Source organism: Rissa tridactyla, chromosome 10, assembly GCF_028500815.1.
Source record: "Rissa tridactyla isolate bRisTri1 chromosome 10, bRisTri1.patW.cur.20221130, whole genome shotgun sequence".
Taxonomy (NCBI): Eukaryota; Metazoa; Chordata; class Aves; order Charadriiformes; family Laridae; genus Rissa; species Rissa tridactyla.
Window position 1 is genome coordinate 7,807,325 of NC_071475.1, and position 531,067 is coordinate 8,338,391.

Sequence of the window (531,067 nt, forward strand, 5' to 3'; positions counted from 1 at the left end):
TCACTGCACGCTTCCCGTGCCAAAAAACGTAATGCTGTTCCTTGTGTGGGAAAGCAACAATTGCCTTCAAACGCAGGTGTACCCCACTAGGCAACGTGATGACCAAGCTGCGAAAGGCGCAAGAGCAGGCAATGCCAACCCTCAGCGTCACTCGGAGCAGGTTCGCTCTTCCTGGGCGTGTTTGGGCCGCAAAGCCCAAAAAGTCTGCCCAAACTATAGCCGTATCTGGCGTGCGTGTGCGCAGGGAACCGCGCCGGTTCCACACTGGAGTTTCACAGCGGCCGCTGCCTGAGGCGCCGCCAACCTCCAGCCGCCCGCGCGCGCCGCCTGAGCGCTAACGGTCACGGCACGAGACCGCCCGCCGGCAACAATTGGGCTCTGCCCCCTCTCGCTCCTCCAATCCCAGGGGCGAAGGCGGATCCCGACGTCGCCTGATCTCGCCTACCGGGGCGCCACGAGGCCAATCAGCGCCTACGGCAAAGGCTCCACCTTTCCGGCCGTCTCCATGACAGCGGGGGAGGTGGGGACGGTTAAGGCGTCGTGGAGACCATGGTGGGCAGTTGCCTTCCCTTTCGAAGGCGGCGAGGCTGAAGGTAAACTACGTCTGTGTATTTATTCATTTTTCTTTCTTGTATTCTCCCCTCTCGGTCCAACAGGATGGTACATTCCGAGGAGCTAGTAGATCTCCCCCTCCCCCCCCCCCCGCTTCCCAATGGTAGGGGCTAAGGGCGGCTCCTGGCTGCCCTTGGCCCGCGCTGCCTGTGGCGGCTCCTTTGCTGTTTTCTCGGGGGCCGCTGACCTGAGGGGAAGGGTCCGGCCCCGCCGACCCCAGACGACACAGGGTTCCCCGCAGGGCTCTCGACCAGGCGGGGTCTGAGCCTGGGGCTGCCGGCGGGGCCTGGCCCGCAGCGGTCCGGCCCGGGTTGCCTCACGCCTGTGAAGTGGTCGTCCCACGGTGCTGCGGGCGGGGGGCGCCCGCACCGGCTGCTTGTTTATTTATATTGTTCGTAAGCTAGGCTCCCCTGAAGAAAAGAGGTGCGTGCGATTGCACTCCCCCTGCCTTAGGTTCTCCCGTTGCCAGTAAAGGCCTCGCCTGATGAGTGGGGATCCAGCCTGGTCTCGCAAATGGCACGAGGGAAAGAGCACACAGGGAGTGTGCACGTTATTAAATGAAGGGGAAGCTTTTAGCACTATGCCAGTTGCATAGAAATATTTTTCAGGGTGTGGTGAAACGTGTATCTGCAGCACATGGGCTCTCCCGAAGTTAGGGTACACATGTAAACAACTTGATGTGGATCTCTTGACAGAGAGGAGGCCTTTCCTAATTTTCTTGTATCTTGATGAGATCTTTTAGTTCTCCCACCTTTCAACATTGTGAACATACAATAGGGTCTTTTATTTTCTTTAATTTTACTTGATGCGACAACAATGCAGTCACCTCTGAGGTGAATAAATAGTAGACTGTAAAACACTTTCAGCCCTATGAAAAGTGCTGTAGGAGCTTGGTTTGCGTGCAGTGGGCAGTTGATTTCCTTCGTATCTCAAAAAAATCAGTAAGGTGTAAACAATTTAAACTGAGTCCTGTCATGTACTGTGTTACACTGCTGAAGAGCTGAGCTCAGGAAGTTTTCACTTAATTTTTCAAGCACTCAAAAATTAAACTGATTTAGTAGCTTAAGTTATTTAGTTTAATCTGTCTGTACTTAAACATAGATTCCTATGAACAGGGCACTGTGTCTGTAAGAGGTAGTTATAAATGATACTTGCACGTATAACTTTGTGTTCAGGGTAACATGACAAAAGCCAGAAATCACTAATGTAAACAGGAATACACAAATTATGCAAGCACAGTTTCCGTGGGGGATTGTAAACATCTGAAACCTGAGAAAACTTAATGCGAAATCTGGAATGTGAAAGTCAAATTTAGTTCTCTATTAATTATTAGAATACAGTAAGATTTTCCTAAAACATGTGAACATTAGTAGCGTGCATGTATTCAAAGCAGAATGTACCAATATCTTGTAGTGAATATTAAAATTTATAAGTTGTGTGTAGATAGCTGATACATAAATATAATGCGTGCAGATTTTTAACACGGAATTATTTAATACTGGAAAGTGTATGTTCATGTATGTCTTTCACAGATGTTAATTTCACTTGGTTTTCCTTTAATACAGTGATAAAACTGGGGCAAGCAACTGGAAATGTCATCCTATTTGGCTCAGGAGGTTCACCTTGCTAGAAGACACGAAGAGATGTAAGTAATTGTTTCAGAGCTGCGGCCTGCCTTGCACCATTTTGCGTTGTGGTCCTGACAGACCTCCCTCACTGCACAGAACCATCCTGTGAACGGTGAATCCGAGCTCCGTACAGAGCATGGTGGTATTTCAACAAGGGGTTGGTGTTCCAGGAGGTGGCACTCTTTCTTCATGAACTATTGGAATTAGCATCCTTGATTGGTGTTAAGGGTATTTAGGTTGATGAGAGTTTTGACTTCCAATGGTGGTACTGGTTTAAGTTCTCCATCGTTAACCTCCTTTCACCATGAAATTCCTATTTGAGGAAGGTAATTGGATTCTCTCACTCTGTGCCTCAATTATAGAATTGCTTCTTTGTTGCCCTGTAAACTCAGATTGTAAAGCAAATACAGTAATGATTCAGAAAGATCTGCTTTTCTTGTAACAACTAGTACTTGCCAACGAGCAAGAGTAGTACTGATCGAGTCACCCCAACGCACCCTGCTTTTCCTGTTCTGGGAGAGTCAGTGCTTCTAAGCACCTTAGCATATGAGGATTGCTGGTTGCAACATTATAGCTTCATGCAAGCACAGCAGGTGGTGGCTGCCTGTACCTTTTCCCTCCCCCAGCACACCCACCCTACAGCCGGCTTAATTAGCCCCATAGTTTTGAGAAAACTGGGTAAGGTAAAAAGGTTATTTTCTAGCTCCTGAGCAAAATGTTCTACCCACTTAGCAAAATGTTTTCCTTTGTAGACTGTCTCAGAGATCAGAGCTGCTACAGCAGATGGAGACTTATCTAGGAGACAAAAAGACTAAAAAGACATGGCAAACTCAAGCAGCTGATGCAGCTCGTAAAAGGAATGCAGCACTTTTAAATGTAAGTTTCTGCAACTACCAGGAACCGCATTGAAATGTCATGGTTATGTAGCTTAAAAGGTTTTTTTAAAAAGCGTTTGCTCTATAGTTATCATTTGAATTTTCCTATATACAGTTCCCTCTTCTGGAACTTGACCAAAGCATTAAATGACAAGTCTTTATTATCTGGTGGCATCACTACCTATTTCCCATGCCCTTCTTGTATGAGCCTCGTGGTGGCAGCTGTTACTATCTTTTTTCTTTTTTTTTTTTTTTTTAAAGTACATGTAGAGATGCAACACATGCTATTCCATGTCTGCCTAAGAGAACTTAGTCTGACAAGACTTACCGCACCTTTACAGTTTGATTCGAGATATAGGGGTATGTTTGGAAATAGGGGCTGACCAGCCTGTGATGCTTTTAGTCCAGGGTAAGAACTATTCTCCCACTGTGGTTGTGGGAAGCTGTGGAAGAAGTTCTCAGTTTAATGTTTTTCTTTAAAGAGGTGTAGAATCTGACTTGCGAGCTTGTTAAAGGAGTGTTTGGTGTTTCTGGCTCTTCCTAGTGATGATGCTGTTAATCACGTTAATAGCTGTTCTACATACGTGTTGTCGTATTTAGGTAAGATTTACGTTTCCTAAGGTAAATTCAGCAGATGTTTGAGAACGGGCAATTAAAAAGATCTAGGTTTGGTGGCGGGGACTAGAATGCCTCTTCTGGAACCTCTAACTTAGACAAGAGTTTGAAGAGATTGCACTTCTCCGCTGACATGAGCACACATTTGAAAAATGTTTGTCGGTTTTTCAGGAAACAGCAGAAACCCATACCTGTCATGCATTTTCTTTAAACTCTTGCTTATTAAGGGTCCACACTGCATGTATTGTGTTTACTGAAACAGTAGGTTTTACTTTAGAAAATTACGTGATTAATTTGTGTTACTGAAAATTTTTTCTTTCTTCATGGAGAGCCTGGTTAAGATTTAAAATGTTCGCATTTCGGATGGGTATAATTCTATTGCAGGCCCTCTTTGTATTTAAATGGAAGCTATATTTAGGGAGTGGGAGACAAGGCAGAACAGTTAATCAGGGATGCCTTCTTAACTGTTCTGTGACAAGGAAGATTTTTCAACTTGGACTCCGGTAAACTGATGCATTGTGGGCTGGGGCGATCAAAGTACTCTGTAGTGGATATAGACCAGTATAGGTGCTTCAGAGGAAGGCTGGGGAGAGGTGGATGGTTTCTTTATTTTTTCCGTACTTCATGCTCCATCGATTTAGTAATTTCAGCCATTATGACTCCCATTTTCCATATCCATTTTATAACAGATTTTTATTTCATAAATGTAGTTTTTTATAAAGTATTTGTATTTTATAAATGCATTCTCAGTTAACATATACAGGCAAACATAATAAATGCAAGGTATATTTCTGCATGCTGAAATCTTGTTGTGTTGGGATTGTTAACAATAGCTCAGACATATACAGAGTGTAAATATTTTTGCAGTTAAACAGATATTTGCCATCTTCTGTCACATCCTCAAAATTGTTCCTTTCAAGTGTCAAAAATGTTGGTGTTTGTACGGAAAAAAAGCAAAAACATATGTATCAAAACAAATTCTGTTGCAGGATAAAGTAGCATAAATCAGTTTAAATCTATTAATTTTATACTAGTTTTAACAGGCATGCACTCCTGCAGATGCTTTCTGATAACAGAAGAAAACAGGAAAAAAAAAAAATCTATGCAGAATAATATATGAGAAGCTTGAAAACAAGACTGATTAATGTGCCAGCTTCAGAATATTGTTCCTGATACCAGGCACTGTACATTTCACAGTTACCATGTGGAGAGTTGTTGATTTGGCCTACTCAAAAATACATGGACATGATGAAGTGTTATTTTTTTATTTGCATTTCTGTTTTTCCGCATGTAAGCAAAATCAGTTGTTTTCAGTATGCGATCATAGCAAAAGACATTTTTCTTTCTCTGTGCTAGTTGATATTTATGCACAGGAAAGCATTTCAAAATGAATTTATTTACTAATCAGTAGGAAGCAAGGAACTAAACATATTTTTTTTTAAATAGAAATTTTGATATTATAAGCACTTGTTCAGCATTTTAACATAATCACTGTAGTATTTTCCTTGATGTGTTTAGAGGGAGACTGCAGATTAGGGAAATCCGTATCATTTGGTACTTATATAATGTTGTTATAATAAAAGCAGAAATTAGACTAGTATTTATAGTCTAATTTATGACATTTGTTTGTCGGTAATATTTCTTGTGTTTAGAAATATGTATTACTGTGCAACAGCTTATAACATGAAATAGAAAAGAAAGAATATACTATATAGTTGTTAGTATTGGGAAGGTAATTTAGACCAAATTTGCTTTCTTTCACAGGCCTGTAATTCTAGAATTATTTAAGTGTGATTCTGCCAGACTGAAGTCAATATAAGTGACAGCTGAATTTGGTCCCCTAAAAGTGATGCATGTGTCATCCATTCAATTTTACCTCTGGGGAAGGGTCTTGAATTGTTTTCATTCCAGTCCTTGTGGTTTTAGGGGAAGCGTTGTAAGATGCTCTCTTTTTTCAGTATTGTGACATACTAGATTTGCTGGTTTTTACGAAGAAGTTTATGCTGCTGATGTATTTATTTTTATGTTGATGACAGGGATTTCTTTTTCCTACAAGCTCACCAGTTGTATAGACACACAAGAAGTGCCATCTAATCTTTCAGTAGTTCCAGTTATTTTCTAAAGCATGCTACACCTTCCAGCAAAAATTTCTTTCACTGTCTGTCATTAAATCAGTATTCTGAATGACAATAGACTGCACAACATACAAACTAGAGTGAGCAACGAAAAGACACATCCAATATCTAGGCTATGCCAAAGTGACCTTCTCTACTAAACATATATGCACAACTGCTGTCTCCTTTCTTGCCTGAAAGACACTCATTTCCTATCACCGTAAATATTCCAATGACTTTGCTGAGTATATAAAAAAATAGTGAACTTGATTGGTGTTCTTCCTTCCTGTGAAAATTTCTACAGGAATTAGGAAGAAGGAATCAGAAAGGAGGAAAATCCTTTGAAGGAATCTGAAGTGAACATTACTGATTGGTCCTTCTTTTCAGTATGGTGATAACTTCTGCAGACTTGGTCTGAGCCATACTGATATGAGCTTCGTTTGGTGCTATTTGTGGTATATCTGTTCTAAGTACGTGCAACAGTGAAATTCGTTGCTTAGGTTAGTTAAGTCTGTATTGTCCTCTGTTATTTTGACATTGTGACTTCAAATGGCTTTCATCTTTGCCCATATTCCCCCCTTTACGTTTACTGCCTGTTTGTCTTTTCTCACCTGAAAAGCAGCAGCCACTTGCTACTTCCAAGGGTTTGGATAAATCTGAGACTTAGTTTGCTCTTTCTCAGACATCCTTTAACTTCCTACAAGGGTTTGCACTTTCCTGTAGAAAAGGGAGAACAGTTTTGCTTAGATTTGATTTGTACTTATGTACAAGAGCACACAATCATGCCGTACAAGGAATTAATGAAATAGAATAAGATGAACACTGTAAACTGAATGAACTGAGTGTGTCTGTATCACTAAGTTGAACTTCAGCTAACAGTAAGGCTGATTTTTCCTTTTATTAATCATACTCTAGTGAATTTGAGTCATATTTTTTGAACTAAACTTGAGTCGAGCACTGTTTACTTATTGATGTATTCAGATTGGCTAATATTCAATACCAGTAATCATGTCTGGTCTCTCTTATGCTCCTCCAGAATCTCACTCTTCTTTTCAGCGGCAGTGGTGGTGAATATTTGGGAAGTCCCTTTGGGGAATTTCCTCTCTCATTTAGTTTTTCTGTTGTACTCTTCACACCCGCTCTCTGCTCCCAACTCTGCCATCTGCTATACTTTCTTTCCCCCTCCACTCTGTTCAGCTTTGGCTTCTTCACACCCCACTCCCACGTCCCTTTCTGTCTCTCTTCATCTGCCCACCACTCAATCTCTTCAATGTTTGGGTATGGAACTAAGCCCACAGGAACGGGTCAGAACTTTAAAGGGGGAAGGCGGTTAGTTTGGGGGGATGTTTTGATCTGTTTGTTGATGTTGTTTTTTGGTTGTTTCTTTTTTTTAAAATGTATTTAGGCTTTTGTGAATCCAGCACACATCCACTGGACAAGCTGAAACCCAAATACTGATTTTTTTGTAAAAAAGCTATGTGAGGTGCATTGTCATCCAAGTTTGTCTGGTGAACAGCTTGCTGCAGCTCTACATTTTTGTGCACATGTTATGCATGCATATTAGCAAGTCATCTTTGTCTTGAGGAGTAAAGATCTTGCACATAATTTGCCTAGTTACTTTACAGTTACAGTAGCTAGAACACATACTTCAGTCTTCATGCAGCACAGAGAAAACCATTCTGTTCCCCCGCCATTTTTTTGAGTTTTAGAGAACAGAGTTTAACTGTAATATATCCTAGTGTCCAGAAAAAATAATGGTGTTTTGCAGCAACAAATGTGCAGCAACTTACGTGGTTGTGAAATTTATTCTTGTATCAAAAAGGTACAGCAAACATATTTAGAAACTGTAAGATGTTAGTCTTACTAGTACAAGTTGGATTTCAGACTGACTAAACAGAAAGATGTGAACTTCAGTGTTACTTGAATGCTGTTTAGCTGTAATGAGTTCATTTAATGAAATGTCTTCATGTGAGTGTGCATTTTCCCTTTAATATTCCCAGTGTTTGTTTGTTTTTAAAATGTGCTTTGCCTGTGTTTTAGGATATAGAAGCAGCAGAAAAAAAGCTGCAAGAAAGAGTGTATTTACTTCCACATCCCGATACTGTTAAGTTAGAAGTAAGTCCTAGAATTCTGTCTTTTCATTTGCTGTTTACCAAATATTTTGCTTTTTTTCCCCCTGAAGCATGTTCTTAAAGTGAAAATAATTGATTTTAAAATCCAGTGACTGGTATAGCCAAAGGCCTGTGTACTGTGTAGCAAGCTGAACCTAAATTCTGGGGCAAGGTCCCTAGATTCTGGAGCATTCTGGTGGAAATATTTAGCATCTTTCAGACCTATACAAACTTCTGTTTAAAAATGAAGTCAAATATAAAAATGAATATTGTGAATATCAGAAGATTACTGTATTTATGTCAGATCTAGTTAATTTGTTTTATATGGTCATCCCGTTTTCAGTTTGCCACAGACTGTCATTTTTACATTTCAGGGTCAACAGTCTATCAGCATGAACAGAGAAATTTTTACTTCTCAGGGTTATTTTATGGTTGTCTGGGAACTTACGAAAAGTACTACTACAGTAGGAACACTTGATTTTTGCTGAAGTGATGAATGAATGATGAGGACAGAAACAGTCCTGGGAGCAGGAATTGGAGCACAGCTCTTCCTGCTGCAAACTAAACAACCACAGGGCCACTACGTCAGATTCCCACTTGTGTTTCTTGCACCAGTGGTTTGTGTGTTCTTCGTTGTATGGTGGCTTAGTTTCCGCAGGCATAGTAACACGGAGTGTCCCACACTAGTTTGTGTGCTAGGACACTGTCAAAGGAGGGGAAAGGTATAGATTTTAGTGCTGTCAGCTTGTGAAGAGAGGTGTATTTTACATGAGTTTCACACCTGCTGGGCAAGTGTTGTAATGCTTAGGCTATTACTTAAATGAGAGGCATCACTTCTTGTTCTGGTTACTGTTTAAAGTTTTTGTCTGTCCTTGCATTTTTTAAATAGCCTACTCCTATCACTGTGACAGGATGCACGCTGAGTATGCCCATTCAATGATTTTTTTAAAAATATTTTTTTTAGAGATTTTTAGGCAAAAGTCTGCATTTTTTCCTAGATACTTATACATCTTGAATGATGCTAAGAAAGATGCCAAGCTACTAATATTGAACCTATTCTGACTGTATTCAGAAGTAGTTTTAGGCTCCTCGAGGATTTTCAAGGCACCTCTAGAGCTGTTTGGGTCAGTTTTGGACTGCTTCTCCCTCTGTCCTATGTTAGGTGTTCGGCCATTTGTGGCATGCAGACCAAACTCCACACAAATTGGAGAATGCAGAGCAATTGCTTATGGCTGCAGAGATGTCTACACTCTGCAGCAGCGGTTGAATTTTAGAGAGAACAGAGATACTATTTGAAGGAGAAGATCCTATTTCAGCCTTTTTTATACTTCTAGAGAAGAGTACTATAAATAGTGGAAAAAGAAAACTTTCTTTCGTGGTACAAAATTCTTGTACGTGCTTTGTTCCAAAACACTTCTGAGCATATTTCGCTCAGCCATATATGTGTCTGTATTAATATACTTTGAAAGTTATGGCTATAATGGATCCCCAGCTTGCTAAGTCGAGTAGTTTTGTGTGACAGCACATATGCTTGTCAGAAAAGATTCTTTGAGTAAATCTGTTGAAGAAAATATTTTTGTAAATCTGCAAGAGCCATAGTTATATCTGAGTTATATGTAAAGATCAAAATGATTAGCCAGGAATCTAATACTCTGCAGGGAGATGTTCAGTTTTGTGGTACACTGCTTCTACATTATATACTTAAACAAGTAAAGAAAAAAAGGCTCAATACATATGTACCATAAATGTTTTCTATAAAATCACTTTTTTCTGAATGGATGTCAATGTCTAAAAATACTTACATTGGTAGATGGATTAAAGTGTTTGCTTTAATACAGCTCTTTGATCACCTTATTTTCTGGAAAAAGATGATACATGGCACTTAAAATTTTCTTCAAAATCCTACAAACAACAAAGTTGTCCTTAGGACACCAACACAAAAATGATGAACGGTATGTCTTTTCCACAGATAAAAACATTAAATTTATTACTCAGAGACACAGGGTAACGCAGAGAAGGGATTAGATAATCCACAGTCGTTTTCCTAGACCACAGGATAATTATACAGATTTTCTTTTTTTTTTTTTTTTTTACAATTTGTGATCCAAATACCAGAACAGATTACTTCATCAGTGAGTTATCACGTCTAAAATTTTACTCAAATATTTTGAACTACTTTACTGCAAACTTTCATAGGACAACCAATTTGCATAACACTTTTCATTTATAACATTAAACAGTTTTTTCCACTTCAAAATTAAATTCCAGTAACATATGTAGTTAAAAATAAAAGCTGCTTTTGGAAAAGTTTATTATCATGGAAAATATTTTATTAAAACTGCTGTGAGCGTCTAAACTAATCTATTGCTTACCACAAGAGGGCACATTCAGTCACTTCACAGTTCATGCTGCAGAATGAAATCTTTCCAAGCTGGTATTTTGTATCATACAAGAGATTTGAAATTTCATGCTTCACTCGTAAGGCGAGATTTAATAATGCATTGTATATCTATATTGTTTTTAAACAGGCTGATACAGATTTTGAAATTAAGTTTATTTTTTCTTATATCTTTCTCAGACTCTCTATTGGGCATCAATAAAAGAATCTCTTCCCAAGTGGGAACAGTTTCTTTTAGGAAGAGCAGAAGTTCCTATTGGTTTTACGAAAATGAAAACTACAAAACTGAACATAAGCTACCCTGAAGAAGATTCACAAAAATAAACATTCTAGTTTCATTTTGTTTTGTAATTTGTAGTTTAAGCAGACGAGATCATCCAGATCAGGCAACGGAATACCATGCCATTAAATTGTAATGTAAATCATTTAAATGAAAATGAACTATATTGGATAATTTGTTTCCATTGTCGCATTGTGTACAATTCTTTATTCTGTATTAGAGAAGCAACGCTCAAAGGGGCTTTTAGGATCAAAAGTGAGAAACACTGGTGTATAGAAACCCACCAAGGCAATTGCATTTTCAGTATGAGAAGAGTTTTAGGTTATTTTTAATCCTCCGCTTCTACATATAAGCACGATAAGTAAAGACAGATTCATGCATTATCTTTCTTCACCGCCGTCATCTGTGCTATATGTCTCTGTGGATGAGGGAAAAAGGAAGAATTTACTGGAAAGGCAGGTTGTTCACATCAGAGTAGTCTTGGCTTAGCAACAGGAACCTGTGTAAAAACCTTCATGAGAGCAGTTGTAGAAGGAACACTTTGAGTTTCTGCATCATTTTCCCTGACTTTTGTCATTGCCACTTTCATTGCTTCTACACCTCACCCCAGTAACCACTGCTGCTTTTCCCAGCCTCCTGCTGCCTACTTTGTATTTCCTGTCTAATGGGTGGATAAAGACAAGAAAAACTAAACAAATCTCTAGGGTTTTTTACTACTTCTAGTCTGCTCTTAGTGCTATTTTCTTTACATAGACATAATCTAAAAGTGAGAACTTTTGCTTAGGCACAAAAAGTTTGAAAGAAGCAAACTGAAAGGTAGCTGGCAGCGGCTGTCCAAGAACCAAGCCTATATAGAAGTTGAGGAGATAGTATTTTCATTTTCAGCCATTGAACAGCTCTTCTGCTTCTTCCTACAGAGGTGCAGTATCAGTGAGTTTTGACTGTACAGTGGGCTAACTCCGTATGAAAATTTCATTGCTCTGGTGCAGTGCTTTTTAAAGTATCAGTTTAGTGGAAGATCATTCCAGGTGTGTGACTTGGCCTGCAGAAATTTAATCCTTCCTAAGCAAAGGAAACCTCGGGGAAAAAAAAAAAAACTTTTTTTTTTTTTTTTTTTTTTTAGAGTAAGAACATGGACTTCAGTCAATATATTGTTAAAATTTGATCTCATATACAACAACAAACTTCCACCTCCAGCCTGGAAGTAAGAGGAAAAAAAATTACCTCTGTCAGTGTTTGAGGATATGAAATGTAATTATTACAAATTTTTCTAGTGAACTGGTCTATGCGTCTCCGTGCTACATAGAGATATAATTTTTTTTGTAGAGAGATATAATGTTTTAATGACTTTTATTGAAACTGAGGTACTTTTTAGCAATATTTCTCATAAGCGTCCTGACTGCTTTGGATCAGTGCACTAAAAGCTTGAGTTCATTAAGTTAATTAGACAGAGTTAAGTTATTCACTGATTAGCTGTTCATGGGGAGTTTATGGTCCAGTCAGACCTAGAGAACTAAGTTCTACCTGAAAACTATAGGAAGTTTGGGTAGTCTTTAAGTACCAAAATCTGCAGACCCTGTTCTCCCTGAAATTAGGCACTCAGTTTTGCCTGAATTTAAATTAGCTGAAGAATCGCTGATGCAATAAAATCAAAACTTCAGCTGTGATATAAAATTGTTGTATGTTTTCAACGGGAATACTAAGAGTTCATTTAAAACTTTTTCTATTGAAGTGTCCATTAAACTGATAAGTTTTTACAGAAACTACCATCTTAGAAATATCCTGTTGAGTGGGTGTTGGTGTTTGTAACAATAACGTTGTTTTCATAATATGTGATGGCAGATTAGCACGCTTCTCTGCAGTGTTGTTAACAGTTGTAATTAAGGAATAAACAGTAAAGGGTGTCAGTCCGATGACAATTTCATCTATAGTGTCACAATACAAAATGTCACAAAATATTAGAACTGTTATATAACTACAAAAATATCAAATTAGGCTTTCATCTTACAAGCAGAGAGTTTAAAAAAAAAAACCTGGCATAGAGACCATTGCAATTTTATACCTACTCAGTGTTCTGTCACAAAGACAACTTGGTAATATTTTCTTCTGTAAAATCACAATGTGGTTCTCAATCTGATTTAGCGGGAATGTGTATGGATCTTAGAATTGTAGAGCTCACATTTAAAAAGCAAATAATTGGACCCAGTTGAGCAGACAAGAAGGAAAAAGCTATTACGCACCATACCAAAAATGAAGGGATGGGTGAGCAGTTAGTTGCTAACAAAGACTAGGATTCATCCTGGTGTTTGCATCCAAAGTGAAATCACTTAAACTGAAATCTGGGCCCCTAAGTACTTTATACGTGTGCATAATCTGGGTCTTTATCTCTTTGGACTCCGCCTAAACACTGGGACACAATGCAGATGCTCACTATCTCCTTGCCCCCTTTGATTTCCCATGGAACGAAAGCTGAGCGTGTGGACTATGAGGGCATGGTAGCTGGACGAGTGGGGATTTGGGAGCGTGCTGTGAAAGGCACCTGCAAGCAGTGTTAGTGTCATTTCTGTGCTACCGTTAACTGCTCGGATACTGTGTTTCTGATTATTTTGCTAGTATAGTTGTGCAAAGAAATTAAGATTGAAATTAAATTATCTTCTTTTCGAAGAAGGAATTTTTTTTTTTCTTCCTGCAGCGTAGCTTTAGGAGCAATAGGGTAGCTAATGCATGGAAAATTATATAGGAATATATCCAGAAAAGGAAAAAATGAAGAGAAACATTTAAAGCAGGAATGTGTATAGGTGAGTGCTCTCAGAGACAAGAGCCGTCTTGTTAGCCTGTGGTCTGATATAAATAAATGCAATTACATACGACTGTGAAACAGCACAGCAGTAGGGGCAGGGAAGCACACAGCAGGGCTATTAAGGTACAGGAGCAAGTGTTTCCTTGTTTGGCACAGACCTCGGGACGAGCAGTGGCAGGGAACATGATTATATGGTATCTCTTGTTAGATTTGTTGAGTGCACAGTTTCTACTATGGCTGAGCTAGTTTGCCACTTGCATTTCTATGGCTACAAATTTGAGAAAGCAAATGTTAGTTAAGCTTAAGTGTTTAAAAACCAAAGGGTTTTTTGTTTTTTTTTTTAATCCCAAAACCTGATTGATACCAATAGGGTTTAATGTCGGCTTTAAATGAGATCTTGAATGGATATTCTTTAAGTCAAGGCTATTACTTCAAACATATTGATTCTATGTAGTTATCCCCCATCTCATCCCAAGCTTTTCTATGTGTATAATATATATATCATGTATATATATATCTATCTTATGTTATTTCCTTCCCATCTTGGGTAAATGTTTTGTTTCTCCTCAGAACATAATCTGCTACTCTGCATTCTTGACTTGCTGCTCTCCCTTTTGTGCTAAAATACCTGTATGTGTAAACTGCAGTGGTCCTAAGAGCCTGTTGCTGCTTCTGCTTTTCCGGTGGGTAGGGGAAAGCAATTAAGAGGAGCAGTAAGGAAAACCAAAGGTTTTGCCTCATTGTAAATTAATCTTTGAGTGTCTTACACGAAGAAATAATTAATCATCCTTTTTTAGGTTTATGCACAGATGAGTAACCACAGTACTAACCCAGGAGCACAGCCTGTTCACCCATCTTGTCACCTCTACCATCACATTCCTGAGCTTTTTACTTTCTCAGTTATTCTGGCTGTGGGGGCAGTAGCAGAAGGCATGTTAGTTTTCCCTAGGATAAGAAATTTCTTACTCTGCAGAATCTTTCTCAAGCCTATTAATTTCATTTGAGAGTACATATGAAATAATAAGAGGGTTTAGATGTGTGATATTTGACACTTGCTATGGTATCCTCTTGATTGTATTTATTCAGGGTCATGTTTTCATAGAAGTTGGGAGCTATATTTTAGGCTGAGCGCATAGTTCTTCATTCCTGTCTTTTTCATTTACATAGAGCAGGTCATGGATGTAGATGCTCAGCTGGAGCTTGTTGGTACTGAAAAATAGGAAAACCAAATTTGAAATGGAATGTACTTTTAGAGGTTACATTTGAAAGAAAACATTATTTACTCCATAATGGTAATTTTCATAATATTTTAATAGTTGTGTTCAGATACAACTTGACCTTAAATATCACCCCAAATGCAAGCTGTTTTAACATATTTGTAATGCTAAGGTCTTCATTACTGTAATATTCTGTTTGCTCAAGGATTGTAATCCATGGATATACTGTGTTACAGTTGAATAAAGCTTTGATCCTTTAGCCACTGCCTCTTGAATTTTAGTGTTTTGCACATACGAGTTGGATGTAAATTGGTGCCTGCCATAGCCAAGTGTGTGGACAATGATTATGCTAGTGATAAATACTTTTCTTAGATATGGTGTTTATTTTCCTCAGTTTTCCTCTGACACTGATCTGAAATACTAACCTGCTGCGTGAAGATTAGAATCTCAGAAGTTTACTGCTGAAAATTCCAAATGTAATGAATCCCAGATCGATTATTTGCACTCTTCCTATTGTTTCACAATAGCTGTGTGCTAAATTACTTCAGCTATGTGATTACTAGCAAGATATGGATAGAGATACTTAAACCTTTGCGAAGGAAACAGGTGGAAAAAAAGAACGGTTCTTTAGTGCATCCTCCTGCTGTGTGAAGCTCTTTGTCTTTGCCGTAAATAGAGTGATTTAATTTGGGAATTTGCTGCTCCTTTTAAACACAGCTGAAACAGCTCTTGAAAATGCCCTAAATTGTACCCGCTGTGTGTGTAGTCTTCCAGTTGTATCTTTTTCATTTGAGTTACTTTGCATACGTTTTTAAGGCATACAGATAGGAAGTCTGCTCGCTTCTTCTCTTAAGTTTTATCGCTAGTGATGATGATCTTAAAAATAAATGTGTGGTGTTCTTTCTCCCTACTCTCAGTCGTATCACCTACCAGAAAGCCCTAATAGGCAACAAAATAGTGTGAGACGGTATTTACATCACACTTTTGAAACAGATTCAAGCAGAGCCAGCTGCCGTAAGATTATTTTACAAATATATCGCAAATTAATAAAAGGAAAATTTTGCCGTCCTCTAAGTAAATTACAGTCTCGTTGACTAATTACATAGCTTGAAGCCGCAGCAAATTAGTACCTGCCTCACAGCGGTGTTGGGGAAACGTAATTTTGCTTTCCAGACTTGCATTTCTTTACCCATTTAGTTTGTATGTGTTCCCAGTAGCTCCATTCACGGTGCTCTAACTGTTGCTCAATAAAAGCTTCCGGAGGATAATTTGCTTAAGCGCCCCACACGCCTGCAGCTTTGTTAAGCGCGATCGTACCTGTGCTTCCCCGGCAGCGCCGGGGCTCTGCCCGAGGGGTAGGGCTGCTCCAGGCTGGGGGAAGCCTCAGCCGAGCGGCTGTGTGGAAGGGAGAAAGGATGGGGGAAGAAAAAAAAAACAGCATTTCTCTGTCGCTTCCCAGTGTGAAACGAGATCGCTCCGGCCGCGGGGAAGGGCTGGGTGGGAGGACAGGCGGGCGGCCGTTTCGGGGGCGGTGGGGCTGCTGAGAAAGTGAACGAGAAGTACCTTGCGTGTGTCCGCCGAGGTTCCCAGGGAAGCTCTGGGCAGCGGGTTTGATTCCTTGGAAATGTTCGTAATAATAACCGTAACGGTGGAAAACATGTCCGTAAATGCATAGGGGAAAGGTTAGTATATGTGAACGAAACTGCCGCATTCCCCCGTCATCTGTGAACGGTGTTTAGAGTGAGCTTAAACAAATGCAGACGCTTTTACACTATTTCTCGGACGTTTCTTTTTATTAAGTTTCCGGGTATACTTGGCTTTTTCCTCTATAATCAGCTTTCTTTTGCTGGATTCATTCAATGATGCGATAATCCAATGTTGGTAATATCTCAATTCATTAACATAATGAATCAGAAGGAAGAGGCTGATTATAAATCAGAAAGCTTCTATTTATGTGAAATATCTTGGCAACTGGCAGCAGGGAGGAAGACAGTAGAAGGAGTATCAGACAGTTAGCGGGACTTCGGGAACGCGATTGCGGGCGGTCTCAGGTGCTCTCTGTGCTTTTGAAACGCCTGCGCCCTTCAAAGGACAATCGCGCCCATTGCAGCGGCGGTGATTTGGGGAAATATTTGGCTCCCGGTGGCCTCGGTCTTCCAAGTGTTTCAAAGCGCCCATCCCCGTTGGATTTAGGGGAGGGTTTTGGTCCCGGCCGGGGCTGCCAGGGCAGACCCCGCTTACCACCGCTGGGGCCTGGTTTGTTTGTACCGCCCGCGGGCTGGGGCGGCCCGGAGGGGGCCAGGGGTGCTCCGAGAGGCTCGGCGAGGAGCCGGGAGAGGCGAAGCCGCGGTGCTGCCCTACACCGCGGCGCTGCGGGTCCGGCGAGGTGCCCGGTCCCTGTCCCGTCGGCTGGAAGTATTTCTGCCCCCGGACCAGATCGCTTTTAAAGTTACTCATCAGCCTGCGTCTTCTGTAAAGGCAGCAGACGGCAAAGATGAAAATACTTGTAGAAAAAGTCAAGTTTTGCGTTGTTTCGGGTTTATAAACTCTGAGACAACGCCTTTTTTCTGCGCTCCGTGTTTGACAGCGTTTTGTCCCCATCCCCGCTGGGGACAACAAGGCTTTTCCATGACAAAACACGCTCTTACCGGAATCACTTTAAAGCAGATTTTAACGGATTTTAAGAGAACCAGTGACTTTCGGCAGCCACGCTGAAAACTCTCAGCCGAGGGACAGGAGGGAGCAAAGGGAAGCCGCGGATCTCGGTGCTACGGGGGCTCCCTGCAATCTACCTGACAAGTAAAAGTCACCTGCTCCAAAACAGAGAGCAGGGAAGTCCAAATACCTCCCCTGCCTTTTTTTTTTTTTTTTTTTTAAATTGAGGACACGTGTTGGGCTCACCTTTCCGTGATTCAATCAATAAAGCCATTGCAAGAGATAAATGTGATAAATACGAATTACGTGAGCCTGCAGCTTTGGCTGAGTTAGTGGTGAGAGTGGGCCAGGAGTGGGATTAAGAAGGTGGGGAAGGGTCACCTGGAGAGTCAGGGAGAATGGTAGAGGTGAGCTGATAAGAGCTTTTTCTTCTCTTTTTGTGTCTTTATGAAAGACCCTGTGGCTGTGTCAGGTGCTGGTCAGCGGGAGGGCAGGACCTGCAGCACTGGGGCTGCCCTGGAGCGTGGCAGGACTGGTGGCTCAGGAGAAAGTGGGGAGGGCGGCAGCAAGAGGAAGGGTAGGAAGACAAATGGTGTGGGGTGAAGCCTCCTATGGCGTGAGATCTGCCTGCAGGAGCCCTCAGGAGAGGAAGGACATGGGGTGACTGCATCCCAGCCTGGGGCTGGGTGCCCATCCCTGCTGCTGTGGCATGCCGCTCACCCCCTCTGCTTGCCCAGCCTCAGGCCTACCTGCCCCCTTGCTGTCCTGCCTGCACGTGGCTGCTCCTGGGGTCAAACCCGGACGGTAGTCCTCACCGAGGCCGCTGTCAGTGCTGGCTGAAGGGCGATGCCTGTGTTGGGGCCTGCAGTGCTGCCTTCCCCTCCGGTTCCTTTCTCTCTCTGTGGAGCTCGGGCATGGGTGGCAGTGCAGCCCCTGGCTCTCTGAGGGTGTCCGGGGTCCAAATCTGAAAGGGTAGAGCAGGCCTGCAGAGAGAGGCGTTAGGGAGGGGATACAGACCATGCCGTCGAGGGCTGGGCGAAAGCCCGAAGGATAGCAATGCCCCGACCCTGGGAGGCTCCATGGGGGGGACCCTCATGTATGACACACGGCAGCATGTTGGCACGCTCGAGGCCTGGTGGGATCGCTTTGAAATAATGCAAATAGTCTTGTAAAATGGCTTAAAGCAGGAGAAGGACAAGTCCTTGTGGGCATCTGGGCATCCGCGGGGACCCGGCTGGTTGGGAAAGGCATGTGTCAATTTAGCCGTAGTGTTGACTTAAGCGAAAGTGCTAAGCCATTCCTAAACCTAAGTCAATACAGACTTAAGCCAAAATTGTTATTAACGAGCTCTAATCTGATTTAAGAGCCTCCGAGCGACCCATGTCTACACGAGGGGAGAGGAGGCGCGTTGCCTTGCCTTGCGCTGTGCTGCGCAGTGTCTGGTCTCTGGGGGGGATCGTAGCCCTGAGCAGCGGGAGGGGGTCGGCGCAGGTGGGCGAGGACAACCCCGGGGAGGGTGAAAGCGTGTTTTGAAGTGGCGTTGCCTCCTGGTCCCCAGGAGGCATGTGATTTGGGATGGCCCGTAACCTCGCTCTGCGGGATGTAACCTCTTAAAACTGTACCCTGCTCGGCTGGCCAGGGGTCCCCTTTCTCGGGGGGCGGTGTGGGGCGAGGTCAGGCTGTGCAAACGCCTCCGGGCCGGGGGTGGCTGCAGCGGGGCTGCCGTGCCCCCTCGGCCGGGCCTGGCCCGGGGCTGGTGCCGAGGTCCGGCAGCTCCGCTCGCTCGGGAGAGGGACATGCCAGTGCATTTTTTTTTTTTCACCGTCCCAATGGGGCAGTTGAGCCCTCCACTCCACCCCCCAGTGGGGGCCTTTCTTTTCTTCCCCACCAGCTTTGAGCAGCCCTGTTTCAGATTGGCCTTTTTATGTTTGATATAAAGAATAGTTGTTGGCCAATTCCATCTTTTCATCGCTGCTCTCCAGGCCCGGGTCCAAGCGGCTTGTCAGATGCTCATTAACTCCCCCTTTGGCTCTTTCCAGTGTGTCTCCTAAGCTCATTGTGCCAAGAACTAGCGCTTCTTTCTCTTTACACGGCTCCCTTTCTCTGCTCCATCAGGGAGACAAATTACTTTCCAAAAGGGATCGCCAGGGATGGTTTAATGAGAATTTCTCTAGGGCTGGCCGTGGAAATCAATGTAGTTAACATTCGGTGCACTTAATTGGACTTTTCTCTTCTGCCTCCTTCAAAAAAACTCTGAAGCTATCCTGTTAATCTCTCATTTGTAATCAATTGTGTTGACTAAACAAAAGTCTAGGTCGTCCTTTCTTCCTGTCCCAGACAATCCTTTGTTGCCTCTAAATGCCTCATTCTTGAGTGCTCCTGGTCGTGTAGATGGGTCCGATTGTTGACAGTTCATTATTGCGCTTTTGTCCATTTAATCTCCCTCGCTGTGTTTTGCATGTGCATGCCTTAATGAGCTCCGTTGGCAATTAACATGTTTCTAGCAGCAAACTGGTTGCTCAGACGTTTGGAGAGCGGAGTGCAGGGAAAAGGGCAACGCAGCTGCCTTTGGGTTGTTCGCTTCCCGGTGCCCGGCGGGACGCACCTGGGTGCCGCCCGGTCCCAGGGAGGCGCCGGGCCGGGCGGGCCGAGGGGGGAAGCCCGGCGGCGCTGGCACGTCGCTCTCTGCTCGGAGGCACCTCTAACCCTCCCCCCGAGGCACCGGCACCGCTCAATCTGTTGTGTGCGCGGCTGCGGCGCCGGGAGAGGGTTGGTGGTTGGTGTTTTTTTCTTTCTTTTTTTTTTTTTTTTTTTTTTTGTGCGGGTTTTGTGTTATTATTGAGGCTTGCTGGCAAGAGTGCCGAAGTGTGAGCAGTCGTGGACAGCAGAAACATCTTGTGAGGGAGAAGATAATTGGAGTCTCTGGCGTGTGTGTGTCTGACAGAGCCGCCCCTCCCCCGCGATCTGCGGCTTGTGTGTGCCGGGATCCGGGTGAGATCCCGGGCGGGGGTAGGGGGGGCCGGGGCCTGCCGGTGGCCAGCGCGCTGCGGTGGCCCCTTCCCAGTGCGTCCGAGGTCGGGGGGAAGCCGGAGCGACACCCGGCGCGGGAAGGGCTGCCCACCGCTCCCCAGGACGGGCGAGGCCACCAAACCCGGGCAGCGTGGCGCTTCGGGGTGCCCCGAGGATGCCGCTCCCCCTCTCACAGACGGCTCTGTAAACAACGTTGCTTTTTATAAAAAATGCGAAAATAACGCGCTTCCTTAATCCCTTTCCCGGGAGCAGGTTTTGCACTGCTTTCGCCCATCAGGAGGGCTGGGGATGCTGCCGCCTGTGGGGCCCGCAGCCGCGCCGGGCTCCCGCTTTCGGCCCTCGGCTGGCAACCGCCACCTCTTCCCAGCCCCCGAGGTGCGGGGGAAGCGCCGCTTCCCCCGAACCTGGCAGCGGGACCGACTCCGCACGCCCCGCCGGACACGCCGCTCGCCTCCGCGCCCCGCTCCCTTCCTCCGGCACCTCGTCCTCCGTGGCCTCCCCCCAACAGTGTCCTCACGGAGATGGGGGTCCCTTCCCGCGGCCCCCGGCCCGTGGGCTGTCCCGTCCCGTCTGTCGCGGCGGCGGGAGAGCCGGGCTCAGCTGGCGCTTCGCAGCCGCGACCCGCCTGCAAGGGGTTGAGCTACAGCCCCTTCGCTTTGAGGGGACAGTCCCCAACCCCCCGCCAACATTCCCAGAGCGGTGACTTACGGCGACGGGGGTTGCATTATTTTTTTTTTTATTTACTTTTAACCCGAAACTCTCCCAAAATTTTTTTAACAAATTCCGGCACGATCTTCCCCCGCTGCCAGGATCACTGGGCATCCTTTCCCGCTCCTCACCCGGCCCAGACCATCAAAACGCTACTTCTGGCGCTTAAAAATGCAAACCCCGAGAAACTCTGAAATCGCCCCCGTCCCTCCAGCGGGAACACTGGGCCCGGCAGCCCCCCGGCCCCGGCCCGCTCCTCGGGGAGCGCGGGGCATCGCAGCCGAATAATTAATCCAGAAAGCCGGAGCGAGGGGTCGCCTCCCGTTCCTGCGCTCGGCGGCGAGCTGTGCTCGTCCTCGCCTCCCACCATTTAACCACTCAATTAAGCGGGGAAAGGTGAACTCCCCATTACGCCGTCCCCAGGCATTTTGGTGCCTCGCTCGTTCCCCTCTTCATTGGCAAGCCCGGCCCGAGCAGCACGCACACGCACGGCCGGCTCAATCTCCTTTCTCCGCTAGAATAATATTGTTCCTAACGACGTGGCCGGAATAGACACTTGCATATTAAAAGTGAGGGGGGGGGAGATGAGAAGGGAATATTTAGTGTAATCCAAGTGCTTGATTATCCATATTCTGATCAAAAAGAGTTTCTGAGGCCTGCTGGGAGTGATTAGATTAATGTAATGCGGTTTGAAGGGTCTGTGTTTTCTCTCTTAATTTGGGTCATTACTCGGAAAGCAAGCGTGAGATCATTTCATCTGCATGCAGGGAAAGATAGTCATTCAGGAGCGGCTTAAACACGCCGTAATGAACCGACCCCGGAGAGCGGCGCTGGGAAACTCCGAGCCGCCCTTCACGCTGCCGGCCGGGGGTCCCGCACCGGCGCTGCCCCTTTCCGGTGGCGCGGGGCGGGGGGGGCAGCAGCCCTCTGAAGCCGCCCGGTCCCCTCCCGCCCTCGTTTTGTTTCCTCGGGGCGCTCGGCGGGCCCCGGAGCGACAGGCTCCCGCCGGCCCGGCTGCCGGAGCTCCCGCAAGCCGTCTTTACACGGGGGAAGAGACATGTATCGCCGTTCAGCCCGGTCCTCGCTCGGACCGGGGCCGAGGTGGGAAATGAGACACCTGCGAAGGGCCGGTTTATTGTCCCATGATAGATAGATATAGATATATATATATTCCTCACTTATTCGAGCGTACATTTAAAATGGAGATTTACAGACACGTATAAAGAGCGCTGTCCTGGCGCCGGGCGGGGGGCGGCCAGCCCGGCCCCTCCTGGCCCGCTCCGGCGGCGCAACGCGCCGTTAAATAAGATTCCTCTTATATACAAATGCGGCTCGGGATCGCTTGCTACCGGCGGCTGAGCTCGCTGGGGAAAAGACAGAGAAGCAAAGGCTGGTTTGGATAAATAGTGCTGGCCCGGTGGAGCAGGTCCGAGTTGGGCGGGGAGGGCTGCGCCGGGCCCTTAGCTCTGCCCGCTGCGCCCAGGGTCCCGCGGCGGCGGCGGCGGAGCGCTGGAGACGCTGTCGTGCAACTTTCGGACGTGCTTCTTTAAATCAAAGTTTCTGCAAAATCCTTTCCCGCAAGTGACGCACGTAAAGGGCTTCTTATCGTTGTGGGTGTGCATGTGGAAAGTCAAGTTATAGATCTGGTGAAAGGCTTTGTTGCAAATGGTGCACTTGTATTGCTTCTCTCCGCTGTGGGTCAGCTTGTGGTTCTTGTAGTTGCCTGCGAGAGAGGAAAAGGGTGGAAAAGGGGGTTACCCGAGGGCATAGAGCAGACAGGTAAGGCAGGGCAGGACGGGGGGCGACTGTTAGGAAGTGTCTCCCCCCCGCACCCTCGTCCGACTTGTCAAACTCGGTCCGTGTCAGCGCGGAGCAGCGTGCAACTGGCACGGCACAAATGAGAGGCAGGGTCAGCCCGCTGACCCGCGGCAAATGGAGGGCTCTGGATTAGGACCAAGGCCCGGTACCTCTCATTTAAAAAGCATTTAGGGAGAACCGTCAGCAGTCCCCGGCGATGCGGCCCGGCTTAGAGGGAAAGTAATTGGGAGCGGCAGCGGCGGCTCTGCCCGCGCCCCTCTCGTCCCCCAGCCGGGCAGGGCTTGCCGCGTTTAATCCCCGCTAATGATGGGCGAAGGCCCCGGGGGGGCCCTCGGCCCGGCCCGGCTCACCTTTCTGGTGGAAGCCCTTGCCGCAGAACTCGCAGACGAAGGGCTTGTAGCCGGCGTGGATGCGGATGTGGGTGTTGAGCGTGGAGCTCCTGTTGAACGCCTTCCCGCACTGGTTGCACTTGTGGGGTTTCTCCTGCACCGGGGGACGAGAGGCCGGTCAGGGGGGACTCCGCGGAGAGCGAAGGGGGGGGGGGGGGGCGCCGCCTCCCGCACCCCGGCTGACCCCCACCTACCTGGGTGTGGATGATTTTGTGCCGGCACAAGGTGCTGGCCTGGCGGAAGCCCTTCCCGCAGACCTTGCACACGAACGGCCTGGCCCCCGTGTGCACCGGCATGTGGCGGGTGAGGTTGTAGTGCGCGTTGAACACCTGCGGGGAAGCGCCGGGAAGGCGAGGTCAGGCGCGGCACGGCCCCCCGTGTCCCGTCCCGTCCCCCCCCCCCCCGCCCTTTACCAGCGCCCCCCTTACCTTGCCGCAGACCTCGCAGGTGAAATTTTTGGGTTTGCCCTCCGCCGCCCCGCCGCCGCCGCCCCCCAACTTGGCGTGGCCCTTGGGGGGGCCGCCGCGCTCCGCCGCCGCCGCCTCCTTCATCACCTGGTCCAGGTGTCCCGGCAGCCGCTCCTTGTGGGCGAAGGGCGGCGGCGGCGGCAGCTTCTCGGCTGCCAGCCCCGCCAGCTTGGCGTTCTCCAGCAGGAAAAGCTTCTGGTGGGCCGAGAGCCCCCCCGGCGGCGGGGCGCCCAGCAGGCCGGCGGGGAAGAGCTGTCCGTGCAGGATGTCGGCCGGGTGGTACGCGGCGTCCAGGTAGTTGAAGTAGTAGAGGGAGCGGGGGGCTGCCGGCACGGTCCCCGCTTGATGGATGACCTGCGGCTTGATGAGCCGGCCGCTGGGCTGGCCCAGGGCGAGCTCTGCCTTGCAGCAGACGCCGCAGTTGGCTTTGCAGAGCCCCGCGCCGCCCCGCAGGCTGCTCTTCCACAGCTCCGAGTAGTTGAGGAGAGTCTTGGAGGGCACCTCGTAGCCCAGCGGCGGGATGGGAATCACGCAGGGCAGGGGCGAGCACAGGCTCAGCGGCTTCTTGCCCGGCTCCGGCTCTGGCCCCGGCCCGCCGTGCCTCTGCTCGAAGGCTGGCTTGGGCTCCGACGTCTTGGCCATGATCCGCTCGATGGAGAAGGCCAGGGTCTTGGAGGGGTTAGCGGCGGCGGCCCTGCCGTCGTGCCGGGGGCAGGAAGAAGGCATGACCGTCTCCAGCGACCCCGAGCTCGCCATGTCGCTCCGCCGTGCGGGAACTTGGTATGAGCAGCGAGTCGCTCCCGCTCTCGGCTCTGCATTCCAGAAAAGCCAGGAGACAAATCAATTTAATAAGCACCTTGTTCTCCCCCCCATCACCACCCCCCCCACCGGCACCCCCTCCCTATTTACATTCAAATGAACATATCCAAGAACAATGGCACGTAGGGTACCAGATTACTGCTCATTAAGCGGAACACGCTTAAGTAACATGCAAGCTAGACCTTGTTAGTATTTAAAAAAGAAAAAGAAAGAAAAAGAAAGAAAAAGAAAAACCTCCCCTAGACCGATGCCACCCAGCCCAGCCCCACCGATGGCCGCGGTCCGGGAAATGCGGGGGCAGGGGCGGGGTGCACGGCGAGGGGCGGCGGGGCTCCCCTTGGGACCACTTACCTTTGCCCAGCGCCGGCGAGACGCATCCAAGCAGCTCAGTGTGGCCACAGTCAGATTTTGATAGCAAACATCTTCCTGAGCGTCAGATCACGGTCTCGTACATTTAAAGCTGACATCACATGAAGTCACTTCGAGCAGAATGACATGGGGATGCCACCATGGATCTTCCCCGAGCCGAGGCGCCGGGCTGGAGCGCGGTGGGTTGGGGCAGAGAGAGGAAGAGGAGCCCCCCCCTCTCCACGCACAATTTCCTTCCAGTTTAAGACGCACAAATCGCTCGTGTGCGAGCTGGGTTTTTTCCTCTCTCTCTCCCTTCTTAAAAAGCAACTTGCAAAGCAGAGGAATCGTTTTGCATGTGGCAAATTAGAAGGCAAGTGCGATTCACAAGTTGGGTGGAAAAGAGTGCTCCAGTTCTTGCTGGGGTTAGAAGAGCCACTCCGAGTGAGCGTGAGGATTTTTTTTTCTTCTTCCTTTTTTTTTTCCTTTTTTTTTTAAGAAGGGGGAGAATGATTTTTTTTTTCCCGAAAGCAACTACCACGCAACCATGCTCGAGTTATTTTGGCAACCCATCTGCAATCAGCTCCGTTGCAACCGAGCTAGAAGATAATTAATAAATTGTCACTTATCTGCGAGCCTCCCCAGCATGTATAAATTAATAGCCAACCCATTAATTAGGACAGTGTATTAATGTTAATTAAACTAAGTTTAATTCCACCCCCCTCCCCTCTCAGGGTAGCTGGTGATTAGCCTTAAATAAACGCGGAGGGAGTCGAGTCCAGGGCTGGGTTTTCGCTGTTTAAAGGCAAAAAAAAAGCAATCGTGCGCTGCGAACGGGAGTTTTGCAAATTGTCACCCCCGAAAGGTAACCGCTTCCCGGGGTGGGGAGCAGCGGGGCGGCTCTCCCGTTCCCTTCTAGCCCTGGTGGTGCCCCCCCCACGCTCGTCTTCCTCCCCCCCTCAAAAAAATAAGCGACGCTACATTATAGCGCCTGGACGCCAGGGTTTCTTCGCTTCCTCTCTCTAATTAAAACGACTTGATGCGTGAGGGGAGGATTTGCAGAAACCTCAGATGCGAGGACGCGGTAATTGAGAGAGTCCCGTGCCCACCTGTTTTGGGGGGGCCCGACTGCAGCGGCAGCACCTCCCCTGGCCCTGATTAGCCGCCCCGTCCCTCGCCGGGGCTATTCAGCCGAACCAATTTTCCCCCAGCGATTCAGGGCGCTCAATTCTCTTTCACTTGTAGCCACTATAGCGCTGCGTGGAACCTGGTTTTGTGTGTTTCTAAAATAAAGGGGAGGATTATCCGGCGGAGGGAGGGGGGGAGCGAAGGGTTTAGATTGAGCCTGACCAGAGGTAAAGCAAGCAATGAAAAGGCCCCTATATATATTTTTTTTTTCCGCCTCCCTAGCACGCCTAAGAAAGTTTGGAGGAATTCGGGGGTTTTGTGCGGCGCTGACAAAGACGCGCCTCCTCTCCCCGCCGGGGCAGCTCGCTGGCGGCTGTTTGCAGACAGGCTTTTTCACCTGCGAACCACAACACGCTTCAGAAACAAACTCTGAAAGCGGCGACCGCCCCGGGGGCTGCCGGCGGGCGGAGGGGAGCGCCCTGCCTCCGGGGGACACCTCTCCTCGGGGGGCAGGGGCGGGGTGTCTCTCCGCCTAGAGCATCAGGTGTTGGCGTCCCCCCAGCCCTGCCCGCTCCATCCTCCCCGCCTGGGTCTGATGGGTCAGCGTGCAAGGGAGGGGGGAAACGGTCCCGGTTTTGGGAGGAGAGGGTGGGACAGGACCGCGGAGAGCCACGTGCACCGGCACAAGCCGCCTGCGGTGACTGGTCTGCAGGAGAGCCTGGCGGAGCCCCAGGGAGCCGCGCCGAGCCGCACTGCCCGCGCCTCCGCCGTGCAGCGGGCAGGCGGCGGCTGGGCTCCGCTCGCTCCCGGGGCTCGCCGGCTTTAGCAAAGTATTTAATTAGCCTCCACAAACTTCTTTTCCTCGCCTGCAGATTATACTGAGTGGAGGGTTGGGAACTATTTTACACCTTGCCACTCACATGTTAATTAATCTCTATCTAACCCTAATTGCAGTTTATTCAAGCACCGCTCAACAGCTCACCCACACAATAAACACTGGGGCTGCTTTTATCCATATTACTCCCCGCTCACACGTTGAGTAATTAACTCCAGTACCAACTAATAGTGCAAACAAATATTTTCTGTAAACGAGATGATTTCGGGCAGGATAAAAGAGGGCTGCGGAGCCGGGGCCGGGAGCTCGCTGCCAGCTTCCCCGCGCCGCCCTCGTCCTTGCCGGGGTGTTTTCTGGGCCGGCTCTCTCCCTCCTTCCCGCCCTGGCCGAGGGGACGGCTGCCGGCTCGCCGCTCCGCACCCACCGCCCGGCTCGGGTCTCGCAGGCCTCGGGGCTGCCGGGGGCGAGGAGCGGCGGCGGGCACCCCGTGCAGCAGCCCCGGGGCCGCCTCCTTCCTCGCGGTCTGGGGAAGCCCCCGCGGAGCCCGAGGCCGGGTACCGGCTCCCGGCCTTGGCCGTGCCGCTACCTCCTGGCCGGCGAGGAACCGCGCTACCGCACGCCTTGTGTATCGGTGCTTTGGGATCCCAGCTAAGACCCGGGCATCGGAGCTCAGGATTTTAATTGAAATCGCAGGTTTAGGCACAGCTGGAGGCTGTCTCTATCGATTCGACTTCTGCAGTTCCGGCAAGCATATTACAAATGACTGACTTTGAGACAGCTGCCCCCGCCACGCCGCCCTGCCCACCGCCGTGCCTTCGCCCCCTCTCTGCGCCGGGAGCCCTCAACGGGGCTGGCGGGTTTTGGGGGCGTCGAGATGGCCCAGAACGGCTTTGGAGGGGGAAGCAGGAGCGGTTGCACGTCGGGCGGGCTGCGGGGGTCCCGGCTCGGCGCCGCTTTCTGCCTTTCCCGTGGAGGCTGTTGTCCCGTGGGGTTTTAAGCCTTCACCCCTCCCGCTCCCCCATCCCACCCCCCCCATCCCACTCCTGGCGTTCGGAGGGGAGAAATGGTTTGCGGATTTTTCCCTGGAAGGCGCACGCCGCAAAGCCGCTCGCAACGCGGACGCCATCGCTCTTATGGGTATTTTTGCGCAGCTGCCCCCCCCGAGAAAAACGACTGCGGTCCCGGGACAGCCGTGACGGCCCGGCCACCCCTCGCGAACACGCCGGGCTCGCCACGGGGCTCATCTGACGCCTCTTTTCATCAGTTGGTCCCATAAGCGCCCGGCAGCCCCGGCCCCAAACGCTCCCCGGCCGCTGACATCGAAAACGGACGGGGGGTTCTCTTTCGCCTCCCGACAACCGGACCCGCTCGGCGAGGGGTTCCCGGGGGTACGTCCCGGGTGGGCCCCGGCCGGGCGGGGGGCGCAGGGCCCCGCAGGCCTGGCCCCCCGCGCCCCCCGGGCCGCCCGCGCCGAGGTAGTCGGCGCTGAGCATTTATGGTCCACTGGGAGATAACTTAGGATCCTCCTAGTTATTTAACTTGGCAGCTGCTTAAACTCCACAGTGGAAGCTGCCGAAAGTTATTAGCATTATGCTTCGATCTCTCTGAAATGGTGGCTTTGATTTCTATGCTGCTTTGCTTTTTTATATGTATTTTTTTCAACACTTTTTCTTTTTTTTTTTTTTTTTTTTTGAATAGCACGAGGTGATGGACGACTGGGCAAGCCACTAGCGCAGGCAATTAGGATGGAGCTGCCTTTTGTGAGCCGGGGGGGCAGCTTCTGATGTGGCTTTGTAGCTTTGTGGCTGGTGCAAGGTGCAGCGAAGGGGCCCAGGGTCAGGCTAGGAGGAGAGCTGGGCTGCAGTGCTGCCCAGGCCTTCGCCCCACCGGGCTGGATTTGGGTCTGGCTTGGCGAAAGGCAGCAATTACACCCTCAGAGTGCTGCCTGGGGATCGCCCCAAGGTGTTTGGCCGTAGTTTGGTTTGCAGTGGTCAGGGAAATTCCTTTTTGGGCAAATTCCTTTTTGGGCAAATTAGGAAGCAATGAATGGGGAAATCAGGATAGTAAAGTTTGGGGCTGGGGTGAAGAGGGGGTTGTTACCCATTTGACTGCTTCCTGTTACCCCTTTGAAACTATGGTGCCTTGTGTAACAGGAGCAGTACCAATGTCTCAGCCCCCACAGGCAGTCCCTGTCATCCTGTAGGACCCTTACGGTCAGTGGGGTGACCCCACTGACATGTCACCCAATGGAGACTGCCACGATTATCCATGGGGCAGGGGCAGTGCATGGCGAAGCCACCTTGGCTGCAGCTGAGGTGTTGAGTCCCTTCACACTATTTTTTCAGCCTGTTCACTGGGTTATGCACACATTGCTGCATATATGTAAGCAGATAATTTTAGTTTATTTTATTTAGGGTTGGGTTTTTTTTTGGCATAATGAAACACTACTGAGGAGCTGGGTTTTGGAGCACTGCGTTGGTCCCAAAGCAAACGTGGTTAGTGGAATTTTGGAAGTGAACTGGCCCAGAGTCCTTGTATGGCTGTGCTGGTCGAATTTGTCAGTGATGGCAGGTAACATGAACATTTTTAACCTGAGTCTAATTTTAAGAGCTGGTATCTGACATGCTCCTAAAGCTGTTTGAAATCTAGCCCCACTGCAGAGCAACCAGCAGGGCACTGTGGCAGGAGCTGCACAGAGTGCCTCGATGGCAATCAAACTGGCTTATGTAATTCTAAAAATGGCAACTCCTCACTTGCCACATCTTTCTGTCTATGCGGAGAGTCCTGCAGAGCTGCCAAACAGAAGCAATTGAATGAACTCTTTTCTCGGCTCATTCCTCCTTCCGCAGCTCGGAGAAAGTGAGCCAGAGCCTATTCTAGTTTGCCTGTCAACAGGAATGGTAACTAACGGCTCGATCCCAGCCAGGCTTTATGCCCCAAAAACACTGCCTGCCTGTGAGGAGTGGAGAGAGACATCATGGGTGAAGTCTAGAGTTCCCAGTGCGAGACCGGTCTGGCCCAGGAGACAGTCGAGGAGTTGGCTGAGTCCACATCATGTCCGAAGCCAACCTGGCCAGTAAGGCAAGCAAGAAATTGTTGGAGGGGTGAGCTGCTGTTCTCCATCCTTCTTGTTGGAAATAGTCATTCTCCACGTTGCGGTAATGGAGCAATGCTGCATATCACTTCTGAATGCTGAAATTGAAAGATGTCCCTTCCTAATGTTTTGAAATGTTGTACTTTTTTGTTTTGAAAGAGTGGGAGCTTTAAAATTTTTCTGGTTTTGTGTGTTTTTTCCCCTTATTTATTTTCTATTTAGGAGAAAAGGTGGGAGGAAGTAGAGAAGGAGAATATAATGGGGGGATGGCCTTGTTCTCACTTTCCTACTGAAAACGTTTCAGAAAAAGGAGCAAGAAGCAGTGAAAACGGGTGGTAGCCCACTTCAGTTTTGTGTTCCTATTCCTTCCCTTTTTTGCTTGAAAGAAGGATGGCAAAAAAAAAAAAAAAGTGGGACAAACCCCACGTGTTTTGAATTATTCTCCCCTTAATGAGATAGAAAACCATCTAATTTTCAAAAGTACTTGCTTTTTCAAAGACAAAAGTCAAATAGAGTATGAATCTTCCCAAAGCCAGTCTTTCTACTGTCATTTTGCAACTCACTCCCCACTCGGTGTTGACCAATCTTTCCGGTTATGCCACATGTTATGTTGTTTGAGATTTGTATGTGCCCTTGTTCAAACTGTTGTCGCAGATGTCCCCATCCGCTGCAGAGCAGGACTCCATGGTCTGCGAGGTACCAAGATAACAGCGGACGGCAGCATGTTACCTCCTTCCTCCAGACCACGCGGGACCTGCTGGGCTGCCGCATCCTTGTCCCTGGTCATGGTGTCTGAGTTGGAGAGAGCCTGGCAGGACCCCTAGGTTGACTGGTGAAATTGCTGCTTTGCCACTTGGGCACAAGAAAAGTGCCAGTTTCACTCCAGAAGACATGATCTAGAAGAACCACTAAAAATCCCCCCAGCAGTCAGAGCCCAAACTAAAAATCCAGCCCTTGTTATTGCAGGAAAAATCTTCAATGCGCGACCCAAGTATTCCCTGAATGTTCAAGAACACCCACAAATTCTGTAAAAATAGCTGATAATTTATTTATTTGATTTAATTATGAGCCCAGCTTGTGATTTTGGGGTGGGGGCGGGGGCAGGGCTGAAGTTGGTGCTGCTGCAAACCAATTTAGAGAAAAGCCCAGGCGAGTCATCAGCTCTGGGGAGCAGGGGAGCTGCTTAGGCTCTTCCTCACCAAACGCAGAGCATTGCAGAACCCACCAAGGGCTCTGAGACTTCTTGGGAGAGGAGGTCCCTAGCAGGGTGAAGGTTTCTCCGTGGGGGAGCTATGGGCCTTTGGCTCCGCAGTCCATGCATGAGGCTGGTGTCCCATGGCCAGTGTGTGTTGGAGGGACTGGCTCGCCTCTTCCTGCTTACACAGCTGGGTTGGCCAAGGGTAGATCTGTTGTGGTGAGTATTAGCAACCTCTGGGCGGGTCATCCTTCCCATCCCCATTGGGCTGTGCTACTGGGTGACTCCCAGCACTGGTGAGAACATGTCTCTGGAACATGTCTCTGTCCCTTATGTGGGGGTCCAGATGGGCTTGGAGCCTCCCATGTGCTCTGCCTCTGATGCACATCGCAAAACCAAACCTGCAATCTTTGGTGGTTTAGCTGGATAGCAAAACCCCTTCCCTGTTATCAGAGTTCGCCACCACATTCACTTCGAGCCTTTGAGCTATTCCTCTCCTCCTTCCTCCCCTCCAGGGCATGCCTCTCCTCTCCAGCTGACAGCCTGGGATAGCCCCCCAAGATCGGCTGCTTGTGGAGCTCTCTCTACCGAAAGCAGTCCTAAACGGTGTGGCCTTTGTTTCCCCCCCCACCCCCAGCTGTCGTATCCTCCAGGATCTGCAACAAGTCCTCATTTTACAGATCCCGTCTTGTCAGTCCCCAATCTGATCTGACCACCTGGTTTGTTTTTGAATCGAGCACTTGAGTCATAACATTTCTGTTTATTTCAACAACTGTATTCCTTGCATAGGAAATGAGCCAAGATGGTCTAAGGCGGGGAGAGCGAAGCATGTCGTGGTTGTAATTGCTTTTGCTCTCCCAATATCAAATTTTACAGTATAATCAAAATCTTATTTTTGTACTACTGGACTCTGTTATTGACTTAATCTTCTTAAGTGCTCCTATTATTCCAGTGATTTCATCGTTGCATGTTGATTTTAATCTTTTGATCTCCATATTAGCTACTGCCTGCAACTAATTTGTTGCTCAGTGTTTTTCTTTGTTTTGACCTGTGAGGCATTTTCCTCATGGCACACAACTCTGCTGGCAGATTGCATATAATCTCTGCACTTTTTTTCTCCCATATTTTGCATAGTTACAACAAATGCAGATTTACAACTTGAAATGGAATATGCATCTTTTAGAAAGGCTGAGGAAAATAATCACTTCAGGTTCAGCTCAAGAGCCTAAATGTGCTTGAATAAAGGAAATACAGCTGAATACCGCTCACTGGAGAGAGGTGTCACGCAGGCTTTTTAGTCCAGCAAGTTCCGAATGGGTGGCAACTGCAATAATTCTAACTTATATTACATGCAGTCAGGGATCAAAGAGTCTCTGAAAGCGTTGCTAGACCTAAGATGAAGAAGGCTGGGTTTTGTGAATGGCTTAAGGGGCTGTCCTAGTCGGACTCAGCTTGATGCAGCGGTGGCTCTGTTGAATCGTGACACCATGGAGCAGGTTTTTGAACAAACACTGGTGACGGTGGCGGTAGTGCAGAGTCGTGAACTTCACAGGCTAAGTGCAGAGGTTGAAATATGGCTCAGCTGCGGTTTGGTTGGCCGTTAGATGAATGATTTTTCCCTTGGTAGATGATGGTTTAACCTGTGCTGATTTATGGGACGCTTTGTTTGCTTTAGCTTTTTCTTTTAAAGCTTAGAGAAGTAATTTTTGCCTTAGGTTTGCTGTGACTTTTTAAAAAAGAACACAGCCTGAACATTGACAAAATCATCTTTGCTTTGCTGCATGCCTGTTTATGCTTCTGAACACAAATTGTCTTCTAATATTTTTGACGTTTTGGTCACTAGAGAGGCAGAAAAGCAATTTCTAAGATGCCTATGGGCCAGGAGACATGCATTACAGCAGAGGGGAAAGAATCTGTTAGTTGCTGAAATATAAAACAAATTGGATGAACAGCTGCTGACACTTGTCAGTCAAATAGTTGATAGCATTTTCAGTCTCCATGCCACATGCTTTAAGTAAGTCTGTCAAAAAAAGGATATTTTCGCTGGACTTCCCTGTAAATACGAGAGAAGTTTTGGCCTGATCTATCATTTAAAATTTTGCTGGCAGAGGAATGAAATTTTCCTCTTTTCCCAAAACTGATTGACATAACTGTACTGGCAGATTCTTCATCTAGGTGCAGTTGTACTGGCAGAAAGTCCTTTGACTGTTGGAGCTCATTTCATTGCAGCAATGGGTTGAAGCAAAACCTTTGCGTTCCTTGGCTGGGTTTGCCAGAGTGCTCCCATCCGTCAGCAAGCCCTTTTAGATGCTGCCCGAGGCGTAGATGTGCTCTGCGGGAGCCTGAGTCCTGTCCAAAGTGTAGTCTGTGGCCAGGAGAGCTTTAACCTGGATGTATGTTTTTCAGACAAAACCAAACCATTTTGGATTCAACATTTCTGCAGGATTAACCCAAGCTGGCACTTCTCGCTCCTGCTACCATGGTGCAGCACCCATACAGGACAGGGTCGGGCTGCCAGCACCCACATAACCACGTGCAGGGTTAAAGCCAGTGGGGCTCAAGGTACAATGCACTCTTTTGCTCAACCACAGGCTGCAGTCTCTGGAGTGGGAGGTTAAATCCTGCTTTGAAGCATTGCTTGTATGTGAGTTCTTCTCCCCGCTCACACTAAAGTCTGTAACTTGAAGCTCATAATTTGGGTCCAGACTCCTTAAAAGAAGTTAGCTGGCTAATTCTTCCTTGTTTTGAATGCGTGGTCAAGCCTGGCATATCCTCAGGGTTGTGATGGAGTCTCTGAGGTGCTTTACTGGGGTTTGAGGACATGCAAAAAGCTGCCACAGGCTATAAGGTCATTGCTAATGACAGAGAAACTCAGACAAGGGTGTCCATCACTGCTGTTTCGGGAAGGCACCTATGTGTGTTAGCGATGGAAAGCCAAGGATCATCTCCTGAAGGCTGCGCCCACTCTCTTTCATCCAGAAAACTGAGCAGGGCTCACTATTTTGAAAGGTGGCAGGTGGAAGTGGGCTGTGTTTTTATCCAATAAATATTTCATGTTAGGAAAAAAAAGAGGGAGCCAGTTCCAGAGAAGAATCAAACTGTTTCTCCAGCTCTGCTCTGCTTGACTGGGAGCAGAACTACAAATTTGGGTCTCCCCTAGTGCTCTTTCCTACCAGCCTGGTGACCATCCCAGGTGAAGCTTTCCCAGTGCCTCCTCTTGGAGCTGTTGCCCTTCATATAAATATTTGTGACAGCTGAGGGAGAGGATGAAGAGGGCATGAGCACAAGTATGCATCACTATGTGTATGGGTCTCAAGTGGATCTCAACCACCTAGAAAGAAGGGACCAGGTGGTGCTTGAGGTTTTTCATTGCTTTATGTCTTGTGAGACATGTTTTGTCAGCAAGTCCTGTGAGGGCTTTGGGGTGTGATTGAAGGCTCCAAGCATAATGGTGAAGATATTGATGGGTTTTGTACACATCCCAGTGACAGACCTGCAGAGGCACCTGAACTGGTTCTGTTGGACTCAATATGACTTAAACACTCTACTGCTACCTCAGTTCCTCTGGGTATTTAGGACCAAGTATTTGCACAGATGGAAGGTGAGTAAGAAGGGGGAAGAGCTTCCTGTGTCAGTGGCCACGAGGCCATGTTCCTGCCTAACTTCTCACACGTGGCTTTTCCTGGCAGTGCTTCCCTCTACCAGCATTGTGGAGCAAGACAAAAGCCAAGAAGTGATCTTCTGGGCTACAGTCAGGTTTCAAACCTTGTCTATCCTAGTGCAACAAATGGCTTATCAAGACATAAATGGTGATAAACATGCGTGCCTACCACCCACTCCTAAAGACCCTGCTAATGTCCCTATTCCAAGAGAGGTGGTGTACACAGGTCACCATGAGTAGGTGGGTGTTGAATGTGTAGGATGTGGCCATCCAGATGGGGCTGGAGAGCACCTCTGCCACAGAGGGAAGGCCCCCAAAAATTCCTCATGGCAGGTGAATGTGCTCCAGGCTCTATCACTATCCCAGCCCCATTTGGGACTGAACACTCCCTTCACAGGCTGTTCCCAGAGGTCTCCTCTTCCTCCCATAAGTCCAGAGAGTGTCTCATGGCTCTTGGGCACTGGAAGATGGTTTAGTTTAATGGTTCATTGTATCAGGAAAGTTTGTCCAGGCAGAGCATTTTTCCAACATTTGCCCATCTTTTATTTGTGGGTGGTGAACATTTGTCCTCATTCCCCAAGGTGGCAACGGGTTGCTGTGTTTGGGGGTGAAGGACATCAGCTCTTCTACTTCTCTCTCAAATGACTGAAACCCAGGCTCGCAGGAGTCATTTTCGGTTTGAATTGGCTGCTGGGAGGGAGTGACTGCAAAACCTCTCAGAAAACTCCCAACCCGACATGCTTTCCATCAAACCAGCCTGCTTTTTCATTTCATGGCTGCTTTTTAATTTCAGCTAGGGGTCTGCCCCCCTGCCATGCGTTTGTAAGTGCCCTGCAGGCTGCTGCAACTGGCTTCTTTGGGAGAAGTTAAAATACAAACTGAGGCCTTTTGGTGGAAGGTAAGTGTTGGGTAAGGTCGATGACCATGTAACGAGAGGGGCTGTACCAGAGCAGACCATCAATTAGCCATCCAGAGACAGATCACAGGATGTAGGGAGCAGATAACGGTGGAAAAAAACAGTGGAGGTGACAGCAGAAATGTCCTTGCACCTGGGGAATAGTCACTCTGCTCCCACCCTGACCTTTGGGAACAAATCAGGAAACCATCTTCTTAATTAATAAACTGTAAAAACACCCATGAGAAAAGAAAATGCCTTTATTCTGAGAGGTGGGGGCTCTTACATCTCAGCTTGTAATTTTTTTTTCTAAGGCAGACATAAAAAGACTCCATAATTTATTCTTAGGACATCTGAATAGTTATTTATTGAGAAGCCACAGTTCTCACACTTTTACAACTGTCGGCTTGTATAAGGCAAAAAAAGCAAGATGGATCACTATTTTACACAGAAAGTAAAAGCTCTGGAGGGGGGACTGATGGACATGCAGTTACTGGTCAAAATGCAATGTACATGACATATATAAAAACCATTGTGAAACAGAGGAATTGTAAATTATGGTTACAATCTACCGAAATAAATATTCAATATATTATTATAAACACATTTGTATAGTCTAAGATTGTAATTAAAGTTGTCTTTGTACATACACGGTTATTTGAAATTTAAACAAAAATGTAACATTTAGAGGAGCAAACGTCAACATAAAACAACTGCTTTGGACTCGTAATGTGGCATGATATATCCATAATGATAGGATTAATCTGGTGTGGCAATTAGAATGACTAATCCTTTGGGATGTAGCCTCTATGGAGTTAACTGCATATTGAAGGGAAGAGCCTGGTACATTAACAAGGATGCAGAGTGATTCAAACGGCTGTCTGGGTTTGTTTGTTTTCTGGTTTTTAAATGAACAGAGAGAACAAAAAAATCATTTGTAATTGCCTCGTTTTTCATTTAAAAACAAAGCTGTTTTTTTTTTATTAATTTTAAGCAGTTGGCATCCACAGAAGAGAAACAAAGAAATGAAAGGACTCGATTCACTCATCTTCACAACAATTTACCATCAATGTATATACAGTACATTAATGAAGCATTGTTTAAACTTTAATTATAACAGGGACACACCTAGCATGTTTTCTATGTAGTTTTTCCATTAACAGTATTAAACAATGGTGCTCCATATTGCTTATGAACATATAGATATGAAATTAGGAAACCGATGAATCAAAGAGAGGTGCTAATCTTATTACCACACAGCTAACATGGCATTTGTATTGGTAAACTTCTCATGGGCATTTAGAGCTGACATAAAAATTCCTAATGTGGCTAACTGAGTTACAGACGAGGTACATGCACGGATACCAGGTGACCCCCAGCCGGTTCCTCCAGGCCAGCTTCCCTAGTCGTCCTCTTCGTCTTCCTCATCGCTGTCCTTCATGGTGATCCCCTGGAGCCCTCCGCCTTCGCTGACCGACGCCGTGGCCTCCTCTACTGTCAGCCGGTTCCGGATGGTCTCGTAGGTTTTGCTGTTTAAAGTGGAGTCCAGCACGCCTTGCAATCGGAAATCCCGGTACGTTTTCTAAAGTGGGGAGAGGCACGGGGGAAGGAGGAGACAGCACAGAGATTAGGACACCGGCTGACCCCCCAGGAGTCATCCAGTGCCCCCACTTCCCTGGGGTTTGGGCCCACTGATGGAAGAGGCTGCGATGCCAGGGAAATCTCAGCCCCACAGGTGTTTTGCATTGCCCCGGGCAGCACAGAGGCCATGGGGGGGGGGGGTGTCTCTGCTGGCCACCGCTTTGCTGTGGCAGAGGTCCCTTTAGGGTGCCTTGAGCAGGAAATCACAGCTCTGTGACTCCAGCGCTCGCAGGGCGGCTGGGCTGTGTGGCTGATAAAGGCTTCAAAGCTGGGATGTACTGGGAGCTGCTCAGGGGAGCTTTGCATACGGTAGGTTGGGGTCTAAAAAGACATCGAAGCAACAGATAGGGGCTCTGCCCCAACTAAATCCTTGCTTCTGGGTGCATTCATCTGCCTGTAACGTTAGTTATTTTTCTTCACGCAGCAGAACACTGATCGCTCATAACCAGAGACGTGATTACACGTTCCCGGAATGCTCTGTGTTAAATAATCCCACATACAGTATTGGGATTAAAGAAACTAAGTCCAGGATACTGGGGAAAATTGTTGATGTATAAACATAAGCACACGGCATGTGTTTCCTAAATCTCTCTTTCTTCACCTAATTCTGAACTCGGGATTGTATTTCCATAGTTAGCTATATTTCCCTTGTTATGACGATCAATATCTCTCATTTGAATTTATGTTTAAAAAAAATTAATGACTGAGATAAAACTCTGGCCTTGTAGTTCATTTAATTCTGCTCTGTGCTCTGCGTGGAAACTATTTACTGTTCTGCTATTTCAGAAAGTCCTTGGATTTGTTGTAGCTGCTTCTGGATGTAATATTGGTATAAATAAAGCACAAGGAAGAAAGGTTTCCTCAGCTAGCTGACAAGTAGAAATAATTTGTCTGTGCCTGTTGTTTTCAGTTACGAAAAGCACATTTAATACATTTCAGTTTTAATTTATTCATGCCTTCAATGTGTTCACTGCACACAAGACCATAAACATTATAAAATACTAGACCAAAAAGCATTAGATAGAACCTAAAATGATCAAAAATATATTTACCCCCTTCTGTGATCTTATTATTTCATGTAAACCACTGCGATTTCACACTGAAATAATTATCATTAGTCCAAGGCACGCACGCACACACACACATATACACATACACGTGCACTCAAGGCAAAAAATGTTACTTTCAGGGTATGTTATCTCACCTTTGTGATCTCTTAGAGTTGATTATATACACCCATTGTAAAAGAAACAACTTCAATTAAGTATGAGAACAGTCCTCATTTGCATTCTGACAATAATCACAAGCCATAGCTGGGCTTAAATGTTTCTCGTAAAACAGTGTTAAAAACTTTTGGTTTGATTTAACCCATTTTAACACTGGAGTTCATTGCTGTGATCAACGTTTGTCCACAAAAAGGCTAATTTTGGTGCGCTTCTTGTGCAGGCAGGGTCGAATAGCAAGAGTTTTCCTTTTTTCATGCAAGCAGTTACTTTGGTTGTCTTTGCATACCTGTATTTTGCATCTGTATGTGTTTCAAGTTCCTGTTTATCCTTTGATATTTGTCATATACACAAGTATCTTTAATTTTTAAGAATTTTAATGAAAGGCTTAATTTATTTGTTGGTGACAGTTTGTATAAGAGAACATCCCGCACACACACAGGCGCACACACACACACTCCTTCCAAAAGCAAGATGGTATCGAAAACGCATCGGCTGATTACCTTTACTATCCTAATGAGAGTTTTCAGTTGGTAAATGTGAAGCTGCAGGTCCATGCGGTCCGTCAGCCAGGTGCAGACGACATTCATGGAGCTGGTGTACCATTGCTGCAAGAGAGACAGGACTCCTCCAGCACCGCCCCGGGGCTGCGCGCCGTGCCCCGAGTGACCCCCAGCGCAGTCAGCACCAGCCAGCCCCTTCGTGGGACATGACAGACTTAGAGGGCAGACAGGCACCCCCTTTTACACAGAATTTTCATGCACGAACTTTTAAATTTTAATAGTAACAACAACAACAAACTTATTAGGAGGGGTAACGCCACCAGCAACACTGCAAGGTTTCTACAAGCTGATTTTGCCATTGACGGGACTTTGCCGGCAGTGGTGTGCGTTTGGCCCAATCCATTTTTTTAAGCCGTTCCCACCCCCCAGTGAGAGCACAGTCCTGCCTTTAAGTGTGTCAGGCCCACACTCAAGCTACTTACCCTCTTGAAATTCAAACATAACCAGCCGCGGGGCGAGTCTGGTTCCCTGACGGCGAGCGGAGGGGAGGCTGGTGCGGGACAAGGTTTGGCTGCGGGTGAGGATGCTGGCGCAAGCACCTACAGGCGCCTGCCCAGGCTGTGTGGGAAATGCTTTGGTTTCACAATTATGAAAGATGGAAAAGCAGCAAACAAACAGGCTTGTTTCAAGCTGCTGAACTCACAGGGCCCCTCCAGGGGCCGAAATTCTGCTGCTCATCTGTGAAAAAGACTTGCAGCTGTGTGGCAGCAGCAGCCCGCCAGCCCTGCAGTGCAGGAAGGCTCCGGTGGGCTGTGGATCAGCGCCCTGCTCACGCAGGGCTGGCATTGCACGTCTGACGCCACGCAGACGAGCAGCCAGCCCTCAAGAGAAGGAAAAGCTGGAGCTGTGGTGGGGGAATCACAAAAACAGTTGATTACAAAGCGGTCTGCGTCCAGAAACGCATCACGCCTCTGTATGCAGTCACATCCTTCTCTTTTACACGCACACACAGATCAAAACCTACCCTGTAGATCAGCTGCAATTACTCTAGAACCAGTTAAAGGGGAAAAAAAAAAATACCGTATCCGTTTATAAAAATCCTGATCAAGCGCCATCCAGGTTAGTCTGAAATGCAGCTCCCCCCAACCCTCGCACCAGTCCAACGGGTGTTACTGCCTCCCTTCACTGCACCTTCGGGCACATCTCTGAGGCAGAAACATGCCCTCCACCCTCTCGCTGCTGAAGCTGCCAGCGCTGACACCGAATGAAGGCAACTGAATATTCTGCAATTGCAAAACCGAGGCCGGTGACTTGCTCCTCTCCACCCTGATGGCTGGCGCCCCGCTGCCGATAGCGTGTGGCTGGCGCTGCTGGACGTGCGGCTCCCACACCGTAAGGTTTAGCTGGCAGCACCAGGCACTGCCGTCCTGGAGCACCCACAACCCAAGTGCGTGAGCTGGCACGGGGCTGACCAGAGCAACCGATTGAGTCCAAGCTAAACCAGCCCAGCAGCACAAAAATGTGGGCTCAACGCACATTATTGAACCCCGAGCAGACAGCAGAGGTTAGTCATGCTGCATGGGGAAGGGTTTTCCCCCACTTCAATGAAGATAGGTGTTCCTGTATTTCTAGTTCTACACCACCGCTTAATAAATTGGAGGAAATAAAGGGATGGAAGAGTCACCAAAGAAATGGCACATGGCAATCTCTTGCTTGATGCTTACACCCTGTGCAACTTGTACCAGAGATTCCTGCTGGCCCTTCATCTCCGGGATGGAGACCTGGCAGGAGCTAAGAGCTTGAATGAAACTAATTAATGTAGGAAAGCAGGAGCTTTCTCCATAACAGAAATCAAGCTCAGATACTGTTAGCTGTCACTTGTGGTCCTGATGTCAGACTGGGGTTGAATTGCGAGTGAAGCACCCTGGTTCGCTGGTGTAGGCCTGACCAAAATCATAGATGTGAAGGTCCAGTGGGTCTTTATACCCCCCAATCCCTCAGACTAGTTTGAGAGGTCAGAGCATCCCTAGGCATCCCCCAGAGAGCCCGGGCTACCTGTGGGTGCTGGGAAAACCTCTCAGGCCACACAGCACCCAGCTGGGTGTGTGGCACAACGCGAGCGCCGTCACTGGGGGATCTGGCTGGTCTCCCTTGTAATGCTGGGGACCCACGTGGACAAAACAGAGAGAAATCATTAATGTTTATAATGTTACTTTTCTGCAATCAAAACGCAAACACTTAATGAGTCACATTAGTGACCTGAGCTGTGACCCAGGGCTGCGCTGGCACAGGGATGCCCGGGTCACCCAAACACCTCCTTCCACCACCTCTTTAAATCAAAACCCACAGAGGAACGAAGCGGCCGTATGTTACATGTGCAGGCCCTCTCCCTTCCACTGCCGCCTCTCATCTCCCACAGAATGACCTGCCAGGTGTCTGTCACCTCTAAATGAGAGGAGAAGTCCCTGGCGGGGGCAGGTCCTGCCATCTCTGTTTGTCCCGTGCCACACACACCTACACGGCTGTATGGATCCAAAACAGAAATTATAACCGCTGCCTGGAAGTTATCAGCAAGGTGACTTTGCTGCTGCGAGACCTTCAGATTAGCTAAATTAAACATTTTGCCGTGTGTCTGGCAGGCACTCCAACACGCTGGATTCTGGGGAGACGCAAACTCCTCCGAGCCGAATCCCATTTGTACCCCTCTCCTCCGGAGCACCGGCGGGCAAGGGCTCGGCCAGGCGTATTGCTCGGCAGCAGGAAAGGAGCTCTCTTTCTCAAAGCTAAGTTACTCCAAAGACTTTCTGCTTTTTTCAGAAAAAGACAAAGTCTAATTCATTGATCTTGATACACAAAACCGTCACGTCACTTCATAGAGCACACACCAACTGCTGAATTTAAGCCCTGCATATTCATAAAAATAAGTTAGCCCATAAATTAAATGTTCCCTTTAGCTATCACTAGTGTTGATGTGCTATAAGACGCACAAGCCCTCTGATTCATGACTAACCTACCAAAGAAGTTAACATTTGCATATGATTATATTATTAAAAAAAAAACAACAACAAAGCCAAATGCTCCGAAATGGAAACACGATGATTTCAGACAAAAGAGCACGGTGTGGTCCTGTCTGGACACTGGCCGCCTCGCTCCCCCCGTGTGGGGCTGCCATTCCCCAAAGGGCAGTAGGGAGCATGCCGGGGATGCAGGGTTCCTTGGGGCTCCAGCTCCAGCCCTGCTGCTTGTCCCCATACACAAGGTGCCGAGGGCACAGCCCAAATGCTGAACTTTGGGGCCTTGCCATGGGGCTGCAATGCATTTCAGGCACATTTCTGGAGCCCCAGGGCCAGCTAGGCTCAAAACTCCTCACTCCTGGTTGTAAAGAACGAGTAGACCTCCTCGATGCTCCCGGGCCCATGGACCCCAACACGACCTACAACTGCTGCGCGCACATGTCACTGATGGTGGCTGGCATCCCTGCCCATCGCTCACACGACAATTTACACTCGGTGTGGGGGCGCGGGGTGAGGGGCGGCTGTGGAGGGCGCATCCTGGTGGACGCGTGGTGGATGCCACACATCCACTGGGACATCAGCAGGGAAGGGACGAGGGCTGCTGCGGAGGCGTGCTGCGGCCTGCTGTGCGGTGTGGCCTGGCTAACAGCAGAGGAAATGCAAACAGATGCTCCGTAGACGCTATCAGAGCCCAGTAACAGCAAGCAGATACCGTATTTGCCCAGCCAGGAATTTAATCCCTCTTTAAGTTTAGTTTTCCTGTTCCCCGTCTGTCTGTCACAGCAATCCTCAATGCCAGGTGCTAGCCTGGGCAGATGAGGTGGGCCGTGGGCTGGCTGGGGTGCTCCTGGACAGGCGTTAGAGGAGCTGAAGCATGCCAAGGGGTGGGCTTCCACGGCTGTCCGTGCAACACCCCGACCAGCTCGAGCAAGAAGCTCCTTCGTCCCGTTTCCTCCCCCCGCCCCCGCCTTTTTTCTTTTTTTTTTTGAAAGCAAAAGCATGATCAATAAGTTGCTGAAATAGCAAGTTTGTCTCTGAATACATAAATTGCAAAAATTGATATGAATAAATCTGCAAGTAACACACTGAGTGCGGCACATTTCATCAAAAAAAAAAAAAAAAAAAAAAAGCCCTGCGCTGGGTTCCTGTGCTTTCCGGGAGGTGGTGTCATTACACATACCCAGGAACATCTGCAAACCCCCGTCTTCTTTGGTGTGAGCTGAATGGAAGCATGACCTCCTGTTCCTTGCCATGAACCTTGAGTTCACACTCATATTTTACATGTTACAGGAAGCCACAGCTCACCCCAGGGGTGCTGCAAACAGAATCTCGTAAGCCAGATGCAACACCGCTTCTTAAGGCACCTGAAGGAGCTGTATTCTTCATTCAAAAGCTTACATACTAGTAGCTTAAGGTCACTTCAGCTTTTGTAAAGAGTGGGACAAAACCAGGAATGCTTATAGGGCTGGGTTGTCAGCAGGGTAGCAGAGGGATTACAAGAAACCTGTGACTCTGCCTCTTTCTGCCTTTACTGGTAGTTTTTTTGTGTGTGAACAAGTGCCATACAACAGATTGAGGCTGGTATAAAGGCCTGGGACTGTGCAAGAGCACCCCGCTGAGCCTCAGCTGTGCTTGCAATTAGCAATAGGCATGAAATGATTATTGTTGTGGTGGCTGATGGCAATCTGAAGTGACAAGTTTTATGGGGGAAGTTGTAGTAGGGATGTTCAAGCAAGTTTCTGCAAACCATTAATCGAAGGCTGCAGCACAGTTTAGTCAAAGCTATTTTATGTCATTCCAAAGGTCTCACAAGGATGCTGAAAGAATATTTTTCTGCTCTCAGTGCCTTGGAATGGAGTTTTTCTAGGTCAGGGATTCTTTACTGCCCTATTTAGTGTCAAAAATACCCATTTGCCTCAAATTAGCAGAAAGCTTGTAGTTAAGGGCTAGAGATTAGGCATACAAAATTACTCAGCAGGTGACTGCTGGGTGGATTTGGGGGTTGAGAAGTCTTTAAAACTGACTACAAGACATTATATACTTCTGACAAAAGAACATAGTAATCCTACCTGCTTGCTTTAACCACTGTTGTTTGTCTATTATTATATGCTTTAATGCTCATAAGAGCAAAACTACTGGTGATACTACTCAATTACCATAGTAACTCTCCCCTATGACCTCTCATTTCAGTACTCGCTTTCCAACCAGAACCAATCCAAGCAGGGCAAATCTATTTAAAACGGTGACACGCACTGCACAAGGAGGCTCCGAACGCCGGCTGGCTCCCTCTCTTTGTCCGGGACACGGACTTGTTTTGAAATGCTGAAAGGCAGCTTTGAAATGAACCCTTCAATTCAAGGTGTTTCAAAGGTGAGGGACTGGGCGCCTCCGCAGCGTCCCGGAGCCGGCCACCATGGAGGGAGGGGACCACAGAGGTGGAATGGGAGAGAGGAACAGGCTGACTGTGAGCCTGAGTTCCCAAAGGAAAACAGAACCTGCTCTCAGGCAGCAGCCCTCTCTCAAAACGACTTGATCTGCCAGAAATAAAAAAAAGATTAAAAAATTACCGACTCTCTGTATCTTCTGTCTGCGTCCCTGTCCAATGGGCCAGAAGCTCAGCTGTGGGAGGCACAGCAGGGATGTGCTGATTTACAACTGCTGACAGTACGTGACAGCCGACAGAGCCGTGTCCATCCCCATCCTGGGCAGCTCTTGAGATCAAATTCGGTATTCGGCGTTGTCACATGCATTCACGGCAGCCACCTCCCCTCGGCAGGTGTTGTCTCCACAGGGAAGGTAGGGATGCAGCCGCAGCAGCTCAGGACCACGCTTTCCAGGGACCAGCTTTGCTCTCACAGCTGAAGACTTTCTGGGTGGACAGGAGCAGGAGCTCTTCTGGTGAAGTCTGCCTGCCCACAGACCATGCGTGCTCCTGCGTTTGCTCATGGTGTGCCCCGTACGCACACGCGGCCAGGTTTGTACCCACGAAGCTGTCTGCAGGCCTGCAACCCAAAGCCCGGGCTGCTTGATGGCAGTCACGGAAGGACCGCTCTTGTCCCTCTGGTCTTCTGTGGCCACCAAGGTGTTCTTCTCCACCTTCCCTCAATGTTTCTTTCGCTGTTCATCCCAGGTGGTCATTGCAATTACAAAAACTTGGTAAACACAGTAAGTGTGAAGCATGGAGCCTCATGGCCAATGCAGTTTCATACTCTTTTCTTTAAAAAAAAAAGAGAGATGTTCCCAGCAAGCCTAAATGTACACGGCAGCATAGGTGATCCCAGTTTGATCCCGGGCTTTGTTTGCTGCAGAAGGTGACGTGCCATCCCCCAGGCTGATCCACGGCCGGGAGGGTGAGGAAAGAGCAGGGACAGGGCCTTGGTGACACAAGTCTGTCTGAATCTCCTGAGCTACGATACATGGTGGTGGCCCTGGAGGAGGACATGGCAGCCAAGGCAGGTGAAGAGCTGCGGTCCCTCAAGCGCACACGTAGCTTTGGTCCCCAGTGTTGGTGAGGAGATGGGGACAGACCTGCCACACGATGAAGAAGGAAGAGGAGCATCTCCCCCCTGCAAGCATGCATTTTCTGGATGGCAAGCGGGGACCTGCCCGCGCAGCAATCCCCATCCCATCTTCATCACCTTTTCATCCCACTCCTCAACAAAAAACATCCTCTGTGCCGGGTATCACTCCACAGTGCCCTGCTTAAGGGTTCCCCCTTCCCTGCCGTTCGCCAGGGGACCAGAAGAGCCATCCAAAGGCCGTTCAGCATTTTGAGCTACAAAACCTCCTCCGGCCCAGGGGGCCGAACCTGCAACGGGGTCAGGGGCTCAGCCCCACAGGCAAAGAGCATCTGGCTCAGTTGTGTCCTGGCCACGGCCATGGGTGGCGTCAATAATAAACCAGTGACTCTCTCGATTTACACCTGCTGAGGATTTGGCCCGTTCCCCCAAGCCTTGCGGGGGCCGAGGCTCAGGGGACCACATATTGCACCTCTGAGCACGCCTGGGAGCGTAGAAATTGGTGTGACATTGCCCGCGTTACAGAAATGAAGTTTAACGGCTGTGGATCTAAGAGCACACAGCTAACCAGAAAATAAGCAATGAGTTAATATCATAGGCATTGATCAGCTAGTCTTACAATTAATGCTTCCAATAAAAAAAAAAAAGCTCCCCTTTTTTTATTCAACAGAATAAGAAATTAAACACTTGTGGGCTCATTCTAAAGAATGAATGAAATTGAATAAGCTACCTAGCACTTGAGATTCCCAGCGAGTGCTTGAATAGAGCAAACCTCCTGAGTTGAATGGATTGCCTTTTGGGACCAATTTGTCTCTTTTCACTCTTTATTCCTCCTTTTTTGCTGACAGATGTACAAAGGCGGAACTGCGCTGTGCAGCTTAGCTACATGCACCCACAGCAGCTGTCACTTTTGTCGAGCAAGTTAATCAAGCAAATGCCACCATATCCCACTTTCTATAAGGAACAACATGTTATAGACAGTAGTCTTGGGAGACGGGGAGGGAGGGAGAGAGACTTTATTTTAACTTTGAGTAGCTGGTATTTTTTTTTTCCCCTCTGTGTGTGTAAAAAAATAAGGGGGGGGGGGAAAAGGCAGCCAAACCTGGTAGCGCAAGCTGACACTTTTGTTTTCCCGTAGAACAAATATTTAATATGATTTTAAGTCTAATTTGTACTAGCGGGAGAGCTGTCCAGTTTTAATTAAATTTAAGGGACTTAGGGGAACACGGTTAAAAAAGAAATGGAAGCTTTTTGTTTGCGTTAACGCTTGTTGATAATAATATATTGATTGTCAATTGCTAAGTCCAAAAGATTAGTGTAGTAAATACTATTATCTGAATGCCACAAGTGAAGTGCTAGCTTCCCGTCCCTGCTTTTCCCTTTGTGAGGCAGTTTGAATCACTGGTTGTTATTTATACATTTTCTTTGATAAAACCAACTTGTGTGGCTGATTTTTTTTTTTTTTTAAACCCTGCCTCATTAAGTGCATAATAGCATTTACGTGTGGGGCTTTCTGCTTTTTAGCCTTTCAAGCTTAAGGCTTATATTCCTCTCTCACGAGCATGTTTCAAAACTTGGGATGTTCACAAACAATTGGATACACACCAATATTGTATATATCAGATGCTCTCTTGCTATTGCCAAAGACTAGAAAATAACAGAACATTATCCGCAAAGAGTAAATAAATAGTTATCGTCCCGCTACGCTGCCGCACGCCAGATAATAACACTGTCCCATCATTAGGTAGCTTTTCTAGTGCACGTAATTCTTTAAGCGCGTATACTCTCGTTAGGGATGCAAAAGTCAACATCAAAAGTAGGTCTTTTGGTGTAGCTTTACGGAGCACGCAACAGCAAAGCACCCCGAGGGGGCTCGGCAGCCCACGGTTTGCTATTAGAAAGGTAATTCCGCCCTCCCCCCCCTCCAAATTCACACACTTTTGAAAGTATCTTCTCTTTCAGAAAATAAATCGGAGTTTTGGTAACAGATTGCCGCTTGCTAATTTAACTTCTCCGTGGGGTCTTCGGCTTGGTGTGCTCAGAAAGAAAGTGCACAAATCGGACGTGTTCGGGATACGTGAACTCTTTGCCAGACTCCGGACTCTACACTTGCATCTCGCCCATAGGAGCAAATCCTCCACCCGCCGTGCCGCGGCAGGGCTCTGCCCACGCGCAGGCAAGCAGTCCTCACGAGAGGCAAAATGCCCCTCATTTTCTGAATTGAACCTCTCTATTAAACTCTGCATTAAATTCTAGAGATCTAGTAAAGTGCTAACAATTTAATAAAAATCCCCTGAAACCCCAGGGTCTTTTTTTTTTCCCCCTCCTTAAATTTTATTACTTTATTCTATCAAAGTCTCGTGGATCTGCCTAGGCTCTCCCAGGTCACACTCACACTGAGCTATTACTGAAATAAACGGCTGCACTGGGATTTTTCTTATCGCTGTAATGCTATCTCTGCAAGTGCACGCAGTGTATTCTTCAACATCCACCCCAGCGCTGTGATTTCTGGATGCCTTTTGCTCTATTTTACATTCCTGGACTAAGAAATTTCATTCACGTTGACAACGTAGCTATACAAGGAAGTTACAAAGTCAAAGGGGCTCGATATTAAAATAATTTGTATTATTATTTAATAAAGTCACGGTCCCAGCGTTGCATAACGGGGTTAAGCTGCCAGCCAGAGCAACTCATCATCTGTCTGGGATGCAAATGGCATCACCGAATTACATTATCTTCCCCCCCCCGCCCCGCTCCTTTTCTCTTCCCAAAAATAAACCACAAAAAAACTTTGAATCGCCTAAGAGCTCTGCCTTCCAACAGGGAAGAGAATTCAGAATGAAAGCTGAAACGCAGACCCAGGCGTGTTGAAGTGCCGCACGCTTCTTTGCAGTACATATGGTACCTGCAATCACCCACTGTTTGGGGATCTCGGCAACAGGGCGCGCTCAGGCTGGCGCTTCACCCTTAATTGGCTTAACGTCGGACCCGACGGGGCTCGGCAGGTCGGTGCCACGGGTGTTAATGGGGGGGGAGGCGGCGGGGCTCCTTCTGGGTACATTTTCTGCGTGCGCCGGTGGGATCGCACGAATTCCTTGCTCACCAACAGGGCACAACTCATCAAATTTCCCTCCGCCCTTAATTGTACTCCTTGTGGAGGAGGAAAAGGAGGATCGACATCTTTCGTGCCAGTAGGGCCAAGGTCCCCAGCAAATAAAGATGCCCAAGAAGATTGTCTCTAACACACTCTGCTTTCAGTGCTGCACAAAGTCAGTTCACACCGACACGCGTTTTGTGCCACTGCAGCCCCACATGCCGCGGTGGGAGCAGGTTTGTTTATTTGGCCCATCGGTGGCTTTGTGGGCAATCCATGCGCTCATCATGCAAGCACAGGTTTCCCTCGGCAGGCACACAGCCAGGCAGGGGCACAAAGGGACCTGTGGACGGTACAGCACCTTCACCGGAGGAGGAACAACTCTGCTGGTGGGGATACAACGGCTTGTACTTCACAGGCGTTCCCAAGCTGTACGTCAGGGTGGTCTAGACACTAGCCACACGCCAAAATCTTTGCCTGGGCAAAAGCCATGTACTCGCATCCCTAGCAGAGGTGATGGCAGGGCAGCTCTGGGGACCAGCCACAGGCAGGACGTGCCAACGTCTCCCTGAGCTTCCTCCCCTGGGGAGATCTCATTGATCTCATAGCTACTCCTATGCTGGCTCAGCTCCTCCTACAGCCGGGGATGTCCTGGTCCCAGCATGTGAGCAAACTCCTACGCCAGCCCGCATGCTGACCATCTCCGAAGCCTGGCCATGTGCTCTACCCTTGCTCTGAGGAGGGCAAACCCCTCGATCCATGTGCTGGTCCGGGCTGGATGGAGGGCAGCAGGCAGAGAAAACCGTGAGGGAGACCTGCGTGGGAACAGCTATTTATCTACGGCAGGGCGTTCGGAGCGATGAAGTAGCCGATGCTCACTGTGATCTGGGAAGGAAGCTCCCAACATCGGTCCTGGCAGCACCTCCAACTTCTCTCTTACTCACAACACCCTCAAACCAGGGATACTCCACGCTTAAACCTGCAGGCAGAGAGCCTCCGTGAGTGCCTCCTTTCCCCTCTGAGACGGGACAGCCCCAATCCTGGGCACCGTGCTATACATCTGCAGAAAACACTGCCTTTCAGACAAAGGTAAAGCCTGTCCTGGCTACGCATGTCCCTGAGCTGGCAGCCCCTGCCTCCGCAGGGTGTGCTGGTCCTCAGCATCCCGTGTCCCTGCAGGCAGGGCACCGAGCTCTCAGCGGGGCTCGGGGTGCTGGGGCCTCTCTCCCTTTGCTGTAGATACAGCTCAGCAAACTGCACATCGCCTGCTGGGAACCGTCAAGTAAAACCCCCCCCAAAATTTCTGCTTTGCAGGATTTTGCAGACCTCAGTTTTCCTAAATGAAAGAGCTTTTGCATAAAAAGATATAAAGGCACACACTTAAGCCACTTCTGTATGGATGTTCATTCCCAAATGCTGTTTTTTTTTAACCTATAAAATATTCTCTGCTTATTTCCATTTTTCAAAAAAGAAATGAAGTTGACATGTTAAAAATCTCAGTTTCTATATAAAGCAGCTTAGTAAAATGCAATACCCACCCAGTGTGCTGCTTTTTTCTGTCCCCACTCCAGGGCCCTGTTAGCGCAAGGCGGTGACGGTATAACTGGCTGCAAAGTTGCTCCATAAGAAGCAGTAATGCATGCTATGGAATACTTTAATTATACTCGTTATCAGATTGGATTGAAAACAGTCGTGAAGTGGGACTCGATAGACTTTAGCTGGTTCTTTTATAGCCTGCAAATTGAAAATAAAAGTAGCCAGAGGCTGCCAGGGCACCTCGGTCCTGAACGCGGGAGGGAGCAGCTCCCCTTTATCGCTCCTGGGAATACACACTGGAGAAAACGCACTCCCTGCCCGAGTCCTGCTAAGCATTTTTGAATGCTGATATCATACATCCAGGGCGAGGTTTAAAGGAGCACCGGGAAAGGAAAAGAGCCGCAGATCAAGAGAAACGAAGTGACCTGGGACGGCTAATCTCGCACGCACCGCTGGCCGGCGCGGGCAGCGGCAGCGATTGTGTGTGGCTGGCTGGCGGGGGGAGGAAAGGAAAAGAGGGATTGAAGGCACTGCTGGAAATCGGACAATTTGTCATTGTCCGCGCAGGGGCCGTCAGCTCACCCCGGCACGCATCGGGAGTTTCTTTGGGCAAAGGGCCTTTGCGCAGCCCGCAGGGAGGGAGCAAAGCTGCCGGCAGCCGTGCCCCGGCGGGCTGAGGGGGGGCAGCCCCCCACATCTGCCTGCACCGGGACATCCCGGCCCTTCCCACGCTCCTCGCATCTCCTGGACTTGGCTGGCACCCGCCTGGGATGGGGTTGGCGGGGAACGCCAGCACCTTCAGGCTCTCCTTCCTGACGACCCACAGGAGCGGAGCTCCAATTAGCTAAGGACTCTCAAACGAAGCTGGAAGGCAGCTTTCGCTCAGAGTGTACTACGCGACCTGTGCACAGTTATAAATGTGCGCAGGCAGCTCCCGGTGCGGGGGCAGAGAGGCTGCTCGGATCCTCTCTGGCTGCCCGCAATACAGCATGATACAATACACCTCTTCCCCAAAACCTACCCTGGCCACTCATGTCGACCCAGGAATAAATGATCTTTCACTCAGTGCCTGCCCTAAAACAAACATCTCCGACGCTCAAAAGCACTGTGTGGATGATGTTAGCAAGCCTATGCTGACCTTAATGTAACAGAGCAATCAGTCCGCCTTCTTAGAATGATTAATGGAAAATCTCCTCTGGAAAAGAAATCAAATTAACTGTCTTCAACCAAATGTCTACTGGAACATGAAAAGCTGTTCTGATAAAGACATTTAGGAGGGGGAAAAAACCCCTTACGAGCATGTAAAATCCAGTGACAGATCTAGGACTTATTTTATTAAGACTCTCCCTAAAATAAATTAAATGGAGCCTACTTAAATGAACACTTCAGAAAAGAAACCTTTCCAAGGGGAACGCGGGAGAGGCAGGAGGCCACACGCGAGGGCATGCTCACTGCCGCGTGAAGCTCACGTATGGGAGTCTAAAAGGACGAGGGATGGCTCTGGTGAGCGATGCCTGTGTTAAGCTCCTCTCCCCGCTCCCGTGCGGCTCCGAGCAGGCACACGGGGAGAAAAAGAGGCTGGGGAAGGACGATGCACGCTGTGCCCCTTCAGGACAGAGGGAATTTGTTCCTTTCTACATGATACACGGATAATCACCATCACAATTTTATTTTTTTTCTCCCCAGCACAGGTCCTTGCAGTGGGACTGACTGCAGGTCTGGGTCCGAGCCCATCCGAGTCAGCCAAGGGCTGCGGCAGCCCCTGCAGCAAACGCTGCGCTGCTCCGGCTCTTCCAAAGATGCAGGGGGAGGAAAAAAAAAAAAAACAACAACCCAGCAAGCTGCACTTCCTCGAGATCAATCTGCCTAATTGTCTTCATTTCACAACTCGCTCGGGAAGGGGGGAGCGGGGGGGGAAAAAAAAGAAAAAAAGAAAAGAAGCAAAAAACAAGGCAGAAGAAATAGCTCAGTGGAGGCCATATCAGGATGGGAGTGGGAGAGAGTTAGTGCCCTAATGAGCAGTCTAGCTGTGTAGGAGGGAAACAGGTTGTTGTCTGTCTCAGAGAAAGCGGTGAGTGCGGCTGCAAGCAGATATTAGATGGGAGCCCGGCGCACAGTCTGATATCCGTTCTTCCCCTGATCCTGCAACCCGTCCTCCTGTGAGTAATTCTAACTCACAGTGAGTAGCTCCACTGACTCACGACCAGGCTTTTGGGTTCGAGGAGGGGAAGGAGAAGGGAGGGTGAGAAGGGCTCTCTTTTGGCATTTGATTGCGCTGTGCAAGTCTTATGCTCCAGCAAGAAATGCCACGATCCTGCAAGCACGCCTTGAAGGAGCTGCCAAAATTCAAGTGGGTAACCCCGCTGAAGTCAAAAGCTTTGATTTTTAAGAATAAGCTAATGCCCAAGCCTCTGCAGAGGACTTACTGAATTAACCGATACAGCTGTCAGTCTGCCTTTTGCAATATTTTCTGTATACTCAGGTGTGATACCAGGTTCCAAATCAGTAGGTACTGAAACATATGCTGAGCTGCCTGTGGATCCTCCAGTAAACCAGTGAGAAGTGCTCAGTCAGGTTCCTGGGAATTTGCAGAAGGGTTTTGCTGAAGCCTGTGAGTCGCACAGTGCCCAGCATCCTCCTTACTTGGTATCTCTGATATTCCAAAGTCAGTTACCAGCGAGGGTGGCCACCTTTGGAAACACAAGGACAGTCCCGAGCCACGTCCTCAGGCCCTTCTGCTGGGCTCTGGGCTGGGGAAAGGCCACAAAAATCCACCAGCTGCAACATCAGCCTTGGGATATCGCTGGGGCTTTCTAAAAACCCAACTGAGCTGAGCCTGAGGGACGGGACCTGGCCCCAGAGCCCCAGTTGGGGGCTTCTGCCTGCCCGAGGGCAGTGGGAAGGAGACGCTGGCTCATTTGAGGCTTGGCTTCTCCTTCGCTGCTGGGGGAGGACCTGGAGTGACCATCCCTCTGCACCAAGGATGGCACAGGGCAGAGCAAACACCCTGGTCTCCCCCTTCGCCCTCCCGGCTGCGCCCGCCCAGACCCCAGCGATCCCACTCTGCCGTCAAGGCAAAAAAACCACTTCTGTCTCGCAGAGACGAAGGGGCTCGCTTCCTCATTTCAGGAGAAAACTCTCCGTCTGGTATCCCGGCTGTGACACAGACCTTCGAGGACGCGGAACACACGAGAGTGACAGCGAAGTGGTAAAAGTGCCTCCTGCAAAAAGCACGGTGACTCCTGCCACCCCAGCGGGCTGTATCACTGCGTGATTAAGTTCTTCCCAGACTTTTTGGTAAAGGCACCCTTCCTGATCTGATAACTGCCAAGGACAAGCCAAATACGCAGGGTCAATCTATGCACATTTAATCCCCAGAAGGCAGATTAAGTGTATAATTGACCCATATAATCCATGTATCATCTCCAGTGAAATGTTTTCTATGTCCGGTTTAGGCAGACATGAGGCCCATAAGAAAGCGATCAGAGACACAGTATTACCATTGCAGTGGATTTCATCAAAGTTAGAGATGGCTTTTTAATCACTGATCTCAGAGACTGCTAGATTTAAGCAGATGAACTAGCACTAAGCACATCTGTTTTAATCCTTATCTTCTACTCAGGCTGGTGTCTTCAAGAAGTACAAGGAGGAAAAAAATAAATTAATTTTTTTTTTTAGGTCCTTGCAATCTTAGGAGCTTCTCTTGGTGTTTTGATCTCTCATATCAAAAGCATGTTTTTGTTTTTTTTGGTAAGATATTGAATTAATCATCAGAGAGAAAAATGCCATCTGCGCTATTTAAGGACTGCATCAGGATGCTGGAATTCGCAGGATCTCGGGGAGCTCACTCGACGCTCAGTAGCCTTTTGTGTACGTGCGACTCGCCTGCGGCTGGGGAGGAAATATTCTCGGTATGTTTTACATTACTGTTTACCAATTTATAAGGAAGAAAGGCTGGCATTCACGCTATCTACTAGTCAATCATAGACTTTCTGGATCACATATGTTCTGACGGGTTGAAACCTATACGGTGAGTATCTAAGGGTGTGTGTAAAGAAAAACACACATACAAATATGTATAAATAACTTCCACCAAAGGGCACAATGCTGACAAGTAAAGCGCCCACTGCCTTCAGACAAAATTACGGATTTATAAGCTCTGATCCTACGAAATTCTGAGTGTCCTGAGCCAAAGGGGACTTGAATTTGGCAGGATTGATCTAAAGACTCGAGATCACTCTGAAAGTATTTTCCCATGCTTAAGATACACCTGCCTGCCTCTGCCTCATCCTTCCTAGAAACAGTCACATTCTGCATGTCAACTCTGCCCCCTTTCCTGGGAAAAAGTGACAGAATTTTACTTTTCACCAGGCACTACCCAGAGTTTGTGATCCTTTAACGTTGCACACAGAGCGTCACAGCAGTTTACATCCCAAAGCACCCAGCCACGCGCGGGAACGCAGGGAGAGGATGCGACGATGCTATTCTGAAACTCTTCTGTTACCACCGCCCTCTACCAACGGGCCTTTTTACAGTGTTTTAGCTTTAAATGTTATCAAATTAGTGAGCCAGGCCAAGTAAATAAGTCATGTTACTCTGCATTAAACAGCACTGCCAAAAAGCTAGTTAGGTTTTGATTACCAGCGGAACTCCACGATCAATCTGTTCGTTCAATGATCCTAAGAATACAGATTTTTAAAATTAAGATGACTCTATTCCGGGGGGAGGAAAGAAAACCCCCTGACTAATTTGCAGAATTAAGAGGGTTAACACACAGACCACACAGAAATATTGCAAAAATCTTCCATAAACACCAGTATCTCCCTAAGACCATCGCCCTGTTCTGCAGGTGTGAGCAGGGCACGTGATGCAGGGGAAGAGAGATGGTTTCTGAGCTAAGAAATCATGGCAAAGACCAAAAAAGACATATTAGCCCAGCTTCTGTTGGGAGATGGCCTGACACACTCTGCAGACTCTGCTCCTGGGAGGAAACAAAGGGGAAATGAATGGAAACGCTGGGCAGGACTGCGGAGAAATGCGGGGATTAGGAATATCCTGGGAGCTGCAAACACCTCCGAACGTGTGATAGGGAACCTTGCGCTGTGCAACTCTGCTCTTGCACTCCTCACAGCAAAAAAAGAGGTCTTTTCCCGACTGCACAGAAAGGGGATTTAGCCCAATATTGCGAGTGTCTCTAACGTCATCCCACTGAGACCAGAGGAACTGCCTGCAGGCAGATTTAAGCCGTTTACCTGCCATTGCCGCATGTATTAACATATAACATCCTAAAACTGGACAAAGCTTCTGGTTGGGGTAAGCCAGCATTGCTGCACTAAGCCAGTGGAGGAGTCGGCCTCGAAAGTGTTAATAATCTCATTGCCTGGAAAAACTCTGCCGCTAAGAGGATTGCTCCTCTGCCGTGCTGGGGGGAGCAAGAATAAAGTCAGGCCCAAGTCTAATTCAGCATCATAAATACCTTTTTTGATTATCCCTCTTCTCTTTCATATTAAAAAGGTAGCTAGCACCTAAAGCGCCCTTGGAAACACGACCATCAGTGCAGAGACCAAAGGAGCTTAAAGACCCCGTTTCCGCGCTGCCTCGCTGCGTTAGGTGAGGGGGACAAGGGGCTGCGGCTGAGATCAAGCCCAGGACAACAGCGTTAAGCATTTCCTCCTGTCCTTACCGAAACGCAGGCGAACACGGCATCGATTTAAATGGGGTCTGGGCCCAGGTGACCCCCACGTACTCATAAACCCTGCCAGCAGCACCTCAGCTGCGCCGAGAGCCGACCTCAGGGGCAATTTGCTTCTTCAGCCGCAACCAGGCAAAGATGACACGCCACCGCTCAAAGCATAATTCCAGTTTTTGGGTGGCTAGGGCTCGGCACATCCCTCTCCCTCCTGGCGAACCAAGGACCCCGCAGCTCACCCCATTCGCAGGCACACACTCCTGTACGCGAGACACGTCCCAACGCCGCCCCGCCAGCATGGGGATGGGGATGGGGATGGGAATGGGGATGGGGATGGGGATAGGAACGGGAACAGCTCCCACACGCTCCTGCTGCTGCCCGCAGCCAGCGTGGGTCAAGCCAGGTGGAGCAATGTAAAAAACCTACTCTTGATTGTTTTATTCCACACGGACCAGGGAGACTTGAGGAAAGCAGGGAGGGAAAGAAGGGTTTGGCACTTTTTGCTTTCCACCAAGGTAGCTGCTCTTTTTTTTTTTTTTCTTTTTTCATGTCAACTGTTAATTTGTTTAAAATATGGCTTGGTAAAACTAAATACAAGCAGATCAAACCAAAATCAATATTTGTGCTAATTACAGCCTTTTGAAAATTGGAAATAATGGCCCAAAGGGTACAAACACACCAACTGTGATTCATAGGGAAAGGATGAGGGAAAAAGGCAGTGTGGGCATTGAAAAGAACAGTCCAGATGAGCTCTGGAAATTTAACTGCTCATGGAATAAATTTCAACACAAACGAGCAATGCACTCGCAGGCCTGCTGCAGATGGAAGCGACAGTCTTTTGTTTTATGTTTTGTTTTTTTTTCTCCCCATGCCTGCTTGATGGGTGATGTGCGTCTGGTGCTCTGCGCTGCAAACTCTCCCCGGAGCGAGCCCGCGCGGCGCCCGGAGGAGGCACCGCCATGCTCCGTGCATGAATGAGGCATTCTCAGTGGATATGGGTCATGCTAGTAGATGTACACAGTAAGATTATTTGACTCTAATTCATGCCACTTGATATAATGTGATAAAACATTTGACATGAGAGATAAGTTCCATTTTTAATCCGATTAGGTACGGGGGAAAGAAAGAGTGGGAATTGTAAAGGAGGAAGAGGTTTCTAAGGGACAGGTAATGCGCAGAAAGAGAGGTATCGAGTGAAGGAGGAGGCTGGTTGGGAAAAAAAGCAGCTTTCCCTGCACACTGAGGAAGCAAACGAGCGAGTAAAGAAAGCGAGGAAGGTTGTTACAGTTCCAGAGCCGGGAGACTGAGAAATGGCACTGCTGAGAGATGAAAGGAAGGAAAGTAGGAAGAGAAGCTGCTTCAAACAGAAATCGATATATGGACAAATACCCTAAAGGAGACTGAAACACTAATGCTACAGGCTGGCCGTCAACAGAAAACCTTCGCTATAGAACAGCTACGAGGACACAACAAGAGCAACAGAAACAGAGATATCGGTTAACATGCATCCAAATCCAAAACAAATGGGCATCACAGGTCACTGTTCTCTTACAGTCCAATGAATTTATCTTGTGCAACAGAAAAAAATAGCTCTGAGCATCTGGGTCAGTTCCTACCATGCCATCTTCATCAAGGAGACCACGTCTCAACTTTACCTTTGGTGTTAAGACACCACAACACGGTCCTCCTGAAATACAAAGGTCTATTCCTAATCAGCTCTGTTTTGGTTAGCTTTGAAAATTAAAATTTAGTGCACTCAATTCACTGTCAGTTTCGGAGTGCTTGTCAATGAAACGCACTGCAAAATGTGCGGAGGAGATGGCCCTTAGCAAGTGCATCTGCCAAAAACCCGGCTCAAATTTTAACAGTGAGAACAATGACCAAGATGTTCTGATACAGAGAGATTTTCCACAAGCTTAAACATAGTAAAGGGCTCTCTTAGAAGATGCTGTTCCCTTAAAATCCACACACAGACAGACCAAGACACAGTAGACTAGAGTAGAGATTTAAAGCAGGCAGAGAGCAGATACGAGCCTTAGTCAGAAAGAAAGGAAAGATTTATTTATTTTTTAAAGCTATAACCAATAAATTTTCTCAAAATGTGACTTATCCTCCTGTCTTATTTTGTCACATTTTGGGTCTCTCCTGCTTGGTGTCCAAGGAGGAGAAGGCATTTACTTACATCAAATAACCTTTCTATATACATCTCCTCATTGACCTTATCACGCAGGACATCCTGAGAGTGGCGGACAAATGTCACATAGGCATCAGCAACATCCATCCCCGGCTTCTGCATGGGGGAGAGAAGAAGAGAGAGAGAGAGAGAGAAACGTGAATAGCGGTGCAGGGGGCAGCTCCTCCGTGTAGCCTCGTCGCTGCTTTTTCTTCTGCACCTCCTGCTGTCCTCCTGCAGCTCGCCCTTTCCTTACCTGATGGACATAGCGTCCCGCTGCTTTGCCCAGCAAAATACAAGATCACGCAAAGACACTTGCTCCTTCTCTTCTTTTGCCTGGAGCGAAGCCGGTCGGAGGAATAAAGCTCCTCCTCGACATACCGATGCTGGGAAGTTGTCTTGCTACCTTTGGTTGACCTAACGAGTGAACCAGCAAGCTGGGCTGGGCATTTGTTGTCTTCTCGGGTCATCTTCTCTATGCAAGCCCTCTTGTTTCTGAAGCAGAAAGCCAACAGCCAGAGCTGGGCTCTTGGTTCTTCTTCTATGGTGGGAGGATGTGTGCAGAAAGCAGCTGGCGTTGCAGGAGGCATGCCAAAATCACCTTTCTTTCTCTGTTTAGTCCCCTGACATTAGCTCACATTTAGTGCTGCTCTTAAGAATAAGTCAGGTAAATGGTAAGTCAGGGAATGGATGTCTACATGAACGGTTAAACCACTGCTAAACTGCAGGAAGCTGTCACATCTCTAACGGCTCTCTATGGAACTTAACTGCTTTTAAACTGCAAACTAGAAGCGTGCAAGATTTTGGGGTCCACGGCATTTCTTCAAAGAAAATGGGAACTCAAGCAGGTGGAAGGGAAATTACTTAAAAAAAAAAAAAAATCTTGTTTGAGTTCACGTTGCTTGATACATTAGAATCAAACTTACCTCAAAGGAAACCCATTAAAATACTGTAACAGGAGTCATTACAAGAGCTGCCACAAAATCTTAAATTTCCATGGCACATTGTAAGTTTGTTAATAACTAGTGTCATTAGTTTCCGTTACTGTGATTTACCTCAGATCAGAGAGTATCATTTCTCTGCAAGATACGATTGTCAGCCGCTGTAAATTGAAGTTAGTTAACACATCTGTGTAATTTCCAGGGTGAAAATGAGGACAGTTTGGAAAGCAGTAGGAAGGGAGTTTTTTAATACAAAGCAAACAATTATCAAGCAAAGGGCCAGTGCTTGGCCCTTGGGAAGCCAGTAACATTTCTTAACACCTACTGCAACAATGACAAGGTATTAATTTGAAAAACAATGAGGACAACACAAATGTGGCAGTAGTCAAGTGTTACACTTTCAAGCAATTTTCAGCACGCCGATCGTGCCCATTTCAAGGTGGCATTAAATGGATTGGTTTGTACCCAGACAATTGCAACAGCGTTTGTGGAATTAGATTTAGCTGATGGTTTTCTGTTCAACACCAGGATTTCCCCTCTGTCCTCTAAAAGAGGAGCCTCTAACCAAACAGGTTTTTCTTTCTCCTTCCCCCACAAAGCCTGTGGCTCACAGACCACGGGGTGGCCTCCCCTCAAAGGTCTGGGAGCTGTGCGGGGCTGGGGTTGATTTAATCAAAAATGCGGGGGCTGTCAAGGAAGCCCTTGTAACGTGACTTTGTTTCCAGGGGCAGGTGGGGAAAGAGTCAGAAAATAACCCAGATGAACGATTTCTGCTCTATTTTACACAAAGAACTGGAGCGTCCGACTGGCTCCGAGGACAGGAGCCCAGCCTTGCTCTTCCCACACGGCCACGATGCCACGGACCTCCCAAGGGCCTCCAGGTACGATGAGAAAATGCTTTTGGAAAAGCCTGAAAGGGTTATATAGCACTTTACCAAGACCACTTCCCTAGAGATGCTTTACTTTCCAGGAACATAGAGGCCTCGGAGAAGGTCACGTTTTGCCCTAGAAGTTACTTGAAAATAACTGTTCTGTGCTCAAATTCATGATGACTAAATATTTAAGATATACTCAAATGACTAGGGGTTTCAACTGAAGGATCTCCACGTTTTCTAGGCTAGAAATTAATTCTGAGCCCCCCGTCCTAATGCTCTCAGTATCTTGTTTCTATTACTCAAAGACAACAGCATGCTGATCTCTGCATTGGCATATTTTACCAATTTTACCAAACCAAGCAAGATCTCTTACTGCTCAAGAGTTTGCTGCCTCCGTGCTGGGCTCAAGACCTGGTAATTTTGTAGGCAAAGTTTATCTTGGGCTAAAGGGATGGAAACACCGAACGCAGATGATGTGGTCCAAGATATCCGATAAATTTATCACATTGTCATGTGAGAACATGCAGAGCAATCGCATCTGCATTGAATGTACACATATACGTTATACATACAGGTCATCAAACTCAACTGAGTTATTCTTGATTTACGCTGCCCAGTCTAACTGGATGCAGGAACCGGTGTGGTATATTAAAATCTACTCCTTTTTCACTTGTAATTGCTCAGGAACTCTCTGCCTGTAAATGTTACGGTAGCCCCTTATTCCAGCCAACATTCATACATTACACTTCAACTCAATTTAAATGTAAATTTCTGGCAAGTTAAGTGCTCTGTCTAAGAACAGTAAGGGCTCTTTTCCTTATGAATCAAGGTCTAATTAGAGGAGACGATGTACAGTTTTCCTATACCAATTACAGAAAAACGGAAAAAATTATTTTCATTAACAATTTCCCAAGCACATGTTGCTAGCTCATCACCATTTCCCCAAAGTAATAAAAAAGTCATTTTCCAAAAGAGTAAAATAAACCAACAATTAGAAGAACAAAAATAAAATAGATTAGCAAATGTGTTAGATGTGTGTTGGCTCAGTTCTAACATGTCTGGACCTTTTTGTTTGGAAATTATACTGTATTTGTACAAGTCCAAATGAAGAATTAACAGAATGCACTGCTCCCGTTTTTTTTTTTAAATGTGATTCAAGCCAATTGCATAAATATGGTACCTTTGTGACACCATCTGCAAATTATTGCCTAAACAGCCTTGTGGGTCTCCATAAGAGGGTAACTGCTCATTATTAACGTCATGGAGATATTCTTTCCAGTTCAAATGTTAGAAGTGTGAAGGCCCATGGTTCGATCTTGGCTGTTAATGCATAACGTGGGTTGCTACACATGCCATAAACCAAAGCACAATGCAAATTACTATGACAGAAGTTGTTTAAATTGTGCTTACGGGTACATCCACGTATTTGGAAGCAGCCTTCACCTGTAAAAGGAACAAGAAGAGAGTTTACACCATCAGTACGTTTTCAGGTCTTTGCTTTTCTTCAAACACCTGTAAGAGCTTCTCCAGCCAAGACTTGGGACAACATAATGCTGAGTGGGGGAAAAAGGGTGATAAAAACTACGCTTCCCGTCTAGGAGAATAGGCAAGGGTGGTATTTTTGTTGTTGTTTTGGAGAGGTAACTTTACTGCTGCTAACGCTCTAATAGCAACAGATGATAGTGTGGGAGTTGTGCTTCTCCCTCTTCTACTTCAGCGAGCGGGGGAAGACGGGGTTCGTAAGTAGACATCGTTATTTTCTTCGGAGGCCTCGTTCTCCGCCTGATGCCACGTGTCTCCGAAGGCAGCGCGTGTCTCTCCCACCGGGAGCCGCATCCCAGAGACCGTGGGAGACCCCGGCAGCGTGGGCACAATGGGGCCAGCAGGTACTTGCACCAGGGTGGCCACCAGAAAGTGTCCCGAGGACCTTAACTTTGCCCCCTGCCCATAGTCCCACACGCAACGTGCTTCCCCTGGCTTCGCATGCTGCAGCCTGGGACATTATTTTCCCCTTTTTATGCTGGCGCTGATGCTGGCAGGAGCTCGCAGACCGTGCTGGGGCAGCGTGCGCACGCCGCCCCACAGAGAAGTGCCCCAAAGGTTTCCTGCTTCCCAGACTACAACAGCTACACTGGAGTCTCCTATGATTTCTCCCCCTGCCTTTTAAAAGATGTCATTTGAGGGAGGGAGGGTATCAGAGGGAGGACGCCGCACTCTGCGGTGTCCTCACAAGCCGGCGGGGGCTGCAAGACCCCAGATTTACTTTGTCCCCGGTCTGCCATGCCGCAGGGCGCACATCGCCTGGCACGGGAGGCGAGGTGGCCCCCCACGTCAGGGCCAACTTTTCCAACTGAGCAGCGCCCAGCTGGCCAGAGAGACCTTTTTCCCACTGTAGCATAAGGCACCCTGTCTAGAAAGAGTACGGCTGGGATTTTCCACAACGCTTCTGCTTTTAATTAGGGGAAGCGTTGCCGGCCATCTTTGTTTGGGTGTAAAAGCTCACCTGCTTTTAAATATTTCTAAAGCTACCATTAAAACAGCCTAAATATAACACGCACACAGTTGCATCTTGGGATGAATAAATTATGTGTCCCGAATGAGAGAATGAATGTATGTGTGAGACAGAATGTGAGAGTGGGTGGAAGCACTCATATGGTGTGTGTGGGGGGTGCATAATTAAGCACAATGAGGCGATACAAAAGACCAGACTGGTGGTAATTGCCGAGGTGAAGGCTGCAAGTATTGGCAGCGCGCGGGCTGCCGAGCCGGGGGGCAAGAAGCGAGGGAAGGGCAGGAGGAGGGCACCCAGCGCCTGCCGCCGGGGTCTGGCTCTCCGAGGGGCCGGAGCACAACCCAGCGCACGAGTTTACAAAGGAGGGACCAAAATAGCGCCAAGCCCTCGCTCCCAGCGAAGAGCGACTGCTCCTCTCTCCTCCATTCCAGCCGGCCGGCTGGACACCTCGCCCTTTTCACTGCATTTATCCTCACAACTTTCTTGGGAGGCAGCGAAGTACCATCCCTTACTCCTGCTCAAGGGGAGCAGAGGAGCCCCAGCCTCCATGCGCGGAGCCCGTGGAGCTCCGGAGGAGCAGGCGGTCACGGCACTGGAGTGGAGCATCCGCAGGCAGGGCTGCCCCAGCTCTCTCCACACCAGCTCTGAGCCGGCAAAGCTAAACAACCAGGAAGAACACTCGGAAAACCACGCGGCTCGGCAGCCCGCGGAATTGAAGCTGGGGTCCGCGCTCAGGGCCGCACTGTGCCATGCGCCTGTGTCTTCAAATATCACACGAGGCATGAATTACCGCAGCGGCACCCCGGGGAACCTGCAATCCGAGCGTGGATTTAGCACTCTTAGGTCCAGCCCGGCGCCACCATCTCAAGCTGCCTTCTTCCCCAAAGCCAAGAGGCGACAAGTATAACTCAGTCGGCTTCCTGCGATCTCCCCTCTCCACCCACAAAAAAACCGAGCTGCTTCTCCTTCCCACTCCCCTTTAATCAGAATAATTACTTGTTTTTCTTTAAAGTCAGATTTGGCTACACTTAGTGAAATTTCCAAACTGCCGGATGTTGTGTGATTTTTGCTAGGCTGCCGTTTTTCACAAAGTATGTGACTTTGCCATGAAACGTCTCAGTTTACCATACAAATTTTGCGCAGAACAAAAATAAGATCTTTTACTTCTGTCTTCCTCGGGTAATATGCAGTCTTTAGTTTTAATTACCGTAGGTGTAATTCCCCGCCTACAGAGGCCATCCAGATTAAAGGGAATTTTAGCAGCTGTCATTCCTGTGACTCAGTGGATCTGCACATGCAGACGCCCAGCCAGGGCCTGGGCTGCTGCCGCTGAGATGCACTTAAATGTAGCAACAAACAGAAGAAAAAAAAAAAAAAAAAAAAGAAGTCTGGCCAAATTTAGAAGGGTATTTTCCTCTCAAAGTGCTCTGCAAGGAGAAGTGGCTAGTGAGAATTTATTAGGACAACAGATGCATTAATTTTATCTTGAATTTCGAGGCAAGAATTGGAAATGAGGATATCCTACTAGGTGATAAAACTGTCTGTCACAAGACCCCCGATTACATGTCACTCGCAGAGCGCCTGGAAAACACGCGATGAAAGAAGTCAGTGGAAGGGGGTGGGAGACTAATGCTTTCTAGAGCTCAGCGGCTTGGACCATCACACTTTGTTGTATTTGTTCAGACAGGGAAAACGTGGGAGGTGGTGCAAGCATGCTGTAACAAGAGAGTTTCTCTATTTATCGTTGCAAAGACTAAACACAGCAAATCCCATTACTACTGCAGGGAAGGGAGACTTTCTAAGCCCAGTGCCAAGGGGGTCAGGGCTGCTCCTCTGCCTCCTCCTGCCGCTGGTGCTGCCCAGTGGCTCCCAGTAAATGAGGGGGCCAAAGGGAGAAAGGAGCAATCCTGCTCCTCCACAGTGCGCCCAGCCTCCTTGCTGGGGCTGGGGGCTCAGCACCTTCCTGGGGACGTGCACAGTAACTATTTGGATGCACACCCCTTCCCGGCCGGAAACTCAGGAAATTGAAGCTATGGAGCTGGGCTCAAGGGCTGTGGGGCCGTCGGAGCAGGACAGACCCTTTTGCTGCTGCTGGGGCAGTTAATTGTCAGTAAGTGCCTGAGGAGCAGCAGAGTGAGGATGCTTGACCCCCATGTACCTACGTGCTGCCTTCCCACGGGCGCCCAGAGCCCGTGTGCGGCCGGGGGCTTCGCTCAGCAATCGAAGGGAGCAGCACTCGGCAGCGTAAACAGTAGGATGTGGTGGGAGCAACGCAGCATCAACCGTGGAACAGCTTGGATTCGGGGAGAAGGAAGGGCTGCACATTACACTGTCTACCCGGGCTGATGCTGGTACTTCTGATGCTTGAAAAGCTGCCGCCTCCGCATCCTCTGCTGCTGGCACGCGAGCATCTCCTAACCCCCAGCAGCGCTGGGACGAGGGAAGGTATCCACCCCAAGCCATCCCCTGCACCCCCGGGGCTGTAACCACGCAGGGGTTATCCTGGGAGAGCGGCTGCACCGCGGGGCAGTGCGTGGGATACCCTCCTTCCCCTCCTTCTCCGAAGAACAAAGTGCCTCCAGCACACCTGAGAAGTAGTGACGCTTAGTTTGAACCCCATGGCGGCGTAGATAACCTGCCAGACTGTGTGTGCACGCAGCTGCCTGCGAGCAGTTTCTGGCCTCAGCTGGTGAGGCCTCCTACATCCTTTCTTACCATCCCTCTTCCCGATGGATCCTACAAAATGACCTCAAACTCCGCAAAAAGGGCCCAAGAGTAGCAAACAACAGACAATCGCGAGTAGCTCAGACAATGCCTGGAAGAGATTTTGGAAACCCTTCCCAGTTTGCAGAGCGGTGCCTTCTGCTGCCCACCCAGTCTCCATCAACAAGCGGGGGCAGGACAGGCTGCACACGCGGGCAGCGGGGCCGGGGGGTGAAAGTGTTACTGCAACTTTCCCAGCAAGCCCAGATACAGGTGTTTGGGTGCAGACCAGTCTGTGAGCTGAGCTAAGAGAAGCCACGCTTGCAAAGAGACACCCTCATAAACTTTCTGGCTTGCATTTCCAGAAGACCGTTGAAAATCATAAAATCATAGAAGTGTCCAGGTTGGAAGGGCCCTTTCAGATCATCGAGTCCAACCATCAACCCAACACTGACAAAACCACCACTAAACCGTGTCCCCCAGCACCACATGCACCCATCTTTTAAATACTTCCAGGGATGACGATTCCACCACTTCCCTGGGCAGCCTGTTCCAATGCTTGACAACCCTTTCAGCTGCTACGTGTTTGTCCCAAGAAGTTGTCACAACACTTTTCTGGACTACAGCTCACATTGCTAAACCCTTGTGGATAGTGAGGCCAATTTTGCATGGATATTGTTCTTGTCCTGTGCTGTTCTAGGAAATATGTAATGGGATGAGCTGTGGATTGGTTCTGCAATGTTGGGGAGAAACGTGTCATGAGAGGCACCACGTGCTGCTTAATCTCATGGCATTTCCTCCACCTTGTTCTCTTTTAGAAACACAAAGACACTCCTTAAATCTCCCTTATTTTGCTTTTCACTTCTTAAGATGCTCACTGTTATGGCCAGAAGCATGAAAGGAACACACCTGCCAGGCAAGGTGGCAATGAAGCAACTTCTTTAGTTAGGGAAATTGCGTGTACAGTGCAAGGATTTTTTTCCATTATTTTTTCATCCTCAATGGAATAAACTCCACCGGCCTGAATGATGACTAGAGATAGCTTTACACTGTCCTACAATAAGATGGCCCGTGCATCTTGGGTGTTTATGTACTGTATATCTGCATACAGGATGTATATTCATGGGGGGGTTACAGTGTCCAAACATCACAGAATGTCGGAGTTATTATGTAGCTGATCTAGTCCTGGGAGAGCAGGAGATTACAACTCAGGGGGGAAAAAAAAGAAGAAAGGCAAATATTTTCTGTACTTACAGTAAATGACAGGAAAGAAGAAAACAAAGTTCCTTCATCGTATCTCGACAGTTTGGCCAAGACTCCTTCCAAAATGGTGACAAACTATGAAGACAAAAAAACCACTGCAATTATTTTTAATAATTGAGCAAGGGCGTAAAAATCAGCATCAGCTTCAAAGAAGTCAGCTGAGCTCTCAGCATCGCCAACCTGTCCCTGAGCACAGCAGACCGGGGAGCGGGGAGAACGGAGCATTGCCTTTGGGGTGCTACATCTCGCTGGGTGGGAATCACCCCTCGGTGTCGTGGGTGACACTGGGGACAGGAGGTGGGTTGCCATGTGGGGGTAAGCCGGTGCAGCCTCTCCGGACAGGGAAGCTGGTGGCTCTTGCTCCCAGTACACAGTGTCAAACACGCAGCTAGTTGGGTATTCTTGCAGAAGAATCGAACTGGCATATGTTGGCGGATTATGTTTAAAGGTCTCCACTGTATAATAGGGATGACTTGTTCTCCAAAAGTTTGAAACTAGCGGAAAACACACCCCACCATCTTTCTCCCTACATACCAATTCCCCTCTGTGTTAGCGCAGCACACCAGACCTACACAACAACCCATGGGAAATGCTGGCAGCTGAGCTAGAGGAGCCGACTCTGATGAAAAACAATTTCCAAACAATTAAACCTGACATTTTGGAATGTATTTCCCACTACCGTCACCTCTAAATTAATTTCTTAGAAGAGCATATGGCGATCTCGCACAAGACGAGTTATTTTGTCCGCACAACCCTATGCGTAGGAGTGATGACCACCTCGGTGTGCCACCCCAACGTCTACGCAGAAGCATTTAGCAGTGCCACCCCCTGACTGCAGCTACCCTCGGTGCCGCGGGGTGATGCTGACCACGGGGTGTTACCCCCATCCCTTAAAACCACTGCTGGCCCAGTACGGCAATCCTGCTAGCAGCATATTACATCTCACGCAGTTCCTAATCATCAAAGAGTCACCACGAAAGGACTGGGAGATGTACGATCTTGCCTGTGAGAAACAAGAAGCCAATTCAACATCTTAATGTGTCACATTTTAATGGAAACGCACATATTAAAAACGCAATGTTAACAGTGAATCACTTCACCTGAAGCCGAAGGTTACCTTTGCCACTAGGAGTGTTATCATTTCTTTGACGGTTTCCTCAATTAGCTCATCTATTTTTGAATGGTACTGGTGCTAAAGAAAAATAAAAGGAGAGGGGGAGGAAAATATTAGCATTGATCACAGGCAAGAGCTCTACGGTTGTCAGCCTCTTCCCTCGGTAAACTGCAATACGTGGTATTAAACCGAAGAATTATGCAGCTTATTACCCTGCGCTCTGCTATAGCGGCCAGTGATTACCTACACCTACAGGAGAGACCTTGAATTCAGGAGAAGCTTACACGCTGCGTTCAGCAGGCACACGGCTCAAGTTAAGCACTTGTTTAAACGCCTCGCTCGGTGACTATAGGACAGAGATAAAACTCCCAACAAACCAAGACGAGCCTTTCTGTCCCAGGAAAAGCCAGCAGGCGGTGCGGCCCCCAGCCCCCGGGTGTGAGCAGATCCGGCCGCAGGAGCCCAGAACCGGCTGACCAGCGGCAGCGCCGGCGGCATCAGCCTTCCCGAGTCTTCAACCCAATTTCTGCACATGCCAAACCTCGCTTAGCTCGGGAGCTCTGACGCAATCAGCTGCAATATGGCTAGAATAGGTACTAAAATACAGTCTTCCACTAATTTAGAAAAGACCTGTTTCCAATACAAGATTTAATTAGTGAAAACATACAGTATATTCTTATTTTCAATGGACTGAGAAAATACTGATTATGACTGCTTTCCAACACAAAACATTTGATTTTTCAGTCAAACATTTCAAGCACTGGTGCTAGTCACTATATTCATTACCACTTGGCATTAATATTGTTTTAAAATGTTAACATCAAATCACATTGAAAGAGACAAATCTGCTTTAAATACTAATCAGACTTTGGGAAGGAAGACTGCGAGGGCTTTACAAATGCTAGATATTGGTCTCAGTGCCTGATCGGCAGCCTCTGAACTGCTCCACAGTTTGGGGATTTTTTTTTTTTTGTGACAGTAACATATTAATACAGGAATTCAGAAAAAAAGAAAATAGAAGTAGGACGCACTTACCCACTCTTTAGCAAACTTTTCAGATGATTGGGGACAGAAATAAAGAGGAAAGTGCAAAAGACAGGAAAAAGAACATATGAAGAGAAACAATAAATAAACGAAGATCTTTAAAAAAGAAAAAGGGACATATGAGAACAGCAGCATCATGCACAGAAAGAATAAGCAATGGAAAATGAAACGTGATCAAAGCCTCTTTTCACTGAAATATGAGAGATGGCTACCTGTAGTATTTGCAGGTGGTAGCACCGGGGGAAGGGAGGGGATTGTACCTAACCGCTGACAGTCTCTTATGGTTTGATTTCGCTGTGAGGGGAAGGCGACGGGCTGTGGACAGGGAGGGATGAGCATCGGGGCAGCTGCGCACCCTCCACGGGAGGTGCCCGAGGGCGATCCCGGCGGTAGGGCAGGGCGGACGGTGCAGCTCTCCCTGGCCAAGGACCCGGCTGGGGCCACCCGGAGCCTGACCCACGCAGGAGGACAGGCTGGCACCGCCACGCCACGGGCAGGGGAAAACGTACATCAACAAGTAAGGGATACTTGCATCTGCAGTTCCTATTTCCATGTCCTGCTTTGCAGGTCAGACATATATATATATACACGAGTTCCTCACAGGGACCATAGCTATGATTAATCTGTTTAACGTAGCGTTAGCCCTTATCAGCTTCCAGGGTTGAGCTGGCCGTTCCCAGCACAGCTGGAGATGTAGCTGCGGGATGACAGGGACCTGTAACAGCTGGGTACGGGTAGGAGCTGCTGATATCCTTGGCACACACAGCTGGGACCTCCTAAGGGAGATGAAGAAGGGATTGTGGGGGTGTCTTCCCCATGATGTGTTCCTGCTGCTGCTGCATTTTCTGCGTGCGTGGAAGACCTCGCAACCAAGGAGTCAGCTAACTGCTTTCATTGGGTAAATCATGAGTTTTAACTCAAAACTGGCTAGCTACGTGCAAAACAATACACTGGGAAATGCACTGACCAATGCATTTCCCACCAAAAGCTTGTTTAAAAAGCAAGTAAGAGCCCTGCTGGAATAAAACCGCAGCTCTGGGAGCAGGAGAGGACCTTGTGTGGTGTTGGTAGGACCCTGACCGCTCGTTCCCATTGCGGCCGCAGTCCCTAGGGCAGATTCAGACCCGGTGTCAGGGCCGGTGGCTGTGCAGAACAGGGCCCGAGAGGCTGTGGGTCCTGCCCTGGGCAGCCCCAGCGATGCGCACCCATCGCCGCCCACCCTGCGGCCCCAGCTCCACCTTGGGATGACCAGCATTGGCCAGGACGGGGCTGGAGAAGGTGAAGGTTTGGAAAACCACTGCCTGGTACTGCTTTCACAGGCGCCTGGCTCGTAAACCAGCGCTTCCAACAGCTCCTTCTGCATTTCTTATGAAAACGCCCAAGGTTAAAGATCGCATAACTGGTTTGCTTTACCCAGCATAGCCCCCACCTTCGATCGAGTTCATCGCAGCTTTCTATTAGCTCAATTATTACAATCCATAATCAGTGCACTACAATGATTCAACTTGACTTTATGTGATGAGTATCTTGCCTTGTCATGTAACAGATTGTGTGTACGTTGTATTTCTCTAAGGACCATCTGACCTTAGATATTAAATAGAAACATACTAGACCAACTGAGAAACATTTAATACATACATTTATCCCCTTAGATGTATTAAAAATTCAGAGGAAAAATAAATATTTAAGATGGTAAAGTATGTTTACCAAATGTTTTAACAGCTGCCTTTAGAGACAAGGAAATGGAAATGAAACGATGGGTGTTTGTTTCACAGGGTAATGCTCGCAAAATGCATTCAAGTATCTGTCAACGTGAGTGTCACTGAAGGTGGTCTTAAAGGGAAGGCCATTGGGGTGGGAGGGAAACCGCAGGAGCCAGGTCAAATAATGTGTTGAGAGAGTCTCTGCTCACGTACAGCTTGGACCAGAAAAATCAGAAAAATCAGCTTGGTCAGAAAAAATCAGTGGTTTGTATCTAACCAAAACGTCTGCTCCAGCTAGGTCTGGGCAGGCGCCCCTGCCTGAGCACCGCGGTGGGCAATCTGAGCCCTTTTTGCTGCTTTTGAACTGTCTGCAAAGGGACCGTGTATTTTAGGAGCCAGGTGGTGGCTGTGGCACTGAGCGTCCATCCCTCCCTCCCCGGCCCTCCCTCCCCAGCGGGGCTGCCGGTGTTCACGCACCGGGGACGGGGGACTGAGGGACTCCACGATCACAGACCCATCTCCCCGAATTATGCAGGAAGACACAGGCTCGAAACCCACTTTCTCATCGCTCTGCTGTCTATCTGACTGTCTCATCATTTCCACCGGGGACGGGAAGAGGCGGGGTGGCATTTTGTCCTCCCCTCGTGGGCTGTAATGACAGATCTATATCTTAACTTTTACCCCGCCCCAGCACGACCATCTCAGCGCACAGGCTTAGACAGCTTCAAGAAGAGGAGATGGAGGTAGCCGAAATACAAAGTGGCACGAGCGAATGGAGGGGGAGGTAGGATGCTCATTAAAAGGAAGGAAAGAAAAAGGGAGAGTGTATAAAATACTGCAGCCCTCAATGGTAACTTATGCACCGATAATTTACATCTGCTTTACAGGTCTATTAGTTCAGCTATCTGTTAAAAACCTCTGCTTGCCACAGGAGACAGGCTGTCTCCAGGCACCTTCTGGAAGCGGCACAGGCAGATTTGCAGAGCGAACCCCGGCTGCGGATGAGAACCTGCTCCCCTCTCGCTGGCGGTTTGACTCAGGCCGAACGTGCAATGCGACCGATGCTCAAAATCTGGAGGAAACTGTGGCAAGCACTGAGCATCACAAGTTAGCATGGGAAGATGCAGCCAGTGCCCTGTCACACTATATCCAGACGCAGCTAACATTACCAGTCTCGTGCCATCGGTTATACTTAATACTGACAATTAAGTCAGTAATTAATACTTAACCTGACAATTTATTGAATGCAATGAGCTTGTTCTGTCATGATATTGGAATCTGCTTGATCTCCAAAACATCCTGGTCCCCAGGGACTGTGCTAGTGTAATGCACAAGGGTTTGAGCCTGGTTTGCAGCGGGGAGAATCGCAACCATGGACCTTCCTGGCTGACGGGGCGCTGCCAGGGCAGATGCTGCAGCAGCTGCGGGCTGAGGGATTTGGGGAGACAAGTGGGTATGAATATGGAACAGAAAATGATGGAGAAGTTCATGTCCAGGCTCAGACAACAAAATCCCACTCAAGATCTGCCTCAGCTGAGCTGGAGGACGAAGGAAAAACCTGATGATGAGCAGCCTGAAACCTCTCTTGCAAGGTGACTGTCACAAATAAAATGTCCTAACGGAAACATGTATAAGAAAAAGAAAAAGAACAGCTGGGTCTGATCCAAACACCACTGACACCAGGGCAAGGACCCCTGCTGCATCCAGCGGCCTTTGGAGCAAGTCCTCCCAGAGGAACAGGGTGAGGTAAACAACCGAAAAAGGAAACACAACTGGCAATGATTCACTGCAAAATCCGACCATGGAAAGTTGTAGCGAAAGGGCTTATCCAGGAAATGCTGACAAGCAGCAGGATAGGGGCGCCAACCAGTATTTGTGAATTTATTCTAGACTGGTATATGAATATTTAATTTGGCTTGAAGCCACTGTAGCAAAATGATCATTATGATGCATTTAATCTAGTCCAATTTACCATGTCTTTCTAATTCACAGATCAATTCACAGAAACTTCAGAAGAAAAAATGGCTTCAGAAGAAAAAAATATATCAGCAGTTAACTGAAACAGGTTTGTTGTTTGCCAACTTGAGCCATTAAGAACTTGGAATTCCAGGACCATCAAGTGTGCTGATCATAGCCAGTACTCAAGGAAGTCACAGCAGCTGGAATTTCAGTTTACTTTTGGAAGTTATCTATTTTGGTGGTTTTTTGTTTTGTTTTGGGTTTGTTGTTTTCTTTTTTCTTTCAAGCATCACAGCAACAACACTTCTGTTTGCCTTATGTTTGTCTACAGAAAATAGTCATATACAGAAAGTGTATTGCCGGCACCTGGCTCCAAGGTGCAGTTAATGACTTGATCTGTATGGTCATGATGCATCAACCAAGCTTGAGAGATACCTTATGCACACCACGGTCCTTCCAAAAAGTCACTCCTAAGTGCCAGCAATTCTGAATGTGTATATTAATTACATTTATTTGAGAGCAACCCCCTGCACGTTCATCTGCACGCTCTATGCGGAAAGGGTAAATCCACAACTGGTAACGCCTCTGACACTAGCACAACAGGAGATAGGAAAATTCATGACATCATTGCCTTAAAAAGCTGTGAAAGGAAGAACCTGCATTTTTACCTCTTGGCCCATTTCCATACTGCAAAGCTTTGTTGACTGAGCTTTGGCATCCACCATGACATTAAACATGGTGCATATTGATTGAGGGACTCGGAAATCTGTTGACCGGCTGGTTTTCTGCAGCTTTACTTCAAATGCAATCCTGGTTCTGTTAAGGGAAGTAGAAAAAGACATTTCAGTTGCTTTTAGACATACTGAAACTAGTAATAATGTGAAACAATGCTGAGAAGAGTTCAATAAACCAGAAAGCCACATGCTGCTGGGAGCGTTGTAGTGCAATTGTTACAAATGTGCTTGTACTAAAAACGATTTTCCAGTTTAAAGAGAAATCCACTTTCCAGAATACACACTATTTATAAAGTGTGCAACAGCCTCAGTGAAACCATGACTTTCTCATGCTTGATAAACAGTGTGATGATGTTACAAACAGCAGTGTCAACGTACACCTATAATTTGATTGCATTAGCTGATTTATAACCACAGACAAATAGCAAGCCTGACGCATTAAAGGAAGCTCCTATTGCTCCATGATACCAATTACAAATAACAGAAGCACATTCACCGCTTGACTGAAAGGACACTGCCAGATCACTGCATTTTTAGGTCTACATCATTTTATTCGCTTGCTGCAAGTTCCTAATCATCTCATAAGTTTGCAGACGTGGTTTTTCTGAAGCCTATGTACTCACCAGGTACGAACACATGCATCGCCCCAGCCCGCACCTCTCTGCTCTCCTGAGCTTTCACTGGGCTCAGATTTGACATCCCTGGCAGTTATAAACCGTGTTACACCAAGAGCTTTGTTGGGCCAAAGACCACAGGATTGGATCCCGTGTCGTATTTTAAAATCCCAAGGCACCTGTGACTCTGTCATGGGGAATACTCTGCCGTACGGCGGGCATCACCTTGCCTTTCTCTGGAGCCCCTCTGCAGATTCCTGAGGTACTTCACTAATCTAACCTAACACGGAACAATTATCGCATCAGAGAGAACCTGCCAACAAATTAACATAGAATTTAGAAATAATAAATAATATCAGCTGCAGCTCAGGAATAACTCTGATCTTGAAAGATCCCCCCAAGGGTTATGCAAATGAAAACTCATTTACAAATGTGAAACTCCCGTTCTCGGGATGAGATCTGGGCTGGCACATAGGTCCTCCCGCCCGGATTTATTAGCGAAACCGGCCTCCCTTGCAAGGGCTGCTTTCCTGACAGCATCGAAATACAACCGAGTGCGGAAGGCGGGGTGGCTCCTCCATGGTATTCAACAGTTCAGAGACAGACGCGAAGAAAAATGTTGTGTCAAACTGAAATTGCTAAAGAAACCTTAGCCAGGCCCTGTTTGCAGGTGATATAAATAGGGAAGGCAGCATATTGGTTTACATCAGCAGTGGCATTTGAACTGATTTAATTACCAGTGCCAGATTTAGCCTGGACTCGGGGACTAGAATCTTGATAATTACTGAAAGGACCCAAAGTGTCTGGGATTTTCCATCTCCTCGCAGAGATGAGCATGTTCCTACTTACTTATGCTCAGAACCATTATATATAGTCATATCATTACAAGCTGGGCCAGGTTTTTACAGAGGGGCAACATATTTGTAGAAAGGTTGAAGCAGTTGGGAAGAAAAACCAAGCCCTGGCTTCCCGGCACACAAGCTCTTCTTCAGATGTACCTGGAAATTTGCTTATTTTTCCCAGTTAGTTGAGCTAACCTGGTTTGATTTCTATAGATCATGGCAGCTACAATTGCACTGCAGGTGTAGCAAAGGTGCCTTGGTTCCAATTTAAACAATAAAAAAATAAAAAAAAAAAGAAGAGAAAATAAGTGTTTTGCTGGCAGTGCGAGGGGCAGAGCAGAGAGCAGAGCTCCAGCACTGGCTTTGCTCCTAAAGGACGGTCTGACAACGGGAGGACAACTGAAGCTCAGCCAAAGGACCAAAGATGAGCTGCTGCAATAAAGGGGGACTTGCTCAATGCCAAAGACATCACGACCACCTCATTGCACTTAAAATGCGCTGGGGTTTATTCCAGAATGGTGAGAGAGCAAGCCTGGAGCTGCCTCTCTTCCAGTCTCCTGCCTGCCTCTCGGGGACCGAACGTGCCTTCTCCTGCGGTGACATGGCGTATCCAGACTGTGAGGAACGTATGAACAATAAATGCCACGCTCGCGCTTGCAGAGTGGCCAGGCAATTGTGGTACATCACATCACACATTGCAGCTAATATTAGCATCCACCAGCTGTATTTGGCACCCATTTTTCCTTTGGTTCATCTCTTTTTCTATTAATTTCTGCACAATGGAACGCAAAGCTCATTTCTGCCTTCTGCCTCGTCACCTCTGATGCCAAATGGACATACATTACTGTGGAAAGGTTGGAAATTTAACCTCAACATTTTGCTTTCAAAATGACAGCTGCCTGTATGTTCAGAAGTGTTTTAAGAAACCCCTGCAGGTGAATATCCTATAATGTGGCTGATGACACAACAGCTTTTCTCAATAGGCAGCCGGTGTGAAACCTGTGTGCCATGCCACACACCATCCCCTCCCCGGGATCACTTTTTTCCTTGTTTTTCCATGGATTTGTGTTTTTCACGTGGGTGCTGGGCTCTTACTTAGGGCTACGCCTTCAGCTCTCAACCTCGTCGACAGCAAACTGCATTCACAAAGACTTGACCTCGTGTGCGGCACCAAAAATAAGTAACTACTTACAAAGCTTGAAAGAATGGGTAATTTATTGCCTTATCGTGAATATGCACCCTCCAGAATCTCAACAGAGAAGTGTTTGAGAGAGGCCACAAACCGCAGCAATAGGGTGGCTTTCTACCACGTCTGTGCTGGGCAGAGGTGAGCAGGCGTCACTAATAAGTGGTGGTTGAAGTGAAGCTTCATTGACAGTAAGATAGAAAAAAACATTGCATCCTGTGAGCTCCTATGTGAAACGTGACTAGTTCGCTCAGAGGCACGTACCTTTTCACGCAGGACTCGATCATGTCACTCGCCATGAGCTTCAAGCGTTGCTCTAAGTGTTTTCCAAACTCCTCCTCGGGCCAGTGCAAATCCCGAATGAAGGTCTGTAGGGCATCAAGTTTCCAGAACAGATCTTCCGAGGTGCCTGATCCATTGCTGGCAGGGCAAAATGAGAACAAAAGTCATAAGTGGCATCAGGCTCTTTGTAACCTGATGTGGAGACCATTCCTGCAACAAGTGTAGAGCAGACAGTAGTTTCATACACAGGACAACGCTGGCAATCTCCACCATCAGGATTTTGAGTTTTACCATACAGTTGCCTAATCTACCTTGCTGTCATCACCCACAAAACTTTCCAGACCAGATGAGTAAGACAACATTATGAGTTACACATATTAACAGGAAGAATGTGTGTATGGTAAAAATCAGCCTTAGTTAATAACCACATTAATGTATGTGATTATTAAGAATTAAGGCCAGAAATTGGGGCAGAAAATCCTCGATCAGTAATAACTGCCATACTAGACTGTATGCAGTTATTAAGTTTTTGGGTTTCATGCAATTCTCCCCCCTCCGAATTATACCTTGAGTTTGCCTTGTCCCCCCCAGTGAGGCCCCCGTTGCCAGGTAAGGGACTGTGCTAACAAGTGGTGAGCGAGGACACACTTTATCTCTTGAACAGCTGAAAAAAAATCGGGGTAAGTCAATTGAGCTAAGGGCACTAGGCATCTCTTATCGAGGAGTTTTAGCAGGATTGACCGCTGCACCTTTTCACAGATCTGCCTCTTGCAAAGGCATCTACAGGACAACAAATTTCCTTTTTTTTTTTTTTTTTTAAATTTATTTTGCAACATCTTTGGTCTGTCACAAAACTCTGAATTTCTCTCCCAAGCGTATATTCTCGTACCCACACCCCTGCCCAGATGGAAGTCTTTGGTCCTGCAGTGTGTAGCTACACCGGCTCTTTTCACAGTATAATTATATCTCAAACCTCCACTTACGGAATAAAAATACAGAACTGGATTGCGGTCTGTTTGTGCAGAGAAATTTATGCATCCATAACCCTTTTCTCTCCCTCTCTCCTTCTCCCTTGCTTTTTTTTTTTTTTTTTCCCCCAGAACAATTACCAAGGGAGCTTCAAGAGTTTCAACCCCCTCCTCGCATACCACTAATGCTAACACGGTAATTTAGAAGATATTTGACACGCCATGCATTACCACTCGTGCTGACATCATCTATAGAAACAGGTGAGGGAGGGTGTTTCTATTGTGACAGATGCCAGCTGCATTGAGTTAATGCTAGAGGAGGTCGGAGCTAATGCACACACGGCTACCGCAAGGTGAGAACAGTAGTCCCAACATGCTAGAGGGGTCCTGCGGGGTCCTGTGCTAACAGAGTTAACGAGATAAAGAATGAATCGTCTCGGTTGTAGGAGAAACGTATCTGACACTAAGCAACAGGTAAACATGTCCTTGATGGAGGGGAAGGGTGAGTAAAAGGAAACCAGGGAGATGAAAAGATAAAGAATCAGGCATTTCCGTTAACCAGGGGACCAGTCTGTACACCAGTCTCAAGCGTTCCTCTACCGACAGTTTTCAGTTTCGCCCAGTTCAAACCTATGCTTGGGTAGAAGTAAGCTTCAACAGTCTACGTCCAGTTTTGGAACTGCATGAATTTATGGTTTAAATAATTAAATACATACAAATACAATAATTGGTATTTACTGCAGCAACATTATGACACTGAAGTTGGTTGCAAAATTTTTAAAGTATTATTCTTGGTCTCTTTCTCATTTTTGATTAGGGCTCCGTGCAAGTAAACAATGTAGCACATTAATTTCCAAGAGGCACTGTTAATACCTTGCTTGTGAGCACCGCAGTTGCTGTCATCACACAGGCAGCTTGCAATACACCATTGATGCTCAAGCGTTTTCAGAGGGATTATCCAATTTTCTGCCATGACATGATTCTTATCTTTTCAAGGGCAATACCACAAAGCATGCACAGAGAAAGATTAAAACTTTCAAGTACTCTTTACAGACAACTGCCTAAGCTAGCCTTTAATATAGCTATCTTAGCATGAATATGAGTTGTATAGCTTTGAAACGTAAACGACCGTGCTGATATTGGAAAGGCTTTAAAAATCTATTAAAAAAAAAAAATCAAACATCAGTGTTTGTTTTACTTCTGGTTCGTTACCACTGCCCTGCAATACAGCCTGCACAAGGCAAACGGCAGAGGCATTTTGGTGGACTCCAGGTGTAGATGTAATCGAGGGTGTTTCAGGAACAGCGATGGGGGTAGTTTTGGGGGGCTTCCTCAGTTTTATCTTTTGAGTGAGAAGGTAGGGAAAGAGCAACACATCTGTGTCGGGCTGGCCGAGATCACCCCATGCCAACCCTAAACAACCCTCTAGGAATTCAGATGGAGATTGGCAAGATCTCAGTTCCTGTGCTAGGGCATCTCGGGAGATGAGCTACCTCAAACGCCGAGATTTCGGCCGAGCCCACTGTGTACCACCCTCCACATTGGGACTTTTAAGGGAAATCTGCTATAAAACCAGCAGGTCCCTAATGTGTGCTCAGGATTTGCAATACATTCCCCCTGAGTTCCACCTGTGAACCCTGGGATGCTCGGACAGGGACCTACAAATTGACTGTTTTGACATCGTGCCCGATTTTCCAGGCCATAATCTAAAGCTCACATTGAAAATATCTTTCTTTAGTTGGTCATGGCATTATTCAGGCTGTAATGACGGCTGTGGAGCTTCAATTGCTCTCTGGCGGCTCCCCCAACACAAATAAAAACTGTTGCAGGGTGTTCCTCTTTGTTAAACTGTTTCATCAAAATCAAGACAAAAATTATTATCTGGGAAATGTGGAGCTCGTATTAAATAAAATTCATTTTTAGATCTACATCTGGTCCACAGAAATTGGTTGACTGGCATTGAAATTGGTTCATCTTCTCTTTTGGACAAAACTCTTTGCTGAGACACATAATGTCGCATTATAAGCTCTGTGGTTCGTATGTTGTTCAGACCATGTCCCATTGTCGACAGCTATTTTGTAAAGCAAGATACTTGCTCAAACTCTCAGTGGGAGTAAGACAAATTTTCAAGATTTATACCAAAAATCCCTCAAAATACACATGCCAGAAATTCACTCATGTCTCATTCAGAAAACGTCTAATTAACCGTATCACTCTTTAAAGTTTTATATAATGCACAGAAACAAACAATACATATCCATGCCAAGATTACTTTAAATTTAAATGAGATCTAATTTGAACTGAATACACACTCAGAATCATAAATAGCAGCCATCCATGACGGTGCAGAAAAGCTAGGCATTTGAGGGATGCCTAGTGGGATGTTAACTGGTAGATTTGGTACTTTAGGGAGATTCACATTTGGTAGATTCACATTGGGCAGATTACTTGTTAAACTCCTGTGGAAGAAACAGACAGAAAGAAAAAATACCATAACAGTGACAATGCAGATGTAGCAGAAGCACGTGACACTCATAAACAAATCTGCAAAGTTCACAGCACGACGACAGTTAAAAAACTAAAGCAAAACATTTCAGGAAGAAGCATGAATATGGAAGCTTAAGTGTACTGGGGTTTGCAGTCTGCAATAAAAAGCAAGTTACTTAAAAAAAAAAAAAAAAAAAAACAGAATGAAATGAAGAAGAATCACAAAGTAGCAAATTAACGGAGAACTCAAACGCCTACAGAAAATAACTCCACCTTCAAGTCCCGATACCATTTCAGAGTGCAGAGAGCAGCGTTTCCACAGGAAAAATCTCTCTCATAAGGAAGCGAGTCTCAGTTCTTACACCCTCAGTTGGGCCGGATGAAAGAGCTAAACTAAGGGATCTACTAGGGAACTGGCATTCAAAATAATAAACAGAGAGCTTGAAATTCTAGCCCTTCAGAAGTCCCTAAGAGTTCTTCTTGCCACCAAATTCAACCGAGTTGGGATCTCACTCCAAAACCTCCCTGTTTATCTTACGCTCTGCTAATAACAAAGATGGGCTGATCTGGAGCAACGTAACGGTGAACCACAAGGTCCTTCCTCAGTGAAGACTCGTGCCCTGAGCCTGCCCTTGTGTCCCTGGGTGGGGAGAACAGACGTCCCGCAGGTCGCCCAGCTCCGCATGTGCCCTGCGAACCAACCGCAGGTAGTAAACCCAGGACTGGTATGTGGTCGTTCCTTGGCTGGAAAAGGGCCATGGGGTGACTAAGACATTCAAAGGTCAATTTATGAAGTGTGTGCACTTGGGAGTCACGACTTCAATAAATATTTTCAGATGTGCAACCGTTTTGCAAAAAGAGATCTTTTAAAAGTGGGCCAGCATATTAATTGAATGCGACGTACTCTCCTGAAACTCTGTGCAGTGTAAGAGCACGGCATGCCCAACGCCTGCGAAACACCCTGACCTACTGTAGTGGGCTAGGTCTCTAGTTGTTACACTTGTCTAATTGAATTTTAATAAGCTATATTTTACATGCAAAATAAAAATGTATAGGATTCGCGACTCAGAAGCCAGTTTCAGAAGCATATCTGGTTTCTGCATTAATCTAGTAATACTATATGGCACACGGGGACACAATCCATAGACGGTTTTACAGTCCCATCTGAGGAACAAAACCAGGTGCTTTGACACCGTTTTCTCGGGATCTTTATTTGGGCTGAGTCAAAATGGAATCAGGACTTCAGGATTTCAGCTCCACCCTGCACTGCTGAAGGTACCAAAAGCTTTTCCATGGATGTGCGTGGGCACAGCTTCAGTGTTCAGACCTCCCTGCTTTGGTGACTGCACCAGGACATGCCACCAGAGGAGGTCTCTCCCATGCTCCTGGATGAAATTAGTTACTGTGCTGGCACCATTCTCTGGACTCTTGGAAAACTATTGAATTATACACTATGTCTTTCAAGGAATATTAAAATCTTAGCAACTTCCTCGAGTCATATTTTCAACTCCGTTTCTTACTGCCAGTTTTGTACATCAAAACCCAAAGTAATGGAACTGATCTGGCTATACTGAATAAACGCTTCCTCACGCAACAGAAGAACAGAACCACATCTCTGCAAGAGCTCAGCTTGTCATTGGTGGCAAGTCTTAGGGGATGGACTTTATTCTTATCCTCCCTTTGTGAAAAAAATCCCTTGCTGGGGAGAAAAACCAGAATCCAAAGTCTTTTTCAAGTGGGAAAAAAAAAGCAGCATGTTCTTGTTTTCTTTTGTTTCTGTGATTCTTAGTAGATCTGACTTCACGCTATCTGCTCGTTCTCTTTGTTAGGCAGTAAGCAGATACGAGAATTTACTAACGTAACAAAGCTGTCCATTGTTTCCATTCATAGTGTGTCTGCTATTAAGATGATATGATTATTGAATGAGACACAGACTCCATAGTGATTGAGAGAGTGTTAAATCTTCAGAAACGGCAGTGCATGTGGTTAGATACTGATATGGAATAAATAAAGAAATAGCAAGAGGTGGACAACATATAAATGTATAAGGGAAAGCAACTTAAATAACTTAGCCAGATGGTAAATACATAAATCAGAGGACCTTTGGTTTTAATATTAAAATTCAAGAAGTGACAGTGTTATATTAATAAAAACACTGTATTAATAAAATATGACTTCTAGAGTAAACAGTATACTATATTCACACGGAAACATATTTCTTTTATACAACACATTATTTTGCTGATGCAAGGATATGTTGCAAGAATAAGTTAGTACTCTTAAAACAAAACAAAACAGCAAAATAATGGAGTATATTATGTTAACATACAGTAACTAATTTTAAAAATATTCTCCTGAATTGACATGCACAGTTTTGCAGGTTCAACCAATCTAATTATCTGACTAACAGTTGCAGTGAGACCCGTAAAAAATGATTAATATTCCCAACAAATGTTCCAGCCCGCAGTTGCTCAGACCATAAAACTACAGGTCCAAGATGAGAAACTGTTTCTAGAAGCCAGCCATGCCTATTTAATATAGATGGCTAAATATAACCTCAGCCATCAGGCAGGGAATGTGGGCATTTGCATCAACAAGATGAGGGCTGTCTGATTTAAGACGACTCAGCTTCAGGACTGGATCCTGATACGTTTGATAAAAGACGCGTTCTCTGGAGCTGTATCGCTTGTCTTCTTGGCTCCTTCTGATTCACCCCCGTTTGTGTCTCGTAGCCGTGTAAATGGCTTTCACCTGTGCTGTCTGCTGGGAAATTCTCAGTGCAAACAGACTGGCAACATACCCCTGGACAACATACCAACGCTCACACCGTACTGTAGCACTGGTCACAGAAAACACGTCCAATTGCGCAGGGGCTGCTCCTGTAGAGCTGCCCTAGCACTGAAAGGAGGGCAGAAAAATCACTTTTACTGAGGTGTTCCCTGGTGTCAGAACAGAGCAAAACGAGAGCCTTGTCCATACTTAAATGCTCAGTTCCTATGGGATGCCTGAAATGGTTTAGTGATGGAAGATGCAAACGCCTGTCTCTTCCATCACTGTAAATGCTTACAACCTTACTGCCTAGGCTGAGCAAATGCTCACGAGCAAATCTTTTCGCAAAAGCCTTGATGTGAAGCAAAGAGCTCGATAGTGAAGTAGGCAGTCAAATCTGTGCTCTTCCTCTGACTGACACCCAGAATAGTAACAAAAATACTCATTTTCACTACAACGGTGCTTCTTTTAAGGGGCAACATTTTTCACTAGCATTTTGTAGGAGCAGAACCTCATAAAACAATTAGTATAATCATACTGTTTAAATTCTCACATTTATATCAATGATACATTTACAAATAGTTTGCAAAGGGTTAGCGAGCAATTAATAGATGCTAAAGCCAGGACTACAGTGCAGTAGAGACAGCCATAGGTCAATGAGTAACGTCCTAGTCAAGCGATCGAAACTGGTTGCCATTGCACCGGCTTTAGCATTTGCTCAGAAAGATCTTTCAACACAGACACACACACAGAGACGCACACACACACGTACGTGTCTGCTGGCTGCAAGATAAATCAGCGTTCTCTGAGAAGCTAGCGTGAAAAAAAACACACCGTTGCAAACCCTACTTTTCCAAGACCTCTCAACTCACCAGAGAACAGACCTACTCTGTATCCTCCGTATTTGGATGACTGTGCGAAGGACAAGTGTTCCACATTTCTCTGCGTGGATTCACACAAGCACACCAGCTGCTCTAGCTATAGGGCACGGACCCCCTGCAAATTCAGCAGCTCTGCAGAGGCAGATTACAGAGCCCTCATGAGCACATTACATCGATGCTTCCCCCCCCATGTTTTCAATACTTAACAGTATCTCTTTCACTGGTTGCGATTTCTATACCTAACTCCTCGTAGCATAAGGTGCAGAGTATTCGGCAATGAAAATAGAAGAAATACATGCTTGCAAACTGCCATCTGGTCAGGTTATGGAGGGCTACATATTTCAGCCTCGATTGCAAGCACAAGCATAGAGAAACCCTTTCAAAAGACTCTACGTTATGGAATAATTTCTTGGTTAACGGGAGATAATGAGATTTTCTTCTCACAATTCACTGCAGACATCCAAAGCAGGACAACAGTAAGCTTGGTGGAAGGGAGAGCCATGATGATCTACCTTTTCTGGCCAATCTGAAGGGCTTTCTTCAAAGCAGAGGAAAGCCCCGGAAAAACATACTGCACAGTGTTCCCAATTCCCAAAAAAGCTTTGCTGGAGAGGCGGCAATGGAAGGCCATGCCTTGGATGGGAACCGGCTGGTCTAAACTATTTGAAAATCAACGGCCAAAAGTTCAACTGTGCTGCAGTATGGACATGTAGGGGGAGAGGGAGGTAGATACATGAAGGCAAATCAAACACAGCAAGTCTCTGACCTGAGTTTTTCTGCAAGTTCACTGTCGATCAGACAAAGAGGAGCAGGTGGTCTGCCCAGGAGGCAAAAGATGAAGATGCCTTAACATTTAGTTCTGAACAGAACATCCAAACTGTCATAAGATCCTAGGAATGACACCCCTCTTTTCCCTTACACAGTATGTGCCACCCTCTGTGCGTTCGCCGGTATCTTCCTTTGCCGGGTCGCATCGCGTTAAGCCAGCGTTTGCAACTCGCACTTTTGTGTGCGAGACACAAGAACAAAATACCAACTAGTGAAAAAAAAAAACAAACCCCAAAGCCGGAGTGCATCTTTTCACCAGATGGACACGAGCTTCTTGTGAAAAGCACCCACTTTCCTGCTGGAAAAAATCTTTTGAATACCCAAGCCTGTAAGACAGATAGTCCGTCCTGGGCTTTCGCTTGAAACTGCAACGCTCAAAGCACTCTGTAACTGGAACTCCGGAAGGGAACAACCATTACAAGAGAAGTAAGAAAAGACCTTTTATAACTATCAAAGATAACTTGAAAATGATAGATAATGGCATACCCAGGGATAAAGCATTTTGACAGGCAAGTACCACAGCCAAGTATTTACGGACATCTATAGTTAAGCCACAAAAGTCGTTAAAAGCCAAAATGATGTCAGCTTCTGACAAAAGAAAAAAAGCAGAACAAACTGCTTATTGACTGCCTGACTGAGGCGGACAGGTACAGGGAGTTAAGTGCCTCTGCTTCATAACAGACACGGAAATACAAACATATTCATTACTAAAGCAGAGCTCTGAAACTAAAGTTAATGCTAACTTCAAAGTGCAATTCTGCTTGAAGGAGTGGCTGTAAAAATGGCATTCTCCTACTCGAAAGATCTATTTCTTGTATGTTTTCTGGGTCACATCTGCTTATTTGAAACAAGATTTTTTAGGATTTTTAATCTTGTTAGCCTGTAGACCAAAGACAGCAAATGGAAAGTGAGAGAGAATCCTGAATGCCAGCCACTTAACCCCACTCGAAACAGAGGGGATGATCAGGTGTCAAGAAAAGGCCTGAGATTTGGCAGGCAGAATCCTTACGGATGCTGAAGATGCACAAGAAAGAAAGGAAAAAACCTGGGTACTCAGACTCCAGGTTGCATATGGGAGGCTGGCTGCTGAACAAAAATCTCTTTTCCTTGTAAACGGAACATATTTGGTGTGAAAAGCCCTGAAAGACCACACGTTCTTTTATACAGCAACCTCTGAGAGTGCAGTGCCACTTAACTTCGCCTAGAGAATCACAGAAAAAGCAAGGAAAATAGTCTTTCCAGAGGTCACCTGGTCCAAATCCCCTGTCTGAGCCACCATCAGACTCACGCTGTTTGCCAAGCGTCAATCTTTCTCTTTTAATACCTTTATTAAAAGGAAAAGGCAGTTCTTTTCCTTTGTAGGATCTGACTTGGCTCTTTAGAGCAAGCATGACAGGGTTCAGCGATGCTTCAAAACCTGTGAAATAACAACAGTAATCCAAAGCACATGCCACGTTTTTATCATTCACCAGCTCTCGAGTTCAATTTGGGTTTCTCTCAGGCTACTCATTTCTTGCTGGTAAATCCCTCGTTCTCTAAATTTCATAATTGATTCTGCCCGAATCACCTGGCCCGTGTTTCACCCTGGTTTCTGCACACCTCGTTCCACGGGCCGGGGAGCTGGAACCCGGCGGAGCTGCCCTGGGACACGGGGACACGCAGAGCCACCAGCCGCGGGGCTGACGCGAGAAGCACAACGTGGCACTGTCCCCCCATGGGGTGGGTGGAAAAAATGAATGTTGGGAAGAGTAAGTACAGCAATGGCTCACACAGGTTACCGGGCTGGGCTGAACACAGTGAAGGAAGGGTTTTGGTTTTTTTGTTCTGAAAAGAAGCTATTTGAGTTCAAAAGCAGCATTGGAAAAGGCCTTTTAGAACGGGATCCAAAAAGCCATGCCAGCTAAGAAGGTTTTCACATTTTCATGCTTCCATGTCCAAAGGCACACGGTTGAAACTGAGGCAGCAATGCATTTCAAAAAGCAAATACCATTTCCCTCATTAACTTGAAAACCCTGAAGAGACCAGGCCTTCTATTTTCAGCATTAAACTAGAAAATCTAAAGCACTTTCTGCATGTCCAGTCTAATGTTTGCTAATTCATCTTTGTACGAATCTCCATCCATTTGCACCCAAATTCCGATTGTATCAAAGGAGGTTTCCTTACTTTACTGGCTCCCATGACTCCCGCTCAAAGCCCCTGTGAATTGACTGTGCAATTGAGGACTCCATCAGATCGACATATCTAACAACAAGTGGAGCAAACAGGTCTTGGAGGTGTTTGTGGAATTTTCCATTGCACAAATTATCTAGAATAGATAAATAAAAGTATAGTAAGACACTACTGTTACTAAAAGCTCTGTAACAAACCACAGCGTGGCACTTCATTACACAACAAATTTGTCAGCAAACAAGAAGAAACTTCAAGAACATAACAGGAGCTGGCATCAGGCACCAATGTTCACGACAAAGACAGCGGGAATGGCTTCTTACTCCAAACAAATAAACAGACAACAAATCTTCTTCTCCATTAATGTCAAACTTACAAATACGTCATTACTTCCTGTGAATCAAATGGATGTAAGAAATACAGCATGGCAAACATTATGGCTTTAGCAGGTAGGAGAATCATTTCTTCTTTGGTTACTCACGACCGTGATGCTGGAAAATGGTCTCTGAGGGTGAGTCCCTGGTTTTTTCACGTGGTCTTACTGGGGCCCTGGTCTGGGACCTAACTGCAGGCAACGCCAATTCTGCCACCAGCTCCCCGGGGAGCGGCAGGACCAGCCGGGAGAGGGCCAGGTCCCCAAGGGCTTTGAAGGCATGGGCTCATGTGCTTTGGAGAGGAGCCTTATTTCACAAAGCACCGTTCTGAACTACTCCTGCTTCCATTTTACTTTAAAATTTTCCTCCCTTCCATAAAATCTTTTTAAGCAGGGACTGTTTTACTCCATGTTAAATAAATGCAGTACACACATATAAAACGATACACACACATTTAATGACAGTGAGATAGAGTACCTAATTCCCTGCTTATCAGGCAGCCATTACCAAGAGACGTGAGAAGATGAAGCAAAATAGAAGTTCAACTTCTCACCTTCGACCGAGGCATTTGATTTAAGGGGTGTCTGTGTGCCTTTTTTCTAGTGGAAATGGAACAAAATCAAGCTGATGCTAAAAGAGCATGTACTGTAAATCTCTACCCATCTCAGTTCTCTGTGCAGTACGGAGAGGCTGAAAGTATTGTCAGTAACCTGAGCTGCCCACTGAAAAAGAAATGATCAAAATACAATACATACAGTCACTACGGAGGGAATCGTTTAGGAGCTGAAAGAGCGGAAAGCTGTCCCAGGTGTCTGGGGGTTGCACCTCTAACGCAGCATCCATATCCACTGCAAACAGGGACAGGAAGGTCTCCGCGTGCTCGACCATTAAGTCTGACCACCAAGCAAAGGCCTTCAGAGTTGGTAGAAAAAGATAACAGAGAAGTATATTAGTTCTTATAAAGCACAGGAAAAGATGTTAGGCCACATATCTCAAAAAAAAAAAAAAAAAAAAAGAAGTGCATCCCATGGAAACTACCTTTATTGTAAAGAGAACAGTGCTTTAAAGCGCTAGCCTGCACTGACAGTGCTAATCACAGGAATTAGGCACTGCTATTTGAACGCAAAGGTTTCTTGTAGAGGATCTGTTCAGAGCTCCACCGCAAAGGCACGCAGCTGTAACACGGCAGAGAAGGTTTCGTCTGTTCAATTTACAATAAATGACTTCATTCATCGTTAATTACACTAATTATCAGAAAAATCAACTAATTCTTATTCTGAAGTATAGAAATTTGGGAGTGTCTTCACTGCGCTTGTGGGTTTTCTGCTGCACTTTTCAACAGTTTAAATTTTCTTTGGATTCACTACTTCTATTTGTCTCGAAAAACCAGAAGCTAAGACATTAAAATCTGTCCTAAATCACTCACGCTCTTTAGAAATATTTCAAGCATCACCGGTAAAAGTTATTACAGCACTGTTCATTTTACATGGTTAAGCTATATACATCCATAGAAACACATTACCACCTTCATAACGCTACTGATTAGGAAACCGATTACAAAGCTCTATTATCAACATGCCAAGATAAAAAAAAATATATCTACGGCAAGCCTGTATTTTCACAGAGGCAGGAAAAAAATCATATCTAAACTTGAAAATCAAAAAATATCAGTGAAGTAACTCATTCTCATGCACGTGGGTCCTTAAAATTCAGTGTTCGGGCTCTCTGACGTGACATTCACATCATACATGGCTCAGATGTGAATGCTGCAAACGCATGCATGCGTGTTTAGTAATCACTTCTGGCTGGGAACATGCAATATGAGAAGTGCTGTCGTTAGGACCATGTGCTGTCATTTCGAAGTGATAGGAAATTACTCAGGGACTTAAAAGGATCTAAGAAACAGCTTTCTGGCACTTTGCAAGAAAAAAGAAACCTCCAGCATAGGCACAAGACCGGAGATGAAACGGGAAAGACTGGGGATAGATGAATCAGTTCTAAGAGGAACTGCCAGTCAGGGAGAGGTATTTTTTGCGGATTTTAGCAGACATGAATAAGCAAGATGGACTTTCACTTTCTCAGGGCTCGGTTCTGATTCACTGATGAAGAACTGCACTGATGTGCAGGGCACAGCTCCAGCTGATGGTTCACTCGGCTGTAGGGAGGGAGCAGTGCCCCAAAACCAGGTTACTGCCACAGACCCCTTTAATTCTTCTTATTCTGGCCTGACTTCTCAGCTGCCATGGGGCAGGGGGTCTTTGGGACTACTCCCACTCCTTCATTACCCCAAAATATAAAGCAGACTGACATTGCCCTGCTATTATCCCATGAGTTGATACAAAACTGGTGTTAAGACATACATAGGTTGGATGTGGCACTGGGCGTTAGGTGCCCAGAGCACATCCAAGATGTAAAATCATCAAAACAAGTCAATAACTCCCAAACTAATCTTAGTATTGGGCCTGCCCTGCCACAGGGGTGAAGCTGTGGATGAGGCGGGCTGTGCCCTGGGCAAACGCTGTGCCTGAGGGGCAACACCAGCAGGTTACAGTGTCCCCGTGGTCACGGTGTGAGGACAAGGTAGCCACACTGGGCTCCTTTGCCTGTACATTGCCACCAGCCCCATGAACATGGAAGAAGCCGTCGGGCACTGCTGCAGCACCCCGGGGTGCTTAGAAAGCTCAGTCTCAGATGTGCTGGTGGCCCTGGGTGTGTGCAGAGTCATTACTCTGGAAAAGCCGAAATCGAGGAGAGGGAACCCTCATGCATGGCAATGCTCTTCAGATCTTCCTCCCATGCTTGGTGCTGGTGTCCAACTGAGCGCATGGCTGGATGCCTGGGGGGTCGAATCACTGCAAAACCGCACAGGAACCAAAAACATCAAGAACCAGGTCTGCTCCTGATGTCTGCTCAAACCTTCTCCCCAAAGCGCAGGTGGGACACCAGCGGACGCTGAGCCATGGGGCTGTGGAGGTTCCTCTTAAAATTGGTAGCTCTCGCCTGCGGTTTTCGAGGAGGATGCTGGGCTGTCCTTGCACGGACCTGGTTTCTCCGGCTGTGACTCTGCCTGCCAAGAGCCTGCCAGGCTGTCTCCCCATCAGACACTGCCCATGGGGCTGTGGGCAAAGAGCGGTCACTATAAAGGACCAGTGGCAATTGGCATTTTGGGGGGAGGGAAAAGAGGGGAGGCCAAAGAATATCTTCTGCAACAAATCCCAACATAAACACTGCAGAGTCCTGCAATAAAAACCTGCTTCCATGAAAAAGGAGAAAAAAAGAGCTATTTTTAAGAGAAATTGTGAAGAAAAGCATGTGATCATTTGCGGAAAAAAAAAATATGCCCAAACCAGTCACAGTTTCCCTTTTGCTGGAAAAGTCAAATTTTAGCTCTGTACATCTCTAACTTATGTCAGGATCCTCAACCTCCTCCTCCCTAGTCTTGGCAAGCAGGACCTTCCTGTGGTGGGAGCAGTAACACCATACCTTGAAAATCTCCTTCAAGATGGTAACATTTAATTTATTTACCATCTACTTACCTGCTTTGCTCAAAACACAATGTAAAGGGTGGGGGGAAAAGTGTGCTTTCTAGCCAAACACACCTATTATTGTATATTTTACACATGGATACACATGTATATATGTATGACCTCAAGGAGTTAAAATACATATATACATATACACATACGTATACATAGAGAGAGAAAACACAAGTTTAAAAATAGGTGAATGGCATCGTCTCTGGCATTTGTCATCAGTCATCCAGAGGAACGGAAAGGGTGGGAGACATCTGATGGGAGAGATGACACAATGACAGAGACCTCCCGCTCTCCCAGATCGCAGACGTAGGCACACGGTTTCTGCTGCATCTCTGCCTGCGCTGGTTCGCTTCCTTCTTACGGGTAAGACAAACCCAACTGGCTAGACACAGTACTTCTGTTGGAATGCTTTTTGAACATTTTCCATGCTCTGAGTCTTATTCGCTGGGTTCTCACTAGGGAGTCTGCCTGGATGTCCATGTGGGGAAAAAAGGGGCATGTTTTAATTGCCAAAACTGTTGGTTTTCAGTAAATTAGGGCACTTCTTCAGTAAGCGGTGCGATTTAATTTTCTGCTCAACATCCAAAGTAGACCAAAGAGTCGCACCCCGCAAGTCGAACCTTCTCCAGGTGAAAGGACAACATGTCAAAAAAACCTCACCTGGAATAATTTGGGGAAAAAAAAAAAAAGTACAAAACCTCAGCAATTCTCATTGCACAGTGAGAGCATAACATGGCTACAAAGCGTAATAAAAATATAGTGATAAACCACCCAGCCTCTTCTCTCTCTTCCTTTGGGTGCAATTCCAAGTGTGCGGAGAGCTGGCCAACTGCCTATGCGCTGCTGAAATGCCACAGCCACCCTCAGGACAGGGATTCAATAACGTACCGACAGTGTGCCGGGCTTCTGGAGAGAGATGAATTTCACCCTTCCAGGTCAGCGTTCAGAACAAGGGACCGGGATGCCTCCTATCCGTGTTGGCACTAACCTTCTGTCTCTAATCAAAACCTTGTGACACAAAAGATGCCGGAGAACAGTTTTGAGTCTTCCTCCTGGTGAGGATCTCGGCAGCGTGGCTGGCTGAACGCGACCGGCCCTGTAACTGCTTCCTTCAGAGGTCTACTATTTTCAAAATAAACCTGCGTTTTAATAACAGCTCCTTCCCGTCTGGTTGTACATCCAGCCTGTGCTGGTGAGGAGTGGAATAAAACACTCGTTATCCTCGGACAGGTGATTTGCGCGCAAGCGCGGCGCCCTCGAGCACCCCCTCGCTTTTGTAACACCGAAGTTTATTTCACTCTTCACCCCGTATATTCTCTCTCTACATATAAATACTGTATATCCAGTACAAGGCACATACAGACAAAAACCAGAGGAAGACCACTACCATTCTAGGCACTCGTGTAGTACTTGGCCCGTCTCCACCACGGTCTACCAGAGGTTGGGTGAATGCAAAACGACAGAGGTAACAACAGGCTGAGGAGAGTCCAGGCGGGTAGGGTTGTGTTGGGATGTAACTGCAGCGCTCGTAAAATATACCCATTGCTACATGCATGGACCGGACTGCTATGCCACATTTACCCTCCTGTGTCGGGCTACCAGCTCCGCAAGCAGCCGACTGGAAGTTGCTGTTACATTCCTCGGTCAAAGTTAACGGAAGCGAGGGCAACCCGGGTAAAATCCCAGTAGGAAACATGGCACTGAGAGGGCATGCACGGAATATGACAGGAGTGACTCGTTTCATTCGGTTTAGTCACATACCTCTTTCCCCTGCCAGGATCATCCAAGATTGAATGAACAGTAGAAAAACAGGGAGGAAATTTAAATATGCAATCAGGCATTAGTTGGGTGTTGCGGATTGTTGTGGATTATCAATAACTTAAATTATACTGCAAATTTAATATACACTGGAATGATTTTTAGGTGATTGTGAAATTATTTATCAAATGCTCTTAATGCAAAATATAGTGAGTATATATATATCAATGGGAAGGAAAAGAGAAAATAGCGAATGAGTGTTACATTACCTACAGTCATACACAGTTACTGCTCGCTCTGAATTTCAAACCGATTAACTTTTCAATATGTATCCAAGAGCCCCAGATCTATAGAGAAGAGAGGGCTCAATCCTGCAAATACTTACACGGGTACGCAACGTCACCTGCGCGGGCAGAAACGTCCCCGCGTGCTGGGAGCGGGACCACAGCCAGCAACGTCAGCTGCCTGCGGGGTCAAGCGTTTCCAGGATCAAGCCTCATGATTTTCTGCTCTATATTTGACTATGACATGGTTTCAGTGGTTTTAAAACATGTATCTTTCCGTTAAAGCGCTTCGAAGAGTTAGCAGTAGTTGCATTAGGCTTAGATAACCCAAATAATGAGGATAATTCATCCTAACCTCCGTGACTAGTAACTGAGGTATTCCCAACAAGCCAAGGCAGAAGAGGCCAGCAGGAAACCAGGTGAGTTAATCATGTACCGCGGGGGCCCAGGGAAACCCCTGGAAACAACCTGAACGCTCAGAAAGGGACCAAAAAAAGCAACTGTTTTGTTTTGCGATGGTTTTGCTCCAGCTCTGGACAGCAGGAGTGGTAAGCTGCTGCGGGGACCCCGCTAACGCTGTCTGCAGGCACAAACACAGGACGTTTTTTGGAAACACGACCTTTCTCAAAAGTGGAGGGGCTTGCTCTTCTATGCAGTTGGTGGCGAATATATTTGGCCAGATTCGGCTCCTGCTGGCGCTGTATGAAAGGCTGCAGGCTGACGTAGAGGAGAGCAGAACTTAATTAATCCCTCCTTTAGCCCTCCCTCCCTCCCCTCGGCAAAAAGCAATCTTCCTGAACTGAACTTCGCCTTCCTCGCGCTCGAGCACCGTTACTTAAGAATCCTTTTTGGCTTTTAAAGAAGATGATAACCCAGCACCAGCTTGGGAGGACACCGCACCAACAGACGGAGCTGCCAGCAAGCCGCCGGAGCCCGCCGAGGACCTGGGGGACACGACCTCGCAGGGTGCCGCTGCTCACCTCCGCATGGTGTTCTTCGTTTTGCTGTAGGACTTCAATTACCAACTCTGCCAGACGTATTGTATCTTCTAACTTTTTAGCTGGGGTGACTAACCGGCCTACATTTTCTGTAGTACAAGAACTCGAGTTAAAAAGGCAGGCAGAATGAAAAGCTAGACGTACAGTAAGTTATTTTAGAGGTTTAAAAAAAAATATAAAATAATCCCATAATACTCTACAGCTTTAAAGATCTTTTCATGCATATGTTAAATGCTTATATAATTAGTACTGAGCAAACCAGAAAGCCACATTCGTTATTATACTATGAAAATACAGTGCTCCAGCTCCAAATTTCACAATACTGTCAGAGTTGTTTTGCTTTATGGTGAGATGGCGGCACTTTATTAGCTCAAATAAGAACATCGCATTCCCTAAAGACAGCATCTGGCCACTAATATAACGAACAAAATGTATCCTTCAGTGTAGATGATGCTATTACAGAAATCACGTGTGTATTATTTTAAAATTCTTTTTAAGAAGGTCAGTTCAAACAAATCTGTCTGCACTTCCAATAAATTGTCAGACTTGAGCAATTTAAATGTCACCTGCTACTGAAAGCAAAATCTGCAGGTCTGCCTTGCTCCAGGATTTAACTCCACAAGGGTCAAGGAGTTACGCATGCTGGAGGGAGTGGAAAGTGGGAAATCCCACTAAGGCGTTCATAGGTAAGATTTATATGGGAAAGGAGATGCAACTTTACAGCAAAAATCCCGCAAACAAACCAAAGAGTTTAAATCCTGGAGCTTGCTCTTTAGCCATATTCAGCTATTTTGCAGCGTTTTCTGAAGACTTTTAAAAAGAATCAAATTATATTCTTCTAGGTAATTTATATTATTGCTAACATATTAAAGAGCCGAGGTGGTAACAATCTGGAACATTTAAGAGTGTGTCAGCAGAAATAGTAAAGAGAAAAAGAAAACTGTCAGATTTTCATTGAACGACAGCTCCCGCAGAGCTGGCCGCGTGCGACCGAGGAGGTTTCTGTGCGCTGACACCGCGTCTCACGTCCCAAGGTGTACAAAGTCAAAAACCTGTATTTTTAACTCTCCAGGATACGAAAGCTGGAGAATTCATAAATGGGTGAAGCACCAAACCCACCCGAATAGCCACATCCATCTGCAATTCGCGGTGTACAGCCGACTGCGCGTCCCCAGCGCAGCAGAACGCCAGCAGTGCAAGCACTGAAGCGCCGTCACTCGCAGCCCCCCCCTGGGGATTTCCAGAGGAGCCCAGCCAAGCCAGCAGCACGCACTGGTTTTTTGCTAGCGTTTAGGTCTTTTTTACTGACGGGACAGACACTTGTGGTTGCAGGCAGATGGCACCGCTCTGCTCCGAGGGGTCCCTGCCTTGGCTCAAGGCTGGGTGAGCTTCGAGGACTTACTTCTCCCCCTCAAAATCTTGCCCACTCTTAGTTTTCCCTGATTACCTGTTTACAGGTAACAAGTTTCCCATGAAAAGGAAAGCCGTGTTTTTCAGAATGGCCACATCTGAGTGGCCGAGGGAGGGGTACATGGCTGGTTTTCAGAGGAGCCCAGCAGCCCGGTCAGCTGAAGCCTGGCATTGCAGGTGCTCAGCTCGGCTGAGAGATGCAGCATGGTAAAGCACCATGCGAATTAACTCTACATTTTTGCTGATTTATGCCACAGATCATGGCCTTAGGGATTTCTTCTCCAGTTTTCCTTTTGTTTCTTCTATCACTGGAAACAAACAAAAAAATCCCTTTAATATAATTTATTGGGCAAATACTGAAACCGGAGAACTGCTGATTAACTCCTCATTCTTTTTCCTATTCAATCCAGCATCTCACTGGCTGCAAGAAGTAGAAACCTCTTCCTTTTGCAAAAGAAGTCCAAAGACATGTCCCTTAGTAAACTCTGGTTGTTTCTGCACCTCCGAAGCCAAGGGGAAGCTTTTCCATCGATCAGAGCAGCATCAGGCCCATTCTCATTTGCAACACTGATCTGCTCTCAAATACAACTAAAAGACAAAAGTGTTAATAAGAACAACTGCTCGGAGATGCTGTCTTTAAAGAAAATATTGATGCTTATACAACTTTGGCAGCCAGCAGATGTCAATCTTAATTTTTTTTCTTCTTATTTTAAATATTTCCCTGGTTAAGTTACTATACATCAGAATATTCTGCTAAGATAGCTGGAGCACTGACAGTTACATGAAACGTATACGATATACTTATCAAACATTTCATCCAACATCATGTAAAGCTCATACATATTTATAGTTTTCATGCAAAATGTTATGCAACAACAATGTTATTTTGTGCTGACGTTGATATTTGAAAATGTTGCATATGTCAGACATTGCTAGACAAAAAAATGTGGACATTTTGAAATCAATGCTACCTCTAAGTCTCTAAAAGCTACCAGACCGCGCTAGGTGTTTTGTACAAAGCTGCACATGAGAACTAGCTTTCTACTGCTACGCAAGCAACTGCTAGACTAGAAAACCACTGAATAAAAGGAAGGAAGACTATTACAGTACTTGGCGGCTGTTTGGCCATGCCTTTGAGCATATGATTTATCATGTTAGTCTGCGTTTGAGGAGATAATGGTGGCCCAGCCGGTGGCTTAGGCTTGGACGGACGGGCTGCTTGTGCATGACGGAGAGAGAGACGCCAAAAGTAAAGAGACAAATGACTTCATAAACAGTGACAAAAGGATGGAAACTTCAAAAGGAACATAAGCAGAAATGATCAAATACAAATGGAATAAGCTGCTGGGTTTTTGCTTATCGGTACTTGAAGTACTACACGGCAATGACACCATTTGACAACACGTATTCTAGAAGTCAGCAGATTCGAACATCCTACGGTTCTGTGCAATCAGAAAGCTAAAAATCCAATGCAAGCATGAAACTGCACTTCACGCAGCCACGTGAGGGAACTGGAATAGGTTAATTCAGTTAAAACTCTGGAATTCAGACAAGGTAAACTAAAAAAGATGACTTTAAGTCAGCGCCCCAGTGCTTAGGTACATTTAGCAATAGAATAATGAGCCACAGGAATTAATTGCTTTGCAAATATCAATTACACATTTTAGAATTAAACGTCACTGTTGGTTAAAGGGAGCTATAAAATATTCTTGTGCAATTTAAACATGTAAAAAAATCTGTCACTTAAAAATGTGTGGTTCCTGATCGTTTCCAGCTCATTTAATTATTTTCAACTTGGAATTCTAGTGGCTTTTATATTCTGGGTTGAATCATATATAAAAACTTGCCAGCTCTATCAAATATGTTACTTGCTATTCCAAATGTTAGAATACTGCAATCAGGACTTGACCCATCTGTCATATAGTTTACAATATCAGCATAGGAAAAATTCAAAGAAAATAGCCTTTCCTTTTACATACACTCTGAGAATAAATTACATACCGTGAATATATTAACACAATAGTTTCTTTTCCATTTAATAACAGTTTTTAGCAGCATTGTGACTATTTTTAATAATGCCATTTGCAGGGAATTTGGCATATTTATCTGGACATTCTATTGCCAAAAGTCCTTGCCATTTTGCTTGCATTTTCCAGTGGGGGAAAAAAAAAAAGCGGTTGGCTTGTGCAAAGTAGATTTCTGATTGCTTTTAACTCTCACAGAATTATAACACTTATCAAAGTATAATAAAGAATATTCGAGTAAACCGTTAGTTGAAGAGTATGAGTTAGGTTTGTTCCCCTCTCCATACACAGAGATAGATATACATACGTACATAGACACACGTACAACACGCACGTGCACGCACACGCACACACACACAGATATTTTGAGTCTTTTAAGCTGTGTAATGATTTAATTCAGACTCTTAGATGCAAGCTACTGGTTTCAGGCTTTTTTTTGTTGTTGTTGTTTTCTGATAACAGGGTTCATTCATGTCTGGAATCATCCTGATCCTTGTGCAGTGTTTACCAAGGGCGGCTTTGTCCCCAGAAACAAACCTCTCAGCCTCAAGTGACAAAAATAACTGCTTTTTGGGCAGTGGCCTAATGACTTTCACTCTAATTTAAAACATAAGCAAGAATTCAATTTGGCTACTCACTGATGGCTCCTGAGCTCAACATGCAGATGTAGGAAGAATATTTTACTGCCCATCCCTATGGAGGGCTGTTTGTGCCAGGGGCCCTGGAGGAGAAGGGACGGTGGGGAGAGGGGACCCCACATGTCCTCCCACCCGCATCTGGCAACCGCCTGGTGAGAAGCCACACAGGTCAGTCTGTCGGGCTCCGAAGTTGGGAGAGTCAAGAGAGGTCCTCCTAAGAGCATCAAAGCCGGGGGAAAATGGCATCCCAGGACTGCATCCCACCGCCCCCCTCAGCACTGCGACCCTCGAGAGCCCTTAAATGTGAGTCCAGCCCCTGCACCAGCAACAGCTGCCCATCAAAAAACAGATTTCAGACTTCACGGACAACCAGACCCCATCGTGTCGAATGGGCCCGACTTGTGCAAGTGTTTTGTGTCCTAGGGAAAGGTCATTAGCAGCGAAGGAGGAGGAGGAAGGGGCAAGAGATGCAGCAGCATCGGGGCTTCACGAATCCCTAGTGCAGGGAACAAAACAGCGTGGAGGAGACTCCCGCTGTGCAGCTGTCAGCACGGTGCCCCGGGGTGGCTTCCACTTCTCTGGGGGGCCTGCCAGAGATCCCCCCCAGCGCCTTACCCCTGCTCCTGGCATCTCTCCGCCCCCGCCGGCTCTCGAAAACAAGCTTCCACAAGCGATTACAGCAGGTTAAGCAACAAACTCGCCATGTAATTCTGATCTGGCCCAATCTGCACAAATACTCGGTTCTTTTGTTCATTTAAATTTTGCAGACCCAAATCCAGGGCTCTTGTACGATGGCTGCAAAACCACCTGGAGCTGAAGGAGAGGAGAGGAGACAAAGAGCTCTCTCCCTTCCTCGGGACACTGAACACCTCGTGAGCCCTGACCCACACTTTTCTTTGTTGCCTCTTTATTGCAAGAAAATTTAAAAGAGTAAGGTCTGGCTAAGGGAAGCGATTAATTTCATCGGTAAATTTAAATACAAATGGGGCCGTGATGGCACTGCCCTGTGAGTTTACATGCTTCTCCTGGTCCAGGTCTTGGAGATGACACGTGGGTCCCTTTCACGGGGTGTCTCGGCTCCTGCTGGGAGCAAGGGAGATGTGTGATGCTGGATGGGGTTTACGGCACTTGCCAGCGATCAGCTGCAGTGTGTGTGGCAGGTTTTGTTTCACTTTGGCTTTTCTTTCTTCCCTGTCCTTTTCCTCTCTAATCCCTCGCCACAGCCAGTTTAGCATCAGAAACGCTCTTGTAGTCATTGCTTACGTGTGTCAAACGGGTAAGATTTAAACACCAGAGGCAGGAGCAGCTTCTTCCTTACTAACAACCTGACCAAGTGCCTTCCTGGACAAACTTCTTTTACGTTTCTGCATGATACTTGCAAATTAAATAATTGCAGAAACTCGAATTACTTGGCAAATTATGGGGTTCTTCTTGCAATAAGCTTCAGCCTGCGATGAGTATAACAGGTATGTTAAAAAATCTGTGGTACCCCGGGTATGTATATTGAATACAATTTATTGTGTGCGACTCCTTACGGAATGGAAGGTTTTCAAACTGCGTACTTGTCACCCAGCACCATGATTTCTGCTAGATGGGCTACTAACACATCAGCAACGGTGAGAATTACACTTGCAATAAGAGAAGAGTATTACTGACTTTTCACATTTTTTAAAAGCGTAGCCACTGACTCGATGATTTCCTTGTAATAATTAAAAATATACGACCCCTGCCAAAGGCTTTGGTGCATAAGCGTTACGTGTGTGCTCATTTGCGAGACAATAATGAAAATGATAAAAAGAGCTGCTGTTCTCAAGATAACTATAAAGAATAATGGACTTAGCCTGAGGATGAGGCAAAGCAGCCTTTTATCATATCTGTGAAATGAATTTGCATGTATCTGAAAGGGATTTCAGTGATTATATCATTTTTTCTTTCAAAATAAGATGTGTTATCTTAAAAGTTAGAAAAATTCATAGGAACGTTTTTTTTTTTTCAACTCAGAAAGAGACTCTAATTCAGCTCTCAAAACTCAACATACTGAAAAGAGAACTGATCCTCTGACTTTCTGATGATTATTCAGCCTAGTGAAGAATTTTTGCATGTCTGAATTGTATCTCATGCCTCAGGCAGCAAGTTGCTCTGCAGTTGGTAAGCGACTTGCGGAAAGATAATGGCACAATGCAGATCTTTGTGATTCCTGCAGCCCTTGTAATAACTTTGATACTGCTTTACACACTGCCTTGGAAAGGGCGAGAGGAAATCTTGAAAGCTGCATAATGATTCTTCGTTAAATACAACCGAATGCCATTTCAAGGAATGAAACAAATAAAGCCGCCGTTCAGCAGCACACAAATACAGGTTGTAGTCACGCCTGAGTTAAAGTGCATGATTTATCAGTGACTTCAGTCTCCGCTCCCACATACAAAGACTGATGTTTTCATACATTTCGCATCCCTATTTATTTGAGGAATGTAATTTTATTTTCTTTTTTAGGCTTTGTGGTTTATCACAAATGCTGGGAGTGATTGCCCAGCGGTGGCTGGGCTGACAAGTCGCACAGGACCTCTCCTTGTCTTGGACCAGGTGGCTCAGCCCCTAACCCTTCAGTGCCCTCGTGAAGAGTTAGGGATATGTGCACAGAAACAGGGAAGGCAAGTGACATTAAGTGAGCACGGGGACTGTGACAAGGGCCAGGATGAATGCCTTGAAAAATATCACTGCTTCTTAACAACCGGCTGTATTGCTCTAGTCAAAACCCGACCCCTCCTGCACCCTCTTCCTCGGCTGAGGATGCTTTCCGCGCCTGCTGGGGCGATCACGACGTGCAAGATGCTCCACGGCCGCTGCCAGCTGAGGCTGGCACAGCCGAAGCCACTGTGCTTGTCACAGAATCACAGAATGGCAGGGGTTGGAAGGGACCTCTGGAAATCATCTAGTCCAACCCCCTGCCAGAGCAGGGTCACCCAGAGCAGGTGGCACAGGAACGCGTCCAGGTCGGTTTGGAATGTCTCCAGAGTTGGAGACTCCACCACCTTTCTGGGCAGCCTGTGCCAGGGCTCTGCCACCCTCAAAGTAAAGAAGTTCCTCCTCATGTTTAGGTGGAACTTCCTGTGCTCAAGTTTGTCCCTCTCCTGCGGGTGCACCAGGGTCCCCAGCCTGGCGCAGGCACCTGAGAGACGTCTGTCTCTGCAGGGGCACTGCAGCTGCCCCTCACCGCTCCATGGGATGCAGCTACCCTGGCACTGACCACATTTTGGCTTTGCACCCACCCCGGCACCACCGCTGGGTGAGTTTTCCAGGGAAGCCAGGCTTCCCCGCCAGCCCGGCCGGGACGGACAGACCTGGGGAGGACGGTGCGTGCCAGCCACGCAGCATGGTGCGATGCTGCGCCTCCGGAGCCCTGCTTCCCTGGCCAGGGGCTGGGGAGGCTGCTGGACAAGCACGAAACCAACATTTTTGAATAGCCCAAGAGCAGCTGATTTCCCTTGGCGACAGAGCGATAGGACTCCAGGGAGCCCCTCTGCTCTTCATTACTTTCCGCTTGCAGCCCGTGCCCTGTTGCTCTGCCGCCCCGGCAGCCAGGAGGGAGCTGCCTCCATCCCCGCCTCTCCTCCACTTCTCACCTCTGCGCATCAACGCAGCACTACCACCAGAAGCCTCTCTTTACAGAGACCAAAACCAAAGCACAACACGAGAAATACTTGGTCTGAAAACTTTAAAAAAAAAAAAAAAAAAAAAAAAGGCTTATACTAAACACAACCAATTGCCAAACTGACAAGTATCGCCTTGGCTGGGACCAGCTCTAGAGCTGCCGGTACCCAGCTCCAGCAGCGCAGAGTGGCACTTGTGCTCACGGGGTCCCTCAGTGCCACCGCACTCCAGCACAGGGCAGCACACGTCACAAATCCTGCGCTCGTGGGATGGAGAAGTTACTCTTTTCTGAAGGAACGATGCATTCCTGACTTACATAAATAAGCAGACGAACGCTTGTTAAAAGGTTGCACTTATTAATCTGAGTGTTAGTAGTTTTGTCTGATTAATAATTAAAACAAGTCATTCATCTTTAATTGTTTTAGCATAATGTTCTGTTTAATGTTCTATTTCAAATCAATATTTTTAAAGTGAGGCAAGAGACTAAATGCTTTTCAGGAGAAAGGACATCAAAGGGTGACATTGTTGTGTTTAAGAAGAAGTTGTTTTCAGTATCTTATTTTTATTCTTGCTTTTGGCAACATGAATAAAAAGTCAGGCCAAAACCCAGTCACTTTTGACTCCACTTAAGCTGAGGAACTGGTTTCAAGTTGAGTCCTGCTGACCTTGCCTGAAAATTTTTCGCTTAAGATAATGGGAGATTTGTGGGCATGAAGCAGCGGAGTCACAGCTCCCTGCGTCCCTTCACTCGCTCCGAGCATCGAGAAGCAGCAGTCTTATTTTTAAAAGAGCTGGGCCATAGAAACGTCCTTCCGAATTTCTAAACTGCAAGCACGTGATGAGCCGCGGCCGGCAAGCGCGATGCTCAGTGCATTTATCGTGCTCAGCGCACACCAGCCTTTAATCCGCTGTAGTGAGTGGGAATAGCGGGGATTGTTCTATTCGCTTACTTGCACCTCTCGTAGCCATAGGGAAAAATCATTCTCCGTTTTCTAAATGTTTATTTCTATTCACAATTAATTTCAGTGTCACGCAATCGCTCTAGATCCTGGGCCAAATTTGAGCTGTGGAGGCCTGGGGAAGCCAGGGCAGAACCTCTTGTACTGCTTTTTAAAAGCAATTTCCCTTTGCACACAGAGAAATCAACCCGATCCTTTTTTTTTTTTTTTTTCCCCTCCACAAAACAGAACAATCTACTCACAAAAAGAAATGAACAGTTCAGGTTTCAAGGACTTTGGAACTAGGACTCCGGGATACAACAGAAACGAGAGCAGGGGCTGCAGAGCTCCGCCGTCCCTTCCGAAGGGATGGGCACTCGAAGCGCCTGGGTCTGAGCTGAGCCTTTGCCTCGTTACATGTCACCACAGGTTATAAACGAGAGACAAACACGACTTCTGTCTGACCGGATCGTTTGTTACACATTAACAAAAAAAAAAAAAAAAAGAAAATAAAAAAAAAATAATACTAAAAACCCAGTTCTCCCATCAGGGGATCAAACAGAAGATATGAAAAACAAAAATGAACGTTAGTTTAGTTATAAATGTGTATAAAGGTGTGTTAAATTAATGGCCAAATCACCAACGATTTTTCACCAAAAATGAGCTGCGGTTCTTTTGGAAAACAAGAAACTTTCTCTTTGCAAAGGCTAGATTCTCCTCTAAAACTGTCTCCTAAAAAGACACGCTATTTCTACAAGGTAGTTCTAATCTACACTCTATTCTAAGGAAGGAGGAAAAGGAGATTATGTAGACAGCACAAATTAACTCCTTAAGTATCAATGCATCTCCATTTTCAGCCTGAAGGAGTACATATCTTAAGGAGCTATGAAAAAAAGAAAACAAAATAAATATAACTCAACAGTCCTAGCAATTTATAATGCATATACAATTGTTCACCTGCGTCCTTTTGATTCTCTATATGAAAGAGAGAAAGCAACAAGGAGAGAAAAGAGAGAAACAAGAACAGATATGCAGGATTAATGAGCAAGTGGATCGCACAGCCCCCCAGTTATGCGTGATATATGACATTTGAAAAGAAGAAAAGTCGCCCCGTCTCGCCCCCCGCCCCCCCCAAAGCATGGGGTTACCAAAAGAAGCTCCTTTCACGGAGGTGAAAGAAAACGCTGCACAAATAGAAAACCAGAGAGGGCGAGCCCTGAGGACACAGAGGGGATGTCCAAGTGACAGCGGGGCCGGGATGTCCCCTCCAGAGCTCGGTGCAAAGGAGTCAGTAAAAAAATCGAGGAGGAGAGCGAGTAAAGCGCATCCTTCCGCTCGAGAGCTAACAGACAGGAGACACGTAAGATCTGATGTACAGAGAAAGGACAGCCTTATACGATCTTGTACACAGGGTTGGGTAAAGATCTTGTACGCAGGCAAAGGGATGGCTTTTTCCAAGTGTCCTTTATCTGACCTCTAGCTCACTGCTCCCCGATGTAGCCGCTACCTTTTGATTGTGTACCAGTGACAAGCACTTTACAAATTGGGGTTACACAGAAGCAAAGTAAAAATGCATTCAGGTCACGGACATAAAGAAGAACTGAAAAAACTTACAGACGGTCTGAGTTCGTCACAAACAGATGGGTTAATTGCCTAACCTGGTTTAGGCTGATAAAAAGTGACTGGACTTCTCACACTGGGTTTCACAGACAGAAGCAACAGACAAGCCAATGCTAAAAGACTCGAAGCAAGGAGAGTGAGTTGGTTTGGATCTGGACTTTCTGGAGGCCATGAAAACAGAAAGAGTGAGGACAGCATGGAGAGGAGGGTGGTAGGTACTCACGAATGGTTAAATCCATCACTTGAGAGGCCAAGCAGAAGACAGGATGCTCATACATTTCTCTCTTTTTCCCTATAAAAGAGGATTTGGGCATGCAAGAGGCTTAGGTCAGAGGTAAAGAGGTTACAGGCTATAGGTCAGAGGAAAACTTTATATTAGGTTAAAAGGAAAGTAGCCGTAGAGTATTTTGGGATACACACAGGATAAAAGGAAGAAACGAAAAAAAAAAGGAAAAAAAAAGGAGGGTTAAAATTGGAGATCTACTGGATTAACCATTCAGCATGCCCATGAGTCACAAGAGAGGCTGTGACCATGACTCTAGAGGTTTGCTCTGAACTGTTCGCAAGAATATAATGATCAAAACGTCATGAGTAGAGGGAAATAGAATTTAATTGGTTTAAGGCTCCGAGATACTAAGGATTTCAGCCTTCAGTATCTAAGGCTTTCACAGGTATTTCTTCATAAGCATAGCCTCAAGCACTGCTGCCACCGAGTTGGTTTTGCATCTCTGACAAACATGTGGCTACTCCAATGTCAGCTTTTAAAAAGCAAGATTTCAAAGCCATGTACAGCACGCAGGAACGCATCCGACCCAGGTAAATTTGTTATTTGCTCTTCTAAGGAAGTATTTGAACACGTAGTGGACTATGCTCATGAGAGAAAACCTGATGCATGCAGCTGGCGGATGTTGGGTTGTTCAAATTAACAATCCCAGCATGCTTGGAAATTGGTGTTACAACCACTTTTATAGAGATAGTATCAAAAAGTGGCTGTGGCCAATCACGGATAAAGGAGGAGAAAAGCAGAAGAGAGCAGGTAGTGTGGAATGAACTATTTCTCTGAAAAGGTAGCTGGAAAAAAAAAGGTTTGTTGCTTCAAAGTATTCCCAGACCTAAAAGTCACAGTGCGAAAAAGAGGGCAGGTAATTAACACAACCAAGAAGAATTGAGGCACAAAAGGAAAAGTACACACTAACTGTTCTACTTTGGAAATGAATGCATTTTTACTTACAGATCATAAAGTTTGTTTTTGCATAGATTTATCTGAAAGAAGAGAGCAAATCTTACCAACGAGTTAGTGATATTTATACAGAGAACCTAAGGGAACCAGCCCTGGGTAGAAGCATCCAACAACAGAAAAGCTGCTTTTGATTCTCAGTCCTTCTCCATCCTCGTCAAGTATATTTAAACATTGCATTTTACAGAATACACCAATTAAAATATCCTGTGAAGTTGAGTACTTCGATAAATTGCCTGATAATACAGTGCTTATGAAACCTTCGTTCCTCTCTATTTTTGTCACTCATTACCAAGTCAAGAGCTGATAAACATCCTTTTAGTGCCCAATTCTTAAGTGTTTCTCACTGGATGCATAACAATGAATTCATTACCACTGGTACACAATTTGCATCGTTAGACAGAAAAAAAATGGAAAAAGAGAGGACATGTCATGTACAGAACCTGGACAATTTGTCATATAATAACCCAATTTTTTATGTAAACAAGAACTAAGAACAAATCAGAGGGAGTTTTGGGGTTTTTTTTCCTCCTCTCAATATTGTCCTAGAGGCATACAACAATAATCTCAGCTGTGGGAAAGCTTCACATCACACATGACAGAAACCCAAAGTCTAGAGCAGAACATACCATCCATCTGGAACATACAATTGGGAACTCGGGTGAAGTTGGGAAGGAGTTTCGAGTTGGGAAGAGGAGCCAACAAGGTACCAACGTAAACTGATTAACATGTAAAGAACAACTGGATCATAGAGCTTCAGCTAACACATATCCTCTAGCAAGCTTTAAAATGTCTTTTTGATGGCTACATGTGTCTCTGGTCACTGGTTGTTATTCTCCCATAACTTAAAAGGTCAATAATATCAGCTATGTCGGATTCAGAGTGACAAGAAAGAAATCTGATGCAAGTATGGGATCACTGATCAATGACTGCTATGCAAACTGCAAAGACAACAACGAAACACTCCCAGAAAAAAGACATTTTAAATTGGCTACAAATGATTAAGCATAGATGAAACAGTTTTTCAGCATCTTATTTTTCGTTTGTTTCCTGAACTCCACTGTCACAAGCAATTAGCTGCACTATACCTTCAGCTGCAAAGATGACATCCCAAGTATTTCTCAATTTGTTTTTTAAAACCACGACATGAGTCTGAATACTACACCACTGGCCAAATGCACTAACGATCAAAAAAAAAAAAAAGCTACAGTTCCTTTTAACTGTTTCCTCTCTCTTTTCCAGAAAAAGAAATGTTTTGCATAGCTTCCATTCTTAACTGCTTCCGAAGCCAACACCACAAAAATGATGCAGAATCACATCAGTTTTATTGACAAGAGAATAAATAGCGAATGAGCTTCTTTTAAATAGCTCCCAGCCACAGTTGCCACCTAGAAATATAACAAAATTGTAATCTCACAAAGAAAGAGCCTTACCTTCAATTTTGGCATACTCTGATAGTCGAGTATAATTGACTAGAGCTGCTTGCTCCAAGCATTTACGGATGACTGTTTTTACCTCCTCTTGAGGGACCGGAGTAACTATGTCTTTCATCAGAACCTTGACACAAGAAAATCTGATTTGTTGTGGCATCGGGCACACAGAACTGCTTTTCTCCCAGCCCAGCACATACATCCATTCTACACTAGCGCTGTGTGGCTCTCGGGGTATGCGTACAATACGCAGGATCCACTACAAGGTCACCTTGGCCAGCCTGAGACGTGGGACCGACCCCTGCCGTATTATTTCCCTTCTGTATCTATACCCTATGGCATGCCCCGAAATCGGTGCTTCTGATTTTTTGGGCGTGACATTGAGATCTATCACAACTCCCCCAGTGCCAGGCAATGTTATGCCCTTCCTGGGCTCTGCTGATTGACCTGGGTTTGGGTCTGGGCTTGGCCAAGCTGCGGGTTAGCAGAGGTGAGAAGGATGTCGGAGCAGCAGGAAGGCTGAAATAAGGATGGGGAGGATGATGGTGAGCAGGTTTCATATGCCCAGGGGGAACGAGTATGCCTCGAGATGGGAATTTCACCAGACAGCAGCCAGGCATCATTTACAAGGGTCTGCGGCGTAGATGCGTGCCAGCGAGATCCTCCACCATTAACTACCAAGACAGAGGCAGGCTGTGCTGCTTTAGTGGCCAGGCTGCACACCTGCCTCCGAGCTCCAAGGAGGAGAGAGAACAACCCCACCTAAACCCCCGCGCTTCAATATTAACTATATTAATTGCACATCCTATGCAAGAACAACAGTTCCTCAAGCTCTTCTAGACGGAAAGATCCACGAATACAGGTAATTTTAACTACTCTCCGTTTGTCTTATGCTTACCCTTTCCAGCAGCGATAGAGTAGCTTTGAGTGCACCTTCTGGACGGCCAAATGGAAAGCAGTACCTAGAAAAACCACATCATGTTAACATCACACCAGGTGCATGCAAACGAGCCTTTCCAGCGCTATAAAGATGTTTTCCTAAATATTTCCAAGCAACAACCGGTCCCTCTGCCCCGAAGGAGCAGTCTTTCTACAGGGTAACTCTCCAAAAGGCTTCGATGGCGTGGATGCTAAGCAGCAAAACAGAATACGGGGTAGTAATAAGTTGATAGTTTTGGCAACTTGTTAAATCTGGGTGTCACCTGGAGAATTTTTAGATCTCATAGGAGAGTTAAATATAATCTCTTTGTAAAAATGGGAAAAAAATAAAAAAGCCCCTCTGGAAAGGACATTTACTGCCAGCCGGAGCCCCGGCGATGCACCAGGCTGTAGGTAAGCGGCTGAAGCAGCCACCGTCCCTGGCGAGCGGCAGCTCCAAAGGGGTGATGCAGGGACTCACCCCCCGCCCAGGACCCCGCTGGTGAGCAGGAGCGATTCATCCCTTTGTGTGTGGGCAGTAGCCATCCTTTCCATAACTACGACATTCCTGCAGAAAGCCCTGCCTGCCTAGGGAGAAGGGAAAATAAATGAGCAATAACCGAGCAGAGGGGAAGAGAGAAATCAGAGGACAAGGGATTTTTTGTTGTTGTTATATTTTAGAAAAAATCCGCAGCATTACCATGCCTATGGGAGAAAGATGTTTTGAAATACCCTTTAAGGGTTATATATTTAAAATGACTCTCTGGCTAGAAACAGGCTACGGTGCAAGCTTCTCTGCCCTGTGTAGGTCTGTGCCACTTACACAAAATTCCCGTGTGCATTCAAAACCTGCCTTTTGGCTTTGCTGCTTATAGGAGGGAGCTGGGAGGAAATCAGTCCTCTGGCATTCAGCCTGGGCTCTCTGCCTTTACCTAAAATGCGTGATCTGATTCTCCAGAAGCAAACGAAGCCGCTCCTTGATCTCTTCGAAACGCTCTTTCTCGTCTACGGTCACAGTTCCTATCCCGTCGGGCCTGGAGGAGAAATGCCACGGATGACTCAGACTCCACCTCGTCACCCCGGTAATTCATCCCCACAGCTTTCGGAAGGGGACGTCACCAACCATGAAACCGGGGACAGAGGATGTGCCACGCCGAGACACGGGTGGTCACGGCAGCACCGCTGCCGAGGTTTCAACAATAAATGAATAAAGAATTATCCCCTCTCAGAGTGATAATCTGGATGTGGACACCCCCCCTGCCCTCCCCGCCCTTTATTCTTTCTGTGACAGAGAAGTCAGAAAAAGCAGAATCCCCTTTTAAATATAGGTACATGACAGCGAGCGTGACGCCAGCTCTCACTGCAGGATCGGGCCCACTGCTGGCAAAATAGGGACTTAATTTCTGCAGAAAAATTCAGCTGCTAATTTAACACAGTTCACAGTATAAAAGAATACCGACAACAGGCATACATACAAACGGAATATAAAATTCTGCACTCCTTCATAACCGCTGAATCACCCCATTATAGCGATTTCTTGAAGTGACCCATCTTCAATATATTCTGCTGAAAAGCAGAATATGCACGAGACATGCATTTTGAATTTGAAAATGCAATGCCTTTTCAGTCACTTAATTTTAATTTATAAAGATGAACACACTGATACAATTTATCAAAGATTTTCTCAGAGTGTTTATGACACTCCGGTATTTCAGGAGTGCGCAGGAGTGCGTTGGGAGACACCCAGGTCCTGCTGCCCTGGGGTGTTTCTCATCTGTCACAGAGCACAGCTGAAGCTCTCCCGGGGCCGGATGATGCGGTGGTCCCCCTGCTTTTCCACCCCGTACCTCTGCCAATGCCAACCCATCCGAGAGCCGAAAGCAGCAATCCCCTCCTTCTCCCCCACACCCACACGGCAAAAAAAACCAAAAACCCGCCGCGCAGCAGAATCCCGGGCGAGAAGAGAGAGCGAGTCTAATCCATCCACCAAAGGAATCGGCCGGGCAGACAATCAACGGCACCGCTCCCCACTGCCGGCGAGCAAAGTCTACGGATTTGTGTACTCCTGGGCAACTCTGCTGGTACAGGCGCTCTTTAGGTAATGTAAGACGTCTTAAAAATTGAACAAATGTTCTTACTTAAAGGCCTCCTCCAGTGTTCAGCTTAAGCTGCATAAATCCGCAGTACTAGACTGGTTTGGCTATACAAAAGACTTGGCAAGGGATTACAAAGCTTCTAATGAACCTCCTGTCAGGGGTTAATTGGTTGGCTTTATTTTCCTCTTAAAGAATCAAAGGCCCTAAACTTAAAAAAAACCACCAACCAACCTAAAAAAATTAAAAGCTATAAAATCGGTACAATCACTTCTCCTTGACCCTGCATCTAGTCAGCTCTCGGTATTATAAATACGAACTCTGCTATTCCAATACAGGTGAATAAACCATTAAAACATTTCGGAAAGAGGAACTAGAAAACTTTACATGATCTTTACTGCAAAATTTTAATGCTAAATATACATTAAATAAAACTTGCAACGTGGACATAGAAAAAGATTCAAATACCAGGGGGTGTATTTAAATTTAAACAGCATTTAATCAGAAATCTTTACTTGATTATTTGCCAATTTCGGTTGTGTATTAAGGAAAAAAAAAAAGGAAAAAAGATTTAGGCTGAAACTTGGATAAAATGTCTCAGCTGGGGAACACATTTCATAAACAGTTTTGGAAGTATGGATCTGGTCTCATTAGTACCTAATTAGGACTAGTTATTTTGAAGAAATGAGCAAGCCACAAAAAAACCAAATTAGATATCGAGCAGAAATTAATGTCTGAACATGCTTAATATATTTTTATTCCAAAGTTCCATAAAATATTTAATATTCAGCCAGAGATGTTCATGCCTTTTGTGATGCTGTGCACCTCGCAGCGCCTGCTTTGCTCCCAAGCAGAGGAGCAGATAATTCAAGGCAGACCGCAATAAACGCCGTACATCGAGGGGCAGGGTTGAAGCCCTCATTTGACTTTTGGCATTCGGTTCTCCCCCTGTACCCATAACAGCTCACAGAGTGTCACTGGGTTAATTGTATCAGCGCTGACAAACGAGGTAGGAAAAGCCGCCTGCCCTGGCAGTGATTTGCTGATGGACTGGAAATGGTCTGAAAGTTATGTTACCCTTTGCTGGGTCAATAACCTCAACCGGTGAGATTTAATGGCGGGATCTGACAGCTCGGGTTGGGTTGCAGCCCTTTCACACAAATCGCAGTTTCTCACTGTATTCAAAGGGCTTCGGTTTTGCCAGAACCGGTCATTTAGCACTTGGCACATAATGACTCATGGTGGACACCCGAAACGGGCTGACGTGAGAGCATCAGCCGCGTCCCAGCCGGGCAGTGGCGGCTCTGGAAGCATCGCTTTGAAAACACTGACCCATACGAAGACAACAAAAACACTGCCCCACAAAGACGAAGGGTGGGCTCTGGAGATCAAACCTCTGGCCAAGGCGGCTCTCACCCAAGCCACAACGTCCCAAGGGATGCCAACCCAACCACCGAGGCGCACGTAGACCATGTAGGCTTAACTCCTGGGTCTTTGCCTTTCTCGGGGTCTTTGTGAGCTAAAAGGACACCCAACCCAGTGGGTCCGGCCACCACTCCCTCCATGCAGGACCCGCCGTGCGGTGTAAACACACGCCGCTCTCGCGTATCATGCTACTGCAAACTTGAGACAATCTACAGGTCAGCTGTAGCCATTTTTGGAGCAGCGCGGATGTCTGGAAGGGCCTGCCAACCGAGAGCCATCACCACGGCAAGGACTCCCTTTCTCACCCAGCTGTGGACTATATCGCATCTGACATGATGAGCATCTCTTGAATCTACCTTTCAAATTTTCGGCAAACCATTTTCTCACTGTCCTTCACAAAGTTGACATTTTCGGCAGCATGATAGGAAAGATGTCATGTCGGCTGCTTTTCAAGTTGTTGTCACAGTGGTTAGCACCAGTTCTGTCATCTTTGCTTTCCTCACAATCCCCCATCTTGAGCCATGTCACAAATAATAATACTTCCAATGTTTTTGTCAAATTTCAAATACTATAACCCAGCTGCACATCTTCGGGTTTACTAGTTATGTTAATCTTTGTTGCTCATCTTCCCAGAAGCTGAAGCATTAGGAACTCATTAATTAGTGACAAATGCAGGATATACATAGAACTGGAAAAACACTACCCCAAAGCCTTGCACTTAATTTATTAGCTCGGTAATTTTGAAACCTAATTAAATATTCAAGTCAAATATACTTTGAAAATGTAATCTTTTTGAGGGAACATATTTATTTTCCCTTTTGCAAGAACACAAAGGGTATATAGCTTAGCGTGACTGTAATTTAAGATTCACTCCTGTGCTCTAGACAATTCTAGTGCGTGGCTGATGGGGGCTGAAAAAACTCCCCAGGAGAAGCTCAAGTCGCACCAGCTCGTTCTGATGCTTGTTGGCAATTTTGTTCTCAGCAAAGGTCTCCGGTTCAACTTGGATATTCGCTATTTGATCTCACGGACAGGAGCCCCGACTCCCCCAGCGAGCAGCGTTTCCGCAGCAAGGCTAGCTAGGGCGCAGCTGGGGGAAGCCGATGTCCTCACACGCAATCGCTGTTACACTGAAGCCGTGACGGGGGACGAGGGGAGGGCAAAAGGGTGAAACGAAGTTCTGCATGTACGTGGCATATACAGACGCACGAGGGACAAAATGGGTTTGGGTCTATGAATTTGGGTCAACAAACAACATAAACCTCTCCATCTGTGTGGAGACGCAGCTTCATCCGATACCCTAAAGCTCCTGCTCACGGACACTTGAGGTGTATGGCAGAAGTTGTGGGCAGAGAGGGAAGCAGAAGGGCAAAAAAGGCAAGAAAAATAAATAAGGAAAATTGTAATTATAAGTAAACAAGTTTCAGATCACTCCTTCTGCTGCAGATTCGTTATGTTGGCTCTAAACTAGTAAATTCCCACTGTAAATATTTCATATGAAAAGTTTTAAATGCCGCTTTCCTAATCCCCCCCTTGTTTTTAAGTTTTAAGCCACGAAAACAACAACATCAACAAAGCAGGTGGTGAAATTAGAAAAAAGGGTTGCAATTCAAACAGCAAAAATGATAGTCCTTGTTTAGCTTAGATGGTTTGTGCAAATTCTGGGGTTAATTATAAATTATAATTAGGACCTGTGATCCTAAGGCCACTGCTTTATTCTACAAGCCCCGCCTCCCCCCGTGCCCTTTTCTAATTATACCCAGTGCCCCCAGGGCTAGTTATGCTGCTAAAACAAATATATCAAAATGATTTTTTAACAAAGACTAATATATGAAGCAATAGCATGCATTTGTATGCAATTATAAACGTACAGTATAGCTCCAGTGGGTTAATCTCTTTGACATAAGCCTGCATGAAATACCATGGCGGCTTATAAATGAAAAGACATACCATCTTTTACACCTTTTATGTTTAACTTGTCTACACTTTTTTTTTTACTGGGGAAAATATTGCTTACACGTAGCAAACAGATCTTTGCACGCACTGTGAGCCCTGGCACACAGAGCCAAGGGAAAAAAAACAATGTCAAAAACTGATGCAAATAATTTGATTTTTTAAGTAACAACTCAAATACAAAACACGTGCTGCCTTCAGCTCCCTTGCTGGTTGCCAGGTGCAGCACATATGAGCTATACAGTAAACATCGATGATTAGTGCCTTGGACGGCATGTGTCAGGATAGGCTTTCAAAGGATCCCTCGCAGGAAGACTTGCCTGCGCGAAGTCCCACCGGTTGCACGGGGACCGGCTCTGGGGACGTGGGCAGGACCACAGCTGCCTGCCTGCCACCTCCTACATCCCCCCAGCGAATCTGACCTGAAAGAGCCCACCTGTTTAGACTCCCCGGAAAAAAAGCTTATTCAGCAAACATTGATTTTTTTCCCCCCGATTCCCCTTTCTTCTGGGAATTCACACCGTGCGCGAAACGCCGGTTGAAAGCCCTTTTGTTCAGCCCGGCCCTCTGGGCGCTGCCCCAGCCGGGATGCTGCGGAGCACGGGAGCCATTTCATCCTCCCAACTCCTGCCTTCCTTTGGCTGGGGCTCTCCTCCACGCCGCAGCGCCGAGCCAAGTCACGGCTCATCGCTCCTCATGTGCGATCCGCACCCTTGACGCACCGCGGCTGCACCGGATGGTTTCTGAGCACTGCCATCCTACACCCATTGTAACGCATCACGTCAGCCGGCCCCACGGAGCTGGTTATCTGCTGGTGGCTGGCAACCCACCGCCCTTCAGCACAGACGCCGGATCCCATCCGACAGACGGCCGTAACGCATGCCGTCTCACCGCGGACTCATCACGGGGCCGGTCGGGACACGGAGATGGCACCTAACGCAAGGTTACGGCATGACGCCCTGCCAGATTTTACCCTGCTGTACCGCAGAAGGGGCTACACACCTGAATGAGATGTGGAAACTAAACACGAAGTACTAGGGAAGGACGTGCAGATACTGTGATAAAGTGGTCAGATATTTACTACTTCTTTTAAGGGACCAAAAATGTCTTGGTTTGGGTTTGTTTTTTTTTTAAGTAACCAGCCGTATGGAAATCTTGTCTCTATGTGAAAGAGTCAGATATGTAATCAGAATACAATGGAAAAAATTACAAACGTGTTACGCAGACTTTTCAATTCCTCGAGCTTTATGACAATAACATTACTTTTGCTGGCTTACAGTTGTAAAAAACTAATAAAAGCTAATGGTAATGTTGGCTGACGAAAGAGCTACTTCTTGAAAACAAGTTTGATGCCGTAAAATACAGCTTACAGAGGAAAGGGCAAGTCGCTAATATACCAAATTAATTCATAGAGAGACTTGTAGCTGCTTGGACCTTGGGTAAGTAGTTATTGAACAACTCGCGGGGAACGATGGTGTTCAATTGTTATTAAACTGGCGGGGATTCAGTCCGGCACCCTGATTTTGATAATCTCAATGTCTGCTAACACTTAGCATGCACACAATCAATATTTTAGTCTTATCTCTGTGATTCTGAGATTTTTTTAAAGTTTGGGATTAGCAAGCATAGAAGGAATCTTTTTTGATGCCAACTTTAACGTTTAAAAAGGAAGTTATTATCTGGCTAAATGCAAAAAAGCCACAGCGAAACCAAGGCCACTCCCAAAAGCTGCTCCTTTGTACGGGGCAGGATCCACTGCTGAAGGTTTAGGCACTGACTGTGGGCCTGGGAAAGCGGAGCTCAACTTTCTGCCTCGCAACGGCTCTCCCGTACTGTCATAGCCCTGCAACGCGAGAACGGCGACGAACACGGAAACAGAAGGCAGGGAAAGACCTGGGCAAACATGTGAGACCTTTCACAATTTTATCCCAAATCACAATGTCTTCTCAAAACCATTCCCGCTTCTTGCCTTTGCTAGTTTTTTGGAGGACTGTTGCTAAAGGAAAGCAACAGCCTCAATACTATAGCGGTGGTACCAAAAGCAAACAGACATCAATAAACACACAGCGGGTGCTGTCGGGGGCCTGAATAACTCTATGCCTTTCTTACCCGTCACGTAGGTAAATACATCAGAAAACACAACAACTTTCACAATGGCAGGACCTTACAAAAGGCATCCAGTGATACCTGGGTGGACGAAACCCTGTTATTGACTCACTCGTGACCAAAACAGTGAAAAAGCCTCAAGCTCCTTAGTCTTAGTGAAGAGCAAGTACCTGGGTAACGGCGGAAAACCACGCAGATATTCACAGTCCTTGGCTGCTCCCTGCCTTCCCGACAGCCTGCACCTTACACACTCAGGTGTTATCTGCTGGAAGTGAAACTTCGGACAAGCAATTTACATTTAACTCCATTTTTACTTGGACAAGGATGAAATTAACAGAAAAATTAAGGGGACTGTCAATGCAAATAGCAGTGATTTACAGCCTTGGTTTGGAGAGACTGTGTCAGGCTTTCAGGGGTCTGAATGAGCCACACGAGCCCAAAGGAGGGGGGGGAGACCAAACCCTGACATATCAAGCAACAGGGCTCCAAAACATCCCCCCAGACCCCGTTTTGACCATTTCACCTGCTGCGGCCGCGGGGGCAGCTCCAAGCTGGAGGTGCGTTTCCACCAGCACCCATCCTGCCCCCGTCCCGGCCATGGTGCGGTGGCCGTGGTGCGGTGGCCGTGCCGGCATAGGCGGGAGCCGGACAGGCGAGGAGGCATCGTTCCTGCGCTGACGCCTGTCATCCTGTCAGCCTTGACCTTGGGGCTGTCCCCGGCATCCGCACCGCAGCCTGCCCGCACTTCCCCGCTGACTGCCAGCGACTGTTGTCTCGCTGCCTGACCTTCCGCAAACACGATGCAAACAGACAGCCCACCTCAGCTCCATCACTGTCTGCTGCTAATACCGGAGATTGATAGCCACATGGAATTATCTCCCTGCTCGACCTTCATTACGGGGTGGCATATTCTGACTGACAGCCAACCTCATTCTGGGGAAAGCTAAACCACCCGCTTGGTTGTTTTTTTTTTTTTTTTTTTTTTACTGTCGAAAAAGTGAAGGAACTTCCTTTTGTAAAGAAAATCAACACTTTCTCAGTTTCGACAGAAAAAGCAGCCTTTGTTAAGCAGAAAAATGTCTCGCAACTTGAATCTTTCCCAGACCACGGTGCATACCAATAACAACGCAATGTACGGCTGCTGCGAGATGCTCCGTCGGATGCTGCGCCAGCTCTCGGAGCAGGCGTGCTCCTACCTCTACAAATTTTACAGGGAAAGTTTTTCAGCTCTGCCACGAGCCATAGGTTTCCCGGGGAGAGCACGGCCAGCCCTAAGGCAATGAGCAACGTATGGTCGCAGCAGGTGGGAGGAAGGGATGTCGCGAAAGCGAACCCGGCTTTACGCACATCGCCACCGCCAGTAAGGACTGCATGGGTAAATATTGGCTTTGCAAACGCATGATGCATGTGGCCTGAACAGCTTTCTGAAGAGAAATCGTGACTCTTCTGCTCAGATTTCTGAGTGTAGACACGAAAGATAGAGAGTCGCGTTTTCTCTCAGACCCCCTGTGGTCCCTTTTGTGACGTCCCGATAGCAGAGACCAGAAACCACACTCTGTAGTCTCCGTACCAAACTCCTCCGGCTCCCAGACGTTACGCAGAGCCTGCCCTCGGCCAGAAAGCGCAATGCTACAGCCTCGCAGCTCCCATAATCCCCAGGCAACAGAGAGACGGCAGCGACCAAGAAGGAATATGAACCTTCAGCCTTCTGATGTGAAGTCAACCATCAGCTAAAGACAGTGAAGTCATAGCAAAACACCTTGTTCCTTTCTTGGAATATTTTAGACAAAGGACCCCAATCGCCCGGCAGTGGCCGAGCTCCCCTTTGGCAGTGCCCAGCAGTCTCCCGGCACGGCACAGCAGCCACACGCAGCCCTCGGCAGCTGTACAGGCACGGGACTGGGCTCTACACACCGCACGGCTTTTAATGCAAGACATTTTCCTGACCCCACAACTCTCCAGCCCCACGGGGAGCGAATGACAGGGTGTCACCATGGCCAGTACCACGAGATACCTCCTGCCACCAACCCTGAGGAAGAGGAGGCTCCAGCTCCGGCTACGCTGGACCCTGAGAAGATGTACATGGTGACCAGCATCCAACCTCCTCTCCATTACGGGCCAAACAGGCTTTGAGCCAAGTCCTGTCCCCACAACAGCCTCCTGCCAGGATGAGCCCTGCCTATGGAAGAGGCGCGATGGGGGCAGCCAGCGTCCCCTGCCCGCTGTCCACCCCTACATGCCGTGTCAACAATCTCCTAAAAACTTAAACTGCCTAAAAATCTCAAGGCCCTGACTCCCTACTTGGGTGCCCAAACGCCATCCAGCTCCCAGGAGAGCGTACGACCCGAATGTCGGTGCCGCAGCGGGTCTCCCCGTGCCGCGGGGACCCAAACTGCCCCCTGTGCTCGGTGACCGAGGAGCCCAGCGCCCTCCACAATGCACTCCTGCGCACTGCCCGCTTTCACTTACCTTTTCGGCTCTGGATTCGGCTGGGATTTGGAATCTTTCCTTTTTTTGGACTCCTTTTTGGAATCCTTTTTTGTCTCGGCTTCAGCGGCAGGGGCATGAGAGACTTTGCCCCCCTCGCCTTCTGCACTTGGCTGTGACCCACCAAGTAACTCTGCCATGTGTTGGCTTTGGGGAGTGATTGAAAGGCGGGGGGCAAGGCCAGCAGCAAAAGTGAAAGAAACAAGAAGAAAGCATGAAAAACCTCGAAAGAAAACAAAAGGAAACTAAACTGAAAGCAAACAACTGAAACCAAATTAACAATTGGCAAAGAAGGAACGAACGAGCAAAAGAAAGTCAGAACTAAAAAAGAAACTAAGGAAGCAAAAACTCGGTTTCCATGACAAGATGTATGAAAGTAACTGGAAAAGCAAGCGGCAGCCTTGCAACACGAAACCTGGGCAATGTGTGTCATAATTTGGAATGGTATTTACCAGAGGGTTTATGAAAACACATAATTATTTTATAACATTCCTTCCTTCAGCAGCATATGCGGGATAGGGAGAGATATCTCCAAGCATATAATGCAACTTAACAGAAAAAAGCATGAGAAGAAGCTGCAATAGATACTACAGCTGTCAACTAAATAAATAGAAAAGGAAAAAGCTTAGTTCCAGTTCCTCCCACCAAAGGTTTGCCACATTTGAGAGAAAGGAACGGGCTACTTCGAAATTGAAATTGCTTTGCAACAGCAGCGAGACAGAATTTTCAATTATGTCTAAGCGATTTCCAAACTGACGTCACGTGGACTTTAAATGAGACATGGGCGCCCGAGGGCTTAAAGCCCTTCTGAACACTGAAGTTTGATACTGCTGAAAATGTCACTGCTGCAACTTGTCAGATCCTCTCGCGCAGCAATTAAATCAGCACAGTATATCGTTTACTTCTATTTATTCAACCCGTGACAGCCACGTGTACTTCAACTCTACCTTGTCCAGAACCGCCTCTAGCAGGTGCCTGGGTAAGAAAGTTAAAACCCCTCATTTCTGGATCCTCTACGTGCATTTTTATTGCTTACATTAAACAAGCAAGGAAACAAACAAACAAACCAACTATGCCACTAGAAGCGCTGCTGCCAAACATCCCCTGTGAAAACAAATTGAGGACTGTTGTGCATTATCCAAGGAAACCTGTATTTGACAAAGTCATCCCTTGCTGGCAGGGAGCTGCCAGCTGAGAAGAATTCCTTACCTGTTGCCATGAACATGTGATGCACAAAAGGCAAAGCTGTAGTGGAGTAAGGTGGGGTCAATCATAGCTCCGTTTTCTGCGCGCTCTAGCAAATCTCTGAGGTAGCAGAGATGTCTGTGACAGCCTCTCACTCCATTACGTGCACAATACTCATCTAGCACAAAGACCTGGCCAGGACTAAACCAGCCCTGTTTAGAAATAGAGAGACTTGATTTTAAATATAAGTTATTAAATACAAAGGCTATCAGATTTGGAGGTGTAGTGGTCAACTGCTCTAATAAGAGAAATACAAACCTAAGGCTACGTTAAGGAAAAAGGAGAGAGGTCACTCTTAAACAACACAGTCTGTATATCATCACCCAAACACAGCATAGACCCAGTGCAACTGTTAACAAAAACATATTATGCTACCAAAGGGAAACGTCACTTAAAATGCTGAAAAGTTAGGCCAGTTCATGTCAGTGCCTAGCAAAAAAACTAAAAAAAAAAAAAAAAAGACTTGCACCTTTAAGAGATGACAAAGGTTTGGTTATTTAAACAGCGTGAAACAGTAATCTCTTTTCGGGGATGGGATTGTACATTGGGCCAGGAGCAAGAAGACTGATCTGGGGGAGGGCATGGAGGATTGCACTGAATAATGACTCCTCTTGCATCTGGCAGGTAGGAACGTCCTGTAGATGGAGGAAGGCAGCTCCGCAGTATCGGAAAGGGACGTTTCCCGCCATCCTTAGTGCGTCCCACTGGCGATGTGCTCTGCCATCGCCCACCTCCTCCTCGGCATCGAAGCAAAGGGAAGCTCTGCTCATGAGCAGAGTTTCTTTAGGCATCCAGAAACCTCAACGCATTTCTGTCTGTCGGTCCTGAGGGCCTGGTGACACACGGCTCGCGGTGCCATGTCCGTGCTCTGGAGACGGACACCCTTCCCCACGTGGGGACGGCTGCGGCGAACATCCCGGGACAGCCGAAGCGGAGCGTGCCTCTGCCTTCGGGGAAAGGCACGAGCGAGAACAAGAATATTCTTGTAGATTGCTTTTCGAAATGCTGCAAAACCGTCAATATTTACATGGAAATTTGGGTGCTAAACAATTGCTAAGACGCAGCTCTGGAATGCATCAAGCTGCAAAATCTTTCATCGTTTAATTGAAAAGTTCCTGCAGCGGGCGGGAGAGTAGTTGAGGCAGAGCACTGCCCCTATAGGCAACTTCTTTGCCACCCCATCTGTTACCCCAAATGCTACATCTTAGAAACAACACTGCTGTGAAAGATTAAAATATATTTTCTACCACTCAGATGACACCAAATCTTTTCTAGATGCCAAAATAGCTGCTTTGAAAAGAGTTGAAGAAATATCAATTAAGAGCTCAAAGACATAGAGAAGGATTTGCTCATCCTTATTGGGCCAACTCCAAAACAGATTGAGAAAAGAATTAAAATAATGAGGGGAAAATGATAGATATAGGGAGTAGCTACAGTGCTGGGATCACTAGAAGTGCACATTTCAAAATGAAGACACAGAACAATGCAGATGGGACGGCACTCCGGAAGGCTATTTTTTGGGAGGGGTATATTTGCCTTCACAGCTTTTAATGGTATTTTTGTTTGCTTTTCGGTCGGTGGTATTATGCTTGATTCTGGATCTCGTTACGTTGCCTGTTTGTTACATCTTTGGATCATTTCTTCACCTTGCCTCTCTTCACACAAGTTCTTTGGCGATCAGGCATGGTAAAAGTGCATTTGGTTCCTGGGGTAGAAATGCAGCCGAAATTGTTATATTCACCTAAGACATACAACGGACTCAGTCCTCCCTATGGGGTGAAATCTTGGCCCTACTGACATCAAAGGAAAGGCTAGCACTAATGTCTCTGGAGCCAAGAGTTTGGGATGAAGGAAGAAGGAGGCTGGACCCAGCGATGCGGAGCACCCCACGTTGCTGCCTTGCACCGAGAGGTGCTGGTCCTCAGGCGGACAGAAGGGATGGGGGCAAACACTCAAGATCACTGCCATGGCAGTGAGGGGAAGCCCAAGCAGAAGCTCAGAGGTTCAGTGATGAGCCTCACACCTCATGAGAGCGCTGGCAAGCAGACTATGGGTGGAGAGATGCAGAGCCCAGGAGGACCAGGTGGTCTTTTGCATGGCCAAGGTAGGAAATAAAACACCCTGCTGCTGAATGGAGCTCCAAAGGAGCAGCAAATGCTGCTTCCCACAGCCCCAGAAAAAAATCTAAGGTTTCATGAAAGGTGGTATTCAGACAAATCCCCCACATCTTCAGGCAGATCCTGGCTCTCAAGATTTGCCTGGCACAACCAGCTGACAACCAGCCAGTCTGGCAAACGCAGCTGAAGCGATGACACACCGGGTGTCTCACCCCAACGCAGCTAGGTGTAGCTCAGTGTCATCTCCCAGATGGTCTTCAATGCCATGAGGAAACTGGAGGGGACAACAGAGGAAGGCCACAGAGCACAGGGAGCTCAACTGACCATGTTCAACAAGCTGAACTGCACCGAGAAGGGGACACGCGTCCCAGGCACCAGTGGGGAGTGCAAGGGGGGCTTTGCAGCTGGGTAAAAGCAAGGCTCGGTCAGGGTTGGTGAAACACGGTCAGTTTTTCTAATGGCAAATGCATCTTTGGAGAAAATCAGAATTTTAGAAGGAAAACTTTCACTTTCCAGTAGCTGAATTTTCCCATTTACCAACGGAAAAAGCAAAAAATTTCATTTTGGTGGCCTGCTTCATGGACCTTTTAACCTGACTCCTTCACATCATCTCGGCTAGGCTGGGCACTCTGGAAGACCACCTCTCCTCGGTACGTGCTGTGCTGTATTACGCGAATCCCAGGAATGCTGAGACATACATCACGGACAATACAGCTCCAGTAGGGGACCTGGCTGCATGAGCCAGATGCCAGCAGAGGGTTGGGAAGTCTTGGGACGAGTTGGAGGGCAGTCTCAGGAACAACTCACGCGCCCAAGAGAAAGGAGTGAAGACCCACGCACGTGTGCGTGTCCGTACTAAGCTGGGAGAGCTGCGTACTCTTCCCAAAAGTCCAGGAAGAGCTGTGAATGAGACTGTGCTACCAGTTTGTGGATGATGGGCAGGAGCCCTCAGCAAGCTCTGCAGGCAAGGCTCTTCCCCTTCCCCAGCACGGTGCTCTCTGCCAGCAAACATCCCTTCTGCCATAGCTGAGATGAGTCAGCCAGCCTGTTTGTTTTCACAGGGAAGCCTGGCTCCGCCAGCGAGTGGGCTCCCAATAACGTTGTTTAACCTGGTTCCACGGAAAGAAGGCAACGCTGAGTTATCCTCGGTGTCAGGGTTAAGCCACCGTGTCTGGGTAAGTCTTCCCTGGCACCTCCACGTCCGTGTTTGAGAACAAAAAGAGGTGTGACGAGGCAAAACTCTGTGGGACCTTGCATGGGAGTGTCCTGTAGGGAGAATAACAATTGCCCAGCGGCACACAGAGCGGACAGAGCAGGCTTACCACGGGCTCACAGCTCCTCCCGGCCAGCCAGCGCAGTGGCATCACCAACGTCCCACAGACACATCAAGAGCAATAGGACCTCTTTGCAGTCGAACTCAAATTTTGAGGTCAGTGTGGGTTTTTTAGGCCATAATCAGGACAAAACCGTATTAAAGTAAGTAAAGAAGCATGTGAAATCCAAGCGTAGGTGAACACAGCCCGTTATTCTCTTCTTTATAACACTCTGCAATGGGTGATTTGAAAGAAGACGGTTAATTGGTGATGCTCTGCTCCGAAGAGGCACAAGTCTTGGTTCTGAAGGGAGCTCCACCACTCCAGTAGCTTCTAGCAGGGGCCTAAACACCTCAATAGCAAGCAGAAGTATGGCTGGTGGGTTTCTTGAAGAGAAACATTGTTAATCATTTTCAGTGATAGCCTTGCACCTCTCCACAAATTTAGTTCAACAGCCACAGCTCTCTCATCAGGCCCGAGGCTGCACAGAGACGAACCAGCTGCAAGCCAACCTGTCAGACATGCATGGATGGGGATGGTCTTCCTAGGGTCAGCCATGCGTGGGGAGCAGAAGCCGCATGCCAAATTCACTGCCCGCCGGAGCAAAGACCTCGATGGAAGTGGTGAGAAACCTGCTGCAGGTCTGACAATGCTCCCACCAAGCCTACTTGTACCACTTGGGTATCTGCGAGTGAAGTGCACTCTACAGCCTCCTCCCACCCCATCCTTACCTCAGGGGATGTCCACAACTGCTCCTCCTGGCCCTGCCTCTCACCAGGAAGGTGACAACTCACTACAGCTAATGGCATTTACTGGATCTTTGCCTTTCTGAGGAGATCAGCCCTTGCATGCGGTGCAGGTGGAGGGGGGCATGGAGGACAGGGTTTGAGACTGACAGCCTCACTGGCCACGGCTCAGTTGTGTTCCCAGGTTGCTGCTTTTAACAGCAAGCCACTTGAGAGACCCAGCTCCAGGGACTGCACAGCTGGCAAAAGATGGAAGGCTATGGGCATGGGGTGGTCCTTCTGCTGAAGAAGCCCATGATGACACCCCAGTGTAGAGGTTTCTGTGCAACACTAGGAGGACATCAGGTCAGGATCTGTCCCATGCCACATTCAGGATAGGACCTCCGTTTCAGACCCCTCTAGAAAGGCTTCATCCTGTTATTTTCTCAAAAAACTAAGAGCCTCTTCATCCTCCTCACTGAAACTGCTAAAAACTAATTGTTCAAGTTGTATTGTTCAAGGTTACTTGTCATTTAAACCTAAGAGCCCCCAAGCACTGCACCCCAGCCAAAAGCTACAAGCTGTCCTGGAGCATCTCAGTGCCACTGTCCTATAGATCATGTTACACAGGAGTGGGCCGAGAGCTGCAACCTGTGCTCGTGAGAATACCCAGGGTGGGCATGCGACTACGTCAGCACGGACAGGCCGCAGCATCACCGCAGTTATCCACCTAGTCCCATCTGTTACCTGCTTGGGATCCCTGCCCGTAAAGAGACACAAAGCTGGGCCACAGTCCTTCCTGGTGGGACTCCACTGACACGGGAGGTGGTCCCAGACCGTCATCTTTCCCCTGTTCTTTCATCCAGAAGACTCTGGAAGGCAGTGCGGGAGGCTGCAAAACACTGCTCTCTACTCCACATCCCCACACTGGCGTTTGTTTTTGCAGGAAGAAACATTTTAAGCATTTGCAAACAGAAATGGTAAAGACAGTGCAACTGGAGAAGAACAGCAGTCAGCTCACTGCAGGTAGCCTCTCAAAAGAAAATACCTCTGGGCCAAATTCAAACCTGGTGTAAACAGAAGTCAATCTTCCAGCAACAGGGGGAGTAGCCCCGACTCGCGCTAGCTTTGACTTTGCTGCTCGATGTTTATATCACTAGAGACCAAAGAATATACTTGCCAGACAAGAATAGGAATCATTAAGTCTGTGGTCCAAAGTGAGGCGCTGAACCATCTCAAAGAGTGAAGCGTGGTCAAAGTTACAGGGATTGGAAGAGATAAATTCATCCATGCCATGCTTTTGAGCTCTATCTGCATCTGTTCATTTATACATATAGAGAAAGACACCATTTAGAGAGATATAAGACATTTTAGTTGACAAATACAACAGAAAAAAATATACAGTATGAAGCATGAAAGCTAAATATCTCCTCTTCCCTACATCGCCGTTAACTTTTTCTCTTTGCAGGCTATACGGTACACTTTTCACCTCCCATTGTCAACTTGCATCAGTTATGGACTATCTTAATGCATTTAGGCGAAAGATTTTAGAATTAACATCTTGTCAACTGCTCATTATAGTGCATTTATTCTGTACTTAAAACTAGAACACAAACCCAAGAACTTACTCTGTATCTTACAATACGCTATGAGTTAGCAGAATTTTGGCTCACATAAGTAAATTAGCTCCTATTTAGGTAGTTGCGGTTAATTATAATAGATTCTGCCATTCTAATGAAGTTACAGCTGTAGCATTTGTCTCTACATTGACTAGGTTTTCTAGGTAGCAGACCAGTTACGTTGTTCTTTATCCGAATGCCAATGTTTGTCTCCCCACGGCAATTTTTTTCCTAATGGCAACTTCAAATGCTACCTCACCAAAATAAAAAGCTGCTCTTTTAAGCATCGCTAAGAAGTTAAATGGAGATGTAGTTTGTTGTCACTGAGGCAGTAACCCGATAGCGCGGCGGAGCTGCCAGTCATCCCGACGGAGGGACTGAATTTCCCCCGCCTGGATTACGAGTTGCCGTTTTTGGGTGAATTAACAGCCTTAACGTATTCACACTTCTCTGCTTTGGGTGACGTTTACAGGCACTAACTCCTAGGGGCTAATTAATTAATCTCAACATGGTTAACCAAAAATACACCGAATTCAGGGGTTGAAATGAAGCCGCCAAGCCGGCCTGGGTGCGGCCAGCCAGGACCCCGCTGGCAGCGGGCTTTGTTCTACCAGCAGCCGGGGAATTAAAGGACACCTTTCACTCGGTTTTGTCCGTGCTCAGCTTCCTACTATATGGGTTCTTGCCAAATCCTCAACAAAGAGAATAGGATTTAAATCCTTCCCCTGTTTATAACCTCCTAGGGGAACTGGGTGGCCTTGAAACAATGAGGCTGAAAGGACACAAAAATGCAGTTTTCCGCAATAGTAGTATATGGTAACTGTATTTGTTTTAAAACAAAATCCCTCTTTACCAGAAGAAACAAAAATTCTTAATTTAAAAAAATAAATTTAAAAAAAAAGAGCTTTAAATGGTAATGAGACAGTGTTCTTTTATATATGTTTTACTATTTAATCTTAAGCTGTGAAGAATGGCATGTCTTCCTAAATACCTTGCTCATGTCTGTGCTCTCAGATATTACTGATCATTGAAAGCAATTTTCATATTTTCTGTATAGTCTGTCGTTAGCTACATACAAACTATATAAATAACATCACCCACTAGAAAGAAATCAGACAAATTAAAACATGTAACATTTCAATTAGCTGCTAGCAACACTTAATTCAGCAGTAGCTGGCAATTTTCCTCATTAAAACCCTGCTGAATAAACGCTGATTTTAATTTTTATTTTTTCCCCTACAGCTGGTTAATTTTGGAGGGTCCACTCCCCCGTTTCCCTCTGTGTGCTGGGGGTCCTGCTGCCTCCCTGCCTTGGTCCCAACCCACCCCCGCTGCCTCCGCCGGCAGCATGGGGACGGAAGAAGCTGCCGCCAGAGCTGAGCAATGTGGCAGCATGAGGGATACGGGGACAACGTCCCCGACGAGCATCACCTCCACGGCACCTCTCCGGCATCCTTGGGGGTGGGATGCGAAGCCCACCCCACCCCGGGGCTCACGGCAGGGGTGGCTCCTGGCTGTTTTGCCAGCTTTCTGCCCCATCGTCTCCGTCCCCCTGGGCCAAGACCGATTTGATTGAGCTCGCTCCCAAAGAGTTTGCCTACGCTGTTTTCGACTCCATCCTTACCGCCCGCAAAATGTTTTAGCAGATATTATCAGACTATTTTTAATAGCTTGCTGCTCTGCCCGGCTCCTCGGAGTTGACTGCAAGCTGACAAATTGGCTGGAGGCCTTCATTTGCCAGCTTCGCTCAGCGATTTTATTACTTTTCAATTAGGAGCCCTGATACACTGTCAATCCTCCTGCTCAGCCAACGAGGCTCCGAGAGCTGAGTAAATCAGCTGGAAATTTGAAGAGTCCTCTAGCCCTTTAGCTGGTGAACCCTTCTGAGCAGATGTGCTAGAAAGCATGTTTGAAATGATTATTTTTTACTGCAAAGTAATAAGCTTTTCCTCATTTTATGTTCTCTGACCGAGGTGGGCACAGAGCAGACCTTCAGCTGGTGTGAACCGACTGAACCTCTCTTGGCTTCCACGGAGCTGAGGGTCTGCCCTGGGCTTTTGAAGATCTCCCTGCCCAAGGCAGGGGCACAGACACTTCCCTGCCAAGTGTGAGAATGGACACAGCGATTAAACGGCCTTCACGACTGTCCATAACCAGGGGCAATTTTCCTTTCATTACCCCCTTTGAAGCCACACCTTACTGGGCATCCCGTTGGGTGCCTGCTCAAAAGCCCATTTGCCCCAAATCTCCCCATCTCGGAACAACCACCCGAAGAGAGAGGCATCAGCCACGGTACTGCATGAGCAAAAAAGTATGAACTGCATGACTTCTGCTCGGTTGGTGGTTTAAAATGTGGTTTTCTGCCATGGGCAGGAAGATGACCCGCCGCAGCTCTCCCTGCGGCAGTTCTTGCATAGTCAAACCATTTTGCCCCGGCAGAGCGCAGGGCTGGGTGGGTGCATGTCGCCCACCCAGGGGATAAAGCTGGTGTGGTGTGACCTGGAGATGTCTTTGGAGAACGGTAATTCACCCACGTACTTCTCTTAAATGGAATATCTGCTCTGGGGTGGATGCTTAAAGTTCTTAAGAATAACTAGGAGCAGGTTAAAAAGGACAGTCCTACACCTAAGCTCACCTTCCCTTAATTACTTGTTAGAAAATAAACATGCCATGCATCTTGCAATTTATTTTTGCATGTTGATTTTTCCAATGGACTAGCTTTTAAAAAATGAAATTTAGGAGTCAAATTATACCGAAAGCATTAAACTTCCTAGACAATACAAAAAGAAAAGGACAGATCTGAATATATTGTTCCTCTGCTCCAGACAGCTGATCTGAGATTTAAAATAATGCTGACATCTGCATATGAAGTAAGTTTTATATATAACCTGTCTTTCAAGATGGCTTGTACAGTTTGAATGAGATTTTAAACAAAGTAGAGAATAAGAATGGCTAATATTCACAGCCAAACTGTACAGCTAATTTGCAAGTACTTTAAATTAATTGTTTCAGTCAAATACGGTTGCTTTTTTGACCCCGCTCCGTTATTCTAGCTCAAAAGAAAGGAGGAACCAAAGAAAGAAAGTTATATGATGCTCCAGTAATTTACAATCCCTTCCCAAGGTGCCGTGCCAAGCTCGCTGGTGCTTCTTTGTTCGGGGCCCCAGCCAAAATGCTGCTGCGGGCCCACAGAAGTTATCTTACATATTTAGCCAAGCTGCAGCCAAGTGCAGCTGAAGGGTGTTCGATGGTGGTCTCCGAAGGGAGGCTGCCAGCGGAGGTACATCGGCCGCACGGACTCCCCGAGCCTTTCTTCTGGAAAACTGCAGACTCTGGCCTTTTATATTACACTCGGTCACCTACATTATGCTCTTTTTTTTTTTTTTTTTTTTTTAATACTGCTGGGTTTATTTTGTTCCATTTTCATCCAGTTTGCATTTTATACTGGCTCCCTTAGCTAGCCCCCCTGTCACACACACACACTCCCTACCGGTGTTTGAAATCAGAGTCTTAAAAATCTGCCACTGTCGGGAACACAAAGATTTCAACAACAACAACAATAATGAAAACCAAAGGACTGTCCCACCATTTGGTCCTCTGAGGGCTGTATTTCTCTTTATCTAACTGTTAGTTAAAAAGGAAGAGACAAACCAGTCAAATCTCTCATTCTTTTTTTTTTTTTTTTTAAATGTATTTCCCTGCCCTCTGCATTTCTTTTGCTCCAGCAACAATTTTGGCAGATTTTGCTCTAAGAGCGGTGAAGTTAATAGTGGGGGACAAGCTCCATAAAAGAATTCTTGTTATAAAAGGCTTTAGGTAGCCATTTTATTGTAAGAATTACTTACTCCGCATTTATTTCTTTCTCATTAATGAGTGACTTTGTTTTAGTACCAAAGGCAACTGAACATCCAGTAAATTTTACGACACGTTTGCTTATTAAAAAAAAAAACAAACCAAAAAAAAACCACCAACAAAACCAACAAACAAAAAAAACCAAACAACTGTAAATTAAAAGGTGACTTTGTATCTTACTCATCTGGAAAATGTGTGCTTGTCATATCTGCTTGACATTACAAGAATGAAGATGTGGTTTGGACAGTAACAAACAATGACACTAGTCAACCTCATCAGGAGACATGAAATAAAGGAATGACAATGATTGATGGCAGCTATTCATTTACAGATATTTCTAGAAAACTCTTCGCTGGCCTGGCCGGGCAAAGCGGGAGAAGTTTTCCATCCCGGGCGGTAGTGGCCGGCAATGCACGGTGGCATGGCCACCGTGACCGGCCGTGTGCTCGGCGGGGTGGCTGGGTCCCCTCCCCATGTCCCCACTTGAGCGGAGCCAACGGAGACGCTTGGGTAAAGAAATACCCGGAGGAAAGCGCCTAGAAACCTCCGTTTGTTCGGCCCTGTGCAGCGAGAGGCTTCGCTAGCAAATACCGGTGTTCTTGGGAGTGGGGGGGGAAAAAACCCCCATACCGGGACTTAAAAACGCCAGGCTGTTGCTTGTGAGCCAGCTGCTGGCAGTGCCGGCTGGTGACTTCCCAAGTCCCCTCCTCACCGTGCACTAGGGCATTGCCACCTCTGAAAAGTGATACGTGTGTGTGTGTGTGTGTGTGTGTGTACACGTGTGTGTGTGTGTGTGTACACGTGTGTGTGCGTGTCCGGAGCTCTGCAAACCCCCGAGCTGCGGACACCGCACAGGCTGCACTCGCCTCTCAGCTGGATACCTACGAGCTCTTTCCCCCCCCCCCCATATTATTCCACGTTAGAAGACAGCTTTAAATTTAATCGTCAGTTTATTCCTGTGTTTTATGGCTTTTCCCCTGCTGCAAATAAATTCTTTTCTGCTCGAGTTACAATTTTAATAAATGATTATGAATGTTCCTGTAAATCACCAAATTGCAATCGAAGTTACCTAGCGTTTGGTAGTTAAATGAATAAGAATTTGTAGTATGCACTTACATAATTCCTTGCGTGGCAAGTTAAAAACACGGTTTTAGAACAGCTATTTATAATATAAAGCATTGTTTCACAGCATTTTTATAACTATTTAAAAATATTTTGAATTGGATGACTGCAGAAACCTATGAATTTGTATTTCATACGTTAGAAGCCCATGCTTCTTAAAGCACGTAGAAGTGATTTACAGGCTAGTTTTAAATTCATGCAAGTTATGTGAGAATTGAATTAACATTTAATTCTGCATTCCTGCAATGAAGCATCTGCAAGTTGACAATACAGAAGACACAGCAGCGTTCTCATATCTCTAACTATCTAAAAAAAATAAAGCAATTAAAGCACAAAACTAATAATCTAAGAGGATAGCAATGCATTGTAGTGCAAATACATGTAATGTTGCCAGACCCAAGTTCATTCATTCATTCACTCTTTCTTTCTTTCTTTCAAAGTGGCAAAAATCTGTATTTCCATCAAATTAAACTTTTTTGGTTTTGGTGGTAAAGTCTGATAAGAATCCTCTTTGGAAATCCAAACATTTAGAAAACAAAAAAAAGAAAGAAAAAAGAAAGTGTCTGCTGAGAAGGAAATTCTGCCTGCTACCCAGGGGTATATATTTATACACACGCGCACGTACTCACACACAGAAAAACAAAAAAAAAAAAAGGAAGAAAAAAGAAACAAAAGGAGGAAGAAGGAAAAAAGGAGTCTTGTTGGATGGCCAGGAGGGATGACACCGCCTGTTCCTTCTCATAATTGCATTCAGATACTCTGCATACATATTTGCCAGCTCTCATGACCCACTGATGCTATTCCCTCCTAAGGAAAGCAGGCACTCACCAGGTATTAGAGAAGCAGCTTTTAACACCAAGAAAGGATTTGAACGGGGTGTATTTCAGACTGAACAAAGACTAAGGAGAAGCTCTTCTACAGCCAAGTTTGGGCTCTTATCTTTTTCAAAGCAGGTATTCCAGTGGGAAAAGGTAAAATAATAATTCCCCTGGCTTATCCTTTGGCAAGCATTGCTTTGATTGATGATTGAGACCCACGCTAAAACATCAATTTACGATAATTTGGGGGAACAGCAGCACCCCTCCGTGACTAATGCATTGAAGTCGGAGTGGGTCAGCATCTCCCAAGCCAGGGTGACCCAGAGAGCTGCCGCTTGATGCCGAAATCAGCCCCTACCGAGTTTACGGGAGAGGGAACTATCAAACCTCAAGGACTCAGGCTTGTGTGGAGGGGCGTTTTGGGGGGCTGCTATGGAGTCCTGCACCTCGCCTAGGTCTCTCTGGGTCTCCTGCCCTACCTTTCTACGCTCTGAGGTGTCCATGGTTAGCCCCGCACGCTGGTGCGCTGCACCAAGCTAATCATCGGCACGGAGAGAAAGGATATTGTCAGAGTGCAAAACGATCTGTTTTCAGGCAGGAAGCAGTCAACTAGATGTAAATTCCATGAAACAAAAGAAGGTATTATTTACAGTTTTATTGTGATGTTAATTAATATTTACATCTTGGAATGAAAAAATAGAAATGTTAATGATTGGCTTTACTAAGAGGATCACTTGATGCCAATGTGAAAGCCAGGGAGAGAAGGCAATTATGCAAACATCACATGCATCCTAATTTCAGTATGGAAACTTACATTTCAAACCTCAATTCAGGAAAATAACATGGAAAGTTTGTACTACAAAATCTAAACATGAGAAAGATTTAAGAGGAAAAAAAAAAAAAAGCACATTGCATATGTCAGATAATCTAGTCTGATTATCTGAGCTGTGCTAGCTACAGGGAAGCACTTACCCTTGAGTCCAGCTAGAAGTTAGCAGGGTAAGAAGGAACAAACCAGAATAACATAAAGACTAGCAATAAGGCTCAGGAAAGCAGACAGGAGCCCTAACCTAGCAGCTAAATATTTGGGTTCAAGCAAAGAATGAAAAAGAAACTTAAAGAAAATCAAACAAACCAAAAAAAAAAACCAAACCAAAAACCAAACCAAACCCAAACCACTTACAGCTGAAAATTTCTTAAGCAGCTCAATAAACCTTGCTACTAATTATGGGGGAACAAATCATTACAAATTCTCAAAATCAACCAACTCTTTGTATATGGTGTGATTAACAGCCGTTAAATATAAACAGACATTAAAAATGAAATATAACCACGAGTGATACGTAAAACAAGTACAGACCAATCTTTCATGTTAAAAAGAAAAGGGTTTCAAAAAAAAAAAAAAAGAAAAAAGAATGTTAGGAATGTTTGGGAATTTTGTTTGATGCATCACTAACACAGAACAAAGAAAGATTGGTACTTTCAGACAAGTGACCACTTTTATGAAGCTTAAATATTGCCAAAAGGTGTAATATGTATTGGCAGCATTATCGACTATAATACTGTGCATGATTTCAACAGTAAACAAGAACAGTTTTGGGTTTTTTCTTTTATAATGCGAACACTGGAGAAAAGCACAGCTTTGCATGAATGGAGTTTTTCTTTTAAGTTGTAGCAAAATAAAAAAAGCAAAACTTTTCACTCTAACAGGTATTGTTCACCCACATAAAAGGGATTGTAGAGTCATACAAAAATTAATGAATAGCAGGATCTATTTTTTTTTTCAGTACTTAAATTGCAAATAAAATAAACTCCACCCTGGTTGGGAGCTGTCTGTTTACTTCCAAGTCAAGCGCTGCTACCGAACTGCGGATGAGAATTTGAGTGCTGCTGAAGTTTGCGTTTACTAAGTCAAAAGAGGTGGGAACCAAACGGATTCGCTATTTCTCCCAAGCTTCCCCACCAGCAAAACACGTTCTTCTCGAGTTTCTTTTTAACAGACAGCTCCATCGCAGGAGCGGAGGGCTGGATTTTCTCTGCGTGTGCATGCATGCGCATGGGCCATCTCGGACTGCTACGACATGAAAGCTATAACAACAGTTACTCGTCAAATGGGTTAACATTTACTTCTTTGCACATCCTCATTCACCATAGCCTCTAATAAGCACAAAAAAATACGACAGGTATAAAGATAAATGTACAAGAATAAAATGTCTTGCAAAAGTCCTTACCTTTCTGCAGGCAAAAAAAAAAACCAACAAACCCCAAGCAAAAAACCCCAAGCCAAAAAAAACCCAATAACAAACCAAGACCCTTTTAAAAATGCAATACTTGAATTCAATGAATTTCAAGACTGAAGGAGCTGAGATATGTATTTGTGCATTTACGAGTCTCGATAAGCCATCGTGTGTGGCATGCGTGACTCACTGCTGCTTCCGATTATTTCACTGCTGTGTCCAATGACTTTTGCAATGAGCATTGCCACGTAAAAACGTTGAAATATGAAAAATGAGTAGCCTTCGCTGTTGAGATGAAGGTGTACTATAGCGTGCTGCCCTCCTCCTCTTTGAGGATGAAGGTCCTGTGCACCAAGAGCTTTCAGAGGGATTTAGATCCAAGGGAGGAGGAGGAGGAAGGAAGACGGATGACAAAACACACTAGCCCAGAGGATGCTGAAGTGACAAGTCATCATCAGACTGAGGAGCCCCCTGGCTGCCCCATTCCACGCTGTGGAACAACGCAACTGAAAGGGTTTCCCAGTGCCTGCAGGAAAAAGGGGAGCCTGAAGCAGCCCAGCTTATGGGAAAACACATTGTGGATGGAAAAAGGGTGGTGGCATAAAAAAAGCCAAATGGTTTGGATTTGGAGCTGGTATCGGCATGAGAACAAGTGAGAGAAACTGAGGTCAGATCCTGACCCCCTCAGATGCCTTGGAGGGACCAGGGGGTGAAACCTTGGCTGTTTTCACCAGAAGCAAGGATGAGGGATCCCTGCCTCCTGGCAGGCAAGTGAGATGGAAAAAGCAAGGTCAAACCTGTGGCTTTTCTATAGCTCTGGGCACAGGCAGGCTGATACAGGTCTGCAGGACCACGAGCAGCAGGACACGTCTCCAGTGGATGTGCTGGGCTGTGGTTATGTGCAGAGAGGACTCCTGGGCTCAGCCACCAACTTCACTGCTCCCTGGCAAGGACTAGGACAAACCAGCTGCCCCTTCCCCATCCCAGTAACCTAAAGCAGGGCTGGGCATGGGGACAACACACCCGAAGGTCCATGGCCCCGGGCATCCCCTTTCCCTTCCCAAACTCCCGTCAGACTTTGCTCCAGCTGCTGCCAGGGAATTACGATGTGTCTGGGAAAGGGACCCTTCACATAACTCCCCCACATATTCGTCTGGCAAAGTGAAAGCTCCGTAAACATCATGAATTCAACCCAACAGAAAAATTCTCCAGGCCTGATGTCCACAGGGATGGGAGAAGCCTGAAGGGCTTCCCCAGTTTAATGTTCTCTCACTGCCCTCATCCTGATCCACAGGGATCATGCTGGGATGAGCAGGAGTGCATCCTCTTTGTAACAACCTTCAGCATCGCTTGGCGGGGGGGGAGCCACAAGCAGCATCCCTCTGCCGCTCTCCCTTGCCACACTTTGAAGACTTTTAGCACATAAAACAGCAGCAGCAGGACCCGTGCTCACTATTTCCGTGAGAACTCTTTGACTAAACCTTCTGGGCAGAGGGACGTACAATCCCCAGGAGTGCTCTCAGGTCAGCACAACTCAGCCAGGTCCAGAGGCTGGTCACAGCCAGTGAACATCCCACTTACAAGAGGCCAGTTCCAACCTCCCATTTTGGCTCCCTGAGAGGCATCCTTCCTCCCCGACCCCGATCCTTTCCACCTTGCACCCTCGAAGTCAGTGACCTGACTGAGATGAGGAGGATGAGGGTCACCGAAATAAAAATACGGACTATGTGTTTCCCACGTTGCATCATGCTACGTCTCACTCATAGCAGCAGCAATGCAAGGGCGAAGGGAGCTCAAAATATGTAGGCATGTGGAGGATATCAAAAAAACCCCCCAAAAGCAGCAAGCAGAGGTTTTCTGCTCTAACATTGATCGTACAGCTGTATGTCTTGCATTGTTATTTTCTATAAATACCGACGTGAAGAAGTTAAACCAATATAAAAGACAGTCAAATGATATTGATAAGCAAGGGGCAGATGGAGTTCCTTACAACAAAATACTCCCCAAGAGCTTTTCAGAGACTATTCTAAATATTAAAATCTGATTTAATTAGAAGAACTAGCTATTATTTACCACTTTTCCTTATTTTACTTATATTTAATGATACTCATTCTTAAATTTTGCTGAAACTAGCCAGAACTGCTGTATGTTGCATAACAAAGAGGCTTGAGACGCGCGATCAAGACCTTCAAGAAAAATGAGCGAGGAGGCATTCGTCTGGTTTATAACCAAATTACATTTGCAAGACAAAAGAAATTGCTCTAAATTTCAAATTAAGCAAACTGGGTATAACTGCACAGGACACGCAGCATAGCTACGACTTAAAAGATGATTGCTTTAAATTCACATCTAACTGGCCTGCAAAGCAACCTGTTAAAAATACCATATGTTTTCCTACAGTTGAATATTCAACAGGAGACCTCTTTTTGTGTGTGCATTTCATACTTGCAAGATTTGCACCTGTAGTCCTGAGCACGTGATGCGTTTGATAGACAGCTAATGGCGCTAATGAATCGCTCTGATCTGGGCGTGCAGTTTATTGTGTGTGGGTAAAACACGCGTCTGCAGAAAGCGAGCTGGGTCTCGGGCTCCCAGATCCCAGTCTCTCCTCCGTCAAGTATTGCACTTTAAAATACTCATCGACAAGCTCCCCAAGGAATTTTGTTTCTTGGGTTTGGTTGTGCTAAACACACAGGTTAACTGCTTCTGGATCCACGGACATGAAAAGCAGCTTAATGATAATGAAAAAAAATTTCACTTTGGCAGTCAGAAACATGTGTGCGAATATTGATTCGGATCTAGTGCAGAAAATCTTCCCATCAAAGACTTCTGCTCTCTAGGAGAACTTATTTACTTACAAAATTGAGAGATTGGGGCGTCTAGCTGGGGTACATTTCCTCCTTTAGCATTTAGCTTTTGCACTTGGGTAGGCGGCACAGGTTTGTGGGACTGGCCGGTGGCTCGGTACATGGCTTGGACCCACAGGATACGGTCCTGCTCATCGTCACTTGCAAAAATCACCGTGTCTCCTTCCTTCACAGCGTTGAAGAATGCTCTGCCGCCCTCCAAACCTGGCAGGAGAGGAAGCGACAAGGGAGTTTCACAGACTTTGAGGCCAGCAAGGGGGTCCCCCCGTGCTTCCCACCCCACCGCCGCCCCGGCTGTCCCCAGCCAGCCCCGCGCTGTCCCCGGCTCCTGGCTGAGCTCAGTCCCCTCACCTGCCCCACACTCACCTGCCCCACACTCACCTGCGAGAGAGCCCGCCAGGTCCCCAGGTAGCAGCCTGGACCACGATTACTAAAACATGCCCCAATACACTCGGATTAAACACTTCCCTCACCTACAGTCCCATCTGTGCAGCTTCCATGCGGGTCGCGCTTGCTGGAGCCCCATTAAAAATGGGTTTTGAAGGCATGCGGTGGGAGGTTGCCCATTAGAGTGAGTACATCAGTGCTCACACTGCACAAAAAGTGCTTGGCTGATGTGCTTCTTTCTGTCTTTGCCCTGATTTGGCACCCCTCTTCCCATCTCCCTAACATCAGAATCAATCTGGAATCAAGGTCTGGACAACCAGCCTACTGTGTCTTTCTTCATCTCCTCTGGGGACACCATTACGCGGGGCACAGTGGGGATCATGACGATCAACGTGTGGCCCCACTGAAATAAAAGAAATGTGGTGCTTCTCCATTTGAAGAAGGGTCTCAGCACCATGTACACAACAGGTATCTCCAGGTACCCTTGGCCTTCTGCCCCTCTCCCTTCCACTCGCATCCATCAGAGAGAAAATGGGGCAGGCAAAAATGCTGGGTTGGTCCCATACGTATTTTCTACAACAAAGACAGGCATAGCTGCTAACCTTTTATTTAGGGAATATAATCTGAAGGCACAGGTTAGGATCATTACCTGATTTGAGCATTTGGTTCACAACCACATTTCATTGGGATTTAAGCGTCTAATTCACTTAGGCTCCCCAGAGAAGATGAGTCTTTCCCTCCTCTGGTGCAACTCCCAGCTCAATTCCTTAGATCTATTTATAGTAAAGTCACGCACAGCTAACGATCAGTCTAAACACAAACATATTTATAATAATGCTGATCACAGTTCAGCTGCAAAGCAGGGAGGGAGGGAGGACTCCCGTTTGGGGCCGCGGGCAGTGTGGCGACCATGGGCCACCAGTCGTTGGCCCCCGTACCTGGCTGCGGGTCGGTGTAGTCCACAGTGTATCCGTCGAGCTGCAGCAGCTCTTGAGGTTCAGCTTTTTTCTCCCGGTAGCTGCACATAGCAAATGTATATTGACTAACCTGAAGAAAATCACAAAGCTAAGATGGCACCGGGCGATCACCACAAGGCAATCCAAAGCACTCGCAAATGCCGCACGCCAACGGCGTGTTCAGAGGGGCTGGGGGCGGTGGGGTAATTTTGACGGTCATTGCCCATACGAGACAGACTAAACTTTTGGCCGGGCTTTTGCCAAGCCCTCTCTTAACACACCCTGCTGCGGCAGGCATCTAATTCTCCGCATCAGTACATGCAGCGGTTTAATTTCCTCCATAAGAGGAAGCTCCACGCTTTAAAACCCTCTTATCATTCATCCCCAGACAAGTGCAAGAGTGACACCCTGTCACAAACAATGTGAGCTAAATTGCTAGGTGCCAGTCATATTAAAGCAATCTTAAGATCCCACTGATCTCGGCAGTTGTTGTCATCAGTGCTGTAAATGGCAGCTCTCACTCCTCTGAGGTACCATCTGCATGACACGATACATTCAATGTCAAGCTCTTGACGGAAGCCGACTCAGCTGCGGGGGCCCTGCCAGGCTCCCGAATCGCCTTTAGGAGGCCATCAGGCCGCATCAAGACCCTGCGCGTACTCGGCGTGCTGCAATCTGGATGGTCGGCGAGCAGCTCGTCCGGGGAGGAGAGGAGAGGAGAGGATTCTCCGTGCCCCGGGCGAGGAACTCACGGGGAAATTTACTGTCAAATGATTTCAAATGACTTTGTTAAGGTTGTGTCACATCCTGGACGCCTGACGTAATTTTATTCATCTGGACATTTTCTTGACCTCTGGAGGAAACTTTAAAACTCTGGTGGGTGGCAATGGAACGTGCTCCTCATTTTTTGGAAGTCGGGAGAGATCCTGAAAGACGGGCGAGCGGCTGGGCTGGGGGATTTTGCCTTCAACCTCCAGACAGATCGCTCAGCTACAAATACACACGCAGAACCTATTTTGGTAGTATGTATCGCTAATAAAATGTCATTTATTTAAGTCAGGGGACCCGTCTATTGGCGTAGCGTCTCCCAGCCGGCGCTCGGTATATTGCTGCCCTCTACGGGCTTCTGGGATCTGCCAGCCTGCTCTCAGCAGCCCTGCCTGCACCGTGCCTTCCTCCAGGAACAGCTCCAAAAGCCACCTAAGAATAAACCCTATCATTAACACATTTGTGGGAGTAAGACTAAAAGTGATGCTTTAAGCATCTTGCATCCTCCTTAAAACTACCAGCACTGACGAAAGATTGACAAGTAACAGACCAATAGCAGGAGCACACCAGTGCACATTCTATGCTATGAACTTTGAATGCATACCATCGTACCGGCAACACAAAAATTAAAAAGATTAACACGAAGAAATCTAAAAATAACCGAGTGCCCCACAGCACAACATTCAGACGACTCCTGCAGCGTTCATTCAGTAGTACTTGCAGTATATTGCTGCCATCTCCTGGAGAAATTCTTGAATGTGCTTTATTTACAGTAAGATCCCGGAGATTTCATCTGAGCGGGGAGGACAGCTTGGTTTCTCTGTTAGACAGCCTGAACTTCAGGGACTGCGTGATAAATTTAATTCCTCAAATGAGTCAGTGCTAAACTACGCTGACATTGATTGAAAACATTAATACAACTAATGTTGTTTTTCCTCGTCTACACTCTGTAGCAAAAGGTAAAATTCATTCAGTAAAAGTAGTTCAGTTTCTTCTCCTCTGACCCTGAACGCGAGGTCTGAATTTCAAGCTCTTCTTCATGTACAAATAATTCCTCTCATCTTTGGACCCAGAAAATATTCTTCATCCCTATCAATAAGCCAACCGTTCCAACGGAACGGAATGTACGTAATGTACGGAAACACATCTCAGAGCTTATGCCTCTTGTGTTAAAAGTTATACAAGACAGACATAGACAGTAGGCTCTGGTGAAGCCATCCTGGGACAGAGGCAAAGCAAACTGGTCTCTCCTGTTAGCATTCACATGATTTCCTCAGAAGAAGCCACTCTACATGATTATTAGAAGAGACCTCTAAGAGAAATCTACAGGTGGATCTACAACGTGCGAAGAGCCAGGGCTCATCTGGGATCGTGTCCTACTTCTTCTCTACTCACTTAAGTCCAAAGCCCAAGCTCAGGATTGCCCGAGAGCCTGCTGGCAGGAGGCAAGCCAGGATCAGGCTGGAGGGAGGAGGCAGCTATCCACGGACTCTGGAAAAGGTGCCAACGGTGCCATGCAGGGTGCCTGCACCCAAACAACTCAAGCTACTGACTCCAAGGACTGGCACAGCAGCATCTCTGTCCCATGCTGTGGCCTAAAGCATTTACCGCGTGGGGTCAGAAAGAAGCCGATGTCCTGGCTACCAGTGCAACGTGGCTCCTTCCATTTATGAGCAGTGGGAAAGGAAAACCCGACAAAATGAGATTCTAGAAAGCTCGATATGTCATGATCGTGCTCTGCTGCTGAACAGCACTGTAGGGTCAAGTGGAGATTGCAGCTTGCCTTTCATCAGTCCTCTAAAATACTGTGCTCTACAGAGCCTGCTTTCTGTAGAAGCTTAGAAGTGGCCAGACAAATGAAACAGTTAATAGCAGAAATTAATCTTACAGCCTGCTGAGTTCACACCGAACCGTAGCTGAGTATGAGAGCGAGCGAGCAGATGGGATGGGCTTGATGAATGGTTTGAGTAATTGGAAAAAGCACAGATACAGAGAGGAAACTGAAGGAAGACAGAGGAGAAATCTCTGCCCAGTGAGGGACAAACTCTCAAAGCAGCTGGGATTTCATCCAGGGACTTGATGAGGGCCAAGAAAGGAGCATCTAAGGAAGCTGAACTGAGCGAAACTAAAAGAAGGGAAATAATCCAAGGCTGTCCTGGCTGGTTCATGATAAAAAAGGGAAAACACTTTGAGGAATAATTTGAGACAAAAGAACACACGGAAAAGAAAGTGGGAAGAAAGAGAAAAACACAAAGAAATTCAGGAAAAGGGAAGCAGACAGCGGGAGACAAATGCCAAAGTTCACTATTCCCAGGCTGCTAAATTAGATCTGACTTTCTTGGCACTTGACCATATTCTGTCACCAGCTATATAATCCGCCTGATTAATAAATACAGTAGATATGTATTAACCAGTCCTGACTTTGTCCTTGTTTTTCCACCAGAGACTCCTGCTCTAGCGAGCGCCGCCCTCCCCAGGATCCTGCTCAAACCTGTTAATTGTCATCCCTCGCACTCCGAGCTCAGTCACCCGCCTCCCCCTTCCTCACTGTTGACATAACACGCCCCACTTTGCTTAAATTCTTAAATGGACCTTTCCTAGATCAACAGCACGCATTTTGTCCCAAGGGAGAGAAACTGTGTTAAGATACTGCCAGCTGTAATACAGCTTTCCACTTTGATGGGAGACTCTTGTCCTCTGGTTGCAGCTGTACGTTGCCTCCCGAGCCCTTTCCTGACACAAATGAGCAGAGGAAATGATCTAGCTTAAAGAAACAAATGTGAAAACAACAGTGAAAACATCTCAGCATGTCCATTCAGCCCTAAACAATTGCACATAGCAGTTGTCCTAACTTCTTCCTTCGAGCAGGAGGTGTGCCTGTGCTGTCCTGGGGCAGAGCTGTGTGATGGGAAGCCATCCTGTGCGAGTACGGATGGGACACGCAGGACCTGCCACAGCCAGGTGTAACGAGCTGTGGCATCTATTTAACCAGCAGTTCCCAAACATTTGGTATTTACCACCAACACTCAAGGTTTCTCACGAATCGCCACCTATGCCCAATTCTCAGCGAGGGTCTAACTGAAAACATGATTTAATATGATTATGGGGACTAGCTACGGGTCATTTAACTTAACTTGAGGACCACAGTCTAGGGCTGTTGGTGTAGAATACTGCAGTTTTGCCAAATTATTTTCAAATTCTGTCGGTTATTCGGAGTTAGCAAACACTTACTTCATTTCATTTTATCCCGAGTCATCTGAGTTTTGCTAAAAGCAGGAACTGTCACTGTTAGTCTAAATTATAATGAGTCCAGGGAGTCTGTCACTAGAACAATAGATCCAGGCGTAGACACTGCAACTGGTTTTAATCTGCAGAGAGTTGATCTGGTTCCAACAACATTCTGCAAACACCATCAGACACAATCAGCTGAAAACTGCTTCAAGCTACTCAGCAGACATGTCATCCAGGTACCATGGAGTGTTACTTCCCATATGCTGCCAGAGCACAGAAATGGGGTTATGACAAGAGAAGAACAGATTCAGTCTGAAATCTCAATGTAATTAATTCACTTGCCCTTACGAATCTTTATAAGAAATTTCCTATCGCAAAGCCAGCAAAGCCACCAGAACCAACAATAGTGTTGTTGCCAGTACAGCACATTAGACCTTGCGAAGAATTAATACAAGCTCTGTCAGCTATCAAAAATCCCAGCTTTTGCACGATCAAGGGTCTCATTGGCAAACTGGCTGAAATTTGTATGCTGTGCTCAGGCAGCTGATATGGCAACTTAAGAAACACTGATAACATCTGTGATGGATGTACATTTTCTTTCCTAACCAGTCACAGAGAACTCTGCCCTAAATTGCTCCATTGCTTTCGCTTACCACTGCCACTGGCATTACTGTTGCCTTTACGAAGCATTTTCCTCACTTGTGATGCTGCGGACCACTTCCATCCAAGCTCAGGGCCATATTCTGCCATCGCTTTCACGCTGCATATCTCAGGATTTAAAATTAGGCAAGTAACGAGTCTCTGCCATGTAATTTACATCTAATCAGTATTCTGCTCTTCTGCTGCTCATCTCAAAGGGTGTCTACGAGAAGGGTGGGCAGCGCGCAGGGAGGACTGCGATTCATTCGGAAGAGAAAACTATCCCCTCCTAACGCAGGGGTGGGTGCTGGAGGAGCATCGGCAGCAGCTCTGCCAGCTGCCCCGTGCTGCAGACCTTCCCCGAGGGGGTGAGCCAAGGCCACCCAGCAACGCCCGCGCCGGAGAGGTGAGGCCCAGTTCTAGAAACGGCACAAAGGAACCGCTCTCACCCACTACACCCAAACAAATCACCTCCACTCCTGTACAACCCGCGCAGCTACACAGACACAGAAGGTGCGAGGGATTATTCCACCCAAGTTACAAGGCAGTTATTGCTCCTTTCCCCTCCTTGCCAGGGCTTACACAAGCCAACTAGCACTGGAAATGCTCCCTGCAGAGCTCCTTTTTCTCCATACGCGTGCAAAGCCTCCGTTCATACCGGCGAGGCATCACTGACACAAAAGAGACAAACTGCCATCAACACCTTCCTCCTTGGCGCCGCCCATGCAGTTTGGCACCCCTGTGCCTTCTTTAGGTGGTTATGAAGAGTTCGAGTATTTATTACCATGAATTTCTTAACCGCTGGTACCAGAAGGCAGAGCGGTACCACCCGATAGCACTGAAGGAACTGAGGCTGCGTCCACCTGAAATAGGGAAAGAGGGGCAGGAGAGGGCGCAGGACCGGGAAGGAGGAGGTTAATCTGCAAGGAACGAGAGAGGAGACAGAGCTGCAACAGAAGATGCTACAGGTAAGGGACAGAGATAAGGGATCAGAAAGGAAATGTTTAATTATTCATCCAAATATACAGCCTTGCCCTCTTGGCAGTGTCCCGGACTGAGCAGACCACTATATCCCAAATGGACTTCATGCTTTGGACTCCATCTCTTGGCTCTGGTGCAAGCAGGAGCGAGCAGATGAGCGAGCTCCCGAAACAGGGGCTGCTCCTTGTCTGTTCTTTACATGATGGAGCCAGCTCACCTTCCTGCGGGGGTTATTTTCTGTCTGCGGTTTAGCAGAGTTCAGAGCATCCTGGACATCCAACACCTTTGCTGCCAATCCCTGCTCATATCAGCACCCATCCTTTGCATTGCATGAAAAGCAAATGACAAACATACGGACAGCAAAGTATTTTTATTCCATCTTTATTGCCTGCTGACATGTTCAATATGCTCAAACTACATCTGAGGGACTGCATAGAGAGTGTTTCTTGTTTATATTTGATGTACGGCAGAACACTTTACATTGCACCAAATGTTGAGCAAACGGTAACATAACAGAGAAGCTGCAGTGGCAGCTGGAATTTCTGAGGTGGGCTACAGAGACTCTCTGGGGGCAAAAGTCTGCTCATCTTATTCAAATGAATTGCTTTTCTGGCCAAATTCTGCTCTTATATGCCAACTGACGAATACAGACCTAGTAACATGAGAAAACATGGAATAACTCTGAGAGCTTCAATTCCACAACAAGCTGAAGAATATATAGCAACTGAAAACTAGAGAACTGCAACCACACAGAATGGCCAGAAGGCTCCTTGAGAGAGACATGGGAATCCATGTCCAAACCTGCAAACCCTCGCACAGAACAGTAGCGACAGATTTATTTATGGGAGAAGCTATGTTAGGAAAGAGGAGTCTCTGCTTTGGAGAATCCCTGTTCACAGGGGAAAAAGGGACTGAGAACTCGGTCTAATAGGAATGAATTTTCTCTCAGGAAAAAGCAATACCAGTTGCTCTACAGGTGATCGCAGACTGTCACAGCACTTTTAACTTAATTTCAGAACATAATAAAGGAAGCATAGAGAGAAAAGCAATTCCTCAATCCCTACCCAAGAACAGGGTCACTGCATAATATTCCCAAAGGGCCCTTCCTTCATCATGGCCTCTGCTGCCACTTATGCAGGAGAGTTTGGGATTTTCCTCCAGCAGTTTCGCTCTGCAAGATGCTGGGCTCCCCCGCGAGGTGCCAAGCACCCTTCCTCACCAGGGACCTCCCCAGTCCCTGCACGGAGGGTGCATTTGCCAACCAGATGCCTCTAGGAATGGATTACACAGATCCTAAACCCACCACTTTCACCTAAATCTAAATATACTGCTTGGGCAGACAAAAGCATCTCCTGGGGCTGTTCTACACTAACTCCCCCACTTCTGTGGCTGTTTTGACCCCATCTGGAGTACAAAAAGAGCACTTAAACTGTTGCTGTTGATCATATGTGGTTACTGGGCTAGGTACTCAACTGGCCTCTCCAAATAGGCTCCTACTTACATGTGTCATGCACGTCATAAATCCCTTTTACCTCCCCAGGATTTATTTTCTTATCTGCCACATAGTTTAGTGCTACGGAGGCCAGCAGTGATGGATAAACAGGGAATGCAACGAGACAGTTGAACTTGGAGTAATAATTAACTCAAAACAAACTAACCAGTTTACACCAGGTGATTTAGGACCAGAGAAGTCAGCTGTGTAAGGTGAGGAGATGGACTGTGTGGACTCTTCCCCTTACTGGCACAGGAAAGACAGCATACAAGCATGCCCCAGCCCAAATGTGGAGCCTGGTGCACCTGGTTTACACCATCTCTATTCTTACACACCGGTGAAATCCCAGCCCCTCTGGCAGACCTGCCTTCTGCTTCATCAGCAGTAGGATCCCACCCTCTTATTCGATCACTTTGGATCTGTTCTGGCACAAGATCTCAGTTGGATCCCATGTTATTCCATCAGAGCATCTCTGTCTTGATTTCATCACAGGACCCTGCACAAAGCTTTTCTCTCTCATACTTGGAGACAACACGCCCTGGGGAACCCAGAGAGGAGGGAGACAGAGACGGACCCAAGAGGACTCTGTGGCTTTATCAGGTTGGTGTGAAGATGGAGCTGCTCAAACTGGGGCCCCACACTTCTGTGGCTAATGCAGTGGTTTCAGTTGTCCTTGGGAAGGTGAGGGAAGATCTAACACACCAAGTACCAACCAGACCTTTTTAGGTCACAGAGGACATCTTCTGCCTGTTTCCTTGAAATTCTTAACCACAGCCAAATATACAGGTCTACTGAAACTGGGAAGACAGAAAGTGAAAAGAAGAAAAAAGGGAAAAAGGAAGAAAGACATTGCAAAATGAACGATGAGAGCTGTAGACCATGAGGCAGCAATGAACACGAAGGCAAGATAAATGTCAAGAATGATATACTGACTCTGATGTAGCCAGTGGTGAAACTTCTGTAGATTTCAATGGACTTCAAATTTTACCTGGAGGCTCAAAAGGGAGCATTTGCACCCAAATACCTCCAGCCAAGACAAACCGAGCTTCCTTCCCGTCTCATTCATTCCTCACTAAAATTGGTTCTCCATTTCACAAAGCATTCATGTGCATCAGGAAATTCCTGGCTAGACGTCTGCAACTGGGGTATCCTTGAGAAGATGTATACATTTAGAAAAAAATCCATGAGGTAACAGACACATTATGCAGAACCACAGCTCAGCATCAATTACACAGCACTGAAAATGGCCACAGGAAAGACTTAAATATTCCATGCTGTGACTTAAGATCACTTCTAGTTAAATTTGTTACCTGCACCAGGACAAAGAATCGTTTCTTCCATCTCTTCCAAACATTTTTACCAATGGCCCATAAATACCTAGGAGTAAAGAATAGGTGAATTCAGTACACAAGTGACTATATGTTGTTCTCTTGCTTTTCAGTATGTTTTCTTCACACCTAGAAACTGAAGTTAATGCACAAGCAGGAGTAATTACAAGACTCAAGCTCAGCAGCATTCATGAATGTGTTTATTTCTAGCATGAATAAATAACCTGTAAAAAAAAAGCTCCCAGGGTCTTAACGTTGCACAGTATTAATTCTCTCTTCCTCTTTGTCTTTCACAACTTGCTCAGAATTTAGGAGCCATTCAGTGCCAGTGAATAGCTATGACATGGTCACATGGGTGAAGAATACATTTGTGATGGAAGAATTAAGGGAGAGAAACCCCAAATGTTGCTTTAAGCCTTCACAAAACTATTTGGCTGAGGGAAGCTGTCAAACAGAGGGACACTTACTGCATCAAAACCAGCACCCGGTATCCCAGTATACACTGGACCGACTAAACCAGGACAGTGCACTGAACAGCTTAAGATGAATCCCTAGAAATCACTTGGCTACAGATATTCAAGCAAACTGAGTAATTTCTAAGGAGGAGTGAATGTATTGTTTTCTACAAAGGAAGAATTAACTTTTAAAATTAATGTCAAAATTAGCATATAATCTCTGTGATGAAGCTGCTGCTGTGACACTGTACTACAAACACTGGCAAAAATAGTGGCAGCACCAGACTAATAATAAACACAAGGACGTTATTCAGCATTAATATGTTTTATGTATCCTTATAATTACTTTAGTTCTGGCTCAATAAATAGAAAAACATTTTCTTTTTCATTATGCTAGTGGTTCCTTATGCCAGAAGAGATCCAGCATACTCTTGGTGAATGTTTCAGCCACAAAACTCCAAGTCATGCTAATGTGGGCACCGAGTCCTTGGCTAGCTCAAGAACAGGGTAATAATTGCTCTTTTTGCTATTGTTGCCAACATCAACAGAAAGACAACCTCAGTTCTGATAGCAAGCTAGTATTATAAACCACACGGTTTTAAGCATCATCTTGTACATCAAATGTTAGTTCAAGAACACCTGAGAAAAGCCAGGACTGCTCAGCTCAGCCCTGTTGCTGAAGTCAGGGAAACAAATACAACACGTGAACTGTCCTTTCTTGCTTTTGGTGCCTGTGGTCGTGCTGGAAAAATTAAACTATGGGCCACAAGAAAATGTGCCTATTGGCTCTGATCTCATTAGCAGAGAAGACACGAGGAGGAGGAGGAGAAGAAATTAAAAAAAAAAGATGAGTGATCCAAACCACCTCATAGTGGATTGAATCTAACAAAACACTACGAAAATAAAACCGAAACAAAGTCACTCTTACAGCACCAAAAACATACCAGAGAAAGAGTTAACCAAATAGTGACTTTCCTGGATAGTTTCTATTTTTTATTGCATCCTCAGCTCTGAAAAGCAAACAGAGGAAAGCCTTGCCAATGCCATTCGCCATTAGCCTCACATTTTCCCAAGGATGATCTAAATTCTAATTGCACGGCACAAAGGTGGAAGCCGGGGTGGGGGTGAGGGATCCCCCTTGGTCCCAGATCCTCTGCCGCTCACATCTCGAGGGGAGAGGTTTCCCTTTTAACTTTCCAGATCATTAGTCCTACTCCAGGCAACCGCTATTTAATTGTGCTGTGTATCTCTGTGTAGATAATGACGATGACGCTGGAGTTTGTTTCAAGCAGAAGGCGCTCTGAGAAGTCAATACAGGGAAACACAGAATAACTTACGAAATTATACCGTTCTCAGTAAGAGTCAGGCAGTTCACCTATTATTTCCTTATAGGAAAAAAAATAACCTAGCAATTTCCTGAGAAATACTGTTTAATATTTAAGCTTTTAGGCTGATATGCATCAAAAAGACTATGCTAAGAATACAGAAAGTGCATTATAAATGACTGAACTAATGCCATTTTTATATTTATCTTTCTTTGACCTCCCATGAACTTGAGAAAAAGAGTTTCTCTTCCCCAATCTTAAAAAAGAGAAGTTTTCTAATGCACATTCAAAACAAATTGAGTTCAGATCAAGAAAAGCGTTTACCCAGAGTGCTTCATGTTTTGAGGCTTATCCATTCGCACGGCAAGCTTGATCTTCAGGTCTTGATCCGGGCAGTTTTTGGAAACAGTCATTTTGTGCCACTCTGATTGCTTTGGGCTATTGGGAGTAGGATGGAGAACAACCTGCAAGTGTCAAAAGCAACAATGTTTAAAGGAACAAATTATTCACAAAATGGGTTTTAATGGGGAGCAAAAGCACATCAGATGAGCTGCTTTTCCCCTTAGAGGTCAGTCTGGAAAATTCTATTCACATCAGCGAGGGTGGATTTTTTAAAGTATAGCTTATTATTTTGAGATTAGTTCGTACGCTCTTTAGCTCCTCTACCTCCTGTGCCATTGTTCATGGGGTTGTACAGAACAGAACTGCATTATTAGTTCCCACCGGTTAAGGATAGAATGTGGTAAACAAAATTGCAACTGTCCAGGTAAATCAGTCTAGAAGTGATGGTGGACTAACGTGCTTAGCAAACCAGCAGCAAGGTTTGCTGAGGTTGCCCTCTGCAATCTCCCGCTTTCAGCCTCATACAACTCAGTCAGCCTCCAGCCTTCCCGACACTTCCCACATGAGGTGTGCCTTTTCCAGGGCTTAGAAAGCTCCACCTAAAATGGTTCGTTTACTGCTGCTATCAGGTTGCGGGGAAGCTGGCTTGATTTTTTTGCTTACTGTTAAGACTGGATGGAGTAGGCAGCTTTTCAGGTAGGCTGGTGTGTCTGATTGCACTATGACAGCAGATAGAATCTGCATCCCATGTCATGACATCAGCGGCTGCAGGACGCTCTGCTTCGTTTTCGTGCAGTGAGGAAATGCTGGGACCGTCTCCAGCTGGGGTAAATCAGTGCAACACCATCGGCTGCAGTGGAGCTGTGCAGCTGAACGCTAATGGAAGTGCTTGGCTCATCAAAGAAACGGAAAGGCTCCAAGAGGCGAGTAATCTCTCCTGATCATAGCTGTGTTTTTCCCACTCACCCATTCCCTCTACAAAGCAGACCAGCTCCCTCAGACAGCAGCCCACAGAGTATTCTCCCAGAACTACACCACATCCACCATCTTCTCCTGATGTTTCCATATGCGTCCTTTGAGGTGGCTTAACCCACTCTGTCCTACGCCTCTTCCGATGCTTTCACTCTCAGAGGTGACTTTGCCTGGCACAAATTCATTCAAGTCTCCACTGTCCTGTAGTGAGATGAATCTCCTTTGAATCCATTAAACTTTACACAAGCACATTATTTCACAAATGGCAGCATTCACCCTCATCATTTGATGTGCTGCCATCACTCATTCCTTGCTCACGCTTATCCGTGCTCCTGCCAAACCCCAGCCCAGACTATAATCTTGTACTGCTCTTCAACTTTACTGCTGAGCCAACAACCTAGGGGCTCTTTTCCACCAAAATATCCTTGACGCTATTACCCTCTGATGAATGATTTTAAAAATTATTTTATTGCCTCCTCCAAAGCCTGAGGTTAACATCAGTAGATTCTTGACTTCACCCTTATTCATCAACATTATTTATCACTTCTTTTATTGAATTAGACTAATGCTTTCTCTGGCAGGAATCTGAAGCTGTTATTAGTTACACAGATAACTGAGCACTCTACTGCATCACTCTTGGAAAAAAACACCGGTGGGCAAATCCTGAAGATGAACAGCGAGTCCTCCACGCGGGGTGTTGTTAGAAACAGGGATGGACCCAAAATCTGAGCAGTATCCAAGGACCCCCACTGCAAGCACATGCCATGCAAGCACACAGACTTACACTAAACCGCATCTTTTAGCGAGGCAGCAGCCACTCAGGGTGTTTGGGATGCTCCCTACTTTGATTTCTAACTCTTTTTCATCAAAAGGCGCATAAACTTTGCTCGGTGTTGTTGTAATTCATGGCTCTTCCCCTCTTTGCTCTCAGTAGACGAAGTCTTGGCATGGCTGAAACCCGCGGGAGCCTTGCCACCGGCTTCAATAGGGCCAGGATGTATTCCCATGCCTTCAGCTGCCCATCCAGCAGTTTAGGGCTTGGGAGCATTTTTCCCTTTGATAAAAGTAGCGAAATGAGGAGTGTCGGCCGGTTGCCAATTTAACACTCGCAATAGAAAGTGGGCATTGTACACGCCTGGCAGAGCACAAAGCCGCTTCTCAAAGGGGGGCTGAACATGGGTGTTTTTGTGTATAAAACCTGCTTCCCTCCTCGCTCCCTGCAGACAGGTTCGTGCCCACTCCAACAGCTGAACCAGGGGACTAACACGCTCCCGGTTTCATTGTTTCATTAAAGAAGAAATCCTGATGCAGCTTGAGCAGACACGCGTCATCTCTCGGCCGCTCCGGGCACACCGAGCATCCCTTTGAAGTTCGGCCGACTGAAAGCGCTGGTGGCCACGGGCCAGGGGAAATCACCGCCCGGCTGCCCGCACTTGCCGCTGCTGGCCCACGTCCTTCGGCCGGAGCTGAGGGATGGCTTCCCGCTGGACCGGGAATTAAAGCGCATTGGCGGGGCTGGCTCATCAGCACTTCAGGGCAAGAGGGGTTGCTTTGGGGCCTGACGTCCTTCTGAGAACAACATGCCCAACTAATTGCTTCCCAAGACCAGCAAAGTCAGCACCGCTCATGGCTGCCAGTGGAAACAAGACTCACAAAGCAAGCGGGTTTACACCGAGCGTAACCACTCAGGGGAAAAAGCCCTGAATGGCATCGCGGCCGGCTGGGTGAAAAGCTCTGCTCAGCACGCTGCGGCGGATAAAGGCAGGAGTGCCGGGTTGTTTGAAGTAGAAGGTTTTGAAAATAATCCTGAAAATATTACGATGCTGCGCAGCAAAGCAACTGTGGGTCTTCGGCTGGCGTACTGCAGCCTAGCGGGGTCATCCCCTTTGTCAAAAAACAGGGAGAAAGGAAGGATCAAGGTGTGGATGAGGAAAGTCCGAAGGGGCTGTGACTCTCTCTGAGAAGACTGAGAAGAGACAAGGAGGAGTAGCTTTGCTTTTCTCTCTTTAAAGTGCAAGAACAAAGGATGTTACAGGAATGTGAAAACACAAATAGTTAAAATGAACATAAATTATATGCAACAAAATCACAGGCAGTGCTTTGCACCATAAAGATATAAATTAAATCAATAGCTCACTAGGACCTGAAAGAACATTTGGCACTTGCATGAACAGGATGAACAGAAAACCACGTTAATTAGGAAAAACTTTGTTGTATGGACACAGACTCTCCTGTGTCAAGGCAGAAGCAGACATGGAGTTAGCAAGCAACATCCCAACAGGTTAGTCTGTAATTGGAAATACCATACTTGGGCTTGCCACAGGATCGGTGGCTTTCTTGGCCATAGCCACGTAGACAGGGCAGAGAGCGAGGTGTGCTGCAGAGCCAGGCAAAGCCCAGGCTGCTCCTGGAGATCGCCCAGGCCGTGCTGAGCCATGATACGGGAGATGCCAAGCCCATGTGTGAGATGCAGCATCTCACCCTGAACTGATTTTCATGGGGTCTTCACCGTGCTGATCTCCCACCCCTGAGGAGCTGCGGAAGGCATGGCAGGGAGGTTGCTGCCACTTATGCCTGGGGCCAACACAAATTACACAGCTGCCAAAAAATCCATGAAGACTAACTGAAATGTCCTAAAGCCACAGAAAAGTGCTGTCTGCAGATATTCTGAGCTGTGGGCTGCAGCGATGGAGGGCCACCAGTCCCCAGTTTAGGGACCACAGGTGACGGGCAGAGATGGTCGGTTCTGCGGCCAGTACCCTGGGAATCTGAGCTATTAACATCATTGATAGGGGCAATGAACCCCCATGTTTCAGTTCCCAGTCCACCCCCACTGAAGCCACCAGTTCAGCCACAATCCCCAGGGGAAGCCAGGATTTCAAGCCCTTTGCAGCGAGTACCGCAGTCAGTGCTTTCAAATGCTCAAACCGTGCACCGGCTGCTCAGCAGATACGAGAGCAGCTTAACACTCTCTTGCCAAACTTAAATCCCTTCTTTTTCGCTTCAGCATAATCCCCTTTTCTGCCTCAGGAATGTCCATTTCCGTAAGCAACTTCTAAGGCTTTCCGGCCTGCCAATATCGCACACAAGATCCTCTGCCTTTGCGGAGCGCAGGCACAGCCAGCTGAAATGCTGCCATTAAAAACTCACAACAAAGACAGCATGCGAGATGCGCTCCTTTCCAGCAGTGCAGAGCTTGCTTTTTTCCTCCCCTCCTGAAGCTTGGCAAAAAAGCAGAGCATGTTGTGCTCCAAAGATATTTCCGTACAGGAGAGATTTCTCTAGAAAAGCAGGGCCAAAAGGAAACATTATTAAACTCAAAATCTCCTTACCCTCCCAAGCTCTTTGTCCTCCAGAGCCAGCACTCCCGTGCTCTCCGTGAACAGCTTCACCTTCACTGCAGGAAGCGCGTGTGTTGTCGTGAAGTCTCCTTGGGTGCCCCAGCTGTGAAGATAAGGACAGAGAGATGGTGAGCTCCACTGGCAGGTCAGCAGCACTACACCTTGGACGTGCGATGGTTACCCAAAAATGTCCTGTCTGGCAACAGCCAAAGTTGCTGGGCTGTCTGAGTGACAAGGGCATTAATTATCTTCTTAGGGAAACGTGGGACAGATGTTTGGAAAAACCATGATGGTTCTTCAGGGAAAAAAAGGGTATTCAGAAGCAGTATGAAACAAAATTTAAGAGAACTTTTTTGTTTAGAAAGAACAATATGTCTCCTGCAGTGACAGCCTGTATAGTCACAACAGAATTTGAGGATCGAGGACATCTGCACCTAGGACATCTGTAATCACTCATGCCTCCGCTCTCCTCTTGGCTAATTAACCTCTCCTTTCCAGCTTGACAGTGAGATCTGCTTTCTCTGAAGAACCCCCAATTTAACATGGGTCCTCTTCCGAGTCCCAGCCCAGCCCTCCCTCCAGCCCATGTTTAAACTCAATCATGTCTAGAGTAATCCTTGTTTGCTGGGACTGCAGAGAAGGACACCAACTCCTTGGGATGGGATGGCTGTGGCCAGAGTGGCCACTTCTCCAACTACACAATGAACAAAGACCACCGTCTACTACTTGTACTCCATGAATCATTCCCCGTCTGGCCTCATGGCTTGGAAAACTGTGCTATGGAGGCTGAATGACCCACAGTATGAGAAACGCCCCCCTCTAGACAGGCACATTTCTAGATGACATCTCCAAGCTCCTGCAACCACAAGCTGCCTGAATGTGCAGAGAATGTGAACTCATTCCATGTAGGATCCTGCAGGCACAGGGTCCCAGCCACAGTAGCCGACACCTATGGCCAGACTTGCCATTTTAAGTCTCCCAAGGGGAGCCCACCCTGCAGCTGATGTTCCCCACATGAGTGTGGGAACCACAGCAGCCCTGCAGCCCAGCGCAAGGAGGTCTGGTGATGGACCTCAGCACGTCATGCCAGGGGTTTCCTCTCTGGCCCTGGACACTTGCTGAAGCTTTGAGGACAGAGCTCCAGTTTGGCCACAGCCCATTGCACTGTTTCAGGGACTTTCCTCCTGGGACCTGTTCCTGTCCCAGCAGCAGCGTGCTGCAGCTGGAGCTGCTGCCTGGTGACACCCGCGAGAGCTCACCTGAGCTGGCGAGGATGCTGGCGAGCATCCTCATGGGGTTTTCTTAAAGGTACCCAGACTTTACACAGCAGTCAGCTTTCATGTAGAGAGATCGTAGGGAAAAGAAACCTGTGAAACATCAAGCTTGTTCAACATCCTAAGGGTCACGGCTCTTCAAATAGGCTCATGAAGAGCCTCCACACATGGTGCCACTCACACCAGCATGTCAAATTACCTGTGCAACTGTGCTAAAGTTTTTGAGACACGGGAAAACGCTCCCCCCTCTGGCAAATAAGCACAGACTGAAGAGGGTCACAGAACAAAAATTAGGTGGAACTAATGCCTATTTGCAAGCTTTAAACAATTTTGAAAGTAGCAGAGAAGAGAAAAGGAAAAAAAACCTTCTACACTAGGGGGTAAAAAGTCACGATGCTTTTATGTTTGAGATTTCACAGCCATGTTTCAAGCTTTGTTTCTACAGCTTAGAAAGTTTGAAACTTATTAAAATAAAGACGGACAGAAAGTTACAGACAGAGCTAAGCAAAGCACTCCTAAAACAGAGAAGAGCTCAGCAAAAGACGAAGAGCAGAGGAGGACTGGGGAAGAGCACACCACTGCAAGGAGGATGCTCCCAAGCATCTGACCATGCAGAGGCCCAACATGAAACTAGCAGATAAAAATGCTCTTTTCTTTTTCTTTCTTTTTTGCTTTAACTTTCTCTTTGTTTTTTTTTTTTTTTTTAATAATTCATTGTAAGATAGACCTCTATGTTATTCCCAGAGACCCTGAAAATTTATCGTACTTCCAGCCTCATGCAAAGGGTACAAGCAAGCCTGAAGGATAACCACAGAAAAGGTGCTTTTTGTAAACTAGAAGAAACCTCCGAATGATGTGATGGAACACACACTGCGACCTAAAATACTGCAAGTCAGAAGAGAGATTATACAGTACCCCACTAATCACTTCTATTCACCCTCAAGCTATTAATGACACTTTCTCATTTTACACTGTCCTTGAACTAGATCCTCTGCTGAAGAAAGGCAATTCCCTTGAAATGACCGGGAAAAGGCTCAGATGCCATGTGGTCCAGCGACTAGATGTTCTACAAACATAAATACCAAACAGCAGGTTTTGCATTTGGAAAATTATCGGGGAAAAATAATTCACTCCTTCCTGTGCACAAGGAGTATGGGTTTACGCTTTGCTCTCCACTGAGCAAATCTCGTCCAACTGGGCTTCGCAGATGAGCGTGTTCAGCGCAGAGCTGATTAACGAACTCGGGTTCTTCATCGGCTTTGCTCTGAAGTTTTCTCTCCCGCTTCCACGTGTTTCTTCCATCTTTTATGATGATGCACCAAACCACCACCAGTGCCAGGGAGCAGAGGTTCGGCATAAATTATCTACAGCACTACAGGTCCAGTCAGGTCCCCAATATTACATCTTCTTCGTGTGTGATCCATCAGCCACATAATAAACATTTTAAACATAAGAACCGAGAAACAACCTTATTTTCTAATAGCAGCTTCAGGTCACAGGTTATGTTTTCTCTTAAAAAAACTGCATCGTCAGCAGCAGGGAAAGCAGAAAGGTAATTTTGCCTTGGGTAAGAGGAAAAAGTAAGAAAATATCCAACCTTACACTGTGTATTTTGACAGCATCTGCTTTATAGAACTCATATCTCTGTTTACTATTAAAAAGCTCTTATTTGCTGAAGCATTCCCAGACCATATGTTATCAACAAATGTTACTAACCAAATACAAACAGTAATTTTCATTAGGTTTCCTTCACGAGAACAACATCAACCACAAAGGGAATAAATGTTTCAAATGACAGTAAACATACATAGCAAACCCTTGACAACACTGTGGTGCTTACATATTCATACCCCCCAAAAGCCCTGAAAAGATCCGCACCAACAAATAGAGACCCTCAGAAGTTGGGTTTTGTGCAGGTTGAAGCCTGCGGTGATGTCATTAGTTGCCATAGCGATGCTCAGCATAAGGCCATAATTCATGTCACTGAAACATCATTTGTATTCAACCTAAGTACGCAGTTTATCTGTGCTGTGTATTAAATTATTGTTCAAAAAATTAGCTCTGGACAGTAGTTAGGTATTAGGATCTTCTGAGGGACTAAGAATGTAATGGTTTCATTTCCATATTTAGTAATTAAGCTGGTTATCACTGTAGGAGTTTATGTGTTGGGAAAGTGCCTTGGGACCCATTCTGGACAACTCTCATGAAGTAGCCATGCTACCTTGTCCCCATATCGCAGAGCTCATGCTGGCACTTCAAAGCAATAATACATCTGCAAATGAGGACAAATAATATCATTCTGGCCAAAACAATATGTACATACAAATATATCTCTACATGCAACAGAAAAGTACACAAGCAGAAAAATCATGACAGTACTTTCTCAGTTAAGATCATATTAACTATCTGAATCCCACCTGGAACCCTCAGCCTGGCATCTCTTACTGCCCAGTGTATCCCAAAACCTGGAGCTGACCAAGAAATGCTGCCGTGCACAGGCACTTTGCTAGGATTATCACCCTATTTATGGCATCTCTGCGGTTCAGTGACATCACTAGGATCTACTTGCCTCTCCAGGGTTTCTATTTACACATCAAACTTAGGATGAGTAGCTAAACTCATAGAATCACAGAATGGTTTGGGCTGGAAGGGACCTTAAAGCCCATCCAGTTCGACCCCCCTGCCCTGGGCAGGGACACCTCCCACCAGACCAGGCTGCTCAAAGCCCCGTCCAGCCTGGCCTTGAACATCTCCAGGGATGGGGCAGCTGCAAAGAGCCAGAGGATGAGATATGCCCCAGGTGTTAGTTTACAAATCCTGGCCCTTGTTTTGCCTTTTACAAGCAAAATAAGTAGATCATCACGGTGTACTTTCTGTCTATGGACTCAGCTAGAGGTGCCATCACAGGTTAACCAATCGGCCTAAAGCGCTGAGATTTTTTTCTGAATGAAACATAAAATGAGACATATTCAGAGAGCATGAGCAGACAAAAAGGGAAGAAAGTCACCATTGTCCTCCACTACCTCCACTTGAAGGATGGGCTTACCTGCCTGATTCCAGGAGCATTTGGGAGCTCTTGCAGGCACTGTCCTTACTGGCACATGGAGGGAAAATAATACCATTGCTGACAGAGGTGCCGGCTGCTCAGACCAAGTTGCTGTCAGCTGTTTCAAGCAACACGAAGGTGATCTCCTGGCAAACCTTCAGGCTGATGCTACTCAGCCCTTCCTAACTTATGGACAAAACAAGCAAGACCACCTAGGCTCCTCACCTTGCTGCTGTACCTAGATCTTACCCTTTCCTACCATCAAGTCACTGCAGAAACAGCTGTCTTCATCCTACGGATGTGAAGTGCTTTATATCCTGATCTTTGGCTGTAGCCTCTGAGTGCTACCAAAATGCAGAAACAGGGATGATGAAGTCAAATCACTGTGTAGCCAAAATCATTCAAACACCATGGCATTACAGAATCAAAGAATCATTTAGGTTGGAAAGACCCTTGGGATCATCGAGTCCAACCATCAACCCCACTCTACAAAGTTCTCCCCATTATGTTAAAGTGTGTGATTAAAAAACTACTTGGAGTATGAATAAGGCTTGAGCAAAACCCTGCAAAGGTCCTTGTCCTGACTGCACTCACATGTTGCATGAAACCAGGCAGCACGGTCTCCGGCTCCAGCTGTTTTCCTCCACGATAGCCCATTTACATGGCCTAATTTACAATTTCCTCAGCTGTCCTTGAGAGACATTGACTTAATCGTTTCTATTCACCTCTACTGTGTAAGTTCCTCTAAAGGAAACTTTAGTACCCATGACCTTCCCAAAAGTGAACATACATGTTCGTACCCAGGCGAATCCGCTAAATGCTTTCATTCCTGTGCTGTTGTCTCCAGCAAGTCTGCTTATCGCCTGCCTGATGGAAACAGTAACCCTTCTTCCACCATTGCCCTGATAACTTCATCTGGCCAGAACATCGATGCCTGTGATTTCTATAAATAATGAACAAGCCCAACTGAATTAGATCGCCGGGCCATGAATCAGCCCTGCTAACCAGCTCGGCCTGTCAGTGGGCTAACACGGGAGCAGCTGGAGAGTGATGTGCTTTCGACGGGGTTGACATTTAAACATGATCTATGACCAGTTCTCATGGGCTTCAAAACTGCCAGAGGACACCTTTTCTCCCTCTCCAGATATATTTATTGAAACGGGTTTACTTTCCAGCTTGCATGGAATAAACGTGAAAAATAAACTAAACGTGTATTAAAGGAGAACTACGCTCTTCCCTCGGTGGGTTCCCTCCAGGCGTGCATTACACTCAACGTACAGCTCCGGCTGCCTCCCTTGTGCGCAGGAAAGGGTTGTGCTTCACGCACTTCTCTTCATCCACATCCCTCACCTCTTCTCTCCTGGCACCCACACCAGTGTGTCTGTGTCCCTCCTGGTGTATTTGTAGTTCGGTCTCCAACGCGAGCTGGCTGGTGGAAGGAAGCACATCAAGAAAGTGGGACAGACAGCAGCTGGATAGACACTGCCTGTTTTTTCAGGAAACGACTGTCAGCAAAGTCACCTTTTGCTGGGTCACTGCTTCACCTTGTGTGGTGTGATGCTTTTAATCCAGCCTCGGTTTCCCAGCTTACAGCAGTGCCCAGCCATGGTGCCTGCTGGAGATGGATCCCACTCTGAGGATGGAGAGGTCCGATCCTGTTTCATCACCAGGAGACTGGAATGCTACGTACAGCCTTGATTTAGCTCTTCCAGAAATCTTGCCTAACAAACGATGGTTTTATTTCTTCAGCCCACGCCTCCCTTCCCAGAGGAGACCTTGCCGGGGAGCAGCCTTAAATCTTGGGCCACAAATCACGTATACCCAAAGTTCGAGCACTGGGAAAGACAAAGCCAGAGAAGCAGCACACCAGACACCCAGCTAACCTACCTTCACGCAGCTGACGGAGTCGGCCACACCTGTTTCTCTAATGTGATGTTAAGGTGTGTTTCATTTTTATATGTTTCTTGAGATACCAGCAAGGAGGAAAATAAACAGGTTTCAAACATGTTTAACAGTTAACTATATGTGAAGAAGCACGCAGGAAAACTTTTTGGTTTTTTTTTTCTCTAATGCTTTACGTATACCAGCTATCCAAAAACATGAAACAGAAGTCGACAACCAAGATTACGGTTATCGGTGATCTCTCTGAACTTCCCTTGCCCATACTCCGAGGCTGCAGCTCATTATAATGGAGCACACATTTACTTACTCAGCTCAACAGCAAAACCTGATGCAGGGATGGCATTAATTCCACTGGGATGAAAAAGCTCATTTCCTTTTCAGAAATGGGTATTTGTGAACTTCTAGGAACGACACAAATGAGACAATGCTGCCGACGTGCTGAGCCCTTCACAAGCAGGCACTGGCAGGAGCAATGTTGGTGAGGCACCGAACTGGCAGGGGATGTGGCAGCACGGACGTGTCCATGACACGTGGCGGAGGTGCTCACACCTGCACCAGCTGGGTCACAAAGCAGTAATAAAAGGAAGTAGGACATCCCAAAGCCCTCAGCGAGATACGTATTTTTTGCAGCTCTCATGGGTAACGGCAATGGATAATAGGCTTTTGGCTTGTGTCTTTGGGATTTGAAAAAAGCCAAAGGCAACAGAAGAATTCAGATTTTTCTGTTAGGGTCTCCAAGAAACCCCACACAGCTGGAGACCCATGGGGTGCAGCTCCACACACAACTCAGTTTCAGGTGGGGAATGCCCATAAACCACAGCCAGTTTGGGGATGCTGGGCTGCGGACAGTCTGAACTGGTTTTCAACTTACTGCTGTAGGACTACAAACCTCGGTTGAGGTCAGCTGAATTCTTCCAAGAAACATAACCCAGTGGGCGATACACCTTCTCAAGAGGTATCATTATCGAAAGACAAGAAATTATTTAGTCAGAAACAAAATAGGGTGTAAAGACAGCAAACAAAGAAGAAATCGCGTTCTGCCTGCTCCGCAGCGCTCAGCGAGTGCATCTCGCTGTGGATGAAGTACGGGAGGTGTCAGTTCCTCCCGTCAGCAGCAGCCACCCACTGGCAAAATAGCAAGTCATTTAATCCATTTGGCGGTTTTTGTGGCACTGAGTTTGGATTTCACATGCCATAGAGGGCCTCAAAGGGAACTATGGGTCCAAGGATTCGATCTTTAGCTATCAGGAGAGGATGCAGAGATATGAGATCACAACTGTGGAAAAACACATATTTAGGGGACTGTACTACCACGTACACAAGTCCGTGTCACCTACCTTGGGCTTAGGAGCGATCTAATTAATCGTCAGTGGAGTTAGGCTTTAATTTGCCTCATCCCAGTTTAGAGGCCGCAAGTAGATGAAACAAAGCCTGCCCTAAAAGTGCCCCTGTCTTTCCATTGCTGAAGAGGGGTGCTGGAGGCGACTGCTGCAGGTGCACAGAAAAGATCTGAAATGAAAATCTCAAAGAATATATATAGATGCAGAGAACCTTCTGTGTTTCTGCTCATGCAAAAACGTCCTGGGCTAGGAAATGCATTTCAAGTGCTAAGAAAGGTACCTTTCTACTCTGCCTGTAGGAACGGATTGAGAATGGTTTGCATCCGTAACACGGCTTGATTCCCAAGAGCTGCTGAGCCTCCTCTGGGATTCCTCCCACGGCAGAAGTTCGATGTGTTTACTCACCTTCAGAACAGGATAACCAAAGTCATCAGACACAGATTGACAACGCAGCCTATTTTTATTCACATTTGTTTCCTCTCCTCCCTTTCTGCTGACAGAACAGCCTTTCGGTCCCATCCCCTCGGAGGAAGCTGAGTTGAAGTGGGAGTGACAGCACAAACAGATTTGATTCCTCCTAGACCTTCCTGCGCAGACTTTATAACGACAGTAAAACCTGCTTCCACCGATGCAGATACTGTGGAAGTGACCAAGTGAGGCCACGTCTCTGACATCTGCTCTGATGGGACAACACAAGGGCTCTCTCAGTGAACCCATCATTTCCTGTGATGTCCTAACTCCTGCCAAGCATGTAATATTCCCTCCACTAAAAATACATCATCAGTAATTACTCTGCTTACGAAAAGGGTGTTAATTTACCCCAAAACGCCACTGCAGAAAGCACTATGATGGTGAGCAAAAGGCGAGCAGAGGCAGCAGGTCCCTAAGGACCGGGCTCCTCCCAGCAGCAGCTAAGGATGTCTTCCAACCTCTGGCGTTTCATGGACTGTCCGTTTTTCGTTCCCACAGCTCTGAGACGTGCTGTAAGTGTCATGCACGCAGACACCATCTTGCTTAACATCATGCAGCCAGCAGTACCAGACAGCTGATAAAAGGCACCATCTCTCCTTCCAGGAGCTGCAACTCCCACATCCTCAAACTGGCTACGGCAACACTACGACTGCCGGCTGAGAGAAATATGTCTGGGAGAGCATCACATCTGCGTCTGAGCGCGCAAGGTGCAGAAGGAACAGGGTAAAGCTGACGGAGGCTGCAGCAAAGCAAAGCCTGTGGAGGTCTGCTCTTGATCTGCGTGCGGCTCACAGGCAGCCCCCACAGACCCCCTTCCCGTGCCAGCACTGTGTCACTCGGCTGCCAGGGCACCCCAGCCAAGGGGAGCTGCTGAGGCCGACGGCACAGCTTTGGGAACCCAAAAAAGGATGATCTTTGCTATACAGAAAGCGCAGAGCTTGATTTCAGCATGAAGTGTTTCCTAAGCGGAGCTGAGCCACAGGGGAGGTGTTATGGGGAAGTTGTAAGAAGGGATGGGAGGCGGATTTAATCACATAATAGCTATTTACGGCCACGAGATGGCATTCCTGCCCCAGAGATGTCCCTCTGCCATGCCAGTACCCAGCCCAGCATCACCTCCTCTGCCCAGGACCACTCTCTCCTCCCAGCCCGCTTCGCCCCCGGCTGCGCTTTACTGCAGAAATCCCAACGCTGGTTTGGATGAAAATTGATGGCAATGCTATTCACCGCAACCTTCGGGGTATTAACAGGGAAAATAAGTAGCGTGATTACTTAGCATGATTTAAATTACGACTGCTTTCCAAATGCCCCGTGCTCTCGCTTAATACTACGATATTACAATTAGAGGAGAAAAGCTCAGCAGGAGGAAACGGAAATGTAAGCCCAGCAACCCTTTACTGGGAGGTCTCAACTGAGAGAATAATTGCTTTTACAAGGGCTGCCTACTGTATGTGCTTTATCAGTATATCTGCTTTGGATACAGCAGGAGTTCGAGTTTCATTCATGAAATGGGTCAGTGTGCATTTACTATTTACCACTTCGTGTATAAGGTGACTGCAATGCCACGCACCCGCTAATCAAATTTTCCTTTGGCCAAAGATCCTCCACTCAACCAGCCACGGATCCGCTCATTTCACAGAATGATTATTTAACCCAGACGTGGTTAATCACTTCTATCAAATCTTATCACCCTGGAAGAAAACACAACTGCGAAGGACTGCAGCTAGTTAAGGCCTGGCCATGATTTAGACTGACGAAGGCCATGCACTGCCAGCTTCACAGAAACTCGGTGTCTCACTACCACAGACCATGGAGAAGGAGAGAGAAATCCTCTGCCTGAAAATGCAGGTTACTGGTTTTGTACCAACATAATCTAGACCCTCCTTTATAAAATTCAGTAGAGGAAAGCAGCAAAATGTTTCCTAAAAGCAAACAGAGCAGAAAATGGCACAAGGCACCCTTTCAAAATCAGCTAAAGAGATGAACCAGAGGTGTGAGACCATCTCTTCTTGTTGTGCCACCACTCACATTTTTGCTGTCCTATATTGTTCTAAGCCAGGACGGGAAGCCCAGATCCAGCCAGACACTTGGGATGGGGTTTGTCCTGCTTAGCTTCTTATGACTAGAAGCAAAGTCCTCCTGGCATCTCCTGGGTCAGTCGGTACGAGTGCACACTTCCAGCAGATGGAGCCCATCCAACTCAGCCAGCTCGGTCATGGGCATTTTCTCTGCTGTGAAATAAAAGCATTGCTCTGGTTTCATGGATAGGACACCCAAAGCAAGGACTGACACACAGCTGCTGAGAAGAGCTAGGGCAAATATGCTAACACCACGTCCTCTGTTTCTGTGGGAGATCCGTCCCTAGACATGCGTTTTGCATCTCTGGCCAGACAATGATGGTAGGGCTCAGCAAAGCCTGACTTGTAGGACTTCATCCTTCCTTCAGCAACGACCAGGGGCTGGTGAGCCCTCTTCCCACATCCTGACAGATCCCACAGCTGCAGTGGCTGTGTGCAGATCCTGGCATCCCCCTTCTCACCTCCTCTAAGCCATGGAGTGGGCGTCGCTGCAGATGCTCTCAGCTTTATTTGCTTACCAGGCCTTTTGGCAAAGGTGTGAAAGACCATTGAGGTGGGTAAGACACTCCTGTGTGCTGTGTCCTGGCTTTCATGGACTTTTTCAATCTGAAACACCTTGGAGCTGCTCTGGAAGGGGTTCAAGAAAATGTTGCCGTGTGTCTCTGCACTCCAGCCACGTTTGCAAGCTCCTCTCTTCGTGAGCATGCCTTGTCCTCTTTGCCCATGTAATGACAGCAGTACACAGCTCCCTTAAAGTGCCTTCACACACAGTGCTGCTGTTCACTGGGAGACCTAGCACATTCACAAAGGCAACAGGTCTCTCTACCTTCTTTTCACAGAAAGGACAACTAAAATGTTGAGAAATCACTGCCAAGGTCGCCCTTCCCATTAATCCATTCCCTCTTCCAGAGCTCCGTCCAGCCAGGAGAAGGCACAGTACCAACTCTTTAAAGCACGCTCTCTATCTCCCTGCTCTGCTTTGCAACCAGCAACAGCAGTACTCCTCATTAAATAACAATGTGCTCTACTTGTACACAGCACTTAATAAATAAACCAACAACTGGGCACTTTTCACATGTCTCATCCCCTGCCTTTCCCTCGGCAAGTGACGCGCAGAACTTCCACTAAGGCATGGCTTAATTTTTCTAAAAATGCCAACCATGAGCATTAATCAAGAAGACTGAACGTACCCCAGGACTTTTGTTTTGCAGTCCTCCTCTTAATTTAGCACTATTTCACATCACTGAATCTCAGTCTCATTTCAATGTCCTTTTGGTCTTTACTATCCCATCTTAAGGTTGCATGCATAGGAGTGACGAAGCAGACAGGCGTCGATGAAAATTGCCTTTGGCATCATCACACCTTCTGGAATACTTAAATTTGAATGTATGTGCTATCACAGGAATACATAATTCCCAAGTGCATAGGAACACTCAAGAAATTAGACAGCTGGCGAGAAGAGAGAGACATTCATCTGTGAAAGAAAAGGTGCGTGAGCTCAACCCTTACTAGACACCAGAGAATCCATGCGAAAGCAATGCTATGTATGCTCTAAAGGTCCGGGAAAACAGCCAGAGCTTGCACTTACTTGATACCAGAGAACCCAGCTACAAGAGGTAAGTCTAATGAAACAAGCCTTCATTATTCTTCAACACTGTTTCTAGTGTAATGTTTATAGGACAGGAGAGAGGAAGGACCGCACATGGGACCTTTGGGAGCAGCACCATACCCGGGATCACCACCTGCGGTCCCAGCAGACTATTGCACTGCTGCCCAGGAGGCTGCACCACGGCAGTGCAGTGTATCTGAGCGATACCTGGGGTAAGGGAATCCCTCCAGGGCCTCGCCTTTATTCTGGGGAAAAACTCAGCTGCTTAATCTAAAGCAGATTTTTTTGTCCCCACCATGGTCCCCAGGGCAGAAGCTCAGCCGTGTAAGAACCACTCCTGCAGGGCAGCTACGAGGAAGCATGAGAAGAGGTTCTGAATTCCTAATTAAAAAAGCCACTAAACCACTTGCATGAAGACTTCCCGTAATAGATCACACGCCTGCACCTGGGTAATAACTTTTTAGTGCCTTTTTTGCTGTGCTTAATGACTTGTCCACAGCCTCCGCTTTCTAAAGTGGGAACGTCATAGCATAAATCTCAGAAGCACTATGGAAATAATATCACACGCACAAAAGGGGATTTGAAGAACAGGTCAGACCGAACTCACAGCTGAACCCTTCAGGTGCAAAACCATGCACAGCCTCACTGGAAAACTGGCTCCTGGACATGGTGATTAGCTGTGAGTGAAGAAATCCTGTGTAGGGGATTTGGACACCGCTTTGTACCCTTCAGCCCTAGGTAGAGGGGCTAAAAGCAGCTCCCCTGCAGTTCCCATCCCTGTTATTGTCACTTCTCAGCCTGGCAGCATCATGGGCTCAGAGCATCCGCACCGTGCTCGCAGAGAGCAACGCTCCTGGAAGATGTTTCCCCAACAGATGACTCGGGCCAGAGCAACCCTCTGCTCAGACCCTCACCCCAGGGATGAGGAACGTATCTCAGAAGTGACAGTGTCTGATGTCAGCTGTACCCAGGGCTCAGTCACCTACTTTGACACATTCATAAGGCTCCTGGAGGTTTCCTGAGGAAAAAAAGAGCTGTAGACATCTGCACAGCTGTGAAATGAAACCATGCAACTGGAAAGGCAAGCCAATCAGCCGGGGTAATTAAGACAGCTTATATTTAATGCTGAAGCCAACTAGAAGATGGAGGAGAAAAAAAAAAAAAAAGCTAAAAATGCAGCTAACTCCTAAAATTTCCTTTTGCTTTGTTTTTTACCCCGCATCATGAATTTTGCTTACACAGGGCGTGGAAACCTAAATATGACTGACTGCTTAAAAACGTGTAGCCACGCAGGTCTTCTGCCTGAGCTTTGCCATGGTGCGATACCCCTGCAACACACCAACGGCTCTGAAGGTAGCACGGGCTCAGAGCACCCAAGTGATGCCAGGAAGTCTAGGGCGATTCTCCTGATCCTCCTGCCTGTCTGCAGAGCTCGCAGGGCTGTCACAGCGGCCGGGACAGCGATGCTGAGTGCGGTGGCCAACCTCCCGGACTGCTGAATCAATCACACACATCTGGAAGAGACCTACCAGGCACAGCACCAACAGCTGTACTGAGCGATACACAACATCAGTTATGGGCTAAACTCCACTCCCACTCACATCACTATAAACCCCTTTAGTTTAGCAGAGTTAAATTAGTTCTACAGTGTACGGAATATTTATTTGTGATTTATGCATGCAGGCTCATCTCAAAAGGACCTTTTCTGATTTTACCACGGGGAAGTGTTCACAGCATCTCCCAACTAACCGTGGCAGCGAAACACTGACTGCAACAAAATGCTCTTAGCACGCTCCTACTCCGCGCAAAGCCACTGAGCGTCCTTTCAAACTGCAGGGCCTGAGGCAGGGGATTCCTGAGTGAAAAGACCAGATTTTCCCCTTCTGCAAAGAGCGAGAGGGCATCCCTGCTCGCCAGCCTCCCCTCCCCGCAGAGCTTCTCCCTGTGCTGCTCAGTGCCCGTGTCCCAGAAGGAGTCTCCCAGGAGGAGACGGTCACTGAACGGCGCTGAGGAAGGATGCTGTGCAGTTCCTCTCCTTCTTCGCCGTCGGGCAGCAGGCTCTGCCGGATGCGGCACACCTATTTGAAACGAAGACCCGAGCCGAGCGATAAGCTCGGAGGTTTGGTGTAGGGACCCGGACAAGGGCAGCCTGCCGCAGCAGAGATAAGCAGCTGAGCTGTCAGAGCACCCTGAAAGCACATCAGGGAGCAGCATCAAGAGCGAGCACAAAGATAAAAGAGGGCACTCCTGTGTGCTAGCGCTGCGGCTAAGGGAACAGAGATGGAGAGGTTTAAAAATTTACTAAAGACATTACTTTATCAAGAGTGAATTTCTGGGGAGGGCACGAGGCCCAAGCTCTCGGTCACGACAAACAACATAAGAAGTGACATGGGGTCAGATGAGACCCGATGAGTGCCCTCTCTCCAGCACTGCCCTACAGCACATGCTCAAGAAAACTCCATGGAAAATAAACCAAGCAATAAAGAGCGATCTTTTCTCCTTCAAAAGCAACAAGCTCCATCCTCCCTTCTCATACTCTGAGCTACTGCACAGCCCTTGCACTAGGACTGAAGGGGCTGCTCTGCAACGGGGGGATATAGAACCTCAAAATGAAGCCAATTCCAGAGCCAAAGGAGCAGCCCACACCTGCATCCCTTCTCGGGCATGCCAAAATGCCCAGACAGGTTGGCCAGATTCTTCCCCCCCGCCCCAGTTATTTACTCCTTTTAGCCCAAATGGTTCAGCTGAGCTCAATGCAGGTACCCCTGATTTTCAGTACTGTGAGCCAGGGGTGAAATCCCTGAAATCCGCATGCTGAAATACATCCAGGTGAATATATAGCGTTTATTCACAAGGCACGTAGGACCTTGCCATTGTTTGGCTCTCTTTGTTTTCTTTTGCTCTGCCCGTGTCAGAGAAAGGTGATATGATAAGAAGATGAATCCCTGGTACAGCCCGTGAGCGCTGCCGCAAGCACAGGTCACTGTTTAAATATATCCAGCAGCCTCTTTAGGGACTGTAGGACAGGGGTGTTGCGGCTGGACCTTTTGTGCTATTCCCAGACCCCTCGGCAACCCTGTTCTCAGGCCGTGCAAACAGCAGCATTCCTAATGCAGCTCCTGGAAGGGCTGTGTCGGAGACGTGTGGAGCCTCCGTGCTTTGCAGAGGGCAGACATCAGGCCAACGTGAGGGAAAAGGAAGGGTATAAACTCCTCAACGGTCTGCAAGAATACAGTTGCAGCACAAAAAGCAGTAAAATCCCACTCACATTGGGATTTGGGATGTTTTGTAGAGGCATCTGTGGGTCAGGGCATAATACAAAGGCTTTTTCTTACACAACTTATTAAAAGCACCACCAATAACACTCTGCAAGCCTGATCTAAAATAACCCTTGCTATTTCAGGTCTGGCTTTCTCTAGAGCTGTGCCATCCCCTGTACCCGCGCTGAGGCAGATAATCCTCACATGAAGGGATTGGGCTTAAAATGTCAGGAATCCAACGGGGAGCCTGAGAAGAAATAGAAGACCCGTGTTTACTGCCACCCCGAGAGCCAGACTGCTCACACACGACTCATCTGATCGCCTGGATCGCCTCGCAGCTGAGCCTGCCGCTACCCTGCCTCTCCCCAGATCTACAAACAGGATTCGAGCCCCAAAATCACTAAGATGCTTTCAAACACCTTATTCTCCAAACCTGCTGGTTTTGCACCAGGGAAGATGAAAGGAGAATCTCTCACAGACCCAGACCAGTGCTGTTGGAAATCATTTCCTGACTGGGAAATTGCCTTTTTCCATTAGGGCTGCGGAGCCCAGGTTAGCACCCTGGCACGGCATCGAGCTGAAGAGCAGCCACTGCCACCGGTGTGCTGTGACTGACTTGGGTGTTTTAGCTGAGGGCTGGCATTTCAAGGACACATGAGAATACAGTGAACAACTCCATGAGTCATTCTTGGATAAAAAGATGTCCTACAAGGCCGTGTGGCCCCATGACACACTCCCTTCCACCTCCCCAGGGACATAGGGCTGTGGTAAACAAGGGAACTCTTCCAGTGAATCTTACTGTTCAAATGTAATTTTTTCCCCTGACGTTTATGAGAAATTTAGTCTTTTATAGCCCGTAGAGCACCCAGATGATGGCAAAACTGAATTTCGAACAGTTTGAAGACTTACAGCTTAATCTGAGAAAATACTGCCTGTTTCCAGAACTGTATTCACAGCATCTTCTGAGTACAGGCACTTAACCTGCATTTCTCTGGTTTTGAGCCTCTGAGATAGAAAACTTTTGGGATGTCCAGTATTTACAGTTTCAGAGTGCTGAGTCTGAAAATCCCTGCAGCTCCTCACGCCCAGGCCAGGCAGCATCCCTGCCGAAGCACACAAAACCTGGGACGCCTGGGGAGCGAGGTCCCACGGGGAGGAGTCCAGCCTGCTTTTGCTGATCTATTTCCTTTATCAATGAGTGTTTTGCTTATGATAAAAACTACACAAGCAAACGTGATGCGAATGACCTCGGTGAGAGTGACGTCCGCACGTAGAGAGACACTCCAGAAGTGACCGCAAATCTTCTGTCTGCAAGGCAGCGTAGCTCCAAAATGCACCAAAGTCTTCTCTGAGCTGCTTCTATCACTGCCCTCATCACCGGAGCACCTGAGGGCCTTCAAGTCTTGTATTAAGCAACAAGACAAACATGTCACAGCTGGTTCATTCTCTCTTTCCTTCTCTTCTGAAGAGGAGAATCTAAGTGCAATAAATTGCTTTCACAGGGCTTTGGTTTTCCATGTCTGGGAGGTGAAACAAGGTGAAAGAAGCACTTCTAATGCAGCAAGGAAAAAAGGACAAGCTTTCTGTGATTGCCTCTGGTTTCTGTGCAAGGTTATTCTAGAGCATCGGCTTGGGTGGTCTCGGGTTGAGGAAGTAAAAAGTCCCAGGACCCTCAAGGAATGCAACTGTCAAACCTACTCCCCTCCCAAGGCATTTCCATCAGTATTAGCCCAAGTGCTGGAGCAACCTCGAAGACCTCAAGCCTGACTCACACCTCTATGGGAAGCCAGTGCAGAGAGAGGATGAGTGTGATGGACTTGCATAACTCGTATCAAGCCGCAGCATTCAGCATTGGCTGCGTTTTCCTGAGGGCTGATGGCTTCATGCCCAGACACTGTACATTTCATTATGATAAAAAGACCACTCAATTAAAGAGCTCACTCCTGCAGCCCTTATTTTCAAAACAACACTTGTATAAACAGTCCTAGGGCTGAGAGCAAGAAGGCTTGCGTAAGGAAGGACAGGCCCTTTGAGCAGACGTGGGATGAACAGACCAAGCTAAACAAGCACATGTAACCCAGCAGAAGTGTGCTTTTCAGTATGGGTAGTAGTAATTTCCCCTAAATAGAGCCAACTTTCTCCACTGAAGCAACAAAAATACCTAAAATAGTGACAACTGCAGGTTCTTATGGAAATTTTCTTTTAAGCTCAGCTCTCCTACTTCCTTCTCTGAAGCAGATTTGGAAGCGTTTGAAAAGTAAGCCAGGCTGCAGCACTTTCCCTGATTGGGAATATTGTTTTTAAAGCGCTTACTGCAGATTCCTGCTCTTCCAGTACATAGCGCAGGACGCAAGGCATCAGCAGTTTCTGTGCCTTCGCGGGAGGACAACCACGGAGGGAAGGCAGCCTTCGGCTCTGCTCTCCCCCTGCCTGCATCAGCTCGTCTCAAACTTGTGCACTCGCATGTAACGCAGCCGGGTGTTTTTGGCTTTCCTTCCATGACCTTGGGAAGGTCCTGCTGAAACGCCGCTGGGGGACAGTCACTCGGAGGGAATGGGATATGGAAACAGAGAGGGAACATCCTAACAGCAGCCCCTCCTGCGCTGCTCCCCACCACCGGAGGAGGCTTCACATCACCTTGGCAATTCTCCACTGTGAGGATGCGCACTGAGAATTTAATAATTTAAGCGTGAAATCTCTGCAGAGAACCAGAGGAAAACTGCCTCAGAATCCATACAGATAGTGTTTCAAGTTAACTAATCTCACAAATTGGAAAGGAAATAAGCCATTCATCATTTTCTCCTTCCAAATTAACAAAGATCAATCACTACTAGCAGGCTTATACGAACATCTGGGTGTGATAAAAAAGTACAGGGCCAAAGCTGGGGATACGGGGACCAGGTCAAAGAGGACAGAACAAGACTCTGCCCTTGAACTGGACCAGGGCAAAGTGGCCTCAGATAAAGCTGTAACTGAGTGACCTGAAGCTTTCTCCGGCTCCTCTCTCCCACCTCAGGCTGTGGCTGCTGCAGCATGTCCCCGCCAGTTGTTTCCCTTTCTCATAGGGCCGCCGAAATCCTGACAGCAAGGATGAGATTATGTACCTACACCTGATGGCACCAGTTCAGATGGACACTCAGGCAAGTATTTATCTAAGCACATGCTTAACTCCATCCCTATTTAGCAAAGTACTTACGTATAGGCACAAATTTATGTCTCTATGGCTACAAGAGACGTAAGCCTGTCATTAACACTTTTTTTTCTCAATCAGGGCTTAGGTGCCATTCTTAGTCACAAGACGATGCTCTGCATATGTGGAAGGCCGCGCTCCTCCTCTGCTTCTCAAAGTCCCCTCTGGTGTCACCGTGCAGGAGACAGAGCTATCCACAGGGACTCGGCAGCGCAGAGATGGAGCAGAGGAGAGCGTGGTGGAGAGAGCAAGAGGCAAAGCAAGACTTACGTTGGCTTTGAGGCTTCAGCCTGGTCAGTCTGCAGTTTCTCCCCACCTTCGACTTCCATGGTGCAGTAAACAATACGGTTGGGGGCCAGTGACTTCAGACCCTGCACCTCCATGATGACAACCTGTGGGGCAAAGAGAGAGGAATGTAAAAGGAGCTGCCTCCTTCAGACCTTGCTCTGGTTGCTGAACCTGTGGGCTCAGCCAGTGCTGGGGTCCTCCACGTGCTGCTGGATGTTCAAGGTGGCAGGTGGGTATGGATGGTGGCACCACTGCCCATGCTGAGTGGGGACCGTGGCAGCCAGCGAGGTCTGCATGGAGAGCGGGAGGTGTCCCTCTGACCACACATGGGTTTGTTGAAACCCCTGGGGCCGTATCAAGCTTCAGGTGATGGGCCTCACAGACATGTTCCGGCCCCACCTAAAAGCACCTTAATATGTGAAATCCAGAAAAAAAGCACATAGCTACTCAGCTTGTGCCAAAAGCCTATTTTCAAGACTAATCATAGAACAGTTTGGGATTGGAGATCATCTAGTCCAACCCCTCTGCCATGGGCAGGAACATCTTTCACTAGACCGGGCTGCTCAGAGCCCCGTCCAACCTGGCCTTAAACACTTCCAGGGATGAGGCATCCACTACTTCTATGGGCAACCTGTGCCACTGTCTCACCACCCTCATTATAAAGAATTTCTTCCTTATATTCAATCTAAATCTACCCCCTTTCAGTTTAAAACTGTTGCCCCTTGTCCTGTCACTGCAGGCCCTGGTAAAAAGTCTTTCTCCATCTTTCTTATTAAGAAATCGCCATCTAAGTTTCTTGCAAGTTAATAACTTTTTTTTTTTTTAAAAAAGGTGATTAATCCTGTTAAGCATGTACCTTAAACATTTCTACAAAAAACACTGTGGGAGTTTCTGTTCGTGTTTTATTACACCTACCTATGAAGTATATACACAGGTGTTTAAAATTCCTCTCCTCGGGTCTTCTGATCTGTCCCTCGCACTGAGGATCCCTTCCCTGGCACACAGAGCTCCACAGACCCTCTGATGAGCACACATTTTCGGTAAAAGCTCTCTTGCAGCAAGAGTGTCGTGCACAGAGCAGTGCACAGAGCTGCCAGCTCCTGAAGTCAGTGCTTCACTGAGCTTCTGCTTCCCACCAGACGGGGTTCAGCTGGAGCAGAACGTTTGAGACATCCCGTTGTAAGGGCAAGTCCCTTTATACACGGCTATACGCGCTGCACAGGCTTTTCCAACAGAGAGGTCTAGTGCTTTGTTCCCTGCTCCTCTGTACAGGAACGCTCAGAAGTCAGGCTCTATTTGATGCTGCTGTTGAAGGCGCTGTCTCGGGGTTCATAGCCCGATTTTTAAATAAGACTGAACTGAACGTTCTAAAGATGGTTTCAGACATCTAATGAGTTAAACTCTGAGACTGGACGACCGGTGTTGTTAAGTTTTGCATTAGCATGATATATATAACAAGAGACCCCTTAGGAAGAGAAATAAACAGGAAACTATGCAAAAAATAGAAATTTCTGATTTTTCTCCATCCTACATTTTTGACCCCATCCTGCCACATTTTGACAATGTAACATAAACCCACTCGTTGGCAGACAACAACAATTCTGTATGGGTGTGCTGATGACTCCTTGGAGTAAATGTGTTGCCTAGACCACAAATATGTTTGCGCAGAACAATTAAGCTGGCTGAAAACAGCTACTGCAGCAACACGGCTTCCAGGACCGAGACAGCCTGTGTCGGAGGTAACGGCGGGTCCCCTGCAGCACCCTGCCTCACCTGGGCTGTAGGGACAAACTGCTCGACACAGCCCTGAGCAGAAAGTCAGCGCTCAACCCAAAGCAAAGGACAAGCCAGCAAAGGCACAGTATTTCCACACCAATGGGACACCAATCTGTTGGGTGCATTCAAACCCCAGCAATTTTTAACAGTTCTCCAAAGAGGAAGCAAGGCTCACAGGGAAATACAGTGACATCCCTAACCGGCAACAATTAAACACTCTGGTATTCATTGTTTTGCATTATTGTATTGGTTTTGGGGACAATACGGGCTCAGGGTCACTGGGGTACACTGAGTAATAAGCCATATGAAGAGGTCAGTTAATGATAAAGATTTCTGAGCCATTTGATATACATCAGCAGGAAATGCCAGACGGTTTAATTCAGTTTGTTCCAACAAGATGATGAGACACCAGAAAGGACAGAGTGTTTGATCCCAGGCAAAGCTTCTGGTAACTCAGAGAGGAGCCACTCCCCACGGAAATCAGAAAGTGGTTTCTACTGATCTCTGTCCGTCTAACTTAAGTGTGAACTGAGCAGAAGTCGGCTGCTGGGATTTTTATTCCCACAAACTGCACGCTGTCGTGTGCGTGAAGCTTACCTCCAGGGAGAACGACAACACGACGTCCGACTTGGAAAGCTGGTTCTCGTTTTCTTCTCCCATGTCAATTATTGAGGTGTTGTGACTGCGTTTCAGCTTCTGCAGCTTGAACTCGGAGCCTCCTTTGGACACAGGCATGCTCTCTAAGTTTGCCATCAGGAGATTGACAGACGACTTCAGCTCCTCAATGTACATGTTTTCCATTTCTTTGGACACAAACTTCGGAAACTTGCGCTCCTTGGATTTGGAAACAAAAACAACAGAATGAATTGCGGTGACAATCAGCAACCACTTGTTGCAGTGGGAGAATCCCCCAGGAGCATCTGCAGAGAGGTTTGTGAGCAGGGAACTCCCACAAACCAGATGACAAATTACAGCTTCCCCCTGTGTAATGTAGAAACATTATTGTTAGCTTCCCATAGAATTACTGCTTGGTACTTATCCAACTTTACTGTTTCTTGCATGCACTTGCATTTCATTCATTTTTCTATCTGCAAATGGCCTTTTTCATATATATGTATTCACAATTACCAACACTCCAGGCCAGATCTCAGCTGAACTTTGTGATTGACAGCAATTTACTAATGATTCAAAGGATGCTGACATGATTCAAAGGATGCTGACAGTTAGAGACTTGTTTTCCAGTCTCCCAAATGTGCCAGATCTTTTTAAAACACTTCTGAGCAGTTGCTCCATTAGTTTTCTAGGTGTGAAAGGAGCCCAAGGAGGGAAATTCAGCAATGCGTGGGCAGGAATTCATGGTCCCAATTGGAAGACGGGATAAAACGCACTTTCCACTACTTGCTAGAGCCCGTGTCTCCCTCCAGGCAAGACCACCTTTCACTGTGAGACCTTCCAGTGCTGCTTCTTGTAAAGAGGACGTTTAAACATTATAACCAAAGGTGACAGTGAGAGCAAAACGTGATGTTCCCCGGTGTGCGTTCTCAGCTGTGAACTGCTGCCCATGCTCCAGCTCCCTTAGGATCACTGGCCGGAGCCCTACGTCTTCTGACAACTCTGCCCATGCCTTGAACATGGCTCAGGGTCTGAACGTCTCCGTGGGTTACAAGAGACTGTTGAAGGCGTACGACAGCAAGGCAGCGTCTGCAGCCCGGGAACTTGAGGCTGATGTGAAAAGTATCTTAGCGGTAATTCATAATATTGTAAAAAGCAGTTTTCGTAAAATGTATGCTAGAAAAGAAAACACGGTCATGTTTCTTCTAGAAGACTGTCATCAGGCTGATGAAAAAGTACCCCACCGCACTAGTTTTGCATCAGTCCTCAATAGCTTGCCCAATACAAGCTCACAGCAGCACTCGTACCGAGCAGTTAAAATACAGTCTTCTGTTTCCAGTCTCAATCTTGGGAAGCAATTCCCTCATGTAAATTAGACCTGGCATAAGACAAACTACCTAATCAGTCTGGTTTATTGTCTATGAATTACATAAGTTGCAAGCAAGCCACCCCTAGGAAAAAAACCAAGCCAACTGTTTTGTAGATTTTGAGAACTACTGCTGAAGCAATGATGTTCAAACATTATTGCTTTTTCACCCTGCTTGTATCTGTCTCTCCAGGGACTGCAACTTTGGCACTGACCCCTCAAACCTCTTCAGAAATGCAGCAAGGACTGAGACTGTGTGCCACCAGCAACTTCTCATACTAAAGCTAAAACCAGTTTGTTTGAAGTGATGCATAACTGGAACTGGGTCTGATGACGGAAACGCAGAGCTGCAGGAGCGGTCCCAAGTTACCCATCAGACTGGAGATAGAGCTGGGGGAAGTCTGGAGGAAGACTCAACCAAGGGATGCAGACAACAGCGAGAAAGGATGCTAGTCACCTCCACGTGTACTTGAAGCAGGGAGAGGACCAGAAATGGGGACAAGTATGGAGAGAAGCAGAGTTAAGAGACTGCAAGGAATGACCAGTCCAGCAGGCTGAAGCAGAGTGGGTCCAGCCCCAGATGGACATATTGCTCTGGCGGCATCACAAGGTCTCATTTATTTGCCCCTACACGTGTTCCTCCTTGGCCTTGAGACCAGGTGGCTGCGAGGGGGGAAAGGCACCATGGGACAGCAGAGCACTTGCTACTGCAGAGAAAAACACACCTCTGCCTTGGCACCACTGAGCTCTCAGCTGTAATGCTGCTCTCATTTAGCTGCCGGAAAAGTACAACACGCAGAGTGAAAAGCCCGTCCAGACTCAGCTTTAAAACATCTGCTTGACTCTGAGAGCGATCCTCAAGCTGGCTGGCGCCACGGCTGGGCTTACGTGCTGTGATGGACTAAGTCTCAGCAGGGGACTCTGCCTAACGCTGCACCTGTGCTGTGCCGGGCTGCACTCGCCTGGGCACACGAGGGGGTCAAAAGACCCAGAGCTGTGCCCTGGTTCCCAGGTGCAGGAACCGGTCACCAAGGAAAGCTGGCGTGCACGGTGACTTGTTTGGTGTCACACAGCAGGTCAGACAAGGGCTTACAAAGCTACCAATTCTGCAACACTGAGATCCCAGGTCCCGTTAGCCTTCGTTGCCTCTGAAGTACAAATGTCCTAGCATGAATTTCTTAATTTATTAACAAGGCATTAATTTGCCTGTAGCATGGAATCTCCAAGATGGCCACCTCAGGGCTGGTTTCACAAGCACAATAAGTCTCCCCGTGCAGCAAATCTGCGTTAAAAGCTGCAAATTGGAGATAAAATTGGAAATGCTACCCTTTCATCGAGCTGAATTGTGAACCTGCCCTATGCTAGAGGGAAAATAGCCTTGGCCGGAAAGGAGGATACAGAGAAGGATTCAAAAGGTCATTTGGATGCCTCCAAAAGATGGTATTCATGCGTCTGAAAGAACAATGGTTTAACGGTTTCTCGTAGGCTGGTGGGATCTGACATTCTGGAGAGAAGGCCTGCAGCAGTAATGTGAAGGAGATTAAATATCAATACCTGCCAACTGGATCACAGGTAAGTCACTTTTACTCTAAACCACCCTCCAAGCTGCACAGCTGCATTTTGAAGGTTGAATTCTGCACGGGGAAATGTCAGGTTATGTTGAGGACTTTCCCCTGACTGTCTCTCCCAGGGCCAGCTGTGCCACGGTTTGTTTCCAGCCTCCTCGCGGGAGAAAGGGAAATGGCAAATTCTCATTTGCAAAAAATAATTCATGAAGCCGCAGCCTCTGCTGGCTGCTACCGAGCCATGCGTATTGTTGTCCCACATACCATAAAGAGAAAATGAAACAACAAAACCAGGCAATCTCATTCTGGCACCCAGTGCCTGGCTACCCATCTCGGAACCGGAGCAGCAGCGCTCCGCGTTGGGGCTTACATTTTGCCACGAGTAAGAAATACTGTAGGTTTTCTTGACGATAAAATGGCAAAGGGCCAAGGGCTGAACAAAGGCGCTGCGGTCAGTTCGCTGTTTTGCTGCGCCATCGTTTGGCCACCTGGTCCTTGGCCACCTCACTGTTTTTGTCAGTGAAGAGGGGAAAAAACAGAACCTGCCTCCCCAAAGACGTAGCGACTGTAGCTGTTTGACAGAAACCTTAGTGAGGAGTGACTGCGCAGGAGCTACCAGCATCCTTGCTATCGCCCGACCAGAAATGATCGTGCTCTGTGTTTCACACCCAGGGATCTCAGTGTGGTCGCAAACAGCTCCGGTATTACCTTTTTCATTAAAACCCCACCATTTGGCACAGCTCTGTGCCAGGAGGACTGCTGCTGAAAGGCAGGTCCCCAGCCTGAGCTACGTCTCTCTGATTAGACCTTTTTCTTTTCCGTCTAGTAATGGTTTCTTGATTATCAAGAACAGTCAGACAGATCATTCGCAATGACTTCAGCCCCATTAGGGCTTTATCAGTGACTCAGGGCATCTGATTAGAGGCAAGGATAAAATCTCGGCCATGCTGATGTCAACAGGATCCAGGGTTTCTCTCCATCTATAGTCTATAGGAGGCCACATAAATCTGCACTGTGTGAGGGTGTGATTTGCTCCTAGGGAGATGTCTCCTTACTCTGGGGACTTTAGCCGACTGTTAGTTATGAAAACTGGTTTGGGGTCCTGTGTCTGCTGCTCCGGACGGCAGCGATGTCCGCACAATGCAGTGCTAACCTGACTGCTGTCGTGCAGTGCGTATAGGTGCTTGAGACGGCACATCTGAAGCATCTTCACTGGGGCAGCATCTATCTATGGGCAGGGAACTGGGGCTCCCAGCAGCCCAGTGAATGGCAAAAACCCCATCAGGGCAATTCCTGGCTCCTTTTAACATGCCATCAAGCCACTTCACTGCCTAGCATGTCAGTTTGCCAAAGAGGGCTCAGGCGTGCGCTTGCAGATGTCACTGGAGTACTTCAGGACAATTTCTTCCCCGCTGCAGAGGATTCATAAGTGATTTTGCAGGAACCTAAACTGTCCCAGCTCATCAAGACATTCCAAGAAATGCACATCACCACAGCTTCATCTGCACTTGTTTTGTTTGTAGTTAAAAATCTGCTCATCTTTAAGTGGTGATTATCGGGAGAAGAAACCTGTGAGGGAAGGACAGACCTGGGAGCTGCATCAAACTACTTATGTGCTCCTGTATGAAGAGCTTGTTAATATGGAAGACCTTTTTTTTTCTTTTTTACCTTTGCAATTTGCTCTGCCATTTGAAGACGTCCATCTAACTCGCGTCTGATCTGTGCTGCTTGCTCGTCTGGGTTGTCCAGCTGTATGGAAAACAAAAAGCAAATCAAGGTGAAAAATTAACCAACGCAGCACCCTCTCAAAGCAGTTCAGTTCTTCAGGCTGACCATCTGTATTACATTATCAATTAAGTATAGCAGAGGGGCAGTGCCCTCTGAACCCCAGAGAAGTGGGGTGCCCCCCAGAAGGCTACGACTTCTCCAGTGCTTCGGAAGCCACAGCCCCCCTGTGCTGGGGCAGGACACACAGCAGCTCCAGATCACCAAGACAAACACCCCCTGTCCCTGCTTGCCACCCAGAAAAAGACAGAAGGCAGCTCAGAAATGCACAACAAAAGCGTTTGCTTATTTTCTTTCCCTTTTCTCCCCTACTGCTGCATCCCTGCGCTACCACCCAACTCACACAATCAGTTTTCCTGTACCCTTCAGCAGAGATTTTTTTCTCTCTCTTTTTTTTTTTTTTTTTTTTTTTTTTTTGCGCAACACACTGCCCACAGCCCTGTGGGTCACTGTTCGGCATCTGCCTGGCCCCGAAATGTCTTCTGAGGGTAAAATGTTGTTTCTGCCAGTTAAGCACGCAATTACAGCACAGGCAGCAGAGGCACGGTGACCGCTGCGAGCTGTTTCCCAGTGGCAGGACTCGGGGCAGATCTGTTATTTTTAGCAGGAATACACAGACATAAATTACAGAACAACAAAAAAGCACAAAATCAAACTAGCCCCCGAAGAAGTCAATAGCTGCTGTAATGAAGTGGCAATTTTATAGCTGCTTTCCAGAGTCTAACCACTCTTTAGACTCCTTCGGGGTCATTTTGGCCACAGCAGAAGGCTAGAAACGCGTGGCAGCGGGGGCGTGACGGTGCTGCTCCACCGAGGCACAAACCCAAGCTCAGCCTGGTGCAAAACCTCACAGTTTTGGTTCACCCCCTTGTGCAACCATGACTTCAGATGGGAGGGCTGGCTCCACCATCCAAATGCCACCTTTGTTTGCAAAGTACCGGCCACTTCTGGCTACCAGCAAATGCAATTGCCACAAGCCACCGTAGGTCAGCTCTCCCACTGACTGCTACTCATAAATGAGCTTTATTTGCTGGACTGGGGTTGCGCTAACCATCTCCCTGGGTTTTATCCTCCTCTGGAGACAAACTGCTTGACAAAAGAAAGGCTCGGCTGGTGCAGTGCAGTCTGGAAAGTTACAGCTACAGCGATGACAAAAGTTTTGATTCTCAGCCTGACAAATGACGGAGCTCGTCCGCCAGCACTGCCTGGCTGGGCTGAAACATGCCGCTTTCCCCCAGACCCACTGCTTCCCACAACTGCATCTTCTCGGCCGTCTGCCTGCGCATCCTGCATCTCCCCTCCCTCGCACACGCTCGTGGAGATCTGCACGCGTGCAGGCGGGTATTTGCATATTGCCTCACCACTGATTATTTTCCAAAAAGCTGACATTCATTATGGCTGAGATTGAGGGAAAGTATATTTTTGATTAGCTTTTGAAAGCCTCCATTACTGATTTAACCCGAGCGGGAAAACTACCAAGTGTCCTGACCATGATCCAAATCCACTGAAGCTTCAGTGATCTCTGCTGCGGCCATCCACGTCTCATTCACACCAGCTGTACCACATAACCTGCTGCCTTCATCTTCATATTCCTGATCCCCAAACCAGTTCAGAGCCACGGACCACCAGCACCTTCCGGAATCACCTGCCTCCATCAATTTCTCCACAAACAAATGCATCATGCAGCTGACCTCCACTAACGCGCAAGCATCTCTCAGAGTTGCTTCATTAAAGGGTAGGAAATGTACAGTCCCAGATTTCCATTTCTTTGCAACTCTGAAAGAGGGGGCATTATTTGAATTCCATCCGAGCTACAGTAATTGAGGTTAATCACACACTACCCAAAATAACTCACACGCTAAATTTAGAAATGAAGGATGCTGCTGTGGAGGAGAGCTGTTTTTGCGGTATGATAATGAGCCAGCAAACTGCCTCACACTTTCTGCACTATCTTGATTTTGCAGATGTTTTCCGGTGACGCCACAGGTGTCAAAAACCATGTGAAGGAAAGATCTGACTGCAAAAGATTATTTTTCTTAGGAGGCACAAGCAGCCTGGGCAGCCTCCTTGGTTGTGGTGGAGTGGGTAAGGTATTGCTCTTCAGGGCTGGGTTTCCCAAGGTTAATTAGTGATGCCAAGCCAGGTAACCTGGTATTTAAAGGAAACGAACAAACAAAAATCTTTCCAGGCTGTATTTTCCATGACTCTGCACGACAGCTCCATGGCAAAAACTGATCTTTGGGAAAGCAAAGCCAACATAACATTTTTTTTCTTGTTATGTACAGAATGGCACTAATGAGGCAGCCCCTGCCTGCAGTCCCTGCCTGTCCTCCCGGCACGTTCCAGCCAGGAACTTGTGACTCAGAGCAGCAGCCCAACAGCTCAGCCACGTACTGCTCCTGAGCCCGGGAAGGGCTCCTGCCGCCGTCAAAACACGCCGAGAACGTTTTACACAGTCATAACACTATATAGGGCCATTAAAAGAGTAATGCTGGTGCCCATAAAATATACTTTCCTTGTGAAATAAGGCAAGGGGCAAATATACGGCGTGCTATCTAAGCAAGACTAAACATTCAAGTAAGGCAACACAGTCCCTAATATCATTAAAACTCAATTTCTTAACTAGAGAATCAGCTATTTATTTTCTGCCGTATGCATGCCCACTTTACATTCAAATACTTGACAGCCGAATATATAAATGATTTACAAAGTCAAAGAGAAATTGAATTAGTTTCGTTCTGCATTATGGCTATGTTATGGGTGTGCTATGAATAAAGCAAAGATATAAATCATAAGGTTGCCCCAGCCAATTAAATGTGAAAAGTATTATAAATTTCACTTTACATATGATTTGTCACATGCACTGGGCTTTTCTTCAGCAGCATGCCACAAATATATGACGTACATAATTTGCAATTCTCAACTGATCATTACCCAACTGCCTGCTGGTAAATTAGATGTTTTCATACGTCTACTCGCATACGGCATTAGTTCTCTCTGCTTGCCCTGCAGAGATTATCTACATTGGTGTAACGGTTGCTAAAGTAAAACAATAAAAATGAAATAATATTCTGTAGATCAGATTCTGAGTGGAACCCCAAACTGCCCAGCATGGCAGCCAGCCCGTGGCCGAAGGCACTGCAGGGCATGTCCCTGCTTTAACCCCCGGTGACCGCTCAACTGCAAGAAAAAGATCTTGCAGGAGACAAGCATATAAACTGCTAATAAGGAATAATTTTTAATGGGCGCTAGTAAATGAAAGAAAGGTTAAAAATGTTCATTGTGCGCGTTTCATAGTTTTAATCGCCAGTAAGAGCCAGCCGCTGGTCTGCAGAAGAATTCCCTTGCTTCCACGACCCTGAAACAAATTCACAGCGAGACTTTTCCTCGTGTCATCCCAGAGGGATGGAAGTTAATCTCTCTACACCTTTGCAAGGCAGAAGCAGAGGTAAACAAACCAACCTAATTAAGTCATAAGATCTGCAATAAGACACACAGGCACCCACCAAATCCACACCTAAACCGTTTGGTTGGTGGGTCAGAGACCTCCCACCTATCGCCCACCCTGAGCCGTGTAGGTTTTGAAGCCGGGAGCCCAGGCTCACCTCCGCTCGCCCTGGGAAACGCCGGAGGCAGTTCAAGGACATGAACAGTGTTAAGGAAGACTTTAAATTCCCATGTTTTTGGAGTCAAAATGTTATATAATTAAAGCTCCAGCTCAAAGCCATATACCATTAAATACCACGTACAATTGCAGCCCTGGCTCCAAATGCGATGCTGGGGCGGCAAAGGCTGCCCTCCACTTCCCTTCTTTGTTATGCCCAAAGCAGTTTTGCTTGGATTAACACCTCAGGCCCACCCTGGGGACCAAGCAGGGTACAGCCCTTGTGCCGTCAGCCACAGCGAGAGGTCTGTGACCAGGGCTAACCCACCCAGCCTGGGGACGGTGCCGTGGCACAAGTGACACGCCGTACGCAGCACTCAGCTGGGGGGTAAGAGAAGGGTGGCCATGCCACCAAACACGTACTGATGGGGCATGCTCCCCACAGACACAGGTGACGTAAACACGTGTGGGATCTGTAGCCACGGTCTGAGCTCAGCACTGTTGGAAATAACGTTGCTGAAAGCTAGAAGGGTTTATAATGAAATAACTTTGCTGTAAGCTACGAGGGTTTATAATGAAATAACGTTGTAAGCCACAAGGTTTTATGACAGGATGCAACATACAGACACGACCGTCCATGATCAGCCTGGCATTTACACCACACGCTGTAGACGTGACAGGTACTGTTGGTATAATTGCCACCAGCCCCAGACAGAAAACACTGGGACCGTTTAACAGTTTAATCCCTCCCTGCCAGTCACTGCTAATGCTCATCCCTGCTTCCCAGCAAGGGCGGCGAGAGTCACAACATCCCCATTCCTGAAGCCTGTCTGGAAGTATCTCCTCTCCCTTTGAGAAAGGTTCCGGGGCGGTGGGGAACCCAGCCGTCCTCCCCAGTGCCACGCAATCCTGTAGAGGACAAGCCATTTGCAACGGGGTTCTGGAAAACCACATTTTAAACACTCTGGCAAAGCAAACGCTGAGCTGCGGCAATCTGCTCGGCGCTGCATTGGGAATGGAAAAAAAACATGGCTCTTCACCTGCTGGAAAAGAAAGCGTTTAGTCCAGGTCTCCATGAAATCCGCAGCCACCACATGTGCCCATTTCCCCCGCAGCAGCGTTGGCACCCGGGGACGGGCGATCCCTCCTGTAGAGCTGCTACCGAGTGCCCTGGCTGGGGCACTTTTGGTGGTCTCCAACATTAATCGTCTCCATCCCTGTGTCCAGCACACCACCATGCAGCTGGGGGCTCTGAAAATCCCACTTTGTGAATGATTTTCCCGGGGTGGCAGACAAGGACAAAAGCTGTGACCCACTCGTGTCCTTCCTAAGCCTGGCTTAAGTCCTCTCAAAATAATAAACGCAGCCAAGTACCCGTGTCATGTACAGTTATAGGTACCAAAAGCCTCAAAGAGAAAGTTTCAAGGCGCTCATCCTTTGACACGCTGGGAGCTCTGTAGCTCAGCAAATGGTTGATTAAGTATTTCAAAGCAAACACTCTGCAGGTGAAAGCTGAACAAGATCACAATATGGGTGACAATTTTCCAGCTCTGATGTAGGGCTTTAGGAGAGATCTTTGTCTCATAAAAGGTGGTTTCGCTTTGTGACGCACAATGAGAGAAAATACTGAAAAATTCATAAGCCCCCATCAATTAATTATTAATCTATCAGTCCAGGTGTACTCACAACTTGTGGCATCAGCAGCATGAGGGTGCTCCAGCTGAAAGAAACACGTGGCCCCCAAAGTGACTCATTGCATGAAAGCCCTCGGTTTCTTATCGGAAAACCACTGTTCTAGGAGATAAAGTGACACGAGACAGGGCAGAGTGGCACTGTGAACCGCACACAGCTTCCTAGGCCACAATCCGTGCCACCGTCACGGATTGCCCTGTAGCATCCTTTTCCCACTGACAGTAAATATTCTTACAGAATCATGGAGTCATTCTCTCTGAGTGGCAAAGGGCAGGGCAAGGGAGGCAGCCCGGTGCCCGCAGCCCCGACTCTGCCCACGTCTCTGAAGCAGAAAGCGGAGAAGGATCCGAGCGCTCCCTCCCTCGACCGCAGGTGGGATGCTGACCTCCCTTTTGAATTGGGAACGGGAACGATGCTAAGCTGCCTCGGTAGCGTAAGTCACTAATGCCCTGGGCAACACGTCAACCTCTGAGCGGCAAATTGCAACCCACGGACCACCAGCTGCCTTGGATCTGAAATGGGAGCGAGGAAGAGGAAGCAAGAACAGCTTCCCCGTGTTACACACCTCCCCGGGTCAGCAAAACCGGCAGCATCAGCACAGCGCGACCGTGGATTCAGCAATTGTCGCTGATGCGGTTTGAGGGAGGATTTTGGAACAGCCAGAGGGAAGTGGCACGACACGTTCTCTCCACGCTCCAACGCTGTACTATCCCCACGCATCCCGGGAGGACCGCTCTCCCGGTGCCACTGCATGACAGAGATGCTCAAGGCTACCTCTGCCCTGGTCGGTCCCTTCCCCAAAATCAATCTTTTAGGCTCAGAGTCACGCAGAATATTTCAAGGGGAATTTTACACTGTGCTAAATCGAAGGAAATACAATCTGCGCCTATTATTTCACCAAAATTTTCATTTCCCCCTCCCATCAGCCCCAGTTCCTCACACAGCCGTGGGGCTCCAGCATCCCAAAAGGTGACAAACCCCCTCTCCTGGAGAAGAGCCCTGCACCATTTTGCTCCTGTGTAGGTAAAAATCAGCCCTGCTGCAGGAATTCAGTCGCTCCCAACTGCAGCTGCACACTGTCAGTCGTTTGCTGCGGATGGGTGCCCACTCCTGTTATCCCGGCAACTCCTGGGTTATCTAATGAACCACCGCTGCCATTGAGTCAGGGGGTCCTGGGGGGGTGATTTAAAGCAGAAGGGACTTGGATAATTCGGCAAGAGCTGACGCTTCCCTCTCTAAGAGAAATCTTATTTCACGGTTCACAAGCTTTAGGGTGGCACTACACTCGGCGGTGAAAATATTCCCTGGGATGTACAGTGGCCCCTTCTCGCCTGACCGCTGAATCTTATAACACCGCAATAAATCTCTGCTCCACCAGCCGCCCGGGCTCTCGCCCATCACATCCGCAGGCAGGCGCTGGGACGGCACCTGTTTCACCAGGGGAGGTCAAGAGAGATCCACCCTCGAATTAACTCCCGTCTAAACGCTGCCTTTTGGATAGCTGCTTATCCCACAAGCTGAGCTGATTTCCAGCATATTTCCAGAGAAGCGCTGGTGGCACTGCGGGGAGAGGTTTCTCATGCCCTCCATGGTGCCGGCCGCAGTGCCCACGGGTACCCCCTGCTCATCTGCACAGCGCTGCCGAATCAACCAGCACGTACCCGTGGTGCGGCAAGGGCATCCAGGTGCTCAGCACGGATCTCCTGCAGGAGAAGTGGACATCCCCCCGTGCCATCTCGGTTACCGACCTGCCTACCACCGTACCCGCCTTTGCAGCTCTGCAAGGGCTGAGGAAAGCTGAGACAAGCAAACCCAGCCCGCAGCTCTCCAGCAGGTTGTGCAAAGATACCTCCAGATTGATGCGTAATGATAAATCAAAGCAAATGAAAAACCAGATTCAGCAAAATGGGGAAGGGAAGAAAAAGCGCCTTTGCAAACATTTTGCAAGCTGTTAAAAAAAAAAAAAAAGAAAAGGGATGGCAGAGCACTTCCACTGGAAAGGCATGTCCTTTCTGCGGCCAGGGAACTTCTGTACCCCGCAAATCCCTCTGCAAGATCATCCGTGAGAGGTGTACAACACTGAAAGGGCTTAAAAACTAAGCTGTCCAGAGGCTCTGACCTCTGAGCATGCCTTAATACTCTCGTCTTATGGCATTGCATAAGGATGCTCGCAGGCGTGTGGGCAGCACGCTCTGAGCTACGGCACCCGAAAGAAACTGGTGGATGCAGCCAGAGGTAGATCACCACATTTAGCTCCTTTGTGTTTCCTCACAGCTTAGCGTATGCTGAATTTCAAATCAGTTAACAGGAAGAGAATCACCTGAATTGCCAACACACAACAATAAACTATTATTCTGTTTCCAAGTAATTTTTACAGCTAGAATTAGCTGCAATTAACCCATCCCAAACAACATTGAAGAAAGATCCACATATCCTCCAATCCTCGTCTTTTGATTAAAAGCTTAATGATAAATATAATCGCCACATAACTCCTAATGGGCTTTGGCCTTTGTAACTAAAGCACGAGGACTTGTTCCAGCAAAGCTGCAGTATGTGGTCACTCGCCAGGATTAAAGGTAATGGAATAAGACGTGGGAACGTCTCCAACGATGTCTATGCAACAGACAGGGCTGGGGCAAGGCTCTTCCCCAGGAACCCACGCCTCCTTTAAAAGTTTCCCCCCACCCTGTGCCAAAACGCGCCCGGCGCCGAGGTCTCAATTCCTGTTGATTCAAGCAGGGAGCTCAGATTTTTCTTGCTCTTTCATCCCTGTATTGAGGGATTTTCGACTACCTTCCGTGGCCACGGCATCCGTAAGCCTTCCACAAACACGAGGAGGCACCTTCTGATGGGCTTCACAGAGTCACAGTGTATTTACACATTTCAAGTCAAAACCTCTACTTGCTGACGCTTGGCAGAGGTGAGTATTTGGGGATGAGAAGGTGTCCTGTGAGGAATGCTGCTCCTGCAGGGAGAAGCCCTTTTGAACTAGATGTGTTGGGTTCCCATGGAGGTCTTTTCATAGCTGGCTCCCTGGCCGAGAACGCTTCATTCCCAGCTCTGAGGACAGCTCGAGGATCACGCCTGAGCTGTGAATTTAAAACTCCCTAGCTGGTCTCCACGTTGACACAAAAGCATATATCCTTCAGGTGCTGAGCCCAGGTGGTAAAACAGAGACTCAACCAGCACCACAACTGGTAGAGGTGATGATACAGGCGAACGCGTAGATAACAAAAGCTACAGATCATGTGAATGATGATCACTTTCATTCATTAAAAATAGTTAACATCGAATCGAAAGAAAAACCATATTCAGAAAGAAACCTGCCTGCCACAGAAGTGTAGCTTGAAATTGGACGGCCGTTCTCCAAAATAAATACGTGTGGGATATCGGGGCATACCTTGGAGTTTGAATTGCAGCACTGGTTCTGGTAGTAGCACAGTGACAGATGCTTTTCTGCAGAAGCTCAGAGCAAAGAACTGGCAAAACAGAGACTTTGGCCACAAAGAACAAGGCTTTGGTTCCCCTATAGGCCAAACAACCAGGTATCAGCAGAAATGGAGGAGAGGGAACGTAGAGGGAAGGTTACAGCTCCCATTTTTTCAAGGACTAAGATAGCAAAAATTGCAGTGCTGCCTGTTACAGTTCACTTTTGTATTCGTGAAATTTAGATTATCACAGCCAGAGACCTAAAGAGACCGTTATCCTGAACAGGCTGATGTGTATCACGCTGGTTTGATGCAGCAAACTTTCTCATGAGGTCAGGGAGAAAGCAGTTGGGGGAATTAATCCTCTGGGCAGCAAATCCTCAGCACGTGAAGAGGTCACTACATGCTCTCAGGGGACGGCATCCTAAGGGAGCTGAATTGCTGGTCCCATCCGTGACCAGGACCACGCTTCTCCAGAAATCTCTGTATATGTCGCCATTAGACCCCCTCCTGCAGCAACGGAGAGCTGGAAGGGAAGTGCCAACCACAGCAGACCCGGCTATCGTCAGTCCCTCCAGATTGCACCCAAATTCATAGCAATTAGTGGAGCGTTACCAAAATCCAGAGCAGAAACCTCACATCTGTAAGTCCCTTTGATCAATACATAACAACAACAACAATAATTATTAATGATTAATAAACAATCATTACTATTATGCCAATTTACTATGTTATGCTAATTAAAAGGTCAATTCCTCGCCTTTCTTAGAACAGTGCCCTGACAGTTGTGCTCTGAGTCATTCAGAGGTTTCAGAGAAATTTACCTTGGGGAGAATTTCCTGGTTTTATACAGAAGCAATACTCTTAGCCATACCAATCCTACCTAATTTATCATTGCATTTTAGAAAAGCCACTTCTTTTTAAAATAATTAGCATTCAACAATGTGAAAAAAGCCACCATGAGAAACAGGGATTGGAATCCTAGTTCCACTAACTGGGAACATCTACCACCTCTTTTACTGCCTGGTCCCCTCCAACAGGACCCATTCTGCCCCTGAAGAACCAGTGGCACAAAATGGATGTACGGCACCTCTGAGAAGGGCAGCGAGGAGCCACAAGCTGTCGTGTGGGATTTAACCCCGCACAATACACTTGCGAGATGCTCTGGCACCTGTGTTAACATCAAGAGCGTGAGAGGAATTGAAGTAGACGGAGAAAAACAGTGAGAGGCAGAGCTATGGAGAAACAAACACAGGGAGCAAAAACGTGATGGTGTTAAAAGCAGCGAGTCTGTAAGGTGAGAGGAGGAGAAGTTCAGCACAAGGTGGGGGGAGATCTTAGCAGATGGGGCAAGTCCTCCCATGGGGTACGCCGTCCTTGTTATCTTGCTGGTGAGGATGGTCAGCCTCGCAAGCCATCTAAGCAATATGGAAAATGCTGTTATGTGTCCGTATTAAATGGAAGATAAATAATTCATGTGCACAGATACTACAACAACTACAGAAGAAGATGCTTCAGCCTGGAAGTGGCAGGACACCCCACCTCCCTTTGCAAGGCAGCCTGGGGAGCACAGCACTGCTGCTCCCAGCCCTGCGATAGCTTTATTCTAACCAGCTCAAACCACGGCAGTTGTGAAGCTGGGATACCGAGTGGGTATTGCTCTGTCCCAGCCTGAATCTGGGCTCGGTGCGTGCCTGGCTGACCCCCAACACCCTTCCATCGGGTGACAGAGCCATGCCGATGCTCACCGGCTCCAGCCAGACCCGCTGCCATCCCCCAGCAGCACAGGGTGCACCCCGAAGGTAGGGCACTGCTCCCCAGGGAGATACACCCCAACGACGATATACCCCCGGAGCTCCAGCCAGTGGCTTTGTGTTTCCCTCTTCTCCCGCGGTTGGAAGCTGCTGCCGTGGGCTGGCACCTCACAGGTTTTTCAAGCACGGCTGCATTTGTGTGCCAGACAAGGCTCCCAGGCTGCGCCGCAGAACAGTCTGATGGTGGACGCGGCTGGGGACCTGCCGGGAGAGCACTTCTCTGCTTCCCTGCCCCAGGGACCCTCGCTTAGCGCACCCCCGGACAGAGGAGCCGCAGCCGAGAACCAGGCAGATGCACAGCTGAGATGTTCCGTCTTTTACCCCTCACTACGTAAACCCTGAAGGAGACCCACGGAAACAAATACCCGTATCTGCTGAGCACGGAGCGCACACAGCTCTGCCCGGGCAGGGGAGGGTGGGCAGCAGGCATCCCCCTGCGAGAACACGGGTCCTAGGGTTCAAACTCCCTGAAAACGGTACAGTGCAAAATTCCTCCTTGGCTAAGAGCCATCGCCCTCCACATCTCACACTGATGTTCAGAGCTTTAGCGCGGGCTCCATGAGCGCATTGATAACACATACATACAGCATCAGGAGCGCAGAGTCTTCACGGTGTGTTACCACGCCGCAGACAATAAACATTTTATTTTCTTCTTGGTGGGGAGCCAAATATCTCCTAATGGCTTTCCCTGACCAGAACACACAGACAGTGCTGGCTACAGACCTCGATTTCTGACACGTCAGCTGTAAAAGGCCTTTAGATAAGAGAGCACCGAGGCTTCAGCAGCTCCCGCCAGACCCGGTGTGCAGCAGCAAGAACAATTAGGTTTGTTTTTTTTTTTCCCCAGAATGCGTATCACACGTAATAGAAAATATTAACTCACGTTACAAATATTTACAAAAAGTCAAGACATAATTAAACGATTTGCAATTGAAAATTAACAACCTAAAAATGCAGCCGTGTAGACAGACAGCGTTAAATATAACTGCAGTTAATGTGAACTGATTTAAATAGAGATAATACAGCAGCGACAGGGAAAAAAGGCAGTCAATCACGTTCCCTGTCATTAACATCCTTCTCCATATGGAATATTATTACATGGAGCTCTGAGCTGCTCCCGGGGGGTTCAGGAGAGCTGTCTGCCTGCAGCCCTGCTCCGTGTCCGTCTGTCCACTGCCGCCCGCCTGGGGCTGCAGAAGCCGCCCTGCGCGCCCAGCCCCAGCCAGCCACCACCACGGGATGGCGAGTGGAGGCAGCCTGCTGGCCAGCATTTCAAAGCGCTGTCTGCAACCCCACGCAGCTCGCTCTGAGGCTCTTCCCGGGCACCCTGTGAGACATGGACCCCGCCTGAGACATGGACACCAACATCTTGCCTATGGGAGGACCAAGGCAGAAAGAAGTCCGGTGCCACCCTGAGGGTTCTACACGTCATTCATGAAAGCATGGCTAACTTTCCTCCTCCAGGCTTCACCCGCTGCCTCTTAATTATCATTCCCTAGAGCTCAGTATGGATGAAGCCTCCAGGCAAAGCCTTTCCATCCCCATAAGGTGGAGAGCTGTTTTTCACACTGTTTCACTAATTATTCTTAGCATTTAAAGCCAAATAAAACACTAGTTGCCCAACAGTTCCATCCCAACCCAGGCTGGACAACCTCAGCGTTGGCACATGCCGGCTCCACAGCTGGAGAAGAGGGAGAAGGACCCACCACCCCCGAGGGGCAGCCCACCCCGGGAGGGCAGGCGAGGACAGGGCTGGGATGTCGGGGGAGACGGCACAGTCGTCCGCAGCAGAGTTTCATGAGCAAAACATGATTGATTTAAGGATGGGACATGGGCTGGGTGGTGGGTCAGGCCTCACTGCAGCTGCACGGTAACTCTTCCCGACAGCTCCACTGCAAGGAGCGCTCTCATCTCCCGCTTTTTGAGGAAATGCGGTTTATTTTGAGCTACATTGAGCAAGGCATGACCTCTTTCCTTTGAAATTGTCACCAGGGCAGAAGGCTTTTGCTTACAGAGTTAGGGAAAATATATTGGACACAGAGTCCGGCATTATAGTCTCTGCTCTTGTTGAGGTCTCTCGGTGCTCTCTGAATGGCAGGGCACTGCAAAAAATCAGTTGATAACCTGCTCTCTGATCCTGCTTCATCTGTATTCTACCCGCATTCTTCCCTTTAAGCTTCCACTGAGGGAAACGCACTTCATATGCAGAAAAGACACACACGAGAGTAGTGCAAAATACGCAGCTGGAATCCAGGTGTGAGCCAGTGCGCAACCACGACTGCAGGTCCCCAGCGCGGGTACCTGCCCATCACAGACGGCAGCCGTGGTTCTTTTTAGATATTAAGAAAAAACACCAGTAAAGAGATTAAAGAGAAAAGCAACGCTTGCAGCACTCCCATGGGATTCAGCTTTTTTTGCATTCTGCTCCGTAACCAGGTCAAAATTGCGCTGCTAGGGCCACCCTGTTACTTCAAATGAAGGTAGCATCAGATGCCACTGGCTATAAATCCATGGGAATGTACATATGGGACCTACAGCTGAAGCTCTTCCCCTCCATTTCTTATTATCAATCGAGTAGTTTGTTAAAGCAGCTCTACGGATATCAAGGGGAGGAAGCCAAACCTCGACACCCGTGCTCAGGGCACTCAGGTGGCTGCCCTGGCTGCATACCTGTGCAGAAGAGCAGCTCCCTTGGCATCCCCCTCTCCCTCCGGCTGGAGTTATGGGGAAAAACAACAGGAAAAAGCAGCTTCCCACGGGACTGACGGCCCAAATGCTGCGAGCTGCTAAGGAAGGTGGAGGAGAGTGAGAGAGCTCATGCTGGGGACTGGCACAGCTGGGAAATGCTCTAATACCTTCGTAGATGCAAGGGAATCAACTGAGGATCCTGCTGTGACCTTGCATGAAAGCTGAGGGAATAACTGAATCATTTGGCTGAGCAAAATCCACAACAGATCCCACGCCCTCAAAAAGCATTAATTTTCAGACAGTTTTCCTTACTACGTTTTCTGCAATCTAAAAAACCTAAGCCGTTCCGTTTCTAAAATGCTTAGATCCATTTCAAATCCATTCTCTCACTCTTCCTTTGGGCAGGGGAAGGGGGGTGTGTGGAATGGAGGGTAAAATATTGCTGAAACAACTCAATCAATTCCTTTAAGATCTAAGAAATGCTTCATTCATCCCAAATCTGCCTTCGTTACAAACTGCATGCAGGCTCGCTCCCTGGGATGTGTTTGCTGAAAACTGAGAGATGCGAGATTGCCTCTTTCCTGTTCCACCGGGAGAAAACCAGCAATCCTCTCCCGCCTTCTCCAGAGCCATTTGCACACCCGACAGAACACCTCCCAGATGTGCCAGATGTGCGCTTTCCATCACACGTAAAATGAATGGAGCGGGAGAGAAAGCAGCCGGCTCTGCGAGAGACAGAGAGCAGCTGAAGAGGGGACGAGCACCTAATCGTGGGGAGGGGAAAACGGGCAAAGCAGAAAATCCTTCTCTTTAAATGTATTTATTTTTCCTCTCTGGCTAAACCGCTTTGCCCATCGGGCAAGGCCAACTGCCGAGGCAGAGGCAGCAGAGGTGATGCCCGCTTGCAGTCCTGCTCGCACACCCCGCCATGCTCCCCGGCATTAGCAGGACAAACAGAAACCTGGCACAAACCTGCCACCGCTCCTTAGGAAGCGTATTCTTCGCAGGCGCCCTCCAAAAGACCACAGGGGACACCTCCTGCAATAGCTGGTTTGCAAGGCTGGCACTGAAGCGAGGGTAATCACCTCCCGTCCCCACCCCGATCGTCACCCAGTTATTCAGGTTTATGCTGCTGGCATCTTTCTTGACTGCACAGTGACACATGCTAAAAATACTTGCCATTTGGACCAGATTTCATGTTAAAAAACGTATAACAAATAATTACTTGCCCAGCACAAACCTTATAGCTTCTGCTTCCGAGCAGATGGGAATTTGTAACAAACTTCATCTGGCGAACCAGTGTCCCCTCATCTGCCGCCACCTCATCTGCACCGCGCCGCCACGAGCGCTCCCTGCATCCCAGTCCTGCTCCCTTGCCTGGGAATTTCCACAGCGAAGGCTTTTGGCTGCGGGTGACGAGGGAACAGCCCCAATCTGCCCGCCTGCAGGGCTTCTTTTCAGAGCCCACCCCAACTTTGCTGCAGGCTCAAATGAAATACTCATCCTAGACAAATTTTGATTCTGGACTCAGCCATAACGCTGATACTTCCGTGCAGGTGTCCAAAACCTGCCCAGCCATGAGAAGCTGAGGGGCTCTGAGCCCCAAATTAACTACTAGCCCCTTCCCGTGCAATCTGCTGTATAGCCCTAGGAAATGTCAGCCAACGGTTGCTGTATTAAGGCTGTACCCTCCACTCAAAATCAAGCTTATATGATAGAAAAATATCCGGTGTATCCTTCAGGAGAGAGAAAGGCTGTCACAACCTTTGCCCAGATCTTCCAGCCCTGACTATCAGAAGCAGAGCCGACAGCATCTGCTTTGATCCCACAATTTTACTGCACTTGTACATGCACGGTTAAAGATCGCTCCCATACATTTATAGAATCACAGAATGATTTGTGTTGGAAGGGACCTTAAAGCCCATCCAGTTCCACCCCCCTGCCCTGGGCACGGACACCTCCCACCAGACCAGGTTGCTCAAAGCCCCGTCCAGCCTGGCCTTGAACACCTCCAGGGATGGGGCAGCCACAGCTTCTCTGGGCAACCTGGGCCAGGGGCTCACCACCCTCACAGTAAAGAATTTCTTCCTTATATCTAATCCAAATTTCCCCTCTTTCACTTTAAAGTTTAAATTTGATCTGCAAACAGATCAAATTACTTGGACCGTTTCCCCAGGTAAGCCAAACTGTTAGCTCGTTCTTATCCTTCCATGTGACTCCCAAGACCTTTCCAACACATTCTTATAGCACAGGGTCCCAGATCTGGATACAGTAGAGGTCTTTGTGCTGCCCTATAGAAGGATAACAGTATCGCCCAATGTTTCCGGAGTTTCCCCGATGTTTCCTCTGCTTATCTAGCCAAGACTTGAGCTATATCAGCGCCCATGAGTTCAGACTCATTCATGGACAATTGTCCTCACAGTCTTTTCAGAGGCTGCCCTGGTTAGCACCTTACACTCACCAGACTCCAAAACACCCTCCTCATCCCCATCCCTTCTTCAGCACTCTTCTTCCCCTTCACTCTGTCTTTGGAGACACATGCTCTTCCGCTGCGTTCTTCAGTCCTTCAGTCTTCATTTCATCTTTGACCCTGCCTTCCTCACAGCTCCACGCACGCAGAGTTCAAAGCCTGGCTCTTCTTTCATGCTTTCCCGCAAGAGCCAAACCTTCACGCGTGCTGAAGGCCAGGCACCATGGCTGGGGACCTCAGCGTGCCCACCAACGCTATGGCTGTATCCTCTACTCCTTGCTTCCACCAATGCCCCGAGACCCCTCAGCTGATGCCCCCAAGGCATCAATCATACACAAGCACTTTGAAAACCCTTCACAACTCAGTCACCACCTTCCCTGGCATCTTGTTACCTCACTGCAAGTCTGACTTTTGCTTTAACATTGTTTCTGACAGCTTGTACTTCCTCCTCGCTTGCTTTCCCTCTAAGTCCTCTCCAGAGTCTCCTTTGAAGCAGAAAGAAGAAAAATAAAAAGGAGGAGGGGGGAGGAAGGGGGAAAGATAAAACAAGGAGCTGATCTCACTCTAAATTTTGCTAGAAGTTACCTTGGAGGTTACAGGCTTGCATCCTGAGAAAATCAGAGGTAGCACAGCTGTTTCAGATGCTGAAAACCAGAGTAAGCAAACCACTGTGACTGGCCCCATCTCCAGTTCAATGCCTCCACGTGTCCTCCCTCCCCAGGAGGGGCAGATGGGGCTTTCTTCCCCTACCGGGACACCCGAGGGCAGCTGGAAAAGCTCTCCACACGACTGTCAGACCAGAGGGATGGGTTTTGCTCCATCTTAAGGCAGGAATCATTACAGTCTGAAGGCAGCTTTACAGCAGACAGCTACTGTCATCTTTGACAGGCAATGTTCCCCTTTCATGCTGAACTCTGCTTTGCTTGGAGAATTTTCCTGAGCCCAGCCCTTGCTGTTATTTGCTGTTGGCTGCGGTACCAGCATCGCTCTTCCCTTCTGCAGGGATCGTGTTGGCATGGGCCAAATCACGTCCAACAGAGTTCATCCCTGTTGATTTCCAGTTACATCTGATTTAATGCTATCGATGGGCATTAACTCCTTTTCCAGCAGGACTTTGACCCATTTTTCTTTCCCTCTGCTCACCAGCAGCCCTCACTAGCTGTCTGACACCCCCTCCCCCCCCACCCCCACCCCAGCCTCTACACCCGAGTTTTGTTATTAATGATTGTTATGAACTCTCCGTCTTCGAAGCAGGAGCGATTTACTTTTGATCGATGTCTGGCATCCAGTAATTTCACGCAACAGTGGAGAGAGACTCCCTTCTGCTGCGCTACGGCAGGAAGCCTCGGGGAGACAGATGTGCTCGCTCTCCTGCCCTTGCATCCCGCCCTGCCCTTCCCCAAATCATCTCCTCCATCTAGTGCTACCCGGATTGCAGGCGAGATGAAATTTAAGGCGTTGAGACACCAGCTCTCCCCGATATCAGGGTGAGTTACTGATTTTCAGTGCCTCACATGGAGCTTCATGTGACAGTGATAACCACTGATCTGGCCTAAAACACAATGTATTTTGATTGTCGTCATCCAGAAAATCACCCTTATTTTGAAGCAGACCAGGTCGTCCCAAGATCACTAATGACAATGCTTAGATTGGACCCATACTCTGACATTATAATGCCAGTGTTTCTGCTGGTATATTTGGGATAGAAATAGGTATTTATGTTTTTTTTATTTTGTTCATTGATGCTGCTTATGTTTTTAGCCGTACAATGGATGAAACTGCAACTGGCATTACGATAGGAAAGTTTAATGATCCCAGTTATCTTCTTGAACGTATCTTTGGCTATTTTCATCCATAGAAATAAAACTTCTACTGGCTGCCAGACATCCTCAGCTGTTTTGCAATCACCATACATAAAGGCGGAACAGATTGACCAAGCAATGACCCTGAACAATTGCCTACGTTAAGTGGTAATGAAGAAGATCAGGAGTTCCATGGCTGGCAGAAGTGATGCACAGGAAAGGAGCAGAGTCACCTCCTGCCACCGACCAGGCGCTGCTGGTGGAGAACAGCAACACGTCAATTACCCAAACCATCGGGCAGGCGGTTTTCTCCTCTCGCTTTGCTGAGGACCATGCTGTCAGTGGGGACTTCCCAGAGGAAAGCTGTTGGACCAACCTCGAAGAAACCACGCGGTCCTCATCACAAATGCTGCACACGTTCACGGGAAACGCAGAGTCTGAAACAGACCCTTTCCCAAATAATGCTGCAGCGAACTCATGAGTGGTCACCGTAACTTTTATTTGATAGCATAAGGCAGAATTTAGAGTACATTGCTCTTCTCTTAATCTAACCTGTATTATCCTCTCTAACTCTGATCCCCCCAAGCAGATCCAAACCACGCTGCTCCTGTCTGGCCTGTCAGTCACTCTCCTCCACAAAGTTATTCTGGAGTCATTTCGATAGTGACAGCCACAGCTCCTTCAGCTCATTTACCCTCCCTTGCTACTTAACCACCTGAGCACAACCGTTCCCAGCCAAAAGCCGCTGGTAGGGAGAAAAAGGCCAAGCAAAGAGAAAATCCACAAGCAGAAAGGTGAATGAAGAACCAAGTTAGAAAGTGACTGAAAACGGCTGCTCGATATCTTACACTTTTGAGAATTTGGATATGCACAGGGAGGGAGGGGAAGGAGTGAGCCTCCAAGCCACAAGGAGACAGTGGGTACAGCGATGAGGAACTGTCGCTGATAGCACACCCTGCATCAGAAATAAAGAGCACTGGGTTTTAATGTGATTTTAAAACATAAAGTGCTGCATTTGGCAAAGGACATTCTCATCAAACGTAACAGGCAACACCTGATTTAATAAAATTATTGTGTCAGTAGTTTCTCCATGAAACCACATCTCTGTTTTGCAGCTATTTTTTCATCCCTGGTCTCAGCTCCGCACGCGGGCGCGCAAGACTCCTGGTAATGGCAGCCAAACACATGCCTGCAGCTCATTTCCACAATGTTGTACAACATGAGCTCGCCAGCAAACTGGCAGAAATACCAGCAGGATAAATGACGGGTGTCAAGAACAAATAAGAGACCATTTAATTACTCTACTATTAGAATTTTATAATTTAAACCACCCAAAAGACTTTCTCGCCGTTGTCTCTGGACTTAGCTAGGTCACAAAAGGAGCTAGTTATGTTTAGCAAAACCCTCCACAAAAGCCAACATCTCATGGTCCTCAACCTGGGAACCAGAAAACTCTTCACTGATGCTCCTGCTACTAAGAAATAGAGAAATAGCCAAGGAGTAAAGCCTTACGCTCGATGCCTCCCTCCAGCATCCTACTGCAATCTGTTACCTGCCAGGATCTCCTAACTTTGTTGGTGACCTGGTATCTTGCTTTTGGTCCTACATTTTGGTCCTACATTTTACCTTTTTTATGTTGACACCTGGAGCAAAATACCCTCAGTATAGATCTTGCCCAATTTCCCTTCCTGTGGACTAATGACGACTGGAGACCTGCAAGATCACTGCTGTTCCCAGCACAGCTGTAAACACGGGTGGTAGCGGTCAAGACACAGAAACGAGCACGGGGCACGTCCCGGCGCACATGAGAACAAGTAGGTGCATTTACATGAGCCCAGTGACACAAGGATGTCACGATGTTCAGACTCCAACTTCCAACCCATGCTGTAGTCTCCTGGGCCACCAGCACTCAGGGCTGTGCTGGGAAACTCCGCTCGCTTCCCCACCACGGCTATCGATGTTTAACACCCACAGTCTCCAACTTCACCGCATCTACAGCACAGCACACGTGCCCCTGAGGTCTGACTTCAAGGTGGCTGCTCGAGAGGTTTACGCCTCTCTCCAGGTCTTCCCATACTACACGGGGAACTTCAGCTCAATATTGCCTTTAATCTCAAAATACTCTTCAGCGTTCCTTAATGGCTGTTACGCCATCACACTCTCTGTTAAATGCAACCACTTTCCCTCATTCATTGCAATGACACTTCTACAAAGGCTTCACACGGAATGATGAAGAATGTTGCGCCATCTCCTCCCCATCTTCTTACTGTCCTCTATTTCAGAGACAAAGGAACTGGACCCAAAGGCTACAGCACATGAAAAACGCATGCGTAGGGCACTCCTGCTAGAAACATCGCTGCCGCCCTGCATTACACAGCAAAGTCTGTGTGGCGGAGGCCAGCACGGTTTTTATACGACTTTAAGCTATTATAGCTGCCTTTTAAATACATGAGAGGCTGTATTTGAAGCTGTCTTGCATCCAATTCCCTATTGAACTCGCACTCTAATTTCTCACAAAACATGAGTAGAATCAGATGTTCCAGAAAAAACACGGTATATTGAATATGAAAACTCAACACCGAAACAGAGGTAAGGAACAGGTTACATAAGTTGCATTCCCTGTAGTTTGGGATATTGCTACTGAGCCTTTGAAATGCATGAAATTTAGTTTGTTGATCATTTCCCAATTTATAGTCAGCTCACTGGGAACAAACACGCGCCTACTTTGATATCCTTTTGAAGAAAATTCTTGGCACCTCATTTCTCTTAAGAAATATACCTATTCTCTTTTTATTTTGGTACTTTTTTTAGACACAAACTGGAAGATTAACCCAGCTGTATTTTATATTCATGCAGTACTTGCTATGGCCTGATCCATCTGACTCCCAAAGTTTCTTCTGAATTAGAATGACACTGTCTATCACATCCCAAGCTGTGGCATGAAGCATTTGTCAAATAACACGGAAACACTGGTAGTCTGAAGGATGAAATGTAGAGGAGGAAAGGACTAGTGCATAACACATCTTTTTTAAATAATTCTCTTTTCTGGAACGCTGAACACAGTATGGATTGCAAAGGGGTAGAAGCAGCCTTGGAGAAGCCGCGTCTTTCGGAAATAAAGATTAGAGAAATTCAGTAAAATATTAACACAGAACTTTCAAAATATTCGCTTAGTGGATGATGTATGTCATGAGAATAATCTAAGATGATAAAAAGAAAACTGAAAGAGTAGCACGTGTCGTTAGGCTAGCGCAGCTCGGTGAAAACCAATCCCAGTTCTCTGACAAGACGTTGCTGTTGAAACAAAAGACACCGGAGCTCTGGCACAAGCTTCCACCACGACCACATACACCCCCTTCTATGTGCAACTACTACGGTATCTTTACGTTTTGCTCACGAGACGGGCACTGGAAGTTCCCCAGGAAAGCACTGGGATTTCAGTGCTGAAATACACGAGTGAGGGTTGAAGCGCTGCAAAGCACTCAGGTTTTCATATGGAATTCAAATTAGATTTAAAGGCCCATGCGCAAAATTAAATTCTAGGGGCCGCATTGTATTTCCAGTTAAAAGGAAGAGAGAGAGAGAGAGGCATTGACACAGCGCAGGGTCATGCACCAGTTATGTCTTATTAAGTATTCCAGCCTTCCTTAAGATAAGCATCACATATGGGTTCTTTTGCAGTTAGCAGTTCCTCGCTTAAAGAGAGAGAGGTCTGGATAACACCCCTTCTGTCTCCCGGGGCCTCCTGGGCTGATTGACAGGAACATGTACTGCAGGGAACAAATGCTGCTTAAAGGAAAAACAAGATTACTTTCTCTGGAGGGGGCCAGTGGGGTCATTTCTTTGTCACATCTTCTGCCTGCCATCTCTGGTTGAGGAAAAGGCAAAGAGGAGGAGTGACATTTTCCTTTCCTAACAAAACACAGGAGAAGCTGAAGAAGTGGTTTTTACGAATGATGGCTTGCACCAAATTCAATGTAAGGGAAGCAAGAGAGATTGCTCAAAATAAGCATGGCATTTTGAGAGCCAAATACCACCTCCGGGAACCAGACTGCATGGAAGCACAACTCAAAATGCACCCTACAACCCATTGCAGTTACATTTTAGGTTGGGGTTTTTTTTTTTTTGTTTTGTTTTGTTTTTTTTTTTTTTTGAGATCAGCAACAAACATATGATTTTATGCATCACCTTTGGCTACCAGCCCCTTGTGATGGACAACGTTTGGCTTGGCTTCTCCTTGGGCAGACCCATCAGGTGTTTTGAGGCTGGGCCACCCTGCGCAGTGTCAACGTGCCCCATGAGATCGCTGGGTTTTTCACTGCAAAGAGTTTTCCCTGAATTCTGCAACTTCCTCTGCACTTGCTCCCTCATTTCTCATCAGTAGCCTCCTCTCTGCCAATATAAAGGGAACACCTCCGAGTTTTCTATTTTGTGCCATCCCAAATCTCCTCTCCACTGAAATGGTTTTAAGCTATAATTCCTGAATGTTGTCACTTTTAATGATGCTCAAGAACTTTTCCTAATTCTTTAGCTCCTACAAAACCTTCCCCACTGCCTCAGCATCTCCCCCTGCACAGCTGTGCCGGGAACGGTCCATCTTCTGTAACAAAGCTCAGAGGTGGAAGCAGCCAGGCATTTGCAGAGGCAGCAGACACCAGAACAGCTCTCCCAGTTAATTATCTCAGGGCTAAAGTGTTTCCCTTCCCAGAGACCTCTGCTAGTCTGCAAACGGCAGCATCAGCAGATCATCAGCTACTTCAATCCTTCCTACTTTTCCCCAGTTGCTCCTACCTAGAGCCAGGAACTCACCACTCAACTTATTCTTTCCAAAATGCAAGGTGGTGGCAAGGAAATACAATTGTATTAATAAACATCCATTTGAAATGAGGGTCCCGATCTGAAGAAAAAAAAAAAAAATCTGGCTAAGAAGCAGGATAGTCATGCCAACAATTAGATTTTCAGTGAGAGAAAAGAATTAGCAGTCCCTAAATAGAGGGGTTAAGATAGATTGAAAATGTCAAGTTATTGATGTTTTATAAGGTAACCATGGTTATTTTTTATGCATTCCTTTGCAGCATGAATGCAGATGATGAAAAGTATTCATGGGCCAATTGAAACAAAAATAAAACTGAAGAGATATCTTGATGGTAATTTAAACCTTAAACTGCGGAAATTAATCAGTCCACACAGACAACGAAGAGTGTTCAGCTGATAGTATACCACAAAACCCCCTTGCTAAATAGACGAATAAAAACCATTTCACAAAGGATGAACATCTTGAAAATCATCCTGACTTTAGCCCTAACGTACCTGCAGGGATCAATATCGCTGGAGCAGGACAGATCCAGTCTGATGCGTGAAGTTGCCCATGTGGCCTCTGGATAAAGCACAATTTCTCTAATTTAATTTGCACAAGCTGCTGGAAACGCAGAGGACGGCGGGTCCCGGGTGCTGCAGCCCCTCGGTGCTGCCCAGTGAGGGGGGTCGCCAGTGGTCTGGATGCACTACGCTACTGCTGCTTCTTGAGATAATTCTGCATGTGTTTCCATTAGACTAACGAGCTCTCTTGGTCGCACTTACCTCGTGGGCGAGTGGTATCACCCCTTACAGAGAGGGCAGGGGAGCAGATCGGATTGGGGGACGGGAAATGGCGAGGGTGCCCAGTTGTGACAATTAATGACCAGGGCCTACAGGAAGGATGGGGAGGGACTCTTTGTCAGGGAGTGTAATGATAGGACACGGGGTAACGGCCTCAAACTGAAAGAGGGGAGATTTAGATTGGATATCCGGAAGAAATTCTTTACTGTGAGGGTGGTGAGCCCCTGGCCCAGGCTGCCCAGAGAAGCTGTGGCTGCCCCTTCCCTGGAGGTGTTCAAGGCCAGGCTGGATGGGGCTTTGAGCAGCCTGGTCTGGTGGGAGGTGTCCCTGCCCAGGGCAGGGGATTAGAAATGGATGACATTTAAGGTCCCTTCCAACCCAAACCGTTCTGTGATTAAGCGAACTAAATTAGGGCTTTGGTTCAGAGGAGACCCTGTGGACTTCTGCAGCAAATCAGGAATTAAATCAATCTCCAGAACCCCATGGCGGAGGGGATCCCAGCAGCCAAAACGTTTTGTGTGGCAGGAAAGAGTAGAAATAAGAGGCTGCTCTTCAATTCTTGAACCTGTCTGCATGGTGACACCATTTTCCATCCCTTAAATAATACACCATAACAAGCCGCTGCTTGTTTTGGTAGAAGAAGTGACATTTGGCCAGGCTGCAGAGAGGCATCCATGCCCCTAGACCCCGAGGGAAGGCTGGCAGGAGGAAGCGTGGGAAGGACTCAGTGCAGAAGATTTCTTCAGTCCAATAAACATCTCTGGTTAGTGTTAGAAGAAAACAACTGACTTTTCCTCTGCAAGTCTTCCCTATTGTTGCATGGCACTATAATTTCTCTGCTAAATGCCTGCTCTTCAGATGCATAATCTAGCCTGGTTTCTGTAAAGGGGCTGTACAACCAGAAGATGTCCATAGTAGGGCCAGAACTCCAAGTTCCTAGTGCACGAAAACATACATCCCCAACTGGCAGCTAACAGGGTTAAAACACCCTCTGATTAAATGAAAGCATCTTTAATTAGTTTAATTGACCATGCCTCAGCCAAGACCATCTGCTCAGCAGCATTTGCCTTCTCTTTGCAGGAGCGATTGATCAGCCATAGCTACAGAATACAGCATTAGGCTACATCAGATTTATTTTGTGTAATAGAAGAGCTAATTTGCTTTAAATTTAATTACAGGGGCCAAGATTGCTCTCAAAGTCCATAACAGCACAGAACACAAGCTGATCCTACAGCTAATGGAGGCACACGTAGGTCCGTACGTGCCTGTGCAAACCGGACACGTGGTGCCGACAGCTCGGGGCAGCGGGTGCCACCCTGGCAGAGAGCGATCGTTGCATCGTCCTCTCCAAAAGGCAGCCGCCCCACGGCACGCTGCCAGGCTGGCAGGGCCACCCCGCTCGCCACCACGTCCCCCTCCAACCGGCTGAGCTCCTCCCCACAGCTCTCCGTTGGATGCTGGAGGAGACTGGGTGTCGGATGCTGGAGGAGAGAGACATCCCATCTCAACCACCTCTCCTGCTCTTAATTATAAAGACACTAAATGATGCATCACCTGCAGGGTCACTGTAGGGAACTGCTCTGTACCTCCTGGGTGAACTCCATCAGCAAACTTCTCCCGTATGGAGCCAGACATCACACTCACCCCGTCCCTCTCGGCCTCTCCTCCCTCCCATGCCAACGTCATTCTTCAAAATATCACACCCCAAGCCGACGAAGAAAGGCAATTTCCCCTACCCCTCACCCCGCAAAGGACCACGTGTATCTATGTCGTGTTACTACAAAGGGGAAAATTTCATTCACTTCCCAACGTGTTTTCCTTTTTCAGTTTCCCATTGGGCGCTAAATCACTGCCGTCTTTGGGAGATGCTCGAGCCCTGGCAGGGATGCTGCGGCTGCCGCTGCCTGCTACAGAAGTAATTACAACCTGCAGAAGGCTCCAGGCTGCCATTTCCGTTTCCATGGAAATAAATACTGAATTACTGAAAACAGAGTATGATGCTTTATGGATTTTGAGGCTTTTGATCATCTCAAAACCACCTTAACTTAATTTTTATTGGTCGTGGCTTTGTTTTAAGCGGGGGGGGGGAAATAACGCTCACAGTGTGGAAATAGGCAGAGCAACCAAAAGGTGTTTTGAAGGAGTGAAAGAGGCAGGGAAAAGAAAAGCCAAGGGGTCTGGCTGATGCCCTGGGGATTTGCAAGGGGGACAACGGTGCTGGCCGAAGCTGCTGGTTGTCCGCAGCATCCAGGTCTCCAGCCCTGGAGAGAGGAGCCCGTAGAGGCTTGTTGGTCCTTGCCCACAGCCCCGGCTCGCCACCACCGCCCCGTGATGGTCCGTGTGCAGGGGCTCTGGGGCTGGAGCAAATCTCCTGCCCTTTTGGAGGGGTCATTATAGCCAGCGTTAGTGCTTAAATCCCCAGAACTGCAGATGGCCATTTCATAGCTGCTGAGCTTCCAGACGAAGCTAGAATAAAAAGGAATTGATGTATGTTCTTAAAAAATGATGAACCGGGAGCAGAAGGGAGTGATCTGATACTAAATCCCTGTATCTCTGAATTGGAAGGACACAGAGATGTGCACAGACAGGTAACTCCACGCCGTGCGCAACGATCCCGGGCTCAATTCTCATTGCTAGGCACAGCCGGGAATTTTTCATCGCAACAAACCAAATGAAACGCTTGGTTTGGGGAGGATACACGCAAACTGAACATTTATTCCGAGGTCACCTTAACCTTCACCTCACCATCTGAGCTGTTACAGTGCCTCACGTGAGTTTCTGTCCTTGCTTGCTTCTCCCCTACCTTGGGCTGCATCTTCCAAGGACCACCGCAGCACCTCTGCAATGGGCTCAACGCGCCACAGCGAGTCCAGAAACGAAGTTTGGGCAAACCACCTGAACTGCAGAGCGGAGAGAGGGGCAGAAGGGCGAGACACCACCTCAGCGAATCACCTCTAATACTGACTTGAGGTAAAATCAAACATTTGATTCAGGACAGAAATCCTAAATAGCTTTTCTGCTAACACTTCTGGAACTGATTTTTTTGGCAGAGGAACTTTCGGCTTTGTGAGAAATGTCAGCCTTTGGACACAGTGTCCTAATTCAGCTGCAAAAATAAATGTCAAAACAGTGAATTCTAGTTTTAAGGCAGCGCTGGTGGGCAAAATTTGGGTTGAAATGTTTGCTAGCTACAATCACACACCCCCAAAACCTGCGAAAGAATTCCAGTTGCGCTGGTTAGAGGCTTTCATCCCTTTACGTGAAATAGCCACCAGGCAGCGAGGGGACTTGGTCTGTGTTGTAGCCCACCCACACACGCACACTTCTCTGATGCTTGACCTTCTACCTGGATGGACAGGAATATATGCTGAAAAACCATGACCGTGTTATTACTCAGCAGGTTTGCCATGCATATATTTAGCTATATAAATGTAATATCTAAGGGAATCAGGTGAAATTGGAAGCTTAGCACAGGTATTTTGCACATTTAACAGGAATGCCACAGTGTACGGGACTCTTCAGGCCCAGGAAACAAGAAAAAGTCTGACTGTGGAGCCTGTGAGTTCAGACAGTCCTGCAGGGACAGCCCAAGCATCCAGGACTCCCTCTGAAGTGGGAAGATGGAAGTGCACAGCTCATCACAGATGTGGTCAGGGTTAACTGAACAGCACCGTACTAGCTCCTTCTCTTCTCACTGTAGCTAAAAATTGCTTTCAAACACAGCTTGAGATAGAAAAGTAAATCACCGCCCTACGGCTGGGGAAGAACAAGACGGGGAGAACACCACAGCCTGATTTTCAGAGACGCTGCTGCAATTCAGCCGTCATGAAGGTCAGTGGGAAATACAGGGCTCGTGCCCAAGGACGCGCCGGCAGCAGCAAAGACCCAAATTTGGAATCGCCCCGCACTTACAGAAAATAGCTCCTGTATGCCTCTTCCACAGTCACAGCTTAATTACAAAGCAGAAGAGCTAAGTTCAAGCCTTGCCAATGGGTTCTGGACCAGAAACCCAAGACTGAAACACACTTCGCGCTCCACGATGCCTCTCGCACAGCAGAGGAGCTCGCTGCTGGAGCCAGAGATACCCAATTTCCACGCTGACTCCAGCGGAGCAGAAACACCAAGCCACATAGCATGTGTTATGCAAAAAACTTAAGCCTCTGTGTATTATTTACAATGTTCTAGTCAGAGGTTGTGCTTAACACCACCGTTATCTCCACAACCATTCGGCTACAACACCACTTCCCATCTTTGTTTCCTAGAAGCTTTTCCAAGTGCATCAATCCCTTTTGCTCTGCTGCTATCTCAGATCCTGCTGTATCACTTCTATCACATTAAGAATACACTTATCTCATACTACCTGGGCATATTGTACTAGGAAAAAAACAATCCCTTTAGAAATCATCCTCCTTCTGCACAAACAAAATATTATTTCAGAAGTGAATGGAATTGCTGTCCCAGTGATATAATCATTACGCAATTAGTGAGTATGATGTAACAGGCGGCCACATAGAGAAAAGCATCTTCTTCCAGACCACAGAAGCAGCTCAAGCAAGTGTTTGGGGTTCTCGGCACCATTCCTGCTCATGCTTTAGGAGGACAATAACTAGGCAAAGCCTCCTTACCCCTTGCCTCCTTGCACAGCCTCCGGGGCAGTCTCACCCTGCACACCAAAGCAAGGGAGAGCAGCCACCCCCTCCGCTCCCAGCAACGGGAGCAACAGGAGAAATCGATGGGCTTTGTTTTTCCAAGCACAGGTGACTGACTGATAAACTGCATTAACAGCTGCCGCTCCAGAAAGAGTGATGGCATTCGGACAGACTGCCAGGGAAAAGGCTCCGTTTCCCAACTTCTCCTATGCACGGCAGGTGAGTGTAAGTCAAGAAATACGTGTAGCTTATAACCCTGCCAAACCACCGCTGGGCAGGTCGCGATTGCCCCCAGGTCTGTTCGGGAGGTTTGCTCAGTCTCAGTGTACGGCCAGCGGCTGGCACCGTGGCTGGCTGCCGAGCCAGGGCCCGCGGTGGGCTCTGGAAGGAGCTGCCCAAGGGAGGAAAGCAAATGTATTAACCACCCACATACGCGCAACTTGAGCCTGCACAACATTTCTGGGAATACTGTAATTTCAGCACATCCAGGAAAACACCAGACAGTGTTTTCCTTTTACTTAAAACTTATTCCCAAACAGAATATATGAAATATTTTGTTCTATGAAACAGGTGACAGAAGCCTTCAACCAAATTATTAAGGAAAACATTTAAGTTGTACTTCCAATTAACTCTGATGAGACAAGAGTCAGACCAACAGAGTCAGGGTGTCTTCACAGGGAGGGAAATGAGCACTGCTTAGGCTGACTCTGACCGAAATGCAATCGGACTGAAACAAAACAGCACGATGGAAATAAATGACCATTTTTAGGGGTTATAGGGCCAGTGCCCTAAACTCCAACAGTACAGCTGCAGGCGCAGGCTGAGAGGTGTTTGCAAACCCAGCCGGGGCAGGGAGCTCGCTGCGGACTCCAGGATGGGCTGGCAGAGGTGTTTACAGAAGATGGCCTGTCAAACAGAGACACACAGATGCAGCAAATGAAAACTTATGAAAATGCAAAGTGCTGGTGGTGGGGAGAGAGCCATGGCTGGAAGGAAGACCTGCAGAAGCACATCCCAGCCCTGCCATGCCCATAGCACACACGTACACGCAAAGCCGGCAGCCGTTCCTCCCCGCCAGCTGCCCCGGGTCCTCTCCCGCCCAGCGCCCATCCATCCTGTACACGCGATTCTTCCCTCTCCAGACGGCTCTGGTGTTAGGGTTGTAATGTTGGCGGGTGCCTCTGGCTCCCTAATTGGTATCAGACTTCCCACCCTGGAGATGCTGCCGGTGCAGAGCGGCTCAGCACGGTCCAAGGGGTGACGGCACGGGAGAGTTCCCGAGCCATGCAGAGGGCAGTGCCCAGGGCTTGCCGTGCATCTCCAGCCTGCAGCAATCCGGCACCCAGCTGCTGTCCCGGCTTTGAAATCCGCCCTGTGCGAACACCAAGAGCTTTTGGAGTAGGAAATAATTGCCACTAAAGTTTAGGAGGAAAAGGGAAAAAACTCCTTTTTCAGGGCTGATGCCAATGCTTCATTGTGAGAGATCAGAAGAAAAATTTCATGGGGGAAAGCGGGGGGTTACCAAATCGCATATCATTTTCTGCTCTCCCCTGCAGCTCGGCTGCAGAAAACATGCCTCCCAAGGGGCATGCACCTTCGACTTTTGCCAGGATCTCTCCATACAAGCTAAGCAAACAAAAAAAATTTATAAGTTGATAGGTTTTACTTATACCCTACAACAGGCTGGCTACGAGTGATGGCTGAGACCCTGCGGGAAGGAGGAGTGGTCAACAGCAATTTTGGTGCTTCACGGCAAGACAGAAGCTCTCCTAAGGGCTGCCAGTGACCGGAGAGCTCCAGAGATCCCTCTGGTATAGCCCGGACGATGTGACCACAGGTAGCACCGAAATCAGTGTCCCCACAGCGAAGCCTGCCGTTCCCCCAGGTCCCCGCTGCTGCCTTCCCTGCAGACCTCATGGGAGAGGGAGCAGTGACCTGCTCCCACCTCCGCTCCCCGCGAGGCCGGCTCCCACCCCACCGGCACTGGGGCACCGCAACCACCCACGCCGTACCCCAGGAAAACACCCAACGGCTGAACAATCGCTGGCCTGGCAGCTTTCTGAGACGTGCGTTGTATAAAGGGCTTTCCCTTCTGCATAGCTAATCCCCGCTATCCAGGTATTAAAAACAGAGTAACTCCTGCGCTAATAACTCACTTTCAACAGAAATTATGTCTTTCTCTAAAAGCTTAAATTACAGGTTTGCCGCCTCCCGAGTATTTAGAAAAGACCCAGAATTAAATCCTTCACTTTCAGAGTAAAACCAGGACCTACTGCTGGAAACAGGTTGCTCGATGCAACAGGGCAATTCGCAGGGAGCAGCCACTGGGCTCACGGTGTCAGCCAGCGAGGCTCTCGTAAGCAGAGATCATCCACAAAGCAGGGCAGCCATAAATACCGTTTTCTGCATCACTGGGAACCACAAAACAAGGGCAGGATCACACACACGCTCACACAAAGCCACCCTTAGTTCCTTAGCCGAGCGCAGGCCAAGGCAGGATGAGAGACATGGTTTAAGTTTAAAACAAACCGGCACCGCAGAACTGACTCAGCTCTCAACACATCACTGAAAACATTACGGTTTTGATTTTTAAGAAGTCCTCCAAGAGAGGATGAAGGCACGAAATCTGGTTTGTAAACATAATTTATGAGGACCGATGCAGTCCTTGCTGTTGCCTTTTTGCTATGAAGGCGCCTTACAGGGACATTTATTATCCCCTCCCCACTCTGCCATTAAGGTCTGAGATGAAGAAGAACAAATGCAAGATAATTAAGCTCTTTACAGGAGAGAAAAAAAAAACAGATCAAACATAATTTTCTATGTCTTGAAAAGAATTGGAAATGTCTAGACAGAAGACAGACAGAATTGGTCTCAAATGTATTAATTTCAATAAGAAGTTGAACCTCTGAATTACAGGGAAGAGACTGAGATCTGCTGCTCCTCCAAAAACTTTCCACAGCATTACCTTACCCTCCCCGTGACTCTGACATCCTTTATCCCGCCTGCGATATTTATATCCGATAGCACGGGACCGTAATCTGGGTCACCGGCAGCCTGGACAGCCACCGACAGCCCTCAGCGAGAGCTGCTGGAAACGCAAACAGTGCTGCAGAGTCCCAGCTCCACACCTCTGGGGAACTGGCTCTTACTGGGGGAAAAAAAGGAAGGAATGAGGAAAGGTTTTCATCTGTTTGGGAACTCGTAGAACACGCAGAGCTGCCCCGAGGTCATGGGGGCTTTGGGATGCTCTCTCCTTCCACCGCGGGCACGCAGAGGCTCCCTCTACATAAGGAGAACCCGTACAACCTCAATAAGTGAGTATGCATAAGACATCCACCCCCAGGGGCATCTCAGCTTCAGCTACTACTAAGGTTATTGTAGGCTGTGAGAACGTACTACTGTCATTTAGATTGGTGATGTGACAGCGGAAAGGCACGCGAGTAACAGCAAAACTGCTCACTTAAGGCACCATCAAAGACCTGCTCATCCAGACACTGAGCTGGAGGAATAACATTTTCCCATCTCAGCAATCCTATGGGATTTCAGGAAAGAAAACTTTAAATAAAGACCTTCTAAAACATCTGCAGAAAACCCTGAGCAACAAACCAAGAGAAAACAACCATAAGCAAGAGAAGCAGGCCCACTTGGACAGCCAGAACATAGCTGGCAGTGCAGAAGTCCCACCATGAACCAAAACCCCCTTCCCCCGTGGAAGTTCTCTCTGAGACTTCGGTCAGAGCCAGAGTTTCCAGTTCATAACAGCAGTATTTCCCATTGGCAAGCCCTTCCCCAAGAAAACCCCTTCTGTTCCCACCCAGAGCAGGAGAAGGACCTTACCTGACACGCATTGTACAGAAGCTGATGCTCAAATTTCTTGATCCCCAAAATGTTCTGGAACATCTCGTAGAGCTGCTCCTTGCTGAGGATGAGCTCTGAGGCAGCGCTCGCCGTCATCCTGGCCTGCTGCTTGCGGGGATCCTCTTCCCCACGGTAAATAGCATCAAACTTTGCCATCCAAGAGCTCAGGACCGTCTCCTTGCTGAGGCCATCAATTTCTGGCAGGCTGCGCACTCTCTTCTCAATGTGCTTCTTGAAGACCTCCCGGGAATCATTCGCTGAGCACCCTCCGCTCTGCACCATCCTAGCAACGCGGTCGCTTTTCAGAAATACCTGCAAAAAAAGGGGTGATTTCAAATGGTGTCAGTTAAAAAAAATAAATCCCCCCAAAGTACCACAAGTGAAACCATGAAGTAAACGTAGTTTCACTGCTGGGAAGCCCACTAACTGGCTGCCAGTACACTTTCCAATGCCCCACTCAACCACCACGTGTTGCCAGATGGACAGAGGTTTCATCTGTACTTTGGGAAGCATAATGAAATCAGGTGAAGCTTCTGCTTTGTGTCCACTGAAGTGCGAACGTTTTGATGCAATTAGGACTTCATGCGGTGTTGAGGTCGCACCTCAACAGATACATAAATGCTCTTTGGGAAAGCAGGATTATATTTTGCTCTATCAGATGTTTTAATAAGGAAGTTATTGCACAACTATGTTCACCTAGCCAAATTCTGCCTTGTTAGAGGGAGCCCAGTCATCCTACCCAAGTCAGGAGCGTGGCATTGCATTTATGCTGGTGGCCAGATCCCTTGGAAACTTCTGACCAGTGCATGGACCAGGCTTACATGAAAATAAAACACAGGGGAGATCTTTGCAGACTGTATTGTATTTGCATCATATTCATTAATGTAGTGTTACCTTCAGTTAAATAACACGTGTGTTCCTCACTTCTCCCATACCCTAGGCTTTCCAACTTGGGAACCAGCACTAGAAGAGCACCATTAAAATGCCCTGGGGAAAGGACAGGGACAAATGGCCTGATCTTTGCAAACTGATGGGTAAACACCAAGACAACTCAGATGACTAGAAGGTGCCATGGCCACAGGTGGATAAGGCCAAATCCCTTCCTGCTCCCGCTCTGCTGAAGTAGCCTGGGATGGTTCAGCACGGCTTGGGAAGGCCCTGCAGAGAGAGCAGCCTGCACGGAGCAGGACACCAACAGCAGGAGGAAGGCAGAAGGCGTTTGATGAAGATGCTCTTCCCACTGCAGGAGCAGCAGAAGGGTCAAAATATAACAGACCCCCGCAGACCAGGAGATGCCATGGGAGCAATGCAGAGCTAGAGGGTGAGAGAGGGACAGGGGGCTATTGCGTTGGCTCTCCTCTCCCAAGCCCCGAACACAGGAGAGCAATCGATGCCCAGCGAGAACTGCTGTTTTATAAATGATGCTGAGAATGGATGAATGCAGCAGGCTGGGAAGAAGTTGTGCCAGCACCGGGGTGTATCTGTCAGCTCTGAATAATTAAAGAGCTTGAGGATGACCTAAGGACATGGCAGATTCTTTTATACCACTCGGCAACATGGCACTCCGTGTTCCCAGATGCTTGATGGCACAGGCAGCTGTTGGGAGTAGTAGTGGGTTTTGCTCCAGGACCAGCCCAGAAATGCTGCTGAGGAAGAACAGGGCTGTTTCCTTCCAACATCACTGTGCTGGGGAGCGCTCGCTGCAGACAAGAAAGGCAGGATTCCACCAACAGCCTCTTCAGTTCATGCTGAAATGATACCAGCATACGTTTTGTTTCCTTGCAGAGCTTAAATATGAGTGATAACACCCTGGGTGCGAGCAGGTGCTTGCAGGTAATAGGTGAGAGCTATCAAAATCCAAGATGCCGGTGCAGCCGAGGAAGTCCCAAGCACACCAACTGCTGGAAATGGTGGGAGGTCACGGCGAACAGCCCTGCTGCGGCATCCTCAGCTCCTGCATCCCCTCTTTAATCATCCGCTCCAGGCGCCTTTGGCCTGACCCTGCATGACAGGGCTAACGGCTTCCCATGGCCGCCAGCACCAGTGGCTGTTGTTACCCATGGTCCTCACCCCCGTCGGAGGGGTGACGGCATCGTGAGCAGAGGGACCCGTCTCCCCATCTCCCCTCAGCCCGGATTTATCCTGCCTGGGAGCGGAGCAGGAGCCCGCAGAGGAAGGGAGGGCTGCGGCTGGCAGGGAGGAGGCAGGCGCGGGGGAGTGCCAGTCAGACACAAAGCAGCAGAAAAAGACCGTGAAATAGGAAGATTAAAAAAAGATAAAAGAGGTGTTTTGTCCTGCAGAGCGAGCTGCTTTCTTTAGAAAATACCAGGTCAATCGCCCAGCTGTAAGTGTGCCCGGTAGGATTGCCAGGAGTCAAGAACTGCTGGAGCAAAATCCTAGCGCGGGTGCGTACACCAGCACGTGCAGAAGGGAACTGGCCTCCGTGAGCTGGGTCAGGCGTCTCCCGCCACATCCATAGATATGCCTCCCACGTCACATGTGGCCCCGGCCCTATCTGCCCACAGCAGAGTGGAAACGGGTCTAACGAAGCATTTCCATAATACCCACTGAAGGGACTGCTGCATAAATTGCTGGTTGACAGACGAAGCTTTACTCATCAGAAGTGAAAGGATATGAGAAAAGCTCTCCTGGAGCGTCTCTTAGCGTGTGCTGGGCCTGTCTCGCACACAAGGGTCTGCAGCATCCCTGCAGGCACAGCGGTGCTTTGCAGACCAGCAGCAGAGCCCGCTCAGATCACTCAATCTTTTAATTTGATAGCAGCCTGTGAACTAGTCTAAGGCTGACAACCACACGCTTACCCCTTGACAGCAGACTTAACAGCAGAATGTGGCCATGCAAACACATTCAGGGCAAGGGCAAAGGCATTCCTGGCCTACGATGTCACCTTTACCTCTTTTTCTCCAGCAAAAAAAAAAAATTAAAAAAAAAATCATTCCCCAGGTAATGAACCTATTCTGCACTGTAAGTAAGTGGACCCCTTAGAAACGTGACCTGCACAGGGATGGCCAGTTTCAGCTGGGCAAAAACCCCAAGTTTTAGTATTTTCCAAGCCATCACGCAGCTTTATACGTCAGTACCTAAACGCCGATTTCTAGATGGCACCCATCCAAGGGACAGTTAATTGCACAAACCCCTGAGCTTTGGCAGGAGCTGAGATAAGCAGGATCGTCTGCGATTGCCCCGTGGCTGAACCGAGGGTGGGCACCTCTCTGCAGAGAGGGGAGGCAGGAGAAGCGTCAGCAGGGAATGCTGCTCGGGCGCTCGGAGGGGGCAGAGGCTTTGCCTTGTGCCACCGCAGATGGAGGACACACGCAGCCACACGCTACAGCTGCACAGCAGCTGAAAGTACCCAGCCGTAAATCAAAGGAGACCTACAGCTAAAAAGAAGAAAAAGAAAGTTGCGCTACAGGACACGGAGCGATGCATTATGCTTTTTGTGGCCTGTTTTAAGTAGGACAGAGCCAGTAGAGCATCCAGTTGAACTGAAGACATAGGGTTTGGAGACATCTAGTGCTGATCAACTGCTCTTGGTAAGTTTGATCACTTGGGGTAATTATACGGCACCGAGCTTCTAGAGCTGGTCAGGACACACTTTCAGCCAGACCCACCAGTGAAACGGGGATGTATTTTGCCTGCTTTTGAGCAGTTCCCTTTGCTGCCCAATAGTCTTTTCTGAACACATTACACTGCTCTTACAACCTAAAATGCAGCTCACGCCATCTTGAAGACTTTCTCTGAGAGCATCTGTTCGGTGAAGCTGTGATAAACTGATGATCCCTTGGCAATTTCTTTTCTGATAAGAGATGTAAATTACTCTCAGCTTCCTTCCTGTACAGAGAACGATGGAGCAGTAACTGCTAGGCCAGTTTAATAGAGTTAATCCAGAGATAATTTGTGCTTTCCTTACACAGAAGCAGCTGCTGCCATTTTTTAGGGAGTTAAAATTCTCTTCAGTTTTAGTATCTGATTTTGGTCCCCTCTTAGATATCACTTCCAGAGAAATATTTTATGTAGGCAATTCAAAATCTTCACCTTTTATGACAGAATAGCTCTAGGGAGAAAGAGAAATGGTTTGCAGAAAGGCTAGCAAAAAAAAATAAGCGACACTCCTCATACAAATCACAAGCACTGATTTCCTTCAAAAAACAGAAGCTCTTTCCTTCTGAGAAAAGATATGAAAGGCCGCATTAAGGGCTGCATACAAAGAGGTGCAAAAAGACAGACGTGCATAATTATTCTTTTGCACAATTATGAATGATGCTTCATGTTCTTTGGTATCATCTAGTTTTGTAGATGTACACCCCCTCCCTCCCCCTTTGCTTTGCAGCACTTGTCACACCAAAGAGAAAAGACAAGGCTCTTGCTGAAAATCCCAAAGTCAATTAGACACAACGCAAAAGCTTCAGCAAGAACTGAATGTGCTGCCCAGTCTTCTCTTGGTATTTTTCATAGGGAGCATGTGACATTTATCTTATATTGTGCCATCTTCCCTGTTTTAGAGTACACTGTTTAAAAGTATCAGGAAGATATTCTTCTCCTTAAAGGAAGGGCGATCTTGCCCATAATCAAGCTATAGGATAACACGACGACGTAGGGGTTGCCACGGTTGTGTCTTCAAACCCTGAACCCCACAAACCTTGTGATATACCAGACACCAGATGGAAGAAGCCTCGCACTTGCCTTTGGTTTGTGCTGTTTGATACAGGGCAATCCATTAGTTCAGAATTCGACCCTGTCTGTGAATAGTGGTGAGAACAGGGATTCATATGAATAGCGTATTTTCTCTCCTTACCTCGTAGTAGCTCTGGACGGCGTTTATAAATGCTTCATCTGCCACAATCTGGGTTTCTCCATTGAGAAAGGCCTGGAAACGATCTTTGATCGTCTGGAGTTGCTGCTTACTTATCTGCAAAAGGAGAAAATTAGTGAAGAAAGGTTCATGTATGAGGAAAAAAAACCCCCACTAATTCTTCTGCAATACCTTATTGGGGTGCTTATGATGTGCACCTCTGCTCTCCTTCGGGGACAGCAGCCAGAGATGAGCAATCAGCCACGCGTGGGTACACACACGTGTGCTCTTCACCTTGGAAAGTTCATTTAAGCACCATGAGCACCTAAACCCACCCTGAACATCATTTCTAAACAACTCTGCCGCCACTAAACGCGCACAGAACTTTTATCGCTCCAGGCATACCTAAGTCAAGAGCAAGCTGCTTTGTGCATGCTTGGAAAAGACTGGGGTTTTCAGACCCATTTAGCCTCTCCTCCCCTGCAGAAGATGATGAGGTTTCATCACCGAATGGGTGGCCTCGTGAGCTGGCTGTTGAAGACAGCCTTCATCAGCACTCCGGGGCCTTGGTCTTTCCTCATTTGGTTTTCTTTCCTTGCTCAACTTCTTTTGGCTTGTCAGGCATAAAACACCAGTCAGGACCAGTGCTGAAGGAATGTAATGCCATTTAGTGCCAAAGAAATCATATGACGGCAAACCTGTTCTCCTCATCCAAGCAAGGACTTCCTCTGCGGTCTCTTTGCTGCTCACAACAGTTCCTGTCCAGCATGCAACTGCTATAACTTACAAGGCAGTTCTAATTTTGGCACAATGACATCAATAGAAAGTTTACAAGGGTTTGTTCCAGCCTTGTAAGATAACATGGCATTATTTTGCCAATTTATCTGTCAGTTTAAAACCAGATATAGCTAAAAAAAAAAAAAAAGCCCACCCCTTCAGCTTGTAGCACAGTCAAAGTCACAGCAGGCACCTAAATCATGTACCAGCAATGCCAGTACAACAACTTAAGATGCAGATAACACTCACACTGAAGCACTGCAGGCATTTAACTGTAGCTGTGCCCGGCTTACCACGTGGCTACTTTGGGTTTAGAGGATAAGAATTAATTTAGAGAAAAGAGAAGGAAGCAAACAAGATGTATATACGACAACTTCAAACGTAAAGGGCAAAGAGAGCAGTAAGAGTTAGGACAACTATTTACTAACAACCAAAAGGTCAGAGAAGAGGGTTGGTTTTTTTCCTCACTTGTATGCCAGCAGAAGAAATCAGCCCATTAGAATGGAAGAGAAAAATAAAACCAATTGCTCTAAGTGTCTAAATGGCTTTGAATAAAGTATCAAAAACTACAGAGATCCAAACAACTAAAGCATAATGAAGCCTGGTAAACACAGCTAGTGATAAAAAGCAGGAGAGGGACCACTTGGAAAATGCAACGATAAATATCACTAGATCTAGATGATGCGCCACGTGGGATGTTTAGGGACTGCAGTAACGAACATCATGAATACTGGTAATTAATTCTGCAACACCACGCTGAGGAGGGTTAGTGAGCAATGGCAATTTGATGTGATAATCTGGGATTAGTTTATCCTGGTGCTTATGGAGAGGTGTTCATCAAAGCCACATAAAGCAAGACTCAATATGCTCTGCTTCAGGAAACATGGAACAGCCTTTGCCATTCCTGCGAGCGCTGGAAAAGACGGGTCATTCCCACCTCCAAAAGAGCTGCCCCCACTTCATAGCGTCTGACACATGCAACAAGGCTCAGCATCACAGGGCTGGAGCAAGGACCGCCCCTCTAACCTGGCCCACCTCTGCCTTGATCACCATCTGCAACGACCCCTGTGGAAAAGCACTGTTAAAACCTCCTGGCTTTAAGGCTGGCAGGATCTAGATTTTGGCTACAGAGTCCATCTGCCATGTCAGGCACCTAAAACTCTTTGTGGCATTTGCCAATAGTGCCCTAGACATCACGAGCCCTTGGGCAATATGCACAGCATCAGACGTAAAGCAGACCCCAAACCTGACTGAGCTGGTGGAAGCCCCTGATGGAATTGAAAAGAGAACCGGGTCAGCGATAAGAGGAGCCAGAGACAATGTAGTGATCGAGTGGGAGACACCTGTGGGAAGGCGCTAGGTCTGTTTTTATTAAGCATTTAATTATCTGCAAGAAGAGAAAAGCAGGATGTTAATTAAATGTATTGACGATTTTGTATTAGCAACCATTGTGAACATCAGGCAGAAACAACAGGGCAATAAAAGCTATAAGAAACCACGAAAAGAAACAGGAAAACTACAGATAACATGGAAATCAGGGTGCTGAGGCACAAGGAAAGACACACTAGGAGCACAGATACTCTGAGCTAAGAGGCTTTTCATTTCGGATTTTAACAATGTGCATAGCATTTTTATTGGCTTTTTTCTTCCCCAGGTTATTTCTTAGGACAACGCCCAGATGTCCTTGCTTGTTCAATTCCTATAATGCCTTGCTCCTTCCTCAATATTGAATGGGCCACCTTCAAAACGAGCAATGCTCCTTGAAACTCCTAGAAACTCCCAATACGCAGCTCACGCGTGAGCCCCTGGGCGCTGTGGAAATGAATCATTGGATTTGTCTCTCCTGGAGTGTCAGTTGCCTCCTCCTTGCCCCCAAGCTCTATGCAAGTATTTTCCCTGTCCATGGACAAGGAGATGCTGGTGATCCCACCAGGCTGCAGCTAACGGGACCTTCGGTCTTCCATCCCCTCCAGACCGTGAAACCGCACCTGCGTATTGATCTGTCTGTGCCACTGTCATGGATGTTATCAAGAAAACAGTCAACCTGAGCTGAAATTAAACTGCTTTCATATTAAAGTGAGCTTCTGCAGCACTGCAGCAGCCACCTGGTGCAGAAAGTCAGCACCAGCCAGGACGCGGCGGGCGGTCAGACCCACAGGTCAACGAAATCTGCCCAATACGCTCCACCTCCTATTTTATACCTCTTCCCCTCCCCGTCAGGCGCAAAGGGCATCGCTGCCGAACACCAGCACCTCCCCGGCAGAGGCTGGACCGGGGCAGGGAGCAGCCTCAGCCCCAGTGTCACACTCCAAAGCCTTTAAGCAGGACCAAGCAATGCCACCAACCCATCCACGGGCTTAAAAGAACACGTGCCCTGAACGCTCACCTGGAAACTTAAGTGCTTTAAAGGCAGGGGTGTTATTTTATCTCTCGCTATTAGAGGCCAGTGACCAGCTAGAAATCCAAATAAAGCAAGCCCAAAGCTTCTGAGATCCAGGGTCCGACACAAACCACTTCTCACTTAGTTACCTTCCATAGTGTGCTTACAAATAGCGGAAAACGAGAGAATTACTTCCCCTTTGAAGCACGTCAGTACAATATCAGCCTTTGCACCAACTGCAACAGGAGGTGAGACTCTGTGGGGCTGGAAGTCCAGCGGGTGCGAGGTGGTGGGGGCAGAGAACCCTGCCCCTGATGCGAACACAAATCCGCACAGGAGAGAAGCAGAGAGCCGGGAGCAAGCAGGAGTACTCTGGTGGGTAGAAGGGGTTTATTCTATTTACCTTCCCTCGCTTTTCCACCCCTCACTGCTTTTCCCTATGACTGCTTTCAGCGTGTGACAGCCCTTAAAGAGATAAAAGTCATGTCTGCATTCGACAGAGCACCCCGCTCGCATACAGCGACTCTGGACCCAGGCGAACTCCCCCGCGTTAATGTTGTGGCGTGTTTATGCAGCAGAGTGTCTCACAGCCTTTATCTGTCTCAAGCATATGAGTACTTAAGTTGCCAGATATACACATACATATTAAAAACGTAATTAATTGAGTCAGTGATGATGAACTCCTGGCAGAGGTATCAGGCAGGGCACCCATCGAGCTTTGGCCTGTCATTCCTAGTGGATTGCATGGCTTTTTAGAAGCTTGGCAGAGGTGTTCTCCATAACAGACCAAGTTATGGGAAAGAGCTCACCAGTGACTAGATTTGGGCATCCAAATGCTTCCTACCTTCTTGGTCTAACTTTGTTGTTGTTGTTGTTGTTTTGGGGTTGGTTTTTTTTTTTTTTTGCTTTTTTTGGTTTATATTAGAGAAATTGTCCGCACAACACAATTTTGTGACCTCAGAAATGGGGTGGAACAATCTCTGACACGTACCATGACCCCACCACGGTCATAAGTAAATCACAGTGGCAATTTCTTGAATTTGCTTGATTCAAATCTCCGCAAACGGCGCACCACCCGCCACGGGACAAGTGCTCACCAGCAGCTTTCTTGCTACACGTTATTTTTGCACATATTCCACTTGACTCAGAGCCAAACCTGGATGCACGGAGCCACGGCACCTTCTCCAGAGTTGTTCCAGCCGGCAAACAGCCGGCACCATCGCTGTGCATCATCTCCAGCCTCCTTCGCCTACACCGGGGGAGCACAAGCTTTGCAAAGAGGAGCTGTTTGGCGCAGAAAAGTTCCCTGAAAAAACTTATACACGGCAACCTGCCTAACTAATGCATCCTCTCTCCAAAACGCTTTGCTGTGTCTAAGCACATCGGAACAAAACCAGCCGTACAGCTCACTGCTGTACTGGCTACATTACACAATAACACAACGTTAGCCAGATTTACGTTTTGTACGCCACACTTTATCATGGATGGGCTCAAAATAAAGTCTCAGATTTACATGCTCTGAACTTCGAAGAACTAGAACAACTTCTGCAGATTTTCACTCTTTTAAAGTGAACTTTCAAATCTGCATGTGTGAAGAAAACAAGATGACTTGCACTCACACAGGACCATTGTCTTTCCAAGCTTTGTATGATGCACATCAACAGTATTAAACGTCCAAGAGCCACAGATGACATGCCTTGAAATCTAGTAGAAAGGAGAGTTTCATAAGAATTTATACACATTTTTTTTGTAATGTTACAATGACGGTGGTCCAACACTGAGACAGGGGCCCAGAGAGGCTGTGGCATCTCCAGCCTTGCAAATTTTCACAACGTGATTGCATGAACATGACCTGGTTTAGGAAGGAGCCCTGCTTTGAGCAGAGAAATTGGGCCAGAGACCTCCAGAAGCTCTTTGCAACCTACATTATGATACGGCAGTACCGTACCCAACAGAAGATTTGCAAGGAGAGAATATCCTAGATCGTAGACTGCCAAACGTTTTAGGGCTAAACACTGATTTGTCAGTGGCAGGTTATAGAATAACCCATCCACAGCTGTACAGGTACTCAAACCAGCCAATAAAGCCATATCTACCAATGTGATGGTGGCTGGAATAGCAATCAGATTTTAACTCTACAGAAGGAGGTTTTCAAGTGAAAGGCACCCCTGTGGTAGAGAGGAGACCCCCCTTTACTGCCACGCTTGAACACCTCTGATTGAGGACTGGGTGTTTCGGTGCACTGATGCCTCATGGTGCCCTTGCACCCAGCACATCCCGCTGGAAGGGTCTCCCTGCATCCAGGAGGTGAGGATGCTCCGCGGCGCTGCCCGCTGGTCCCCCGTGGCTCAGGGACCATCAGTATCACCCGTGTCTCGCGGGAATCGGTTCAGCTGGGGATTGCAGGTAATTCCCAGGGGAAGCGTCTCTGCCTTTTGCCTAAAGACACCAGCTCACAGCACACGACCAAGAGCAGCATAAAGCTCTTCATCCTTAGGGCACCTGCTGCTCGGGTACCACTGCGAGGAGGAATATTTAACTGCTCACCGTGCTGTTGTTCTGGGCTTCGTTTTGTAACGTCTCATAAATATTTTATTACTCCTCAGCACCAGGTGATTTAGGAAAAAAGCTCAGCCAACCAAACGAGCATCCTTCATCGTCACTGCTTCCCCAGTCAGAAAACCAGCCACAACATGGACGAGGTGGAAGGGAGGGAGGTGGAAGGGAGGGAGGTGCATGGGGCCGGAGCAGTCGAGCAATGGCCTCAGGGGAGAGGCCAGGGGCCCCAGCGATGGGCATGAGACTAGAAAAAAAAAAAGACCCCACCCATTCAGGTTATTTTCTACTGGGAAAACACATCAGGGTCTCCCTGCGCCGATGCTGCTTTCCCCCTGACAGGAGAGAGTACTACACGGGGGGTGACTCTCCTCCCCAGCGTTTGGGGTTTTAATTGCAAACTCCCCAGGGCAGTCACGGCTGCTTTGCAAACCGCCGAATGGCGCTGGCTTTTTGCTGTTAACATAAGTGAGCGGTATTAACCGTCAGTCTCGGGGAACTTTTCCCAGCTGCCTAACACTGTATTTTGTGGTTGTTTCAGAAGAGTTAATATTTGTTACTGGAGAGAGCTCCTTGTGCTTTGGCTTCTGACAGCCACAATACATCTCTCCAGGGGTACTGAGCCGGCACGTCCTTTTCCCTTGCAGTCTGACCATACACGGACACCCACTGATCTATGGGCTGCCTATACAATTCCCTCTTCGTGGACACTTGATTTGTTGCCTTCCCCCCTCCAACCATGATTTACAGGCCCTGGTGCATCCAGGCTGCCTGCCCTCTCTCCAGCCACGCTCATCCTTTGTGGACAGCAAACAAGAAAAGCACTGGTCACATCCCTGGCCACCGACCCTGGTGCCACCTTCTCTTCTCCCAGAAGAGGTGCCCACTTGATTTGCTGCAGAGAAAGTGACCATGCCATCGCCACGCCTGGGTTTACACACACAGGGCAGTGAAGGACACACACCACCCCTTCCGCCTGCAGCACCTCGTGCCCTGCCTTCTCCCCACCTGCGATGTTGGGGATGGGCCGGAGCGATGGAGACCCTCCAAGGAGCAACATTCCAATGTACCTGCCCATCCCAGGCTCAGAAATCAGGCTGGGTTTGGGCACAAGCAATGCAAACAGCCCCTGGGTCCTTATACACCAGCCCAGCAGAGATTTGCAGCTCAGGCCGAACCAACCTCTCACTCAAGCAGTCCAACACTATAATATCTCCCAACCTAGCCATAACTGAAACCCAGGAGCTGCCTGCAAAGGAAGAAAGCCCCCTCCTCTGCCGAGCCGCAGAGCTGCCAGCCAACCAGTGCCCTGCCAGGGCATCAGCTCCCATCCTTGCCAGGACCTCTCGCTACCTCTGTTATTACAGGCGAACTCCAGCAGCTTTGCAGCATGAGCCGCGAGTGCTAAATTATTTTGGCACTTGCTGGAACATTTCTTCTGTAAAGAGGCTCAAGCATTGCTGGATAAGTGATGGGAGGGTAAAACATCAATCCCTTTGGTTAGGCCAGTTGCAGGCACGGAGCCTCTGGATCGAGCAAAGCAGATCTCTCCCTTCCACTGCCCCAGACTACATCCGGCAGCAGGTTTATCAGAAGAGACAAAGCACAGGCTCTGAGCCACTCTCTTTGAAACACGTGGATGCTCTTTTTTGTCCTCTCGAAACCCAAGTCCATTTCTTTTCTATGATTCACTCTGCCAGCTAGGCATGCTTCTTTGACATACATGAAAGACCTAAAACGTTATTATGGCTGCTCCTACTTTCTGAAACATAGTAATGCACAACGCTAAAAGAGGAAAGCAAAGCCAGGATTTGCCATGATGACCTTCTCCCTGGTGCTTTCCAAGCTACGCCTTCATTCTGCAACCTGCCACCACAGAGCAAGCCTAGATACAAGACACATCAGAACATACCTTGCCTCTGTCTGCTTCTCTTGATACCTCTCTTTGTACCAGCTGTGTCCATCCAATGCTCACATGCCAACCCTGCATCTCCCCCTGCAAAGGGTCCCCTTTTCCCTGAAGATCCACCTCACTTATTGAAAATAAGCAGCTCTGACAGCTTCAGGAACTTCTGCTCCTGTCTCCAAGTCTCCTTTTCCTGCTGTCTCCAACTCCTGTCCGGTCCCTCCTCTGCCGCCAGTGTGCAAGTGAATAACCCCAAGACGGAGACACCTGACAAGCGCACAGAAAACCTGGAACTTCTCCCAACTTTGATCTTATTTCACCTAAGCAAGCCATTAGCAGAGTGAGTTTGCAATAGATCCAACAGACTAAAGCCAGCCCTGCTGGGTATTTTTCTGTGTATGATCAAACAGATATGCGCCCTTATTTTTTTTACTGATTAATAAAAATATGACTTTGATCTCAAAAGAACGAAGAAGCCAGCACAAAATACAAGCAAGAAATAGCAACGATGAAATAGTAGGCCAGTGACTGAGCAGGGGCTGAGGGGCGATTGCTGCTCTAAGAAATCTCCCTGGTGGCTTCTGCTGTGACGGGAGCCTCTCCTGGTGGGCTCTGCTGGGTAAAACACATCATCACGATCTGGCAGCTTTCAGCAGAAAGCCCAGCGTCATCCTGCCTGTGATAAAAGCGTAGCTGCTCTGCTAATAAAACAGAAAAAACAAACCCATAAAAATACTAGCAGAAATACAGCCAGCAAATAAAACCAGGAGGCAAACAGAATGCAGGCTGTCGGAGTGACGCGCAAAGCCCCTCAGGCAGGGGACAAATCCCGCTGTTCCCATGCGGTCTCCTCCAGGCTGGACTCTGCAGTTGGATTCTCTCCTCTTCTATCTGGCCCAAACACTCTCCCTGCTCCCTCCCAGCCACCTCCTGGTTAACCTCCAGTCTCAAGGGCCACGAATGCAACCACTTACACGGTCTCCTCTGGAAAATCCTGCTAGCAAGGGTCTTGGTCAGAGGTGCAGGTCAAGTCATATTTGCTTTGACTGGCATAGGAGCTCTTTGCAAATGCAACAGAAACAGCTCGGCCTGCCCTTTCACTCCAACAGTGCAGTACGTGTGGTAGATACAGTCTATTGCTGCTCTGGGACTTCAAGAAAACCACAAAACTTAGCCCAGGCACAAGGATCAAGGAAAGATCTTCCTTCTCCTCTCAAGCCTTACAGGCAGTCTTGAAAAGTAACGTGTTCACTCCTTCTCTTTTTTCTTTTGGACAGAAAACGACACATGGTCTCCTGAAGCTTGTGAGTGTTGACATGACCCAGCTTCTGAGATGTTTCATGCTGCAAGACCACGGTGTGCTGCACAGTGGAAGGGCATGGTGTGGAGCTGAAGAACATCACAGGTCATCTCCCATGAATCAAATGTGCCGTGTGCCTTGGAAAAGTCAGGGACAGGCTGGGCTATGAACTTACTAGAATTTGTATTTCTTTCAGAATATTCTGAGGACAACTTCCAGAACTTGGACGTTTTACAGCATTACTGACAAGGAAAGTAAAAAAGTCAGTTTGGGGTATGGATGCTGCACATCTATTGCCCAGTGACCACAAAGCCCTATGCCTCCTGCTCTGTCACTGAGACAGGAACGTAAAGTCTCCCAGTTCAACCAGCTGCAGCAGACAGCCGACACTGCATTTATTTAATAATAAAAGTGTTCTGTGCAAAATCTCCTAGAAGCTCTAAAAAGGCAGATTCACAAATGATGCCACAGTGCCCAAAAGAAAGAATTGTATAGAAGTGAATGGTTTTACTCAGCTGATCAGTGTGGCCAGAGCCCCTTTGACCAAGGAGACCCTCCCAGCCCCTCCGGAGGAGTAACTAACAGCGGGCAACGTCTTTCCACCACCCTGGTCAGTGTTATTTGGACAGTACAATACTTTGAAGTTCAGTAACCCATATTGCTGCCAACACTACACAAGCTTCTCAGCTCTTAGGTTACTTTAGAGACTAGGCAAGGCTTGGTATATCCCGTCTTTGGAGATCCCAGGCACAACCTAAGGACTGCTAAATACCCATAAACTAACTGAGTCCAAAAAGCGGGCGAGGGATGGGGTGGGAACACAAGTTGGCCCATGCTGGTGGGTCCCCCTTAGAAGAGGGCAGTGTCCCAGGACCGAGGCAAGTGCTTGCTCTCCAACAGCCCAGCCGTCGGCTCCTTTTGTGCTGCTTTTGTGAAAGGAGAATTAACAGCACTTCGCTTCTCTCCAGAAGTGGCTACACGCAGGAGAAGACTGAGAGCCTCTCACAGACTAGAACGGTGGGCTATCCAAGAAGAAAAGCAGGCTACTTTTGGAAAGACACTTTTATAAATCACTATTTGAACTATTTTCATCTCTGTGTTCCCACTCCAGGCAGACCTTACATGCTGCAGAAGCTAGTCGTCCTTCCTGGTTAATATATACAGTGGCTCATGCTGACTTGAAAACATTAAACAACCAGAGCTAAAGATCTCCTACCGATACTTCAGATCTCCAAACAAAAAACCCAGTCTTGTCTCTTTTTTTAAAAAAAAAAAAAAAAGTACATCCACCATCACTGGAATTATTTTTGTACCATTTTCATCATTAAGCTGTCGCTCTCCTCCATGTCACAAGCTATTTTAAAAACAGCTCTTACAGAGCAGAAGCGAGGGACAAATGAATGAAGACTCAAGGACTCCTGGTGTGTCTCAGCCTCTGTCAAAGGGCTGTTTTCAGCCAGGCAAAGTTAGCAGGGAAGGGAATATCTTCGATAGGACTGAATAAGATAGCAAGAAAAGGAGAGAAACTTCCAGGCAGGCAAGGCTGAAACGCTGAGCCCTGCCGTGGGCATCCCGCACGCACCCACCGCCCCTCGCAGAGAGCTGGGGGAAACACCCACCCCCCATAACGGAGGGTTGCTATCTAAAACAACTTGAAACTGGGCTGGTGGGGTGGAAGGGCAAGCACACGCAGGTCTGAGCAATATCCCTTTTCCAAAGAAAGCACATTTTCAAAGCAGTCCACCAAGAGATCTGACCTATTACAAGCCGACGCTCTGGCTAAGTACAATTTGTCGAATTTGACATTTTCCCTTATTCTGTGCATGTGCTATGATTTCCAGGAAACAAACAAAAAGAAAGAAAGCACCCCAGATCTTAAAGAAAAACTGTTTATGAGCCAAACGCATCTCTGATCCAGTAAAAGATAAGCTGTCTCCTTCAGACAGCGCTTGAAAATGGTTCAATCAATCAGTCAAGGCAGAACAGAACTTGTTTCTAGATGGAAAAACAAGAGAGAAAAGGTGTGAAACTGTAGTGCACCTCCTCCTCCTCCTCACATTTCCTGCTAAAGTGAGTAATCTCAGATTTTACAAGGGCATGTTGTTTGGAGCTGGAAGAAAAAGTTTGGTAAAAGGTAGTTTGTTCTGAGGCAGCAAACTACTGCAAGAAAACAGAGCATTTCAACTTTCCATCTCCGCTGCCGTGCAGAGACATGGGAATATACCTTTGCATGGTGGCTGGTATGTACCCGAAATAGCTGAGAATGAATGTCTGCTCCTTCAAAGACATTAGGGAACATTATTTGCAATGTTTCACTCCGGTCATTTCTTACTATTTATTTTAAGGAAAGGCATGGTTAGAATTATCCATTTTTTTCCCCCCACAGCCCCAGTCTTTGGACTCAGTTTATATCAGGAGGCTGAAAATGAACGGGGCAAATCTCCTGAGGCATCACAGAGACGGGGTGAGGGCCCCATGGGGACATACCCCTGGAGGCCAGTTTAGCGCAAGCAAGTGCTCAGATTTCCACGCTCAGAGCACATTCACTCGGCAGGGGAGGCTGGAGGGAGCAGTGGCCTTTTCTCAGCTTTGGGCTGTAAATATAAATGAACCGTAGCTAGGGAAATCATGTTTACTATGGTGCACGTGCAGTGTGCGTGCGGTGTGTGCAGGTCCCACGCTCGCATCTGCAAAGAGGACAATTAGCTGCTTGCACGAAATTAGGTGTGGAGTTCAATGATGGTTTTTAAGATAAGAGAAAGGCCCTTTGCTGGCTCTGGAGCCTGCAGCGATAGGTCTGAGCCTTGCAACATGCAGAGAGATCTGCCAGGGAACTGGTAGAAGGACAGGTATCTCCAGGGTGAGGTGTCCCAGACGCCCACGGTTTGGCACCAGGAGCTTCCCCATAGCAAAATTCACCAGTAGAGTGGAAGAAGCAAAGCCATAACCAACATGTGCTTGGAACCATCCCTTGGGGCATCTGGCAGGGGCAAGAGGGACATCCTAGCTCCCCGAGGGACTATCCCTCTGCCCTTGGTGCCTCTAGCTGGCATGCTGGTTGTCTGTTGCCTTTCACCTCCTGCCAAGTTTAATTAGAGCTAAATAACACCCCCCCAAGCTGCTTGCTGTGACCCAGAACCAGCCATCCAGCCCTAGGTGGCAGGACCCAACTGGACAAACACCTCACGCCGGCTCCCTGGCACAGACAGCAAATGCAGCCACATCTGGTTGGGTCCAACCTGCCTCCCCAGCACCCGTCTGCAACCCAGCCTGGAGACGGAGACAGTGCTACTGAGCTGGAAGTAAAAAAAAAAAAAATAAATTACAACTAAAGCCTTTTTTGTGCCTTTGATGGCCTGTAGTGCCTCTTTTTTGGGCCAAATGTAAGAGATACTAGTTCAAAACATCCATCTTTTCTAACAAACCCAGAAAAAAACAAGTTTGGTACCACTATTACATATTAATTACCTGAAGCCTGGCAATTTTCAACACAACAGTTGCACATGGCCCTACATAAAGATCCTTTCCAAAACCACATGACTACACATTAAAAACCCTCTCATTTAGAATCATAGAATGTGTTGGGTTGGAAGGGACCTTTAAAGGCCATCTAGTCCAACCCCCCTGCAGTGAGCAGGGACATCTTCAACTAGATCAGGTTGCTCAGAGCCTCATCAAGCCTGGCCTTGAATGTCTCCAGGGATGGGGCCTCGACCACCTCTCTGGGCAACCTGGGCCAGTGTCTCACCACCCTCGTTGTAAAGAGCTTCTTCCTAATGTCTAATCTAAACCTGCCCTGCTCTAGTTGAAAACCAAGAGCTAGGAAAGCTGTTTTAGGGATGCCTGTGCAATGTAGTATACTGAAGGCTGTCTCAAAAAGGAGAGAGAGTCGTCTTTCTTCTTTGGCCTTGCGGCAGGATATTTTTTAAGGGCTTTGAGTGATGATGAGCTCTGGGCATTTCTGCTGGGGGGGTTACTACCCCATGCTATGCCCTTCCCGTCAGATGAGCTGTTTGTGCTCCTCTTGCTGCGGGTTGTGTGCACGTGGACAAGAAGAATCGCAAGCTGATGCTACAAGAGCAGTGACCTGCAGCAGAACCGGCTGTAACACGTGGAGCAAATACCCTCTTCAACACACCCCCAGAATACATTGTCCAGGCCCCCAAATCCAGATTTCTTATGGTTCTTACGCCACCTTATCGCTGGCTGAAAAAGCCCAGGAGGAGGGAGGAGAGAACGGGCCGTGCACAGAGGCAGCGCAGCACATTCCTAAAGGGCAGGAGGGAAGAACTGCCTGTTACTACATCTGGTAACGAGTTTGTCTGCACACTGAGAGCACAAGCCAAAACCCCCACAAAAAGCAACACAGCTACTGCAGATCTGAAGCGTATAATTTCAGAGGAGTGTTTGTAGGAGCAGAAAACACGGAGGAGGAAAAAAAAAAAAGCCTAAAAGGAGGAAAAGACAAAAATCAAATTATTCTTCATAAAAGGCAGCTGTGCTAGAATTTGCCTATCATGTTCTCTATCCTGGAGCTTCATTTCTGCTCACAGGTGCCCTGGAAGAGGTCACTGAAACCATAAGAGTCAAAAATCACAAAAAGCGGCAAAATAAGCTCCCCAAACGAACACAATGCATTGAATCACTACTCTTGTTTCCCTCCTCCCGGCGAGTACAAGGAACAGGCTATATCCTGGAAGTTTGTCTGTGCAGGTGGCACATCCCAGAGCTCTGTGGGACCGCAGGACCCCGTGTGCTTCAATCCCACAAAACAGATCCCACGCTGTGCCGTACATGTACACACAGTCCCAGCAACTCAGCTCACCTCAGCCCACAGCATGGATTGCTTTTTTTTTTTTTTTCTTTTTAAACTCAAACATTCTTATTAGAAGCCTCAGCCTACGCCAAAGAATTAGAGATAACTGTTACCTGTGGAAATCGGAAGGAAAAATACTGATCTTAAATAAACCTTGCAAAACTGAGGATCTGGGAATCCGGTCTTTTACCTGAAAATACCCCAAAATATTTGAAGGAGAGGAGAGGGGAGTTTCGCTGCCGGTGCTAATGGACGGGCAGGCACCGTCACAGCCAGCGATCGCCTCTCCCCAGGCATGTGGCCCGGCGACATATTGCAGAAGTGGCCCACACAGCCTGCTGGGGAGGAGGCGGCCCTGATTGATGGTTGTCTCGAAGACAAATGCCTTCGCACCCCTCCGGGATAACGGCAGCGAGCTTCCCTGGCAGCCGGGCGAGGGAGGAGACACGCTGCGAGATGGGGAGGCAGCGGGGAGCCCTCGGGGGGCGCAGGGGAAGGCAGGCGCTGCCAAAAACCACAGCGCTGGCTGCGTTACCTCCTCCAACGTGGCCTCAAAGATCCGTAATGGAGAGTGGACCAAGCTGAACTGTGACCCCACAGATTTTGGCCAGAAAGCCGGCAAGGCTGGGGTATGCGTGAAGGGAAAGCGCCGGTGAAGCAGCACGAACAGCCCGTGCCCCTCAGTGCGACAACGGCTTCACACAGGCTTTCCCCAGCGATGCCAGCCTTACTTTGCCTTTCAGCCCCTCCTCGTCCTCCAGACTTCACAGACCTACACACCGTGGTTACTTGAGTGGGGAAGCATCCTGCCCACACTGACAAGAGAAGGACAAACTGGCGTCAAACTTTGTTCCACCTCCAGCTCGTTCCCAGGCAGGCTTCAGCGCTTGGCTTGACCCACGCAGCAGAGAAAGCTGCCAGGCTCCAGCCGAAACCCCGGCTGCGGGCTTGGAAAGCCAGAGGTAACGCATGCTGTGGCAAACAAAAAAAATCAGCAAATTTTCCCCCCCGGGAAATCTTGGAAAGAAGAGCCGGGGAAGCTGGCAATAGAAGCCACCTGAGAACTCCAGCACCACTGCCCGTCAGGAAGAGAACAGGCAGCGTCGGTCCGGGAGGAGATGCTTGTTCCCCTCACCAACTCAGAAGTCAAAATCTTCATCATGAGCAGATCTCCCCAAGTCTGAATGCAGAACTGCTGGACACAAGTCACTCCTCCTGGTTTATATGCGCCTGTCTTCGCAATTTCACTTCTCTCTCCCATGCTGGGTACACCTAAGCTCCCCTTAAATTTAGAGGGCAAAGTGAATTTTGTATTTCCTTTAACCTTCTACACTGTGACCATTTCTTTTCAAACCATGTACTATTTTGTTGAGCTTCGGGATTAATTCCTAAGGCAATTTTCACAGAAATGTAATTTAAGCAGGCGAAACAAATCCCAATTCATCCAGATACAACAGAGAAGAAAAGAAATTGCAGATAGCATCAGAAAAAAAAAAAAACAACGCAACACAGAAAGACAGATGCCTTTGCCACATTGCAGGCTAAGAGCAGACAGACATACGCAGAAAGCGCATGATAGAATAAAGATGCTTATCTTGAGTAACCCAGAGTCTGGCCAACATGAGTCAGTAAGAACAGGGCACCCACCAGCCTGTTTGGAAGACCAAGGAGACTTCGGAACGGGTCTGGTAGCTGAGCTCTCTGCTCAGCCTGTGCACAAATCCTGTTGCCTACGGGCTGACATTTGGGTGGGCGACACAGGCTGCTTTCCCTGCTCGGGGGCTGCTGCTGGTGCTGCTGACGAGAGACCTACCGACGTGTGGCCACAGAGAAACCCTCTGAAGCACCGCGTCAAAGGCCAGAGTTCAGAAGAAATGACTTTTCTTCCCTTATTCTTGGTGCCTGCAGAACCAGCATTAACCCCCACCATGCTCTTTGGCTTTACGGGCTCTTCCCAAGAAAGAAAATAACAGAACATTAAGCTGGCACAGTACGTATGAAGCAATAGCAAGACCCCTGGCAGTAAAATCTCTGCGTGACGCAGAAGGAATTACCTCCACGATCCCATTCCCGCGAATCCTGCAGCATCAGGATGTCAGACACCACGCAGGGGGTGCTGTGCTGCTGATGCCAGAGCGTGATTTCCATTAGTGTTAATAGGAACTACTAACAGCAGCCAAGAAGCCAAAAAAGCCTCCAATCTCGATGATCGCCTTTGATAAGTACAGAACTGCATTAAGTCAGCTCCAGCAGCTGCATCACGCAAACGATCGCTGCTGCGAGTGTGAGAAAACAGCCAGGACTCAGAGTTCACCAGCTCCAAAGAAGGGCTGGATCCCGGTTGGGAAGGGGAATCAGAGCTGGAGCAGTGCAAACGGCCATCAGGATGTCAGCAATGCCGTAAGCCTGGTCCATGTTATGGCTGGTTACAGTCCTTGGGAGCAAGCTGGAAGGAACCAGGTGGCTACCACAGCGTTTCTTGTGGCTACTCCAGGAACGGCTATTGCCAACAACCACCAACATCCTTGGGAACAAGCTGGAAGGAACCAGGTGGCTACCACAGCGTTTCTTGTGGCTACTCCAGGAACGGCTATTGCCAACAACCGCCAAGGTCCTTGGGATGGGGCACGGAGGCTGCATTTCTATCCCCCGTGGAAATATACGATAGCTCACAAGAAAAGTATAGGTATGGAAAAATAAGGGCTTAGAATCAGAAGATAATACAAGAAGAAATATAAGACAGTCCATACGAAAACTAGAGATATGGGAGAACATGGGCTTGTTCTCCTCAAAAGGTGTTGGTTTGGGTTTTTGGGGGGCTACATCTAACTTGACTTGCACAACTCTGTAACAAGCAACCACCAAGAAGTATTATTGCTTCCCAGCTAAACACACATTAACATATTCTTGGGAGTAGCCTGTAAAGTCCTTGTTGGGCAACCTCCTTGTTGAGGTTTCTGCTTCCTGCAGCCACCCCTGTAGTTTCCAGGGCCCTCAAAGCTCAGGATCTCCTAAACTGAGATTTTGATTGAAAAAGTTAATAACCCTTGCTTAAACACAGCACTGCATCAAGACCCTAGGGTTGAGCTGTGCCTACCTCTGTTTCAAAGTGATGCTTCAGTGCTATTTTCACCTTTTAAATTCATTATACCAAGGGAAAGATAGGTGCTTTTATTTTCATCGTTTTTTAACAGACAGCAATTCTACAGTCATTGCACCTTTACAGAAACAAATCCCATCCTAAAGGTACTAATTTACATCCCCCATTATGGTCCAGCAGTTCAGATAGAAGGAAAAATCCACCATTACACCATCGCTTCATGTTATTGAGGCTTTTGGATATGCAAAAGCCTAAAGAAAATTTATCCCCAAAATATAAACGTAGATTTTTATTCTTTAGAGAAAGAGTCAGATACAAACCCACGTCCATTGAAAGCAGATAAACTAGATGTCAAGGTTATTTTCATCAAAACGTTTTAAGAAGGAGGATCTGAGCCCGTGGTGGCCGACTGTCGAGCGTGCCGGACAAGGCTGGCACATCCTTGGCCCTTGCAATTTGCAGCCAAACCATCAGGTCTCACAGCAGACCCCCTGCCAGTCTGAAGTGTCTCCCCACCACCTCCACCCCACGCTTCTCAGCAGCTCTCTGCAGACAGCAACAGATCATTGCATCCTCTTACTTACGCCACAGAAATTTAGACTCGAGGAAAAATAGGCATAACAACATTACATCACTTAAGCAACCAACTTAGCTGGCTACATCAAATTCTGCCTGAACTGCTGGCGAGAGCAACAGACCTTTAATTAAACTAACCAGCCCTGAGCCAGAGAAGTACTTTTTTTCCTGCTGATTCACTCGATAGGGGGTGATGGTGCCGAGATCACCTTCACAATCCAAAGCACTGCTGAGTGTTCCCCTACAGCTCACTCAAGTCCCTGGGGTTGCAAAAGCCTCCGCAGCAGCCTGGGCTTCCCGGGAACCTGCCTTGCCCCATTTGCACCCAGCTCAGCTCCAGGGTTTATTTTTGCTGCCGATAACCAGACTCTCATGGCCTCCCTGTACCGCTCAGTGCAGGAGGGAAGTAAAGAAAAACCCCACCAACCTGTGCCCCAAGGTACTTGTAACTCAAATAATTTCACATGATAATCCACGAGAGCCAGGAGCAGCCCCTTCACAGAGCTGCGTCAAGGACACAAGGCTGCATCCCTTGGGCACGGATGGATGCTGAGCTCCGGGAGGGGAGCCCAAGCTCATGTTGGTGGGGTCTGGACAAGCTGGGTGCAGGGGAGGGAGAGAGCATCCCCCCCTCCCACCGTACCTGCGCTTGCCCACGTCACGTTTGACATCGACCTTAAAAAAAGGCGAGCTCTTCATGGGAGCAAACTGCTGCAGGGAAGAGACACAGCTTTGTACCACCCAGCGTGATGCTCCGTCATGTGGCACTGCCCAAGCCCACACAAGGCATTATCTTTTACTACGCACTAAAAGTGAGCTGCATTTTTTTAATGCCTTTTTTCTTCTCTTCTGGAAGGGAGCTGATTAGAGTGGAGAAGGATCTCTATGATTCTCACATGTATGACTCCTGGACTTCGGAGATTTTTACCTTGTGTTATGCGACTACCATGCACACACTGTACTTGGAATTATATAGCACGTAACCTAATCAAACAACACTAACAACGCCAGGCAGTCAAATCATGCTGTGATAAGCAAGGAAAATGATTTTGTGTAGGCACAGTGAAGTCTCCCTTGCACCTCGGTCAAAGTGGCATCTACTACAAATTATCAACTTGGCAAAACATACCCGTTACTGAGGGCAATGGTTTAAGTCGACACGCGAAGTGCATGGCTGGGGGTGCATTTAGTCATTTGCCCAGCGCTATTGAGCTGTCGGTGGACTACGGGCTGAGCACAACCAAAGGGAGGTGTATTGTGTGTTGAAAACCCAAAGCATCACATAGCAGTGGGTAGACAAGGGAAGGGGCAGAGGGAGTGCCCTCCTTCCCCTGGAGCAGGGAAAGGGCACTCCGGCTGGCACTGAGCGCCCGGGGAGTCCCCGAGAAGGGAGCGGGAGCCAGGCAAGAAATGTGAGCCTGGGCAAGGGCTGTGGGAACTGCACACAAACCTCAGAGAGGGAAAGGCTTTGAGGACAAGAGTCCTCAAAGTATGGAAAAATTTGCCGCAAAGAAGAAAAGAATTCATTCCCTGTGTTCACAACAAGAAATTAGAGGTATGTGTCACAGCAAGGAAGCCAGGCTGGATAGTGGGGACAGAGCCCTGTCCTCGTAAGGATGCAGATGCGCGGGAGGAGGTGGCCCAGGAGCCCGTGTCCCCGCATCCCCAGTGTGACCGGCCAAACAAGCATCACCAGGAACGACCGAGGCACACTCAATCCTGCTTCAAGGGAGGAATATGATCAGATAGCCCGAGGTCCTTCCAGCCCTATTTTTACAGGATTTCTACACTCTTGACTCCAGCTACCCCGCCATTCCTCGCACGAGGCACCCCGCAGCGGCCCTCGCAAGAGGTGCAGGCTATATTTATTCTGGTACAGTGCAGTGGGAAGCTTTAATCTGTGTAATCGCCTCAGAGAAGATTTCATTCAGCGAGGGGAAAGCAATTACTATTTCATTTGCAACCGGTAGCCTTCCTAGGGTCTTCATCTATCAGAGCTGGAGGGTCCTGTCAGCCCCTGCACCTGCCTGGACTTTTATTTTTGGTGTGAGATAAGTTCATGCCTCCGACAAATGCATCTGCAGAGACTCAAGGTTTTCAGCCCCTCTTCAAAGCCATTTTTCTCCTCCCAGCTGCTATTGCTTTTATCTGACAGCATACACCCTGCATGAAGAAAACAACTGGATATAATCCTAGATTAAAGGGATTGTAACACAGAATTAAATACAAGCCATACCCTTGATAGGGCCCGCTGTCGTCATTCACCGAGCGCAGACCTCGGCTGTTTGGGAAGCAGGCAGATGGCGTTTCGGATACTCTCTGCAGCTCCTGTCTTTTTCCTAGACAAGCAGTTACATCTCCCCACAGAGGTGGGAGGGAAAAAAAAAATAAAATGAAAAGAGCCCAGTCCTCAGTGTTTCCATATGATGCGGCATTAAAATCCCACTGGGATCTGACTCTGAAAACCAGCAACTAAAATCCTGATGGCTCCAAACCCTCAGCAGGACCCTGTTGGAGCCGCTGCACCTTGGGGCTAGGAGAGTCCACAGTCCCACAACAACCACACCAGGAACCGCAGGAAGGTGACGGTGGCTTATAACAGGCAAGCAAAAAGTCACGAGAAAAGGATAATCATTGCCTACTGCAGCAAGGACCACAATAGCCGAGCAATGCAAAAGCCCACCAGGAAATCTTTATGACTTTATCTTACCTCAGGAAAGCCACAATATACTTATACGCACAGCTGCATATTAAAAAAAAAAGGCACTTTAATCTTCTGCTCTTTCCAGCCTGGCAGCCAAAGCAGCTTGACTCGATAAAAAGACTTGAGAGCTGTGAAAACTACATATTAAAGGAGAAAATTTCCAACTGTCTTTCTCTTGTAAATTGTGGCAGCCAAAAAATCCAACCCTAAAATAAAGACGTGCCTGAAGGTAGCAATTTTACAATCAGCAACATAATGATTTATATCACTGCTGTCATCTTTGTTGGGGAAAAGGAAGCCAGGTATTGTGATCATTAGCTTTTTGATACAGATGATCTTTTTAAATGAGGAAAAACACATGCATTTTAATAGGGAACTGAAGGAAACAGTCCCAAAATACTAACAGAAGAATCTGCAGCTCACGCCGAGATTTGCAAACACGGGAGATGAATATTCAAGCCGGCGCTATTGTTGGTGGCATCCTGAGCTGCTGCACATCCCCGAGTCAATGTGTTGAAGGCCAGGCTGGATGGACCTTTGAGCAACCTGGTCTGGTGGGAGATGCCCCTGCCCAGGGCAGGGGGGTGGAACTAGATGATCTTTAAGGTCCCTTCCAGCCCAAACCATTCTATGGTCCTATCAGTCCATGTGTGAGCCTCACTCCACTTTGAAGCAGGCGACCCCGCGCTCTCCCAAAACACACGTCCTCATGCTAAAGGCTCCAAGCAGACCCAGCCTGGAAGCTGACCCCGTTCCCACTGAAGCCTGTGGGTGTTTTTCCATGGGTTTCCAGGCGCTGGTCCCCAACAATGAGGTGCCATCGCTCCCGCTCAGGACAGGTCTGCGCACAGCGCTGGGGTTCCCCAGCATCCCGCTGACAGCGGGCACAAAGCAGCAGCGCCGGGTCCTGCTGAGCAACAGCGGCTCCAGGCTCTTGTCTTAAAACTAACTGGGAGCTGAGACATTCCTGCCTCTTTTCCCCAGAAAAGTCCAGGAAGCAAAGCCTGGCCTTGCTGGTGCTCGATGTCTCAGTCCCTGCCTGTGCCTTGGTAGACACACATGAAGTTGCAGGTGTACGAGATGGGAGGCAGCTGCTGCTGTCAAAGGATTAAAAATCAACTGAACTTGACCTTTAATGCTAAAATTTAAAGCAACGACCCAGCTTCTCATGCTTCCATTCCCTAATGTAACCATAATCAGATTTGTGGCTGAGATCAGAAAACTGTTTTCAGAGACCGATTTACATGCAGCCCTCAGCAAGCCTGGGTGATAGGGCAGAAAGGACGTGGGCAAAGGCTTTCTCAGGCCCCTGACAGAGCAGGTTTGAAGTTGGGGTGCATTTTAAAGTCACGGAACAGGATTTTCTGCAGGTGACACCAGCAGTACATCAAACTTTGCTGAACGCTTGCAGAGAAAAACAGCAGAGAAGTCACTGAGGGTGCCCAGCTGGGATGGGAAGTCCATGTACGGGAACTCCAAACCAAACAAGTCGTCTCAGGTTGCAAAACCAACCAGCTCTCAACACAGATGAAGAGGATCAAGACCAAGTCCCATGCTTGCCACTGAAAAGTGTTGATGGCAACAGAATTTGCACTGTTTTCTGAAAGCAAGTCTAATTCAGTATGGTTCTGCTCCATGAAACCCCTGGGAGGACGGAGGGACACCATCAAACCTTGCGCCTGGCCCTCCTCCTGCACAGCCCATCTCCTTTTGCCTAGTATAGCCAGACGAGAGCAGATGAAGCCTTGATCTACGTGACAAGACGTGCACCTGCAGCTGTGTTGAGCAACGCAGAGGCACATGCCAAGCAGGGAAGGGCTAAGACACCTCTCATCCTCCCTGACCCACCAGGGTATGTAATTGCCAACCAACCTTCTGCCAACAAACCCTCCCCACCTCCATTAAAATCACACCAGCACCTCAGACACACCCATATCTCATTTTTGAGGCTTCCGCAGGAAGTTGTGGGTATGCAAAGGAGTCAGGATCAGGTCTAGAACATCCCGATGGAAGGGCCTTTCCCACAGCCAGGTATTGAACCCTTCCCCTTGTAAGGGATGGACTGTAAATTCCCTGCCGAGGGGCAGGAGGCCCTCCAAGCCTTCAATGGAATGCCTCAAACACTCACAAGGAAATAAATCATGCAGGCCTGGCCTTCAAAGAACTGATAAGGCTCACACTTCTGGCGCCTGAAAGTGTGGGAGAACTGTCTTGTGAAGACAGGATTGTTCTGCCACTCGTGTGGTGAGCGTGCTAGTTCTCAGTTCTCAAGGCCATTGTGTCCTATGAGTGACCTTTGCTTCATTATCCACGAAATGCCTATGAAAGCGCACACCCCTGCATGTGCTAATGAAGATTACAGAGATCATGCTAAACATGTATGACTATGGCACTCGTCTCTCCACCCAAATCATGCTACATGTCACTTGGGAGAAGGGAGAAACCTGAGACAAGGCTGTCCTTAGCAAGGGGGGTGGACCATGCTAATTCAGCAAACATACAAGGGGAAAATAAGTGCCCCTAGGGGGGAACAAAGAAGAAACAATAGAAGACGACCGTGCCTGGGAAGATTCTTCCCAAGAAAGAAGATTATGCCTGGGAAGATTCCCTGAAAAAGATGGAACCAGGACCAGTGATCTCTTTATCTCTGTCTTTTTCTCCAGCTTTTCCTTTCTCTATCCCTCAGTTTCTCTTTTCTCTTAGAATTGTTAAGTAACAGTTAGAGTTGTTAAGTAACGACCTTAAGTATGACCTTAAGTACTGCTTGCCACAAGTTGTCCTATACCTGCTGTTAAGTAACACAATGCACACCTCACCACTTGCCATCATTTGTTACATACCTAACCAATTATCATGGACTTGTTAAGACCTATACTAACCATTTTGGGAAGCCAATAAATGTTTGTATATGGACCGTGACGTTTTCTCACCTTAGTCCGCACCGTTGAGAATTAACGAATCTGAAGTCACTTACCCTCCCCTCTTTACTGGGAGTGGGACGTGACACCCCTCTTCCCAGTTTCGTCTCTGCACAACCGCTGGCACAGATCTCGGGCGCTCACCTGGGAGTTCATCCCGCTCTGTGCAGTACTGCTAACAACAAAAGCTAACAGCAAAACCTCCAGCGAGGGAAACAGAACCAGAGCACAGCCCCAAAACATTAGTCACTACAAACACTCCGCGTAACCTGAAGAACACACACGGGGCACATTTTATTTTACCTTTCTTTAATTATGAATGAATGTGGGTTTATCTGGTGTTTACACCAGAGCAATAAAAATACATCCAAAGTTATAAATCCCCCTGCAAAGAACCACCACCAGTGGATGCCGACCTCGACCACTGGAGCCAGCGCAAGCAAGCAGAGATACCTTTGAATGCCAAGGGCTGACATTTTTCATGCATGAGAAGGGGAGTTTTCCTTACGTGGTAGCCTTACATGCTACTGTGTGCGTTCTCAGGAGATGCCCTCCTACAACCTCTTCTTATTCACTTACTCTTTTGCACAACCTATTTATTAAATCAAAGGCTGAAAAGCAAGAAGAAGGAACCCCACACCCAGGAAGGGAACGGCGTAAGGAAGGATTGCCTGGATTCACCAGGACAAACCATAATCATTGCTCTCATCTTGGGTTGCGATTGATTAGTTATAAATACACAGGGAAAGAGCTTTATTGGAAAGGCACTGGAACAGACCCCAAAAGCAGAGTGCTCGCGGCTCTCCGAAAGATAACCCTAAGTGCCCATTGCAAACGGGAGATCATATTTTCCTGCTCGCGCTGGACAGAAGGGCAAATGATATCATTAAAGCCCACATCACATCTCGAAGTCCTTGGAGAGAAGGGAAAGTGGTACTTCATATTTCTATAAAACAATTAGTATTGACAGAACCGACTATAATACAGCACTCGACCCAGAAGAGTAATTAACTATCACGTCAGCTTGCTTACTGGATGCAGATAGGAAGCAAGGAGGCTGCAAATAGAGAGCAAAAAGGCAAGCCAGACACAGGGATTTGCAATAACGAGGTATTGACCCTCTGCACAGGAGACTGACGAGACGTCACGTACCCTGTGTCGAGCACCGGAGCATCCCCAGCGCAGCCACTGGCATCTCCCTGGGCTGGGCAGGGAAAGAGCTCGAGCCCAGCACTGATTCGGGAGTGCCTTCCCCACGCAGGTTGTGCTCGGCCTCTCTTCCCTTTTCCTTGGTTTCTCTGTGCCTTAAATAAGAGGATGGCTATAAGCCAAGCAGAGAGCTCTGGCCACCAATAGCATCAGTGGTGGAAAAGTACCACCAGTGTAGGAAGATGCCTGGGCAGTTATCTGCAAGATACCACATACCGTCAAGTACTTTTCCACCAAAGTTCAAGGCAACTGGTTTCAGCACCCTTCTAATTTGCAAATCTCTGAATAATCCTGGAAACCAAAGTCTCAGGGACAGCTGGGACTCCCTGCATACTGTTTCAGCCTCGAGATGCTTGGCTTTAACCATCTTTGGAGAGATAAGATTTGCATCTCAGTTTGGGGTCCAGAAAAAAAAGGACATTAGGTGCCCAAACCTTCAGTGTTTCCCCACCCAAAACAGAGAGGTACTGTGGATCTGTCTCTAAAAAGCTTAGGAAACCCCACCTAGCAAATAGGCTTTCCAATATAAACTTACTAATAGCCCTCAAAGCCTGCTCCTCTAAGGAGATATTAATAAGATCACTGGTGCTCTCTAAGAAAGGAGGGAACCGCGGGGAGGAACACGTCCCTGCATGCCAGATCACAGCATCAAGAGCACTGGGGTACAAGGCACCACACTCCAATGTCTGGGCCAAGGATTTGGGTGGATTCCCACCCCGTACCCACCATGCCCTTGGTTAGCACAGTTCCATCCTTGGGAGGCACCGATTCCTTGCCCTACCTTATTCCCAGCTGCTGGGGACAGTGTCCTGGCAAAGCCCAGAGGCCCTCCTCATCTCTCTGCAGGCAGGTGAAGCAGAAGCAAACGGTGTTTTTCTCCTTCAACATGAGCACCTTCCTCCCACCTCTCCTCGGCTCCCTTCTCCCCTGTTCTGCCACAGGAGGTTTCCAGCACCGACTGGTGATGCCCCTCCACAGGGCGGCCGCCGACGTGTGGAAAACCAGTCCATGTGATGCCATCGCATTTGTATACCCACGCACAAACTTCTGGCAAACAGCTCACAAGTTGGGCTGGAAACACGAGGGAGCACAAGAAACAAAACTCTTTGCTACTGTGAAGTCTGAGAACAGTTCAGCAGGGTTTTTCTCACCAGGAAAAAGCTGCGGCTACGCGTACAGCAGCTCCATGCGCAGCTCCAGAGGCAGAAAACTATTCGGCAGCAAGTGACTGCTTCATCCCTGATATCGCAGAGACGAAGGGAGGAACTCACCCAGCGAAGGTTTCACAAGGATGCTGTGCTCTCTGGGGTGCGGGTGCCAAGGCATGGCAATGACAAAGGGCAGCAAAGGAGCCAGAAGACATCAGGCATCGCTGGGCCAGAGCGAGTACCACAATGACTAAGTCATTCTCTCCAGCCTGCCCAAACTCTTACAGCACAGAGAAATGATTATTTGAGGAACAGATCTGGATTTGCAGGCAACGCTAGTTTCTGGAAATCAGCTCTCTGAACAAGCCGGGCAAGGACAGCGAGACTGCTGCAGGGTCTGCTTCTGCTGCAAGCGGTTTAGGACACAAGACCTGCTGGGAGACGGCAGTTGAGCAACCAGATTTTCCAGAAACCAAAGCTACAGAGACTTCGGGGTCAAAGCTGTGATTCCCACCTGACAACGCCAAACCTTGCCCAGCAGTTGAGAGCAGCAGGGTCTCCCCTGCCGCCTTCTCCCGACAGCAAACCCGACAGGACAGTCGGGAGCACGTCATGGATGCAAATATGGCATTAAAGTTTTGGAAACAGGGATTTTAAGGCGGGAATCCTGACGAGCCTTTTTGCCACTCTCCCTGTGCACCTGGGACTCGGCACTCACACCAGTTTGCTATCGCAGTACATGCCATTTCACTCATTTGAGCAACAACACCCGCTCCCAGGCTTTCTGGTGGCAGGGATCAGCGTCCTGTGCACCAGGAGGACACCAGGGAGGGCAGGGGGATATTATTTAGAAGATGCATTAAGTCAAATAATCTCATCAGCTCCGGGGAATCCTGGTCTGGTTCTGAAGTCACAGAGGCTGAGGACAGACAGTGGCACAGAGCTGCTGCCACGCGGATGACAGAGTCCTTTGAAAGCCGAGCACTTTTCATTTCTTCTCTTCCCAAAATGCCATTGTCAATACTGATACGCTAGGATGAGAAAGCCTTGTTTTCCCTGGAATATTCCACCAGTAACCACCTTTGCAGTCCTGTTCTATGCAGTGTTAACAAAGTAAACCAGATCTTGGCCCCAGTGAAAATGATGTGATTTTTTGCCACCAACGAGTCACCGCTTTACCTCACCTCAATGTCCCAGCTCGTATGCAAAAGCGGCGCCTGTTTTCACAACACAATTAACTGTAGCAGCAGGTAACAGCCAACACACAACTCCTGCCAACACAAATGTGCTGGTTTCATCTTGGGCCCTACTCCTGTGCTGACAGAGCTCAATATTGCTCCACCAGCATCAAGGAGCAACGAGACAGGCAAAGGAAATCACAGATGAGTACAAACTGACAGCAGCAAACCAAAATACTCTGGTCCATCTGCAATAGTTGATAGATCATGTTTAGGGACCAAATCAGCTCTAACGGAGAGAGTAAAGGATATGGAATAAAGTTTGGCAGCTGCAATTCTGGTGCCAGAAAGGCAGCGGGGCAGGACCGCGGCCGGATGGTGCTGAGGCAGCTCGAAGGCACTCGGGTCCATCCTACGCTACTTTACTACTACTACACCGAGCAAGCAGCTCTCCCGCCCCGCTCCTCCTGCGGATGATGTTAGGAAGGGAAGAAATCGGGAATCGCTACTGTGCCACAACTCTGAAATCCTTTCCCTGTGTACGCAAGAAACCGCTCCCATCACAAAAAAGTCTAATTTCAGCACGCGTGTGCATGAATGCACAAGGTAAGAACTAAAAATAGAGGTACCCTATTTCCACGCATCAAGTCAGCAGGTACAGAAACGGCGTAAACAGTGATTCAGCAGCAGCCCGCGTGATGCAGGAGGTTGTTCCCTGGCCTCTGCCTCCCTGCTTGCAGCCCTTCCCACCTCGGCTCGGTCCCCGACTGCCAGCAGCTCCCGAGAGCAATGCCCAGGTCTGTCCTGTGGGGCTGGGGAAAGCCTGCCAGCCCCGGGGGGATCCGCCGGCTGCTCCGCTCCCTCAGGAATGGGGGTGATGTGGGGTGCCTGCGAATGCCCTTCAGGCAAAGTCCAGCTCCCAAGAACGCGGACATTTATAGAGCTTCTCTGTCTACAGCAGTTTTTTCTAGTGCAGTCTACAGGCAACCATAACTAAGTGTTTTGCTATGGAAATAGCTGCATAATTCACATTTTTTTGCTATTTTTCCATTGAGCTTATGAGCCTCGTATCTACAAATCTTAGTCATCCAAGCTGGGTACAAAAAGATGCACAATGTACAACCGTAGCGTATGGTTGCCATCTCTGGTGCAAAGTAGCGCTGTGACTCCATAAACACCCCTGACAAATTGCACAAGATGACACCAAGGACATTTTTCAAGTCCTGTGAGATTTGCTACATAAACAGCTCTGACCTTGTACACATGGTTTCAACAGGGCCAAGTTGTTTTTTTGCTGGTTCTCACCCCCAATTTATTCATTAATGCTTGCTGAGAAGCCAGAAGGATAAGCAGATATATGAAAAGGAGAAAGACTGAAGAGCAGGAACATCATCTTTCATTTACCTTACATTTTGTAAAACTCTAACTTGTCTCTTCAAGCAGAGGGTAAGAAAATATTTCACAATCTTCCCACCACCTGAGCTCCTAAGCTCTCTCATTCACCCTTTGAAAGCTAGTGAAGGGATGAAAAGCCTCCCAAGAACCCGCCCGCTCCATACCAAGCATCTGTGTGACCAAGTCCTCCCTCCAGCTCCCAAAGTCCTGGGGTTAACGTGCCCCTTTCTGCTTTAGCAAGCTGTGCTCTCGCCTCCAGGTGCCATCTCTCCCCAAGGCACCAGTGTTGGGGGAAACCCTCCCGTCCTGCTCTTTAGTGATACTGATGCTCCTCGACTTCTGCACTGCTGCCCCGTCCGAGCCATGGGGCACACAGAGGAGCTGCCACCAGCCCCAGGGGGCTGCTCCCATGTCCTGCCATCCCACAACCAGCTCCCCCACCATTCCACGGCTCTTGGCTGGGACAGGGACCAGGGTCGGTCACGCAGGGGTGGCTGGTCCCACAGGTCACCTGGGGAGGTCCAGCCGTGGCACCCATATTGCACCTGCCTTTGCTTGAATTTTTTTTTGTGCTTTAAGAAAGCGCCTGGTTTTTAAGACACACACACCTCCCCCCCCCATGAAAGAAGCTGATTTAACCAAAAGCACCGAGAGGTAACCTAGAGAAACGCTGCTGGCAGGGATGCCCAAACCAGGACGCACCTCCACAACATCAGCCTTAAAAACATTCTGGGTTTTGTTGTTACTGTTTTTCTCGTCAAAACACACGGAGTCAGCAGCATCACCAGGAAGACAGGAACACTTAGAGCCTGGGACATCCTCCGTATCCAACCCATGGCCTCACACCACACACCCCGGGCACCCACTGCCGCATCCCCAGGAGCTGGGGCTGCCCAGGGCGATGCAGGCAGGGTGTAGGGGAGATCCTGCCCCACACGCCCCCCAGACGCGATGCAGAGATGCTAACCCAAAAGCCCAGCCTTGTGCCCCTGCGTCAGGCATGCTGCCGCCCGGCTCATGCACCACTTACCTGCTAATACCCCATGCAAAAATGAATAAATAATAATTGACCTATTAAAATCAGGGGAGCCGTCATTACAGTCACAACTTTCAGAGTCATTTTTTTATAATTTGAGGGATAATAGTCCTTTGAGCGTGCAAGTACGACATAGAGCCAGCAAAGCCTTTTAAGGCATGACAAAAATACCATTGAAAGGCTTTCCTGCACAACTTTGACTTATCCCCACACCATTCCTAACCAACATAATTGACCAAGAACATTTAAAGCACACAAGGATTTCTACGTAATCTCAGAATGGATTAAAATCCTTTCTACTCTCACCTTGACATACTCTGAAGCCTGAACGATTTGCATTTTGACGTCTAATTGAAATGAGGGCTGCTGCCTGACGGGCCTTAATCTTCTCAAAAACATGGTTGTGCCTCCCTCCCCAAAGGAAATATTTATCACAAGTTTCACCTTGAATATAGGTCACAGCATTGCAAAGCAAGTAATCAGAGCTGTAAAAAAAAAAAAGAAAAAGAAGAAAATTCTGTCTAGGTAAAAAAAAATAAATTCAAAAGGCACATCTGTTCTCCTGAGCCACGTCAAGGAAAGATTATCATCATTAGCTTGAGGGTTATACAGCAAATGAAACAATTGGTTAAAGAAAAAAAGAAAAAAAAAAAATCACTTATAGTCCGTGTCATCTTTCATCATTAAACATTCATGGCAAAAACACAGCGATTTGCTTAGTCTGAATATATACGCAATGTAAAGAGACCATCTGACATCATTGAGGCGTAACACTGCAAGATAAATGGAGACGATTTCCCACACTACTGGAACAGCCGTAACTCCATCCCAGACCTGCAGCAATCAAATGAAAGGGCACACAAATAGCAAACCATCTGCTTCTGGCTGACCACTGAATTTTGTGTGTTCAGCTGACAGGAAAGAATGGGGGGGTCTTACTCTCCTCCTGTTCGTATGGGTTTAAACGGGGGCAGCTGAGCTGTGACGCCAGTTTAACTGCCCATCTCTTGTTAGTCCCGTTTTGCTTGTCCCTGCAAGCCTTAGCCATCACCACATCTGGGACAAACATCTGGAGGCTGCCGTTTGCACCGAGAGCGCCCTAAGCAAGGGCAGCTGGGGCACACGCATCTGCACCCGGAGAGCGCCCGCCTGGAGCGGAGCCTCGCTCCGCAGACTCCCCGTGATGCAAAACCGGGCTGGGCGCTCCAGGCTGCCTTCCTTTCATACAGCAGTAGGGTTTTGAGAGCATTAAAAGGAAAGAGAAAAGCGGAGCAAATAAGGCTGAAGGATTTTCCTGTCCTGCTTCTGCATTACAGCGCAAATCTCCCTGCTGCACCCTCCCGAAGGATGGCAGCGCCCGTGACGAGCTCGGGAGACGTCAGAGGAGCGAGACAAGGGCACACCATGCACTCCCCTGCGTATGGGAACAGCGAGCAGCCTGCTGCCCACCTTCCCAGACGCAAGCAGAGAGGAGGAAAGGGTGCACAGCTATTGTGCACAGAGTTAAGACCTATATGAAGCCCCACGTGTGTATATTAAACATCATCTCCTTTTATCACCAAGTGTGTACAGCTTGTAAGCATGAATTATGCAAGACTCTTAACTGTCATCTTATAAGAGGGAGCAGCTGTAGAGGCTGCTCAGAGGACAGAGCAAGTGCAGACGGGGCAGCCCGAGGATGCTCGGTGTCTTGTGTGTGTCTGAGCCGCAGCACAGCCGTTCTCGCTGAGTCCGGTCCTGGTGCTCCCGGGGCCCCACGCATCCCGCGCTAAGCAATTAACTCAGCATCTCATAAGCTCTCACCGTCTCCCAGCGCTCTACAGAGGAAAGAGAAATATTTTCCTCACCTTTTTATTGACGGCAGCTTGAGAAAGATGTGGAGAATTGCGTGAGCTTGTGAAGGAGTGAGCAGGGAGCTGAGCCTGTACCCCAGCCCAAACCCAAGCCAGTGCCCAAACTGACGAGCTCTGCCTCTGCTTTCGCCCAGGAGCACAAGGAACCCGAAACAGCAAACCCCCTCCGAAACCAGGGAGCTCCAATCCCTGCTTCAGTTCAGTAATTTGGTCTTTGACTAATGAACCCCCGCACTCGGCTGGAGCACGCTGGTGAGGATGCCAGCTTAGGGCACCGCTGCACAGCACATGTCGCCAGCACCGGCAGGTCACAGGCAAATGCTGGCCGTGGGCAAGCGCTGGCCGCAGGCAGGGATGCGGGCGGGCAGCACAGTGCACTCACCTGCCCCGAGCCTGCGACCCGCAGAGCGCCGCAGGCTACTGCACTTGGCCCCGTCACCAAGTCCTCGCCGAGCTGACACCACGCTGAGCAGATGTGCCAGGGCTGCTGGAGGTAAGCTCTGGCCATAAATTACCTATAGGGTGAGAAAGCTTTTGATCCAATTTTACATAAAATATTAATCTCTCCAGTCAATAGGAATGCTGTTAGGATTGAGTGGCACGGCCAGACACAGCTCGGAAGCTTTTTGGAACATAACAGGTGCCGAAAGGGGAGGCACAGATTGATATTAAGACCAGTTTCATTTATTGTATATATCGTGGACTTGGAAGAACAAACATCAAGCACCACGATTACATTTACTGATGATTCAGAGTTGTGTGGGCTCCTCAATACACAAGAGGAGGGCAATAAAGTCCCGGACAACTGTGAGCAAGCAAGCACCTCGGGGGATAATTAAATTAATTTGAGCTATGGAAATGCCACACAACAAGGCTAAAACATAAAGCAAATAACATTGGAAAGAACTTTGCACTTGGAGACTATGAGAGACAAACCCAGGCTGCTGCTTGCTCCCGGTTACCCACGCAGGGTGCCAGGCACTGTACAAGCACAAAGCCCACGTTGTTGTGGCCATCAGAGAGAGCAGATAGGTGAAAACAAGTACGGGATACACACAAAGCATTAAAAAAAGCAATCCCAGTGATACCAGTTGTAGGTGCCTCCAGCCCAACACACTGTGGCATTAGAGAGGGCCCGTGCCACGTGGGGACCACCGGTGATACAGCAGCTCCTGGGCCACCCCGGCAAAACTAATCCACACAGGGGACCTCACCTTGGGTCTCCCACCTTGCTTACCAACTCCCAGCCCCTGTTATCAGCTCCCCTCCAGACTCTTGACCATTGCTCCCCATTCCCAGATCGTGTACCTGCTGCGAATTGCCCAGGCGGCCTCGCCATGCTAACCAGCCCTGCCTGACACGCGGCAGCTGCCGTAGGAGACACCGAGGCGTCTCGTCTGAGCCATCCTGCCCAGCACAAGGGCCGCTGGCAGGGTGTCGCAGAGCCCTTTCCAGGAGATGGGCCCCAACAGCACGTCGGAGCCAGACTGGGGAACACAGAGCATCTGGAGCAGCATCGTGAGAAAGGACACAGGAGAAGAAGGAAGAAGTGGCAGAGCTGCCCAAGGCCCCGAAGGCAAGGAGAAGATGCTAAATTTGATGAGGTTGAGGAAGGGAGCCAAAGGAGGAATAAATAGAGCTAATGAGAAAACAAGGCACGAGCATTCAAAAACCTTTAACACACTGCTAAACAGCAATAAAAAGGCAATTAGAGTTCTGAGATGCATAGAGGGTAATTGCATGCACTATAAATAGGTGGTGGCAAGACTGTCCTGCTCAGCAGGATCTGATTCACTTTTGGGGTGACTTCTGCACAGACAGGAATATTCTGGTGTGAGCCAGAAGCTGAGAGAAGAGAGTTTACAGAGGGACGAGATTACAGGAGGAATTTCTATCAATCACATACATCCTTTTGCATGAAACACGCATCAAGCAGGTGCTTTACAACAGAGGCTTCGGAGGTCTGAGCTTGAGGAACTCCAAACTAAAGTTCAGCAGCAGAGATGTGAAATAGCCATAGGAAGAAATAAATACCCATTTTATACCAGCCGGCAACATGTATGGCACTGGAGTCTGGGCAGTCCAGTGGCTGCCACCACTGATGGAGGCAGGGCCCTCCAGCACCCACGGAGATCCTGACCTGCTCTGCTCATAACCCCGGCATGAGCGCATACACCTGTAACAGCACTTAACAGCAAGCAAAAAGAGAGGTTTAAAAGTGGAATTCAAACCCCAAACCCACTTGAGCATACTCCTCAGGCTGCCACCAGTGCCTGTGCCGCAGGTGTGCTCGCTCTGCTCCGCGGACACATAACCCTCTCCCCCCGGGCTGGTGTAACCCCTGGGGGGATGCCCGTGTGGTGGCCGTACAGGCTCACGGTAGCCAGTGCAAGCAGCTGGCTCACTATTTAAAGAGCAAGCTCTCTGATGGCATTCCCTGCCCCAGGCCAGCTAGGCTGGAGCAAAGGCACCGACTGTCCTGAGGCTCTCTCCCTGCCAGGAACACGGCTCAGGCCACGGGAGAACATGCCACAAGAGGTCCTAGGGAAGAAGGAGCCCTCAGAGCAGGTAAAACCGATGAGACCCCAGGTGACGGTAGGGGCAGGGTCTTTGCAGCATCACAATCAACATCTTTAGGAACAGAAGGTACCATTGAAGTCCACAGAACCTGCCAATGAGCAGAATTCGTACTAGGCAGATCCCTGGCCAATGTCAACCACCACTGCATGACCAACTTGAGTTTTTTGAGGACATCAGTTCTCTCTCAAGGCAGCTATTGGGTATAAAAGTGCTATTCCCCACCATCCCTGCATGGGCCTGGGCCGTGCCTGCTGCTGAGAAAACAGAAGATGGAAAAGGAAAATGCAGCTGTACCTCGGAGCTGCGAGCAATCTCTCCTCCCTGCCCCAGCTCCTTCCCAGATACCCTCCGGAGGGGGCGAATTTGCAGAATGAAGCACCAAAGGCCCGAGGAAGGGAAGGAGTGAAGCTGCCACTTCTCAGCTCCCTGCTCCCTCGGCCGGGCCTGGTGCCCTTTCCAGCTCCGTGCTCCTTCCCACCGCAGAGCATCAGCGTCGGCATCGGCTCACAGGCGGGAGCCACGCTGCCCTCGCGAATGACTGAGCACACACAAAGTCTCTGCAGTCCTAACTCCAGCTAGCTCTTGGCTACGCACCAAAACACAACCCCGTGCGGCTCAGGCAGCTGCACGTCCCCAGATAACAGCAGCAGATGGCTTCTGCCTAGAGGTCTCGCTGGCAGAGGGTGGTCTGCAGTGCTGGGGGTGGGAGGCAGAGGGCTGGTTTTCGCAGCACGCACCGCTGGCGGGTCACGCAGGCTCGCCCGTGGCTGGAGAAGTGCTGGCTGTGTCCTTCCTTCATCCTTGCATTGTCACCATGCAGGTAGCAAAGCAGCTGGCTCCTGCTGCGTCACCCCATTAGCTTCCTTCCGAGGCAGCAATGAGTCTGTCGCCTCCGGTCGCAAGAAGGGTGGGAGCAGCCTGCAAGGAGGGAGGGGAAATCTAGGGGTGTAGGCAATAAAAGCAAACCCAGCATGTGCAATACACAAAGCATTTGTGCCCTCTTGCTGAACCAGGGAAGGATATTTGGCGTCTTAGAGGAAATTTGCCTTTTGCTTGACGTTCCGCTTGTGCGGTGCCGGCAGCAGAGATGTGAAATAGCCATAGAAAGAAAGAAACTTGCACCTCCCAGCCGCCTAAATCTTCTGCTGCTGAGGTGCGAGAGCAGCTGACCCTCCCCATAGCACACCAGGCAAAGTGAAACCCCCTTCTCGCAAAAGCTAGCCCCTGTCAGCATCAACAGCGGTCCCAAGACAACTTCCAAACAGCTTCACTTAATTGCTCCCACATCATCGGGTATTTTTTGTCCCTCAAACGTAACATCTGAACCCCCTCTCCTTCCCGGCCCCCACCCATGAGACAGGGACATCCAAGGGTAGCACTGAACAGCACATGGGCTGCATCTGGCCGGCTGCTCGCAGAGGAACTTCTCCCTTCCACAGCCACCTGCACCAGCCACGGGCGAGGGTGGGCCAGAGTGAGCCCAGAAACCTCCTCCCAAAGTGCCTTTGCAAGTATTTCGTTTTACTCAGCCAACTGTCTGGACAGGGCCCCCACAAATGTCTTCCCTGGGATAGGAGTTTGTTTCCGAGCAAAGCACGAGTCTTGTTGGAAATGAGATGGGTGGTAGAAGGGACAGTGAGGACACCTATGGAAAAACGCAACCCTTATACAGGAGGAGAAAAATAAGATTTTGACCCCAAACCTGCCTCCTTGTTGAGCTAACGTGGTATCTCCCTAACATCGTATCTCACTCCAGTGAGCACGGTCCTGTATTTAGGAGTGCCGATCCACATTCCCTCTGACAGCCAAATATAAACCCAAGTCCCCTTGTCTTGCCAGGGTGCCACCAGCCAGGCAGAGAGCACAGCCAGCCTGTCCCCTCCTGCTCCCAGAAGGAGCCTGTACGGCGGCTGTGACCCCCCCCAGACTCTGAAATGCATCAACTTCCCTCCCAAAACAGGTAAATTGCCATTCCTCTCCAAGTGGCTCCAAGGAAAGCAAGGGGCTGATCCCCTGCGATATGGAGGTGGGCAAGGTTGTGTGTTGGGGTGCAGGGTTTTGCCATCCTGAGCACCCCAACAGGCAGCTCCGCTGCATGTTGGGGTGCTCAGGATGGCAAAACCCTGCACCCCAACACACAACCTTCTGTATCCCAGGGCAACGCCAACTTCGCATCATCTGGACTGGTAACATGATAAATTCCCCAGGGAAGGGAGAATCACTTCCTATAGGAGTCGGTGTGCCCCCGCAACACCTCATCGATCGCAAACAGGCATTGTGACTAACAAACATCAGTGATTACCACGAACTTACAGCATCCGCAGACTCCCAGCGCCATCCTCTCTAGCTCAGCGGGTGCTCAGGGTCAAATTCAGATGCTATAGCAGACACCGCTGACGCTCTTCACGAGGCAACACGTGAGACTTCTTCTATCAGTAGTTCCTCAGGGTGTGAGCCTGGAAATTGGCCTTTCCTCCCTATTACTTTCCTTCCCTGCGCCCGACAGGCAACTGGAAGCAAAATCACCCCCTCTGAGCCGTGCTCTGAGGGACCAAGTTGAGCCTCTGCACGCTGCTGTGCTGTGGCTGCTATGGATGCAGGGCTTCTTTCTCCTGCAGAAGTACGTTAGGCAACGACAACATCCAAAACAAGCGCTTCTTTTCCACTGCAAAAAAGTTTGAGTTCTTCCCCCACCCCAGTCGTTCCCCAGGCTGAAGACAAACAGCAGACAACAGGTTTGCAGGGATGGGGTCACTCTGCTCCATGCTTATACAGGACCAGATCCAGTTCACAGCCAGCGCTCATCCTAAATCATCAAGTGTGGATCTAAATCCCACCCAAAGTGGGAGCAGGAGATAGAAATAGGGCGTTTACAGACAAAGCTAGAGGTGAAGATCGTCTCATCATATTCTGAGGACAAGGAGCACCCTGCCCTCGGGTGAACATCACCCTAATTCAGCACATGAGATCACAAAAGGCCACTGCTGGACCATTAGCAGGCAGCCTTGTTTGCCAGGGTATTAATACAAATGTGTCTGGCATCAGCCCAAAGTCCCACTAAAGTCAGTGGAGTTCCTTCAAGATCTGCACACCACATCTCCAGTCCCCAAAGATAAACACTGCAGTGATACCATTAAAAAAAAAACCAAACAAAAAACCAACCTATCCTAGCCCAAACTAGGAAAAATATGAGTAAATCTAGATTTCATTAAGTTTCTTCATCAAACGCTAACATTTGGGTATGGGCAGATGCTCAGCACTTGAGAGGTCACATGACTGTCCTGAAGCACATGGCCCAAGTCATTGAGTTGTATGTTGGAGCAGTTTTCCAACCCCTCCAGGCTGGAGGTGGCCTGTATTAATGTCCCCTCATATGGGTCGTCACATACCTCACACTACTAAAAGTTCAAGCTCACAACCTTACTGAGAGACAGAGAGGTTTTGAATTATGACAGCTACAAACATGGCATCGCTTACCCCAAGCTGAATCAACATTTGCATGACATTTTGACTCAGGTGTTTAAATTCTAGAAAACATCAGCCTGAATCACAGACAAACAATACCAAACATTATCACTAAAAGCACCTTTTCAAACAACAATTTCGCACATTCACATCAAACACTCAGCGACTGCACTTCTGTCCAGTTTCAAGAATGATACCCACCCAATAGAGAAGAAAAACCAGTTAAAGCACCCCAAGTATCCTGTACCCACAGATAACTTCTTCCAAAGCAAGCACCAGGTTAGGATGCTCTGTGTATTTTTCTCAGTACGTACAAGATAACGACACAGGGAAACTCCCCAGGAACCTGCCAGCTCTTGCATCTCCCCTCTCCCAGATGCAGCTGGACCTCACTGCTGGACCTCAAGGCATGCCCTACAAGAAGGGTGGCCCGATTCTGATCCGCTGGGAGCCAGTGGTGCCACCTGCTGTGTGGAGCAGCCAAGGCGAGGAGATGAACTCTGCTTGTCCTCCCGTGCCCGCACCAGGCTCTCCGAGAGCTGAGGAGCGAGGTGTCACCTTCCTTTCCCACGCCCACCTCTGAAGAGCCACCCATCCTCCTGGGTGACAAACAGAGAGGACCTGGTCACCACCAGGGAAGGTGCCCCTCATCTGCTGTTTTAAGGGAACTCTATCGTTTTAATTAGTCTTAGTTTTTAGAGCCACACTAAAATATACATGGTTACTAGATATCACTTTGTGGATCACCCTGGAACTGCTCGAGCCACTAGCTGAATTCACGTGGACGCCAATCAAGCGACAGCTTTATTGATTATACTATATCGATTGGTCTTACCATATTAATCATGTTTACGTAATTAAATAGATATAGGGTGTATACCTTGTGCTCCGCTGGACTAAAGCGTCGTCAGTAGCTGTAAGGGGTTTGTATGCATTCCCCGCTAGTAGCATTGTGATGCCTGGATTCTTACTGCTAAACCACACTGAAAACAAATTAAATACCTCTCCAGCTAACACAAAATTACACAGGGAAATGACTTGCTGACCGCTTCCCACTTAGGTGAATGGAGAACGAGTGACTCATCATTCAGCAGAAGGAATTACAAGTTGTGCAAAAGGCAAAGTGCTTCAGGGAGAGCGTCTAGACTACGCAAAGCAAGGCCATAAATAATACCTTTTGGAAACGACAGGCTTTAGCAGGGGTTGGAGCTGCACGATCTGGTGAGTCTTCTCAACTCCTAGTTCACAACGGCTCTGGCCGGAGAGGTGCCACCCACAATAATTGAATTGTCGGGCCACAGATCAGGAACTGTGAAGTTCTACAGCAGCCAAAGACCAAGCTCACCTCCTATTTAATTACCTGCTTCCCAATCCAATAAGCTGCAAGTACATAAATAGCCAAACTATGACAAATATTTAATATCTGCTAGAATTAAATTAAGATAAGGCACTGGCAAAATAAACGATAAGCGTTTTAACAGAAAGTAACCATTTTCTGCAGATTCCAGACAATTTGAGCACAATGATCGCATTCTGCACTCCACCCTGCTAAGGACCACGGCATCTCAGATGTGTCAGACCTTCTTTCCCCCACAGCAAAGCTCTCCAAGCAGCCGGCTCATCTTCACTGTGGGTTAGCACAGAGCTGACCTGGGGACAGCCCCAGCTGAGGGCCCAGCTCTCATCTGATGGTGGCAGTGGCCAATGCCCCCACCAAGCCAGCTAAGTGGTGAAGGCAGCCCCCAACTACTCTTCTAGGTTTTTATGGGCATAGCACTAATAATTACCTTGCAAGCACTGCTAGATGGTGTCAAGCTCTGCTCCAACTACAGAGCTGTGCAGGGGGTCCAGCTCACGCTTGAGACCTGCCTGGACCTTGTATCCCCTTCTTCACCAGCACTAGAGAGCAACGGAGGGACAGACAAAACACAAGTAGAGCATCTTCTGTACCTCTTCTCTCCTGCAGAGCTGAGAGTACCACACCTCCAAGGGTTCTTGGGGACAGCGGGGCAGAATCTGACCATGAAAATCACAGTTCCTCCAGCAGAAAGTTGCTAAAACAAGTCCCAACGCCACCTGAGTCATGGTCTGTCCCAGAAGAATAATGTGTCAGTGGTTTAAACAGAGAACTCATGTAAATATGGCATGAGAGTAACAACCCAACCCACGACAGGGAAGCAGCGTGTTATTATTTGGAAGGCTGCACTAGCTCTACTATGTTCCTAAGTGCCGTAGCATCTGCACGCAGGCCAAAATGGCAGAAATATGATATTTTAAGATACATCGTAACTGATTTAACAGAGTTTCTGATCCCTCACACCTGTTCTGCATTAAGCACCGCGCTTAAATCAATCGCTGTTCAGCACAGCACAAGCTTAAGCGCTTTGCTGAATTTGACTTAGAATTTTGCTAATGCACCCGACGTCATCCCACCGGCTTACACAAGGACCCAAATCGCAAGCCACTTCTCCCAGGAGTAGCTCCGGTAATCTGCAACTAAGCTGGAACTTCTTTCATCCCACATTTATCCCGCTAGGAACTGATGTACTCTCCCACGTGCCGCCTGTCTGCTCCCTTGTTCCGCGGGGAGGGAAAAACAGGTGATGGCAACCACAACTGCAGCGATGCCTGACCTAACGACCTCTCCACATTTTATCTCCTAACAAGTTCCTCCTGCTGCCCCTTCCCCAATGAACGTTTCCAAGGGGCTGGTGATAATCTGGAAAAGATCTCCCAGTTTGCGCTATTTTGAATGAGCAAATGCCAATTCCTGGCTTATGCTGTGCCTTTTGGCTGCTGTGTTTTGGAGGTATTTAGCAAGAAGTATAACCCACATCCAAGGGTGCTTCATCTGCACCGCAACAGAGATGTACACGTTGCTCGACTTCGCCAGGCTGAGCTATTCTCCCAAAGGTTTCAGATCGTTGGGATCAAGCGGGGCGAGGCACAGAGCGTGGCCAGGTATCTCAGCTCTACTTCCAACAAGTCAGCGTGAACTAGAGAAAAGACTAAATACATCCCGGGCAAGCAATTACCAAGCTAAGTGCCATCTGCGGTACTAAAACACGTTGTTCTGAGAGCAACGGAGCTGGCACAGCCGCTTTCCTCCTGAGCTGCATCGCGAGGCTGGAGCCTTTGGTGTCCAGCAAGGTATAAGCTCTGATGGGAGCTCTTCTCTGCGGACCACCCATTCGGTAGGTCTTTTGCTCAGATTCTCCAGTGTCTAGTAAGGGCTGCCCGCACACCGCCACCTGGGGTAGGAGATAAATACGGATCTTCCTATTTTCACCAAGCTTTTCAGGGACAAGTGTCTTGCAGGCCACTGTCCGCCTGTGAAACGTGCCTGGAATTCAGTAGCAGCTTAAAAAAGAAACCCAAGCGGGAAGTAAGACAGCACAGGCAGGTATCTAATAAGCCTTTTTCTTTTTTTCCTTAGGAAACAATGCTAGTGAGATGTAAATAAAAGAACTTACAGGTAAACATCACAGATGTGTAGTTACTCAAGTGAAGCCTTACCAAATAAATAAGATAAAGCTGAAGCAGAGGTGTAGGCTTGAACACACTGATTTAAAAAACAATTTTTACTCTTTTGCCGGAATTTCTGGGGTGTCAGGATCAGAAAAATACCAGCTCTGAGTGGCATTTGCTTGAACTCATCTTGAAGTCGAAACAGAGTTTGTTACTGGTATAAACAAGCAACGTTGTCATGCCCACATGCAGTATATACCCAGCTGTGTCGCCCATTCACACATTTCTACTGCTCTCATGTATGTTATAATTTATCAAACCACATGTAATTATCTCTCTGTTGCAACAGTACCTTAAGTACACACTTCCCTTTATTCCGAGGTGGTTCACAAGCGCTGTAAAACACCAGGCTGCATTTTCCAGCTCCCAAGGACTACACACCGGTGTGCTGCTACACAGGCGGTACCCGCGGTGCCGGCACATGACACCGCCGGAACGCCCGGCCCCTGGCACGCAGGGGACCAGCCAGCTCTGATACAGCAGCGCTGCAGGATCAAGGAGGAAGGATTACACACCTCAGGGGACTACTGCAGGGGATCTTCAGCCCAGACAAGAACTTCAGTGCCATGACTGCAACAAAAATCAATCGCTCTCTTTTTCCAAGAAAATTGCAAAGAAGAAGATAGAACTACAGAAGCAGCCCAGGCTCCAGGAGCTCAGTGGGTGCTGCATGCAATGCAGCCCATCTCAGGCCCCTGTGGTCCTCCTGTGGAGACGGGTTGGCTCTTATTGGGTAACCCAGAGTCGCTGGGTTGTGCCAGGCAGCTGCTCTGCAGGGTGACAGCCTCGCTGCCTGGCCTGCAAAGCCATGGTCATCCTGCTCGGGCTGTGCTCGGAGGTGGCAGCATCTCCCATGCTACAGGGCAGTGCTGTGGGCTGGGTGAAGCCAGAGCTCATCCTCCCAGCACCGGGCAGGACCTGCTGAGGGGGGCTGGGGACAGGTCACCAGTCCTCACTGCTGCACAGCTCTGCCAAAACACCTCTGTGGTGGCTGCCCAGTGCCTCTCTGATGCAGGAGTGGGGTCCGAGCAGCCTCGTGTGAAGCCGGCAGCCCCCCATGCCTTGGCAGAGCCCCAGCAGGGCTCCCAGGTGTCCTGCCATGGGCAGTGACTGCAGCGGGCAGATTGGCAGAGTCAGGCCCTTGCATCTCCAGGGTGCCCACGCGTGCAGCGGATCAAACACCTCCCTCTGCAGCCTCTCCATCCGGCATTGGCAGGAGAAGCAGGAGCACGGTCCTGCGCGCTGGCCCCGTGCGGCGTGGGGACTGCAAACCACAACGCTTGGGGGTTTTCTGCATCCCATTTCTCCTGGGACAAAACCCTTCCCTTGCAAATAGCAGGCTGTAAGGGTGGAGAGGCAAATGGCACGTGGAGAAGGAAGCAGTTTATCCCCCCTCTGCGGATGAGGAAACTGAGGCAACAGCTCCCATCAGAGCAGGACCAAAACCTGGTTTCCTCCAACCTTTTTCCCCAAGGAGCAAAATGCATTTGCTCCACCCTGATGAGTCTTGGAGCATCTGGTACTTCCATCATTACCAAAGGTCCTCCAATACACAAAGTCCCCAGAGAGACCATTCAACCTGGCCGAGGCACCATGACAGAGGCTCAGTACCCAAGAGGGAACGAGTCCCACACCTTCACCCTCTGGTTCCCCTCAAGCCGGAGAAGGAAGGGTGGGCTTTCCCAGAGGGATGCGCCAGGAAAGCAGAGGAGTCCAGCAACAAACTCCAGGCTCTGGCAGTCCTTTAATTGACTTTAATAGGAGTCTTGGCTAAGGAAAAAGGGCAAGGATTTACTCCCAGCATGACAACTGAATACAGGGATATACAGAAGAAGAAAACCCAGAATGAATTCACCTTTAAAAGGGTGAATTCAATTTGACATGTGTTGTCAAGTTAAATTTAGTTTTCCCAATTCTATCTCACTGCTAAGTTTGAGGGGAGACAGTAAGCCCCCGAGACACACCTATTTTAGCTATTTGTATAAATAAGTCAGATGCATTTCCCTACATTGTTCATTTTACAGAGAATGGATTATTTCCTCCCAAGATCCTGTGTACCTTCCCCATTCCCTTGACTATTGCTGCCGGTTTATCATTTTTTCTCATTACTCCTCATTTCTCTTGTTTCACCTGTACTTTATTCCCTGCTTTTCTCTTTCCTTTCCCTCTTTCTGTCCCTTCACAGAGCAGTATTTTGATTTCAGGGTCTATGAATCACTCTTCTTCCCAGCCACTCTTCTCCGGACCACTGAGACTCTGACTATTCCTTTAGAAAAACTCCTTTCAATTTCATGTGAGAAACAGTTGCAGAGCTTGTTTGTTTGTTTTAATTTCTGCAAAACTAGCAATTACTTAAATCCCATCTTCTTTTTCTAACACGAAGAAGTTGCACAGGAAACAAAAGCCAAGACGACTTTGAAAATACACAGTCTGCTAAAAAAAGGGTTGTAGGCAAAAATACATATTAAAAATTCTTCAAATCTAACTATATCTTTGCTCAGCACACAAAAGCAGATCATTCAACCTTCCAGCAACACCAGATTGTCCTATATTGCCTTTAAACTACATGCCGTACGGATACACTTTCCTACCTCCGTATGTTGCAATGACTAATAATAGTCCTGTGGTGTAGCAGAACTGAATGTCGTTTGCATCAATACATCCAGGAGTCTGCCTGATTTATAAAGGTCATTTGTGAACACACAACGATATCAAGGCTAAAACTGCAGTCTAAAAAATTCAACTGAAAATGGGGGAAAACAATCAGCCAGCCGTTCCAGAGAGCTACGTCTCATCACAGACCTAACTCTGGCTACTACAGGGAAAAAGTTGGCTGCATTTGGCTGAAAGGCACCCGTGTTCGCATCCCAGAGAAACTTAATTCCTGCCCCGGCCCATGAGCTTGTGCCTTAGCGGAGAAACAAGCTCCAAGCCGTCTCCTCGGGATGGGGAGCCCCGGTGAGGGTCTCCAGCCCAGCCTCTGCCTGGAGCAGCGCGTGGCCCTGCTGCGGTGATGCACTCAGGGAGGAAGAGTCAGGATTGTGGCAGCGACTTCATTGCAAAGCTCTGCTGCCACGTTTTGCCGGGAAGCCGGCGTTGGGGAGCTCGCCGCGCATAAACACTTGCAAGAAGTTGAAATGAGACTCGGTAACTCCCCAAGTCAGTGCCAGCAGTCCCAGTTAAGCAAACTTTGCAGCCAGCACAGAGTTGCAGAATCCGTTTGCAGGAGGCAAGGGCACACGCCTGGTGTTTTCCAGCAATATAACCCATTTCTCTCCTTTTGACAACATTTAGATGGCCAACATCCCAAACTTCCCAAATCCCGACGTTGCATAACTAGGAGCAATGCCATATGTCAGCGCACCGGCTCTGTGTGGGAGACCACAGAGGGGTGACAACGGGACAGGGGGCTTCCCCATGCCCCGGCACAGGGCTGCTGCCGGCAAAGCCCACCCGTGTGGGCCCAAGGTGCCCTCGCCGGGATTGCCCTTGGGGTGCCCGGGCAACTGCGGGCCTGGGGAGTGCTTGCCTGGGGAGTGGGATGGAGGCTGGGGGGCAGCAGGAGAGGCAGGGGGGCAAGCAGGGATGGAAGCAGGAGGGTATTCAGAGGAGCATGAAGGGGGGTGAGGTAAGCAGGGGGCAGAGGGGCAGCTGGGGGAGCAGGCAGGGAGGCAGGTTGCTGACAGGGGGTAGGAGGGCAGGGGCAGGCAGGAGGCAGGCCGGGGGCTGCCGGGGAAGGGGAAGCCGGACCCGGCCGTGCAGCCCGGCGGTACCTTCTGCTGCCGGCGGGCCATGTCGGTGGGCTGCTTGGCGTTGAAGGGGTAGGCGATGCAGCGCATGACGAAGACGTAGAGCTGCAGCTTCCTCTTCCTCTCCTCCTCCTCCCGCTGCAGCCGCTCCAGCTCGTCCTTCTCCTTCTCGCTGGCCACCGAAGGGCTGGGGCTGGCGGGCCGCGCCGCGCCGCCGCCGCGCCCGCCCGGCTGCAGCCCCCCGCCGCCGCTGGCGCCGCCGCCACCGCCGCCGCCACCGCCGCCGCCGCCCGGGCCCTCGCCGGGGCGGCTGGGCGAGAGCCGCGCCGCGGCGGGCGCCAGCGGCTCCTTCCCGCTCTCCTCCTCCACCAGCTCCTCCGACTCCTCCTCGCTGGACGACGGGTCCAGCATGGCGGCGGCGGGTGGGCTCGGCCGGGGCCGGGCCGGCTCTGGGCTGCGCTGGCTCCGCTCGGCTGGGCTCGACGCCGCTCTGCCCGGCTCCGGCTCCGGCTCCGGCTCCGCTCGCCGCCGCGCCCGCGCGCGCCCCCGCACCGCCCCGCCCCGCCCCGGCCCCGCCCCGCCCCGCGCGCGCGGGCGCTGGCCGCGGTGCTGCAGGGCGGGGGGCGAGGCAGGGAGCGGGAGGCCCCGCTGCGCATGCCCGGTGGCGGCCGGCGGGGCGCGGCCCAGCCCGGGGCGCCGCCCGGGGCCTCGCCTCAGCAGGGCCGCGGGGGGCCGGGGGGGTTCGCCGGCCGCCGGGTGGGCCGCTGCCGGTGCACCGCTGTGTCCTCGGTGTCCCCACGGAAGCCGCTGTGTCCTTGGTGTACCCACAGCCACACAGAGATCTCTCTGTGCCTGCGGTGTCCCCACAGCACCATACAGACACCGCCGTGCCCTCGGTGTCCCCACAGCCCAACACTGAAACCACTGTGTCCTTGGTGTCCCCACAGACACCACTGTCTCTCAGTGTCCCCACGGCCCCACACAGACACTGCTGTGTCCTCAGTGTCCCCACAGCCACATGGGGATATTGCTGTGTCCAAGGTGTCCCCACAGACACCGCTGTCTCTCAGTGTCCCCACAGCCCCACACAGGCACTGCTGTGTCCTTGGTGTCCCCACAGACACCGCTGTCTCCCAGTGTCCCCAAAGCTCCACACAGATGCTGTTGTCTCCTTGGTGTCCCCACAGCCACCCAGAGATATCGTTGTGCCCACAGTGTCCCCACAGACACACACAGACACTGTTGTCTCCTGAGCATCCCCACAGACACTGTTGTGTCCTTGATGTTCCCGCAGCTAGATGGAGATACCACTGTGCCCACGGTGTCCCCACAGACATCGCCATCTCTCAGTGTCCCCACAGCCCCACACAGACACCGTTGTATTCTTGGTGTCCCCACAGACACCATTGTGTCCTTGGTGTTCCCACAGCCACACAGAGATATCACTGTGCCCACAGTGTCCCCACAGACACTGCTGTCTCTCAGTGTCCCCACAGCCACACACAGCCACTGCTGTGTCCCCCCAGCCGCGTGAGCCACACGACTCCCTGCAGACTTGAGGCTCTTGGCAAGTTTGCTTTCCACCAAGCAGCTCTTCTTGTGCCTCAGCACAGCTAAAAATCTTAATTGAAAAGTGATGCCGCTAATAAATATTTCACCCAAGTCACTAATTATTACATGTGTAATGATATCGTGGTGTTCTGCTTTGAAGATTACCTGGAGCGAGCTGAGGACTTCAAGAGTAGCTCTGAGGGATGAATCAGTGAAGACGTCGTGTGCGTTCAATATTTTAATTTTCGGTGCTTTTCAGATCTGATTGAGACTTCCTTTGCACGCACATGTGTATTTGTGGTGGGTGGGTGTTTTCAAGGTTTGTTTTTTTTCTGCTCAATTAGCAGCGCTTCTTTTGTAAATGTCAAAATACCTGTCACCTGTGATACATGTAATAAATGTTTGTTTCACTTTGGGGGAGAATAGATAAACATCGACTGTTGGTGATGGGGCTGTGAGATTAGCTCACGGGAGGGGAGACATGTGCTGCTTCAGAGCACGTGTTTTGGGATTGTCACATCAGCTGAGCTTTCTGAGCTCCTTGCCCACTTCCAATTAAAAACTCAGCGTAGCAGATGAGTCTGGAAAAACTTCAGGGCCCTGCATTTCTGAAAGCCACGAGGAGCGGCTGAAAAATTGTTGCAGAGGGGGAAAAATGGCTTTTAGCCTTATCTGCTGGAGCTGTGCCACCCTGCGTGTTACACATGCAGGAACAACTACGCTTGGTGGCCAGGCTCACTGCCACCACCATGGGAGCCTCTTCTCCCACAGGGACACCGGCAGCACAGGGGGGGCCAGTGGCCGGCTACAGCCCCGTGGCTCTGCATGGCATGGTGTGGGAAGTCCTGGGGGTGCTGAGCTCCCTGCAACGAAGAGTAAAGTCATCAGATTCCTGCAAGCAAAGTTTTCCCTGTGATTCCCATTGGGAATCCTGTTTCGAAAGGCTGGGATTTGGAGCCTCGCTCCCCTGGCACTGTGTGGGGATGTCCGTGGCTCAATCTTCTTGCGACCAGTCTCATGGAGGGCATCCTGCCCAGGGTGTCAGGGTGAACTCTGCAAGGCAGAACCTTTGCACAGCCCTGGGGAACCCTGGACCCGCCGAGGGTGTGGATGAGGTCCTACAAGTGCCCGGTGCTGACACGCACCAATACACGTGGCAAACACAGCTCCAGCCCTGTTTCACATGGTGTGGTGTTGGGACACAGAGGCTGGGCCAAGTTGAGGTTGGGAAAAGGTTTTTCAGTCCCTCTCAGCCTTCTTCAGGATCATTTCACTTCATGCCTATTTATTGTCTCCCCAAACAAACAAATAAAAGTACCATATCGTTGCTGTGATGCGACTACCTCTCCTCACGCAAGGGTCGTGTCATGTAGTTGTGCTGCCAGTCCCTTGCGATGGGGACAGGTCGTACAGCACCTCCTAGTGCCATTTTGCCTGGCACGTGTGTCCTAGCATGACTAGCGCAAGGATGACTACCACAAGGGTGATGGGAACATCTCAAAGATCTCTTCACCCGTAAAGTTCTCTTATTTTTTAAAGTCTCTTTTGAGGTTCTTAAAATTGATGCAATTTTCATATTATTCATCCTTAAAACCTCACTGCCCTGAGTCCAGTTGTGCCAACTGCGAAGGCAAAGAAACCAGAGTCAATTACGTCAGTGCCTATAGGAGTAATACCACAACAGAGGAGAAGCTTTTGTTCTTAGGGTTTTCAAGAAAGAAATGCTGTTTATTGTACTGGAGAATGGAGAAATTGCTTTCTATGTCATGAGGCTGCGGGTGCCCCATAGTTTAGGAGCTGGATGTTGGAAAGCTGCAGCTCTCCGTCTTCCGGGTCCCAGACATGACAGCAATGAAGCTCTCTAAGATGATCAGAGGAAAATTGGACCATTTTTTATGAAAGGTTTTCTTTCAGTGGTGATTGCTCTGAACTGTTTAGGTGGTTGGAAGCGCTACAGATAACTCTGCAGAGGTGGATTCGCTGGAGGAAAGCAGCTGGGGATGACAGAAGCAACTTTTGCTGGTAGGAACATCACAGACATTCCGTGTCTATCTATAGAGACAGATTGACTTTTCTGACAGATTGTCAGAAAAGATTTCTTAAATTAATTGATGCAAAATAGATACATACAACCACCCAAAAAAATGTGTTCTTCTTTAGGAGCTTTCAGAATTATATTTATCCTTTAGTGGGTGCAATTTTGCTCACCGGAGAACTCTGAAATTGGATATGCTTGAAAGGGCCTGACGAGACATCCAGGCACGGATTAGTCAAGGTTCCTCTGGAAGTGCTGCTGGTCCAGAGGAGCAGGGACGCATCACCCTCAGAGTGATCGACACTTTCTCTGTCCTTAATTCACACAGCTCTGTTTTCCCAGTGGTTAAGTCCGAACGTACGGTTACAACATTAATGCTTTTTCCTGAGTAAAGGAAAAAACAAGGTCAAAAAGTCTCAGGCTTCTTGCTTTCTCTTTCCAAATGCCATTTTTGTCCAGAAAGGTGTATGCAGCTCCCTCTAAAACATCTCCCACTTACGAATGCTTGCATCCTAACCTAAAGCAGCACTATTACAGCATCTTCTGCTGGCAGCCAGAAGAGTAGGATTTTGAAAAGCTTTCATTGTGAGTCTCCCTGCACCTCTTTGTGGCACTTTTTGCAGGAGCCGAGGGCTTCCTCAATGGTGTTGGAACATCCTGAGGAATATTGCCCCGTTAAACACTTGAACGGCGTGTGAACCCTGAATTTTGCATCTAGAAAGATGATCTGAAACACGGCTGGGTGAGCCAGCAAAGCAACTGCACAACAAGCACGACTGTCCGGCATCCTGTAGGTAGGGAAGCAGCGCAAGTGGAGCGATCATAAAAATTATGTGTGCGTAACTTCCAGTGGTAATATTTCACGGTGGGTAATTGTGTAATTACCCATTATGAGTGGGTAAATGCAGACAAATGAGAGCATTAGCTAAGTCATTTTTGATATTATATTGGTGTATATTGCTGTTTGCTCAGGGTACTAAAACAGAAGCTGTTTGGGTTAAAAGGATGCGTAATGTTGGGCAGTTTGTTTTCAAGAGGCAACACAGCTGCAAAACCCATGGCCCTTTCTAGCTTATCACTTTGTAGCAGGCTCCAGGAGGTTTCAAAAAATCTGCCCCTACCTATTTGTTCCCAGCATCATGAAGTAATTGCTTCTTCTAAAACACTTTCCAGAATAATTACCTAATGAGATCCAAAGTGTCCGCATTGCCAGCTCTTTTGCGGGTTCCAGTAAGAGGCAGTGCACACCCTGTGGGAATACTGGACCTTGGTGCCTGCTCGCGTTTACACGACAAACATGGAGCAGCAAACATCCCTGTGGACACCGTAACGCTTCTCACCTCTCCTGGCTGGAGCCACCGCGGCTGCGGGAAGGAGACCTCAGGTGTCCTCAGATATTGCAAACAGCCTCAGTTGAAGAATATTAAAAGTGTTTTGTGAAAGGTTGCAGATTTGTTTCCATTTTGTAGGGTGTCAGAGGGAAGAACCTGCTGATATTAGAAAAAATCACTGCTGTAGCATTCGTATCCCTCTCCATTTATTCCCATTAGATGGGGGAAATCAGTGTAGATAATGATTTGTGGAAATGGCTGTAAAGAAAAGCAAAGCTGAAGCAGAGGCCCTTCGTCTGGAAAGAGAGTGGCTGTGGACGTGGCTCCGGGTGCTGCAGCGCTGCCTTTGCCACCAGACTGGCAGGACCCAACCTTCTGGAAGAAACCCTCAGAAAGAGTAAACTCCATTTAAAGAAGTCATTTGGGAGAGCTTAACTGAATAGCTCCCACAGGGAGGCTCACATTTGCATGAAAACCAAACAAATCCCCGGTCTTTTTATTAATCCTGGTTAAAGGCCTGAACCAGAATATTTATGAAAGCTGGAAGCAATTAGCGCCTTTGTAAAATCTGTGTGCACCAATGGCAGCGAATCATGGAGATGATCTAGAAGGGAAAAGAGAGAGTAAAGCACATCTCTCGTGCTGTTTAGCCTTCCCTGAGATCCCTCATGGCCACGGAAAGTTGCTTGCACTGAACGGGAGATTCAGAAATGGAGGTGAGCCCGCAGCTGCTGGGACACTCACTGCTTCTCCTCACTGGTCACCTATGGCACCCGCTAGCTCCTGTCCCTAGCCCAGCTGGGATGGAGTTGATTAAATGAGCCAGGGATGATTTGCCTTATACCTGCAGTATGCTGGGGACGGATCTGAAAATGCTGGAGGGGTGTGCTGAGATCTGGGCTAGGATTCACCCTTGCTTTGAGACCATCTGGACGAGCAGAGCCGCTCCTGGTTTTGGGTGATGAAGAGGAGGACACGGCACTGCCCAGTACCAGCCACCTGGGAATCACGCCTCGCCTGCCCGCTGCTGCTCTCGGCGCGTATAGGAGTCCAACATCTGTGATCATTTGTTCTTTTGGCTGTTACTCACCACAACCCCGTCCCTTTGGCAACGTGCCGTCAAAACCTGAAATAAGTGTTTGCTCAGCTGTACCTCTTGTTTTGGAAAAAGCAATTTTGCAATACAAGTCTGAATTTTGTACGGTAGCCGGTGACATGGGAAGGGGAAAAAAGAGACAAAGGAAGTGGCAAAGAGTCTACTTAAAAATATCTCCCAGTTCATAAAAATGGGAAACTTCAGTGGCAAGTGAAGGAGGAAGCAGAGGAGCTGCTGAGGGCCAGCCTGGCTTAGGCTGTGCACCAAGTAGTGCTGAGTAAATGGTACCTTCTCCCGAGGACTTGCTGTGATCTCCTTGGACACATGCTGCAAGGGGCCAGACAGTTTGCACCTTGCAGCTGGGCAGATTAAAGAACAGCGGTTACAACACTGGATAACGAGAGCGTGCAAGTGGGCAGGTTTGAGCAACACGTCCTTTCTTTTAGGCTTGAATAGAGCCCGGCCTGCGGCTGCAGAGTGCCCCTGTGAAACGCTGCCGCTCAGTAATAACACTAATTTACAGAGGGGAAACAGAAATCCTGGTGTGTCCTAGGCTCCGTTTATTTCACCATCTCCTAAAATAGCACAGAAAACAATCCTCGTTTCTTGGTAACAGCGTTATATAGATTGCTGTGTCTTCCAAACAGAATGGCTTAAGCCAGTGCTCTTTTCACCCCTTCACACAAGCTCAGCTAATATTTACATTGGGATCCTGGCTGCATCAGGGCTGCGCTGGGAGCAAAGCAGGGGCCAGGGAGTGCTGCTGGCCTCGCTTCACCCCTCGGCATTGGGGAAACATGGGATGAAGAACGGATGCACCGCAGGAGACCCAGCTGCTACAGCTCCTAAGGCCCTGGACCCCCAAAAGCCGGGGTGATGCTGCTGCAGCTCTGCATTTCTCTTACCAGTGCTGTAGCATCTGCTCAGCATCCTCCCTGCCCTGCGCATGGAGTACAGCACTGAGCTCCCTGAATTACAGCATGGGCAAGAAAGTTTCCTTCCTTCAACAAATTGCCATCTCAGGGGACAGCGTCCAGTTGGTTGAGGGTCGGTCCCTCCTCCGTGGTGGGATTGGTTATCTGTGTCCTGCTTGGTGGCAGCTGCCAGAGCCTGACTGCCAGGAGAGATGGAGTGTCCCGTGCCAGCCACACCGCCGGGAAACTGGGGCTCGCAATGAGGTCACCTCCTAATCTATTTCTGGGTAGTGTGTTTGAAGATGCTTTGGGAAAGCATGTCAGTCCCTCAAAAAAGTCGGTTGAGCTGTCATTTTCCCTCACCTCTCCCCACCCTTGGAGGTGCCGGGGGCTGCTCTCCAGACCTGATTAGCATCTGCAGGGAAATGAGACCTCCCACAACAGCCGGGCTCCAGAGTCAGAAATAGCCGGGTGTGCTGAGGTAGGAGTGCTTATTCCACCCTGTAACTGGATTTAGACACGCTGCAGCCGCTGCTGTGTGTGGGGCGCTGGTGGCTGGGTTTGAAGCAGCCCTGGCCTCCGGAGGCAATGCTGTCGCTCCCCAGCTCTCTGCCTCCCACGGTCCTCCTGTGGGAAGGAAGCAGCCAGCACATCAGCCTTGGTGGCTTCTGTGCCTTGAGGCTGATGCTCGTGATGCTCCACCTGATCTGCTTCTCCCAGGCACCTGCTATTGCTCCAAGGCACCGGGAGAGCAAACGCTGCAGGGAGAGAAGGGGGGATGCACGATGAGAGGCACATCAAGGCAGGGGCAGAGGAGGAGAGGTTGAATTGCCGCCTCGTAACACAGGGTAGGAGGTAGGGAAATTTAACCACCGCATGATGGAAAACATGCTGGACGCCCGGCTGCTCTCCTCCCCTGGGCTTGAGCAGGGCCTGCTCACCATCAGGGATGCGCTTGGCGCTGGCTGCCGTCTTTGCAGTCTCTTCGTAGGGTTTATTACACCTGGTGTTAAAATAAATAACACAAAATTAGCCCGACCCAGCGGGACCTGAAGGAGGGGAGATTTGATGTCTGTGGCTACTCAGCAAAATCCACAAGCGAGGCGTTTATCTCTGCTTTCTGGCCAGACTGGCAGCATCGCATCCGTCTCGGGTTCAGCATTGAAATCCTTTTGCCAAACACTACCGAGAGGACTGTAGCAATATTTTGCTGCCCAATCAACACTGGCTCCCAGCTTCTGAGGCGTCTATAATTAAAAATGACTGAGGTTTATTGCAGATAGGAGGACCACGGGAGATTTATTAAATGCACCCTACTCTGCTAGCCCAGAGCCTGGAAATAATTGCAGCTGATCTATTCCAGCATGCAGAGAGCTCCTACAAAACCTGGGCTGGATTCCTGCTGCCATTCGGTGCCCGATTGCCATCCCCGGGGTCACAGCAAGTCAAGGTGCATCTATTTACTTATTTTTAACTTTCTCATGGTAGTTTTTCAAGTGGTCCTCACATTTCAGGAAAGTGGCCGGAGAAGGCAGCAATCGATTTGTAGCAATTATGCTCTGGCTGAGTGATTGCTTCTCTGAATGTACAGTACTCCCACTGCTATAAGGAAATAACTCCTAATTTCTACTAGGCTTTGAAGTGTCTTTATTCTGGAAGGGCTGATTTTACTGGTCTTCAACAGATCACTAAAAAACTTTCAGCTAGTGCTTTTTTTCACGGTAATTATGAACCCTTAAATTTCTCTTTGCACGAGCCACTTCCTCAGGTTTACAGAAGTGACGAGATGGGATTCCTCTGGGGACATGAATCTCACTTTTTATTAAACAGCCCAATCATAATGAATGCCTCAGAGTCACCATTTTAAAAGAAACGCATTATCAGTACTGCAAAATCTATGTGAATTAATATGTAATATCAGTAAGTAGGACGCTCGAGCAGTATTTTAGGCACAGAATAAATATTTAATGATTTCTGTTCCAAATTTAGTGTGAAAGTGATTTAAATGCACAGCATGCTCCCTGCTTACATATCAACAATTTGACACAAATACCAGCCGGCTGCTTGCGCGCTTCCCTGCGATACCGCTCGGGTGCTGCGGAACATCCTCGCCAGTGGCACGACCATGGCTTGCAGCACTTTGCATTTTCTCTGCTCTTAATTCAGCAAAGGGCCGGCTTGTGCTTGGCAAGCAGACTCCGTGCTGCTCCTTAAGGACTCTGCTGTTGCCATCAGATGGGATGCGAAGAACGTCCAGCCCATGGAGTGTCCCATCCAGGAGCTTGGCCGTGGCTGGGAAGAGCAAAAGAGTTTGCAGATGTTGAGGGGGGGATTTACTTGAACACACCCAGAAAGGGACTCTTTCTCCTATGGTTATTTTGGAAAGGATGGTGAGTATCTTGACACACCAAGGCCCGTTGGGAGGAGAGTGTGTCCCCTCCGGAGCTGTTTGGCAATTGCTGGATTTGGTTAAGTTTTCTCAAAGGAATTCCTCTTTGACCACTCCAAAGGATCATTTTTTAATTATTCGCATGGGCAATGCCACAGCCAGGGTCCCTGTGAAATTCCTGGAGAGATCCCCTGGGAAAGTTTTAGGCTCCCACAAATTCAAAGAGGTTGAAAGCTGCTTTTAACCAATCCCTTGCCAAGTTTGATGAAAAAAAGGAAGACTTTAGCTAGACCAAACCAGAAAAAAAGTCAGCTTCATGCGTTTCACTTTGAACCACTTAGATATTTCAATGTCTCAGCTATGTCCACATTCTTATGGATAAATTAGAAACCCATAGCCCATACAGATGAATACGGGCACTACAATGTAAATCCGAAGAAGCACGCAGCTGTGGGTTCAGCGGTGGGGGCTGCTGCGTTCAGGAGACCTGGGGTGACTTTGCAAAGTCAGTGAAGAACAATGCTTGACTTTTTCCTCTCCATTTGCTGCAGGCAGCCACCTTGGACGAGATGCTGCTGTGGACATCCATCTGGCACCCGCAGGCACAGCCCTGCTGCCACCTCACCCTTCCCACAGTGGGCTCTGCCTTCCCGGGCAAGGCAAACGAGAAAACTCTGTCTTATAAAACACCCCTGCGCAACCCCCCGCCCTGAGTCGGGGATGTGCTCACCGAGACGAGACGCAGCTGATCCAGGCTCACAGAGAAATACAGCCAAACACAGCCTTGGTAAAATTACAGACTGATAAAGCTGCTGAAGTTTGTGCGGAGAAAGAGATTTTCCTGAGCAGCGAGGGGGCTGGGTCTGTACCACCGTGAGTGTTGGCTGCGCTCACACTGCGCGTTTTACAAGCTGGTAAAGAAACCGCTGGGTGAATTTGTGCCTTAAAAGCATATTAATGCAGGGAAATATGCCTCTTTACACCATGGAATCCTCCTCTAATAGTTTGATTACACTTTGATTCCCTAATTTACTGATGGGAAAGGTGCCGAGCTGCACAGATTTCAGCCTTCTAAGTAATTTGACATCTCTGTACGTGATATCACACAGCAGCAGCAACAGAATGGGCGGGTTTGATGTAGGTTTTAAAAGCATCGGTTTTGGATCTCTTCCAAGCATTTGTGCAGTCTTAGCACTTCCCATTACTCCCCAAGTATTTCTGTTGCAGGCAGCATCTCTCAGGTTAGATGCAAAATTTTCTCCTTCACCAAGAAACTTGACCCTGGGGTCACATCCAGCATCGTATATATATACATACATAGAGAGACACACAAATGAATATTTCTACATTTAAGTGGTGGTTAAGAAGACAATAACAGCAACAAAATTGCTATGGAACTGTCTCAGCCTATTAATTAAAAAGCTTATGTTCTTTGTAATGATCCTAGGACACTACTAATTTTAAATAAATTATAAGAATGGTCAGATCGCTTAACAAATATAATTCTCCTGTATCATGGTGTCTGTGATACACAGGAGCACGTTACTGCCTTGGTCTTTGGCGGTGCTCTGAACTGAACACCATTTGCGGAGATATTAACACACAAAGAGAAAAAATCCTGTTTAACAGCAAATCAAGGGGCAACAGGTAGTCAGCGTTATAGGACATGGCTTTTCAGATTGCAGACTTGCTGAGTTGCTTCTACCATCATTCTCAGCCAGGGCATGGCTTGTCCTACAGAAAAATCCTATTTCAGCAGGTGGTTTGCAGCAGCTGGTCTGTGATACCAGCAAAGCCCTGGTATGGAACGGGGACAGCCGCTCCGGTCTCCCAGCGCTAATGCATCTCTCCCCATCTGGCATTGCCTCGAGGGCCGCACATGCTCTGGGTACAAGGGCATCCCAGCTTCTAGCCACACGGGTGCTGGCTTTCCAGGACACCCACCAGCTCCCCGTCAGTCTTGGTGGGAGCTTCTCCACCTAGACCCTCTTCGCCCTCTGTGTATCAATCAATCGCACATCTTTAGGACAAGTCCTAAACTTCATCAGTTTCGCAGAGCCAGGCTTCATTTCTCTGAGAGGATTGCGCTGATCAGGACAGAGCTCATTTCTTCTAAACAGCAGATTTTGAAAAGCGGGGCTGAAACACTGTTTGAACACTCGTTGCTTTATTGGCCTCCCTGGCATAATCTCTGGCAAGCTGATTTACTGCAGCTGTTTTACTGCGTGTAGAGCAGAGGGAAAGGCTGTGTGCTTCCTCCGCAGCTCTTCGGGCTGTGTGGGTAGAAGAAAACAGCTCCAGTCAGCCCCATGCCGTTACGGTGAGATGGGGGGATAAGGATGAACAAGGCAGTGTGGTCCTTGGGTGGGCTGAGAGCGAGGTGGAGAGACACTCAGCTGCACAGGGCAGGCTGGCTCCGTCGGAGCCATCAGAACTGAGTCTGCTGGGAGTTCAGCTCCTTCAGAGTCCCCAGCCAAGCTCTAGAGGGACCCAATGGAGGCTTGTGATCTTGGGCATTCTGCACCATAGAATCATAGAATGTGTTAGGTTGGAAGGGACCTTTAAAGGCCATCTAGTCCAACCCCCCTGCAGTGAGCAGGGACATCTTCAACTAGATCAGGTTGCTCAGAGCCTCATCAAGCCTGGCCTTGAACGTCTCCAGGGATGGGGCCTCCACCACCTCTCTGGGCAACCTGGGCCAGTGTCTCACCACCCTCGTTGTAAAGAGCTTCTTCCTAATGTCTAATCTAAACCTCCCTTGCTCTAGATTAAAACCATCGCCTCTCGTCCTATCGCTACATGCCCTTGCAAACAGTCACTCCCCAGCTTTCTTGTAGGCCCCCTTCAGTACTGGAAGGCTGCTACAAGGTCTCCCTGGAGCCTTCTCTTCTCCAGGCTGAACAACCCCAACTCTTTCAGCCTGTCTTCAGAGGAGAGGTGCTCCAGCCCTTGGATCATCTTTGTAGCCCTCCTCTGGACCCGCTCCAATAGGTCCATGTCCTTCTTGTGCTGAGGGCTCCAGAGCTGGATGCAGTACTCCAGCACCACGCTGTATGTGCTCGCTGCCGTCTGCGCACCATGCTCTACATGCTTTGTGTGTACCGTGCTGTATGTGCATTGCGCTGCCTCTGCACTGTGCTGTACACTGAGCCGTACATGCCCCGTGCTGCACGTGTGTGCACACACCATGTTGTATGTGCACCGCGCTGTACCTGCACTGTGCTGCCCATGCCATCTCTGCTACGGGCATAGCCCCTGCTCGGTGCCCAGCCAGCACAGGGAGGGCCAGCTTGCCTCTAAAAGCATTTGTGGAAGCAGGGCTGGCAAAAACACAACGTGAAAACCACAAGTCCCAGCTCATGCTAATGACGACCAGCTGCAGGAGGGTTAGCACCACCGCTGAGGGTCGGGCAGTTTTACCACCAGTACGTGGAGATGGAAATAACTGCGAAGCCCGATAACTGTAGTGGTATTTGTGATTTGAATGAATGAGACAGTTGGCTCCCTGGACTCATCCAAATTTCCAAACACATCTTCAGATGGGAAAACAGCCAAAGTATTCCCTCCCCAAGGAGGCCGGCAATGGCAGAGGGGAGAATAAAAGCAGCATTGCTCGCTGGATTACAAACAGCTGGAAAAAGGCTAATATCAGCTAAAGTCTGCAGCTTGAAGCGCAGGGGGAGGTAAGAAGCTCTTCACTAGGAATAACCGTAACTACACAAACCTGCCAGCAGACTCCCCAGTCACAGCAGGAGCCAGCACTTGTGTCACCCGGGCAAGCTGTCCCTGAGCAGCCTTTGTGCTTTGCCTTTTCCCTGCCGGATCCCATCACCGTTCAGTGCCATCCTGTGTGTGCAGGAATGTGTCTGTCACCGCAGACAGTAATGACAAGCCTCAGGGGGCTGATCCGCTGTTACATGGGAGGTACTGGGCTTGTACACGCTCCTGCATGATTAGAAAAGCAGGGATGGGTAGGCTGGGACACCTCTTTGCAGATGAGAGATGTCCAACCTTCCCTGCCCTGCAATGACAGGCCTGAGCTGAAATCGAAGGATACAACCAAATGTTTTTTGGCCACAAGTGATGAGAATGGATTTTCAAGGATGATTGCAGCCTCCAAACCTGAATGTCACCCAGCAATTCCTGATTGAACGTGCCTGCACTCCAGCAGTGCTTTAGTTTGGGATCCCCAGTCCTGACGCAAGCCCTGCAGTGCGGGGGAAGCTGGCGTATCCGCATAGCTTATTAAATATTGTCTCAATCAAACATTTTGTGCCATTTTTTCAGCTTTTTGCCTGGGCTTGGCTCCCATTTCATTGCACTATTTTCTGCTAGGCAGCATCATATATTCCCTCTGCATAGACTTGTGTAGGCTCTGGTCAAGCCCTCTTAAAAGGCAGTAAATTATGCCGAGGTACCAAAGATACTAAGCTCAGGATTGTTCATTCAATGCTTGTGCTGCTTTATGTGAGGCTCTACAGCACGGCAAATACACCTTTCTTTTATTTAATTTTTCCTACATTTGAGATAACATGTTTCCCTGTCTAAAAAAGTATGAACCTATAAAGGTGCCATGTTTACTTCTAGCCTTCCTACTGTCCCTCGTCTCTTAAAAGTCTTACAGTTGTAGAGGAGTGAGAGAAGGAAAGCTCTCACAGGGCCACTTTCCTTAATGTTTGCTGCCCTTTTCCCCTGTGAAATAGAAAGTGGGTGACTAGGTAAATATTGCTGCAGTTTATCAAGCCCTCTGAGAGCGTATGTCACAGCATCCACGAGCAGACTGCCTCTTGCTGTCTAATTTCTCATGGTAATTCACAGCCGAGAAGCTGCTGCTCCCGATGCCCTTGGCAGAGCATTGTCCTGGCAGGCAGGGAGGGCAGGGAGCAGGAGGCTTCCCAGGGAGCCCTTCCCAACATCACTGCCACATGGGAGGGTGGTTTTTGAGGGAGAAACTCTAAAACTTCACAATCTGCAGCATTTAATGAGATTTACAGTTTCACCTGTCCATGCACCCCCCTATTGGGGAGATGCGCAGGGGATCGGTGCCCGCTGGGATGTGCAGCCCCCATGGGGAGACGGGCTGAGCATTTCAACGCTGACACTCCCCAGGTGGCCGTGACAAAGACGGCAAGCCACCACTTCCCTCCCAGGGAACTGCAACATATTCCCCATCGTGCTGATATTTACAGACTTTGTTGGTTTATTTTCTTTCCAAAACATGTGTCTTCTTGTACTCTACTCTGGGAGCTTCTCCCGTTTCTGCTTCGCTCTGGTCAAAGAACAGAGCTGGGCCATTTTTCTTGTCGTTTCTCTATTTTTGCCTGCCTTTTTATATATGCTCTTTTTTTGCCCGCAAATCTCCCCGCACGCAGCTGGCCGTGCCTCGCCAGCCGGTTCAGCCGCTGGGGACTGGCTGCAGGACGATGTTCGAAATGGCAACTTGGCCCCCGACCAGTCACGGAAACAGCTGAGACCACAGACATTTCAGAGACCCACAGGGAAAAACAAAAGAAGCAGCAATTGTTGCTGCCTGTGATTTACAGGTACCGCGGGGGCCTTGGCAAACCGCTGTCTTCATGCAGCCACATTCACCCCATCTGTAAGAGTAATCAAGGAATGAACCGGCCTCTGAAAATGCAAACATGATGTATATTCTTCAAAGATCCAGCACTACTCTTCATTTTTTGCCTTTAAACATAAATCCAAGCACTTCCCTACATTAACAAAAAAATTGCTTGATTGCAGCCCATTAGGGGTGTCATTAGTGTTCTTGGTGCAGAAAAGCTTTAGGTAATTAACTTACGGGAAACTGGTGCTAAAAAGGGTATAAGATATAAGTTTAATAATGCCGCACAGATAATGAATCTTCCCTTAATGATGCACTGAGTTTGTCCAACATTTTTAAAGCATTTTGAAAGCTAATTTAATCTGACAAGGATGAATATGAGTAAACAAAACATGAAATTTAGCGAGCAGCTGCCAGTCATACAAACACCCTGTTCTAGTAGCTTCGTGTCTTGGTCATTTCACTGGTTTCAACAGGTACTTGAGCTTTCTGATGGGTTGCGCAGGCTCGGTCTCACACTGCCTGTGCGGTGCTGGGGCAGGAGAGGACAGGACCACTCAAGCACTCCCCTTTTCTTCCCCTTTAATTTCCACCTTCTTCTGTAACCCCACGATATTTGAAGTTATGAATCTGAATATGTGGCGTGTCCTTAATTTACTGCAAACTTGAAAATCTCCTGGAGGTTTTGGATTTCGCAGCCAGTATGGAAGTCAAATCCATAGGCTGTTTAGGGGCATTAAAGCAAAGTAGAATAAATCCCTGCACTCCCCTGCTTCTAGTGCTCCAGCCCATGCGCCCATGATGGCAAAACTGCAGTGACAGCGATCACGGCACAGGGGCTGTTTCAGGGCAGGAAAGCGATGGAGGAAGCAGATGGAGACTGAACTGCAGACAGGAGTCTGCCAAAGGAGAAAGAGTGGAAGGGCTGACGGGCCAGGGCCATCCCGTGCTGCAAGCACGCTCTGGAACCGTCTACCACCAAAACTGCTGGCTCCTTACAAACAAGGACCATCTTTTGCAGAGACCGCAGCGCAACAGGCATTTTCAGGCTATGGTCCATCTCCTTTTATAATAGGTGTCTTAAATGTGTCTGATAGACCCTGCCTTAGCAGTCTTGATTTGTCTCCTTAGTTATGAAAGGAGCCCATGCCACTAATGGAGATGAAGATGTTTACAATAATGTCTCCAACGTCAGGGGAGATGTATTGCATCCCAAAAGCCACCATTTAGCTCACTTCTGTGTTGTGCTAAGACACTTTCTGTGGCAAAACGGTTCTCCTAATCACAGAACACATCCTATATCGCATCCATAGCTTGAGGTGCCTAGGGAGAAATATCAATGGAAAAAGCTTTGTCAAACCACAAGATATGATCCATTTATGTTTGACTTCTCCAGTGAATCTATACATATCTGGACTGCAGCCATGCTGACATTTATTTCTGCAAGAAATCTCCAATAAAACAGAGTATCTGATATTAATGTGATTGACCTGCTGGCCTTGCTGAAGCTGCAGGGAAGTAAGTGTACATTTAATCAATTTTGCTGTGCATGTAGAGGTCATCATTGTGAATGGGCTCCTGGAGATGCTGTTCAGTTGGAGAAGAAGGTTTTAGATTCCAATATCATCTTGAGAATGCAAAATATCCAACAAATGTCTTCCTGTGAGAGCCTGTTGGGAAGGACCTTGATGCTGCAGGTGCACACAGTGCCATGTGCTTTGGAAACATGGCTGCTTCCCTGGCCCCTGAGTACCATGAGCATCCCTTCACCTGGCAACTGGTCACTGCAGAGAGCACGCTCAACACTGCTGGCTGCAGAGCAAGCTATGGTTCGCCGTATGAAAGGTTTTAGTGTAAATCAAGAAGAGCAGCATTCCTGAGAAACTCAATGCTTGGGAAATGCATGGACTGGTGTACAAGAAGAAGAAGATGCTAGCAAGGCTTTGCTTCAATAGCATGCTTTTTTTTTCTATTTAGCACTAAAGTAAACTTAACACAGACTCTGGGGTGTTTGGTGTTTTTTTTTTCTTAAGTAAATATGTGACTTTCTATAATAATTTTAGTGTAAGCAGTCAGAGATGATGCTTGTGAAGTAATTGTATTTTATCTAATATAAGCCTGATCTGATGGCTAACTATGGATAAACAAGGCCCACTCTGACCCTGTGTTCATTCATATGGCACTACTTTCTATGTCATTTGAACTGCAAGTTCCTAGCACAGGGGCTATTTTTATATTTTGTATTTATACAGAGCCTCACACAAGAGTATTACTAGAAAATAACTACAACCTAGTGACATAAATTACTGGAGAACTACTTATTTGGCTCCTGTGTGGAACAAGCAGTTACCAAAGCGGGTAGCCATATCCTGGAAGACTAAAACTTCTCAGGAATCTAACATGTTATTCTCCATTTATTGATACCCCAAAGTGCTATTTTTTAATATTCAGACTGTGCAGTGTGAAGAGAATTGATGCAATTTACTTTAAACAATCTGAGCAAAATGCAAAGAAAGGCATCTCCATCAGAGAGGAGGGTGTTGTCTTCATGGCTCGCTGGCCTTCGTCTTCTGCTGAAATCACCAGCAGGGTGTATGAGCAGCTCGCATGCTATCCAGATGTGCTGAGTTTTGCATTGGGAACTCAGTATTTGAGAAAATCACAGAAAACCTAGAGTGCCTGTATTTGGGAAGGTGGCTAAAAAGGGAGTTCCCTCAAGGCTGGCACTGTGTGTGGAGTACAAGTCCCCAGATTTTGACTGAGATGCAAGAGGAGAGGTGGCATTCCAGAGAGGAAATGTTCAGGACAACAGATGCCAACCCTCACAAATCCAGTCCCGGATCTGTGATCCCAGGTGGCCGGGGAAGGCAGCAGCCCTGGGGCACACATCCGAGTGCTGGATGGGCTGCCAGGTTTCCTTGCTCTTTGGTAGAGCTATCATTGAGGTGAACACTCTTCCTGATGACCATATCTTCACCTACCTCAAGAGGTTCCTGTCAACCTTTCTTCCTCTTTCAAAATCCCACCATTGAGAATGTTGCATGGTTCTGACAGCAGCAGCTGGGCCAGGCTCACATCCTTAAAATCATAGGATGACCTCTGATAATCTAGGTCTGTTACGTAAAGGAAGAAACAGAAACAATTGAGAAAACATGCTGCCCGTCCAGCAGAAAATGCTCATCAATTTACAAATTAACCCCATGCAGAAAAGCCAAAGTCAGAAAGCCCTGGCCCCGTTATCCCAGCAAGGAGAAACTGCATTTTTGGGGCATCCTCTTTTCAGCAATAAGCTGTTGCTCGTGTGAGCGCACTTATTCTCCCAGCCCAGCAAATGTGTGCAGCTCAGGGTGCTCCTCAAGCAAGATCAAGTGTTGATCATAACTCATGGAAAGCTGGAAAAAAATCTCAGCTAGTCACACATCCATTTGGTACTTTGAAAAAGCCGGTTTCTAATGCAAAACAACTATGCATCAGGGAAGACTGTGAAACAGAACTCAGAAAATACAGAAATACCTTTGTAGGCTCCTGCAACCAAAGCCTCTGAACGCCCCAGTCCTTCCGCTGGCAAAGGATCCCTGAGATGGTTACAGAAATTGGATGTGTCTCAGAGAAGCAATGAAAGGAACACTGTTTGCACCTAAACAGAAAACAAACAGAAAAGGGAAAAGTTGCAATTACTGTAATCTGGAAATTAGAAACTGGATAAATTAGATAAGGGTAGGAAAAGAATACAAGAGACAGGCTACAGCTCCAGAGAAAAGAGCAGCAAGAAAAAGTCTTTAAAATATACTAGGGATGAAGAGAAGCCAAACAATGTCTTTGGACAGTTACCAAATTGAAATTATAGAAATGGCAATAATTATGCAGAAAGGCAAATGTTTTTAATGAACAAATATTCCTGTTCTGAACCTGGGGAGAAAAACAACCACAAATGATGCATTCCCATCAGATGACGATGATACAACAATTTGCATAACAGCAGAAGTTCAGGGGGTAGCAAGCAGTAGTTACAACAGCTAAGCAACTTCCGATCAGCAGTCTAAATAATTTGCATAGAAGTGTTTTGAAGAGAACTTACTGTTGGGTTTTTTCTGGACTGCTAATGCTGTTTTGGTACAGATCATGGAGTACAGGCAAAATTACAGCAGGAGAAGAAAAGCTGCTACTTAAGGGAAAGCTGGATGATTTGGATATTGATAGGCCTGCTGAGCTTTGATCCTGGGGAGATAATGGATCCCAGACAATGAGAAACAACTGCAGAAGCTAAAAAATAGGAAGGGATAATATCATTAATGCCCATCAACAGGGGCTGATGAGGAATAGATCTTCTGAAACTAACTGGATTTTTTTTTATAATGAGATTACAATTTTGCTTAATAAAGGAAATAGTGTTGATTTAAGCTTCATGTAAAATATTTGACTTAGTATTCTACAATGTAACGTTCAAGAAGCCAGTTCAGTACAAAATCAACACAGCACACAAAGTGAATTAAATACGAGCTAAAAGAATTACTTGTCAAAGACCAGTTGATGTGGGTATGTTTCAAGTGGGATCTCCGCAGAAAGCACTCTGTGGCCCCGAGCCAGGCAATGTTTTACTGGTTACCTGGAAAAAAACACATGAAATCCCATCGGATCCTGCTGACCCATGCTGGGGCAAGTGGTGAGCAGTGGACAGGAGAGGTCCCTGATGCAGGGGCAGGTGTCTCCTGCTTAGCTGAATGGGATGAAACCGTGCACGTTTTCTTTTAGTTGTAGGTAAGATCATATGGTGGACGAGATTGTGGCACTTGTGCTTGGCAAGAATGGGGATGTGGTGGAGCTGTGCCCAGGAGATCAGCTTCTGAGAGAGGGATTTGGGTCTGAGGATGGGTAATTAGGTATAAAATGGCTAAAGGGCTAACATAGGTCGGACTGAGACAATTATTTCTGAAACACTGTGAGGTGGAAGGGCACACTCGTAAGTGCTGAGGTGGGTCCACTCGCAGTGGAAATGTTTCCATCAGGCTTTGCAGTGAAAAACAGGATCTTTTATTAGAGCTCAGCTGGAGACTGCAGCCACTGCAGGACTCTACCTATTGAACCGAGATCTCTATTTTTTCCAACATCAGTTTCAACGGTTTTCTTTTTTAGCAGTTCCTTCAGTGCAACAAAGCCAGTGCCTCATCTCTTGGAGAGCGCTCAGTTTGGTGTGGGCAGATTCTTCTGTCATCCCCCTTCCCCTCTGTTTCATAGTGTGGTTTCATCTCTTCCATGATCAACTGCTGAAGCACCTCATCACACATCACTTAATATGCTGGCACATGTAATGATTTTTCAGTCATTTGGCTTCCACGCAGTAATGATGGATTTGGGGTTATTTTTCTTTCTAGTAGCTGATGATGGCTAAAGTGCTTTCAGAGGCATTTGCATCCAAGCAGCTCACTTCACATGGCCTTTGGACCACTAACCACAGATCCTTGCTCAGGGGCCCTGGGCACCCCGGCACCCAAGGCTCGGCTGCAGTTCACCTGGGTGATACACTGCTGGTACGGACAAGGTGAACACCATCACCCACAGGGCACACCGCTCCTTTGGGATCACAAAATAATTACAAAGTATGCCCTGACTCCATGACTCCACATATGTCTTTAATTTTTTTTTCTCTTAAGTTATCAAGAGCTGTGAATAGCTGGTAGAAGTCAAGTATCCTGAGCTCAGTTCTCATGAAGGTTTGGATGTCACAGACCTATCCTGAAGCCAGAATATCACCCCTTGTATAACTGAGGTTATGTCAGCAAGCTGTTTCTAAGTTAATCACGGTTCAAAAGTGTTCCCCAGCCTTTTTCCTCCCCTGTCTTTTTGCTACTCTTTAAACAAAGCCACAGAAAACACCCTCAGTAATCTGCTGTGTTCACGTGTCAGGCAGCAGCTTTAAGATACTGATTTTTAACCTGATTTGCTGGGGTGGCAAGAGTGAGAATTTGGGCTCTGGCACATTAAGCCACACCATAACGTTTGCTGGACCCCCCAGATTTCGATTCAGTAAGAAAAGCAGCAGCGCTGGTCCTTCCTGTTGCAGAGAAGCAGTGCTGGAACTGCTGCATCCCAACCTCTGGGCAAGCTGGGGGACCATCTCGCTGGGGTCCCACATCACAGCTGCGTTGCTCTTGCTTTCTGTCCTCTCATGCTGCCGAGTGCCATGCAGGGAAAACAACCCATCTTCACTTGGTTGCTTCTTTTGGGAACAAAAATGCTCAAGTGCAGGCATTTATTGCATTTCTAATGCATACGCACAGCCTTCAGACCAGCCAATAGCTTTTTAGGGTGAGGGCCTGTTAATTAAAATTGAATTAAAAAATAAGTCAACCTCTACCGTCACTGAGAAATAAACCAAATGAGACCTTGGCAACAACATAGAGCTCTGAAAGAAATCATCTGCCCACCCGATGGCACGCTGGGTGCCAGCACAGAGCTGGGCACTGAGGGGATGAGACCCATGCAGGGGTGACACGCTCCCGGTCTTGGGGCATAGGTGTAGAATTCGACAAAGGCGGGTCTGTGCAGATGCATCTGCCAGCAGGAGGGTGGAGAAGAAGAAAGGCAATTAGAGCCATTATTAATCACTTGTGGACCGACTGATTACACGGCATTAATAAGGAGGGAGTAACGATGAAAGCATTGCACCAACCCGGCTGCCTTTGCTTTTCCCCACTGGGGATGTGCTGGGCTCCTGCTGCCAGCTGGGACTGCCGCTGGTCCCAGCAAGAGAACCTCCAGGCTACATGGCATCCCACGCAGGGTGCCCCGGAGACGAGTCCTCTGGCGGCACATCCCTCCCCAGATACAGTCCTGGGGACACTGTGGGGCACACAGGCTTAAAGTCAGACCTTGATGTATTTGTGGAACTCGGGCTGTGCCACAGGCAACTGAGGATGCTGAGCTCCCAAAGGGAAAATCTCCCTGGAGAGATGAAAAATTGCTTTTCCAATTTTTTTTTTTTTAATCTTTTTTTCCCCACATGAACATTGCAGAGAGATCAGAGCCTAAAAGTAGAGGGAGCTTTTAAACAGCAGATTGCCCGATGACAGGGAGGGCTGCAAAAGTATTTGATGGTTGTTTTGACTGAAGATGAAAGCATTGCACTGCTCAGCCACACAGGAGGCCACAATCCTGTGACAGAAACAGTTACTTTAGAAAGGAGGAAAACCTAAATATTTGATACTGTTTCTTGGAAGTAATGATGAGAGATTTTATTTCTATTTTTTAAAGACGCTGAATTATTTACTTTGTGATAAATATTACTTTAAAAAATTCTGGGAAAACAAACGCAAAACAAATGACTTAACAGAGATCCCCAAAAGCTCTCCTGCATCGCTATTATTTCTCATCCTCTTTGCAAAGAAAAGTCTATTTAAAGTTTCTATTTATGATAGTATTCAGACAGCTTTATTTGAGCATGCGAAGCATTTCTTAGTTTCATCTGTCAATGGCTGCCACCGAAATCAAAGGCTTCACCAGGGGGCTAAACCTGTTGTGCTGCTTTATTACATGTTAGTCATCCCTAACTCTCCTCCAGCAGCTGAAGATCACAGTGTGACTTGTCCCCAGTGAAGCACAGTGCCGTGCTGCTCCTCCCACGCCTTGCCAAAAGGGTATTTCCTTTTGATTAGATATTAGCTGAAAGCAGCTCGTCGGCAGGATCCTCCTAAACGTCGCCCTTGCTGTGCTAACGAAGCAGGAGTTTGCGGGGGAGTGCAGAGCTCCTCCCGGGATGGCGGAAAGCACCCAGCTCTGCTCCCCCGGTCCAGCCCAGGGGCCTGATAACCACAGCAGAGTCTCAAATAGGGTCCCCGCTCTCGCAGGAGGGGTGGTCTGGTAAATAAGTAATAAGAAATATATACAGTTCCCAGCCAGCCCAGCAGCCAGCCTGGTGCACTGGCCAATCTCTGGAGGTGCTCATCTCAACACTAACTTCTGCTTTTGATGTTGCGCTCTCTTGTGGAAAGCTTTCTGCTGCTGAGCGTTTGTATGTGAACAAACCGCTTCAGTTTCCGCGGTCTGGACCCAGTGCCCTCCTGCAACACCATGTCCCCCAGGGAGGGCAGCGCTGCCACCTCCCGCCACTGTGTGGATGGGTGAGGACAGCGTGAGCTGCAAACGCAGGAGTGCAAGGCATCGCATCAACCTTTGAGCTTGACTTCTCTGGTATTTCAGTTAATGCAAGCTCATTTTATTACCCCATGCAACTACAAGTGTCACAGGAGAGCACCTTCCGCTCCTCCTCCTTCCCCAAAGAGGCAAACCAAAGCCACCATGTCCTGAGCCGGTCTCAAGACACCCTCTGCCCCCCTCTACCCCATATCCAGGTGTCCTGGCCATTGAAGTGGGGAATATGCTTAGCAGGAGAAACTCTACCTAAATATCTGGTACCCACGTGGGTCGGAGGTGGCAGTAGGGTATGAAATCCTGGTTTGGTGTTTTGGGAGGAGGTTTCCTTTTTGTTTTGTGACCTCATAAAATCTGCATGAAAAAAGCAAGTCCCCTGCCCTGGTTTTTATGCAGTCCAGCCATGGACATGAAGCCAGGCGGGATGGAGCTGCAGCCATCTCACCTCCTCGTTCAGCTGCACTCAGGCTGTTGCTTTTCTTCTTGTATTCTCCCACTTGCAGGAAGAGGCTCACAGCATATACCAGGAGCCTGTCACAGATGTTCTTTGGAGATCATTTACATTTAAGTGTCTTGTCCATAGCAACCTTGCTATTAAATGGGGTGACATTTTCCTCCCTGGATCTGAAACCTGCCTGTCATGGCTGGTGGCCAATACTCAGGGTCTGTCGGGACCGCACACTATGTCCTCTGTCCCCAGTGGAAGACACTGAGAAAAGGAAACCTGCACAGATGTCAGGCAGCGCCCAGAAAACCACAGTTTTGTTCCCATTCTGAGAGCAGACTGGGAAACATATAAAGGAGAGACAGTATTTTATATATTTCATGCAAAAATATAAAAGATTCACAGCATAAAGAAATACACAGGCTGAGAGAGTTGGGGTTGTTCAGCCTGGAGAAAAGAAGGCTCCGGGGAGACCTTATAGTGGCCTTCCAGTACCTAAAGGGGGCCTACGGGAAAGATGGGGAGGGACTCTACCAGGGAGTGTAGCAATAGGACGAGGGGTAACAGTTTTAAACTGAAAAAGCAGAGATTTAGATTAGATATTAGGAAGAAATTATTTTCTGTGAGGGTGGTGAGACACTGGCCCAGGTTTCCCAGAGAAGTTATGGATGCCCCATCCCTGGAGGTGTTCAAGGCCAGGCTGGATGGCGCTTTGAGCAACCTGGTCTAGTGGGAGGTGTCCCTGCCCAGGGCAGGGGGGTGGAACTAGATGGGCTTTAAGGTCCCTTCCAACACAAACCATTCTCTCATATTAGAAATACATATGTTCAGTCAAGTCTGAATAGTTTGTGGGGATCTCCGTGGTGGTGGGTGTGAGTGCTGGGGCTCTCTGGCTCAGATACAGCCTAAGCACCAGGATTTGATGGGAGCTATGGCAGTATTAACCCAGAGCAGCTCGGTGTGGGGTGCAGTTGGTAGTAGATTGCATGTAAAAGGGTTAAGGACACAACTCTCACTCGCTAAAACTACCAGGCAGACGCTTGTGCATGGGAATAGCACCACTGAAGTCAACAAGGCAATGCAAGTACTTGCATGGCAGCAGCTTTAAGTGGAGACTGAATCTGCTTCTACGACATCTATGACATTTGAAAGCCTCTATCAGCCCTAAAGTTGCCAAACATCCACGCTGGTGTGCACACCTCCAGGCTCCTGCATGGCCACAACTAGCTCCAGTGTCTGTGGGATGAGCAGCTGGTCCAGAGGCTTGAGCTGACGGGGCTCACTTGTCAAGGATGCGATGGGAATGGCAATGGAGCATCTCAGCCACAGCAGGAGGCTGCACCAGTGTGTATTAGGAGTGTGCAATAGCCAAGGGTGGGAAACATCAGAGTTTCACCTCCCCTGTACTCACGCCCTGTGGACACATCCTGCCTTTAGGCCCTTATCAACCTTGCCTTTCTTTTCATATAGGATTTATTAAAATATTGACCAGAATCTCAGTACTGTTTTTAAGGGATGAAGCTTATTGTCAATCCAGGAGGAAGTCAGAAAGGTTTCTGTGCTCACAGGCAGCGGCCAGTGCCCAGAAGGCCCTGAGGAGCTTTGCTACCAGCTACGGACCAGCAGAGTAGCCCAGGGTGCTGCTGGTAGGTGCAAGGAAGCAGCATCAGCCTCTTCAAAAATTTAATATAGTCACCAGTAGCAGGGAAACAACATAGCCTATGTCTGCCTGTACCTAAGATTTGGGGTAGATAGGAGTGTGTGAAGGCACACACATTTTCTTGCAATCCTTGTGTATTATTGAATTTTTTCAGAGTTGCTCCTTTTTTATTTTAATAATTTGAGTGAAGACTTGTTCTTGGAATGATGTGGGTTTTTTTTCTAGTGGGCTGAAGATGTTATGTCTCTGCTCTGTTTGTTGCCCTGTAAGGGAAAATATGAATGTGAAAAAAATAAACACATAAAATGGATTTTGAACCCACATTTTTGGAGTGATTCAAAGTAATTGTAGCGCTTCAGAATTTCAAGAGTGCTTTGGGTTTCTGGGCTTGTACAGTTTAGAGCAATTGAAAATTAATGGAGTACTTAAAGTTTTTAAGAGCACTTCAATTCGCAAGTGATCAGAGTTCGGGGATGCAGAGAATAAAGTAATTTAAAATAACTGGAAATGCTTTTCAGAGTGTTTATCGTAACTCTGGCATAAATGGCACCATGTTCATGGGCTGCCAGCACTTCAATTGTGTCCTGTGTGCCACCAAGTTTTATCTCTATGACAATTAGCCCTTCAATAAAATCACTTGGCTGATCATGACCTCTTAAGTGACAATCTATACTTTTAATGAGCCAAAAAGCTGCATATGCTTTGGGCACCATTTCTTTTTCAAAGGCTTCCTTCCATTTATGTGAAAGGCCTTAGGCCCAGCTGAAACATTAAGGAAATCCTCAAGGTCAAATTGAAATCTGCCACCCCAGTTGCTGCTGGTTGGATTTGCTGCACAACAACCCTCCTGTGCACAACCATGCTCACAACAGCTTTCCACATTTTCTTGACTTATCACGTGTTTAGGCTTTGTTTCCAGTTCTCTGATTTCCCCCAAGTAGCCTGCTGCAGAAATAGAGCAGGAATTGCATTCTCTCCTTTGCACAGGGGTGTCTATAGTCATACCTAAAGGCATGTAGATACACACAGCCTAAAAAACCACAGTAATTTAACTTAAGAAGTGAAACAATTAGATCTTACAAAACCAAAATAAAATAACTTTTTGAGATTTCCTGGAAAGATACACTTGTGAAGGTATGTTTTCATGCTAGTAAGAAGGTAGATACACAGCTATGAGAGCACTTGCACAAATTACATCTAATGCAGCTCCTCAATGGACTATCAGGGCATTTCCTTCTGTATCTATTGAAACTTGTGACTAAGAAATTACTTCTCAGTTGTTCCATTCATCTGCAATAAATCTCATGACTGCAGAGGGAAAGATGCTATCCTGAAATTACAGCTTTCCTGTCAATGTGCTTGAACAGGTTACCCAGGGATTGTCATTTTTCATCTGAAAGCAGACATCAGAGTTCCTTTTTCAAAGCGTTATTTGAAGTAGTAAATGATGTGGAGAAAAGAGCTGACAGCAGAAAGGAAAAAAAACATTTGCACATCTTGCGCAGCAATTGAGACAAGGCAGGTGCCAGAGGAAGTGCTGATCCACAGGGAAGTATTGCCAAACTGCAGGAGGGGAGTTCCCTGGGCTTAAACCCCAACTTGACATCTCTCTAAAGATTCAAAGTTTTGCTGTTTGCTTTCTTTAAGCAGACACTTAACAAATCTTGTCAAGATGACCTGATAAGATAATTAGTCTCAGAAATAACTCAGACCACAGAAAGTGCCCATGAAACTCAGCACAGTGAGTCCTTCTGCCCACGACCATGGTTTCTGAACATTGCAAGAAAAGAGGAGGAGGAGGATTTGAGGAGGACGATTTTCCTGCTAAGAGCGCACTGGAGAGGCAGAAGGAATCAGCTGGAAGACGCAAAGGGTTCAGCAAACCTGCCCAGTCCTGGAAATGGGGAGAGGAAAAGGTGAAATAAAGAGAATTTCAGTGAGAAATTTTCTGAAGTTTCTCATCATCAAACCACATATGCTTAAGAGAAAAAAAGAGGAACAAAAAGCATAGCAGAGAATGCAGAGAGAACCTCAAATGCTAGCAGATATTACTATAGCCCTTCCACTCCCCCAGATCAAGGCTATGGAGCTACCACCATGCCCTGACTTTGAGATGGAACCTAGTTTATGGGAAAACAATCACTTGAATTTGCCTACACCACCTGATTCAACGAGACAAGTGCAGGTGGGAGCTTCCTTCCCCAAGAGGTATTTGAAGACCCACCAAACAAAGACATCCGAACAGCCAGATTAAAGCCAATAAATTCCCCCTTGAGCAGTGCATACAACTGAAATGTATGTGAATTCCCATCTAGAAAAAGCAACTGGGTTGGAGCAGAGCCTCCCACTGAGCAGCCCCAGGAGCCCTGCCATCAGGTCTTCCATGGTCCCAGACCCTGGTGGAACACATACCTGAGAGCTGCTGGCCTTCAGGAGCAAACCAAAGCCACATCTCAAGAGCTGGGAGGATGAATCTCTTGGCAGCTTGACAAAGGAGCCCCCTCCTATGTGAGCCATTACAGACGTGCAGCTTCTGCAACCCAGCATGGGAAGATGCTTTGTGCCCTTGTGGCCAAAAAAGCCAATGGCATCCTGGGGTGCATCAAGAAGAGTGTGGCCAGCAGGTCGAGGGAGGTCATCCTCCCCCTCTATTCTGTCTTGGTGAGGCCGCACCTGGAGTACTGTGTCCAGTTCTGGGCTCCCAGTTCAAGAGGGACAGGGAACTACTGGAGAGGGTGCAGCAGAGAGCTACCAAGATGATTAGGGGACTGGAACACCTCTCTTATGAAGAAAGGCTGAGGGATTTGGGTCTCTTCAGTCTGGAAAAAAGATGGCTGGGGGGGGATCTTATCAACACTTATAAATACTTAACAGGTGGGTGCCAGGAGGATGGGGCCAGGCTCTTTTCAGTGATGCCCAGCGACAGGACAAGAGGTAATGGGCACAAACTTAAGCATACGAAGTTCCACATAAACATGAGGAGGAACCTCTTTACTTTGAGGGTGGCAGAGCACTGGAACAGGCTGCCCAGAGAGGTGGTGGAGTCTCCGTCTCTGGAGACATTCCAAACCCGCCTGGACACCTTCCTGTGCAAGCTGCTCTAGGTGACCCTGCTTTAGCAGGGGGGTTGGACTAGATGATCTCCAGAGGCCCCTTCCAACCCTATGATTCTATGGAGAGCACCCAGTAGGGAGTTATAAGGGACAGTGCCCCTGTTCCTACCTGTATGCTGTCTCCTTGCCCTGCTCCTTCACCCACCCTCCTGTAAGCATAGCACAATCAGCCACAGAAGAAGAGCACTGGAACACCTGTTTCTAGGAAATAGGCTGGAAACTGAGGTTCCCTGATCTTTTAATGATTCCAACACCCCAGTCCCACCCCTTTCTAATTTGCAGTTGATTATCAAGCTATTTAATCACTCATTGCAAAACTCTGTGTAGTATCATTAATATGTGCCCTGTTAATTAGTAGTCTTCATAGATGGATGATGTGTGTAGGCTCACAGGGAATATTGCTGTCCTCTGGAAGTGTGTAAACAGGCCTGTTTATTTCCTGCGGCCTGGGGAAATAGTTTAAAATTCACTAGTGCTGCTTTTAGTCAGCTACAGGTAGCTGTAATATAACTTCTTGAACCCATGGCCTGAGTTCTGGAAACACTGGAGCCTAGACACTGAACCAAAAAATATGAGATACAAAGTGTATTAGTTATGGCCTGTAAGTCTACATACCTGATTGCAGGATATTTAAAATTAGATTATAGATGAAAAAAATGTGCCTGAGACGCAAATGGGCAGTTTGTGGGATTTCCAGCCTCCGTATCTGGAAGTTACGAGCAAGAAAGGACAATGCAAATGACTGCTTTGTGCATGGGGTGTTGTTACAATTAACAAGTACCTTCAGCTTTACAGAACTCTATGGAAAGCCTCTATAGGATAAACAATGCAATTATGTCTGGAAAAAGCAATCACATCTCCTGCAGAATAATTTACAAGGACATTAACTCAATAGGCAAATCATAATTAATTAAGAAGCTTAATGTTTTGACTTTTTAATGTCTAATTATACCTCTATTTATATCAGTAACAGGTAAGAGTCAAAGAAGTGGAGGCAGAATGCTTTTTAAAGAGTTTTCCCTGTTTTAAAAAAAAAATTCCCAGAGGAATGTGAGATGAGAGCTCGAATTACAAACAGGGTAAAAGAAGTGAGGGGATGGCAAAGCAAGAGCTTCATAAATCAGAATTTAAGCATATTGTATAAGAAAGTATTTTTATCATTCAAATACCTGAATGTAAACTTAGCTTCCCTATTGGAATAAAGTACTTCGCCCTCTGCCTTTCCAAACACAAATATCAAACAATTTGGCTTTAAATTTCAAACAGTTATTGTGTGATAGACTTGGGCTTTCTGCTCCTCAGAAGTGTGCTAGAAGGCCATGTTAATCAGCCAGAAATGCTGTCACCTTCTTCCATCACAGACTGGATTATGGGGATGAACCTTCTTTTCTTTTTTTTTTTTTTTAATTTTTTTCTCCAGTCTCCGGTGAATGTAGCCATTTGGGGTTTTCCCAGCCTTATTAGGGTGGAGGAGCTCCACTGGAGTAAGGATGGCAGTGATGGACCCTGGAAATTATCGGGAACAGTAAAGGGCCTACAGATGTCTCTTCAGAATATGCAGGCCTGTCCATTGATTTATACCACCGCTGGGTTACATCTGTTGCTTCCATACTCCCATGAGCTCCAACTGAGCGGGTGACTGGTGCCCAGCACGGGATATTGGTCTTCACGGTGTCTGAACCAGCTCTGCATCTTGCTACAGGCAATGTCCAGAAGACCATACCGCTGAGGTCCGATGGATCAGGCCCGAGCGGGTGATGGTCCATCCACGAGGTGCCCAGAGTGCTGGGAGCTGGGGCTGAGCCCAGCTGGGAGGACGGACCGGCTTCCTCCGGCTCCTCGCAAAGCCAAAGCCTCTCTGGGCACAGCTGGATCGGCACAAAGCCCTTGTTCCTCTGTCCATGTCATGGTTGTAATACAGCATCCCACCATGTCGTCTCCTGCTCCCTAATTAACAGCCAGCAAAACCACATCCCTGCTGTGTCATTAAGGCTGGCACCATGGAGCGCTGCTTTATGCTTTATGCTTTATGGCATGCCCTGTGTGCATGGGGGTCCTGGTAGCTAACCTGTTCCACAGAAAACCCACAAACTATGATGAGTAATTTACTTAACGCCTGCTAAACAACGATCTTTTCACCGGGTGTAATTTCCTGCTTCCAAGGGGGTTTTATTTCAGTTTTACTCTATGGCCCACAGGCTCATACAGCCAGCTTGTCGTTCTAAAACACTACAAAGCACAGAACGTGAACTCTTCATCTTCAGGGTTAAAAAAATGTTGCTAATTGTATGAAGAGGTGTTAAAATGTTACGAAGAGCAGGATTTCATATCTACTTAATGAAGAACAACATTAAAAAAGGAGAAAGGGAGGAGGGGAGGGAGAAAAGAGGGAAAACGTTGAGAAGGAAATAAAAAGCTTTTTTTTTTTAAAAAAAGGAAAGATCATTTGCAAAAGAAAATACTTGAGTTACTTCCCAGCCTGCTTCTTTTCCCCATGACGGGCTGGTGTCACATCTTCAGTGCTAACTGTAGGCTAATCTGACAGACTGCCCATGGCAAGGGTTGAGGAATGCATTCTCACTGGCCACATCCCAGCTGTTGGTGGTATTCCTGTAGGATTTAAGTTACAAAGCTGCTCTGATTCACAAACCCTACCAGATTTAGCTGTGGCTGCTGGCTTGAAGCTATCTGACCTGCTTTCTCCCCTCAGGTCTCCCCCTCTTTACCGCCGCAGGCCGAGCAGGCTGGGCCTCTTCAGAATATGCAGGCCTGCCCGTTGATTTATATCACCACTGGGTTACATCTGCGTAATTTCTCTGAATATTATTAATTCTCCACTTTCCCAAGGATGGAATTGCTCACTATAAACCAGAGGTCTTCTTCATAAATTCTTTCTGTCGTCCGTGGGAAGCACGGGTTGAAGTTTGCTTTTGCAGACCTGATGTTGCAGGCCTGTTGTCGCTCGAGTTCTCCATGTACTCGGCACTGGTGAAAATGACAGCAAATACAAATTCTTCCCAGAAAACCATAAAACACAGAAAACCTCCTACAAATTCAGCTAAAGTCTTTGCCTGCAGGAGCCTTACCGGCTTTTCCTGTCCCCTGTTCGGCGGCGGAGGTGATTCATAGCTACACAAATAATGCCTAGCCCAAAACGGGAGAATGTGAATAGTTTTATCATCACTCCCACCAAGATATTTTTCAGAGAATGAGTAAGTCTTCATCTATTAAACTACGTGTGTTTTATTAGTTCTAGTAAGAATGTATTAGACTGACAAGGATCTCAGAGGTATTTGTCTTTTTTTAATACCCAGGCTGCTATTGTAATGAGAGCTCCAGAGCCAGGCGGGCCAGGAACCATTGTGCTTCATCTGGTTAGGAAATTAAGTGATGGACGTGGGGTGCATTCAAATGAGGAGTGCCGCAGTAGGTCTGGAGACCTTAGGGGAAGATTAGCTATAGCTCACACTCATTTTAAAGCTCTCTCCAGCCAGCAAAACGTGCAAAAGAGTTGCATTAAAGAAGGATCCCCATAAAATTGTTGTTGGACTCTGACAGTGGTAGCAAAGTAACAGGAGAGAGTTAACAGTAATACCCTTTTGGTACTGAGGTTTGTTTATTTTGAGCAGTTTGTTGCAAAATTTTCATTTTCAGAAGTAGCCTGAGGAAGGCAGACAGGTTTGCGATCACCGAGCTCTGGGAGAGGACATCATCTCCACAGGCATAAGGTGGCACGGAGTGAGGATCTCTTGGAGAAGAAAAGGCCAAGCAGACTGGAGGGACAAGAAAATTCAGGATGTTCAGGGAAAGGCAGTTTTTCTCTCTGAGGAAAGTGAAGGTATAATAACAATGTCAGTAAAGTCATCTAAACAAAAGATTTGTGTTAGTTGAAAAGGTCTGAGAAGAAATTTGTTCACTGTTTTAGCAGTTATTCCTTAGTTGATGACTCCTGAAGGGTACCTGCAAGACAATCAAAAATGACATTTTTCACTGCTGGCAATGTGGCCAAAGCACTCAGCAGCTTCTTTTTCTTGCTGCTGAGAGGTATCCTTCATGCATATGAATTCCCTGTGTTTGAAGAAAGCTGGTTAGAATAAATGGACTTAATTATCAAGCAGAATGAACTGGAACAAAGATGATTAATTAAGTGAACCCAGAAACCTCGATGAAAGAAAAAAGCCTATAAAACATGTGAAGGTGGCCAGATCTGTCAGCAGTGGTGCAAGGGTTTGGGTGACCCTAACGATAGTGGTGGTACAAAGGGAGGAGGAGAGCAACGCTCTTGCTCAGCCAAGCCTGCAAGCAACAAAAATTATCGAACTAGAAAGACAACCTGTGCTGCTTCAGCAAGGCCATTTCAAAAGGCAAATTCCAGCAACCTCTGCCAATATTGTGCGATGAGCAGACAGCTAATGAAGATCTCCAGTTAAAGCAGATACTAATATTGGATGAAAGCTGGCTCACTGGGCATGTTACTCACCCTGTAGCTCAAAGCTAAATCCTGTAGCTGAAAGCACAGCCAAGCAACGAGTGTGTGGTATTGATGGTTATTAAAGCCCATCAATAGGATGCAATATAGGTAACTATTAACTATGATTTTAAAGAAGTTTTTAAGTTGATAAACTCTGACAGTCTGTAGAATTGATTGATTGAGAGTCTGTAAAATTGATTCATAAACTAGCAGCTGGTTCTTTATAATCTAGAAATTCACCTTTACTATTAAGTGTGATGACAACTGCTGTTTGCCATAGCGTCCGCACCACCACTGTGTAAAATAACGCAGTCCCCTGCTCACTCTGCCCAGTCACCTCCTGATTGTCTCCCTGGCTCTGCCTGGGTTGATCTCTTATGAGGAAAAGATTTTTGACTAGCACCTTTCCAATCCTGCCATGCTGAGAAATGTACAGTCTGGTGCTCCACCCTCCAGCCAGGAGCAGATATGTTGCTGTTGTGCGTGGTGTTTTTCCACATGGACTGAAGATGCATCACAGAATGTAGTTTATTTTCCAAAAGCAATCCCACTAATTATTCATGTAGAGTGAAAACCGGAGGCCTTTTAAAATTTTTACTGCCTCTCTCTTGCTGGCAAATTGGTTACTGGTTCAGCTCCATTGAAATCACCAGCCAAGGACAGCCAAATTACTTTTACAGCATGAAAAGCCGAAAACAAAAAGTCCCTGTTAATTTAATTGGGTCCTTTCAAGTGCTTCAGAGATTTTGTTAGCAGAGGTGCTAACATTATCATCTTGTGCTACTTAAAACCCAACACATTTCTCACTATGTTTTCAAACATAACACTTGATTTTATTTTTAAATATTGATGTGGCCTGTGAAAATTTCTTAGAAATCTTTTATGGAAAGGGCAATTCTGAGCAATTCTGGTTTTAACTTTAAGGGACCTTTCAAGTACTGTGTGTGTTTTTCTCTTCTGGGAGAATGATAGGCAAACACTTTTCTTAATTAGCAAATGCTTATATAACTTGCCTAAATATAAAATTAGACTTTATTTTCAAGCTGCTGACCTACTAGATTTCTTTGTGTCATGTGGAGTTCTGGCACAATAGTAACTGTGAAAATACTGCTAAAATTGGAGCTGCAAAATTGACTGCTTTATTTTTTGCTTTCTTATGTAGACAACAGAAACGGAGGGTCTAGCAACACCGAGGGTGCGGAGGAAAGCTGGAGTGGGATGTATTAAGCGCAGAGCGGGAGGGGTTTGGCCTTCTCTAAAAAGACTGAAATCTGTCTCTGTTACAGCAAGGCCTTGTTTTGCACTGGACTGTCTGGGCGGAGGATAAAGTCTCTTTAATTTTCAGCAGAGCCGAGCATCTGCTACTTTTAACTCCAGTTCTCATGACTTCTGCGAGCACTGAGAGCACGTTAGTACACAGGATACTATTTAGGAGATTTTATTCAGCCAAACTCTAGCCAGGTCCAGTGTTTCTTCTGCAAAGCAAGCTAACCCCTTGTTGCACACCCTTTGGGAATATTCTATCTCAGCTTCACATCAGGCCCTCGTCCTTGCGGGAGCCCTGGACCCCTAAGTGCTGAACATTGCAAACATCCAGTCCAGAAGATCCAAAGCTGCAGCTCTCCAGACCCTGAGTCATGGTCCATGAAAATGACAGTCTAACTGGGGTTTGCGGGAGGCTAAATTAACTGCAATTCAAGCTTTCCTGTGAATAATTCACTGCCCTGTGAAGTATGTGACTAGTCAGTTCAATTTAATATCCCAGTCAAAGAAATCAAATGAAAGAAACCCAATACATATATTGCAATCTCATTTGGAATGCGCTGTTATTTTAATTTGTCTTGTAACCTCAAGCACTGAATAAAATTAATATACCTTCGCTATATTCCAACCGCCTTAAGGAAAGAAAGATGCTGGAACAAAATGTTTTGCACTCTGAAATTAACTGACAGATCTATTTATTCTTCCATATATTGATCATGGAGAAGATACAAATATAGTACAAGTGGCACACACATGTCTGAGCATAAGCCATAGATAACCAAACTCGCTAGCACATGCCTGCCTCTGCAGGGGGCTCAAGGCAATGGTTCAGGAGCAGCAGTGTGGATAAGGCATTGACATCTTCCCAAGGGGCTAGGATGCTGCCAAAGCCCCGCCACGTGCTTATCAGCCTCGTCCTTATCTCACTGCCAGAAAAGCATCCAAGAAATACCAAGTTGTGAAGACCTGTGTCATCTAACAGTAATCTTCTCCAGTGGCACCCTTGGGGTGTGCAGCTGGGGTTGGGGGGTGCAGGCTTGGGAGACCCAGGTCATTTGGCATCATAATTATGCGCTGCTGGGCATGGGTTTTTGAAAATTTTTAAACTACAGCTTTTGAAAAATGCATAGGAGAACACGAAACCTCCAGTGAAACTCACGGTTCGTGGAAATCCATAAAATCTCTAAAGAGGTTGTTCATACTGGGAATGAGATAGGTTAGTATTTGAATATTGGAGGTTTTGCTTGCTTTAGTCATAAAACCAAGGGAAATAGAACATTTTCACTGAACAGTGACTCTGCTAGAAAGTTGAGAACTCCCACCTCATGTTCTGACCTGAAGTTTTTCCAACTCTTTATTTATGCATCACCGTGGAAAAAAAAATAAAAGGGAAGCGCTGGGTGACTGCTCCCCATGGTCACCCAAAGAAGCCAGCTAAAAGCACAAACCCAGACTCTGGCCATCTGATAAGGCAGAGGGGAGAAGGAGGACAAATGGCAGAGCTCAGCTCTGTCAGTCTCCTCATAAGGAAATTTAATTTGCTGGTCTAATATGTTTTGCTTGACCTAGCTTTCAATAAATTTGAGTGACACTGTCAAGATCATTTATGGCAGTGAAGACCGGAAAATCATTACAGTTAAAAGTTATCAAACACATTTTTTGTAATTTAAGACCAGGGAGTGATTTCGTTCTTTCCTCTTGGCAAGCAGGACTTTCCTTGGTGTTGATGGGTTGTAATAAGGACTCAGCATTTATCAAAATATCTCCCTGTCAACTTTTCCTATAGGAAAATTATGAATACAGATATTTCTAAATTTTTATAAGACTTGGGCTGGGAATCATCAGCAGACGGGGATGCTCAGAAATTGGGCTGAGTTGAGGAGGAGCGCAGGGCTGAGCCCAGGCTGATAACCATTCCACTTGCTCAATAAGCAAAAGTAAAATAAAAAGTAGAAATCCCATTCAGCAGGGTCTGATCCCAGCTGTGGCAGCCGAGCTGCTACATGCCACCGTGTCAGCAGCCAGACTTCATTTAGTTCAGCATCTTGGGCTCTGCAGCAGGTTTGGCTGAAACAGCACTAAAGAGAAGAGCCAAGAATCAGTTATGGAGAGTTAATTGATCAGCAATCCGGGTGCGATGTATTGCAGTTCAGTTGTCCAAGAGCAGGTGGGAATAGAGTTGCTCCGAATGGCCTGAAGTTGCGCGAGGGGAGGTTTGGATTAGATATTAGTAAAAAGATTTTCACTGAAAGAGTTGTCAAGCATTGAAACAGGCTGCCCAGGGAAGTGGTGGAGTCACCATCCGTGGAGGTATTTAAAAGACAGGTAGACGTGGTGCTTAGCGACACGGTTTAGTGGTAGCTTGGCAGTGCTGGGTTAACAGTTGGACTTGATGATCTTAAAGGTTTCTTCCAATCAAAACAATTCTGTGATTCTATGATTCTGTTCTATGAATAATGCAACCATGAATGGGCACCTCGGTGCTGCATTTCGGCTGCTGAACTGTCTGAATGCTGGTGAACTCTTTGAAAGGATCCTGATCCCAGGGACAGTCTGAGGGTGCCCTTTAGCCACCTCGGGGCCCAACATCCATCCAAAATGGGATCGTTTTCCCTGTGGACCTTCGTGGGGATTGCAGCAGAGGGAAATCCCTCCCAGTGCCTCCTGATGGTCGTGTCCACTGCCATGAGCTGACCTCAGGGCAGGACTTTTTCAGCCCCACACCGAGACCCTCAAAGGCAAAGCACGGGGCTGCCAGCACTTAAAAACCCTGCAGCTCACAGTTGCTTCATGCTAGACCTTGCATAGTCCTACCCCAGATGCTAATACACTGAAGTTCATGATGCACAAAATAAGCATAACAATATCAATAACCATTAGAATGATAATAAACACAGCAATAACAATAAATATTTATCCAGAGAAGTACCTAATAAATGACAGTATTGCAAAGATATCGGGTAACCTAATGCACAACTAATGGCTTCTTGTGGTAACAAAATTACGAATAAATTAGAACCTGTTAGAGCCCAATCTGTGCTGCCTGTGGAGCTAGGAGCTTGCAGAGCTCTGCTCCCTGGGGAGTGTGGGGCCACCGAGGCCACGGTCTGAGCTACCCCAGCCTCGGGTCTGTCCCAGATCCCGTGCACCGTCCCAGGTTCCTTCCATTTATTAACCGTTCTCAACTCAGCATCCGTTACCTGTATCCAAGTTCTGACATTTTGCCATACCAGACGCTTTCAGAAATTCATGGCAGTAAGCAGATTCTGACCCACTTTTTTGTGCGTTTAACACAAAATTATATTAAAATGAATATATGCATTATACACGAATCACTGCACATCTCACCCCAAATTCACTAAACTACGTGTGGACAAGGGCACAGGGCCAGCCAGGGAAATATTCCCATTACAGCAATTTTGTCACCGCTTCCAGAGCTGTAGGGTGAGTTGGGCCTTTTCCTGTTACAGAAACAGCTGCTGCAGTGAAGGCTGAGATTAGGCAGATTAAGAGGGAGACTGGTAGAATATAGACCTCAGCTTTGCTTCATACCTAGAACAAACCATGACTTGAAGTAATCAGATATTAAAGACAAAGCAATAACAACAGCCTGATTCATACGCTTCCACTTTGTAAATGTTTACATTGTAAAAAAATAGCTGAAATATGCTGTTTATCCCAGACATAAGCAATGCCGCATAAAGTAAAAGCAAATACGAATTATGCATTACAATACTTATATTTCTCATCTTTCATCAGCAATTTTCATTTTCTAATTTCAATCTGTTTGAGAGTACTTAGGAATCTTGTTGCGAAAATGCTTCGTTGGTTGCTTGAGATTGCTTTCTTGATGCAATATTGAAAGGGAAAAAAAATCCCTCCCCTGTTAGGGCTACTCAGGCAGTGATATATTTGGGTGTACTTTGACAGATTTTTCTTTAACATCCTGGTTACAAATAAATGAACAGTTTTAAACCTACATAATGAACTCTTTGTTCTTTAAGAGCTTTACATTATTTAAAGTCTTTCACCCAGCTTAGCTCCGCAATTTCTTTCAAAGCATTTTCTTTCAGATACAATGGTATCTGAAGATGGATGTAAAGGTTAAAATGCAAAATATTAATCTGCAGAGCAGCTGGAAATTGCGTGGACGGAAGGTGCCAAACCTAAAATAATTCCTCCTTGGAATTATCAGTCACTCTGCTTTTTCCATAAAAGTAATTTCAAGCATATTGTGGCGGTGTCAAGACAACGCATTAGCATGGCAGCCCGAATAAACCAGCTACTGAACTTTGCATGCGGCTGCAGATCCATCACAGCCCCGGCGCAGGGCAGCGCTGGCGTGGGGCCAGCCGCCCCGCTCTCTTCTCCATAAGTTAAGGAGACATCTAAAACTTTGCTGTAGTCATTAGCTCTTCCCAGAGCACTTCATTCCCAGCAGTCCTTATGGCCGATGTGGAGAAGATCGCCTAGAAGCAGCTCCCCAGAGAAAATGGGAATGAAGAATGTAAAAAACCCCATGAAATCCATATGGACATAAAGGGCTTCCCACAGGGTTGAAGTTGCAGGAATGGTGATTAACTATATGCATTAGCCAATATCTCACTGTATGACTCGGGCTCTTTCCTCTTTTTTTGCTGGACAAAGGTTTTTGTTTAACACTGCTTGGATTAAAAAAAGCGGTAAGTAGGGTCAATGAGACTGCAATAAGTCATGAATTGTCTCAGTTTTAAAGTCAAATGGCACTATTTTCCCCCGTTCATTCCCGTAGCTGTGCTTATAAGACTAGAATTAAAGTTGATATTTAATCCCAGCCCTTCCTTAGCTGGCCTAATCACACCGCTTGTTTTGTTGTATGGACAGTGCAGTCACTTGCAAGGTACATTGTAAAGCCGTAAATAATGGTAATAATTGTGGTAATTGAGTGCAAGATTATTCTCCTGCTAACAAGGGATACTGAAATGGTTATCTTTTGATGAAAAAAGAAAAAAAACCACAAGGAAAAAAAGATTAATTGCTATGCTTCCATCCCAAGCCTGGAGCAATGATTGATTAAACTGCAGGGAAGTCTAATTAATACACCAGCTTTCATTGAACTCCCCAGTGACATGATGAAACGTGGTTTTCTAGCTTTTCAAGGAGTAAAAAGAGAGCCCTTCAGAACTGATGGTGCAGAGTGAAGGGGACACTGCTGAATTATTGCCAGGGAGTGTCAGATAATGTTTCACAAAGAAATCTGGCTGATTTTCTGATTCCTGGAGTTCCTGGGCCCCGTCCTAGATGCAGTGCAGCGGTTGGAGAGCCCCTTGCAGCACCAGTGCTGACAGGTATCCTGCCATCCCAGTGAGTTTTCTCCCCCAGCTTCGGTCTCGCTGGGCCAACCAGCACCAGCCTCCCTCTGCCCCAGGCACTCACAGGCTTTCAGTTACGGCTGGTGATCACACAGATCCCCTCAGCCCTCCGAAAATGGGGGGTAAATTGCCTCAGATGAAGCCTGTGTGTAGGGATGGCTGACATGCCATTCCCTGCAGGGCTGACTTGACTGTACACTGATTGCCCACCACCGCATCCACCAAAAGACCCTGGCCCAGGAAGGTCGAAGCATCTCTTGCCTCTAGCTAAGTAAAGGACTAAGTTCCATGTAAAAAGCCATACTCCCTGTGTAGCACCTCTCCATCCTGGCTGAGGGAGCCAAGTGTATGAGTCAGGGCTGCGGGGAGGGAGTGGGATTCATCCTACTTTGCTTCTTCTCGTCCTTATCCGGAAATTAACGCCAAAGCTCTGGAGAGGCTTGAGTACCTGTGCGTCAGGTCAGCCATGATGTGTCATAGTGTGTGCCAGTACTAGAGAATTTGAAGATGATTCCAGCCAATTTACTCACAAATTATTCTTGAAATCCTCTTCTAGGAATATAAATGTTATTAAGAGGCACATTTCATACACTGGTTATTTTTCCTTTCTCTTGTTGGAGTTGCCAAGCACCAAGCCAGAGGCTGAAAAGCTTGAAGGAGGGTTATTTCATCTGTCCAAAGTATTTTTTAGAACCAGAGGCCTGTAGGGTTGCCCCTGGAATCCCATACCCTGGTGGAAATGAAGTTCTTATCCATTTTTGTCATGCACTACTTGTCCTCTGGTCCTGAGAGCAAAGTGAAGCGGAAGAATTTCATAATGGACTGAAAGATGGATGCTTGCAATATGTCAGACCACAGGCATAATCTGTGCTTCACCTTTGTGCCTCGTGGCTTCAGAGCTTTCCTCTCTCCCTGACAGCTGCACTCTCCTTGCCCTGATCCTTAGGAAACAGAGGGAGCAATAAGACTGTGAATTATTTTTTGCAGGGGAATAAATTGGAGGCCACGTCTAAAGATCTCCTGCTTACTGGCAGCTTGAGAAGCTCAAGGAATTTTTTCGAGAAACTGAACAGAGTTGAAAGTGTTTCTGTGCATGCAAATTCACAGTGACACCATTGATTATGATATCAGAAAACAAGAAGCCGTAAGAATGTATTTGCTAGTAATCCAATTATGCAAAAGAAATAATTGCCAGTCGCTCTTATCTGCACTGTGAATGTCACCAGCCAACAGACCTGAATATGACCCGGATTGTAGTACGATGCATGGTCATTTAAACTAGGAGTTTTTGTTGTGCATGCACAGATTTCCCTTCCACATAACAGAGACAGACCTCATTGGAGTTTTATTTATTTTTTAAGTGGATCTGCCATAAGGGTATGGACTGTTTGTTATACTCATAGGCTGACAGGATCAGAAGTCATTATTTGGGATGAGAAATAACTTACAGTGAGATGCGGAGCGGGAACTGGTGATAACGTAATTTCCTTAAAAGTCATTTGTACCTTTAACTATGCCAAAGTCTTACTAAACAGCAAAAAATACTTGTTTGCATTATACAATGGCATGGAGGAGTTAATCACAGGAGGATATTGTCAAGCTGTATATATTTTTCTTCTAGTATTCTCATTAGCAGACTTATGTCTGATATCCATCAAGATTGCCACAGAGATTCATTTATGGTCTGATTCAAAGACTATTCACTGAATCAGAGAGAAGACTCACTGATTTCAAATAAGTTTGGGTCTGACTTTAAATTTTATTGGCTCGTGTGGCAATTTATTCTGACATTTCTTCTGCTTTTGCATTACACTTCAAAGATTATTTCTTCCTGGATCATTCATTGTACTATATATCTAATGCCTGAACTGCCTAGTGCCTTGGGATATACATGTCAGAACTACTGGTATTTTCTTAGTATTAATTCTAGTTTGCTTTGGACACGGGAATGGGTTGCCGTACTCGGTGGCATAAGCAGAGCTTCCTCTTGTATGAGAAAAGATGGATCAACCCCTGCAAATGTTTTGATAGGGATTTTGTGGGGAGAGCCCAACAGAAATCAGTTTAGATCAATGACTTTGAGAAATTCAACTGATCAAGTCCTGGCAGGGGTGTGGGGGGGTGATGCTGCTGTCTTCCAAGTGCTGTAGTTTTCAACTTTCTTCCTAATTACCCAAATCTTCTTTGAAAAGCAACATAAATCAGCAACAGGAATCCTTTTCATTCAGCAGCTGGGAGCACTGCGCAGGGATTACTCTGAGCTCTACTATTAGGAAGAAGCTGGGAAGGTTGGTTTGCGTGTTTTTTTAAGAAGTAGGCAAAAGCATTTCCGACTGTCATAAGCCCAACTTCTCCTTTCATGTGACACATCTGGGTTACGGTGAGCCTCCCCGAGGCAGACGGCTGGCGGTGGTTGTGTAACGTTACAGTCCAACAGCCCGGCGCCAGGCACAAAGGAGCAAAGGAAGAGAAATATATAGAAAAAAAATATGAAATCATTTAGCAATTAAAAAATAATGATGCAGGGGATAGGGAGGATGAAGGGTGTTTTTCATCCTGCAGTGAGTCTCATTACCAGAGAAAATGTCGCTCGTCGCATCCTTCCTGAGCCGAAATGTTATTTTTGGCAGGGCTGAGGCAGCTGAGCAGGTGCTGGTGTGAGGGGCTCCCGGGGCCGAGCCTCCCAGCCCCACAGGAGGAGACACACAGTGCTGACAGGGAGCTGGCAGGGTTTGCTCAGAGCCACGGCGTCCAGCCTGCTGCCCAAGGGCTCTTGTGGCTGGCATGGGGGAAGCAGAAAGCAAAGGCTGAAGTCTCCTGCCTGAGGTTTTTCAGACTCAGACCAGCAACGCAGGGAAGGAAATAACTGCTGTTGCCTCCACATCGCCCCTGGCAGCCTCAGGAGGAGTGTTTCACTGTGTCACACTCATGCCCTTGAAAAACATTCTGCTTTTTTGGGGCCACGTGAGCATTTACATTCACTCCACACTGGGCAATTCCCTGTTATCCAGGGACCTCTGCTCTCAGGCCAGGGTACCGCAGCGCATCACCACCATACAGAAGTGCTAGAGGAAACACAGTTTCTCACATTTTTAAATTAATATAAAACAAAGTCATCAAGCAACAGCTGTAACATGAACTGAACATCCAAACAGGCATACCTGCCTTTGCATCTGGCATCCACCTTCCCTTCAGTGCTCTGCTCCGTGTCTGCCACAGGTGCCCTTGCAGGGGGGGAGGAAGCCAAGGGACAAAGAGAGGCACCCCTTCCCCCTGCAGAAAAGGCAATGAACAGCAATACACATTGGCTGAGTCGTCCATGGGGCCACAAAAATTTGGACTACAGCAGTAGTGAACTGTCAACTACTTCTTTCCTCCGATGACAATAAGCCACAGCCGCAACGATCATTATTCACTGCTCAGAAATGTCATCCCCTAATAACACATTCACTTTCTGTGCTCAAGTTCCTTTAATACTTTTATCTTAGCGAAGAAAGAACATGAGTTACTTTTCATTTTAAATAGCCTCCTCTGGTAATGTTATTAAAATGCAAACTGAAGAATGACGAAGTGGACAAATGCTAAATAAAAATGGAAATGCCAGCTAGCTTGGAAGTACTCAGCTTTTGAGAAAGGCAAAATTAAACAGAAAAATAATTCTGGAAGTGCTTAGGATTGGCAGAAAGCAGAAAATACACAGTCATTTCTGCAGTCTACTTTCCCCCTTGTCCCATCACTTCCTTCACTTAAGCATCAAATCTTTCCCTGTGACGGTGTTTATAAAGTCACAAGAAAGGAACAACACTTCAGTCACCAAAGGCTGAGAAAGGAAACTGCAGACGTGGATTAGAAATTCTCTGTAAGATCCCTTACAACCTTCCTGCCTAGCCTTGTAGCGTCGTTGCTATTTTTAACCGATTCTTGAAGAATTGCCACCAAATGTCCTCTTCTGTGACCATTAGGAATATCAATAAAAGCACTATCATTAGATAACCTTGTTGAAGGGCAGGTGACGAATGCCGTCACCGGAGCGTGGCACACGATGACTGACTGCACAGCAACCTCTACAGCGCTTTTGGAGGATGCAAGGCTCTGCCTCGTCTCTGCTGCAGTGGATTTGTTGCCGTCAAAATCTAGAGGCTCTTCAGCAAAACAGGGCAGTTTTCCCTCCGGCTCCCATTCTAACCCCCAGCCAAGGGGTTATTCTCATCACTCGCTGCATCTTCTTCCCAAGCTATCAACAGCAAATATTCAGCACTCCAAAAGAAACAGCAATACACGGCTAGGATCACTCAGGGAACATGAAAATATTTACACTTCAGAGCTAGCAAAGCAATTTCAATGCTATAGGACATCATCTGTATGAATTTATTCATATTACTACTTTCCAGAGAGAGAAGATACCTCTGAGCCTTCCCTGCTCCTGAAAAATACTATAGATAGTCTATAAGCACATAGAAAGCTGATGGTAAGCTGTTTCCCTTTATTTTCACAGATTTTACAAAGCAAGCAAAGTATTTGATGTTTCAAATGCTATGGTGACATTTTTGGGGTGCCTTCTACCCAGAACCATGATTTGTGCATTGGAAAGGGGAGAGGCTGCTTTAGGTAAACAGAAAGGGGATGATTTAGAGATGTACTCTGGCTGCTGGGAGCAGAGGGATGGTTATGGTTTTATAACAGGACAGTAAAAAAATAAAAGCACAAGATAAATGCCAGAGGGCCCTTAGGGAAGCCAGAGATAGGGATGACCTCCCCAGAGATGTTCCTCGCAGTGCTCACCGGTTGCAGTGACTTTCCCGTACAGCTCTGAGGCTGCAGGTGCCATATTTTGGATGACTTATTTTAATGCAAATTGATCATCCAAATGCTTTTTGCAGTATAAAAATTAGAGCCAAGATTAAAGTGCCTTTTAATGATGACTGCTCTGGTTTACAAGCCTGAGACAGGCAGGAGCCTGAGCTTTGGAGAGTATGTCCAGGATCCACAGGAAATTTCCTGGTATGCTGGTAGAGATACAAGACTGACAGACATTTCCGGCATAAGACTCTTTGCTCTATGAATCCTACTAATTTTGTGAGTCTGTGGCATCTGAAAGCACATGAGGATGCCTGTTGTTGGGAGAAATTACTTAAAATCAATTTTCTTAAGCTTTTTTTTAAATCTCACCAATATCAAATCACTAAAGGAGATCATATAAGAATGGGGGGGGGAAGTTTTTTTTTAAATCTCTTTTAATGAAAGTCAAAAAAAAGTTTAGATAGAACCAGAAATGTGCACTTCTCCAAAGCCTGATTTAGCTCAGGTGTCTGCTGTGGGTGCTATGTCTGCTATGGGTGCTATGCTAAGCATCCTCTACAGTCCTTTGGGCTGAAATCTATAATTTGTGCCCCTTCTTACTCCATAAATCCAAACAGGAGTCACTGGACTAATTCTGCTGAGCACAGGAGGTTTAAAATATCCAGCTTTTTATCCCACCAAGGTGTTTGTTTGTTGAAGAAGACCAAGGGAAAGGATTATACAGGAATTCTGCCTGGCTGGGCATGGCCAGTGCAGACAAGACCCCCATGGGCCGTGTGTCTCCTCTGGAGCTTCTCTATAAAACCTTGTGGCTTAATAGTCCTCGCTCATTTTTTTTCCACCTTTGATCATTCCCGTAAGCATTAGCCAGTGCTGACAGCAGGAATTTGTGCGAGCACAGCTCTACCTACCTTTCTTTCTAACACTTTCTTCAGATTTTCTTCTGGCTCTCCTTAGCCAGAGTTAATTCTGATCCTCCCCTCCTACTACTGGGAAATGACATAGCTATATATTGCTTATCTCCTTTCATATTTTAATGAAGGGCATGAAAGATAATGGCTGAATTTGTATAGCGGCAGAAGAAAGGACTTGGTAGATGACGCTATTGTCTACACATGCACTGGGTCTCTATAAATACTGAAAGTCTGTAATTATCATTAGAAGGTTTGTTAAAATTGAAAAGTAGAGGAATGCCAGTTATCCATTAATGAAAATCTCTCTCTTCCCCTGTTACCCTCGGAGGAAGCTGGCAAGCTGTTCCCTGTTCTGCATATTGTTCCCCTACCTCCATCCTTTTTCCTCTCTTCCTCTCATTTCCATTCCTGTCAAAGCCTGCAATGCCTTCAGCATGATAAACACACTGCTCCTGTTCCTCCACTCCTATCTCACAGAAAAAGATGAGGCTCATTAAGTGCTAGCATTTTTATTTAACGCAAACGCATTGTTTTAGTACCATTTTATTTCCTGCGTATACCCCAGTGACCGCGTGCTCAGAGTTAAACGTCTGGGAGCTGGGTATGCCAGTCCCAGCCTGGAGCCCACGTCCCTTCTACTCTGAACGGGAGCATCTCCATGGGGACCAGCGGTGGCAATCATCACCTTGTCTTTACAGCTGCATCCTGTAGGATGTGGGCTTGGTATCAGGATCCAGATTTACATCCAGGCGTTTCTTCAGGAGACTTCATCTGCTCAAAGAACACTTTTATATACATATCTATCTATCTATCTATCTCTCTATCTCTCTATCTCTCTATCTCTCTATCTCTCTATCTATCTATCTATCTATCTCAGTATATTTACACACACGTGCATGAACACATGCACGTACCTATGTATATAAACACACATATTTTTAAAAAATATATATTTATATAGTTATAAATTTATGTAAATATACTTTATGTATATATAATTGCAAACCCTGGGACTAAATGTCAAAACCTGGACACAATTATGGTGAAACTAAGCAACCTATTTTGGTTATTAATTTAAATTATTGAAAGCACTGCATCTCGATAACAACCATTATTAAAATTTTTATTTCTATAACCAGCTTCACAGCTGACGTTAAAATTGCTTGGAAGATGGAGTGCAGGATTTTGTACTGCATGCTAAACATCAGTGCTGAAATATTTGGACAGTTTCAGGAACTTTTTAGTCTATTTTGAGCTAAGGAATCCAGCAAAACTAGTCCATTCCCATGAACAGTTTAATTTGTGAAGACCTACTATTTCCAGGGAATATATGTATAATCAAACCACATAATTCGTGCTCAGCTCTAACTTGAAACTTGAAAAATCAGATACGAAAACTCAAACAAGATTTCTCTTACACTTGCCAGTAGGACGTCTACAAAGAAAAAGCTTTTCTCACTGTGTTTCTCAAGCCCCATCCTGAGCCAGGAGTGAAGAAGTGAGTAAATATACGTAGTTGTCTGAACATCATCTTTGCATGAAGAAATGCCCCTTCCGTTAGTGAAACAGGGAGTGACTCATCCGTGCCCCACAGAGACGTGTGGCCGGATCCAAAACCCAGCGCTGGGAGCACAAGTCATTCTGCTGCTGCGAGCTCTTCTTCATCAATGGGATGGGCACAGTACAGCCCGTGGGGAGATGATTTCCCTAAATCTTAGCCATTATTCAATATTGCAGTTTATCCAGTTCTGAGTAAGTGCCTGCTATGTTTTGGGGCACTTAGCTGAAGCGTGACAAGACTTCCAAAAATGTGTCATTTAAAATACAATTTTGATGAATCAGTGTTAGACCTCTTTCACAGAGGTTACGATAGTGCCTTTTTATCTCAGATTTTCTTTGAGCTAAGAGCACACCAGCAGTTACTGTGTCTCAGAAGCTGTGGCGTGAGGTGTGATATGTCAGAGTCCCAAGCGCAGGGGGAATAACACAACATAACACACACACAAACTTACCCTTTAATTTATATTGAATACGTATTTGAAGCACCTTCACTTTAAGGACCTTGACTTATGCATTGTGGATGATGTGCAAATGCCCCAGGTCTGTTTGACATTTAGACTGGAGCCACAGACCACTGGTAATCACGTAACCACATGCTAAAATATCCGCAGCAATGAATATACAGTATTTACATGCACTGATCTTTGGGGCTGTAATCAGTCAGCTGGGGAAAATCTGCTCTGCTGACTGCTATTTGCAGCCCTTATTATTATTTAGTGTTCAGATGCCTAGGATCTAAAATTTAGACATCAGTTTTTAAAAATATCCTTCTAACTCTTTGCATGGAAAGGTCACTCTGCTGCTTGTTGTATCACCAATTCTGAGGATGCCACAGCTGCTGGGAGAGGCAGCTTCAGACCAAGAGCATTCGCACTCTTGAGCTGAATTTCACATTATCCTTGTATTTATTTTTTCCTTTCATCTGAACTGAGATGTTAATCTTCAAGGCTATCCAGGAAATGCAATATATTCACAAATTGCTGTGTCTCAAGAGTAAGGTAGAACAGATAAAATTCAGAGAAATATCAGTAATGCAATAATTCATATCTATATATATGTAGATTTTTATCCTAACATGCGCTGCTGGTATGTATAATAAAGTTGTTGGGTTTTTTTTCCTTTTCAATATACCATACACTTGAGATAATGTGATTATACTAGAATTAAAATAAATATAATTCCAGCTCTGAAGCATATTTAGCATTGCAGAGGTGAATCTCATTTGGGTATTGTTATGCATTTCATTTCTTCTGAAGCTTTGCTGCCCAAGGCCAGAAACATTTAAATAGGTCAGAGATAACTGCCCTTATCATACTGCATTTAGACACTCCCTTTATGTGACAGCCCTTGTTTCACTTTGATCACCAACTTGTCTTGATGTGCATTTCAATAATTATTTGAATTATCCCCTAGAACTACCCTGTAATCCCCCCTTTTAAGAAATACTGCATGCAAGGGGAGGAGAGATCTAGAGACAGCAGAATGACTTGGCAATACTTGCCATTTTCAAGTTCTCTGTCCCTACTTCTTCATAACCAGGCGGAGGTTTTGCTGGAACAGGAGATCAAGTGATCGGTTTGACTGCCACAGCAGCAGACAAGCATCGTTTCTTACTAACTTGGGATGCAGAACTCCAAAGGAGTTGCTCAAAACCCATTTTTTATTTCAAAAGAACTTTGTGAGCTCCCCCATCACCAAATTGCTCTGAGGACGTCATCAGCCTGGCCATAACCCTGCCTCCCACAGGACAAAAAAATGGAAAAATGGAAAACCCCACTCACATTCACTGCCTTGTTCAGAGCGGGTTTGTCCTTTCTGTTGCTGGGGCAATGTTTGTATCGTTATATTTGAGTATGCAAACAGCAGCAAAGTTAGTCTCTGGTGCTCCTGCAGTGCCTGTTCAAGTCAACAAAAAGACCTTCCCTGACAGTAGTGGGAGTTGGCACAGCCCAGAATGGCTCTAATGGGCTTCCAACAAGCACTTCTGAGGCTTAATTTTAGGAGAAATCTGTCTGTAGTTACTTAAACAGATGCTCATTTCTATAAGCATTACAAACTTGTCTTACTACTTTCCAAGACCAGGCACTTTTGGATTTATGTTATTAACCAGGGGTAGAAGAAACTCAAAATCAATCAGAGTTCGGTTGGAAATGCAGAGAATTGCGTTTCCCAAACCAACTGGACACTTTGGGCTTTGAGCCAAGCTGCAGGAGGGGTCCCTGCGGTGGGAGGGGGCCTGGGCTCACACTGGCCTAATCCTTGGACAAGACATGGATGGGAGCTGGGAGGTCCCAGTGCTACCTGTAAATATACTGATGTCCAAAATAGCTGCTTCCAGATAAAAACAGGAGGGCGGGATTTCTGGAAAATGGGAGGGGAGGAACAAAAGGCACATTGCAGACATTGAAATGGCCCTTGGAAAAGGTTTGAAACTGTACGTGGGAGAAATTGCATCGAACAGAAACCAAACATTGGAGAAATCAGAGTGGCCCCCATCTCTGCTTGTTCTCTCCCCTGCTCCGTGGGTGTCCACGCGTGGTCAGTTGTAAGAGCAATGCACGTCCTGCCTGACCACAGGAACAGCAGAATTTCAGCTGTCAGCACACATGTCCCGTTAAAGAAGAATATTTGGCCTGTGCCATATCTTCACTGGTGACATGCTGGCTAGCAAAAGATAACACCTGAAGCAAGATAAATAAAAATGCGGATATATTAAAAATTAACAAAATGTACTTACCTCCTATTTATCCTTGTTGTTTAGACATCAAATCTTTGGATTTTAGCTAATTGGGGGCAGGGAGTCTGTCGCCCACACTTTTGCAAGCGTGAAAAGGTTTATGACCATGACATAACATGACCATGACAGACACCATGAGCACTATCTGCCAGCGAAAGGCCACTGCCAGGAACATGCACGCATGTCAAATCTGTATCATTTGTCTCATTTAGCATCTGTGGACACGGGAATTTTTAACCTATTTTAAATTGAGTTGCAAGACCACGGCCATTTGGCAGCAAATAACCCTAAAGTGACTGGCTGCTGTGTATGATGGGATCAGGAGCTCCTGCGACCGTGCTGGGGGAGAGCTGGCACGCAGCTGACCTTTCCTGCAGTAACTCCGGGAATGACTCAGCTGACATAACATTCCCAGGGACAAAATGCCCACTGCAGCTTCGGCAGGAAAAGGCAGAAACGCTGGCGCCGGGAGGCAGGATGGCTGATGACCGTCAGGGGCTGTTTGGTTGATGACCGACGCAGTGATGGATGGGGCAGCGGTTGGGACCAGGGAAGATTAAATCCCAGCAAGGCAAGGTGAGGCCAGTTGCAAACCCCAGGGATCTCCAAGCTCCCTCCAATACTGCTTCCAGTGATCACCACTCTTCATTAAATTTTACAGACCATCTTTTTAGTGCCCCATTAAAAGAGCTTTTATACCCCAATCGCAGTGGTGTATTCTCCAGTGTAATGGTGAAGAAACATCACCTTCATCCTTCCTCCTTCCCTAAGCTGTAGGCAAGACCTGAACTCTTTTCTATCCCTCCTTGGGAACACTGCCCTTACGAAAATTTTAATTTCGTTACCTGACTTGGCAAAAGCCAGGTGCGTGCTTTTCTTCTAAATGATCTTTTCAGCTCTGGTAGTTTTTCACAAATTTAAACTAGCAATTGTGGAAGCAATTTTGGAAACAATTTTGTTTAATTGTGCTCCTGATACTCACCCTTGCTTGATGGTGGAGGCAGTCAAAGTCATTATTCACAGTAAGTGTTCATTTCTGCAGTCAGATTTAAAGGAATTTGAGTACCAGGTGCAAACGCTACCTTTACAAACAAAACTGAGCATTTACAGAATCTTTGTAAATACATGTGGAATTGTCCATAAATGATCCGTAAGGGTCCTTCTCCCATGGGTGACAGCAACCCCCTTTTGTCCCAAGACCCCAACTGTGTTCTCTCAGCTTGTAATCAGTGAGGCTTGTGCCAGCTGCATTCAGGACTCTCAGAGTTACTGACTTCTCTCTTTTTTCATTAATTAGAAATCAGAAATAATTTGTTTGCCCTCTGCCATTCCTTTCCTGTCATACCATCATGCACAGGGTATCACACTTGCAAAGTTAGACTGAAATGATACTTTTCACGAAACGTAAAGAATTTTATTGACTATCTATCTAGTTAATATCCCTCTAAAATCTTGGGCTTCTCTGATCCCACCTGACATGTTCAAGTCGTGCGATGCACATCTCAGTGGTTTGACTTCCCCACAAAGGTTTACCTTGCTTATAGATGCTCCTACCAGCCTGTTGGTCTGAGGCTTAAAATAGACCTGTCAATACCACTTTCCTTGGAAGAATTCGGTGCTGCTAAGCCATTATTCAGTATAAAAACAGTAGAACTTCCAAAGAAAACATGCTGTTTAACAGAAAAAAATGACACAAAACCTACTGAATCAACAACTGGACATGTCTCCTTTTTGGTCTGGGTTCCTGCCGAGATTTACCCCAAGGGAATCAAAGGTCTCCCAATGTCAAAAACAAAAGAATAAATGTTGTTCCTCTTTGCCCTCCTCAGGCAAAGATGATTTGATGTGAAATTTGTTTGGTAGATGAGAAAAATAACCTTTTGTGACTGCAACTTTTGCATGTGAAGAAGTAGTGGACAGGTCTTTGACGGTTTCTCCTGCATCTCCCCGTGGCTTGCGTGGCTATGCAGCCCATGAGCCCCACGAGTCACAAGGCACGTCTGCCCGAGTGCCCGGGGGGCCACCTCCAGACCCTCAGCCAGGCACTGGGCACACCCTGCATGGGGCTGGGCTGCCACATGGGGTTACAGATGTGCAAGGGGGTCTCTGTGCACTTTGGGACATGGGCACTCTGTGCCCTTAGCTACTCGAATCCCTCTGCAATCCATGCTGTTGAAGCATCCAAATTCCTTTAGATAGCTTGCTGTCAAACCAGACTGAGTTTTGGGTCAGGCTACTAGACTATTTCTGAGGCTTGTGAAGATGTAAGTAGGCAAAACAGACTCCTTGAGCAATTTTCCTCATCCTCCCGCATCCTCTTCTGTGTGGCACATTTGCAAGTGAGTTGCCTTGCTTCACGGACTGTTAGGAATGTGGTTTCCTTCCCCTGTGGAAATCTTATATAAGATGTTCAGAAAAATTAAATATAATCCTTTAGAAGACTTATTTAGTAGGGATATTCATGGGGCACAGACGTGTATGACTCTCGCTGTGTCTCTAGGAATTTGTCAAGAGATAAGTGATTAGCAAGTGATTAGTCATGTCCCTATTAGAATTTCTTCAGTGCTTTCCAAACACAAAGGAAATAGGACCTACCATAAAGGTGCTTGTGATTTATGTCACAAGATAAAGGGGGATTAAAAGCTTTTATAAATATTACTGTTAACACTTTTAATATCACTAAGACCTTAAAGATCATCCCATTACTCTGTCAAAAACCCAATTTGTTGACTATGTCCTTTGAGGTTTTAGGTGTGACCTTGGAGTGTTTCCCATGAGCAACTGTAAAACAGAAGTGGGAAATGCATGGGAATGGCAATTTCCTGGATTAATGCATGGGAATGGCAATTTCCTGGATTAATTTTCCGATAGGAAAGAGGTTCATGTTCAGGACCAGGCCTCAGGGAACCCAGGGCTTCTTCTGCTGTCCTGACCATAACACCTTCCCTCTGAGCTGTCCTGATGGGAGAGGAGGGGCCTGGGAGCAGAGCAAGCCCTGTACAGCAGTGCTCCGTGCTTCGGCATCCCCCACCGCAGGCACAGCCCCGCACAGCCCCTTGGCCCTGACAGCGAAATAAATCAAGGTCAGAGACCTGGATTATTTCCAAACAGCTTGAGAAAGTGTGTTGTTTCAGAAGGGTCTTGCAGAAAATGTTCTTCTCTATTTGCCCATATAGTGCCTCTCTCTCTGGTAGCTGGAGAAGAAAACATCATCGCAGCTCCCATGAAAAATGAAAGAAGCAGCACTGCATTTGGGGTTGAAGTCCTCCAAGGCTTACCTCCTCGTAGCTTGTATAAAAGTTTCCTTATAGCCCTGGAAGATGAGCTGAGTCCCTCTTCAGACTCTCAGGTTTTTCCTTCTTAAATGTCTGCAAGAACTGGAGACCTAAAACCCCACCATTTCCTCCTACTTACTTGAATCCAAATAGGGCTTTTAGGACATCTTCCATTCACCTTACCTCTGGTGCTAACAGTAACGCTGGCAAATAAATATCATCCCCATAGTCCAGATGAGAAGGCCAAAAGAATAAGTAACTTGCTCAAGGTCAAAGAGGAGAAGAAGGACATGACATTTTCTCCGGCCAGCTTGCCTCCCCCTTGAACCCTCAGCACCTTCCTCTTGTTATTATGTCACTTTAGTAGTACATATCAGATTTTGTCAGATAAGAGACGTTTTAAGCTGATATGTGTGTCTCTACCTTTCCAGTCCTCTAGGCGTAGTGCCTAATATATACAAACAGTTGCAGAGTGAGCAAAACTGTCTGTTCTACAGGTCTGTGCCTCGAGGGAAGCTCTCCCACATGCTGCTCTGACGCAGCTTGGAGCTCGGGAAGAGCCTTTCCCCCGGAGCAGGCTCCTTTTGCCACCAGGAATTACCAGGGGATTACAAGGAGATGGTCTGAAAGAAGATGAACATGCAGACACCTGCAGCACATGATGCAGATTCATAGAGCACACTGTGCACGCACCTACAGCATGACCATGCATGAAAATCCAAGAAATTTTAAAAATATACCCTTCTATACAACTAGTGTTATTTACAGAAATGGGTTCAGAAGACTTTTTGCTGCCTTGAAGCCTCCGAGGCCGGGTGTCAGCTGGAAGAGGAGCTGGTTTCCCGTAAAGCAGTGGGACCCTTGCCTGGGTGCAAGTCCCCTTTCCTTAGGGACTGGGTCTGAGGTCTGCTGGAGAGCAGATGGGCAGCCAGACGTGCATGGGCCTCAGGGGGCTGCAGAAGGACCATGGGTTGGGGACAGACCCGTACACCCACTGCAGCCCTGGCTGTCCCCACTGCTGCTCTTGCCTCTGCCACCCCCGCTCTCCACTGGCAGCGCTGGCTTCCCATGAGTCCCAGTCAGTGATTCAAATTGGCTCAAGGAGGTTTTTTTGACATTGGCAGGCTGGGTTGGGAGCAGCTTTCAAAATGGGGATGCCAGCCCAAAACCAGGAGGTGCTCTGAGCAGACATTGGAAATAGCAGCACGTTCAGCTGCTGTAGAAAACCCGGCCACTTGGGTGTTTTAGACAGATAATTACAAATTAGCTTTCTTGGGCTGAGGTATTAAATCCAGCCACAGCTGCCCCACCGCCAGCTCATGACTTTGTTTAAATTTTTATGAGCTGTTCAATGGTTATTAAACTTGGTGTACTTGCTATTCAGCACAAAATTGTCATAATATGTCACAAGGAGGGAGTACTTGAGGAAGAATAGACTCTGGTGACGTGCGAGAGGGATGAGCTCCCTGGGCTCTCTGCAGCACCCTTCATGCTGCAGGCCCAGAGCCATCTCAAGGACCGCAGGGAAGGTGGCATGAGCCCCTCCATCACTGCCTGCCAGGGGCTGGTGGTTGCCGTACTGCAGTGGCACGGCTGAGTCAGGATGGCAGAAATCAGATTAGGTTATTTGCAGGGCGAGTCATACCAGAAGAAAAACTTGCAAGGGGGTAGGGAAGGCTTTGGAGTTAAATAAGCGATGAAGGAAGTGATGGAAAACCACCAAAGCTGGTTGAAAACTTGTTGATGGCTTGGAGTCCCATGTAAAGTGGGACAGGGAAGTGTGCTGGGATGAACACCTGGGAACAGCCACCTGGGAGATAGGGATGATGGCTTTGCTCGGTGTTGAATGGCAATTGCTCCAAGAAGAAGAATGAAAGAGGGGATTGCCATTCTTGAGTGAAATCTGCTATTTCCAAAACGTTCGCTTCATCTAAGATTTATTTTTTTTTAGCACTATTGCTCCAGTTTTTTCACTTGGAATAAATTGCTCTTTCATGCATGCTGAATCCCACTCCAGCATCCCAGGCCACAGTCCCAGATGTGAGAGGTATTTTAGGCACTGACTCACCCTTGCTCTCCCAAATCCCATCCATGGTGACCTTTGCTGGATATTTCTGGAACTGAAAAAGGTCCCAGTGGAAACACATTGTCTCAGGGAACCTCAGCATGTGGTGGTCCCTGCACTGCACCGTGTACCAGGCAGGCTATTGACCACGTCTGAACAAATGGCTAACCTTTGCTTTAAATTTTCTATGCTAATGGTAGCAGTGGCAGTGAAAATTGTTTAAAGTTTCATATTTTGTAGCTGTCTAGAGGGTTTCTGATGAATCACTGAAGTGAGGATCTTCTGTGTGTAAGATCAGGGTAAATAAAACCCAAGCTGCATTTTGTTTTGATCTGACACCAACATGGCTAAGTTACACACATCTTAGCTCTCCTCAGCAAGTCTCTGAGGTTTCTGCTGAAATAATACAGTCGTAAGGTGATATACAGCCTCACAGACTCACCTAAGCTACCCTAACCCCAAGCCCAGCCCTAGAAATTTGGGATTCTTCAATTTGATTGACTTCAAGTGGGCTAATTCCTCATGTAATGAGCTTTCTAGTGTGTATTGCAGTTGAACAGATCTTCTTCTGTTAGAGTCCATGTGTTTTGTTCTCATCTTTGCTTTTCTTTGAATTTGAGCCCTTTCTGCTATTGAGGTTTCTGTTTGGGTGTGGGATGGTGTTGCCTTTACTTGCTTTGAAGGTAATATTTTCAGGCCAATTTGGAAACAGACTCTCTACATTTCACATTCTGAATTTATTTTCATTGCTTGCAAGTTCCTGCACAGATTTCCTCTGTAACTAATCAGCTTTGCCATTAATTTTGTACCTGAATGTTGTTTCTATTCCAGTGCCTTGGTTAGCTCAGTCTTTCTGCCACAATATCTTCAACGCCCTCCCTACCATGGCCTTCCTCAGCTGTTACTCAGCCATCAGGGAATCATCAGCTGGGAGTTTTCTTAGAGGAAACAGGGAGTTTTACATTTGATTTTCACAAGGCCACTAGAATGAGAGGACAGTAACTGGGATGTCACCAAAATGTCCATTCAGGCCTTTGATCCAGAGGTGGGATGATATCACTCCGTATGCTACAAACTGCTGACTTAAAATAAAAGGTGTTTTGTAAGCTTTAATGAACGTGTGGAAGTAAATTTCTGTTGTCAAGGAGGAGGTGAATAACTTTCTACATAGAAAGTTAAATATCTATTTTTAAAATCCTACAGCCAAATGATTTCAGTAATACACCCCCACACACACACCACCACTCCCGAGCCAACAAGTGCTTTTGAAAATCCAGTCTCAGTATTGCACTGGACACAGGTAATGAAACTGTTTCCTAATATTGCTTTTCGCTGGTTTGTAAACACTGGAGACAGATACCAGAGGAAAGGAAATCAATCAGACATGGAAAGATGAGAAGATGAAACCTTCTCATGGCAGCTAGTGAAAGTCTGGAGACTTGTTTGGTCTTGTTGGTTGGTCCCACTAAGTACTGTGCTTTATTAATACCAGATAAACTTTCCACAAACTCAAAATTGTTCGTAACAATAGACACAGCATAGGAAGCTCACTCAAAAATATTCTCTTCCACGTATCCTTTGTGGCATCCATCATCATTTAGAAGAGAGAAGATGAAAATTCCCATTAGGCCTCTTTGTTTAATTGCTTTTATTGCTTCTGTCACTTGATGAGAGCTTAAGCGATACGTGCACTGATCCAAGGATACCCTGTCCGTCAGAGGAGTGTGACATCCATCCAGACCCACCACGGAGACAGTGTGCCAAAATGGGTGTACCTATTGGGAGCAGGCATAAAATGCAGAGTTGCTCCTTGGTGATTAACCATCTTAATGAAGAGGATCAACCGGCATTTATTTATAGGGTCAAGAGCCTGTTCGTGAGAACGCTGATGCAGCAACAAAGCAAACCATTTGTTTGCCATTAAAATTCAATTTGTAATCTGTCATTAAAATACTCTTCTGTTCCCAAACCAACTGCTCCCAGAAGCTATGTGAAACTACCCGTTCCATACATTAATTTGCGCCCACCTTGGATGTCTGTGGAGCATACGGAGAAGGCAGTACATCGGGGACAGCAAGCAGGCAGCAGAGTCTGAGCTGCGGGGGCTCAGCTGCCTTCCCAGGAGAGCTGGCAGGGAGCAGAGCCAGAGCATCCATCCACGTCCCACCCATGGGATGCTGCCCTTGGGCTGGTCCCCACGTGAGCCTTATACAGGGGTTCACAGAAGAGCATTCTGAGAAGGCGTTTTCCTTTTTGTTCTCCTTACAGCTCTCAGTAAGGATAATTCAGTTCAGATCAAAGAACGTCAGATGGTTTTAAACTCACGTGCCAGCCTTCGCGAGGTGCCACCAAACCTTGCTGGCCTGCCCTTGGAGCAATTCTCTATACCAAGATCAAGTGCAGGTTTGGTCTGGAGGTTAGGTTTAGTGTAGCCAATCCAGGTCACATCTTATTTCTGTCTTCATTTGTTTTGGACAATGTCTTCCAGGCAAAATACACATAAAAAATAATAGGTAGCTTGCAGGTTGGGCATGTCCCATGTACACCTGATCTATGTGTCTGATACTCTTTAGGCACGCTGAGCTGCATGCTAAGAGCTTCTTTGGGAAGTTTCTCTGAGCACCACAATGTGGGGAGCCCATCTTTTCCAGCAGGGTGAAAAGCCCTGGTAGGTATTTATTTGTTTCAAATAAAAATAATACGGGGTGTGACAGGCAGTTGGTGTGGTCTGCGCTACCATATGTCTCTTCTGCCTTGTGCTCGCGGTAGGCAACAAGACTGTATCAGGCAGGCGAAGCACCAAACCCTCCATCTTTTATCCTCCAGGAGTATCCAGGAGCTCAACCTGTCCACAGGCACAGCATGCACTGAGAGGTGCTGTGGAAACTGTTCGCCACCAAAAGCCATCCTGGAGGACACATCTCTGAGTCAAGACGTCTCGCCTGCACCCTTCTCCCACAGCTGGAAGGGAAATCGCAGCAATTCCCCTCTGTGGAGGAATAGATGCAATCCTTTCTCCTGCTAAGCACCACCAGAGGCCTCCAAGGAAGCTGCTTTGATTTGCTTTGACCTTATTCTACCTAATCAGCTAAACCAACCTGCTGATGAAATGGAAGTGGTCCTGGCAGATAGGAAATGGGGCACTGGAAGTTACTTTTTTAATATACTTCAGGATTTGCAATATATTGTATCCAAATTATGATATCTGCAAGTGGGTCAAACCTTCTTCCTCTAAGAGGGAAAAGGAGCAGAAAAGCACTACAAGGCTAAATTTCTGCTCAAATTTCTAGAACAGTTAGGCTAAGTGTTTCCAGGGAGCAACAACTACATAAACGACATGGGTAGTTTCAGGAAGTACATGTGGGACAGGCTCTGACAAGGGACAGTTGTCACACGAGGATACAGATGGCACTTCTAATGTCTACAGTGACTTCTACATGCAAATGCATCATCACTCACAGCGTAACCTAACCAGCCATATGAGGAGCCAACATATGCCAGCCTACATATTGCAGGGCTTTTGAGGTTTTCCAGCTCTGCTGTTTGTCATCTTGGAAATGCTTTTTCTTAACCACTTCCCTGCTGGTCTCCCATGGGACTCCTTGGCATCAGGACCTCCTGGAGGGCCAAGGTCTAGCCCAGAGCACTGCACGGGCCTCATCCACCCAAAGACGTGCCTTTCCACACCGAATCGCTGACATTTCCTGGTTGCAGGTGTTCCACACTCTCTGGGGAACATACGGCCACTAGTGCTGGTGAGATGTTCACGTACAAGTCTGCTAGATGGAAAGGACAGTTTGGGTGACAGAAATGGTAATGTGTCTCTGCTGGGAATTGGAAAAGCAGCATTTGGCACCTGGGGGTTTGTCCTTATTTTCTTTTTAGAGAATTCTGGCCCTCCAAGTGCCTCTCCTGTTTTCTTTTCTCACCGTCTGAAAAATGGGGCCCCGTGAAATGATACATAACAGACACCAAAACCAGAGCAAATCTGCAGCAGAATAGATGCCCTCCAAGCTTGGAGCAGGTATCAACAGGACTTTCTGAGTGACTGCTGCATTCATGCGGGGAGGCTTCTGCCTGACAAATGTGTTTGAATTCTCTGAGTACATTGGGGCATTGCTAGATAAGTATGTAATAGAGGACACAATCTATCATGATTTCAGGGAAGCGTTTGACAGTGTGCCACAAAGGGAATATGATTTACAAAGTAAGACAAAAGTGGTATAAGGAAACTATTGATATCACTTACAAATCGGATTGGCAGTTTGAGGGAGAGGATAGGGATGGCACATACAGCAGAAGCAGAAGGCTGGACCAAGGCTGAATTTCTCTGAATAATGCTCAAAGTAACCCTAATGTAATCATCCTGCGTACTTGGGACAAGGAGAAAAGAGAAAGCAAATGTGTAGAAGCTGAGCAAGCCTGCCTGAAATGAGATTGCATTCCAGTATTCAACAAGGCAAGGGAAGAGGAGGCAAAAGCAGTCAGGAACCATACTCCATGAGACGTCAGTGAAACCTAATTTGGAGGGCGACTCAGCACAGCAGACTCCCGCAGGACTCTGCAACCACTCTGCATCAGAGACAGGGCTGCTCTGACCCTGTTGGGAGCAGCCTGCCCCCTAAATACGAGCAGAGTAAGTACATTACCATTGCAAAATACTCTAGCACTGGATTACTGAAAGGTACGTATGAAAACCAAACAGTTTTTGCCAAAGTATCTGGCCGTCTCTGGCATGGCCAGGATGGCTGAAGGGTGCCCTGGGTGCCCACTCCCTGGCACAGGAGCATTTTGCAAAATACATCTGCCGTGAGCTAGTCCACTCATGAAGGCCAGCTCAGCAGAGGGAGGTATTGGAACTTAGGCTACAGATAGCACTGTTTGGGGAGGAGGGGTGTTTTTGTTATCAGGCAGAGGGATTTAAACACCTAGCCCTCACGATCATCACTCGTGCAAGCTAGTTCTGGTGCACGGAGGTGAGCACGCCATGCTCACCGTCATGGACAAGCTTTCCTGAGCCCCTGCCAGGGGCAGGCAGCAGGGGAGCATCACTGAAGTTGCTTTGGCCGGAAAGCACCGGGAATTTGGTCCAGCATGTTTCACAAAGAAAGATCACTTGGAAGAGGGAGGCAGAGAGCTGCTGATTTCCTAGGACCTTGAAGACATGCAGTTGGGGAGTTATTTGTGACTGCAGCTCAGAAAATCTGGATCAACTCCTTAGTCCTGCCGCCTGCATTGCCTTCATCTTGTCTGTGAAGGCAGGGTGCTCTCTGGAGCGGGACTGTCTCTTTTTGGGGGACTGTGAAACAATTTTGCGAGTGGGCTCCTGGCCCTTGTGGCTACTGAAATGCTACCAAGCGATGCCATCCCTCACGGGCTCTGGAAAGGTCCCTCCTGGCTCTCTTGCAGCCATCTGGTTGGGAGCGATGCTCCTTGCCTCCGCGCAGGCTCGCGCTGCTGGGTACCCTGGGTGGGTAGCAAAGGTCAGACTGTACCAGCAGCGCACAGCCCAAAATGGCAGAGCGAAAGGCCCAACAAGAAATTCCTCATTTTCGTTCCTGCAAGGCTGGGGGTGCAAAGCCTACAATTTGTGCTTGTTTTCTGTTTTTTTCCACTGCCTGATTATTGCCAAGTATTTCATATAGACACAGCAATTTAGTTAGATTGATGGCCCTTGTCTCCCTAGTGACAAATACAATGCCTGCCAGACGCTTGGCTCTAAACTGTCTTTACAATCATTCTGCTTTTTTAAAAGTTTAAATGCCCACAAGAGAAAAACTTAGTTTGTCATTTAGATTGGCCTTGGCTAAATTAGTTCATTCCTGAGCAACCATAAGACCCAAAATGAGTTCACTAGCGTGGGAGGCAAGGGGGCTTCTCGTAAAGAGCAGCTACAGCGTGGATTTCAATTCACATCAAGGAGGACCCTTAGAGAAGAATTTGGGGCAGGAAGATAATGTTGGAAAGCAGATATATACCCAGCAAATGTATCATGAGAGTCCAGGCTGCATCACAAGGACAGCGAAAGACAGAGGATGGTATCAGTGAGCGAGGGAGGGATGAAACCTTGATCTTGCTGCAGTCACTAGGAGCCGTGTCACAGTGTCTCACCAAGGTGCAGCATCAGCATCAGGGGCTTGTGAAGCTGCACAGTTTACAGAGGAACCTTCGTGATTTAAGGGCACCAGTGTATAAACTGCTTGCAGGAGCAGGAGCAGGAGCAGTGTCTGATCACCTAGGCTTTATTAGCCATGTATGGGAAAAAGGAATACTCCTCTTACAGCCTGTAGGATCAACTGGATGCTCAAAGGACCTTCCTACATACATCAGAAATGTTAATTTCTGGTGCTTTGTAAGCAATTGGATTTGAGATCCTTGATTTTATATTTTTGGGAGAGTAAAAGTGCAGAGACCCATGGTAAGAAGTATTCACATGTGTGCTAAACAGGGTTCGGTCTCAGGTTGGGAGCAGAGGCTGCCTGCACTACCAGTGCAAGGAGACTGGTTTGCATGTAGATCCTCTTTGCTCCTCTGTGCTTATGAGGGCACAGGTGCCTGCCATAAACCTCCCAGGGGGCTTTTACCTGCATTCTGCTGCCCGTGGGACTCTTGTCTCCCTCCTGCCATGGATGGAGGTGGGCAGGATGTACTGGAGCCATCCGACCCCTGGTAGTTGCATGGAGCATCTTCTGCATGGGCTTTGCTGGGTAAGAAGATTGTGCTTGTGGAGTGATTCCCTCTTAAAATCTGGCATGTCAGGCCAGTTTCTACCCCCCACCCCGCAATGGCTCATCTGAAGTGAATGAGCTGATTTTGGTCAAGTCCTTGGGGAGTGAGAACAAAGTCTATGCCTTAAATAAAAATGAAACTAGAAGGTTCCCCAGGGGGGCTGAAAACACTACTTGCAAAAGCATCCCAACCCGTCATCTTCCAATTCCCTTTATTTTCATGCAACTTGAAAAAAACCCCAGCCATACGCATTCAAAAATACACTTCAGGAATTAATCTCTTCTTAGCTGACACTTTAAATGTCAACTCTGAGCCTGGAGTAAATTTTCACAGGCAAGTTATAAAACTCTGAAAACAGGATTTAATAATGGTAATGCTGACAAAGCCTCAGCCGCAGCAAAGCTAGTAGGTGCCTCTGTGTATACCCACCAGACAGCTGGGCTGAAAAACAGATAGGGGAGAGCTAATTTATTGTTATTAAGCTAGGTGCACTTCTGAAAGTTTCATAATTCGGAGACCTTGGTTTTCAGACTGGTAGAAGTCTGGATCTAGAGACAGATTAATGATTCTAATTTCTCCACCTGTGTTATTTTATTAGACTCACTGTGGCAAACTGGTATTGTTGTTGTTAATGGGCCCTGCATACCAATTTCTCTGTGTGCCGCACGCAGAATGTGCTCCATCGTGCCCATCAAAATAACTTTGTTAAAAACACCGAAGCTGAGCCTGCTCTGCCTGTTAGCAGAGCCGAAATGAAAAATATCTGGCAGGAACTGAGTCTGGAGCAAACAAGAATTTACTTAGACTAGGGGAGAAAGTACGCTCTGATTTAGCCTTCAGCTAGGGTGCATGTTTTATGCATGTGCATATAGGAAGGGAAAATTCATTGATTTGCTTCAGAGCTAGTTTATGTCTTGATGGAGCAAAGCATGTACGTGCTTGCTTAAGTCTATTCCCGTTCAATAAAGTGTTTAAGCAGCTGCCTATGTCCCACTGATGCTAATATAAGATTTAAGTGCCTGCTTAGGGTGAAATGTTCTCAGAAGCTTTGTTGTATTGAGGCCTGGTGCATGCTGCTGTATTCCGGACACAGCTGGTCACGCAGACTAAGGATGCAGAAATGGGGACCAGAGTGGTCATTACCTCGTCACCACATGACGGCTTGTTCAGACTTTCCAGATAAAGCTCTGGGGCCATATTTCAAGTGTTACCAGCACATTTACATTGGGATTTTTTCTTAAAATCTTCCACAAGTTCTCAGTCATGTGAGAAGTTCATGCCCAGAACTGTAGCAGAAATTTGCAGGATCGAGACTGGTGTGGGAACGTTCCCCATCGCAGCGATGGGTGTGGGAAAGCCAGCATCAACCCCTCTGAGGTTATCCAAACTCCTCCTCCTCTTTTTTGCTTCTTTTCTCTCATCTGGAATGGCCCGGGAAGGGATTTTTTTCTCAGTTACTTGATATTCAGAATGATTTTTGCAGAATTTCAGGCAGTGCCGCAGGGGGCTGCTTTACATGGGTGGGAGAGAAGGGGAGACTTGGGCCACTCTTGCTTGGGACTGTAACGCACCGTGGTGTGGTGTAACTGACGGCTGATAGCAAGGGAAACCCTAGAAATATTTGGCATGATATTTGTAAAACTGTTTTCTTTGGGAAGGAGGCCACGGCAAGCCCTGGGACAACCTGCTACCCTGCAACCAACGCTGTTTCGAAGAAGGTAATGAGTTCTGCTGGCAGCGTCAGGGAACTTGTGCGAAATGATCCATCCCCCCAAAACGATCATTTTGAGGATCATAGTCACCTAATAATTTTGCTTGCAATGTCTATGAATGAAAACTACCCAATTTTTCAAAGTCGAGTTTGCTTTTCCAGCTCAGATGGGACGTTCAGGGTTCAGTCCTGCTCGGGGCACATCACAGAAGTTATCGTCACCCTTATTTCTTGGTTTACCCCTCGGAATAGTCAGCTCAGCAGAAGCATCAGCTCTCGGGGTCTGACCTGCACACCGACGGAAGTAGGAAGTCTAGAACCGATGACGAAACCTTGTTTCTTTTCCAAGCTTTGTAACAGCTTTGGGAAGGGTTCTTATTTTCGCTTTCTCCCATGCAATCAGCGCTGAGATTAAAATTTACTGTTGCTGCTATTTCCAGAGAAGAGTTGGGAGCTGAGCTGAGGTTTCCTTTTTTCAAGTGGTTTTTAGTGTTGATAGTGCGGAAGAGTCATCTGCGACAATTTTGTTTTTTCTGTCAGTGCAGCTTCCCACATGGGATTTATTTTTATGGGCAGAATATTTCTTTTTTTCAATTCCATTTTCATTTAGGAAAGTAGCTTCTGTGGGTTGTCCCCACACAGACATTTTTATATACTCTAGAAAGCTGAGTTGCTTTGCTGATTCTGGAAATGAATTGCCATCTTCTGTGCATTGCAACAGGATTATTTTAAATCCATAATAGTGTTGCAGATTTCAATAGGAATTTTGCCTTGGTCATTGCCAATGTCATTCTATACAGAGATTTGAGTCACACACAACACGGAGTTTTTTTCTGAGGTGCGATATGCATGGATTACTTGACCATGAAATTCATCTATCAGATAAAAACATCATCGTCACTTCTTTCTGGTCATCTTTCTTCCTCATTTTTTTTTTCTCATTTTCCATATCTCATCTTATGTTAAAATTGTAGATAACTTGTGGCAAGGATCATCATGTTTTATTAGCAATATTGCAAGCCAATTTTGAGTAGAATTTATGTACAAATGTAAATCTTTACATTTCAGGGAAAGGAATAGCTGTGTAATAGCAACTGTAAGCATTCAGCCATCCAGGGGCTCATTAGTCTTCTCTGCTTCCCTGGAGTCAAATTAAACAGTGAACACCAGTAAGCCCTTATATCACACAATAAAGCCTTCCATGGGGCATGGGATTACACAGTCACAGTGCCATATAGAGTACCGAGCCTCTGGTGTGGATTTTGCGATGTCTGCCATTATATTTCAGATACCAAGCAAATAAAAACATGTATTTCCATAGAAACTGTAATGTGTTGCCGAATACTGCCCTTAAGTATGCAAATATCCCCTCTAGTATAGTCAAGTGAAGCTGTTACTGTGTTATAAAGAAAAATTTGGTGCCATATGCTGGTACATAAATGCCAATCAGTTACATATATCCCAATGTCTGTACTTTCTACCTTTGCATGGTGCATGACGACTTAAACACAACTTAGCACCCACGGGACGGGACTGGCCGGACACCGGGACCCAGACTGAAGGACTGCCAGGGAAGGGGCGCAGGTCTGACACGGCCCCGCTCCCATGGGCACCTGGAGGAACCCAGGTTGCTTAAAATCAAAGATTTAAAAAGGGATGTCATTGCACAGCTGCTGATAGTCACAGCATTAAGCAGCTAATATGAGAAAAGTGGAGGGACTAGTAATATCTGGTGTAATGTTGTCTCTTGTCTCTGTTATTCCCAGGCAGATCTCAAATTCTAAATCCTCGTCACATCTTTTCCCTCACAGCGCAAGCGCAATTGCCATGTGCCCTCCCTGAAACCCTGCAGGTGGAAGTGGGAGACTAATACATTCTTCTTCCCAAGGGCAAAGTAATTCACGTTTAACTAAAATGAGAATAATAACCATTAGATGAAACAATTAAAGAAAAAAATTGTTTGAGTATGCCTGAAACTTTTTGGTTTGGCTTGGAACGAAAAGCAATTTTGTTCACTGTAAACAATTTAATGATTTTCTTCCATTAAAAATTCAGGTCAGATTTTAAAAGAAAAAAAGCTGTTCTTTCAAATGAGGAGTCCAATAGCAGTTTGAAAGTGTTGAGACAATACACTCTGCATTTCCAAAAACTGTGTATTTTTAAAATTGACAAAATGCGATATTTTCCCTCATTCGCCCACCCCAGTTCTTTTCAGCTGAAAGTTTCACAGGCATAGGTTTTTTTCGCTCCAAAATGCACCTTGTGCAGAGATTTTAATAGATATTTCAACAAGTAAGATCATTATCCAAAAAATAACCTCTGCTAAAATGCTAGCAAAAGGCAGAAGGAAGCATGGCAATGGTTTCCATGTTTCGCCCGCCATCAACAAGCTCTCCATAGGCAGGGACGGTATCTCAGTGTTTTGTTTTTTCTTCCCGATCTTTATTACATCAAAAGAATCTGCCATGGGTGGATGCTGCTCCTTAATGATCATAATGGTATTTCCAAAGATTTAATCATCAAGGCGACTGGGGACAAAATGAGGGTAGAAGTAAATTATAGGCTGTCTATTGGAGAACATGTAGTTTTGGCTTTAAGAATTTGGATAAGATTTGGGCTAAGTTCATTTACTCATTTCTAAAAAATTACTTCTGTTTTGAACTGATGTTGGGGTTAAAAACCTTGATTTTCTTTTAGTGTGTTTCAGTTCCAAAATCTCCCGTTTGAAGGCAATGTTAATAATTAATGACAGTGAAGAAGCACAGCATATGAAAGCACTCCCTCAAATTACAGCTTGAAAGTCACTGTCTTTTGATGCACCCCTGTTCGCACCGCTGCATCACTTTTGGGGGTTCGAAGCCAGGGAATCACCCCTTATCCTTCTCTGGAATATTGACGTATTTAACGAATCCCTTACCTGAATGCTTAGAAAATGAACCATCAGTGCATAGACTGGCTGCTGGCTCTTGACATGCCATTTTTCATGTTGTTCTGGCTTTTATTAACTATTATAAAATTCAGTCCTTCAGGTCCAGCCGTACAGAGTATCTTCCAGGACAGCTGGGCTTGCTCTCAGATGTAAATACTCCTGCAAGAGGCTCTGCAGCACGCTAAAACTGAAAAAATCAATATGTATTCTAATAGACAGGAACAAATTGGGTCTTAAAGTGTAAATAGGGCTGTGTGAAATACAATAAAGTAAATTTAGCTAGTGAACTGTATTAACTGTGGTGATTATTCTGCATTCAGGAAGGATAATTTATGTAACGATCGTCAGCGCTGTTGGACTTTCCACCATAGATCTTGAAGGTCATTGGCTGAGCTGGGACCTGAACCTTTCCAAAGGTAAAGAAAATCTTTTCAATTAGATTAAATCTCATTATTATTTTCCAAGTCATCTCACCTCCATTACACAGCCGACTTCTGGAAACAGTGTGGTATGTTGTCTTGTAGTCTGAAAGCACACCCGGCGTTTGCCCGGTCCCTCGGGCCAGCAGCCCCGTCACAGCACGGCAGCTCCAGCTACTGAATCACCAAACCACGATTTATTGATTCCCTCAGCTCAGGGCTGGTTTTCTCCACGGCAGACACAGGAGAAGAAAGAGTTTGGGAAACGCAGCTCCCTTCCTCTAGGCTTGCAGAAGGCGGCTGGGATTTTATGCTAATAAATAACCAGCTAATAAACAACATTTCCAAAGTAGCGGGATTCTGCCTTAGAAACGCTCTTTTAAAGAAGAGTGGCTTTGGATGAAGTTTTTGTAATCAGAAGTGAATCATTTTGACTTACTCATTTCTCTGTTGTGTCAAAATACTTTGCTTCATAATAGCTTAAAGCTATTTCACCTGGACTTGGATATAGTAGAATATTAGCTGTAATAGTAGGATAAGTACTAGACTATCACTGTTTTTATTGCAACAAAAGTTAGTGCTGTTTCAGAATTACATGGTCCAGTATTAGTGAAAAGAAACAATTCCAGTTCCCAAACCAAATAAAAATAAAAAACATGTTTACAGGAAAATTCTGTTGTGGTGGTTTGTTTTTTTTTTTTTGCATTTAGAATGAAAACAAACCTCAGGATTTTCTTCAGAGCTGAAAACCTGACCAGTGTCCCCAGTGACTGCCACGTGCACAAGTTCAGCTGCTGAAGAAATGCTAGACGAAGCCTTCAGAAGCAGAGCATCTTGCCAAGCCCCAGCACCAGCATCTAGTCCAAAGGTGGCCTTTGGGGGCCTTCACCCAGAACTGAATCTGGTTAGTGCTCTTCATTAATTTATGGTACTCGCTATCGCATCTCCCTCACTACAACTGACAGATAACACAAGCAAAATGTAGCCTGGTGGAGAAAAACCTGATTGTATAAGGAATAAAAATTTTTGTTACCTGTATGGGTGGTGTAGATAGATACCCCATTGATCTGAAAATAATAAACATCAGTAGAGGTGGAGGGAGGAACTGTGCCTTACAAAATATGCAAATAAAGAAAATCACACAGAGTCAATGACCCTTGAAAGGAAAAGGCAGGTCCCGTCTCCCTGCAAATAGTCCTGGGAATGATCCCAGGGGTTTTTCAAAAAAGATGCCCTCACTGCTGCAAGTGCAATATGGCCCAAGCAGCTTGTTAATCTTTAAAAAAATATTTTAATAAAAATAAATTGGTCAAATAATACTTCTGAAATTATCTTGCTATTTTCTGTGTGGTTAAGACCTGAAGCAATTTCTGTATTTAAATTACGTATATTGTATGAGTAATGTCTTTTTTGTTTTGGAATGGTCGTCTAGCATTAGTGCTTCACAAAATAGGACAGCTAAAGGGATTTCTAATTGATAAACCTGACTGCATTTTAGGCATGGCCCTTAGGCTAATTAAAATCCATTGTGACCAATGCCTTTCAGTTCATTTTAATCGTAAGTATATTCAACAAAGCCATGTCTGTTGCCAGCTCTGTAATACCATCTGGGAAACCAGTCCAGTTGGGCTTCAGTAATTTCCCCTTTTTTGCATATTCTGCTGTTCAACCTTACCATATTGTGGTGTGATTTAGGTGTCTTATCTTATGAGAAGGAAGAGCTACTCAGGGTCATATTCTTGTCTGGTGGGAGGTGGCATTGCTCCACTGAAACCACCGGTGGGAGTCTGATCCAGAGAGGTTTCGTGATGCACTTCATCTGTCCTGCATTTCTGCATGTTTGTACCTCGGTGTCTGTTAACAAACTCTGGTGGGGTCTTTGAAGAGTGGAAACCTGTCGCTAATGAAAAGCATGGAGAAAATCAATGAAAACTAAAGAAAAATGGAAGTGGGAGCTGATGGGAGCATAGGAAATTCTGGGGGGGGGGAATACCCAGGTACTTCCCTAGCGGTAGGTTGAAGGAAGAGTTCAATTTCTGTTAATGGTATGCTCCCTACTTCTCCCTAACTCTAACATATTGATTGTCTATGTCTTAAAGTGCAAATCTTCAACTGAAAAGAATTTTAATAGGTCTGTCTGTAATGGTCTTCCTACATGGGATGAACTTGGCCTGGCCCACAGAGGTAACGAGTAAGGACAGACTTCTTTCTATCTAGAGGTAAAAATTACGTGAATATGGTCTAACAATGATGTCTTGCTTCGGCTGTTTTATTTCACCATAGCATTGCCAGGCAAGGTGACATCTGACCCAGGGAAATGGTTTGACACTTGAGTTCACAAACCAACATGGGATCCACAGGACCCAATGACCTGGGGGTCCTTTTATTCCTTCAAAATTTGATCAAAGGTGAAGAACAAATATTTATTTTCCAGGTGTTTTTTTTCCAGTTAACTCAAATCTGTATTTTTTAAATCATGTCTTGCATTCCCTTGATGTCTGAGCGCCCTCACCTGTGACACACGTGCTGTGTTTCAGTGTCCTTGGGCAGCAGGACCAAAGCCCCAGCTTCTATAAAGCTCATATTATCGCAATTTTTGAATGATCTTGAGCAAAAACAGAAGGGTCCAGACAGATTTTAAGCCTTGCAGGATCCTCAGCTCCCTCAAGGAGAGAAAAGCAGCATTGTGGGGAGGCTTCTGCAGATAACTGAAGGATCTTGGCAAAACTGAGACGCTTTAATAACAGATGGTGGGGAAAAGGCTTAGCCAGTTCTCTTTCCATCATTCTCCAGTGCAGAAGATCCCTCCACATGACATCCTGCGCTGTCGTCTGAGATCTATTATTAAACGGCTCTCACCGTGCGTGTGCTCTGCTCCCTTCCTTGGGAGACGGTCTCGTGGGATCAGGCTTTGATTTCCAGGCCGGCGTGCCTGGCTAAGCCATCCCACCTCTGTGGGGTTCATGAGGTGGAAACGTCTAACTCCTCTCCCAACACAGCCAAAGGCCCGATCCAAGCCAGCACAGAAATGCAGGAACACGGAGGTGTAGTCACTGCGTATCTACATCTGCTTCTCCTGCTGCTTTACAAGACCAAGGTGCTCTGTAAAGTCAGTTGTTCTGTGGCACCGGGACTCTCTTCTCTTTATCATCATTTAGTGAAAACAAACAGGAAGGAGCAGGGTGATAACAGAAGGACGACAGCAATACTCTTCCTCTGGGCACGAGCTCCAAGCTGCAGCGTGACCCTTTATGGCTCTGTGCGCTGTAGACTCAGAGATTAAAAACACTACAATCCTGCGTTTGAAAAGAGCATTCTTGTAACGGCGCAACATCATGTCCATCACGTTCAACAACAAGTAATAGCTGGAGAGAGAAACCCTCCTGGCGCTGGGCACGGGGACCAGTGTCTGTGCCAGGACACCTCAAGGACTCTCACTTCTACTCCACACAAGAATTTCCTGAAATCCCAAGCCTTTATTGAGATACTTGAGCTTCAAATGGCCAAGGGACATTGAACGTGAGCAGGAACTGGCTCATGGTCAGTTAGAAGAAAATAGTCTCTTTTTAATTTGCAGCACACTCTCTCAGTTCTTGCAGTCTTGGACAGGTTTACAGGACAGTCAAAACTCTACAGTAAAGTATTATACATATTAAAATACTGCCCATTAAAAATCACATTAGCATACAGATAATAATACAGGAAAGCACTGTGACAACTAATAACACACAGTAGACACATCCGTCCTTGTACTCCCACCCCACCTGGCCAAAGAAGAGTTGAGCCTGAAGTCGTTAGGACTGACAGCATCCTGCATCCAAACCGAGTGACTTGAACGGTAGCCATGCCCTGTTATGCCAGAGCTAAATCTGTGTCCAAGTATTTGAACAAATCCAAGGCTTTTGTCCCAGCAGTGACTGAAGGAGAATTTTTCCACAGTTCTTTATCTTCGGGTTCTGAACCTTGAAGGGAAACGTACCAGCCTCAAGCTGGAAAGCACTTAATAATGCCCTAGCAGTGGTGAAAAATAGCCCATATGTTTCTGTGAATGGCAGTGCGGTGCTTTCTGAGCATCTGAGCAGAGGAAGGTGATGGAGGTGCTGCTCCACAGCTCTGCCAGGCAGGTGGCTGCAGGCAGCGAGCAAAAGCTGGGCTGTGGGAGCTGTGAAATTCCACTTCCAGAGGAGTCTGAGAAAAGCAGGTTTAAAAATAAGCAGTCAAGCTGGTTTCCTTTGTTAATGACTCAGTGATTCACCCAAGATAAAGCATTTCAGCTTTGAAGGGCTCCACTCCTGGGAGTAGCTTTCTTTGGAATCCATTGTTTTGAATGAAAATGGGAAACGCACCTAAAACCAGTACTGATGAGACTGTATCCACTGTGTCTAACTTCTTTACTTCACATCACTTTCCCTTTTTTCTCCTCCTCCTTCTCAACCATGGACCTCCTCAGTCACCAATAGTCCCCTGCCAGGGGAAACAGACCTTTGGCTCCTGGCTGACCTTTTAAAATGCTGACCACCACCACCTCTTCACTACCTGCATTGGCTGGGAAACATGGAGCTCAAGTCACCCTCCAGCCTTGTATCGTGCTAATAAACTGGTGAAACACATTGCAGCCAGAAACGTTTCGCTGTGGCTTTTCTCCCGCAGCTGCAACAGAAACAAGAGGGACCAGAGGGAATGAACACGCAACATACCCATTTACTAGCGAGAGCCATGATCCGCCCGTGAGGACGGTGTGTGTAAATCCCAACGGCAGAGTTCAGGAAAATACATTCAATGCCCAGTTTTGCCCTAGGCCCGGTACGTAATGCTGGGCAAAACTCCTGGCCAGCCTGTGCGACCCCTCTAGCAAGGGGTTCCCGTGTACCTCATGCGTGACTCAACTTCCCTTTGACCAGGAATGGAATTCCCATTGAGAGGAGCGGGGCAAGAGATTTTAGATGGATTTCTGCATACACGCAAAACTGCGATGAGGAGAAAGCCAGTAAGGGGGAGGCAGTACCTTTACGGGAGCAGCTGGTCCAGCTGGAACAAGCAGGCAACCCCTTCTTCTGGGCCGAAGACTGAACTCCAAAGACAAACTGGACCCGGGAAAGGAACAACGTGGGAATAAAGGCTCATTTAAGGTAGGTTTTGTTTCTACCTTTCTTTGTTCTCTTTACAGAGCTCAGCCCACACAGCCCTACATCGGTAAGATTTCAGAGCTGAAAAAGAGCTCGTGTTGCCTCTTTTCCCAGCTATTAGAGATGATGTAAACCAAGACGTTACCTCTCCCTACAGGTCTTGTCCTATTTATGTCCTTAGACTACTGGGGTTACAACACAGGAATCACAGGTACTTCACCCTTGATTATCATGATGAGCAGATAAAGGAGTAAACAATGAGCTAAACCCCAGTGGCTGCTGAAGTCTCAGTTGGATGCGTTGTACCAAAATCCTCGGAGCCAGCAGCCTCTAGGGCTGATCTCTTTGACAAGTGTCACGGTCTCACACCATTTCATACTCACTTTTTAAACTATCTATCTCCCAGGTTTCCACCCACAGGGATCTCACCCTGTGATAATGGAAGAAAGGCAGAGTTTTGCAGAGGAACAGTGATGCACTAAATAACCCCTGCCAATAGCAGGCTACTTCACTGCCAGCTCCAGATGGGTTTTTTAATCAAGCAGAGCAATATTGATGGCCTCTGATCAAGCTCTTTCACTAATTGCCTTCCAACATGAACTCAGCAAAAGGTATGATAAATCCAAATTTCCACCAAACATAAGGCTGGGATGAAGATATATTTTGCCTGCGTATAGGCAGAAGGCAGCAAACAGGGAATCTTGACACATAAGTCTTTCTTTTGAAGATGTTTTCACTGACTTCTCTGGATCTTGAAATGCATAATTTAACATCTTATGTTTTACCTCGTTTAAAATAAGCTGCCAAGCCCTCACCTCCTTACCCACAGTTTTAAAGCAGTCTTCAGCACTTCCAAAGGAGCTGTATTATGCTCTCTGCTCATTTCCATTATGTTTACTAAGCACTTAGTATTATTAGGTTGTTGCTAGTTCTCATACTACAATATGTGCTATGCAAGTTCTCAGATGTTCGGCACTCATCTACAGAAATAGCTAATTGATTTCAGCTTCAGGAATTTGTGTTTAATGTGGTGTTTAAGAGGGATTATTAGCATAAATATGAGCATAGCTCTAAACTGGTGAAATACGTTCAAATATTATAGAAGGCTTGGAACCTGCCAGAAGACCTTTTCCAACTTACCTGCCATTTCTAATAGGAAATAAGCATTAAACATTGACCAAAGGGTGAAAAGGAGGAGATATTTTTGTTGACGTTTTTACTAGCAGAGTGAACTTTATTCCATGTTCCTGAGGGTTATCACTAATCCAGTCTGTCCTTGGAGAATTTCTGAGCTTGGGCTGTGCTGCCAGTTTGGATGAACCCACTCAGGGGCCTTTTCATCTCCTCTCTCCATTGCTGTCAACTTTTTCAGCCTTCCCAGGAAGGAGTGAGGAAAGCCCCATCCTTTCAGCAGCCGTACTCCATTGCGTGGTTTCAAAGCTAAAACTGCTGGAGAGCTGAAGGGTCGGAGCGACCTTAACCTGCAGAGAGGCTCAGCACGAGGTTCAGGTTAGGTGATGCTTGCTGCCCATGGGGACATGAAGGAGGATGAACCCGGCAAAGCGCTAGTGCAAAGTGCTGCCTTGTGCCAGCTCCTTCCCTTCTTGGGCTGAGAAAATCTCATTCTGCAGCCCCTTCCCTGGAGAGATGGCACAGGAGAAAGTGAACACATTGACCATCGGCCGATCGCCCCAAAAGTTCCAGTCTGAGCAAGAACCAGGGAGGGCAGCTGGTTGCAAGGCTGGGACACGTTCGCAGAGGAGAAGCTGTTCTGGTTTTAAATGTATCTGAAGACTGTCCTCAAGGCTCAGAAACAACCCCAACTGCATCCAGGCTCAAGGAGGGTTGCAGGGAGATGCCACCTCTGCCCCAGGGCAGAGGGGATGGCATGCATTGGGGCCTCCTGGGGCTGTGCAGCGATTGTCACCTGCTGATGCTGGAACATCAGCCCTCTTCTGCCAGACTCCTGTAAACAAATGGAAGGAGGCTGGTCTGATTCTTTTTAGGTGTCTGCCATGTCTAAGTTCACTGTCCAACTGTGCCTGCTTGTGTTGCCCCTTCCAGTGCTTGGACTCATCCTGAGCATCCCCCTTTACACACCTCCTTGTGCTCTGGGTGTCTAAGGCGATCTGCCCAGCTGCCCTGGGGCCTGTCTGCTTAACTAGGTTAAGGGACAGTAATTTCCTGGTGAGACAGCCAACAATCTCCGTCATTTCAAATTTTCTGTTTAATTTCATTTTCTGTTTAAATTAATGTTGTTTCCTCTGTGCTTGTCTCAGAGACATCTTTCTCCCATAGAGGCTCTCTGGGATTTCTGCCTGGAGCAGGCTGGAGGCAGCTCTGCAGCTTTTGGCATCCTTGGACGCCAGGTCCCTGGGCGATGCTGCCAGCAGACAGGTGCAGAGGTGACGGGTACCTCCCTCCCTCCCGCTCCTTCTTGGTGGACATGGAGAGCTGGGGCGTTGGGCGCTCGGCTTGCACTCTGCGAGGGGAGGTGGGTTTTGACATGGACCTTAGACACTCTTAATTCCTGCTGAGCACCTTCCCAGCATGTCCACATCGTGCTCTGAGAGGATGGCAACTCTGCTTTGCCTTTTTGGTTCTGCAAACCCTGGTTTTGGGAGCAGCAAGGTCCCAGGCCCTCACACAGCAGGGATTTGGTTCCCTTCCTACAAATGTGAGCAGGTTTCTTGTCCTGAAACCAAGACCATCCTACAGAGTACAAATGTACCCTTGGGTACATTTCCCAAAGGTTTCCAGGTGCCACCCAGAGCGGCGATGGGACAGATGGTTCACGACTCATTTCGGTATAAGCTGTTCTGTGGGTGAATGCCTGAAGGTGCATGGTTGTACCCTAGCTCTCCTTCGTTAAATGGACAACTGCTGCTTTTGCCCGAGCAGAGGAGAGCCTGGCTTTATACAGTTTGCCTTCGCTCCCTGATCATTCCTCTGTCAAGGAAAATCTCAGTGTTAACCCATCTTTGTAAATATACTTTGAGATGTTTGGCTACAATAAAAGCAGTTCCAGGCAGGCACCAGGTGTTTTCATTAAGCCCGATGGGGTGCTGTAATTTTCATTATGTAGAAACCACTCAAATGACTCTTCAAGGATGAGAATGCAGTGCTAACAGGGCTTTCAAAGAGGTACAATTTATTGATAGTACTGGAAGTCTCAGAGGTCAGCCTTCCAATGCACTCGATAATCCACGGCACAACTAAAAATACCAGGTCTCCTGCAGGTATTTCCCATTTTAAGTTACTGGCAGGGCAAAGTGAGGAAAAACCGAATGCACAAAATAGTGGAAGGGTTATCCGGTGACATGGCGTTCGCTTCAGCTCTGTGAACAGAGAAATAAACTTTCCAGCAAACACTTTTAAGCATTTCTTTGTGCCTTAGGACTAACAGGTTTATATGGAATGAGTCATGGTGCCATATTCTGTTTTTAAGCACGGTGACGCATCCAGTGTAAGCCTTTCTGAAGGTGTAGCACAGGACCTGCCTGGAGAAACCAGGCCGTAGATTGGCAGGATGGTCCCCTGTGGCTTGCACAGCCTGCCTCCTCCCTCCAAACATGGAGCAGTCCCTGGGGGGTCCTGCCGCACCGTGGGCTGGGGCACGTCCCGTGCCCACACGAGGGGCAACGCCAGCCTCCACGGACACCAGTGGGAATCCTGCAGCGGTGGATGTCTTCGAGCAGCTGAATTGCAAAGCATCATGTTCCCTTCTTTTGAGACAATCTTTCAATTCATGACAAATGCCATAGAGGGAAACAGTCAGTTTTGGAATCGTGCATGGGCCAAGTTCCCAGAGGCCCGGGCAAGGCGCCCTCACATATGTCCCCTCCTGATTTGTCCACTTATTCCATCTCTTGTTAAACTTAATGAGACAAAGACCAGCTAAATCATCTCGGGATTTTTTTTCAACCGATTAATCAAAACTGAAACCTGCTGTAAAAAGCTTTTCCAACAAAAATAATGAAAAGATGCGTTTGTAGATGCTGCAGTATTGTGTTTGAACAAAGCGCAACTTTAATTTTCATTTTGAAACAACTTGCATTCTTCAAGTCCATGTAATTCTTCACCTCAGCCTTCTCCATGCAAAGATATTTTCAAAGGGATTTTTTTTTTAGTGAAAATTAATTAACTCAGTTGCTCTGAACGGGTTTCTTATAGAGTTTGACAAGCCAAAAATGTTCTCATTTGGATAAAAACTTGGAAAACGTCATGAGATGGAGAACTTCCTGGCACTCCAAAATGAGAATCACTTTGTCCATCTATTTCCTTCGCCATAAGTGCGGGGCAAGCCATACTGAGGTCCATCTCCCACAGTGGCTGGTAGCAAACGACCAGGGGGAGATTCAAAGAATTAAAGTGGATATGAACTGATCAATTAAAAGGTAGGAAAATCCCAAATGCGTCTGCATTTGCAGCAAGTACTGGCTGCTCCCGTGTCATGCTGACCTCCCCAAGAAGTGTTTTAAGATGTAATAAGGATTTTTGGTTAGTAAGGAGGCGTTACAGAGTCTCTGCTGAGCAAATGGAAGAAGGTCGGTCTGGCCTCCCCGTCACTGCTGGTTCAGGTGGATGCTCCCAGGAGCCCCATGTACCCGCTGGTGCAGGGGGGAGCTGCACGGTGCCGTGCAGGGCTCTTCGTGTCGGTATTTTCTCCCCCACACCCAGGCAGCAGTGAATCACAAAGTGTATTATTTCTTATCTAAGTTTCACCTCCAGGGAATTCAAATGAAATACAGGCGCGGAGGAAAGCCGGCTCACTGCTGTGGGAGTACGTCAATACCTTAACTTCAATTTGGAATGATGAGCTCCCCCAGTTTTAAATCTTTCCTAAGATCAGCCCGTGCCCTGAGGCAGGGTATACAGCAACTATACAAAACTAAGATTTCTTTCTTTGCCATAGAGGCATAAAACCGCCTCCTCTTTTGGGTTAATAGATGACCTGTTGCTTCAAACTGGAGAGCCCAATCAGCCAACACCAAGCTCAGGGGAGCTCCTCTTGCTTCTTTCCTGTTCAATTACTCCTCCACGAGGCTCAGGTCCTACGTCTGTTTAAAATGCAGCGATATGATGTCTATTTGTATGAATAGAATCCCATTTGGCTTGACATTCAATCCTGTCTCTAGGCTAAAACTTATGGTAGCATATCAAATGCTTTACCATTGTCCAAATACTGAACAGCAAAGGGATTTTTGGGTGCTCAGGGAATTACTCAGACATAACTGCAGTGATGGCACAGAAGCAAAGAGCAGCAGTTGCTTTTCCCTGGATGTTTTCTAACTCCTTTACAAAAGTGCATGGAGGCTGGCAAGACCTGGTGTTCAGCTCAGAGGTGGCCGGGGAAGGTTTATGTGCAACGGATCCAAGTACACCCCATAAGCAAGGGATGTGGTTTAGTCTAGGACTTAGCAAGGGACCTTGGAAAGAGCAAGTAGCCAAAGGACAACACTCATTTTTTTCACTTGTTCAGCACTTAGCCACATTCTCGAATCTTTTTGGAGCCAGTGGGAGTTTGGAAATGCTCTCCTGGGCTTGCAGCTTGTTCTTGCCTGCTTCATTATGTCAAATTACCCAAAAGAGCCTCTGACAGATTGAAATGCAGAGAACGGTCTTGGTGCCACTAAAGACTGAGCAGATGCTTTATCTTTATTCTGGCTACTCATACATGAAAGTTTCTCCTGGGTAAATGTTGGATGGCCATTACCTCCTTGTCCCTTAAGGACCTCATTTTTCCAACAGAATTTAGTATTAGACCTTTTAAAAAAATCAGGTGGAAAACAGGCCTAAGAATCAACTAGTTTTTGTTGCATCATCTCCATTGCTAACAGAATTGTCTCACAATACTGCAGTGAGCACCTGCCTCTCCCAACCACTGTGAAGATTACCTAAAGTTGGAGCAACGCCTCGAAGACGAATCATATGTAGGAAGGCTAACTACCATTACTGTGTTACTAATAAGGTTATTTTAAACTCAAAGTAGGTCACCGAAGGAGTTTCATAAAAAGCCCCTGCAAAACACAGTATTTAAAACAATGCTAGCTGAGAACAAAGGACTAATAGTCTCAAATGAAAGAAGCAGACCAAGAATTAGACAGTGCCTTTTAGAGGGCACCGTGCAGCAGCTACCGCAACCCGAGTGCGGTCAGTGGTTGTGCCAGAGCCAGTCTGTGTGGTGAGCCCGATATGGCACCCATCAGAGCGCTGCCCTGTCCCATCTCCCCTCCCAGTCCCAGTCACCCTCCAAAACACAGGGAATTGGAGCACGTCCCAAAGGCCATGATGGATCTCACTGGCTTTTTGGCTCTGTGCCCTTCTGGGGAGGAGAGGAAAGCTGTGAAGCCCAAGTTGATGTACTGTGTGCTTTTTTTTTTGCGCTGATTTCTGGAGGAAATAGAGTGGAGCGAGGGGTTTAGTTGCATTTTGAAAGTTTTATGTAGGATTGAGTCCTTAGTCGTGGTGCTGTCACAGAGCGGGGCTTGGCAGTGCCATCAAAGTCAGCTGGAGCCTGAATTTGCTCCCTTCCCTGTGGAAGGTGGTTTAGGTGACCGCTCAGATGCTCCCCAAAGATTGCCATTGCTGGTCCCTGGAGAGAGGAGCGTAGTTGTCCCAATCCTGGGTGATCCCACAGGTCCGCTTGCAGCAGCTTCTGTGCTCGGAGCCACACAGCCAGGGGCCTCACCTGACCCGTGTGTCATTACTTTTCCACATTAAAGTATTGGAGTCCCAACAAATGGAGATGAAGGTTAAGCCAGCTTGTTTTTGTCTAAAATCCAGCATATTAAATGCACTAGTAGCACAGTTAAGCCACACAGGATGTTCTCTTTTTGTCCACGTGTCCTTCTCGGGTGGGGGAGACTTGGTCAGGGGTGGTGGGAGAGCAGCAGTGAGGAACAGCCCCCTCGACGTGAGCCCCATCATCATGGCCATCAGGCATGACAGAAACAGCCCAGAACCTAAAACCCCCTTAGTGACAAAATAAGCTAGAAATGAGGGACAAAACAAAATAAGCTAGAAATGAGGGGAAAAACCCAACCAAACCAAAACCACCCTCCTACACTTTACTAGCTAAGCTCACACTGTAGTTGCAGCTATGCTTATCCACAAGCTTTTAGTGGATTTTGGATGAGATTGCATGGTGTATGCTAATACACAAGTTATTTTGTGTGCCAGCAAGACACGATTCGCTTTGCTGATGAAGCCTCTCTGCCCACCCCACAGGCTGTGGAGCCCCTGGGTGTCACAGGGTCCCGAAGGGCTCGTACACCCACAAACCCCAGCTTGTCCCAGTCAAGCAGCTCGTCCTGGGATGATTGCTGGAGCTATTAGCAAAGAGCGTGGATGAGGTACATTACTGATGTAATGATAATAAATGGAGGCTTTCGCTAATCCGTGTGGTGCAACGAGCCGTTGCCCTTCCATTAAATGAGCCAGATGCTGATGGTATGATTTAAACTGGGAAAAGCATGAGCGTTTCACTTCATCCCGGGTTTTCAAAAGGAGATACTTGCAGGAGAAAGGATCTTTTCCCCTAATTCTCCATGCATGAAGCACCTCACAGGCAACATGGGCTTAGCTTGGGGCTAAACAGGACTAGACCAGAGCAGCCGAGGGGAAAGGCTGGGGCTGGATGAGCTGCTGGTGCAGCACAAAAACATGTCTGTGATGTGCAGACCTGGCTGGAGAGTGGTTGGTTGCGGTGGTTGGTTGCCAGTGTTTGCCAGGGGGGAGGCTGAGCTGCTCTCTGGGGCGATCTGTAATTAAGTTAAGGTTAAGGACCACAAGGTCCTGTGCAGTGCTCTGTCAGCTGTTTTAATCAGACTGCAGGAGATAATAAAGCCCCTTGTCTGGACCGCAACCTGAGGGGAGAGGGGACTTGCAGATGACAAAAAGACATAGTGCTAAGTGACTGATCCACAGTCGGCGCAGCAGTTGCTGCAACGTTTTTCTCCTGAAAAGCACAAAAATGGCCTTATTTTGACAGACCAAAGGTCCAGCACACCCAGTCCTGGCTGCACCTGGAAAACTTACAGAAAGGAGTGTCCACCAGGGGCTTCTCTGTTCTTGGCACACCGGCACTGGGAGGACATCCTGGCTGGAAGCTGTAGGCAGACATGATGTTCAGCAGCCACAGATGAAGTTCTTCTCCACAGACGCAAATGATTCCACTTGAACCCATTTACACTTTTGGCTCCCATGGCTTTCCCGTGGTGAATCCCCTGGTGCAGTGGTGGCACTGCTAGAAGAAAGGACCTGACTTGCCATAGGCACCTTGCCCGGCGATTTCCATGGAGGTCCCTGCAAACGCAGTAGAGCTGGGTAATCAGTGACTATTGCCTCACGAAATACCTGCAGTGAAACTCAAAGATGATGTTAACAACTCATTAAGTTAACTGTAAGTAACAGCAGACACCTGAGTGCCTGGATCAAATATCCCTGTCCAAGGCGACGATGAGAGCACTGAGCACGGGCTGGGAAGCAGGATAGGTGCACTGGCCCAGCAGCTCTGGACCTAGCTGGTTATGTGTGTGCATTAAAATATGGTCGGGGGGCTCAGGTTCAAGGTCGTACCTCAGCTAAGACATGAGTGTCGGTGTATCTTTCCTGCAACGGGGAAAAAAAGTTGATTTCTGGAGTTTGGAAGGCTTCCCTACATGATTCACTTTGGCCTTCTGATACGCTAATACTTGTCCATGACTGTACCCACCTGTAAATAAATTAACCTGAAATATTATTCTGCACCTGAGGTAACTGATTTCTTTCCTGGCAGTGAGATACTGATTTTCTGCAGCCCAGAATTACTTGGCTAGTGCAATAATCACTGTATGTTTTAAGTTCAGTCGTGGTTAACTTTCAGGAGCTGCTTGGTACTCACTCTTATTTTGATTCAGTTCAGTTCACCGTCCCCCAATTTATATCTTAAATGAGAGCCCCAAAACTCTCAGCAATTCCTCTTCTGAATTCTTATTTACATCTACGTAGGCAAGTCAGACTTCAGATTATTTATTTCTGTAAATAATTATTTAAACCATTTTTATTCCTACATCCACGTACTCTCTGCAAACCGAAATATCGTGACAGTTTGGGAGCTCTTTGTTGTGTGGTTGGCATTAAGGTTGGACCAGATGATCTTTCGAGGTTCCTTCCAACCTGGGCTGTTCTATGGTTCTGTGAAAAGAACCTACAAAAACCTTGTAAAACCAGAAATGGGGAGAATAGAGTTTTAGTTCATCCATTCTTATTAGCCTGAAGGATATGTGCAACATAACATCATTTTCTTTTCTTCATACAATTTTTATACAATATAATGTTAAACCTAATTGTCATTTGAAGACGCAGTAATTAAGAACAAAATCACTACTGATTGGTGTGGCAGCAGCCTGGGTTAAGTACCATGAGGATGAAGCGAACATTAGGGAACGCCACAACAAATTGGCCCTAAATTACACGAAGCTGCTAAAAATATAAAGCTTTAATAATTAGCTCATAACACCAAGTGAGAAAAGAAAACGCTTGCCATAGTGACAAGGTGCAACACCAGCACATCTGCACTTCGTAATCGCATTTGTTAATTATGGTGGCACGTGGCGATGGGGAGGAATGGGTTGGAGACGGCTGGTCCAGCCGGCAGAAAGGCGCTTGCAGGCGGGGAGCTGGGGAAAGGCGGAGGCGGGAGGGGGTGACCCGTCCTCCCAGGGTGCTGCACAGGGGCAACGGCGGGGTGCACAGCTCATTCCCACCCGCCCGGCCTTGGGCTGACGCGGGGGCGTACCCGACGTGCAGGTGGGACCTCGATGCGCCCCTAGTCCTCAGCCAGCCCTTTCCCTGTGCGCGCCAGCCCGCGTGCAGGCGATCGGAGAGCGTGGCGCCCGGCAGAGGAACGCGCCCCGGGGTGGGGAGGACCCTGGGCGCCTGCCAGGGAGGCCTTCTGCAAGTGCTTGCGATGGTCATTAGGCGGCATGCTGCCTAATATATACCTGGCGTCTTTCACATTTGCATTTCGCACTGCTCCATACGATCAGACAGACGTTTTCCCAATTAACTTCTGCTAAAGCTGGCAGAACCAAGGCAGCAGGAGATATTATCTTGAATGTCAGGGACTTAAAATATAACCTTTTCAGAGCACGGTCAGACTCTGACCACAGCTGAGGCCTCTAAACGATACTTTAAAGCAGATAAATAATATAATAATAGATAATAACAAATGTCAAGTTTGTCATAACTTGAAAATGCAATTTACCTTCTCAGCCAGAGGGAATATAAGCTTGTATGTTGTTCTTTGCCGTTAATGTTCTGCCAGTTAATGTACTAGGTTTCTATAATTATCAACCCTCCCTTCATTATATTGGTGGTTGATTGAATGTTTGGAGGAGATACACGCTTGCACCTCGGCCCACATCTTGGCCCTTGATTTATCAAATCTCAGCAGCCAATGCTCTGCCTATTTAATAAAGATGGAACGACTCAGGGGAGCTCTGGAGATTGTTGCTGTTTGGAACAGAAAAAATAAACTGCAACGGCTTTGATCTGAGCGGTTACCCCTGTCCACAGCACACTTGTTAATTAGATCTAATGATGGAACGCTGCAGACACAGATTTTAAGAAACTTCTTAATGAAGTTTGGGAGACAAATGCCTGCAATTGTGTTATCTGTGAACAAGTCTGGGAAATATTTTGCGCGCTCCTCAGCACTGCCGAAATATCTGCGGGGTCCCGGCCGGGATGTGTGCTGGAGTGGGAGAGGAGGGACGCACGAGCCGGACCGCGGGCAGGGCTGTGAGCCGCCTGCCCACACACCGCATCCCACTGGCAGCGCTGCCGAGCCGCCCAGCTTTTCCTCGAAGCATCTGCTGGTCCCGGATGGACCGGCCTCCTCCCTGATGGACTTGTCACCTTGAACGTGCACGTCCAGGTGAAAGCGGTTTCATCTGCAGGACAAAAAGTCCAAAGGCTCTGTATCTACAGTCTCTAATGTCTCCCTTTTTCACAATATGTTCTGCGCATAGGTTATAGAAATGAAAATCTGAAGGTAAGTTATTTACAGAAGTATAGTGTTTAAACACAAATATTTCAAAAAATGTGAGGGGTTTTGGCACATTGCATATTTTCCCATGCTTTCTTGATGTTTTTTCTGATGTACATGTTTTTTGGCATGGAAATCATAGCCCTTTCCAAAATAGATGGTCCCTCCTCCTTGAATATATTTTAAAACAAAAGATCATTTTTTAAAAAATCTAATTTTTGAAGCATGTTATAATTTTCAGCCATGTTAACATATGCAAGGGTGGCTTTTTCTTTCTGCTTAACTCCCCTGCCCTGAAGACCTTTCACGTTTCCAAGCCCAAGAAAATGGTGTGAAGCGTGTTTAGATACGGCGCCCTCGGTTCTGCTTTGGGTAGATCAGCAAATCCACCTGCGTGTACCAGCTCCTGCACCGCCGAGGCCAGGGATGGCAGCTGCGGTGGCAACAGCAGTGACAGGGATGGCAAGAAGATGGGCTTTACCCACAGAGCATCACGCGCCCTTGTGTTCTTATCTTCAGCAATGCCAAGAAATTCTGCCAGAACGGGGACCTCCATTATCATAAGAGCTCCTAAGATAATTAACTGTACAGATAAAACCAGTGAACAAATTGATCGAAAGCAAAAAGACAGAAAGGGGAGACGTTAACTGTCAATTAGGAAAATATCCTCTTATCTGCAGGCTTGCAGCAGTGCAGCCGCTGCTGGTTTCGAAGCATGGCAAAAGGAGACAAGAAACCACCAGAGCAACATTAAGGTGGTTCAGATGTTAACTGCAGTGTTAATAGCCATGTGAGTGGTAGAACTTAAAATGTGGGATCAGATACTTTAACTATGAAGCCCTGTAATCCATACAACAAAAGGTAAAGACCCTTCTGAAAGCTAGGAGTTTGATGATTCAGAACAAGAAGTACCTCGCACAAAAGACCCCACAAGTCGGTTGCATCTTTGGAGGACAGAGCTCTGCTTCACAATTTTTACAAGCGATTTGACTACTTCTACACTCAAGGAGGTGCTCTGGCAAAAAAAAAAAAAAAATACATCTACTGATAAAATAGCTTGCAAACTGCAAATCTAAACAGAAATTAAGGCCAAATATTTCACAAAGCCAAGCGTGAGGATGAAGATGCTTCCATTTGAATCCAGCGTGCTGCCGAAGCATCTCTTGTTCACAAGGGCTATCTAGAAGATTAAAGAGAATGGAGTTTGCATGTTATAAGGCACAGCTAACCTTGTATTTCTCCTGAAATTCAGTTGATATAAGATTCCCCATCTGCTCAGATTTGCCTGCTGTGAGACTCGCTGCATTGCCTTGAATAGACAGAAAGGCACGTGGTCCCTCGGATGGGCATCTCGTCTGGGAGATGGGCTGCCTGCCGGGCTCAGGGCAGGGATGCGGAGCAGCGACCCCCAGCCTGGCCCTCGTGCCACGCTACCCACCCTCACACACCCTCCTCCCTTGTTTTTCTCTCTCAGACAAATAAATAAAGTAAGAATCAGATCACAGAGAGCCTGAATCACATGCAAAATGAGGCTCTGGGATAAAAATCCCTGTTTTTCAGTAATTATCGTGCTTAAAGCCCCATCCAAAGATTATTGCCGGTAAAGACAGTGCTTGCACGGACTTCAGCAGCCTGCAGCCCGGGTGTTTGCTGCTGGAAAGTGTCTGCTGCATCTCCCTGGTTCTCTGGTGTCTCTGAGATAATACCCAGCGCAGCCAGTTGGTCTGAGCAAGCTGCTTCGATGGGAAGCCGGGAACGGCGGCCGGGAGCCATCTGGGTGCATGGATATTAATAATGCCTCTAATGTCACAGGGTGATTAAGGCCGAGACGATAAGCAGCCAGAAATCACTGATTTTGGGGATGTGGGGGGAGATGGAGACTGTGCAAACCCGAGAGCATCACCAGAGCAGCAGCCTCGCGCCCGTCCCCTTCTGGGACCCAAATCCTGTCTCCCAGGAAGATGCAAACTCAGACAGAGCAGGGTGGCGAAAATGGGCCTCTGGAAGACATTTCATCTTCTCCTCCAGATTACGAGGCATCTGCTGTATGCTGCTTTTCTGAAACGCTGCTAATGTTGTCTCTCTCAGCTTGCAAACGTGGGTGAAGCATCCATTAGCACGAGCCTCAGCCGGGGCTGAGGTCGCTCCCAGGCTCTCAGGCTTTCAGATGAAACTGGCTCATTTTCACCTGCAGACTTGCGAAGGGACTGCACGGTCTTTCTATCGCCATTGCAGAGCCACTCGGCTCTTTCTCAGGTTGTGGGAAAATGGAGCACAGAGCACGTCCGAGGAGAGGCCCATGCATTTTAAACACCTGATGTAACTGCACAATTCCTAAAATGCCATGAACCAAATGGTGATCTTTAAAAACTAACTTGACAGCACTGTCCATTCATAAAATAACAGCTATCCCTCCGGTATAATTTATAGGAAGATGAAGTGTGGAAAAAATGCACTTGGAGGGGAAGAAAGCAGAGAGATGCAAGAAAAAAACAGCAAAATAAATTAGAGTGCTTTTTGTAATATACTGCAGCTCAGTTCATCATCAACATCTGGTGATGGCCGCTCACAAAGCCGACAATCAGTCACTAGCACCATCCTGGCCTGCGTGCCCTGGTGTAGCCTCCAGGGTGGTGCAGAAGGTGACTGTGCAGCACGTTCCTGTGCACAGCGTGGGCATCCTCGCCAGCACGGTGCCCCAGTGACCTGCAGCAGCATCACGTCCCGCTTCGGTCCCCAGACTTTAGAAACAGCTTGTGCAAGGAAACGGCTCCCCCAGCCCAGTTCTGCCTCCTGAGGGGTGGGAGCTGGAGGAAGCCTCAGCTCCCCGAGCAGGTCAGGGCAACACAGTGCCCGGAGTCTGGGCTGTGTCCGAGCCAACATCTGAGGTGGATTTTGCAGAAAGCATCCCCACGGAGCCTGCATCTCTCCACTGACTTTAGACCCCAGGGAGACCCCAGGCATGGCTCCTGCTGCCTAATGTTGGCTGAGACAAACGTCCTCCACCCTGGGAAGGTAAGAAGGATTCGGCTTTATACAGGAAAATGTTACCCGGAATCAAAAAAGAGATCTGTGACCTCAGTTGACTGTCCCCGGCCCCAGGGCTGTGCCCAGTGCTCTGCTCCCCTCCGCTGCAGCTCTTCCCCCTCAGCTCAGCACCCAGCGCCCACCACGCGAAGGCGACCAAAGCGCACCCTTGCCAGCATCCTTTTACAAGAAGCCTTTGCTCGCCCAGAGTGTCTCCCGCCCGCTCTTGCTGTGCTCCCATTTCTGCCAGTGCGTTCGGTTTCCCGGATTCCAGCAGCATCTGACACCTCCCAGCAGCAGCAGCAGCAACACGACCGGTGGCCGTCTCCTGCAGCTCCGGCCACCCAGCCCTGTCTGCTGGCCACGGGTAGCGCATCGCTGCCGCCCAGTCTGCGTCTCACCAGCTGCGTGCAAACGGAAGAGAGAGAGGTGCAATTCATTACAGCTTCTCATTATTTTCCCCCCCTCTTCTCTGCTGCTTCTACGAGAAACACCGCCCGTTCCCACCCTGATTCCCTATTAGTTTTGCAGAGCTGGGCTGTCTCCTCCTGAAGAAGTGAGGAGGGGGAGCAGAAGCTAACTGCACAGCTGTGCTGGCAGTGGCTCTGTGTGTGGCTCTGTGCATCTGTGTGTGTCTACGCCTGTGTGTCCCTGTGCGTGTGCAGGGACAGGAGAGGGGACAGCCTGGATCCTGCCTAACGCCAGACTGCTCCCGGCTTCATTCACATCTCTCCGTAACTGCTTTCTGGTTAAACCCACAATTTTCATGAGCTAAATTCCTCCCCTGCACCTCTTTAACACACCCTGGGCTCCAAGAGGCTTCCCACACTGCTAAATCATTGCTAGAAAAAGAGCTCTTCACCTATTGTCACATTTGATCTGTCCTTCTTCTACAGGCATTCCCTTGACATGAACTGCAACGTGTGAGAGTGGGCACCTTGATGTTTGTTAAGTGTAAAATACTGAGATGACTTAATGACACAAGGATCTTTTCTCCTTCTCTGCTCAGACGTGATGCAAGCTGCCCCCATTGTATCAGCCTTTCAAAGATTCAGCCAAGCTGGGTGCTATTTCACACGTGAAGCTGTCACATCCGCGTCACATCACATGTGATCATCCATTAAGGGGGAACGTTTCCCCTAGACGCTAGTGACAGGCGCCGAAGTCCCCTCAGGTTTGAAAATCGGTGCTGTGTGTTCCTGCGTTACATAAACTCCTGCCCTGATCTGCACCCGTGGCCGTCAGCTTGTGAAAGCGCTAAGTCCCCGAGCATCGCACGGGCTGGGGTAACACGTCTTGGTAGTCTCACACGGCACAGTGGCGCCAGCAGCAGCGGGCAAACTGTTTCTTTCTTCCACCTTTTATTATCATAGATTTCCTTTTTTTTTTTTTCCCATTCCAAGAGACTCTCATCATCTCAGACATCCTCATCAGAGTATTTTTAATGCATCTTCCCAATTTTCCCTTCAGTTGTCTTTCACGTGTCACAGCTCATATGGCTGGGGCTCGTTGTAACGTTCTGCGGTGTCTACCCATTTGTCTCCCTAAATCCCAGCAGGTTTTAGGAGTGGTAATTCAGTATTTCTGAGTCGTCTTCTCTTTGTACTGCAATGTTTCTTAAGAAAACTTGCTGGTGTTGAGATCTGTCAAGAACAACAAGTTGAGGAGCTCGGGAGAGTGACGATAGCTTATGAGGAACCAAGTGTTCAGAGAGCCTTGGGATATGAAAAGCCAAAGAGGCACAGAAATTGCAGGTCAAAAGCGGAGTCCCTCCTTCCCTTGCCATGTGGGCAGAGCCCAAACGTGCCTGAATATGGGATATTGCGTACCAGCTATTTCCCTGTGAAACTCCCTGCTGATGCTTGTTGAACACCTGTACACATCAATAAATACACAAAAAATAAAATGAATGAAAATACCACAAACAACTTGTGCTCTGAGAGGAGTAAATGGGTTTCTTCAGTAAACAAAGTCCAAAGCATTTTGTTTTGGCTGAAGGTTTGTAAGCACTGTCTGAGCAGAAGACCCCCTCCAGAGGAAGGCAGTTCTTTTCCCTCTCCTCCCCAGCTGCTCTCCTCCACTTCTTCCAATAAATTATGCAAGGATTTCTCTGATGGCCCCTCACTAATACATCATGGCTTGGATTAGTCTCTTTGCCAATATTGATGGCAGCAGCAGTTGCTCTCAGGCTGAGCAAGGTACTCAAGTGATACCTCTTGCATAATGTTGATCTAATGAAGGATCACCACTTATTAGATGGAGGGAAGAGAGTGGAAGAGAGCCAGGAAAGTCTTCTAAGCAAGAAAGGGTTTTAATTAGCTCTCCAAGCCTCTAAGCCAAAGCAGAGCTTCCAAATCAGACGCTGCATGCTGTTACCCTGAATTATGCCGGACCCTGTTTCAGCCCCGTAGCAGCAGAGGGCACAACTGAACCAAATCTGAATTTTCTGATCCCTCCTATTGTATTTTCTTTCTGGTAAGCAAAAAAAAATAATTAGTTTGCAGATGTAAGACAGAGAGACCCCCTCACCTCCCAGCTTCAGACTCTTTCTACTTCCCCCTAACAAATCAGTGTCTTTAAAATCAGTGCAGTCTCCTTATGGTGAAAGAATTTCCCCTTCGTTTCAAATTTTGTTCCACTTCAGAGTGAGAGAAATGACGTCAACCCTTCAGAAGTCCCCTGTTCCTCATCTCTCTGTAGCAGCTATGGAGAGGTCTTTTTAAAGGGACTTTAGCATGTGTTTTGTGCGAAGCAGGCACAAGAAGCTGTTTGGCAGCAATACTTTCCATGAAGATGGCAATCTCCTACAGGAAGCAGAGAAGAAGTGGAGAACTGGCTTTCCTGGATACATGGCCAGGGCAAACCTCTGCAGTGCTCTGGGGAGGAGCCATTCCTGCATCCCTGTCTCGGGCAGCATCCCTGCCTGGAGGCACAGGATCATGCACTCACTCAACAGGGGCAAATTAAACATTCTGTCTTGAAACCAAGCTGCCTTCTCTCAACCGAGGCATGAACCTGCCCTGGATAAGAGAGTTTTCTAGGAAATTTTGGCAGGTTTCCATGCAAAAAGGTATTTTTTTTGCTTTCTGAGCACAGGTAGGATCTCACTGCCCCATACTCTCAAACATAGAGGGCAAAAAGGCACCTACTCCAAAGAGCTGACAAGTGTCAAGAGGTGGTTCCTGACAGATGAGGGAGCAGAGGAAACACAGATCAAAAAGGAGTGGGGAAATAGGTCATGGTGTTGCTATTTTTGTACGCATACTATTGATCAACCAACAGGCTCAAGCAGTGCTTAAACCAGGTGTGTGCTCGTGTTCCCTTGACTTTTTAGTGATGCTTCATTAAAATAGTCAGAAAAAATAAATACACTCCAGTATGAATCTCCCGAAGCCCTGAAAGCATGGCCCAGCTGAAGCAAGTTTTCTGGGCCCCAGCTCCTAAGTTGGGGGCAGGAAAGTTTGGGCAAGCTGTCAGTGCATCAGTGCGTGAACCTCCCACTTTGTTAAACTTGGCACAACATTACGATGAATAGTTGGACAGTGTGCAGATATTTGAATGGTATTTGTATAGAAAGTGCTAAAAAAATTCCACTGCTATTTTATTCTCAGCTGCTGTTGAAGTCAATGGGGTAGTACCGTAGGTATCAGGGTACTTAACGAATATCTAACAGTTATATTACGGTAAATGTGCCTCAAAATACATGCTTCAATATTCCAATAATCATCACCACCACATCAAAAGAAAAGCCCTGTGTCCAGCTGACAATAAACCCTTAACCGGCATCAGCCACACAGGGCTGCTCTGCGACGGTTGGCGTTACGCCCTGCCCATGGCTTGGTGCAGGCAAGCGCAGGCTCTAGTGGCACTGGCCAAAATTAATATCTCCTTGAGCGCGGTGCCAAGTCTTCCAAAGCCAAGTTGCACACCATGCCAGGCACTTGGGAACGTGCTCCCTTGTGCTGACATTTTCTGCCCTTAGAGGGCACCCAACAAAATGACGCGTCCTTCTCCTTGGCAAGAAAGGTCTTCTCCAGCTGCGTGTTGGCTTGCTGGGAGGAGGAGGACAGAGACTATCCCGAGAGCTGTACCCTACCAAGGCACTTGGAGAAAGAGCCAAGCTTGGTGCTCTTCTCTTTTGCTTTCCAAGTCTTCTGTTGAGTGCTTCTCTCTGAAATTTCTTCAGCTGAGACATAGGATCTGAGGGGCATTTCAGGAACGTTTTGAAGGAGGAAAAGTGTTTACAGGCAACTAAGGGAGCCCACCAGCACTGGCAGAGTCCATGACAGGGGTGCAGAAAGGCTCACAGAAGCTTCTATGAAGCTGATATAATTTTTGGCGGTTTCTACATATATTTAATTAAGATAGGGATCATATTACAGCCTTTTTCATTAAACACTCTGGAAGTCCTTAAATTCCCCTTGATGGAAGGTGATATGAAGGTGGATGAGACTTGCTCTCATTAAAATCTCCCCCCTACAGACACCCCCTCAGTCTGGATGTGCTGCCCCCAAAGCGTTACAAGCCAGTCAGAGACCAGGGACCCTTTCAATGACCAGGCACCCAGCGGCCCTTGCCTGGAATAATGTGGTCAAGGACAGTTACCTTTCAAAATATCTTAATTACCAGGTCAGCCTCAGAAATGGTACCAAGCAAATCACTGTGTATATAAAATATCCAGGAAAATCCTTTGTTTCTGAAGGAATTTTGAGAGAGGGAATGGAAGAAAATTATTAAGTCTTTCTCTCAAAGGGGGAGCCCTCTGCTAGCTCTCTCAAATCCAGAGAAAATCAAAATGACTGGGGATGAAATGAATATGGATGGCTGGCTGCTGTGCTGCACTGATAAGAGCCTCTCCAGTTCTGCTGGCAGCGCCATCCCTCCTCGCTCTCGGGCTCCCTGCATCCCTCCCGCTCCCCGAGGCAGTGCCCAGCCGATGAGAGCTGCCTGCACAGCGAGGAGGAGGAATGTGAGGAGGAAGGAGCGGAGCCAGCAGCCCCATCACAGGGGCTTTGGAACCCCCAGGCGCTGCTCTTGTAAGCTGGATGCCAACGTGCAGCGCTGCTCACCCCTCTGTGGGGGCTTTCCCCTCTCAGCCCCGCGCTCTGAAAAGAGGGGAGGTACAGACGGACCGGCAGAAAAGAGCGATGGTCTCAGCTGCAAATGCAACAGGCATCTGTGAGCCCCACGGTGTCCCTGTCACCTGGGGATGGAGTTGAGGGGTCTGGAAGAGGCACTCGCTCTGCCCCTTCAGCTGCAGCAGTCTCACTGTCCGAGAAAGTTAATCAACCAAATATTGTTCTTCTGTACTTAATCTACTACTGCTTATTTTTGCCAATTATCCTAATTTCCCACTCCCCCCTGCCCCCCAGTGCTGGCAAACTCCCAGGAGCCTCCCCATTGGACACGCGGCCCCATGGCCACCAAAGCCTTCAGGTGTCAGCATCGCTCGGAGGTGTGCTCGGAGGGGCAAAGTGAGGTGGCACGCCGTGCTGTGCCATGCTGTGCCACGCTGCCTGTCAGCACCTACATCACCTGCTGAGGCAAGGAGCCGTGCTCTGAGCTGGGCAGGTCCCACGGGCACTGTGCCGCTTGCGGCTGGGGCTGCCGGCTGAGGCGCTTCCCTCAAGCACCCTACACAGCCTTGGTTTTGCTTCGCTAAAGCAGCCACCCTCTCATAGACCTCTCTCATATACCCCCAGCACCCGAATAATCCCACTCAGGACCCCTTTGTTTGAGATGAGGGCTCACCGGTGCCCGGTTAGATCCATCTTAGCATTAGAAGAAGCTCTCTGCTGCATCCTTGGATCCCATTTCCCTGACCCATACTTCGCGTCTCTCAATCTGTTAGCAACAGATACATGGAGAGCAATCATTTCCAAATAATATGCCCACGACTTGCAGCAGAAGTGCTCGTTAAGTGCATTACCTGGTGCTTTTATTCTACTAAATTACATCCCATATTTATTCCCCTGTGGTCAGACCTTCTCTGTGGTGAAAATGCCTCCAGCTTGCTTCCCTTGCTAAACTTCATTAGCACGCACTGCTTGCAAAGGCTGTTAATACATGAAACAGGCTCAAGCCTGGGCGGCTCTTTGAGGAACAGCCCCTTTACCATCTCTTTAGTCTGATGTTGTGCTAAAAAGATGCTGGTTTCTCACCTTTATCCAACTTTTTGAAATCATCGCCCAGTTTTCACGTGAGCGCTTTCTTAATTATTATAACCAATAATCTCCCCGAGGACACCATGAGCAAGCAATTTGCGCGTGTCCAAGCCTGTTAACCCTGCAACACTTCTCTTGGTTACAAATCAACTGTTGTATTTGACTGACAGAGATGACAACCTCTTTAGTGCCTCTTTTTCCCAGATCTTTGGACACTTCGGTGCAACTCACTGTTGAGTAGTTCAAGGTAATAAACTTTGGTGGAAGCAATGAGAAGCGCTTGGCTGCAAGTAGCTGTGATCACGCAAGGGAGGAAAAGGCCCATGTTTAGCCCATCCCTAGCAAGTCATGGTCCCTTGGCCCAGCCTCGTCCCTCCCACGGGCTGGTAATGAGTTACATTCTCCGCGTTCATCACGCGAAGACGGTTCTGGTGTTCTAAAAAGAGCTGTATGTTTAAGCTCATATTCAGAGTTGATGCAATTTAGCACCACTCCTTTGCCTGCCAGCATACACCATGTTTGCACAATATAAGGGAGTTTCTTTACAGACAGCGAAGTATTAAGATAGCGACGTTGGCCCAGTTGGGGGGGGCGCGCTCCAAAAGCAATGCCAAGTAATGAGTGGGAAGTTCGAAGCCCTCACCCTCAACCAGACCACGAATGCTGCACAGCATGGTAATTTGGGAGGATGGAAGTACTAAAATACTGTGCAAAATCAGTCCCTCTCCCAAAGCCTCAACACCCCACCTGTGCACAGACACAGATGGTTATTCTTCATTAACATATCATTCATATAGCCGCCAGTTCAGCCAAGGAGAGTCTAGATTAGAGTACATGTAATGAAATATTGGCTTTTTATTGAATATGTGTGAGACTCAGACTTGGCCACCGGCACAGACAGAGGTACTGCCAAGTGCCTTTGTACCTCTTCTGCAGCCTGTTCATCTCCGTCAGCAGAGAACAAAGGATTGAAAGAACTCAAATTGTTTCCGAATCGAGAAAATACCCCCCTGCCTTCCTGATACTTGCGAGTTGGTACTGGAATGGCAGGAAAGCAGCCCAAAGGTGGGTATCTCAAACCTCACTCAAGGTGGGAAAACTGTGGCTCTGCTGGGAATAACAAGGGCAGAAGTGGAGCCGTATTCCCTGAGCACGTGGCTTTCACAGGTACAGCTGTACAAGGCCTGGGGTTGGATGCTCTCCTTCTCATCCACCCTTGACACTCACCACTTTCTTCACATAGTTCTAGCAAGCATAAGGCCATAAAAATGGATGGCCTGTGGTCAGGTCTGCTGAGATCCTGTGACTCCACAGCTGTTTGATCCAGCACGAAGGGAACTGAGCACAACAGCTCCTTTCAGCAGCAGCACCAAGGCATGTATTTACAAGCTCTGATTTTCTGATGCCATGCCCCTCACCATGTGCCCCAGGGCCCTGCCATCTTAGCAGCTCTCCAGGAGTCCCTCTCCTCTTTTTCCACATCTCTTTTCAACTGGAGGACACCAAACTGGATGATTTGCACCAGGTGCATTGAAGGGAGGGGGAAAATAACTTCCCTTGGTCTGTTGGCCAGGCTTCCGTGGAAGATTTTAGACACATACTTAGCCACAGCTTAGCAAGAAATGTTAGGAGAATTAATTCCCTTGGCTTTTCTGGGGAAGTCAGGTCCACGCATGTGCGTTTTGTGAGACCATTTGACCCGTCCAAAACAGCCAGATGACCCATCGCATCCCTTTGCCGTTAGCTGCGGGATTGGTACCACTGTCTTTATCCTTGGGGTTCAGAGAGCAGTTTCGGTGCAACCACGAAGTAGTGCAGGAAGAGGCAAAGCAAGCACAGAGAGATTTGGAGAAGAATGCCAGAGCCGGCGTACGGCGGTGGATTCAGAAGACTGGATGGTGGGTGAGCTTTCGGCCCCGGCAGCGGCTGGGGAAGCCGAGAGGCGGCTCTCGCAAAAGGAGACATTCGGCCCCATCCAGTGGCAGCTCAGCAAAATGCAGCAAAACGCAGAGTCGGTTGTACTTGAGGATTAAGTATTTACATATTTCATTTTCCTATTGCCCTGCCACAATCCGACTTACCAACGTTACTCTCTTTTGCAAACGAAAAGGGTACTGGCCGTTTTTAGCAGCACCGATTTAAATGATTACACTTGCTAAAGGGGAAGCTTAGAAACAGCCACTTTCCATTCGGTTAATTTAAAAAGTGCTAATTTGTTTTTTTTTCTGAGTGCCACTATTTATAATAGCTGTTCTTCATTGAAAGCATTGCCAGGTTTGTAAGGTTCTAGTATAATATATATGCAATTATTTAGTGTAATGCTTAGAAAGGTAGCTAAGGTAACAGTACGTGTCTGTGCCTCACACACAAGAGTGCACAACTAGCTCATGTGCTGCAGAAGTGGATTACAAATGATACAGTTTTGGTGAAAGGCAATGTGAGTGGTTTCAGCTCCAGCCGCGGCTGCAAATCACCCCATTCCCTGACCCTCACCCCAAAACAACCCAGGCAGGGGCACAAGTGCAACCTTGCAAATACAGTTTCCCGCTATTGGGAGCTTAGGGCAAAATGAATTTTGGATTATTAGATGTATCACCCACCGCATGAACTACAGGCTTAGAAACCGCAAGTGTGTATTTCAGCACTTGAACGTTGTCACAGCAGTAAATGGATAAGAAATGATGCTGTTACTGGTATTGAAGTGCTGTACAGGGCTGCAAATCCTAGGGCTTGTAATGAATCAAGAAATAGTTGAGATCCTTGATGTCCTGATTTCTAAAGCTGCCTACACGGGTAGGGACGAGTAGAGAACAGGCTCTGCTGTTAGCAAGTCCCTGCATCCCAGCTCAGCTCCATTTCAAGTACACTCAAGAAATCTTCATAGGACAGAAAGTCACGAGAAAGTCTGTGAGACTCTCGCACAGGACAAAAGTTTCCAGCAGCCCTTGCTGTGGCTCGTGAGCTATGTTCCCTCCTCCATGTCCGGATCTGTCAGCAATGAAATGGCTCCTTGGCATCACTAGAAGGGGCCTATCCAGCTGGGAAAGCAGCTCCAACTCCAGCTAGAGATCCCCAGGTTAAATTCCACCAACTGACACCATTTATGAATACCATCAGCATACTCAAAATCTTCCCTTCAGTTAGGTACTTTCCTTCTCAAATACCTGTGAAGAGCTTTGAAAGCCATTCTGTGATTGAATCTGTTAATTATTTTCTCTCCTCCTCACCTTCTGTTATGTTCATTTAAGGAAATATCAGTCTAAAACCCACTTCTTCTGTGCAAATGAATGCAGACACCTAAAGAAAAGACCAGCTGATTTGCGTCTACCTCAGCATGAAGTAGCCCACAAGAAAAAACCTGCACCTCTGCTACTGAAAACCAAAAAACCAGCTTTTGTTGAATCTTGATCATGACAGTCTTGCTGCTTTTGGATTCAGAGCACAACTTTTCCGATGGATTGCACACATGGAAAGCCACCATGCCAGGAAGGACTCTTCCCATTGCCTTGGCTCCAGCAGTGCGTGCTGGCCAGCTCGGAGATTTAACCGAGGGCAGAGAGAGCAGGCCTGAAAGCCATGCAGGCTCCAGCAACCTCCATTGAAATGCAATATAATTCCAATAATCTGCTAAAAGGTCACTGAATAGCGAGTAATTCAGCACGCAGCCGATAGCAAGATGATAGCGTTGCTGGCACACAGCCTACGCGCTCTCACAGATAACTTGCTAAGTGAGGCCATTTTCCCTGAAAGACAAAGCTCGGGCTAGAAACGCAGCCCTCTCACTGAGAGCTGGGATTTTTGGTTTAATTTCGTGTTAGAGGATTTCTAACGCCCCCAAGGCACCCAGCTGGATCCTGGAAAGAGAAAACGAGCGGATGCTTATGCCTAACCTCTGCGCCAGTAAGTTACCACGCATCTGAAATAGCAGCCAGAAAACAATAGCATCGCTGGGGAAATCACTTGTCTGGAGGGAGAAAGCAGGGCCCTTGTTCCTGGGTGCTCGGAGGGTGCTGTGGGGCGCTGGGTGCCTCCCCGCCGTGCTGCCACAACGTCTGCCCGCAGCGGGCAGCTCTGCGGAGTGCCTCGGCTGCTCCTGCACCCCATGGTGGCTCTAGCATCACGGATGCTCATGGCATACCCACCCAGCCAGGGGGTCTCCAGGTGACCTGAGCTGTGCCCCAGTGTCCTCACTGCTGGAGAGCCTGGCGCTGACACCGGCACCGCCTGAGTATCAGATACGGCCTCTTGCGGCACCCGGGGGATGCATCCTCCAGGAGAAAAACGCTGGGGAAAGCGGTTGGTCTCCAGCCCAGCCGCAGCCAACTGGTGTGTGTGGAAGGCATTTGGTGTCAAATTCTCAGCCAGCATTGAGGACCTTAATTCCTGAGGTCAGTTTTTCAACAAGGACCCAGTTCAGTCTAAGAAGACAGCTGAGTTTTTTGTTGAGGCAGGAGAAAATATGCAACTGCTGCTTTGCTCTAGCAAACTCACTGTTCTTTACATTCCCAAGGATCTCAGACAAAACCTCTGATCTACTGTAATAAATAGAGCATGAAAATCAGGTTTGGGCTTCAATTTTATCCATGACGTTAGCTCTGCCTTCCCTTTTTTCTCCTGCGGGGTGAAGTTCTAATGAAAAAAGCAAAAGTCACTGCTAATAATCTGGGTATTATTTTTCCCTTCCTTTCTTTCAAACCTGAGTAAGGTGGATTTCAGTGAGAACGGATTTACAGTTCAGAGCTCTCCCGTAAGCCCTCACCGTGCTGCTGGCTAAGTCACCGCAACACCGGCATCTCCTAACTGCAGCATCTTCCCAGTCCCCAGCACCAGCAAGGATCTGCTTGACTCCCAAATTCTCACCTCCTCCTGCAGCGAAATGGCTGATAAAAAAGTAAAATAAACAAAAAGTCAACTTCTTTCCTACCAAGAAGTGCCATTTTCTCCAAATGCATGGGAATTATTCACTTCTGCTAGCTTTTACAAGGTTTCTGGGGCCTGGGAGAGTACTGATGTTAGAGGCCGCAGGTTTGCATCACTCACTGAGGACACAGGACACATCTCCTGCCCTTTCCACATCCTCACCAGGCAAGGCTTTTTATAGTCTTGTACACCCAGGCTGTATATCCCGGGCATCCAGGGTGGGAAGTGGTTTGCCAGAGAGCTCCTGTCTTTGGGACATGCTGGGAGCATCCTTGAACATGCTCAGCCGTTCAGAAGCAAAGTTGGGAGAAAGTCATAGTCAGGCTTGTCCAAAGCTGTAAAAAGCCTGATGGACTCATCTCGCCACGTGTTTTGCTGTACTCGCTCATCAAAAGCGAAGCACGGCACAGAGGCGTCTTGCTCTTGAAAGGGACTGGCAGCGAGCGTGGGTGGAAACGCAGTCGTGGCTCCGATCAGGTTATCGATCATCCCTTCGCCACGTGGCCGTTGGTGCCACTCAAGTCGCCGCTTGACTGAGCGTCCTGCCATTGCCAAAAAACCACATGGCCCAAGCAGCTGCTGAGCAGTCAGCCAAGCAAATGCCGGGGCCGGCGAGGGGAGAAGCAAAGACTTCCGACACTTTTCCTGATTAAGAGAAGAACTAAATTTAAATTTGATGATAGGCTTGGTTATTACCCCCGCTTTAATTGACTGGGGGGGCGTTGCCTGGGTTGAACGGCAGCTGATTTCAGCCCCAGGGGGAAGTGGCCCCGAGCTCTGCTGAGGCAGAGGAGGATGGTTTCCTCAAGTGCAAAGTGCCGTGGGACTGTCTGTGCAAACCCAGGCAAGGTCCCGGCTTCGCAAAGTGATATGTTGTAGAGATCAGAGTCGTCTTCTAATTCAGGAGGTGAGAATTAATGGCGTTATTTAAATAATATTGCGTGGTGGTGAATTAATAGTGCCTGGATAGTAAAACACTCCCTGGCTTGGCAGAAGTCCCCCTTTGATGCTCATCTAGAGAAAGAAAGATTACTTTCCAGAAATTCATAAGCAGCAGTTCCTTTGCATCACAAAAGTCTCCTATTGCTCTGATAACATTTTCCAAAGGATTATTTTGGAACAACTTGCAAGATCAAGGCCTCTGTGTGACTGCACGGTCCATTTGCTAGCTACAGTCCTATTAGCTCTCCTTTCGGCTCTGATTTCTGTGGGAAACCTTGCCTGTTGCTAATGCTAATGCTGACCTCCCAAAAGGCTTTGAGGTCCAGCGATGGCAAACGGTGTATGAGAGCAAGATGCTATTGCAATTAGCCAGAGCCATTAAGCGCATCCTAGCAGGTAATGAGTACATGAAATATGTCTGTACGATAATTCAGCAGCTTAAGAGTGTTGAAAAAGAGATTGTGTTTTCTAAATGCCTCAGGTTTTAAAGAAGGGAATGAGGCCGCAGCTGCTTTTCACAGAGGAGCCACGTGAGGGTGAGGTTGAGAGACGCTAAGGCTGTGGGAAAGGACAGACCTAGCCTGGCATTCCTCTGCACCCACCGTCTTTAACACCCTTTACACTCAGACCATCCAAGTGAAGCTGTCCTAGGGTGAGTTTTGCCCTGGAGGTAACATTTAGGCGATGAAACCGGCCACCCTGGGGAAGCTGGGAAGTCACCATGCCACCATGGTGGCAGAGGATCCGTGTCCTGAACGTGCCCAGCAGCCGTGCCCAGCCACCACAACAAGCCAGGTCTCGATGTGGGCTCCTAAGAGTTCCAGGACTGAGCCGCAACGTGAAGTGCCCTCAGCTCCTGCTGCCAGCACAAAAATCCCTGCTGGCTTCCCCTGCACGGCACGGCGCTTCTGGTGTCAGCGGCAGGAAACCCTCCTCTCCTTAGCTGTTCCGTCCGGGCTGATCCGAACGGTAAACGTACAGCTTGAGTGTGAATCAACATCATGATTCATCCTTCCTGCAATGTATCCTTTCACTGTGATTAAACAGCTATTCTGTAAGACATGAACTTCACTTAAGACTACATGGTTTATTTGGGTTTGGGAATACAGATGCGGTCCTGTTCAAACTGCCATGCCCGGGAGGCAATGACAGAATGTAAAAATAGCTTATGCTGTCAGCATGGCTTTTTCTTATTTGTATTCTGAGTATCATCACTTTGGCAGGCACAGGAAGCTCTTCTTGTTTGCATTTTATTTTGCCTGCAGAAAATTTACAGTTCAAATGACTTCTCTATGCTTCATCAGACTAATCGGATGACAAATTGCTTGAGCTACAGAGAAGAGACCTCAGACAACAGAAAATTGTAATGGAAGAAAAAATTAAATGCCCGCTTTGGGTAGGAGCAAAGATTTTGCTTCGTACCAATCTCAGATTTCATTTTTTCCCTCTACGTTAGTGCAAAGCTTTGTGAAATGGAAATCAGATTATTTAATCTGATTACAAGGATCTGCAGGCTTGACATCATCGTTTTCTTCAGTGACACAAAGCCTCAGAAATGCCTCCCTTCCTTAACCGAAAGAAACAGCTCCGTACTCTATTTATGCTACACTTCCTACTTCCACTGAAGCCTCATAAAGCATCCAGAGACGGGCTTATTTTGTCCTCATCTTACTTATTGTCTTTGATGGCTTGTTGCTACCCAGAAAGAGCAGGTTAACAAGTACCCAAAGACTTGTCCCTTTTCCAGAAGGGAACAGGGACATGGGATGGGTTTTTTCTTCGTCGTCGTGCTGGCTGACCTTGCCTGGAGTGACACAGAGCAAAAGCAATAAAGATAAATTGCCCTAGTTTTCAATAAGAGCCTTAACATGGACTAAATGTCAGGTTTTGAGCTCTGAACTGTCCTTGAAAATAAGTTTGCTCTTAAATTTCTATTTTTTTTTTTTTTTTCCGTGCAAGGACTCTCTTCTGGGCTGGCGTTCATTTTACAGGCAGAACTGTGGCACCATCTTCTGGATGACTCTTTAGACAATAAAAAACAACCCACCTAAAGCGAAGACGTTTCTTTATCATCCCTAACAATGCGAGCAGCTTGAATATTCATCGACTGTGCACTCCTGATTACAGCAGGCTTTAAATCATTTAATTATGCCATCCGTTTTGGAAACACTAAGAGCTAGTCAGACTCTTGATTGCTGAATTTTGTGGCGAGGGAATACAGATTTTGCTTCTGAAAGGATATTTCTACCCACAGAGTGGTAACAAGAAGGCACCCCATATATTAAACACAGGGGCAGAACTCTCCCTGTTGGGAGGTTACGAGCTCAGGCCATTCTGTAACGAAACAGGGGTGAGTTATTTTGCCTCAGGCTGTTAATCATGAAAAGTTTGCATTTTGTTAAGAGGAAAATTGAAGAAAGAGGTGCAAAAGGAGCCTTGAAAAGCAGCCTGGGAACACCTGTAAGTGTAACGCACAACCCAAGCTACCTGCTACAGCCCAGCACAGGACTGAGGAGTTAGAAAAGTTTACAGACTTCTTATAATCACATCTTTCCAGAACACAGCTTTTAGACCAGTAATTACAGTTAAACCCCTAAGGCATCCAACCACCTAAGGGTAGCAAGGAGCTTTTTGGCACTAGGGAGTTTGAGGAAGAAGATGCCGATGCACAGCAGTTCTGCTGCCCCTCAGCCGCCAGTTCTGTGCATCCCCCCCGCGCAAGTCATTTTCAAAAAGCGTTTTTTACTTGTGTTATCTGCAGGCGTTTTATTTGGTGGTGACCATTGAAAATTCTGTATCAGGTGAGATTACTGGTTGGATTCCTATTATTGACTGTGGGTCATCCATCAAGTTAATTTTTTCTTTATTTCTTATGATGCTCTGACACCTTTTTTGATTCTTTTTGACCAAAATAAAAAGCTCTTTGGATTGTGTTTCTGCTGGAGATGAGGGACTGAGGGCTGCAGAGGCTTCTCACCTCTGCTGACTTTTCCTCTGCCATTTACACGCTCGTAAAGATGAAGTAGGTGGGCTGCAGCTCCCCTCCCTCCGCCTCCCTCGGGTACCACAAACTGGAGCCCTCACTGCACCCCCTTGGGAACTCATTGCATCAAGTATTATATAAAACTTGTGTGCAAGGCAAAACCAAATACCAAAACCATACTTGGGGCTGACACCTAGTAAATTCTCCGCAGCCTCAGACAGCGTGTGGTGCAGGCAGAGCTCTCTGCCCCTCCTGCCTCAGGTGAGCATCGGTGCTGCTTTTCCTTGCGATGCAAATGTTTTGGGGTATATTCGCTTGCACTATCAGTTTTTATTCTTAAGTCCAGACTAAAAAGGCATCAGCCCATCTACAGGATCCTTTTTTCTCTGTGCTCGAAACCATGCTCTGTGCACTGGGAAGCACAAACGACATAGGTAGCTCCCACCCAAACAAAGCCAGAGAGCCTTAACTCTGTGTGACGTATTGTGCTCTACCTTTTGATAGCTCTCCCATGCTATATGTGATCACTATAATCATGCCGTTTATCTTGGATGAGTGATAACTGGGTTGTTTTTCACAGACCTCTATCATGACATACAACATCATTCCAAAGGAGCGCCGCCACTGGTGCAGCCTGACATGTACGCTGCGCGACTGCGCTGCTCAGTCACGTATGGAGACCTGCTACGGTTCCCAGAACCAGCAGCATATTATCACATCAGATGAGATTTCTGGGGGTCATACTGCTGCATCTATAAGCACAAGAGACAACTTAGGCTGGCTCCTTCAGTGGCAGCTGGAAGATGCAATATCTTGCTTGAAATCTTGCGGAGGATCGGAGACCCAACCCTGCCCCCAGCAAATTCATGGGACTTGTACCACCACCAGCGTTTCTGGGCTTGCTCTCACCCGCTCTAGATGCAGGATGCAGGCAGGCAGCCGCTCCTGCAGCACGCAATACTCCGTCCCTGCCCAAATCAGCAGCTACAACTGCCTGGCTCATGCTGGTACGACGAGCGGGACCCCGGCCACCCGCCACCCACCGCACAGTCCTGCTCCTGCCGCAGAAATCAGCTCCTGGAACCGCTCCGAGGTCCCCACGGGTCACTGCGTGCCACTTACCCTGCACCACTCTTAATCCTATCAGCAGCATTTTCTTCACTCAGATGTCCGGTAATTGAAAGCACTGTGAATTTTGACTTGCATGCTGGGTTATAGAAAAATATTATGGCTAGGCATTAAACTCCCGCTGTGAAATACGGCATATGCTGGAGGAGAATATCAGATATTCCCGCTCCTTTCCCTTCGAGGTTATACATGGTCGAGGCATAGCAGGGATTGGAGGAACGTGGGTAAAGGTTGCCTCTCAGCTGGCACAATAGCTATGAATTTGCAGGGGAAAACCATTGCTTGGATCTCAGTTCTCCCTCCCTGGAATTAAACTCTAGCTGTATCGTAGAGCACAGACCTCTGCTACGTTTCTCTCTGTTCAAAATTAAACTCAAGCTACCTAATGGAGCACAGATGTCTGCTCCGTTCCTCTCTCCCCCAAATCAAAGTCTACCTGCACAAAATAACTCCAAAGAGAGCTTTTCACGCCGCAGCTATAAAATGTATAAGGAAAAGCATATGCTTAGTGTGATTAGGGCATCTATACAATGAAAAATTACGTATACTTTAGCCCCTTACTATACCTACTGTTATTTTGACATCTTTGTCTGCAACTGACGCAAAAGGGAAGTTCATTTGACATACAAGTGCTTTGCTCTTCAAAGCCTCCAAAGAATACAGGTCCAGATGCTACACTGCTGATTAGAGCGGGACCAAGAGTGTGCAAATGACATGCAAATATATTTGCAGTCTCTAAATCTTGATTATATCTAGCCATGTTTGGATCACCTTCTCTCTCTTGATTTTCTCACGGAAGTGTGTGTGACAGTGTCTGACTGCACAGATGTTTAGGAAGAAGCTTTTATCTGTGCGAATTCAAGAGTTCTTTCACAAAGGAGTGTGTTCTGATCCGTGCCAGAAGTTCTTACAGAACCATCTTTTCTCCCTCAGCAACTACACAATCGCCTATGGCAAACGCAACTGAAGAAAATCAAATATCAAATCCGCTAAATGTCCAGTATGTACTTGGCTTTCTTGGCAAAGCTTTCAAACAGAGCATTTCTGTTCTCCACTCCTACAGCTCCTAGCACATGACCAAGACTGTAAATTACTCTCCAATACACGTAATAAATCCCATCTCGGTTTCACTTAAACACAGCCAGCTTCCAAACTCATGTGCTCGTGCAGAGCCAGGCAAAGTTTTCCTTTATTCACAAGAAAAGGTGAATCGTCCAGATAGTGGCTTCGGGCAGTACAAGGCTTGTTTGCCCTTGTCCTCCGGGAGAGGCAGAGTCGATGCTCCTGGAAGGAGCCTGGGACTTCAGGATGCTTTGCTGCTGATGGAGGGTCACTTCAATAGGAGAAAATAGGTTTGTGTCACTAGACTGTGGACGGCAGCAGGGCTGGGGATGGTAGATAAAATGCAATGATCATGTTTGGCCGAGAGACTAAAAGGGGCAGCTGTGCACACTCCAGTACTGATAGATCTCATGATTTAGTCACAAGCCTTGCAATACATCAAGATTTTTGTGGCTTGAGGAACAATTTCAGGCTTTTGTTTGATGAAACGGAAGTCTTCAGCCCTCAAGAATGTCAAAACCGTTGACCCCTGCGTATCCTAAATTTTCCTGTGAACAATCCTAACTTTATTTTAGCAAAATATGTTTTAAGGTGCCGGGCCTATGGTTATGAATGATCACAGAATGGTTTGGTTTGGAAGGGACCTTAAACCCCATCTAGTTCCAAGCCCCCTGCCCTGGGCAGGGACACCTCCCACCAGACCAGGCTGCTCAAAGCCCCGTCCAGCCTGGCCTTGAACACCTCCAGGGATGGGGCACCCACAGCTGCTCTGGGCAACCTGGGCCAGGGGCTCACCACCCTCAGAGTGAAAAATTTCTTCCTAATATCTAATCTAAATCTCCCCTCTTTCAGTTTGAATGATGAAACTGAGCTCCTGAAAAATAAGGCAGACAAACAAGAAATGACAGCATGGTCTCCCGGCTCCTCATGCTGAAGCCAAGTAAGTGCAAGAGCCCAGTAAAAGCTGAGAAAGGTGCGGACAGTCCTACCCGCACTGTGCAGGAGCCAGCAGCGGCTGCGGAAAGTGACATCTGGTCTGGGATAATCTGCCTGCCCGTACAGTGGCTTTGTGCGAGGGAAACGCCACTGATCTCGGAGGACTTGTTCCAGATTTAGCTCCATGCGGATCAGAAAGAGACCGGCTGCAGCTGCTGCAGACTTCTGGCCCCGACGCACTGAGCAGCCCCGAGTGGGTGCTACAGCATCCTCTGGGCCGGTGGTCCATTGGGAGAGCCCAGGATGCTCAGGGTACCGTGGGAGCAGGGCGGCTGGATGGCTTCGGTGCCTTATGCTGCATGGGAAAGGGCTTTCTGTTGGTTAAATGAACCTTCCCTGGGTAGAAATTTGGCTCACCCTGACTTTTTGATGCACATCCCAGCCCCACAGCAGCAAACGGTGCTGGAAATGGCCTGCGGGAAGGGTGGTGAGTTCGCCACCTGACACCTGATTCAAAACCCACAGTTTGAAAATCATTCTCTCTGGAGCTCACAGCACTGATTTCAAGATTTTGAGTGACAGCTTTCTCCCCCCTGATCCTTTCCTCCATAATTGGACACTGGTCTTCTTGTTTGCTCTCTGTCATCCCAAACCCACTAAGAATTTCAAAGGCAGAGGTGGAAAAAAGCCCCTCTTCTGCCCTGCTGGGTATGGCCACGCAGCAGAGAAATGGAGAAGGTAACCAGTATGTGTTGCCAGACATGTCAAGGCAGTATGATGGCAACGTAGAGGAAGGTTGACTAAAAATATCTACCGTGACAAATTGCACAATAAAGCAAAAAACAAATTAATATGTAAAAAATATTTAGGCTGCCCTGATTTTCACTTTGAACATTACATTTTTTTTGCAAGCTCAGATTAACATGTAAATATGCATATAATCAGGCCATTATTTGCAAAAATTATTCCTGTCGTCACGGCATACAAGCAGGCTTTTCTTTTTGATGCATTTTAGGTAAGGGGTCTGATTCTTACTCATGCTGAATTCTTTCTGGCATACCAGCAAATTACTCTCATTTTCAGGGCCTCTTTGCTTTACACCAAAAAGGTGTAAAAAGGCTTTTGTACAAATGGGGATTGTGAATGAACTGTTGATTTGTGAAATGGAATTATACTTCACCTGAATTATGAAAGATAGCGAAAATATTGGAGAAGCGACACATTAAAATGCAAAACTCATGATCTTTAACATGTTTTGCTAAAACGTTTATAGCTTATCAATAGTCCTCAGTTCATGCTTTTTCCCCATTATCTAAATGTTTTACTTTTACAAAAGAAATATGACCATGGATTTCCTTACAACAAACAGAGTTGCTCTAAAAGAAGTAGGTGAAAGGCAACTAAAGAGCCCCAAATCCTGCCGCGCTCCTATTTGGAGTGAGCAGCACAGAGCAGATTTTGCACTCGATATCCCGCTTGAGAGCCGTGAAACTCTTCCTAAGAACCTATCTATCTCCTCCTGTTGCTATATGCACATAATTTTCAAATGGCCAATTTTTCACTGGCCAAAAAAATAATATGCCTCTTAAAAACACAAAGAACGTTGTTCTATTTGGTTCATTCAATGACTTAATTGTTTTCTTCATCTAGTGGCATGGTTCTGTGTGGCAACAGATTTTATCATAAACCAAAGCAAAGGAACGTGTTATGAATTACTTTTTGAAAAGTATTTTAATCACCTGACCCGTATCTTTTTTAATTAATCAAATATTTAAATTGATAGAGCATTTAATACCATGCTGTAAAAGACATGGCCTTGCCTTTAAATCAGTAAGTCACAATAAGGCATTTGATATCAACTGTTTCATATCAATTACCATGATTTTTACTTCTGAAATTTAGCGACTCCTGTGGGTCCTGGGCCTGCGTGCTCGGACAGTGCATAACGAAGGCAGGGGAGGTCAGCTCTTCAGCTGGGGGAATCCTTTCTCTTGCTCCTTCAATCTGTTACCTGCCCACGGTGGATTTTCTTAAATCTTTTCCTCCGGCACAGCAGGATCGGATCAGGTACTCGTGCACACACACATACTCATCCGCTTTGCTTAAGACCTCTATAATATTTTTGGATTAAAGATTCATTGATTTAGCAAAGTATTCTTCAGTTTTTACACTTATTTCCCCTTTTCCTCCATTTCACTCATGTGGAGACTGTCTCGGGGAGACTCATGAGACTTTTGCTTTATTTATAGAGCATCCAAACCCAGATTATTAAATACCGCTGAGACACAAGCCTGGGCAAAACAGATTTTGGAATACGCTCCTCTCCATCACACCAGGAAAAGCTGTTGTCAAAACACAATTGAGCTTTCAGTCTAAACACTAGCGGCACTGTCAGATCCATCCTCAGAGAGAAACCAAGAAACAGCCTAAGTTTCAGTGGATGATCCTAGTACCCTCCCAGGGCACCCCTCTGCCAGGAACTGATTCAACCAGACTCAGTTTCAGGTTTGAACTCAAACCCCAGCACCAAACCCTCACCCCACAACCGGCGTTTCACAAATTTAGCTCCCACGTTGGTGACGGCTGCCAGAGAACCAGGAGAAAAGGAACAGAGAAGAAGCACGTGGTGAATTCCCCGGCTGGAAGTACCAAAATCTGCCCATTGGAGCCTTGATTTGCCCATTTTTTTCCTAGACTTACGGCTCCCATGCCATGGTACCTATCCAGGGAGGCATTTAGACAGTCAAGGGCTGCTTTCAAGCCTCTTGGCCAAGCAGTAGGTGTGTGGGAACTGCTGCTCCTGGCCAGAGAGATTGAGCTTGAGACTCGAGCCTTTGCACGCCCAGGACACTCGGGTAGGAGCAACGCTCCCTTGCAGGCCTTGTTTTGCTCAGATAAGCAGCTAAATTCTTCCACTCTCCTCTCTGCACCTTTCTCCGTGATTACATCTTTCTCATTCCTGGGTGGCCGTAACATGACACAACATCCCAGACTGTACAGAGGTACAAACCCTCCTTTATCCCTACTGGAAAAACTACCCTGAGAGAGCCCATAACTGTGGCTGCCTTTCTATGGCCGTATCATGCCGCTGGCTCACGGCTGTCCTCTGACACACGAATAGCCAGACCCTCTCCTTCTAGTCACGCTTGCTGAGCTCCCTGTTTAAGGCCAGAACCGCTGGATTTGGTTCTTCAGTCACACGTGTCCCCTCAACTCACACTACTATGGGGAGACACTGCCAACGAAGTCACCGCTCCTTTTAAGTGTTACGACTGTCACCCACTAAGGTATATGTACAAATATATATGTATACACGCACACTGGACTTCTGTGCAGATCTCCAGCCTCACCAGGAACCTCTGGTGCATACAGGTCATTGAAATAAACTATACGGCCTTCACAAAGATCAAGCTGCTCTAGAAGTTGCTTCTGCCAAGGCAGATTTGGAGAAAAGGAGTGCAATGTCACCACATCGCCTTTTGTTGACAACAGCCTGGGGGGAAAGAAACCTTCTTTATTTTCTTCTCCAGCCTCCCATTCTTCCTCAGGCCTACCAAATGCTCTCAGACAGCCTGAGCCTCTCATTTCTCCCAGATAAGCTATTTCAGAGACTCAAGCCTCTGTTTTCCATCTCCCAGACTGATTCTGTGAGAGCTGCAATAGCCCCCAGCTCCTTCCGCACCTGAAGAGATGTCCTTGCAGGACTTCAAATGTTTCTGAAAACTGCAGCAGGAAATATAGCCAAAAGCCAGAGTTTGAGGAAGGGGGACAGGAGGTGATAAAACTCAAGGAGAAGAACAGAAGGAGAGAAGATGCTGCAGAATTCCCTCCTACTACTCCCCCCCCTTTTTTTTTTAAGGTCTCAAAACTCAAGATTTTTCACATTTCTAAGAAAAATGACTTTCAGCAAGAAAAGAAAATTTATTTCTCTTAGGAAGCACATGCCTATAAAGATGACTAAAGCAGGAAATCCTCAGCAGATCTAACCAGATTTTGGAATAGCTCAGTGCATAACCCTCTGCTGCCTCACACACAGCTTGGCCTGCCTCTCTTCTCTCCCCCAACAAAAAAAGGCAGCAGTAGCTCCCAAGCGCTACACATAGCCTTCCCCACCCCTCACTAATTGACTTAATGATGCCTCTGGGAGGAGCTAACTCAATATAATCCCTCCCTCTAGCAAAGCTCTCTGTATTTTTTGCCCAACTGCAGCTACTTGAGGTTCTTGTGCTGGGCTGTGTCTGCTTTCTTTTTAGTTGGACCTTCAGTTCATTTGTTGTTTTTTACTTCATTTTTTTCTCTGTTCTACCTTTGTAGTTCAGTTTTCATGCTGTTTTCTTGAGTTTGGTAACACCCTTTCACCAGGGTTTTTATGTTAGTGGGCTTTGCCTGCTCCCTGTCCTGCAGGGTCCCCTGGTGTTTCCCTTTCCAGCGAAGAAGCTGGGTTGAAGTTCTTCAAAACAAAAGACAATTAATTTTCTCTGCAATTTCATAGTCTGTGGGTGTTTGGAAAACTCTAAAAGGCTATTTCTAACCAGATGGGAAAGCTTATTTATCCTGATAAAAGCTGGGTGTTGTTTGGTAAGTAGGAATAATACACTGGCTGGTTCTCTGTGCTTTACAGCGCTTAAATAATAACTTCAGGAGTGTTAATTGGACTCCCTCAGAAACAAATTGAGAAGAAGGGTTCTCCCTTTTGACAATACCCCTGTGCCACAGGAGATCCTGCTCGGGGTTTGTCTGGTTGTGAGGGTCCAGGCTCTGTTACAGCTTCATGGGCGCCTTGTGAAGCTGCGCAGCCAGCTTTACCTGTGGGTACCTGAGTCCTCCTTTGCCGTGAGGATGCGGCAGGACCTGGAAGTCCTTGTTGGGGGGAAGACACTTCAGTGCTGCCCATCTTGGGCTGGGGAGAGCTGGAGCTGCACCCCTCCCTGCCAGTGTCCTGCAATGCACAGCGCTGCGTGGGAATGGGCAGTAAAAGTTGCTTTTTTTTTTTTTGCCTTTTAATCCTTCCACCAAACCGTAAAAAAACCTTGAATTTTTTACTAGTTTCTATTTGATGAAATGCAACTTTTAAACCCCACAAATTTAAAAACATAGGCCTGGGAGGAGGGAATGGATTTCAGTGCTCTCAACAGAGCTATAAATAGTGTGTCAGCAACCAGTGTGGCTGTTGAGACAGCTTTAGCCGGATTGAAGATCTAAAGGAAATTTGGATAAAGTTTAGCATGAGTAAGGGATGTTATGTTAATTGTTATGAAAAGGAAGGTCTCCAGTTGTTTTGTGGTGATTATCTATTGTTTTAAATAGTTCTCTTAGCGACCGGTAATAAAATCCTCTGTTTTGAGGTGCTACTGATAATCTGCCTTGCACATGCTGGCAAGCTATTCATATCGCTAACAAAATTTCCAATTAAATCCAGCAAAACTCCTTATTAAAACCTGAAGGTTTACAGCACTGTTTCTTGTTCAACCCCAAAGCTTAAAACAATCAGTTGGGATAACTGTAGTCAGTGTGAGGAAAGCAAAGATAACGTGTGAATTGCCTGTTGATGTTGACTGATGAACAGTTGATGTTCAGGGATGTTATAGGCAGCCTCTTTTTGATATCTGTAGGTTTTTGCTTTCTAATAATTTACACTTGCTTTCTAATAATTACACAGAAACATTTTCTGTTTCTCATCCCAAAAAGCAGGATGTAGAGAGCTGCTGATTTCCTAAAAGTTTCTAGAAATCCTGTTGCAGATTACGGTAACTGGTGCCATGTTTAACTCTTCCCTCCACCCATCAAGTACTAATTAGATGCCTTTTTACAAGGACATCTAAGTGGGTCACTGTCTTTAATGCCGACCATGGTGAGGCTTTCACCAGTGAAACCTGCTTGAGTATTTTGATCTTATCTGGAGCATCCCCCTGGCTGCTGTGACCTTGCCTGGGCTGCGGCAGATGATGCTTTGCCTCCTCTGCAGCCCTCCGCTTGGGGCACCCTCCGGGAAGGATGATGTGACTGTGAACTTTCTCTGGATGGAGAAAAGACAGAATTTTCCTCCCACGCCTTGCGTGAGAGCTCAGACCAGCAAGGTAAAAGGCAAGTAGCAGTTTTAAGAAGGAGCTGTCGTCGCTGCCTGAAGTGATGGGGCCCCAGCACCTAACTCCAGGCTGTGGGCTCACATGGAGTTCCATGGGGAACCTTGGAGGGTGATGGTCTTTGAGATGTTTCCTATCCTTTGCATTTTTATCAGCTGTCTTACACAGCCAGCTGTGAAAAACGTCTTCCAACTTACAGGGTTGTGCTGGTGTGAATTTGGGGATTTTGCTGAGTTTCAATTTTCCCCTTCGCGTTTTTGGGAGATTTGCGCCCACTGCGCTGTCAAACTGCAGAGCTTTAACCCAGACCGAGGGAAGCAAATAGATGCTGCCCTAGCAAGGGGAAATACCTCTTGGGGTACGGAGAAGTGCATGCAGCACGCCTGCCTCATCCCTTCCTAAGGATGTGAGTGGTGTGCCTGTCCCTTACACCAGCATTGAGGGGCAGGGTCTGGGTTTGCGGTATGTCTTGTTCAATCCTGGAGCTGGCAAGGTGAATCCTCCCTGGCACCGGCTAGCCCTGACCCTCTCATCCCTTACCCCAAAAAGAGCTTTTCTCAAGCAAAACAGCAGCAAGGTCTGTTTAAGGTTTTGCTATTGCTCTGGTGGCCCAAACAGGGCCAGGGCAGAGCGTGGATGTGCAGAGGTGTCCCTCATGGGGACAGCCGAGGGCATTGTCTCCATGCAGGACGTGGTGCAAACACCACCACCTGTGGTTACCCCAAAGCAGCTCTGGTTTCTGCAGCTGTACCTGGGAGACGGCGCACTGACGTTTTCCCTCTTCCTTTAAGAAAAAAAAAAAAATCTAGCATTTAAACATTTGCTTTGGGAAAGGATGAAATAGCAAAGTAGGTCGGATTTGAAGGATCCCGGCCCTGACAGCGTCCCTTCTAGAGCTCCAGACCCAGGTTTTTGGAGAGAGACAGAACATGACTGCAGCAGTGCTTCTCACGCTCATTTGTGCTCTTTGTGTTCCTGTGTACAAAATCCCCCTCAAAATGCCCAGGAGAAATTATATCCCCACGCTTTTAAGGGAAGGATTTGGTTGCCAGCGATACGTTTATGAAGTGAAGCTACCCCTGCTCAGCTCCCTTGAAACTTAGCTGGGTTTTACCAGGAAGCAAGGTTATTTTTTGCTTTTAAATAGTTTAAGCTAAATTAGCTGGAACCTAATTACAGAATGCTTTTGATTAAAGCCAGACAATGCGCTCGGGAAGCTAGGATCAAAAATGACAAGACTTGATGTCAGTGAGGGATTAAGGAGGAAAAGAAAAATGACTGATTAATTTTTAAAATGAAATCGGGATCGCTCTTTGTACGTGGAACAAAGGTTGCAGCGAAGTCGGGCAATCCTTTTGGACTCGGGGAAAACTTGACTTTCAACAATATGACTTTTAATTTCATTTCACGTGTACATTAACTGAAATCCAAAAAAGAAACACCAAAGATGATTTCTGCAGCTATTCTTAGCTCAGGAGAGAAATAATTGGAAGTCTCGTATGAAATCGCGAAATCTCATTAAGGTCGTTTGACTTGTAGACATGGTACTTTTTGGTCAACATCAGCTGTGCAGCCAAACAGCTGCCTGCTTGCCTTAATCACTGAACCTTTAGAAAGTGCTCCGTAATTATTTTCATACCCTACTCCGAAAATGACCCTGCTTAAAGAAATTGTGCATGTTGCTAGAAAAACAAATGCTGATTCAACAAAGCTCCTTTTAAAGATACTTTTGTACCTTTAGCTTAATAACGAGCAATGGCCTCATCGCTCTACTGAACTGAATCCTTGAAGGCTCCCTGTTACATATTTGGCAACAAATTGAGACATGTATTTTTTTTTCCACGCTATTTTGCTCTGAAACAAGTGCACGTGGGTTTCTGTATGCAGACTTTCTTCAGCTTCTGAGGGTGGAATATTCTGCAATACTGTGGCATTTTAGTTTATTGACCTTAACATGGGATGGGGGGGATTGATGTCCCTGCTTGGCCCTATCCTCTGGACACAAGGGAAATTGGGAAATGGGAAATGAGGTCCCTTGGGAAATTAGGTTTATTAAGGATTATTTATAGGTAGGGGGTGCAAACCTAGAATTTGAAAATGGAACAAGGCAGGAGGCTCATGGGTGCTGGAGAATGTGGTGCAGGAGCTGGCTGGGACCTAAGGGGCGGAGACCGGTCTCTCCCCTGGGCCCCCCACACGTGGTTCCTAGTCACATGGAAGGCAATTCTTGGCTATCCCAAGGCCTCACATTTTGTTGCTTATCTGTTATCAAATTTTAGAGTGAAGACATCAAACAAACGAAGCCAAGCCATGAAATGACTGGCAATTGGCATTAGGATGGGAGAGTGAGCCTCCCCCCACGCCAGGAAAAGGTTAAAAGCTCCCTGGTGCAGAATACAGCCCCAGGGGAAAATATTGTAACCTAATCAAAATGACTGGTAGCTTTAAAAACAACAGAAAGATCCAAGAGATGGCACCAAGCTCGCCCTTTCTGGGGATAATGTATTGCAAACAAATTTGATGGAGACCCCCAAGAGGATGAAATGACCCTCGAGAGTGTGGATCTTGAGAAGAGTGACAGGTAGGGTGTCAGACTGAGGCCTGGCTGGAGCTGGGAAATCTGGTGTGCTAAGCGCCATATGGTCCTCCTAGCGCGTGTGCGAGACCTCATTTCCACACCCAACTGCTCACAAAAAAATAGCACTGGTGCGATCACCAGTTGCCTTAAACTCACTTCAAACTGGGCGACCCCACCGTCTGGTCCTCGCTGCTGCAGCCTGGACGACCCACGGGTCGTAGGCTTTGTGCTCCATCACGTGCAAGGAGAAACACATTTTCAATGATTTATTTTTTTTTTATAGGTATGCATGCGCATATATATGTATGTAAGTATGTCTGGCTTACATTTAATGTCCAGTCTAGCAGAACCAGAGATCATTCCTTACCTCATTAGCACATGGAAGTAAGATTTAAACCAAAGATGTCCCAAGCAAAGACAAATCCCCGGTGTCCTCTTTCAGTCCCTCGAGGTTGTCATGGCTCTTATCACGGCGGGCAGCCCCGGGCAGGGGCAGCATCACTGCCATCCCCAAAGTTAGTGTCCCCTTCTTGCAATGACCCTTTCTCCATTCCCACGGGGACAACCTGACCCCGAGCCACGTGCTAAGGAGTGGTGCTGGCACAGCCGGGCTCCCGTTGATCTGCTGCTGGTGTTGATCCGATGCTTTCCAGCACAGCGGGGTCTGCCCTCCACGGGTGTGCAGCAAAAAGGGCTGAATTTAGTTGATTTGGTGCTTTGGAGGACGCAGTAGGAAATTATTTGCCAAAATACAGGTTCAGGCAGGTCAGAAGAAGTCTAACATGGATTTTCTGGTAAAGCTCTGGGAAGAAAACATTTCCAAGGTAAGAGTGAGAAGTATGCACCTCTTGTTGCTTTTACGACTGATATAGAGCATCTAACAGATGTAGTTCTTACACTTGCCATTAATCAGGGAAGCTTCCCACTCTCTGTACTCAGATGAAAAATCAGGGTATGTTCTTCCTAGAAACAGGGAAGAAATCACTGCCTGTAGCTGGACAAGCTTGAGGACTTCACCTTTTAAGCTTGCCATATCAGGATTTGTGCCAATTAAATTTATTTTCCCAAAGTGAAAAGGGAAGAGCACTAAAGCAATAGCGTACAGGACTTTGTCTCCCAACAGTGATGCGGGACCAGCATTGCTGCTTCCCCTCCAGCACTGGTGGACCCTCTCCAAGCAAAGGGAAGGTTGGGAGGCTCCTGTCTTCGGGGAGCATGCTCGTGGTGCGAGGTCTCGTCCCTGTGAAACACTTCTGGTCTCCCCAGACTACTTCTCATTCATCCTGGAGATTTGTAACTGCACCTCTATGACGTATTTTGGTTGATGCCTATCAAGCACAGTCATGCAGGTGTGAGAACAGTGAATGCAATTTAGTACCTTGGTGCACAGGTCCTTGCTGTATCTCCAATAATTGCAGACATATCATCTCTGAGAGTTTGAATATACGTTTCAGTGTGCGCTTTATTATGCAGTATCAAAAAAGGTCAATCTCTAAAGTCATTTGCAGAGCAAGGTTTGTTCTAGGAGGCTCAAGAACCGAGGAGGAGATGCTCTTTCTTCTGAGCTAACCGGGACCGTGTGTAAAGAGAGCAGCTGCGAAAGTTGAGAGAGATGCGCTGCCACATTGGAGTACAAATGCTAATGGCCATCTGGGAGACTTAATCATGGCTAGAAGAAGCACCAAGCACTGACTATAAAATCGGGTTGCTGCCATGGTTCTGCAAGGATTTCCAGCCAGAGGGGGAGCTGAGGTGGGGATGGCCGAGCGCTGAAGCCAAAACACAGCTGGGATGGTAGAAAGGGAATGGAAAACACAGCATGAGGGAGGAGCTCCGGTAGCTGCTGCAAGCCCAAGTATGCTGAGCTACAGGGCAGTGGGGAAACCGTCCAGTCTTCAAGAGGGCCCAACCTGCCGGTCACGAGGGGCTTAAGAATATTTGCCTTTGTTTTTCTGCCTTTGGCAATTTTTGAAACCTGAAGTTCAAGTGCTACTAAAAATCTCAGGACTGTAATAGGAGGTAATTAATAACAGGGTGAGTGAATTAGGCTTCCAGTTCTCCACGGCAGTCAATGGAGATTAGGTATATGGGTTTTTTTCCAGAATATTCTACTAATAAAATTAAGAAAAACAGATCCTCCACGTTTCCCCAGTCTACTGCTCAGTTATGCCTTTACTAAATGTTTCAGTTTGCTTTTCTTTTTTTTTTGTTTTTAGTCTCTCAGGAGGCTTCTGAATGGCTTCAATACATCCACAGCTGTAAGTCTCTCCATGAAAGAAACCCATTAAAGGAAACAGCACATGAGAGTCACGGAAAACCACAAGCAATGAAACTTCCCCCCAGACAGGAACTTGAGTGGTTACTTGCGCTGGACTAACTATGGCTGGTACCTGAGGCGCCAGAGCTGGGAATCTCTGCGGGAGGGAGCATGGTCACCCTGCTCTTCTCGGAGACTCGGCTAATTTCTTCCTCGGGCATGAGAGCCGACGGCAGGTGGCTCGCGGTGACCTGGCCCTGCATCTCTGCACCAGTGGGGGAAGCTGCGGCTGAAAGTCAGAGGGCAAATTTTGTTTCCCTGCCTGCTTGTGTCTTTGTGGAGACTTAGGGATGCTCGGTCCCTATGCCTCTGTGAAGGGACTCTGCCTCCCATGGCACTAGGCCACCAGCAGGCAGTTACGCAAATTGCTGAGAAGCGTTTTGTTTTTCTTAGAGATTGTTATTTAAATAAATTTCAGAAAGCTTACTTGACAACATTTTGTAAGGAAAAGTGTTCCGTTTTCCTTTCCTGTTTTTTCTCCTAGAGCAAAAAGAAAGGAAAGCACAAAATACAACAACTGTTGGGTTGTTTTTCCTTGAAAAAATGAAATGTAATTGTAATTCTGAACTCAAAGCTGGTTTCGATGAGGTAAAAAAAGATGATTAAAGTAAAAGAATAAAAATGGACCCAGTCCTGTTGCTATGACAGACTTCAGCTAGATTTGTTGCATATCCATGACTTTGACACATAATTCTTCACCTCAAATTCCAATGAAACCTTCAGAAATTCATCACATGCGTCTTGTTTACTCCAAGAATACATTTGGATTATTTTTTTTTAAAACTAGAGCTTTAGTCTGAGCAAAACTGATTGACTTCTTAAACTTTTGCAGGTGGCTGATTCCTTACAAGGTGTAAAAGCTTCAGGTATTTTTTAGGCAGATATCGCAGTCGCTGACCTACTTAGGGCCCAAATCCTATTTGAGCACTGGTGTCCTTCTGCTGGCCCAATGGGTTGTCAGGGTGGCAGTTAGGCGAGTATGCAAATATTTGCAGAATCGGGGCCTAAATCTACTTTCCGGATACGTGCTGTTAAATCAGGCGATGCCCTCGGCGCTTTGCTGGGGCAGAACCTGGCTTATCAGTAAACCCTCATGGAGATGTTTTAATGCCACAAGGAACTGGAAACGCTGTCGGTGAGCGCGGGCGGCACCAGCGTGGCCCGACACGGGGAACTGCCGCTCCTGCCGGGCTGTGCCACCCAGGACAGATTATCATTCGGAAGGCTACGTTGGGAAACGAGGCCAGAACGGTGGCAACGCCGGGCAGAAAACGCTGTTCTGCTGTCAAGGAAATGCTACAACGGCAGGCGGGAGGCAGCGCTCCGGCAGCGGGCGAGCGGAGCCGCAGCCCTGCTGCCGCGGGGGCCGGGGGCGAGTTCCCCCCTCCCCGGGAGGGCGGCGGGAGGGGAAAGCAGGACACGCTGCGGCGCGGGGCCACCCTCGAAAATATTTAACAGTTTCTTCCCGGCGAAGGGGGGGGGTGGGCGGCGGTTTGTTTTCTTCTTTGTTTTTTTTTAAATTTCCCCGACGCCTTCCTCTCCCTTCCTGTCCCGAAATAAAAATTATTTTAAAAAAATAATATATATTAATAGTAATTAAGCGGGCGGGCGGCCGCGGCGCTGCGCGGGCGCGGGGCGGCTCCGCGGGGCGGTGCGGGGGGCGCGGGGCCCCGCCCGGCTGCTCCGCCCGGCCTGCGCGGGGGCAGCGCCGGCGCCGCGCATCCCCGGCTGGCGGGCGGCTCCGCTCCGCACCGCTCCGCACCGCTCCGCGGGGCTGCGCCGCCATGGAGGCGGTGGACCAGGTACGCGGAACCCCCTGCGGGCGGGGAACGGGACGGGACGGGAAGGGAAGGGAAGGGGGGCAGGGGGCGCAGCGCGGAGCGGGCGCGGAGCTGACTTCCTCTCTTTGCTCGTAGCTCGCCTCCGCGGGCACTTTCCGCGTAGTGAAGGAGCCGCTGGCCTTCCTCAGGGTGCTCGAGTGGGTGAGTGCCGGGGGGGGGGGGGTCCGGCGGCGGGTGGGCTGGGGAGGATGAGGAGGAGGAGGAGGGGGATGGAGGGGGGGATGTCCCCAAAGTGCGCGCCGGGCGCTGCGCCCCGCGGAACAGGTGGGAGCCGGGCTGGGACAGCGGCGGGGGCTGGGGGCGAGGGGCTGCGGCTGGGGACTCGGACAGCGATGTGGCCGGCGGGGCGGGCTGGGTGCGCGAGTGCTCCCCCCCCATCCTTGTGCTGGATGTAAACCAATTTATTTTTTTTTTTTAAAAAAAGGAGGCGGGGGGAATAAAAATCCTCATTATGCGTTTAGCAAACTTGTCTCTGGGCCGAGCGGGGAAGGAGGCAGATAATTGGTTTGCGGAGCAATGTCACTGTTTGTTGCTCTGATGCTCATTCGTAGTGAAGTCTGCAGGTCAAATGACATTCATCGCCAGTAGGTCTGCGGGAGGAGGGAGCCTCTCTGAACGGAAAGTTCAGAACATGTCATGGAGGATTAATCACATTCCCCTAACACCGACTGGCTGGGGAATTATGTAAGCCACAGATTTTGGGGGGCGCATCCCCCCGCGGGTGGGTTTATCCACATGTTCGCACCCGCCGGCCGCGGGGTGTTTGCCAGGGGGTGTTTTGGCGTGCTGGGGGCAGCTGCTCGCCCCGGACCCCGGCCCTGCCCGTGGCCAGCAGCTCTTCACCTTTGCTGGGCGCCTCGAAGGTCCTGCGGAGCTGGGCGATGGGGATGTGGCGATGCCATGGGCTTGGGACGAGGTGGCCCCGGAGCAGGGTGACCTGCATGCTGAGGGTGGACAAGGTCCGTTGTGTTCCTGGCCCAGAGCTCCCACAGACCCACTGGGCGCTGCTGCTCTTACCCCGAGGAGAAGGCAAGACACCCAGCGGTTGAGCCTTGGACACCGGTCTGGGGGGTGCTTCACCCACTCTTCAGTGCTCGCCACAAAGCAGAAGAATGCAGAGCAAAGCTATTTCTATGGCAAATAGCTGCTGGGAGCGTGGTTGCTTGACTATCTGCCTGGTGAAGCCGGGTCTGGTCGTGGTTGGGAAGGGCTTGGACTGTGCCCTCGAGGATGCTGTTGTCTTCAGGACAGCAAGTGGGAACTCTTTCCTCTTGGCTCTTTCCTAGGTCTGTAACTTCTTCCAACAGCCGAATGCAAAAGCTGCTTTTGTCGTGGTTGAAAGCTGCACGTAGAACTCCTCTGGCAGCTCGATCTGCACGTTGCCTGGTTGTGTATATATATAAATGCACATGCGGCTGTATGTAAACAGAGCTCTTCTGACGCGGCCGAGATGTGTCAGTCCTTGGCAATAAGGGAATGTGGGAGAAGGGTGCAGAGTGTGTTAACATTTAAAATGGTCTGAGAAATTACTTTTTCCCCCCTTTTGATGTGTATAAGTAAAATTAAGTGTATTTTAGTGTGTGATATCTCAGAGTGGGGCAGACTTCTTTTTTTTAATAAACATTTTTTATTATATTAATATACTTTTTTTGATTACCCAAATTCCAGCTCTCTTCACTTCATCTTATTGCTCCCATCTTCGTCCTCCTCTCGCCATCCCTACCAACTGCTATCCACCTCTCTCCACCATCTCATTCAGCTAAGTGTCCACCTCTCCTTCGGACTCATTTTTTCAGCCTAATTATCATTTTAAACTTTAAAAAAACCCAAATGCTCTAGCAGATTCTGTGGCTGCTTCCACGTTCCCTGGCAGCCTCACAGCCCTCGGTGCGCTTGATCAGAACAGTCAAATTACACCGCTAATTGCTGGATTTACAGCTGTTTCATTTTGGGTGTTAAATGATGTGTGAGTGGGGCTTTTTTTTTTTTAATGCAAAAAGTGCTGGTGACAGTGGAATTTATTAAACCTGCTCTTTTTAAGGCTGTTGAGTTTTTCAGAGTTTTACAGGAATCACCTGTTGGAGGGTGGGATCAGTGTTGTGTGAGTGACGTCGAGCTGAATCAGATCACCCTGTTTTACAGAGTTCTAGGGTTTGGGAAAGCAAGTGCGTGTAACTTTAATGTTGCCTTCTTTTGGCTTATTTGTCCTCTGAAAGGGAGGTGTAAGCTTCTGCTTTTGGAAAACTTAGGCTTTTTTTTATGCGTATTTCCCAGAAGGCCAAGTTTTGGATTTCTAGTGTGAAAAGCAAGCAGGTAGGGCACAGAGGTGGGGAAAGCCCTTTCTGCAGTCTAAGAAGAGGGAAAGCTGGCATTTCTGCCCTGTTGTTTGTGTACTACAGCCCATATGCTACTCATGGCACCTCCTAACACCTCCCACTTGAGTCCTAGATTGCATCTTCAAAGAAGTAAAGGTCATAGCCCAGCTGGTGAGGCACCCATTCTGGGCGTTGGGTGGTTCTTCTGCCTGGCGGGAGCCTTTGTGGTGTTGCAGCACAGATGGCAGAGGTGGGGGGGTTCCTCAGAAGGGCTGGGAGGGTGGAGATGATGGTATAGACGAAAAATGTCCTCAGCTGGTCCAGGCAGTCCAGCCCTGAATTTGCACTCTCATCTTTTGGGCGATTTGGGTAGGCCCACGGTGGCTCAGGGGTCAGCGCGTCTTTGCTAATCAACCTCTTGTACAATGGTGCTGCTGAAATTTGTGTATAAACGAGCGCAAATCTTTGCAAGTCTGGAGATACCTGGGGTGGCGGTAGGTTTCTCAGGTGTGAAACTGTAACTGTTGCAGAAGCAATCTGTAGGTGTGCAAGTTCCAGCTTACCTCTGGTCTGGCTCAGGCGTGGACCTCTGTCTTGTGGAGCACGGAGTTTATCTGGTCTGCCATCTTCTACTTTGACTATTATCTAGCACCTGGAGAGAAGGTGCTGAGCTAAGACTGATTCTCCTGAATATTCACAGCACCGTAATGTGTTTTCATTTGTATTTCTCGCATACTTTGTAATCTTATTTTCAGCCAAGAAATTGCATTTAGAAGGCATTAAGAGACAACATTGGCTCAGGCCCAGGAAAGTTGGGGGGGGGGGCGGGAAGTGACTTCTAGCAATTAAGCAAGACTTGCTTAATTTTTTGAACTCTACCTTGGTAATAGATTTTGTATTTGGGAGTATGCGGATCACAAATCTGGGCTTGGAAAACTGCACGCAGCTGTACAAGACAGGCCCTGGGTGTTCCCAGCTTTGAGTTAACTCTTGCTTCATGGCGTGTGCTGGGGGCAGGGACAAGCTGTTTAAAAGCCGAGTTTGTTCTTGCTCCTCTTTATTCCCTTGGCTGTTCCTCCACAGATCTTTGCATGAGAAGAGGGCGTCCTTCTGAATCTTATTTCTCATGCTAATCTACCGTGGCACTACAACCGGTTGCAACGTCACAAACACTATTACAACTTCACTTGAGAAGTGACTCTCCTACGCACGCACCTGACAATAACGAATAAGGAAAGATGAAAGAGGAGAAAATGTTCATTTGTCTGCCTGGATTAATTTCAGTCCCGTGGATCTGTGGGTGTGTTTGCACTGCTTTTATTGGGGTCCACCAAAAGGAAGCAAGACAAGCAAGTTTGTTAGTTGTGGTGTATTTTTTCCCGCAGTCGTTGCCTCTCTGGAGCCCTCCAAAAGCAAGTCAAATGAAAAGCGGGGCTGTGCGCATCGCAGTGGGATGTGTATGTGAACTATCATCTCGTGTATGTGAACTATCTTATGTATGTTCAGGTGGTTACCGGCAAAAATATTTTTGTAAAACTGGAAACTTTGTATCACTAGGCTGAGGGTTTTAATTACTTCTGCTGCTTCCTCGCAGTGATTTGCCACGAACAGACCCAAAGCAACCTGACATTTGTCCGGTTTCTGTGTAAAATAACATGAGCTGCGGTGCTGTCCGTAACACCTTTCCTTGTAATCCTTGATAAGGAGCAGAGATGCAGAAACTCCACCCTTTTGCAAGTTGGGAGGTGCTGTGGTTGCCTTGCTGATTATTTCATAGAATCACAGAATGGTTTGGGTTGGAAGGGACCTTAAAGATCATCCAGTTCCACCCCCCTGCCCTGGGCAGGGACACCTCCCACCAGACCAGGTTGCTCCAAGCCCCGTCCAGCCTGGCCTTGAACCCCTCCAGGGATGGGGCAGCCACAGCTTCTCTGGGCAACCTGGGCCAGGGTCTCACCACCCTCACAGTAAAGAATTTCTTCCTAATACCTCCCCTCCTTCAGTATGAAACCGTTTTTTGCAGGTTGTTGTTTTAAGATACTGTGTTGTTTTAAAATACTCCCAGCTCCACCAGCTTGCAGCCCTGTCCAGGCTGGTACGGGCATAGCAGAGCGGGTATGTTGGGCACAAAGACCGTACAAGTAGCTGTGTCTAAGCCAGTGCTGCTTCTTTCAGGCCAGATGTGAGTCATTTATGTTGCAGGACAAATCTGGTGGACACCGGGGCTTTTCTTGATAGGACAACTCAGAGTTGGACATTAGGATGTTCAGTGAACCCAAATGTGTCTGAGGAGTTGTTTGAATTCTTGTCTTTGTGCATAAAAAATACATTCCAGGCCTTGCATGTCTGCAGATCATGACTGTGCTTACGAGCATCTTCATGGGATGTGCCAACCATTTCCAAAGCAGTTCAGGGCATTTGGACAACAAATCCCCATCTGTCTCTGGTGGAAATTGGACAAAGGAATTGCAAGGCAGTTTCAAAAAAAATCTGTGTGTACATGGACCAAACTAACCCTGCTTTGCTTCCGTGCCTTCGCAATGTGGGCATTTGACTGGTGAGCCAGGAAAAAGGCCAGGCTCTTGCCAGCCTGGCAGGAGTCAAGCTTGCTTGGATCGTGTAGCTTCTGAAAGGGTTAGCACCCTAGCAAAGCAAAGGGTTTGCCTTGCAAACAGATGTGTCTTTGAAAGGCAAAGAGAATCTGAATCTCCAAAGGTTGATAATAAGTCTTGTCCTTTGTCCCAATGCTGATTACTCATCTGGCCATGGAGCGCTTTTGTTGGATTATATTTGCATGCATATGGATGGACGTAAGTAGCTGCGTGCTTTCAAGTGTGTCCTAGAAAAGCCTAGATATCTTGAGATGCTGTAAATAAATGAAAAAAAAATTAGGAAGGTGATGCTCGTGTGAGGCATGTGTGATTAGTAGTTTGCTCTGTAAAGTGTATTGTGGGCCTGAGATATTTTATAGTTGCTTGAGAGTCCTCATCACGTTTGCTTGTGCTTGTTTGGTTTTTGCTGCTGTCTACTATGGCATGGGCAGAGACTTTAGGTCATGGAGCAGGGTGACCTTAACATTCCTCGTGGATGCAGAGCTGGAAGAGTTGAGTGTTTGATCTTCTTCACCCTCATATTGAAAGAAAAACCTTAATAAAAATAATATTTCTTTCCGCCTGCTGATGTTGCTTATGCGATGCCAGGATCAGATGCTGCATTCAGTGCTGGGGCCATCCACCTTGATGTGCAAGATACACAAACACATGTAAAACACATATTGTCAATTTTTTTTGATGTCTGGGATGTAGGTACCTAGTTGTTCTTGAAAACCTGGGCCCAGTTACTACCTCAAAGGTCTTGTATGTGTAGTGTCAGGTCAATAAAGCATGTGCCACTTAATCAAAAAATGTAAATCCATTTCTATGGTATTTTAATATTAGAAAGGTAATTACCGTGTAACTAACCCTTCTCTGTAAGCTGTCATTAATTGGATGATTTTTTTTATAGGCAGCTTAGCATAATGCATGCAAAATACACTGCAGCTCTGAACAGACAAAAATTGCCACAGTGAAACACCGGGATGTGAGCGTCCAGGAGACCTGAGCCCTGCAAACAGGCTTTATCCGTCCCTGCTATTGGATGTGCGACTTCTGAATGCGTATCGGGGCATCGGTAATCTGCAGGCAGGGAATTCTGTTGGGCAAGTTATGTTTATTAGGAAGAACTGGGGGGTGGGTTTTGCCATTAGGCATCAGGCTGTGTTGTGTGTGATAGGAAAGATGTGAGAAGTTTCTGTAGTCTCTCTGAAGACAGATGTGAAAGCCATATGTCACTGTGTCAGCGGGACTGGGATAAAGGCAGCAGAAGCGGTAATGGTGCCTATGTGGTGTTTTACCTTGTGGTCTTAAAGTCTCAGCTTCTGGGAGTCTTGTGATTCTGAAGCCTTTGGCTTTGATAAACCACACCCTTTTGGATAAGGGTAGCAGAAGAAGGATGGAAGCCCTGAAGACAGAAAACCCAGAACACAAGTGAAAGAGAAGAAAATGTGTCTTGTGATCCCGTGGTTTTTCAGCCTGCAGAGAGCTGGCTGTTCTGCATGCCGTTCACGTGTATGTGTATCTGGGTTTGTATCTTGTTGGGAACTGAGAACTGTGCTAATCTTGTCCCATTGAAAAGTTGGTGTTAAAATGGTACAAATGCTGGTACAGGCAAGGAGGGAAGGAGAAAAGGTCAGCGATGCCTGACCGCATTGCAAATAAATGATGCCTTCATCTGAAAAGTGCCTGCCATTTTCCTCTTAGGCTCATGTTGTGGTCGTGGAAGAGTTGATTTTAAAATGTCACCTAACAATTCATTTAAATCGTGATGTTACTCAAGCAGCCCAGAGTGGGACCTGGTATAATCGAGTTATGTAGGATTAGCGCTTACGGTTGAGATACAGTGCTCCAGGAGGCAGGAGTTTTTGGAGTTATGTCCTGCTTCCGTGGAAGTCCCTGGGTGAAATTGGTAACATCTCCTCCTGGTAAGCAACCTTCTGGATGGCAGAATCTGCTGACGTTATCCGAATGTAGCTGTTTGAAGCGTTAGGAATAGAAGATGAGGAGAGAGAGACTCATTAATGCTAAATTTGATTATATATGCAAACCAGGTTTCTATGAAAGGAAGAACAAAAATGATCTGACTTTCAAACTAGCAAGAAGATGCATGGAGATAGAGGGTTCTGCCATTAGATATACACGGTTAACGTCTCTGCCAATTTTTATGAGGGAGATGTTTCTGTCATCACTCCTGTAAATCAGCATCTGCATAATTGGAGCCCCGGGTAAAAGCCCTGCGTGTTGACATCTCTGGATTCAGATGTTGCAGTCGGGGGAGGACAGGCTTGGAAGGTGCTGGCGATAAAACCCTTTCATCATTTGGATCCTGCGGTCTCTGAGTTAACCTGGATTCATGGCACTACGTGCGATCCCAAGGGGCAGGTGACCTCCCGGTTGCTGGTGGAGTCTCCGCTCTGCTCCAGCAGGGAGGACCTCCTCCTGAGGCTGGGAGCAGGTACGGCTGGACCCCGCACAGGGCCGGCCATGGGCGGCAGAGTGCTCTCGCCACACCTCTGCAAGCGCAGCTTTCTCCTTTGGCACCGAATAAAAGCGGTTAAGTAGTATTATGGTCCTGGGCTATAGTGTGGAAAACGGTCTGTCTGTCAGGTCTGGCTGTCCAGCCTGGCAACTGGCCAAAGGGGTCTTAATGGCTTTCACCCTCGGGGGGATCTGCAAAGTGCTGCAAAGAATGTTGTGGAGAGGAATGTGGAGTGCGGAGGTGCCGCTTTTAAGGTGTTTATTCAAAGTGGCGTATGTACTGCAAAGTGTGACATAGTTGCTAAGGTGACAGCTTGCTTGCTTTTTGGCAAAAGCAAAAGAATACTGAATATAGACAAACTGTAAGCTTTTGCTTTGTTTAATTTGCAATGTTTTTGTCTTCTGGCCATCGTAGAGACTTCTTGGGTTTGTCTTTGGAAGCAGTGTTTTCCTAGTCAGAATAATTCACTCTGTTAGGAAAGCTAATATTGCTGCCCGTTCTTAAGGAAATGCTTAAATCGCATAAAATGATTTAGGGTTTAGTGATTATTATTGTAGATACAAATTATGGCATTGAAAAGGTTTGGTAATGGCATTCAGTTAAGTAAGGAAGTATTCTCTAAGTGCTTTTTATATAAACAAAAAAAATACTAGGCGTTGCCTCATCAGCAGCCTATGGATGCGGGCACGTCCATCGGCGCACAGCCCAGGAGTTTTTTTGCATGTAGTATTTGCCTGCATTTGGAAAATGCTCCAACCTGGGCTGAAATGCACGGTGAGGGGAGAACTCACGTCGGTCAGGCGGAGGGGTGGGTTGTGGCGAGAGGGAGGGAAGAGGGAGTCTTGTGTTGCCCAGCTTGGTTACCGCCACGGTTGAGTATTTTCGTCGTGCCGCGAGGGGAGGAGGATCAGCAGAGGATTAGACTGACGTGGCCCCTCAGGAGAGGGGGCTTTCCAGATGAGCAGCCATCTGTGGCGTGAAGCAGCGTTACGGTCCTCAGTGGGGAGAGGAAAGCAGGAAGGTGTCACCAGCCTCATGCCAACTTTGGTCCTTAAAAGCAGCGGGGTACATGCACGATCCAGGAAAAAAAGGCCGGGAAAGGCTGAAGTAATGTGCACATTGCCATTTATTGTTTTACCTTTCCTTTCTTTGTGATGATCTAATGGGTAGATTAATGTGTTTCCCTGAACAAGCTGTTCTGTCTGTGCCTGTTCCAGAATGCCTTAGCATCTGGGGCGAAGGCTGTGCGAGAGCCTGCGGGAGCTGCTGGGTTAACGCCGTGGGGAGCAGAGTGCCGCAGCCTGGAGCTTGGGGTAAAAGCCGGCGGGGAGCCCTGTGGGCTCCTGTTCCCAGATAAGCGCTGATGCAGATGTCCCAGCCCCAGTTTGGTGGTGCCGTCGCAAGGCAGGAGTTAGAGAGGGTATTTTCAGAGTGGTCAGCGACCGTGACAGCCCACACAGGGGGCTTTTGCCAGAGGATTGGGGGTGTCTCTATGCTAAGGAGATCCCAACAAGCATCCCGAGCACTGAGGTGTGCAGGGAGGAGGTAGTCTTCTCTTTCTCTGTGCTAAGGAAGCAGGAGGAAAACTGTGAAGCAGGAAGATTTCAATGAAGGGTTATCCATTTTCAGACGAGAGGTTGCGGTCCCAGACCCACTGTCAGAAATACATCTGATTTGACTGTCTTGCAAAACGCCCAACCTGTCACTTGATCTTTATTCCACGAGAAATACCAGGGCCTACCGCGAACAGCCTGGCTGAATATTCACTAGAAGTACTCATGCACCTGAAGTATTGAGGAGGAAATTCTGCCCAGAAGATCTCAGAAAGAAATGCTACCAACACGGGCAAGAGCACTGATACGTCGGGAAGTAATTTATAGTAACAGCTCTTCAGTAGCTGTTTGAATTTCAAAAAGAAGTTTACCGTATCTGTCCTCAGTCTTCGCTTTTCCTGATGTTAATGCTCTGCCCTCCTGTGTTGTTTCTCAGGTGATGCAAATCCAAAGTATCTTTGGCTTGAAGTGATAAACCTCAGCTCAAAGCCTTTGGCACTTGCATGTTGGGTGCTTGTATTGGGGCTCCATGTTTGACATGGCATTTGCCAATCTTCCTGGTATTAGGTGGCACCCCAAATAATACCATTGAAGTAGCAAAATCTTTTTTGTCAGGCTCCCAAAAACCAAGGAGGCAACCGGCTTCTTGGTTCAGCCTCCCTGATGTGGGCTGTATTATGGCCTATGGCTGCCTTCAGTATCCAAGTCAAAATACCCCAGGATGCCGGAAAATATCTTGCAGTTCTTGAACAAGCAAACCTGAGCCTTGTTTGAACTGTCTTCAGAATAATCTTCTCCCTGGCTGCGTGCTGGAGGTACGCTTGAAGCAAAACAACGCTGTGTTTGAGTTTGAACCCACGTAGTTGCGTCCCCCTGCTACTCCTCGCACCGAGACGATGTTACACACACAAAAAGCACTGCTCTGCATCAGTTTTTTACCCCATTTAAAACAACCTTTGTACGGAAAGAGTCGTGGCTGGGAGCCGTTGGACGTGGCAAGGTCACAGCTCCCTGTTGGGACTGTAAGGGGAAATGATGCCCGTGGGTAGATATCGTGCCCAGCCCAGTGGGGTTAGGTTTGACGCTGGAAATGGGATTATCACTGCAGAATATGTGTATTGCAGTAATTATCCTTTGGAGTTGGGCAGTTTCTCCAAGTGCTTTTTTAGAGACTGTGCTTGAAAACCTCTCCTTGCAAAACTAAAGCAAGTGTGGGATTCCCCCACCGCCAAATCCAGCAGCCGATAAATCCGGCAGAGCTCTCCTGATTGCCATCTCCAAGGGCAGTCAGCGTGCTGGAGTGGAATTAGGTCCCGGTTTGACGGAACACGCCTGCCAAAAAATTAAACAATGGATGCCTTCCTGTTTAATTTTAACATTTTAATTAAATTCTTTGCTGCTGTGCGCCTTTGATCTCAGCGAGCTGATATACATGGTGTCTGCTGTTGTGTCGCAGCAGCATTTTGTTGGAATCCTGCACGCAGACGCAAGGATGCGTTTGAGTGTGGATAAAAGTGGGGGAGCCGCGTGCTGCCAAGCACCGAGTGCATCGCAAACTGACTTTTCCAATCGGTGACCAAAGGCGTGCGGACAGGGAGATTATTCATGAGTATGGCTCAATAGAGCTTCTTCCCCAGCGTATTCTCTCCCCATTTTTAATCTCCTTCTGTGAACGGTGCTGCAAGAAGGGTTTCCTTGATGGAATTACTCATTGAGAGGGCTGAGGCTGGGAGCTGAGATTTTTTTTGTTGCAAAACAGAATCAGTTTCAAGTGGGATAATTAATAAAGTTTGATCCCTCATTCAGGCAGCTGAAGTGATGCTGTATGGCTTTGACTGGCCATGTCTATTGATGAGTCCCAGCCAAGCGGCTGGTTTGAGAGCATTTTGGAGGCTGCTGGCTTTCTGCACAGCCGTGCAAAACGTGGATACCGAGCAGCACGTAGGCAAGCAGCCCCACCACGGGTGCATGGAAAAAAGTCTTCAAATAAAGACGTGGTTGCACATTTCCCCTGTGCCGATGATGGCTGGGCCTCGGTGGTGATGGAGGAGGTAAGCGAGCTGGGAGCGTGCAGTGTTTCCACAGGAAAGGTATGAGAGTGAGCTCCCTTGTGTTTTTTTTTTATAACCTGGGGCAAGTGGCTGAGGAGCGTGTGGAGTATTCGTCCTTTGCAATTTGGGCTGTACCTAAATGCCAGGGAAGCGGTCGTCATCGCTGCGTGAAAGAGTCATTGGTAGAGCTGATTTGGAAAAAGGAATTTCATTTCCTTGGGGGAGGAATAATTTTTTTCATCTAAATTTCCATTGGAAACTTTGGCATTCTGGCGAGATTGTGTATGAAGAAACGTTTTTGCCTGAAGCTACGCTATTTCAGCTCAAAATATTTCTGTAAAGAAACAGTGGTTTGGTCATATTTTCCTTCTCCTCTCTGCATCCCGGAGCATCCCCCTGCGATATCCCAGGCTTGTTCCTGCTGGAGGAGTCAGTGATGGATCCCATCAAGTGTGACCCTCCCGCACATGGGGGCGGTGTAGCCTGGCCATGGAGCCTGATTTACAGAGCAGGGGCAGCGCGAGGGGCCAGCCCAAACTCCTTGGAGGCAAAGCAGTCGTGTTCCCAGGGTAGATACTGCAAGCTCTTAGCGTTGGGACTTGCAAAGAAGAGTCAGTGTTTTTGGAGGGAAGATGGCAACTTTTTTGGAAAAAGACGAACAAGCCTAAAATGCAGAAAATGTCTTGGCGGAAATTTTTTCCATCTGACTTTTAAGACGGCGTGTGCATATTGGTGTTGGAGCCTATGTTTATATTGTGGTCTATGTTTATATTGTGTGCCTAGCACTTCTTTTCAGTCAAACGTGGAGTTTTTCAGAGCTGCAGGGAGGCAGCACAGCCCACCGAGCAGAGACTGGTTGCACCGCGTTGGGGAACCTCCTTGTTTTGCTGCGTTGGCTCCACGGGTGCTCCCGCTCTGCCCTTGCAGCCTGTCGCTCGTGGCAGGCGGCTCTGCGGAGAGGCTGCCCGTTCCAGCACAAAATCTGTGCCGGGCCAGATTGCCGGGCCCTGGCAGGCAGCAGGAGCTGGCTTCGCAGCGGGCCAGCATATGCAGGGGACGCTGGCTGTGCCACGTGGCAGAAAGCCTCCTGCCGCCACGGAGCCCGTTATGGTCCTTCCCAGGGAGGGGTGATGCTGTGAAAATGAGCTCCTTGCCTGCGGTCCTCTGTGTCCCAGTGGCATTCCCCACTGCGGGGACCAAGTGCTGTCACTGCTTTCTTTTTTTTTTTTTCTTTTTTTTTTTTTTTTGCCTCCCTTTTCTTTTTTTCATCCCCTCCATCATGTTTTCACAGCAGAATGACAGCAACAGGAGGCTGAGGGGGAGCTCAGGTCTCATGGCACATCCCATCCAGCACAGCTTGCCTTGCTGAGCAGTGACACAGAGAAGCTTTTTCTGCCATAGAACACACCGTGGCATAGTTCACTTTTCTTTTTAAAATAATTTTCCATCCTTTTGTTTATGTGCTCATTAGCGCTGGCCGCCCATGGGTGCAGTGTTGGTTGTTAATGCAGCTGAAGAGGCTCTGACAGAGCTTATAAATGTTGGTTTTTTTGTGCGGCTTAGTCCCTAAAAAGTAGTGACTCAGCAATGATCAAACATCTCTCACGGGACAGACAGTTCCCAGCTATTCCCAACTTGCAACAAAACCTGCCTGTCACTGGGCTGCCGGGAGGCAGGGCTCGAGTACCCCACATCTGTATTACTTCTGCACAGAGAGATTGCTAAGCATGTCCTGGGTGTTAGGACAAGAGTACTCTTGCTTGGTTTAAAAGAGATTATTTTTTTTCTGGGGATTTTTACACTCCACCCCGTGATGCGCTTTGGGATGCATTCAGCTTTCTCTTCTGAATAGGACTCCAGATGATGGAAATAAATTATCATAAATTAGAATAGATTGCACTCTTCAGCATCTCTACATCTGTCATTATGTTTCTTTAACAGTTCAGTTTAACATTTATACACACTCTGACAGCAGCTACGGGTGTGTATGCTATAAATATTGGCTTGGAGAAGACATTAATGGAGTTTAGGTAAACGTTTGATGCCGCTGAGATTCTGGTCCATATGGTGGTACGCAGCGAAAGCGGATTCAACGTGCCACGTATAGCGCTCGTGTGTTCCCTATAGACTGGCCTCTTGGCTTTTCATCAGCTCACCGCGTTACCAAGAAAGCGCAGGTGCCTTCAAAGAGGAAAGCGAGCTTCTTGCAGTCTGTTCTGGTTTTTCCCACCTGTATTGTTTGCAAAGTTTAAAGCCGACACGTAGCACGTATAGGTGGGAAGGGCCCAGGGAAAAGAGACGTCTCGCAGAAGCAGCAGTCAGGAATTAGGCAACAAGCTGGGAGCACTCCGCTTTGAGCATGTGTGGAAAAAAACCATGGGATCTTCTGGCCAAGATGCCATTTCCTTAGACAGTGGCAGAGTAACAGGGTGGAGGCTTTGCGGGTTGGTTGGTCACGGTTGCTAAACCTGAAATTCGTGACTCGACCCCTGATGAAACTGTCACCAAAACCACCCATGGGGAGTGTGGCTTCAGGGTTTGAGGAGTCCGGCTTGCGTCCCACTGACTTGCAGGAGGACAAATAGCCGGGACCATGATAGCAAGACGCAGGAAGAAGAATATATTGTGGTCCCTCTGGAGTTCCTTCCATCGTTCAACTGAATTTGAATGACTCCCACAAGTCTTGTTGTTGTTGTTGTTTTGGGGTTGTTGGGGTTTTTTTTTCGGTTTTGCTAATTGCAACACCTTGGTTAGCGTAGCCTGATGATGTGGCTGCCTCTTCTGCAGTATTTCTCTGATTTACCCCGCTTTTAAGCTAGCGTGAGGGTAAGATGCATGTTGTCCGGCTCGGCACTGCGGAGGGGCAGGTGGGGTAGGGCAGGCGGGGGCAGCCCAGCCTCTGCGCCTGATGTGGGGCCCAGGGAAACATCTGGCTCCTGCCGGCCCCGGGGCACGTCTGCTGCGGCGAGGAGCCCCCGTGTAATGCAATGTAAGTAATGAAGTAGCTGTAATGTACAGACCGGCTCAAAACAGGGCAAGCCGAAGTGCTCTTCACACTGTAAATTGCTGAAGGTCTTTATGATGCCGGTGAATTAAAAATCTGAGAAGAAAAAGAAACCCTCCAGTGCTGTTAAGTTCAAGACGCATCTTTTAAAAGCCGCTGGTGGGGAGGGGAAGAGATAACTTACCTGAATGGAAATGTATTTAAACTCTCTATCTTGTACCGTTCTGGGTTACTGCAAAGAAAGCAGTGTATCCCCTGCCACTTGGAGAGCTGGAGAAATTTTTGTATGAACTGAATGGGTTTCTGTGATGGTTTTTGATTTGAATCGTTAGCCAGATTTTCAGGCCGGTGCAGGTTATTTCTTTAAGAAGAAGTTGCTTTGGATGTCGTGGTGGTGCGCGTGTGCTTATTCGCACTGGCAGTACGGAGGAGCCTGGTGAGGGATGCTGTGCCCACAGCTCCCGTCCCCCCGGCTGAGCGGAAAGCCCTCTCTTACCTTTTCCTCAAGTTTCCAGGTTTTGTTGTTGTTCTGACTGCTTGTGGGACTCCGGGGGGGGGGGGGGGGGGAGAAAAAAAAAAAAAGTTTTGCAAAGCAAAGCCATTAGCAAAATCCTTCTGCCCAGAGCAAAGTCTTGCCTGTGATTTTCCTTTGAACAGCTAGTTGTGTCTGCCTGAGCTTGCGGCTTGCATTTATGTCTCTTGAATGATGCCATAAAGGAACTAAACTGTATTTAAAGAAAGGCAGCACTTACATTCGCCTGATGTTAAAGACGTTTTAGCCTGGCCAACAATATTTCCTGGGGAGCCTTGCTACAGCAAGGAACCCTTCGGCCTTCTCCAGGTTGAAAGAGAAGCTGGACTCTGGGGAGCGGTTTTGAAGCATTGAAACTCTTTTATCATTATTTGTTGTATTTCTTTTCTGCGTCTTTTGAGGCTCTTTGAGGCCTGGACACTTCAGACCTGGACGCCGTGGGTGCAGCCCCTGCCACACAGCTGTGACAGGCACGGGTTTCTCCGTGATGCCCCGTATGAGCATCCTGAATTTGAGAAGGGATGCGGAGTGGGAGGAAATTAATGCAAGCAATCTGCATTGGACCTCTTATCATGAGAATATCTCCTTGAATTGTTTAATTAATTGTATTTTTTTATTATTTTACCTCTGATCTAGTCTGTAAAGATCCTCTTGTGCGGAGGGGAGAGAAAAAGGCCTTATTGTGGGTGGGTTTTTGTCTTTGTTTTCAAATATACATAATGTTCTCCTAGGAAATGGATCTATGTACGTCTCTCTTACTAAATTTGCCAGGTTTTAGCTTTCACATACGACTAACTTCCATAAATCCCAAAGCTGCTTCTTTTAGGTATTCTGTTCCCATAGTAAACCTGGAGATGACCTATTCCCAGTTCCTACTGTCACCTGTACCTGGCTGAAAGGCCCTTCGGGGTAGGACAGGAGAAGAGTCACACTTTTTTTGTACTCCAGTCAGTGCTGGATCTCGGTGTTTAAAAATATCACAAGTGAAAAACATGGATGTGAGTCATACAGAAAGCACCCTTCATTTCTAACGGAATATAAATATCAGAGAAACACATTCTTCAGATGTTTCCTCCTCCTGAGAGGTAGCCACATCTAAGATTTCTGTTTGAAGTGTTCAGTCATAGACATCGGTCCCCTGCTGTCAGAGTGACCACTAGATACTGGAGACGCCTATTAAATGTTAATAGCTAATGCTGTGCCAGAGCTACACCAGTCACGAGGGCCTGAGTGAGCTCTGCACGAAGGGAAAACGCAGAGAAGGCTGTGACTTCACTTCTTGGGTCAAGATACTCCAGCAATCGCGGTCTGCAGTAAATGCCTCACTTCTGGAAAGTCTGGTGCTCACGTTGGACCTAAATGCTCATCCACATCTAAGACGTGTGGTGTCATATTCCAGGACAGCATATCTGCACGCTTTTGGGGCAGGGAGCTCTTTCTTTTCAGCCATCCCCTTTGCCCCTTAGCAGCTGGTGGACTATGATTTTGTGTCTGCAAATTTTTGAAGCAAGCATGTGTAAAAAATATATATGCGTTTTCCTGTGTTTTTATAAGATTAATATTTTAAAGGCTATTTAATACAAAATTGCAGAAAATTATTTAAATCTGAGACATACTGGAGAGATCAGAGAACTCTTATCAACTGTTGAATTAGTAATGTTGAATTAGACATGAGAAAATCCTTTTACAATTTAAGTGGCTTTTCTCAGAACTTTTTACATGTTTAATATCTTCATTCATCCTTCTAATAATTGTTCCAGTTTTGGCTCTCCCTGAGCATCTGTGCAGATGTGCAGAGTGCGTACAGCTTGGGCCCTGATCCATTCAGCCGGGCTGTCCATCCCTGAGGACCATCAGGGAGCCCCAAAACCACTCGTCTCGGGGATACGTTTTCCCCCTGTGGATGCAGTGCAAAGCGTGAGCCCTTCGGGGAGAATTTCGTACTTGTATTTGAAAAACCTGGTTGTGCCGCTGCCTGAGAGAATGGAGGTCATGAGTGCTCTTCAGCGTCGACACTTCAGCGTGATCTTTCAAGAATCTTAAACTTAAAAATTTGAACTAGAAATAACATTTGCATAATATTTTGCAAGAACGCTACCGTGAGGCTCCGCGAAGGGAATTACAAATATTACAAGTATTGCTTTTTTTTTTTCTTTTCTTCATAACTTTTAGAGGGGTTCATTCAGCCTCCCTCCAGTCCCCCTTGACAGCAAGCTGCTGTGAGAGCTTAGCAGAGCAATGTGTGTCCCAGTCGCACCAGATGGATCTCATTTGTGTTGCTGTTCATGGTCATGATAGGCAGCAAATGGAGTGGAGCCTGAGGCAGCACTTTGCTGCCTGAAGTTGGTGCCTGATGAATTATGGAGATAAATAAGGCGAGAGTCTGCCTTTGCTTTTCCCTTTGAGTGTGCACATAAGTGTTAGGTGGCCCGTGTTTGAAGAGACAATGTGAAATGAGCTTTCAAATATTTCCTTGAAGTTGTCTTAATTATTTCATTATAATGGTAAGGAACAAAGCAGCAGAATCAATATGCCTAATTATTACATCTAAATGCAAGAGAAATTAGCCAGTGAACTCTCCCTTCTCTGGGGAGGATTAATCTTCCTATGCTCTATTTCAAATGTTCTTCCAGAAAAATTAAAGGCTTATCACCTAGGAAACACGCGGTCCTAATCGCCCAGGTCTGGCACTTGGATTTACAGACGATGAGGGGACTCTTAGTCGGTCTTCTGAAGCACAAAATTAGATTGTTTTGCTTGTGTTTAACCGTTGTAGTTGGAGTTTTGTAGCTGGGTGATTTGAATAACAAACACCACTGGGGCATGCACCACGCGTCATCCAGAGATGCTTTGGCCGGCTCTGGATGAGCTGGTGGACCTTCTCAGCACCAGGCAACGCCATGTGGAGGGGATGGGTTGGATCCCAATGGGATGATGTCAACAGGAAAGTGCTAATTAGCTCAGCTTCTCAGCAATGAAGTCGTTATCGATGAGTCTATAATGCTTATAGAGCTATCTCATTTACCTTTTCACTGTACAATACATGCTTTTTTGATAGCTATATGAGACTCCAAGAAGATACCATTTTGCCTGGTGGCAAACAGCCGTGAGGTGCCTACAGGTGATCCTGGTGGGATTTGATTCTTCACCCTTGAACTAGTCACTGAATTCTAATGACAAAAATATTTCCTGCATACTAGATTTAGTATGGCAATAAATTCTGTTTCTAGCTCCTTGCTGTTGACTCGCACCAAGCCAATGATATCTCAGGATACTTTCTACAAGGTTGATTGTAACAATTTCAAGCTGTGGCACAGATGTAAGATGACTTCAGATGGAGTGTTAAATGAATAAATCCATCTTTATATAAAATCTGCTTAACCCTTGCCCCCCCCCATAAGGTCTGACTTTCTTTAGGTTTTGTCATTCGTTGTCATGTGTCACCCTGGTAGAAATCCAAGTCTGGAAGTAGTACTAAGATGTGCTTCCCCAGAATATTACCACATTTTTGCACAGGCAGATCATGCCCAGGAAGAGAAGGGTTAGGTTTATTCCTTGTCTGCAAACCCACCTCAGTGTAAAGAAGACTCAGCAGCTACAATATGACTTCTAAATAAAAGAAAAAAAAGGGCCATTTCTTTGCATAACGCTGGGGAAATCAGCCTTACAGTTCACAAACCAAGATGACAGCTTGCTGTAGGGAAAACTTCAGTCCATCATTATTTTGCATTTTTGGGTTGGGTTACTCACGGCAGTTTATTAATTAGTTTCTATTTTGCACTCTTTCTTAAAAGGAAAAGATTTCAACTCATTATGTATCACCCTTGTACCTTTCTTCCTTCCCAAATTACTCTTTGAATCGTGGTCAGTTCCCATCTTTCCCAGCTGTCGAGTTGATTAACTGGGTGATGCTGACTGGAGGGCATGAGATGGGCCAGTGATGCACCACCTGATTATGTGGTCATGGAAAACCCCGGAGGTAGGACCTCTGTTATCAAAATAAATTGGGATTTTCTGCCAACTAATGGTTGCCGAAGCTTGCACTAATGCTAGATTCTGCTGGATGATGCACTATGGAAGCCAATTAGCCTTTGCTGATAAGCTAGGCTTTGATTAAGCATTTCCAGGCTTTCTCATCGCAAGAAACATGTATTACTCATTGAACATGCAAATGCATTTGCAGTGTGTAATTACAAAATTTTCTAAAGGAGCGACCTATTTTAAACAGGGCTTTTGTTTCACCCTCATTCCTTCGTTGCGCTTACCAACTCAGTCACGGAGTCTAATTCAGCAAACATCATCGACTGGTTTTAGGAGTTAAAATATCCTGTTGTTGAATGTTTTATGCTTCAAATACCGAATATAATGAAGACCACTGCGGTGGGTACGTAAGCTATCTGCAGCCACTCCGAAAGCCTTGCCCTTTGCAGCGAGCCTTTGGGACGCGCTGGGCTGGCAATCCTGTGATCCACAGCTTGAGCTAATTTAAAAGGGATCTTGTCCCGATAACGCTGGGAACGAACTCTTTTTCCGTAGCCATAGGCAGGGATAACTTATCCCGCTGAATGTGCAGCTCATCGCACTTGATGGGAATTCATTTATTGATCCAATTAGCTCCCGACCTGTTTACAGGATGATTGTGGATGAAACAATGTAATTAAAATTGATTATGGCTGTGTATCACGTCTTTAATCTTTGACACTCGGGATTTGGATATTATGGCATGCCTTCTCTAGCTGATAATGGATTGTGAAGAGCATCAAGGAGTTAACATATTTTCACACTTTTTAGAAATACATTTTCTGTGTTACATTCTCATGTGTCGTGTTGTTAACTGAGAGACAGTATCATGTTTCTTACCCGGTCATACATATTATCATCGCTTTAGTCACTTCATCTTAGAGATCGCTTGAGCTTGTTTATCTGTGTCTATATCTGTATGATGGTGCTTTAGGAAAAAGTCTATAGGAAATGGACATTTTGTTTCCAGATCTAATGCATAGTCACAGTCCTCAAGCGTAACAAAGGTATTCCTGTAGCTAGATGCATGTAATTCCTACTTGTTGTGCCTTTGGTTTATTGCATGCCTAATGACGTGGAAATCAGTTTTCCTATTCAGAGTTCCATACTGTGGTACACCAATGTGATCTAATTTTGGCATAATTAGCATTTTGGGATTGAAAGGTCTCACAAAATTCTCAAATCAGAGCAGAAGGAAGAAACGCAGAGGTTGGGCAGTGTAATGCCCCATCTGCACTTTCCTCGTACATCCCATCTCCTGTGGCACGGCTGCAGGGTCGGGGGTGAGTCGTGGCAGGCACCGAGCTGCCCTGTCCGCAAGGCCCACATGCACCATCTCCTGCCCTTTCTCCCCAAAATTCCCAGTGCAGCACCGACACCTGGGGTTGGGGTGATGCTCTGGCGGTGGTTGGTTGTCCCTGCCACAGGGGAACCAAATCTACTGATGCTGTTACAGAGCCTCTGAGATGCTCTCCAGAGGCCATCAGCGTTAGTGCCTTGGCACTTTAGCAGATGCTTCTTTTTTTTTTTCCTTTTTTTTTTCTTTACTTCTTTTTTTTTTATTGTTTGCTTCCTTTTTTTTCCTTTTTTGTTTCTTTCTCTCATTTCTGGGGGGAGGGAACCAGGGGTTTGACCCCTGCAGAAAACTGTGGTTGAGATTCATTATAAACCCCGATGCTGCAGGAGTAATCTTGTGCTTGATACAGGTTTTGTCCCTTTTGCAGGTTATTACCGATGACTTCAGCTTCTCGTACCTTAGCACGGGGGCTGGTGGGTTCTAGAAACGCTTGATATGAAGGCATATGTAGATCATGGGTATCCTTTGCTTGTGGGGCTTTGCTCTCCCAGCCCGTGCTCTCTTGCAAAGCCGGCTCCCTCTGCTAATCGCACGGATACTCCCAGGCTTTCAGCTAGTGATCACAGAACAGAATTCTCTTCTTGCTCTAAAGTCACGTGTCTATTTTTTTCCAAATTAGCCGTTTTCAAAGTGTCCCACTGGACATTTGGCCTAAAATAGTCTGAACGTATCTACTGTTTTATTGTCGTTGCCAGCATTCATGCATGCACGCAGGCTCCAGCGAGGCTGCAGTCCAAACGCCTGCGCTCTTGCAGCCTTTATTTAAATGAAATTACATCCATGGTAGTAATTTTTTGCAAGGGGAGGTCCCAGGACCAGTGCTTGAGTGTGAATATCTGAATTATCATTTAAATTCTGCAGCACTTGAGCTTAAACAGAATTCTTGTAAAATCTTAAGAATTGTCATTCTTTCCCATTCTATCAATAGTAACTGCAAACTTGAGCATATGCTGCAAAAGGCATGGAGGCAAAGCATTCAGTGAGAGAGAACACAAGTGCCTTTTTCATCTGAGGAAAATTAGCAAAAAGGAGACAACTTCCAGCAAACTGTGGCTTCCGATCCACAAGCTGATAAAATCTGCATATTAGTCACAAGTTATTTTTCCAGATTTCTAGTTCATTCTCTTTTCTTAATTAAAGATGCTGAAATTCTCTTTCAGTCTTTTCCGTCTCTGTTTCCTAACTAGTATGCTTGGTAGGGGGGAGAAAAACCAAACTCAAAATCATCACCACCACCACCATTATTAAAGCTCGCATCTGGCAGGTTGTGATTTGGTTTTGTCTCAACCAACAAAGATGCCAAGCTGGTTTTTATTTGGGAGGAAACGTGAGGAAGAATGCGTTCTTTTATTGGGACCATGTTCTGTTATTTTATGACAAGACACCCCACAAGATTAAATTATTAAATCCAAACCCTTCATGGCAGAGGTTTTGTGCTCAGTACCCCAGCACATCCAGTACTTGCACACCGGACTTTAAAATCGGAGGTCGACCTGCACGTTTTATGCCGGCGTGGAAGCCCGTAGCCGGTCTGAGCCTTTGCAGCGGTGGCTGTGTGTCTGTCCAGGGCTTGCTCCACCCTGAATTAATTGCTATGAGGATTAATGGTTTCTGATTTCACTTGCCTATCACGGGGTTTAAGTGCCATAAGCTTTTCCTAATTATAGGAGTCGTCCCTGGCTTGGCGAAGGGGTAGCGTCACTTGCTCCTCTTGTAACAGTGCAATCAAAGGCTCAGGGAAACATTTTCTTATCAGAAAAGACGGTCGCTTTCGGTGTAGCAGTAGTGTCAGCAGAGAATCAGCTTTTCTGCCAGAAATAGCAACCACTGGCTACAGCATGGGCTGCTTAGGATAATATCTAAGAGTATTTTGGCTGCAAAGCCTAGCTTTGTACAACTTTGTAGCATTACAGTGACGGAGGAAATCTCTTACTCCTTACTTCAGTCAACAGAAGGTGTTTCTGCACTCGTTTGGCTGGTGGTATTTGTGTAGAAGTTGTTCAGGTGGTGCCACTGAGCCTGAGCTCCTGTCATATCGTCACCTCTGGGAAAGCACCAGCATTCCCAGTGTTTTTCCGTAGAGTGGGTAGAGTAGCTGGCACAGAGCAAGTACCATAAAATCTGTTGGCTCTCATGGCTTCCGAATACTCCTCTAGTTCGATGACGCCTGTTATTAGTCTGAGTAATTTTTTGATGGGCTTTTACTGTGTTTTCTGTCCTAAATTTAAATTTTATTCACTTCCCTAACATGGAGGGATGCACAGGCGGGAAGGGTGCTATCAGAGGCCATACACAGAATTTGGAGGCTGGGAATATTGACCTATGAGCAGAAGACAGCCTCCAGCAAGGGCCGGTTTGCGATGTGCAGCACATCATTCCAGTTTAGTTTAGTTAATTTGTGGCAGAAAACTGTTCCACTGTATTATGCATTATTTTTCCCGCCAGGGGATCATCCATACTTGTGCTTTTCACTGTCCGTTTTTCTTCCTCGCCCTCCTCTCTTGCCTCATTTTCCCAGCTCTCAGCTGATCATTGCCTAGAGACGTACAGGTATTGGTCCATCACGCATGAGGATGATTTTATTTTTTTTTTTGGTTGAAACAAGACTTCTCAAAAGGGCTGACATAGGCTTCGTATCTTATTCTTTAATCTACCACAGAGAAATAAAAGCAGAATGTTTGTAGTAATTTTATGTGTGTGTATGTATAAAGACCATAAGGAGAAGTGAACCTTATCGATGTGATGGCACTCAGTGTCCTAGAGCTATTTTTTCACTATATTTCTACCACACTTCTCGGACTTTTTTATTTTCTCCTAAAATTTGCTCTGACATGTTTTGTGGTTTGGAGGAATTTTCCCTCTGCGGGATGAAAAACCATCCTATCATCTAATTTTTTCTGTATTTCTTTACTTGTGGCAAACTCTTAGAAGTTAAATGCTGAATTCATGGTGGGCTAGGAGGAATGCATGATTGTGTTAACCTTTACGCTCTTGTTCTCTACTGAAAGTGTCCTCTGATTATTTTCTGTTAAGGGAAACTGATTAATTTGCCCATGCAAGATTTTACCTCACCAGTGACCTGTCATTAATAAAGACGTTGTTTTCTAATAGCTGTAGCATCGTGTCATTTATGTTTTTTATATTACTATTTTCAGTGTGACCTTCATCTTGGTTTTCTCTGTTGTTTGGATGAGCGAGTAACAATGTTCTGCGGTGTTATAACACTGTCTGTAACAAGCGTTGGGGTATGAACTGTGACTGTTGTTGTACGGTGTCTGGAGGTGATGGATGGTTTCCTTATTCCAACATACAGCTCTTCTGAGGAGGCCGTTAGAAGTAACGCATCTCTTGGCTGAAGGAGGATTTCAGGAAAAAACAAACATGAAGAAATGTTTCATGAAAGCAGCCTATGCTGGAGGAGTTGGCCTAAACAAACAGGCTAAACGAATACCTCGGTGTCTGCACCTGCAAAATCCGGGGGAAATGATGCAGGATTGGGTACCGATGCTCTCTGAGTCATTTCTGCTGGTGGCATCACTGTAGAATGCCATGACCATCTTCTTGACTGTGCAGCAAATCTGTCATTTGCAATGGATAAAAGTTGATTTTATTTATTTTTTTTTATTATTATTATTATTTTTCACGTTACTGGGGTAAGACATTTACAGCTGCCGCTCTGGATGCGTGGAAGAGAGAGAATGAGGGACTCTGGTGTCTGTCGCCCGAGCAGGATATGCGCCGCTTTTGAGTCACAGCGGGGATACTGCCGTGCTGATGCTATAATATACAGATCTCTGGAAAGGATGGTGGTTTGCTGTAAGTTTGACCTCCTACAAGAATAAACCCAAAGGTTTTTTGGAGGATAGGAGAAGCTAAGGCACGGTTCACAAGGGAGCAGCTCCTCTGGGTCTAAGCAAAGCAGCCTGATTTGGTGGTGAGCTTGGATAACAAGCCTTTGGCATGTGCCCTTGCCCGGCATCTCCCGGGGGCAGGGAGGCTCCTGCTTGAGTGCTGGGATAAAGTAAAGACTGCGGGGAAACCCTCCCTGCAAGCTAGAGAAATTATTGTGCCCATTTTAAAAATGAATTCCTGTATTCATAATTTAAATTTATCTTACCTCTGACATGCTTGAAACGTCACTACCTGCCCTGTGCAGTGGAGAGCCATTCTGCGGGGCTCTGTAGGTAGGAAAATGAATGTATTTCCATGGACACACTGATTTTTTTACTTTCCAAAGGCAGAGACTGTGATTGCAGTCTGTGTCCCCCAGGAACTTGTTTAGAGCAGATATACCCTCTGAAGATATAACGATCAGAACCGTTTTCCTCTTGTTTCACTATTACTTTTTTTTTTGTTGTCTTTTTTTTTTTTAAGTGAAAGCATGTTAAACATGGGCAAAATGTAAAGCTGAAAGGAAGAGAAGCCAGGAATGCTAAAGAGAGAGAGAGCGAGCTTGCTTGAAAGTGTTGGCCAAGCAGCTGTTCGTGCCTCCTATTTAGCATGAATGGAAGACATAGCCCTGATTAAAAATGGTAGGTAGCAGCTGCACAGCCTGGGCTAAGGATTACCAGATGGTTAACTGTGATTGACTTGTCTCCATGGAGCTCAGTGGGGAGGGAGGGATGGAATATCTGAAATGTGATGAACATGCTAGGTACACAATTTTTTTTATAATGAATGTGCCAGATTTGTTTACATGCTTCTTGAATAAAATATGGCTGCTAGTTTGACTTAAGACAGACATCTTTAGTACATGCTATGTTGCAAAACCTTGCTCTTTTGATTGTAGGTGTGATGATTCCCCCTCATCTCCCTCCCCCGACCCCCCCGGTGCTGTGATACAGCATAAAATAATTGGTTGACAGAATGTTGATTCTGCAGCACGGGGAGGATTTGCACAGATGGGAGTCAAAATATGTCTCCTTGCCTTATGCTAATGCCACCACAAAGGTTAGGGAGAAGTTCAGAACTGAATGTGGAATCCTTGTGCTGCTTTAGCTCTTGCAAAGTGTTTAAAGCCGGTACCTGGAGGAAGAAGATCTGGATCTGGTTGTCTGTGCCCTCTGTTTTACAGCAAAAGGGTATCGACACTTGCTACCTACTCATAGCACAGTGGGGCTTACGTGGCTGCTTTCCCTTTGTGTGTGCCCATCATGGCCAAAGTGGGATTATTGTTTTTTTCTAGCCAGGAAAGGGCTAGAAATCACAGATATCTCTAAAAATACCGTGGCAAGAGGATGACGCATCAACATCTTTGCATCTTTGAATGGGCTTGGCCGAATCTCTCGCAAGTGCTAAACAGTTGGCACTCGCTTAAGCAATATGTTGTGCAGAGGCTGTAGCCACGTGCGAGGTGGTGTATCCGTCGTACAGCCTGCTCGTTGGGGTGGTGGGAAGGTCAGGTCGATGGCCAGAACGCCTCACCCACCTCTCTTCCTGGATGATCCCTAGGAAGTGACTGCTCCGTGACTCGGTTTCCCTTCCCCTCCATGGGATCTCAGCCCCTTTGCTACAGGCAGCAGCTCTTGTGGTGTGTTTTTGGAAGAGTCCCGTAGCCATGGCATGCTGAAAGCCACGGGGTTCGTGGGCAAACAGTCCTGCACGCTGCCAGCCTTCAGCTCCATGTGACTGCCCTGACTTTCGCGGGAGATGGAAATTGTAGGTAACCAAGAATAGAAGCCAGTAATTTGGAAAGTAATACCTTGGCGTGTCACCAGGGGGAAAAAAAAATAATTAATAGTGAATAATTTAGAAACGCCAAGATAAATACCGTGTTTGAGGGAACGTGTTGCCTCCAGCTGAGAGGAGTGGGAGACATTGATCGTGTGTTTCTTTATCCTCTATGTTGAACGTTTTTACTTTGTGTTTGCGTTAATTTTTTAAAGCAAATTACAAGTATGTCAAAACGATGGAGTTGTCGATTATGCCAACTCATTCCCTCGGATTTGAGTATGAATGAAATTCTGATGCAGATTTGTCTTCATAAATGCTTTGTTACCTCAAAAACGTTACTTTTCAGCCTGTGACACTTAGTACTTTATTACTAGTCTCACCTGAGTGTCATCACTGTATATAAACACAAATAAAACGCTAGTTCAGACTTCTGATATTGATGAGCAAATGGCTTATTTTGACTTTGTTGGACTTTTTTGTGTGTGTGTTTCGGCAATATCAGAGCCTCCTTTTCAAAATATAAAACCAAACTAAAACCCCATCTAATTCATTGAAAGTGGCAGATTCTTAAAAGCACTGATTTAAAGGCTCTTTATCCTCAAACAATACACGTAAGCGCCGAAGGGGGGAGGTTGGGCTGGGTATGGCAGCCACAACCTCTACCCCTATGTGGGATAAAATGTTTGGCTGTGGGTTTTGTGGTCCAGGTGTGATGAGCGTCCCGGCTGCAGCGGCACACCAGCATTTCCTACCCGTTTCGCGTGCAGAAGGAGAAGCTCATGAGGAAAACAAACCAGTGTGTGCCCGGCTGAGCGTGAAGCCCGTGAGGTTTGTGGTGCCTCCATAAGGGAGCAACAGGCTTTTGGTCTCCCCCTGTGCATCGAGTGATTTTTGGATGCTGGCGTGGGGTGGACACCCACGGCCGGCTCGCTGGAGCTGATAGTGGGGTGCTTCTTGGGGGACCATGTACCTCCCTTTCTTCTGCACGCTGCCGGGAGTCTGATTTCTGGGAAAAACTCATCCTCAGCACGGTCTTCTTCTCAGTATACTAGAAACTGAATTAATCTTAACAGTGTCATAGGCCAGGTAGTAGATGGAGGCGATAAATCTCTTAGCGGTCGCACAGAAAAGGCTGAAATATTCTGCATTTGTGGAGGTTAGGCACTATTTGTGGAAGATAAACATTTATGGTTGGGCCACACCTTGCAAAAAGAGCAAAGGAGGTGGCCGAGGAGAGCTTTCCTGCCTGGTGTTTGATTTTTAAATTGTTTTCTGATAGCAGGGAAAGGTGTGGAAAAGTGCTGGTGTGATGAGAAATGGAGACTGCTGTGCAAGAGGGAGAGAAGAGAAGGCTTGGCTTGGGTTTCCTGGTATAATGGGCACACTTAAAAATGACTTTGCTCTTTAAACACACGAAGGGGAGAACAGCTGTTTGAGCTAATGAACCAGCCTTGTGTGGCCATAGGTTAGAGGAACACTGCAGCCCTTGGGAGGACGGGGCTCCTCTGCCAGCCTGGTGGGAGGAAGGAAAGCAAAGCTAGTTTTGTGAGAAAACTTGAGAAAATAATGAGTGATGACATGGTGCTTCCTCAGCAGCAGGAGGCACGGTGACCCTCGTGGTTCCTTCCAGCCCTGTGAGAGCCAGGAGATCGTGGTGGCTGCGATGCCCTTGGGACAAGATGGGGCAGAGGGTGGCCCTGCTTGCCGCAGCTGGGAATTGCCTTCTGCGGCCACCACCGCGCTCTCAAGGGGTTGTCACAGAGAGCAATCTGCCGTCTCCACGGGAGGAGAAATCTGCCCTCTCCCTACACGTGAGGGTAATTTCTTCCTCAATGACACTTGGCAAAGCCACGTGTGGAACAGCCTTCACATCTCACCAAAAGAAGGCAAGACTGCCAAAATTTTGTCTGGTTTGAGTCAGGCAGAAATGTTGAAATCTTCAAAGTCTGCTTGCCTTGAAAAAGAAAGCAACACCCTGAAACTCAGATCTGGTCAACTGAAGTATTTTGATTTTGATCCCTTATACTTTCTTTTTTGTGTGTGTTAAAATTTTGTAGCACAATATTTTTCAACCGAAACTCCTCATTTTGAAAGCTTCAGAACCAGAATTTTTGACAATGTCAAAAATTTCTGTACAGAATGTGTCATCCTGCCTGCCTGCAATTATTTGTGCCAAATTGAAGTTTTAGAGGGGAGAACACACATGCATAACAGTAGTTCTTTGGGAAATCCCTGTCCAGCTGCATGGCTTAACATATTATTTCAATTTTAATGGAAAAGAAAATGGCTAGTATAGACCTCTAGCAATTCCTCTTGAGGCTCGGTCAGCCGGTCTCTTGTTCATGGGGACGGAAGATGGGTCTCCTGTTGTCCCGGCACTGCTTGGGCGTGCTCTCGGGACATCATGTCCCACCTCTGCCCCCCCAATAGCAGAAGGCAGGAGGTTTCAGAAGGATGTGGCTGATGGCACCGCTGTCACAGTCCCAGTGGGACGCGTGGCTTTATCTGCTGAAGAGCAAAGAAATGTTGAGGCATTTGGAAACGGAAAGATGGAAATGAAGGAGCCTGCAGCTCCGCACCCTTGGCTCTCTGTAGGTGGCTGACTGCAAATGGAAAGTTAAGGAGGAGCGAAGGTCAGGCTTTTGGCACCTTTCAGGGAGAACTATGATTTGCAAGGTGGTCTTGGGAGAAGTGCCGGGGTTTGGAGAGTACAAGTTCACACATTGCCTCCTCGAGGGTCCGTCTCTTCACCCCCCAACAGCAGCAGGCGCCTCCGTACCAGCTATGGGGCAGAGCGGCCGGAGCGAGTGTGCTCCACCAAAGGTGCACTCCCAAATCGAGAGGAGCCTCCTGTCCCTCAGGGGACACTGCCCTTGTGCAGCACTGTGTCCCGCACTAGCAATATAGCTAATATTAATGAGAAAACACACCCGGCCATCAGAAAGTGGTGAAAGTGAGGGGGGGTAGAGCTGTACCGGTGAGCTGTCTGCTGGCAGAGCAGGAGCTCAGGCTTTCCTGCTTGCTTTCCAAATGGTCAGCAAATACATGTTAATGACACGTTGCTGAAGCTACCCTTGAAGGTAAGTGCCTATGGCCATGTTTTTTGTATGTTTTTTTACTGCTGCGTGTTGTAAATACCAATATATGTGAAGTGTTAGTACCGTATTGCTTTGGCACAGCGTAGCGTTCTGCTGGGGCAAGGATGCCCACCGATATCGTTGCCATAAAATATTTTCATCTTGGTGAGCTACACATCAAGAAGTGCTTGATAGCAAACAAAAAATATCTGACTGCTGTTTATGACTCCATCATAAACAAAACAGATGCAAGTGATTTTTCTTTTTAGTGTTGCGTGCTGAGCTTCAGGCTTTGGAAAAAACAGTGCCGTCCAAACCTATTTACATTCTGCGTTTTGCCATTTTACTCTCAGCACAAAACCCATCGTCTCCATGTCATTCCATCACGGATAGCCTGTTGTTTGACATTTTCCCGGCGATATTTCTAAGCAGAATTTTTGTCCCCAGTAGCATAAACACTGGGGACCAGGATTTATGCTTTGTGTCTCAAGGCCTGGTACTCTGTACTGAGAATAACATCTTGCCATGAATAAAAGCTCGGTGTCCACATGTGAGGTGACTACGGCATCCTGCCTTCCTCACCACAGGATTTGTCTCCGAAGGGGGCTGATGAATTAGCTCTTTGGCACTTAACTTCGACAGGTGTAGCCTGCTCTATGGGTGCTTGGGTGACTCACTAGTACTCACGCAATATAAATCAAATCTCTCTCTCGCTGGCTGAATGCTACCTTGGACGCAGACAATAACTTCAGAAATTGTCTTGTTAGAGATGTGTTGTTTCTCAGTTTAAATTAACTGTTAAATTGTTTGCAGTGATACAGAAAAACGCGGACAACCGATCCTGTTTAAGACAAGATATATTGATTTTTGCCTGAACTTATTCCATGTTTTGCAAGTATAAAGCAATATAGAATTGGCTTTAAAGAGATTGCATCTATAATGTGTGATTTGCCTTAGCCAGATTAACTGAAGGAGTAAAATCTTGTCGTTGCCCTGCTGCAATATAGAATACATATATGTAGAGATTATAGAAAATGTGTATATATAGGGATAATATAAACACACACACGCACGTGTGTGCACACATATATAGAAATTACGTAGAGAGTGCCTGTGTGGGTGGCTGTAGGAATCTGGATTTGAAGCATCACCTCTGCGTTTGAAATCTGTGCCAAACCTTAATGGGGCAGGATGTCGCTCTGCTGCGCTTTGTATTTTTGATGTGCCAAGAGTAGGCCACATTAAATGAGGCTGGGTTAAATCTCGTTGGTGCTGTACAGGTCATTAGCAATATGGGCTGGCCCTTGGCCTGCCTCCCTGCCCCAGTATTCCGTTTCTTTCAGTTGGATGCGTCCATGTAGTTATCCTTAAAAGTAATCTAGGGATGGAAAATAAAGACCCTTTCTGAGCTGGCTCGCAAAGCCCGCTATAGTGTAAGCCCTGCATTTGGGATCATTCATGGTGAACACGTGCAGACATCCCAGCATCGCTCTCGTGATGTGTGTGACCCCTAAAGCGCCGTATTTAAAGCTTGGATGGCATGGGGAAGGCCAGGCAGCAGGTTGTACGTGCCTCTGTGCCTTGCACGCCTGCATTTCTGTCTACAAAAGCAGCATTCCCTCTGTTACCCGTGTCTGCGACACGATCGTGGTGCTGGTGGTGCATGAGGCCACAGAGGGCTCAGTGCCATTTGCCCACGTGCCCACATTTGCCTCAGGACCTTGCTGCTCGGGTACATCGTCTCTTCTTGTGGTACCTTCTGTGTTCATACGGCACAAAAATCCCATCACGGGGGATTAGAGGGTTTAGTTCTGAATCGTGCGGTTGAACCAGTTAAGCTGCACTTGGTTTATCCACGTGCCCAGATATCTTGATGAATTCATCCTGCCCTACAGCTTGTGCACGTTCTAATGAGAATTAGATTTATGTTTTTAAATTTCTGAAAAAAAATCTAAATAAACTAACGGAGTTGAGCAATTGATCTGGATTAATGGGGACCAACTCTATTAGCCTAATACAACACTAATCTGATTCCAAACTGTTAACATATTAAAGCTGCTTAATTATACGTTTGTTTGACACAGTGTAGTAATCCTGTGTGATTTAGGGTATATTGTCACAGCTCTTGACTTGCAATGCCTCACCATTGATAAAAACACAATTCAAACCTTTCAGTGTGGGTTTGGCATTCGCTTCACCCTTTGCTGTATTGAAACGTGGCGCGTTGTAAGCGCTGCCAAACATCCTCCCCGCTTTTATAGGCAGGGGAAAGAGTCACCACCTCTGTTTCATGCATGAAAAGCAAGGGGCAGGAACGGCTGGTGTTTGCTTACGCAGGGAATGGGTGTCTGAGCTGGGAATTTAATCCAGGGTTCCTGAATCCCCATCACTTGATTTAATGATGCAACAACCTTCTTCCCCTACTTCTTTCCCATACTGATGCTTCCCCCTACTGAAAGCTGCGTTTCATCATGCAGCAAGAAAAACAAAAGTTCAATAGAGGAGGAGCTGTGGAATTACTTCTAGATTAACCGGTAGGTTAAAGGATAAGAGGATATAGCACTTGGATGTATTTGGGCAGTCGCCTGGTCTCGTGCAGTATTTTCTACCCAGGCTGGATACAGCAATGCTCCAAAAAGTGAAAAGCCTCCTCACATCTGCTCACTGTGAAGAGTGGGATAACGAGATGCAAAATCAAAGCAGAACGTATGCCCTCTCTGCTTGTTTGAGCCAGGCGCTGGCGGAGGAGAAAGCGCCTTCGCTGAGAAAATCGCTCAGCCCTTTCTGGGTGCTGTTTGTGGAAAGGACCCGATCCTGGGCTTGTGAGGAAGGTGCTGCCCTGAGCCACTGTGGGAGCAGGGCCAAACCTGGGACGTTTCTGCCTCCCTCCCTGGGCGTCTCCGTGGTGTGTTATGTTTTTCGCAGCAGAATACGCAGCGTGAAACGTGCCATGGGCTCCAAGGCATGCTGTGCGTTTCCTGGTGCAGAATACAGCGTCTTTCTGGCTCTGCAGGGAGCAAGGGAGGTGCAAGATTTGTGACTCCCGGTGATAAACGAACCGAACACGCCGAGGTCACTCACTATTGAAGATCTTACCAGAACAAATCAGCTAATATGCCTGTCCTAAAACCACAGTTAGCACCTCTGCTTTTCAGACTGTCAAAATCTCTGCTGTGCCAGATTACAAGAGTTTTATTGACACCTTGTACAATACCCCTGAGATTTTGCGTTGCCATCAGGCAAGGCTAGGCTGCAGATTTTACGTAGCATCTTTGAAATCGGTACAGATCAGAGGCATTTTTACTCACAGCTTTGCATTGAATTGAAAACTTTCCGATTTTTAAATGCAGTTGAAAATCTTGAAGGCTTTCTGGCAGCTTTGGTATGAAGATCTTAGCTTAAGCTTGATGTAGGGTATGTAGTGCTTTGGTGGCCATCACAAGTGAAAATATTCCTGGCATGGATGACATGTAAAGTGGGGCCTTGAAAATAAAGTAAAACATTTCTGGTCTTGTCTCTGTCTCTCAAATTCAGCATCTGCATGGCCTAATAAAGCATCTGCAAAAAATTCAGATGCCAGGGATTGTTTTATATGAAGATAGGGACAACACCCTCCCTGAACCTAATGGATAGTGTCTGCAGTGATGGTGTCTTCAGTGGCCATTATAGCGACGAGCTCAAAGAACATGGTGAAATGGAGGGCCCGCCAGATGGATGCTATGAGTTCCGGGGTGTTTGACAAGGCTCTGGCATTGGGATGGATAATCAGAGGGAGGGAGAGAAAGGAGGAACAGAAAGTCTTCCTTTCTCTCATATGAAAACATAATTTTCATATGATTCTGAAGGTTTCAAGGCTGCTGTTAAGTTTTGTCACTCTGCAAGGGTTTGCTTGCTTCAACCAAAGGACCTGGGGCCTATCGACCAGTAAGGGAAGGTCTGTTCCCAGTTAAAGACATTTGTATCCATGGCAGCTCAAATCAGAATAAGAAGAGAGTTTCGAGTCCCTGCGGGAGCGTCTTTCGCATGATGAGGCAGTGTCAAGATGCTGCAAGAATATTTCCTCGTTGATCATCTTCAAAGTGTGGCAATGTCTGTAGGCAGCGAGTATGGTGGCAGCATTCCCAGTTAGTGCTGGGCGCTGCTTGTGCGTGTCCCTGCCTCCACCATCTCGCCGTGTGACATTGCGCGGGGGGCCTGGAGTACATTATCTCCTGTGTTAATATTTTTTTCCAGGTAGTTTTGTAGCTGATGCAGAAGTCTTAGTAACTCATGTTTTTCTCTCTAGTTCTTACATTGTGCTGATTGTAGAGGTGTCATGCACACACACGGAGACATGAGGCTGTTTGGAAAGATGATTTCACCCATCTGAGCTGTTTTTCTTTCCGTCACTCCCACTTTGTGTTTTTTTTGATTAACAGAGGAAGTCTCTGTCTTGGCACCTTTAGCTCCAGATACCAGGATAGGCAACTGTGCTTTTTACGGTTATCCTTACCTTTTCCCAAGGGACTCTTTAACTCCTGTGTCTTACACCTTGCTTTACACATCTGGGGGCTGACTCCTCCTCAGCTGGAGTTGTGGGATTGATCCAGACCAGTTCCCCTCTGGCAGTCTGGACCATAACTGCTCTGTGGGTTGCTTTTTGAAAGTAAAGCAAAGGCTGAAGTACTGGGTTTCCTCAAAGACTGTGTCAGGCTTCAGTCTGCCTTCCTCAGAGGCAGCACACGACAGCCCCAGCCCCCCCCATCCTTTATGGGGGCAAGAGTTAAACTCCATGGTAGGGTTTGGTTTTCCTTTTCTAAAAGGCGATGGGATGTAGGAATGACTGCAAACATAAGATAATTTTCCAGAGGCAACTGTACTGAAAACAGTACGGTTCTTTTGTATAAGAACGGAGAGAAACAGCACCCGATTTTGGAGGGGAAAGTGGCTGTATTTTCTGGGTTTTAGTGGTACGTGCGAAAATCATCCCCTTGAGTAATAAATAGCCTGATAAAGGAGCAGTTTCAGATCTGATCCGCGTTAATCAAGAAGTTGGTGACACCTGGTGGCAGGCGCCGGCCGGCTGCAAAACCCGCCGAAAAACATGCGCTTTTCTGCCTGACCCAGATTCAACAATTGCCCTTTAAACGTGCTTCTGCAGAACTTGCTGCTGTTTTCTGGCGAGGGCAAAATGCTCCACATTAGAGTTACTGTTTTCCAGGGTTTTGCAGTGGTAAAACCTGGTAGGTAATTGCGTGCAGCGACGGGAGCATCCCGACCCCGGTGTGGTTCCTGCCTGCCCAGGCAGGATGATATCCCTGAGAGCATCCGTGCCTGTTTCTAGCCTTGAATTCAGCTCATCCCCTCCTTTCAAATCACCTGGAGTGTGTTTTCTGTACAGGATGAGAAATCTGGGGAAGAATGGATTGTAGCAGAGGTTAAACTCAACTGACTTCCTATCTGGTATGTTTTGGAGTAACTAATTGCCATTTCTACTTATCAGGATGCATAAGTTTTTGTATTGTTTGTGAGTATCTGGCTCGCCTTATAGAGACATAGGGAATCAGTTAAAAGGAAGATAACAGTGTGGTTGCATTTTTCCGTACCTGCTATACTTGCCAGCGTCTAACTGGGAAGAATGCTTTTGCCCAGTTAGGGAGGTTTGGGGTCACTGACCCTTTTTGGTGTGAGCACCCTTCCTGCGCACACCCGGAGCCTGCCGGGCTGGTGCATGTACGGAGCAGAGGTTTTGGATGGGGAACAGCCACCGTTCAGGACGGTGTTTGCCGCTGCCGACCCAAAGGGAGAGCCTTAGCGAAGTTGCAGTTGGGATCCTTGCTGTGTCTCAGAGTATAAAGGTACCAGTCCCAAAACCCTGTAAAATGAAAACCCATTAAAATATTTAATGAAGATTTCTTCAGAGTGACTTTTCATCTGTCACGGTCACATCTTCTGGTCAATAGAAGTGTAGCATCATTACATCAGAGGAGTGACATGAAAGGATCATTCAGAAGGTGTTGCTGCTGATGTTCTTCTCCAGCGATGGCTTTATTGCAAGAGATTAACTACCAAACGTATTTCTTGGATGGCCTAAAACCCCAGTGTTTTAAGATCAGAGAAACAGAGACTTGTCCAAAATCCAGTCCGTTCAGTTGTACTAAGGTGGTTTTTTCAAACATTATTTAATGTTTTGGAAGTCTTCTATGTTCTCGGTTTAATTAGTTTCCTCCGGTTGAATTTTGATTTTGCATGTTGACTAAGTGCTTCTTGCCCAAACCGCCTGAGGCGTCAAGTTGATCTCGACAGAAATGCTGAAGTAAACATTATTATTTGGTAGCTGCGGCCGTTCAGTGCCACATCACTGGTGCCGAAATGTTACTGGCTGTGACAGCTCATTATCTCCCTGCTTTCCCGGGCACAGTAATATCAAAATCACTGTGTCTGTGTTCTTTTTGTTTATCCTGCTGGGATGAAAATAGGTTTGTGTCCGTTTTTCTGTGTATTGCTGTTTTCTGTATAGTAGTATGACTATGTTTATTAGGTTTACAACTTCTTACTTGTGTAGTTTTCTTCGTGCAGAGGCCAGTGGGGAAGCATGTACTGATGTAAGCTTAATATGGAGTTCATATATATGTATGAATATATTCATACATATATATATAAAATTATAATATACAGTAGTATATACTACTTTTTTACATATATACACATTTATAATAGTGTGTGACCAGCTCAGCCCATGCATGGATGAAGAGGACAACTGTTTCCAGTCATGGTCAAGTCTATGTGTACCTCCCAGAAACAGTCAATAAAGAGCTTTCCTGGTCTAAAATACTTAGAGATGTTTTTTTGAGCTCGTCTGGTTTCTGTGATGGTCAAAGACAGCAACATTGTCCACTCTGGGTGACATTTTCAATAATACACCAGCCAAGTCCATCAGGTGTTTGTTGAAACCGCTGTAAACTTTTGGAACCATTCTGAATCGATTGGATTTTTTTTTAATGCTTCATCTCAATAAAGGTGAAAATATTAAGCATTGAAACTCACTTCTATACTGTATTATTCAGATGGAATATGAAGATATAAAAGGCCATGTTTCATTGGCAGTTTGTCCCTCTTCTCGTTTGGAAGATGGCCTTTCATGGACATGTGTCAGGAAAGTGGAATTGAAGGAAAACTGATGTTTTCCTGGCTGGGGGTTTGTGTTTCACTGTGCCGTGTTACAGCTGGGTCATCTTGGCCATCAAGCTTATTTTGAATGGGAGTTTCCTGGTTTTGCGCAATTTTGCACAGGTGGCTATATTTACATTGAATCCCATGAAACGTTGCTAAAAGCAAACCAAAAAGAGTTCTTTCTCTTTTCTTACATATTAGGGGGAACAGTGATGTGATCATAATTGCAAAGACTTTTTCAGGTCAAAAATGCTGTGATTTGGGTTATGCCATGTCGATGGCATAACTCCTAATACAGAATTTATTTTTGATAACTCATCTCTCAGCTTGGACAGCTATTGCAGCGTCACCAGGTTGATGAAAGTCACTAATTTTAATTACATTTTTTTTAATTTTTAAGCAAAGATATTGCCTTTTTGTTCATGACCTGGGGCAACCTTGTGATACTGGCCCTTTTCATCAAGCAGGTAACCTTTTTTACATGTACACAGAGCCTGTACTCGGCATTACACATTTCGGTAGATCATGACATGTTTGGGAGGAAAAAAAAAAATAAATCCAAACCAGATATCTGGCCTTATCTATGCGGCAAACTGGATGTCCTGCTCTCAGGGCATCCAAACATCTCTGCCCTAAGCAGATCCCAGGTGTGACAGGTTGAACTTTGCTGGTCTTTCAGAGCTTGACTAAAGGGATTATGCTCTTGCAAGGGGCTGGACCGAGGAGGTCCACTAACATGATCTGCCTGGCTCTCAAGCCCTTACAGTGATGCCTCCTGAAGCTGCGATGTGATTTTATTTAGTCGGATAGGGGACATTATTCTCAAAGCTCAGAGATAACAAATGCACAGCTTAACGTGCCACAGACGTGCGTGATGGTGAATCAGGGCCTTGGGAAGCTTCCAAAGAGGGACGCTTTGCTGCTGATGGTCGTTACACAAGCTCAGGTCGGAAACGAGCCCTGTCATCCTTGCGTACTTCGGTGTGGTGTAAAAGCTCCGAGGGGTGGTTTGCAGAGGGTGGTCGTTAAGAAACTTACCTGCTTCTCGTTAATTGTGTTTTCTTTTCCTTCATATGCAATAGATTTCACCAGTGAAGGAACCAATGAATAATTTTATGAAGACACTGGCAGTCATTCCAGACCAGAATATTTTTTCCCTAAGTTTTTCTGATTTTCTCAGAAATGCTTGCCTTTTTCTTCAGCGGGGAGGATTCATTGCATTATGTATGTATCTGTCGTCATAAAAATGCTGACAAAAGAATTCGCCAAAATAGCATTTTTTTGCATAAATTTAGCATATCAGAACCTACTTGTGATGAAGTTGAATACAAGAAAAAGCTATTTGGTATGAAGAGCAACAGGTCCCCATTTGCTGCCCTATCAGTTATAACTTTGGTATCAGAGGCAGCCTGTGCATGGATTAGGGCACATTTATGTGTACTGTATGGCACGAGTGATGTTTTAATGGTATTTCAGTGTGAAAGGAGCCCGTGTTGCTGCAGTGGGACAATGAGATGCTGAGGGTGAAGGTTTGTGTGCATCCTGTCCCTCCTCTGGGCTGAGCTCCTACTGCCCATGCTGAGATCAAGCTCCTGTGCTTGGCAGCAGCTGTAGAGTCGTAAGGATTTGAGAAACCCACAATTTCCCACGTTCTTCTCCTGTAACATCCAAAATGTGGTAGGTGCCTCAATCCCCACTCCTGTGCCTGTACGCCTGCTGTCACAGTTTATCTCCTCATCCCCAATGCACGTGCTGTCTGTGATGTAATAATATGGAAAAAAAAACCCCAACAAAACCACAAAACAAAACCATGAAACCAACAAAAACCTAAACCAAAACGAAAGACAGAAAAGGAATATGGGGGAGTTTGAAGGCTCAGCCTTGTATTGAATGTACACAGCTCTCAGCCGCGTTTAAATCCTCTTGCTCCTGTCACAACTGAACCCGTGCCACGGGGGATAATTCCATACGAGCAGGATCTGTGTTTATCTGGGGAACTTCAACCACCCTGATATTAAAGGCAAGTACAAGGATGCCCTTTGCGTGGGGCTCGGTGCAAAAGCTGGGGGGTGAGGAAGGAGGCGGCCTGCCCTTCCCTAGCAGCGAGGAGGGATGGAAAATAAGCGACTGTGTGTAAAGGGCTGGATCACATCCAGCCGCTCCTCGACAGATGTGTGTGTGTTATATTCGGAGTGGTCGCGCTGGAAAGCCTGGTCCAGAGGGGACTGTCTTCATGGATGGAGAATACAAAAAGAACGAGCGTGTCTTTTCCCCAGCCCAGTTCCAGTGCTGTTTTCTCAGAGAAACGCTAACAGACCGAGCTGGGCTGCTGGCAGTGGCCGCTGCTTGTGAAGCAGAGACAGGTTAGAGAAAATCAAACTCTTCTAAATGGGCTCTGCCCCAGCACCATTCACCACTTTGAGGGTGCCGATGGCCTGGGCAGAGCAGGGAGGCAGTGCCTTGTCCCGAGAGCCGCTCGTCTCTGAAATACCCCGGAGGGTTTACAGCATTGCAGCCAGCGTAGGTGGAGGCTGGAGGATAACTCCAGAGTGGGATTGACACAAGAAGTGTTTGCTGAGAGCTCTTTAATGAACTTCAGAGTCCGTCCTTCATGGTGTCTGTGGTGACTGCAGCTTTCCCCGACAGCAGTGGCACTGTAACTCACTTAGGAGTCCTCCCTTGCTTTTAATAGACTTTCTTTCTGTGCTTCGTGGTGCTCTGAGCTATTAAATTACCCAGTTGTTTGCAGCGCCAGAGGGACGATGCAAAAAAGGCTGCTGCGTCGAGAGGTGAACACCAGCATTTCTGGGTATGGCAAATTATCCCAGGCCGAGCTCACGGTGTGTGCCAAACGCACCTCACTCCGGAGAGTTGGAAAAGTTAGAAATAAGTTGAAGAAGCTACTTAAAAGCCCTGTCTGAAGTGCATCACAGGGAAGGCATCACTCTGGCTGTTCCTCGTTCGCTGCTGTTTTTCCCAGCAGGTAAAAGGGGGTGCAGGCAGGGCTGTCCCCAGCCCCGGGTTGGTGGAGCTGGTGCAGGATGCCCGTGGTCCGGCGGGTGGCATAGCCGCCCCTCCAACGGCACCGACCGCATCCCAGCCGCCGCAGGTTTGCCCTGCAAAACTCTCTGCCATTGTTTCCTCATCTCCACAGGCTTTTTACGGTCAGTGCCGCTCTGCATTGCCAGTTTTTCATGGCTCGGCTGTTGAAGCGGCACCCGGGGAGATGCTCCCCCAAGTCAGGCTGGCACTGCAGAAGTTCTGTGGGTAATCCCACGCTCACACCTTGGGAAACGTGCCCCTGGATATTACATATACATACATTTTCCTGGCCACCTATGTTTTGACATCATACTGCATAGTTTCATTTTGATGGTCTCCGTAGTTATTACAAGCATTTTAGTGCGTTTTGTTTGGTGAGCGCACAAATGGTGCGCTCTCACAGTAGAATTTAAAGCGAAGCATCTGTTTTCTGTTGTGTGTTTGTTTAAACAACTGTGACAAGTTCCCTGGCTTTACAGGCAGGCTCTCTGCTTTCCTGTGGTGCGTCAAACGAGATTCCTTCTTCTTGATGGTCGTCAGAAAATTCCTGTTCCTCTCCTGAACGCTGCACTCCCTGCCTTGCCCGTGAATCTTTCGGGGAGACTCAAGCTGTTGCTGTCTGGCGCCTGTGGGGTGACGTGGGCTGGGCGGTTATTAAGCTGAGCGGCCACCCCCGCAGGTGAGGTATGTGACACGCTCCAGCCTTCAGATTCATACATCGATAATGTGTAGATACATCAGATCACGTGTTTGGTAGCAAATTCGTATTGATGAAATTAGAAAAAAAAAAAAAATGCAAACTGATAAGCGGGCAAAAGCAGTATGGTGATTGTAAAGGATTTTTTGTTCAGCATCTCAACTAACCTTCAGTTCTTCCCTTTAGGTCAAGCTGGAATCTCCCTCTATTAGTTTAAGGTGGGGTTTCTTGCTTATATTTCATAGAAGCTGCAGCTGTACCTTCTTCTTCCACATGGAGAAGGGAATGACCTGGGCAGGAAACAAAAGCTGTGAGTCCTGCTCCATCCCAGGCAAGAACGCAGCTCTTGTTCCTATTTCACAGTACTTCCTGCGGTTGGATATTGAACCGACTCGGCACATGGGGGCAGTGGTTTTCCTCCCTCCCTCCTAAGCATTTGGAGGATTTTTTTTTTCTTAATTAACTTGTTGCTTGAACTTAATAGCTGGCCCAGTTCTGGTTTCTGGCTGCTGTATTCTTCCACAGCCTTCTGAGGACTCACTGTAGATCATATAATGACAGAAACTAAGTGAATCATTTTCCTAACAGGTCTGTAACTACTCTTCCTCTGCAAGTGTTACATTCGAGCAGGTATGGGACGCAGACAGTGAATTTGGGAATAGAATGCTTGATATGAGCAGTTCTTTCCGCATCAGTGTAACTGCACTTGGCTTTACGGGGTCTTTTCACATTTAGAGAAACACAAAGACAATCAAGTAATTGCTCAGTTTTCTCCATCTGATCAGTAATATTTTTTTCCATGTGCTTCAGCTATTTCTTACCCTTTTCAGTCTCTGGAGTTTATTTTCTTTATCCTCATGCCCCAAGACAGGATCTGCCCCAAGACATACTCCTGACAGGGCTTTATCTAACCCATTCCTAGTATGTCCTGTGATGGAGACCCATTACCTCCCTAAAAGGAAAACAGTGCTTCGGTACCCCTAATCCCATTTATTTCACGGGAGTAACATGCTATGAAGAAGACAGAAGTTTGAAGTAGGTGACTGTCTGTCTTAGGATAGTGTGCTTTGACATAAATTACACTGAACAGCTTTTTTGTATATAACACGTGTGCGATGGAACATGTAAAAAAATGAAAACCATTCAGTTGCAGCCATAACCACATAACAGTCCTACTGCACCTGTTGCTGTAGCATTTCAAATGACACAGAAAGCAAACACTTCAGTTTCTAAACTCAGATGTGTGAATTGGGTGTAACTGGATATGTAATAGCAGGCAATGGTGAACAGTCTTTTAGGAAGCAGAGTCCTAAATGAATGAATATAGCTCTTTATTTGAGGGAACTTGAGTGAAGTTGTAGGATTTATTGCCTGATAACGGCATGAAAGTGGAAAGCAAAAAGGAGCAGTCAAAGAGAAGAGAAGAATTAAAAAGCGGTCATCGTTTTAAGACGATGGTGTCCAGCTCAGCCAGTCTTTAACCCACTTGTTGATACAAGCAGGGAAAGGGAGAATCAGTCTGTGCATGCCCTGCTTCGCCCCCTCTTTCCCCCTTTTTCTAAGTATTAGCTGCTGTTGGTCATTTCTCAGCTGTTCAATGTGAAAAAAGGACATTGACATAGGTGGACCAGCGGGCTGACCCCGGGGTGGCCATTCCTGTTTGCCCTGTGGAGGAGGATGGCATGGAGCGACTGCTTGGCGCTGTGCCATGATTGCCATGTTTCTCTCCACATCCCTTTGGACCCCCACCAACACGTGGCTGAGGTAGCGCAGAGCAGCGTGGCAGTTGCGAGACAACGAGACAAATTCCTCTTGACCTGGAGTAATAGATTTCACAGACATGGAGGAATATTTCCTTAATTAGGTATGTTTAATTTTCTTGTATGGATTTGCGCTGCCAGGGCATTTCTTCCAGCCTTCCTTTGATAGGAAGAATGTGTTCATGATGCTGGAGTGCCACCGAGAAATCTGGGCTCAGTTCTTGGCTGGGTCACAGACTTCGTGAGGCGCTGGTAAGCAGTTTCTTCTTGTGCCTCGGCTGTGAATGAAGAGATCTTATTTTCCTCTATCGGGAGCTCAAGGCTGTTCCTTTTAATAATGCGCCAACCTCATTGCCGTGATACAAATAAGGCTGCCTTTTGCATACTTCCGTGCAGTAGTTTGATTCATCACTTCAAAGTTATCTCCAGATTTTTCGTTCTTTCTTTATTGAGCCGGTATTATCCTGTCTCACGTTTTCATTTGCCTTTGCCTAACACTGATGAGGAAGAGATACACGGGGTGATGAAGCACAGCTGCTGGTGTTCGCCTTGCAGGGAGGGCTAAGGCGAAGAGCTTATCCGTTGCCAGGCTCCTCTCTTGTAATCCTGACACGTTTGTTGGAGCACAAAAACGACTCTTTCTGAATGATGTTGGAGGCAGCGTTCAGCTCATAAATATTTGTGTTTCATCGCCGCATCAACGAAAATCTGGAAGACTGTTACACCCAGTCGGTTCTGTCTTCAGTGACAGTAAAATTTTAATTGGTTTTACTTCTGGTGCTTGTTAACCCAACTGTAATGTCTGCTTTCATGTCGAGTTCAAGGGGAAATGAAATCTCTTCCAGAATTTTGGAAAGAAATTGCTTAAATAGAGGCCTGGTTTTGTGATTAATTTTTTCAAGACAAACTGTTTTCTGCTCTTTGCAGAGGAAAAGCCTCCCACTGCCTTTATCCCTATCCTTAGTTCAGCCAACTTGTTTGCAAGGATTGAGCTTTAAAATCAAAGCACCATAAGGACTCAGCTGTGACTTTGCCTGGATTACAGCAATGACAAGATCGCTAAATACCTGCATTATGTTATTAATTGCTGTGAGCTCTGTGGAAGAGGCAGCCTTTGCGCTTTTGGGGTTTTTTTGGTATATCACCAAAACACGCTGGCCTGTGCCCTGTGTGATACATCCGCCCTGACCTTCCTGTGGGAGGCTCCGGTCTGACACTGTCTCCCTAAGCGCCAAACTGGGACCAGGGTTAATGGGGGCAGCGTTTTGCCCGAATGGCAACAGGAACTGCCAACCTGCTTGAGACAAAACCTGAGGAGAACGAGGTGGATTTGCGGAGGAGAGAAGACTGATAAGCAGGCTTTGGAGGAGACCATCGCTCGCCACTGGGTCAGCGTCATCGCTGTTGGTGGAGCTGGATCTCCTTGAGATAAACAGCTGTGCACCCGACCAGCTCCAGCCCGGCTTTAGGGGGTCCCTGCAGCAGAGCCAGCCCCGGTGCATTGCTGGGTGGCGTCCCGCTGGTCAGGGGGCTGCTGAGTACCGGAGAGGATAAGGAGCTGGAGAATGAATAACTTTGGTTTTTTTAACAAAAAATCTCTTCAAAGAGGGGTTGGCGTGTTTGAGAACTGCATGTTTTTATAGCATGTGAGATTTCTGCACAAATTCCTCTGCACAAAGCGCCTCCCGGGCCGCTTTCCTACGGAGCGGTGAGCGTTGGCCGTGCTTCTGGCTGATCCCGCAGAGCGCTGCGGGGCCGGGGGGGGTCCCACACCAGAGAGGGCTGGCACCAAAATAAACCCTGCTTCCCTGGAGTCCTGCGTGTGGCAGTTTCAAAGCTTCTGTACCTTTCCTGGGTCCGGACCTCAAGGAGGGGGAGAGAGCGCAATCGCCGTGCACTATTTCTTTAATTAGCTCAAATCTGCAAGATGCAGTACAGCCACCCTGGCGTGGAGTGGATAGCGACTGAACTCTGCCCTTCCAGGATAATCAAACTCCAGAGAAACAGGGAAAACCATTGCAGAAGAAGCCAAGAGTTCTTCCAGCGTGTGGATGCGTGTCCCCAGGTCAGGCCATGCACGGCGTCCCCCATGGGAAGTGCATTTCCCTCTCCGGCGTCCGTGTGGGAGCATGCTGGCAGCAGAGAGCCTTAGCCGTGGGCTTGGAAAACGCAATAGTCAGTTTTTAGAGGTTTGGGGGTTGTTCGTGGTGGCTTAGAAAGAAATAACTATAATTAATTTTGCAGTGCCATGGTTATTTCAGAGGCCTGGCTGAAATCATACGCCGTTTCCCCCATCACCTCCCAGCACTTAATGGATGTAAAATGGATGAGGGCAGAGCCTGACTTCTGTTTGATTTTGATGCAACCAGTTTTAGTCAGAAACAGTGTCAATTCCCCCAAAGCTGAGTGAATGCACTCGTCTTGACACCCCTTAGTATCACTGTCTGCAGAGCCTTGTTTAAGCCTGCGTATGTTTGAAGTCACGTACTGCAGAATATGACTGAATTTTGACACTGACAATCCTTTTGTGGAGAAGCCAGCAAACTCTAGTTAGAAACAACGAAAAGAAAATGTAGTAAAAAAGTATAAGACTATGTGACTGGCTGAAATAGGACTAGAGGTATTTTTTTCTTATTTCCTACTCTTTCGTTCTTGAGGTACAGTGAAGTATTGGCAGTTTGAGTAAACGTGACCCCTGGTGTCATCTGCTGTGAGTGACCTGGCTGATACAAACATTTGTAACCATGCCCTAATTTGCCCAGTACGAACAGTAAAATGTCGCCTCCAACCTGGGTGTTAACATCACAGTTCAGGTAAGAACCAGCAGTCCGTTTACAGCCATAATTATTAGTCTTAACTGAAACTGGCGGGCTGGAAACGTAAAGGTCTTTCCTGCATTAAAACGTCTTCAGGCCATGGTAGAACTTTACAGAGCTCGATAAAGCCTATCGTCTCGAGTGAAATCAGTCTCTTTGATCTCAGTCTCCATTTTGGGTTTCTGTGAAATTAAACAAAGCTATGCAAATATTTGAGAAGAGAACCAAATACTTATATTACAAATAAAGCGACATTTATTTTTTCTGTATGGAGCATGTTTCTATTAAAGCTGATATTCCTGAATTTAAAAGTACTTGCACGATAGACAGGGAGAAAGCGGGTTGGTTAATTATGTGGATTTGCAGCTACAAGGTGATTCTCAGTTTTTAAATGTCACATCCGATATTCTTGAATCCTTTCCTCCCCGCCAACTGATGAGATAAGTCTTCAGAAATACTTGGCAGCCATATGAGACAGAAGAAGAGAGCTGCAGGTGAAAGGCAGAGAGACGACAGAGGCAGCTGCCCGGGGGGCACGGGGAGAGCAGTCCGACGTCTGCTGTGACCTGCTGGGGACGTGAGGCTGTGGCTCCCACCGTCCGTGCCTGCTGCCCCGGGCCATCGCTCGGGGGTTGGCCACCGCCTGTCCCACCCCGTCCCCGCTGCTCTGCTGCTCCCACCCATCTGCCGCTCTGGCTGCCTCGCCGCGCTCTCTGCCTCGTCAGGCTGCTTGGAAAGGGCACCTTCCCCAGCCTGCAGGCTTAGGTCTTCCACATCGGAGCCCCCGAGCAGGGTCCCTTTCCTCCCTGCCATGGGATGCGGCGCTGGCTGCATCCGCGGGCAGCGGGAGAGGCAGCCTTTGCGGGCATGGGAAGCATCGCACGGGCAAGGATGGGTGCAGTCTGCTCTGAAATGTGAAATGGCACCCGTGCTCCCTCCACAAGCTCCTCCTGGATGGCAGCTACGCCTAAATACTACATAAACATGTATTATGCTTATGCACGTCACGTGCAATATACTACGTATAGCCCAATGCCCACACGTAGAGATTCGTGCATGAAATTGTTTGAAGACTCTTGTTTACCACTGATGTTTCATGCTAGCTCTGCTCTGATTTTAAATCCAATCAGGCCTTGGTGTTCTTTGGCTTTGATGGTTCATACTCCTCAGACAGCACTTTGTATGTGTTTTATTTATAACCTCATGACAGGCCACGGTTTCGCAGTAACAAAAAGGGTGCTTTACACTTAAAATGATTAAATTGTCAAACAGCTTCTGAGCACGCACTGAAAAATGGTCTAAGCTAATTGTGTGTTTATGATTTTCATGAGAATTTGGATGTGCAAATCAGACATTTTGTTGCACAACCACCACATGAGTTGCTGCAAGTACCTCCAGGCAGGTTTGGCAGGTAGATTTGGAGTCAAGAATTGCTATATTGCTAATTGCTATATGCTAAAACCTGGCGGGTGGCTTGAGCCAGACTCAGTCCTAGTCATTAACATTAGAGGGAAGTTATCTTTGTAACGCTGCTTAAACCTTGTCTGGCTTAATTTCATTTTATGCGGGGGCGCTGGTATTTTGTGTTATCCTTGGGAGGGAGCTAGTCCTGTTGTATTGTTTTTCAATTTATTACTCATACACATATACAGTTTATGACTTTCGATTTTCATAAGCTTTTTTTCCCTGAGTGATTTGTAATCCACAATCAGAGTCTATGAAAAAAAATGAAGATTTTTTTCCAGACTGGTCGAGAGACTTTGCAGCAGACCTGGAGATAAAGCGTAAGTTAAACGAGCCCAGCACAGTGCTCCAACACCACTGTACACGGTAACCACAGTCGCAGTTAGAGGGGTGACTATGCAGCTGGTGAAACATATCTAATATTAATATACTACTGCTGCTTTCCAGGAGCAATTTGTTAGTAATTGCTTGGGGAATGGGGACAGTATCCATCTTAAAGCTCTACCCAGCTCTGAAGAAGATAACCGCGTGCCAAGTTGTTCAGTACACAGAGAGGAGTGAAAGAAGTTTATCTGCAAATCTAAATGTTGTTCCAGTTTTACAGGAAGCCGACGTTGCCCATGCTGTGCTTGGGCTCTGATGCCGAGGGAGGGCGCGAGCGGTGATTGATGAGCTGAGGAGGAGCCTGGCCTCACCTGCGGTGAGCTTGGGATTTGTGAGCGTGAAATAAAACCACCAAACCCTGAATGCCTAAGTCAGTGCAGGTGAGCTCAGGTCAGCCAGGCTGAAAGTTTAAGAGACCATCATTAATCACATCTGTGGAGTCTTGTTCAGCCATTGCTTTTAAGGGAGGAAGAGAGAGGGAGCGGCAGGTGTGAATGAGTGGCTGGTGTGGATGTAGGCAGGATGGATGATGTGCTCGTGTGGGGTGGACCTGCCTCCTCCTTGCTCTTGGTTTCCTCAGTGGTACATGGGCAAACCGCTCCTGTGCAGAGATACGCGGTGTTGGACTGAAAACATGCTCATGGTGAGCTGAAGTGACCGGTGAGTAAGGGGATCAAGAGATTTTAGGATCATTAAATCGTGGTGCGTAGCCTGATGGCTTTTTATGTAGGCAGTGGAAAGGGATAAGCTGCTCCTTAAGGTAATTTAAGGGATGGCTTTGCTGCTGAGAAAACAGCTGGAGATTTTGTGTAAGCATCCTTTGGGGAGGTGCGGGAGCAGCTTCACAAGTACAGCCTGGGGTGGGACCCTGCAGGGAGGGGAGTCCGGAGGAAAGGGGCCGGTTGTGACACAATGCTTCGTAGGCTGGAAGTAATGAGTATGCTACTGCAAAGTAGCCAAATAGGTATGGGCCTACAGCAAACTGGGGGAGCTGTCTGATGGGGAGGCGGGGTAATCCCTTCCTCTTCATATTCTGTGCTGGTTAGACGTTGGGAAAGCATCCTGCTTTTTGGGCTTCGTCCTCAAAGGAAGAGCTGACTGAGGACACAGAGTCCAGAAATGCACAGGAAAAGTTAGCTGAGGATAGAGGCTGTGGGGAGAAAAGCTGCGAGCCTGAGGCTGTTTACTCTCAAGAAGAGAAAACTGCAAGGAGATTAGGTAATTGTGTTTGAGTTCTGGGCTGCTGCAGAAAGGAAGGGATAGTTCTCTAGGTCTGTGGTGGTTGGGATGAGAAGAAGTGGTTTTTAAGGGATATATAATTTTAAGATGAGGATGGAGAAGCACTGGGATAGATTTGCCGTGGGAAGTTGCAGTCACTGGGGGTCAGAAGTTAGACAAACATCTGCCGGGAAAGAGAGAGCTGACCCTGCCTCAGGCGGGGCGATGGGCTGCCTGGCCTCTGCTCTGAGGCTCCCCCCAACCCTCTTTGCCACAATGACATGGAAAGCAAATTCCGTACAAAAATACGTCAATGCATTGCCTTTCCTCTGCAAGTAAGGAGATGCAGAGTGTGCCCGGGAGGAAGAAGTGGAATAAAGTAGTTCTGGCAACGTGCAAAACATGACGGAGGCCTGAAACCAATATAATTATTATTTCCTTCCTTCTCTTTAAATATTAATAATAGACTTCTTTTTTTGTTTTCATGCTATCAAGATAGCCAGTGTTATTGGATGATGTTGCCTAAGCCGTTAATGCACTGTGCTCTGAGTTATATTTTCAGGCCTTTTCTTTCTGCTCTCGGGAGAGATTTTCTTATGAAGTGCCATCATAGGCAGCGGAGCCGGGTGCTGGGTACATTATGAACGAGTTCCTTGGGTTCTGGTACAGAGAGTGACTTTTCTGACGCAAGATGCCTTTGCTTCCCCTACTCAACAGTAGGCAGCCCTGCAGGATGACTGATTTTGATAATAATAAAGAAAAGCACACTGTGTGCACTGGGGAAATAAGAAGAAAAGGATTTGTGAGTGGTTTGGAGTGGGATTCTTGGGGCTGGCACCCTCGTCCGAGGGAGCTGTCGGTACCAGGAACGCTGCAGCCAAGTGCAATAAAAAAGTTAGCAATCGTATACCGACCAAAAACCTCTGGATGTAACAGCTCACGTGTGTTGGGTTTGGGGGTTATGGTCCCTCCTGAGCAAGGCACAAGTCCGGCAGCTGTATCGGTGGCTGGTGGAGTTGCTCTGTGGAACACAGACCCTGCTGTAGGTGGGGTGGATGCGCCCTCAAACAGCCCTGCTTGCCCAGCTACAGGGGTTCCCATGGGCTCTGGTCATCTGCTCGAAACCAAAGCTGTACAAAGCCTGGAAGGTTTTGTCTCTTTGGAAGCGTTATTTTTATTTTTTTTTTCCATCTGTTGAGAGGTTTAGCAGCAAGCCTGGCCAGTGGAGTATCAGCGTGGCCCATAATTTTAGGTCTCTGTGATCAAAGCTCCCTGATGAGTAAAGCCTTTTTATCAACATCAGTGATGGGAAGAAAACAGGCTTTGTTATCTCCCTGCTGTGGGGGTTGTTTGTATTGCCCTCTGCACTCCGGATTGCAAGAAGCCGGGGCCGTCCCTGGCTGGCAGTGATGCTGCTGCGTTGGCAAGAGGCTGGCCCACACCTGGAGGTCTTCCAATCTTGCTAAAGACCGTCAAAGTAAGGAAATGCAGGCTCACAGTTGGCTCATTAATGCCTGTGCTTGTCACATCTAAGTGGAAATACGCTGGGTGGCTTTTGCATATTAACAGGCGTTTGATATTGGACAAGATTGTGGAGAATTCGGATGCTGCTTGAGAGTCATGGGTTTTTTTCCTTGTCACAGATAACGCTGAGGGTAAACAGCTCTGCCCTCTAGTGCCGTTTGCCAAATCTGTTAAAACCTAACACATCTGTGATCCTGGGAACACGCCTCACCCAGAGCATCCCTCGGAGCACCCTGGCCTGTCTGGGGCTGCTCTGGGCATCGTGCCGAGGGGTCTGGGAATGGCTGAAACCTGGCAGCGTCCAGGTAGGAGGGTTTGAGCCCCGTGCCGGGTAGGGAGGAAGCATGGCGCGTACTGGCATACCCGCTGCACAGCATCTGCAAGTTCATGTCTGAATTTTCACTCAAGCAACCCCATCGAGTCTGATATTTGCTTTCTCTTAATGTTTATTATGCCTTTGAGAGACATGTAGAAGAGCTAAATGACGAACACCCATTTCAGCAGCTTTGCTCTTTCAGCCCCATAAATAATGAATTCATCGGGGTGAGAAAACACATGCCCAGACGCAAACACATGCAGAGCCTTGCGGAGGAAAGGGAATAAGCACAGGAGCTTGAGATCCAAATGCAGAGCCCTGTGCCAGTAAAATGGGAACTGCTTTTTGGAGTGAGAAAGTGTTAGAGAGTGGGTATGGAGTTAATTGCCTCAAGAGGAGACAAAAAGCAATTAGAAATGCAGGCAAGTGCTGGCTGAGGTTTGAAGTGATAGGTTGCTACCTGCTTGGCCTTTGGAGAGGGCCATTAGTTTGAAGGGGATGGAGGGTTTTTTTTATTGTCTGTAATTCCTGTCTTTAAGCATCAGCCGAAATAATTCGGTTGTGACTCAGTTTGTGTGGTGCCTGGCTCCCCAGAGCCTGACAAGGTGTGCAAATAGATTTTGAACCTGCTGGCCAGCTTCAACCCAGTGGGGCAGGGTGGTGTGCTTTCAAAGAGTCCCCATTTCTGGAAGTTTTGAAGAGTAAATAAATAAAACCCTACAATTCTGACACTGTCCCTGATGAGAATACCTGCAGGGGTAGTGTACGTGCAATTTTTTACGGACACCAGAGAATCCACAGTGGGGAGGACTGAGAAGGCGGCTCCGTGAGCCTTCCTTAGCCCCAGTGCTCACAAACAAGTCGCTGCATCTAGAGAAGGGAGGGTTGGGTGGCGAGGCATCGCATCCCGGAGCAGGCTGCTTCCAGGGCTAATGCGAGGGGACGGGAAGAGCCGGTTTCTTCCGCTCCGTTGGCGATTAAAAGGGGCAAGCAGAGCGGGGCCAGGTCTGGTGTGCGCTGGCAGAGCCCCGCAGACCCGAGTCTAATCGGCTGAAATGCAGAGCTGCCAGCGCTAGCCAGGGGATGGGGAGGGCGTTGGGATTTGATGCTTCATGCTTTGCTCTGCTCTGATGTATTTTCCCCAATTTCTTAGCGCTGCCAGCTCCCGCCTTTAAAAAAAGCGCCTGCCTGCTCTTTCGATCAACAAATCGCATGTGGCTTGACGGCAACGGCCTCTGTCGGAGGCCGTGTCTCCTCTTTGGCCGTGGGGGCATGCGTGAAGGAGCCAAGCCTGCGGAATGTGAGAGGTGGCAAGTGGGTTGTCAGCACTGCTGAGCCCTTACGGCGGTGAAGCAAGGCAGCTTCACCCTTTGCAGAATCACTGAATGGCAGGGGTTGGAAGGGACCTCTGGAGATCATCTAGTCCAACCCCCTGCCAGAGCAGGTTGCACAGGAACGTCTCCAGGCAGGTTTTGAATGTCTCTAGAGACGGAGACTCCTCCTCTGCCAGGCCGGTTGTGGACCTCTGGGGTTTGCAAGGGCTCTTTCCTGCTGATGCTCTTGGGTGCCTTTCCCAGGAGAAGCCCGTGTGCCATGGGAGGTTTGAGTCCAGCCGGTATCGGGAGCCCCTGGGTGGGATGCTGGTGCCTGCAGGGCTGCCCAAAACCCTCTCTGCAAACCTGAGCTGCACTGGGAAGGTAAATGAGAAGTGAGTGGTTCACCTAGGCAACCTTAGCGACGTTTTGCTGGCTGGAGAATAGCATCTTTGTGATAACTCTGTTCTTTTCTGGAAAAATAGCAAAAAAAAAAAAAATACACTGGTTTGCAATTAGTCCTTCAAACACAAGTGCTCCTGGACAGCCAGGGGAGCACATAGGCAGCTCTTTGATTTATGAAACGCTGAGACTTCAATTCTCTGATCCACCTTAGCTTGATTTACACTGATAAGAGCTAGGGCATTTTCATAAAGTTTGATCATCTGCTTATAGCCTTGTCTAAAATGTTTCACAAGTCAGCTCCCAAGATAAGATTATCTTTTGCAGAGCTGGAAATTTGTCTGGGGAAGGTCGGACAAATCAATTTGGAGGCACTTTACCACTCAGTGGGTGGTGATGGGGCGTGGGGGTGAAATTCATACGGAGTTTAAAGATACTGGATTTCTGAGCTTAACTGGGGCTTGAAGTTCTTATGTTGGCATCAAAACCGTACCTACTTGACTATTGCGTAAATAGCCCACTGGTCTGCATGCACTGATTTTATATCTTTTTTTCCTCTTGAAACTCGGGCCATCTATGACAGCTCTTGATCTGCTGTATTTTTCTCATTGATCTCTGAAGCAAATGAAGCCTACAGGATCGTGCTGGCTGAGCTCCTTCCTTCTCCCCATAGATTTTGAACTTCGTTAGCCTGTCTTACCCAAATTTGGCTTGGGGTAAATACTGCGTCGCTGCAGGTTTTGTGGCCCCAGGCGGCTGGGCTGAGCAGAGACCTGTTAGCGCCTGCGAAGCTTCACGCCAAAGGTGACAAATGGAAGTGGGGGAGAAGGGAAAGGAAGAGGCATTAGTAATTCCTGAGTTAGGGAGAAGTTCAGCCAGCGCTTCCCCCAGTAACTGTCAGTTCCCTTCTCATCCCTCTTTATATATTTAGTCGGTGTAGTGTTGAACACTCATATGTAAATGCAAATACAAGGTAATTTTTCAGAGCTTCATTCCCACGAGTACTACAGTTATTACAGGGTGAAATAATATAATTAGAGAGATAATAGCAAAGAGAGAGGAAAATGGAGAGGCGTGAGCAAAAGAGAAAATAAGTTTTCAGCCGAGTTTTAGAAAGAAACAGGGAGCTAATGAGTTGGAGCTCATCTAGATGGCAGCAGCAGGCATTGCTTTTCCCACCAGGAGAGCGGATGTGTGGCTTAAGAATAAAAGAGAATTTAAAAGTTGCCCGATTAGTGGATGGGGGTAGAAAACACTACAGAAAAGGGGTGAGACTAGAATGAAACAACCGAGGTGTCGTGGATTTATACATACTTCAGTTTATTCAGAATGAGTGCCTGATACTGGGCAGTTCATAAAATCAGGCTTCTTTATCTGTCTGATCTCTGTCTGCCTTTATTTTTAAAATAATGTTTGCATTGAGCAGTTTCGGTCCTGTTGCTGCTACAGAGTGGCCAGAGAAGGTTTGCCCCAGCCTGGAGACCAGCACCAGGACAGGCCAGAGTTTGGGGGGCGGTCAGCGTGCCCACCCTCACCCCGTTGCCTCCTGGCCAACGGGAGTAAATTTTGGCAGCCGTCAGCCTGATCCATGGCCCTGGTGTGAGCGCGGGGTGCTGCCCCCGCCGCAGGCAGAGCCCTCCCGCTTGGCTGCGGTACCCAGGCAGTCGGGGTGGACCATGGGGAAGGGCAAACAGCCGCCGGCATCCTCAGGAAGGGGAAGCACATGTGGTTTATGGGCTTGTTTAACCTCTCCCACGAGGCCAAACCCAGAGCGCCGAGTCCTTCGGGGTGGCCGCAGCCTTTTGCCCCAGCAATGGTGCCAAGCAGGGGATATTTTGCATTTGATGTAGGCAGCTCCTTTGCCTTTTTTTCCTTTTTTTTTTTTTTTTTTTTTTTTATTTTTCCGTGAATCCTGGTCAAGGAAGCTAATAGAGCCAGCAGCTGTGTGATTAGTGGGACTGGGTCCTGGCGTGTGGGAGCCGGCCGCAGGCCGAGCGTGCGGGGTGCGTGCGGAGCGGCTCGCTTGGCTGGCTCTGCCCTCCCACCGCTGCGCCAGGCGGGGACGGCGGCAGAGATGGACACAGGTGGGCTGCTTAGTGTGACGGAAAATAATTAGGAGAGCATTAGTTTTAGGTTGGAATAAATGGGTTGTCCAGCTGTAGCTGCTACTGTAGAGAGGAAGTTGAATGTTAATTAGGTGCCACCAGTAATTATGGTGATTATGTATTTTTTTTGAGTGGCTGTGGGGAATAGCTCAATTCGCATCCAGCAGGTAATGTGAATGACATCTCTAATCGCTGTAAGGAAGAGGAAAGGTACTTTTTTCTTTGTTTTACTGTAACTGTCCTTGTTTAAAAAAAAAAAAGCTACAGTAGGACACAAAGAACTGTAAGTGGTTTGATGTAACTGCTCAGGAAAAATGAGTCAGTTGAAGTAAGGGAAAATACTCTTTGGTGCAAGTAATTCGTCCTGCATTTCTACACAGAAAAAATAGACGGTGGCAGAGATGGGACCTACACCTCTTCCATCTCCTGGTGCATTTTCTTAACTGTGAGACAAGCAGTCCTCTTGAATATAACTATGAATTTATTTTGCTGGATTTCAGGCCTGTTTGATGCTTCTCCCGCCCACCCCCAATATTACGCAGATAAACAAAGGTGATGCCAGTAAAATTCATAGAAACAGTGATATTTTAAGAGTCTTTTACCTGATATCATTTGCAGACAGTCAATTTTAATATTTAGATCAGAAACCTAATTTTACAGGCTTGTCCATACACAAGGCTACTCTGAAACAGTTGCTCCATGCATATTTATGTAGGCACTGCGACAAAACAAGTGCCCACATGCGAATCTATTCAGGAATAGCTGTTGTGCTCTAAATGCAATTTTCCTTTCAGTTTTTTCTGTCAGTTGTAGATCAAGCCTCTTGCTTATACCCACTAGTTAAGAAGTGAACTCATTAACATGCCACCCACTGTGTCTGATAACCTAACACCTTCGATCTCAGACAGTCTCAGCTCAAATTCACTCTTGGCATTATTTGTCAAGATTATTTGTAGAATAAATTTGCATAAATTCACAACAAGCATGTAGTGGACACCCAGATTTTTGTGGAATACTTTACTGGGAAATAACTGGTGTGCAAGAGCGTTGTCTTCCGTGCAAACCCACTAAGTGCTCCTGGGGGTTCCTCACTTCAAGAAATAATAACGAACACTTGAATCTTATATGCACGAAAATGTGTAAAAGCCCAAGGACAATGAGCCGATTTGCACAGAAACCCTCTAATGGTTGGACGAGGACAGTCTCCTGTGATCCACAGGGAAGGTCCACCTAAAGTACTTGTGCGGCTGCCTAATGCGAAACTTAAAAAATGCACCGTTCCCCTTCGTTCACGGGGGAAATACAGTACCTCACCACCCCACCTTCCTGAAGCCGATGTTGATGAGGATTTAGTTAAGGATATTATCTGTTTCTTACATCAGCTGTGTTACTTGCTGTCAGAGGCATGACTGATTTTTCTGAGCATTGGGACCATACAAGATACCCTCATGACATTCAGTGATCAGCATGTCTCAGACAGAACTATCAGATAGATACCCAGCACAGTGCCACAGTCACCTTGTTGGTCTTCTGCTGCACTACCTGCCTGGGCATCAAGTGGAGAGGTGTAATTTTTCACCAAATGGCCAACCCCTTACCTTCCTCCAGCTTCTTTCTCCATGTGGAGGTTCTTCAGTGGTCCCTGGTCTTGTTACATGGGACCACCTACTCCTCTGGATGTGACTAGAAGTCCATCCATTACAGAGCCAAAGTGTGAGTGTCCTGCATGACGAGATGGGTGCGTGCAGACAACTCCTCTCCCCTGCACCCAGGCACTTGGGCATGTCCGTGCATGGTGCACACTTGTCAGAAGTGCACCAGTAATGGGTGTAGTCGCATGGCAGGGGAAGGATTGCAGATCTGAGGGAGCAGGAGCAGTAGGAAGTCGATTGCTGGAGCGGTGGGGTGCCCCACATCTGGGAACAAGCCTTGAGCTAACAGCTGGCTGAAAACTTTTGTTGGGTTGGATGTGTCCAGGGACATAAGGTTTGCCAAAAGAAAGGCTCCCCTCTCAACAGCAAACACAACAGCCCTTGCATTCCTTAGTTACTTCATTCTAGGAAAGTTTGTGGCCTCTTCGATTGAACTATGTTAAATGAAAAGTAGGTGGCAAGATGAATGCTTTGCTTTTGCATCTAAAATCCCACTGCTAATTAAATATTATAGAAGCAGGAATACATATTTTTTCTCTCCTTTTCCCTTGGCCAACGAGTCGATTGAAATACATTTTCACCCTTTTACCTTCAGTACTTTAATTTGAGGAACAGTGATACCCTGCACATGTTTTCTTGGCTGCGCAGACCACTGTGCAAATTGGAAAGTTGGGCTGGTCTTGGTTTACCCGGTGCTTACGCAGCCTGTGCTCTCTTCCAGAGTCCTCCTGAAGGATCTGCTGCTGGTTGACGGGAAGTTGTCAAAACATGTTGTGCCACCCGCATCAGGTGGAGCACAGGGTAGCCTGGGACGCTCATTGCTCTTCTTTGAGGATGAAGAGTTGACAAGTTTAAATGGACACACCATGAGTAGTAGATTATGGGGGGGATGGAGAAAGATCAGAAGCCCCTGGTAGTTTTTGAGGCTTTGAAGAATCAGACCCCAAGGACGTTCATCTAGATATTAAGGCCTGTGTTTATAAGAGCGATTTCTTTGCCATGCTCTCCTTGAGGACCTGGCTGAGCATCCAAAGAGGGAGTATATGCTCTCACCTCCAGTGGAGGCAATGTGGCCCAAGCCACCCTATCTGTTCTGATGCTCTGAGCTTCGCTGCATGCTGTGCCATCACCAACACTTGTTCCATAGGAGTTTTTGCTGCCCCTGTGTCTGGCAGCTTCACTTTTCCTTGTTTGCCCTTTACTCTTCTCCTCTCGCCCTGTACTTGGGCTCAGGGATCGTTCTCAGTCATGCTAATGGGTTTGCTTCAGCCCTGATGCTTTGGCGCTTCCCTCCTTCGTCCTTTCTGTGTCTGGCACAGACGCGGAGGCTGTGGGCTCTGCTCGCTGGCCAGTTCAGCTGGCATGACAGAGCCGTTCCCAGGGGTGACTTTGGCTATAACACTGTTTCTCTGGGTCTCTGCAGCTTTCTGGGTGAGGAGCTCCATCAGCCTGAGGGCTCATTTGCACAAACACCATGGGTGAGAAAACGAGCGATGCAACGGGACACATTTATTTTAAATCTGAGAAGCTGCCGAGAGCTGTGTCAGCCGAGGCAGGCCCTGCTGGCCCCAGGGGTGTCCTCTGCAGTCTTGCTGCCTGCAAGCTGTGAGGGCCACCTCCTGGGAGGCAGTCATACACGGTGTTGAGGCTCCTGGGGAGACACACACACACCCCCAACCGAGATTCACCCCCTGGGAACAGCGGGGCTCTCCAGGATGGCCTTGCTGGGAGCTCTCCTGGTTTGCCTGAGAGCACCATGGTGCCGCTTGGCAGCCCGGGCAATGGCATGAAAGACCTTGTATCCTCTCGTCTCAAAGAGTGAAGCGATGCGATGGAGGGAGGAAGGAGTAAAGCAGCTCAGGGAAGAGCTGTGCTCCCGCAGAGGGCTGTGCTGAACACGCTCGTGCTCTACAGTGCACACAGAAGGGTTTTTAACCCTGGAGTCGCTCTGGAGTGCTGGTAAGGGTATCTGGGAGGGGTATCTCGGGCTTGCGTGGCAAGCAATGGTTTCCATTTGGCTGCAAAGCCTCATGCCATTGTGCTGGGGCTGGTCCCTCCTTGCTGTGGGGTGGGGGAGAGGGTGAGCGATTTCTTTTATTATTTTATTTATTTATTTATTTATTTATTTTCTCCAAAGATTTTTAAACTGCTTCTCTGCTTTTCTCGCTTCGAGGTTGATAGGCTCTGCAGACCATGAGTGAAGTTTGCAGCACCGCAGCTCGGTGTGGTGTCACACTGATACTTGGCTGTAGTAGGCAGGGTGGTGGCTCTTCCATGGTGGGAAAACCACCTCCGCTGAAGCAGTTCCCCGTGATCCCCCATGCAGTGAGTGTGCTGGTGCGTTTTGTGCTGTCGGGCTGCCTGTGTCACTCACAACAACACAAAGGGCTCCTCCAGCAGCGGCTGAGCTTGGCAGAGGCGAGTGCGATGACTCCAGAGCTGGTTCAGGTGTGTGCAGAGCCCTGGCGCTGGCTCCCTCCTGGCACAGGCACCCCGGGCCCTCGCTCTGGGACACCACTTTGGGAAACAAGAGGAAATGGCCTCAAGTTGCACCAGGGGAGGTTTAGGATGGATATTAGGAAAAATTTCTTCACGGAAAGGGTTATCAAACATTGGAACAGGCTGCCCAGGGAAGTGGTGGAATCACCATCCCTGGAGGTATTTAAAAGCCAGGCAGATGTGGTGCTTAGTGATGTGGTTTAGTGATGGGTTTTGTCAGTGTTAGGTTGATGGTTGACTCGATGATCTTAAAGGTCCCTTCCAACCTAGACAATTCTATGATTCTGTGAAATGTGTTGTTTCCCATCTGTTCCTCACCAGCTCTCAGCAGTTTCTGTGTGTGCCCACCAGAGAGCAAGCCTGGCACAGGGTTGTTGTCTCCAGAGAGATGGAGACAGGGATGGTAGATCCGGGTGTGAGGCCAAATCAGTCTTCCCTCCCATCTTCCAGCCCTATTACGTTGTCCCAAACCTTAGCTGAACCCTGGCAAGAGACACCCTGCCTGGGTCTTCTGCAGCAAATCCACCACCATCTCCAGGGAAGGACCATGCTGGGAGTTAGCAAGGAGCATCAGTCCAATGCACAGGGAGCAAGTAGGGGCTCAGACAGAGCTCACGAAACTCGGATGCATAAAAATCTGGTGCTTTATGCAGTCTCCTGAGTACAATTTGTCTGTGCACTTGCTCGTCTCATAGAATCATTTAGGCTGGAAAAGACCCTTTAGATCTTAGAGTCCAACAGATGTCTCAGTGGATGTCTTTGGTGCTTGAACATGTAGTTGAGTGTCTTTATGTGATTTTGGATGTGAGATGACATCCCAGCGCTTGGTGTTTGGGGAAGGAGGAAACCTGTGTTTTTCACGCATCCACAGACTTTGCAAGTGTCAGCTGAACTCCAGGGCTGGCCCAAAGTCCCAGGGTGGGCAGTCACATCTGGGCTTGGAGGTGAGGCTCAGCATCAAATATCTTACCTGAGCTGCTTGGGCCAGGAGGGAGAGATGGACAGGATATATCTTTTCCAGGGCAGATGCTCGGTGCAAAGGGGTTGAGTTGTCTGCTGAAGATTCTATCCCTCTCCTCCATGCTTTGCTTGAGCCGGAGGAGCCGTGTTGACGTGTCGGTGGTGGGTGCAACAGCCCGTGGCACCGCTGAGCCGCAGCCCCGGTACTTGCAGAAATGGGCTTTGGGAGAAAGCTGAGGGAAGAAACAACTCCTTGCTATTTTTATCCTTGCGCCAGCCCCCGGGGATTTCGATTGACAGGATTAGTTATGAAGCCAATATTATGAGTTTAACTATGAGTGAAATAACACAACTTCTGTGGGAAGCGGAGTAAAAGAGGCAATTATACAGTAGTTTAATAACAGCGCTCTGCTGGCTGGGTAGCTGAAAACTTACAGTTGACAGTAATTAGATTTTTTTTTTTATTTCTTCCTGTTAAATAGCTATAAAAATTACAATAGAAATTTATCTGATTCCCTTTTATTCCATGCTGTTTCCATCATCCAGCCTGTGCCCATCTGGCCTTCAGATCATTATTTTATACGGTTTTCGGGTCTAGCGTTTAAGACATGCAGAAACAGGACCTTATGTTAAAAATGCCGAAAGTACTCAGAATAAGGGGGTGGCAGTAACTCTCTTCTGAGCATCAGAAATCCACGGGATGCTTGAATGGACGTCGAGGGCTTTCCAAGTTGACTCACCCTGGATAACAGCTGGACTTCTAACCACAGGAGTTATTCCAAATCATTTAAAATTACAGTCAAAATGATACGTTTAGAAAGCAAGCACTCCTTTGCCTGCCTGTTACTGTAATGCGCCACGTGTAGATGAACTGTCGGGGGGGAGGGAGGGAGGTGCTGTGGTGCATCCATCTGCACGCCAGTCCCTCGCTGCCCTCGTCCCCTTTGCGGGGTGGGAGTCGATGCGATGATCCGGTTTTGGGCTTTGCTCGCGCCTCGGGCTCCGTGCTGGGATGGCAGCATGAGTGGTATGGGGGGTGTTTGTTGGCTGTCCAGGAGCTGGACGACTTCTGGTTCAGGCAAGAACCTGTGTGGGTCCCTCAGGTCTGTGGGGCATCGTCTCTTCCCAATCTTCGCTGCTCTTCCCCAGCCCTGTGGCGCTGCGATGTGCGGCGCTGTGATGTGCGGCGACGTGCTGGCAGGCTGGGGCCGTACAGGCATCTCATCTCCCTGTCGTTTACATCCCGAGCGATGCTTACTTGTCAGCCGCCCTCTTTTCAAGCACTGTCCTTTTCTTTTTCATGTCTAGACAGCAGTAAGTTTTCTCTTCTGCCATAAAAACTTGAATTACTTTAACAACTGTGTGTTTCCAAACTTGCAGGGTAGAACTTGATGAGCCAGCAAATGTGTGGCATTTCGGCTGCTTATGATCAGAGCTTGAAAGCGCGACAGAGCACAAAGGAAAGAGCTCTCAGGTTTGCTCTCATCATTGAAAGCCCAGGGTGGGATGTTTGCTTGGAGGCTAAAAGTATTCTTCCTCTCGCTCTCCTTTGCTTTACAATATAAAAGAGCTAGGTATGATAAATGATATCCTGGTCCTCATGTTGCGAAGGGGATTGAGTGTGAGGTTTTGTTTTGCAGCTCCAGATCCTGGTGGGATCTCTGACACATGCAATAAATATGCTCTGCAGCAGCACACCCGACCTCACAGCAGAGCAGGTCTCTCATTTTATTTCTTTCCCTCTGCCATGGCAGGAGCATCACAGTTCAACTTCATGCTCGTGTTTTAGTTTTAAAATGCTCTGGAGATGCCCAGAGCCATTAGCAGGGCAAAGGCCACCTCCAGGTATGCTGCTGCCCCGTTTGCTCCTGCTTGTCGACAGAAATACACTGTGCTTTTTGGCAGATGCAAATGCTCCAGATGGTACTGGGAAAAGTGCAAATGACAGATTTGATTCCAGCCTTTCCTCACTTTTCCTCACTTTAATAAATCCTGTTCATCTCTCTGGTAGATCCTTTCTTTTTTTTTTTTTCTCTTTTTTTTTTTTTTCTCAGGGGCCTTTAAAAATGCATCCCCCCTCCTTTCTCCTACCCCGAACTCTAAGCTTGTGACCTTCAGCTCATCCCTGTGTCATTGGAAGGCACGCTGATGGTCGTTGCAGTCTGCCATCCAACGCACGTGCCTTCCAGCACATCATCCTGGTGCTGAGATCATAGTCTGTACAAACTGGATATAATCCATTAATCAGAGTGTCCAACTGTCTCGGTGGTGGGGCCAGTTGCCAGGTTTGGGCCAGGTGGACAAGGTCTTGGCACCTGGCCACTCATTGGTGTGGTGCAGACCTTCAGTGACTGCCGAGACAAACTTTCCCTCGTGCCCTGGGTTCCCACCACCCCCAGGCAGGCAACGTCCTTCTGCAAAGCCATGGTGGAAGAGCAGGGAGGCCAAAAGGCATCACCTTCTGGGGTTGGTCTGACCCATGGGGCACTACCTGGACCGAAATTTGGCTTGGGAGGACGAGGGAGAGAAGAGCTGTCATCTCCTCCACTAGCTCCATCTGGAATGGCATGCGTGCTCCCGATCGTGTGCTGTGCTGATGCTCGTACAGTGCCCGAGTCACCCCCTTGCATTAACTTATTCCAGCACATTTCCACGTTACAAAATTAGATCCATTTTGCAAATTGCTGCTGCACTAGTAATTGAATTGAAAGATAGGGTTTTGTTGTTTTTCTTTTTTTTTTTTTTTTTTTCTTTGCACTGGAGTAAATCAGGAATAAGTCAACAGAATCAAGCCCTTAGTGCTTTCGGCAACATGCTCATTTAAATTGGATGCAAGAGGGTGTCTGTGTTTACATTTGGCCTGCCAAGAATCTCTGTTTCAGAAACTGGCTTACATAATATGTCAAAATTGGTTTACTCATTAGCATTGCAAACTGCGTGAAACAAGCCGCAGATTGATAAACTCGCAGCAATATTTGCATCCAGAGCCGAACGGCACAGGGGGAGGAGAGGTTCATTAGGAAATGTTCCATTTCCACAAGAAAAACAAATGGTTTCCAGTTATGTATCTCAGACTTCGTTAATTTTCCGTCTTCCCAAATTTAAATAAGGATTGAGAGGGAAATGTGAAAATCCCTGTTGGCAAACAGGCAGCCCGTCTTGATATTTCCTGGGCTGGCGGGTTATTTGTAGCAGCAGCTCCAGGTTGGACGATTCCCCTCTGCCAGGCTCCAGCCTGCTCCCGCAGCCGCTGCTGCCGTCACTGATATTTTCTCTCCAGCCCAGGTGGGATGGAAGCTCTGATATTATAGAATCATAGAATCATTTAGGTTGGAAAAGACCCTTGGGATCATTGAGTCCAACCATCAACTCCACTCTACAAAGTTCTCCCTTACACCATATCCCTTAACACCACATCTAAATTATTCCATGTGGAGTAAGCACAGATGTAGCGGCGTGGTCCAAAGGGCCCGTGGTGGTGCTGCCTGCTCCTGCCTTGGCCACGCCAGGGTAAGCGCCGGTGCGATGCAGCCTCGGACAGAGCTGAGGACCACGGAGATGAGAAAACACCAGGTCAGGTCCTCCGCGGTGTGACCAATGAAACTGTTCCATCTCCGCCACACAGTTTGTGATTTTATAGGCATCGATAAAACTGGAAGCACAGATGCAAGCATGAACAGGCATCCCAGGGTAATATGAGAAAATATGGTCAGAGTAAAGCAACACGGCAATGAGAGGGTCTAAGAGTAGTCAGTGCTTTGTGGCTCCCTCCCTGCCCTCTCCTTCCCATCCCACTCCCTGGGGTTTAGGTACCCTGTGGTGGGCTGGGAGCTGTGGGAAGAGATGGCAAAGCTCAGTGGGGAACCAGGAGAAGAGCTCCCGTCTCATGCCGTCCTTGTGGAGATGCCTCCCGTGACTGCCGCTGTACCCGGGGAGGAGAAGTTTCTCCCCAGGCTGCAGCCCTTGGTGTTACTGGTGTCGCTGCATCCCTTTTAGCTACGTTGGCCATGAACCTCGTGTAGGCGGGAATTAAATCTCTTCAGACCGTGAGTGATGTGGGAAAGCTGGCAGAAATCTGCTGGATGGGTACAGCTTTTCAGTAGTATCCAGAGTTTGGGGCTTAAATCCCATGAAGCTTTTTAGTCTGCTTTGAAACTCACAACTTAAAAATCAAAAGCAGAAAGCTGTCATACAGCACAGAGAGAGACGTGGCATAGCAGCGCTGGCATTGGCAGCGGCTGGTTTTATGCTTGGTGATGCTGAGTGCCGTGTCCAGTATTTCAGATGAATTTTTGCCAAGGAATCTAATAAAGCTGAAGAAAGCACCAGCCTGCGGTGCTGCAGGGTCCCCCGCAGCCCAACAAGTGTTTTGCCTTGTCAGCAGACACTGACACATCCATTTTCAGTGATATTAGATGCGATCCACAGAATTCACGGTGTGTCACTGGTTCAGAAAAAGAAGCAGGCTTTGATCTCCTTATGGCATGGAGTCCGTATTGCGGTGTTGTTTGAAGGAGCCGCGGGACAGGACAGGTTATCGTCTGCTGCAATCCATCGTGCTGTGGCTAAAACTGCATCCTGCACCCCCACGTCCCACACCGGGGCCCAAGTGGGCACGTATTTTTGGAGGGCTGAGACACAGCAGCTCCCAGGGGCGCCTCTGCAAAACAACTTTAATTCATGTTTTTCAAAGTTTTCAGAAGACTCCAGTGAGTTTAAGTAACAGCAGTTGTTAGCTGTGGAAAAATAGAATTATCTTGCTGGAAAATGAGAGGTGTTTGCATTTCACTTACTGTCACACCTTGCAGCAAGAGGCTGGTCACCATGAGATACAGCAGGTTTCAGTGCCAGCTGGAGAGCTGAATGCAATGAAAAAGGCCATGAGCAGTGAGATGTCTCAGCTGGGGCGCTCAGGCAGGCTGAGCATCCTCCCGCCATCCTCCGCCAACGTGCGGGAGCAGCCCAGGCGCCCGCAGGCTGGAGGAGAAGAGCTCTCCCAGAGGGGAGGGAGAGCCAGCATCGCCCCTCGCGCTGATGCGGTGGGCGGGAAGTTTGGTGTGGCCCTTGGTCACCTTTGCCCATCGCTGGCTTTTGGTTCGCGTTCCTCTTTGAGTCTGTCTTGTTCCTACAAAACCTCCTCTGGGCTGCTCTGTCTTTTCCAGAGGTGGCGAGGAAGGAGGGGTGGGATGTGTGAGCCCTGTCCTCGGGGAGGAAGGCGTGTTGGCCAATGCTACCCGGGTGAATGCCGAGACGCTGCTGCAGGCTGCGCGGTGTGAGCCCGGCTGCGGAGTGTGGTTCCTGCGTGGATGAGGCATCAAAGGGCTGCTCGCGGTGCGGTGGGAGGCAAACGCCGCCCGGCTCCGCAGCCCCAAAGGCGCTGAGTTGTTTAATCCGCGTGGCTGGGACTCGGGCAGCGTGCAGGGTAGCAGGCAGATGCTTTCACCTACGCTAAAAGGCACCGAGCAGCAGAGCAGTGCTTCAGCCTGGAGAACTCTCTCAGCACCACGGTGTCTCCTCGTTCCAGCATTGGCTGGCATCAGGCTGTATCTGTTGGAAACGCGGGGCCACATCGTCGGCGGTGACATCTGTCAGCGTGGCAACGCAGCTCCTGGGAACGGGGCCTGGAGGTTCAGCGCTCATGAAGGGCTGTCAGAGTCTCCTCTGCGCCAGGATTGTGCTTAGAAGTGCAAGCCCCCAGCAGATAAATTGAATTATCAGATTAATTCAGTCTCCTTGGTCTTGTCTTTGGGATTTTCCCTGTGAATTCCAGCTCTTCTTGCACAATGTAAATCCCAAGCCGCTGGGGAACAGCAGTTGTGCTCCAGTTTTGCTGCGCAGAGAACTGTTTTCACCCAGCAGGTGTTTCTGTGTACCAGCGTGTGACTTCTGTCTCCAAATAAAAGAGAAAGTTCATCTTGTGTCTTACGCGTTAAGTCACGTGTGTTTGAATATATTTAATGCGGTGTGTGGAAAAGTGGGCAAAACAGGGATAAATCCAGGGCTGATAAGCAAGTGGCACAGAGGGCGACTCATAGTCCCGGTTACACCAGACGGCTCTGGGGCGATGGGCTGGGGATGGCGGAGGCTCACGGGGGGAGCACAGAGGACGGCACCTCGCTGAGAGGGGTCCCTGGATCCATGTTGTCCTCTTAACGGGCTGAGGAGACACGGGACCACCTTGAAACCCCTGTTTGCAGTGACAGGGTGGGGGGGTTGTGTCTCTGTACCGCTGCTGGGGGGGAGCAAGTGTGGCATCTTCCCAAAGAAGTGGCATGCATTTGCCACCGATGCGTCCTGTTTGCAAGCCTGTATGTTGGAGGCAATGAGCTCACCTTCTGCTACCTTCTCCTCCTCTTTCCAACGCGTACGGGAGCACAGCAAAGGTTTGGTTTGGGTAGATTTAATAGCACAGCAAAGTTTCCCTTTTGGCGCAAGGGAACCCACGGGTTTCCCGTAGGTTTGCTCTGATACACAAAAAGGGGCAAAAGCTCAAATTCCCGGAGGACGCTTTGGAGGTCCGGTCCTGTGCGAGCACAGGAGGAGCTCGGTGCGCTTTAAAGCGTGGGGGACCTGAGAGGTCTTTTCCCCTTTCTGGATGGGCTCCTTGCTGCAGCTGTGGGGCAGCTTTCCGAGATGCAGTGAAAAGCGTCTCAAAATATAAGAGAGAGTCCAAAAATCCCCCAAACCCAGCAACAAAGACACACTGGTCTGATGAAACTCTGCAAGTGCCAGAGGTTTGGAGGCTTTTTAAGCTTAGTACAACTTTAGCCCGGAATTAGGAACTGTTTCTTTCCTGTGGAGCACGCCCAAGGAGTGAAGCGATGCTGCATTAGCCGTGGGGAGGAAGGGGCTGCGTCTCCCAGCCCGCTGTGGTGGTACCTGCACCACGACAAAGCAATCAGCCTCTCACCGAGGGGAAAGTATTCGCTTTCTCCGCTTAGGCTGTGTGTAGTCATTGTCTAATAATATGAGCATTTTGCCATCCCTCTGCAAATAAGGCTGAGGCTGCTGCCTGATTGGTATATCATCTCACTTTCTCTCGGCATTGATTTTCTTGCTCTCCTTATTTGCTTCGTAAAAAGCGAGGCAAGGAGCTGGTGCTCGCTCGCTCCCTCTCCCTCCCTCCCTCCCTCCCTCCCTCTCTCTCTCTCTCTCTCTCTCTACTGTGAGAAGCTTTTGGGAGCCTTTATTTTTAGTATGAGACAAACCTTGCTTTATTTCAGGAGACGCAAGTTGGATTATAAATCCCTTTGTAAATGTGTATGGTGATATTTGCTCCGGTAAGTTATATGCATCTCTATTTATTTGTGTAACTGTACTGTTTTGGGGGAGAAGTGGGGTTTTACAGGAATCGTGAAGCCAACAAAATTGCTTTTAGGTTTGGTTTCTTTGTACTCTCATGCTGAGCCCAACTGTTCCCTGGTTTTTAGATACGTTGAAATATTTTTGGTTTGTGTTTTGCTTTGCAGAGGGGGGTGCCTGCTTCGAAAACTTGTTTTGCACTTCATTTTGCAGCAGAAACAGGAGAGTGAGGATTAAAAGGAAAAGGAATTCTGATTTATTGTGTTCCTTCTGGCATTTCAAATCAAAGACGCCTCAAAAATAAGGCAGGAATATTGGATATAAAAAAAAAATCAGTAAGGGCTATTTAATATTGATCAAGCTGAAGTATGAATATCTGACTGCATATTACCTTAGAAATATCAATCTAAAGTATAGCAGTCGGCAGCAACATGCTCCTCATCCAAATGTATCAATGAAGTAAAGAAAATCTTTAAAGTAATTAAGACAATAGGGTTTTTTTTCTATTTTTTTCAGAGTGTAACATCATTAACGCAGGTCAATAGACCGTTGCGCTGACTTTCTGCTCCCTGCCTCTGCTTTGTACGGCTCGGCAGCCTCCTTCCTCAGCGCTCTTGGCTAACTTGGGGACCTCTTTGTTACCTGTAAATAATAGGGAGGTGCAGTTATTTATCTCTCCCCGTCATAGCTCCCGGTGCGCTTTCCAGGCAGTACCAGGCAGTGATTGTGATAGTCTGGCCGAGGAAAACAAGATGTATAGCTGTAATACTTTCGGGCTACATAATAAATCCTTGAATTTGCAGCACTGCATTGATTTATTTATTGGCAATTGGATTATTTCATACTTGAATCGTATCCATGGGAGTCGATCGCTTTGGTGTTACAGAAGTCTTGAAAAACTCCAGCTGTAGCACGAGCTGGAGCTGCTGTGAGAACATGCTTGAGTGTATACCTGCTCAGAAAATCAACGTGTTAGACCCAGAATAATCTGCCTGCTCTCATGATACCAGGGAATGCTAATAGGTAGATGAAGTGTACTTAAATAAGACATCAGAAGACTGTAACTGGGTTTATTAAACCCACAGGAGAAGGCAGGGGTGTTGTGTCTGGCTGTCCAAGCTAAACTATTCCAGGGAGAAAATTCAGATTGCCAATAACTGCTTAGTCATTTGAACCACTTTAATTGTTCCCGTTTTTTTCCAAAATGCAATAGTTGCCCTTGCCTGAAGAGCAGCCGATGCGAATATTGTGCGTCGTGCCCCTCCGCAGCGGGCTCGGGAGCTCTGCTGGGGTCCGTGCCCCGGCTGCCCAAGCCCGCGCTGGGCAGGAGCTGGGATGCGGCATCCCCCGGCGCAGGGTGTTGGACGGATGAGCCCACACGCTCAGTTCTGCCTCCTTCCCAAAAATGCAGTTAATAGGCACCCAGTTCAGTGGCTTTTTGGTTTTTGCATGATTCCTGTTTCATAGGTACCATATATATTTATACCAGCTGAATGAGTGGGCTCGGCACAGTCTTAGAGAACAAGGTACACAACAATAATTGTCTTTTTCACAGTCGTTTAATTCCTCAGGTGCGGAGGGCATGGGTGTCTGAGCAAGGCATATCTCACACTTTCTAAGCATGATCCTGCTTGCCTGGGGACTGTATTAAGCATTTCTAACTTCGCTGAGCCTGGGTACCTGGCTCAGTGCAGTGTCCTCCAGGTGAGCAGAAGGATGATGGTCAAAGTGCACATAAGGAGGTGGGTAGGGTGGACCGAGGAGCACGATTCCTGCTTCCTGCCCTGCAAAACTAAAAGCCTGGTGTTTCTGTGCCATGTAACTCTTATCATAGCAGGGGTGCCAGACTGCCCTGAAAGCTGGGCATGCTGTGGTTTATTAAGAAGCCTGTTCAGCTCATCTTTATAGGTTTGAAGCAGGAAAAGTGGCCGGGGATGGTTGGTTTGACTGCAGGCAGGGGGAGGTCTCACCCCTGTCCCCGAAGGCAGATCGCCAGCAGCCAAGGGAGTGCAAGGCACAAAGTGAATAATGTGGTTAAGTCCATCACTGCAAGACTTTCCCTTGGCAGAGGAGTTTGTGGCTGAGCAGAAATGATCCCTTTGTCCTTACCTGCCATCTCTACAGGATACCGCTGACACAGACTTGGCGGGGGGGGGGCAGGAGAGCTTGTCCTGCTCCTCATGATCTATGTACAAAAGTCTTCGGTGTTCGTGGTTTTCCATCTGTTGCCTTTTGCCCATCCTGGCATTGCAATGTGCGGTGGTCCTTCACCTCCAGCTACTTGGTGGTAGCAGATCTGCAGTGTCTTCTCCCCAGTCCAGTACCGTCCAGTACCCCCCACCACCACTTACCTCTCAGACCTCGGAGCAGCCTCTGCCACCTCCCCAGGAGTGTGAGATCCTCTCTGGAAGATGCCCTCAGGCTGATGTGCAAACCAGGGCTTGGTGTGGCCACAGGGACAGGTTCACAGCGTGGTGCTTTCTGCCAGGGCTGAAAACGTGAGATTTGTGGCAGTGGGATGGAGGAGTTGCTGCCCCTTTCTAGCAGGTGCATCAGGGTTTGAAAGGAGTTTGAAGCATTATTTTAGGGGTGCCTGCGTCCTGGGAAGCTTCTTTTCCTTTGACACCTGTTTCCTTGTCTGCTCCTCTAGCAGCTCAAACAGTTCCTAGAAAAATTCCTTAAATGCTTAAAAAATCGATTTCTTAAATATTGGGCTCCTTCTGAATGCCAGATACTCTTTTTTTTTTTTTTTTTTTTAGCCAAGTCCTTGGAAGACTTAATGAGTACTTTCCTCACCTCTGTTAATCCTGTTCAGATCAATAGGCGCTCTACAGGGGGAAAGGTATTTGTGTTGATATTGGATAGCAGCTGCCTGTCACTGCTGGTGATGGCAGGTGGTGTTTTATTCTTCATGTCACTCATGATTAGGAGTTCCTGTACAATTATATGACCATTTTTTTCAGGGAATATTTCCTTCTACATAGGATGGCAGATGGCAACTTGACCCAGAGGTTGGTCTTTCCTGATTTTGCCTTTGGGCTCTCTTTCCTTCGGCGAGCTGAGCACAAGTCGTAGCGTGGTACACGCTTGTCAATACAACATGTCTGTGCGTGGTGGGCTGGGGGCTCAGCCCAGCTGGTCGGAGCAGAACTGGGGTCCCTGGGTCCCTGCCCGAGCTCTGCCTGGGCAGGTACCACCGCGGGATGCAGGAGGGCATCCCATTCACCGCATCCCTGCCCCTTCACCGGGAGCCGGCATGGGCAGCCTGATGGAAGACGAAGAGCTGAAGCTGCTGCCTGCCAGCACAGCACATGCGTGTCCGTATGTGGGACATGGGGCTACTAGAGAGCCCAGGCAGGCCTGAAAGAGAGATTTAGCTCCTGGCCAGGGCATGCGGTGGCAAAGCGCCAGCCCTGAAGAAGCTGGAAGGTGCCCATCAGTGTGTCTGGGCGGGGGGCGAGGCTGGGGCCGGGGACACACGCTCCTGGCCAGGCTTAGCAGAACAGTGGAGCGTTTGCACGGTTTTTGTTTAATTCAGCGTCCAGTGCAGATGGAGGGGCTGACTCTGCCTGTCCTTAGTTTGGAAATGTGATTGTTGTCCTTCGTCCGAGGGGATGCTCAGAGCCCTGGAACCGGCAGTGAAACTCCTCAGTAAGCAAGCTCTGGTGCCACAGACGCGACGATACCGTGAAACTCTTCAGCCATCCTCTCCTGTCATGTACAACCTCTTATTGTGGAGGGGAAAAAAAAAAAAAGGAAAGAAAGGAAAATGAGAAAGATGTGCTGAGCCCTGCTGTGGAGACAGGAGAAGAGACAGGTGATCAGCATGGGGTGCAGTGTCTGCAATACTACACCTCTCCTTTCCAAACCGCCGGGTGCCGGGGCTCTCTGTCTGTCCGTCTGTCTGTCCGTCCGTCCGTGCGCAGGCTGCCTGGCTGGAAGGGCCCTGCGCCACCTGAATGGCTGTTCGGCGGCTCATCTGTCACTAAACTTCCCCAGTGCCGTGGCAAAGCAAATATGCTGCAGCAGGCTGGAAAGCTGTAAACATATGGGCACTAACAACAGATTAAGTGAGTGATTTAGTCTAAGGGGCTTGGTAGATTACCATAAAATGTATCTTAATTAGAAAAGCAATCAAACTTGCACAGAGTCAATGAGGATGAAACGTCCCTTGTTGGCAGCAGTGAGCGTTCGGTCCCCCCACGCCAGGGGCTGGGGATGGTGACGGATGCATCTCATGCCCACTTTGGGGGCGGTTGCTGTGGTTTGCCCAATCCAGCTATGGGTGGAGGGTACCCTCATGCTGAATTATTTGTTCTTTGACCCATGAGACCATCCCGTGAGCTGCTCAGAACGAGACTGATGGTAAACTCAGGCTCTTTTAGCAGCATTAACAAACCAGAAACTGCTGAAGGTGAAAGAACAGAGCATTTGCACATTTTCCTTAAAACGGTGTGCAATTACCCAAAGACGTATTTGAGTGTTTGCCATGTATAGCACAGCTAGTCCCAGATAAAGGATTGGGGCTTCTAAGTGCTACCATAACACAAATAATTAATAAGTCTATCTCCCTGGCTGTGTCCTCATCTTTTTAGTGAGCATGGCCATAATTAGCTTTCACCTGATTCTGAATTTATAGCATGTTCAATTGCCTTTTTCATTCTGCTTGTGTTTTCTTTGCTTCCTTATTTTATTGGCCCTGGTTTTATTCCACAGGCCTGTATCTACAGATAAAAAAAAAAAAGCTAGATAATCATCTCCAGCAGTGCAGATATAAAGATTGCAACAGCCAAAAACATTGATGCATTATTGGTTTTGTACAAGTGGCTGGTTTTTTCCAGGGTCTGGGAGGATTTGAAGTACATTGGGAAGTGGCACAGAAGATGTACGGCAGCTGCTAGCAGTTGAGAGGAAGGAAAGAACGCCTGGTTATTTCAGAATTAAGTATTTTGAACGAAGAAGGAAATGGAGAACATTCAGGCAAGGTTTCTGCCAAGGTTTTATTGTTACCTTTTTTTGTGTGTTTAGAAGCAGGTATGGCTGCAGATTTCAGGGAACGTGAACGAAAGGGCGTGAAAAGAGAAAGAGAAAGGCAAGAGGTGTGGAGGAGCATGGTAAGAGGGAGGATGTAGGGGAAACAGGACGACTTAAGCTGTCCAGATGAAGTGTGTCAAGAGCTAGTGAGATAAGGAGTACTTTTTTAGTTCAATTTCCTAAAAATGTTCATGTTTAGGTGTTGCTTGTTATGATTAAGTGGGGGAAAGGAGAGCGATGCCATCTCTGGGGATAGAGTTTAAGAGGAGTGGCGGAAAAGAAGAGGAAAGGGAGGTTTTAATTTTAAAAATGTTTCTTGCGCAAAATGTTCCCTGTGAATTCCCAGAGCTCAGCAAAGCAAAGGTTCATTTATAGCCCATCATTTTAATTATTAGAAAAGAAATTATTTTTACCATGTGGGCTGATAGTTTAGCCAGGAGCAAATTCTTCTTCCAGCCTTTTGCACCGAGGCGGGTGCCGAGGTCGGAGCCAGCTCCAGTGGAATTTTCCATCCAAAACTGGCTTGAGATGAGATGATGGGTCCCACGTTTGGATCTCACCTGCGCAGGATGCCACACAGAGCTCTGGTATGGAGGGCTCAAGCCATCCTCCATCCTAAACATGTCATGGAGAGGCTGCGTCTGAAGCAAGAAGGGGATATCTGCAATGGTCGGGTTAATGAAGGACACCCCTAACGGGCCTCAGTGGCCAGGGCTGGGTGGTCTGGAGGCTGGAAGGCTTTGCAGACATACTGCCTAGAAAACCGGCTGCACTTTTCCAAAAGCAAAGCCTTGGTTCCCAACGGCCCTGCTCGTACAGGCGTTGTGGGACTCAAAAAAAGGAAAAAAATGGACAGACATCATCTGAAAGAGTGCTGCTGGGTGTGTGAGAACAGATTGGAGGCCCCATTGCTTAGCAATTTGAAAGCACTCTCAAATCCCCACGGGAAAAAGCTGTTGCACCGGATTATTAATCCCCAGGGTTTTGTGGATTCCTTTCCCAAGCTAAATAGTTTCCACCCATTTCCCTAAATCTGCTTGAGAAAGGAGGCAGAGCCGAATGCAGGCATGGATGCGTGTGGGGCGGGCGGGCAGAGAGGCAGCAGATGACACCAAATAGCAGCACACAGCAGCACGGGGAGCTGAGAGGAAGCTACTAATGGCCTCTGATGAGCACGGACGTGATAATAATGAGGTTAATGCCCTTTCATTCACCCAGAAACATCTTGGCGAACATATAATCCCTGCTAGTCAATGGGCAATCATTAGGTCATAAATAATACAGTGTGATTGAAGGACAGGAGCCTTTCCTGTAGTAATAATTTTCAGTGAGTGCTGACCCAGGGAGGGTTTTGTTGCAGCCCCCATGCTGTGCCACGCTGCAGGGACGGAGCTGTCAGAGCATTTTCTGGTCAGAGGAGCACTCCCACCTCTTGTTTCTGCTGTGAGCATCTGTCATCAGAGCAGGAAAATGCTCCACCGGAGCCTAGGTCTACCAGGTACTGCTGGGAGAGCGGAGCTGGAGCTAATGGAAGGAAGAAAGACACAAATTAGATAACGAAGCAATTACAGCAGTCATCAGATGGTGCTACCGGGGGCCTTGACCTGCCAAATGGTGCCTGGTGGTGACGTTGGGAGAGCTGGGGATGGGGCTGGGATCCAGGGCTGGGAGAGGTGACTGTCCCAGCCCCAGCCTGGGGCAGACGGTGTGTGCATTGTGTACAACACGGCTTTTGCAAGCTGGGTTTGTGGTCCCCTGCCATCAATGCTGTGCAGGAGGAGGTATGGTGTGGTCTTGGTTGTCATTGAGCCCCTGAGGCTGAATCGACCATCAGGGGTTTAGCGACATTAAGTTTGGGAGCACTTTCTCTTCTCAGAGGGCTTCCCATGTGTGGGTGTCTCTCAGCCGTAATTTAAATCCCTGTGTTTATTAGAGGGAGTAAATCCTACTTAGTAATAACTTGGATCATGCTCTGTATGCATTTATGTTGGATCATGGGCCATTTTAAACCCAGATGCTTTTAAACCCACCAAGTGAGCAAGGAAATGAGCAACCGTCCAACCTTTTTTATTTTTTAATTAAATGTTTACACTTGTTACACAATAAATCCCATATAATCAGCCTGTAAAGCCTGCACAAAACCTGTGTTTCCAAGAGGGAGCAGGAACAGAATTACATTTATGCATGAATCTGAGTGTTTGCTGGGTTGTTGAATCTTACCTGTTAATAAAATAAGAATTAACGTCACCTGTTAGAAAACCTCTCTTTTACCTGACCATGGCTTTCCTTGCTTTTTGCCTGTGGTCGGTCACAGGTGATTGATGCCAGAGCAGCTCATGAGACGACATGGGCGTGCGGGGGGATGGCTGGCATAGATGGGGACTGGGCCTGGGGGTGGCCGCTCTCCTGGGCTGGCACTTGCGATGCTCTGGGCACTGTCACAATGTGGATCTCGGTAGAGACCACCACGGTTGTCTTTTGTACCAGCAGTCTAGGACTGGAGAAGTTTTCAGGCCCCAAAAGGAGCGCTTGTCTCTGATGAAGTGATATATGTCACAACATGAGTTATTCAGGGATCATATGTACAAATCTAAACAAATCTGCCCAACTTGTGCTCCCGCCTCCTTAAAAGAAGAGGGTACAAATGCGGAGTTGTGGAGACTGCAGAGGAAGAGCTGTAGCTTCCAGACCTCTCCCCGGCTGCGACGGGGAAAAGGGCCGCGGGCTGTGAATGCAGCAGAAGTCCTGCTCTGGGATACATCCCAAATGAAGCGCTGTACACCCAGTCGTTACCCCAGGTGCTTGTACATCTGTCTGCAGCAAGTATCGATATATTTTGTTTCATGGAAGACTCGATGCCAATCTGTTAGTGTCCACTAATTGCAGAAAGCAATTTATACAATAAATAAAAAACCCCAAACCTCAGGTCCTTGTAAATATCTTCAATTATCTCGAACCTTTGCCAAATGGTTAGAGGGCCTGGAAGAATTTAGCGTCTCTGCCCCACTTGTGTAAGTAGCTTTGTCTTCTGACAACTTTTCATTTCACGGTGTCCAAGAAGAGATGCTCTAAATATGTCTTTATTTTCTGCTTGTTAACTCTTCCATGCATGCTGCCAACCTTAGCATTAGCTTTCAACTTTATGGCTGACCCATTAAATACTGGATGAAACACATCTCATCAGCTTGCATTACATTTTGAACTTAATAAATAGGAAAGGCATTACACAGATTCTGTCTGGCCATCTGGAGGAACAATGTTCTTTACCTCAACGAATGGCTATCTAATCCTCTCATGTACAGTTGGGTTTTATTCTATTAAAATATAATGAGAAAAGACTACCATACCGTTATGTGGTGGAGCTAAATGGGATTTTTAGAATAATCAATGAAAGATGAATAAAAAAGATAAACATTTTCTTCAAAGAAAAAGAGAGAAAATTGTCTCCTTGGGATTAAAGTATTGTAGAACCAAATTATTATAACATGATCTTTACTCACTAAAACTACCCCAATTTCATTTCCATAAATCTTTCCATTAAGAATCAAATTAAGTATTTATTATTTTTTTTTCATTTTAAAAATGCGAAGCATTAAATGAAATGCTGTGCTTTAAACAGAGGATGCTGCAGGGGTCCTGCCCACCATGGGTCAGGTCTTTCCGTCCAGCCGGTGGCATCGAGGGCGGCTCTGTACGGGGTGCCCTAAAATGCCAAGCAGAGGTTTGGGGCCAAGTGGGGAGGTCTTGGAGCAGGGTGGTCTCCTCCAGGTGGGTGACAGTGGCTGGGGACATGGTGGCTCACGCTGTGTGGGTCCCGCTGGCCTCGGGGGCTGGAGGACGTGGTGTTTTCCAGCAATAGCCGCCCTCGCCACATGGCATGCGTAAGAAAGGGCCTCATTCGCGTAGCTCAGCGTAAAGCCATACAGAACTGTTGATGTAAAGATTTTCCTCCAACACAACTGTAGTTGCATTGCCATATTCCCCTTTCGGAAGACGCTGGAAACGTTGAGACTGATAGCCAAGTGAAAGCTATGAGGTGCTTTCTTTGAGGTCTGGACAGGGTATATGTCCCCAGCTCCAGCATGGTGACACCAAAAGCTCATTCCCAGCTGCCACCACATCCTGGAGGTGCCCATGGTCTGCAAGTGCCTCCCGATGTGTGACACTCGCTTGAGTGGTCCTTCAGCGGTGTGCTAAACCTGAGGCACTGCCGGGGTCGATGTTTGGGTAGACGTACAACGATCCCCAGGTGGGGCACATGTGGTTCTTCAAGCCCCAAACTCCGAGATCTTCCCTTATCCCTGGGCTTTCCCCTCCATGCAGACCAGATCTGGGCAGGCACGGCCTCATTCTTTGCAATGCTGCTGTTTATTTTTAAGGGGGCACACTAAATCCCAGCAATTAGTGGACAATTTCTTTAGGGTTTATTTCTCAGCAGGAGCAGAATATATTTCAGCTTTCTCCCCGTGTAGCTGTTGGAGGAATATGACTCCTGCTAGTCATCGCCTACTCCCCCGGCACTGCGTCGGCTGCCATGCTATCCACCCCCAATTCATCAACCAGTCAAGTTGATATAATTAGGAATCCCAAAGTCAATAATCTGATAATCTCCAGTGCACAAAGGCTTGTATGTAGGAGAAGTGATTCCAGGAAGTCTGCAGCTCAGATCCGCGCAGGAAAAATGCCAGATTTTAAAAAAGAAACAGGCAGAGACCTGGAGGAGAGAGTGCTTCCTAATCCTTCACTGGTGACATATTTTGGGCCATCAGCTCTGCAGTAAATGTTTTCCCGTACAGTCATTTAGTGGCTTCAAACCTTCCCTTTACAGTCTTAATAATAATGTTCAATTACTGGTTCTGCTCTATAAATAAATAATCTCCGTTTAACGAGGCTCTGTGCTGGGTGAGCGATGCCGGCTGCGGGGGGATGTCTCCGGGGCCCTGGGACGTGGCGCTCCCTCCCTGCTCTCACGCGCGGCCTTGGCCATGGCGAGCGGCAGAAAGCGTAAAGCAATATGACATTTGGCAAACGTTTTGCAGTCTCTTTATTATGGCGATCCAGAGAAAGGGAAGCCTTACATCCAGAAACGATGCCAGAAAAAGATGTCTTTTGTAAAACACTTCGAATGTGTAAAATGACTAATAAAAGAGTAGGTGTTTCAAATATTTTGGGTTGCTCTTTGAAAGCGTCAGGAGTTCCCCTCGGCTTTCCAGTGTTAGGGCAGGAGTGGGGGGGCCGAGGGGGACCTCTCTGGGAAAGCATCCAGCAGGTTCATTCCCATTTTCCTCCCTCAACCCCAAGTGAAAGCATTGAGGACCAACCCACGTATTGAGCTGTGTCCCGCACAGCCTGCTGTTGGCCACCACAGCTCCAGGCAAGACCGACACGGTTTCTTTTTAAGACCTCGCCACCCTGGAGGAGTCACCGAGATCCCCCCTCAGGCAGAGTGGGGATCTCCCCTTTGCACCGGCGTGGATTTTGGGGTGCGTCCCCAGGGTGGCTCCATCTCGTCTGCCAGCGAGCTGCCAAAGGCTGCTGCATGGGGCAGACGTGCTCCTGGAAAAACCAAGTGGTTTATATAAAATTTCATCAATTTTAAATGACAGTGTTATCTTCCTAACGGGATGTTTTAGCTGTAACATGCTCTACATAACCCTTTTAACTCGCCTTGTCAGGAACCATTCTGCCTTCTTCTGGTGCACACAGCGAGCCTGTCGCTCAGCAGGCATTGAGGGGAATTGTCGGAAAGCCAAATGCGGAGAAGCGATGGGAAATCATCCCATTTTTCCTTTCCACGGCGGGATGACTGATGTCTGGGGTCGCGTGCTGAGGCGCTGCCAACTGTCTAATGCACAGGTGGGACTTCAGCTCCCCCAGGGCATCGCACACCCCCAGCCCCTGGGCACCAAGGATGGCTGGGCTAGGAAGCGAACAGACCAGCCTTGAGTTTGGAGTCTGGATAACCAACAGCCGAATACTGAATTAGAGGGTCCAGTGCCATTGTGTTGAAGCATCAGAAGAAGGAGGGCTCCCAGCTGATGCCCTAAATCAGCTGATGAACCTTTGCCTGCCCTGAGCTGGTGTGAGGAGCGTGTGCTCTGCTGGAAATGATATTGCTATTTTTTTCTCAGGGTGCTAAGGAGCCAACTGATCTTTAAAACATGCTAATCTGATTTGACAGTGAAGGCTGCTTATTATTGCACAGTACCATAATAAATATAATTTCTGTTGGAGTATGCGATTTACCTGATTTCGTAGAATCATAGAGTCACAGAATGATTTGGGTTGGAAGGGACATTAAAGATCCTCTAGTTCCACCCCCCTGCCCTGGGCAGGGACACCTCCCACCAGACCAGGTTGCTCAGAGCCCATCCAGCCTGGCCTTGAACACCTCCAGGGATGGGGCAGCCACAGCTTCTCTGGGCAACCTGGGCCAGTGCTTTCTTACAAAAATATACCAATAGCGCAGGCCAAGGCTGCAAGGACATGGAGGGAATATCCCATAACAGGAGCAGGGGATGGGGAATATCCCATAACAGGAGCAGGGGATGGGGAATATCCCATAACAGGAGCAGAAAGGCCTTGCAAGCTTCAGAGATGTGCTGCCTTGTTAGAGATGTGTCTGAAACCGTGTGGACGAAGGGTGATCTTCCAGCCAGGCTGGACTGGACATGGGAGATGTGCATTGCTCTGGTCTGTGACACAGAGCTCAGATCGTGTCCTTTCCTCCCCCTCCCCTATTTGGGGAGACCTCCCCTATTTGGTCTATAGTCCAAATTGCTTTGGTAAGGCACATCGTTGGTAATTGCTTCGATAGCGCACATCAAACGAGCAGGATGCTTGCTTGGGGTGTTATCCCACATCCACTGTGGATCCAGGCTGGGAACAGGCACATTCCGTTTCCCTTCAAGGGTCCAGGTGGGTGCAAAGGCACCAACCTCCCTGCTGCATCGTCATCGGGCCATCACAGGGCAGCATCCCCTGTTGCAGGAGGGACGGGGTGGGCAGGGGATGGCTGGGCTTTGCTCTGCACGGCCACGGCAGCCAAGATTTGTTGCCTGAGGGGCACCGTGTTTCTCCCGGCTGCTGTTCCTCCGGGGAAGGAGGCAGCCGCCATGCGATAACCAGAGGTAACTGTGTGCTGGGAAGATTTATCTCCTATGAAGGGGAAAAGCGATATGCATGCACACTGCAGATGGGACTAGCGCTGAGTGTGGATTTATAGGCGAAGAGTAAATAGGAACATAGGGAAACGCTTTCCCTTTCTCCATAAACTTTTCAATTTCAGAGAGGCCAGATTCAATAAAATTATCTCGCAGATGGAGCTTTTATTGAATCTGGCCCGTAAAGCTCCCATTATGGGGTTTACAACTGCCATTTACACAAATCCTGCTATAATAAAATACAGTGGTGTTTACAGCATTCCTGCAACTGCCACAGAATTACAGTGTGCACAAAAGCTGACGAGTAAATCTTGGCTTAATACACCAGGCGCTCCGCTGACAACATAAAGCAGCAAAACTTGGGGAAAGAACGCAGAGGTGGGAGAACGTTGCTTGGGCGAGAGGAGAATTACGCCTGCTGCTCGGCCAGGGTACCCCAGGGAAATACCATTGCTTTACAGCCCTCGCTCTGCCCTCCTGCAATGCGAAATGTAAATATGCTTCCAAAAGGTGCTGCGTGGCCCCGGCACACAGCTGTGGCGTTACTGGCAGCTGGGCCATCCCAGCCGTTAGCAGCATCTGATGCAGCCGCGGCAGAGAGCCAAGCTGGGGTTGGCTGAGGCCCTGCTGAAGTTGGGTATAAAAATCTCCAGCTGGGTCCTCTTCCCTTCCCCACCTGCCCTGTGGGTGCTGCCTGGGTGCTCGGAGCAGAGTCTGTGCCGAGTGAGGGTGGGTGCTGGTGGGTTGTGGCTGGAGAGGACGGCGGCTGAAGGGTTTGCTGAAGCCTTCAGAGTGAAAGCGTCTGAGAAGCCTCTGGTTAAGAGCTAAATGTGGCGGGGGGGAAAAAGGTGAGTAAAGGCTAGAAATAAGCTGGCTGAGGCTTCAGGTGCCTGAGTCTGCTGTCAAAGATGCTCTCGACAGGGGAGAGGAAAAACTAGGATCTCTGTGTCCAGTTCTGGGCTCCCTGGCTCAAGAGGGACAGGGAAGCCCTGGAGAGCGCACAGCAAAGGGCTTACCAAGATGATGAGGGGACTGGAACACCTCTCTTATGAAGAAAGGCTGAGGGATTTGGGTCTCTTCAGTCTGGAAAAAAGATGACTGAGGGGGGATCTTATCAACACTTATAAATACTTAACGGGTGGGTGTCAGGAGGATGGGGCCAGGCTCTTGTCAGTGGTGCCCAGCGACAGGACAAGAGGTAACAGGCACGAACTTGAGCATAGGAAGTTCCACCTAAACATGAGGAGGAACTTCTTTACCCTGAGGGTGGCAGAGCCCTGGCACAGGCTGCCCAGAGAGGTGGTGGAGTCTCCAACTCTGGAGACATTCCAAACCCACCTGGACGCGTTCCTGTGCCACCTGCTCTGGGTGACCCTGCTCTGGCAGGGCGTTGGACTAGATGATCTCCAGAGGCCCCTTCCAACCCCTGCCATCCTGTGATTCTGTGGAGGAGATCCTTTTGGAGAAGGAATAGCCTGAGCTGTGTTTTAGGGCATGACTCCATTGCCTTGGTGAATAAACGTGGTGGCAGACATTTATGGTGGTTTCCAGTACTTGATTAAAGGAGATGCATTTCACCTGCGTGTCTTTCCTCTGCTTGTCCCCATGCTGAGGGCTGTAGCTGAGAGGTGATGGCTCTTCCTTGATGGCACGTCTCGCACCACAGCCCTTCAGTTCCTTCTTTATATATCACTGCATTAATCTTTGTGCCTCCTTATGTATCTGCAAAACACTTGCATTTGCAACTCCATTAATTAGGCCAGAAAGCAGGTCAGCACTAATGTCTCCTGTTCTCTGTAATTTGTTGTTGTCTGACATTGCCTCACAAATTAAACTGAGATGATTAATACTAATTTTCAGTGCTGTGCTACATGTAAGGGCAGAAGCTTCTTGTATTTACAGAGGAAGTGTCTCATTTAGGATGAAGGGGCACTGTTCAAATTGTAGTAGGAACATTTATTTCATGGCACATATTTAATAAGTCGATTCACAGTCAAGTTCAACTTTCCTTTTTTTCTGTGAGCTCAGCATGCAGAATTGATTCAAAGTTTTTTATCAACATTAGGCGCCTAAATACCTTTGTAGAACCTATCCCCAATGGTATGCCCTGGTGGCGTTGGAATAGAGTAGCAGGGTGGGACCTCGCGTTGTTCTCTGTGCTCCACCGTGCTCGGCACATCGCCTCGCAGCCTGGGAGCATCTCCCAGCCCCAGTGCTCGGGAGTCGCCCTTGTCCTCTGGGGGTGTCTGGGGAAAAGATGCAGAGGCAAAGCTGAAGTCCGAGGAGGCTGCTGAAACGGCCGGCCTCGCTCATGCTCTGAATTGGGAGAAATCAGATTAACGGTGTATTTCGCAGAGCCTTGTGCAGCGAGGATAGGTCTATTTTTTCTATTTATATGTTTCCATATTCCTTTTAGTGAATCATTCAGGCCTTTATTTTGCCATTACATTTGCCTTCTGTGTAATTTTTCAATGTCCAAGTACACATTTTCTTTTCCAGATGCGTGCGCTGTTTGTTTCCTCCGTGTTGCTGGCTTTTAGCTTATTTAATTGTATGTGACTGGGATCAGGGGTTTGCGTCTCGTTTCCCGTATCTGCCCTGCTGTAGATCTCCGAGTAGCTCTGTTAAAGCTGATGGAGTTACTTCAGCTCCAGCGTGGTACAATCAACGAAATGTAGCCTGTCCTTTAATTTACGTTACAACTGCAGAAGTAAGCTGTCCCCACTTATGCTCAGGGTCTTCCCAGGAAGTCTACGTCAATGATGTTTTAAGACACCCACTCCCGTGTCCAATTCCTCTGTCTGAACCCCTGATATAAATATAAATACTGATGTGTCTCTGGCCTGCACGCTCCTTCCTGCACCTTTTTCTCCTGGAAGATTAAGGTGCAATATGGGTTCCCATCAGAACCGCCCAAGCTCTTTGTTCCTGCCTGGTTTGTCTGAGCTTATCCTAAGTCTTGATTTATTTTTTTTTTCCTGTTTTGCTGAGTGCGAGTTTACTGCACCTCTATATCCCTCTTAGGTTATGGTATTAATTTAGAAAAAAGTAATCAAAAAATTATTGTGGTTTTTTTTCCAAGTCATACATGAAATGGAAGAGGGGCAGCACAATTTTGTGTTTTGCCAGGTAATGGGATGGCGGCCATGTGAACTATTTTGGTCTACTATTGCTGCTCCCGGTTGCTCCTTTTAAATACTTCTATCAGTGTTTTATTTGGGTTAAGCCTGACTCATTATGCTCAGTCAATATTCATCCTTCTCTTCTAGTCCGAGCTTGCCTGTCGGTGGGATGATTTGAATAGATGCCTGGGTTCTGAATCCCAAAAGGGGGTTCAAGACAGGAGGGGGAGGGCTGAGATGCCTGGCACAGACGAATGGTGATGTTTCTGTCCCTGCGTGGCAACCGAGCTTCAAGTTTTGTGGTTCTTTATATCGGCTTTTGGGAAGGGTGTAATGTCTGGCAATGCTTTGAGTGCAGGGAGTGATGGATAACCTGACCCGAGGGGGCCAGCGCTGCAGCGGGAGCCGCTGCGTGGATCTGCTTGTGGTGGTTGCTGAAACGAAACGAAATAAAAATGTTGTTTGTTTTTGACAGCTTTTTGCAATCTTTGCATTTGCAACATGCGGTGGGTACTCTGGAGGACTGCGCCTCAGTGTGGACTGTGCAAACAAGTCAGAGAGTGACCTCAGCATTGACATAGCCTTTGCCTACCCCTTCAGGTAACCCGGGCTGGGCCGTGGCGGCGCGTCTGCAGGGAGGCAGGCGTTGGGGGCTGATGTGAAGCCCACTTTCGGTGGGGTTTTCCATCATTCGTAGCAACTTTTGATTAAGCACCGATCTGGGGCTGCTCAGTTCTCCTCACCGTGTTGTTTAGGCTCTGGGTGTGCAGAAATTGGCTGGACCCTGGTGTTGGTGGGACCGTGGGAACCACTGGGGAATGGGAACTCAGTGAAGGAGGAAAGAGCAATTACAAGTACCCAGAGTCCTGTAAAGGCCAGGACAGCTCAGGGGGCCACAGGGGGTGGAAAAGGCTAGGCAAGGAAAAAGAACAAAACCACATTGGCCCAAGTTAAAAAAAAAAAAAAAAAAAATGGGGATAAAGTACCCGTTGACTATGATGTAGCCATTAACTAAGCTGGAAACGAGGGAGGATTCCCAGCCATTGGAGTAGCAAGGACCTGGAAGAGCCACTCCATGGGGAAGGGGGAACAAAAGACAAAAGAAGTTTGAACTATAATTTTTAAATGCTTTTGAAAATTCTACTAATTGCCTGTATGCATCTCTCGGTGCCTGAATACTTTAAACCTTGGAACCTAGTGATTTAGGAAAACAGATTTTGTTGTTTAAGTCCAAAAGCTGTACTGAGGCTAAAAAAAAAAAAAGTATATATATAAAAATACTCATGCCATTTAGGATCCTGCTTCAAATGAACATCCAGAGTCTTCTGTTTTTTAAAAATGTCAAGTCCGCTCTAGAAACCTTTCACTTCCATATGAGTAATTTCATAAAGGAATTGAGATGATTAAGAAAAGAATGCATAATCCAATCTCAAGCCCAGTACACTATGACTCTAGAATTATTTTGCCTCCTTGGGAAATCGCATGCTGTTTTGCTTATGATTGCTATGCACAGACCAGAGGTAATAGCATCTACTTCCTTAACATGTTCTAAAATATAGCATCTTCCAAACAGTGGAAATTGAATTTGATTCCTTGAACTGTTGTTCTTCCTTGACACACATTTATTTCTCCAAAGAGGCACATTTCCTGGTATTACAAATGTTTATTTTTTTTGTCTTGAACTTGTCTGCGTTTTCTTTCATTTCTGCTTAGTATGTGTGAGATTGATCCTGAAAATTGAGTTATGTGAATTTGTAATGTGATTCACTTCCAAATAGGTCATTTCGCCAGCATTCATTACAGAATACACCCTACAGTAAAGTGCTTTTAATTTGCATGATTATAAAATAGTACTTTATGTAAAAAGTTAATAAAATGGAGAGATGTCGCCAGCAAGTGTCTCCTGGTGTTTTACCAGGCAAGTCCACCATTGCTTTTAGAAAGGCGTGGCTGGATCTGCGATTTCCCACAGTCTTGCTTGTTAGAAAACGGGGAATATAGTGGCATTCCAGCATGTTGGAAAGATGATCCAAAACAGGGTTTATTTGCAGAGGGATCCAGCTGGGGCTGTAGCTGGCCCTTGACCTGCCTGTGTGGCTCCCAGCTGTGGCTGGGGGTGCTTAGGGCAGTGGGACACAGGAGGAGGAGCCTGCACCTGAAGGTTGGGTGGATGGCATCTACAGCAGGGTGGTTGGCCACAGGGTGGAAATACGCCTGTAATCTGCAGGTGGGAAGGGAGATGACACTAAGCCAGCTGGTGTTTTGGGAGAAGCATGAAAATACTCAGTTCTTGTGCAATTTGGAACTTTGCATGCAAAGCTGACACGTGTACAGAGACTGCCCAAAGATGCGCAGACTGTGTGGGGTAGCAAATGTGTGCGTGGAAAATCTGGCCTGGTGCTACCCGTGGAACTTGGTGACATTTTACTCTTTAGTCTAAATATTCCTGTGAATTCCTCATGAGTTTGCTCTTTCTGCTTTTCTCCAGTGCTCTTTCCACAGAATGGAGTGGGGATGCTCTAAAACCAGAAGTGAGCTTACTTGGAAAAGGTAGTATCTGATACTTGAGCAGCTGATACCCTTGGAAAAAGCAGAAAGATACCCTCGGAAAAAGTTCAGGCTCCCTCATCAAGACTGTGGTCCTGAAGCTTGTCTGCCTGCGTGGCCATGTAGGTTTTTTGTAGGTAGGATGAGTTTCCCACCAGTTGTCTTGCATCCGAGTCTGAATAAGTCCATGCTCACATGGCATTTTCCTTTCAAATGACTTCAGCTTTCTGATTGCTGAGGGAGGTGTAGGTGGAAGGAGAGATGCTGCTGAGCATCCGACACCGCAGCGCTGCTGTGGCTGTCAGCAATGACACTGAAGTGGTCGAATACCTGAGTGCTGCTTTTTGAGCTGTGCCTTCCAGCATGACTTGAAATGTAGAAAGCCATTTCTGTGAGCCTGAGGTTTTGTTTTCCTCTCCCAGAAGCTGAACTGCTAGACCTTGGCTAGTTGATGAGTAAGTGTCAAGAGCTTTAAGCAAGTAAACAAAATTGTAAAGCTCAACAGGACAGCTTGGCAAAGGGAGAGGAGTTGGATGCTTTGGAAATGAGGTTGAAGGAGCCTGAAGGCTTTCCCGTTAAAGCAAGATCAAAATGGTGTGGGAGTTTTCCAGACTGAAATGGGGGGCATATCACTTGTGACCATGTGCTTCTGGGGCCCATCAGGTTAAATAAAGAAAGGGGGGATGCAGGAGAGGAAAAAACAGTGTTGTGGGGTATGGGGATACGTGATCAAAACATATGGATTGCCAAGCTGATTTCAAACCAGTGAGTGATACCGCTCCAGGCCAGTCCTGGCTGTATTGAAGAAGGCGCATTGCACTCCACAGCAGGCAGCTCCAGATGCTCCTGCAAACCAAGGAGCATCTCCTCACCCTGAGATTTTTCTCAGCCCCGGCCTACAAGTTGCAAAAGTCTCCAGCAAACAATGGATTCAAGAGAAGTCATTAGTTCCAGCAGACAGGGAGTTTTGAAGGGTACAGTTAAAGATCAAGAAGAAATTAATGTTCTCTCATTTCTTCTGCCTGCTTCTACTTTTAAAGGATTTCTTTACCTCTTTGTGCTTTAAAGCACAAATCAGCCTTTCTTCTGGATACCTGTATGTGTATTTCAAAAAATTTTACAAGTTTGAATACGGAAAAAACTTCTCTGGTCCCACACTAGCAGGATTTCTCAGCATTAGGGTCTGTGCTTGCTACAGCATCTATTTCAAATTTGGCACATGTTGAGGTGTTCATCAGCTTGACCCTCACCCCAGTAATGATTCTTTGAGTGGGGGGAAAAAAATAATCAACATCTTGAAATTATTTGTTAGTCTTGCAGTCCATCACCCTTTCAGATCAGGTTTGTCACTCATCCAAGTGCCCTGAGGCAATATTTTTTTCTGTCGTAAGGGTCCTGGTGAAGGTCCTATTTGTTTTTAATATTTTTTGCTAATCCCAGCAACATTTTGCCGCTGGTCATGTACTTTGCTATTCATTGGTTTTATTTTGATACGAAGTGGTTGAATAGTACACCTGCCATGCACGTATTTGTTGCTGGTATTCATCATATTGAGGTACTTTTTAACCAGTCCTCCTAAAGGCAAATTATTTTGGTTGCTGGCTGAGTTGTCAGGCTTGACTTACCAAGATGACCGCAGATTTTTGCTACGTAATTGTTCATGTCACAAACTTAATGTTTTTCTTGGAAGTGGCAGAGTTGTACTGAGATGTTTGGGCTTCAGCAACTGATTTAAACTGAGCTGTGTGTGGCAGAAACACTCTCATGATGCTGCACTGCACAGACACGCTGCCAGCCAGAGGTGTTATCTGCGATACCATCGCCTGCTGCTCTGGGGTTATCTCACTGCTGCCGGTCCCTGTCCGGACAAGGCAGGAATCCTTGCTTGGAACCGGGCTGTAGGATGATGCTGAGCACCAGGAGCGGAGCCGTTGGGCTGCAGAGCAATGGGAAGGGAGGAACATTCCATACAATCCCATAAATGTGCTGTCCGTTAAGTCCTGAGACAGATCCTGAACTAAAATCTCTTTGCCTTGAGCTTTTGGAGGTGTTTTTAGCCCAGCCGACGTAACACAGGATATCCCCAAGTTAAATGCTGCGTGGGAATTCATTTGGAGTATATCTTGCCTTTCCTTGTGGCTTTTATCCTGCAAGCTACTTGGAAAATATCGGCCCAGAGGATCACACGATTAAATTTTAAACACAGTCTCACTTAAGCAGTGGTTAGGGTAAGTATGTGCGTAGGCATTCAGAGAATTGAGCCATAGTTACTGGTGGGACAGAACGGGATTACCCGGTGGTGCTAACGTGAGAGCCTGATGAAGGAATATGTCTGTGCATGTCTTTGTATCGCAGCAGTGAGCAAACCAAATTTCGTTTTCCATTTTGTTGTAAAGCACCTATTAGTATCTTTCCAGTGTGCCAGTAAAACTGTCTCTTGAAGTAATCCTTGCTTCTGAAGGAAAAGGAAATTGTATTTTATGGGAGCTTTTCATTCACTCGCTAAGCATCTCATTTGAATAAAGACATTCCCATTGAGCACCCTTTAAAGTGTACACCTCCTCTGCATGTGATGGGTCGGCCAGTCTTTCCTTTGAAATAGGACAGCCAGATCTAAATTGCCTACTTAAAAGCTACAGATGATCATTAAGGAGAAAGTAGCTAACTCTTTGTGCTTTGCAACTATCTTTCTTCGGAAAAAGCCTCGGTTAATATTAGCACATTTCTGTGCCAGAGTGTGCTAGCCGCCTTTTTTTTTTTGTTATTATTATCCATTTGTAGTAAATCTTGCTTCAGAATTCAGTGGAAAACATTTTGGCCAAAAGATTATAAATGTCTATTATGGCTGGGAGGCTGGGAGCTGCTGATAAATAGCGAGTCTTTAAACTAAGTAGTTGCCTGCAATGCTGACTTTCAGACAGCTATGGCAGGCTCTTCTCCCAGCTCTTTTGGCCTGCCGTACCAGTTGAGGGTGTAGATGGGTATTGGGGATGAATAGTTAGATAGTTGAGGGTGCCAGGTGGGGAGGAGTGAAGTCATCTAGTCAGTTGAACTCCCTAAGGTTCATGTTTTATTTCACACGTGTTCATGATACAGAAATGCCCCTTCTGCAAAGGCAAATTGTGGCCTCCTAACACTTCTGCGGGTGGTCAGGAGCAGAAGCAAGCCAGCAGAAGTTGCTGTAGCTTCAGGTGTGCTCTGTGCCAAAACGTAGATGCCCCAGTTCCCAGGCGGATTTGGCAGAGCTCCCGGGAAAGTGAGAGGGGCTGGTTAAACTCGGCATGACCCATTCCAGCTTAATGAAGGAAGACATCTCTGTCCTGGAACTCCTTAGATCAAAACTTGGTGCCTTTTGCAAAGCTGTGCTTTTGCACAAACAAGAGCTGCAGGGATGGTCGGGTGAAGTTCAGCAGCCAAGAGCACAAGCTGCATGGTCCAACCCTGATCTCAGCAGTGCTTTTTATACCTAATTTTGGCCTTTTGTTGAATAGATTTACCTAACAAAGACTTCTAGGCTTTAACTACTGTTAGTGAAAACTAGAAATGATGCGAGTGAGCAGCCTAATGTTGCATCCTGCTGAGCAAAATTCAGGAAATAAATCTTTCAAGATACACATGTCTCTAATTGTGACACCTTCACAAAAGTCTCCTCATATTTAATGTGACCTAATGATGCAAAGCAGACCGAAGCATTAAGGTGCGTTCTTAACTAGGAAATGTAGATGTTATTTTTTTCTTAGTTGATTCATAGGTTCTGGCAATTTATGGGGCTGTCCACAAGATTGCAGATTTTCAAAATCTTTTTTTTTTTCCAAATGGAAACCCAGTAAAAAGATTTTATTCCACTGTGACATGAATGCAAGAACTTTCTGAGCTATTTAAAGCCCCAGTACATGGCTTTCCTGGTGGTGAAGGCATCAGAGACCTCGGTCAAGCCTCTGTACTGAGGCAAGTCGTAAGCAACCTGAACGTGGAGCTGGCATAGCCAAGCTGAGCACTCTAATCAATGAGCTATTGGCTTAGTTAGAGCTGTTTGCTCTTACATTGTCTCCTGGGCCAGGGAAAAGGTGATCCAGGTCTGCAGAACAAATATATTTCTTCTCAGCTTTGAATGAACAGAGTTTTTAATAGGAAAGAATATTGCACATTTTTGTAACCAGCTGTAGTTATTATTAGAGAGCAAATGCTGTTACTCAGAGCCCTGGTACAATATTTGTTTAATTGTGCATGGCTACAGACTACTGAAGTAATTAAAATCTGCAAATCAGTGTTCTCCAGTGTCCGTAGGTCTTCAAGGACCACACTGGCTCTGGGAATACTGTCTTTGGTTTTTCTCTCTGCTCCTGCATGTCTTGTGGGATGGGGTTTTTTTGTTTTTTTTCAGACTAAGAGGACAGTAGAATGGGAGAAAATGTCTGTGCTTCTGTAGTTGGACAGCCGTGGTCTGTAGTAGTGTCTGTCCATGAGCACAATCCCTGTTGCCAGGGAGTCTTAAATCATTGCTGGCCTGATTAAAACAGATAAAAATAAGGATGATTTTGTGGCTTTTCTAGTTTCAAGTGCCCCTTCCTGACCCCAATTACAGTCTTCAAAACCCACTTGGTAGAAATCTTCAAGATTGGCAACTTGGCCAAAGCATGGTTATTACTGCCAGTTTGCACTTTTGTTTGAACTGTGGATGAATGCAAGAACCCTCTTCCCAGCAGAGAGGGGCTGGGAGATGCTCCCAGTCACTTAACACTTTGTTCCTGCGTAAGATCTGTAGAAAACCACCAGAAATCTGATACAACCACATCGTCACCTTCTCTTTGAGGCTGACCCTGTGTGTGTGGTCCTTAGCGCATCTGATGCACTGTGTCATGGGAAGGAAGAGATCATCCACTGCCCCCACAATTTGCCAGCTGATCTCAATGGCTCAGCTTCTGCGCCAAACAATTTTGTGCTCAGCCAAGAAGCCACAGCCCAAGGGTTGGCTACATAAGTGGCAAAGTCTTTGCTCATTTGTGCCGCTGGTGTGTTGGGCTGTGTGCAGTGTGTTGCTTGAGTAGGTCAGAGAAGGAGGTCTGGTTGCCAGTATTTCTAAAACAGTGAAGTCCCCAGTCCATTGCACAAGCAGGGAGAGGCTGATTGCTCCAGCCAGTAGACTTCTCATGGGGTGGCAGCTCTGCAGAAGACATGACTTTTCCAGATGTTGAGGTCTCCTCTGTTGGCAGTACCCTCAGTGCTCTCCAGCTTCTCTTAGTAGACTTCAATCCCTTGAAACATCAAGAAAACACATCCTTGAATGCGGAACTGGGGCCATAGAGGCGACTTGTCTTGCTTTGCAGCTCTTCAGGCTGGTCAGCTGTTGTCTTCTGTTACGAATGTCCATGCACAAACATTGTGTGAACACAGAGCTTGTGAACTTTCCAGCTGGCTGGAAAGTAAATGGGGAAGGAAAGAGGTGGCAGCTTTCTGGAGATGGTCTCTGCTGCAGAGAAGGGAGAACGCTGTTTCTTAAATCTTTGTTATATTGTAGAAGCTTTTCTTTTGGCACTCAAAGCAATTGAATTCTTGATGAATTTAGATTGTATTGATCCAGACTGGCTTATTTTGCTTCATAGAGGCTGTATTTTATGCTTAACACTGTTTTGGTGACAGAAAAATTCTTCATTAATACTTTAGCCAGAATTTGTTCTTAAAGTGGAAGTCAGTTTTGGATTTGTTAATGTATGCAGCCTTTTCCCAATTTGAATTTTTAATATATATTCATGAATAGTCTCTGTGGTATTGTGCAATGATGGTGTTTTATCTGTGCCTGCCACAAAGGCTTTTTCTAAAAGTCGGGCTTTTCACAACTTCCCTTGCAAATTTCTTTTTGTGCATTTTCATGCTGCCAGTACAGAAGCAACCAAAGCAGAAACCCTTTGGCTTTTCTTTGTTTGGCATTTGATCCCATACCCCAGACGGCGTGCGGTGACCCGGCTAGGGGACGATCAAACACACGTCCTTGCCCTTCCCTCTGCTCCCAAGTCTGCATTCACTGTGCAGCAGCCCTGAAGGTTTCCCCAGGACTGCAGCGAGCTCCATACATGGGATGTCTTTGGTCTCCTCTCACGCGTGGCTTCTGCATTAATTTATTTGCCAGGAGTTTAATGCAATATTTCTTATTCAGTAGACTCTGGAGAGGGTGGGCATCCAACCCCATCCAGCATAGCCCCGCTCAGTGAGGTACCTCTCGCTCTCCTGTCTGGATTCATGGGTTATTCAGTGTGAAGGCGCCGGCAGTTTGTCGGCAGGTCCCTCAGCAGACCCCCAGGTCTGCTTGGGCTCCTGCCCCCCCTGAGAAAAGGATTTCACATGTACTTCAAATTAAAATATTTTGACTGGGACTTTTATTGGAGTCATGCCATAATACTCTACAGAGGACTTAATTTGATTGCTTTAAGTGCCTTAGGACAATATACTTGGGACAATTACAGTTAAAATACAAAGTTAATGTTAAAATACAATACAGAAGAATGACCGTTGCTGCATCTTCTGTAATTTCTCTTGCATTTATCACAGCCAGTCCTGGAGGTGAGATTGCTGCTTTCAGGGTTTATAGACCTAGATTAAACTGTATGTGAACCCTGCTTCTCACAGGGTGAAGGATTTATGCTTTCAGGTGGTTCTGTGTGAACATCAGGTGATGCCCAAGAACTTGGATTGATTTCACGTGGAGTTCATAGTCCATTTAAATGCGGAAGGCAAGGTGAATTGGAGGTGGCGCGAGTGTTATGAAGCGATGCCGGCAGCAGCAGGGCGTGTTGGGGTGCAGGAAGGTGGGGGTCAGCGGTCCCGCATCGCTCCATGCAAAAGCACTGCCCGGGGACTTGATACGCCAACTTCTCAGAAATGGTCTTATTAGATTCAATGACTGTTTTTTAGGCCTTTGCTTTATGCTTTCTATCGCTTATGTTATATCTCCAGATGTTTAGATTTTTCTCCAAATGGATGCTTTTGTTCTGGTCCGACAGAGGCTTGTTAGTGCGGAAGCTGATTCCTGTGTCTCTCCGGAGGAGAGGGCAGCAGGAGGGACACCAGAGCCATGGGTTCAGTCGGGATCTCTCGGTGGGACTGGGTAGCATTGGACAGTTGTGTGTATGGCAGTGCAAATATGCGCCTATGGCGTTTCCAGGCCTCCTAATTTGCATTGTTCCACAGACACAATGACTTTTGTTAAGATAATCAAGGGTTACCTTCCTTCAGAGATAGGAGCTAAACTTCTCAGTGACTAGGAAGTGGTTCACCCCAAGAAAATAGCTCAGTGATGGGAAATCAGAGAGCAATGCCACCAGTCTGTACCACAAAGAATGCAAGTGCCCAATCTGAGAAGGTATTTGGGTTTGTAAAGACCAGCGGAGCATGTCTTTTGAGTGCTACGCTCTGCTTGCACAGCAAGGGAAAGTGTGTGTTTCTGAGAAGAGCTGTGAAGATATCTTGGGAGATAAATCTGGGTCTGGATGTAGGCTTGGAAGTGGGGTTGGGATCACCCACTCAGTTTTCCGAGCGCTCCCGGCAGTGTGTGTACTATAATGAGCAGTTTTATTTCTTTTTTGGTGCTACGATGGAGTACTAGGGTTTGCATTACTGCTACGTGCACAGCCTGGGGAGGTTCATTCAGTGGCTGGCACGCGTCCGGGGCGTTTCTTCCTCCAGAGTTTGATGAAGCTGTTACGCAGGCTGTTTTCCAAGAACTTTGTGAATGCAATCAGTGGGAGCAGGTTCTGCAAGAGGGATCCCAAGCTGCGAATGTGGCACTTGTGCCCTCTTGCCACCACCATGGTTGTCCCTATTCCTATGTCTTTAGACCCCATCCCCAAAAGGGGTTTGTAGCTTCCCTTCCTGGAGACCTGAGCACCTCCCGGAGCCGGGGGGGGGTGTCTCTTGAGCAGCTGTCTTAATGGGAGAAGAGATGTGAGGTGGAGAGGGATGGGGCAGAGGATGTGCGTGTTGCGATGCTCTGGGTAGGCATCGCGGCATGCCCGCTCCGAGCTGCTGGTGCTGGAGGAGGAATTACCACCCCTCCCAGCGCGGCGCACGCAATGTGGTGTGTTGAGACAGCAACTGTGGCTGACAGCTTGTCCTATTAAAAACAGTACTGTAGGAAAATAGAACTGGCCAAATGTTTGCACAACAGCTATATGCGAGTGAGGGCTGGGAACCTGACAAGTTAAGAAATTGAAAATATAAGGGGGGCAAAATATTTTCCATTACTTTGGTCATAAACCAGAGGAGAATATAGGTTGCTACAGCTTTCCTGGTCAGCTTCCCAGCAGAGTCTTCTGGGGGGTTTTGGTGATGCTGCTCTGGACATGCATTTGGATGGGTATAAGCCACTGAAAGCAGGAAAGGGAAGGGACAGAGGGAAGATCTTTAGGATGTTCAAATGTCCAGGACAGGAACTGGGAATAAATGTTTGCAAGACAAAGTATGTATTTGTGTGAAACTACTGGTAGTGTTGAATAATTCTAGAGAGATATCAGCTTTGGGATATTTTTTGAAAGAAATGGAGAGGTTTCATTGAGAGGACAGAAGTTCAAAGTGAAATACTCTCAAATACTCTTTGATCAGCAAACTGTATTCTTTCTTCTATTCCTCTAGAAAGCAAAGAAACAAAAGACCAAGATAGGATTGCTGAGTCAGCTGGAGAATTTTATTTTTGTTTCCTATCTCCAGAGAGAAATGAACTGATTTCATAGGGATAGTGGTAGAAACTAATGTGCTTCTCTAGGAGAGGAGGGTACTGAGGGCACCTTTGGATGCTGGAGAATCTGGAGAGGGCGTTGCCTTTCTGGGGCTGGTAGAGCGAAGTATGGAAAATTGCTGGGACAGTTAGGAATTATCGATAAGCACCTCACGGTTTTGAACGGCTGTGGCATACGCAGGCAGCGCTGGGATGTGCATCGTGGCAGGTGGGCGGTGGGAAGGGTGGGGAACGGGAATGCTCAAGTCAATGGTAATTTCTTCATTTTGGGAAAAGCCCTGTCAGAGGGCAGGCTTGGGGTGAGAAACAGTCTTGTCACTGTTAGCAAAGGGGTGGAAAACTCTGGTTTTGCCAGACCGTCACAGGTGCAAAAGGCCTGTGGAGCAGTCACCTTTGTGGCACCTGCTGTCCCACTGCTGGGCTAAGTCCATCGCGTCCCCACAGCTGTCCACGGCTCTATTAACGTTTCAGCTGTTTGACTTTGAAGGGCTGGAGAGAACTTCAGCATTAGTGACTTCAAGCAGTTCAAATGTGGTATTAACAGGCTGGCTGCCTCAAAAGAGACTGACTTCAACAGCTCCGGGATGCCTGGGTGCAAAGATCCTATGGGAATTACTGGATAATGGTTATAATTGGCAAAAAATATGGACTGAGGGCAACTGTTTAGCTGTCTCTCCTTCTGCAAGAGTTCATGGTGTGTATGAGAGCTCATAGCGTTGCTCCATTGCTGCAGGGCTTCTCCCCTCAGGAGTCTGTCCTCGGAGAGCAGATGTGGGGGCAGGAGGAGAAAGCTGCAGAGCCCAGTTCCATCCATCCTCCCGAAGGCTGGAAGGAAGCCTGTTCCTTGCTGTGTGGGCAGACTTTCAGATAACCAGGATTTAGCACCGGACGTGTGGGGATGCCCAGCACCATGGGAGATGCTCTTTGCAGCGAGGAGCACCGTGTACATTGCTTTCTCCTTGAGAACAGGCTGTGAAGAGGGTTGGAAGAGTCAGTGGACCTCAATTTCATTAAAGAAAAGACCTTTCCTTCTCGGGCAGGTTTCTGCTTTCACTTGAGTATTAAAGGTCGCTTTTAAAGTATTTTTCTTCCTGCAGGTAATATCTCTAGGGAAGTCTTATGGCAATGATGAGCTCTGCTGTGAGAGGAAAGGCTCTCATTTATTAGTGTTCTTCCACTAAACCTACGTAAAAATCCATATTCGGCACCTTGAGAAGGGGCATTTGCTGAGGGACTGGCTGGCTGGAGGCACCGGTGTGAAAGCTCATCAGCACAGTCCTCGGAAACGAAGGAGCCACAGTGTTGTCAGGGCTAACTAAAAGAAATACCTTTACTTTTTATCCCAGAGAAAGAAAGGCGAAACCCCCGTCTTGTTATTGTGCATCCCAGAGCGGTTTGACTCTCTAAGGGGCCCTATGCATTTCAGTATTTCACTATTGTATTTTGAAATTTCATTTTTCCCTCGTTTTGGAGATTATCAGCCAAGATAAACATTTCACGACGAATTCCTCCACGAGCACTTACCTGCAGCAACTAATTTCCAGCAGCATATTTCTCTCACTGCTTTGCAGACGGTAAATACAATTGACAGTTTGACTACCAGAAACAAGTGAGGGGGAAATCAAGCCCAATGAAAGGATAATGGATCTGCATTTTTGCAAGCACGTGCGTGGGTGTTGCAGGTTTTTGCTCAAGCATGTCGTAGACGGGTTGGGGGGTGGGTTACAAGGTGCTATTTTCAGAAAATAGGACAACCTGCCAAAACAGATAGCTTTTTATATTATTTTTTTTTTTTGCCTGCTTTCCCCCATGTCCTAGTAAAGGAATGGAGAAACATTAACTCCCATTGAGAATTTTTGGAGGCAGACCTTTATCTGTTATTTATTAATCCAGGCGCGGATCAAAGCCCAGGAGCGGAAAAGCATGCCGGTTCATCAATAATACCTGAGTGCATACTTGCTGTTAACTGCATGTTCTGTTGGTTTGAAGTCTAAGCCTTGTGTGCGATGCTAAAGGGGGAGGTTTCGTGAGTCAGACGAGATTAGATCACTGGGTGCACACTCTCCTGCTTGGGGTTCTTCTGCCTCTGCTGGTAGAGTGGGACATGGGACAAGATGGGTCTTTGAGGTGGCTCTGACCATTTTTGGGCACAAGGATCGTCAGGTGGAGTGGGCTGCTTGGGGAAAAAAAAAGAGGGGCTGTAATTAAAAGCAAATTGTGGCTTGAATATTGCGCTGAGGAAGTTCAGGAAAGAAAGGCAACTTCACATTGACGTGGGGCGAGCACAGCTTCTGCTCCCCCACGCACATGTAGCAGCTGTAGCTTTGTTCGGCGTGTCTGGCTTCATGTATTGTTTTCAGAGCAGGGGTAATTAGTGTCTGAAAACGTAACTGCTCTTCGCTATTGTGGAACAATGTAAAAATCCTTTTTTTTCACTGTAAAACATTCCTGCCCTCTTCTGATCTTGTCAGGCTAGACAATACAGCTGTCTTGTCATTGTATTTCCCACGGCAAGGGAAAGTTTGCCAAGTGGTAGAAGAAACCTCAGACGCCCTTAATTACTGTGACTTCATCAGTGAAACTTGACTGCCTTTGGTGGGCTTGCCTCAGATCCAAGTGAATTTGAGGGAATTCAGACCTGGATGGCTTGGCAATGGTGGCCGTTGTTAGCGAACAGACCCAGCAGGAACAAGGGACGGCGTCAGTAGCGATGGGCAGCGAGGACGACCTTCGTGCTGCTCTGCTGAGTGTGGGGCGCGAGGTCACGTTCCTGAGGCATCAGCCTTATTTCTGGATTAATAACAACACTCAGTGCAATAGAAGGCAAAACGCACTGTCCAGCTCACTTTTGGAGGAACTTAGGGGGGAAAGGTTTTTCATTGTTTTCTTCGCTAATTAGGTAAACTTATTCCTGAAGTGTTCCTTGTTTGCATCGTCCATCAATCAGTGAAAATCACTTCTAATGCAGCCCAACAGTATTGCTCTGATGTTAATAAAGTGCAAAGGGCGTGATTGCAAAGGGTCACTCCTGGGGCTCCTGGTTTTGTTTAGGAAATGGAGAGGCAAAGGTGAAATGCAGGGGTGGTGCTGGGCATGGAAAAGCTGCAGAAGGAACACACCAGCCAAGGATGACTCGAAGGAAAAGGTTGGGGTGTAAACAATGAGAGATAAGAGAAGATGAAAGAAGAAAAAGTAAGAGGCGGAACAGGTAGAATTACATCAAAAGTGGGAGGCAGAGGTAGAGGCAATTAACTTCTTGTGAGTCATCACCAAGCCATCCTGCCCCCAGAAAGGCTGACTCAGCAACATCGGTGGAAGAATCAGAGCTTTCTCTCGGAGATGCTATTCCAGATCAAAGAGGTTTCAATTAGTAAAACTGGATTTTCTGTCACTGATCCTCTCCTGCTTTAAAGAAACTTTTCAAATGCATCTTGTGAAGTCAGCATCCACCCTGACCACCCCAGGACTTGGCTCGCTCGTCGCTCTTCCCTGCCACTGTCTCCTCGTCCCAGCTCTGAGTCATGGTCTATTTTGGGCCCCTTTGCACAACTGAGATCAGGGTTGTTTGGGTACAGGTGAGGTGGCCACAAGAGGACCCAACCCTCTTAGAGGCTAGGGAAATCTAAAATGAAAAGCAAGTGAATAAAAATAACTTGATGGAAAAAGGCTTCTGTGATCTGGTATCACTGACATGGGTGGCCATGAAAGCACTGCTGGGAAGATACGAGTGAGATGTTAATATAATATATGAACATATTTTGTTCTGGCTTATTGTGATTCAGAACTAAAGGGCAGTCAGGAAAACCTGGAACAGAAAAGGAGAGTGGTCTCGGTTACTTTACCATGTTCCAGAAAGGCTGGTGGGTTGGTGGTGGTTAGAATGGATGGGGCTGTGGTGGCTGGGGCCAGTCGGAGGAGCAGGGGGCGGGCAGCAACGCCTGGTCTAAATCTTGATAGAGACGTTCCTTAAGTTATTTCATCTTCGGTATGCGCAGGAGTTTGAACTGCTACTTGCAACACCGTGTGTCGCCCGGTGCACTGTTTCAGGACTCCAGGGGAGGGGCGGGGGGGGGAACCCCAACCACCCTAAAGATGTGTTTCACACTATAAAATGCATGTGGAATTGCCTTGTTCTTCTCTGTTTTTCCCCTCAAAGCAAACGGATTGTATTTAATGTAGCTCCGCTCAGTTCCTTAGTGCTTGTGAAAGCAATGTGAGGGCCAGAGCCATTCTCTAAAGCCAGCGCAGAGGGACATGGTCACATCAACCCGTGGAGCTCCCACGGTCGCAGCAAAGGCTGGCTTTCCCGTGGGGGGCTGGAGCCTTCTCCCTGGGCTCAGCTGGAAAAGCAGATACCGGACCCCATGGTGGAGACCTTAAAAAGCAGCTGTGGTACCTGAGTGTGGCCATTCAAACAGCAAACATGGCTAATTATTCAAGGACCAGAAAATGCTCCTTAAGCATTTGGTGGCTTTGGGGGGGAACCCCCAATCAACAAAAAACAAAGGAAAAAACCACCCCAACCGTGAACGCCTTTGTGTGGAGTTGCAAAGTCTGGGCTGATCGGGGACCCTGTTTGTGCCAGTGGACGGGAGCACAGGGTGGTCCCCAGCTCTGGGTCTCCCCACCATCACAAGTGTCCTTGTCCTGGGCTGCAGCCCCATGGATTGGGTGGAAGCTGAAACCCGGCTTGAACCCAGCCTCGAGCCCTGATGGTAGGACCTGGGGAGGATGGTGGGCACAGTCTCCGGCCAACATTGCATTCTCCTGGGGAAGGAAGGATGGGATCAAGTTTGTTCCTGATCCAAAACTCCCCAGAGGCTGCCACTGTTTTCAAGGAGTTTTGAACCAGGTTCCCGGTTTCGTTCTGTGTCAATACAGCCCCCGAGCAGCCGTACATGAGGAAAGCAGAGAAAGCTTTCTTTTCTGACCATGCAAATCATGCATTTCAAATCTTTCCATAATCCTAGCGATGGATAAAGCAAAGCCCCTTTCTCTCCAGGCTGTAGGATTGGCATGACAGGCACTAGGAAATCTTTCCCCTCTTTTTGCCCCCGCTTTAGGAAAGAACAATATGCCCTGACGAAAAGTGTGCGCGCACTGATGCCAGGAAGCTTTGAAACCAAGTCAGGAAACTGTCTGATCATGAGCATTAGAGTCTCTCTCCTGTGTTTGGTTTTCATCAGGCTTTGCTGTGCTCGCGCAGGGGAGGCGAGTCAGCCGCTGCTCATCTCTGCAATCCAGGCAGACGCCTTTCTTGTTTTCTTCCCACCACTACGATAGCGACAGAAGCTCAGGGGAGAAAATGCCTGGGGCAAATAACCGGCGTTATGCATCAAATGCTGATGAAAAGGTTCTGCCCACGCGTTCGGGAACATTTAGTTTGGACCAGGAAAAGCGAAAAGTCATGCAGTCCTCTAACGTCCATTAATCCATCTTCCGTGATTTCTGCTGTGGGTACTCTGTTTTCCTCTGGGGACCTAACTTTTTATTTAGTCGTATATTCACGTCTGCTGCTGCCGTTGGCTCGCTGTTGCGTGCGTTAATTGCCCTTGAGCAGAGGAATGTCTCCCAGAAGGCCTCATCCTTTCTCTGCACCAGATCGTAACTTCTTTAATTGCTGCTGATCGCTGCCGTTAACTTGCTGCTGGCCTCGTCCCCTCCGCTCTCCCTGTGCAGAACAGAGCAGCCTGACCCCGCATCAGGCCCCATGTCCCCACCGATGTTAATCTGGGCCGTGTGACAGGACCAGCCAAAGTACCCCCTCCAAGGATCCCCTTTCTCTTTCTGAACCAGAAATTAAAATTATCAGAGCAAAGAAGGGTCTGGCAGGAGCTGCCAGGCGGAACTACAAACCTATCAGATCGGTGGCTGATTGCAAACGGTGCATGAGTACAAGATTAGGGCTTTGACTGCTTAAACCAGGGCACGCGGGCTGCAACTTTGACCAAAGCTGTGTACTTCTGCTGCAGCTTGGTTTTAAAAGCTTTTAACGTAGAGGCACGATATGGCTCAGAGCCCCGTGGGCTAACAGCCACAGGTAGCTGTGTATTAAGCTGTTTTACCTAAGGAAGTTGTGAGCTTCCAAATACAGGTATCCCATGGCCATAATATAGAGGATAAGTCCTGTTTTCTGCCACCTTGGTGGTAAAAAGCTGAGAATCAAATTGTTTCTCCTGTTATCCTTTTTCAGTTGTTGCCATGGCAAAACCCCAGAGAGGAAGGGGAGGGGGGGGCAGAGGGGTTGTACCAAACCACTGGAATACCAACTTTTCTCTGAGATGATTGCTTAAAAGATGTGTTCAGGTCCTCAGTGTCACCTAGGTGCTCGCATGGAAGTAACCTCACGTGTACGAGCAGCTCTGACGAGCACAGCCCAGAAGACTACTTACAGGGCCAGTTATTCAAGCAGGGAATCAATGTGCATCAGGAGGGAGACAGGGAGGCCGAAAAAATGTATTTATATCTGTATTCAGGTAACAGTTTCCTTTTTCCATACTTCACCTGCTGTTCTTTGGGATGTTTTCCAGGTTGCATCAAGTGAATTTCGATGCTCCCACTTGTGAAGGCAAGCGCCGAGAAAAGCTCTCCTTGATAGGGGACTTCTCCTCTTCGGCAGAGTTCTTCGTCACCATCGCAGTCTTCGCCTTCCTCTACTCGCTGGCTGCCACCGTGGTTTATATCTTCTTCCAGAACAAGTACCGTGAAAACAACAGAGGGCCTCTAATTGTAAGTATGGATTTGCAGCATTTTCAGGCGTAGGTCTTCATCTCTTGCTTTTTTGGTGGCTGTGGAGTGGTCTGGGAGATCCAAGTGGCCCGACGCCCAAACATCTCTGTGTTCACCTGTTTCTATATCTTAATGGTAATTTAAACTTTTAACATCAAGGGTAGCAGAGACTGTTGTGGGTGGAGTGTGGTCTCCATCTTGTATGGACTGGTGGGATTCCCCGCTTCTCTGCCACTGCCTGCAGCGACGATGTTCACACAAATAACGAGGGTGTAGGTGGCTGATTGCAGGGCTGGGGTCTGAGCCGCGGGTGTGTGACAGCAGAGCTTCATCGGTGGGGAAAAAAGGGAAGAGGAGATCTAAAGCATCATCCTAGCAGACGAATGAAACCATGCCCCTGACCAAAGCCTAGCCAGGCAGGTTGCTCATTGCTAATTACTGCTGGGTTCAGCCAAATTATTTTGCTTTGGAGAATTACGTGGCTGGTTTTCCAGTCTTACCCTGAGCTCCCAGCACATTCCTGTCTCCACTGGTTTATGAGGCTCCTCGCTTTCCAGTTATCGTTCTATGCACCCATAAATCTTTGCCTGTTCGTGCCTTTATTTTTCTTTTTACTGATTCCTGAAGGCTTGTGATAAAAGGCAAGTGCTGCTGTGCATTTGTTTTCTTATAAATCAAGACTGTAAAGGCAGGGAGAGCTGTTTTGTTCTAGGTGTCCCTTACCTGGTCGTGCATCGTGCCCCGGCATCCACCCCTTGGTCTGGCCAGGCAGCTGTGGGCTGGTCCTTGGCTGCACCGAGGTTGGGTCAGGTCTCTGCGCCTGTGGGCTGTCCCTTCCACGGGCAGCCCTCTCCTCCGTGGCTGCGAGGGTAAGGAGAGGAAATATTTCTCTGGAGTCTTGGTGTGAGGAGGAATTCAAAGGGAAGGCAGTAGGAGGTTAGTGAACACCAGCGTAAGTTCTGGCTTTAAGAAAAAGCTAAAGTTTATGATTGACAGAAACCAGAGGTTTGGCTGAGACTTGTGCTTTAAATGACTGAAAGCCACCAATAGAGAGCATCAGAAAAATACAATAGAAAGGAAAATAAATCACCGGCGCAGAAAGGCTGTACCTGTTAAAGGAAATAACTACAGTAACAGTAAGCAAAAGATTACACTGCAGGAAGGTAATCTTAGGAGCGCGGGGTTTTGAGGGAAAGATTTTCCCGCTGCAAGGAGATGTGAGTTGTTTTATTTGAGTTTGCATAATTCAAAACCTGATGAATTGTTACAGAAGGAAAAATTCTCACTCCACGTCAAAGGAAATGAATCGTCTTCATTTGGGGGTTGCTGTGACCTTTTCTGTCTCCCTAGAAAATGGTGAGGAAAGGAGGGGAAATCTTTACAGAGAAGAGGTAAAACAGGCAAGATAAAGGGGTCCCTACAGAAACAGTAAATAAATGAAGGGCCTTCCTTCTGCTTGATTCAGTTGATACCAAATAATATCTCATTTCAGACTGTCTCATCAAAGGGTTAGTTGCAGAGATCTGCCACTTTAATTTTCTTTTGGAAAATAATTCTTTCTTTTGCCCAACTACATTATCCTGTGTAGCAACAGAAAAAGGAAAAAGGAAAAAATAGTACTAATATGTCAGGTAGTGATGTGGCCGTTTGCCGTTGTCCAGGACTTTCCTGATAGAGCTGCTGCAGTTGTGTTTATCAGAGGATGCACGGTGCAATCCGCTGCAGCATTAACGTGGCATTGATTTAATTTGTTCTGTGTAATGGATGGTAATTGAATCTACAGGTTAAATTTAACCGGTGTCTGTTACCAAAGTGGCTGTTTGCAATTTCCCAGTCTTTAAACCAAGCCTAAATGACCTTATTTGTTCAGAATATAAAGGTGCTTCTGTGTGTCCTACAACAAAAGCAGCTCCTGCTGGTGAGTGGTGTTGGGAAGTGGCTTAGGGTTATGCTCAGTTTGTGCCTGCTCCAGCATCTCCTCTGCACTGCCAGCTCCGCTGCGTTGGGTACTTTTAGAAAAAAGACCCTTTTTCACAGGGACAACGTCCCTGCTGGTCTCTACCCAGTGCAATGATTGCAGCCTGGTTGGGACAGGGTGAGTCCCACTCTGCGGTGCAGAAGTAGGGAAAACGCAGAGCCTCAGGCAGAGGACAAGGGAGCAGCAGGAGGAATTCCAGGGTCAAGGGGAACGGAGCGCAAACCAGCTTCCCACGGCTGCCGGATCCACCTAAGGGATGTAACGCCTTGTGCAGAGGAGGCAGGCGATGCATCCTCCAGCTCCGGGCAGATGCTACACTGAGCTGACGTACCCAGCAAGATCACACGTACATCAAATCAGATGTGTGAGTATGGCTCATCCCTGAGATATTTTTTTATTTTTTTTTTCCTCCCAAAGAAAAGTGCTGCAGAAGCGTGGGGTGCTCTGTGCGGGCCTGACTGCAGCCAGCAGTCACTCGGCACGCGTCGCTGCAGGTGGCGGGGCAGTCCTCGCTCCAGCCTCCTCACCCTGACTCAGGCACCCTTTCCAGACTGCCAGTTTTTGGCCTCTTCGTGAAGAGTTAGAAGATGATGGTTTCATCCGTCCTTGCTTCTGTTCTGCTGCAGCGCCTGATCACAATCTCATATTTAAAACCGTCCCCATTTCAAGCCTTGTACTTCCTCTTGGCTTGATATTTGCTCAGTCTGGGGTGACATCTGCCTTTAAGCGGCACCCTCTCAGAGCTGGCTGCTGTTCCTCCTGACGAATTTTCAGGGTTTGAAAAAGGAGTATGACAGGAGAAGTGGAGGGGGGGGAGGGGGGGGAAAAAGCAACTCTCACTTGAAATTTTAAAATATTTTTTCAAAAAAAACCTTTGCACAGGCAGTCAGAGCACCATCAGCGCATTGCCAACTTGCAGTGGTCTGACTGGACACAGAATATATGAATTATAAAGAATTTAACGACCACTCAGTCACAAGAAAGTAGCAGAGAAAATTTCAGTCACAAATGTTTCGAGTTTACCTTGTTTATACAAATATAGGGAAACCCAACTGCATGTGCTGAGATCTCAGCGAAGCATCACTTTAACTGTGGAAAAATATTTTAACGTTCAGTGTGAAGTGAGACATCATGGCAAGGAAATGTTTCCAGCAGGAGAAGCCGTTAACTCCTTCCACGGCTGTTTGGATGGCACCGGCGTGTTTTATTCGCTGTGCAGTGAGCCGTGTCTGTTGCTAACGTTGCCCATCAGGTTTTGGGGATAAAAAAAAAAAAATCTTCCTTTTGGTCGCACAGGGCCCCGGGTGTGTTACTCGTCTGCCGTGGAGGTGGGAGTCCCCGCTTCCCACGGGGCTGTCAGCAGCCGGCCCTTGCTGCCTGCACCCTCCGCGGCTCCATGGAGAGATCGTTTTGGGGGAGTTCGTACTAGATAGATAAACCAAAGAGAGGACCTTGGATTCCCAATTCCTAAAGCAACAAGGAGCAGCTTACCAGGGATTAAATTCCTAATAGATACGTGCAATGTGTTTCTGAGCTCTGCAAGCCACAGCTGGGATTTTAATTTTGTGGCAAACTCTCGCCCCGTGCACGGGTACAGCGAGGAGCCGGGGCTTCCCTCCGCCGTTCCAAGTGCAAGCCCGTTTCTCAAATGAGTGATCAGTGCTCCAGAGCCAGAGACGTTTTAAAGAAATTAATTGGAGATTAATGAATCCGACGTACAAAACCTCGCCGGTTTTCAGTATATCCGCACCTCTAAGCTTGACTTAAGCCGATTTCCACTTGTGTTACGCCATGTGCCCTGGGGAGGCGTTGCTGGTTTGCCATGAGAGCAGAGAGGAGCTGCACCCTGCCACTGCCACCCCGAGCACCTCTGTCTCGACGCCCCGTTTCAGACCTATGCGTTTGCAGCTGCTTGCAAGCAGAGAGTAACTGACCCAGCAGTTAGTCCTGGGCAGAAGATTTAGGGGATCAGGGGTAGATGCTTCCATCTGTCTCTGGAGTGGAAAAATAAAGGAAAGAATAGTCACAGTCAGTGTGTATCAGCACCCATCACTCAGACTTCTTACTTCTTTTCCCATGGTTTCTATACCCCATACGTGCTCTATTTAAAACCCGCACTCTGATAACTCTGTCCCTGTGTGCCTTCAGGTTTGTCTCTGGGAAGTTATTGTCCATGAAGAATCCCCTGTGTTTTTGTATAAATGTAAACCGCTTTATTAGTATTCCAATCAATTAATATAAAAGCAGAAAATGATTTAGCCAAGAAAAGTGAGTGGCCTAGCCCTGAAAAGAGATCTTTCATTTTTATAGTGATTACTTGATAATCTCATTCTTATGGTGCATAAAGATGCTTACGTGTAAGAAGATGGGATCTTTCCTTTGCATCTGGAGTCCTGTGAATAATCACATTAAGCAGAAAGGCATTTGGTTCTTTACATATGTTGCAGACCAAGTGAGTTAAGTACACTCCTAGGCCGCTTTTTGGAGATGTCTTTGATAAGACATGTTTTATTTCCTCTCCTTTGTCCGGCTTTCTAGAAACAGATATGAAAAGAATAGAGAGCTATCTGTAAAAACAAAGGCTGAATCCTTTGCAGTTAAAAAATGAAATTATGAATAACCTGAGTAATTCTTTGCATTTCAAAGAGCCATTTTAGCCTGCTTTTGTCATCTCCTTTTTGAAACACAAGCCACGGTGACCTTGCTGTACACGCGGGTGCCTCCCAAAGGGCTCTGCACGTCCCTGCCAGAAGCAAGCTCGCAAGGCCATACACCGTGGCAAGAAGCGTGTAATTCTTTCCAAGCTTCATTCTGCAGAAAATCTGGGGTGGGACCTGGTTCAAACCAAAACAAGAGGTAAAATGCCACCGTAGGAAGGTGTTTGGTGCCTGCAGCGACCTGCTGTTGGCCACTTTCCCGGGCAGGGGCTATGGCTCTCGCTGGGGCGGTTCTTGAGTTTTTAGGTTGGTTGTGCCTGTGAAAGCAAATCGTCCGAGCGGTTTGCCCCGCCTGGGGTAAGGAAATCTCCCTCTGCTCCCCCATGGCTGTGCCTGAAACCCGTTGGCAGTGCCGCGGGGCTCGGCAGGCTCCGGCTGGGAGGGTTTATAGGCTTTGGCGTTTGAGGAGTTGCTCCCTTGTATGCTGTAAATGTACAAGAGGGTTTTGTCAAATGAAAAGGTTTTGTAGCACGAGCATTAGAGGATGGAAACGCTTGCGGAGAGGCACTGAAAGCCCTGCGTGGAAGCCAGTTACAGGGCCAACAGCTGCGGTTCAGGGAGGGAGGAGGGAGCTCGAGCGCGGCAGGGATGCCAGGCACCCTCCAGCCGGGCCAGAGCTGAGGTTTTGCCCAGGGCCATTGCGCCAAATGTGGACAACGCTGGCCGGGAGGGAGAGCAGGGCATGGGGGGCGAGTGGGGACACGTGTGTCACAGCGCTCCGGGGGTTGCTGAAGCCAGCGACCAGCTCAGAGCAGGTGAAACGCGTCCCCTTCCCCGGTGAACAACCAGCTTCTGCAGATGCTTTTGGCTGGGTGAGATTGTGCTGGACACTGGGGGATCCGCAACTGTGCTCGGGAGGCTAAAGCAGCTGCCCCCTCCAAAGACAGGGCATTTTGCAGAAGCCAGTGACTTGATAGCAAGGAGAAATGTTTCAGTTACCATGAAAAGAAAAGGCATTCACAGTTCTATTCTAAAACATGTAATATATAAAATTGTTCCAAGTAGGCATTTTTGGCAAACTCGGTAATAGCAAGTTTCAACTTGAAAAAGGCAGCAAGAATATTTATTTTTTTTGTTACACATACTTCAGGCTCTTAAAAACTCCCTCCTTGGATATTCAGCATATTTTAAATCCTGTTTTCTGCTTTCTCCTACACGTTCCTATTTTGCCTCCTTCCCAAAGGCACCTGTAGGCAGACCAAAGTATCTCAGCTGAGATCTGAGAAAGAAACTTCGCAATTAGGAGTATGGTGTAACCATACAACAATACGCATTGAAGAGATCTGTAGAAGCCATTTCAAGAGAGCAACTACAAAAATTACTTTGTTCCAAAGGAAAAAAAAAAAAAAATCACCCATGCTATGGGGATATTAAACATTCAAATGCAAGATTTGTTTTAGTATGCAGACACTCTGGCTTTAATTACCAAGGAGAAATTCCCCAGATAGACATTAAGCCACAGAACAGCTTAGCTTGAAATTCACTTTTATTTTCAGCATGTCATTATCTTGTAACTCTGTTCCACCCAGAGCTGTGAAAATGTTCAGCCAGAAATCCAAACCCACTTGAAAACAGGAGAGGTTCAAGTTCCAGCCAAAGCTGAAGGTTAGCAAAGATTCAAAATAAATAGGAAGATGCAAGTTTGCTCTAGTGGTATATTTTGCTCCTTGCTCAGCAGAGGAGATGGAAAAAAGTCCTCCAAGAGCCCGAGTCCAGCCATGTAGCCTTGGTGAGAGCACCCGATGAAAAATTCCTTGTGCTTCGTTAGCCTTTCTGTCCCGTCTTCTTCACAAGCTGTTGGTCTTGCAACGTGTTGCTGGGAGCGGTCGGAGGGGATGGATGGTTTCTTCCCCAAGTATTGCCGTGTGATCTTTCCCTTTTGGCTCGGTGTGTTTCTTGCACCCAGACAGGCTTTACAGTTTTCGGAGCAGGGACCCATTCCCCAAGGCTCTGATCTGCTCTCAGATAGGGGAATTCGTGGCAGCAAGGGCAGGATTGAGTGGGGTTAGGCTTGTGTGGAGACCCTGGTGCAGGGGAGCAGAGGAGGTCAGCAGAAGGCTGGAGGATGGGGCGAGATGGAGAAGGCAAGAGCTGAGAAATAACATCAAATACTTAGTCCCTTTAGGACCAGCCTCTCAACTGCACAGTGCTCTTGGATGTTCCTGGCACTACTTCATAGCCCAAGACACGAGCTACTAGCAATTAGAGTGAGGGACTCGTGCGGCTTGCAGTCATTAGTGCCACGAGTTGTGCAAATGCCTCACCAGCATGGGGTCAGGCTCTGCGAGCTCGACAGCAGGCCTGAACCTCTGCTGCTGTCACCTGTCCGAAGAACTTCACTCGCTTTTAAAACTTCCCTCCTTTTAGCAAGTTTAAGCTCCTACATTCTGTTAGTTTTGGTCACTTTGTCTCTGTTTGCTTCAGATTTCTACCTGCTGTTATGCATTTATTTTATTGTTATTGCCAATGCACTGATTGCAGAGCTTGATTTAGCTTGCGAAGTCCGATGGTGTGGTGGCATTGAGAGAGCTGCTTGTCATTTAAAAAATGTATTCCCCAAAACTCTGGTGTGTCCCCGTCTGTTGTGTCAATCAGAACCTATATGTGGGTTGGCATCCAGGTAGAAACGTGTCAAGCCTCATAGCAAATAAAGAGCATATCCCATCATAATCCATATCAGGTTGCATCAAGTGGATTTCTACCAGCTGGAATTTTTAGGATGTGTTTGCCATTGAACTGTTGCCTCCAGGAATCTGTTTCTCATTCAGTTACTGCTAGGACGTATAAGATACAATAATTCCTTTTGCTGGAAATTTCCCTGAGAAAAAAAATTTCTCTGGGCTATATATGCCTCTGTCTACCCGGAGTCTCTTTGGGTGTTAAGACAGTTGTCAGCTCCTGGGCTTCACGCTCTTGAAGAGAGCCCATTTGGCCAGCATGGAGGGAGGTCAGAGGAGCTCAAAGCTCAGTGGCAGACACAGGCCTGCAGAAAACAAATTGTGGCACTGTTAAAAGAGAAGGATGTATCCTTTGGGAAAGCATCCAAGCACAGTTAATTTAATCCCATCTGCGTGAGTGGAGAAATCCTTTGTTCATGGCTCACTTGTGCGGCTGGTTTATTGACTGGTGCATCTTCCATCGTGGAAGAAGCTCGTGTCCTCCGTCCCTCAGGTGCCGTAGAGAGCTCCTTCCCCAAATGTCAGGTGTGCTTGTAGAAGAGGAGAATGACGTTTCCCAGGGATCGCTTATTTCTTTGGATAGCGACCCGAAATGCTGTGTTCTTAATGAACATTTCTCTTCCTTCCATGTACACCTTTACTTTGTAAGGGGGAAGGGGAAGCAGCCCCCATGGGAGGTGGGATATCAAGACGCAGCGATGCAGTTAGTGGTATGTTAGACTTTGGCACCTCTACCATCTGTTGTGGGCTGACAGATGGGATGGAACATGACAGCAGAAAGGCTCTTCTGTTTTAGCAAGACACAAGAAAGCTTGAAAAATCACACCTCCTCCCTCCTTTCCCCCCAAACCCACACAACAACAGTGTCACTTGGCCACTTGTTCTGGCTAAGACAAGGAGAAGTTTATGCCTGTGGGTGCTCCTGAGAGTCTTTCGAGGGAAAAGTGAGGAGAATGGTTCAGAGCAGAGCTGCTCCGAGGCGCTGGATCCTGGAGGGACCGCTACCCCTTCTCCCCTCTTTTCATGTGGATGGGAATCGGGAGCAAGTGCTTTACCAGGACAGAGAGGAGCTGAGGAGTCTCCCTGCTTGGCATGTCTCACTGTTTATTTGTTCGCTCGTGATAATTAGCGGCTGCACGGCTTGTGCAGCGGGGACATTTGGCTTTACCTGTAGCTGGTGAGAAAACCCCTCATCTGGCAGCTGAGGATTAGCCAGTTTCAGGTTCCCCCTGAGATGCTGCTGCAGATGGAAACGCCTCCTATTGGGAGCCTGCCCTGGCTCTCTGTAGGAGCACCCGGGGCAGGAGCCAGCCCTCAGGAGGGCCTGGCCCCTTTCCAGGCATCTATATTTTTTTAATTGATCCCGATTCATCAGCCAGGTGCCGTGAACAGCCCGATTTCCAAGGCAGCATCCTGGCTACCCGCCACACGCTTGTGGGAATGTGGCCTTGGGGTCGGAGATGCAAATGGCAACTGAAGGGCTCTGCCCCGTTAGGCACGTCAGGCACTTCTGAAAATTAGCTCTGTAGGCGATGAAAGTAATCGCAACCTTCCACGGAATAGCAAGCTCGTGTTTTTTATCTCCTCTGACGCAACTTTTCAGTTTTCTGGTGATTTTTAATATGTTTTCTTCTTCCCAACGGACACACCAGTATAATGCTTCTAACTAATTTGTCTTTTAGGATTTCATTGTGACAGTGGTCTTCTCATTCTTGTGGCTAGTGAGCTCATCTGCTTGGGCTAAAGGACTGTCAGATGTAAAGATCGCGACCGACCCAGACGAAGTGCTATTACTGATGTCTGCCTGCAAACAGCAGTCCAACAAATGCTTGCCCGTTCGCAGCCCTGTTATGTCAAGCCTCAACACTTCGGTTGTAAGTGACTTTGATTACTTCTCACCGTTACCTTGCAAACGTATTTTCATCTCTTTTTACCCGTGCGTTGACCTAAATCGGCTGCTGTAAACCAGTTAGCTGGAAAGATTTAATTGGAAGTAGAGTCTTGCTGCGGGGAAAGGCAGAGCGTGACCCATGAGAGGTCTCCGCCGTGGAGCAGGAGCGGGACGAGCGTGCAGGGTTGGGGTGGGGAGAAGGCACAAAGTGTCTGTCCAAGTGCGTCGCTTGGCCTCTCTGCTTTCAACTTGCTGCAACGCTTTCGAAAAGGGTCCGTGTGCTCCTTTAGGAAGAAAAGGTTTTGTGCCTTATGGTTTCCTTTAAAAATCGCTCAAAAAGCAACGTAAAATTGGTCTTCAGAATGTTAAAAAAAAAAAAAATTAGGCCCGCAGAGCAATTAATTTCTCTCTTTTAAAAAAAATTCTTTCAAATTGCATCTTTCCACAGTTTCTTTGAACTAAGTTGTTTTCAAACAAAAAAAAATATTTTGGCCTAAAAACTCAACTTTTTTTTGGAAACAAAAAGGAAAACAGACACCTTGTGGGCTATAGCTAAGGGAATTGAATTTAAGAATTTGCTCCAAAGCTGAGAAAATTTTCCAGCAGGTTTTGGGAGAAGGATGGGCTGAGAGCAGCGGCGATGATTGAACTCGATGATGTGAAAGGTCCCTTCCAACCTAGCCAGTTCTATGATTCTGTGACTTCTCCCAGGAGCGTGCGAGGTCCATAACGTTAGGCTGGGCTGTGAGACGGCGGCTGCCGGGTGACGAGCTCCTCTTCTCCCCACCTAGGTCTTTGGCTTCTTGAACTTTATCCTCTGGGCAGGCAACATTTGGTTTGTGTTTAAGGAGACGGGCTGGCATTCCTCGGGCCAGCGGCACCCTCCGGACACCATGGAGAAGCAGTCCAGCAGCTACAACCAAGGGGGCTACAACCAAGACAGCTACGGGCCGACCGGTGGCTACAACCAGCCGGGCTCCTACGGCCAGGTGGGTGAATATGGCCAGTCCCAGAGCTACGGCCAGAGCGGGCCAACCTCCTTCGCTAATCAAATTTAGGGTTCACGCAGCTCTCGCATCCCTCACGTGTAGAGGTTTCACAGGTCTCAAGTTTCAGCGGCGCCAGATTTTTAAGGGTTTCACATAAATTAATACTACAACATGGTGTTTAATGTCGATTGAAGATCTAAGCCTACCTCCTGAGACAGATGGGAGGTGGCCGGTGGGCTGGAGTTGGCCTTTTTTGTCCCTGATTAATCAGATACAGGGGATATGCTCATCGCGGGTGGTGACCTGGAGTCAGTGTTGTAGTACGTACTGTAGAGATAACTTTATGGTAGTTTTGTATGTGTTAAGATGGTAGAAGCATTTTGTAGCCTCAAGTCTGTAGTATTTAATATGCATAATATAATTGAATTTCCTTCTGCATTTTGGTGAAAAACGAGAAGTGTTCTACTATTATTTCCACAGATTATTCTGTATATCCATGCATGTAATACCGCACCTAAATTTTCAAAACTGCCTGTCTGTGACTCTTCAGAGCATTTGTTTTGGTTATACCTTTTTGTTTCGGAAGATTTTACTCTTATTTCAGTTAACCGAGTCATCCGTAATTTAGTGCATGGATAAGCGGTTTCATACTACCAAATGTCTGGACTGCGTAAATGGAACTTCTCAACTTCTGCCACTACATTTTGTTAAATGTATGTTTAAAAGAAGTATGCATCTTTTATATATTTTGCAGAGTTGAATATATATGGCTTACCCAGGTTCTGAATGCTTTGTAACTAAAATGTTTTTCCTCGAAATGGCATTCAGTAGTGTATATGGTACCTGACCGATGTTTATTCCATTTAACTCAGCTAAGTATTCATTCTATAAATCACTATTTCTATGGATGTTTTGTGAATCTTTTAACGTGAGCTGTGGAAAATAAGGACCAAGTAACTGTGTTATATGTTTACAAAGGTATTTATTTAACTAAGATAACAGAGGTGCAGATATCAGTATACAAAACCGTGTGTGAGAATGCCCTGTTGCTTAATACAGCAAAACATGAAAACCGCATGTATTTTTGTGACCTTACAGAGCATAAATATTCCTTTATATCCTCTTATTATAAGAAAACCTCTCCATCCGTGCTGTTTCAAGGTTGTTAGATATCCCTCTGTTCTGTCGCTGCTCTGAGCGCTAGCTTGGTGCTACTGGAGAATGTAACTGGATTGACCAAATAACCCAGGCTCAGAGGAATTCATCCTAAAATAGCCCGAGCCACACTTGTAGCCCGTTCGGATTTCTCCCTGGGAAATTCAGCCCTTCCTCACTACAGCCTACGGGACGCATTGATACAAATGAAAGCCGGAAGCACAATACACTAATCAAAACTGATCATCTGCATTTCTAAATCAAAGTGTATCAGTCTATAACCTTATTGTATGAGCTGTAATGTTGAAAGCATCTTAGCTTAAAACAGCTTAGTCTCTTCTATGATTGTTGTAACCAATTTATGGCTACTCGGTGGATGAATCTATATTGTGATATCTATTTGACCCTAATAAAGTTATTGCATACAATGCGTGTTTTCACAGTATGTTAATGCTAAATTGTCACTGCAAAATACCTAAGAAGAAAACCATTAAAGGTAAATAACTATTCCTGTGCTTGACCTTATTGGTCATATTCTTACTGTTTTCCAACACTTTTCTGAGGATTGTTTTAATGTACAGTGGAGTAGGACACTTCTGCAGACACTTGTCATTAAAGGTCAGTATCACAAGTTTAAAAAAAAAAATACTAAAACTGTGCAATTTAATACCTGCCTGCCTCTTTACCCCTCTTTCCACCTGTCAGTAGGACTAGCCCAGTGCTGTGCTAACTATCCCAGTTGCTGGATGGCCACGTTTGAGCTGTAGAGAGGACAAACTGGAATATCTGAATGTTCTGGTATTGCAAATGGGAGCAAAATACGGTTTTCTGGGTCAATGAAAAATTTTATTTTGGCTTTCAGTTCTTTTGTTTCTTGGCTTTTTTTAATTTTGGAAAAAGTTAGATATAGCAAGCCAGGCGAAAGTGAAATCTGTGTGTGTGGCAAGGGATGGGATGTATGCTCTTCATGCCCCCTCCCGCATAGTCCTACTTCTCTTTTACTTTTTCTTGGAAAAAAAATCTGTTTTGTGTTAGTGGATCAGGAATATCCCAAGTTGAGTCATCTAAGCCTCTTCACTAGAAACAGATAGAGATTTTTGTGTCAACTAGCTTTCTCTTCATCAGCTTTTCCACCTAGATCAGCCAGATTGCGTTTCCAAACTTTTTTATCCAATGATGAGGGTTAGAAACTTAAGTTTTACTTAGATTCGTTCCTGCATTTCAAACAAGCTGAAATTCTTGTGTAACCATGTGAGCACAGGAACTGCAGCGTTCAAACCCTCAGGAGCTGACGCCCCTGGAGAAAGGGCAGTTTCTAATACAAGATTGAGGACAGAATCAAGATTATGACTTATTTTGGGTATTATTTGCATAACTCGGAATCTAAGATTTTCTCATGAAGGGCAGAGCTGGTGCAATAGTTGGCAAAAGTAGTGAGAGGGGCCCATGTTTTCTTGAAAGTCTTGCCCTTTGCTTTACCAAGTTGGCCGGCCATTCACAGGTTCTGTTGGCTCCTTGCTGCCATGCAGAACAGTTGAGCTGGTTTGAGTCCTTTGGGGACTATAGTCTTCACTGTGAATTAGAAGGGATGAAAAATCTCTTCATCTATAGCTTTTCAGATTAATATAGTATGGCAGCAGACAAAGTGAAAACAAAAAATGATGCATGCACTTTCCTGTGCTATATAAGAAAATGTATCTGAGTATTTCCTCCGTGTTCCTCTGGATTCGAGTCTTATCACATCCTTCGGAAATCGTTGAGAAATTTGAAGTTTATTTGAACTGGGAATAGTGACTGTATAGCAAGGTGTTGAGCCGCAAGATGGAAAAGAGTGTATTTGATGTTTCCTGGGTTTAAGACAGGTAGCCGAGTAAACCTGAGCATCCTCTGTGAAACTGCTGCTGGCAGACTGATTGCTTTCCTGCTTCATCATTAGCGAGCATCTCTGCCAGTTAGTTAAATAACTAGGTCAGCCTGGGAAAAAACATGTTCCTTGATCTTCTGTGCTGTCCCTCCTGTTTTCCCATGTGTTTCTCTTTATAGCCCATTTCTCAGCTACCCAAGACGGGAGCGTGTTTGCGTTATCAAGCGCAGAGCTGGGGAGGAGAGGCAGGTACCTCTGCCTGCCAGGGGAGGTGGGAGCACAGGACCTTCTCTCCAGGTGCCTCAGAGGCCAAGGCAGAGGCGTGCTCACGCCCTGTTTTAGGGTTTCCCCGTTGCTCTTGACTGGGGAGAGGATGCGCTTTGCAAAGCTGCAGCATCATCCCCTCCATGGAGAGGGCAGGGAGCAACCGCTGCGGGTACCCAGTGGCTCTGCAGCCTGCGTAGCTCCCTGCCCAGCGCATCAAGGAGACAAAGAAGAATTTAGATGCAAATCCAGCCCACAGGGCCATGCCCTTACTTGACAGGGTATTTATTTATTGTGCAATACGGATTAAATCTCCTTCACTGTGGCCATCGAGCTGCCCATAGCAGAGCCTCGGCGATGGCCAGGACTTGGAGAAAGTTTGTGCTCCTGTTGCATGAATTCATATCGCAGTTGCCTGACCTGATTAGGTTAATTATTTCCAATCTGTATATGCTCTCAATTGGAATGAGCAATTCAGGCTCTAGCTCTGAATTATTCTTGGCTGAAACTGTGATGTAGTGATGAAAGAGGCAGTTGCATGCAACACGCACTGCATCCATCTATAGTCTGCTCCTGACGGTATCTCCAGAGCTTCACAGTTAATATTACAGACAGGTAAAGAACTGCCGAGTAAAAACTGCCACGTATTGTTTCATCCTTTTCTGAAAAAGTTCTTATCATATTATGCCGTATCATGTCATAAGCATTTAGCCTTCTGTCTACTAGTTTTAAGCCAGATTTGAGTCAAAATTTTTATATATGTGGATGGATGGGCTACTTAGCTTATGCTCTCCGTGACTTAACTGTTGTTTTTCAGGATTTCTTTTTATTCCCTCCTCCTACTAAACCCAAGAGCTTTTCCTCCTCCTTTTTTTCTAACAGCAGCAATAATCTATGTTTTAGCATTAATATCTGGTGCTGATTGTCCCATCATTTGTCAATAGCATACATCCTCAGCGTGAAGATCTTAGCATTTTGATATGAATTCGTAATTGTTGAACCGGGGAGCGGGGGGAAGGGGAAGGCATCCCATTTGTTGCATTTAGCTACCGGTTTCTTTCCTCACATTTTTATTGTTGTGTCCTTCTTTAATAAGATTTTAGCGTTTGATGAATATAGCTGCCTTTTTAAAGTCTAAGCATCCTGTAATAAAACATTTCTCAGGGGAAAAATTATTTGGTAATAGCATTTTCAGGTTTCCCTCTGAAAACGGATACCATACCAAAAATGTTGGGCTCATCCCTTATCCGTTAGATTTTCAAGGAAACCGGGGGAGCTGGGTGCCGGCGCACAGGGGGTCCCCGCAGCCGCTCTGCTCCCTGACAGCCCCCATATGAGGCACAAGCATGTTTCGTCCAAAGTGCTGCACCACGTCTGACAAATGCCTGGGCACGAGATGACAAGCCATGTTTCCCCGCAGACAGACCAGTTCTAATAGCTTTTCTTAAGCGGCTTTTTACCTGCTCTGTCTCAGCAATGGGACTCATAAATATTTCAATCGTTCATGACTCCAGAGCTGAATTCCGGGCTGAGCTGGGTTATCTCCTGCACGTGCGTAGGGGAGAGGGGCTGATCCGTCGGTGCCTCCCAGCTGGGGTCTCCCCTCCACGGAGCCACCGAGCATGAGAGTGTCCTGCAGGACACCGGTTTGCGTCACCCGGAGGAGCGCTGGTCACAGCGTAACCATCAAGGACAAGAGAAAACGGCCTCAAGCTGCACCAGGGGAGGTTTAGACTGGATAGTAGGAAAAAATTGTGCTCCGAAAGGGTTGTCAAGCATTGGAACAGGCTGCCAGGGAAGTGGTGGAATCACCATCCCTGGAGGTATTTAAAAGACGGGTAGACGTGGTGCTGAGGGACATGGTTTAGTGATGGGTTTTGTTAGTGTTGGGTTGGTGGTTGGACTCGATGATCTGAAAGGGCTCTTCCAACCTGGACACCTCTATGATTTTGTGATCAGGCAGCGGTCAGCAAACTGCACCCAGCACAACCGATGCAGATAAATACCAGTGCAGATTTCACCCTTGAGTGAAATCAAATTGACTATGAAGAGATGTTTTTAAAAAATCGTGATGGGCCAAGAGACCGATGTTCCTGGGATGTACAGAACATCACTTACACCATCCCAGCACAGATGGGAGCAGCAGCAGCAGCGTGAACCCCAAAAGGCATGGTGATGGAGAAACTAAGGGGAAGGAAACAGTCTGTGATTTTGTTTATCCTCCTGGAATAAATGCAAGGGTTCAGGTTTCAGGATGCTTAGCAGTATGTTAGCATGGATAAGCCAGCTACTGGTGAGCAGGAGCCAGGTTGGCTCTGCGACCAGAGGGGTGCAGTGGCCATTGGCTAACTTAAATTTGCGGGAAGCAGACTGCTTATTGCAGCAGCACGGCTACCAATCCCTTCAGCTGGTTAAACCCCCCGTTAACCTGCGCGGGGTTGTGTCTGCTCCTTGCATGCTGCCCTGCGGAGGAGGAGTCGGAGAAGGTCCTCAGCGGGGCTGAGCCCTCTTGCCTGGGCAGGAGGGGCACAGGCAGCACCGCGGGCTGTGGCTGCTGTTGAGGGACCAACCGCAGTGAGCGCATTAGACCTGCTGCTTCTGCTGGCTTTCCCCATGCTAAGTAATGGATTTCAAAGGGATGGAGCAAGAGGAAAAGAGCATAAGGCTGTGGCAGCCAGTCCTGCTTTGGGCTAAGATGGAGCTGTGGGGCTTCTCACTCTTGGCTCTTTGGAGGGACTCTTTATCGGGGAGTGTAATGATAGGACAAGGGGGTAATGGTTTCAAACTGAAGGAGGGTAGATTTAGTTTGGATATTAGGAAGAAATTATTTTCTGTGAGGGTGGTGAGCCCCTGGCCCAGGTTGCCCAGAGAAGCTGTGGCTGCCCCATCCCTGAAGGTGTTCAAGGCCAGGCTGGACGGGGCTTGGAGCAGCCTGGTCTGGTGGGAGGTGTCCCTGCCCAGGGCAGGGGGGTGGAACGAGATGATCTTTCAAGTCCCTTCCAACCCAGACCATTCTATGATTCTATGTAAGATCAAAAGGGTTCGCTGAAGAAATGAAGTCAGAGCGGCTAACGGTGTGAAAGCACCTCCTGTTGTAGGTCTTCCCTCGTGCCTCTGGCCCTCGGCTACGCCTGCCCACCGCGGGCATGCCCACGCCTGCCCCTGCCCAGTGTTGTACGGTCATCTCTAAGGGAGCCAGGGCTCCGCCACACACAAATGTTTTGCAACGTAACTCGTCTTGATTTGCAGAAAGTACTTGAAAGAGGGTGGGAAAACCCTGAGAAAATACCAAAAGTGAAGTGGAGACCGCGGCTTTTTGCCAGTGGCAATTATTTTAAGTGAACCGCCTGGAAGGATTTTTGCAGTTTGAAGTGTCGGGTGGCGTATTTTGAGCAGACAATATTGTTAGCGTGTCGAACATGCTAAAAGTTGACCGACAAAAGCACCTGGATATTTCAAACATAAATAGGCTGTATCAAAATAGATAGGGAGCAGATGGCCTGGCTCCCCGCACACCTTGCTGACCAGAATACACGAGCAACACATACAGCCAAAATCTTGCTGTCTTCAAAGCTGATCATCTGCAAAGGCCAGGGTTATCCTCGTGCTGCCCTTTATCTGTCAGGCACTAACGCTCCTACATGCACTAATTAGTATATCCTAGAAGGATCATGTACCCTGGGCTTGCTTGAACTTGTTACTACCCCAGCAAAGCGAATCACCTGTTCTAGAGCTCGGCCTCTCAAGAGGCGGTTAGTTGAAAAAACCTGCGAGCTGAAATCTGATCTGCGGTGGAAAGAGCCCAAAACGCAGAGGGCTGGCTTTGCCAGCTCCCTCGCAGCACTGCCTGTGGCTGATAAACGTGCAGCAGAGTCTGTTTCTCACTCGCATTTTTACCTTGGACGCTAAGACCAAACATTACCATTCTGCGGATTAACCGGGCTGTAAGGCTTTTCATGCCTTGTTGTACGGTTCAACAGATGTGAAAGGGAATTATCACTTCAACATGATATCAAGACTTTTTTTTTTTTTTTAGCTGATGGCAGATTACTAAGCCTGAATTCTTGTTTAATTTTAGTGTGTTAATTGATGGGATAATGAGCATTGATTATATGTGTTTTGGCTGCGTCATTGCAATTACAGGCTCTGTTTTATTCATGAGCCAGTCCTAAAGAATGCACTAGAGATCTAAGACAGCTTAAACCTCTCAGAAAAAGGCTCTGAATTGTTTGAGTAATGACACTCTTAGATGGAAAATTAAAGGTTCTCTTTTCCCATGCTTTTTAAGATAATTAAAATCCAGGAACAGTAAGGTGGTGAACATCCTTATTCATTAGCCTTCAGTAATTTAGCTTCTACTAAATGAGGAAAACATTTTAATTCTCCAGGCCATCTGTTGCAGTCTCCTTTGCGTGTCCTGTTACATAAAGTCTCATCCTGGGCAGTTTTAACATCAGTATTGTATCCTTTCACCAGGAATGATGAGCTGGATGAGGTACTTGAAGCCCCTACCTATTAACAGACCACCCTGGGATTAAAACGGCCGCTCGGTCTTTTAGGTCGAACTTATCCTGTCTAGACGCCTGTAGGCAAAGGATCTGCGGAAAGGAGGCCGTGCACAGAGATAGGCAGCGTGACGAGCTGTGTGTTTTCTAATAGCGATATCCATGCCAATAAATAACAAAGTTCATCGCAGCCCTTCCAGCCTCTCTAATGTGCGACTGCTCTGCCATATGGCTCCACGCTGCTTTTGGAAGCCGGCAGCATCCATTCGGGTAGACAGGGAAGCAGCGGCTCCGTGCTGGATGCTGCTTTGCAAGCGGTTTGGAGGAAGAGCAGATCTCCTCTTTGCACTGCACCGAGGGAATTAATATTAGAGCAGGAGCATGCTCACCTGGGATAAATGGTGTGTCAGGAATTGGGAAACACAGTTTCTGACCCCGTCTATAGGAACAACTCACTTTATAGCTTGGGGCAAATTACATTAGCCCACGTTAGAAAGGTTTCTTGTTAAAATGATAACGTGTATTAGCCGAATGGATTCAGTGTCTTAGTTATTCCTGCTGCAAAGTTACATCCCTACAGATCTAAAAGGATTCAGGCTCCATTCATGTGGTTCGTTTCTGTCAAATTCTCACATAAAATAAAAGCCACGCTGCTTGCCACCCCAGCAGTGCTGCCTTACAGGGGCTGCTTTAGACCGATGTATTTAGCCGTCTCCGTGATCAGCAGGTAGCACTGACATTATTGATAGGGGCCGGCTGCAGGCAGGTGGCTTTGGCAGGGCAGAGCCTGAATTCACCTGTTTGCTATTACTCGAGTTGCTTAGAGATCACAAACACCCTGGCCCCGAGATGTGCGGCTGCAGAGCCAGCGTTCCCAGCACCAAGCAGTCCTCGGTCCATCAGCCAGCTCCTGCTTCCACCAAAAAAAGCCCTCCGGCCGCAGCAGACATGCCCAAGCGGTAAGTCATCGCTTTGTTCTTTGCATCCCCAGGTGATCTGCCATTTGTCTTGAAATTCGTTACCTGGATGCGTTTGTCTCTATCACAAGCAATCTCTTCCACTGCACCTTGGCTGCTCTGTAATTAGTTTCCAGCACTTCAGCAAGAGCAGGCTTTAAGTTTTAACAGAAAGCAGGGAGGTGCTTCTCCTATGTGTGAGTCCTGCTGGAAATAAAAGCTGTGTGTCCGCTCCAAACTGCGAGCACTGGTGAGTGGGGGATGGCAGACCCCTCTGTACTTCCCTGGGGATGGGCTTAAAACTGAGAAACTTCCCAGAGCTCTTTCATATTCTGAAGAAATTGCTTGAAGGATGTGGCAACGTCCCTCTCTTAAAATTATTTAATAACCACCTTTAATAACAACTCCAGGCCACTTGCTTAGGTGAAGAATTGGGAGCTGTGCGATGTTGTGTGCTGCTTGTAAAGGCCATTTTCCTTTCCGCTGCATCTTCCTTCCCACCAATCTCCCTTGGGAAGCTCTGATTTCCTGGGGGATTAAATGAAACAGAAATGAGCAAGCCTATTCATGGAGGAACTATACATACCCACAGAATTCACCGGGTGCTAACTGTGCCTCTCTTCTCTCTCCCTGCCAGCGTACCTATAGCCAAGCAGCTGGCGTCAGTCAAAGGTAAGGGGACCCATCTGTTGCCCCTTGGGGGTTCAGGTCTTCCAAGGCCACAGCCCAAGTGCAGTAAATCAGTAAATCCTGGTGACTTAGAGCTGCTGAGACCATGCAGACCCTTGGCCGGTGCAAGACAGGGGGGTCTGGTGGGTCCCTGAGCAACGTGCCCTGGCGTTGATCTCCATCTCCTTTTCTGCTTGCCTTTGCCTTAAAAATCACAGCCCCAGTCATCTGCGGTACCTGATGGCAACTGAATGCTGTGAGTGCACAGTCTTTAGGAGGAGGCTCAGGAGTGGGAGGGGATGAATCCAGCCAAATATTCCAGCCAAAAATCCCCACTATACTGTAATGCTGAAGTGCAGCGCTGATGCTCAGACATGGACAATTCTGTTTGGCCAGGCTTCCCAGGTGGGCTATATTTTTCCCTCATACAGGATCCTGGGAGTCCAAATGCATCCAAAAGATGGCCGGTGTGGCCTGTCACAGGATCACAGAATGGCCACCTGTCCCCACAGTGTGGCAGGCCCTTGCTGGGTGCCCAGGATGGGGGCAGAGCAGACAGGTCTCACTCATCCCCTTGTGTTCCCGCTGCTGCGTGCCCCGGCTCCGATTGAAAGCTCCTTTTCGGGGTGTGTTTCCATGGGACAGGAGGCATGTTGCTGGCCCACTCCAAATAAAATCTGGGCCAGGTCCTCTGTGGGTATAAACTGTTTCGGTCTCATTAACTTTAATGAAACTACACAGATTTCCGCCCACTCAGGATGGTTCTGACAGATTCCTTTCAATTATATCTGAAGGGCCACTTTTTCTGATAGGCTGATAACTTCTTTTTTTCTCTTTTCTTTTTCTCCCCCCCTAGCTCTAGGAAAAGGCTCAGCCCTTGAAAAAGCTTTTGCTACCGCGGCTTTGGTGTATAACAACTCTGCTGACCCCGAGGGCAAGCTCAGCAAAGCTGAAACTAAAAACCTGCTGCAAACCCAGTTTGGGGGTTTCATACGGGTGAGGGGGTTCGGGCGAGCGGGTGGTGCTGGAATGGGTGAGCTTTGGGTGCAGGAATGGCCCCAGGGGCTCTGCCCTGCGGCTGGGTGAGCATCAGCCCCCAGGGTAATCCCAGGTGGCTTCAGTGGTTGGGTACAAACATCTTCAGGGAATTGAGTTGCTTTACATTGAGCCTGCATCTAACACAGGGCTAAAGGAGGAGGGGGGGCAGCAATAAACCACTGTAAAACCACTGAAAAAAAAAAAACCCAAACAAACAAAAAAACCCCTCAGATGATGACAAGAGGCTATAGTTATGAAGAGAAGAAGCCCGTTGTGTTTAATGGGGCGTTGGATAGTTTGCCAGAATACTGACTCCATACCAGGAGAGCCAGCCCCGTGCCATAGAGCTGCACACGCTGCGGTCACTGGGGGGGCCCCAGGGAGAAAGGGAGCAGGGAGAACCTCTCCATCGTCACCCACCCGGGGTGTCCCATGGCAGCCAGGTGTGGTGAAAAACAGCTATATCGGCACTTGTGCCTGTAAACTTCTTGCAGATAAGTGTGGGGATTTTTTTCCCTCCCGAAATAAAAAAGTTTTTATCAAGTGGTAGAAAAAAAACTACGTAGGACTAGTAAAAAGAGCTCAACTAAGTAAATGAGAGAGAAGTTTAGGAGTAAAAGCATTCTTGAGGATACCTTTGCTTCCAAGAATAACAAAATAACACGACTGGTTGGGGAGGGGGAATTGGTACCTAATTAGAAACTGGGCACCTTATGGAAAAGGACTTGAAAATATCAATAGCCAATCAAATTTGGAATCATGAGATGTTTTGAAGGTTATAAAGCTAAAAAAAAAACCTCTTGTACCTTTATTTTTAATAAGGAAATATGAATAACAGACATGATACATAATTTTAATAATCCCTTCCATTCCAAGAGTAATGTCCAACAGGACAGAGAATAGCAGCTACTGAAGTTATGTCTGTAAAATCAACAGAGACCTTCACCGTATACATTTGAGGACCTGTCTTGAGGCCAGGAGGGCTGGTTGGTTGTTTCCTCTCTGTGGTTTTGTCAAGATATGGGACTCCATTTTTTCCATCAGTTACCAGCTACATCATCGTCACTGCCAGATTTTCAATCACGACTAGATGTCTTTAAAAAGACGTATTCTGGATTCAGGTGGAAACTTTGGGGGCTGGTTGTTCTCCTGTCTGATTGCAATAATTCTTCTGTTTGAGTTTCTTTGGATACCTGTAGAAAAAATCATATGAATGTGGATGTAAAAACCTGAATGGGAAAATAGAAAAATACAATCATTTTTACAGAGGTGTCTGTCTTTTTTTTTTTTTATAAAGCAATAAAAAAAGAACTGCATGCTTAATATCTCTTTTCATTTAAAATTCTCCACAGGGCCAAGAAAACAAACCCAAGTACCAGGAAATAATTTCTGCCCTGGATGAGGAGTTGGAGAACAAAATTGATTTTGAAGATTTCATGGTCTTGTTAGTCAGTCTCACACTAATGTCTGACCTGCTGCAGGAGATCAAAAACGTGAAAACCACAAAATGATCAGTGCTTTAAAAGAAGCAATGGCTTGGCACTTTATAAGGAAAGCAGGAGTGAACCGCACGCGGAGATAAAACTGAGTGCCTGGATACCCTGTGCTGGTCCCTTTTAAATGGAATAAAGTCTCGTCCAAACCTGGCTGAACTCACTCCGCTAGAGAAATGGTCTGTGAAGTTTTGCTGCTCAGGGCTTTGCGTTCACTGCGTACATGCTTTGGAAGGGGGTGCTGGCTGGCTCGCGGTGGGTCCCGAGGCTCCAGCACCAGTTACAGCTGGGTGCAGCCCCCAGCCCAGCTTAACGCTGGGAAAAGGCAGCCCACGCTCTCCCAGACCTCTCCACCATCTCTCGCATCACTCTGGGGAGAAGGATGGGGAGACCGTGTCAAAAAAGTGCAGCCCCATCTCCCTTTGGGGCAGCAGCATGAATGGCAAGGCAGGTCGGCTCCCCAGGGTCTCCCAGTTGCCCCAGTGTGCTGCCGCCCCGAGCAGAGCGATACCGGTGATGGGTTTCACAATTGGCAGCGACTGCAAAATCTGTTGCAGCCTTTGGTAAACATTGACTTTAGCCTGCGTGGTTTCCAACCCACCATTAACCCTTCTGAATGGAGCGTTTCTTTATTTGTATTTCCTCCTCCAGCTGACCTGTTCATTGAGTGATCGCTGTGGAAGGAATTTCAAGTCCAGCATTTGCAATGCGTCTTTGGCAGCGCTCTGCTTGTGTGAGCGAAGGCACAACTTAGTTAAATGTGTCACTCGTCTGAGTCTGTTGTTTCATGAAACTGGGAGGAGGACAAACCAGATAAGCAAAGAGGTGGTCCAGGCTGGGGATGGTGGGGAAAAAAGGTGGCCAATAAAATGTTTGTATTGGAGCTGAGGGATATTGGCGACCCAGCCACGGGTTAAATGCTCGTCATTCTAATCTTTGTTTTGATTCTGACCTATAGGAGCCTGGCTCAGAGCCAACGTTTAGCCCACTGTGACATCCCGTTGGGGCACGAAATGCAGTTTCACGCCCCAGGAACAGAATGTCCTCTGTAAGCATTTAACAAGCCTCTACCAAGAGAGTCGAGCTGAGTGAGCCGGCAAAACAGTGCAACCCTTTTCATTTTCTCTTCTTCCTTCTCTAGAAAGGAGAAGACAGGGATGATTTAGCTTTGGTGCATAATTTTTTAAATAGGAAGAGATCAAAACCTTTGGTGTTAAAGGAGGGGAATTGATGCCAGCTGAGTAACAAGATTTAACTCCTTGACATAAAAAGGGTCTCAGTGTTTCCAGAAGCTAAGAGGGTGTTTTGTAATGGATTTTTCTTGCAAAGGAAAGACATATTGCAGTAGGAGGCCAGCAGCCAGTTGTTTTGAGAGGGAAGGTCTGTGTCTTTGTGCAGTACAGGATGGAGCTGAAAGAAGAAATGCAAATGGATGCAGTGGGTTTTGAAATGAAGCTCAGCAGGAAAGGTGCTGCTCCGGGGGGTTTGAACCTCGGCCAGGACTTAATCTGGCAGCCTCATCCATGCGCGTATCACAGCTTTGTATTGATGACGTGTTTCTACTGTTGCTCGGTCTCTTCCCCCATCGCCTTGGGTTTTGGCCAGGTCGAAGGTCCATGAAAGCTTAAAAAAAAATCAGCTGATGCTCCTTTTCTGGGGTAGAAAGATGGATTGAATGTGAGAGTCCCTAGAAGGCTTTCCCATTACTGAAGTAAAGAAAGCATGGCACAGCCCTGAAAAGCTTGTTTGGGAGCCACTGGTGACTCAGAAAGCATGAATTTCCTAATATCCCTCTGTTACAACACAAAGCTGAAAGGAACAATATTGTGAAGCCAATTAAGAAAGAGTTCTTTGAAATCGCTAAGGCCCTAACACAGTTTTTGTTATTGCTGAAATGTTTCTTAATCTTGCATGACTTGAATTAATGACTTAAGAGGCCTTTTATCAGATCAATTCACTTTGTCATCTCATCCTATGCAAACCCTTTTTATTCTAGTGCAGCGTGTTGTGAGCCAGCGTCCCGAGTCCCCGGCTTCGATCAAAAGCTTGTGCTAAGCACAGTAAAAATCCAAAGTAAGAAGCAATTGCTGAACAACTCAATAGCAAAGTCGTTCAAATGGTAGGGAAGGAATCAGAGGTGCAGAAAAACCAAGTGCCTGTGCATGTAGCAGAGCTGGAACTGGATGTCAGTCCATGCTGGGCCTCTCGCACAGAAGACGGTGGCTTTCCAAGAGGCTCCGTGCTGGTTTCTGCAAGGGATGCTGAACCAAGTGAATGGGGTGTGCGAGGCTTGATCTGCATCAGCCCTTGAAAGTCCCGCCTGATGCTCAAAAGCAAAAGGACGCACTTGGAAGAGCCCCGGCATCTTCTTATAGTTGGGAGTAGGCAGAAGTTTGCAGCTTGGCTGTGGAAGATGCTCTTTTATTAGCTCAGACTATTTGTGGCTGCCCTGAGCACTCTCAGCTAACGGCTTTGAAGCTGATCTGGTGTAGACAGCATGTCTGGCTGCATCCTTGGGGAGCTGGCTAAAAGCTTGCTTAAAAGGCTACTGTTGTGCTTTATTTTGTTCCTAGCTTGCTCCTATTGGAAGCAATGGGAGTTCACCATCGATTTCTCATAGCAGAGCCCACGCAAGTGCTAAGGAGCCGAGCAGGCAGCTAAATTGACGATACCTGCAGGCTCCTCTGCCTCAGCAAGTGTGAACATCATCTCAATACCTGATACCCCCTAGAAGTGAAGGCAGCATGAAGAGCAGCTAGTCAAAGCCTGACCTCTGTGGGCTTGGAGTTGGGGTGGGATTTGTGCAGCTACACTGTCCAGGTGCGAACAGCCACCCTGGGAAGCTCTGCAGACCTTGGATCTAAGTTTAAAGACCTGTTCTGAAAAGTCTGAGTCATCTCTGCAGTTGCGTGAGCTTTCAAATGACTGCCAGAGGAGAAATGGGGGTCAGGGAGAGCTTCAGCCTCAGATCTTTAGCTTCCATTTCCAAATATCAGCTCAGGAAGGCAGGTTCATTCTCCTACTTTAATTAGCACACCTACGGCTTCTCCCCATGACTTCCTACTTCATATCTGGCCTTAACTCTGCTGGACTTGGAAGGTTTTGAAAATCTGGCTTTAGTCTAATCTCTAAGGTGCTCTCCCAAATTGTAGGGCAGCTCTTGACCTTCAGGGGGTGAGTCATGGCAGAGTTTTGCACATTGAGCTGTCTGTCAGGAGCCTGGGGCCACACGCACCGAGCCTGCAATTTTGCATAAATATTTTAGGAAAAAGAAATACGGTCCGCAACTATCTCACGGTTATTGCACCTTCAGTAAGCCCTCCTGTCCAGGGCACCAGGGCCTGGGCGCTGAGGAAAACCTGCAGTCTGGGAGACACTTTGCCTGTCTCCTCCTCCCTCAAAGTAAGTGTTGTGTTACTTTTTCATGTAAAATAAAACTTGTCTTGGTCGCACACACTTTGCAAGTACCTGTGTGATGCACATTCCCCACCTCGGTACTTCCATGCGTCGTGGCCCATGAAAGCTTCTCGGCAGCTGCTTGCTACATCCACTCAAGTGGTCATTGCAGCAGGTCACTTTGCAGAGAGAGGTAGAGGTTTGCATCATAGCCCACCAGGGTAGCAGTTAAATTGTGGCCACATGGTAGGAAAACCTTCTTCAGGAGTGTTGGAATGACTCAGAAAGATGCTACGTGGTGCATCCCCTTAGGAGCTCACTACAGAGCAGATGAAAAGCTTTGTCCCAGAATTATGTTCTCTCCAATGTGTGACAGTTTGTGAGCCACAAAGGAGCACTCTGAAACGCCTCCTGGAAAACAGAAAATCTTTGTTTCAAGCTCAGTCAGGGAAGCTAGATAAAGAAGAGATGGTGCTTTTATGGCTTTCTGAACTGACAGCTTTTAATTCCTGCACTGACTTCTACTGCAGTCAGTGGTTTACAAGGCTTCCAGTGAAGCTGTGTCTTCTCTCCTCGCTTTGTTCATCTGCTCTTCCCTCATCCTGCAAGTGTTTATAGCCCTAGTTCTGAGTCCTCCTCCAGCAAAGGTAAACAGCAACTAGTGTTCAGCAGACAGATCTATCAGGCTGTCTCTCTAAGCCCCAACTGCACAAAACAGCCATTAAACATAGATAGATTCAGAGCCATGGGACTTATCTTTTATTTGTTGTTGTTGTAGGAGTGAGTTTATGCTATGCATAGCCATAACGAGAGTCAGTCCCAGCATCCAGCACGTAAAGAGGAGGTGAAGCCGTGATCCCCCAAACTGAACATAAGGAAACTCATGACATCAGCCCAAGCCCAGCACCAGGTGCCTGTAGCAGAGGCTGGTTGTGCATATCTGGTGTAGTTCCTTGGTCACCATTCCTCCCATTCAGAGGTCCCAAAAAGGCCAACTTGGAAAGGATCTCCTGTGCAGAGAATCACAGGTGGTGCTTGGTTCCTCTGGGCCAAAACACAAATTGGGTTTTATAGCGAATGAGCGTGTAATGGCTTGCCAAAGAGCCCTTGAGTCTCAAACGGGACCTGGAGTACCTAGAGCCCCTGGTCAGGCAGGGACCCCTGCTGCCCAAGCTGTCCCCCAGGTGATAGCTCCTCACGCGACGGCAGCATGAGCTGCAGCCCCTTGCAGGGATGGGTGGCACCTTTACATTTCTGACACCCACAGTGCAACCCCTGGAGCCAAGGGACCAATTTGCACTTGTGATTTCCTCTTCATTTTATTCCCCTTGCCATGATCAAGGTTTCTTGGTTGCCATCTGCTGGATCTTCAAGTCTAGAGAAACACAAAGCACAGCACATGCTCCTGTGAAGCTGCTGCAGAAATCAATGAGAGGCCAGGATCTCTTGGGTGGAGGGAAGCAGCTCCTCAAGTGGGCATGTTTCTAACCCTCCAGTAAAACCGGCAGCCCAAACAGATTCAAAAGTTCATCAGTGGGAAAATCAAGGCCCTTCCTGTCCTGAGATGATCAATAAATGACGTACAGAATACCAGGAGCTCTTCCACCCTTGCAACCTCCTGCACACAGCAGCTAGTTGGCCTCCGGGCACTCTAGCATCACTGGAGCAAAGGAGAACAAGCATCATGGTAAATGATCTTTGGTGAAAGTCTTGGCTTGCTGCATGTGATTACTGCGTGGCTCGTTAAGTATTAGCCAATGTTACAAAATGAAATCTGAGCTCTCTGGAAAGGCAGCTAAAGCTAGGACCACTCTTTGACTGGATAAATTGATGTATGCTAGGTCTCTGCTTGAGTTTGAAAAACAAAGCTGGCTAGTACTGGAAACAGTATTCTTACAGTGGGGACACATAGAAAGATCTACAACCCAACCCTGAGACCTTCCCTTCTCCTCCAGCAGTGGCCCAGAGAGCCCTCCCAACATTTCTTTGGTTCCTTCTCCCAGGGGTACAAGATTGGTTCACTTGGACACCTGGGGCTGTTGGAGGAAGCCTGCATGCAAACGTTGACCCAATTCCCACATCCGCTGGTGGATTTTTCTTGATCTTATTGTTCTGCCTCCATCTCCACATGAAGCTCTTTTGGGCTTTGTTTGGAGACAAGAGTCACTAGCAGAAACATCCAGGTTGAGCATTATACGACAGTTTGCTTCTCGAAAGCTGGCAGGGGCAAAAACCACATCGGGACCAGAACACCAAGAGGTAAACATTCTTTTTCCTTGGGCACCATAACTGGTGTCACAGCTTCCCTGGGTTTATACCCCACTATGTGGATTTTATAAGGTTTTGCCTAATTAATTAATGAAAACAAATTGCAAAATTACCTTCTTATTAAACTGATCTCACTATGGAAATAAGGCTGATTACTTCCCTAACAAACTTTAATTAAGCAGCTACAACAAACTGTAATAAGGAGCACAAATTAAACCCAGATCACACTAGACGTGCCTTTGTCAAACACTGTGTTAATACCGGGCAACATACATAATGATTAAATGATACAGAAAAGCTCTTTTCTGGTAAAAATCTATCCTATTCCTAGGAGAAGAAGAGTTTATATAAAAACACCACATTAATAACCAACACATCAGTGAGTGTTTATCAGGAGTTTATTTCTAACAGCAGCTCTTAACTTGCCTGTTCTGCAAGACTCAGCCATTACAGCGCTTTTTATCTCTTCTCTAAATTTATGCTTGTAGTACACATGACCCGAGGTTATTGCAAAGCCTCTGAGAAACAGAAAAGCTTTATTACCTGCACATATACTCCTCAATTTGTCTTTCCTCTTCTGGCTTTTTAGTGCTTGGATTCAGCTCAGCTGAAAACAGAACACAATTTGAGAGCAATTTGCATAAGAATTGCAAGCAGAGGCCCACACAAATTAGGCACTAATTAATGAACACCTAAAGCCTTCTGCTGAATGCAGCCTGAGGTGAAGCAGCGATGGGAGTGCTCAAGTACAGGTGAGGGAAAGAGTGAGTAAGCATATCAAATAAGAGAGCAACTCTTAATTCTTCTCCAATATTTATTCTACCCCTGGAGACCCCAGGAGAACTGCAAACTTTTTACCCCTGATAGAGGATGACGAGAGCTGCCCCTTGTAGCAGAGCTGGGTTAAAAAGAAAGCTCTTCCATGTGCATTTGAATTCATCCAGCAAATCCCAGGATATATCAAGCATGGGATGCTGGGCTCTGGTTGAGGAGCAGTGGTGCTGCAGAGCCCCCCAGCCCGGGCAGCGCGTGGGGGCAAAGCAGGGTTTGGGGTGCTGGGGTGGGTGTTTGAGGTCTGGGAGGTGGGTGACACGTTGGTGTCCCTGGACAGGCAGGCAGTGCCTCAGAGATGGGGTGGAGGAGGCAGCAGGTTTCTGCTGCCTGATGGAGGGTCTGGGGGGAGGGGGGGGTTTGCTCCTCTCTGGGAGTAAAGAGATGGCTGATGTAAGAGGAGAGTGGGCTGTAGACTTGAAGGAAGCCTGAGGTTGAGTCTGGAGGCTTTTGAAACCTGAAGTGACTGTTTTTCTTATGCGGTTGGATGCATACATCTAACGTGGTGGAAAACGTCTCCTAAGGAAACTCAACGTGCCTACTACCCCAGAGCTGTTATAGCCAGAGCCTTCAAAAGAAAGCATTTTGGTTCTTGTTCTCTCCTCTTTTCTACCCCAGAAAAATGTTTAGCAGCTCTTCCTTAAGCATTTAACTGGAAGTGCTCAGCTGCTGGGTGTTTCAAATCAGCTCAGAAGTTCTGATAAAGGGAAAAATGCTCTTCTTCTGCAGAGCCCTTGGGAGAGAAGTTGAGGCGCTGGACTTCCCAGGCTGAGCAGGTGGGAGAGTTGTTCTGTGCTGTCTTACAGGTAAGTAAAATATCTTCTTGCATCCGAGGTTCATCAATATGCAAGAAAACAAAAGCTGGTATTAATCAAAGTGCGGGGTTTGTTGGTGTCCTTGACCTAACTCAGTTGTGAAGCTGTCTTGAGCAGAAAGTTTGCATCCTGGTAGCTTTAGGAAGGTCCGGTTGGGCCTTGCTGCTTCTTTTTGTAAGCACCACGAGCTTAGGAAAGGCAGGGTTGTCCCTTTGAGCTGGAAGCCACAAGAGCCATCTGCATGCTTTCCTGCAACCTGGGAGCATCTTGCTGTTAACAATTATTTCATAACAAGATTCCTGGCTAGATGTACGCATCCTAATGACTACTGTGAGCCAGCAGGGGCCAACAGGTACTTTAAGATCAATTAAAGCACCCTGTAAGTTTGCTATAATAATAGACTAGAGCCTGAGTTATTAGCTAATAAACAAATGAATGGAAACTGTTAGTTTTTAAATGCCGTGGTATCAGTTGCTGCAACATCTCAGGTCTCTGTAATGTCTCACAAAAACACACGCTGCCCTTATGGGCTCTTCTGGAAGCTGTTGCGTGGCTCTTGGTGTTGAGCGGCTCTGCTAGTTGTCTGCCCGCCTGACCCGCTGCGTGACTGGGATGGAAAGCGGCTGATGCAGCCGGGATGCGTGTGCTTCCCTGGGGAGAACGGGAGGGTTTGGCTGCTGGGACTGTAGTAGAGCCCAGGCTCGGAGTTTGGCACTCGGTTTGCTCTGAAGGAATGCATTTAACTTGCTGCGAAGGCGCTTCTGCTGCCATTGCTCCACAGAGCCCTGCATGCCGCTGTGTTGCGTTTGGTATTGCCGACTGCCCCCCTCCACGTCTGCCCTGTGAGAGTGGCTGGTGGCGGATATCCAGGGAAAGACTGTAGGAAAGGGCGTGGCCATTATCTTATATATATTTTTGGTCATATACATATATGAAATATATGTTAAAAAATAGATCATATAATTTGGCTTATGTATACACAAGCTATAATATATAGGTATTTATATCTAAGCTATACATGAAATATAAAATAAAATTTTCTCCAGTTTTCACTGTCCTGACTTACCTCACCTGCGAACTTTCTCTTACTTCCAAATGACTTTCCAGCCCATTTATGACTACAGTGAGTAGTACAGATCCCTGGGCACCTCCCTGCTCTGTGGAAAAACTGGGGCTTATTACTACCCTTGTGGGTTTTGCGTTTTTTATCCCTCTAGTTATTAATGCATTAAAGGATCCTTCCTCTCATCCTGTGACATCTTAGCAGCTTTAAGTGCCTTGGAGAGGGGCTTTGTCAGAAGCCCTTTGGCATTAAAATGCTGCTAAATGGAGTAGGCAATCACTGCTGGCCACCGCTCCTCTTGCGCTGGTGCGATGTGCTGTCCTGGTCCCTCCCTGCTGATGATGCTGCTCTTGACAAAGCTTTCCCCCTGTTTGCCAGGCACTGAAGCTAACAGGTCTCCACCCCCCCACCCCTACTCCAGGGCTCTCTTTTGAAACCCAGTGTCACATTTGTCATTTCTCATGTCTCTGGTATTGATGTTAACGAGAAGAGGGGTTGTCCACCACAGGCAGTTGTGGCTAGCATATGTGGCTGGACATCTTAAAAAAAAAAAAAAAAAAAAAAAAGCACTTTTTTTTTCTCTTCTATGAGCTGAAGACTAATTTATTGGCAGTAAGAGTGTAAAGAGTACAAAGTCAGCCCTTCTCGTAGCTTATCATCTCTCTTTTTCTCTCTTTCCCTGCCAATCAGCATCCCAAAAGCGCCAAGAATTTCATGAAGGTTTGGGTTTTTCCTGGCATGAACCACCTTTTTTTTTTTTTTCCCCTGTTTTATTTTAAATCTGATTGTTCAGAAACTCCTCTGCTTTAATATAACCCATTAGTTTATAGGGAGATGGCAGAGCAAAGGGGGTCATAGCAATAGCAGAGATTTGCTGGTTGGTCTGTAACACCCTGCTGCGTTGTAACTGCATCTCACTGAAGGTAATTACCACAGAAAAGCCATCATTTCTTCTCGAGAGACCCCTTTTCACAGGTGCGCGTGGTGGGAGACAAATGCCAGGTCCCACATGATGTGTGCTCAAGCGAGCTCTGAGACAGTGCTCCAAAATCAGGTTTCTCAATTATTCATTAGTTAATGGCTCCTTGGGGATGTGAGGAAGGCTGGGACTTGGGAGCCTGTGTAGAAATACGGGACCAAAACCTCAAGGGGTTTACATTACTTACGATAACGAGGGTCCTGGAGATGCTCTGCGTGAACCCGGTTTCAAGGAGGGGCACGACCCTAAATCCTCCCCTATGGCGAGTGGACTGGCTCAAGGAGCAGCCAATACCCCCCCATCCAGCAGAGCCCCCAAATCTCCGTACGGGGTGAGGAAGGGTAAGCAGGGATGCCGTGGGAAGTGACCTTCCTGGGGCTGCCATGCTGCTGGTGGAGCTCTAGGAAAGAGACTGGTGATGGATGGTGCCTGTACTGGGGTAATTGGAGTGACTCACACACCGAGATGTATAGCGCAATGCCATATGCTCTCCTTAAATGTTTGTTGGCCCAGCCAAATCCCAGCTCCCGGTGCTCTGCTCGTAGATGCTTGCTTGTGTTAATAGTGACAAGTCACAAAACTGCCCTGACACCTGTCTTCTGGAACAAATATCCTACATGGAGTGTATCATGACGTTTCCCTTCACCTCTGCACTGAGCCCTCTCCTTCCACACGCTTCAGGATGTCCGAGCCCAGCTCCTGGCTGTTTGTGCTCATCGTGCCAAAGGGAACCTTCCTGACACACACCCCCCAGCCCAGACTTTGGCCCAGGGACTCTGCCCTGTCCCTGCTGTGCCGCAGGGTGTGGGCGCTGTTGGCCAAAGTATCGAAAATAAAAAGTGCATGGAATATTTAATGAGCTTTTTCTTCCAACGAGTTTTCCCTGCTTTACTGCAGGGCTCTTAATTTGATGAATTAATGTAAGACTTGCTAATGTAGCAGCAAAGACAGCAGGCAAAGATCTGTCTGCTGATCCCAGACACAACAGTTTTCAACTGCGCTGCTGAGCACCGTGTGTGCGGATGCCACTGAAAATTGCCATAAAGATAACGCCAGTATCTGCTATGGGAGGAGGACGGTGACACTTGCGGCTTTTCATTTCTCTTCTCCCCCTGTGACAGGACTGAGCCATCGCTGTTGTGAGACAGGAGCAGGCTGGTGGGGATCTGCTCCCAGGTGCGCAGGACAGAGGTGCCTCCCACCAGCAGGTACAGCCTGAGCTCCCAGCGTGTGTCCCTGGCTCTCTGCAGGGGTCTTTTGTTCCTGAAAAGATCATGGGGTGGTTTTGTGTGTCTGCAGCTCAGGCAATACAGGCTTTGCAGTGCATTTTATTAAAAGTGTAGCTAAAAAAGGCTCAGACCATCTCTGACTCCATCACAGAGCTGATAGGCCAGAGTTTGCTCCAACTGCACATTTTTCAGTCTGGTTGGTTTTATCAGCGCGTTACCATTCCTTGAGCAGTGACAGGTTTCTTTTAAAGGTGTGGAGGGTGAACCCCATCCTGGAGCCTGTTGCGTGCCGTGGTCCACCTGCACTGGTTGCCCAACAAGTGCATCTTCCCTCCTGCAAGGGCTCTGGTCCTGCAGCAAGCAGCTGGGACTCACCAGCGCTGGAGCTTGAGGAAAGAAGCTCCCAGCTCCCACATCTGCAATTCAACCTCGGGGGAAGATCTAGATTTGAAGACAAGTCAGGGGACCCCATGCTCCCGTTGCTGGGCTTGGAAGAGGCCAGGTTAAAGTGCTTGTGGGAGATGCTGCCTTGGTGCTGATGTGTTTGAATAGGAAGCTCATTAGCTCAGGTCTGTTGCTGGGATAAAGGAAACTCTAATTGTGTTTCTAGAAGGAGCTCTCCTGTGGTGACCGCACACGGTGGCGTGTCAGTATGTCAGTACTTTCACAGCATACAAGAACGATCACGGTTTGCATATTGCGACGCAACTTCACAACTTTGCTGTCTGCTTGAACTTGCCCACAGCACGTTCTCAAATGATGCACATTGAAATGGAGCCGCCTCGAGATGCCCGTGCCTCGAGAGAGACCTCCAACCTGAGAGGACAAGATTGGTCTGCTGCTATTTTGAAAGATAAATGACCTGACTGCGAGTGCCTGTCTGCTCGCACAAGGACCATTTAGTCATTTGGCACAAAGCAGACTCTCTAAACCATTAAGGTGTTTGGGCTTTGCAGTGCATAAATAAGTTACAAATTAGGGATTCTGGGTGGCTGCTCGCCCCTTGTGTGCAGTGCTTCAAGTGATTACTGTTCTCCTCTTTGTCTAATCAAAGATCCTCAGCTCAGAGCAGGTTTCTAATTTAAACACTTGAGTACAACATATCTCACTAAATTAAATAACCTTTACCCAGACAAATCATTGCAGAAATCTGAGTCTCAAGCGCAACAGATTCTACCCCCGCCTTATATATGATTTTTTTTTTCCTTGTCTCTGTAATACAGCTTCTTCTGAAGGGTAAATGATTCCTAATATAAACATGAATAATCTAGGCTTTGCAGTATTGCAGATTTGCAGTATTGCAATATATATATATTCAAATAACTCACTTTAAGACATCTACTAGAAAAATGCAGAAAGCACTCTGTAACTTTAGACAGGATGCCTTGGTCTACAGGGTCTCAGGCTCGCCAAGGTAAAAGTGGGGTTACTTTGGGACAGGATTTGCAATAGGGCATCTTTACCTGGGGGGCCTCAAACAGCTGGCACCCCGGTGTGTCTCGCAGCTTCTGTCTGCATTGCAATACTGGAGTAACTGTCCAAATAAAGCGTGTGTGCAAATATCACAGCACTGTTCCCTAAAGGACCCCTCTCTGTATAAATGCACCTTTGTGTAAATAATTGGTAAGCAGAGTCAGTAGGTGGTTGTCGACGCCGCGAGTACCTCCAGAGACTTAACGGCACGTACAATACATCTTTCCTGCGCTGCCGCTGGGTCTCAGCTTTTGGCAGTGCTGTCTGCAGGGTTGAACACACATTTTTAGCCTGTCTGATGAAGGAGCCATGCTACAACTGGCTCTGTTCCAAATTGGAAACGACTTTGGTTCTGTATATAGTAACAGAAAGATATTTAAGGTACCCTAGGAAGCCTATAAATACTAGGTCCTGTGCCTGACCCAATGAAAAAGGCGCTGTGCTACGCTTGGTAAATGGTGTCACCTGGCAAAAGGTACATCCTGGGGGTCAGGGATGCAAATGGAGCATCCTTGGAAGTAGCGGGAGACGCTTAATATGGCTATACGTGTGCTGGGGCAGAAGCACACAGAAGCCCTTGCCTACCTAGTGGGTGAAGTGAATTAACTTAGAGCCTGACATAAGCCTGTGCTTGGGCTCTAACTCACAAAAATGTTGGCTTTGTAGGGTTTCTTTTTCCCCCTGCCAGAGGCAGAGACATCTCAATCAGCTGTAAAGCAGCGGCTGAGCCGCTGCTGTTGATGAGCACAGCAGATGAGCACGTTAAAGCAGAGCCGATGCAAGTTGGCTCTGTTTGCTGAGCTGGGAGCTGTGGCCACTCGGTAGAAGCTGGAGACGTTGCAGCCACGGGAATGGGTCTGGGGAGCAGGCCACAAGCACTGCATTCGTTCTCAGATGAGCTGTTTCCATGGGTAAATCAGAGCTAGATACGTGTGCGCAAGCATTCAGAGTTACAAACACAGGCTTTTGGCTCAAGCTTGAAGCTATGCAGATATACCCTCGTGCTGCCTTGAGTTCTGTTCGTGTCTTGATGCTTGCTGCAGCCAGAAGATAAATTTATTTTTTTTTTATAGACGGAGGTTTTCAGTTAACTGGATTATCCTAAAAGGATAGTGAAGCAGATCTTTACATGCATGAAAATATTCAAATATATGGCTTTAAAAGATCCATGAAATTGTGGCTTAAAAGGGATTCTTGGGTTGGGGTTATGGCGGATGGGACCTTCTGGGACCCTGTGGGGTAGGGGTCAGCGCTGTGCTTCGCTCGTGGCGGGTGTCTCATTGCCTTTTCTGAATCAGTTCTGGCTTTTATGGAGCTCAGCTGCTTATCATCTTGGGAAGAGTTACATCTTCCACTCTGCTGGGGTTTTTTTGGCAGGGTTTCCCTATACAGAGCGGTGCTGTCTCCCCAGGTCTGCCAGGCACGGGGGTGGTTGTTGGGCAAAACCTCTCTGTGCCTGCCCAGCTTTGCTGTGGGTAAAACCCTGTGGGCTCGCGAACAGAGGAGCCGGGCTTTCCTCAGGTACGATGGAAGAGCTCAAGGGCATCTGTGTTAAGAAACACCCATATTTCGCATACAGTTCATCATGGACCAGGGCCAGTCTGGTTTTCTCTGTGATCTGATAATCTTTGTTATCTTAACCCATGCGGGGACAAATCTGGGGGCTGAGCCTCCAGCGTGTGCGTGCCTTGGCCCCTGGCAAGGAGCGGGATCGTTGCAGCAGCACCGCGGTGTCAAGGAGAAATGCCATCCATCAGTAAGCTGGGAGCAGCAATCGATGTGGAGCTGACACAGTCAGGTGATGAGCTGCAAATTAGATCTCCTTCTCAATAAGCAGTTCATTTACAACGCGTTTTCAGGTTTGTTTGGTGGTGGTTGTTTGTTGGTTTTTGGTTTGTTTTTTTTTTTTTTTTTTATCTAAGTGATCAACAACTCGTCTCTCCTGGATGTGTATCCATCAGGCTGGAATTGTTCCTGCCTTCTGGTTTTGATCTAAACCATGCGCTGATGAATGAGAGAAATATTTTTAAGGACAGGAGGATGGTGGATGCCATATTTCTGGTGTAAACTTTGAGTAAGGAGGCATGTGCTAAAACTCACAGAAATTTTCTGAGCATCTCTCAGAAATGCCAATCTTTCCTTGGCTTGTGAATAATCTTTAATAATGAATAAAGCTGTTGATGTCCCAAAACGAATGTGAGGCAATAGTTTGCCAAAGGAGCAGATGCTGTGTTGCATCCCATTGTATGGTTAAAACTCCCAGAAATGGCTTCTCAGCAAAAAATTTTGCTTTTCCGCTAAGTGATGCTTCCCAGAGTTGTTTCATTCTGCAAACTTCCAGCTCCTCAGTAAAAAGTAGAAAGCACTAGAAGTAAGGTGATACTTTATGGCTGTGAAACGAAAATGTTCTGACATCTTTTTTACTGGGGAAAACAATTTTTTTTTCTTTAGCTTCCTTTAATTACTAAATATATTTCGATTGAAACTTAGGTTTCTTTTAATTTTTCCTTCTCTCTTTCCATTCCACCTCCCACCAACATTATTGTAGGAGGTACCTGCCTTTTAGTGCAAAGTTGCTCTGGGGGAGACTCCACCTGGTCATTCCTCGTCTTGTTGCCTGGGATGGGAAGGTGACGCCCCTCCAGGTGCGTTGTGTAGTAACAGATCAACCTTTGCAGCCTGCTGGCGGTGCCAAACCGTCCCCTGGCTGCCCCGCCAGGGTTTAACCTTCAAACTTGCCATCTTTGCTGGGGAATTCCAGCCACTGCTGTTGTAAACTGCAGAGGTGTAACCTGCTTGTTTGCAGCTGCGGTGGGAGCCAGGGGCTGCTATTATAGCATGGCAACGTTTTATTTTTCACTTTGCGATGGCATAAAGGAACTAAAAAAGCTGCTGTGACAGCTGATCGTCTGTGCAAAATAGCATCAAAAGGGAATAACTGCTCATTTTTGCGCTGGCTAATATTGCGTTGGTCAGTCTGCATCCCAGTGCTGTCTCCACTTTACAGGCAAACTCTACAGCCCGTGGGCACAGATTGCAGCGTGCGGCACAGAACAGCGCTTGGTGTAACAGGCTGATTGAGATGCCTGGATTAGCCCGGTCCACACACGGTGCTGGCAGTTTGGCTACGACACCCTTGAAATCCAACCAGGCTCTTTGGGGGCTGCGTCTGCTGCTCCTCGTGGTGTGTCCTCGTGTGTCACAGGAGGATGGGGTTTCATGTCTTCTGAAAGCGTGTTGTGAAAGGCCTGGGGAGCACCAGCATCACCTGGCTGGGCTGCCCTGGTGGACCCCGCCGCTGCCTTCTGCCGTGATCCGATTCACGCTCACTGCCTCTCAGAGGCTGGATTGCACCCGTGGGCTTGGCAATAGCTGTGCATTGCTTAACCCTGATAATATGAGTGAAATTAGCACTGTTAATAGGCTCATTACTTAGTCCTTTTAATACATTTTGCTTTCTAAATGGCAAGTAGGACTCCACTGTCTGTTACACAGACGTGGCCCAGGTTCATCCAAAAGAAATGTCCAATAACTCACCCCTAATTGCAGCGAGCGCAGAAGAGTACAAAGCACATTAGCAGACACTATCCGAATCCGCATTGCAGAGCTGCTCAGGTCCCCATCATAACAGTTTAGCAGAAAATTGCGGAGGTTTGTCCCACCAGTACCACTGTCAGGTACAATTGCCTTTTACAGAGAGGGCTTGCAAAGTGGCTGCCCATCACTATTCTCTTCAATGTCAGTTGTAACCTGTCAGGCATTGAAATAAAACAAGCTGTTGGCACTGTAACATACATTTATGCCACCTTTTGTGCATAGCACATATTCTGTAGACCACGTGAATCTACATAATCAATTTACTCACTGCAGAAAGCTGTAACTCACAGGCCTGACAGGGCTAAAATATTAAAACTCCCTAGAGAAGGACTCCCTGCCATCCAGACAGCCAGATACCTGCAGATTTCACTCGTTATTCGTCAAGATGATGGGTTTCCTTCAATGTTGCAGGTACAGCCTGGGCATTCAAATGGTTTACATCTCTTTTTGCAATGTGAAATCCAGTGCGTTAGATTATTTTCTTGGGAATTAAACCGGGGGGAAAAAAACCAGTATAAACACTTTGGCCAAAGGTGCCACAGGGGGACTTGAGCCCCCCCACTATGTGCCACTGATTGGCAAAATCAGGAGTCTGTTCTCCATCATTTTAAACACAAAAATCCCCTATGGAGGCAATCAGAGATGCCTGCAGGGCACCAGCTGGCAGCAGGGCTTTATGGTGGGGGAGGCGAGGGGGTGGGAAGCAGCGGGCAGATGTCCCAGGTAGGACTGGGGCGGGGGGAGGCTGGAGCCGCAGCTCCAGGCTGGGTGTGCTGCTGATGGTGGAAGAGATGGAGGAATGGGAGATGGAGGAGGCGGGTTGGCAATGACAATAGCTGGAGGCGCCTCCCAGCAGAAGTGTTGGCCACCGCCTCTCTGGTGATGTCCCAGCAAAGCAGATGTGAGAGTCTCTGCTAATTGCTGGAACTTCTCAAATTTAGATGTGGTGTGTGTTTGTTTCCTCAACCTATTAAATGGGCTGCAGAGCTTTGCTGTCTGGTGATGCTAAAACGCGACTGTATTCCCCCAGCTTGGAGATCCTTATGTCTTGACTTCTGGAGCTCTGGGAAGCTCTCCCTTCTGAGCGCAACAAGGGCTCCCCAGCCCGTGCTTTCTCTGGTGCACACACGCTGGGCTGAGCAGCTCCGCGAGCTGGGAGAAGGATGTTGCAGCTGAAACATCAAGGCAATAAAACTTGATGGTTTTGTGTGTATTCAGGGAAGCTTTTCAATCGCGCTGATCTGTTAGTAGTTTGGGTTTTTTTAAGGGACCGGTGTAGTTCAGAGGCTCCTAAAAGATGTAGGCTTTTAGGCCTACTGCCTGTAGTCCATCCTAATACCCAATCCTTCCAAACAGGTATCACTTACTCAGGAAAATGGGAGAGTAAAATGACAGTGACTGTATGATTGAGAGCGACTGATTAGAAGAATGTAACTGAGCTCTATCAGAAAAGCTGAACAAGGAGACTGATGGCAAACAAATCGCTGGTTGTTCCTAGGAACTTCTTTATCTAAGATTAATGACAGGAGGTTAGTGGCATCTTGCTCCAGACCCTTTTTTGGCTCCGGGACCCTTGCCAAAGTTTAGACTCCCATTCTGAGTGTTGACAGGCGGAGAGAGCGCTTCAAAATGTGTTATGGACATAATTAGTTACTGTTATCACAGTTTTCTTAATTAGAATATCATAAAAAGGGGAAGTGTGATGATTTACATGGGGAGGATCGGAAGAGCAGCGATTCTAAAGGCCAGAGATGGAATGCCGGAGAGCGGCATAAAGGTTATCTGCCTTTTGGATGAGGGATGGTGCTTACCTGGGGCATTCAGAGGGATGCCTGGAGGTGCTCTTGCTGGTGACTGAATTTTTTTATTTTTTTTTTTTCCAACTTTCCACTAACTCAGCCAAATTGCACAAGCCTTTGATCAGTAATTGCCCATCCATCTCCTGCAGGATGGCTCACCCTCTGCCAGGATCCTTGCAATGCTGATCACTTGCAAATGTTAAAAGGAAGCTTATTTTTAAAAAGACAGCAGCTTCTTTCACAAGCTACATTTTTCTTGCTGTTTCTAGACAAGAGAATCAGAGAAAGCCAAGTTATTTATTTTCATCATTGTGGGGAGAAACTAGAAACCTGTTTTAAAAAGAAAGCAAGCAGCTAAAGAAAACCCAGTTATTTTACTGGTATCTTTTCTGGCAGTTCCTTATCACTTGTCAGCCCAACCTTCAAAAGGCAAGGTGCCACCTCGCCCGGAGCACAGCTTAGGAAGCCCTGCTTCAGCCCTGGCTTCTCCACGCCCAGACACCTGGTTGAAGGCTGCTTCTCTAAGCTGTTTTCCAAATCTCTCTGCCCACTGAGGAGTCCAGACCCAAGCTAATTTGCAGGGCTGGCTGTCTCTGCCATGCACAAGGTCTGCTTTGCTATGGCAGGGAGGAGCGTTCGACTGGCTTTGAGGCCAGCGCTCCAGAGAATGAGATGCCCCCAGCGATTTTGGGGGGGGGGCTGTGGATCTAAAGTTGGCAACACAAACTGCCACTGCTTACCAAAACTGTCACAAACCCCAGAGCTCTTTGTCAGTGAGGTGGGAACTGTGTACTTTGATGGAGAAGACGTTTTGAGGCTCACACCTGGGCTGTGCTGTCTGCAACAGGGGATGCAACTCGCAATCGATAAACCTGTTTGTTCTGTTGTTTGAGTCCTTTGTCTGCAAGGAGTGATTGAATTGTTCCCCGGGGAACCTGGGACAGAGCAGCCCACCCAGGCGTGTGCTGTAATCCCACCGGCATGCCGGCGGCCATGCATCGCGCCTCGCTGGGTGGGACGGGGGGAGATGGTGGCTCTGCTCATCCCCTGAGCCCTGGAGAGGATCCCGCTGCCCCGAGCAGCACCGTCCTCGGTCAGGAGCCCCTGGCAACGGCAGGGTCACGCTTTGCACTCAAGGGAGCACCATGCCATCATAGATACGCCTTGCACAGAGCCACGGTGCCAGGATTCGTTGGGATTAATTAACCCTCTCCCTTTCCCTCTTCCCTCAACAAATAGTTTCTGGTGAGATTGAACTTAAAATACCTAAATGAAATTCAGTGTGACATTTTTTTTTTTTTTCCTTTCTTTTCCCCCCTAAAGTAGTGACTGAATCATAGTTTTCTTGAAGGGAAAAGCTATGTTTTTTCCTGATGGCATGCCTTGTGCATATGGCTGCAGGAACTGGCCCCCCTCTCTCTGCCTCTCCTCCGCCCCCTCCGGCAGCGGGCGCGCTCGCACACCCGCTTGTTGCTTGGAGAACTGATGGTTTTGGGGGCCAGGAAGTGTCTGTATCAGTCAGAGTTAACTAACTACTGCGACAAGCACTGTCTGTGTTTAATCCCTGGGAAGCGCTGAGCTGAGAAGCCTGGCGAGGGGAAGCGCTGGTTTTGGGGAAGTGGAGATTGCAAAATGCAGACTGTGAAGGCGTCGTGTTTGCAGGGACTTTCTCAAACCCTGGTCTAGGGCAAGGGAGGCTGAAGTTCAGGCGGTGTCACAAAATAATTACAGCAGGTAATTAGCCCTAGATGCTTAGACGTGTCCTCCTGGTGCTCCTCTGGCTGTTCAGGAGTGGCTCCAGGGGGACTTTCCCCCGATGAAATGGACTCGGTGCAGCGCTCTGTCCCACCAAGGTGCGTTAATTGCACAGGTCACTAGAAATATTTTATTGTTTTTTCCCTAATTCTGTGCTCTAATTTGACCCCTCCCAAGCGGGAGAGGAGCTGTGCTTGCCTGGTGACAAGAGAGGGGCTGCAGGCGCAGGCTGGCCCCCCATGGCACATCTCGCCCCAGAAGAAAAGTCACCTTATGGGATGGGGAGATGGGGAAAATTCTTGTTTGCCTGCCCCTTGTTTGCGCTCTTATAACAATAAGGTGAGCCCAGAGATGAAATGGTGATTTATTTTTTTTCTTCTATTTTTTTGAGACACCTTGGCATAAATCTATGAAGAATTAGTATTTTTGTTCAAGGCTTGTCCCAGGGACGTGTCCCCATTTGTCCTCCGTGCTGGGGCGTTTGTCAAGCGTGGGCTGCCAAGGTCCACTGCGCTGCTGGTGTCTTGCAGCTCTCGCCCAGGAATAATACACAAGTACCAGGAATAATACACAAATACGAGCAATCGGGGTCAGGCGCGTGCCGTGCCCACCGATTGTGCCTCAGCTCTGCCGGGAAAGAATGGGAAAGCGAGTTGGGTTAAAAATGCAACAAACTTTGCACATTTATATGAAGGGGCTGTAATTTTCGCATTTAACACTCCGTTAGATCTAATGGAAAGCTGATATTTTTCTGTAGGTGTGAAATTAACCTTTCAATAAAACTAAAAGCTATCTTGAGCATTTTCAAGCTGAAGTTTAAAATAGAGCAATTATGAAACTTGCTGAAAGACTGCCAAGTTTTCTTGTTGAAAACTGCTGCAAATGAATTATGTTTCCCTTGTGATTTACAGCATAGTGTGAGGGAACTTTAGTTTGTATTTAAATCTGCTTCCGTTAAAGACTATTTGCAGCTTAAAGAAATTTAATTTTCTTTTTTTTTTTTTTTGGGACAAAGTTGTCAAACTCCATCAGAGAAAACTCCTTTCAATGTTTCATGCTGCAAATTGCTAAATGTGGCATTGTTCTTGTGAATGCCATATGTAGCAATTGTACGTCTTTATCAAAGAAAATTGTCTTTCTGAGCAGGGACGGCTGATGCTAACCCAAGTGGTTCCCCTTCTTGAGGAGATTGCTGGAGGCAGGCAGGGGGATGAGGGGAGTTTTTCCTTTCCTCAAATCCCAGCGAAGCCAGCACCCCATTTTCCACACCATGCTCCGTTATCCTCGTTTACGTTAGAAAAGAGAAGTTGAAACACGTACAGGTTTTGCACTCCTACACACACACATGCCCTCATCGTGTCTGCGTAGAGGGTAACGTATGCCAACGGAATTGCTACAGGACATGGGAAAACTAATTGAGCCAGCATCCGTCCTGGAAATCCAGCCAACTTTGCATCCCACTCCTAGAAACAAGGGATTAAATACCAATTCACAGCTCGCTGCTCGCTTTTACACAGTGGCATTCACTGCAGCCTGCAAGGAAGAAATTCCTGGGGAAATGAAATTCCTGGGGAAATGGAGTAGAGGGAAGATGGTCAGTCATGGTATCACAGCTGTAGTGTCTGGAGAGAGAAGCGGAAGCTGCTTCGCTGCCAATTTTCTAGGAAGTGGATTGAATTTTCTGTGAAATATGGCTTACAGGATATGAAAATAAGATGGTCTGCAGAAAGGACTTTAAATAAGGAATTAACATTAAAAATACTCCCATATGGAAAGGCTTTATATCGCCTTATACAGATACCACCATTTCATGTACATTGACTCCTGCAACTTCAGTTGGATCCTCACAAACTAGCTCCTCAGTGACCTTGAAAGCTTGACAAAGCAAGCCGTAGCACTAATGATAGGTGGTTATTAAAAATATGCACGGCTGGAACCATATACTCCGTGTAATGAAAAGGTAATTTGTTGAGGTATTCATACCTGAGGCCAAAAGCAAAAGAGCGTTTATCTATTTATTTTTCTAATTGCATTCTGAAAATAGTATGTAGGAGGCCCTCATCTCCTGTTCAAAGCCAGCTCCCTGCCAAGCGGTCCCGGCAGGTCCGAGGGCAGGCAGCCCATGGCATGGCAGAGGTGAGGATGCCCCCACTGGCGCTCTTCCTTGACCAGGGACCGGGGGCCCTCGGAGCGAGGTGGTCCCTGCGGGCTCCCTGCCGGCGGCTGTGCCTGCCAGCCTGCTCCAGCCCTGCCAAATGCTGACAGGTATCCCCCAGACTCACAAAATCAAGGCATTTTGCTGTTTGTTCTGGTTTAAATAATTAAAAGCGTGACTGGCACAGCTCCGAGGCCCACGGCACACTGTGCTCAACCATACGTCCCATATGCGTGGGGCTAATCAGCTCACTGTGGCCTGCCAGGGGCCCACAACCCCCAAATATCTCTCCTCCTTTCCCTGGTGTAGCCCATGTACACCTGGGTCCCATTGCACAGGCTGCCACATGCCACATCCACCTTGCTTCCAGCCGGGGGTGGGCTTGGGTCAGGCTAGACACCACCGCAAACGGGGCAGTTTGTGGCAAACAAGGCACCTGGGCTCAGTTGTACTTCACAGATGGTGTTCCCAGCCTTGGTCTTGCTTGAAGAGCTTCCTCATACTTGATGGACTGCTCTTTGGTGCAGAATGAAGTACATCTGGGGACCTGTCCCGGTAAAGACACGTTAGCTCAGCAGCAACTGAATTATTTGCAATCACCTCTGTGCCTGTGTATCTAATTAAAAAGAAACCATTAACCTGTCAAAGTAACTGATATTCTTGCAGTCTCCATAATTATCCTCCATAAACGTCTGTCAGCTGTACAAGGTTCATATATTGCCATCCGTCCTAATAGGAGATAGGCTACTTGCCCGGCTTGTGCACATGGGCTCGGTGCTACCGGCTTCAGCAAGGTGACGATGATTTACATCAGTGGAAACCTGTTTTGATAAATGTAATAGCTAGTAGGTAATTGATTTCTTGGTAAAATTCAGCTGAGAGAGTATCATGATTCTTGAAAAACACAGCAAAGTGGCTTCTGAAAGTGATGAATCATGTTTCTGATTTCATTTATGTCAGCCTTGCATCAACGTAGCAGAGAAATTTGGCGGGGTTAGGTTCAGCTGTGCCGGCACTCAAGTCAGCATTGATTTAAAGGATGCTGGATCTAGCTCTGCTGTACCAGAGCCTTCTGCACAGCCCCACGAGCAGCCGGCTCCTGAAACCACAGAGGACCTGGTCCACCGTCGATAGCGTTTGAACTGTCTCCATTGTGAATCAGGCATCCAGCACAGGTACTGAGGATGGGAAACAAGTCAGTCCCTAAAAAGGCAGGAAAAGGACTTTTGTCATGGCTGTGTTGTATATTGGGTCAGTATAAAAAAAGGTGGAGGTCACTGAGAGTGCCGAATTAAGTGCCGAAGCGCAGTGCTCACCGTCGGGGCTCCGGCACACAGCAGGGAGCATGCCGGGACTCCCGGGTTCGCAGTCGGAATAGTGCTGTGCAGGAACACTACTCGAGAGCTGGGATTTTCAGTGTATTTTTAGCATACAGAAAATTACTAGAGATTGCAAAGGATAGAAAAATGGAAGGGTTTTTTCTCTCAAAGGGGAAAAAAAAAAAAGTGCATTTTCCCCTCATGCACGTACTCTGCAGGAGCTTGAATGGTGGGAACGCTCTCTTCTCCATGGGTGTTCAGACAGGGAGGGTGCTGCCCCAGCGGATAACTCTGGGAAATTACTTGCTCTCCTGTCTGAAAATTGCTTGACTGCAGTTCAGTTCTAACCATAATTATAAGTTGTCAAAAAGCTGCAACAGATAGTGATTTTTGTGCCACTTATTCTCGGAAAATGAGCTATACCTGGCCTTGCGCTATACACAGCACCAAGAGCTCGTCAGAAACTCCTCGTTATAATGAATATTGAAAATGCTGCCACGCCAACAACCAGGAGCTTAGCAGCAGCCATGGGTTTGAAGTGCTCTTGGTTCATGGTGCCTTGCCGGTACCAGGGGAGGTTTTGACCGCCACTTAATATCTGAGAGTTCCCCCATAATTCTTCTGTCTCCAATTCTTTTCCCGAAGCCTCCTCAGAATGACCAAATTAGCTCAAATTAGCTGCTAGGCTTTTGTGTGTCCGCTTTGGCTGAATGGCTTGCTAGTGCAAGATGCAAGAGGGAAATATTTGTGCTGGATTTCTGAAAGGATTAGATTCTTGTAAAGCTATTAATCTTGGAAGCTGACAAAAAGAGACGGAAAATCCCATTTCAGGATATAACACTGTTCCTTATCTAGTTAACAGCACAAGAGGCCTCATTTTCACGGAAAACTCCAAACTTTTAAGTTTTCTGTTGCCAGAAAAGCAACATTTTCTTTGATACATCTCCTCTCCCAAAGGTCCTTCAAAATTTCTGTTTACATGAAAACCCTTGATCAATAAAACACAGTTGAGAGATTTCAAGCAGGTCTCATTTTAGTCAAATAAATTAACAGAACTCTCTTTACCCTGTAGAATAAAGATTTCTTTGGTAGCGAGTTACCTCCTGCTGCTGCCAAGCCTTTCTGCTTTTGAGTTACTTGAGGGGAGCGATGGTGTTTGGTTGGGTTGTGCTGTGCGAAGCTGAGCTGTAGAGCAGATAAGGGGTTGCTGCGAGGTCCTTCACACCTACCACTGGCACCGTTCGTGACTATTATTTCTTATTCTCACCACTGGATCCCGCTTATAAAAACACATGTAACAGAGCTAAAAGTCCTGCCGACTAAATTATGTCTCCATAAAGTGGCGAAGAGGGTGTGCAGCGCAAAAGTTTTTAAATTTCCCATCAAAACAGGGGTAGAAGCAGAACATCCACAGGGCTAACTGGCCTGCCCCACCTCCCCAGCAGCAACAGGAGGCCATTTGGGGAATTTCACAAACTCTTTGGAGGTGCGATAACTCATTATGAATTATTCCATGGCTATCCCCAGGAAAAAAAAAAGCCTGTTCAAAAACAGATTAAAAGAGAATAGGTTTCTATATTTAATAAGGCCAGACAATATTAATGTGCAAGTGCAGGGAAATGGCTAATGAAGAGGATTCATTCTTACTAAGACAATCCGTAACCTCTTTGAGTTCCACAAGTGGTGGGGAAGTCATTGCTGAAGTGACTAGAATTAATGAGTTGTCTCAGGAATTTTATCAAGTTCTCTATAAAAGTCTTCAACTTGCTCCTGAGGAGATGGATATATTCAGAGAGAGGCAGAGAAAAATTTTCTTTGTATCTGCTTAAAGGTTGAATGATCATGAAGGCTATAAAACCCCTGAGCTTAGGAAGCTCTTCATGCTGAATTTTTATGGGAGCTTTGAACAGCATCAGTCCCATTAGTAAAGAAATACTATTTAACCTCTTCAATCTGCTGGTTTACCTCCTACGGCTCCAATCCGTCAGGATTCTTCAGTGCATGAGCACGTTTAAAAAGAGAGCGGTGGCATGAATAGACCCGACTAGGCATGGGCTTTGATGTAGGTTTTTAATAAAGACACTAGTCTGCAGCTTGCGCAAAACTGTTATTACTTAGCGTTTTCCCAGGGCCAGATTGATTGAACCATCCTGCACTAAACTGATTATTTATGTAGCGATTATAGGAGTTTTAGAAGAAAACAAAAGCTCAAGGGTCTTGAAGTATTTTGTCAGTGACTGGACCTAAGGCTACATTTAGGGTGGAGTAGAAATGAAACCCTGCTCTTCCCTCCTGTAGGGGAAAGCTGGTGCTCACAACTGCCATATAGAATCATAGAATCATTTAGGTTGGAAAAGACCCTTGGGATCATCGAGTCCAACCATCATATGAAGTGGTTACCCCTCCCGATGTGCTCCCTTGCATTAACTGTAGGGTAAATGCACATTTACTAGAGTAGCCATGCCATGGCTTGCTCGAAGACAACTTATTCACATGCCCACGTCACAAAACGACACGTTCTCTTGGATCAGAGCTCACGAGGAGGGCTCAGGTGCATATTCACCCCCTTCCTCGCTGCTGAGCTCTTGGTTCGAGCAAGAGCAAACAGAGGGGCATCACCCTTTAAAAGTATTTCCTTCAAGAAACTGAAAGGTCTCGAAGGCTCAGGGTGCGTGTTTGAGTGTGTGTACATATGCATGTATTCATAATTTCCTGTAGCAACTGTCATCCTCTTTTTATTAAAAATCTCTCACACGTATATCCACGGATATATATAAATTGCATGTAGGAGTTGCTCTCTCCTGTATCCTCAGAAGCGTGCAGAATGAGTAAGGGAAGATACAGGACAGAAATGTGCTTCCCTGACATTAACATTTTGTGCCTGTGTGTAAAAGTCCTACCTATAATTAGACGGTGCGAGCAAACAGCAGCAATCCTTCTCCTGTTTTTTTTGCTCTTCTTTTACACTGAGGACTGTGGGTCACTTCCCAGCGAGTGCAGGAACCCGCTCAGACGGCAGCGGGTGAGTCAGCCGAGGATCTGCCCCTCCGGGCTGGGGGGCGATGCCGGAGGGGCTCTGCTCCAACCGCTGCTGAGGTGTAAGCGGAGAGAAGGTGGGCAAGGGCAGGTTTGCAAAGGCATCCCTGTGCAAACAGGAGAGACGCAGGCAGAGGGGAAAACAAGCCCTTTCACAGGGTTTGGGCTTGGTTATTTTTATTTTTAAAATATGAAATAGGAGGCTTGAACAAAGAGCTGAAAGTGAGTGGATAAAAGAACCATGTGATGCCTGAAGAGCTGTGTGTGCAGAACAAGTGAATGAATTCAGGGTTTGCCATTGGTCTTCTAAAGATGCAACTTCAGGGTTTAAGAGGGGTTTTTCCAGTTAAAAAAAAGAAGCTGTTTTCAATAGCTGCCTATGGTTTCAGAAGGGAAATGACAGGGAAAGGTCCCGGGAGGAGTCTCTGAAGAGTGGTAACCACTTTGGTGGAACTATCTTTATAAAGAGAGGATAAAATAAGTACATTCTAGGCTGAAAAAGATGTCATAGAAATAGTTCCGGTAACATCCAGTAAATGCTTTGCTCCTGCATAAAAGCTCTAGGCAGTGCTGTTACATACATGGAAAGGAAAGATGCTGCAAATCCTATGGACGTAACCCCAATGTTTCTTAGTGTCTTACACTGTGAAGAAGTTAAGGCCAAGCACAGGAGACTTAACAGTAATAATATTCCTCCCTTTACCCTTTGGAGGGAGTGTATTCTCTGCTAGCGTTCAATGTTACCGCAGCAAAGCTTAAAGCAAGATCTGCACTGGAAAACTTCATTATAAGGTTTTAGGAAGACGAAAAATAAATTCCACAGCAAACGTTGGGGCTGACTGGTGTTCTGAGATGTCTTTATGCAAAATCTGCTGCCAGTTCAAATTAACATCTCGCGTAACCAGCCCTGGAATGAGAAGTGATCGCCTGAGTGATGAATAAGCCCCAGTTTGTGTCCTTGCTCGTGCCCTGCCCCGCGGCTAATCCTCCCTCCTTCAGCACAGCTCCTCAAAAGCTTATGGGAAAGGTGTCAAATCATGGCTCATAAGGTTTAAGCAGGAAACAAAAGTATTTTATCATAGCTTAAGTGTCACTAGTGCCTGCTAGAAGCTTGCGTGTGTAGTACGTTTGGCGCCTGTGTCCTTCTGCAGGATGGAGATGGACTCTCACCTCTCCTGGCAGAGTCCAGCTCCAAGCCCTGGAATTAGCTTTGTCCGGGGGACACTGTGTCCGTGCCGTCCCAGTGCAGGGCACAACGCTAACAGCCGTTACTCGGTTGCGTCTGGATTAAACTGGGGTATTTGTGCGGTGATGAGTGCTATGGCATTCCCCTGCCTGTTCAGGTACTTGAGCTCTCCAGCAGAGAAAATCGTGCTTAATAATCTGAGGTTTGGGAATAGATATATGCAAAATGTAAGTAATGGAAACAAATAAGTATATTTGCGGCACTTAAAATCCCATGAGGCCAGGCAGCGATATCTGCTGCTGCGAAGGGCCATCCCCCTCTTTCTGAGGTGCGCCCCTCCTGAACTGCCGCAGGCGCTGTTGGTGTAAGGACGTTTTCTCCACCCCACGACAGCCCACGGGCCAAAATTTTTAAAAGGCTCTTTAGTGCCTGAGTGTGGAGGCAGGTCCCTGAGTGGGATCTTCAGTGTGACCAAGGAGGGAGGGGAGGTCACACAGCTTTCTCAAGACGTTTCTAGGCGTCCCAGTGGATGCTGCTCTCTCTGCACGGAAGCACCTAAAAGCTTTGAACATCTGCCCAGTGAGCCTGCCCAGGCCGAGGGGCTGCTGCAGACGGCACAGTTGTTGTTTCTGCTGGTTTATGAGTGGGCTGCTGGAGGGGAAGGGAGCACGGTGCCCGGGGAGGGTGGGCGACCCAGCCAGGGAGGCAGCGGTGGGCAGTGGAAGCCAAAGCACAAGGGCGGGAGGAGTGGGAATGAGTTGGCCAAGTGAACTTGATGCCATGCCCTCACCTGCTAAGTCACAACTCTTCTCTTGCCGCCCAGCTCGATGTTGTGGGTCGTTGGGGTGTGGGATGTTCCCAGGGCAGCGGGGGCTTCAGAGCCCGGCTCCTGGAGCCATCCCTGCACCAGGCAGCATTCCGGGAAGCTCCCTGCCCAACAGGCTTTACGTCTTATCTTCCAGTGCAAGTGTCGGCGATGCTGGGGAATACCAGCTCACTGTAATTAAGACACAGCGCGTCTCGTTCAGCAGGTTGTTATTCCCAAGTGTTGCTTCTGCTGAGCTCTGCGGGGACCTTTCCCTTGAGCCAGACCCGAAGGGTGGAAATATGTTCTCAGAAATGCATGCCAGTGCGGGTGATTTTCCAGGCGGTGACTGTCTCTGTGCAAAGCCTGAGCATCCCTGTGTGTCCCCAGGCCGGGGACGAGGGAAAAGCCTGTACACGGGTCCTCACTGGAGACCCATGCTGGAAAAGGCAGGGAGGTGGTGAGGGAGCTGTGTCCTGGCTGCGTTTTTGTCACCACTGCAGGGAGGACAAGGCTACCCGTGCAGACCAGGCAGCACAGCTTATAACTCCTGGGCCTCGGGAGATCAGAGGTAGCTGCACGCTCCCACCTTGCAGGCAGGTAACAGCGGCTGCCCTGGGCGTTTTCTGCTGCAGCGCATCTGTCCCGGGGCCAGCCAGCAAAATACAAGTCTGTGCAGACTTCCCTGGATCAGAGTTTGTCATTTTTGTTATCATTTTTTTCAGCCTGGGCTTGGCTTGAAGTAGCTCAACCTAATAGCAACGTCTGCCTGGGGGGTGCTTCCAACTCAGTCCCGGGATATGCAGTGGCGGCTGCAGGGTAGGAAAGTTTTTGGCAGAAAACTCATGGAGTAGGTGATGCTGGTGTGTTTGGTACCCGTACGCTCGGGGCCCATCGCTGGTGGCCTCTTGGCTGTGTGCTGTGGGCTCTGCTCTGCTGCCGGGTCGAGCACGGGCTTGGAGCGTGTGAGCCCTTGCAGAGACAGGGACTCCAGAGTCTGCAAAGTCTGAGCTCCTGAATGAAGAGAAAAAAAAAAAATCAAGTGAACCACAGTTTGGTTCTGCAGTGGCTCAGAAACAGAAGCTGGGGAAGAGACAATCTTCATCTTGTTTTTAATATTTTGGATATCGCAAACTGTTGCGTTTTTAGCAGCCTAATGAAGTTTTAGTGTTTAAAATGTATTTTTAAATTTTAGGTAACAACTTAATAAATCCCCACTGGTACTTAAGGCACCTTCTAAACAGAGTTCAGCAAAGCTGCTCGGTGCTACTGAGCAGGAACTGGCCCGGCGCTTTGAAGGCGGGAAGTGTTAAAGCAGCACCGTGTTGGCTTTGGTGCGATGAGAGAAAGCCCAGCGAGACACTTGCTGGCCTCAGGAGGTCCCCACCTCATGCAGTGACGAGGAATCATTGAAAATTAAAGGAAAGCCCACTACTCATTAACATAGGGACTTTACTGGAATTTCCCCAAAGCTCTTAATAGGCAAGAAACACATCTTAATAAGCAAGAAGTACAAAATAAATCTGTACAACTTCAATTGCTGGTCTATAACTCAGGAACGGGCAATCTCGCTTTTAACAGGTCTGCTGTACAGCTGGATTGTCAGCCACTGAAGATATTAGTTTATAATTAAAATGCTGGCAGTTCCTTATAATTATAGGCACTGCTACAATATCATTCACCACGGTAATTGTTTGGCTTTCTGAAGGAGGAGCATGACTAATTATTTTTCTTTGCAATTTTCAAATAAAATATTATTGGTCATCGTGTCAGTCTGCCAGAGGAGGACCGTACCGTGCTGGTGCCACGCAGGCAAAGCTGCTTCCAGAGAGGAATGTTTTGGGGTGAGGTTTTCAGCCACCCAGCCTGACGGCGCAGTAGGATGTGACGTGGTGAGCGCTGGGGTTGTTCTCTCCCCTCGGCTGCTGGAAAGCCAGGGTGGCTGTGCTGATGGCGGGGAGGTGGTAACGCTGTCTGAGAGCTCGGTTCCAGTCTTATGTGAAGTCCTACCTCTCCATCTCCTATTTTGCTGGAGAAAAAAAAAAAAAGCGCCATCAATACAGGAGCTTTTTTTATCCCATTTGGTGCTTTGTCTAAATGACCGGTAGCAGAACTGCACGCTAACTTTGGTGGCCAGATCCTGGCACACAAAGCCCTGGAGAGCACGTCCAGGCTGGGGAAGGGGCTGCCAAGGGAGGTCGTGTCCAGGAGATGCTGCTTGGCTGCGTGACAGCTTGTCCCATGGCCACAAGGACCAGGGGCAATGGCACAATGGCCAGCGAAGGAAAGTCAATCAGACAGTAAAGAATAAAAATTTCCTTACAGGAATGGTTGAGTGTTGGAACCGGGGTCCAGAGAGGCTGTGGGACCTCTGTCTCTGGGGTCCCTCAGATACTCGGGTCCAGGCACTGAACAATCTCACCTAAATCTGAAGCTGGCCCTGCTCTGGGCAGGAGGTTGGGCTAGAGACCTCCAAAGACCCTTTGCAGCCTAAATCATTGAATGATCCAGTTCAGGTACTTTGCCTTTACCTGTGAGCTAAGAAAAGGTAGAGAGGAGCAGGTCACCTGGCGTGCAGGAGGGGACAGGAGGGACGTGCAGCATCCGCGCAGTGCGCCCAGGCACGCCGGGTCCTTTGCATGCACACCAGGAGCTACTCTTCTATGGAGCCCCAGGGACAGACACCTCAGAGCCACTCAGTGCCTTTCTGGCTTGAGCACACCGTCCAAGGAGCTTTACAGCATTTTAGCAAACGGCCACAACCCGCTCCTGTGGCTGGGAATTGCTGCTGGAATTAATGAGCAGGAGGAGGACTGGGTGCTGAACCCGTCCCCCGGCAGCTGGCGCGGTTAATAGCAGGCACAGCAACAGGCAGGTAGCAATTTGGAGATAACACAACCGGGAATCTTTCTTGTCTCATTTGCACTGATGTATCCATGTAATCAGTTCATTTTGGTCGGTTACTATTATTTCTCGGTGAAATTGCTGCTCTCTGCTCCCTGTGCCCGGTCTCTTCCCCCACCGCTCCCCTGAGAGATGAGTAATTGTAAAGCGAACACGCGGAGGAAGTCTAACAATGGGTAATAACGGGACAATGCGAAATAGCAAGGTAGCTGAAATTTCCAGTGCTTTCCCAAGTGTCAAGACCAATTAATAACGAGTATTTACTCCTCCGCCGTGGCTCTGTGTGTGTCTCGCTGGCGGAGGTGTGGCAGTGGGAGAAGCGGAGGGGCTCTGGTCTGGCTCGATGGAGAAGCCGTGGTAGCAATGGGTGGTGAGGCTTTGAGCCACAGCCAAAAAAATTGGGAGCCACTGTGATGCGTGTGTTGATTCAATCAGTTTAAGTTTCCCAAAGTGCTTTTGTACAGTATACCCGTCAGTCTGTAAGGTTTCCAGTTGCAGGGATGTGTGTGTGTGCATGTGTACGTGCACGCACGTGTGTGTATACATGCTCGTAGGGAGGCTAAAGGTCTGGTCCTGGAGAATGGGTATAAGGCAGGGACAATCAGCTCATAATAAATTTTCCTTGATTTTCCTTTCTTTTTTTCCTATTTCAGCTTTTCTAAGAAAATAAATCCACTGTCTCGTACCTCTTACGTGGTCGCTCCCCACAGGCAAGGCGGTGTTTTAATGCTATGGCCTGTCTTTGAGCACTCTGCCCTGTGGATTTGTTATATTTTAGCTGTTTCTCCCTATGGAGCTGTGTCCCGCAGTTTCTTTTTGCCCACAGCCAAGCTCGGTCTGCAGCTGGCTGCATGCAGGTTACAAGGTTTTTGAAGTCCTCCGCTTGCTACTTGCATTAGCAGGAGAAAGTAAATATTCCCACTGCTCTTTAGCAATTCGCATCCTCAGGCGCTGTTAATGGCATAAACCATCAATCAGTTGGCAGCAGGCTACAGTGGGAATTGGCACACTTGAAAAACCCATGACATCGGATTAAAAAGCATCCACAGGCCAAGTAAACACTGGCGAAGCCCAAGCCTGGGGGAGCGGGGAGCGGGCAGCTCCAGACCGACCCTGCTGCCGTGCCGGGCGAGCCGTGTCCCCGCGGTCCCTTGCTGCGGTGCCAAGGCTGGGCTTGCACGACACAGCCGTTCTGCTGGTCCCACAGCCAAAACTCTGCTGAAATGCTTTTGTTTTCCTTAGGGTTTTCCCTCAAACCACACTGTGATGTTTTTGTTCTTTCTCACTTTTTTATCTGAGTGGTTTTGCAACCTCCCCGCGTCGTTTTCAGCACAGTCTCTTACCCGGAGCTCGGGACCAGCGTTGTTTCCTCCTTAAGGAAGGAGGAAGTTGCTTCATCCTTAAGTTTCCTCCTTCCTTAAGACTCGCCACCACTCTGTCCCCAAAGAGAAGTGCTCGTTGGGTGCTGGCTGCAGCCCTTACACGATATCTAGTGATTCAGCACCATGTGAGAGGCCCGAAAGACGGCTGAATTGTTTTGTTTTATTGCATATTACTTTATTTGGTGTAGGGCGGTGTAGGCATACCGGTGTTAGCTGATGCGCTTGTAGGAGCTGGGTTTATTCCTATGAAGCTTAGGGAATGTCTCTATCTGCGGCTTGAGGGACGCTGCAGGGGAACACAAATCCCCTTTTTACATCTCTCTACATTCAGTAAATGTGCTGGCTATTTGCTGTATTGGAGCGAGGAGATTACACAAGGGTTTTTCCTCATGTGCCTTGAGATCCTTTGCCATTGTTCGGTGCGCTCAGTGAAGCAGCTGGCAGGTTTGGGTTGGGCAGCGAGGAGGAGAAAGGGAGAGAACTTAAGCACAAGTTAAATACAAATATAATCTGCCTATTCAAAGAGGGATTTGCTGTCCCTTGCAGCATCCTCCTGAATGAGTAGTACTGAAAAGTCAAACCCAAACACACCCCGAATACAGCGCTCTGCTCCCCCAGCTCTCCAGCACAGCCTTCACGCCCAGGCAGGTCCTGGAGAGCGCTGCCCGTGTCCCCGTGCCCCCTCGCTGCCACCCTCAGTCCCACAGACACAAGCAAAGGGACCCACGGGCATCGCCAGAGCCCACTCAGTGTACAGGAAGAAATCTTCCCTTGGCTTTGGTGGATTTTATGGGGCCAGGAAAGGTTGATCCTGGGGATTTTGTTCACTCCATCAATGTACCAAAGAGCACTGGGAAGAACTTGCTTTTATATATGAGATATGGAGTGAGTATGTGCCCCTGACAGGATGAGCCCTGAGATGCAGAAGTTGTCTCATTCTTTCAGAGTTACATACCAGCAAATAGTTTTGATGCTCACATTTTATTTGACCGAGGCACAGATCTCCCAGGGAAGGCTTCTGTCGTCGGGACCATCAGTTTGCCTTCAATCACTTCTCAAGTCACCTCAATAAAATGTCACGCTGGTATGTCAGAAGGGCAGAGATCTCACACAGCTCTACAAGCTTTGAAAAATAACCAGCACATATCAGCCAGCCTGGGGAAAATCTCCGGCACAACCTGTCTCCTGACACTGGGGCGTTTGTGGATGTGTAGGCAGGTAGTGGATGCTTCTGCCGTGGGAGATGTTCCCGCTGCAGTTTTGGACCTTGCTGGGTACTGGGGACAGTAATGCCACGGATGGCAGGTGTGGTGACCCAGTGCTCCATGGCCCTTCCCGTCTCCAGAACTCACAATAATAGAGCAAAGCAGAATTGATACAAAAGCTTTCTGTAAGTTCACGCAGAATGAGTGAAAAGATACCGATGCTAACAGGCACTGAGAAAATAAAAAAAATCAAGACTATTCCTTTTCCCCAGCTTTCCTTTCAGATAAGTTAAAACATCTCCATCTCCAAATTTCCACCACATCCTAAAAGTTTCCTGAGTGTAACCAGGAGAAGCTACTCTGGGCAGCGGTGGTTGTTTTCACGTGTTGTGTCTAAACTTGTCTCTTGTGCTTGGTAATCAACCAGAGGCTTTTGGTTTCAGCTTTGAACCTTAGTGGTGTTTGGGAGTTTTTTTCAGCAACAATACAGCGCTTTAGGGAAAGTATTTTGTCTGGAATAGGAGCTAATGCATGGGGATTTTGGTGCAGCAAGTTCAATGTAAAGATGAATTTCACTTAGGTTCATATAAGGAGATTTAGGTGCAGTAATGCTTTATGTAAGAGCCATTGGAAAGGTGGCTGTGGACAACTTGCCCTGCCAACTCATAAATTATATGTTGTTGTTTGTTCCAAAAGGGCTACTAGTGGGGCCTGTTTGTTACATGCAGTACATGCTGTTATTTCCAGCATGTACTTACGATGAAACAGCTTTTTGTTGAGAAGAGCACGATCCTTTCCTCCTTGGTGATAAATCATCATTTTAAATTCTCTCAGTGGTGACTTTTCCATTGCAAGCTAACTGGCAAAGCATAAAAAAGGTTGTTTAGTTGGTTTGGGTTTTATTTTTCCTTAATGTGAGAGCAATTTAAAAATGCATGGGTCTGGGCTGTTGACTATTTTAGGAATTCTCACGCCTTATAATGCTTTTAGCAAACTTTTGCCAAGTTTCTCACCGTGATGCTGCGAATTCTGAGCATCCCGGTATTGAATGATCCTGAAACATCTCTTGCCTTGGCCTCTGGCTGCTGGGACTGGGTGTGCTGGAGGCAGGACCGGAGCGTGCTTGACCCCTGCTGCAAGCGCTGCCAGGCTCCACTCTCCCTGCCCTTCCGTGGGAGAAGCGGCTAGCAGGGTTTGGTGTCTGCATTTTGACACCAGTAGGAAAACTAAGTATTGGTTACCGTCAGCAACACTGAAAACCAAGCACGGGGCTGGGGGTGAGCAGAGAAAACCCTCTGTGGCTTTTAACCATTCCAGACGCCGGTGGGGCTGTCCATTGGAAAATTGAAACCTAATTTCCATTGAAACCTAAATTTACAAAAAAAGGTTTAAAAAGGATGCAGACAAATTGACCATGAGCCAGCAATGTGCTCTTGTGGCCAAGAAGGCCAACAGTGTCCTGGGGTACATTAAAAGGAGTGTGGCCAGCAGGTTGAGGGAGGTCATCCTGTCCCTCTGCTCTGCCCTGGTGAGGCCACATCTGGATACTGTGTCCAGTGCTGGGCTCGCCAGTTCAAGAAGGACAGGGAACTGCTGGAAAGAGTCCAGTGAAGGGCTACAAAGATGATCAAGGGAACAGAGCCACCTCTCTTATGAGGAAAGGTTGAGAGACCTGGGTCTGTTTATCCTGGAGAAGGGAAGACTAGAGAGAGGATCTCATCACAGAACAGCAGGGCTTGGAAGGGACCTCTGGAGATCACCTAGTCCAACCCCCTGCCAGAGCAGGGTCACCCAGAGCAGGTTGCTCTAGGTCCAGGCGGGTTTGGAATGTCTCCAGAGAGAGAGATGCTTACCAGTATCTAAAGGGTGGGTGTCAAGAGGATGGGGCCAGATGCTTTTCAGTGGTGCCCAGTGACAGGACAAGGGGTGATGGGCACAAACTGGAACATGGGAAATTCCACCTGAACACACAGAAAAACTTCTTTACTTCGAGGCTGCCCGAGCCCTGGCCCCGGCTGCCCGTGCAGGCTGTGGAGTCTCCTTCTCCGGAGATACTCAACACCCGCCCGGACGGATCCTGTCCAGCCTGCTCTGGGTGACCCTGCTGTGCCGGGGGGGCTGGAGGAGATGATCTCCAGAGGTCCCGTCCGACCCCTGTGGCCGTGTCACTCCAGCCGGGGACGCGCTGGGAACGGGGCCGGCAGCCGCGCGCGGCCTCTGCTGCCCCCCGCCGGCCGGACCGGGAGCCGCCCGCCCCAGCTCCGGCACACGGCGGGGTCCGTGGCTCGGGGCGGGTCCGCGCGCGGGATGCCGGGGGTGTGCGGGGGGGGAAGGACGGTGTGTTGAACACGCCGGAGCGCGGGGTCTCTGCAGGTAGTTTTGTGCCGATGGAAATGAGGGAATTTGGTATTTAGTGCCTTTAGCGTAAAGGAAATAGCGCCAAACTCCTCCGGGGGCTGGTGCCGGCCGGCGAGCGGTGAATCGTTGCGGGTGGGGGTTTCGGAGCTGTGGGTGAGCACGCAGGGCCAAACCCTCGGGTGGTGAAAGCCAGCACACCGCCTCGCCGGCACCCCCAGCGTGCCCAGGAGCTGGGGTAGTTTGTGTAATCCAAGCATGTGGCCACACACGAAAGCTACACAAAACACAGATGTAACAGACGTAGAAAAACAAGTTTGCTTCAGAACTCCTTCCTCGTGGGTCCCTCAGTTAATACCAGCTCCTGCCATTCAGCCAGCAATGCCAGCAGCGGCTGCCCAACACAACCAGCTCTGCTTCTAGCGAGGACAGACCTGGAGCTCCTCCTGTGAAACAAGCCCTCCATCATTTCACCCTGCATAGAGGCCCCTCATCCTTCCCTCCAAGACTCGCTAACCTGGACAAAAACCACGGCATACTGTGTCCCTGGCATTAGGATCGCTCTTGAACACCTGGGAAGCTCCTCCACATGAGGATGCTGAGCCCGGTCGGTGGGAATGTGCTGGATCCCAGCCCTGGCATCCCAATCCCCGAGCGCCTTCAGCATGTCACTGAGCAGCCTCACGCAGCCAGGCTGTGCCCGCTCCCCCCGAGCAGGTGAATGCCACCAGGCCACGGTGAACATCGGGGGGGGTTCGCAGGCAGGCTGGGGCGTGCACCCCACTCAGGATGCTCTGCTCCCAGCCTGGCTTTACCTCCCAGCTGCTGTGGTACACGGGGGCAGGAACAGCTTTTTTGTTCTGCCTGTGCACAGCGCCTAGCAACAGGTGGGCCCTGAGCTACAGGTAGCGCTTCTAGGGACTTCTGCAACACAGATAATCATGCTTATTGAAATAGACTTGGGAAACGAAGGCTGAGGTAACCCAAGAACATGTTTGACAATCAGGA

At 47.4% G+C, this 531,067-nt stretch overlaps 5 protein-coding genes across 9 annotated transcripts; 3 read left to right on the forward strand and 2 right to left on the reverse strand.

The window, feature by feature from the left end:
• The first annotated feature begins 476 nt into the window (after window positions 1–476).
• C10H3orf14 (chromosome 10 C3orf14 homolog) lies at window positions 477–14,373 on the forward strand. The gene is made up of 5 exons (XM_054216194.1): window positions 477–593; window positions 2,178–2,257; window positions 2,993–3,116; window positions 7,885–7,959; window positions 10,534–14,373. The coding sequence occupies exons 2-5, from the start codon at window positions 2,205–2,207 to the stop codon at window positions 10,675–10,677; spliced, it is 396 nt and encodes a 131-aa protein (XP_054072169.1). The 5' UTR covers window positions 477–593; window positions 2,178–2,204; the 3' UTR covers window positions 10,678–14,373.
• Window positions 14,374–22,503: 8,130 nt separating this feature from the next.
• On the reverse strand, window positions 22,504–24,473 carry FEZF2 (FEZ family zinc finger 2). The gene is made up of 4 exons (XM_054216193.1): window positions 23,679–24,473; window positions 23,445–23,579; window positions 23,212–23,344; window positions 22,504–22,766 (listed from the first exon to the last, which is right to left on the reverse strand). Exons 1-4 carry the CDS (start codon window positions 24,471–24,473, stop codon window positions 22,504–22,506), a joined length of 1,326 nt encoding a protein of 441 aa, XP_054072168.1.
• Window positions 24,474–35,954: 11,481 nt separating this feature from the next.
• On the reverse strand, window positions 35,955–257,526 carry CADPS (calcium dependent secretion activator). 2 transcript variants are annotated; one of them, XM_054216195.1, is made up of 28 exons: window positions 257,140–257,526; window positions 212,945–213,058; window positions 208,111–208,443; window positions 176,412–176,492; window positions 171,798–172,034; window positions 169,407–169,528; window positions 150,958–151,069; window positions 146,636–146,775; window positions 144,514–144,580; window positions 136,075–136,183; window positions 134,741–134,953; window positions 123,415–123,551; window positions 118,044–118,231; window positions 107,703–107,804; window positions 106,751–106,814; window positions 105,856–105,979; window positions 92,887–92,993; window positions 87,084–87,240; window positions 85,952–86,093; window positions 79,136–79,282; window positions 75,838–75,993; window positions 72,866–73,013; window positions 67,495–67,569; window positions 66,369–66,452; window positions 61,310–61,342; window positions 58,093–58,200; window positions 39,060–39,164; window positions 35,955–37,274 (listed from the first exon to the last, which is right to left on the reverse strand). In XM_054216195.1, exons 1-28 carry the CDS (start codon window positions 257,524–257,526, stop codon window positions 37,095–37,097), a joined length of 3,972 nt encoding a protein of 1,323 aa, XP_054072170.1. In that variant the 3' UTR covers window positions 35,955–37,094. The 2 variants fall into 2 exon arrangements, with proteins under 2 accessions (XP_054072170.1, XP_054072171.1); XM_054216196.1 differs by lacking the exon at window positions 79,136–79,282 and having other exon boundaries at window positions 123,466–123,551.
• A 116,054-nt stretch (window positions 257,527–373,580) lies between these two features.
• On the forward strand, window positions 373,581–484,123 carry SYNPR (synaptoporin). Of its 4 annotated transcripts, none has more exons than XM_054216267.1 (6): window positions 373,581–373,687; window positions 373,802–373,867; window positions 454,782–454,906; window positions 472,112–472,310; window positions 481,366–481,557; window positions 482,366–484,123. In XM_054216267.1, exons 1-6 carry the CDS (start codon window positions 373,670–373,672, stop codon window positions 482,630–482,632), a joined length of 867 nt encoding a protein of 288 aa, XP_054072242.1. In that variant the 5' UTR covers window positions 373,581–373,669; the 3' UTR covers window positions 482,633–484,123. The 4 variants fall into 4 exon arrangements, with proteins under 4 accessions (XP_054072242.1, XP_054072239.1, XP_054072238.1 ...); XM_054216264.1 differs by having other exon boundaries at window positions 373,599–373,687; window positions 482,423–484,123; XM_054216263.1 differs by lacking the exons at window positions 373,581–373,687; window positions 373,802–373,867 and adding an exon at window positions 381,849–381,888.
• A 7,062-nt stretch (window positions 484,124–491,185) lies between these two features.
• On the forward strand, window positions 491,186–494,597 carry SNTN (sentan, cilia apical structure protein). Its single transcript, XM_054216564.1, has 4 exons — window positions 491,186–491,310; window positions 491,945–491,979; window positions 492,833–492,972; window positions 494,367–494,597. The coding sequence occupies exons 1-4, from the start codon at window positions 491,201–491,203 to the stop codon at window positions 494,523–494,525; spliced, it is 444 nt and encodes a 147-aa protein (XP_054072539.1). The 5' UTR covers window positions 491,186–491,200; the 3' UTR covers window positions 494,526–494,597.
• The last annotated feature ends 36,470 nt before the right edge of the window (window positions 494,598–531,067 follow it).

Coding starts and splice junctions, on each gene's coding strand:
- SYNPR (XM_054216267.1), top strand. Junction 373,868..454,781: donor TCCTCAGGGTGCTCGAGTGG/GTGAGTGCCGGG, acceptor TGTTTTTGACAG/CTTTTTGCAATCTTTGCATT. Junction 472,311..481,365: donor ACAACAGAGGGCCTCTAATT/GTAAGTATGGAT, acceptor TTTGTCTTTTAG/GATTTCATTGTGACAGTGGT.
- C10H3orf14 (XM_054216194.1), top strand. CDS start 2,205: ATGTCATCCTATTTGGCTCAGGAGGTTCACCTTGCTAGAAGACACGAA. Junction 2,258..2,992: donor GCTAGAAGACACGAAGAGAT/GTAAGTAATTGT, acceptor TTTCCTTTGTAG/ACTGTCTCAGAGATCAGAGC. Junction 3,117..7,884: donor GGAATGCAGCACTTTTAAAT/GTAAGTTTCTGC, acceptor CCTGTGTTTTAG/GATATAGAAGCAGCAGAAAA.
- SNTN (XM_054216564.1), top strand. CDS start 491,201: ATGTGCGGCTGCAGAGCCAGCGTTCCCAGCACCAAGCAGTCCTCGGTC. Junction 491,311..491,944: donor GCAGCAGACATGCCCAAGCG/GTAAGTCATCGC, acceptor TCTCCCTGCCAG/CGTACCTATAGCCAAGCAGC. Junction 491,980..492,832: donor GCAGCTGGCGTCAGTCAAAG/GTAAGGGGACCC, acceptor CTCCCCCCCTAG/CTCTAGGAAAAGGCTCAGCC.
- FEZF2 (XM_054216193.1), bottom strand. CDS start 24,473: ATGGCGAGCTCGGGGTCGCTGGAGACGGTCATGCCTTCTTCCTGCCCC. Junction 23,345..23,444: donor ACAAAATCATCCACACCCAG/GTAGGTGGGGGT, acceptor CCCCCGGTGCAG/GAGAAACCCCACAAGTGCAA. Junction 22,767..23,211: donor CAAGGGCTTCCACCAGAAAG/GTGAGCCGGGCC, acceptor CCTCTCTCGCAG/GCAACTACAAGAACCACAAG.
- CADPS (XM_054216195.1), bottom strand. CDS start 257,526: ATGCTGGACCCGTCGTCCAGCGAGGAGGAGTCGGAGGAGCTGGTGGAG. Junction 73,014..75,837: donor ATCGAGTCCTGCGTGAAAAG/GTACGTGCCTCT, acceptor TTCCCTTAACAG/AACCAGGATTGCATTTGAAG. Junction 61,343..66,368: donor CTTCTTTCCTGTCATTTACT/GTAAGTACAGAA, acceptor TTCCTTTTACAG/GTGAAGGCTGCTTCCAAATA.